The sequence below is a fragment of the Dipodomys spectabilis genome, unplaced genomic scaffold (assembly GCF_019054845.1).
Source record: "Dipodomys spectabilis isolate Male_0828 unplaced genomic scaffold, ASM1905484v1 ptg000096l, whole genome shotgun sequence".
NCBI classification, from domain to species: domain Eukaryota; kingdom Metazoa; phylum Chordata; class Mammalia; order Rodentia; family Heteromyidae; genus Dipodomys; species Dipodomys spectabilis.
The window spans coordinates 9,040,000-9,616,715 of NW_024870773.1; the positions used below are offsets into that span (position 1 = coordinate 9,040,000).

At 41.5% G+C, this 576,716-nt stretch overlaps 1 protein-coding gene across 1 annotated transcript; it reads right to left on the minus strand.

Moving 5' to 3' along the window:
* Positions 1-18,496: 18,496 nt before the first annotated feature.
* On the minus strand, positions 18,497-304,029 carry Kiaa1217 (KIAA1217 ortholog). The gene is made up of 22 exons (XM_042686130.1): positions 303,681-304,029; positions 292,642-292,925; positions 147,758-147,956; positions 109,836-110,034; positions 105,522-105,615; positions 71,392-72,200; positions 52,735-52,839; positions 52,110-52,159; positions 48,872-49,038; positions 40,310-40,485; positions 39,553-39,683; positions 38,526-38,673; positions 36,969-37,422; positions 35,158-35,341; positions 32,641-32,804; positions 31,819-31,986; positions 28,234-28,353; positions 23,623-23,664; positions 23,397-23,474; positions 21,715-23,280; positions 21,106-21,228; positions 18,497-20,414 (listed from the first exon to the last, which is right to left on the minus strand). The coding sequence occupies exons 1-22, from the start codon at positions 303,748-303,750 to the stop codon at positions 19,893-19,895; spliced, it is 5,853 nt and encodes a 1,950-aa protein (XP_042542064.1). The 5' UTR covers positions 303,751-304,029; the 3' UTR covers positions 18,497-19,892.
* Between the last annotated feature and the right edge of the window lie 272,687 nt (positions 304,030-576,716).

Below are 576,716 nucleotides of genomic sequence, written 5' to 3' on the forward strand. Positions count from 1 at the left end.
ACAACCTAAAAATTCATATGCAACCACAAATGACCCCGAATAACCAAAGCAAATCTGAGAAGAAAAAATGCCAGAAGTATCCACAATTCCAGACTTCAGACTTTATTATAGAGCTATAACAGAAACAGTTTGGTACTGGCATAAAAAGAAAGCTAAAGACTAATGGAATATAGACCGGGAGACTCAGAAATAAACCCATATATTTACAGGCACCTGATGTTTGACAAGGGAGCCAAATATGTATGTATGTTGGAAAAAAGAAGTCTTCAACAAATGGGGAAACTGGACATCTACATGTAGAAGACTAAATTTTGTTCCCTGTCACCTTGCACTAATATGAACTCGAAACAGACCAGAGACATCAACTTCAGAACTGAAGCCTTAAAAGTACTACAGGAAGTACAAGAGAGCTGGGTGCAGTGGCTCATGCCTGTCATCCTACCTACTCAGGAGGCTGAGATCTGAGGATTGTGGTTCAAAGCCAGCCCAGGCAGGAAAGTCCGTGAGACTCTTATCTCCAATAAACCACTAGAAAACTGGAAGTGACACTGTGGCTCAATCAGTAGAGCGCTGGCCTTGAGCTGAAGAGCACAGGGAAGAGCCTAAGCCCAGAGTTCAAGCCCCATGACCGATTGGGGGGCAGGGGGAAAGAAGAAGTACAAGAGAAACAGAACTTATTGGCAAAGGCTGAAACTTTCTGAGTTCTACGAGCTCAGCAAATGGAGAGAAACTTTACAAGTAGAATTGCATTAAACTAAAAAGTTTATGTAGGGGCTAGGAAGGTAGCCAGTGGTAGAGTGCTTGCCTTGCATGCCAGAGGCCCTAGGTTCGATTCCTCAGCACCACATAAGCAGAAAGAAAAAAGCCAGAAGTGGCGCTGTGGCTCAAGTGGTAGAGTGCTAACCTTGAGCTGAAGAGCTGAGGGACAGCGCCCAGGCCCCACGACCGGACCACCCCCCCCCCAAAATAAATAAATAAAAAAAAAGTTTTTACAACAAAGGACATTGTTAATGAACTAAGAAGACAGCCTACAGAATGAGATCAGGTGTTTGCCAACTATACAATGGATGAGGGCTTAATAGCCAGAATTTTTAAATAAAGCCTCCAAAAGCCAAACTCTCAAAGAATCAATAACCCAATTAATAAATGGGCAAAGGAGCTAAATGGAGACATATCAGAAGAAGCAGAAAAAATGGCCAACAGACATATGAAGAAATGTTCAACATCTCTGGCTATAAAGCACATTTAAATGAAAACAACACTGAGATTGCATCTCACCCCTGTAAGATTGGCCGTCACTGATAATACAAATAATAACCAATGCTGGTGGGGCTGTGGGATAAAGGAACCCTATTACATTGTGGTGGAAATGTAAACTAATTCAACCACTCTAGAAGGTGGTTTGGCGATTTTTCAAAAAAAACTGAACATAGACCTTCCCTACGATCCAGCTATATCGCTCCTGGGTATTTACCCAGATCATCACAAGTTGGGGTAAAGATACTTGCGCATCCATGTTCATTCATTGCTTCACTGTTCATGTTGGCCACGTTATGGAAACAGCCCAGATGCCCTACATTGGATGCGTGGACCAAGGATGTGGTACCTATAAACAGTAGAATTTCATTGATCTATTAAAGAGAATATATCATTTGCAAAGAAATGGATGGAGCTAGAAACAAATTATGCTAAAGGAAGCAAGGCAGACCCAGAAAGACAAACAGCCCAGAATTCTCTCTCATATGTGGAAGCCTGACCTAAAATACAAACACATAGGATAAGCTATTCAGGGTTTTATGCATATAGACACACAAATTGACTAAAGGACTAATTGACTTGGGGGGGGGGGTGTCCAAAAGTATAGTTCCTCTGCACAATTAATAAACTGTTTATCAAATACCAGGAAGTAGAAACATTTGGGGGGGGCACAGGAACAGAGGGAAGGGTAAACACATGCAGTCATTTTATTCAGTGTACATTATGTAAAAATAATAACTACCACCGAGTGTCGGTGGCTCACGCCTGTAATCCTAGCGACTCAGGAGGCTGAGATCTTAGGATCACAGTTCAAAGCCAGCCCAGGCAGGAAGGTCTGTGAGACTCTTATCTCCAATTAACCACTAGAAAACTGGAAGTGGCACCGTGGCTCAAGTGGTAGGGCACTCACTTTGAACTAAAGAGCTGAGGGACAGTGCCCAGGCCCAGAGTTCAAGTCCCACAATGACCAAAAAAAAGAAAAGAAAAAGAAAAAACTACCTAACTTGAGGAGGGTGGGAGCGTGAAAATGGGGGGGAATGAAGCAAGGGGTGACATTGGCCAAAAAGCATTGTACTCATAAGCTGACTTATGGAATTGTAACTTCTTTGTACAACTTAATTATATGTATATTATATGCATACATATATATACTGTAAAAACAGAACTGCTTGTGATCTTCTATACCACTCCTGGGCATATACATGAAGGAAAGTGAGTCTGACAGACTTACAGTATAGGAGCGTGTATGCCCATGGTTATAGCTGCAATGCTCACAGCAACTAAAGTGTGTAATTTGCCTAGGTGCACATTAATGGACAAGTAGATAAAATGTGGTATATATGCACAATGGAGTGCTACTCAGGCATAAAGAATCAAACTTTGTCACTTGCAGGAAAATCTATGGAACTGGAGATCCTCATGTTGAGTGAAGTAAGTCAGCTCAGAATGACAAAAAAGTGTTGCATGTTTCCCTCATATGTAGGATATAGATTTTCAAAAAGGCATCAACATAAAAGGGTGATTATTTGGGGAAAAGGAACCAGCAGGAGGTTGAATGAGGGGAAGACAGGGTTAAAGGAAGACTATAATCAAAGAACATTGCATTCATGTATGAAAAGGTCATAATGAGGTCATTTACTTTGCATTGCAAGAAAGGTGTTTTTTTTTTTTTTTTAAAGGAGCAAAGAAGAGGGGAGCTAAAGGGTAATAAAGGGTGGCTACTAGCAAAGGGTATCATATACATGTATAGAAAATCACAATGAAAATTTCCCACTTTGTACAATTAATACACACAAATACAATATTAAAGATTCTCCACCTTGGCACTCAGCCTTCGGAATACACCCTCAGCAGCCTTTATCAATCAAGCCTTATCCCAAGCCACAACACAAACACTCTGCTCCTGGTTCTCCCTGGATAACACATAGAAGGTATCATCTTAGATTCACAGAAGAAAAGTTAAGTTTACACATACCAGATATCTAAGGGTCATCACACAGACATACTGAAACACAAGCACTTCATAGCACACCCATCTTCAAAACAATAGAGTTGAAGAGGTGATCAAGTAATAGTTGAGGCTGAGACACTGTGGACTGACAAATTTCAAATCCTGCCTTTGTTACTTACCAATAATGAGATCCTGTATCTTAAGCTAAATGATTGCAGGCTTAGAAATTACCTGACACATAACCAATGCTACCAATGCTAGTTATCCAGGGAGAAACCTTTGGTCAGCTTATTCAGATTCCAAGGGCCTAAAATGGGGGCAGGAATATAGTATGTGTATAGAAACATGTGCTAAAAGAATGCGAATCCTAGTTTTACCTATCTTTTTTACTTGTTTACTTTATTTGGTGATACTGGAGTGTGAACTCAGGGTGTGGCACTTGCTAAGAGCCATGCTCCCAAGCTCTGACTTTCACGCTTTAATTCTTCTGAAAGATAGTGTCTCTTGAGCTGGGTTCTAGTGGTTTACATCTATAATCTTAGCTACTCAGAAGGATGACCTCTGAGGATTGAAGTTCAAATCCAGCCTGGACAGGTAAGTTTGCGAGACTCTCATTTCCAATTAACCACCAGAAAAGCCAAAAGTGGAGCTGTGGCTCAAGTGGTAGCGCACAGTCTTGTGCACAAATGCTCAGAGACAGTGCCCAGGCCCTGAGTTCAAGCCCCAGGATGGGCACCAAAGAAAAAAATAGGGTCTCACGTTCAGCCCAGGCATGTGCCTGAGCAACAATCTACCTCCCTTTAGGCTAGGATCACAGATGAGCACCACAGAACAGTTCCTTTCGTGGTGGGAATTATCTCAAGGATCTTTTCTGCTCTGGCTGGCCAAGAAACATAATCCTTCCAATCTTAGCCGCTCACACTGACACACACTTGTGAACCCCGCTATGATTGAAAGGAGTCTTGTGAACTTTTCCGCTTGTGCTGTTCTCGAATCTTGATCTTCCTGTTTACAGCCTCTCAAGTTGCTTGGATTACAAGTGTGAGCCCCTGGTGTCCAGCTAGTTCTGATTCTTTATTTGGATATTTCTACTAATGCGTATGGATAATAATCTCTTTTATCCTCAAGCTAAACCTAGCCAGAGCCATTTAGTATCTCACTCTTCTGTGGTTAACTTAGTCACCAAGAAACTGGTAACCTGGGTTTAAGTATTGTCACTTTTAGACTATATCATTGACCTGAAAAAAACAGTTTCTAATTCAATCTTCAAGTGGCCAGAGAGAACTTTAAATTGGTAACTTATTATTATTTTTAAATTTTTGCCTGTACTGGGCCTTAAAATCTGGGCCTATGTACTGTCCCTAAGCTCCCTTTGCTCAAGGCTAGCACTCTACCACTTGAGCTACTGCAACACTTCCAGCTTTTTCTGTGGTTAATTGGATAAGAATCTCAGAGACTTTCCTGCCTGGGCTGGCAGATCTCAGCCTCCTGAGTAGCTAGGCTATACAGGTGTGAACCAGCACCTGGCTTCATTATTCTATTTATTTTGCTTAACTTGAGAAACATTAATATTTCCCTTAGGCTATGTTGAAATTTTTGTAATATCCCTAATTTCTCCTTTTTTGGCTGGGGTGGGGGGGTGAGGGAGTGTTGAGTCATGGGGCTTGAACTCTGGGCCTGAACACTATCCCTCAACTCTTCAGCTCAAGGCTAGTGCTCTACTTGAACCACTTCCAGTTTTCTGAGTGGTTTATTGGAGATAAGAGTCACATGGATCTCCTGCCTGGGCTGGCTTTGAACTGTGATCTTCAGATCTCACCCTTCTGAGGAGCTAGGATTACAAGTGTGAGCCACCCGCAACCGGCTTTGATTTCTCCTTCTTGTGAGTTCTTATTGGAAGAAATATCCTTTTTTTTTTTTAAACCATTGTCCATAGTGACCTACACCGAAAAATCTAAGTTAGGCCCAAAGGATTCTGAAAGTGTGAACTAATGAGGTCCTGGTTCTCCCTAATGGCTATTACTGATTGGTAGATGTTCCCCATTCTCTTCCGGGAAAACATTCAAACAGAGAAGCGTTTATGTTCAAACAAAGCCGAGCTAAGCAAAATCATCTTACACTTGTAGCTTTCTCATGAGAAGGGGGCTCCAGGGGTCTAGGAAAACAAATACTCAAAAGCAGTTTCCTTTGTATGGGCCAAGCACAAAAGTTAGAAACACAACTTTAAAACAAAAAAAAAAAAAACCAAACAAACACCAAGTTCTGTATTTCTGGTATAGACACTGCGCATGCGCACTGCTACTGTGGCTTGAATTCGGGGCCCCAAACCCTTTCTCACAGCTGGTGTTCTACCGCTTGAACCGTACCACTAGCTCATAATTTTGCTGGTTAATTGAAGATGGAGTCATACAGACATTTCTGCCTGTCTGGCTATTTGTCACACTCCTCCAGACCTCACTCTCCTGCATAGCTAGGATTACAGGTATGGGCCACTAGCTCCTGGCTGGATACTTTTGAAATATGGAAAATGCTAATCTTTCCATTTCTCTAGTTGAGCTCTGCAATCATGAGGCTGTATCTTAAGCATTCCTTCCACGGCTTCCTTGTGCAGCTGACAAGGGGGCTGCGGACAGAGAGTTGACCCAGCCCCCCTTTCCCAGGCAACCTTGCCTTTGACATATTCCAGTCATTTCTCCATCTCAGCCCCTGGTTGCTTTTTTTCCCCCCAGCCCGCCTTTCTCTCATTATTTTTTCAAGTAGATTTTATTGTTACGGTAGCGGTGATACACAGAGTGGTTAGTGACATACGTCAGTAATGAGTACATTTCTTTTTGAACAATGTCGCTCTTCCCCTCACTCTTTCCCCGTTTTCCTCTCCTGTTCCCCATTTTCATGATAGCTCATTTTCAATATAGTGTCTGGTATTTGTTCTCCCTTTGTCCCTCCATTTCTGTGTCCCCCTGTCCTGGGCCTTCCAAAGACAAATAAGTGCACAAACAAGGCAAAAGGTAAAGACAACAAAAACAGCAGCAGCGACAACAATCTCAATTCCATCTCTTAGAGTTCATTTGGTATAATATTATTTCATAGCTTATGCACATTGCTATTGAGTCTTTGTGATCCTCTCTATCTTCTTTGGTCTCATGGTGTGACCGTCTAGAGACCAGTGTAATTTATCAGGTCCCAGTGTATTTCTTTTTGATCATCCAGTGTGTTTACGTGTAGATTTATAGGCACGGTCTAGTTACCATGAGGGAAAACAAACATAGGTTTCATGGTGTCCCTCATTATTTTATTTTCATGTGGTCTCAGTGAGCCTGCCCATGACCACAACAAAACAGTGTTCAACACCAACAAAAAGATGTCCCTCACCCAAAACATCCAAACCAGAAAGTCTGGCAGCTCTAGTCTCAAATTCCACAGGCCCCTAACAGGGAGCACCCCTCACTTACAGTGCTTTGTGTGTGTATGTGTGGGGGGGAGTTCTTTCCAGTTCCCTTAACACACTCTCCCCACCCCACCCCAGCCTGGGCTCAGGTATGTCAGCACTGGAGTCTCTGGGTTAAATCTCGTTACCCCAGAGTCCTGGTTTGACTGCAATGTAGTGAAACAGGGAGAGTGTGTGGGCTTTTGGCCTCTTCCAATCCCCAAGACGAATCAGGGATAAAAATAGGAAGAGATAACTACTCTGGAAAGCAGTAAGACTAAATGTAGAACTTCCCTAGGACCTAGCCTGGGCATTTCTCTAATAGATCACAAACAAGGCCACATTAAAGCTACCAGCCCAGCCATGTTCATTGCAGCCTTGTTCACCATAGCCAAGATATGGAATCCATTCAGTTGTCCCTCAGTGGATGAATGGATCAACACAAAAGAATTCTCCTCCTCCATCTGAAAGAATGATATTGTACCATTCAGAAGGAAATGGGAAAACTTGGAAAAAATTATATTAAGTGAACTAAGCCAGACCCAAAGAAACAGGTTGCATGGTTTCCCTCAGTTGTGGCAACTAGAAATCTGTAAGTAAACACACCGCATGGTAAGAGAAAAAAATACACTGGGACATGACGAATGAATTAATCTAGGCATCCACAGTGTGAGAACAAAGAAGGACATTCTTAGCAGAGGATTCCATAGGTGCTTCTGACCACTTAAAATAAGTTTCTTGAAATGAACTCCAGGAAGTAGAACTAAGAGGGCTCATGAAGTCAAGGCCTGGGCGCTGTCCCTGAGCTTCTTTGCTCAATGCTAGTGCTCTACCACTTGAGCCACAACTCCATTTCCAGTTTTCTGGTGGTTATTTGGAGAGAAGAACCTCTTTCCTGCCAGGACTGGCTTTGAACTGGGATCCTCAGATCTCAGCCTCCTAAATAGCTAGGATTACAGACATGAGCCATCAGTACCCAGTCCCAGGGGTCTCTTAAAACATGGCAGGATGTGTGGCTTCTATTAAAAAGTGATAACTAAAAAAAGTGATAACCATTTGATTATGCTGTCAGTCATGTTGCCATTGGCGCCACATGCCTATCATCTTAGTTACTTGTGAGGCTGAGTGGAGGTTTGCAGTCAGAGGCCAGCCCAAGGGAATATAGGGAGGATGAGAAGTGCACGAGACTCTCTTCAACCAAAAAAGCTGGGTGAGGTGCTGCACCTGCTAGCCTAGCTATGGCTTGGAGGGTGTAAATAGGAGGATCACAATCTAGGCCAGCCAGGGCAAAGCCCAAAACCTTGTAGAAAACAAATTAGAGCCCAAGGGCTGGGGACATGGATCAAGTGGCCCAGAACTACCAAACAACAACAAAAACAGGGAACCAACATGAGGTCTCTGCCAGCCAGAGGCCACATCAGTTACAAGCACCCACAGTTTCTTCTTGTGGGGCTCCCCAGCTCCAGCATATCTGCTGGACCCCTCTTCCTTTTCCCTAGCTCCTGGTCCTGAGCTCCCTGCCGGACCCCCCCTATCTGCACTGGGGCCTATCAAACCCCAGTTCTTTGAGGGACCTTTGTGGGGACCCAGGAAGATACCCCCCCACACACACCAGAAACCACTCACCCCTCTCCTCTGCTCCCCAGTCACTCCCAGGCAGGCAGAGATAGCTACAGACAGGTTCTGCAGCTAGATGGCGTCCCTACCCAAGTGTGCAGGCTTGGGGCCAGTGTAGGAGCACACGCCCCCTTCTCCTCCCTTCCCTCTCCTTTCCCCTCTTCCTTCCCTCCTCCTCTCTCCCCCGCTCTCTCCATCTCTACCACCTTCCCTCTTCTTTCTGTGAGGTTAAGAGTCTCACAGACGTTCCTACCTTGGCTATCGTGGAACCATGATCCTCAGATCTCAGCCTTTTGAGTAGCTAGGATGACAGGCGTGAGTCACTGGTGCCTGGCTCCTTGGGTTGTTTTAAGTCACCAAATTTGTGCTTCTTTATTTCATGTGAATACATGAATGCCACGAAGCAGCAAGCAAACCAAGGGTCTACATCGAGAGCCAAATGCCTACACGCGTAGCAATATAGAAATGGGGACAGGATTCAGGGCTATGACCTGTGACCCCTTCCTCCTTTCCCTACCCTAGTCTGTTCAACCGTGCAGAGCTTGGAGCCCCTCAGTCTTCAGGGTAGACAGCTGTCACCGGGCTCGTGATAAGTGGTTCCAAGATACCTTGTGAATCTGGGTGGAGGGCACCATACACACCTGACCTAGTTGTGTGTGTGTGTGTGCCAGTTCTGGGGCTTGAACTCAGGGCCTCAGCACTGTCCCTGAGCCTCTCTGTGCTCAAGGCTAACACTCTACCACTTGAGCCATATGCTAGGCAAGCACTCTACCACGAAGCCACACTCCCAGCCCCCCTGATTTAGTTCTATTTGCTGGCTTTCCAAATGTCCTCAGTGGTTTAGGTTTGGTTAGAAAGAGCATTATGGCCATGTCCTGGGACCCATCTTAGCACTTAAAGTACACAACTCTTGTTCTTATTTGCAATTGCCTTTTAGGTTATTTTGCCTTTTAGGTTATTTACCTTTTTGTTGTTGTTGTTGGTCGTGGGGTCTGAACTCTGGGCCTGGGCGCTGTCCCTCAGCTCTTCAGCTCAAGGTTAGCACTCTACCACTTAAACTACAGCGACACTTCTGGCTTTTTCTGCTTATGTGATGCTGAGGAATCAAACCCATGGCTTCATGTATGCAAGGCAAGTGCTCTACCACTGAGCCACCTTCCCAGCCCCTGTTTACCTGTTTTTTAAAGTGGTGATTGCTATAGACTAAGTGTGCATCCTACCAGCAGGACCTGGATTCATACATTGACCCCCCTACCCCCAGTGAGAGGACATTAGAGAGGCCTTGGTTGGTGGTTAGGGGCCTCATTAAGAGACCCCAGGGAGCTTATTGTGAAAGCCTGACAAGAAGGCAGCCAGTTACAAACCAGGAGTCCCAGACTGAAATGTACCAGTGTTTGGCCCTTGGGCTTCCACTTTCCATAACTGTGAAAAATATTTTGCTTCTAAGCCAGCCAGCCCGCCCATCTATGGCATTTTGTGATGACAGATAAAGCCAAAGAAGTGTCAACTGACTTGAAAACCATAACATTCTGTAGAGCGGGAAGGTCTGCTGTTATTTTTAACATTGTCTCTGTTTTAGTAACACCAATTAACACCAATCAAGTCAAGCCGAAAATTGCATTTTACAAAGTTAACCATGTCTGGAAACTCTCATCTCAATTTAAGAAACAAAATAACAGCCCCCCTCCCCCAATATTACCCACAAGGCAGCTATATAGTTTTCGGGGAGCCCTGAGTTGATAACCATGCTCTAATGAAGGATTTGGGCTTTGCTGTTTCACTCAGTGACAGTCGTGAGAGTCAGCCGAAGTGGAATTCCTATCAATAGTTTTTGTTGCTGCATGACATCTCAGGTTTGGGGCAAAACCATCACAATCCATTTGGTGGTTACTTGGAACATGGCTTGATACTATTCCTAAATTTGGATGAGATTGTATTTCTTTACATACATGTTAATACATGTATGGATGGATGCATTTTCATTGAGTCTAGGAGTTTCCCAACATCAATTTCCACTTCTGTGCAAGAGTTCCGGTTCCTTTTATGGAGCATGGTGGGTAAGTTAGCGGCTCTGCCACCATTCAGTTCCCATTGAAAGGAGGGGAAAATGGGGAATTTGGGGGGAGGGACGCGTGGCAGCACAGGGATAAAACCTGCACAGGCTGTAGGAAGAGGGCTGATTTGAGAGATCCTCAAGAGGCCCTGACCCCCAGCAGCGTCAAAGCCCTTTCCTAGGCCTACAGCTCCAAGTTCCCACCCACAGCCCTGGTACATCCAGACAGATGGACACAGCACCCCCTGGTGGACTTCAACTATCAAAGCAGCTCCAGGTCACCAAAGCCATCTTTCTAGGGCGGAGCTTTAGAAACTCCTGATGGTCCATAGGTACATAACTTTTGAGCTTTTCTGCTCATCTGATAAGATTGGCCTAGACATATACTAACTACTGCAAATAAGGGCTGATACTAAGCAAAATGAACCCCAAGATATGGACACAAGAGGTTTTTCTTTGTTGTTTTTAATGTACTGTGTGATTTTTGTTTCTTTTGTATGGTCTTCCTCCTGTGGTATATCCTGTTGTCACTGTATTTGATTTTGATACCTTGCATCTTGTATATATATATAGATATATATATCTAATTTGGGGAGGGGAAGGGCAATAACAAAATGCTGGAACAAGGACACAGGATGACCCATTGCAACCATGATACCCACAAGGCACTATGTTGGAAATGAAATGAACTTTACAACTTTGGGGGGGGGGTGGGAGTGAGGGAGGGGATAGTAGGAGAAAAACAAAGGAGGGGGTCACAATGCTGGACAAGAAATATACTCATTACCTTACTGATGTAACTCATGTAACTGTAACCTCTCTGTACAACATCTTTTTTTTTTTTTTGTCTGTGGTGGGGCTTGAACTCTGGGCCTGGGCGCTGTCCCTCAGCTCTTCAGCTCAAGGCGAGCGCTCTACCACTTGAGCTACAGCGCCACTTCCGGTTTTCTGGTGGTTTATTGGAGATAGGAGTCTCACGGTCTTTCCTGTCCAGGCTGGCTTTGAACCGCGATCCTCAGATCTCAGCCTCCTGAGTAGCTAGGATTACAGGCGTGAGCCACCAGCGCCCGGCTCTGTACAGCATCTTTACAAGAAAATAAATTAAAAAAAAAGAAGAAGAAAAAGAAACTCCTGATGCAGGAATGACCACCAGGTGGCAGCAAATGAACATGCTTTTCCTAAAATGTCTAAATCTCTCTTTAAAGTTTGGAGGGAGAGGCTTGCAAACGGGGATGCCTCCCTGCGCCCTCAGCACAGCAGAGGGCGCTCCTCCACGATGTTTTGACAGGTCCTCCCATGAGCTGCTTTGTATACAGTGTCTGTATTTAAATATTAACCCCACACTTCACTCTCCTTTAAGTGCTATGATTCAAGCTGCCCGCAGGTGGCAGCATTGAGCTAAGGCCAGAGTGATGAACAGGAGGTGGGTGAGGGCGGGGACCTTTCCTTGGTTCTCAAGTGTCCCTTTCTGGGAGGTGTGGGAGGGGTTATTTGGGTATTGGGGATTGAACTCAGGGATTCAGGCTTACTAGATATGTACTCTACTTGAGCCACTGCCCTAGTTCTTTGCTTTTAGTTTATTTTTCAGATTGGATCTTGCCCTTTTGCCCCAGTAGCCTCAGAGATTGAGATACTACCACCAACAGCTGAGACAGCAGGCATGCACAGCCATACCCAACTTGTGTTTGAGATGGGGGTCTCGCTAATTTCTTTTGCCAGGCTAGCCTTGAACTGTGACCCTCCATCTCTAACTCCAAGTAGCTGGGATTGCAGGCATAAGCTACTATGCCGGGCCTCTCACTTGAGGTCTTCTTCTACAGTAAGGAGGCCACATTCTTTACTCAGGATGAGAAGATAAGCCAGGCCTGGGAGGTGCCTGACTTCTATTCCTTTGTGATGAGAAAGGTTGATTGCAACCACTGTGCATAATGCATATCGGCCTTCTTGCCTCCTTTCTAGATGATGGGACTCTCGTGAGAAACACACCCATGTGGTTGATAGCAGATGCAAAAGTGCATAGGTAAGAAAAGTCAGCAGCACTCGTTGGAGTGTCTCCAGAGGAGACTGGAGTCATGAAGAAAAACGGGAGCAGGGACTCCCCAGTGGCACGGAGTGTACTGGAAGGTTCTGAATGGCAAGGACATACTTGTCATCCTCAAGGAACCAAGGAAACCTCACTCTCCAATGCACCTGTGATCTGTAGGATGCGTGTATAATCTCAGATCCAGTGTATGCAGGAACAGAAGCAAATGCTACTCCCCCGCACTTCCTCCGTGTACCTGGGTTTAAACTCTGGTCTCATGCTCTCCCTCAGCTTTCTTGCTCACAGCTGGTGCTCTACCACTTGAGCCATGCCTCCAGCCCAGCTTTTTGCTGCTTAATTGGAGAAGGGAGTGTCATAGACTTTCCTGCCTGGGCTAGCTTCAAACCCCAATCCTCTCACGTTCAGTCTCCTGTGTTGCTAGGATTATAGGCATGAGCTACCAATGCTGGCTTGAACAAAAAAACAATTCAAGGTGCTGCGGAGAAATACGCAATGGCTCCCACAGTCGGGCAGACAGGATCACTGTGTGGCAGCATTTTGAATCATGAGAGTTCCTTTTACCCGGTACTTTCCTTTGAATATAGAATAATTATAGGTAAAAATCTTTAACTAAAGCCAGAGATAAGAACCAGTTATAATAGTAGAGATTTGGGTGACGTTTCAGGGCATGGGGCGGGCAGAGGGCCCGTGGGGGAGGGGAGGGTACTGAATTAGAGCTGATGAGTCTGATCTGGTGCAGGATGGAGAAGGGGGGGGGGGCGCTGACCAAGTTGGAAGCTTCTGACCAGCCATGGAGGAAATCAGTGACTGTACGCACTGCAGCTGCCCGTGGCCCTTGGGCGAGGGGTGCAGAGCGCGCCTTTCCCCGCTGTGTGGCTTCCCGTGCACTTCCTGCCCATTACCTCCCCCCAGTCGTTCACACCAGCCCCGGCTCCAAAAGGGACGGTCATCGTGCACACAGACACTGTCACTCAAGGGACATCCCCCCTCCCCAGGGCCTGCTGTCCCACAGGCTCCTGAAACACCTCATCTAACCCGAAATTCAAAGCTGAGCGCTGAAGTGAGCATCCAGGGCTCTGTTTTATCTTCAAGGCAAATCTTTAAGTTATTCCGACTCTGGGAAACACAAGGTCCACTCTACACAACACCATGTGTTAATATCTAGGCCAAAGTGGAGGGAGAAAGGGTGAACGGATGCAGCGGCCGCGCTCACTGGACACTGGAAAATGAGCAATACCACCTGTGTTTCACATTGTCCAGAAAGAAATGTGCTCATCACCTGACTTATGTAACTGCAACCCCTCTGCACATCACCTTTGTAATAAAAATCTCTAATAAGGAAGTGATATGGAGCAGTGAATCTCTTTGGAATAAACCTTAAAAAAAATATGGCATCCAGGCCAATCAGTGCCTGTAAAGGCTGGCTGTGTGTGTGTGTGTGTGTGTGTGTTATGGGGACTTGAACTCAGGGCCTGGATGTTATTCCTTAGCTGTTTTTGTTCAAGGCTAGTGTTCTGCCACTTGAGCCTCAGCTCCACTTTTGGTTAATTGGAGATTAAGAGTCTCAGAGACTTTCCTGCCCAAGCTGGCTTTGAATAGCCATCCTCAATCTCAGCCTCCTGAGTAGCTAGGATTACAAGCACTGGGCAATGCTGACTTCTTAAAACACAAATGCAAGGCTTGGAAACAAACCCCAGAAATGGCGTCTGAGCCGTGCCCTTCATGTGTCCGGGCTGGTGGGTGGCAATGGTCACCTTTCGCTTTTAGTCGGCATTTTCTGGACTCAGCCCGTGGCTCCCAGCTCCTCACCACCTGGGCAGGTGGCAGCATGCCCCGCCCCCTAGCCCCAGGACTGAGTACCCATGGGCCTGGTGAGGCCACATTATCCCCAAAGCAGGTGGTGGCAGGCTGCAGGGCCCTAGAGAAGATGGCGCTGGACCTAGGCATCCTAATGGGAGGTTGTTCGTTTGAATGGGGGTGGGCAGGGAGAGGGGGCCTCCGGCATGTCCTACTATTCTCCACCTGTGCCTATCAGATGATCCAGGAGCCCGTGGTTCCAGGAGTCCTGGGTCTGACTGTCTGAGTCACTGGCCATGCCCAGAACTCCTGCTCACCTTTCCGCTTCTTCCCTCCCCCCCATCCCCCTCCTCAGTGCTTAGAAGCAGGACCTTGTTATCCCATCCCCCCTCCTCCAGCCAGCACAAGTGCCAAGGGCCTAATGGTGGCTTCCTGAAGAAGCCTCAGGAACCGTCTAAAGACATTAAGGCACACTTCAGCCCCACCATGTCCCTGGAGTCTGAGTCTAGTGGCTGTTCCGTAGGGCTGGGTCTGGATGCCCCTGGAGGGCCTCTGTCCTCCCAACAGTGAAGGCCAGGGGCGCTGCTCTAGGCCAGGGGCTCTCGGTCTCTGCAGCAAAGGATTCAGTGGGAGTCTGCCAGGGATGGTAGGTGCCTGCCTAGGAGAACCCTGCGGAACGGAAACCTTGCTTGCAACTCGCTTAGAGTTTATGGAATCAACTGCGTATACTTTCCAGAGCCCAGAGGCCAAGTCCACTTTAAGGCTTTTGTTACATAGTACTTTCTTGAAACATGCACCCAACATTCCAGGGATGTGTGAGCTTGGGGGAGAATTGAGCTTTTGATTTGTTGGAAGCTTTAAACAGAACCATCCACTAGCTAGGAAAAGGCACGTCGAAGTTGGCAGTGTTTTTGAGTCCTCAGGACTCCTCTGAATTCTTTTGGTGTGCATGGCATGAACGCCCTGCGATGTTACTGCTGGGGCTTCATAGTCTTATGTGGATAGGAGACAGCACCAAGAACTTTCTCTCACACGTACAAAACCGGAGACGAGCAAGGCTAATGTCTCCCAGCTCAAAGGCCTGAGTTTGCCTTCACAAGCCCCTGTCCAGGAAGCCAAGGTCTCACGAACCCCCTTTTAGGAGACACTTGGGAAGCAGCTTACCCATTGCACCCTAGCAGGTGCACGAAGGTACAACAGAATGATGGCTGCTGCGTGGCCAGGCTAAGGGGGAGGTACCTGTTTGTGCCAGTGAGCAAGGAATGGATGAATTCGGCCCACCTGCCTCTTAACAAGTAACAGGCGGCTGCAATTGCTGGTGTTATTTACATTCCCAGGAGTGAGGAATTCACACTAAGTGTGTTATACAAATCTGAAGTGTGCCTGGAAGCTCTCCTGGCTTTATGGGAAGTGTGTGGAGTGTAATTTAACCTACCTTCTCATCTGGGTCACACGGATGGGTGAGTTGTCTTTAAGGCTGGAGCAGCTAGGGGAGCACTGAGTCTTTTCCTTCCTTCCTTTCCTTTGCTTCTGCATGCAACCTCAGGCGCGCTGGGCGGGGACTGCACACAGCTGCTGTGTCCAGTGGGGCATTCTCCCTGCCGTGTCCACTGGTTATTTTGTGCAAGCCTACCTTCTGAACTGGGGGTGCTTCCTCCAAGCTCCCCGGTTGCTGAAATGCCTTTGCATTTACAAAGCACGGAGGGCTGGGGTTGGTTAGAATGACAGGGCGGGACTGGGTTAGCCCAGGAATCTGACAGAGGGCGAGGATGGTGGGTAGAGGCAGAGCCCTGTGTGTGAACCCCCCTGTCCTCTTGAGTCATGCCCCTCATGGAGATGGGCGAATCTCGGAGGGAAGGGGGCTGGCACCCCCTCTCCCAGCCCGAGAACGCAACTTCTCAGCAGGGTCTGTTTTTGTAGCCAAGATTCCCAGGGTGGTCTTGATTTTGCTGCAAGACTGTGTCCATGTTTCTTTTTCCATCGAAAAGAATTGGAGTCATGGGGGAAGCAGCTCCAATATTAAAGTTCTCTATTATACCCATCTGGGCCGAATGCCATCCTGAGACACTAGAGAAAAGATCCAGGCTCTAGGCGTCTACCTGTCTCCTATGTAGCTTGCTCTTCTCCTTCCTCAAGACCAGAAGCCTCTGAGAGTTACAAGCTTGTCATTGTCATCATTAGTCATTGTCATCATTACTGTGACAACAGTAAACTAATGTGTTAGGCCCTGCTGTAACGATTCTGTGTGCCTACTTAATCCAACAAGCCCACAAGACGGGCTCTCTTGTTGTTCTCCATTAACAAATGGGGAAACTGTTACATGCTCCAAGATGCCCAACACTGAGACAGGTAGTACTGACCTGTCACACGCCGCACCAGCAGCCTGCCCCACGCAGACACGCACTAAACCCCAGCCAGCAGTCACACTTGTGGAATGAATGTGAAAAGCTACACTGCCCCCCCCCCCCACCTAGATTTCCAAGAACCTTTTTGTTTTTCTTTTTCCAATACAGACTTACTACTTGAATGTGGAAATCTGTGAGCAGCTCAACAAAATCAGAGGACACTGTGACTCCTCCCACATCACTCACTTCCAAAGTTCAGGTCCCTGAGGTACCGTTGTGCTGTTTACTTTCATCGTTTGATCTCTACATTTCCCTACTGATAACAACCATACCCCAAAGGGCCACTCTCTAGGAGAGCCGGGACTAGAGAGGGAACAGGTAGGTCCCGGTGTGCCAGGTGCGTACAACATGGAGATGTAAACCCAAAAGTCATGAAACAAAATAAATTCACTACTTACAGAGTGCAGAGAAGCCGGGAGAGGGGAACTGCTGCTTGAGTCTGGAGGCAGCCAAGGGCTTCACTAGTGGGTGCAATGGGTGCCGAGCTGGCGAGGAGGAGGAGCGGGGCTGGGGTGGGGGAGGAGACAGGTCTTGCCTTTATTAAAGTCCAGGGGCAACTGCCCTGGGGGCGGGGCGGGGGGAAGGGGGTGTGGATTGGCTAAAGCAAAGGCCTGCAAAGGATTCGCTTCTTTACAGGTCTCAGGTGTTGACGGTTGGGCTTCATCATGAGCAGCAGCTGGGGCGTGTGCTGGTGGGAGGCGAGAGGTAAGAAGTGTGTGGGCTAGACTGCAGGGGAAGAAGGGAAGTTCCACCTTGGCCACAGGTGACTGGGCATGGCTGGGTTTCAAACACGTTATGCCACCCCCTAAGAGGTGGGTGTAGAGACAGGAAGAGGGCTCTTCTCACACAAGTTTCTCCTTCATTTTCCCAAGGAGGGAGCCTGGCAGCGACTGGCTGGATTTGGGGGGGCGGGGAGGCACTAGTGGATTGATCTGGGCTGACCTGTCCCTTGGTTGGTGAGCATGCTCTATCCCGAATTACACTGGCTGAAATGGACCATCGGCTGTGTGCCTGGCAGAGCACTGGGATGTCTGAAGTCACACTGCAAGCATGGGCCATGGTGGACTGTTCAGCAGCTTAGTGAGGAGTCTCACCTTGGTCCTCATTGTATCCAGGAGCTGATAAACGGGCAAGAGTTAGCTGACATTTACATGTATTCTATAGTAGCTTGCTGTTATGTATAGGATGGATACAGTAGCTAGCTCATCTCTATATTGCATATGTAAGCAATGCATCTGTGGAGATTAAGTAAGGGACATGTTGAAATATTTGAGTTTTTATTGCTGAACACTTCCCTGGGCTCTGTCTGATGAGGGGTCACCATGCAGGTTGGGAATCATCTATACCTCAGGCCATTTGGTACATGACAGGGCAGATGTGTACTTCCCATTGGCCATCTGCCTGCACTGAGATTCTTCACGGGCCATGAGTGATATTAAAGATCCAAGTGGCCCCTGGAAGAAGAAAAGGCTCCCTATCTTGCAAGGAGACATCAGAAAGCATTTAGGGCAAAGCCATCCCAATTTAGCCAGTCTGAAGCCTGGGAATAAGCAACCAGGTTCCAGAAGGGAAAGACTATTTGTGCTTTATGGAAACCAACAAGCTAAATATTTCTGGAGGTTCCTGAGATGATGCTTGGTATTTTCACTCACTTTTCTCCCATTATTTTTGAATGAAACCATATGCTGCAATGTTAGCTAGTATATTTCCCTGGAGATCAAATATACACATAATATATATATATATATATATATATATATATATACACACACACACCCCTGTATCTATTTTAAAGTGAGAACTCCAAAAAAAAAATCCAAGTGGTAAAGACATTTTATTTCTATTTTCACTGGAAATTTGAGAAGAGAGAGGAAAAAACTTGATATCCAGGCTTTTAAAAAAACTAACCAAACCTTGAGGAGCCACAGAGAAGAGAGCCAGCAAATGACATCCAAGGAACCACACTTGCAATTAATTTATTAGGAGCTCCTCATTAGCTACCCCAGAGCTTTTAGAAAAGTTGTCTTCTGAGCACTGTTACAATGTCATTCTAATGCTCTCAAAGCCAGAAACATTTGGAAATGATTACATGGTGTTCTTTGACTAGGAAGTATAGCAGCAAGGTACAAAAAAAAAAAAAAAAAAAAGAAAGAAAGAAAGAAAAGAAAAAAAAAGAAAAAAAAAGAAGCATGCAGCCCTTTATTTAGTCTTGCAAAGTCTCTGCTCATAGTTCGGTATTTTTACATGACTGCATTATACAAATACATTTATTTACAAAAACACTCTAGCTGTGCTCACTTGGTGCTTAAGAAAAAAGTATGGATAGTCTCATTTCTGCCCATCCCAATCTATATTCTTTTTAAAGCATGCATACCAATTAACTTTGGTGTGGGAAAAACTACTCTATGTGCTGTCACATACAGTATTTCTTTTAAATCTCTATTTATATATTTACAAAAGTTGAGCCATTTGCAGAACCGTACAGAGGTGTACATTTTTAAAATCGACATTTAGTGCAATAGTGTGGGATATTGGGTCTCAGAAAACAAAGGAAAGGGTTAGATTCCACAAGGAAAACAAGTAGAAAACCTCAAAATGTTAAAAGAAAAAAAAAAAGGAAAGAAAACTAGCTTGCTTGGGCTGGCAAATTAGTATACATACATTCATGACAGGGCAATAGTTGCTTCTGACATGTGCTTTTCTATTGGTTTGTGAAGATCATCATTGGCTTATAGTCTAGACCACTACTTTCAAATGTACAATGCTATATAGTATCAAAATGTTTTGGCAAAAAAGATCTTGAAAGGAACCATGAAGTTTTGACAAAAATAGAAATCTGTAATAAAGCTAAATAACATGAAAATAAAAGGAAATATTATAGTATCTGTTTTACAATTTATATAGTCGCGCTTACATATTTCTCTGTTCACTTCTAGACTCCGTAGTGAAAAATATTTTTATACAAAACATACTAAAATTCTGGAATCATACATGTTTTACATGCTTAATACAATTTTCTGGTCTCACACACCCACCCCTTGGCGCAAGCTCTCTCTCTCTCTTTCTCTCTCTCTTTCTCTTTTTGGAGCACATGCTTACTTCATTTGGTAGGTATTAAAATCAAGACAGCAAACACTACGTAGTTACAACAGCAACAAGGAAAAACAAAATCAAAATGAGCTTTACTGAACTCTATCAACCCAGTATTTAAGTACACACTTTGCATTAAGCCTTAAACAGTACAGCAATATGTTACATTCTCTTGTGAAAACAGTTGTTGTTGACTGCTAAAAAAGAAACAAATAATAGTGTTTTCTGAAAATGTAACTCCACCTTGGTACCTAACCAACTGGCTCTGGCCTTGAAGAGGTTTCCTTGGCTGAGGCTGGAGAGGCCTTGCTCGAGCTTCCATTCTGGGCCTTGTAGCTGGTGAGGCCCGGAGTGTGGATGGTTCTGATGCCTTTGGCACCCTGACTCAGGGAGGTGGGGGAGGCAGGGGAGGGAGGGGAGGAGGAGGTGGAGGAGGAAGTGGGGGCTGTGCGGCCATTTTGAGTCTGTGGTGAGAATGAAAGGTGGTGGCCTTTACCGGCATGAGAGGAGCTCTGAAACTTTAAGGAGCCATTAGAGACAGAAGGGATGAGGGAGGCGGAGTGAGCGGACCGTCCTGTTTGGGGGCTCAGAGGATTAGAAGTGATGGATGGTTTAGTAGCAGGTGGATTAGGGAAGTTAGAGCTGTCACCACTAGAAGAGGGCAGAGAACTGCTTTTCCCAGAGCTGGGAGAAAGAGCTGGAATCTTAGAAGCAGGTAAGGAGGGGGAAGTAGGCTTACAATCCCCACCAGCTTTCTTAGCACTTCCATTAGCCTGTGAATAAAGATGGCGGGAGACAGTTTGTCAGATGACTGGTCACATGGTCAAGCACAGGGCCTGGAAACATGGCCCCTTCTGAGTACCTTACATTCAATCAAAGGAAATCAACACCATTCGAGGCCTGAGCTATTAAAGTGGGGGATTCCCTGGATCTGGCAGAAACCCTCCCCAAGCGTAACGGCAAAGGAGACAGAGAAGAGACAGACAAGAAGGGCACACATCATTGCAACCATTTCCCCTGTGCCTAGAGGGCCATGCATCAGGATTACCACTGGGGTTGGGCGGGGGCCTAGTGATGGAGAGTTAATGGCTTCGAACACAAGGCAGAGCACACGGACGGACGTTAGTACTGGTGAGTTCAAAGACAGCTTGGCTGGCCTGCGTCCCAAGGTGTTCTGATGAAGTGTTATATTCACCCCCCATATTCCACTGGTCTCCTACCGAGTTAACAGTTCAAATGTGGCGTCACAAAGGAAAAGATGTCTTATTACAGGCATGCAAGAATGTGGTGAAAAGGTTGACAAAGGTATTATAACGTTAGACTTTCTTCATGCCCCCAGACCGAGAATGTCGATGTAAACCGAATCTTACAAAGAAAACACAGTAGTTGGTGTAAACTAAGTTAATGACTGGCTTAATTGCCATCGAGTCCATTCATCCAAAATTGGATTTAAGGTAAAACTACCTGACGATATTGTCGGGGATCCTGGAGTTTGGACTGCTTGCTGGGTTTATCCAGGCTTCCCGGTCTGCTCTTGGAGCTCATAGGGACTGGCATTCTGCTCGTCTGTGGGGTGGCACCGGAGCCCTGTGGGAAGGACCAGCGAGAGGGGGAGAGAGAGAGAACACGTGAGTGGATCATCATGGAGGATGGCCCCACGTGTGCAGAGAAGGTCAGGGCAAGAAGCCAGAGCCCTACATGCAGGACAGATCCGGGAGACACCGACTGGGGTTAATCAAGTCGAACCAACTGCTCACTACTGATCAAACGGATTTTAATGCGAAGTCTCAGAGCAATCATCTCAACAGCAAACGACATCCTCACGGGTACCCAACACCAGTCAGCAACAGAGGCAAAAACAGAGTCGATTAGCTGTTAGACACCTAGTTGTTGTTGGGAAGGTAGAGGAGAAGGGTGTGAGAGAAGGGTAATCATGGCGAACAGACAAAAAAAATAATAATACGAGCCACCTGAAAGGAAGCAATTACATCACAAGACACCTGTTGCTAGTGGTGATTATGGCAGATTTAAGAAAGCAGCTGGGCCTTTCCACTTTCTGGCAGACCAAGATACCTTACGTGAAGCTGAAGAGACTGGCGTGGGGGGGTCTAGGGCAGGGGGGACTTCGTCCACAACTAGCAAGGATCGGGGAGACGGCTCTGGGGCTAACTGAGATGCGCTTGTAACAGAATCTCTGGTGGAAGAGCAGGAGGAATCGACTAGGGTTTGGGGGCTCATTTCACTGATGGTATTTTCCAGCTGTTTGATGGTCTGCTCCAGGCTGTCTAATGTTCTATAGGTATTTTTTCTAATTTCATCAGTTCTTGAAATTGGAGAAGTGCCCTCTGGACCGGGCTGCTCATGTCTCCTAGCCATGTTTTTGGGGGTGTCTTCTGGTTGAGAGCTGGTGATTTCAAATCGCTTGGCTTCTTTATGCTGCTTCAATGTGCCATCCTCTTCCTCTTCTTCGTAGACCACCACCTGTAAAGTCTTCTTCCCTGTTTTGGTTCCTGTGCGAATTGCCTGAGTGAGAGCTGCCAGTTGTTTTTTAGGAAACTTGAATTTAAACTTCTTCTTGGGACTTTCAAACTGCTCATCGGCCACATCACACTTGGCATCTGGAGAATCAGCTGGGCTTAAGTGACTCAGCTCCATTTTGTCCATTTCCGGTCCTCCAGGTCTCTTGCTCTCTGTGGACCTGGAGTATGGCTGTGATTTCATCTCTGCTTGTGGCCCGGGTTTGTGAAGCCGCTGGGAAGTGCTAGTCTGCACTCCGGCCTCTCCTGTCTCCTCCTCTTCTTCCTCTTCTATCTTGTCCTCTGTCATCATTTTCTCTAGCTCCTCATCGCACTCCTCAAAGATGGTTGAAAGTCTCTTATAGGCAGAGCGGATGTCCATGGGCTCATCAAAAATGATAATAACTGGTTTCTTGTCTAGGCATACAACAGGCTCCTCATTCCCAGTCCCATCTTGTTGGCAGGTGGTCTCTTCTTTGGCATCAATAGTCACCGTCTGGATCTCTTGTCCCTTTTGGCTAACTATATCGTGGACCTCCCCACTGGACAGAACCTGGACAGCTGTTTTGGTAATCATGAAGGCAATGTTGTCAGTAGCCATATTTTCCTCACTGGGAGAACTTGGACTTGACTCCCCTTCGTCGTTCACAGGCACATGCCTAGATCCTTTGGGTCTTAGAACAACTTGGCCAAAGTCTGTCAGGAGAGTGTCTTGATCTTGGTTTCTCACGTCACCAGGCACCAATTCTGTGGAGCGCAGGGGAGAGGGAATGTGACCCTTGTCTGTGTTTTCTTGTCCTTGTACATATATTGTTTTTGGCTTTCCGTAATTCACCTTTGGGTTCTCAGGGTCAGGTCTGGGGAAGAGTGGTCCCGAGGCTCTTGCTCCTTTGTTGACTTCCTCTTCTAATGAATTCAGGCCAGGAAAACCGAAATTGACCGTTTGCACATTTTTCTGAGGATAGTTTCTACTGTCTCTGTACAAACTCTTATGGGAGATAGAATTTCCCTTTTTTAAGATGTCAGTTTTATAGTCTGATGTTTTTGATGAATCAGAAACACTCTGCTCCATTCTTCTTTCCCACTTAGGAGGGTCAGTAGGTCTTAGAGACCCCGGGGCAACCTGGGAGGGAGAGTGGAGGAGGGAAACCATACATGTTAACCAGGAACGGATTTATAAAAGCAGGTAACTAATCCTCATGGTGCCGGTGGGTGGGAACACAGATCTGGTGAACTCACCTTTTGAGGTTCCATTTGGGGGCCATTTGAATATTCAACACCAGATTTCCGTACATCTTCATGGAAAAATTCCAAATTCTGGTAGAATAGTGTAGGACAAATTACTCCACAGAGCCACATTCCCCGCAAGTGGACTATAACTAAATTGTGCCTTGAGTTACATTTACAAACACACGGGCCAAGCACAATTGTCACACGCCAATCCAAAGCCTATAGCTCAGTTTACCTGGGATTGCTTTGCTCTCCAACCTCCAAAAATGCCCTGTGTCTGCACAAGATGAAAATCTCAATTAGCAAACTATTCCCAGTATTTTAAATTTTGTAGGGGCACAGAGACAAGAATAAATGGGTCTGTGTCAACACATCCGATCCTCTCTCCTGACTGCTGTCTTAGAACTGCAGAAAGATTGGGCAAGCAGAATAACTCAGTTTGTAATATCTGTCTCTTAGCTGAGAGACATTGGGCAAATCTTTTACTTCCTTCCTTGCACCTCACCTGCCTTGACTGTAAACTGAGGAACAATACCAGGAGATTTTTAATGTCCTCTATTGCTAGTGGTCTCCATGGTTGCAGAAATTGTCCCATAAAGAGTTCTGCATTGGTTAGGGGTGGTACTTTGGGGTGAAAAAATTAAACGTATTTTTCCTCTGGTCACATGGTAGATTAAAAATGTCTTTGAAGGTGTCAAAGTGTTAAATTAATAATAGCCACGGTACTCAATCCGAAGGCATATGCTAAATGCTTCTGCAGCATAAAGCCACACATCACTTAACCATAGGGACATTGTCATTAGGTGATTTCACTAGAGTGTACCTCTGTGGACCTGGATGCCTAGGGCCACCACTTACTGTGGCCTCTTGTGTGTGTGTGCGTGTGTGTGTGCATGCACACATGTGTGTTGGTATTGGGGCTTGAACTTAGGGCCTTGTGCTGTTGCTTGGCTTTTTCACTCAAGGCTGGCATTCTACCACTTGAATCACACCTCCACTTCCAGGTTTAACAGGTTTACTGGAAATAAGAGTCTCATGACCTTTTCTGCTCAGGGTAGTTTTGAACCATGATCCCCAGAGCTCAGGTCCCGAATAGCTAGGATTGCAGGCATGCTCTATCTGTACTCAGCACTGTGGCCTCTTAATATAACCAGGAGACCTGGTAAACATGAGACACATGATGTTGCTGGTGGCCTAACACAGCCCAACTGTTGTGTTATTGAACTTGGTTCATTAATAAACATATGTAAGTTTTACATGAGTGGAGTACATACTAAGTAGATATATTTTATATAAATAGGATGATAATGAATAAATTCAGTAAAATAATGATCTAAAGTACAGTACAGAAACTATATCAACCAGAAACAAACATCGTTGGTTAGTACCATGGTGACACCACCAGCATCACCACAAACATGAGTACTGTGCAGTTCTATGACTGTATGATGGCTAAGATGTCAGTAGGGAACAGGGCTTTTCAGTGCCAGCAAAATCCCATGAAATCACCACCGTATGGTCCATGGGTGACCAAAATATTGTTATATGGTGCAACAATGTAGTCTAAAATCAAAAGTATTTGCGAGAGAGATGGTGGCTGTAGTGTCAAACCTCAGCTTTAATGGTCTGTATGATATGATGAAGGATGCATTCTCATCTGGAAGCCCAGTCCTTCTAGCCAGCCGCAGCCCCCCCCCCATCACCTTGACGCTAGATGCTAGGGAGGGACACAGGGACATTTGTCCCTCCCGTGGCACTGCTGCCCTTTCTTCTCATTGCGGAATCCCAAGAGGACGTGGTGATCCTCAAGCGTGGAACATAGTCCCACTGGAGGCAGTTTGGTTCAGGCGATGACAATGGAACGAAGCACAGTAACTCAAGTGGAGTCAAAGTCAACCCAGAGAAGGACTCACACAAACGACAAAGCCAGCATTAATCACATGGACACATTCACGAGGATGTTAGCCCACAGACGTCTGCTGCTCCCCATCAGTGCCCTAATAGGGGCAGGGACTCAGGTGCTACCACGGAACAATATAATTTCTTCCGTGGGATTTTTACAATTCAGATGATAAAACTATATATTAAGTTAAAGGTTTTAAGAAAAGTAAACATGGTTATGGTCTAGGTTCAACTCCAAAGACGGAGCTGGCAGGTTGGCATGTCATGCTAGGAATCAAAGAAGGGCCAAGTCACTTGGAACTCAGGAAGACACAGGACTAGCTGAGGCCCTACCAGTCCCATTAACCGGGAGCTGTGGCTCAGATATGTTCTGGTTGGTCAAAGGCCATTACATACTTATTGGTTTCTGTCTTATTTGGGGGGTAGTTTTGAGGTTTGAACTCAGGGCCTTGAGCCTGCTTGGCAGGCACTCTACCACTTGAATCACGCCTCCAGCTCAACCATACCGATTGTTACCTATTCCAATGTTCCTCTGCAACACACATACTCTAATATTGATTAAGTAGTAGGAATACTCCAAAGGAAAGTCATCACGCTAAAGATGTCATGTTTATCTGTGATGTGAACTTTCGTGTTTATCACAGGGCTAGGAAAAGGAATATGTTTGGAAAACAATTTCATGAACTTCAGAGCCACCTGGTCATAGTCATCATGTCTACTGACAACGACTGTTCAGTCTTAGCTTGTAAGACTGCGAAAGCTCATTAAGCCTCTTTAATATCTGTGTATGGACCCTAAGATTTGGATTGCTGAAGACAATTGGAGAAGCACACTTAATATGAATAAGGACAATAAACAAAATAGAGATAGAGACATAGCTTCAAAACCTCTAGAAAAGACAAGTACTAGGCTACAGTGTTACGATGATAGGAGAAAAAAATTAAAGAATACATTTGACTTATAGAAAGAAAGATAGACAAATAGCCCACCTAGAGGTTAATAATGACAAGTACTGAGTCCTTACAAAATAGATCCACCTACTGGTTTTGAATAATGATCCAGAATAAGCACCTGTAATTAAACCCAGTGCAGGGCACTCAATGAAGACCTGCTGGCTTTGAGATGGATCTTAAGTGATTAATCAGTTATGGATTTCTAATTGTTGGGAAAGTAATCTCCAGTAACATTCTAGCCCATTGAAAACTTTCATGATGAGATAATAATTGTTCCTGGAGGGTTTGTTGAGAAACCAAGTTCCTAGTGGATGTTTTAGTACCAGGAACCTAGGTCCAAGTACACCGCGCAGGCCACGTCAGGTCATGCCAGGGCCCACTCATGAATTACCTTTAATAAGGCCACATAAATACTGACATATATATATGTATATATTTGATATATCATGAGTTCAAATGGGAGCTTTTCTTCATGAGAAATGTTTATTCATAGTAATCTCATAAACTCCTGGTATACAGGATGAAATTCTCCTACCTTGACCGCTTCCATTGCTATGTGGCAGACATGGTGTGCACTAGGCTCTATGATGGCTGAGAAGCAGGGAGGCCTCTGACTTATGTTAACCTCTCACCCTGTGTTCTGATGCCTCATCATTGAGATGACCTCTCCATGCCCGAGGGGATGTGAAGCTATCCTGCACCAGTCTGCTGAACTTTACTAAAGGGAAGCTACAGTCTCTGGATTCTGAAGTATAAGTTCCTAGTGAGAAATATTAAGAACTGAGTTGTTAAGGGATTTAAAAAAAACCAGAGTCATAATTAAAATGAGATGGCTCTAAGTTTCCCAATGACACATGTGTTACATTGAACTTAAAATTGCAGCTCCAAGTTTGTTAGCTCTGGCTAAACTCCTTTCCCAGAAGTATATATGCAATGAGGGCAGCTTTATTTTATTGTCTGGACAGCTTTTTGAAGCTACAACTATATTTTAGCACAGAAACTATTCTAAAGCTATTGCCTTGGAAGATGCACTTCAAAAGTTGACACTACTTTGCGCAGTTAAGTTTGATTCCTTGGCTGGGCATGTGCATGGACTTGTATATTTCTCCAATTCCACGCTGTATTATGTCACAGCATGTGTTTTCTGCCTAATACTTCTATATACCTCAAGTACTCACCTTTTTCTTTTTTCCCTTCAGCTCTAGCGCTCTTATCACTTGAGCCATAGCCCCACTTCTGGCCTTTTGGTGGTTAATTGGAGATAAGAGTCTCAGGGACTTTCCTCCCCAGACTGGCTTTGAACCATGATCCTCAGATCTCAGTCTCCTGAGTAGGTAGGTTATAGGTGTGAGCCACTGATACCTGGCTTATTCATCTATTTTTAACAAAGACTTTTCTTTTGTCCAGAGAGTATGTTAAAAATTAGAAAAATTATACATACTTCTACATTTTGGTTGCTCTTACTTTCTTTTTTTCCTTCCTTCTTTCTTTTTCTGTCCCTTCTTCTTCTATTTTTTTCCTCTTTGGTAGTACTTGGGTTTGAATCCAGGGCCTCACACTTGCTAGGCTGGCTCTCTGCTGCTGAGCCATGCCTTAAACCCTTTTTCTTTCCTTTTAGAATTGTTCTAGAAAAATCCTGAAAGGTGTGTGTGTGTGTATGTGCGTGTGTGTGCGTGTGTGTGTGTACATATGTGTGTGTATATATATATGTATGTTTATATATATACGTATATCTATATGGTGTGGGGAGGCATCATCTCACTTTTGCATAGACAATGGGGTGCTGTGCACAGAGACACCATTTCTTTTGGAAACCTGAGCCGGGCATCTTTGACACAGCTAAGTGTGTCTCTATTAGTCTGGTGATGGGGAGAGGGAAGAGGAAAGGACACAGGGCACGAAGGTCAGTGCGAGAGAGCCAGATGTTAGTACGACAGAAAGGGAGGCAGGCTGCCTGGCCGTGTGGCAAATGTGTGGGTGCCACGTGTTACCTTCTTCTCCGTGGGTGGGACTGTGGCGCCTGGCCTAGAGTCTTTAACGTGACTGTCAGCCCGGGACTGCTCAGCATGACTGTTTGAATTTACATCCATAAAGGAACACTTCTGGAATGCCTGAGGGATTAAAATACTGAGGTTAAAAAGGATCCAAGTGTAATAAGCAGAAAAATGGGAGAGAGGTAGAAATGCAGGTGCGGGGCTTCAGGCCTGGAACTGTGTGTGGGCTCACACCAGGGAGGCAGCACACTGGAATCCAGTACCCCACTGGGCTTCAAGGTGTACATCTGGCATTGGAGCTAAGTCCGGGGCTAAAGATTCTCCGCCGCACTAATATGGACAGGAACACTCTTGGGCTGGCCAGTAGTTCAGTGGAAGGTCTAAGTTTAGTACAAGACCCTGGGTTCTATCTTGAGCACCAAAGAAAGAAAAGAAAAGCAACAACAAGAAGAAAGTGGGAATACCTGGCCCTCTTTGAGCCTGAATGGCACTTGTACTTAGGTGGACTTTTTGCTGTGCCTTTTCTTTTGTTGGTGGTGGTACTGAAATTTGAACTCAGGGCCTTGAACTTGCTAGGAAGATGCTCTGCCACTCACTAGCGCAATGCCACCAGCCCTTTTGCTTTGATTTTTTTGAGACAGAGTATTATTATTATTATTAATTATTTGCACATGCCAGTCTAGGCCATCATCTTATCTTCTTCCCCCTGTAGCTGGGATGACAGGCATCTGCCAGCATGCCCAATTTTCTCTGCTTGGATGAGACCTCAAGAACTCATTTTGCCCTAGCTGGCCTTCAACTGCGATCCACTGCACATGAGACTCCTAAGTAGCCTTGGATGACAGCCATGCATCACTGTGCCCCGTTTGCTTTGATCTTTAACATTATTGGTATGTACCAAAAGATATCAGTCACTTTATTTGCTTCATTTTTAAAACCAGAGTTATTGAAACCATGGGGTGGGGGGGGGGGGGGAAATGCTTCGCAAGACATTTTAAGCCTTTAAATAAAAATAATTTTTACCACTCCAGTCTCTGAAGTAATAACAGGTTTCACCCTGCTCTGTTGCTCATGCACAACAAAGCCCTGGGCTTCTGCATTCATGTGGCTCGGAGTGGTCCAAGAGACCCCCCTTCTCAAAACTACCCATTGTAACTAGAGAGACAAGAGCTGCCTATGTGAACACTGTGAGGGAGACAGGTTCTTAGAGGGAATGTGCTGGCTGGGTCTGCAGGGCTGAAAGGACAGTGGGACCTGGAAGTGTTTCTTGATACTGCTCACAAGAGCAAGAGAGCTGAGAAGCATTGGTGATTCTCAATCAAGCTACGTTATCACCCAGCTTAACACCACACCGACAAGCAACAGAAAAATCCTGTTACTCAAGCTGTACTCAGAGAATAAGTAAATTGGAATGCCTGGGTTATAGAGGTTATTTTGAATGTGAAGCTGGGACTAAATAAGTCTTATTTAAATAAATGACCTCAAATAATTGCCTCATATTTTCTTTATGTCAAATGCTATGATTCGGAAATAACTGGCTAGGCGGAGAGAAGAAGGTGTGGCTTCTGTAAGTAGGCACTGCAGCAGCAGTGCCTTAATGTGTCTTAATGTCTTAGAATCCTCCTCTGGCGCTTTCTTCTTCACTCTGCCCTCTCTCTCTCCCTCCTTCCCTCTTGCTCCTTAGAAAGCCAACCCTGCTTTGCCCTGGACATGCTTGGCTTAACTGCTTATTGAAGGAACCACTTTTGGAGGCCAATTACATATCCTTTGGGCTGTGAGGCCCTGGATTTCAAAGCTCGTATTTTCTTCTGATGCCTGATGCCATCAAGCTGTGCGTGCTGTTCCATGACTAATCTTAGAGGGCACTGTGGAGTCTCCTGGTCCTGACAGGTGTCTAATTGCAGAGCATGCACCAGTAAAGAAGCCAGCACCAGCTGGGTGCCGGTGGCTCAGGCTTGTCATCCTCGCTATTCAGGAGGCTGAGATCTGAGGATCACAGTTCAAAGCTAGCCGGGGCAGGAAAGTCCATGAGACTCTTATCTCCAATAAACCACTAGAAAACTGGAGTGGCGCTGTGATTCAAGAAGTAGAGTGCTAGCCTTGAGCTGAAGAGCTGAGGGACAGCGCCTAAGCCCAGAGTTCAAGCCCCTCGACCGACCAAAAAAAAAAAGCCAGCACCATACGCTAGCTTTCTGGTTCATCAGGTTGAGTTCTTTATCCCAACAGGAAGGCCAACAAGTTCCAGTTAGGAAAAGAGTCCTTCATCTGCTGTAATTAAATAGCCACAAATCCCACAGCAAGAAGCCAGGTATTCCACCCTTGGTAAAGGGTCATCAAAGAGGTTACAGAAGATTAAGACTTCATTGGTGGAAAACATTCTCTTCCTCCAGTAGAGGCTAGAAGTGATTGCAACACATCATCTATGGCTTCTCTCTGAGGACAGACTTCCAAGTTGTTAACTTGATAAAATTATGAATGAGTTTCTGACCATTCTGAAACCTGTAACCAATCTGCATCATGAAGAGGACTCCCAGGACATCTGTAATTTTTAGGAAGGTTTGAATGAGGTCACATACACCACAGAACAATTAGCAGCCTATTGTCCCAGCACAATTCAAGAAGTACCATTTTGGCCATTGTTACCATGTAAACCAGAGTAGAACAAGTGCCTTGAGGATGCCATGGGCTAGCACAAAACCATGGGACTGGTGGGGAAAGTAAACTTGGTTTAGAGGCCGCTGGAAGCTGACATCTAAAATATCCTATGATAAACAGGAGTCAAACAAAATACTAACGAAGTGTGTATACAATGTCCCTATTGTGACAAAGTTCAGAACATCCTTCTAGGGTAGATTTACATCCATGACCAGAAGAGTCACTTCTGGGAAGAATTCTCATAAAATTGTAACTCCTTAATATTCAATGTATTCAAAAAAGAGTGAACTACCTCCACAGGTTACAAAGTAAACACCTAAAAAACTAATGAAATGTAATTCTTCAAATGGGCTGAGGGAAATGGGAAATCCAATTATTCACCTCTGCAGAATATCTGAAAGATGACGCTGACATTAACTAGAGACCTGGTATAAATTGTAGGCAGCCAGCCATTGGTGTTGAGTCCTGGTTCAATGTCAGTCTATAGATAAGAACCAATGAAGAGAACCCCACCTAAAGTGGGCCACATTCAGTCCTTACCGAGACAAGTGCTACCGTTTCTAATCCCCAGCTTATTTTGGGGGTGGGGAGGGGTGGGAGGAAGGGACATAAACAGAGACTATTAAACCTGAAAGAAAAGGAAATGAATCCGATTTTCCGAGCTACAATCGATTTTACTTATGTATAAACTTCTACATATGTATAAACTTTCTGGAGTTGTTCTGTAAAAATAGTCATTGCTCTTACAATCTTACAGGTGCACCAAGAAACTGCTTCAGCACAATCTTGGCAAATAAAGGTTAAGGCCAAGGCCAGAAGACACACCCCCCTTAACCCACATCTAGGGTCCTTCTCCAGCTAACAAATCTGAGCCATAGCCAGAAAGCCCCAAAAGGGAACTTTATAGCAGGCACCTCATCCACATACCTGGAGTTCTGCCATGATCTTATCTCCTTCTTCCTCCTCCTCCTCCTCATCTTTTGAGGAGGCAGTAGGAACTGGTGGATGGGAATTGGCCCAGGCTGAGGCAGGCTCCTCTGTGGGACACTTAGAGGCTCTAGTGTGTGGGCTTGCTCCGGCATCATCACTGCTTGCCTATGAGAGATGCAAACCACAGCTATTGGCCTAAGACCTCCCAGAGGTGGCAAAAACAAAGACAAACAAACAAACAAAAAAGAGGATTACGTGGCTCCTCAGTACCTGGTTCACTGGCTTCTTGCCGCTTTACACCTAAATGAAAGGCTAATTCATTCCCTCACACTGTTGGACAGTTTGTTGTTGTCGTTTTTAGTGAATAAATACCCACATTCTAATAAAATTGTAACTCTATATTTAACACTTTCTCGAAAGACTCTCCACATATGATATTTCATTGGAAATTGTGTTTTCCATTTAATCCAAGAGGACATGTGTCACGTGGAAGCTAGACTCCTTCAAAGCGTGCTGAATAAACTCCCACAGCTCTGTCAGCTAATCACACCACAGGCCATCTTCCTTTCCCTTCTCCCTCAACCCGTCTCCCTCACCATGCCCTGTGTGAGAAGAATAATGTCACAACTGAAAGTCCAGGAAAGCTAAAGGTCATGGTGCTGCGTGCAGGCTGATAACCCTGGCGGACCTGTCACCCTTCTTGCCACATCCTGGCCAGGGAGATTTTACTTCTCTTCTCTGCTTTCTTGCTTGCTCTGTTCAAGCAGAACCTTGTCTAAGGGGCTGGGCTAGGCTGCACCTGGGCCTATGCCATCAGACCTTAGTGCTGGAGCCTTCCTTCCTGCTGGTGTAGATCACGTCGCCCGACCTTGTGGTGGTGATCCCTGATCCAGGAAGGTAGCTTCGCCGAGGAGGTGGGGGAGGAGGAGGGGGCGACTTTCCCCCTAGCTTGTCCATGTCCTGTTCTGAATTTGGAGAGTCTTCTGGAAAACAAACAAATGTAAATACACAAAGCAAAACAATGAGTCACTTCAAAGGTAATCTCTTTTTAAAATAGTGTTCAGAAAGCCATTATGTGGCTGTGTAAGCAATGCAATTTGACCTAGAAATTCTCCATTCTCTCCTCAGAGCAATGATTAAGGAGGAAGCAACTGTATTTAAATCTCAGAAAGACCCTGCACAAGTACCTTCACTTTCTCAGGCTCAGTTTTCTTACAGTGGGTGTTACAACGCTGCCTTTCTCACTGGGATGTCCCAAGCCTCACAAGCTCACTCACATATAGCTCTGGCATTCTGAAGACATGCTGCAAACTATTTCATCGTTTTATTAAATGAGTGTCTTGTTTATGCAAAAAGTCTGAAAAGCATTTTGATAGAGAAAAATGAGAACCTTAAGGCAATGTAAGAATCCATGTAGGGACTGCAAAGTCTTCTTCCTTTCAGCTTGGGGAAAAAGAAAAAGGTGCTTTTGTTTTCTGCTACTACTGGGCTTGAACTTAGGACCTCGTGCTCTCACTTGGCTGGAAGATTGGCTCAAATGGTAGAGGGCCAACCTTGAGTGGAAAAGCTTAGGAAGTATGTCAATCTCCAGTACTGGCAAAAAAAATGGGGTCGGGGAGTTTGGTAGTTGTGGAGGATAAAATAAAAAATGGGATGAGGTGAGTCATTTGCCTCCTCAGAAATTCTCCCTGAAGACTTTGGCAGAGAAGTTTGCTTTCTGAGAGAATCAGTCCTGATGGAGTATCCCCTCTCCAGGAAGCTGTTATCTGGCTGTTCACGGGCCTAGAAAGGCCTTACAGGAGGTGGATGGAGAAGAGGGTGGATGGGGCTCGTAGCACACACAGGCAGACTCAGTGAGTGGAGGATTAGGGAATGGAACAAAGGGCAGTCTGGGTGGGAAGGTTCCTGAGGTTCTCAGTTGAATCGACTCTAAAGTTCCTGGAAGTGCAAGGCAAGATGGCAAATCCTTTTCCAGCTCATCTCAGTGGCTGGGCATCATGGCAATAGCATGGCATTCAAAGACATCCGATTGCCAGGTGCCAAACGGCTCACGCCTGGAATCTTAGCAGCTCAGGTGGCTGAGATCTGAGGATTGTGGTTTTGAAGCCAGCCCACGCAGGAAAGCCTGTGACACTCTTATCTCCAATTAAGGGGGGGGGTAGTGGAGCTGTGGCTCAAGTGATAGAGCACTAGCCTTAAGCATTAAAGCTCAGGGACAGTGCCCAGGTCCAGAATTTAAGCCCCAAGGCCATCACAAACAAAACAAAACAAAACCTCAAAGACATCAGGCTGTAAGTAAAATATCAGTCAGAAACAGGCACATAGCTGTCACTGGGAGAAGATTAAGACAACTGAGTTTCTAGAAAGTTAATCATGAGTTAGGTAAGGACAGGAGCCATTTAGAGCAATGCCTCCTGAGGCCATTCAGAAGGTGTGTGAACAGGATAGGAGATACCCCAAACCAGATGGCGATGAGGTCACTAAGCCATGTCATTCCAGGGGCCCACCATCATGTATGTGGTCCGTTCCTAGAGGCGCACGTCTGTATATTATTGACACACTGAAGCTTCAACTTCAGAGTTGAGCCAGTTAAATACACAGTAATAATTTTGATCTGCAAAATGCAAATTGGCTTCTATTATTTTGGGTGCTTAAAAAAGCTAGGTTTTTTTCTTTTATATATGTATATGTGTGTGTGTGATATATATCACATTTTCTTTTTTTTATTGTGAAAATACTGTACAGAGGGGTTACAATTACATGGGCAAGATAATGAGTACATTTCTTTTCTTTTCTTTTTTGGGTCCGGTCGTGGGGCCTGAACTCTGGGCCTGGGCGCTGTCCCTCAGCTCTTCAGCTCAAGGCTAGCACTCTACCACTTGAGCCACAGCGCCACTTCTGGCTTTTTCTTTTTTGCTTATGTGGTGCTGAGGAATCGAACCCAGGGCCTCATGCATGCAAGGCAAGTGCTCTACCACTGAGCCACCTTCCCAGCCCCAATGAGTACATTTCTTATCAAGCATTGTAGCCTCCTTCTTTTTTTTCACTGCAAGCACATAAGCACAGAAACCCTCATTTTCGGATGGAGGCCTCATCTCTTCCAGCTGCTGCACACACATATAGAGGAAATGTGGAACTACACTTTAGATTTCTTTCTTTGGATATTGTTCCAATATCCTAACTCAGATTTTCTCTTCCAACTTTCCAATTTTATATGCTCCTTAAGAAGGGAGATGTGTCCCAGGGCCCAACACGAGCATATGTTTGTAACAGGACACTGACGAGGGCAGCCAGGCCTTGCAACTCCAAATTAGGTGCTATGGGGCCAGGCCTTACCCGAAAGCTCCCGCTTGTCCTCTGGGGCTCCTCCCTTTGGCAGTGGGCTTGAGGCTGGCGGCATCTCCAGGTTAGGAATTGACTTCATGATGTTGGCCTGAGCTTCTTCCAGGAGCTTCTCAAACTGTTTCCCATTGTAGTGGTCTAGATTCTGCCTCTTTTCTTCCCATTTCCGCTCTGCTTTCTGTGAGGCCAAATTTCAAAGCCAGAAGGAAAAGATAATTTAGTCACAATGCAGGGAGAAGCGGGTGGAGCACAACCGAAGTGTTGGTAAAATAATGTGCTGGTTTCCATGTGAGGCATGCTTGCACACCAAGACTTTCCTTAGCCCTGGACATTTAAACTATTACTGAGTATTTACAACCCATTTCTGCTGGGAAATAAATAAAAATGGACACGAGTGGCTGATATAGTAGCAAATACCTGTGATCCCAGCTCTACAGGAGATTAAGATGGAAAGATCATATTTCAAAGCCAGCCCAGGCAAAAAAGTTAGAGAACCTATCTTAAAATCTTGCTGGTTTTGTTGGTTCATCCCTGTAATCCCAGCTCCTCAGGAGGTAGAGGTAAGAGGCTCTCATCCAAAAACAGGCACACAAAAAATGCTCTCAAAAGTATGTTTGGCACACAGAACATGCTTTCAGAGGAGGTATGGTGACTCATACCAATAATACCTGAGAGGTGGCAGGAAGAGATCAGAAAGATCACAGTTCACTGTCAGCCTGGACAAAAAACCTCACTTCAATCAATCAGCCAGACATGGAAACCACGGCAGTTTTAAGTTGCCATCTCAACACTACCTCCCTTCCCCCATTTGTGGGTAAGAGAGACAGAAAAGCTTAGGACAAGGTTGGTAGAGATAAAGTGAGTTGGTGACAAGCTCTGGAGGAGGGAGGAAAGAGGTAGGGAAGCAAAATTGGTTATTTAAGCATCACTAAAAAGAATATTGGAAAGCTAAGGATATCTTTTTAGTATATATAATTAGATATATCTAATATTACAGATGAAACCCAAGTTTCACATGCTAGGCAACTGGTCTACCACCAAGTCATCCCTCCAGCCAGGTCCTCTGTTTCAGTTTTGCCTGCCTCTGTTTTTTATTCTATGATACCTGCAATCACTTCCCCTCAGCTACCTTAAAACCAGACCTACCACCTCAGGCAATTCTGTAGACTATGTCCACATTCCTAAAGATGCTGTTTAAAATCATGGGTTACATTTGTAGCACCCTTGGATACCTTCAAAAGACACTCCCCCTATCTCAGACTGATTCTCAAGTTCTCTGCAATGTGCTTCCGGCTGGTTTTCTGTCTTGATGTCCTCACTTGCCATTGAAGAGATTTATTTACAGCCCTAGCCTCTGCTCTAGCATCCCCATCCCACGATGTCTTGGTCCCTTCTCTGCTTCCCCAGACCCTGCAGCCTTCCAGTGTCCTTCTGTCCCTAAGTTGCCCTCAACAAAATGGAGGCTAGAATCAGCACTCAGTGGCTCAGGAAGCATTGGCATGATTTTCTGACATCTTCCATGGTGGGAGGATTTACACCAGAGGGCCTGGCAAATGCTGCAAGTTGGGGCTTTCTCCAAGCAAGCCAGTTACATATTCCCAGCACACAGTTCCTCTTCTTCCAGGTCTGGCATCATGCATTTCAAGCTTGATCACCTTTCCTTATCCTGGCTATTCAGCTATTATAACTTCACTAATCTGTTTTTGACTCAAGAAAATCTATTTCCAATCTATTTCTGCCTTCCTATGTTATTATTTCTACAATCAGACTGTGGCCTCCCAGGGGGAAAGGAGATGGGGCTCTACCTCAATGGATGCTGCCCTGTTCTTTGAACTTGCACTGTGGATTTCTTCAATGAATAAGCTCTGTATGGTGGAACCATTCACAGGTGTCTGTGGGGACTGGGGGACCGGAGCCGACTGCAGCACAGAGGTGACTTCCTGTGGGGCTGCTGTGGGGCTGGCTGTGTGGGAACTTGTGCCACCAGGCATGTTCTGGGCAGGGTTCAGCAGGGCTGTGGAGTGCTGGGAGGGCTGGATGACCACCGGAGAGCTCTGCGCATGGTGCACAGTCACACCAGCAGCCAAGGCCACTGCCTCTGACTTCACATCACCAGGGACTCCCGCGCCATGCTGCCCAGAGGCATGGGCTGCCTCCTCCTGGTTCCTCAAGACCTCTGCGGCTGTGGCCTTCTCCATGGCGACATACTGTGCGGCCTGGGCTGCATCCGTGCCTTTCAGGAGCCCATCGGTGACATGTCTAGGAGAAACCACATGGCAACATGAGCTATTGAAATGTGTCTCCTGAGTATTACCATGGGGGTATCCCTGAGCGAACTCATCCCAAGGTCAGGGGAGGTGAGGCTATTCTGAGCTCTAAGGAGTAGTACAGGGATGAAGGTTTCTATGGCAATTAGTTCAAAGCCATCGCAGACAACAATACAGAAGGCTGATTCCCAGTGTAGTCTCTGAAACATCAGTGCCACACTTACTTGTAGGTATTTGTTTGTCCTTTTGGTGGTGATGCTGGAGACCAAAAATGGTCCAGCTCACAAGGGGAAGTGCTCTATCACTGGGCTATACCCCCAGCCCTGTAAGCCCTTTTGCAGAGTATGAACTTCTAGAATTTTCTTTTCAGTGAAAGCAAGCATGGATTCTGGAGTCTGTTCCCCAGTTGACCCTCTTTGCTAGATGGGCTCACTCTGATGAGGGGATGGGCTCATGTCAGGGCGGGGTGAGTTCTCTTTGAGAGGTGGTCCCTGCATGGTCTCAGGTGCTGTCGCGGCAGATCGTTGAAGAAAGACTAATTTATTTCTATTTCCTTTCTTCTAACTGAACTCAGAAGTCGGCCCACAAGTGAAGGAGGCGAATAAGATTGCAAGTGAAACCCTTCTCAAACTTGACAATGTTATTTTTAACCCATCTTGATCCATGCCAGCCCACCTATAGTAATGCTCTGTGTGTGTGTTGGTACTGGGCCTTGAACTTGGGGCCTACCTTCCCTTCATTGGCTTTTTCACTCAAAACTACTGCTGTCTACCATTTGAGCCACACCTCCACTTCTGGCCTTTTGCTGATTAAACAGATGTAAGAGTCTTGTGGATTTTTCCTGCTGAGGCTGGCTTTGAACCTCAACTCTTAATCTCAGCCCAGGAGACTGAGTAGCTAGGAGTACTGGCATGAGCCCCTGGTGCCTGGCTTCATGAGTACTCATTCTAAATCCAAGGAGAAGCCATATGGCAATCAAATTCCAGGGGCCGCAGGGGTCTGATCCCCAGGCAAGGAAAATAAAACGTGGGAAGCCTCCAGGCTGGGGTCAGTCTCCTCCCTCCACCGCTTGAACCCGCCCTGCCGCCGGGTCACCTGCGCAGCAGCGTGAGGACATCGGTCATGCTGCGCACGCGCTTCAACAGCGAGTCCAGCTTGTGTGGCTCCTCCTTCAGAAAGCGCACGGCCTCCACCTCAATGCGCAGCACCGCGCGCATCTTGTTTTGTAGGGTCGGAAATTCTCCTGCAGGCCAAAGCAGCTGGTAAACTGTAGGAAAATGCCAGAACCCCTGCCCCTAGATCCCTCCTCCCCATCCCAAGCACTTGGAAAGTGCTCACCCCTCCTGCAGACCCAGATCCTGTACATTTGGGATACAGCCAATGGAATGTTAGGCTGCTTTTAATGAATGGGGCTCAGCTGTCCTGGTATTCTGTGGGGGCCCAGAGAAAGGACAGGGTTTATAGTATCCTTGAAAGTCTTACATCTTAACAGCGACCACTAAAATAGAAGGCTACTTCGTTCTGTGTCACGTCCTGAGTGCCCAGACAGTGCCTGCAAGCATGCATGAAGGAACACATCCCGCACTATTTGATAGATGGTTTATTTTCATTTTATTTTTTTTCAATAGGGTTTTGAATTTGTACCTGGAGCCATTCTCACACAACGATCTTTCTACCTACGCCTGCTGCATAGGTAGGATTGCAGGTCTATATACCATCATGACTAGGTTACTGGTTGAGATGAGGGTCTCTCTAAAAATTTTTGCCTGAGCGGGCCTTGAACAGAGATTTTCCTCATCTCTGTCCCCTGAGAAGCTAGGATTACAGGCATAATCTCCATGTTCAGCTTGCTTGCTTGCTTCCTTCCCTCCCTCCCTCCCTCCCTCCCTCCCTCCCTCCTTTCCTCCCTCCCTCCAATCTTTATTCTCCTCCCAGACTTTTATTTTAAATTTTGAGATTGGTATTTCCCTGTTCCCTAGACTGGTCTCAAAATCCTGGGAGTGATCTTAGTGCCTCAATTCTCATGATGGCACAAACCACCTTTCCCAACACAGACAGGTCGGAAAGGCTCTCAACCACCTTAGAATGCATACTTCTCACCTCTCTCCAGCACAGCACTCACCTTTCAAAGAGGCCACGGCTTCCCCCACCTGCCGCAGGAGGAATGCCCCGTCCTCCACATCTTTCAGAGTCACCACTCGGCTGGCCGATGAAGAGTCTTTCTTTAAGTCTTCAACAAAGTCCTCCAGCTCACTGCGGGTGGGGTGGGAGAAGAGAAGTAGAACAGTTAGAAGCAGCTCACACAGAGGAACCTAAGCACAGGTACAGGAGCAAACACTCACCCAGGCCTCCACAATCGACCACCCAGTCCCTCTCTTCATGTCCACTCCAATGGAGGGAGCTCTTAAAAATGCTAGCTGGGTTTGGTTTGGGATATTCTGCAGGGATATTCTTCTACCTTTTGTGGGCCAGTTGACAAGGATATCAGGTTGGCCAGAGGGGAAAGTATGCTTGACTAACAGGAAGACAGTTTTAGCGCTGTCATATTGTTCCTTAGTTTTTATTGAGATTAAATGCAGACTTTTCATTTATTATCGGGTTTTGCCATTCACTCCCTTTGATTTGATGTGTGCTAGGCCTCAGAACAGAATATGATGTTTTAACTTGTAAAGAAATTAGCTTTGGTCAGGTAGGGACTGTTGGCTCTTCCAGAACTTCGTGGAGAAGTATTGGTATTGGGAATAGTAAAACTCTGACTGCGCACTGTAGGGACTCAATAAAAGAAGGAGGGAGAAAACACCAACCCAGAAACTCTCCCCGGTGAGCAAAGCCAATTTTCAGAGGAAACAACTGTACGTGCCACAAGTGACTGACAGTACCTTAACTTTTTGACAATCCTTTCCTCCTCATGCAGATATTTTTGTCTTTCTTGCTCCACTAGGGTGCGCTGTCGTTGCACGGGATCCTCCAGTCTCTTCATGGTCTCCATCACTTTGCTACTGATTTCTAACTCTGCCTTCTTCATCATTGCCTTCAGCAGCTCCTGGTTCTTCAGCTGTTGGACAAGAGAAATCAGCCTCAATGGGTTCTGCTTGCTTGGCGTTGTAGTTGATTCAAACAAACAGCCTGCAGCCTAGTATTTCTCTTCTTTAACCAACAGCTGAATTTGAGGAGCCAAGTGATAACCAGACTTCTATATCTGTGTCTTCTAAACCTAGGATCCTTTCTCTATGTATGTGCTGGCCAGTGAATCATGGATATGTTTCATACAGAGCAGCCAAGAATACGGACTCTGGGGCCAAGCAGACTTTCTTTCAATCAACCTCTGAATCTTTTCCCGACCCCACTGTGCAACTCTGGCCTATTCCAGACTCTGTTGCTCTCCATTTTTATTTCCCTCTTTCTCTACAACTTGGCATGACTATTCTGACGATTATGTGAGCTCCACAGCTATGGAATGATTTCGAATGAGTGTGCGACTCCACCTGTTTGTAGCATGCCAGCTGGCAACACCATAGGCTCCGACCCTTAAACATAAGACTTCATGCTAGTGGTGGCAAAGTGAACCATTTCAGATGAGTCCAAGGCCTTCGGCAGTTGGCTAGTTTTCCTTGATTTGTTGAAGGATGCTTGTGCACCTAAGCCCAGAATGTTCATCGAGTTTATAGAACTCTCTCCTTCCACAGATCAGAGGATGACAACCCAACACTTGAGTCCTTGGGCAGGAGAATTTTCTGGCAGTTTATCCATCACATGAATTCCCCCACCAGCCTTAACAATAACAATGATATTATTACTTGACCCCAGAAGTCCCCCAGAAATATCAGTTAGTAAATTTCCATTGCTTTCTTAAGTTTTCTGGTTTCCTAGGCTATTCTGGGAAGGTTCGGGGGATTAAAAAAATAATACTAGAAATATGTGAGTTTAAAACTATCACCACAATCAAGTCAGTATATTAATTTTTTTCAATTAGTGGGTCTATCAATGGATTTTTCCCTTAACAATAAAAAGAGTAAATGGCTGAATCCCACAATATGGCTTAAAATCTTAAAAGCCATGCACTGGGGTGTGATTCCATGACAGTATCATAGTCAAAGTCCTGGTTCTATCCCAGCACTAAACAAACAAACAAACGAAGCCAGACAAAAGGGAGTGCACATTGAAGATTCCATTCAGATGACACTAGAGGACAGGAAGAGCTCATCCACAGTGACAGACAAGCAGAAATTCCTGATGCTGATTGCAAAGAATCCGGAGGAACTTTTGGGACAGATTTTTTTATGCTATGTTCTTTTTAGTGGTAGTTACACCAGTGTGTGCATTTGTCAAGACAGAAGTGGGTCTTTAAAATGAATACATTTTATTGTATTTAACGATACCTGCCTGGGCACTGTCCCTGAACTTCTTTTGCTCAGTTATAACACTCTACTACTTGAGCCACAGCAGCACTTCTGTCTTTTCTGTGTATGTGGTACTGAGGAATTGAACCTAGGGCTTCTAGCATGCTAGGCAAGCATTCTACCACACATCCAGGCTTTTAATACCTTTTGATTTCATGTTTGCACAGCCATATCCTTTGTGAGTAAGGACATTATAACTTCTGACTTCCTCTCTACATACGTCTGTTCCTCCTCCTAGTCTTCTTATTTTAGTCAGGATGTGCAGAATACTGTAAACAATGGAGACTTCCTTGGCTTCCTTGCTCCCGATGTTATGGAATGTGTGTGGCCTTTCACCATGATTTGCATTCTGTACATTAATGGACTTTCTTCCCCTTTATATACTACTAAATGATGCATAAACATGAGTGTGTGTGTTTGCCCGCATGTGTGTGCACATACACACATGCGCTGGTCCTGTGGCTTGAACTCAGAGCCAGGACACTGCTTTTGAGGATTTTTTTGCTTAATCCTGGTGACTTAGAGTCACAGCTCTACTTTGGACATTTTGGTGGTTACTTAGAGATAACAGTCTCAGGGACTTTCCTGCCCAGCTGGCTTCAAACCATGATCCTCAGATCTCAGCCTCCTGAGTAGCTAGGATTACATGTGTGAGCCACTGATGCCTGGCTTGCTTTTATTTTTTTAAGTTAGCAATGGAAAGTTCTGTCACATGTGTTTATTGAAATTCCATTTTCCTTCTTTATTATGTTAATGAGGTCATACCCCTTGGTTATGTTTTCTTTTATTTATATATTGGCTGGTTTCTATTGGTTGTTTTTCTAAAGGTTATAGGTCACCATGTTCAACATCCTTAACATGTCTAGTAATTTATTTTTTGTGTTGGTCCTGGGGCTTGAACTCAGGGCCTGGGTGCTGTCCCTTAGCGTTTTGGCTCAAGGTTAGCATTGTACTACTTGAGCTACAGCTTCACTTCTGGCTTTTGGGGGTGTTAATTGGAGGTAAGAGTCTCACAGACTTTCCTGCCCAGGTAGGACTAGAACCATGATTCTCAAATCTCAGCCTACTGAGTAGTTAGGATTATAGATGTGAGCCTTTGGCACCCAGCTAGATGCTTATTTGGACAAAAGGGCATAACCCTTCTGACATTTACAAACTGCTTAGGTACAGGTCACATTTTTTTCTCTTGTTTGTTGAAACAAACAGCTCCCAGGCCTGTGTGAGGTCTGGACAATATTTAGCTGACTCCGGCCTCTGCCTGGCTTAGGGGTCTGTTCATTCTACACGAGCTTGGCTTATTACTCAACAATGACCCATAGATTTCTTTCTCTGCAGAGTTTTCCTCTTCTTGGCACTCCATTCCACAAACTGGAGCTGCTTCAGCCCTCCACACTTTGATCTTATCTCTCCAGCCCAGCAAGATGATCCCAGGGCTGCTCAGATTATCCCTCCCTCCCTCCCGTCCTCTTTCCCTCCCTCCCTCCCTCCGGTCCTCTTTCCCTCCCTCCCTTCTTGTAGTTCTTCTGCCTCCAGCAGGAAGTTGGCTCAGCTGCAGGCTTTGTTTAGACATCCTGGGTTACCTGTTATGCCAGGTCTGAAAGTTGTTCATTTTTCACTTCTCTAGTTATCTAGTAGGGAGACAAGAAGAATTGCAACTACTCCCTCATAGCTGGGAATGTAATTGGTTGAACGCGCCTTTGACATTTTTATAAACCTACTTAAGGCAGACAGAATGTTCTTGGCCATTAAAATTTTAACGGGACTCAATGAGTTAGCTACATCAAGTCCATGAATGAAGGAGAAAACTGTTGAAATCGAATTCCATCCATCTCCAAGTAGACTTGTACTTCCTCTGCTCATTCTCTATTTTTCAGGTAAATCAGCCTGGAGGAGGGTGGACCTGATACGGCTGTCTGGGAGTGACACTGAACAGAGGCTATATCGCCAATCAGGCTGACAGCCAGACCCCAGAATGACTCCTGGCCATATGGATAAGTTTCCCTGTGGCTTTGAGAACAAACCAAAGGGCACCTGGTCACAGAGGCATGTTGTGTGCGCTGCTGTCTCTCTACTGTGGACAGATGCCTATACCCTAAACATCTGGCTATGGCTTGGGTAATTTTTTCAGCAGCCAATGTCCACAGTTTTAGTAGTTCCATGTATTATTTCCTCCTGTCGGGGAGAAGGCAAGTCTGTTTCACACGGGGCAACTTCTTTCTGGGGTTAGTCACACTCCCTCATGGGATTAAAACTCTGGGACATTTCTCATGCCCCGCAACATTTTACCAAAAGATACAGTATGGTAACTGTTGAATACTAGCTTTTCAAAGACAAGGGCTCTGTGTTCTGCTGGCTCTTTTGCTGTGTGGATCCTCCCTCTTCTAGGAAAAAAGAGCAAATTCTCAGTTATCTTAAAAATGTAACACTAAGTCCCAAATAATTGGAAGCTTAGCTAGTTGGAAGTTGAATAAGGAGTGCAAGCAAGAACTATGGATTTGAGAGAGGAGAAGGATGTATCTATTCTGCCAATCTCCTCTGGCCTCCACAGAACCTGTTATCTTCTAGAAACATCCTTCTGTCCTCGCCCAAAGAGGAGAACAGAAGTACAGTCACTTCTGGGGCTCTGGAGGATTGTCGTGGCAAAATTGCTAAGTGCTGGGGCATTTGGGGGTTGGAGGGAAGGTTGCATTCATCAGAAAGTTTTATTTTTGCTGGGAGCTAGTGGCTCATGCCTGAGATCCTAGCTACTCAGGAAGCTGAGATCTGAGTACCATGGTTCAAAGCCAGCCCACGCAGGAAAGTCTGAGAGACTCTTATGTCCAATTAACCACCAAAGAGCTGGAAATAGAGCTGTGGCTCAAGTGGTAGAGCGCTTGCCTTGAGTGTAACAGCTGAGGGACAGAGCCCAGGCCCTGAATTCTAGAACTGGGATCAGCATACATGTGTGTGTGTGCGTGTGCGTGTGTGCATACACATACACAATTTTATTTTTATCATTTTGAGTGTATCAGGAAGGGTAATAGACTCAGATGACCACCCTTTGGAGGCCCTCGTAACCTATAAGGCCCTTTCCACTACTGCTGACCAATTACAGATGGCATGTGGGCATGGGCTCTCAGCCCATGCAAGAGCTACACATACAGCACTGCCACCACATGTAACTCAGCAGAGGGCACACTGATTAGCCAGTGCACCGAAGCTTTCAGTCACTGTGTCTCCTAGACTTACAGGGTAGTTGGGACTGCATGCACCCCTGCTTTTCCCTTTGTGACAGCGGAATGGACCTCAATATTTTTACACGACACCTCATTGGGCTGAACATTCCTAATGAACTGAGAACAGTTCCTCCTGCCTCCTCCCTCCCCTCCTTTTCTTCCTTTCTTTGGCAGTGCCGGAACTGCTTCTCTTTTCTCAAGGCCTCATATTTGCTAGGCAGGCATTGTACCACTGGAGCCTTAAACCCCAGGCCTTTTGCTTTTAGCTTGCTCAAGATAGGGTCTTGAGTTGATTTTGCCTGGATTAGCCTCACACCATAATTACAAGAGATCTTATCATGAGACATTCTAGTACCAGCAGTGTAGGCTCTAATCCACACCATAAAGTCAGACTCTGTGTGTGTGTGTGTGTGTGTGTGTGTGTGTGTGTGTGTGTGTGTGTGTGTGTGTGTGTGTGTGTGTAGGTGACTCTTGGTTACTGATTTTGTAACTATGCTCCTTCTTCTCCTTGATGTCCCTTTTGCCCTGTGAAAATCTCCATACCCTCTGCATCTGCATTCTCATTTCCATTCCTGCATGGAACCCGCCAGTTCTGCAAATGGAGTGCTCAAATATGAGACGCTTGCAGTCTAGAGTTCCCAATGATTTAATTATCTAATTACTGGAGCTAGCTGCCAAGCACAAAAGATTTCATTCACTTTCATGATTTTATAACACAGCTCAAAGAACATTTGAATTTCTAATTCAATTTTTGTTCTTTGGAGACTGTTGTAGAGAGCTTCACATATCTCTGACGATAGCTCCATTATTGGAGTGATAATCACTTTAGAGACGCACTGATTTTTGGTGTGTAATAATAGTCCGCCAAAGGAGAATTGGTGCTGCCAGAGCTTAATTATTATTAGTTGTTTTTGCCTTACAGAGACTCCCCTGACTGAAGAAGCCAACAGCCGGAGGGGAGGGGAGCTTGGGAGATAGAAAATACAAAGCCAAGAGAGAGATAATAGCATCAAGGGGGGGGGGGGGGAGGGGGAAACACAGTATTTAATTTCCCTCTTTTGCATACTCTTTGGTTCCCAGAGCACCAGCCAATAATTGAGCACCCTGGAGTACTAAAGGAATCTGTGTGGTTCCCATAGCATGGCTGGAACCTGGTTGAAGAACTTGGTGACTAATGTGACTGTCCTGTACTGAGCCATAGCTCATAGGTAGATCAAGGTGGGGGCATGCTGTGAAGACCTCTCCCAGCCAGTCAGGTGCCAGTGCCAGCCAGCTACAGGGGGTAGCTGGTCATCCACATTGCAGCCATGGTAACAAATTCACCTCAGCCTCCTTAGAAAGATGCATGGCAAGTTTTGGTCTTAATGTCTTTATTTTTACTTTTTTTTGGTTGTTGTTGTTGGTGGTGGTGGTGGTGGGCTTGAACACGGGCTCGGGTGCTGAACCTGAGCTCTTTTGCTCAAGGCTAGTGCTCTACACTGAGCCACAGCTCTACTTTCAGTTTTCTGGCAGTTAACTGGAGATAAGAGTCTCTTGGATTTCCTTCCTTGGGCTGGCTTTGCACTGCGATCCTCAAATCCCAGCCTCCTGAATAGCTAGGATTACAGGTGCGAGCCACCGGCTTATTTTTAGTTTTGAACTCTGAGGCTCATGCTTGCTAGGCAAGTGCTCTACCTCTAAAACCATACTCCAGTGTTCTTTCTTCTCTCTCTCTCCCTCTCCCCCCACCCTCTCTTCTCTCTGTTCTAGTTCTTTTTCTGGAGACTGGTTTGGGGCTAGTCTTAGACTACAATGTTCCTCATGATGACTCTTGTGTAACTTAGAGTACTAGTAAATTTATTTATTTTTGTCGGTCATGGGACTTGAACTCTGGGCCTGGGTGCTGTCCCTCAGCTCTTCAACTCAAGGCTAGCACTTTACCACTTGAGCCACAGTGTCACTTCTGGTTTTCTGAGTGGTTAATTAGAGATAAGAGGCTCCTGTACTTTCTTGCCCAGGACGGCTTTGAACCGCAATCCTCAGATGGCAGCCTGTTGAATAGCTAGGATTACAGGTGTGAGCACCACACCCAGCTGTTAGTTTAGATCCGACACAGGGTGTCTTGCGAACTTTTTGCCTGGTCTGGCCTTGAACTACAATCCTTCCAATCTCCACCTTCTCAAATAGCTAGGATTACAGACGTGAGCCACCAAGTTGCAAATGTGACATTTCTATGTATTCAATTCCATCCTTGTCTACAAACTCAAACCTGCTTACTTTTGAGGGCAATTAAGGACTGCTATATAAATGATATATTCATTTCTTTTACTAGGGTCTAGCAGGGAGAGCACAACTTGTAAAGAACCAGCAGATGGCGCTAGAAGGCAGGAGCAGTGGGAAGAGGCCTTTCATTCCAGAGACCTAGACAAGAACCTGGCAGCTGAAGGAGGTTTTCTGGCCTGCAGGTAAGACCTTCGGACTTTCGAGTATTCAGACTATAAGTCTTAATGATCTCCTAACAATAAGCCTGTATTTCCGGATTATCTTGAAATACTAGTGTATTTCAGTGTTTGTAGCTTCCAGTTAGAAGAGAGAGGCCGAGGCTTCTATCTGAATTGAATTGCTTTCTTCAGGGGCCAGTTTGTCCTGGTCCCTGCTTGTGGCCTCACTTGACACAGAAGGCATTTGGCTCTTGGTTCCCACACATGGCCCTAGCTCAACCTACATGTTTCATTTCACAGCAAAGTCGCTTTTACCGAAAAGTTGCAATGCGCAGAGAAGCCCATGTAAGGGATGTAAGGGATAGTATGATTTGGTAGTGACTTAAAAATACATTTGCATCAACTGTCCTGGATGTCCAGGACATGACTCTAGAGACAGAGAGATTTGAGAACTGAGCAGTCACCCTCCTGATCCATTCCAGGGCCTCAGGGAACATCTCCCTTTCACCTAAATTTATGAAATGGGGTCTCCCCATGCAGCCCAGGCTGGGCTCAAACTCTTGATCATCCCATCTGAGGCTCCTGAGTTCTGGGACTATAAGCAGGTATCACCACTCTTGGCTCCTTTTTTTTTTTTGTGGTCTTTTGGTAGGCAGAGAGAACAAGCCAAAATCATTTAAGTTTAGTAGGGGGTGAAACAATACTAGATTTGTCACTAGTATGCCAAGGGGCATAAGAGCTTGCTTCAAATTTCTATCCTGAGAGTAAGTACCCTTTGGGCTCAAGAAATGACACCCCTGTAGGTACTGAGAACCTGGTCCTCAGTAGCTTGAAGGGAGCTTTATGGAGATGTCTGAGTACATTCTAAGCCATAACTATCCTCTGGGCCCAGCTGCTACCAAAAACAGCCAAAAATGGGCTTGAGGCTGGTCTAGGATGCAGACTCAAGATCTCCTGAAGAGATAATACGCCCTTCCTCAGGACCCATGGATATGGGATTTGTGAATCAGGATTTGTGGCATGAAGGGTGACCCCTCTCCCCGCCACCATTGCCCTATAGTTTATATAGTCATTCATCAACCATAGAGCAAGGTAGGAACACTTGGAACAGAACCATCCAAATTACATGCAGATGTTTTCCTCAACCAATCCCCCTAACAGACACGTCTTATGAAATCACCTTCTATTGTCAACTCATGATTGTAAGCATATCACAGTTCCTTGCAAATCACCATCACCATCACCACCCTCTAGGCTGACTGAAGCACCTTGGAATCTGCCCTCTGGGAGGAAGATGAAGATGGCAGCCAAGGAAAAGGAGGGGAGAAAGACCCGAGAGAGGTGCTGCAGGTTGGGGTTATGGCAGAAGGCAGAGGCAGGGCAAAGGCCGGGTGCACGGCGGTTACCTGGAGCTGCCTCATCTGCTGCAGCTGGAGCCGTAGTTCCGCCACACTGCGCCTCATGCCCAGCAGGCTCATGTGCATGGCTGAGGGGCTGGCAGGCAGGGGCTGGCTGGGAGGCCCCGTGGACTCCAGGGTGCCTAGACTCTTCCCTCCAGATGTCTGAGCAGCTCCTAAGAAAAGAGCAGCAGAGGCTCTCAGGACATAGGAGAGTCAGCTATGAGACCCACCCCAAGACAGGCCTCTGGGGCTTCTTCCAGTCTGAAAATCAGTAAGTCACACAATGAGAGGGTACAGGTAGCTAAACGTCCCAACCTAGGAACTTCCTGCCAGAGCACAGCAGCTAGACGTGGCATGCATGGCACCTGGTCAAAGAAGCTGTCTTCCCTCCTCTCCCTCCTCGTACTCTTCTTCTCTCCTTCTTCCTGGTCACCTCCCTCCTTCCCTTCTGTCTTCTCTCTCCCTCCCTTCCTCTCTTCGTTCCTTCCCTCTCTCTTCCTTTCCTGTCTCTCTCCTACGTTTCCTCTTCCCCCTTCTGCTTTCGCTCTCTCTCTTCTTCCCTCCTTCCCTCCCTTCCTTTCTCCCTCTATCCATCCTCCCTCTTGCTCTTCTTTCTTTTCTCCTTGTCCATCTTCCCTTCCTTCTCCTCCCATCTTCTCTTCTCTCTTTCACCTTTCCCCCCTTCTTTCTCTCTTCTCCCCTCTTTCCCTCGTCTCTCCTTCCCTCCCTGCCTGCCTTCTTTCCACCAGTTGTGGAATCCCTTTTCTAGAGATCACCTCCTCTGCTGCCGGCCAAGATATTTCACATCCTGCTTCCCTGCCATGATTTCAGTCCACATGGCCATGGCTTTAAAGCAGGTCCTGTGCATCACCTCTGCTCAGTGTCCCCAAACCTCTTTCTATGTCCATGAACCTATCTATTCACTCCCTGGCTCGCCTTCGAGCCTAGGAGGCATTCTCAGTATTTACTTTCCCAAGTGACCTAGGGCAAGCAATTGAATCTCTTTTTGCCCCACCCTTACCTGCGAAATGGGCGGCAGCCTTAGTGTGTGGGTGAATGCAGTCAGCATATGCAATATAGCCTGTGTCAGGCACCCAGGCATCCTCTGGAAGGCTCAAAGCCTTTCCCCAGTACCTAGTGCTTAAAGAGCTCCCCTCCTCCATGCAGTCTCAGGGGCTCCAGAGGGCGGGGGTTGTGGGGGGCAGCTAGGGGAGATCTGAAGCCTAGTTTCAGGATGGAGGTGGATATGTGGTAAGGGGTTCCAGTCGATCCTTGCTCAGATTAGATTCCCAAGACCTGGCATCTTGGAGGCTGAGAGAGGCAAGCCGCTACATCAAGGTCATATTCTGTTCCTTCCTGCTCAAGAGGGCATAAGGAGATTCAAGTTCACCTTCAGAACTTTCTTCCTATGTTTCACCTTTGCCAGAAAATTCATATTGTTCACTTCTGTCTTAGTTGGAATTTTAGCAACTGTGCTTTTTGATGCTTCATGTACCTTGTGACAGAAAACAATGATTTGGGATCTGACACAACTTGGTTGTCATGTTTTTCCTCCCCCCTTCCTTCCTTCCTTCCTTCCTTCCTTCCTTCCTTCTTCCCTCCCTCCCTCCCTCCCTTCTATCCTTCTTCCTTTTGTGCCAGTCCTGGGACTGAAACTCAGGGAATGGGGGCTGCCTCTAAGCTTTTCTGCTCAAGGGTTAGTGCTCTATCACTTGAGTCATAGCTCCATGTCTGGCTTTTTTGGTAGTTAGTTGTATAGGCTGGCTTTGAACCTTGATCCTCAAATCTCAGCCTCCTGAGTTGCCAGGATTAAAGGTGTGATCCACCAATACCAAGCTCTTCATATAATCAGGTTTCCCTCTTTGGGTACTTTTGGCCAGGTGATTTCCTTGACTGTGTATAAAATTCTGTGTATTTATCTCAAACACAGGGTAATATTCCTGTCCTGGAGCTTTTATCCTAAGATTTTAGAAGGATTATCTGTTTGAGTTCTGCTCAAGGCTGCTGGGGTGACAATGTCTAACCTGGATACACTGGGAGAAGAAAAAGCAAACCTGCCAGAGACATGGGGAGCAAAATGCACTACAGGAAGACAAAGCTCCCTGTGTTCCCAGGGCTACCGCCTGTCCCTCTGGACTTACAGACTCCACTTTGGGAAACATATTCAAGAAAGCGACACTTGCTTCTTCTACCTTGCTCAAGAAGAACATTTATAAAAATATTTCCACATGAAGAAATAAAACCACTTATCTTTCAAGGGGCTGGAGCATCTTAATACACAAGACTGATAACATGACAGGCAGGTTATGCTGACACCGATCACGGGTGGGGATGTGTGTTTTGTTCCCTTACCAGGACCATGGGAATAAAAATGATAGCTGGCCCTTGAAGAGCTCAGAGGGCAACACATGAAAATACCCAGCACCGTGCCCTGCACACAGCACACTCTCATTATATGCCACCCCTTCTTGTGAACAACCAAAGTGGAAATCAGCATGCACCGGCTGGTGAGAGCAATGGTACCAGATATGAATCATTTCAGGCCTGGATTCCGCAGGGATGGAAGCATTTAGCCTTTAGGAAGTTCCTTCCCTCCCCCTACATTCATCATCAATATCAAAATAAGGGACTGAATGACTCTCCCCAGAATGAACAGGCAGTTGTTCTAAAGACAAAGTTTAGCAATTGCCATGAAATAATTCTACAGTGCTAGCCAAGCTGTGTATTGATCTCTGAGCAAAAGCTGGAGAAGCGGCCCTGCTGGCTGTGGAGACGAACTACTCAGTGAGGGCTTGAGCAGGGCCGGGCCAGCAAAGTCCCAAATTCTGAGCACTCTGTGAGGCTGCACAAACCTAGCAGATGCAGCTTCCCCAAACCAGGGGGTTTGGAGCATGATACGCGCTTCTCGACACTCGCCACACATAAAATCACCTGACCCCCATTCTTCCCCATACATTCCAAGTTTCAGGCAGCCAGCCCTGTGCATCATGCTTACTGTATCCAGGGCCAGGCACATGCATGTCTTAGACGTATGACTACATGAATAAATAAGTAAACGAAAGAACGAATGAATGAAAACTGAAGGAAGAGTGCAATGCTTTTGCCCCATGAATGATGAAAAGTGGCATCTGAACATCAGCAGGAACCTGGAGACAGGGCAGAGCATTACCACTGGGGACTCAGGGAAAGGCCAGCCACTTCGGTACCCGCAGGCTTCCTCAAGCTCCCAAGCATACTCACTCACCAGGACTCTCTGTGTGGCTTCTGTTGCCCGTGGTCTTCAGCATTTTCTCACTGGATGAAAGAAAAAGGACAGAGTCAGCTCTATGTAGCCCCCACCCCCGAATGCCTTTTCTGCTTCTGCCCCCTCCCACTCACTGGTTTACACAAGTAGCAGCAGTGATGGGACGAAGTAAGCAATGAGGGTACTGGGCTTCAGCACCATGACTGGCCGAGATGGAAGGGCTTCCCAGATGTGAGCTGGCACTGTGATGGAGAGCGCAAGTGTGACTCGGATGGATGGTGGCGCTGTGCGCATGTGTGAGAGCAGGCGCCGTGCAGCTAGCTGGCGGTCCACAAAGCCACATGCACCGAGAAGCTCAGTTACCTTTCTTGGGCCCAAGTGTGACCTTGGTCCAAGAATTACCGGAAGGAAAAACCAACAAAAACAAACATACAACAAAGACAGCAACAAAAACCCATCTACCTCCCTGATTCGTAGAGACAAGAATATTTTCAGCCTTTGAAATGATTATGAGGAAATGAATTTGAATGAATGAACCATCTTAATGATTATAGAGAAACAGACTGAATCACTGTTTAAGTGGGATGGCTTGCTTTATTTGTTTGTTTATTTATTTATTTTTTACCTAGATGCATCTTTGCTACTACTTGTAATGGGCCCTTTAAAAAGCGCTGACTGGACAAGGCCAGTTAAACTAGCAATCTGCTTCTCCATGGCTTGCATCCTCTCTCTGGAAAACAAGAGAATTGTTTGTTAAACCTCTGTTGACTTTCAGACTGGTTTTTCCACGTGAGTGATCTACTTAAAGATGATAACAGGTACCACCTTAGCAGGCCACCAAAGTTCACCCCAACCTGGCTCAGAAACCTGAAGAGCCCACAAATCCTTGGCTTGAGATCAAGAGTCCAGAGCTGGGTATTAGGCCCTTGGCCTCACAAGAAAGACATTGCACAAGGCGGCAGAGGTCTCCTGAGGACTCGAAAACCACACCTTCCTCAGAAACCAATCTGTGCATAGGCCATGTGTTTCTGAGCTTTCCTGCATTGTGTTTGTTATTTTACTTTGCACAAATGGCTTGTCTTGAGGACCAGTGATGAACCACTCCTGCTCTTGTACAAACTCACATACTGAAAAGCTGTTCTCAGTCGGAGGCTTCAGGTTTTGGCATGAATGATGGAGATGCGGATTGTATGTATAGTTATATGTAGTGTTTCGTGACCCATGGGCAACACAAAACAACTGTCTTATGAAGACTAAGATAAAATGTGTGTTTGGGTATAGAGGATGCCACAGAAACTTTAGTCTGGAGGATTTTACAGGGTCAGGCAAGAAAATGAATATCCTTAACAACTGGACCATTCCAAGGCATTAACAGAAAAACAGAAACAAAAAATGCAGTACCTCTCTTTTCGGGCTTTCTGCTGATACATCAGGCTCACATTTCTGGCCTTCAGACAATGAATATTTCACAGTCCTATTACTGTTTCTCCAAACACATTATACAAATAATGTAAGGGACTAAGAAAAGTGGTATCTTGTATCATCTCTTATGAACTTATGTATACATACTTAGTAGTTAAAGACAGGAAAAAAAAGCAAAGGGAGACTATTTCAAATAGTATAGTATGAGCATATCACATATAGCCAATGTATTCCAGGAGCTGATGTTCAGTGGCCACCGATCTAGCCTGAGATAGGTCATCACTATCAAGTCTCAGCCTGAAAAGCCTCTAGTGTGAGTAATGTACAGTATACAAACAGTCTATTCATACACTGGGCCTCTCAGTTGTAACAGAAATGCTCTACCTGGTATTCAATGGAAAAGTAATAGAGCAACTTGTGATGTTGGGCTCACTGATAGATGGTGCATGGATATTTTGAACTTCACAGCAATAGAGAACATTCTCAAGCTACAGGGCCTTGAGTTTTGCGTCTGAAATATAACCTTCTACACCTTGTGAAGGTTATAATCGTGTAATTCCATGATTCACTGACATGCTCTGACTTCAGAATGCTGTCTACTTTGTATGGTTTAAAGTAGGCATGTTGTCACAGAACTGAATCTCTTGAGTATACGTAGTAGAATCTGCATAGTTAATCTACCAAAGGGGAAAACACACCGCCCAACAATTGAGTATTGATAGTCTGATCTCTCTCTTCTAATGGGGTGGAAGGGAGACATCTCACCATGCAGAGACTACAAATAGTTCAGACATCCCAGCATGGTAAACCTCTGAGCAGAGAGCATCTTCAGTCACACCTGTGCTCCTACATTTCTCTTGCTATAAATGGTCAACGGGTCAAAGAGAAAGGTTAATTAGAAATTCAAATTAGGAAAGCAAGTTAGTAAAATACCTTCAGAAACACAAGATTTATGGACCCCCAGTTTGCAATGGTATCTCAGAAGCCATGGGGGTGGGGGTGACCTCGCTGTCTGCTCTATGGGTGACGTGGATGCATACAAACTGGAAATGAATCACCTCCCTGGGAGTAATTGTTTCACAGGAGCTGGCTCTGTCTGCCACAGTGCTTGGAATGAAACTCATGACCCTAAGACAGAAGCTGCATTCAAGGCTACAAGCTGGCCATCTTACCACATTCTATAAAGTGCAAAGGGAGAGGACAAGCCTGTAGCTATAGAGAAACCAAGAATCTGCTATGAGGCCAAGGACAGAAGGCGATCCTGGGATTGCCACAGGGCACTGCTGATCAGGGTTAAGCTAGTGTTCTCTAATGCCGTGTGCTGGTCAACAGTTTTCATTACCTTGTTCAACAAAGGAAAGCAGTGGCATTGAAAGCCAAAGTAAAGCACAGAGTACCTCTGGATAAAGGACATTATCTTCACCTGGCTATCAGTGTAGCTAGAATTGCAGAATGTCACTGTCTGGGCTTTGTCACTTTCACCTGGGAGACTACAGGTTTTCTAATGTGCCTTTGGCACCTTTCTTGGCTCAGTGGGTAACTTGGCTTTTCCCCTGGGCTTGCCTGTGATAATGATTTGAAGACTTTGGGAAAGACATTTCCTAACTGCATTCCATTCCTATATTCTTCAGGGCTGGTCTAGACACAGATGTAGAACTGTCTGGGGTGACTGTGTACTGCAGTTTGGGTGCTTTGGAGGAAAGGCCTTGTGTCTAGTCCAATCCAGGCTCTTGATTCTCCTTTTAGCAACTGTGATTGGGACATAAACACTCTCAGGGTGGTCTTTCTCAGGCTGTGTCACTGACAGGACACCAGGAAGGAGACAAAATATACCAGATGGTTGGGTGTCAGTGGCTCACGCCTGGAATCCTAGCTACTCAGGAGGCTAAGATCTGAGGATCACAGCTGAAGCCAACCTGGGCAGAAAAGTCTATGAGACTCTTATCTCCAAGTATTCAGCAAAAAGCTGAAAGTATAAGTGTGGCTCAAGTACCAGCCTTAAGTGAAAAAGCTAAGGGACAGTGCTCAGGCCCTGAATTCAAGCCAGATAGCTCACTGTTATCTTCCTTGCAGTTCAAACACTTGAGCTTGTCTGTGGAAGGGGGTGATGCTCTTTCCTCCTCTCCCAGATTAGCTGGACAAGTGAGCATGGTGGGAGCTACAAGGTACCCCATATCAATCACACATGCGCACTCACCATCTCAGCCAAAGCCATTTACAAAAAGATATCTCTGTTGACACATGATAATGAGGAAACTTTTCTCTTCCTGTTTAATCATGAAAGTGTTTCTGGTTTCCGGATTCCTTTGAGGGAGATTATCTGATTTATAAGTTCATAAATAAGATTGTCTTTCCATTTCATGGTTGGTAATCTGGAAACAATTTTATGGTTTAACTATATTACAGCAACTGGAAACTTATGCAGCCTTCTCTTAGGATGAAATGTTATGAAGTATGTTTTAATGTTAAAGGGGAAAATATAAAAGAAATGCAGTGGAAGAAATTAAACGCAACCCTGTCATTTTATTGCAGTGGTAATTTTGTGTGATTCTCATCAGAATATTAAAGATGCTTAGGCTGATTCTTGCCAATGTCACTTGGTTGAAAGGCATTATAGGACTGCTATAATTACTGCTGAAAAGAGCTCTGAAATGATTTCATAAACCATCTTATATCATTCCATAACCACATTTATGTGATTAGTAGGTATGGTGAACTAGTCCTTTTTGTGCCACAAGTCAGCTTGATTGAATGACTCTTCTCCAGGCCCAAATGTACAACAAATAAAACATTCAACTTGATCCCAGAGGAAGGACTGATCCCAGACTGAACTAGCCACTGCTTTGACCTTGTATTTGTCTTTGAACACAAAGCAATGTGTCCACCCTGCTGGTAGACCACTCTGTTAAACATTTGAAAGTGATCCCATTTATATAATTTTTCCTTCCCTTCCACCTTCTCTCCTTCTCTGCCTATTCCCTCTCTTTCTTCTTCTATGATAATTGGGATTATACACAGGGCCTGGGACTTGCTAGAAAAGAGTCCTACTATCCCTCACCCTTTTGCGCCTTTCAGCTGGGTTTTCAGACAGGGTCTCATACTTTCGCACAGCTAGCCTTGGACAGTGATCCTAACTGCCTCCCCAGCAGCTCTCTTCCCTCAGAGAGTGAGAATTGGTTCACACATCAGTCAATGGAGATCCCTGAGCACTGGGTACCATGCTGGCTGCTGTGGGAGTGTCAGAGGGAAAGCACCCTTGTTCCCAAGCTAGTTTCCTCTCACAGTATCAGCGTTCCCTCTGGGAAAAATGGAACTGAACTAAAACGTTTTAGTCTTGGCAATGCCAAAGGCATTTTCGAACACTGACTTGGGAACAGGTTTGTAGCTGAGCTATGGCTCAGTTTGTTCATACCGTGGCTCTATGATATGGTTGTGGAGGGGGGGGGGGGTGGGAAGGGAAAGGAAAGCCCAAAGTAATTAAAGACATTGTTTTCAGATGTGTTCAACAAAACTTTGGGATCTAAGCACTCTAAATTTCTGGAAAAGTCTTACACATAGTTTTAAGATGAGGTTTCCATTTCTGTTTACATTTAACCTATTGGTTAAGGAGGAAAAGACCTCAGGTAGATACTTTAGACTTTGTTCCCCAAACTCCCAATTTGAACTTATCTCCTAGATCTCTTTAGGAGATACTCATGTGACTTCTCATGTGACTTCATGTTATAGAATATGCAGGATCACTGTGCATTTCTGTGCTCCCTATGGGGACTAAAGTCCATCTCAGTGTGTTTCCTGCTTCTGAATTTGGGATTCCAAGTACTCAAGGTGAAGTCCAGCAGCAAGGACATCCCTCACATCCTGGGATGGATCCATAAGGGCATATTCACAGTCCTTTTCAAGTCTGGCATGATACATTTGTAAACTCTTCTTCCAGTGATACGTTGCCCTGGAATTCTAACCCATATGGTTTTAGCCGTTAAGTCAAGCAATCATTCATCACCTGCAGTTCTCTCATCCATATACCCTAGCCTTTACTGCACATTGGCTTACTTTTTCACTCTTCATTGTCAGCTGTCAATGCTGTCTGGAATATTTTCTGTTCCTTACCCACTTTATACCACAGTCACAAACTACTTGAGTTAAACAACTTAAGAGAAGGAAAGTCACTCCGCCCTGTGATAGCATAGTAATTGTGTTAGGAATGCCATGTTTACCTCATGGTGGCCAGGAAGGCAAAATAAGGAGAGAGTGGAGCAGGAGGAAGAGGAGGAAGAAAAGAAAGAGAGGGACAAGGAGGAGGGAAGCAAGGAAGAAGAGATGGAAGAGGATGAAGAAGACAAGGAGAAGGTGTGGGAAGGAGTGGGGAGGAGGGCTGGGGTTCTGTCAGCCTCTCCGAGGGCAGGCCTCCAATGATGTAGCTTTCTCCTACTAGGCTCCACTCCTAAAAGTTCACCCACTTTTCTGGGAATGTGACTTAGTGGAAGAGTGCTTGCCTAGCATATATGAAGCCCTGGGTTCAATTCCTCAGTACCACATACACAGAAAAAGCCGGAAGTGGTGCTGTGGTTCAAGTGGTAGAGTACTAGCCTTGAGCTCAGGAACAGTGCCCAGGCCCTGAGTTCAAGCCCCAGGACTGGCAAAAAAAAAAAAAAAAAGTTCACCCACATCCAATAATATGTCAGGTTGGGGACCAAATCTTCCCAAATAGATACTTCACACCTAAACTGTAATGTCCATGGTGGGTCCCACATGCCTTTCTACCACCCTGACAGGACTCTCTTGCTTCTAGGTTTCCCCCCAATCTTCTGTCTGAGGAAAATACATGAGAATACATGACTCCTTTGTCATTTTCTATTTCTTCCCATGGTATTTCCAGTGGATACTGCTTCCTGTCGTGGTGGGGGAGAGGGTTTCTCTCTTTATTTAGACAGCCATGTTTTCCGAACGCATGTTTACGTGCAAGGCATGTGTACATACCTGTCGCCTGTTTAAAGAAGAACGGGCAAAAGTGGGACCCCATTTACACAGATCTAGAGAAAAAGCAACTTGACATGTTTCTTCATCAGTGCCTTGAGGCCTTGAGAGAATGAAAGTTGGTAAGAGGATGTGATGGTAAATGACGTGGGCCCACGCCATTGTCTGTGAAAGTTCTTCACTGACTTGTCGGTAGGGGGCGCTGGTTATTTTCTAAATAAACAACGGGAGAAGTCAGGTGACCCATACCTGGACAGTGCTCTGCAAGCGGAAGACTCAGATGTGGACGACACAGATGAAAATCTTCACCCCTCCAGAGCCGTTTCGTTCTCCTCACCATAAGCAAGACGAATAATAATAATAAAACTTGGGACACGAATGGATATGAAGGGGAAAAACAAAGCCGGCAACAGGCACTGAAGAGAACGAGGGTTTTACATCTTAGGATGGAAAGAGGGGGATTCGGGGAGAAAGTAACTTTGGAATAAAGACCTAAAGGAAGAGAATAAGAGAAGGGTAATAGGAGCTGATGCCAGAGAGTAGCAAGGGGCTGATCTTGTGAGGCTCATGGGGGGGGGGGGGGAGGGAGTCCCAGATCTTATCTCGCAAAGGACACTTTCCCAAGCTCCTGGTTACTGCCAAGGGCACCAGGGATGAATCAAGAGTGGACTCTGTCTAGCTGCAAAGTGCATTCTCCCTCACATGTGGACCATGTGAGGGGCTTTTGACTCTGAATGTGATGGAGGGATGTGAGCTATAAAAAAAAAAAGACGCACAGAGACTTGCATTTTCTTAGATGCCCTGTGGTTTCTCTGCTGGTTACAGAATGACGTGGGAAAAAGGACAGAGAAGGCAGATGGTCAGAAATGACCTCCCCGAGGCTCTGTTGTTGGGTAATGGTCTGAGGTTGGAGAGGAATCCATCAGGAAGATGTGGGGGGGGAAAGAAAGCTCAAGGAAGAAGAAACAAGTACAAAGTCTCAAAGGGAGGAAAATCTCCAAGTTCAAAGCAGGAGCTGCGGCGTGCAGAGTGGCGCTGTTAGCAGGGAATGGCTAGGGATTGTTAAAGCTCGGATCTTGAATGTTTCCCCAAGGTCCTATGTGTTAAAGAGTTGGTCCTCACCCTCTGTGGCATCCATGAGAAATGGTGGGGTCTTTAGGAGGTAGGGGAGTGGGGAGTCTCACAAAAGGAAATTGGATTATCGGGTACGTATACCTTGAGGGAAATACGGGGATGCCCGTTCCACGTGGCCTCTCTTTGCTTCTTGTCTGCGTGGTGTCTACCATGCACCTTAGCCTTAACAAATAGTCGCACACAAGCCCCAATCAAAAAGCAAGCTCTTCCCTAATTAAGTTGTTTACGTCAGGTATTTTGTTACAGTAATGAAAACTGAACACATACAGAGGACACAGGGTCTCCTAAGTCTTCTCCCTACTGCTGTTAAATGAGTATCCATGGTTCTATGTTCCCCACCCAAAAGAGATCACAACTGAAACCAACTCCACTGAAGACTTGTAGAAGTACAAGCGTGTCTACTAGGCTTCATTGTCCTTCCCATTCTCTCTGTGATCTTTTTTTTCCTTCCCCTTTTAGCCAGTGATGGGTCTTGTACTTGTAGGCTGGTACTCCACCACTTAAGTCATGCCTCCAGCCTAGCATTCTGTTATTTTGGAACTGAAGGCTAGCAAACTTTTGCTTCCTGCATTGGCTTCAAACAAGGATCCTCCAGATCTCAGCCTCCTGAGTAGCTATAATTATAGAAATAAGTCATCAGCACTTGGCTGATTCTTAAAACAACAACAACAACACAACCAGAAAGGTGTGGCAGGTAGGGCAAGTAGGTCAAAGCTCAGCCACCCCCAGGCCTAACTCCTAAAGTGCACAATCAATTTCTGCCGTGCCAACAGTGTTCTTCCTAGTAGAACAAGGCACTCGGGATCCTTCCAGTGGCCTTTCATTTATTTCACTGTTCACGTTTTGTGCAGGCTCCTCAGGCTGGGAGCAGGAAATGGTTCCGAGTCCTGAATGCCGAATACAACAGACTTTCAGACGTGAAGGACTGGCCCTACTAGCTGGCAACTGGTTTTACATCAAGAAGACTCATTGACAGAAGAGATCATTTCAGTTCACAAAGCATTCTGGTACCTACTTTCCTTTAAAGTGCCCAGGACACTTGAGACATAGAAGCGGCCATCCCCAGCCTAGGACACAAAGCCCCACCCAGCAAGTCAGGGACTCGGGGACACGTGCAGACTACCGGGCAGTGCTTGGCGCGGTGGCTCTGAGCAGCCTGCTTGGGTGACTCATGACTGGGGTGAGGCCCTTGACTTCCTGTTGACTCCCCACAGCCAGCCAACATGAAATCACCTGTTGGGCCTTTTCTTTCTCTTCCCTCAGGGAAGCTTTCACATTCAAGCTCTGAGAAGTGACTGCTCATTTTTGTACGGGTATGAGTTGGCAGGAATAGCTGTTCTGTCACTCCAGTGTGCCATTTACCCTCTAGTGAGAGATGGTGTCAGAAGCAATGAAGGTAGGGCCTCTTGAGCAGTTCTCAGCAGGCTGTGATAGAAGATCCCCACTCCCACTTTTTTGGTTGTTGTTGTTGCTTTTAACATAGGGTCTTGCTATGTATCCTAAGCTGACCTTCAACTCATCACCCTCCTGCCTCAATCTCTGGAGTAGACAGGAGTCCGGGCACCTGCCACTGCACCCAGCTTCTGCCTACTTTGTGACCTGGAAGATCTTAGGGTGGATCCCAAAGAAATAAGTTAATCATACATAATCAAGAAAGGAGGGTGTTTTCTACATGTGGCTTCTCGGATGTATATATATTTTTTAACCTTATCTTCCTAGTTACTTGGGCATGATGGAGGAAGTAGGGACACATGACCTTCATTACAAGGACAGAAAAATATTGAGGGCACTGGGGTTTCACACCTGCAATCTCAGCTACTCAGTAGGCTGAGATCTGAAGATTGTGGTTCAAAGCCAGCCTAAGCAGAAAAGCCTGTGAGCTTCTTACCTCTAATTAACCATTGAAAAGCCTGAAGGAAAACTGTCGCTCAAATGGTAAAGCACCAACTTAAGCAAAAAAAGCTACACAAGAGCTTGATGCCCTGAGTTCAAGCCTCGATAGCAGAACAAACAATAATAATAGTAGTAGTTGTAATAATAATAAATATGGAGTTAGCATGAAGATTAAAGGGGCATGTACATGAGGAGCCCCCGTCCTGGCACTGCTAAAATGTCTGGCTGCTGTGTTGTCTGTAAGGTGAAGTCTTAGGACAATGTTCTCCAAGGTTCTTATTTGTCCGAGAGGACACAAGGGGGAGGGACAGACTAGCTGGCCATCCATCTTAGATTTCATGTGCAGAGTGAGTAATATGGACTATTTAGAGACCTGCCATTTGGGAAATCAGAATTAATGCTGAGACCTGGCTATAGTTGTGAATCACAGTATTCATGAAAAGTCAAGTCCAGAGTTCAAGTAAGGATAAATGTTTAATTCCCTGATCTCCATCTGACAGATTAAGGAATCCAGAGAGAGGCTGACGTGGCCTGGGCATCAGCAAGCAGGGGCTGCCCACCTGAAGCACCTCAGGCTTCTTAGGCAAGTCCCATCTTCAGCCTGGGTGGATGCCATGCTGATGCCCCACTGAGCTGCCCCTGCCATCTTCAATGGAGGCTGGACCTTTGCCTAACTATGACTTCCCTTTGAAGACATTCCAGCCGGTGAGCAAGGGGAATTATCTGATTGTGTAGCAGTTAGGTGACTCTAGTTTCCTTTCTGGTTTCAGAATTAACAGCTACTCATAAATATTCCAGAGAGAGGCACAGTTAATCCAATTTGGGACCAAAGATTTTTTTTTTCCTTTTGAGGCAATGGTTTAAAGTAAATACAGAGGCTGGGTATAGTGGCTCCCACCTGTAATCTCAGCTATGCAGAAGGCTGAGATTGGTAAGAATGTGATTTGAAATTGGCCTTAGCAAAACTGTGCCAAGATGCCATCTTAAGCAGGTCTAACGGTGTATGCCTGTCATTCCAATTATGTGTGAAGCTTAAGGTAGGAAGATCACTGTCTAAAGACACTTTGGGCAAAACCATGACTTTATTTGGAGAATAACTAAAGTTAGCAGCATGGCTCAAATTGTTAGCAACTGCTTAGCAAGCATGAGGCCCTGAGTTCAAACCCTAGTCCTACCAAGTAAAAAATAAAAAGAAACAAACAATGACCTGTGGTAGTCCTTCTTTGGTATTCTGGACAGAAGGTCTTTATGCAAGAGTAGTGCTGTCTTCATAAATCTGTCAGTTGATCACATGTGTTCATCACACATCTGTTCCCTGGACTTGGAAGTCGGAGAAATGACTAGCAAATACTACTTTCCTACAAAGGCATATTCCTGTGAATGAAGCAGTAATTTATTGGCAGGTACTTGATTTCTCAGACTGGCAAAATACACCACGATGTCATTTGCACAGGTACCATCATGGTAGAAATCCAGCAAATTCTGGATAAAGACTAGTCTACCTTCTCAAGCAAGTTATATCCCCTTATTATGGGCATGCCTCTAATGTTTGACAATCTTGACTCACTGACAAAGCCTCTCTGCTCAGTATAACTTTGGGAAAGGGTCCTTTTTTTCTAAATTCTTATCAACTGTGGTCTGTATCACTACATTGGAATTAATTATGCATAAGCAGTGCCCCAGATGATGGCAGCCTTGTAATTGGGGGGTTTACTTGTCCTCCCATTGTTTAGGATTGGTGATAAGTGGTGGCTGGGTTTCCAGCTGGCACAGAAGCCCCTCTAACCTACAACGTATTATTAGTTCTATTATTCTCAAAGAAAATCGTGTTCTAACTTCCCAGCTGGACTTCCAAGCATTGGGAAGAGATTCCCCCCCTGGAATTTAAGCCTTTGGAAGTTGCCTCAAGTTTGGCAAGTCCTCCTCCCTTTTCCCTTCATTGCCAGGAGACACTGTTACTCTCCGGATGGCAAGAGCACCCCAATGGCTGTCTCCTGAGAAGCTGGGACTACAGGTGTGAGCCACCTTGCTCAGCTTGTGCTATCTAGAACAAACCACTTTCTCAGAAGAAGAGCAAAGAATGGCTATTAATTTGATCTGATAAAGTATGTCTGTGAATCTTTCTTTAGCATTACCAAAGTGAAGAGAAAGGCCCAGAATGAAATCCCACATTGCAGGTTCAGTAGGCCTGGAGCACTCAGAAGCTTCCTGTACTTTATTGTGGCAGACCTATAGATGGGTCTGAGTTTTTCATGTTTGTGGCTATAGCTATGCATGAGAACCACATCTAAGTTTCTTGATGCCCACACCAAAGCATTCGGTTCAGAGTCACGTACACAAGAGGGGCTCAATAAACATTTATTGATCCAGCATTAGAGCTCCATGAGAAAGCATTTCAAACAAGAGCTGAGCTGGTGCTACCAGGCATCTAGACAGATAATCTGGTTATTTCCACCCTCCTCTGTCTTTATCATCCACCCGGCAGTTCAGAAGCAATCTTAAATGTATGCCCTAAACCTCTCTTGTCTTTTTGCCTCTAGCCTGAAGAAGATGATCAATCACTGACTACTTTCTTGAAATGGACTGAGAACTAAGTCCACTTTAAGACTGGATATGGTAGCACATGCCTGTCATCCCAGGTATTTAGGAGACAGAGGTAGGAGACTCACGGTCCATGCAAACTCCAGGAAAAAAGCATGAGATTCTGTCTGATAAGTAGACCAAAGCAAAAAGGACCGAGAAGTGTGGCTCCAATGGTAAAGCACTTGCTTAACTTCTGAGTTCAAACCATAGTCCTTCCACAAAAAAAAAAAAAAGGCTTTGGTACTCTAACTATATTCTACTTTGACCTTTATATCCAGGTAAATCTGCTCTTCTCTGTTCACTTTTAGTTTTATTCTCTCAGCCCAGAAATGCCATCTTTTTGTGTTTTCTGGTATTATGTTAAAAATAGGTCTCCCTGTCTCTTCAGGCAGTCCTGGTCCTAGCCATCTCTGAGGATCTATCTTCTTTTTATGAATATTTAGTAGAATGCCTTGCATAAAGTAGGAAATTTCAGGTACTTACGTGTCCTGTTTGGCAGTACTGGGATTTGAACTCAGGTCCTTGGGCTTGCTAGGCAGATATTCTATCACCGGAGCCACTCCTCCAACCCTTATTTATCCTGCTCAGTAGTTAGTACAAGTGAGTAAAAGAAGGGCAAGATCCTATACTTTGTCAAAAAACCCCAACTGCTAACAAGTATTGGAACTGAGATTTAAACCTGGGCAGTGGGGCTTTCAAGTCTATGACTTATTGCCTCTCTGGACAGTGGACAGAGGGACTGAAGCAACTGGGCAGTAAGAGAGAAGTCTGGAAACGTCTTGATTGTTGGGAGTAGGGCAGGAGTAAGGAGTAGTTTGCCCCACACAAGGAGACCCCCTATGACAAATCATCAGACTGAAGCTCAAGCAGCTTAAAAAGTTCTGCTTCTGAGAGGTACCAAGTCCACCCACTCAGAGGTCTGCTGGTGTGGGTCAAAAGTAAGAAAGAAAACAATTCCTTCTTTTTTTTTTTTTGGGTCCGGTCGTGGGGCCTGAACTCTGGGTCTGGGCGCTGTCCCTCAGCTCTTCAGCTCAAGGCTAGCGCTCTACCACTTGAGCCACAGCGCCACTTCTGGCTTTTTCTTTTTGCTTATGTGGTGCTGAGGAATCGAACCCAGGGCCTCTGGCATGCAAGGCAAGCGCTCTACCACTGAGCCACCTTCCCAGCCCCCATCCATCTTTCTTTTTTGATTACTCAGATCACTGCTCTCTAGCAAGATAAACAGTTCAGAAAGTCTTCAAAGGTCTGCCAGTCTTAGTAGACAGTTTTAAATGACATAAACCTAAATTTAAAATTGCATCTGATCAAGCCAAAAATCCATCAGACTCCAAAGCTACCAACACAATCACATTTAATGGTGTAAGATGAGATCACATTGTAAATAATCTGAAACAGACACAGCTACTAGTTAGCTCGTAGGCTTCCTTTGTACATTCAGGTTTCTTCCCCCTTTTTTTTGTATTAGGCCAAAGGTAAGAAGGGGATCCTGGCTCTAATTCTACTGCTCCTCAGATACCACAGCAAGGCCTCACGTGGCTGCTTCTCCAGACACAGGGGTCCAGACAAGGGCCTTAGTTTGTTGAACTTAGCAGCTCTCTGTGCACATCAGTGGACACAGGGGACGTCAGCTCAAGTTCATGGCATATGGAAAACCATATTCCACACAAGGCGAATGGGCCACACATTTATAAGGAAGTTAAGTTGTTGCTTTACAGTGAGCACCCTTGAATTCTATTATTTCCATAAAGGCAATTTACATTATGTGATCTAAACTACAAGTAGAAAATAGCAAGATATAAATGTCTTAGAGTGTGTCTTTCCTTTCTCCTCAGCCTCCCTCCTTCTTTCTTTCTTTCTTTCTTTTTTGGCTTGAACTCTGGGTCTGGGCACTGTCCCTTAGCTTTTTTGTTCAAGGCTAGTGCTCTACCACTTGAGCCACAGCTCCACTTCCAGCTTTTCAATGGTTAATTTGGAGGTAAGAGTCTCACAGACTTTTCCTGCCCAGGCTGGCTGTGAACTGCAGTCTGTAGGTCTCAGCCTCCTGAGTAGCTAAGGTTACAGGTGTGAGGCACAAGCGCTCCCAGCAGATGTTACAGTCCTTAAGTGCTGTTTCAGGTCATGGCCAGCGATAATACTGCTGCTTAATGAAGTAATTTTATGGCTAACGGAAGATTAAACCACCTTGGACACACTGTCTCTCTGTCATTCTCTCCCAGTTACTGGGACCTACTTTCTTCTCAGAGGCTCAGGGGAAGGGAGATAATCTGGAGAAAGCCCCTAAACACTCCAAGACTATCTTTCTAGAAGGTCTGACATAAGAGGGCTGTTCTGAGAGTCAAAGTGCTTGTGATGTGTGCCTGTCCCAGGGTTTCTGGGAGGGACAGCCCCCTTTCACTCAGCTTGTATGACATACACCTAATTCCAGGTCTTCTTGGTACAAACTATCATTACGATTTACTGAAATACCGTTAGAAAGCAAAGAGATGCCAGCGTCTTGAAAACAGAGCGTGAGACCAACTACACAAATCAAAATTAAACAGGGCTAGATGTAGGCGCACATACCTGTAATTCCAGCTACTAGAGAAGATCAAGGGTCAAGGCTAGTAGTCTAGGCAAAAAGTTAGCCAGACATTCCTGCATTACTATCTCAACAAACGAGCCAGGGGTGGTGCACAGCTGTAATTTCAACTACTTGGGGGGGGGGGGGCAGAAATAGGAGAATTGAGGTATAAACTTGATATGACCCTATCTGATTTAAAAACAACCATAACAACTAAACTAAAAACAAAAAAAGTGCTGGAAGTGTAATTCAAGAGTTAAGAGTGCTTACCTAGCAAGTATAAGAGTTAAGAGTGCTTACCTAGCAAGTATAAGAGTCCTAGTGCCTCCCCTTCCCCCCCCAAAAAAGATTAAATTACTTAGGTCTTGATAGACGCAATTTCTATGTCAACAGAGTGGTTATAAAATCATGTTTCTTCAAACCAGTTTCTGCTGTGTCTCCCGAGTATAGATGCAGGGGAGCATTTTCCCTCTGATGCTTGGTGTTCTGCAGATCTTTGGGCAATGGCATTGGAGGGCCCTCTGGAACAGCAGAGGAATCCAGCAGTGCTCAGAGGGAGCCAAGGGGCAACTCCTCCCTGTGTTTTTGTTGCTTCACGTCTTAGATGTAAAATTTCTCCTGAGAGTTTCTTATAAACCACTCTCAGGTTTATTTGCTTTTTAATAACATGAAATTGCAACCAAAATTGGTTTGGCATTTTCTGTACCTATGAAGTTAGATTTTTTTAAAAGGTGAAACACTCGTTGAAAATACTTACCCAGATTAAATATTTCTCAAATAACGTCATAGGATAAACCAGACAATGGACTATAATTTTGTGCTTCGGTAATTGCTGCTGGTGTTCTTGTTAAAATTTTTTTTCTTTGACATAGGACTCATATTCTTTCTTTCTTTCTTTCTTTTTTTTTTTAACAAAATAAAACCTACCAAGAATGTTCTCTTCTTGCTTTCCCGATTTCTACATAATTGTGCTAATATACTAGCTAGGGCAGTTATATTTTAAATGGCATGCATATATTTAGCAGTATAATTATGCAAATTCTACCATGTTTGTGACTGTAAATATCCTTTAGGAGCAGTCACTTAGTATCTAGTTCTGAAACAGTTTTGGAAGGAATCTGGCTGAAATGTTCAGAATTCACTCCTGACTTTACTTACCTGTCCTGGGCAAATGTGGGGAGACTGGAGTGTCCCCCATCTCTTAGTTACTAGGCACAATACTGCCCTGTAGAAACACATATACCCTGGACATGAGGTAAAACTAATCTATCAATGGGCATTACACCCCAAGTCCTTGTGTGTGGGTTTTGTGTGTGTGTGTGTGTGTGTGTGTGTGTGTGTGTGTGTGTGTGTGTGTGTGTGTGTGTGTGTGTGTGTGTGTGTGAGTATTGGAGCTTGAACTCAGGGCCTAGGAACTGTCCCCATAGCTTTTTTTTTTTCCAAGGATTTTTTTTTTTGTGGTGATACTGGGATTTGAACTCATGTCCTCATACTTGCTAAACAGCAGCTCTGCCACTGAGTCACACATTCAACCACTGCTTTTTTTTTTTTTTTACTCAACATTGGTACTCTACCATGTAAACCACAGCTCTGTTTTCAGCTTTTTGGTTAATTGGAGATAATAATCTCACAGACTGTCCTGCCTGGGTTGGCTTTGAACTGTGTTCTTCAGCTCTCAGCCTCCTGGGTAGCTAGGATTACAGGTATCAACTACTGGTGCTCAGCAGCCCTGGGTTTTTTTTTGAGACGAGGTTTCACCATGCAGCTTAGGCTGGCCTCTGATCCTCCTTCTTTGGCCTTCACCAGTTCTCAGCTTACAAGCATGCACAACCCTGCCTGGCAAAAAGTAGACATTCTTCAATAGACTTTGATATAGTATGCTTCTTACCAGCTTTGTGATAGTGGAAAAGCTACTGAACCTCTCTGATCCTGTTTCCCACATCTCTAAAATGGGGATGCACAGCACATGGTTGTGATGATGACTTCAATATGAGACTTATGGAAACGCTTACCCTCATGTGTGTGCAGAAAAGGCCCCTGATATGTAGTAGCTGCCCCTCATACCACTGCTGGCCAGCCTAGTCCTTGCATTCAAAGTGCAGTGTCAGACACAGCTGTGGCTGGAAAGCAGGGAGGACACAGACCATGCTTTCTGTCCCTTGCTCTACCTGTTTAGGTAACAGTGTAGGTGGGTGGAAAGGCAGAGAGCAGAAGTTGTGGGTTCTGGTTCCCTTTATTGGAGAGCTACATGGCTCACTTCCCTCACCAGTTATGGGGAGAAGGAATGAAACAGTAGTAGAAGCATGGTCTTTCCTCACACCGGCACTACATGTGAGGTGTGTGTGTTTTTGTCTATGGTGTGTGTGTGTGCACGCAGTGTCACTGGATGGATCTTGGCAAGCCGCCCCCCCATCTGCCCTCACCATCAATTGCCCCCTGTGGAGCTAATTAGCAGGTGAGGAGTGGGAGCTGTTTGTACATTGCAGGGGTCCAGGAAGCCACGTGAACATGTACAATCTCGTTCAGAGTGACGGCCATCATCATGGGAGCTGGCCACCATGACTGCAGTTCAGGGTGCAATCATCTTAGTGCATTTTTCTAATATGCTCAATTGTAGGTAAACACACAGTCATTTGATTCCTGAGAAGGTTTTCTAACGCAAGACAGGAACATGTGGTTTTGAGGTAGGCACAGGGGTGTCTGAGGGCAGCAGGCCAGGGCAGAAGACTGGGTGTTCTAAAAGAGAACATAAGGTGGGCGGGGGGGGGGGGGCAGACATTTCACAGGTTCCACTGCTTCCATACTAGGTGCTCAGTGATGGTTGGCAGGTGATCAAGTGAAGCACCAGCTGCTGGAGACCGGGAGGACACCACAGCTGGCCATCACGGACCCAGAATGCAGGAGGTGGATGGAGCTGAACCTCCCGTCCTCTGCCACCCACCAGGCAGGGCAGTGTGGGATGTGGCAGGAGGTGGGACCAGCCTGGAGGCTGATTCTTTTTCTTGTCCCCTCACTGAATTCTATGGCTCTAAGTCCCCCCTTTAGCAGTTATGCACCATTCCCTGCCCTGCCCCCTGCTGCCCGCCATTGGGACCATCTATAGCCCTGTCCCATAGCTCTCAGCACACGCTCCTGAGCCTTTGTTGTGTCTTGCTAGCTTCCTCTGTAGTGGTGATGCTGGTCTGTGTTGATGAACCGCTGTGGGTGTCCCTTCCTAGGCATCTTAGAATTTCATTGCTAAGGGCTTTGGGAAGGAGGCAATGAATATTTTTCCAATCCTTAAGTTTTCTTAGTTCTACATAAGCAAGCCAGTCATTGTTGCGGGTTTTCTAACTGCGGGGGTTAGAATTTATTGTTGCATTAAAGACTTTCAAATGTTCATGTTTATTCTCGTTCTGTTCTCCTGGAAGCCCTCTGCATGAGATCCTTATGAGTAAATAGACACAGAGGGCCAGCTTTCCATGACAACATTCTGCTAGAATGGACAGAGCTTTCTGAGTTGTGTATAAAAACAGTTCACTAGACAGTTCCTAATTCATTCACAAGTTTGGACTTATTTTTTATAAAGTAATATAATAATGCCATTTTTTAGTGAGGGGCAGTGGTCTAAGAAGGTTCTAAGTAACTGAACACCAGATTTTAATTTTTTTAATTTTTTGTTTATTTTTGTCTTGGCAGACTGGGGTTTGAACTCATGGCCTTATGTTTGCTACACAAATGTGTTAATACTTGAGCCACACTTCCAGCCCTACATGCTTTAGTTCCTTTCAAACACAGGCTACTTCTGCCCAGAGCTGGCCTTGGAGGGTGATTCTCTTATTTTTACCATATAACTAGGATTGCAGACATGCAATTCTTCAAGATATGGTTTTGCTATATTTGTGTGTGTAGGCTGGTGTTTAACCACGATTCTCCCATCTCTGACTTCTATATCACTAGGATTACAGGCATGTGTCACCACTACCAGCCCCTGATTCTTATTTCTTACATTTCCTCCTTCTGAATTCATATATGACAGCTGTTACATATGCCAACCTCTGCAGTTTCCATTTCTTTGACCAGATTTTTTACCAAGTTCTCCAATCCATTCAGGCTTTAGCAATGTCCTGTATCAAAGTTAGCTTTTCTGTTGTTACTTTATAGATTTTTTTGGATGATAGAGGAGAAAGGCTCAGGACTGATGAAATAAAATACAATTATAATATTTAAGAAGCAATTTTCAACGCCTTAGTCACTAGAAAAACTTCGCTGATTTCAGCACCACTTCCAAATAACCATTAAATTTAAACCATGTCATGTTCACAGACACTCACATTTTTATCATCTCGGAAGACAGGGCAGTAACCCATTCCTGTCCCCAAGCCATATGGAGAAACAAAATGACATCCTAAAAGCAAAATATCAATCGCCACTGTGAACCGTTAAACTCCGCAGTCCTTAGTGACTCCCCATCACCTCTTGACCCACTTGTCTGAATGGCTTCGGTTAAGAATACTTTTCTTGTGAACGACTCAAGCCTTGTGAGTCCGAGTGCCACACTACAGGACTGAGCTCCCTTGTGGCTACACCTGTCCTTCCTAGTGCATACTCCTGCGGTACCACACCCAACCCCACCCGCTCAGCAACCGTGCAGGGAGCAGCCTTCTCTGCTGCCAGCTTTCTCCTCTCCTGCTTTGATCTCTAGAGAACACCGTCTGCCAGGGCCCCAGGCCTTACCTGGTCTCTCTGTCTTTGGGGATTGTAGCAGTGCTGTAGGCATACACTTGCTTCTCAACGAGAGGAGGCCCGAGGTCCACAATGCCGGATAATCCTGGCGTGTTCCGTGGCTTTTCAATATACACCAAGGTGCCTGGCTCCTTTTTAAAAGACTGGCGACTGGGCGAGGCCCGGTCGGGTGCATTGTTGTGAGGGTGCATGTCTATCATTCTCAGGTCACCGACTCGGTGAGGAGAGGCAGGGGGTGTTTTGGAGCCCAGGGTCGGCAAATGGCTGTCGGGATATTTCCTGGATTTCTGTCTGTACAGTGACTGCTCCATGTGCATCTCTGCTTGCAAGGCGGGGTTACAGTAAGCACTGGCCGACCGAATCGCCGTGCGGTGATAGGCAATGATATGGTCGGGGACATCCAGGGGGTGCCCGCCGTGCGACGAGGCAATGCTCATCCGTCCCTCGTGGTACAGGTAAGGATCCGCATAGAAGCTCTCGTTCCTGTACAGAGCCATGTTTTTGCCGCTCAGGTCCTCATCAGGCTTGACGTCTCTCCTTTCCAAAATGGCGCTGGGGCTTGGCGAGATGGATCTGGAGACCGGCAGGCTGGACAGTCTGTCTCTGGGGATGGTGGCATTTCCAGGAATAACCATGGGGCGTGTGCCCCCATAAGGAATTCTGGATGGGGAGGGGGGCATGGAATGGGGCGCAGGCGTGGATGGTGGCGAATTGGGAATTGCATGGGCTGGGTGAGCTGTGGATCCAGGCCGAGAGGCACCGGGGCCATCTCCTCTTGCATACACAAGTTCCCTCTGCATCTGGAAATAAAGCAAGGAATTAGAAAGCTGGCTTCGATGTTCACGTTTTTTAGAGAAATCACAGTGTAAATGTGGTTTTCTTGATGTGCGAGTCAAAAGAATGTCCCTCTCCTGCAAGATGCCTGTACCCTAATTCCTGAAACCTGTGAATGAGGTCCCTTAGAGATATGACCGAAGGCAAAGACCTCATCGATATGGAATATTGGCTGATTCAATCAATCACAAGCGTGATTGATTGGGAGGGGAAGGTAGGAGGGTCAAGGTCAAGAGTGATCTACAATGATAGTCCTTCTACCTAGAGAGAAGAGAGGGAGGAAGGGAGAAACAAAGGAAAAGAGTAAGGAAGGAAGGAGAGAAGGGAAGAATGAGAGGGAGGGAGAGAGTAGGAAGGAGGGGAGGGACAAGGAAGGAGAGAAAAGAAGGGAAAGAAAAGAGAGAAATTAGAAAAATGTCATGCTGTTGATTTTGAAGTTGAAAGTAGAAATCAGAAGACAAGAAAGAATATAGGCAGCTTCTAGAAGATGCGAAAGTTACATAAAGGGAGTTTTCCTTGACTCTCCAAAAAAAGTAAGGTCCAGCTGACAAGTTGATTGGCATTGGCCCATGGAATTAATTTTGTGATTCTGATCTCTATAAGATAATATATTTGTGGTGTTTTAGGCCACTCTTGTTCTTTTGCAGTGCTGGAGTTCAAATGCAGGGCTTCACACATATTAGCAAGTGCTCTGCCACTGAGCTTTATCCCCAGCCCTAAGTCATTAAGGAATTTGTTACAGCAACCACAGAAAATGAACACACCGGATGGACGTAGAGCTCAGCACTGTGGGACTGAGGATGAAATGGCACACTGGTTTACATTTGGAACTCACAGCTTCTTAAGACACTTAACACATGTGGGTCTAATGTATATCAACAGTACTAAAATGGTGCTTTCTGATTTTTGTCTATTGTTAACAATCACCTGCCCCATCTTCCCAAGCCAATCTAATGCAGGGACAGGACTGAAGAAGCAAGGGGTGGGCATGACTCGTATGGAGAGAGGTCCTCTTTCACCAACTCTTATCTGGGGCCAATGAGAAAATAGCATTGAGAAACTGGGAGGGGAGTAATGGTCTGGAAAAAAATTGTAGGAATCATAGTGAGGAAGGCAGTAGGGGAGAGGAAGGAGACCCCAAGCATGGTCCAAATGACACTCTGGGATGCCATGCGCTCACAGGGCTTACAGGAGCATATCACCATAGGCTGGAGCTTCATGGCCACAAGGCCTAGACTTCTGGATAGTTCAAAGGTGAGGATCTGCCAGGCCCCAGTGGCTCACACCTATAATCTTAGCTACTCAGGAGACTGAGATCTGAGGATCACCGTTTGAAGCCAGCCAGTGCAGGAAAGTCTGTGAGGCTCTTCTTCCAATTAACCAACAAAAAGCCAAATGTGGAGCTGTTGTTCAAATGGCAGAATGCCACCCTTGAGTGAAAGAGCTATGGGACAGTGCCCAGGTCCTGAGTTCAAACCCCAGCACTGGCACCAAAAAGAAAAAAAAAAAAAAAAGAAAGAAAAAAAAGAAAAAAAAAGTGAGGACTCGCAGTGAGTCTTTTCCTAATTCTCCGTTTGGAGAGTTAATAATGGGAGAATCAAGTTAAAAGGGAAAGAGGAGGAATGAGTTTGTAATTTGCCATTATAGCACCATGTTCAGAAAAGGGCAGACTAAAAGTTAGAAATGACTTCAGGAGGGGCTGAGAAGGTGGCTCAGTGGTAGAGCGCTTGCCTTGCATGCCTGAGGCCCTGGGTTCGATTCCTCAGCACCACATAAGCAAAAAGAAAAAAAGCCAGAAGTGGTGCTGTGGCTCAAGTGGTAGAGCGCTAGCCTTGAGCTGAAGAGCTGAGGGACAGCACCCAGGCCCAGAGTTCAGACCCCACAACAGGACCCCCACCCCCCCCCCAAAAAAAAGAAATGACTTCAGGAAATGATTATTGATACACCTTGGCTTCGGTTGAGACCTGAGATGGAAATGCCGGCTGAAGTTCTCCCCTTGTTTGTACGCAGAGGGAAGGGAAAGGAGAAAGCAGTTCTGGGGCTGTTTGTGCCCTGTGGGAGCATTTCCTGTCCTGATTCCTTCCAGGAGATGCAACCATCAGGATGGGCATGAGATAATAGCATGGAAGAAGGGCGGGGCTCATATGAACAAGAAGCAAGATGTGCAGCTAAAAGACTTGTGGTGTGACTGCTGAGGGAAGAGAGAAAAAGGACAGGCAACAAGAGCAGGTTGAAAAGGGAACCAAGCCCAGTGCGTTGGATATGAATGAATGGGGTCTTTCCCATAGGAATGTACTGGCTTAGTAAGCACTTAATAAGCGCCCGGCATTGCTCCATGACAGAATTTAGAATAAGCCCCTACTCCTTGGGGAGAGGGGAAAGGCTTTTATACGTGGTGGGATGTGGGACAAGAACCCATGGGTCTTCCTGGCTTCCTTATCTTGTCCCTGGAAGGATGTAGCAGAGTAGTGTCCTCGGCCACACAAAGGAGCTTTTCAGAGTCTGGTGGACTGTATAACAAAAGTAACCAATTATGTGTACAAACAAGGTACAAAGAGCAACAAAAGAAAGTCTTCTAGGTGTGGGTTTCCCAAACACCACTGAAGTAACCTTTTCACTCCCTAGGGAACCCAGAGGAAGCAGGGTCCTCAATGGTAATTAAAACTGTTCATCTCCACCTTCCTCATCTCCCTTCCAACACTCAAGAGGTTTCTGGACTACAGGCTAGTCTGTCCTCCCTCCTCTAAATCTCACGTGGGGGACCCCTTCACCCACGGAGCTCTCTCCCAAGTCCTCACGATGGAGGATTCACACCTGGGCCCTGGTTGCATATCTGGCTGCAGGTGCTTGGAGGCTCCAGCCCACGTGATCCTCTCTCTGCCCACTTGACATCCTCATGACTCTAGTGCTCAGTGACAGACCAGGGTGGCCAGTCCCAAGGCCACGGTGAGATAATACACCCGACTGAGTCTCATTGCAGAATGAAGCAACCATCTGGGAATTTTGCAGGAAGTCAGCATGGATCCTCTGTGAGTACTTCTACCTCTCTTGTCTATCATGAGTTAGGATTCATTGAAAAGGTTCAGCTCAGAGTAAGCAACCCACAGCTTTCCTAGGTCATAAATTCTGTGAGGGACTGGCTAAGTCAGCAGTGGGCTGATCACGAAATCCCCCAGGCACACCACACAGTGCCCCAGACCCTACAGTGCCATAATGAACCAAAAGGAACTTTAAGATGAACTTGTTACATCAGCTCCAACATGCCACTGTGTACAAAACATCATACAGAGCCCAAGATGAGTCACCCACAAATGGCAGGTATCATTGTCACTATTGTGCTTAATAGAGACAAAATTCCAAATGCCTAGAGCTGCTGGGATGCACAGTATTTCTAACCAGGCAGTCACTGTTCTCTGTTTTATTCTCTGTGACTGGCTTCGAATAACATTTTCTTTTCTTTTTTTATCCTTTCATTTTGCTAGTACGGGGGGGGGGGGTGGGGGAAGGGGTGCCTTGTACTCTGTTTGTTCATGGCTGGTGCTCTACCACTTGAGCCACACCTCCAGCCCAACTTTTTGATGGCTGACTAGAGATGAAGGCTTGCATACGCCTGAGTAGCTACAATTACAAGCTTGAGCCACTAGCACCCAGATAACATCTTTAGTTGGCCAATCTTGTGTCCAGTTAACACACAGCAAAAATATCTCTTTCTTGGCAAGAGCGGAAAAAGAGACCTCAAGACTCTAGGGAGCACAGAACTCTTTTGAAGGAAAATAATATGAATGAAAGGAGAATGTCAAACTCATTGTAATTAATTCAGGGAAACTGAGTATCTTTCTTTTAAAACAGCAGAGGAATATTTAAAAACAGATTTGGTTGTATGAAAGGAATAGTTTAAGAGTTAGGATTTATAACTAACTTTTAACAAAAAAATACAAAAATCTCATTTGAGGGATTAAAAAGCATGTGTAAAGGTGATCAGAAACATAACAATTCATCAAGAATGATGCTGCCACGCTGTATTGTGCCTTCCTAAGGGGAATGAGGATGCCTGGCAAAATATCTAGTCAATACCCAGCAATCAGTCAATACCAAACAATCAGAACGGAAGCTCAACTGGTATGGATAGAGCCTGGCCCTTGGCATCAGCATTCTGTAGTTGCTGGTGATACCTTAGCCTTCCTTGACTGCTTTAAAATAATCTTGCTATTATCTGGAATGAATCCTCATGTTATCCACAGTGGAACCCAATACAAACATTCAATCATGGCAGAGCAGGTAATCTGAGGTTTAAGTCTCCATCAAAAAGGGAGCCTTAGAAGTTGGGCGCTTTTGTAAATTCTTATGTGGGTTTGCCAAGCTGCATGACTTCTCAAGATTGAGTTTTAAAAAGCACCCTGATAATTTCATCCTCGGCTCTAAAGAGAGCCAAAGATGAGAATGACATGTGATCCCATTATAATTTTGAAAGCTACCGCTAGAATCAACTCTTCAAATGAGGTAACTTCAGTTCATGCACCAAATGACACGGAACAACTTAAGGCAACTCTTACATGTTGGAAAGACTGGGAGATGAGAAGAGAGAATCTCTTTTCTACATCTGCAGTGTGATATGTGGAGATCCCTTGCTATTCCAGTACAAAGTAGACTTTATTCCTCCACACAGCTTCTGTGACTGAACAGTTAAGACTTAGTAATTCATCATTTTTAAAACAACCTATCAGGCTAGCATTCCTCCCATGACAATATCTTCCTAGTCAGATACCTAAAGTGTTTTATTCCATTTTTTCTCTTTTACATTTCTGCCTAGCAAGTAAAGACATGGAATTAAATATATATTAACTGCACAAGACTCACACTCATACCTCATAGGAGAAAATTAGATTGGTCTTATAAAGTAAAATAAATCACACATACACACACACACACACATACACAAGTGTCATTCACTTAAAGACTCCACTTGAGTCTCTTATTCTCAAGCAAGCATCTCATTTAATCTTAGTAAGTTAAAAGTTTCTAGATATGTCTTTGAAGTATTTTCTTTTTCTCCAGGAAATTTCAACCTTTAGGTGAGCTTTATAGACAGATCATATAAACATAAAAATAAAAGAACTTCCTACTAAAGGTTATCCAGATTCAACACAAATACTTATCGGCCTTCACCTAGGCACAGGCACAGAAAACGTCCAATGATCTGGCTGTATATGAAGCACAGTGCTCTCTGGTGGGTATCGCCTTTCCCTCTTTCTATTTCCGCCCCAATTGCTACTGTGCCTTGTGGCTGAAGTCCTTCCGGGTCTTGTAAACAAGGAGGTGTATTCCAGAGCCTCATCACCATGGCCCCAGCAGATGGCTGCGATTGGGGCCTATGCCCCCAGCGCCCAGCTCAATCAACAGTGTGCTCATACTCCCAGCAGATGAGAAAATACCGAGGAGAATTTGGAATTAATCATCTGAAGACTGAGTTAGGGATCTTTATATACAACTATATTTTACGTCCACAAAGCTCTGTAAATCAAATCAAAAGTCACCGATTCAGAAGTTTCTTAGAAGTAAGAAGGATCATCTTAAAATTGTTTCTGGGGAAAAAAAATAGCACGAAGAAAAAAAAGACCACCTATTTATCACTGTTTGGGGGAAACTCTCACAGAGCCACAGCTCTTTGTGGAACATTTAAAACACATACATAGAGGCTTTGTGGAAAGAGAATATTAGGTATAGTTGATAGCATTTTCAACCCCACCCTTCCAAATCTAGAATTTGTAAACATACCACTCCATCAGACCATACAATGAATTAGCCAGAGAAAAGAGAAAAAGATTCTCACAAGGTGCTTTCATCCTGAAAGAATTAAAGCTACTTACGTTTTCTTAAGGAAACCACCTGTATAATTGGCAGTGTGCAAAAAGCACATTGGCTCAGCTCCTGGTTCCGCGATTCCTTTGTTTGCCTGTTTCATCAAAATCCTCAGTCCCACACTCAGATATTTTAGACAGCTTTGTCTTCAGAGTGGAAATCATCAGGAAGGACACAGACTGAGAATCATTCCTCAGCCCAAGAAAGACCATTTTGTTGTAGCCAGCCTTGGAGGGAAGCTGCCTACAGCATGAATAAAAAAAAAAAAAGTAGCCCTCCCCAGCGATAAGCCAATTTCTCCTCCCCTTGGAAATTAGTCACTGAATAACCTCAGCCCACATCCAACCACAAACTACCACACCGGTGACTCAGTCCCTTAACAATTGCTTACAGGGAAACACACACCAAGGAAGGAACTCGGAGAGAGGCCTAGGTACATGGGTTAACAAGGAAGGAATAGATTACCGAATAAGATTTTACTGAAGGTGAAGAGATCCTTAAAACAAGTAAACAGACACAAAGCCAGCAGAAAACTCAGGGTGGCTGATTCACCCCCCAGGACCAATCCTCAGATCAGTTTTCTATGGAGAAAACCTAGCCCAGCACTCAAAATTCATTCTGCTCCCAGACTTTTGAAGTTGGGACAGATTGGCATGCGAAGGAAACCTGAGCCTCTCCCTGGGTTGATAATAAAAAACAGCAAGTGATAACCAGAGCTGTCTACTTATTAACCAGTGTCATTTCATCAAGCCGAATATTGAGCAGCAGCCATTCCACAGTGTGTGTGTAGCAGGGCTGAGCAAGCTGCTGCCATCGGTTCTAGAAAATGAATCTGAAACAAGGAGGAAAAATAGAGAAGGCAGGCCACAGTTATTCAAAGAGAAGATTCAAGAAGAAACCAGAGCCCTTAAGGAGATGGATGGGGAGGCAACTGGGCATTCTCCAGAGATGTCTCCTGTACACTCTCTACCAGGACAGCCATGTTTTTCCAGGAAGAAAGGCACAAACAAGGAGATGTATGTCCCCAGCAAGAAATGGCTTGTGAGCACCCAGCCAGGAGTGGGTAGTACACCTGTAACAAAAGGTGAGCAGGCCAGCAAGCTCTCTTTGCTCTCAGGCAAGCTCTCCTTATTCATTCTCCTGCTTCCGGAACTCTGAAACCCAGGCCTTCCACTGGGAATCCTCAAAACACTAGGTTGGTCTCAAGCCACACCCTACTACTGCCTTCTGGGCTGTCTAGGCATTTTTTCAAACATTTTCAGGCTTTTAGAGGTTGTTCTTACCAACCAAAAGCATTCCGTGACGTCGCTTAAGCCCCAAATTCAGTTAGGATTGCAGGCTTTCTTTTAGAAAAAAAAAAAAATCTGTTTACTGGCTTTGTGGTTATTAAGGAAGGGGGAGAGAAGGAGCACACAACCCGGCTCCCTCCTGAGACGTCTCATTAGAGACAAAATGTGGCTCAAGTGGCTGTTACAGATGCCACCTTCAAGGTCAGAGAAGAGCAGAAGCAATGTGAAAACCGTTGTTTTGTTTTTGTTTTTCCTTAAATCTAACCAGCACTGGGTTGTTATTTCTCACCGGGCTAAGAGAAGTAAACTATCAGCACCCAGGCATCTGGTATCTATTTGGTTCGTTTTGTTTCTTCAGGCACTCGTGGGTTTTCCAGGAAGGCGGGCCGAGGGGCAGGTTTTACTTTTCAGAACCACCATCCCACTCCTCTCATGTCCCCCAAGTCCCTGTCTCTTGGGAGTTCTTATTCATTTTGCTGTCTTTAAGTGGATGTTCTGGAGCTGTGATGTCCTCCAACAGGAACCGGAGCAGCAAGTTCCAAGGCTGGTTGGCTGAGTGAATCACTCCATGTTCAACACATTAGTCTATGTCAGCTACCCCGGAGCAACAGTTTCTGTCGAGCCCCCTAGGAGGTGCTGCATGGTACCCAGAGGATTCTGGCTGCCCTCTTCCAGCTCTTCCTTCAGGCCATGGCCGTGGTCAGAACAATTCCCTTTCACTTTCAAAGCGCTCCAGGGCAAGTCTGCACAAAGCATGCATGGCTTCCGCAAGACCCACACAGTAACTCACTGTCAGGAGTTTGAAAGCCAGCCCAATCCTGTGGTGAATCAGGATGGGTTAAATGCTCTCTACCATGCAGGAAGTTTACCCTGCGGGAGGGGTAAACTACCCTGTGGGCAGAGGTGCATTCAATATCCTAAGGCCCTGGAATAGTAGCTAATGAACCAGACACACTAATTTCCTGAGCAATAGTCTGGTGCCATCTATAGGAGCCACTCTCCTCAGCCCAGCGGATTGCCCTCCCCGGAGTAGGGCTCAAGGTTTCACCACAAGTTGGTTCAGTCTGAGTGCAGCCAGCTACAGACACCCGCTGTGCTCTGGTTGATGACTTTGCCAGATTCCTATCAGACTTGTCCACCTGGGGATAAAACAGCCTTTATCAAATTGCCCTGCCCAGCAGTGCACAATGCATCCTGATAATTCACTTTCTCTTCCTTTCATTGACTAAGGCTGAAAGCAAAGGGAAGAGATTTGTTTCTTTTTGAGTTAGTGTTACAAACCAGTAAATACCCAGCATTACCTCAATAGGAAATAATGTTTATGCTCCACTAATGCTAATAGGATTGTGAAAATTATTACTGAGTCTCCTTTCTCATCCATTCTTTTGACTAAAAAAAAAAAAAAACAAACAAAAAACCAACCAAGCAAACCACACTTACATATGCTCACAGAATATCCAAAATGTGCTTATAAACATAAAGATGATATTATAAAGGAAAGTGTTTAATATATTGGCAATATTTCAAATTCATTCTGTTTATACTGTTAAAATTGCAAACATGGTCATTTGTAGGGCTTTATTAACCTATTAATATTTCATGTGATCATAAATGGAATGTCTCCCAGACATGAGAGAGACAGACTGTTGCCAAAATTATTGAATTCCCAGGAATGAGAAGGTCCAGTCAGTGGTTGGCTTATGGCTATATTTAAAATACATACAATTGCCACAAATATTTTGACATGAAGAACTCTGGCTGAGTTCCTCTGAAACCAGCCCCAGTAGACCAGTCCCATGCCCCACAGGGATTAAAGACCTCAATCTGGAAAAGAAGTCATGTGAAGAGAGCATTAACTTCTAAGCCACCATCAAATATTGTGCAGAGCAGAAGGAGAGATAAAAGGAGAGCCACCCTTCTCCAGTGGATACCGGATCTTCCTTCCTCCGGTCTACTCCTATCTTTCCCAGGCCAAGGACAACCTCCTTTTGCACCTCAAAGAGTTGCTTTGTGAAATAATACCGTATTTCTTCTACTTGCAACATTCCACTTGCAACATTCCTCATTTCTTACCTTCATCTGCCCAACCACCCATTTCCTGGATGAACATAGTTCTTTCTTAGTTCAGCTCCCATTTAGAATTCTCTAGTTTTACTGCTGGGATCTCATCTACACCACCTTGTTCTGACTTTCCAGTATCTTAGAATTCTTTTCACAGCAATTGATGAACTACTCATTTAACTCCTCAACATATACTCTGCAATATATATTGTTTTATTGACTTATAACAGTTTGCTCTACCAATGTTTTAAAATGTGCCCTCCTCCGGTGCAAAAACCACCAATAATTACCCAGGAATTTGCAATTTAAATTGCTTTCAATTATGATTCTACTTCATGGGACTCAGAACTCAGTGAAAATCTACAGGACAGGTGTGCTGGCCCTGTGATAATGGTTAGAAAATGAAGGGTAAGGAGTTAAGATCCCTACTGAAGTTCAGGCAGCTGGCAAGTACAGGAGTCCTGTCTCATCCCTCGGGGACATGTCTCAAACCCTCCCTCCATGGATGTCCCAAGTCACAGGTAGCACTGACCTGATATACTCTTTTCCTCTGCACATACACTTAGTACAAATTTGTTTATAAGTTAAACACAGGAGGAGATTGACAACAATCACAAAACAGGATAAGTATAACACTATGCTATGATAAAAGTTACTTAAAACTTACGGAGGCACTGGTTCAAAGGGGGTAGATTGCCAGCTGAGCAAGCAAAGTCCAGCTAAGGGTGAGGACCTGAGTTCAAACTTTATAATCAAGTGCCTCCGCCCCCCCAACTTCCACCCCCCTCAGATATGAATTGTTGATTTCTGGAGTTTTCTATTAAATATTTTCAGGTTATGATCATCGTTGGGAATGGAAACTTTAAAATCCCAGCACCAGGCTCCCCATGGGGTTGGGCTCTCCTGGATGCTTCCTCTGCAGGCAGCTCTCCTCCAGGGCACTGGGTGTTGAACTGCCTGCCTAATGCCTTGCCAGCAGGGCCCTCTGAGGGGTAACACATTTGACTTTTTGGTCTTTGGTATACATTTTGGGATTACCTCCCCTTCTTCCCTTACAGATTCTGATTTGCACAGCAGAAGCAAGAGAATTGCTGGGATATCTGAGTGGACATGAAGTCTAATAATACAGCTTTTTTTTTTTTTTTTGAAATATTGGTGTCTGAATGTAGAGCCTTTTGCCTATTACTTTTGTAGGGCCTTTTGCAGATACTCAACCACTTGAGTAAGTCATACTTTGTTCCCTTCCTTTTATTGCTTTACTTATTTTTTGGGATAAAGTCTCAAGTTTTTGCCCTGGGCTTGCCAGACTTTGAACATTCTACTTTGCTGCCCAAGTAGCTTGGGTTATAGGCATGTGTCTCTAAATAATCTGTTGACTTGCAATGTCTCTTGACTTACTATTAGGTTTTAGCTACTTTCCCCCAAATTAGTTATTTTAGCTATATAATTTTACATTTTAATTACATTTAAATAATGCATATACTATATATTATGATTATGTTATGCATACATATACTTATGTAATTATATATCACTTACTAAGCTATAAATTTATAACTACATTTTATATTACATACAACTACACAATTAGTTATATATTTGCATATATGTACCTACATAGCTTCAGGATGTGAGGCTTAGAAACAGCATATGTGTTGGTTAGATGACATGAGTCCTAAACTTAACATACACATCGATAATGATGTACATAAAATTTTATGCTATGTAACTATAGCTTAAGTGATGAACAGTCCTCACATACCCTTAGAGAAAATGATGGGAAGCACTTTGATGAATGACAGATGCCAACCTGGAAACCAAATGGTCGTTTACTATAACACTCTCCTCCCTTATCCTTGGCCGATATAATCCAAGGCCATCAGTCGATGCAGACAGTACTAAACCCCATATAAACTATTCTTTTTTCCTTACATAAATACGCACCACATCCTAAAGTTTCCACAAGCTCCCAATTATGACATCGGAGAATAGATCTATAGATGAATAGTTACCAAAAAAATCTAAGAGTTTCTAGACTTATAAATTCAATGAATTTATACATTTATACATCTTGGAAGCCCATCTGTTTTCTCTGTATTTGGTTGGGATTAGTGGAAGAGTATCCCCAGCACCTATTAGTTTTTAGATCAGAACAGTGGCCCTGGATGACCACCCTCATATTTGCCTCTCAAAAGCCAGTACAGAGTGGTGGAGAGAATAACACCACTAGAAAATTATGCAACGTACATCCTGGTCCAGGTGCTAATATCAGTTTCTCTATCTCTAAAGAAATGTAGTGAAGACTTTCTCTAAAACCCAGCTCTAAAATTCTATGGGCCCATGAAGTATTTATTGAATAGCTATTATCAGTGAGAAGTCCATGGCTAGGCTGATGTGGGAAAAGAGATGTGGGAGAAATAATTTCTGCCTCTGTGTGTATGTGTGTGTGTGTCTGTGTGTATGCTAGGGCTTGAACTCAGGAGCTCATGCACTGTATTTGCAGTTTCAGCTTCTTGCTAGAATCTCTCAGATTTGTCTGTCAGGGCTGGTTTTGAACAGAGATCCTCAGATCTCAGCCTCTGGAGTAGACAACGATTACAAGTGTGAGCCATCAGTGCCTGATAACTTCTGCCTTTGAAGAACTGATATTCTATTAGGAAAATAAGGCCATCCATCTATACTAAAAATAAGCCCAAGCAAGAATCACTTTAATGACTGCAACAGACCAATACTGGAGTCTATAGAAGGATGAGAGTTTTCTGGCAATGATGGTTGAGGAACACTTCTGAAGATGTTCCATGAATTAGAAGAGTTTCAGCAATGTAGAGAGCATTTCCTTTTTTAGGTATTCCAGGAAGGAAGAAAGGCATGGTCAGGATGAACCACGGGGAAGTTCAGGGCTGCAAACTAATAGACCACCAAAAGCTACTCCAGGGCAGTGTTTTGTGCAACTCCAATGGGCATCAGAATTATCGGGGTGGAGGTGGGGTTTGTTAAAACAGGTCTCATACCCAGAGTGTCTGATTTGGGAGGTGTGGATGAAGCCCATAATTTTTAAAATTTATTTCTTGTCAGTCATGGGACTTGAACTCTGGGCTTGGGCACTGTCCCTGCCCTTTTCAGCTCAAGGCCAGTGTTCTACCACTTGAGCCACAGAGCCACCTACAATTTTCTGAACTTCCATGCCTGGGATGGTTATGAACTACGATCCTCATATCTCAGCTTCTGAGTATCCTGGATTACAGGTGTGAGCCACTGGCACCTGGCAGAATTTTTATTTCTACCAAGTCCCCAAAGGATCTTCCATGTTGGTCCAAGGACCACTCAATGGGATTGATAGTGTGGAGCAGGCAGGGTAACTGTCAGCTGACATGGAGTTCCAAATTCCATGCTCTGAGTTTGGTAAAATCTAATTCAGGAAGATGACCTTATGAAACATTGGGTGGCAATAATAATTACATAGAATTTCTCCAGAAGTAAAATATTTTCAAGGACATGTGCCAGGGGAAGATGGAAATAGGACTTCCTATTTACCCAATGCTTTCCAGATAATCCCTATGAATTCTAGCTCGTTCTAACCAGAAAAATACTACCATCTGCATTTCATAGATAAACAAGTTGGGGTCCAGAGGCTTCAACTGTTTTATCTCAAGTCAGATGACAGGGCCTGGACTCATGCAGTTCCATAACAATCTTGCCTTCTAGTGTCAAGAGAGCAGCATGGAGGTCTGACCTCTGATGGCTCTTCAAGGGTGCACAAGGGTTGGAGGAAAATGGAGGCGAAATACTATATGTGTGCAAAATTCTGTCCAGAGCTATCTGAACATCTGTGCTGGATGTGGAAAAGTAATAAAAGAAGAGTACAAACAGTCCAGACCACATTAATGTTACCTAAAATGTAGGAGGAAAAGGTCTTCTAAACAGGGACTTCAAGATGTCCCTGAGCCCCTCAGATTGCTCTATTCAAAGGAATACCTTTGGTTTCCAATTCAAAGATCAAGTCAGCCAGCCAGTGAGCATGGCTTGGAAAGCTGAGATGGTCAGAAAACCATGTGTTCATCTAATGTGGATAAAGAATCACCTCCAAGACAATCAGGGTGGAGTCAACATCCACCCCGGAACTGAGGTGGCATCTTTCCCTTTGTCCTGCCCTCACCCCGCCCTAGAGTGATCAGCTAGTCTCTTCTTTGTCACGGAGCTGTCATCCAGCTAGAAGTCTTCTTCTCTGAAATCAGATCTTCCTTCTTGTCCCCAAGAACACAAAGCAAGACCTTTGAGCCTTCTTCCCCTCTGGCAAAGTTCTGCCTCCCACAAATCCAGCAGTTCACGAGAAACAAATCACATGGCTGCTGGCCCAACGACTCCATGAGTACGTCAGGTACCACATGACAAAATGGTCATATCAGGTGCACATAGAAACACTCACCAACACCACCCTCCTAAAAGGACTCCCTAAATCCCTCTATGAGGTAATGTGGAGGAAAGTCTGTCATCGATGGAGTGCTTTGCAAAGTTCATTTTAAACTCACTTCAAAGAGAAACAAACTATAGGCTAAACCCAAAGGAGCTCACTTGCCCTCACTTCCTAATCCAAACTTTATCTTCTCCCTTTTTCCTTTGTTTTATTTTTTTTCCTATTTACCTTGTCTTTTCTGAAGTGCAACATTTAGTAAAAATTTCTTCCAGAGAACTTAGAACTATGTCAATCAATACATTGGTAAAAGGTGGGTCTAAAAATTAGAGGGGCAAGACATTAGTTCTATTGCAATAAACTCTTTTCCAGACCACAGAAGTATACAAACTAATTGCTAAACTGGGTGTGGTGGCTTCACACCTGTCATCCTAGTTACTTAGAAAGATGAAAGCTGAGGATCCTGGTTCAAAGCCAGTTGAGGCAAAACGGTCCATGAGACTCTTATCTCCAATAAATCAGCAAAAAGCTGGAAGTGGAGATGTGGATCAAGTGGTAGAATACAAGGGCCCAAGTTTGAACCCCAGTACTAGCAAACACACACGTACATGCACACACACAGGTAGTAGAAATGTGATGGAAAAGCACTGGATTATGAATCAAAAACTTATTTTCTACAAACAGTCTTGGCACTAGTCTTATAACCTTCAGCACTGTTCTAACACTGAACTTCCCTGAGTCTCTGATTCTGTGGCTCTTATGTAATACCTGCAATATTTACCTTTCTGGGTCCATAAACATCCAATGGGCTAAATCACTGCTTTGTTACTTTGTGGGCAGAAATGCATGCCAGTGTGTCTTATCACTAATATCATGAACAAACATTCGATGACCTAGGAGGCAGAACAAAATGGATAAAGTATATAATAGGTACTTGAATACAGTTATAGGAGGGTGAAGACAATACACATTTTCTTCTTGAAATATAAGAAATTATGAGAGAATGAATATTCTGAATCCAGCTCATGCCATAAAAGATAGTCCATTGGTTTTATACTGGTACAACAAGTAAGTTCACATTTCAGTAGTATCCAATAAAATATGAGATGAGTCCATGCCTACATCTCTGCTTTGTATCTGTCTCATTACTTTTTGTCTCATCACCTGGGGGAGATCTCTTTGGTAATGAAAAGAGAATCCATTTTGTTATGGTTTTGGTTGTAAAATGTTCCCCCAGAAAGACTCACATGTTGAAAGTGTTGTCCCTACTTGGTTGATTCAGTCATTGAGAATAGACTGGACCATGACCATTCTTCCTGCCTTCATCAATGGATTAGCCCATTAATGGATTAATAATTTGATGGCATGATTGGGAGATGGTGGTAACTTTCAAAGTGGAGACCAGTTGGAGAAAGAAGGGTACTAGGGGAGTGTGTGTGAGGCTGGTTCTTGTCTGAGCTCCATTCACATTGTTCTCTGTTTTCTGTCTTCTGTGAGGTGAGTAGCTTTGTTCTATCCATTGCATCTTTCTCTCTACAATGATGCTTGGCCTTCCCATCAACCCAGAAACAGTGGAGCCAGCAAACTATGGACTACAAACTTTGAAATCACAGATCAAAATACATCCTTCTGATGGGAGGATTATTTTTCTAGTATCTGGGGCTAGAATGAAAGTTGTCATTGATGAGAGGCTGAAACAATTAGCTCAAGGTAAGTTTCTGGGGCATCTGAGAATTTCAGCTATTATCCATTCTAGGTCTGCTCCACATTTATATTATGATTTGTATTATGATTGCATTCTCTATGACAGTTTTTCAAAAGAAAAATATTTATCTTACAATATTGCTCTAAATTAACTTTTAGCCTGCTTCTTTGATATAGAAAAAAGTGGTGTTCTAGTGCAAATGCGGATGTCTTATTATTATTATTTTTTTTTTTTTTGGGTCCAGTCATGGGGCCTGAACTCTGGGCTGGGTGCTGTCCCTCAGCTCTTCAGCGCAAGGCTAGCGCTTTACCACTTGAGCCACAGCGCCACTTCTGGCTATTTTTTTTTTTTTTGCTTATGTGGTGCTGAGGAATCGAACCCAGGGCCTCAGGCATGCAAGGCAAGCGCTCTACCACTGAGCCACCTTCCCAGCCCCGCGGATGTCTTATTATTAAACATATACACTGAGATAACTTTGTACATATATTCTCTGGATCTATATTTAAAATATAAAAACAAGCCAAGAGCCACTGGCTCATTCATGTCATCCTAACTACTCAGAAAACTGAGATCTAAGGATTGTGGTTTGAAACCAGCTTGGTCTGAAAAGTCTGTGAGACTCTTATCTCCAATTAACCAGCAAAAAGCCAGAAGTGGAGCTGTGGCTCAGGTGGTAGAGCACTAGCCTTGAGCAGAAAAGGGGATGGCCCCCAAACCCCAGTATCAACACAAACATAAAATATAAAATGTATTTGGGTAACTGTAATAGCATTAGCATTGTGTGTATGTGTGTGTGTGTGTGTGTGTTGTGTATGTGTATGTATATATATATCTTGCAATAAAAGTTTGCAAGTCAAAATGTAAAATCAGAACTGCACATTTGACTCCTTTTTATGCCCTATTCACAAGGTGATACCAAACAGAAACTTGTTAGCTTTTTGCTAAATTCCTTCAGATCATAGTTAGGAATAATAAAAATAGAGAAACATTTAAAAACAACATATTTCAGTCTTAAAATGGTGGGATTAACATAATTATAGCCTTAGGTTGCCAACAGGGCCACATTGCTCATTTTCATGAGAATGAAGGGCTTTCTCGGATCACAAGCTTATAGGCTCCTTGGTCTAAATATATACAGTAAAAGTGCAGCATATTTCTGAAGCATTGAAGTCTGACCCCTGTGGATATCTGGTGAGTAAATTATGCTGCAATGGTGCAGATTATTTGTTGTCGTTGTTTTCCAGCTACACAGCTGCTAGGAAATGTATTTTTAGATTTGCTTTGGAAGGCAAGCAAAAATGGTATCAATTTTGTAGATATGCATCTAGAACGTTCCTTCAGCCACTGCTACAAGATGTCAATCCTCTACAGAAGGTTGACATCATTATCTTTCCTCCTTGTAAGTGAGGACAAGGAATAGCAATTGGGGCTTATGGTGCAGGAAGCTAGCACGTTCTGACTCCAGTTCCTGTACGTTAAGTTCAGGCATCTGGAGATGGTGGTAGGAAGACTGTGGTCCACAGCTGGCCAGAACAAAAGCTCATTTGAAAAACAAACCAAAAGTAAAACGGATGCGGGGTGTGGTTCAAGTGACAGAGCTCTTGCTTAGCAAGTATGAGGACCTGATTTCAATCCAGCCTACTGCCAAAAGAACCAAAAAGAAGAAGAAGAAGAAGAAGAAGAAGAAGAAGAACAACAACAACAACAACAACACATCCTGTGTGTTAGATGTGGCACATTTCATTTAAGTGTATTACAGGTCTGGCCATTGCTACTTCCGAATTGTCATAATTCTTCATCGTTTGGGGCTTTCTTTAGTAGCTCTTCTTGCTTCATCGGGGCAGATGAAAATCAACAGGCTCAAGGATGAAAGCAGACTAAGGATAAGCCCAACCTTTCATGTCACAGGAAAGGAAACAAGGAATGAAATCAAACACATGTGTTGATCAACCACAGCGTGTCTGTATTTGGGGATATGGAGGGAGTTAGCGCTGCCTGCTTCCAGTTTATATGACACGCTAAATCATCACGGACTCCGTTAAATAAACCTGCATAAAAATGATTTCATGAATGGTTCCACTTTGGTGCCACAGAGCAAGAAGCTGAGGTCTTGCAAACTCTTGAAGAACAGATTCGAATTTTTTTTTTTAATTATTTTTGGCTACTTTTGGTGCTTGAACTCAGGGCCTCATGGGCTTGAATCCAGGGCTTGTTCGCTCACAGGTGAGCCCCATCTCCATCTCAGCTTTTGCTGGTTAATGGGAGATAGCGTCTCATGGACTTTTCTGTCCTGGCTGACTTGGTATCATAGTCCTCAGATCTCAGCTTCCTGCATAACTGGGATTACAGGCATGAGCCACCAGTGCCAAGTTTTAAGCCACCTTTAATTGACCACACCCTTAGCTGTGACTAAAACAACAATATTTATTGAACCCCCAGGTTCTTTGTACTATAAGTCACTCTAAAAATCAGTAAAAACAGTATTATATACAATTATTAAAATTTAAAAACCTGCTTTTCTGCATGCTACCTAGATGAATTTCATTATGGTCAATTTGCGAACTGAGTGACTGTAGGAACGATATGCCATAACAAAGAGGCTGACTGTAGTACTACACAGTTTTGTTAAGCTTAATATTGTTTGATTCAGAATGTCTAACAATATGAACAGCTGTGTTTTTTTCAGCTGACTTGATGGCCTACTCTCCTTCCATAAAAATATTCAATTGTGTAAATTTGATTAGTTCCACTTGCACTGATTATTGATCCAGACCCATACATTTGAATTTTTTTTTTCTTTTTGGTCATAAGGCTTAAACTCAGGGCCTGGGTACTATCGCTGAGCTTCTTTTGCTCAGGACCAGCACACTGCCACTTTGAGCCATAACTCCACTTCTGGTTTTTTTTTTTTTCCTTTCTGGTAATTAATTGGAGATAAGAGTCTCATAGATTTTCTTGCCTGGACTGGCTTTGAACTGTGATCCTCAGATCTCAGTAGACAGGATTAGTGGCCTGAGTCACCAGCTCCTGACTACACTTAAAATTTTAGTGAACTCTAACTCTACTACAGAATTTCTGATTCTTTTCTTGAAAGACAGTGGAGAAGAGAGGGATTTGAATTGCTTTTTGAACTGCTATCCTCAGTGGCAGCAATGGGCATATAAGAGAAGTTATAAGCGGGGCTCTTCCACAGCCTACCATGGGCACATCTGGTGAGATCCAGAGAGCCGAGAACCAAGTGAGGTACAGTCCAGCATGGCTCTGGATATGAACTAGTCCAGGTGGTTTGGGCTCCAGTCCTATTTTTTGTTACTTCCTTAATTATTTATTGGTGGTACTGAGGTTTAATCTCAAGGCCTTGCCCTAGCTAGACAGATGCTCTACCACTTGAACCAAACCCTGCTCAATTTTGCTTTACTTACTTTTTAAGTAGAGTCTCATGTTTTTGCTCAGGTGAGCTTGGACTGTGATCCTCCTATTGCTGTCCTCCCAGGTTTTCTGGGCTCCTGGGTCTCAACTTACAGGTGAACGAGTTACACAAAGTAGCACCTAAAACCCTCTTTCCTCCTGTAAAGCTCAAATGACTCCAAATAAGTCAGCCCTGATCAGTGCAGGCCTGTCAATGAGCCATGTCAGCCACAGGTACAAATCTAAAGTAACAAAGTGAAGTAAGCCAAGCCCAAAGAAACATAGGTCCCATGGTTTCCCTTATTTGCAATATCTAGTATATGTATGAGTCAAGCAGAAAAGGTCAGATAATGTGATGTTAGGAAAATGAACCCTTAGATATGTATTTAAATGTTTTTTTCTTTCATGCATTTGTTTCTAACTCATTTATAAGATTATTTTTTGTTGCTTTGTATGTCCCTCCCCCACAGTATAACCCCTGCTTTCACTGTATTTGATGTCGGTATAATTTGTGGAGGGGAAGGGAAAAAACAAGTTGTTTAAGGATACAGGTGGACCCGTTGCAACAATGAGAAGTACAAGTTGTCATGTCAAAAACGAACTTTACAACTTTGGTGGGGGGGGCAGCGGGGGGGGGGAGGCTGGGAAGGGATGGGAAGGGTAAACAAAGGAGGAGGCTGCAATGCTTGATAAGAAATGTACTCATTATCTTGCCCATGTAACTGTAACCCCTCTGTACAGTATGTTCACAAAAAATAAAAATTAAAATTAAAAAAAATAATATAATTCTTGTTACAGTGAAACGCATATAAAAAAATAATACCCACTCACCTGAGACATTTGGGGAAAAGCACAAAGAATGATTACCAGGAAGTCGCTATAGTGTTGGAATCTTGGACCCAGGATGCCTAGGGAACAATCTAGAGTGGTCTGGTATGCCCAGATGGGTAGCTAGGAAGCAACCTCAGCCAAAGAATATTCTGCAGGTACAAGGATGACAACTTGAAAATAAAAGGACCTATACTGCCAGTCAGAGGCCATGTCCTCTATAGGAGAGGACAAATCGCTTGGATATCAAAAGACAAGGTGTCGCAGAAGTCTCTGGAGCACCTTTAAGGACAGCACTCTCTCCACCTGCAGAACCTGCTGCAGGAAGAGGAGGGCTATGTTCTCAGCGACTTTCATTAGTACTGGTTTCTTAAGCCAGCAGTGGCTTTTATGCTGAGCTGTAGTTGGAAGCAAGCTGCCTTGATGCGAAACCCAAATTCTGTATGGTGATGTGCAGCTCCCTCCCATGACGATGGTCTTGGCAGTAATTACTTTGCATCGCAAATCACAGGGATATTTTTGCTCCTGAGTTGATGTCTCAATCATCAGGAGGCTGTGGGAAGAGTGAAAGGTGAAGCTCTGGTCCTAAGGGGACTCAGCTAGCTTCCTGATGCCAGGACCTTCTCTCAGCATTCCAGATGCTGCCCCATCCTCCTCCTGAAGGGGAGAGGCAGGTGTCTGGAGCCAGTCTCTAGTCAAAGACACTTGCCACATCCTAATCAAGCTTATAAACTCCCTGTTCTAACCCACATGAACTTTCAAAAAATGATTGCTAGTTACCATTTTATGGTATTTTTGTTGTTGTTTATGTGGTACCGAGGAATTGAACCCAGAACCTCATGCATGTTAGGTAAGCACTCTAGCACTAAGCCACATTCCCACCTCACATATACTTTGTGTGTGTGTGTTGGTACTGTGACTTGAACTCTGGGCCTGGGTACTGTCCCTTAATATTTTCTGCTCAGGGCTGATACTTCACTACTTGATCCACAGCTCCACTTGCAGCTTTTTTTTTTTTTTTCTTGCTGGTCAGTTGGAGATACAAGTCTCATGGACTTTCCTGCCCAAGGTTGGTTTCAAAACTTGATCTATATCTCGGCCTCTTGGATAACTAGGATTATAGGTATAAGCCACTGGTCCCTAGATATTTTATATATATATACACTTAATCAACAACACAGCACAAGGAGTAAATTAAAAAAAAACTCTAGGAAAAAGAGTTGGTTATCCATAGTGCTTTTTGCTAGTTTCACCTGATATTTACTGTTTTTATTTTACCCTGATTAACTTGTAACTAAGTCCATGGATGCGCAATGAGCCTGATAGTATGTGAAGTTTCATATGCTACTCATAAAAAATAAATGCAAAGAAGTATTAAAAAACTTCATCTTGAAACCAAATACAAATTACTTATTATTAGTTTCAACATTATGTTTTCTGTGCTTACAGATGGGAAATTCTCAGCTTCCAGTGAGACCAAGTAGTGTAAGATGTGAAACCAAGAGTTATAAAGAGTGGGCCTGGGTTTCAATCCTAGCTCTGCTAGCTACAGTGTGACTATGTTATTTAATCTCACCAGGCCTCAGTTTTCCCATCTTAAAATGGGTGCTATACCACCTATCTTATAGGATTATTATGCTGACTGAATAATTGATAGATGTTTGTCATTATGATCACAGAAGGCAACAACAGCTCCTTTATGATTGACTCATTTGTAAACTGTGCTAATAGCATGTGCATGACTACGGATATACATGCCCCTTTAAACGAAAGCCATTGACCACATTAAATCCCTTGAAGAGAAATAAATGCCAAATGTTGTGATGGAAATACTGTAAGAGCAAGAGAAAACAGTTATCTTAAGTAAATAGGACTTTCGTCAAAGACCTTTCCTGGTAGTTAATAAATGTGAGGGCAACACAGACTTAAATCTGTTATTTAACAATCAGAGGAGTTTTCAATGTTATTTCCAACACAAGACAAGAGAGCGATTTTCATTTAAAAACAGAAACTGGTTTTCACCAAGAAAAACAACATCAAATAATTTTCCCCTGAAGGTTAATAAGACGCACACCAATTTTCCTCCCTGTTCACACCAGGCTTCAAATCTCCATTTGTCTCAGACACTGACATGTCAACATCTTCATGAAAACACAGAAAGCTGGCACGAATGATGTAAATGAAGGAGCCAGGTGCAAGCAAACAACGACGATATTTCCAATCCTTTCCTAAATTATAAAGTTGAATGGAAACAGGATCACAGATTTGGAGATAGGAGGCAGCCCGGCGGTAATTGAAGTGGATCTTTCCAAACAGACTAATGCCCCTGGCAAAGCTTTTCCCGTAAGCTGTATGTAAGAATTCCACATTAAGAACCTCTAACTGTAACTCTATATTGAATCGAATACAGAAGACCAAACTGTAAAGGTGGCAGAGCATGACAAAAGCATTTCTGAAGATAGCACCTTGTTAGAAAGACAGGGCTTACCTTTCATCTTCTGAGAGCCTTTCTTTTCTAGAGGAAACTTTCTAGATTTGTAGAGCTCTGGAAGCCACACATCTCCCGAATGCTTCCAACCCTGCTTGTCTTCACCGCGGCTACAGGCAAGGCTTCGTTTTTTTCTCCCACAAGGAAGCTTTTAGTCAAAATATGTGGTTTAAAGGAACAGAATTCACCCTTGTTAAAACTATTTCACGGACATTTAGGGGGTTTTGTTTCTACTGTATAAAGTTAAATCTGAATAGGAAGGCATTTTTCTCCCCCTGTCCAGGAAACCGGCATGACTAAAACCAATGCTGAGCTAACGAGAAATGTTTCTTCCATGTGTTCTGTCGGGCAGAAACTGCAAGCCCTGTCAAGGAAACACGTGATGTTTATAAATACAATATGGCTCATGTTGTCATAACCTCTCAATGACAAAAAAAAAAGTGCAAAGAAAAGCAAGCAGCCACACAGTAGGAAGAAAAAAAGGAGATTAGTATCACTTGGATATTGCATACCTGATGTGCATACATTACTTTCTTGTGCCTTAAAAAATAAGACTTTATAATGGGAGCAGTGGGGGAAAAGGGGAAGAATGCACCTAGTTAATCACACAGTAAGAGTAATTCCTGATCAGCTGCAACAGAATTGTGCTTTTGCCTGCCAGAAAGGCACAAGAGAACAGGACATCATTAAGCATATCACACTGAGATCTACAGTGTTAATCGAAGCAAATAATAGAAGGAAGGGCAGCACCCCACAGCCAGCCTGCAACTGATGTGGGAAATGACAGATGTCTGTATCATCGTTATTGATTATTGGCTTTTTTGACCTACCAGGCTGTTAGGTCTGGGAGTGGAGAGCACCAACTATCTTGTTAACTATAATGGCTTCTAAGTCTGGCACCAGGGAATAGACCAGAGGACAGACTCAGCTCACAATGGCTCGGGGTGGGATGGGAGGGGTGGGGGTGGGTGGGTGGTGGTGGAGGTGGTAGAGAGAATCAGCGGCATTTATACAAATAATGGAGGAGTAGATTTGTCTGTTGTAAAAATCATCATTTATATTTTTATAAATTTGGAGGTATCTGAAATATCAGTTACCAACTCTAGTCTAAAAGTAAGATTTGTCTGAGTGAGTTATACATCCTGATGTCTTATTTAATCTTACTGTCAAGTGCTGGTAGCTCATGCCTATAATCCTAGCTACTCAGGAGCCTGAATCTGAGGATCATTGTTCAGAGCTAGTCTGTGAAATTCTTATCCCCAATTAACCAACAAAAAGCCAGAAGTAGAGCTGTAGCTCAAGTGGTAAGGCACCAGAACTGTGCAAGAAAAAGCTAAGGGACGGCGCTCAAGGCCCACAGTTCAAGACCTTGTACCAGTACAACAAACAAACAAGTAAGCTTGTTACCTAGAGATTTCACTTACTATTTACTCAAGTGAATCAAACTCATGTGAAACCTATACTTCCCATAATGAGGGCAAAGAAGTGAGAATTTGTGGCAGTCATGGATTTTAACCTGACAAACAGGACTCTTTTTTATTATTGTTGTCATCTTAAACTTAGAGGATATTAACTGCTATCAAATTATACTGATGGAAGAGGAATATTGTTAGGATGGGCAGACTCATATCTTATCTGTCCTTTGAGTCAGCTATAAACCCCCAATGTTTGTGCTCACAAACCACTGCATTGACCTTTTTGATGAGGCATGAAAAGAGAGTCTGACAGAGAGGTGTGACGTAAGGACCACTTTCCATCCATCCAGATATTGAGCGTCATGGAGACCTGGCCTCTTGGGAGTTGAGAAAGAAACTCAAGATGTAGGCATGGGTAACTACAATATAGGCAGGAAAGAGAAGCATGCTAAGAGAGAAAGGAAGGGAGGGAAGGGCTGTGGAAGTTCTAAGCAGGGACTGAGGTGAGGTCTGGAGACAAGAGGAGGGATAGGAGGAAGGTTCAATGGAGATGGAGGAAAAAGGTGGCATATGGGCATGAGGAGATGACCCAGGGAAAGTGATGATGGAGACAGAAATGGGAAATGACAGGAGTGACCACAGGGATGACTGGGCAGTCATTTCTAGAGTTCTGGTGGCTTTGAATCAGGCCCACATCCCATTGACCATATGCAGGTGAATCAAGGATGATAACATGTCCTCTCCGATGATGTGCCTGTGAAAATCCATTGAGAGGAAATACAGTCAAAATGCTCAGTGACATGCCTGGATCAAAGTAAGCACGTAATGAGTTTAGTCATGAATCACAGAAGTGAAGGGAACACAATGGCCAATCAAAGACTGTGAGAATGTGGCCTGTGAAATGTTCATCTTTATGGGACTCTCTTGTCTTCCATTTCTTTTTTGGGGGGGGTCCGCTTGTGGGCCTGGGCACTGTCCCTCAGCTCTTTAGCTCAAGGATAGCGCTATACCACTTGAGCCACAGCGCCACTTCTGGCTTTTTCCCCCCTACTTATGTGGTGCTGAGGAATCAAACCCAGGACCTCATGCATGCAAAGCAAGCGCTCTAGCACTGAGCCACCTTCCCAGCCCCTTGTCTTCCATTTCTATGGAAGAACACTGCCCCATGAAAGAACTCAGTTCTGTACCCTCCCTTGACACATGTATTAAATGGACTTGTATATATCCTCCTTCCTTCCCTCCTTCCCTCCTTCCTTCCCTTCCTCCCTCCCTCCCTCCCATCCTTCCACCCTTCTTTCCTTCCTTTTTTTCTCCCCACCCCAGTATAGTCACTAAAGAACAGAATGGAACAAATAAAATATAACAAGATGCCATGAAATAGATATGCTAGTGTTGAGAAACAAAGCAAGTATTATTGAAAGGATACTTTGTGTCTTTAAATCTTACCAAGGAATTTCAATACTTGCAAAAGTGAAATGGAAATATTCAAGCGAAGTGAGTGTGTGCTGCACACAAAGAGCCAGGTTGAAGTGGGCCCAGATCGTACATCCAGGACAAAGAACTCAGCTCTTCTACCTGACACCTGTTAGCTTGGGAGAGCCCTCATCTATAGCCTCAGTTTTACCATGTGTGAAAATGGAGTCAGCACCCCTACTGTACAGTGTTGGCTAATTTAAATAATATGTAAAATACTTGAACATATTACCTTCACAGCAGACATGAAAAGGTTTATTATTTTATATTAAGAACAACAAGGGTATAGGTATAGAATGAATGCTACTTATAACCTGACAGATTCTGTAAAGACATTAATAGAGTTCCCATTGAAGTGTTACAATTCCCCCCCCCTCTCTCTCTCTCTCTATATATATATATAAAGTCAACTAGCTGGAATGTGCAAGAAGAGGAAGAAGGAAGTAGAGCACTAACAAAGAGAGGCCAGGAACAAAGCCAACGCACAAAATACACTTCACAAATGCCTGCACCCTTGCTGTGGGTGGCCCACAGATTTAATTCTAAGCTTTAGAGTAGTAACACAAAGAGGGAAAATGATCACTTATGACATTCAAAGTGTCCATAGGATTAAAAATAAACCGGGAGAAGCACAACTATTTCTGGGGATGAGAACAGAAGGATATTTTTATGGTGGTCTTCATAAGTGACAGAAAATGGGTATTAAACATTTGTAGTGCAGTCCAGATAGTACTGTGTAATGTGTCTGGCCAGTGTTTACATTCAGCATCAGTTATGATGCTCCATTTTTTCAGAGGGGAACAAAGATGGCCAGGGCCTCTAAGGAACTTACAGGACCATAGACAAGATACAGGCACAACTTAAAATATTACAGCTCAGGACTGGGAAGGTGGCTCAGTGGTAGAGTGCTTGCCTCACATGCATGAGGCCCTGGGTTCGATTCCTCATCACCACATAAGCAGAAAAAAAGCTGGAAGTGGTGCTGTAGCTCAAGTGGTAGGGGGCTAGCCTTGAGCTGAAGGGCTGAGGGACAGCGCCCAGGCCCAGAGTTCAGCCCCCATGACCAACAAAAAAAATATTTGAAAAAAAAATTACAGCTCAGGCTGGGAAGGTGGCTCAGTGGTAGAGCGCTTGCCTTGCATGCATGAGGCCCTGGGTTCCATTCCCCAGCACCACATAAGCAAAAAGAAAAAAAGAAGCCGGAAGTGGTGCTGTGGCTCAAGTGGTAGAGCACTAGCCTTGAGCTGAAGAGCTGAGGGACAGCGCCCAGGCCCAGAGTTCAGGCGCCACAACCGGACCAAAAAAAAAAAAAATGACAGCTCAGAGACAGTGTGCAACATGCTCCCAAGAGGGAAGATCCATTCTGACACAGCATCCAGGAACACTTTGGAAAGTAAGCAGTCTTTTATTTTAGTCTCTAAAAGCAAATTTCTTTTCTTTTCCTTTTTTTTTTGTGCTGGTTTAGGGCTTGAACTCAGGGCCTTGACTCTGTTCCTGAGCTTTAGTGCTCTATCACTTGATCCACATTTCTAGCCTTTTGGTGGTTAATTGGAATTAAAGAGTCTCATAGACTGTTCTGCCTGGACTGGCTTTGAACTGTAATCCTCAGATCACAGCCTCTTGAGTAGCTAAAATTACAGATGTGAGCCACTGGAACCCAGTTAAGTTTTAATTTTTTTAAACCTATGTTGTTTTCCTTTGGCAGGTATCAGGGTTTGAACTTTGGGCCTTGAGCTGGCTCACCTTGCTTGCCCACGGCTGACATAACTTCTACCTGAGCCACACCTCTCTCCTGGCCTTTTGCTCATTGTTTTGGAGATGGAGTCCCATAACTTTCGGCTTAGGCTTGTTGTAAACCAAGTCTGAATAGCTACTAGGATTATAGGTGTAAGACACTGATGTCTGGCAATTAAAACACACACACACACACACACACACACACACACACAGACAAACACACACAGGCAGATAGACAGACAGACAAACAGACAGACAGACACACACACACACACACACACCACACCCAAAAAAACCATCTTCCTTTGAAAACTTTCAAAATGTAGAGAAGATAATGTAATGAATTTCCATCAAATAGCTTTGACATTTTTCAGAATTTTACCAATTTTGTTTCATCTGCTTTTATTATTTCATCTGTCTCTCTTTCTTCTTTTCTTTCTTCTCTTGGAACATTTTAAAGCAAATCTCATTTGATATCTAATTTAACCTGTACATAACTTTCTTCTTTCTTTTTTGGCACAGATCCTGGGGCCTGATCCTAGGGCCTGGGCACTGTCCCTGAACATTTTTGTTCAAGGCTAGTGCTCAAGCACTCAAGCTACAGCTCTTCTTCTAACTTTTTGGTGGATAATTGGAGAGAACAGTTTCATGGGCTTTCCTGCCTGAGCTAGTTTCAAACCTCAATCTAAAGATCTCAGCCTCCTGAGTAGCTAGGATCACAGGCATAAGCCTAGCACCTAGCTGGTGTGTTTCATTAAAAAAAACAAAAACTTAACCATTTACCTATTATTATACTAAATGGAATTACCAGCTATCCTCCAGGGTCTTCTGATTTCTAACATAAGTTGACATTTCCTGAATACTTTTAGAGCTGTCTTTTGTAGTCGATTTGTTACTTAGGACCTGGCTGGCATTTGGTGCTTACAATAAAGCCTGAGACCTTTGCCCTCCTGGTCTTTTATTCTACTTCCAGTTCATTGAAGGAATCAGATGACTATTTGGTAGTATGTTAGATAAACACAATTTTGAAAGGTAGTGGATGAGTCAATTTCACGTTGCTGTAACAAAATGCTCGAATGTTTGGGGCTCACAATTCTTGTGGCCAGAAAGTCTAGACTACTTGGTACCAGTGTCTGGTGAGGGACAGGCTGTTACACCATGGTAGAGAAGCAAAAAACAAAACAAAACAAAAACAAAGCCAAGCATATGAAATGGACTTGCTTTCCAATGACCTACAATTGTTAAGAACCAACCCAATCCAGAAGAGCAGTATTAGTCCTTTCCAAGGGAAGTGGCCTCATGACCCAATCACCTTTCACCTCTTAAAGACCCATCACCTCTCACCACCATTATTACATTGGGAACCAAACTCCTAGCATATGAGTCTTCAGGGAACATGGGAACAGGAAAAAATTGAAGTGGCGAGGAAGGATAAGAGACAGCTTGAGAAAGAATTTGTGAATACGATAACTCATGTAGCAGAATACTAGCACAGAGCCTTGAATCTGGAGCCAAGTTACCTAGGTCCACATAGCAGTTCATGCTATCTCTCTCCCTCTTTTCTTCCCTCCCTTCCTTCCTTCCTCTCTCTCAATCTCTCTCTTTCTCTCTCTCTCATTGCTTAACATAAATATGAGTTTCATCAGTTCTAAATATGAGGACTTCTACAAATGTAAATCCCAAAATTTTGGCTTTGAATGTTAAATAAAATTATCTATGGAAGTGCTCAATGTCCAAATGTCTTAGCTACTGCAAGATTACTGGTGTTCAAGACAACAGAGCGGTCACCATAAGGGACCTGGCAGAGTGACATGAAGGAGCTCTGGTGACTGGTGGAATATTTTTAAGAACAAGAGTCAGCCATTGAGAAGAACTATCAATATCTTAACATTTTAAATCCCAGCTCCCTTACTCCCCCAAACACATATACATCTGAACACATTCACACATTTTCACCAACACCATCACTAGACACAGCCCCTTCATCTTTCAAAGGAATCAAGGAGGAGAAAGGCTTGTAGAAAATAAAACAAGTTACGTAGGAAATCCTGGAAGAATATTGTTGTGAAGATCAAGACTTGAAAAGTTCAACATTTGGATCTTGCATTCTATATATGGCAGAACTAGTTATGTCATTTCAAGAACCATTTACACCGACAGAGTAGTAAAATCAGTATTAAGATAAAAGTTACCAGGACCAAGACTCAGATAAAAAAGAACCACAAACAAACAACAATAAATAAAACCCCCAAATTCCCCACTAGTAAAAGTTGCCTGACCACAATACAATCACCTGGGTGTAAGGGGAAGAGGGACTAGCCATAAGCAAGGCTGGGGTATGCTCGCCTGTGGTAGTGGAATGGGAACCCAGGGTTTCTAGAGGCCATTGTTCAGCACCCAAAACAAAGCCCTATCAGAAGGCGACTGTCAAGCAGCTATTGGTTCCGGTATTAAGAAAATAATTTAAGATGCAGGGGCACCTTTGGAGAGTGTGCTCTAAACGCAAATCTAGTAGTTGTCTGTGTAAAACAAAAAAACAAACAAGCCATAGGAGTGATTTTTATACAAGTGAAAATCATGGGGAACAATAGAGAGAGACTCAGTAATGATGGCAAGAGAGAACCTTGGGACATAATCGTAATCTCTACGTACATAGAGGGCAAAGAAGTGTCCAAACTATGAAAAAGTGACCAGATTTGGAAAGTAGGAAATTACCAAGTCCCTTTGTGTGCCGTGAAATGGAATGGCTTACCTTGAGTTGTACATAATTTGTGAATTCATGTACATATATAATGCATGCAAAAAGTCCTGTCCCATATGGTGAGCTGGGTCCCCTGAGAAGGGAATTGTCAAGACTACTATCTGATGTAAGGATACAAAAAGCAAGTGATTAAATTTGACTAGGGTGAGTGGCATTCAAGTGTATGGAGTCAGGACTTGGGCATGCTCAGTTCCAGTGAAGCATCACAAGTTTCTTTAGCTATAGGAACCTCAAAAATGCTCAACTAGATGCTAAAGAATAACACATGTTTTCCCACCATGCATAAAATTCCATGCACACTCCGAGGCCCATAACCTCAGAGTGAATATTTTAGTGTATCACGCTTCCTGGGGGCACCATTCTATCCCAAAAACATGCCTGTAAATTTCAGATGCACATTCTTAACATTGCTTCTCATTCCAAGGGAAAATAGTAAGTTCACAGCTTAAAGAGAATCTCAGAGGCCACCACAAGAGTCCTTGTACTGCTGGTGTTATATACCTTTCTGTTCCAACTGATGTCATGCACACATTCACTGGTAATGAGTGGGCTGCGGGGATAGCCTCCCAGACTGTCTGGAAGCTGGTGAGTGAAGTCTGATGACATCAGGGGCAGGACCACAGAGATGGATGCATGGAGTGGTTACCATGTAATTCCTTCATGGCCAAGTTCCCATTACACTCACATGGGAGGAGGACCAAGCTGCCCCGAACTTCATCATATAGCTTGGTTTAGTCTACAACAATTGATCCTAGCTGTTCCCTTTTCAGCAAATCACCACTAGCAATGAGCTGCAGCCAGAGTGCAATACCAACCTCCCTTCTTTCATGGCAATGCGGACACATGCAGGGAAAGAAGAGAAAGAATTCCAATTTCTAGAGCCAAGAGGTAAGGCTGAAGGAATTCAATGGCTTTAAGTTTCAGGAATCTGAATGGGGGCCAAGTTCCAAACTGCAAGTATAATGATGGTAACTAGCTGGCTTGGAAATGCTTCTTATTTCCTCATTTCTAAGTAGCTTTCACTGAAACGTAAAAGCTCTTCTGTTGCTTAGATGTTGAACACTTATTGTCCCTTCATTGGGGGACAATAGTTATTTTTTCACACAAACTATTTCCTTTATGAATTAAATCGGAAGTGCTCTGCTGAACTCCATAGCAAAAGGAGCTACATTTTAATAGGCTCTGTGCATATGGTTAATATTTGATGCTCTGGATTCTCCTAGCAGATCTTTATTTAAGAACCACATGTGCCTAAGAGTTAAAACAGTTGTCCTTCCCCACCACAAGCGAGATTCTAAAAGAATAATAGAGGGAGGCTGGTCTGAGACTGGCTGTACATGATAGAAACAACTCAGGGTAAGACATTGTCCAGGTTAAAGGCTAGATATAAAAACAATTTTAAAAAAAAAGCAAAAACAAGACATATGAATATAACAAAGGAAGAACAAACCAGCCATGCTAGGCAAAGGGGCTCGTAACATTCACCCATGCTTTATGACTGGTATAATCCTCTGTCTTCATGTGGCTCTGGTTTACATTTAAAATGGAACTAGCTAAAAGCAAACCTCAAAATCCTAGGTTTTCTAAAGTAGTTACATGGCCTTTGGTTCTAATCATATACCACTTTAGACATAAAAAAGCAGATGAGGAGGGAAGAGACCTTTTCCTCCCTCACTATTGGCTCTGCTTCCTCTAGACCATGTCTTCCATTCGAATCCAGAATTACACAAAACTTCCCCTGGCACATTTGTCCCGTTATACCTCCTGGCCCCTTTCTTGGTTCCAAACTCACATACTCTATGTGGAAGGTAGTGCTGTGGTTTCCAAACACACATGCATCCTAATTCCATGAACCCACTAAGATGTTATGTGGGAGAGGGAGATTAGGCTTGCTAATCTTAAAACAGGAAAAGTATTTTTTTTCCTGGAGTATTGAAGAGGCCCACTGTAATCCTAAGTGACTTGAAAGTAGACAGCATTACTTGGGAGGTGGAGACTGCAGGGGAGTCAAGGTTCAAGGTCAGCCAGGGCAAAAAAGAAGTTCTTGAGATTCCATCTGATCCAGTGGCTGGGAGCAGTGTGTGCACCTATCATCGCTAGCAACACAGGGAAGCCTAAATAGGAGGCTTGTCTCCCAGGCTTGGCCCAGGCATAAAGGGTGATCTTGTCCCCAAAATAAACAATGCAAAGCAAGGACTGAAGGCATGGCTCAAGCAGTAGAGTATTTGCCTGGCAAGCATTAGGCCTAGAATTTACTCCCCGGCATGGAGAAACAAAACAGGACACCCAAAAGATATCAGAGGGTTAGAAACATAACAAAGAGGAGGGATGTTATTTTACTAGGTCTGAAGATGGAAGAAAGGGATTGCAAATCAAAATGGTAATTTCTGGGTGATCTAGAAATATTTAGGAGAAATAGATTCTTTCCAGAGCCTTCAGAAAAAGACACAGCTCTGCTGATCAGTGAAATCCTATCATTCCACACATTCTGAACTATAAGATTGTACATTTATGGTATTATGTGTGTATATGTGAATGCATGCTCATGCAAATATATGTGCAGGAACATGTAGAGGTCCTAGGGCTTGAACTCAGGGCCTGAGCCCTGTCGGTCCCTGAGCTTCTTTGCTGAAGGCTAGCACTCTACCAAAAAATTAAGCCATGGAGATGAGTCTCATGGGCTTTCCTGCCTGAGCTGGCTTTGGAACCTCAATCTTCAGATCTCAACCTCCTGAGTAGGAGGATTACAAGCAAGGGTCATGGGCACCTGGCAAATTTATGGTGTTTTAAGAAATAAATTTGTCATAATTTGTTATAGCAGCAAAACAAAAACAAAAACACCTAATGTACACTATCAGGAAAGAAAGGAACTTAGGAATGATATTACTACTCTAGGACAGTAGATGCCTACCTACCTAGGCATACTAGGAAAACCCATTCATTATTTTTGTTAAACTCTAGTATCCAACAGAGGGCTAATAAAGCAGCCTCTTTCCCCCTCCGCCCCCCACTCTGATCAGTATACACCCAAGAAATTAGTCTTTTATTTTCCCATCCCATTTTTACTTCAGAAAAGCATATCATTGTTGTTTGAAATGCAATTCCTTTCTAGTAGACTTGCATTAGTGAGATCTTAAAATCCACTAAAAGTTTCCCCGTGCTTTTCCTCCAAAACATCCGCTAGCACTGTGAATGTTTATCTCATCTCCTGATATGACCCAAACCTAGAGAATTTTACCACCCAGATTCTACAGGTATTCACCCTCTGCCCTCAGCATAGATCAGGGAAGATGTGATAACCTATAATATAGTATAGCCAAAATTAAGCCTCAATCAGAAGGTGACTGATTACATGAATACACTAGGCTATAGAAAAATGTAAGAGCATGCAACGATTTCCCATGAAATTTGTTTATTCTTGTTAATTCTGTTTCCATCAGGCAAAAAAAAAAATGCAAGAGAGCCTCTGAGTAAGTCAATGCGTGAGGCTCTGTCTGCCTAAGCCCCAGGCTTACAGTGTAAGGGTGAAACCCAGTTGTAGAGTGCTCACCTAGCACGTGGGGGAGGGGGACATATTCCCCTTAGCACTATCCAAGAAATGAATAATGAAAACTAAACTCCCTGCTTAGAGATGAATTAGGTTGTATTCATTTCCATTCCAATCCCTTTGTCCCAACGACCAGGAAGCTGTATTGTTCTACCAAATAATAAACCATGAGCCAAGACAAATGGTTAAGAACCCCTGGCAAATCTGGTAGAGGGGTATGATTATACATTTGAAGTGGGGCAAGAAGCCAGGAGAGCTTGACCAGACGAATGAAGTTAACAATTCAACAGCAATGCTTGACTTACCCTCATGTCTCCATTCACCGTTTGTGGCATGTGATTAAAGGCATGCGAAGGGTCCTTATTGTACACCTTGAGGAGTGATCTGTCTTGGATGTTCCTAAAATCAAAAACATCAATAACTATGGCAGATGAGAGGAGCCTCATTTGGCTCATTTCCTCAACTGATCTGAAAGGATCAGGTAGAAGCATGAACAGACAGTTTGCTGGTTGTCTACCACAAGCCAGACAAAAAGGTCTTTCACCATAAAACTGGCAGATATAAATGAAGGGGAAAAGGAGAAAAATGGCTTTAGCTTTGCTTTTCTTGTCTGGTTCCTGGGGAAGGCATAATTTTTTCAAGGTAGTTATGCACTCATAAAGGTCAGGTGAAAAGAAATGTCTTTCAAGCTGTTTATGGTGGAAAACTAACATTTTCAAAAGCAATAAAGCTCCAATAGGTTCATTCAAAGAGAATTGGTTAATATTTAAATATTTGACTTACTTTGCCCAAACCTGGTTTGCTCCTTATCTAATGAATACACACCCAAAATTCCTTTTTTTTTTTTAATCCTTTCAAACTTGTTTGGCAAAGGAAACAATACATATACAGTCTAGAAAAGGAAAAGTACAACAGAGATCAAAACTACTATCTTCACAGTGCCTTTATTTTCTTGCACAGTGGGTTTTTAAAGACACTTCACTATGTACAAACTGAATTACAGGACAAAAGGAAAAGCAGCAAATTCTTTTCTCCTTTAGATCCAAGCTCAGAGAGCAGAAGAGAAAGGACAGAAGTCCTGCATCTCGCTCAAAGCCTACCTTAAAATTATTTAAGAGTGCCAGAATGTCCACGAAGTCCTGGAACCTCCACGGGCCACTCTGAAGGGTCAACCAAGGCCCATCCAGCCTTGTCTACATTGATTCCTTCCAGTGCCAGCGGGGCAAGCTGGGAGGATTGTGGGTAGAAAGGCAAAACCCCTTTTTCCAGGTACAGCCACACACTGAGTGGGCTCCTCACAATCACTGAGCTCACCAGGGGCTGTTTTTGCTTAAAATGAAGTGGAAGATTCTTGAGCTAGTCTGGTGTGTCTCCTTTAAATATCTGCCAGTCGTTTCTTTGAAGCAATGACTAGTCCCAGCTTGCATGGGTGCTCTACGCTTGAAGTCGCTCATTAGAAGTCTGCTTGAGGGGAGCCCATAGTCTTTGCTATTAAAAGGGGCTGAGCCAAAAGGGGAGGGGGGAGTCCAGGACTGAAGACCTGGGGACTAAAGGAGTGATCCTTTTGGTAGCCTAAGTCATAGTGACAACTTAAAGACCCTAGAAACTTCCCTTAAGCCATGGAAAGGACTTACTGTGATCATAAAGGTATTTAAAGTGCATGAGTTTGGTTTATGATTAATTTAGAAACATGTTTGTCAGAAAGGGACCACATCTCACATTTAGCATAGCAACGTTTGCAACATAGTATTCTGCCCTGAATTCTTTGCATCATTTCCCGAAAGAAAAGATGCAGAGTCCAATGCAAAGATGGAATAGACCAATGGCTAGTAAACAGGCTCTCGTTTTAAGAACACTGAAGGATGTGAAAGGAAACTTGTCTCTGAAGTTAAAAGATTAAGGGCATTGTCTTCAGAAAAACCAACACAGTACTTTTTTTGTCTTATATAATGCTCTTAAAATTTCTTCCATCATTCAAATAAAATATAATTTAAGCATCTTATCCATTTGGAAAAAAAAGAGAGATTTTTAGACACAGATACATATGTGATTATTTAGCTTGTAAATGTTACACTTATCACCCAAGCAAAACTATTTTCTCAATTTTTAGGTGAATTTTTTCGTATGTTAAAAAATAGAAAAGTTACACTCAAATTTATACATCAATCATTTTTTTACATAATAATTTTACATGAGTTTTTTTTTTCTCAGTCATGGGGCTTGAACTCAGAATCTGGGCACTGTCCCTGATTTCTTCTGCGTAAGGTTAGCACTCTACTACTTTAAGCCACAGTTCCACTTCTGGTTTTTTGAGTGGCTAATTGGGGAAAAGAGTCTCACAGAAACTTTTCTGCTTGGGCTGGCTTCGAAACATGATCCTCAGATCTTAGCCTCCTGAGTAGCTAGGATTATAGGCTCTTCATGAGATATTTTTTAAAGAGTCAGGCCTGACACTAGAAAGGTCATGTCTATAATCCTAGTTATTCAGGAGGCTGAGATCTAAATATTGAGGTTAGAAGCCAGCCAGGACGGGCTGGCTTATCTCCACTTAACTACTAACAAGCTGGAAGTGGAGCTTGTAGAAGAGTGCTAATCTAGAGCAAAAAGGTTCAGGGATAGCACCCAGGCCTTGAGTTCAAGAACCAGGACCAGTGCATGCAGGTACCTGTGCATACACGCATGAGTGCACACTTACATACATACATACATATACACACATACACACACACAAAGTCAGAACTATCACAATATCACTAAGATTATTATTTTTGCAGCTATGCCATATAAACATAACTGAGAATCCTTTGTGTTTAAAGCAGTTTCCTTCTCTAAATAGACAGGATTGCTGCTTATATCAATTTATTTCTATCAATGGATTTCCATTGGCCTTTTTCCTCTTTGCTCTCCTCCTATCTCTCTGTGATTACTTCTGACTTTCCCAAGGGATACAATAAGGAAGTCAAATGATATCCCTTCCGAGGCTTGGGAAAGGCTCTGGTAACATAAAAATCTTTGCATGGGCTCCAGGATAGACATGGAGGTCAACTGTTCCCAAACTTCCTTCTCAGCCTTGCTCCCCACAATCAAGAGCCATTTCACTCAGTTCCATGCTTATTTATTATTCCTGTGTCTCTCCATTCCTCTAACTGTAAATGCAAAAATATAAAATGACTGAAAAATGGCATAACCGTATAAAAAGATTACATGGGATTATCGTATTGCAAACATACTCTTCAAATATAAAGTGGTTGTTTCAGTTCATGCTGAGGAAATTCAAAAAACTTGGTGACAGCATGGTTAATAATTCATTTCAAAAACAAGTATCCATTTTCTGGTGCTCATGAATATTTAAGCCTATGTTTAAAAGGCAAGAAGGTTGTACAACAGATGTAGCACCCATACCTAAGGGCGAGTGTCGAACGCTGGAAGCTCTAAATTGCTCAGACTCCTTGGCACATGTTGCCATGTGTCACCTGTCATCATTGTTGGATAGGTATCTGTTTCCATTCATTATGCTCTAGAGGCATATATATTTTTTAATGGAATTCATTGTTTCCATAATGTGAAGAAATAGGAGAATTTGCAACCTTCCACAGGTCAGGGATCCTGAAAACTCACATTCTACCCTACTGTGAGCCAGACTAAGAATGGAGACCACCAGGACTGAGGCTGGGCTTGGCTCTTAATTGGCCTTGTGCCCTTGACTCAGACTCTTGACTTTGATCCATCCAAGTTTCTGGTTCCATAAAACGAAAGGATTGGGTGAGTCACTAAATAATCTTTCTTGAGTGTTCAAAGATTTAGAGGCTAGACTAGTCATTGCTTGTTTGTATTATCTTGCTGGAATAATCAAATGGGTCCCTTCTGGATTATAGACAATGCCACTGCAGTCCCTGGTGGTCTTTGTTCCTCTATGTTTGTAATCACTTGAGTCCATTTAGCCCAGTTTGGTTTGGTTTTTTCCTTTAGTTTAGTGTTAGAGTGCATTCACATTGCAGTCCTGGAGGGAACACTTCCCTGGCAGGTGAGACCCTTGAGTATTGGACAAGTCCTTTATGAAACAAATAGGAAGGATGCTTCTGAACATTTTTTCCTTGTGGGCCATAATATATAAAGTCATTGTCTTTATTCCATTATGGTAGATGTAAATAAGGCCAAAGTAGGATAAATTATCTAAAACATCTATAGGCTCTGGCTTAGAGCAAAAGAGCACTTGAGAGAGGCTGTTTTCAACTCTCACCTAGTCTTTCCATCACCTCCCCAGGCTTTGGTTCCTTAACTTGTAGACAAAATGGTAGGCAGGATCCTTCTTAAAGTTCTTCACAGATATTTGTCCTCATCTCTGCAAAATGACACCTTATAACCAAGCTGCAGAAAGCCAGATAGTGAATCTGTACTTGGAAGACAGTTCTGCTAATGACTATGGCTGTGCTTTCTTCCCTGGAAAGAAGAGAAATCAGGGCTCTGAGGGACCAAACTCCAGCATTCCAATGTGTTGGCTCCAAACTCTCAAAATGGTAGAGAAATCTATGGTAGAAAAATCCTAAACAAGCAACAAACAACTCTTAAATGCAAGACGTAGACCCAAACCCAAGCCAAACAAAAAAGAAACTACTCACCTGACATCATTTAACTCATAATACACATTTCTGCTTTCATCTTTGATGTAAATGGCCACACTAGGCGACTCCAGCATTTTCATGGTGAGCTGCTGTGGGAAGGCACTTACAAAGAGAGCACGGATCGTGTCTGCGCTTGTGATTTCATTTGGCATCCTGAGCTGCTTTGTTTCATCTCCATACTGAAGATAGAGAACCCCTGCCGAGGAAAGAAAGGGATAGAGTTATCAGCTGTTGATCCAGCCTCACAGGATGTGCAGTAGAAGGAGGAGGACATTTCTAGCCTTCTGCACTGGTACACACTTGGGATTAGCTTGAAACACCTGCAACAAGGGACAGATGTTTGAATTTTCCAAAGAATGCATAGTCTGATGATCACCTAAGTAACCACTTTTGTTGTCTGGAGTCCAGGCAGGTGTTAAAGAGGCTAATTTTCTGCTGTGTTAAACTCCAAACAAGGAAGAGCAGCACAAGGCAAGAGGCAACATTTAATGGGCTTGGAAGGTATACTTTAGCATTCTGAACCCATGGAGTGTTTTTCCCCTGTCTTTCATTAACTGGGACCTAGCCATTACAGCAATAGGAACATGTGTAGAGCTTAAGTCTTTGTAGTCCATTTAGAAACATTTTAAGTGGAAATGCCACCTTAGCTCCATGGTTTTAATATGCAACTGTTGAATGGTTTATACCATATTAAACTCTCTGTAAGAAGAATCTGACATATTAACTTTTTACAAAGAACATGGAAAAACACAAGCATCAAAACACATAATGTGAGAGTTTTAAGGCCAGACCTGGGGCTTGAACTCAGGGCCTTCTTGCTGTCCCTCAGATTTTTTTGCTCAAGATTAGCACTCTACCACTTGAGCTACAGCTCCACTTCTGGCTTTTTTTGGGGGGAGGGGGGTAGTTAATTGGGGATAAGAGTCTCATGGATTTTACTGCTGGGGCTAGCTTCAAACCACAATCTTCAGATCTCAGCCTCCTGAGTTGCTAGGATTACAGGCATGAGCCACCATGCCCAGCTCATATTTCTTTGTGTTTCAGGCCCCTGTAAAGTGTAGTCCTTTCCCACACCAAGTCTGAGTTTGGCCAAGAAGCCCATTCTGGACATTGAGATGTTAGCAAATGTGATGAAGATGGCACTTGCAGGCATCCATGCTGGAACAAGACAAGACTTGGGATGTTCCCTCACAGAGCTCAAGTTTGGGGAGTCCAACCTAGGCATCTGGGGAGGCCACCTGGAGAACGACCTGAATATACTGAATATCCTCCATCCCATCCTAAGGCCAGGACTACTGGATGAATATCTTTGGAAGGGTCGTCTAAGGCCAGATGAGCTACTACAGCAGATACCACATAGACCTGAAAGTTAAGCTTCTCTGAGTACTGCTTCCTGCTAGCACATAGTATACAAATAAACAATTCGATGATTGTAAGTCACTGAGTTTCTGGTCACTTGTTCCTTGGAAAAGATAGATTTGGCTAACAAAGATCAGGAAAAACAGAGGTGTTTTCTGAAAAATACTGCACCACTTCTAGCCTTTTCTATTTATGTGGTGCTGAGGAATTGAACCCGGGGCCTCATGCATGCAAGGCAAGTGCTCTACCACGGAGCCACCTTCCCAGCCCCCGTAGGAATTTTTTAAAATGTGCTTTTGTTGTCCTTCACACATACAGGATATCTGTTAGGTAGTAAACCATGAATAAATATTTGTTCAGTGCATGAATAAATCATTTGTTCAGGTAACATACTGGTAGAGTGTGTGTGTGTGTGTGTGTGTGTGTGTGTGTGTGTGTGTGAAGAGGTGTCTATCTGAACTCTAAGCTCTAAGCATTTTCTAGAAGATATAAATGCACAAGTAGCCTGGCCTTTGATTAGCTTATTTGTTGTAGAATGGCTCCTTCCTTGACCAATACCCAAGTCTCAAATCAAGCCTCAGAAGTTCGATTTCCTATTTCAGTTATGATCTACAGCTTCCTTAGGCAGAGAAATTTCCAGAAGGTCCATGTGGTTACATGCTTCTCAGAGTCAGAGAAAAATCTTTCAGGCCTGTTGGATCAGAGATTGTGCAATGTTTTGCCTCAAATGAGAGGCGTGGTGACTGTCCTGGGGGATTGTAAATGTCATACCCAAAGGCCAAAACCATTCTGGGTCTGGGCTCCAACCGTGCTCGGGGTGTGACCGCTGCAGAAGAGCCACTTATGGCCTTGTTCCAGTTCAATATCATACCCTCGCTCCCTCAAGGGCCTGGTTTTCATCCCCACATCTGTGTTCTGTGCGTGCATGTGCTTGAAATAGAATTTGTAGGCTCTTGAGTGAAAAAAAGAATTGGGCCTAAACTCCAGTTCCCTCAGGTCTGGGTGGTGTGGCTGCCAGCTAGGGGCACAAGTCGGGTTGCAGATTGTGAGGCTCTGAGGGGACGGCAAAGAGGCCCTTTCAAACCGAGGAGAGCAGCCTTTGATCTTTGATTCTGGAAAGGTATTTAAAAATGCTTCAACTTGGAAGGCATTCTCTTACAGATGATGGCATTTTATTGGTGTGGAGGTAAACTGAATCCACATAGTTTTAGAGATTCTGCAAGTAAGGCATCCATTCCCACACCCCAAGTAAGTGTGGCTGGCTGCAGGTTTTCAGAAGATGTCTGAAGGGCTTCCATTTTATTTAAGAAAAGAACTGTGAAACCTGTTTTCAGGAAATCTGTGAAGTGTCAGATGCAGAGTGTGTATTTCATTCATATATAGCATGAAAATGTTTCTGTGGCTCCATTTCACAGGTCGGGACACAGGAGCTCAGAAGGACAAAGTAACTTGTCTGAAAGTTATAGCTAGTAACCAAGACATATATCTAATTATGTCCATCCACAAAAATGTATGAAGTCTCTCTTGATGTATTTGGCCTCTGCATTTAGTCTTGTCTACCTCTTCTACTCATCCTCCAGATGATCTTAAGAGGCCTCAGACTTGAACACATGTTTAGAGGTTGGGAAAGGATGAGAGAATGTCAGGAAAGCATTTCCTGTCTTTAGCTCAACTTCAGGGAACATGCTTAGAAATAACTTATATGCACCAGAATTTTGACATGAGCCCTGAAGCTCTTGGATTCCTTCCAAGAAGGCTGTAGAATACTTCTACCTCAGTGGGAGTCATGTTACAGCTGTGTCCTTGACAGGATATCTTCATCCTCTTCTGAATCTCGGGATCATTTGCAGAATATGGGGTATCTTCTAAGAGAGTCTTACTCTTAACAAGGATATTCAGAGTGTGACTTGTGACCTCAGTCTCTAGTTCTTGTCTTATTGTCACAGGCGGTTCCTCCACCCCAAGACCTGATCTTTTACCCTGGGCATGTTCACGGACACCCTGGTCCTCTCACCAGGCTTTTTGTTACTGTGGCAAACGCCTGAACAAAACAATGTAAGGGAGGAAAGGTTTCTGGCTTATGGTATTGGAGGGTTCAGTCCATCATGGTGAAGGGTGAAAGTGGAAGAAGAGCATATTATTGCATGGCAGCCAGAAAGAGGGAGGGGGAAGGGAGAGCTGGGGAGATGAGAATGTGCTGCTCATACTGGTTTGTTCCTTTTCCTCCATTTATTTCATTCTGGCTCCTAGCCCTAAGAATGGCCACCCACAGCCAAGTTGAATGTTCTCCTCTTAATTGTCTCTGGAATCATCTTCACAGACACACTCAGAGTTGTGTGTTACTCTGTTCGATGCTCCTCAATCCAATCAGATTGCTAATCAAAATGTACCAGTATATTCCCTCACCTGATTAATTGATTCCATTAGGAATTAATTTTCCTCATCAACTTGAATTATGTTTTGCTGAAATTGTGAGCGGTAGCTTCTGGTTTGGGGTAACAGCTTATTTCCAGGTCAGGTTCCCTCATCAGATGGCAATATAGTGCCGTGCTAAGTACCCAGTAGATGCTCCATTACGTGAAATCTATTCAATTCTCCTTGTAACACAGGTTAAGATAAATGTGATGCACAGTTGCCTTCTGGAAGAGCACCACACTCTCCCCAGATAACATCTTTTACAAGTAGATGTTGTGACAGTTCCAAACGGCCTACTTTCCTCAATCTCTCCAAGTCAAATTTAAGATTAGGCAAAACACTATTGGCACTGTCAATGACAACTGCAGTACTGGAGCTTGAACTCAAGGCCTGGGTGCTGTTCCAACTTTGAGCTGAAAAAGGCTCTACCACTTGAGCCACAGCTCAAGAATCTCATGGACTTTCCTGCCTAGGCAGGCTTAAATCAAGATCCTCAGCTCTCAGACTCCTATATAGCTAGGATCACAGGAAAGAGACACCGGTGCCCAACTTTTTGTTTTTCTTTTTTTTTGGTCAGTACTGGGGTTGAACTCAGGGTGTGCCACTGGCTTTGTTAGTGTTCTTGGCTGGTGCTATACTGTTTAAGTCACATGGCCAACCTGGCATATTGCTAGGCAATTAGAAATGAGTCTTGAGGATTTTTCTCCCTGGCTGGTTTCAAACCTCAACTTCTAAGTCTCAGCTTCCTATTTAGTTAGGATTACAGGCAGGAGCCACTGGTAGTCTAGATGTTATAGGTTTTTTTTGTTTTTTTTTTTGTCGGCCGTGGGGCTTGAACTCTGGGCCTGGGCGCTGTCCCTCAGCTCTTCAGCTCAAGGCGAGCGCTCTACCACTTGAGCTACAGCGCCACTTCCGGTTTTCTGGTGGTTTATTGGAGATAGGAGTCTCACGGTCTCTCCTGCCCGGGCTGGCTTTGAACCGCGATCCTCAGATCTCAGCCTCCTGAGTAGCTAAGATTACAGGCGTGAGCCACCAGCGCCCGGCTGTTGTAGTTATTTTTGATGGTAAAATATGGTTTCAACTTAAGAAACAGGAAATTCAAGTTAAGGAAATAGAAGATATAGTTTCAGCTTAAATAAAATAGGCTGCTGGTCTTTGAGGCAAGAGAACACCAGCAGTCCTACGGCTCTATAATAAAATCTCATAATTTGGCCCCTTCAGTGGTAGTTTGTGAAAAAAAAGAAAATTAGTAAAATTAAAATAGTAACAGGTTTTCATACATATGAATCTGGCAAAGAGTTTACAATAAAACAAGCAGTGTTGATAAGTCTTGGGTAAATGAGTGTTCTATGTATCTCTGTTGGGTAGATTCTTTGCTAATATATGTCCAAAGCTCCCAAAATATACATAATATCAGCCAGTAATTTCATTTCTGCACATTCAGGCACAAAGTTGTCCTTGCTAGCATGCTTGGGAAGGCATAACTTGTAAGAATAACATGAGGCGAGACAATGTTCAACAACAGGAGATTAATTTGATTAATTGACTCTTGCAATAACTCTTTTCCCTGGAACATTGTCATCAGAAGGAATTTGAAAAGCCTATGGCAACAGATAGTCACATTTTGTTAAGTGATAAGGTATATTATAAAATAGAAAGGAACTAAATTTGTAAAAAAAAAAAATGAATTAATCATGTTGATAGAGAGTTTTTGTGGGCCCTGAAACAAAATATCAAGCATCTTTGTTCTGAATAAGAACACAACATTAGAAACATAACACAAGGTATGAAAGCAAATGTTTGGTTTTGTAAGTTTTGTATATTACTTTTTACTTTTGTCACTCCACGTATCTGATGACTGAACAATGAAATGATAAAAAGTGGTTGTCTTTGGATAAATGGTTCTCCTAAATTTATGTATAACTTTCTAGATCTTGCTATAGTATGCTTTGATTTATCTTAAAAGAGAACTTCCACTCATCTTCAAGGTTGGAGATAGATCCTACTCTATGAATCCTGTAATGATTTTAAGCTAGAAGAAATGTCTCAGGAGAGAATGCTCAGATTAGAGCTTTCAGTGGAATTAGTGGGATGCAAATTGTCATGTAAATGAGGAAGAATACTGCTAGATGCTGATGACTCATGCCTGAAATCCTAGCTATTCAGTAGGATGAGATCTGAGAATCTTGGTTTGAAGCCAACAGGGGCAGGAAAGTACATAAGACTCTCATCTCCAATTACCAACTAAAAAATCTGGAAGTGGAGCTGTGGCTCAAGTGGTAGGGCACTAGCCTTGAGCAAAATAACTCAGGGGCAGTGCCCATGCCCTGAGTTCAAGCCCCACTACTGGCACAAAAAATAGGGAAGATACTGTAATTTAACAAAACAAGAATCCAGTTAACACAGTTATTTATCTTTAAGAGACTATATGCAAAAGTCATCTATTTAAAACATTTGTCTTTGGTAGAATGGTAGAAATAGCTTTATGTATTCATTAGATACCCTATCACCTGCCAGGATGTGGGGTATAATAGTAGCAAGTGTCATAATCATTTTTTTTTCTTGTTGTATTCTAAACCCTGAATCGGTCCATAAATGACACTAGTCTTTGAGAGTTTTCAGTTCATACCCAGTATAGTTGATATTCATTTCACATGTAGTGATAAACTGCACAGACTAGGTGTGGAGGACGCAGACTGCTAAGTCTCTTCTTTATAGTGAAGCTTTTCATGTAGGTGACAACGTGACATGGTAGGAAGAAGAAAAAGATGACAGGAATTTTATTGTCCCTGAAAGCTCTAAATGTTTGTTCTGATTTTTCTAATTATGTTCTTCTAAGGTTTTGCTGTCTTTGTCTCCTGTTGATAAACACCAAACCTATGCAATAGTATCTGAAAATCATTAAATGAATTGTTTCACTAGAAGACTCAATTTTTAATTGGTTATATGAAACTTTGGAGGCCCTCTGGAAAAAGCTCCCCATTTTAGGAAGGATGGAGGGATTCCAGGCAATATTGATTATAAAATATTCTTAAAAGAGCCACTACTGGGGTGCCTCCTATGTGAGTACCATGGAAGAACATGTGGAAAGAATTATATGTGTAGGAAGTTAAACTCAATAGAGTGTTGTGGCACCAACATCCTAGCGGATGCAGATGCTGGATGGACATGCTGCTTGGAGAGCTTTCTCACTGTCAATCACTGTCCAAGTCTTTGCAATGCCACATTAGTGCTTCACCCATTAATTTTGTTTGGTTCTAGACAAAGTGGTATCATTGGAAGTCTATGATGAGATGATAATGAGATGAAAATATCATTGAAATAAGCATCTCAAGGTAATTCTGAAGAATCAGTTGATAACTTCTAGAATCCCATTTGTGCTAAGGACAGAAGTGTCTAGGATGTATGAAGAAATAGGAAACAATATTCATTCCCAAAAGATCTTACTGCCTTTTCACATGCAGAGCTAGTAACTTGTCTAAGAAGATGATGCCATTTAAATTCACAATGTAACTTGGAACAACATGAACCCTGTTAATACACTAATCTTAAAAGCTACCCAACAATCAAGGCAGAATATATTGTAAGAAAATGATGTGAGAAACACTAGTAATTATGGGTCTGCTACAACTGTACCTGAAATCTCATCATTTGATAAACAGTAAGATATAAATTAAATACTGCTATTTTGATTCATCTTATTAGGCCACTATTTACCTGGATAACAGATAAACTATAGATAAAGGGCCTTAAAATTTACATGAAATCCCCTTTATAAAATACTAGCAAATAAACCAAGCAAAGCATGAGAAAGTTCTTCATGAGAAGAGTTTAATCTCAGAAATGTAAGGATAGTATAACATTGGAAGTACAGGCCCAGTATTTTCTGTAATATATATAAGTAGAGAAAGTTAATGTTAACAGTTAGTGTTAACAGAGTCAGATAAATGCTAAGGAAAATCAAATTTCCTCATAATTTTTAAAATAAACAATTTAAGAATTAAGGAGTATTTTTGAATTTCATAAAAGGCACACCCCAAAAAACCCTCTAACAAGCATAATGTTTAATAATAATGATAAAACACGTAGTGATTTCTACATTGGAAGAACCAACTAGCATAGTTAGTAAAAGAAACAGCTGAATGCCTGTAATTCCTCGCTAATCAAAAGGCCAATAGAGGATTTCCTTTCAAAGCCGGACAAGTGAAAACAATCTGCACAGTTGACAATATGGCTCAAATGGTAGAGTGCCTACTGAGCAAGAAAGCATAGTAATCTAGAGGCCCTAAGTTTAAACTACATAAACAGAAAAACAAAAATAAAACAAAAAAGGCCCATGGCTTAGGAAAGGTTACTAAAATGTTATTGAACTTAAGAAAATATCCAGAGAAGCCTCAGGAAAATAGCAACATTATTACTGGAATTCGCAGGATTCAATATGAGCAAAACAAGTTCAATACATAAAATCAGCAGCAACCCAGATTCTAGAACAGATAGCTAAATAAAATATAACTTATAACAACTATCTAGTAATTGTGAAAAACACTGGTAAGTGGAGTCGTTTCTCTACTAGATACCGACATTATTAAAACAATGTTTGGCATAGAACAAATAAGATTAGGGGATGAAACAGACTATAGAAAGAAGCAGGCTTTATGAGAGCTTGAAATATGATAGAAACCGTCCTCCAAATCCATGGAGAAATGATGATTCAATAAATAGTGTCAGGAAAATTGGTTTTCCTTATGGCAAAAGTAAAATATATATTCCTTTCTTGTAAGTAAAATAAATTTCTGGCAGAAAAAACATCTATATGTGAGAAAGTCAACTATGAAACTTTCACAAAACTGTTTTTCCATGTGGTAGTATATCCTAGAATATGGGCAGGCCTAGGGAAAGATTTGTAAGGGAAACAAAAATCATGAACCATTGAAAATTCCAATATCAAAATGAGTATTACAGACTACCAAAGACACTGTAAAAAACAGAAGCCATATTCTGAAAAAGAATAGTTTACAATACTCAGCTCTACACACAGATTAGTTCGCAGAATAATAAAACCTTATAAATCAATAAGGACAGAGCAGAAATGGGTAGTAATTGATATCCAAAGTGGATATAGGCAATTCAAAGAAGGAAAAATCCCAGTGGCCGAGAAATATTAAAGAGCAGTGTGGCATGAAATCATGGACATTCTTTTTTGTTTGTTTGTTTTTTTGGGTCCAGTAGTGGGGCCTGAACTCTGGGCCTGGGCTCTGTCCCTCAGCTCTTCAGCTCAAGGCTAGCGCTCTACCACTTGAGCCATAGCACCACTTCTGGCTTTTTTTTTTTCCTGCTTATGTGTGCTGAGGAATTGAACCCAGGGCCTCATGCATGCAAGGCAAGCACTCTACCACTGAGCCACCTTCCCAGCCCACGGACATTCTTTTATGTCCATTACGTAAGCAAAATCGAACAGCTTCAAGTATTGGTAAGGAAGTGAAAAGTGGAGTTGGTTATTCATTGCTGTGAGACAGTAAATGTGCCCAGTGTTCTGGGCACACCTGCAGTCAGGAGACTCTGGAAATTTTTTTTGGCATTTGATAAAACAGTAGATGTTGAAATTTGATCATAACAAACCTAAGCACAAAGGATCTGAAGGAAAGAATGAGATTTTCTTCAAGAACAAAAGGGTAAAAGTCCAATTATCATGGTTCCCAAAGGAAAACAAAAATGAAAATGAGCTTGCCCTTTAGAGATATGAAAAATGCAACTGAAGCTGGAGGTGTAGCTCAGTGGAAGGGTGTTTGGCCTAGTATGCAGAGGGCCTGGGTTTGATCCCCAGGACTATAGAAAAGCATAACTTATACAAACATATATAAAGCTTCCAATCTCTATATTCTCAGTATCAGAAAACCCTAGTATTAATTCCCAAAAGGTTATATATAGGGGCTGGGAAGGTGGCTCAGTGGTAGAGTGCTTGCCTTGCATGCCTGAGGCCCTGGGTTCGATTCCTCAGCACCGCATAAGCAAAAAAAAAAAAAAAAAAAAAAAAAAGACCATTAAAAAAAAAAAAAAAAAAAAAAAAAAAGGTTATATATAATTGCTCCCAGTAGGAGATTTATATATCCTGTATTTTCTTTAATCTCACCAATTAGCAAAATCAGGCAAAAAGATTAAGGACATTAGTTGGAAACTAAATTCATTTAAAGTTTTCCCTCTTTGCTAAAATAGTAGAAATATACATAGCCATAACCAATCATTATTGCAGATGAATAAGCATATCTTTGGAAAAGTTTTCTTTTCTATGAAATCCTAGGTTTTTATACATAGAAAATTTTCAAAAAACTCACCAAGGGATATATGGTGTTATGCACTGAATTAATCAGAACTTATTTTACTTTTCTACTGTTGGGGCTAAACACTACTCTGGAAAGGTACACCCTGTCTGGTGTTCTCGTCTGGAGAGGGTGAGATGAGGCAGTGATGGTGTAAGGAACTTTCCTCTCAATTAAACACCAACTTGTTGGACCTGAGAGAGTCTTGCCTTTCTCACCACATCTCACCACATCGCCTCTGTCAGTCTCATTCCTAGCCTTCAAATGTTGCTACTTCATCTGAACTGTGTCTCAGTTTTAGTGCCCAACTTTCTACACGGGTCATCTGTCCCAGCAAGTCTACTCTCCCCATCACTCTGTGGTTCTCAAGGAAATCCCCCATCTAGCAACCTCTGGAAGGTGTGTTGGGGGAAACCATTACTATCCATTTGTACATGGCTGGTATTTGCTACCGCTAAGCCAGGTGACCCAATCATGTCACAAGGGCCCTAATTAAAGATGCTACTGCCTATATGCAACCGTGGAGAAAGATTCAGAAACACTCCAGCGTCACTCTTCACTGTTTTGCTCCCCAGATGGACTAGACACCAATAAAACTGGAAATACAGGCATCCAGGAAGGGAGAGGCACCTGCTGAGCGGCTACTTTTGGGCAGCTTTTGCTCAGCTTCCCAGGAGGGGATGGAAGAGCAGGCTCAACATATTTCCAAAGGGTAGTGAGAAAGTGGGCATGTGTGGGCAGCGTGGGGAAATCTGTACCTTGCTGGCTTTTTTTTTTGCAGCTTTATAAAGAGTAAAAAACTCCTTGACTGGCTTGTTCTCCCATGTAACCCTAAAATACAATCCAACATGTCAGCTTTCCTAGGAATGGTCAGTTTCCTTGGATCTCTGTGATTTGAATTGTGGGGTGCAAGACTCATGTATGTAAGTCCTAGGAAGGCTTAAGAGGGTCAAATTGTGCAAGGGAAAAGGAGGGCATGGCTGTTTACAAGATGCTTGCAGGCTGGGCTCATCCCTTGGGACCATAACCCCGAGTCCTGTGGAAGGAGGCTGGAGGCACGGCTGGAAGGGAGGCAGGAAGGGCTGCTGCAGGCTAGGGTGGCAGAGATCTTTTTTCCTCTCAGGAACCAGGGGTGGGGTGGAGGGGTGGGGATAGGGAGGTGGTGGGGAGAAGCTCTGAGGGATCAGAGGATTCTAAACCCCAATCTGGCTTTATGGGCCAATGTGGATATTAGGAAGGTACATCTATCAAAGCATTGAAGAAAGAATATGCTGTGCTTAACAATATGTCAAACTGATTTAGACTTTTGAACATGTAGACAGGAGGTCTACCAGCTCTGCATTTCTTATCCCAGACAGATCTATATGGGATACAAAGTCTAAGAGTACTGCCTAATATCAGGATAAAAGCTAGGAATGGAACATTCTTCCCCCTCAGAGGTTAAGTTGCTGGGGCATCTACTCTACCAATGAGTCATTAGATTTTAATTAATTTATTTATTGCTTGTTTATTTGTTTTGCTTATTTTTGAAGCCAGGGCTCCCAGGAATTTGTAATTCTCCTACCTCCAGTTAGGATTGGGATTACAGGCATACAGCACCATACCTTGGAGAATCTTAAATATTTTATAGTCATAATGGAGGTGGGCACCAAAGTGTCCTTGGCTTACGCATGGATGTGGTTATTTTTTATTTTATTCTAGTAGCAACAGCAATTCCTGCTGACCTGCTTTTAGAAGATGTATTGCCTACTTGGTTACTTAAGATCTCAAAATTTACTTGTTACTATTATGTGCTAATTACTCACTCACTTGGTTGCTCTTTGATTCCTCTGAGCTGGCTGTAGGCTTTCACAGACTGTTATAAAAGCTTGCAGCTGCGCTGTGGATGCTCCAAGACAAATCTAGCCAGACTGTGGTCTAAAGTGGGCAGCGACAGGGCGCCGGCCTGGAGATGAGTCTGCTGAGCTCCTGGGCTTGGCTCTGGCTGCCCGCCACTCCCTGACCCAAGTCCTGCCTGTAGCTCCCCTGATCCTCCGGTGTCCTTAGACCCAGGCCACAGGGTGTGGTCCTGCTGGCAGCCTCACCACTGCCTTCTGTCTTTGTCTCTATACATACGGTGGCCCTACAGGAGAGCCAGAATGGCCAATCCAGCCTGCAGGGAATAAAGAAGGGAGCTATTATTCACAAGTACCCAGAGAGATGCCAAGGGGAGCAGTCCAATTCTTTAAGGTCCAGGAGGATGGGGTGACAGTTGTGCTATGGGGGTGCAAGTGTGTGAGAGCAAGGAGAGGAGAGGACAGGTGTAGAGAATGACGTGCTGTGGTCAGATCTAGGTCAGCTGGTGGCACTGGTCCATCTAGTTTGTGTAAGGGACACCACTTTATGCCGTTTCTTGCTTGAAGACCAGTGAGAAAATGAAGGAATTGCTACAGGTGTCCAGGTGATAAGAAGGTGGGGCTACATTCTCTCCCTGGTCCCTAGCATGGAGGGCCTTAAGGAGAGGCTAGCCTGTGGGGGATGGGGGACGTGGAAGGGGGTTCCTGATTTTATAACATAGACCTCCAGAGCCAAGACTGACAAGTCTAATCTCTAGTCTGCTCTCAGGAGACCACCCAAACCTCCTGGAAGGCCTTTATGTTTTATTGCCTTCAGGTACCTGTGAGCAGACATTTAAGCAACCTCACACGTGGCTGCCTCTTTCTCCCTGTGGCCTTCAGAGTTTCAGCGATGCCTGATACGAGCCGCAAGATCTCAATAGAGAAGACACACATCTAAAGCAGGCAGGTCCTGGCTGAGACAGCCCTGTGAATGCTGAAGGGAAGGCCTGATGACAAAGAACCCTTACCCGCTCCACGTGCTTCCTCCCACCAATGCCTGTAAAATACAGCCTCAGATTCGAGTCACCAAACTATATCGTTTCTTGCTTTCTCATGGTGTTCAGAGACAGAGGTACCATCTAAATGCCTCAAGAGCAATATGACATCGTGTGCAAAGAAGTAGTAAGCCCAGTGGGTGCCTCGAGCTGCTTTGATGGCGAAGGAGTTTATCAAGCCAAGTTGTATTGTGCTGGCTCTACTCCAACACACATTAAGCAAATAGGACTGAACGGTAGGGCAGCCCCCTTGGCTGTGGGGAAGCAGAAGGCACAAGAATCAACCCAAATTGCTATCATCTCCAGGCTTTGCATTCTCTCAGCCTGATCTAGATTAGCTAGTCTGCTCATACACAAACATCATGCTTCTATAACAAGCATAACACAGAGGGGACAAAAGTCTACATCCCTTTCCTCATAGGTCAAGATAACACAACTAGCACAGTATGCCTTATGCAAGTCAGAGATAAGAGCAAGGCTGGCTATACTATTATCATTATTATTATTATTATTATTATTTTGGTTGGTCGTGGGGCCTGAACTCTGAGCCTAGATGTTGTCCCTCAGCTCTTCAGCTCAAGGCTAGCATTCTACCACTTGAGGCACAGTGCCACTTCTGGCTTTTTCTGCTTATGTGGTACTGAGGAATCGAACCCAGGGCCTCATGCATGCAAGGCAAGCGCTCTACCACTGAGCCAACTTCCCAGTTCCCTTATTTTTATTTTTAAATGAAGTTTTTAGGAATAGAAAATAATGCATAAAACTTAAGGCTTTAGATTTACAGAGCAGCAATACATCATTCATTTCTCCCAAGTAGTCCAATTACAAACTGATTAAATTCATTCTAGAAATAGTGACTTAAGTGTCTGCACCTACTACAGTCTGCTAAAGGCTGGTGATACAAGACTCATAAACCAGTAAGTGAAGAATACTCCAAATGCCAGGGAAAATTGAAACAAGGGCTTGGAATGTACAGCAGGGGAAATGGGAGTAGGTGGGTTGCTATCTTCTTCATAGTTATTGGCTGTCTGCTGATTCAAAGATGTTTGAGAAAAGTATACAAGCAGGTATGGCAGACATCTGGGTGGAGACTGGTCCAGGCAAAAGGAACAACAAGTTTTGTTGAATGAGGGAACAGCAGAAAGCTATTGTGTATGGAGGAAAATGAGTGAGCGGTCAGGTAGGAGACCAGGTCAGAAAAGGAGCAGTGATCAGGTGGTGCATTTGCTCAGTACTGTCAAGCAGACAGAGGTATATGAGCAGAGAGGTGACAAAATGAGGCTTATTCCTACGACTTCTTCAATCAAAAATGACCAGAGGGAGCAAGGATTAAAATTAAGGCACTATAAACCTAAGAGAAGACAAAGATTGGAGTGGTTCAGACCGTGTGGAAGGTAGTAGTAACTGGTCAGATTTCTGGACACACAGGGGCCTTCTGTCCTTAGGGGTTGGTTCCAGGGCTCTCAGTAAGTTCTATAGTACTATTTATGTATAATATATACATAACCTTTGTGCTTTAAATAATCTTCAGATTATTTGTAGTAATTAATACAATGCAAAAAATAATGGCAATAGCTATTATGTTATATTCTTCAGAAAATAAGGACAAGAAGAAAAAAAATCTATATATGTTCTGTGCAGATGCAGTTGTTACTGCCAGAGTATTTTTTTATCCATGGTCTGTGGATATGGAAGCTGCACATAAAAGAAATGGTGTATCTTGAAGTTAGAGAGAATAGGATTTCCTGGCAGATTAGATATGAAATGAGAGTAGAAAAAGAATCAAAGCTGTGACAAGGTTTTGAGGTGAGCAACCAGCTGGGTGAGTGACGATCTCATAGTGTTGGGAAGGGTAGGTTTGGGTGAGTGGAATAAGAAGTTCATTTTTGGACTTGGTAGGGTTGAAGTGTCAGGTAAACGGCTTGAAATATTAATGTGCATTTCAGAGAGAAAGTCTAGGTCAGAAGGACCTTCATCACAGAGTTGACCATTGGAAACACAGGTTGAGACTAGATCTGATCAACTACGGTGTTAGTAAGTATGGAGATGCCATGAGGTCCTGGACAGAAGCTATCAAAAGTAAGAAAATGAGAAAGAACCAGCAAAGGAGACCAAAGAAGAGCAGCCACTCTGGCAGAAAGGAAGTGGAGAGAAAAGTGGCATACCCAGGAGAAGGGTTATCAGTTAGTCAAATGATGCTAATTACCATGTAGAAGTTGCCTATGACCTTGACTGAAGCTGCTTCAGTGGAATGCTGGGATTGAAGACCAGCCATGGACAGGCTCAAGAGAAAGGACAGAAGGACTGGAAACAGTACTCTGGACCACCCTTTCCAGTCACTTTGTCATCATGGCCCAGGAGCCAGGAGAGGGATTTAGTGACACATGTGAAACTATAAAGCTACAACACTGGGTAATCCAGTCTCAAAATAGTCCCAGATGATTCCCGAAGACTGACAAGCAAGTCAGAAGAAACAGTTCAAAGAGCTTCAGTCATAACTGACATATTTTTAGGATACTCGGATTTCTTTCTTGCCTTTTCTTTTCTTTTTTGCCTTTTCTTTTTAAACAAACATTTTTTGTGGGATTATTATCATTACAATGGAAAATTATAACCAATAGAACAATTACACAGGAACTTTATTTTAGGATTCTGTAGACACAAACATCTTTTGGTCACAGTGATCTGTCTGGCCATGTACTCGAGTTTCCTGCAGACATGACTAACTTACCCTTGGAATGCCTGTGCTTGTTTTATAAGGCATGTTTAGTGCACAGGCTGGATGTTACCTCTGATCTTTGTGGCATAATGGACCCCATGCCAAAGCATCCATCCCCATTAGCAACTTCCTACTGATCGTATCTAGACTCCAAATTCCAAAGAAAAAATTTAAAAATGCCACATTCAGAGAGGCCCAAGGACTCATGCTAATCTTCATTTAGATGTGAGGCATGCCAAGAATGAGAAAGAATCAGAGGACTTTGCATTTTCTGTTGTTTAATTTCTCTCTGCCAGAACAGGCTTGCCTCAGATGTCTGAAAATATGGTAGAAGTAAGTGTCCCAATATTAGAAAATACATAGACAGTACCATTGGAGCTAGCTTCTGAGAGCCTCTTCAAATACTAGTATGTATGGATGCTCACATCCCTAATGCAAAATGCTTCCAACCTCCACACATCCTCCATACACCTTAAATCATCTCATGATGACCTAGAATACACCATTTATCTATGGATGTGGACTGCACAGCTGTGGGGAATAACTCGTGTGTGTGTGTGTGTGTGTGTGTGTGTGTGTGTGAGAGAGAGAGAGAGAGAGAGAGAGAGAGAGAGAGAGAGAGAGTGCAGGCATAGTGGTAAACACCTACACATACATAGGCATATACATACAATTTTTCATAACAGATAAGCCAGGGAATAATACTATGAAAGAATCTATTATGCATGCTTTACAAAAGTACCAGTTAGTAGCAAAATGCACAAAATCACAACAGTAAATTAATTGCCCCAAATTATTGAGAATTATAGATGTAATAAAAGGGAGAAAACAATGCATTCCAAGAAAAGTGTGAAGAGCTATTTATTGTTCTTTAGAGTTAAAATAACCTCTAGTAGCTAAAAAACCGTGTACTCCTTACAGTTGCAGATTCTCTTCTGACTGTGTAAGTTATGTTGATTTATCTTTGTCGCAATATGTATTAAGTGGGGACTCAACACACAGCAGTTTTTAAATAGTGTCCTACAGAACACTAAAATACTCACCAACTAGAGAGCAAGTGCTTTGTAAAGAACAAGAACATTTAAATATTTGAGTTGGAATTTCAGTCTTAATGTGACATGCATAGTTTACTATATTTTTTTTCTGACTTCACCTATCTAATCACCTGTTTTGAGGAGGTGGTGTCTCTCATAGGGTCAACTTGGGGGGTGGGGAAGGAGAATTACAGTAAGTCCTGCATGTGGCAGAAAGCTTCTGGAAGGCTGTGTTCAGAGGAGGGAAAAAGAGGACATGTGTAAAACTCTAGGATAACAAGGTATTTTAGGTACTTAGGTACTTTGGGGGAAAGGGTATAATTTGCCAATAAGGATGGCGGTGGAGCTCAGGAGAAAGTACCTACCTAACACATGAGAGGTCCAGGCCTCAAACCCAGCAACACTCACACACATGCACACATACTCTTCCACCAAAATATGCATATACACACTGAGCAACTGTGGACTGAGGGCCTGGTCAACATGGTAGGGTACCTGTGTAGCAACTATACATGAGTATTAACCGAAATATGATATTTTCAGGAAGAATACAAATGGTGCGATTCCTTGGAAGAACAAAATCACAAAACGAATACCAGGAATCTGGTACTTAAATGGTAGGAGAGGTCAAGAGGTGGGAGGGTAGATGAATGAAGAGAAGTGGAGGTGAATGGAGTTATAATAGTCAATGCATATCCTATGAAACTAAGAAAATTGAGGGGGAGCCAGTTAAAGGGATGGGGAGAATGATGAAAGGGGTCACATCAATCACCATGCATTGTGTTCATAACTAATGTGTTTAATGGTAAATCCCTTGTACAATTATCTAAACTCAAGAACTCACTTCTTTTTTTATGGTGTGTGTGTGTGTGTGTGTAAGAGAGAGAGAGAGAGAGACAGAGAGAGAGAGAGAGAGAGATTTGGTATTTAATTCAGGACCATACTGTTGCTAGGCAGATGCTCTACTTGGTTGATTAGGCTCCCAGTTCAGAGCTGTTATCTCTGTGTGTGTGTGTGTGTGTGTGTGTGTGTGTGTGTGTGTGTGTGCTGGATTAGAAGTCAAGGTCATATGATTGCTAGTCAGATGCTCTACTCTGTTGGCCAGGCTTCTACCTCAAAGTTGCTCTTTCCTGATCCTGTTGGTGTAATCATCAATTCTTTCAATCTGCTCTTGGAAAACTCCTAGGAATCTGCAATGCCACAAATTCTATCCACCTAATTTTAAGTGCTTATTCAATTGAAGGGAAAAGAGCCTTACAACAAGTGGCAGGGACACCTCCACGCAGTAAAACCCAAGCTCTTTTTTCCATAGCGAGGAAGATACAAGAAATGCAATTTGAAATGAGATGTCCTTAATGCTGGAAACCTGAGCTCATTAGTCACCTGGCAGGCAAGGTGGAAATGGAGGTCACCAGGAATCCACAGATACAGGGCTCTGCTCAAGCAGTGGTAGGACTTGGGACAAATTACTCATTTCCTCCTGAAAACAGCATTATTGAACAAAAGAATACATAATAAACTGCATCTATTTAAAGACAACGATCTGACACATTTTCTTATATGCATATGTCCTTGAAACATCACTAAAATAATGAGTAACTTCATCTCTCTCCAAATGTGTCTTTGGGTCTCGGTCCTGTTCCCCTCACTCCCTGAGTATCTCCTGGTCTGCTTCCAGCCATTAGTCATTGGTTTGCATTCTCCAGAATTTAACAGAAGAGAATTCCTACAATACATACTCCACTTTCATGATTATCTTGAAGTTGACCATGTTGTTGCTTGTATCAACAGTGCATTAAATGAGGTAAGTTACTGAACCTCATTAATCAAATGAAACGATTGTGTTGATGTAAGTCCATCAGGAAGGGGAGGTGGAGGCAGGCTGCTGGAGTCTAGTGCTAGAGAACTATCTTTAGGATCTGCCCCAGCCTCTCTTTACAGATGTAGGGACAGGAAATAAATTTGTCTTCCTGGGATTAAATAAGTTTGTAAAGCACAGTATAAATGATTGCATGCACTCTGGTTCATTAATATGTATTTGTAAAACAGCCAACTAAACAAGACAGTTACACTTATAGACCTTAACCCTAGTCAGGGAGAGATAGGCCATGTGCCAGTAAACAAATAAGCAAGGTCATGTGGTAATTACTTTTTTTGTAGGGGAAGGAGGCAGGTTAGGATTCACTTAGCAGAAAGGCAACGGTAATTTACAAAGGAGGTTGAAGAGGCTTTCTTTGGACAGCAAGATATGCAGAGATTAGACTAAGAGTAGCCCTGTCTCACTCCTGTCTGGAAGAATATTTCAGGCAAAAGAAATGAAGTACTATAGGCTTCAAGGTGGCTAGCAATAAGCTAGACTGTTAAAGAAACTGCCCAGATGCCAGGAGCTGGAATAGAAGGACAAGGTTGGGCTGGCAGGCAGTAAGGTCAGGCAGTGGCTGGGCTATCCCTCTACCTTTCACTGGTGGAAATGAGATGAGGATGGACCACACAATGTACCGGAGGGACAGTGATGCTGGGAAACCACTTGGGCAACGCTCTAAAAACTGCTGTTAGCAAAATAGGAAGTGGCAGAGCCAGTTAGGAAGCCACTGCGAAGGCTCTCCTCCTGCAGAAACGGTGGAGGAGTAGAGGAAGTAAGAAGTGGTCAGGTTCGACACTGGAGTTAATTTTCCCCTGGTCCCGCTAAAATAATTAATAATAATACTTCTTCCATTTATGTTGTATTTACTATGGCCCAGGTGCTATCCCGAGCAATTAACACAAATTTACAAATTTAATCTTCACCACACTATTATGTTTCTACTCTCACGTTTCTACTCATGAGGAAACTGAGGCAAGAGTAGCAGAATAACATGAGTGACATCATACCATGGTGGATGACAGAGCTTGATGTGATGCCAGGCCGTCTGGCTCTAGAATCCATGCTATAAACTATAGGGCAGAGAGTATCTCCAAGTTAATGAACAAATAAACTGGGTGTGGTGGTGCCTGCCTGTAGTTCTAGCACTTGGAAGGCTGAAGCAGGAGGATCAAGAATTCAAGGCCAGCATGGACTACATAGTTGAGTTTAAGATCAGTTTGTGTATATTTTAAGGCAGAAGGAAGGAAGGAAGGAAGAAAGGGAGGCTGGGAGGGAGGGAGGGAGGGAGGGAAGGAGGGAGGAAGGAAGGAAGGAAGGAAGGAAAGCAGGCAGGCAGGCAGGCAGGCAGGCAAACTATATAGGATCTAAAGTAAAACTTTTACAAAACAAAACTTTCACAAATCTCATTATCTTTTTTTTTTTTAATCTGGCAGTACTGGGGTTTGAACTCAAGGCCTTGCACTTACTTACTAGACAGATGCTCTATCACAGATAGCATTCTTTTATTTAGTCATGGCAAAAGAAGAGCTAGCTTTCTAAACCAATAACTAAACATCTCCCAATTTTATCATTACTAAAGCTAAATACCATCGGCAGACAGCCATTGCTCATAAGAATTTCTACACTGCCCCTATTTCTCTATGTTTCCTGGGGAAAGGCTTGAGGCTTTTGCGATGGGGGAAACGAAAGACCTGCAAGGCCAGGAGATTTGTCCTGGCTCTTCTGCAGACCTCTGGGACAGGGCTGGGCTGCCAGAGCTGGATCCGAGTGTTCCTGGGATTTTTATAGACCGTGGTGAGCTCACTGGGTGACAGGTGCTTGGGGCTGAGCAGATGACACCATGGTGGAGGAGCCGGGCACTTGTAGGCAGTCTGCCCACAGTGGCTGGGCGGTGCTGTGTTGTTGTGAGAGTTTGAGACTACCTTTCCCTCAATACGCTATTTGGCTCTACTTCAATAATTCCTGCCGATGTTGAGCTCTGTACACATTCAGGAAAGTGTGATTGCTCAACAATACACCTGATTGTAATTCTAACTTCAAGAGGCGACAACATCCTAACTCTGTTTCCAGAACCTTCTCCCTAGTCCTCTTAAGTACAACACACAAGGCATAAAATCTTTTATGAGTCAGTAAATAGAAGCTTTTTGCTATACAATGTTTCAGGTAAGATCAAAGCACTCCTTCTCTCCAATCCTATAAATAGGAGCGCTTTACTGATTTAGTGAGGGCTAACAGAAAGAGAAAAGGCCTGCCCGACCAGTTCCAGGCTTCTTTTATCCAAACTCGCCAACAAACAGGAACAACTGAACTTAAACATAACTTTCCTAGCAGCCATCACCAATGTTATGGGTTGAGGGGGGGAAGGGCAAGGGGAAAGACAGAGAAAGAGGGGATAGAGGGAAAGAATGAGAGAGGGAAAGGGGATGGAAGTGGAAGAGGGAGAAAGAAGGAGGTGTGGCTCAAGTAGAGTACCAGTTTTGAGTGAAAAATGCTAAGGAGAGTTAAGGAGAGTTCAAGGCTCTAAGTTCAAGCCTCAGTACTGTCACCAACACCCCCCCCCCCAAAGAACAACAAAGGGGTGAATAGAATCAAGATGCATTATGTACACCTATGAGTATATATATCATATATGACATGTGATAATATGTGACATATTACATATATATATATATGGATGATATATGTATAAACAACTATCAGAACAGATCTCATTCCCAAGTACAATTTGATGCAGGCCACTAAACACAGACAACACTAAATCTGACAATATGTGGACGCTCTTTGTTCTCTGAAATAACGCAACTCATTAAGCTCTGGGCTCCTGGGATGCAGCTCCCCGATGCCTGGTACGAGCTGGGAACAGTACAGAGCTTGAGGTGAAAGCTATGCTTTGCTTGAGTTTGGAAATCAACTGAAAGGGAACACAGGACTCATTTTAGTTTTGCTAATTTACGGGTGAATTTACATCCCCTTCCTTCCTGAAGGTGACATTATTTCACCTGCCAAGCACTGCAAACATACCTTTAAAAAGTCCTTTATTTCTCTATTCAGCAGGGCAGTGTGGGGTTTAAAGATGGGAAACAGGAGACTAAGACAGCCCGGGGCTCAGGTTCTCAGCTCAGCATTTACTTCTGTAGACCTTCACATTAGTCACCCCTTTGGCCTCTTCTGCTCATCAGTAAAACGAAGTAAAGTCCATGTCTTCCCAGGACCATGGGATGGCCATACGTTTCCAGACTGGAGAAGTTGCTCAGTAAGTGCTACTCATGTTAAATAATACTGGTGACTTTAAATAGCATTCTACATTTTATCATGAGAGGACCTGTTCAAACGTACATGGGTCAGTCTCACCCGTGGAAATAAAGATGAGCATGTCAGAGTAATGACAGAATGGTGCTGACCTATTCTCTTATTCTGTCTTTATTTCTAACCTCCTGCCATGATTTTGGTATGACTTATGATCATGCCAAATTTCTCATGCCATCTTGACCATCATACGCCTTCTTTGTACATTAACCATCTTAGAGAGGGACATATGGCTTTTCCCCTCAGTGTTTTATTCTGAGACAGTTCTAAATATGCCCAGGGAGATTTCATGTGGTCTTTCTCCGCTCTCCCCATTAGATGACTGAATACAGGACAACAGCCAGGTAGGGCTAATTCAGATTGATACTTATGTGTGTGCTCTCTCTCTCTCTCTCTGTCTCTGTCTGTGTAGCTGTGTGTAGCTGCTACCACTTAACTGAACCACTAGAATGAGTGATGGCTCCCTTGAGCCATCTCTCTGGGTTCAAACTCTGCTCCCCATATCCATCCTTAACCTGTACTTAGCATTAATCCCTTCCTCATCTTTTCCATTATTTTTTAAAGTTTTATTTTATTGTAAAGATGCCATGCAGAGGGGTTACAGTTACATCAGTAAGTAATGAGTACACTTCTTGTCGAGCATTGTCACCCCTTTTTCTCCTACTATTCCTTCCCTCCCTCCTCCTTCCCTCTAAAGTTGTAAAGTTCATTTCCAGCATAGTGTCTTGTATCATTGTTGCAATGGGTCATCCTGTGTCCTTGTTTTGGAAGCCCCACGATGCCTACAAGAGGAATTCTGAAAAATTTATTGGCATAGATTTATTATACTACAAAGGGAATTTTATTCATGGCTCTAGTTTATTTGCCTTTCCCAAGACTATAACCAAATCAAATGACTACAACTTCAAATGGTATTGTGTCGTAATGAAGCTTTGCATTGATCACTTGACCCTCCCTTCCCCCTCTCTCCTCCCAGTACAAGATGCCTGCCTCTGCTAGCAGCTATGCTCTCTGAGGTCGGGACTCACCATATTCAAGCTCCACAATATCTACTCAGGAATTTTAGCCTTTATCAGGGAAATCAGCTGCCACCACCAGGATTACTCTGTATCTTGTCACAATGTCATCTTCCCTGGGTGTACCAAGAATCCTTGCCCTTCTGATCATGCACCATTGAGGGGGAGTGCCTGCCATGTGTCTTAAAGAAAGCCTAGATGTTTTATGGCAGACCTTCAGTGTTTGAGTGTCAATGACATAGTACAGAAAGAAACGTCCATTCCTTTATTTCCGGAGTGTTCTGCATACATGGAGGAAGGCAGAATGCCACCTTTTGAGATTGGCTTTCTCTCATGAAGCATAATTCCCTTGAGATACATCCAAGGTGTTGTACATATCAGCAACTTGTCCCTTCCTGTGGAAGACAGCAAGGGGACACAGGTGGCCTCGTTCTATGATTGACACACTGAAGGACACCAGGCTGGCTACAGAGAACAAAGTTGCTTTGAAAAATGCATGGAAAAGAGTCTTGATCTAGAGGAGTTTTCATTTTTCAGAGATAAAGGTGAAAGAATGTAATTGTGGGGTCAGAGGGCGAGTCCTTGCTGAGCTGCAAAGAAACTGTACACTTCTTTCCCAGGCTGGCTGTGTGACTTTAGCTGTCATCATCAATGTGGCTGAGTGGCTGAGTGGCCCATGTGTCCCTGAATCCTCACCTGCACTTGGGATTATAGCTATGTTTAATTTAATTATTGTATAGTGATAGCTCTTTGTGGTCATAATTTGCATTTTCCTCAAAGGTAATGATGCTAGGCATCTTTTCCTGTGCATATTTATCATGTGTCCACCTTCTTGAGTAAAACTTCTCTATATTGTATCTAATTTTGAATTGGATTTCTTGGTTTTTTATTTTACTGAGTTTTGAGAGTTTTTTTTTTTATACTAGATGTCAGGTATGTGGTTTACAAATATTTTCTCTTAGCTTGAGGGCTTTTTTTTGGAGAATATAGGCATAACACTCAATGCATATCTTATAAAAACTAAGAAAATTAAGGTGCTAGGAAAGGATAGGGAGAACTGTGAAGAGGCAATATTGATCAAAGTACAGTGAACTCATAAACTGAAAAAAATCCAATTTTCCATTTCCCTTTTATGGCTAATTCTTTTTTTTTGGGGGGGGGGGGGTCCGGTCATGGGGCCTGAACTCTGGGCCTGGGCACTGTCCCTCAGCTCTTCAGCTCAAGGCTAGCGCTCTACCATTTGAGCCACAGTACCACTTCCGGCTTTTTTGTTTTTGCTTATGTGGTGCTGAGGAATCGAACCCAGGGCCTCATGCATGCAAAGCAAGCGCTCTACCACTGAGCCACCTTCCCAGCCCTTTTATGGCTAATTCTTTCAGTTTCATGTCATATCATGTCTAAGACTCTAGTGTATATGTCAACTTTTCTTTTTTTCTTTTTTCTTTTTGGGGTCCGGTCATGGGGCCTGAACTCTAGGCCTGGGCGCTGTCCCTCAGCTCTTCAGCTCAAGGCTAGCACTCTACTACTTGAGCCACAGTGCCACTTCCGGCTTTTTTCTTTTTGCTTATGTGGTGCTGAGGAATTGAACTCAGGGCCTCATGCATGCAAGGCAAGCGCTCTACCACTGAGCCACCTTCCCAGCCCCTCAATTTTTCTTTAGTGTAACAAAACACCTGAAGTAATTGACTTAAAAGAGAAAGGTTTGTTGTTGGCTTGCAGTTTTTCAGTTAACTGTCAGTTGGTTTTTGTTGTTTGGTGGGAGAAGAGAATATATCATGTCGGGGAAGACCCAAATCATAGCCAGGAGCGAAAGAGAGATTGCAGAAGAGACTAGGGTCCCACAGTTCCCTTCAAGAGCATCCTGGTAATGACCTACAATTGCCCTCTAGTGCCAGGTGCTAGGAACATACCTTTAACACAGGGGACATTCCAGATCCAAACTTCAGTACTTACAGTAGTTATAAATAGTATCACATATTTTTTTTTTTTTACTTAAAGTTTTATAATTTCACCTTTTAGTCATGATTTATTTAGAACTAATTTTTGTATACTATATGAGCCATACCTTAATGTTCATTTTATTAAAAGCTATCTTTTCTCTATTAAATTACTTCAGCAATTCTGTAAAAGAAATAGGTTGGTGTGATGTATATGCCTGTAATCTCTACAGCTGGTAGGTGGAGGTGGAAAGATTGGAAGTTCAAGATCAGCCTGGAACATATAGCAAGAGTCTCCCTCAAAAAAACAAAAACAAAAACAGGGGCTGGGAAGGTAGCTCAGCGGTAGAGTGCATGCCTTGCAAGCATGAGGCCCTGGGTTCGATTCCTCAGCACCACATAAACAGAAAAAGCCGGAAGTGGCGCTGTGGCTCCAGTGGTAGAGCGCTAGCCTTGAGCTGAAGAACTGAGGAACAGCACCCAGACCCAGAGTTCAGGCCCCATGACGGGCAAACAAAACAAAACAAAACAAAAAAACAAACATACAAAAAAAATCAGGTGACCATGTTTGTGTGGCTCTATCTCTGCATTCTCTGTTTTGATTAATGAGTCCATTCCTTCTGCAAGTCTTAGTTATGGGAGCTCTATAGAAAGTCATGCACTCACTCGACAGATGATACCCACTTCACTCCTCTTTGTCAAAAAATAATTTTAGCTCCCTAACTCATTTGCTTTTTCTATATGTAGCAGGGGGAGTTTGTTTATATTTAAAACAACTTGCTGTGGTTTCAGTAGGAATTATTTCATGCATTTAAATTCATTTGTGGGAGCACTGTTTATTTAGCTTGATTGTCTTCCAATTTTTGAATAAAGTATGCTTCATCAATGATTAATCTTTGATTTCTTTCATAAGTATATTTTCAGTCTACAGACCCCACATACATATTTATACCTAAGAATTTCATTTTCTTTCCAGCCATCATAAATGATACTGTTCTTTTTATTCTAGCTTCTAGTTGTTGGTTGTTACAGTGTAGGCATACAGTTGATTCTATACATTGATCTGTTGCCTCCTGACCCTGTTGATCTTATTAGTTCTAGAAAGATTTTGCTTTGTTTTTGAACGTTATTTGGGATTTCTGTTGTAGATAATGCCATCTGAAAACAGTGATAGTTTGATTTCTTCCTGTGTGCTTTTCCTGCCTGTTACATTTTTGAACATGTCCAGAGTTACGGTGAATAACACTCCTGATGGCATCCATGCACAGTGAAAGCAGTTGATCTTCCATAATTAACATCAGGTGGGCTTCTTTTTTTTTTTTTTTTGGTGCTGGGGCATGAACTTAAGGCCTGAGTGCACCATCCCTGAGGTTTTGTGCTCAGGGTCAGGGTTCTACTACTCAAGCCACAGGTCCACTTTTGGCTTTGTTGGTAGTTAACTGGAGATAAGCATCTCATGGACTTCTCTGCCCAGGCTGGCTTTGAACTGTGATCCTCCGTTCTCAGCCACCTGAGTAGCTAGGATTATAGACAAAAGCCACCAGTGCCTGGCCAGCTAGACAGTTTTTATAGATGTTCTGAGGTTCTTCTCTACTACTCGTGTGTTGACTTTTAATTTTCTTAAGTACTGGAGATCAGGACCTTGTATATGGTATATAAATGAATTCCTATCTAGCCTTTCCTTCAGTTTTATCTAGCCTTTTCCAGGCTTCCTATTAAACATAGACGATCTTGGTCATTTTTGTCTTGTCTCTGAATTGCTCTTTCATATTTTCTTTCCATTTCTCCTTAGGGTGTGAGATTTCCTCTGATTTCTACTCTAGTTGGCTATTTTCCTCCTTAGCTGAACAGCTTCCTGTGGCCTTGATGGCTTGCATGTCAATTTATAAGCATGGTTGTCACTAGTACCGCTGACAAATACTCAGGTCCATTGTTGGGCCGCACTTTTTATCACCTTTGAAGTACGCATAGCCTTGTGTCATCTCTAGAGTTACTTCTTGCAGAAAGGGTAAGAGCCAACGAAGGTTTACTATGGTCCCTTCATCCTGCATTGCCAAGGTGTTGACATAAGTCTCCTCCATCACTATAGAGACCCCAAGTGGCTATGGCATGCCCAGCTCCATCTAATCCGCCCTGGACATGAAAACATTAACACGCCCTCGTGTGGTGCTATAGAGTAATAACATGTGGGTTCTTGGTAAAGACAGCCTCTGGTCTTAGGTCTGAACTGGGACCTCTGACCAGTAGCATCAGCCTAAGTGTCATCTGGGAACTTGTGGGTGTAAATTCTTACAGTGGAACCCAGATTGAAGGAGGCATAAACTCAAGAATGTGGTAGTACAGGCCTATAATTCCAGCACTTAGGAGTCTGAGGTAGGAGGATTGAAAGCTTAAGGCCAGCCTAGATGACACACAGTGAGACTGTTTCAGAAAGAACTGAAAAAAGGGATAATAGAGGGGAAAGGGAAGGGAGAGGTGAGAATGGGAAAGGAAGGAGGGAGAAGAGAAAGGCAGGGAAGAGAAGGAAAGAAAGTGAGAGGAAAGGGAAGGGAAAAGGCAACCAGATGTCTATGTGTGTTGTAAGTTCTCTGCTGGGGATGGAGACCCCATGTTCTAAGTCTGTGTGGTGGTGGCTGGGGCAGTGAGCGAAGCAGCAGGGTGGGTGCTGTTTTACTCAGTGCAAGGCTTTCTGATCACCAGAGGCCTAAAGGAAGCAAGGAGTCCTGAGGCTATGGGGGACCAGGGTTAATGGAGGGGAGGAACAGGGCAGGCAGAGCAGCAGGGTTGGAGATTGAGGGGGGATGGGGGGGGAGACAGGGGGTCCACATAGCTGCGTGCAATCATAATGTCAGCTGGGAAGACACTGACTTACATTTTCAACTTATCCTTACATGTGTGTTCACTTATACTAAAAAAAAAAAATTTCCTTAAATCCAAGAACCAGAGTTTCTATATTTTTTAAATAACTCACCATGGCACCTTTAACAGTGCCAGAAATGAAGCAGATTCTTAATAAATACATGAATTGAGGGGGAAAAAATTCGAGAGTGGGCAAAAACTTGGGTGGGGCACAGGAAGAAGGATTTATTTTTATCATTATATTACTGGGAGACATTTAGCCAAAGATGCCTTGAAGCCAATTAACACCTTAGAAAAGTCTGAAAAGTGAGAAGTTGGTGGGAACTTCATTTTTAATGACATTTCCAAACTCTGCAGAACTCAATCTCAGCACAGGGAAAAATCCGGGCTTTTCTTGACGGCATGCAGCTGAATCCAGTGCCACACAAGGCTTGCTCGTTAAATTCAAAGGAGAAATGGAGGGGAGTTTGCACCTAAGGTTTTCAAGTTTTGTCAAGCTGATGCTTTGTGCAAGAGCAGATGATGCTAAAATAAAAACTAAACAACAACAACAGAAACAATTGTGGGGTTTTTTTTTGGGGGGGGGGAGGAAGAGTGGTAGTATTTGGAATTCATTTCCATTTTTAAATTTTTAACAGGGTCTGGTCTGGCCCGGACTTCGATCCTCCTAATTATGCTTCACATATAACTAGGGGAACAGGCACATGTCACCATGTCCAGCCTTTATTGACTGAGATGGGGTGTTTCAGACTTTTGCCTTAGCAGGCCTAGAACTGCAATCCTCCTGATCCTCTGCTCCCCATGTGGCTACCAGTGTGAGCTACCATGCCCACAAATTCACTTGTAATGTCTTAAGGAAAGATATGCAATATATTTGTGACAACTGCCAGCAATTGAGAAGGGAAGCGAGGAAGGGAAGCGGGCCTGAATTCCTTCATAGCTTTATTTAGGCTCCTGTGAAAAGTACCCCAGGCTAGACGGCTTACACCACAGAAGGGTACAATTCAGGGTCAAGGTGTTGGCCGAGTAGTAGCCTTCTTTTGAGACCTTTTCCCCTCCCTCTCTTCTACTTTCGCCTGGTCTTTCTTGTGTGGACGCATCTCCAAGGACATCAGTCACACTAGACTAAGACCTGCTATTAGGATCTTACCTAAACCACGCTAAACTTATTATCTCCAAAGACAGCCACATTCTGAAGGACAAGGGGATCTGGGATGGGGGCGGAGGGAGCCAATTCAGGCTGTAACAACCCCAAAAGGAGTGGCTCGGATTTGTAAGAAGTGAGTGCTGGGCTGGGAAGGTGGCTCAGTGGTAGAGTGTTTGCCTTGCATGCATGAGGCCCTGGGTTCGATTCCTCAGTACCACATAAAAAAACAAAAACAAACAAACAAACAAAAAAGAAGTGAGTGCTGTCATGATGGTGTCCTGCTGCAGGCGGCTCTCCGATGGAAAGCCCATCCCAGCCCTGCCACTGCTCCAGAAAGCCCCTGGCTGCAGACCCAAGGTCTGCTCAGTCTCAGTCCCAAGTCCTGGTCCTAACTGGAGACAATCTGAGTGGGAAGCGGCCAGGCCTGATCACCTACTCCTGGGCCTGAGCAGACATACATCTACCCTTAGTGGTGTGGAAAGCGTGCCTTCCTGTGTTATTTAGCACTCCACCTGAAACATAAGAAACTGCCAGAAAATCCTTTCCTGATGTCACCGGCAGCCTCCTGCAGGCCAGCGCTTGCTGGAAGGGAGGAGGTGGAAGCTCTACTCTGTAGTATGATCGAAAGCAGGCCTGCGTCTGAATTTTATTTCTAGCACTGCACAGAATCTTCTTTAAAGCCGGATGCACAAAAAAAAATGTGTGGAAACTCTTACACACTTAAATCAACACAGACAATCACATTTGGAAGTCAGCTTTTATGAAAACAACTGGACGAGAAACTTTTAATTAAAAAAAAAAAAAGTGTGCGCCATGAATCCGCAATCGCTCAGAGGAGGAGGCATTTTAGGTGGAGTGGTTCATCTAAAGGAATGAAATCTCTTTCTAGTGAAGTTCAGGCAACATGTTTAATGTCTCATCCTTTTTCTTTTCTTTTTGAGGAGTTATTAACTCGAGTCCTCATACTTGCTATGCAGGAGCTCTACCACTTGAGCCATGCCTCCAGACCCTTTTATACATTGGTTATTTACTAAGGAGGGTTACCATTTATGCCTGCAATGATCATCTGACTTGTGCTTCCCACACCCCTGGGGATGACGCATGTGCATCACCACGCTCAGTCATTCTGCTTCCCCTCTTAGTTGGGATAACAGTGTGTGCTACGTGGCCCAGCTATTGAGTGAGATGGAGTCTCTCAAACTTTGATGCCTGAGCTAGTTTAAGCCTTGATCTCCCGCTCCCTCATCTCTGCCTCCCACTTGGCTGGGATTCAAGGCTTAAGTCACCACACTGGCTTCATGTCTCTTGTCTTGTTCCCACAAAGCCACTGTAGAGTGTCCAAGGAAACATCTGGATACCCAGCAGTCCCAGGCCATTCTGGAGAGTCTGGAGGAGTAGCTGGTTTTTTTTTTATCACATATTGGTTTTGGTTCCAGAGGAAGAATAGATTCCTTCTTCTACTTCCTTTTACGATCCAGGCCTTCAGCAGTAACCTAGCTCTCAAATATTCTTCCGCAGCTAGAGTTCCCACCCATATCTACAGCAAAGGGCAAGTCACTTAGGGGGTTTGCTTAATCTCCAAGACTATAGCAACCCCTTCCATACATCCCATATAAAAGTCTCCAGATTCCAAGACATGCCCTTCTGACAGTAGGGTACAATGTTACGAACTTTCAATTTTCATGGGAAATGGAATTATGTACTTATAGGAAAACAAATGTCACAAATAATTAGTTACTTGCCATGTTCTGGTAGCTCATGTCTATAATTCTACCTACTCAGGAGGCTGAGATCTGAGGAATGTGGTTTGCAGCCAGCCTAGTCAGGAAAGTCCATGAGACTCTTATCTCCAATAAACCACCAGAAAACTGGAAGTGGCACTGTGGCTCAAGTGGTAGAGCACTCATCTTGAAGAGCTGAGTGACAGCGCCCAGGCCCTGAGTTTAATCCCCAGGACCACCGTGCAAAAAAAACCCCAAAACCAAAACTACAATTGTCATTGTTATTATTTACTCTGTGGAGTAATACATCTTTCATTTACTTAAAGTGCTTTTTTTTTTTTAAAAAATATCCAGGGGATGCATTCATGCTCAAACAATCTAACGATGTTCTTAACTTGTCCCTAGACTCCTTGGCTTCCTCCTTCAGAAATGTCTTCTCGATCGTTTGCCCTATACTCCCCGGCATGTTCCAGATGGCAGCTGGCACTTTCTTTCACCTAAGTCTTCACAGAGAAGAATAGCCGTGGAAGTTATCATCTGGGAAGAACAGACCGAACAGCCACAAACGCCAACGTCCCACCCACTGGGAAGTCTGCAACACTCCCAGGCCACTGAAGATTGCTGTTGACCTATCATTCTGGTGCTGCCGGGGCAGCTCCTTACAGACTGGCCATGCCAGGCAGTGGCTGCCAGGCTGGCCAGCCAGGCATTTTTCTAGAGCTGTGCAAATCTACCAGGCGACAAGGAATCTGGCTACCTCTAGAAGGAAGTGGCTGCTGCTGTTCTTGTTTGCATGAGTTTTCATTTCGAATTCCTGAGGGCGCACTGACGGGTGGAAATATCTTGTGGCCACCCTTTCCCCGAAGGCCAAGTACAGGGCGGCCACACGCCAGCCCGGCCTATGGCCACAGCCATTTAGGAAGCAGCGCTGGGATCAAAAGGAAAGGAGCCATCTCCAAGACTGCAGGCCTACTGAACACCCCGGCAACTCTTCACCCAAGTTGGTTGGAAAACCAAACCACTAGGAGACTGTTCTTGCTTTATTTGTGGGAACTGCCTTTATCCTCATCTTCTCTGTTTTCCTCAAAAAGGGGGGTTAAGGGAGAAGTGGTATGAATTCCACAGGAAAGACTTGGGCTGGGGTTGGGATGGGAGGAGGGGGGAGGGAAGAGGAAAGCCATCAGTACAAGTCCAGATGGAAAGGCAGGAGGTCACTGAAACCAATCGGGGCCACTGAGCTGCTTTGTGTCTCCAGGAACAGCTAGCAGGCCTCCGCACTGGGGAGGGAAGTTCTGCAGGTATCTGGCGTGCCTCTCCCAGATGAGAAGCAGGTATGTGGCACCCCGGACAGCCATCCCTTAGCTACAGGACGGTTCTAGGGCCCCCCCCACAGGTACCCACACCTCCTAAGTGGGATGGCATTGGCTTTACACAGAACCTATGCTCATACTCCTGAAACCTCACAGCTAACACTGCCTCACACAACGCACTGCACCGCTCTGGGAATAATGATGGGGAAGAGAAAGCCGGTGCATGCGCGCTGTAGATGCCATGTGTGTGACACATGCGGTTGATTTTCATTCAAAAACTCTTCCATCTGTAGTTAGATGAATCTGAGGATTCAAAACTGGCAAATTGTTCAGAGGGCAACTTGTCCTTACGGGATATGTAAATATATGTACTTAATATATGCCTGCATGCTTAGACATAAACACAGATCCAGGGAAGGTGGTTGAAAACATTGTACACCGGGCTCCTTCCTGCACCAGGATGAAAGGCTTCATTTGCCAAGGGGCAGCCTAGGCCAGGAAGGGCTGAAGAAACAAATGGCCCTGTGTGGAGAAGTGCAGGTGAGGAAAGTGCTTCCAGGCTCTGTGGCGAGGAATGGGCACCAGGGCTATCTTACGGTCTTGGGGTGACATGGTAAGTGGTAATGTAACGTGATATTCTTAAAACTCCATGACGAAACCAAATCAGACAGCTTCCTCTGTAATCCAGGACCACAGATGCTTGGAATTTACTCGAAGAAGCTGAAAACTTATGTTCCCGTGGAAACCTACACAGTCATGTTTTAGCAGCTTTATTCATAACTGCTAAAAGCTGGACACAACATAAACTGATACATCTAGATGGTGGAATATTATTCAGTGCTATAAAAGCCATGCACTGCCAAGCCATGAAAACACATAGGAGGAAATCTGAACGCATATTAATGAAGTGACAAAATTCAATCTGAAAAGGCTACATGCATACTGTCTGACTCCAACTGGATGATATTCTAGACAAGGGAAAACACAGGTGCATAGAGCACCCAATGGTGCCAAGCATGGCGTTCATGTCTATAATCCCAGATTCTGGGAAGCAGACCTTGGAAATTCATGGTTCAAAGGCCAGCCTGGGGAAAAAAGTTAGTGAGACCACCTCTCAGTAATAAAGCAGGTATGATGGTTCATGTCTGTAGTTCCAGCTACACAAGAAACATAGGTAGGAGGATTACCAGTGGAAGCTGACCAAAAAAAGTAAGACTCTACCCTAAAACACAGAACTGCCAAAAAATAAGACAGGAAACCTCAGTGGCTGCCAGGGTTTGAGAGAGAGGAAGGATTAAAAGAAAGAACACAGAAGATGCTGGCAGTGAATAGATTCCATTTGAGACTATCATGATGGATATGGGTCTTATCATATGTCCAAACCCATAGAACACACAGCACCAAGCACCCACTGCAAGATCTAGGGTCAACTACGCACTTCCCACAGAACAGGGGTGGGGTGCTGACCGTGAGCACAGCTATGCATGAACGGGGATAGTGGCTGGAGAGAACTCTCAATTTTGCTATAAATCTAAAACTACTCTAAAGGAATGAATTTTTTTTTTAAAAAGAGCGAATCCTTCACTATGTAGCCTAGGTTGTTTTAGAAGTCATAATCCTCCTGCATCAGCCTCCTTAGTGCCAGGGAGATTATAGTCATGTGCCACTATGCCCAGCCCAGAGTCTTTAAAAACATATACAATCACATATATATGTGTGTGTGCATGTGTGTGTCTATATATGAATAAGTCATCAAAATTTAGAAACTTTAAATGCATAAGGACCAATGAGGCTTCACAGGAAATTGCAAAATTCTGCGAGATGATAAAATGACAACATTCAGGTTCTAAAAGGAGACACTGAGGGAAGGGCTTCCAGTGGTACCAGTGGGGCTTCTAGCGATGCCCCATAGGGTCACAGATGCACGCTGGGGCCACCAACATGTCACTGACCCCTGCTACTCCAGGTCAGGCTCTCTGGGGAGGGCTGCTCCTCCCAGAACCCTGTTGGCCCATGGGGGTCAATCAGATCAGGCATAGAGAGATTGTTTCCAAAGTCAAGACTCGGCTAGAACGCCAGGAGGGAGACTATGTTTATAGACTTGCCAAAAATCACACTTCCCCCAGTTTCTTTCCCATTCCCCCTGGCAAAAGCAACCTGCTAACACCACTGAGGCCAGGAGGACATTCCCGAACTCGCCACAAGGAGGCGATCGAGAGCAGTTCTAACTTGGCAGGCCTGCGCCAGCCTCATCTTCTGAAACCATAGCTTTCCAGGCACGGGCAAACTTCTTCTCTTTCCCCTCTCCTCTTCCTATGCCCTTTTGTCTCTATCCAGAAGTTGTGACAATCACAAGCCAGAAAGCTCATGACGGACATGGCAGAACAAACCTATCAGGTGGGTTTTTAACCTGCTGGGATAGCAGGTTAAAACACCTTCCTCATCTTTAGCCATTCCTGGGCCAAGGCAGGCAGGCATGCAGGCAGTCAGGCAGGCCGGCAGGCACGCACACATGCACACACATACACACACACACACACGCTCGCACACGCACGCACGCACACACACACACACACACGCTCACACACGCACGCACGCACACACACAAACACACACACACACACACATGCACATACACACACACACACACACACACACATGCACATACACACAGGCCAGGCTCAGGGTTCCCCGGGTCTCCAGCAAGGTGAAGGTGGTTCTTTATCTTCCCCTTCTTTTGCATACAAAGACCTGAACTGGCTCACTGCCGGTGACACAAAGGAGAAATTCCATTCACTACCTGGCTCCAGCCACAAGTGGAGAAGAAGCACAGGGATCCATCATGCAGACAAGCCACAGCCTGGGGAGCTGGGAAACCTGCTCAGTGGCCTGCTTCCATTGGTCTGCCCCCACAGTGCTTCTGTGGTGCCCCAATTCTGTATCTCTACTTATAAAACTGGACTCATAGCCTAGAGTTCCTGTTTCTCTCATTTAATTAACTGTTTCAGCATAAACATGCGCACGTGTGTGTGCAAACACACATATACATACACACACAGATCTCCAGTGGCCTTCTTTCATTTGTAAAATGAGGACCCTGGATTATTAGTGTTCAAGGAGGTACATAAACTACAATATCTATCTATCTATCTATCTATCTATCTATCTATCTATCTATCTATCTATCTATCTATCTATCTATCTATCTAACTCAGGCCCGGGGCACTGTCTCTTGTCTTTTTTTTTTTTTTTCCCTCAAGGCTGATGCTCTACAACTTGAGCTATAGCTCTACTTCTGGCTTTTTGGTAACTAATTGTAGATAAATGAGTCTCATGGGGTTTTCTGCCTTTGTTGACTTTGAACCATGATCCTCAAATTTCAGCCTCTTTAACTGTATTTTTTTTGTCTTTTCTTTTTTGGTACTGGGGATCGAACCCAGGATATTGCACTTGCTAGGTAAGCGCTTTGCCACTGAGCTACATCCCAGCCCTCAGCCTCCTGAGGAGCTAGGATTAGAGGGCTGTGCCCACGATGGGCTAAAATGTAATTTAAAAAATTTTTAAGGTCTTTTTTTTTCTTGAGGCAGCCCTTGCTATGCAGGCCAAGATGGCCTCAAACTCTCATTTCTTATGTCTTTACCTCCCACGTGCTGGAATGTCAGGTGTGCACCACCATGCCTGGCTTAAAATTTAATGTTCACTGTGAATGTCAAGTGCTTACTTCAGCAGCCAAACACTAAAACTGGGATAATACTAGTTAGCATAGCTCCTGCACTAGGATGGCATGCAGATGCATGGAGCATTCTGTATTTTTTGTTGTTGTTGTTGTTGTTGGATGAGGGGCTTGAACTCAGGGCCTAGATGCTGTCCCTGAGTTTTTTTTTTTTACTCAAGGCTAGTATCCTACCACTTCAAGCCTCAGAGCCACTTCTAGTTTTCCAGTGGTTAATTAGAGATAAGAATCTCAGGGGCTGGGAAGGTGGCTCAGTGGTAGAGTGCTTGCCTTGCATGCTTGAGGCCCTGGGTTCGATTCCTCAGCACCATATAAGCAGAAAAAAAAAAAAAGCCAGAAGTGGTACTGTGGCTCAAGTGGTAGAGTGCTAGCCTTGAGCTGAAGAGCTGAGGGACAGCGCCCAGGCCCAGAGTCCAGGCCCCACGACCGAACACCTCCCTCCCCCCAAGAAAAAAAAGAATCTCATGTACTTTCTTGCCTGGGTTGGCTTTGAACTGCAATCCTCTGAGCTCAGCTTCCTCATTAGCTAGGATTATAGGTATGAGCCACTAGTGCCCAACCATTCCATAGTTGTGTAGTAACCTATTATGCATATTAAGAATAAAAAGAAGAGAGGAGCTCAAAGAGGCCAAACTCTATGGAGTGATAGGTGATAGAAACATAATCCCCCTATTAGGTCAAGACATACCATACACATGGAATGAAGCATCCCACTGTATCCCAAGATATTCATGGACAATCTTAACATTTTTAAGACAATGGAAATAGTAGCCATGCTGAACTGATTACTATACATGTATTCATGTGTCAAATTACAAATATACCCCATCAATCTGTATAATTAAAATGATAATTAATGACAAATGACCAGGTAAGAGCTTAAAAAAATAATAATATTGACAACACAAATAGCAGGCATTTTTTAGGACAGTTAGTTAGGATAATGACCGAACCCACACAAATGATGATAGGGTTTCCTTCTTTAAAGAAAGTTAGGGCAGTGAATGAACCCCATCTGTTCTAGCTGACCTCAGGAGCTTAGAGAACATCTGTCTCCTCCCTCCTTCTTCCGGCCATACCCTTGCTGCTTGGACTAGACTGTACAGTTTTTGCATGCACAGTTTTCCTGTGCCCTTTTCCCCCAACCCTAGCTGTCTACAAACTGAAGTGCCAAATGGGAGCCTCAAAAATGGTAGCGGGCCTATGAGACACCAGCAGAGAGAAGTTCAAATCTATTACCTGTAGGTTTTGTTTCTGGGGAAAGAGGGAGGGAAGGAAGACAAAGGAGGCAGGGAGGGGGGAAGAAAAGGAAAATAAGCAAGAAAGGAGAAACTACTAATAGAAAAACAGTAATGGCACATGATCAAGGCAGGAAGAGAATCTTTCTACTCTGGAGCAAAGCTTGTTGAAAGGCAAAGCTGTGTAATACTCTCCATCCTTTCCTCTTTGTGGGAGAAAACAACGTTCCTGTGTTTATAGTCTTCACATGGTCCCTCTCCCTCCCGAAGCCTCTCCCCCCTCCCTCCCACCAAACTTGAGAAAGTAGAATGAGGCTGAAAAATCCATCTCTTAGGGCATGTATCTAACCATCCCAGCTTCTGGGGCTGGGAGGTGAGGCCAGGTTCATTCTGATGTCTGTCCTTCAAGCAAGTAGAACTCACGCAATTTCTACCACCTTCGAAGGGTTGGTGACCTCAGCTAGTAATTACTCAGCTTCTAGGTTATTAACCCCAGCCAGTTCTGATTCAGCCCAACCACAAGGATATCTTGGACTCTAGCTGATTCTTCAGTAAATTCTTTAAGGCTGATATCTGTCATGGTTCAGATCCTAAATGTCTTCCAAATTCCATATGCTAAAGGAATGGTGACCAGACTATGGCAGGACTGGGAGTGTGAAACGTTTAGGAGATGGAGGGCCTGGGAGGCCGTTAGGTCATTGGAGCAGTGTCCTGGAGGGGTCTGTGGGACCTGGCCAATCTGTTCCCTCTTTGCTTCAAGGATATTAAGGCTCTATACTCCACCATGATTGCTACCTGTCCACAGGTCCAAAAACAATAAAGCCAACCAAGCAGGGGATGAAATCTCTTAAATCATGAGCCACAAAAAAAGCCTTTCTTCTACACATGTTGATAATTGCCAGTATTTTATCATAGTGACAGAAAGCTGTCACTAACACAATAGTAAACCAATGAAGTTCCCTAAGATTAGAGATTAAATCAAATCAGTATCAATCATTAGGAGGATATGAGAAGCATAAAATACACACATGAAGTTAGAAAGCCATATCGGAAACTGATTCGTGAAGCTTACCCAGAGATCTTTCTTTTGTCTGGTTGGTTGACCTCACCACGGGAAGGCTTGCTCGAGTCCGACTGCCTCGGGAAAAAGGGCTTGGTGCATCTCCTTCAGACATGGCTTCTAGAGAGTCACCAGATGTTTCTGATAAATGCTCAACCGGGTCCCCGAAGGTGGTAGACTGAGGGCTGTGAGACAGCTTGGGGCTTCTCGTCTGCAGAAGAACGTGGGAAAACAGATGGCTATTAATCATGCTGAAGATATGCTCAGTGCCATCTCTGCCAATCTGAAAACCCTATGTCCAGGAGGGAAAAGTCCATTGGAAGATCTGGATAGGGAGAGCTGCAGACTCAGAGGGCATTTCAGGAGCTGTGGTGGAAGCAACGGAGGCCGATAACTGTCTGAGTATGTCATGAAGTTTTTTACTTTTTATTTTTATTTTCTTTTATCACTGGATCTTCAGAGAGCTGGGGACAAGTCCAGTTCCCTTTGTCAACATATTCTCCCAGTTGTTTCCACACAACGGATGGGCCTGTGTGCATCTCTGCCACACACACAACACGGACGTACGCTCACACCACAGCAAAGAGAATGCAACCAGCCAGTCTTACACTAAGACTGTTTCCATTTCAGGAAACTAACAAAGTGAAAGAGGTATTTTTTATCACTGTTGAGTATATATGACACATATATATTAGATCTATATATACATATATATGTGTATAAATTTTTCACAGTATTACTAAAGCCTGAATTTGGGGCTTAACACTCTTGTTTGGCTTTTCTCCTTAAGGCCAGGGCTCTACAACTTTAGCCATACTTCCAGTTCAAATTATTGCTGATTAATTATAGATAAGAGTCTCAAGGACTTTTCTGCCCGGGTTGAGTTTGAACTGCAATCTTCAGGCCTCAACCTCCTGAATAGTTAGGATTACTGGGGGATGAGCTCTCAGTGCCAGTTTTTTGTTTTTGAATATTTTTATTTTGAGGCAGAAATTCTGTAAGTAACATGATGTCTAACTTTGGTTTTTATTTACTAACAACAAAAATATATCTGAAATAGAGAACATAACTTCCACACATTCCCCAATCAAGTTTCTCTCCTCCTTCTTGATGGTATTTCACTAGAACCTCAGTATGCAAACTGCTCATAATCTATTAGCCAGGAATTTCCCTTGGACACGAATTGTGACATGAGCAGTTGGAGATTAAGTCCGACAACACACTGGCAATGTCAAATGCTTTGTAAAGTAATTGGCGGAATTTGTGAAGAACAACAAATAACTAAATTATAAAAACACGAGTTGTAAGATATATACATCTATTTTCAACAAACACTTACTGAGCAACGACCAGCTACATACTGGGGACAGAATGACACTCAAAGCAGACACAACTTCTGCCCTCATGGTGTTTATAACCGAGTTAGGAGATATATATTGAAGACAAGCCAAAGGTAAAGGGGTAGTGTGGACCTAAGATTGGTGGTGGTGGATAGTCAGAAAACAAAACAAAACAAAACAAAAACCCAACACCTTGGGGAGGGAGGTTGGGAATGACTTGGTAGGAATAAAGAGACAGAAAGATGGAGATGCATACGCAAAGTCCTGGGGGCAGAGTGAAGCTATGAGCACTGGATGTTCGGTGGGGAGAAGATCAATGCCACCTTCTAATCATGGTAAGAATTCCCTAATTTGACCTTCAGAAACTGAACACTTTTGCAACATTTACACAGGCTAACAGATAAGCATCCAGCAGGATCATTCTGGCTATTATGTAGAGACTAGAGATTGTAGTAGAAGAGCAAAGAAAAGGGAACTATAAACCTAGAAGATTATACTAAATGAATGCATGATCCCAACCTCGCCATCTCCTCTGGCCCACACTGACTTGTGTTTCATGAGTCTGGGAACCTCCGATGAGGCAAACGGATACAAATAAATCAAGCAGAGAAAAGGAATTTTTTCTTAGTAAGATGCCAGAGGTGCTGCTGGGGTGGTAGTGGGATATGGACAGTCTCTAGGAGTCAGGTGTGTTGTTGTTGCTGGTTGTGGGGCTTCAACTCTGGGCCTATGTGCTGTCCCTGAGCTTTTTCCCTAAAGGCTAGTGCTCTATCACTTTGAGCCACAGCTCCCCTCTGGTTTTCTAGTGGTTATTTGGAGACAAGATCACATAGACTTTCCTGCCTGGGCTGGCTTCAAACCTTGATTTTCAGATCTCAGCATCCTAAGTAGCTAGGATTTCGGTCCTGTCCAGGAGCCATGTTTGTTCTGCCTTTTATTCTTTATCCCTTTAATGCTTTCTAAGGCTACCAATGCATTCTGAAGCTAAGCACTCCACCTTTCTATGCCTTCTATGAATCATAGGCACAGTCCATGCTTAGCCTATAGTTGAGATGGGTTTTTTTAAACCAGTATATGTATTTATTTATGTATTCATTATCTTCAAGTGTATAAAGGGTTTCAATCCAACATTATCAGTTTCTGCATAAAAGGTATCTTGGTCAATGTCACCCCTTCACTCATTTTTTCCCCCAGGAGATGAAGTCTTGTTAACTTTTTGTCTGGACTAGCCTCCAACTGCGATCCTCCTGATACCGGCCTCCTCAGTTGCTGGGATTATAAATGTGAACAAGTGCACTCTGCATCATAAAGAATTTTCTGAACAAAGGGCTCTGAAAGCAGGTAACTAATGGAGATTAAGGCTTTGCTGCAGCTCTCTCTGAGGGATGCCCTAGGCGTCCCTGGTACTCTAGAGAACCCCCTTAGGGAATGGGAGAGCCAGGTTCTTCTCCTTTGTATTTACAGTACGTGGGGACACCTCCTGGCTCTACCATGGTTGCATTCTCTGACCCCCCTCCCCACGCCATGCTACACTGCTCAGGACCTGCCCATAAAGAAACATGGTAATAAAGTCAGCTCTTCTCCTGCATCTTTTAAGGGATGTGGCTTTGAGGAGATGCCTGAGTGTTTCTTAGAAAACTCAGCCAATTAAAAGCTAATCTGATTTTTAAGCCAAAAATTACAGCCAGAGAGGGCTGTTCATTAACAGGAGTTGTCCCTTTTGCTTAACACGTCTGTGCAAATTTCCCATGTGGTTCCTTTCCAGATTTATTTTTTTTCCCCATAAAGTCCTTTTCTAGTATGGAGATCTGTCTCTTTAAGAGTATGATTTAACTAGGGAAATTATCTGTGAATCACTGTTCAGCTTGCCAAGAGGTGGAGAAATTCATTTGGTCTTCAGTGAAGTAGCTTCCTAATTTGTACACTCAGCAGACTATCATGTTGAGAGGTCTTTATAAGAGAAAGAGAGGAGAGGAGAGAGAAGAGAGAAGTGAGAGGAGAAAGACACAGGGGAAAGACAAAGAATAAGACGTAGAGGAGGATGAGGAGGAAAGGAAAAGAGGAAGAAAGGAAGGGAGGGATGAATGGATGTACTTAGTCTAGGAAGATGGCCAAAAAATAATATCGCTTGAAGCAATCTAGCTGCCTTTGCTGTGCGGTTGGGTTGAATTTCCAGCCTATGGTAGGCACATTACATTTGATGAGCTGTCATTTTCTATTGCAAAAGGCAATAATCCTTGAAGAAAAGAAAAATCAAATCTCTGTATCTTGTGCAGGATCATCATGGTGGTAGGTAAGTATAAAAATAGAGATCTAAGGGCTAATGTGGTTCCCTTATTTCTTCGACATAAGATATTTTAGTTCCAAATGGACACTCTCCTTGTTTGCTGTGTCATTCACTTTCTCACAGAAAACCAGCTGTCTCGCACACACAGTACCCTCCCCTCAGAGGGCAGCTCACTACAGAGACTGCATTTAGGTGAAAGAAAAAAGGATGGAAATTGTAGACCCAAATATCAGATACTCTGTGATTTGACACATTGAAAAAAATAGACAAAAAACTCTTGGGACAAGAAGTCTTTAGTTGGCACAGGGCTAGACACAGACGGTTGGGGGAAGTGACAAGAATGACAGGTACTACCTATACCTCTTGCACTCATAAGGCATTTAAGGTATAGTATATCTTTAAGAACTGGAAGAGAAGAGCTGTATCCCTCTGACTGTAGAAGGGACTTAGAGGAGTGAGGGCATTAAAAGTTGGGGGCGGGAGACACTTTTCCTGAGATATGCTTGTGTTTGTCCTGAGCTGACCCATGAACTGTTTGCTCCACCCACTCCCAGCTCATCAGCCCCTGATTGGACCAAGCAGGTTCAAGCAGGTCCTGATTGGACCAAGCACCTGATCTTAGACGAATCAATCAAATTCTCTCCCTTGGAAAGACAGCCCCCGGCCAGAGAAATTGAAGTCGTTTTAAGCTGAGTCTAAAAGACAAAAGGAAAGGGAAACAGTACAGAGAAAACAGAACAGAGGAAACAGATGGAGCAAATCTGTAGAGGAGCTTGAAGATGAGAATGAGAGGCACAGAGCCCAATGGGACAGTCACAGGGACAGAGAGAACAAACAGTTCTTGGGTTTCCCATTGCCTCTTTCCAGTCCACTGTGAGGCCCTTTCTACTGGTTCTCCATTCAATTCCATTTTGTTCTTATATTAGTTTGAAATGACTCTGTCTTGCAAGCACATAATCAGTGACAAACACCAATTCTAACCAGTCCTCCTCCCCTGGCTACTGTGGTGCTCACAGATTTATAATAATGAACAATGACCATAGACAAAATTTAACTCTTTGGAGCATTTTTATCATTATTTTAAGGACTAAAATTTATTTGAAAACAAAATGAAAAACCAGTCCAGGTGTAGTGGCTCAGGTCTGTAATGCTACCTACATGGGAAGCTGAAAATAGATCAGAATTCAAAGCTAATCTGGAAAGAAAGTTTGCAAGACCTCCTTCTCAGGGGTCTGGTGGTGGGTACTTGTCATCCTGAGCCACAAGAGTAGCTGAGATCAGAAGGACTGCAGTTAAAGGCCATTCAAGAGACTTCATCTCAAAGGAAACAAACTAGATGAGGTAGTACATGCCTGCTATGATGGGAAGTCTAAAATAGGCAAAACAAAGCTAGGCTTACACCTAGGCAGGAAACTAGACCCTATCTCAAAAATAACTAGTACAAAAGCAGATTAGAGATGCCTGAGTAGTAAATGCCAAGCCCTGAGTTCAGTACCAGAGAGATAAATAGATAGATAGATAAGACAGACAGACAGGGCCTGGCACTGGTGGCTCATGACTGCAACACTAGCTACTCAAGAGGCTGAGATCTGAGGATTGTGGTTTGAAGCCAGTCTAGGGAAGAAGGTCTGTGAGGCTCTGAAATCCAATTTACCACCAAAAAGCTAGTAGTGGAGCTGTTATTCAAGTAGTACAATGCTAGCCTTGAACAGAAAACTTGGAGACAGAGCCCAGTCCCTGGGCTCAAGTCCAGGACCAGCACATAGATAGATAGATAGATAGATAGATAGATAGATAGATAGATAGATAGATAGATAGATAGATATTGAACTCTCTCTCTCTCTGTCTCTGTCTGTCTCTGTCTGTCTCTCTGTCTCTCTCTCTCTCTCTGTCTCTCCAGCTGGAGTGTAGTCCACCAGCAGAGCATGAACTTAGCACTTGGTGTGCATGATGCCCTAGGCCCAATCTCCAAGATCAAAACAAAACCTTGCTATCTATGCTATCCTTATTACCCCGAGGAATAAAAGATGTTTTAATACCCATAAAAAGCCAACAGGACATATCTATAACTTCAAATTTGGTTCCTTTTGCTTCAGATGAAAATCTTTCCTGGATTACAGCATGGTATTTGAAAGCCCAGCTCTCAGCTGCTATATAGCAATCTGGGAGGAAGCACAGGATGAAGGAAAGGCTCTCTGGGCCACTTGAACAAGACTCAAGGGTCCCTAAGACCAGATTTCCCATGCTCCCCATGGAGACCCACGACGACACCCACTTTCCAGTGTTTCCATCACAACTTTCTAGACATTTCTTTAGATCATAAACTAGCCCAGGCCTACAATTTTGAACAGCAATGAGGTAGTCTGTCCAACCAAGTTACCTAAGCCTCCTCATCCTTTCTAGTTTTATCTCCTTCAGAGATCATTCCCTGTCACCAAGAAATACTAATGTAACAGATGTCATGCTAATGATGTGTAACAACTTCCCTAAGCCATCTTTATCTACAAAGACTAGACTCTTAGAAGAACTGACATATTAGGTATCTAGTGCATGGTGCTAGTAGTAGATACATGACAATCTTACTTAACTCCAACTAACTTTTTAACAGTGGTTGTCATTGAAGAAATAGAGGTAAAATCACATGTATGGAGATTGTAACACATGAAGGATCAAGTGTGCAGAATTTCAGAGCTGACACTTGATGCCTGGATAACTGTCAGATAACTACTATTTGGGCCACACCGGCACTTTGGCTTTTTGCTGGTCAACTGGAGATACGAGTCTCACAGCCTTTTGATCCCTGATGAAAACCACAATCCTCAGATCTCAGCCTCTGGAGTAGCTAGGATTACAGATGTGAGCCACTGGTGCCCAATCCACACTGAAGCTTTAAGCAATATGCTAATTGAAGGTAACAGTAGCTGTCCCCTTAGCTAAAACTTTCACTTTGGAAATAAAAATCAACATTACCTTGATGAAGTTTCCTTCAACCTAACAGACACCCAATTTGTACCACAGAATTCTAAAATACAATGACATTCCCCAGGTGAAACTGTATTCAAATGACTCATTCTAGTCTTCCTTAATTAATATGATTAAATTACTACAAAGCTCAAAGACTTGTGAACTCCATTTCCTGCATTTGTCAAACTTTGAACTCTAGTCAAAATTCTGACTGCAGTTGAAAAAACTTTCTAGTTGTGACCTATAGAAGGTTAGGCAAATACATGAGTCATCTGTGGACTTCAGCTTTTCTTGTCTATTCCTGAATATTCCACAATATTCTCTCCTCCAGAAAAATTAACACAACTTCCGAAGATATGAGCTTCTAAACTGTCTTAGAGAGTTCTTTCCACAATGCATAGTGTAGCTACCTTCCTCCATCTAGATCTCATTTTTCAAAGTCCTTCTGAGTCTTGGATTTGGGGACTGGGGATGGGAAAAATGGTAAGGAGCTCAGGAAGGCAGCCCTGGCTTGCATTTGATTTCCTCTTCGTTACATATACCCACACTCTGGTGGCAGTATCAGCCCTGGTCTTCTCCCTCCAGGCCCAGTGCCTGGAGGTCCAGGCCTCTCTGTGGTTTCTTGCTACTTCCCATAGCTTTGGTGGCTAATGGCCAGAAAGACCAAGCCTGGGCCATTCAGATCCCCAGCACCATTGGTATAATGATAGCTGATGTGGAGAGAGACTGAGGGCATCTTCAGTTATCCTCAACATGTGACCTTGGGAGGTGTCCCACAAATAGAAGAAAGATCTGTAGAATTTTTTTTTTTAAATCTCGTAACTTTCAAATGAGCATGGCACTCAGAAGTGATGGTTGGAGAAGGATCTGTTTTTGTATTTATTGTAAAACTTGAGCAGTATTCAAGAGTACAGCTATTAATCGAATGTAAGGAAGAAGCTCACACAAAACTAAGAGTGGCATGTATTTCTGGGAGCTTCATGTTGGTTGTCTGTGGACAAATGCCAGGCTTACCAGTAAACAGGAAGTTCTTTTTTTTTTCCATGGGGCTTGAACTCTGGGTTTGGGTGCTATCCCTGAGCTTTACAGCTCAAGGCTAGTGCTACAGCACCACATAAAGGTATGTAAGTTTTTAGCTTATAATTGAACTTTGACAAAGTTATGTAATGTTTTTACTAATTGAAAATTCTGGTTTTTTTGATGGTTAATTGGTGATAAGAGTCTCATAGACTTTCCAGCCCGGACTGGCTTTGAACCATGATCCTCAGATCTCAAATTCCTGAGTAGCTAGGATTACAGGCGTGAGCCATAGGTGTTCTGCTACCAGGAAGTTCTGAGCCTAACACTGAGATGGATATGTAAGTTTCATATCTCTTTCTCTTTCTTTCTCCCTCCCTCTCCCCACCCCCCTGTACTGGTTCTGGGGTTTCAACTTGGGGGCTGTACATTGTCCTTGAGCTCTTTTGCTCAAGTCTAGAGGTCTACCACTTGAGCCACACTACACTTCCTGTTTTTTTTTTTTTTTTCTTAATGTGGTTAATTGGAGATAAAAGTCTCATGGACTTTCCTACCCAGTCTGGCTTCAAACTGTGATCCTCAGACCTCAGTCTCCTGAGTAGCTAGAATTTCAGGTGTGATCCATGTGCCTGGCTTCAACTCTCATTTTAATGCCAAATTCCAACTGCATACCTGAGTGTCTCCTATCTCAGGCTGATTTCTGAAAATGTCTTATTGCCCTTCCCCAACTTGGACAGAGGAAAAGCACATTCTGGAAAATTTATTTTCATGAATTATCCTTGATCAACTCTGTCTCTTCTCTGTTTCTTCAAGGCTAATATTTCACCACGTTCCTCGCCCTACTACCAGAAGAGCCCCCAGCCATTATTCATGGTTTTCACCTGTGAAAACAACCGGATGACTCAGCAGGCCAGTGAAGTACAACTGAGTCTTCTGTTTCCCATTTTCCTTCCCTGTGTATATTATTTTACCAGGAGATCCCAAAGATCCAAAAGCCATGGAGCCAGCTCCTTGGTCCAGCTGCCCACTGATGGCCTGTCTAGAACCAGTCACAGCCATCTGCAGTGACCCCCACCCCCACTCCCACCACCATCCTGCAGAGAGCCATCCAAGCACATCCACCCTACCCACCCTCACCATGCAACATCCTTTCCTAAATGACTGCATGCAAGTGATGGTCCCCATGTTTGAAGAAAATACCACACTACCCTCTCTCCAGAGAATATATTTGTGTGTCAGATTCCTCTTTCAAGGCACTATTGATTTATCTTGTCCTTGGAATGGTTAGAAATGAATGAAAAAATGATGGAACTCATAGGGTTACCCCTAGCCTCCCAGGGAAAACTACCAAGGCTTTGAGTCTGGAGGTCATCCCACAGAGAGTGTGCAAACTGTGTCTGTATGCTACTTTGCTGTTCTGAAGACACTCTCTGTTGGGTTTTCAAGGCAGAGGTGTCTGGAGAGTGCATCTGGAGAGCAGGGAGAGTATGAAGCTGGCAGGAAGAGAGGGGCTAAGAAGAGATGGAGGGTTTGCAATTGGTGGTAATGCTAATGGAATTCTTCAAATGGGTTCCATTCACAAAGAGTAACTCTAACTGGTAAGGTGGATGTTTGTGGTTGAGGTTCTCAAGCCCAGGAAACTACAGCAAAGATGCTCAGGCATCTGCTTACAAGAAGAGTACACAGGATGCCATTTGCCATGAGTCCCAGGAGTCATTGAGCCCTTCATCCCATTTTATTGGATGATGCAAGCTTCCCTGTGTGAAAATCCCCATGGACTTCCACAGAACATTTAGGATCCCAAAAGACTTCTATTGATGGTCACCTGAAAGCATTCCTGCCCATCCCCATCTCCTCTGTCTATTCTGTACAGCATATTCCACGTTATAGGGTTTCTTGTTAGATACCCTGAAATGAGGCTATAAGTGCCTAGAGAGAAGAGAACACAGGAAGAGAAACACATTCTCATTGTCACACTAGGCAAAATTTGGCAGGAACTCAGAACTGCAATGACTTCCAACTCCAAACAAGACACAACTAGGAAAGTAGATCCAAAGCCATGCCATCAAGTGTGGACGCGCACCTTACAATTCATCTTTTAAAGAGACTTTCAAAGAGACTTCCACATCTGTGTGTCCGATGTCCCGACCATAACTTACTTTTAAGCCTTTCTGTAAAGTGGACTTCAGGTAAATTTGGAATTTTACCAAATTTTTTATGATCTTTCAAACAGCTTCTACTAGTCAATCTCTTCCTTGTATGTAGCTGACATGATTCTCTTTGCTCTTCAAGAGGTTTGGTTTACTTAGTTGTATTTCAGTGGGTGATCCTGTAGATGAGGCATGAGCATCTTCTCAGGTCAGAATTCAAGGCAGCTCTTCCAACTTTCAAGTTCAGATGGCCACCTGCCACCTCTACCACCTGTGGCCTACCTGGATTATGACATAGTCTTCTGAAATTACTTTTAGAAAGGGCTGCTTTCTGACTCCAACCCCCCCCCCCATTCTGAGTTAAAAAGATTATTTAATGATTATTTAAAGAAAGCCTAGCTTGCTCATGTGCAAGCATGCACACGTTCTCTCTCTCTCATCATCTCTATTTAGCATCCTACCACCAAGTTAGAAAGTTTGATCATCAGCAAATTCCACATCTGGATCTTGCCCACTCAGACCCCCACCACTTGCAGCCCTTCCTTCATGCAACTCTTCTGCACTGCGCCATTCTTCCTCTTTCACTGCATGGCTACAAAACCAAAGGCTAGATGAAGAATGATGCCAGGTACTGCTGACCCTGTGTCTCCTCTGAGTCCCTTTAGACACGCATGAGCAAGCAACTGCTTCTGTCCCAATTTAAACCAAAGGAAATGAGTTTGCCTCCTAAAGGGTTAATGACAAATACTTTGCCATATCTTGAGCATCAGGGAAAATGTACAGCTATCAGGAAGCTTGAAGCTCAGGTTAATGTTCAAGTCCACTAGAGTACATAAGTTGGTAAATTTACTTTCTCCTCTGAGGTTTTCTTTTTTTGTAGATCCACCCCAGTCTCTTTATTGCATGTTGCCTTGAATCAAACAATCAATTAATTCCCTCCTTCCGGAAACAAGAAAGCTATACAGTCGAACAAGCAAAGGGTTTAATAGGCTTTGCTTCCCCCAGTGCTGCCAGGCTGAGCCAGGCAGCAGGTGCCTAAGGAATTCAGAGAGAGGAATGTGTTTTAAAAGGATTGAGGATAAAAGGTGTCTGTGTGGGGATGGCTGTTATTACAGTGATGAAAGGAAAAGGAGCTGCTTGCAGGCTTTGAAAGTTCAAGGAAAATACAATCAGCATAACCCATAGTGCTAAACATGTTCCTCTGAAGGCCTCCTAACAAACGCTGTTATTAAACCCATCCCTGTGGCCTTGGCCGCACTAATTCTCAGAGGATGTGGGCAATGGGCCAGGGGTGGAATCCCCAAAGCTGCATTGTTGAGAAGGCAACCAGGCTTTTCCCAGAAGCAAAGACCCAACCTCAACAAGGGCACAGCCAGGGTCCTGGGAGCTCTTCCAATGTCCCCACCACTCTGCAGTGGAGAGACACAGGAGGGCCACTGTTGAGTATCCTCAGATACTCAGTCAGCGCTTGTAGCCATACATCCTCAGAAGACTTTGCTGTTGCTTTCACACTACAAACACATGCACATGTTCTCATGCACACACAGCCGAACCACTACTACCACCACCTGTCCAACCTCCCGGCAATGATTTTCAGATGAAACAAACAACAACAACAACAACAAACATCCCGTCTTACTTATGGAAGTTCCAACTAGATGTCTGAGCTCCAAATTCTTTTTCAAATTCTGTTATTTTCAAGAATCACAGGAATTGGAGACAGAGATAGAAGACAAGTCTAAGAATGAGAAATTCACTGTTACTGTCAGATTGTGTTGTACACACAGTCCAATGATGCCACGTACTGGTGGTGCTACCATACATGAAATCTTTCTCAACCTCAATTCTTAGTTTAATGAAATAATCAGAAGGGCCAGGGGCATATTTTGATGTTAAGAGTACTTGTCTAGCCTGAACAGGGCCTTGGATTCCATCTCTAGCATCTTTGCAAATAAAGTGGAATAAAACAAAAGAAAAATCAGAATACTACTTAATACAGGCATGATACAGAAAAATTAAAATGATGCACAACCCATACAATATGAACATCTCAAAGCACTTAGCTACCCCTACCCAGAATTTCTTTCTCCCTCTTTGTTTCTCAGTCTCTGTCTCTCTCTCATGGCTAGTTTGAAATAGCCCTCTCCTTCCTTACTTCAGAGGTCCCAGGGGTCATAGGACTCACATATATAGAAAAGATGCAACCAATGCTCAAAGTGGCCACATTGCCTTTGCTTTGGTCTGCTGAAATGGGAAAAAGGTGACTTCAAATTTCAAAGACAGAGAATGTAACAAACTCAGAGTTATATGTCTATGCGCTCAAAGGGAATAAAAAGTACCTTCTAGTGCCAAAAGCTAGTGGCTCACACCTGTAATCTTAACTACTCAAGAGGCTGAGATCAAGGTTCAAAACTAGCCTAGGTAGCTAGCTCATGCAGGAAATTGTCTTATCTGCAATTAACTAGTAAAAAGCCAGAAGTGGAGCAGTGGCTCAACAGGCAGAGCACATGCTTTGAGCCAAAAAGCTAAGAGACAGTGCCCAGGCCCTGAGTTCAGGACCCTGTATCAGCACACATTCATGTCCCCTCCTACCACCCCCCCCCCCCACACACACAATTTTCCAGTTCTAGTCTGAACCTTCATCCTGCTCCAACGGGGATCTCCAAAAATCACCACTCTAGTATTAACTTGTCTATAAATGCCAACAGCAAGCAAGCAGACAACAAACTTGAAAGAATTCTTAGATATCTAATTACTTGCTGGTATGTTAGAAGCAAAGAAAGAACAGGAGAGGAGAGGGGAGAAGAAAAGGGGAGAGGAGAGGTCGGTACTAAGGATTTATTACTTTCAAGCATAAGAACAAAAAAATATGGAAGGGAGGAGGGGGTAAGTGGTATAGAGCATACCTAGTGTACACAAGGCCCTGATATCTTACCACTCCACTAAATGAACGAAGTATGGGAGGGAATCCATGCTCTGTATGCTTTATGGTGGAAAAAAAATCCACACTGTAATATCAAATCCCTGCTCTGCAAGTAGGAAAACAGTTAACACAATCGATAAAGCTGGAGGAGAGGGCTTGCCCATCCAGGACTTCTATTTCATGCATAAAACATGAACAAGGAAGTAGAAAAGCTGCCTGTGCTTTGCTTCAGTTGTAGAAATGTAAAAAAGAATGAGGAACTCCTGTATAAACACCTGTGTGAGAAAGGGGTGCTGGAGGGCACGATTCTCTCCAGTCTGAGTGGCTCACACTTCATTTTTAAGTCTATTTGTTTGGACAGGAGCTTCCTAATTTGAACCCATCATCCTAAAAAAAATAAAGATGTTAAGAGAATGACAATTTTATAAAAGATGGTGAGAAGTAGTAGATGTTGGTCCCTGCTGATGGGGGAGGGAAAGAGGGAAGAAGAGAAGAGGGAAGGAGGGAGGAAAGTAGAAAGGGAGAGAGAAAGGAGGGAGGGAAAGAGGGAAGGAAAGAGGGAAGGAAGGAGGGAGGGAGCTTTGTCCAAGGGCAGAGGGCTAGATACCTGAGCATACTGAACACAGTATTTGGGATCCCACAGTGAAGACTGGTGGAGGAGAAGAACATGGTCAGGAGACAATGGAGAAACAGCTTTGTGCGGAGTCCTAAAACAGTTACGAACAGCTCTGTGCTATCAAGCCCTTTGACACGGAGAGCTGGCACTAGGCTGGCTGAGGACTCTCCTCTTTTCTTCTAAGATGTTTGTTTGTTTGCTTAGTTTTTCTTTTAAGCAGAGTCTTACCATGTAACCCAAACTGGCCTGGAACTCATGATCCTTCTGTCTCTGCCTCTTGAGTGGTAGGATTAAGGCATGTCCCACCATGTTGAGTTGTTGCAGTTTTACCATTCTAAACTTACTGGGTTGCAAAGTTATTTCCAGGTTCTCCTTCAAGATGGGGATGGATGAAGGTCATGTTTATTCAAAGCTTTGTCCATAGATTGGTCACTTGCAGTAACAATGGCTGTGTATAGCACAACAGCTCACAGTTCGCTGATCCCTCCAAGCATGGACTCATACAGTGCACCAGCTTCATTCTGCCCACAGGTTCACATTTCATTCACCAGTTCAACCCTTGCCTCTGTCCCCCAGCAGCACCACCCTCTTGCATTCCGTCCTCCAGTGGCAGCTCACTGTCCACCAGTAGTATCACCCTATTGCTTTACCTGGTCCTTCAGTGGTGCCTGTTCATACCTGCTCTAGGTGGAAGTGGTCCAGGATGGCTACTGTGCCTGCACACACATTCTTAAGGCTTCATGCAAGGTTAGCTAATGTAGCGCATGCATATATGACTCAAGGTCCCATGGACACGGAGAGCCAGTTGAATCTCGGTCCTTGTGAAGTGTAGACCCAAGATAATGTTGAGAAAGGCCTAACTTATTCTATATACCCTACAACTTGCCTAATATAGAACCAGAGGGACTGACATTTATGGGCAAGTAAATAGTAAGTTAACAATCGACTGGCTGGGTGAGCTTGCTGAGAGTCAAATCCTAGCTCTGGCAGTCTTGGGTGGGTTATATAGCTTCTCCATATCGCCTTCTCCATTTGGGTACAATAGGGTTGTAGGACATCTACCTTCCCCTCCAGTCCCTATCCCAGGATGCTGGGAGAAGAATTACTTGTAAAGTACTTGAACAACACCTAGCACAGAGTATGTTCTAGAAAAATTTGTGTGTTCCTATCACCATTATAATCAAAATGTGTGCCATGCCAGGCATCACCGGCTCACATCTGTGATACTAGCCACTCAGGAGGCAGAGATCCAGAGGGTCCACAAATCCAGCCAAACCAGAGAAGTCTATAAGACTCCATCTCTAATTAACCAGCAAAATGTCAGGCTGGAGGTATAGCTCAAGAGGTAGAACACAAACTGAACAAATAAGCCAAGTGAGTGTGGGGTTCTGAGTTGAAACTTTGGTACTGGCAAAAAAAAAAGAAGGAAGGAAGGAAGGAAGGAAGGAAGGAAAGAAAGAAAGAAAGAAAGAAAGAAAGAAAGAAAGAAAGAAAGAAAGAAAGAAAGAAAGAAAGAAAGAAAAAGTGTGCTAGTAAAATGAGCAGATTTCTAGAACTGAAGAAAGCCAGTCATAGGGCTCTCGGATTCTTAGAAAGATGAGGGTCCTGTTTGATTTCCACAAGGGTTCTGTCTTCTAATTAGTCCTCTTGGTATAAAGACCATGTTTCAAAGCATTGATCAAAGACCTTGACTATTCCGTTACTGCTCATTCCACAAACCAATTCATGCAAAGTAAATTACCTATTCCAAAGCATGCAATTAGTGCTTATTCTAATATCAACTTTTGCCATTAAACAAACAAATCACACACACACACACACACACACACACACACACGTGCACACGCAGTTCAGAAGCTGCAAGCCCTTGGCTCTGACAGTTTTGAGTCAGAACCTGGGGTAAACAGGACAACACAGTCAGTCTGGCTTAGTCACTGATGCTGATTAGAAGGCCACATGGAGCTGAGTAAAAAGGCACAAGGTGAAGTGCAACTCAGTGCAGAAAAGGAAAAGGTAGATTACTAACTCGCTGCGAAGATTCGATTTTCATCAAGTACCTTTGAATGTCAAGTTCTGCCTGAAGAGAGATCAGCATGCACTGCAAAGCCTGTGGACCAGGAGAGAAAGAGAAAGGCAAAAAAAAAAGGAAAGAAGAGGGTGAAAACATGAAGAGAAAAATGGATCATCTATCTGTTTTATGATAAAAATGCAGCACAGTTCCCAAAGTAAAGAACTGTGAGAGCTGGATCCTGTGCTTTATGATGGAATGTTGAAAGCAAGCACTACCTAGAGATCAGATATCCTGCCACAGGCGAAGTTGAATTTGCTTCATATCATTTAAGAATGTGTCCCACTGGGCTGGGAAGGTGGCTCAGTGGTAGAGTGCTTGCCTTGCATGCATGAGGCCCTGGGTTCGTTTCCTCAGCACCACATAAGCAAAAAGAAAAAAGCCGGAAATGGCACTGTGGCTCAAGTGGTAGAGTGCTAGCCTTGAGCTGAAGAGCTGAGGGACAGCGTTCAGGCCCAGAGTTCAGGCCCCACGACCGGACCCAAAAAAAAAAAAAAAAAGAATGTGTCCCACTGACCTATTATCCCTGAGTTGGCCTGTCCCAAATGCAATACTTTGGAGGTGGCCCAAGGCTGCCATCTTGACTGCCACAGGCTACTGGGCCACCAGCCAGTGGAGAACTGTCCTGAAAAAGTAGTCCTATGAAACCAGGTGCCAGTGGTTCATGAATGTAATCACAACTAAATTCAGGAGGCTGAGATCTGAGGCTCATGATTCAAAGCCAGCCTGGGCAGGGAAGTCCATGAGACTCATCTCCAATTAACCACCAAAAAGCTGGAAGTGAAGAGAGGGCTCAAGTGGTAGAGCATTAGCTTTCAGTGAAAAAGCTAAGGGACAGGCCTAGGCCTTGTCTTCAAGCCTGGTACCTGCAACAAACAAACAAAAACTACTGTGAGTGCTGTGCCCGCTGCCTCACAAGAGGCTACTTGACAGAGGTGAACATGCGCAGGAACACAACTCAGAGCACAGTTGTTACTTCACCCCAATGAATCCTGGAGCCTGCCTTCAGTTTCCAAGGTCTACTGTGCAATTCTTAGATATTTTAGTTCTTATTGGTCCTACAGACTCATTTTTTTGAACATTAAAAAAACAAACATTCCACAGGAGGCTGAATTCTAGAGAATCATGGCTTGAGGCCAGCATAGCTCAAGTAATAAACTACCAGTTTAATGATCATGCCAAGCAAGCACAAAGCCCTGAGTTCAAATCCTAGTACTAGCAAATAAAAGCAATAACAAAACAAAACAAAAATCCTCCATGGAAGGAAATACTGTTTTGCTTATAAAGAAGGAAAATTTCTGCCAGGAACAGTGGATCACACCAGCAATTACAGCTACTCCAGAGGTACAGATTAGAAAGACTCCAAACTAGTCAAAAAGTTAACAAATAGATCCTATTCTCAACTAATAAAGCTAGGTATGGTGACGCCTGCCTGTTATCCTGGCTATTCAGGAATCATTAAGAAGGAGACCTGCAGTCCAGATCAACTGGGCAAAAACATAACACCTCTTTCTAAAAACAACAAAGAAAAATGGCTGGGGGGTTGGCAGACCTCTTACTTAGCCAGTGTATGGCTAGAAAGAGAAGAAGGAAAATGTCCTTATAAGCATAGAGTAGCTTGTCAAGATTACAAAAGGAAATGCACAGAAGCCTGTTTTCACCTTCCTGTAGGTCCCAACTGTGTGGAAAGATGTGGCCCACCAGAGTGAAAAGCAGAGAACACACTGGACTTAAAATTGAGGTTCATATCTGAGGATCATGGTTCAAAGCCAGCCTGGGCAGGAAAGTCTGTGAGACTCTTATCTCCAATTAGCCACAGAAAACTGGAAGTGGTGCTATGGCTCAAGTGGTAGAGCCGCTCGCCTTGAGCTGAAGAGCGCAGGGACAGTGCTCAAGCCCAGAGTTCAAGCCCCACAACCGACAAAAAAAGAATTGAGTTTCATATCATCAGTTATATATTATGTTATGATGATATCATCAATGATAATACTGATCAGACAAGTTCCTAAATATAATGGGGTTAAGGTGATATTAAGCAAACGTTAACCAGAAAAACACAAATGACCCAATTGCTATCTCAAAGAAATTGCTGAAGTGACAAAAATTATGATGTTATAAAAGATTTTTTTTAAAAGGATGTTTTATTCTTTCAAAGACGCCTAACAAATTCAATGGCTTCCATGGAGAAAAATGGCAAAGGAAAAACTAAATGTTCTTCTTTTCTTTTTTTAATGTTTTTTTTTATCATGAAAATACTGTACAGTTACATGAACAAGGTAATGAGTACATTTCTTATCAAGCATGTTGCCTCCTCCTTTGTTTTTCCCCTACGATCCCTGCCCTCCCCTCCTCCCCTTCTCCCCCTCCCCCCCACCTAAATTGTAAAGTTCAAGACTAAATGTTCTATCACATTGACTGACATCTGAGATCTCTTCACAGGGCTGAGTGTGGTAGGAAAGTTGCTAGGGATTGAACCTGTGGCCTTGTGCATAAGAGGCAGGCATTCTTGAGCTATACCCCTTGAGTTATACCCCCCATCAAGATTTCTTGCCTAAGACAGTGCTGGTGAAGTAGAGAGGGGCAGGTGTGGAGTGGGAAGTACTGGGTAGGTGCCTGCTATACTGATGTGGCCCTGATCCCAAAAGCACGCCTTCCGTACTTATCACAGCTGGCACAAGGAGCAACATTGCTTTCTCCTTTTTCCTGAGTTTTCAGCGATAAAGACACCTGCCTAATAGTACCAAAAGATTTAGAAAGGTGGCAAAGGTGACTGGTAGAGCTCAGTGAGCAGTGCTAAGAGGAAAGTAGCTAGGACAGTTTAAAAAGGTTTTACTGTCCAGTTGAAGTTTGGGTTTTGTTCAGAAATTAAAAGCTTTTCTGACATGACTCTACATCAAGTCCTCTTTTGACTAGGAGCCATTGAACCAGGAGATGAACTATGGTTTCATACAATGCATTACGGAAACACTGGATGTTCTTACAAGCTCATAACTGTATCCACCACACTGTCTTAAATTTTTTTTCTTTCTGTGTGTGTGTGTGTGTGTGTGTGTGTGTGTGTGTGTGTGTGTGTGTGTGTGCCCGCACACATGCATGCGCCTGTACTGGGCCTTGGCCTCAAAGCCTCCTCTCTCACTAGGCTTTTTTTGCTCATGGCTGATGTTCTACCACTTGAGTTGTACTTCCTGGCTCCTTTTAGTCAAGCTTCTAAGTGCTTATTAGCAAAGCTTATTTTCTTTTCCTCCTATCTTCCATTATGGTCCATATACCAGTTCTCCAATTTACCAGTGGGCAAACTCAACTTTACTCCTCTATAGTATAGAAATAGCAATACGGTAATAGGTTGTTAAAAGGATTAACTGTGATTAATACATCTCATTTAAAACATGATGCCAAATTCCTGGCTTAGCCTACAAACAAAAGTGAATGGATTTGAATGTCTTGTTCTGTGTGTGTGTATGCTGGTCCTGAGGCTTGATCTCATGACCTGGGCACTGTCTCTGAGCTTCTTTTGCTCAACGCTAGTGCTCTTCCTCTTGAGCCACAGCTCTACTTCTGGCTTTTTTTTGGTGATTAATTGGAGATGAGAGTGTAATGGACTTTCCTGCCCAGGCTGGCTTTGAATAGTGATCCTCAAATCTCAGCCTCCTGAGTAGCTAGAGTTACAGGTGTGAACCACCAGTGCCTGGATCCCTGTTTTTGTTTGTTTGTTTTGTTTTGTTTTTTTTAAGGAAAAAAGTCATACTACTAGAACATGCCTTTCTATAACAAGCGAAGGGACAATAAATGTCAAAGTCCTTAGAATATGGCATGTCCTTTTAAGTCAGCAATTCTAACTGTAGCTATCTCCAAGAAGCCCCACAGATTGTTGTTTGCATGCAGTGGTAAGTGCAAGCATTAAACCCAACAAAACAAGCAATCACTAAGAATAAGGAAGGAGCCAACTCTAACACAGAAAGAAGCTCACACAGAGCTGGGTGTGGTAGTCTGTTACAGGAAAGGAGACTGCATGGAGTGGACTAAGAAACCTAAGGCAGTACTTGGCTTAGTCAGTGGGGGGGGGGGGGTTTCACCTATCCCAGGTCCTAATCCCTCTATCCCTTTTTAGTCAAAAAGCTTGACTTATGCTTTAGGAAACAAATGGATCGGGTTACTGATGACTTCCAAAGCACTAGGTTTATCCAAGCTCCAGTGGCTCACACCTATAATCCTAGCTACTCAGGAGGCTGAGATCTGAGGATTGCTGTTCAAAACCAGCCCAGGCAGAATAGTCCACGAGACTCTTTAATAAACCTCCAAAAAACTGGAAGTGCAGCTGTGGCTCAAATAGTAGAGCACTAGCCTTGAGTTCAAGGATAGTGCCCAGACTTTGAGTTTGAGCCCCAGTATCAACTAAAAAAAGAAAAAGCAGTGAATTTGAAAAGCTCTACACTTCCTTCTACTGCCTCACCTTCACTGACAAAGAACATGCTGCAAAGCAAAGGCCATTGTACACAGGTTGGATTCAAGCCAGCTCCCAGCACAGCCACACCCCCCCCCCCCACAGCCATTATTCTGATTGGACAGTTCTTATCATAATGGCTATTAAACTATAATATTCATTTTCAATTTTCTGTTCGTCCCCTCAAACAGTAGAAGACTGACATAATGCAATGCATTTAAAATGAGGAAGAGATGGAGGGGAGGATGGACAAAGAATGCAGCCATAAAATTCAACACATATCTTACAAAATTAAGAAAATTGAGAGAAGGGGTGAGGTTGGGAGGGATGGGGAAGAATGATGAAGGGGTGGCATCCATTAAGATGCACTGTATTCACAAACTGTTTTGTCGAGTGGCAACCCCTTTGTATCTACTTAAAGATAACAAAAAAAAAAGATTTAAAAAAGAAATTTGAAACCGTCTATATATTCACACAAATCAAAGGTGATATTAGAATAAACACACATCGGCTGACTGTCATTAGTCAGTGATTGCTGTCTCAGGGCAGAGCTCAGAGACCCTGCCCACGCTTCCATATTCCATGTTAACAAAGACATGGGTACAAGTAGCCAAGCCTACTGGCTCATAAAGTGTAAGGGGAGGGTTAGCCCGGGCTATCTCTGCAAGGCAGATGCACTTGGAAATGACTCCAGCAGGTGCAGCCTATAGGTGCTGGGATGGCCAGGTCCTTGAGAACTGTGTTTACCCCAAAACCTGCCTCACATATACCATGATTCGAGTGTGGCTCAAGCATCATGTGATGGTCCATCGTGATTGAAAGCTTGGTTCCCAACATAGCCCTATGAAGAGAAGGTAGAACCTTGGGGAGGTGGGAGCTACAGGGAAGTCCTTATACAACTGGGGAGGGGGCGGAGCTTCAAAGGGAATCCTCTGACAGGTAGTTCTCAAAAGGCTCATTGGTGGTTCTCACAAGAAGGCTGTTGTAGAAGCTTTACTTCAACCCAGCCAATCCTCTCTACTTCCTGAGACATGACCAGTTACCCTGATATACATTTACACCATCTGCCATGGGGCCTTCACTACATTCAAGCTGATACAAGCAAACATCATACCCTTGAGCCTCCAAAACAGACCACATCAACCTCTTCTCTTCATAAAGTAGCTGGTCTCAGGTGTTTTTTTATAGCAATGCAAAACTGACTAATACATTCCACTTACTTCCTTGCTTCCTTCCTGTCTCCTTCTCTATCCACTCTCAAACCCTAGGATACAAACATCAGGAAAGTAAGTGTGTCTTTAGTGCTCAAGTTTTTACTCACAGAATGAACTGCAAGAGTATGGAAGATGGCACAGGATTTGAGAAGCTGATTGATCTGAGGGCTTCTCTTTTGAAAATAAGCTCTACCTTTTAGGTCTGAGAACTTCAGAAGTGTGTCCCAGGCTGCAGTGCCCTCAGCCTGAGCAGTTCTACAAATTCCAAGACCTAGATTTAACCCAACCCTAATATGGGTTCATTAACCAATGGCCGACCATCCCCACGGCCCTTCCAGCCACCAGTCCCACTCCATGCAAGAACATTCCCAACCATCACCAGATTCCCCAGGCTCTCTTGCTTCTTGGCTGTTCTCACATTTACAAAGGAGGAAACACCCATATGCTATGGGATTTCCATTTGCACCCATATACCCTCCTTCTACAAAGCATTAAACAAAAATACTCAGAACCCTTTACAAAAAAGTCCCTTTCAAAAGCCTTGTTTTTGTTTCCTTCTACTATTACAAAGGGTGTAGAATGCATTACATCCTTGATTCAATAGTTTCTGGTGGAGGAGCTGCTGGCTCTGAGGAATGGCACTTGGTGACAGAGATGATAGGCTGGTATGGCAGGCTCCATATCACATTTGCTGGGTCAATGTCCCAACGGGCTGTGCTTTTAGGAGCAGCCTCGCATAATACATGAGATCTAGCTAAGAGAATTTTAGCAAGGAGGAGAGATGGGATAAGACACAGGGTCATTTCTTTTTTTTTTTTTTTAATTTAATTTTATTTGTGAACATACTGTACAGAGGAGTTACAGTTACATGGGCAGGATAATGCGTACATTTCTTACCAAGCATTGCAGCCTCCTCCTTTGTTTATCCTTCACATCCCTTCCCAGCCTCCCCCCTACCCCGCTAATCCCAATCCTTCCCCCCCTCCCCCCCCCTCCCCCCCGCACCAACGTTGTAAAGCTCGTTTTGGACATGACAACTTGTACTTCTCATTGTTGCAACAGGTCCACCTGTATCCTTAAACAACTGGTTTTTCCCCATCTCCTCCACAAGTTATACTGACATCAAATATAGTGAAAGCAGGGGTTATACTGTGGAGGAGGGACATACAAAGCAACAAAGAGATAATCTTATAAATGTGTTAGAAACACATGCATGAAAGAAAAAAAACATTAAAATACACATCTAAGGTTTCATTTTCCTGACATCACATTATCTGACCTTTTCCGCTTGACTCATACATATACTAGATATTACAAATAAGGGAAACCATGGGACCTACGTTTCTTTGGGCCTGGCTTACTTCACTTAATATAATTTTTTCCAAGTTTTTCCATTTCCTAACAAATGGGGCAATGTCATTCTTTCTGATGGAGGCATAGAATTCCATTGTTTATATATACCACATTTTCTTGATCCATTCATCTACTGAGGGGCATCTGGGTTGGTTCCATATCTTAGCTATGGTAAATAATGCTGCAATAAACATAATTGTGCTGGTAGCTTTAGTGTGGTCTTGTTTGTAAACATTAGGGTAAATGCCCAAAAGTGGGATTGCTGGGTCATAGGGGAGCTCTATGTGAAGTCTTTTGAGGAACCTCCATACTGCTTTCCAAAGTGGTTGAACAAGTTTACATTCCCACCAACAATGAAGTAAGGTTCCTTTCTGTCCACATCCCCTCCAGCATCTGTTGTTAGAGTTCTTGATTTTTGCCGTTCTAACTGGGGTGAGGTGATATCTCAATGTTGTTTTGATTTGCATTTCTTTTATGGCTAGGGATGTTGAACATTTCTTCATGTGTCTATTGGCCATCCTTCTTTCTTCTTCAGAGAAGCTTCTCTTTAAGTCTTTCGCCCACTTACTTATTGGGCAGTTGTTTCTTTGAGGATTTGTTGTTGGGTGGTTTAATTTTTTGAGTTCCAAGTATATTTTAGATATGAGACCCTTGTCCGTTGTATGGCTAGTAAAGATCTTCTCCCAGTCCGTGGGCTTTCTATTGATCTTGCTAGCTATGTCATTTGCCCTGCAGAAGCTCTGCAACCTTATACAATCCCATTTGTCCAACCTTTCTTTGTTTTGTTGTGTTTCCGGGTCTCTATTCAGAAAATTTCGGCCTGAGCCAAGGAGACAGGGTCATTTCTTGAAGACCATCAGGAATGCAGCTTAAATTTCTCTTTTCCTCTCCCAGAAAATAAATCCAAAATCCAGACCCTCAAAGATGCTGGCCAACTTGAGTCAGAAGTGAGGTCAGTCGCAGCAGCCCAGGTGCACGCAGACAGCTGAGCCTTCATGCCACATTTATTCTGAAACTTCCACAATGGCTGGCAGTGGGATAAATGAGATGTGTGGAATGATTGCTGACATCACTCTGGGAGAGACAGATAGGGGTCCAGAAATGTTCTGGGCTGAGTGACAGAGACTTGATGTCTTATCTGAGCCCTACCTTAACTCAATGTAATTTAGCTGCCTGTCTGGCCCTAGGTTTCGTTATGCATTCAAATAAAGGAGTACACAAACCTTTTATGGCAAATTTCAGCTTTGCATTACTCTAGACACACAATGCCTTCCAAGTTGTCAGGACTTCCGGAGATCTCATTTCACAAAATCAGTACCACAGGTAGCATACAGAAAAGGGCCAAAGCTCTGGGTGCTGTCTGCCAGCCTCTGTGCTTGTGCCCATGGGGAAACTCCAGGAAGGACCTGAGGCAAGCAGTTGGTACACCACTCATGAGCTGTTCTACTTGGGACAGAATATGTAATTAGACTTTGTAAAGGGCTCCTTAAACCACAGAAATTTACTTTCCACATCTGCAAAATGGGAACAAAATCATTCTCCCTGTTTCACCACCACCAGCTCCCCAAGAATCATATATGGGATACAGTGGATGAAACCACTGTTTACTGTAAAGCTCTACAAAGAGTAAAGTGATGATATCTTTATGAAGGAGCTCAAGATACTCATGGAAGAGTTCCTGAGTTGTTTCAAATTGTGGACTTGCGATGCCCAGCCTAGCCCACTGTAGGGACAGCAGACAGAACACCTTCAACCCTGGGCCTCAATTCACAGATGTGGAATGAGGGTTATTGCCTCCCTAAATCCATGTGCTGAAGTGTTAATTCCTGGTGTCATGGTGTTGAGAGGTGGGGCCTTCTTTGATGAGGCTGGACCTTGTGAAGGGATTAGTGCCCCTACAAGGGAAACCCCAGAGAAACTATCTCTCTTTCTCTGCATGTTGAAACAGCAAAAAGGTAGCTATCTGCAAACCAGAAAGAGGACCCTCACCAGAACCTATCTATTGTTCAGACTCTGATGGTAGAGTTACTTCCAGGCTCCAGAACTATGAGAAACAACTGTGTTGTTTAAGCTGTTCAGTCTATAATATCAGTTTTGAGCAGAACAAACTTACAAAGATAATGACCCAGTGAAAACCATGGTGGCATATGTTTGTGTCAGAAACCCCAGCTGAGACCCTGGCTGTGAGACTTGCTGTCTTGAGGCACATCTGCCCATAAAACTGCAGCTTCCCTGACCCCAGCCCTCCCTCATGGACTGGGATCATTCAACTAGTTCATCTTTATCAGCCCCAACATGTGGAGAGCTCAGAAATGGATAGAGGTCCAGCCCTAATTTCTAGATGATTAGCTCCAGAGAGTATATGCCAAAAATTATTCTGTAAAAGCCAGCTGGAAGCTGGGAGCTCATGCCTGTAATACTATCTACTCAGGAGGCTGAGATTTGAGGATCATGATTTGAAGCCAGCCTTGGGCAGGAAGGTCCATGGGACTCTTATCTCCAGTTAACCACCAGAAAACTGGAAGTGGATCTGTAGTTCAAACAGTAGAGCACTAGCCTTGAGCAAAAGAGCTCAGGGACAGTGTCCAGGTCCCACGACCAAAACCCCCACACCCCCGAAAAAAAAGCCAGTTGGACATATTGGCACAGGCCTGTAATTCCAGCTATGTGGGATGTCATAATAGGAAGATCAGAGTTTGAGACCATCCTAAGAAAAATCATGAGATGTTATCTGAAAATGAAAGCAAAAAGAGGGCTGGGGTCATGGTTCAAGTGATACCACCTTTAGCAAGTACAAGGCCCTGACTTCAAATGTTAGTATTAAAAACAGTAATAATCTTAATAATAGGTCTTACTGAGAGAAGAATGTAGAAATATTCTTTTCTATCTAGGATGATGGGTTTAGTCAGGCCTTTGTGATTTCTGGGCTTTCTTGCTCAGAGATGGGACTCTACCACTTGAGCCATACTTTCAACCCAACTTTTTGCTGATTATTTTAGAAAAGGAGTCTCAGACTTTTCTACCTAGGCTGGTTTCAAATTGTGATCCTCTGGATCTCAGCTTACTGAGTGGCTATAATTACAGGTATGAGCCACTGGTGCAGTTAATAGCAACCAAATAAGAGAACTGTTGCATTTCTTAAATTCAAGGACGAATTGATATTACTTAAAGAGATTAAGAGTAAGGAACATGAATCATGACTATAATAAATAATACATAAATGAGGAACATAATTACAAATTATCACTGTGTGTATGTGCGCGCGCGTGTGGTGTGTGTGTGTGTGTGTGTGTGTGTGTGTGTGTGTGTGTGTGTGTGTGTGTGTGTATGTATGTATGCTGGTCCAGTGGTTTGAACTTGGGTCCTGGGTGCTGTCCCTGAGATTCTTTTCCTCAAAGCTAGCAAGTGCTCTACCACTTGAGCCATAGCAGCACTTCTGGCTTTTTCTGAGTAGTTGGTTTGTAGTAAGAGTCTCACGGACTTTCCTGCCTGGGCTGGCTTTGAACAGTGATCCTCAGATCTCAGCCTCCTGAATAGCTAGGATTATAGGCATGAGCCACTAATGTCCAGTTCAAATTACTATTTTTAACACTGCATTTGAAAAGAATAATCTGTGAATGGAATAAAAAAATACATCACAGAGATCTGTAACAGGACACTGAAGGCACAGGGGTAGAGTTGAGATATTCTGCGAGCTGGGTGAACACTACTTGTTGTGGGGTTGTTGTTGTTTGGCAGTACTGGGTTTGAATCACAGCCGCATATTTGCAAGGCAGGTGCTCTATGTTGTCATTTTTTAATGTTTAGTCACATCCTTGACTCATAAAACAAATAAAGATTTTTCAACCCTTTCCAATCAGAAGACTGGATTCTAGGAGCTCTTGGAGAAGTTGAATGCTTACCTTTCCAAGTACAATGAATTAAAGTGGAACGTCATGCTCATAACAATTCAACCCCAAACAGACTTTGCTAATTGCGCAGAGTGGAAACGCTGGGCTCTGAGCATGCACACAGCTTTGGCCCTACTGGGAGAAAACCTGGGCGAGCCAGGTCAAGGAGCAGGAAACACTCCTGAGCAACCTGTACCTACCTGGTCTCAGCTCTGTCTACTGCCTAATCAATCTGTACCTGGTCGCAGCTCTGTTTATGGCCTAAGCAACCTGTACCTGGTCGCAGCTCTGTTTATGGCCTAAGCAACCTGTACCTGGTGGCGGCCCTGTCTACCGCCATGGGTGTGGAGCTGCTCCAGCCGGTGCATCACTGCCACTCACACAGCACGAGCAAGGTCCTCCACAGCGCCACGGGAAAACTTCCAGGAAACTTTCAAGACCATCAAGTATTTTTCCAAAAGAAGTGAGTCTGATGCATCCTGAACTCACCTTCCAGGCCGCTGAAAATAGGAGAAAACTGAGGGAAAGGGGAACTGTTAGGTAGATAGGGATATTAAGCCTGGCAGAGAACATGTGGACTGTCATGGCGCCTCTTGTTTCCACAGTACACCTGCTCAACCAATGAAAACGGCCACGGTACGCATGCGCAGTCCGATAAGCAAGCAGCCCAAAGCCCAGGGGAGGAGATATAAAGGTGCCCTTAGAGGGGAGGACTCCTCTTTCAGCTCCTCTCTTTGAAGAATCTCCCCACTTTCCTTTTACTTTCAAATAAACCTTGTCTGCTTTAAACAATTTCCTGCCTTTTAATTCTCCAATGAGAAAACAAGCCCCACCGCTAGACAGTATCAAAACCTAATGGCAAATATGTCTGGGAGAGACAGGAAAACAGAATTGCTCCTGACCACCAACATACAGTGCTATGAAAGAGTTTGGTTTTGCCATAAATGAGGTCCAAATACATATGGGGTGATAATGCTGTTCCATACTCTCTGGGCTGCTCCTTCGCCTGTCCTTTGGAACAACAGGAAACACAACACTGAAAGATGAGCACCTTGGGGGTAAGGTGAGGAGTCACCTCTCTGTCCTCGCAAAGAAAAATGGTCCCTAGCTGCAGAGTACAGTGAGTTCAGGGACACACAGGGAACCCAACCATTGAGATGAGTATTGGCATTTGGTTGGAACTTAACTGTGCTCCTTGAAAGGAGCATTCCTATTAACTCCTCCTCCTCCAAGTCCCCAGAGGCTGCCCTGAGTCTGATTGGTAGGGATGGACACAGGGTCATTCTAAGGCTCTTGGGAGACCTCAACATTCTTTCCACCCTTTAGTAGTGCCTTAGAGAACCCCACAGCGGCCAGCTGCCACCCATCAACTCCCAGATCCCTGCAAAGCCACATTGCCTCTCTCACTTTGCACTCCCAGGCAAGACAAAGTTGAGAAGGTTACTCATAATTTTTAGAATTATTTGCTCTGTGGTAACAATTCGTAGGGACATCTGGCATGCAGTCCCTATCATAATTCACCAAGTATCTGGATGACCTCCTACCTTCTACAAAGCTAATAAATCCCACTTGCAAATGATCAACTAAGGCATAGCAGCTGTTCCCTGTCTCTGAGAACAGTAACTCACTCTAGGCTAGATAGGCTGAGCAAGAATAACCCTGTTGGCTATCCATTCCTAGCCCAACCTAGAACTTCAACATATGGAGCTGGATTTGAGATGCAAATGAACAGCTTCACAATTCAGAGCGGTAGACCAGGTTTAAGCACATAGAATATGTGATGAGTCAGTATCAAACTAGTTTATACTTTTTTCCCTCTCTTTGTGCCAATACTGGGGCTTGAATTCAGGGCCTGGAAGCTGTCCCTTAGTTTTTTTGGTTCAAGGCTGGTCTTCTATCATTTGAGCCAAGCTCCATTTCAGGATTTTGGGGGTTAATTGGAGATATGCATCTCATGGATTTGCCTGTGTAGGCTAACTTTGAATCTCCATCCTCAGATCTTAGCCTCCTGTGCACCACAGGTGTCCAGCTATCCTGCCTATACTTTTTAAGAAAATGCTGGTACTCTGGCCATCATATTCTACAAAAGGCAGATCAGCATACCCATTTATGAGTTTTGTCAAGCAGTGTTTCTAAGTTGATACCTAAAGAATACAATAAAGTGCATGTAAATGCAAAACAAATAAACAAATGAAAAAAACAACAGTATGTGACCCCTGAGACTTCCATACAGAACTATTGAAAGAAAGTCAACTTCTGTTGGACTTAATCTCTTCTTAAAGGGAATGAAGTGCCAGCCCTTCAACAATGTACTTCATGAGACAGCTGCAAGTTCCAACAGTGACAAACCTAATCCAGTGCTCTGGATTCATTTGTAACCCCTTCCCTATTCCAGTGGTGCCAATGGTACAGCAGATGGGCAAGGATGATTTCCACAAGGTACAAAGAGAGCCAGGCTCAGGCCAGCCCAGGCCAGTTGGGGACAGGGGGGCAGCCCAGATGGGCCACTGATCCTTTGTGAGGGCATCAGGAAGAGTGCGCAGCGCCTAGGCTTGGGTGTGGTACTGCTGGTGGGCTTGCTGGCATCAGCATGGATAGGCTCTTGTTCTGTCACACCTGTGAGCACACTTCTGTAGACATACTGTGGACCATGACTCTATCTGGGAGCCTCCATGTGTGCTGCAGAGATACCTTACCAACTTGCCTCCAAGGCCCTGCAAATCCACACACAACTTCTTGGTGAGCTAAGCAGGGCCTGGCGACCCCATTATTAAAAGTGGGTGACATATAATAGATTGACTAGATAGGGTTCACTATCAATAAGCCCAGCTGGACCTTTATGAGGAGGGACTTACTAAGATGCAAGAAAAGGGATCCAGAAAGAAAATGGAGCAAGAGGTAACTGTCCCTTAACTTTATTGTCTTTCTATTTCAACCCACTAAGATGTCTTCTCCTGAAAGAGTTGAACTTCCCCAACTAGACATTGAGCAAAAAGGGTCCTAGTGAACCACCTATTTACATGTGCGCGCGCATACACACACACACACACACACACACACACACACAACACACACACACACACACACACACACACACACACTGCTGAATGATCAGATAAAGCCAAGCCTGCCTGCTGCCCTGAGAGGGGCTGAGAAGAACATAGTCATCAAGAGCTATAGGAGCTCTGGAGAAGAATGAGAAGAAAAAGAATTGTGAGAAGAATATACACTTACAGAGAAAGAAAAGAACCCTGATAAGGACTGTTACAAAGTTAGACTCCAAAACTCTAGGCACACATTCACTCTTCCAAAAGATAACAGTGGAAACACAATGGCCCATTAGGTATGATCAACCAGGTAAATGACCCTTGCAAATAAGATGTCATCTGTAATTCCCCCCTCCACCATACCTATTACTCCCCTACTTGCCCCCTGCTGTGTGTTCACTCAGCCATCTCCAAGGACTGTAGGAAAGGAGTTTAGCGATAATGTGTCTAATGAAATGTCTTTCATTCTCTCACGTAACCTAAACTCCCTTCTATATACAGAGGATAGACACATTCTATTTCAAGATCAACCACTACTGGTAGAGTTTGCTGGTCCCTCTGGAGATGTAAAACATTAAATAAGAGAAGCACAATTTCCTTGCTTCTCTGTTGGGAGAGTTTTTCTTTAATTACTTATATCTTATGGCTCAGGTATTTCTAACTGGTCTTGGAAACAGGAAATAATCAACTCTAAGACTTTTAACACAGACAGACATGACAGGTTATCTACAAGATTGGCTTCAGCACTGGAACACAGTAAAAATTATCTTAGCACCCAATAAAAATTGTTCTAAACGACTTTTCTTTGTCATTTCATGATGGCAATTGGACCTCCTCCCTCCCTCCCTCCCCTCCTTTTCTTCCCTCCTCCCCTCCCTCCCTCCCTCTAGTTTGTCAAGGCTCCACTGTGTCTGCTGCCGGAATCTGGGAATTCTGTGCTGCAGAACATCAGCAATGCCACTGGTGCCACTTTTAGGACCAGGAAGCACCTGCTGCCTGGAAAAACATGACTGGACTTCGCATGTTTCTATGCCTAAAGCCAAAAAGGAATGAGTTACCTCATTTTTTTTTTTTTTTTGTCAGTTGTGGGGCTTGAACTCTGGGCCTGAGTGCTGTCCATCAGCTCTTCAGCTCAAGGCTAGTGCTCTACCACTTGAGCTACAGTGCCACTTCTAGTTTTCTGAGTGGTTTATTGGAGGTAAGAGTCTCACAGACTTTCTTGCCCAGGATGGCTTTGAACCATGATCCTCAGATCTCAGATCCTAAGTAGCTAGGATTAAAGGTGTGAGCCACCGGCGCTCAGTGAGTTAACTCAGTTCTTTTCTTTATTAAAAAAGATGATAATAAAGGGAGGGGTGCTATTGTCCAAGAAGCTTTGTCCTCATTATCTGACTTACAGAATTCTAATCCCTTTGTACAACGCCTTAATCTAATTTTTTAAAATATTTTTATTGTAAAGATACTGTACAGAGGGGTTATGGTTACATGAGTAAGATAATGAGTACATTTCCTATTGAGCATTGCTACCTCCTCAATACCAGTTTTTTTTTAAAACTAGGAATGAAAAGATCGAGGGAGGGAGGACAGGTAATAAAACAAAAGCAATCTTAACCAGAGTAAAGAATAGCCATGTATCATACCTTCTTTTAATCTCCTCATTTCCTTTCTATCTTTTACCCCAGAACTAGCTTCTTTTTTGTGCTCCAATTCTGCCACCTTGCAACAACATCCCTCTACAAGAACCTGTTCCGCTGCTTTCTGGGCGACAGGCATTGTGGATATGAACTCTTTGTGACTGGTTAACTATCTTTTCTGCTACCCATGAGTACACCTGATCCTGTAAATAACCTCTATTCAGGAAAGATTCTTTTTAAGAAGAAAAATCAGTTCTGTATTTTATTCCTCCAGATAGCACCATCATGTAAGTTCAGTACATCTGACAAGACTCCTTTTCCTTGATGGCACCAGAAGATTACATAGTAGGGTTGTTCCTAAAAAGTATATACAATCAAATAGTGTGTATGTGTGTGTACATGTGCAAGTACTTGTGGCTTAAACTTGGGGCCTTATGCTCTCACTTAGCTTTTTGGCTTCAGGCTGGCACTCTACCACCTGAGCCCCACGCTACTTGCTCCAACTGACTTCAAACTGTGATCCTCACATCTCAGCCTCCTGAGTAGCTAGGATTACGGGCATGAGCCTCCCATAGAAGCAAATCTTCATTGGATTAGATTTTTCACTTCTCAATTGGTTAAGTATTTGGCTTATTCCAATGCTTTTATTTTCCTTTAAAATTGACCTTAATTACATGTTCACCAGTGAGTGTGGAGTTGTAAAAGATATTGAGTTTATTATGTAGCTAGTAAAATGAACCAAAGTAATTATTTTGGAAGTAGATTTACTGGGAGTAACTATAAGGAATAATCACACCATGCTAGTGCTGGTGGTTCATACCTGTAACCCTAACTACTGGAGGCTGAGAACCGAGGATTGAGATTAGAAGCCAGCCTGAGCAGACAAATCCAGAAGGCTCTAAACCTTCTAGTAGCAAGCAAACAGTAGGATGTGGAGTTGTCTCTTAGTGCTATAGTCCCAGTCTTGAGTGAAAAAGATAAGGAAGGCATGGGACCAAGTTCAAGTTCCAGTACGGGCAAAAACAAAACAAAATAAAACACTGATATGGAATTGGTTGTATTTTTTACTGTGTGTGAACTCACTGTTTTAATTAGTATTCTGACTTGTATTCTAGTATTTTTTTTTCATTTTCCCTTCTTTCATGCCAGCAGAGTAATCCCCAGCTATGAAAACAAAATAATTTTAAAAATAAAACTTGTGATGTAAGCCTTATGGCTTTTTCCATGGCAAAATCCCAACTATGGAGCTCCTCTTTACCCAACGCCAAGAGTATTCAAAGCCAGCACGTGGATTAAAAAAAAACAAATGCAGCATGTTTCCAGTTCTTTCTCTGAGAAATGCAAGCCAAGTGTTAAGGAGAATCTATACTACAGGACAAGAGGATGTGAAAAATAGAAATGGTAACCTCCAGGCCTATTTTCCCAACTTCGAAGTAGTTTTCTAGCAGTGCCTTTTAAAAAGTCTGGTGGGAAAGACCACAAGCGGGCCTGTGATCCTCACCTCACATCGTGCTTTATGACAGGTTGGCAAACATCCTAGAGAAACCTCTCCCAGATGCAGGCAGTCTGTGAGATCCACTCAAGACATGAGCTATCACCACCTTAGCCCTTTGTCTTCTACACTTGTCTAAACCTGAAGTGAGAAAGAGCCCAGGTATCAATGTTGACAATCAACCACTGTCATTGTTTCTAAAGCAATCACTTAGTCTGTGCCTCTGTGCCTTCACTATCCTTGAGCCAACGTCCAAATGACTGACAAGAGTTAAATTCTAACCAGGAAGAATCTTCAGATTCTAAAACAGTTTTATTGAGACAAAGACAGCATGTGCATGTTTCGTTGATAAAAAGTGAACAGAACCCAACTGTCCATTGAAAGAGGAATATAAGAACTAAACGAAATATTGACACACAATGGACTATTACTCAGCCTGAAAAAGGAAGGAAATTCTGACATAGGCTACAATGATAAACCTTTAGGGTACCATGCTAAATGAAATGAATCACATATGCACATAAAAGCTAATCACTGTATGGTTTTACCTATGCGGATTGTCTATAGCAGTCAAACTAAGAGAAATGGAAACCTAGATGTTGGTTAAGAGAGGAAAATGCTGAGCTGTTGCAGTTTTGCATGATGAAAAAGTTCTAGAGTGTGAACACAGTTAACATCATGGAAGTAGGCATGTAAAAATGACTCATATGGGAAATCTTATGCTCTGTGCATTTTACCACAACTGAAAAGTTTACTATGGACAGTCCAAGTAAATAAATGAAATAACACCGGAGGAGACTTAATCCCAGCTACTCAGGAGGCAAAGAAAGGAGATCAAGTTCAAGGCCAGACTAGGCCAAAAGTTAGTGAGAGACCGTTTCAAAGACAAGCCAGACATAGTAGCTCATGCCTGTCATCCCAGCCACTAGAGAAGATAAAGTAGGATTGTAGCTCCTGGTTGCAAAGAGAGTGAGGGAGAGACTCCATCTAAAAAATAATGAATACAGAAAGTATTGGAAGTGTGGCTCAAGCGATAGATCATCTGCCTAACAAGTGCAAGGCCCTGAGTTCAAACCCCAGTACTGCCAAGAATGAACAAACACACACTTTTAGCTTGACTTTCTCTATAAAGTATCTAAGTCAATAGGAGGGGTCAAAGGTAAATGCAGTAGGCCCCTGGTGTCTGGGTAAACTGTGCCAAGAAGAACATGGTTATTGGGCATGCTCAGGATACATAGCACCCAGGACTGTACTTGGATGCTGGGCTGCTTTTTCCTGTAGCACCGACTTCTGCTAGAGACATGTCACCTTTCAAACTGCTCCAAGTGTCACTTTATCCCCTGAATTAAGCCGGATGCTGAGGAGAAGCCAAGAACTACACTGTCACTCCAGTGCCACCCACTAGGGCTTCACAGAGCCCTTGACTGGGGCTGGGGGAAGAGGAAGCTCATCACTTTGCTCCTTGTGGTGAAGAATTACTGGACTTCACTGCACTGTACTTCAGGCTGCAAGTGTTCTCAACTGATAAAAGTATTTACAAGCTGGGCACTGGTGGCTCACGCCTGTAATCCTAACTGTTCAGGAGGCTGAGATCTGAGGATCATGGTTCAAAGCCAGCCTTGGTAGGAAAGCTCATGAGATTCTTCAATTTAAAAAAAAATTGGAAATAGAGCTGAAGCTCAAGTGGTAGAGTGCTAGCCTTGAGTAAAACAGCTAAAGGTGCCAAGGCCCTGAGTTCAAACCCCAGTATTAGCATGCACATGTACATGCACGCGCGCGCGCACACACACACACACACACACACACACACACACACACATACACCATACACAAAGTATTTACAGAGCTTTGTGCTTTTGCCCTGCAAGCTTTTCAGCAGGCACTCTACCACTCGAGCCATGCCTCCAGCCTTGCTTTTAGCTGATTAAATGGAAATAGAGCCAGGTGAACTTTTCTGCCCTGGTTGGCTTCACATCTTAATCCTCTAGACCTCAGCCTTTTGAGTAGCAAGGATTTCAGGCATGAGTCACAGGCTGCTAGGCCTGAACAAAGGTTTTAGTGTTTTCTCATATTTATTTGAAGTCCAGACAACAGGCTGTACACTGCCTCTTCCCTTTCTCATGGTCCATATTGCTTCTCTGAACGGTTCCTAACGGCCTTGGCCCACTCATACCATAGTTTGTTCTAACTCAGGAGCCAAGATACAATCCCACCATTAAACATATGCAAGACAGATAGAAGGAACTCTCATTTATTTTCTCTCTCTAGAAATAGTGAGGTCTCTCTGTGGAACTATAACATGTACAAATAAGGAGATTTCCTGGCAGGGACTTCTCTCTGACCATGGTTAAGTATAGATCTGTGTAACATGAAAAGCTATTAAAAGGTCGTCCTCTGTTGGAAAAGATTTGGTCTGTGCAGAGGAAAATCCTTCACTATTCTTGTTAACTAAAGGAAGGCTTCGGGTTTCCACATTCCCCAACAATAAGGTCAGAACTGACTCCGAATCCACCCCCAACCTTGACATCTTGCTGTGGCAGATTTATCTCAGAGATCAAATTGGTCCTGAATGCTGGAGAGGCAGACTTTTATGGCAGTCAGTCTGCTGGGACATCATGTCACTCTACGTGATGGACACACATTAAAAACCACAACACAGGCAGTCTTCTGGCTGATTATGCACCACTGTACGCGTGAAGAGCTACAGTAATGTCTTGGTTATGGAATATTGTCACAGAAGGGAAGTTTCTTGAGATGACATCTAAATGTATCTTTTGAGATGTGATTTTTTTAATCATTTATTTTTAATGTTGAGATACTAGGGTGTTTTTTAAAATTTTATTATCTTTAAGTTGTAGAAAAGTTGCCATTTAAATAAAAGTTTATGAATACAATGTATTTTGATCAATGTTACCCCTTTCAACACTGGGGTGTTTTGTAATTTTTTGAGGGACTTGAGTTTGCTAGACAGGATATCAACCTCCACTCCTTTTTTGCTTCCACTATTTTTTAAAATAGTCACACATTTTTGACTGGAGCCAATCATAGATTGAGATCCTTTTCATTCTGCCTTTTGCATAGATGTGATTACAGGAATGAAATACCATTAGCCCAGCCTATTTGTTGAGGTGGAGTTTCACTAAGTTTTCTGCTTGGGCTGGCTTCCTCAACCATCATCTCCATCTTTATCTCCTAAGTAGCTGAGATTTATAGGTGACAGCTAATATGCCCTGCCTTCTTAAGCTTATGATTTTTTGAGTATAATTTTCATGTTATAATTCTCTTAATAATACCACTCTTTTTAGGTAAATGATTGTGTACGTAGTATAAGGCAAGGGGCTAAACTTTCTTCTTTCTTGTGCAGGTATTGTTTCCCAAGGCCAGTTGTTGACAAGACCGTCTTGAACTCACAAAATGGGGGTGTGGGGGGAGGTGAAACTCAATACTGAAAAAAAATCATTCACTCTAAACTTTTAAAAGCCTTTTCTAAGCAACTCTGTTATACTCATAAGTCTAGACCCTTTCTTTAAGCAGAATCTTTCCAGGCTGTTCTATCTAAATATAGCTAATTCCACCAACACCTGTGTCCCCCATCCTGCAAGCCAAGCCTTGGGCAAATTAGCACAGGGTGACCCAGATGGTGGCACAGCTCAGTTCCTGTTGTGAAGGACCAGACAGAGGCAGAAATGTTCACTTGAGCTCTTCTGTGCTGAGCACAGCCTAAGGAGCGGAAAGCAGCCACTTCTATGAGCCTTGCTTAGAGAAAACACTCAAGTACGGTTAGCTAGATGCACCAATGGAAAAAAGGGAAAAAACAAATTTTGTGTAGTCTGAACTCCATGTTCTTTGGACTCTTTTTTTCTTGCTGGTGCCAGGCACTCTCATTTATGGTATACAATTTGGCTGGGCATGTCTGCACATACCTGTAATCCTGAGAACTTCAGAGGTAAAAATCTAAAGAATCAAGATTCAATACTAGCCTCAAAGCCAAGGCCAGAGCAAAAAGCTAGTGAGATCCTATCTGAACAAACAGGCCTGTAGTAGTAGCTCAAACTGATCATCCCAATTACATGGGAGGCAGAGGTTTGAGGATCTTGGTTTTAGACAAGTCCTAGGCAAAAACATGAGACCGTTTAACTAAAGCAAAAAAAAAAAAAAAAGGCTGGGGGCATGGGTCAAGTTCTTGCCTATCAACCTAAATTCAAATTACAGAGAAAGAAAGAGAGAGGAAAAAAAGGAAGGAAGGAAGGGAGAGAGGGAGAGAGAGAGGGAGAGAAAGAGGGAGGCAGAGAGGGAAGGAGGAGAGGAAGAAAGAGAGTAGGGCAGAGGGACTCAGGCTGGTTTTGGCATATCCACAGGGTTTTCCTATCTTGTCAGTCTGTTGTAGAACACCTCATAATGCCACAGCGAAAATTCCACACCCACTAGCAGATCCTCCCGCCCCCTTTCATCCTAGCTTCTCCAGACCTCAGCAATTGCTCACTACAAGCATGGGCTTTTCCATTGGGGGTACTTCTTATGAATGTAATCACAATAGGCAGCCCTCTGAGACTGGCTGATTTCACATGGCATCCAGTTTTCAATATTAACCTAGTATCATCTTTGGACCTTGCTTGAATTGTTTATCAAAGTCACCGGCTGATGGACAGTTGCGTTCCCATTTTTCAGCCACTAGGCTGAAATGTGGCTATGATCCTCCAAATACCAAGTTGTGTGTGGATTCTACTGGCATTTTACAAGACAAGATGATTTTACTGGAATGACACATACTTCCAGCAGTAATCGAGTGCCAACAATATGACAACTATTGGGAAATATATGATAGGGATATTCCAGCCTCCACAAATCACCCGGATAACAACGGCCTTGGATGGCTGCAGCCTCCCATGCCATGCATCTTTCCATTCCAGGATCCATTCTGCAATATTATAACCAGATGCCAGATCCCAGGCTGGGGCAGGAGTGAAAATGGCCGGCAGGAGTGAAAATGGCCGGCAGAATGCACACAGTCTGTTGACAGAGCTGAGAGGCCCCAAGGAGATTGGTAATTACACAGCACACACAGAGAACGGTCTGTAAGGGAGTCACCCCATAATTACCAGACAGCTCGGCACACTGTTGTGGTAGGAAAAGGAAAATACCAATTAAAACGGTTTTAGGAAAGACTAAGTTCTTCAAAATGGATACAAATTTTGACATGGTTGAGAGGGATAAGACAGTTCAACTCCCTCATCTTCTGTTTTTTGTGTGTTTGGTGGTACTGTGGTACTGAAGTTTAAACTCTGGGCATTGTGCAGAGCTATGCCGAGCTATGCCTCTGGACCTTTCTTGCACTGTCTACTTTGGAGATGGGGTCTCACTTCCTTCCTGGTCATGCACTTAGACTGTGATCCACCTATTAAGTTATCTATCATAGCTAGCATACAGGCATATTCAACTACTACCAGTTTTAAGATGCTAAAAGAGCATCTTAAAAACTTATCTGCCTAAACTGGCCTGGAACTGAGATTTCCTCCCAATCTTAGCCTTCCAAGGAGCTACAATTACAGGCATGAACCACTAGTGCTCTGCTTTCAAACACGCTTTCAATGTGGTAGCCCCCTGAAGACTTGCATAGGGAAAAATAATCATTTCTTCATGGCCTGATAGGTGTGACTTATGGACAAGATTCATCAGCCTTGCTCTCAACAGACTAGATTGCATCTGTCACTCCCTCTAAATCGATGGGTTGCCAATCTGTCACACACAGAGGCATACACGATTTGCTCTCTTTCAGACCCCCATGCCAATGATTACCTCACCTTCTACCTTGCAAGGTTATTTCCAAATCAATTTTGCGATGATATTTTAGGATGAATGCTGTGTGACTTGATATCTATCACTCTTTCCTAACTAGCACCAAATTTTCTTCCAGGCCGTAAAATTTTCCAGATTTGTCATCCCAAGGCTATTCTTCACTCTGTTACATTAAAGTGACATGTTCCAACTTTTCTGAGTTCTCTGTACCACTGGTGCTAGGTTATGCGCTCATGCATAACACAGAACTTCAATCTCCTGAGATAACTTGCCTGTAAGTTTCAATCTAAACTGCTCAACTTTTAATTATTTTGCTTACTCCCAACTCCCATCAATACTGATTTTTTTTTTTTAATTTGTGCCAGTCCTGGGGCTTGAACTTAGGTTCTCGTGTTCTCACTTGGCTTTTTCATTCCAAGGCTGGTCATCTACCACTTGAGCCATACCATCACTTCCAGCTTTTTGGTAGTTAATTGAAGATAAGAGTCTCATAGACTTTAATGCCTAGGTTGGCTTTGAACCACAAGCCGCAGATTTCAGCTTCATGAGCAGCTAGGATTCTAGACATGAGTCACTGGTGTCTGGTTCGGATTCTTTTAAAACTAAGAATTGTTCCTTTGGGGAGAAAAAAAAAAAATAGCCAACAATGACTTATTGATGTAATTTTAAACTACCAACTTTCTTCTCTACTTAACAAAGGGATATATCCCTGTCCTGATTTTTCTGATGTACTTAAAGAATGTTTCCCTTGATGTGTTTTGCAAGTTGCTTCTCATTTCCTGTTGAGCATTCCTAACTTTTTCCTCCATGCTGCTATTGCTTTGTAGTCCTCCTTGGCTCTCTGCCATCCTTCTGCTTCATGTGGCCTTGTTTGTGTCTCAGCTATTGAAGCGGCTCTTTGTATATCCTGTCGGCTTTCCTCGTACCTTCCCTACCTTAGTTACAATCACCTCTCATTGTTTTCTGAAGTGGAATTTCATTAAGGCAGGATGGGCAGGATGACTAGATTCCCCTGTCTGTCTCCATCTAGGTAGGCTCTGCATGGATAGTTCCTCTTCAACAGCTGAGAATGACTTTCATCCATTCAACTTTTCATTTATACTGACTGATTTGTAGTCCTTAGGAATCCCACAAAATGTTTGCCTCCTTCACAATGAACTCCTCTATTTGTAATATTTAAATTTGGATAGGGCAGCCACCCCAGATGATTCTTCTATTTTCTCCTTTAAAATGTCCCTAGCTTCCAAAGTGGTTGTACTAGTTTACATTCCCACCAACAGTGTAATAGAGTTCCTTTCTCCCCCACGTCCCCACCAGTATTTGTTGTTGTAAACTAGTACAACCATGGTGGAAGGCAGTGTGGAGATTTCTCAAAAAACTAAATGTAGAACTAGCCTTGGGCATACCACTCCTGGGCATTTACCCAGAATATTACAAGTCTGGATACAGTAAAGACACTAGTACACCCACGTTCACTGTTCATCTATTCACAATAGCCAAGTCACAGAATCAGCTCAGATACCTTACAATGGATCAAGAAAATGTGGTAGATATGTGTGTATACATATATGTGTGTGTGTGTAAATATATAATGGATTGTTTTTACTGATGTATCAGAAATAAAATGTCATTTGCAGGAAAATGAATGGATCTAGAAATTTCATGTTAAGTGAAGTAACTCAGATCCAGAGAGACAAACAGCATGTTTTCTCTCACAGGTGGAAGTGAGATCTAAATTATAAGCATATATAAAAACATAGGGTTATATGCATATATGCACAAATAGATAGACTAGAAGAATGGTCTATGCTGGGGAGGATTCCAATGGCGTGACTCCTCTGAACAAATAATAAACAGCTAGCACAATGAATACCAGGAAGGCGAAGCATGTTTTGTCAAGAGAGAGGATTAGATTAGGTGAGGGGGGAGAAGAATGGAAAGAAGGGCAAGTGAATAGAGTCATTATATTCCATGTGAAAATGGAACCAGGTAACTTGAGGGGATGAGTGAGGATGAAAGAGATGGGAAGAATGATGGAAAGGGTGACATAGAAATGTGTTGTACTCATCATCTGACTTGTTGAACTGAAACCTTTATACAACTACTTAAAGGTAATAATACCCAAAGAAAAGTAATGAAATAAAATAGAATGTTCCTATCCAGGTTAGAGCTCAGTAGTGGAGCACTTGTTTAGTATATAGGAAACACCAAAACTCAAACCAAACCAAACTAATGTCCCTAATGCTTCTCCATGAATTTATTTGGCTCCTTAAGAGTAGACGAAGGGAATGAGATTCCTGCTTCCTTCAAAGTCTCTTTCTAGATCAGATGTTCAAGAAGACTGTGCCATGAGTCTCAGAAATGAAAGGCCTACATCAAAAGTCCTGAAAGGACTCCCTTTGCTTTGTGTGGAAATTTTACTTCCCAAACTTGCAAACCATCTGCCTGATGATTTCCTTTTATGTTTATTAAAGGTTAAAAGAAAAGGTGCCTTACTTTTAAGTCTCTGCTTATTCTTAACCAGGCCAGACTTTTGAATTCTTAGGTAAGTTATGCCTCAGATTAGTTTAGAGAAGACAATTCCTTGCCCCATTTCCACTCTTTTCCTATGTTTAAGGTAATACCAAAAAACAGTGTTTTTCCCTATTAGACTCTTTGGCTAAGGACAGATTTTCCAAACCTGTTCAGATTCCCTGAGCTGCTCTCTTCCCAATCACCAGTAACCAATTCTTGTTTGCTTGGTTCTTCTGTTTTCAGGCCAGAACTGACATTTGACCTCAGGGTCTCTTGCTCTCACTTGGCTTATTTATTCAAGGCTAACCCTCTACCATTTGAGCCACACTCCCATTTCTGGCTTTTTGTTGGTTCACTGGAGATAAAGAGTCTTGCTGACTTTTCTGCCCAGACTGGCTTTCAAATCTCAGTCCTCAAATTTCAGCTTCCCCAGTAGCTAGCATTATGGGCAAGAGCCTGGCTGACTAATAGCCATTTCTTACTAAACTCTGCACAGCCCTGGGCACATTATATCATTTTATTTAAATATCAGTATATCTGGTGAGAGAAGTATATCTATTCCTAATAGATAAAACTAAGAAGGCTCTGAGAAGCTGGACAACTTCCGTTTACTAAACACAGGAGGTTTACACTCTGGGGCCATAGTGTACAATGCCTCCCCTACAAAGACTGGTCGACCAATTGAATGGCCCTCTGCTTCTAGAGTAAGGGAGATATATATTACTTTTAACCTATAGAAAAGATGGGCATTACTTCAATGTAGGTTAATCATTCATATTTTCCTCTGAGCACCAAGTACAACAGGATATATGTGTTAGTTGCCTCAAATCCCTGGGGAAATTGGTTCCAGGTTCCTTCCACTCCGAAGACACCAGAATCAGAGGCTGCCCAAGTCTCTCATATGAAATGGTATATGGAGCATTTGCTTATATCCTAAACACTTCCTCCGATGTATTTTGTCTCTGACACAATAACTAGTGTTACGCTTTTGTTTAGGGAATGATGACAATCAAAATTGTCTGTATATGTTCAGCACAGGTGTACTCCTTTTTCCTGAATATTTTCCATCAAAGTTTGTTAGGCACATATATGGAACCCATAGATGTATAAGCGTGTGTGTGTATGTGTATGTGTGTGTGTATTTGTATTCTCTGAGAACAAAAATAGAATGGAATTTCTTTTATATGTAATATAAACACAGTAACAAAAGTAGTAGCAGACCCTAAAATCCATCAGTTTTAAAAACTGCCAGGACACACACAAAGGGACAGGAGTTTCATATCTTGTGTCCATTTCCTTGTTAGTAACCAGGAATAAGAGCAATACATCTTGAAGAGTATGTGAAAAACATTAATCTCATAAAAAAGGCAAGACTCAATGAACAACACATTTATAGTTACATTAGAAGGCAACTTTCAGTTTATTAGTGTCAAAAGTGCATTAACATCTAGTAAGTGGCTTGAGGATAGCCTAGTGGTAAAGTGCTTCCCTAATGTGTTTGAGACCCTTGGGTTTGCTTTTCAGGCCTGCCAAAAACATTTTTTAATAATGATGATGATGGGGCTGGGAAGGTGGCTCAGTGGTAGAGCACTTGACTTGCATGCATGAGGCCCTGGGTTTGATTCCTCAGCACCACATAAGCAAAAAGAAAAAAGCTGGAAGTGGCGCTGTGGCTCAAGTGGTAGAGTACTAGCCTTGAGCTGAAGAGCTGAGGGACAGCGCCCAGGCCCAGAGTTCAGGCCCCACAACCGGACCCCCCCAAAAAAAATGATGATGATGATGATGATGATGATGATGTTGTTGATAATGATAAAACTTTAAATCCAGGTGATGGTTGGTGGTTCTCACCTATAATCCTAGGTACTCAGGAGGCTGAGATCTAAAGGACCAGTTTGAAGCCAGCCTAGGAAGAAAAGTTCTTAAGATTCCATCCCAAATAACCAGCAAAAAACTGAGCTAGAGTTATACCTCAAGTAGCAAAGCACCAGCTGAGCAAGTAAGAGGCCCTGAGTTCAAACTCCAGTACCACACACAAAAAAAATTTAGTTCAAAAAAAATAAAATCCAACAATGAATTATGGGTTTTTTTTAACACCTCATTTACTTAAATAGGCCATCACTCGGTACTAGAGATGTTGGCCCATTAAATTTTACTTTTCTGAAACATCCACATTTGATGTCTTACTTTACTCTGTTAAGGCAGCACTTGTGAGAGGTTTTCTAAAATGCTGACAATACCCAAGTTAGTTCTTGCAAAAGAACAAGCAATAACAATTTAGACAACCACAATGAGACGGTACCCAGTCTCATATAAATCTGATGAGGTTGCATTTCATCTTTTATCTTGCAGAAAACAAATCAAAACCAAATATTTTATGCTGTCTTTTGAAAATACCAAGACGCAATAATTCAACAAAAACAAAGCCCAGATGGTTGGAATAGAACATTTTCAATGTAGGTAACAATTCACCATCTTTCTCTGCTGGAATTATTGAGCTTATTTAGAAACAATTAGAGGGTTCATGACCTTCTGTTCACTAGTCACCATGAAAATATCATTCAACTTCCAACTCCTCTTTTCTCATGAAGAGGGTTTTGAGGGTCAGTATTAACTCATATAATTTGTGAAAGTGTCCAAAAGAAAGCTAGCTTTCCATTTTCATTGTAAAAACAAACTACCATGAACAGTTAGTAGCTAGCCCTATTGAGAAAATGCAAACACCTAAGAGTAGGCAACCCAGTTTTGTTTGCCATAACCCAAGTCTGACCAGTCAAGAAGCATGACATCCCATCATCACACGAAACCTTGCATGTCTGCTTGGCTTTGCTCATAGCACCTTTCACACCTTTAGATTCACATATTGTTAGAGCACACTGGAGAAAATTAATTCTCTCCCAATGGTATTGTCTCACAATGCTCTTCTGTAATGATTCCCAAACTAAGTTACCACACAAATATTTGTACTCACCAGCTCAACGAAAGTGATCTGCCACTGATGTGGAAAAAAATAGTATTCTTTTTCATTCTTAGGAGGTGGGAAAAGGAAGGAAGCAGGTGGAATTTCTGAGGTTGAGTATTTTTCTTTCTTTGTTCGTTTCCTTGTGTGTGTGTGTGTGTGTGTGTGAGAGAGAGAGAGAGAGAGAGAGAGAGAGAGGGAAAGAGGGAGAGAGAGAGAGAGAGAAAGAGAGAGAGAGAGAGAGAGAGAGAGAGAGAGAGAGAGAATGTATGTACTGGGGCTTGAACTCAAGGCCTTGGCACTGGCCCTTACCTTTTTTTCAAGGCTGGCTCTCTCTACCAACTTTGGACACAACTTCACTTCTGGCTTTTTGGTAGTTATTTGGATGTGCAAGTGTCTCAGGCTTTCTGGCCCTGATTGGCTTTGTATTGTGATAATCAGAGATATCAGGATCCTATCAGCACCCAGACTAGTATTTTTTTTTTCTAGAAAATGCTGTGTTTTTAGTTAATAGAATGTATTAATAGTTGAAGGATTCTAAACCAGGTGCCCATGGTTCATCCCTGTTATTCTAGCTACTTAGGCTGAGATTTGGAGAACTGAGGTTTGAAGTGAGCCTGGGCAGAAAAGTTTGCTAGACTCTATCTCCAAAATATCCATCTAAAAGCTGGGTTGGGGGTTGTGGTTCAAATGGTAGAGTGCCAGCTGAGCAAGTACAAGGACCTGAGTTCATTTGGAGGATGATAGATTAAAAAAAAATCAGGCCTTCTTCAATTTAAAATGAGTTTATCATTTTTTTTAAAGCACAGAGGATCTTTAATGCTTTTTAAAAGCTTCTTTTGCTTTCTGATTTTATAAGTTATAATTGAATTGCAAACAAAGGTAAGGATTCACATTTAATCCTCTGGAGTTTTAAAAAGGAGAAGTCACATTTATTATGGAAAATTCAGCAAGTTCAAGAAAACAATTAAAAAAAGATCCTATCCTGCAGATAGAAATGGCTTTCCATTTGGGGGATTATTTCAAAATAGTTTAAATTACTTAATGCCTTTATTTTTAAAAAATGATTGCAAGATATTTATGTTAATTCTTAAAATTTATGAAATTCCTATTTTATTATTACATAAATTCTTTTCACCTTTATATCATGAATAATTATAAAATCAGCCACAATGAAAGACTACCTTATGTTGTTGGTGAATCAGTTCACATGTCCTGCTAAATCCCGGTTTGGAGAACTGTTTTTCTTCTGGCATATTCTAGGACTGCCTGGTACTGTTAGCAAGGCTTAGTGTGTTTGAGAAAATAAAAGGCTTACTTCACTTCCAGTTTTTATTTCTTTATCCACTTTTTCTTAATCAAGCTGTCATCCATCCCTGGACTTGCTGGGTCAATATGTTGAAATGTTTTCAGTTTTAAAAGTTCCTGCAGGGGCTGGGAAGATGGCTCAGTGGTAGAGTGCTTGCCTTGCATGCCTGAGGGCCTGGGTTCGATTCCTCAGCACCACATAAGCAAAAAGAAAAAAGCTGGAAGTGGCGCTGTGGCTCAAGTGGTAGAGCACTAGCCTTGAGCTGAAGAGCTGAGGGACAGCACCCAGGCCCAGAGTTCAGGCCCCACGACCGGACCCAAAAAAAAAAAAAAAAAAAGAATAAAAGTTCCTGCAAATTTTGCATTTTACTTACTGTTCTCTCCTAGAGCTGTCCTATTCCACACAGGTTATAATTTTCCCTTAATCTTCCAACATTCTCGCCACTCTTTGACCAATCTTCACACCCTTGTCTTTAAATCTAACAAATTTTTATGTCCATGTATGACTGTTTTCTTCCTCTTATGATGGAAAAATTGTCATTGCTTCCGAAGACAACCCTTCTACTGGATACTAAATCCCAATTGGCTTCCATCTAGTGTCCCTTCCTATACTTTAATCTCTAGGTCATATCATTACTAGGAGAGAAAAACTTGCTTATATACTGCCAATCTTAAAGGTCCAAATTGACGGTTTATATACAGATTTCTCTTTGTTTATATAATGCAACGGTATACAATAGATGAAGTGAATGCCAAGATTTTTTTTTTTTTTGGTCAGTCTTGAGGCTTTAACTCTGGGCCTGGGCACTGTCCCTCAGCTCTTCAGCTCAAGGCGAGCACTCTACCTCTTGAGCCACAGCACCACTTCTGGTTTTCTGGTGGTTAATTCAAGATAAGAGTCTCACAGACTTTCCTTCCTGGGCTAGCTTTGAACCATGATCCTCAGATCTCAGCCTGCTAAGTAGCTAGGATTACAGGCATGAGCCACCGATGCCGGGCAAGATAGTTACAAGGTCTCCTTGAGCTGAATTGCTTTAAGTACATATACACTAGGACATTTTTTATGAAATTATTTAGCTGGTTAATATGCTGTTTTATGAATAATGTCACACATAAAAACACAGTAAGACTGCATATAGCATAAACTAAATTTTAAAATGAGTGTAATTATTTGGCATTTCCCAAGGAAATTTTCCTTGCAGGCTCTTCATCTAGAGAGAAACATCCCTCCTGAATGCATGCGCACCAGACCTATACACATGAGAGGATGAAAGGAGGCATTGGTTGCTCGGACACCTGTGTGATGCTTGGAAATGACATCATCTGTTCCTTCTGGGTTGCTGGGTCCAGGAGAAAGAATAATCATGCTCTTGGGGACCCTTCTGGAGGAGGCCTGATAGGACAGATCTGAGATCTGTCCTCTAAGGATGTCTGGAAGAGAAATGATTTTGAAAGATATTAACAGACTATACTAGTCTATTTTCTACTACTATAAAATACTGAAGGCTGGGTATTTTTTTTTTAAAGAGGTTTATGTAACTCACAGTTTGGGAGCCTGGAAGTCCAATAGAGGGCATTGACTCTGGTGAGGGCTCCCTTATGAAAAATGGTATCACACTGGGCGCCTGTGTGGGCAGGAGTTCATGACGTGCAAGATAGGAAGCCATTGGACAGGAAGGGGCTACTCCTGAGACTTCCCGTAGGCCCTTTCTCTACAAAGTCCCATTACTTCTTAACCCCACTACACCAAGAAATAATATATGAACCACTGGACAGCATAGGTAAGCCATATTCAAACCACAGTAGAGACTACTACACATGAAAGACTAGAGGCCATGGATAGAGGGGGAGAGGGAGGGAAACAAAGAGGGAAGAAGGAAAGGAAGGAGGAGGAACAAGGCAAAGGAAGGAAATTCATGTGCTAGGGTTTGTTCTTATTCTGTGTCCTTTGAATTCCAACTTAAAGAATAATATTCATTGCCAAAAAAAGGTCAGAAGTCAGTCTGTTAAAGTATCATATACAAAATCATACAAGTAATATCCCTATTTACCCACTCATGTGTCTAGGGTCAAGTTTGTTGTTGTTGCTGTTGTTGTTTTCCTCAAGCAATGTGCCAGAGAGTAATCTGAAAGTGTATGCTGGGGATGGGGCAGGATATACCCCTTTCCTGAGAGCCACAGTTCTAAGAGCACAACACAACTACCTACGGTGAGTAAATGAACTTCACGTGTGTGTCCCTCGCTCGCTGTGAGCACAAATCATCTCTGAGCTCTGAGCTGGAGCAGCAAAAACCCCAAGGCTAGTCCTGTTGAATCCAGTCCAAAAACTAAAAATTGTGCAAGAAAATGGCTCAGGGTAGAAACGGAACTTAGGAAAGAAACAGGCAAAGGAGCAGATTTCTTCATTTTTCTCCCCCTTGTCTTCTCCCACAAAGTGCACGTATACACATGTCCAACATATTCACCACCTGGAAGCTTTCCAATTTATAGTCTTTCCATACTGCAGTGCTCACTTTGAGACCACACACACCACCTTCTCAGCTCCTCTCTCTTCTGCACATTGTCCCTAATAAACTTCATCTATCAGAAACTCCTGGCACCAATGCCAGCAGAGAGAGCCCAACTGCCCAAACCTGCCCAAGGTTGCCTCCTTGAAATCAAAGAGCTGAGCTCCAATCTGAAAGGGAAAATAAAAATCCCAGATCAACATAAACACAGCAAAGGACTTGCAAATCATCACCGCTCACATTAGTAATGAGGAAATATGGGGGGTGTGGGGGGGCGGGAATGAAGCAAGTCAGAAACCTGAGCTTCAGTTTCATTTTTCTGCTTATTTCCAGGCAGCTCTGATATTATTCAATGAGAAGCAAAAGTGAGAATTTCTAGATTGTCTCAAGTTGAAACGCTGGCAACTGACCAATCTTGATGGTCATTTGCTTATACTTCTTGTTTTGTTTGTGGTGGTATTGGGGTTTGTATTCAGAGCCTCATGTTTGCTAGGTTTCTCTACTACTTAAGCCATATTCCCAGCCCTAATATCTAAGAGGTCAAAAGCTCACCATGAACCTTGGAAAAGTATGGCTCTTCCAAACAGTTTCTAAATACAAGTAAGTATAAACATCCTTATGAAAATGGGAAAATCTTAGGCTTCTAGCCAAGAAATCAGCATAGCAGCAGTGCATCTCTGCAAGACTTGACAAGACTAGCACATGAACAAGTAGCAACATTACCTTTTCTGAAAAACAGGGCAGATGAGACAGTTCAGAGTTTACTGAAGTAGCAGGATTTCAAAATAACTAAGTAATGAGTCACAGTCTGGGAAGAAAAATCCAAGATCCTTAATAATGATCCCACCCTGAGCTCAACCCCCTACCCATAATTCCTTCTTCATATTCCTGGGCCTAACATCTAATGTTTATGTTCTATTGTTCAATTACTTTTCCTCCTTTGTATTTTCAATACTTCTATTAATAATTCCATCACTAAGTATGGAACATTGAATTTCAGGTACAAAGAAGAAATTGAAAAAAATAGAACTAAAACATGTATAAGTTAGTCACACACATATATACACACAACACACACACACACACACAAGATTCACTGCCATTTTCTTCAAAACCCATCTGAGTTTTGGGAAATCTTCGCGCCCTCCCCCCCCACCTTGGTAGCACTGGGGTTTGAACTCAGGACTTCATTCTTTCTAGTCATTCACTCTACCTCTTAGCTATGCCTCCAACTCCCCCATTTGTTTGTGTGGGTTATTTTTAAGCTAGTGTCTTACTTCCTGTCTGGGCATGTGCCTGAGCTGTGATCCTCCTATTTTAGGCTTCCCATCGATGCAGGGATGACAGCACATGCAACCAAGTCCAGTACGGTTTGAGAAGGGGGTCTTCTACCCAGGAACTCTTCTACCTAGTGTAGCCTTGAACTTTAATCCTCCCAAGTGGCTAGGATTACAGGTATGAATATCAGCACCCAATGTGTTTGGGGCTACCTTATTGCCACAAAAGCTTTTCTTAACAATGAAAAAGATTCAAGCACTGCTTTTTGTTCCTTCCTACCTTAGTTGGTTTTTTAAAATGACATTATAAAACAGAAGGAAAGGTAGTAACCCACCCAAAGCCAGAACAATGATTAGGCTATTTGAAATCTGTACTTCACAAATAAAGACCTATTACTGAAAAGTAAAGGTCACTTGAATGAATTGTATTCAATTAAAAGTGTGGCAGGAGTACTGGAGCTTCATTGATTCCCATAAATTCTCTCACAAGGCTGGTTGCTGGTGGCCCATGCCTATAATCCTAGCTACAGGAGGCTGGGAGCTGGGGATCACGGTTCAAAGCCAGCCCAGGCAGGAAAGTCTGTGATATTCTTATCTCCAATAAACTACACAGAAAAAGCAGGAAGTGAATCTGTGGCTCAAGTGGTAGAGCACTAGCTTTGAGCACAAAGAGGCTCAAGGACAGTGCCCAGGCCCTGAGTTCAAGCCCCAGGACTAGCAAAATAAAGTAAGTTCTCTCATAATGGATAAATAAAGCCTTACAAAGGGTGTCTCATAGCCTGAGAAGAGTTCCTCAAGAGGACTGAAGTTTGCTTTGTTTTTTGAGGTGTATGTGAAAAAAATCTCTGTGTAAATGAAACTGATCTCTAACTCACTCCACAATGTTAATCAGGGTGCTTCTGAAGGGGGAGAAGGTCAGAACCTTGATGAAATAGCAGATGAGCCCACACTTCACAAAGGAAAGACAGAGCAGTCACAACATCCACTCTCCGCAGGGTTCTAATAAGCAGCCTACTGGGCACACCTCAGAACAAGGTGGGTGCTTCTTAGAGATTCAACAGCAATCCACCCACCTTGGGTAGTTTCAAGGACAGTATCCCAAATATGACTTAAAGGCCCCTCTGGTCCATGTACACAACTCACTTCCAATGCCTGGCATCCCCATGACTGGAAGAATTCCTGAGCTAAGTTCACAGAAAGTCTTCCTTGCTGGCATCTGTCCTCCTGTTCCTCATCTTGACTGTTTACCCCAGCACTCCATTTTCCCAGTCTGCTACATACATTGCACCATTTGGGATTCGTTTCTCCAGAAATCACCCTACCCTAAAGAGCAGAATCATGGCAGCTGGCCCCCCTGCTGACCACCTGGAACTGAATTTCTGTGATGGGATGCATGTAAATTTTATTACATTTCTTTTTTTGTTTGTGTGACTGTCTTGGGGCTTGAACTTAGGGCCTGAGCACTGTTCCTGAGCTTTTTCATTCAAGACTAGTGTTTTGCTACGTGAGACACAGCTCCACTTTCTGCTCCACTTCAGGCTTTTTTGGTGTTTAATTTAAGATTAAAGTCTAACAGACTTTCCTACCTGGGCTGGCTTCAAAAGTTTATTGGAGATAAGACTCTCATGGACTTTCCTACCCTGGCTGGCTTTGAACCTTGATCCTCAGATCTCAGCTTCCTGAGTAGTTAGGACTATAGGCATGAGCCACTGGTGTCTGGCTTATATTTCTTATATATATATGTTTATCATCTTAACTTCGTGTGTGTATGTGTATGTGTGTGGAACTAGGGCTTCATGTGTGCTAAGCAAGTGCTCTACCACTATGCTGCATCCTTGGCCTTTAACCCTGTTTAAGTGTAGAGTACTGAGCCACTACAGTGGTTCAACCTTCAAGTCTACCTTCCTATCTTCCTACCATCTTATCTTCCTACCATCCTTCCTTCCTTCCCTCCTTTTTTCCTTCCTTCCCTGAAATTCTGAGAGCTAGACAGTAGTAGTTCACACCTGTAGTCCTACCTGCTCAAGATTTGAATAGCACAATTCAAAGCCAGTCCAGGCAGGAAAGTCTCAGGATTCTTATCTCCAATTAAGCAGCAAAAGCCAGAGGTGTAGCTGTGGCTCAAGTGATAGAGTAGCCTTCAGCAAAAATCTAAGAGACAAAGCCCAGGTCCCAAATTAGAGCCCCAGTACCAACACACACACACACACACACACACACACACACACACACACACACACACACACACACACACACACACACACACACACACACACACACACACACACACACACACACACACACACACACACACACACACACACACACACACACACACACACACACACACACACACAACCTCTGAAACACTGAATCCGTTAAATAATAACTCCAATAACTCCAATTCTGCCTTTCCAGCCCAGACAGCCAGCCCTCTCCTGCCTCCTGGAAATGGGGTCACAGACTTTGTCATTTTTGTGACTAGCTTATTTCACTTTCCAACATGCCCTCTTAGAGTATCTATGTGGCACCATGTGGAAGAACTTCCACATCCAATTTTTCTTGATGGATATATGAGGTTGCTTCCACCTTTTGGCTATTGTAAATGCCATTCCTGGGGTGGAGGTACAGCTATCTCTCCATATTTGTTTTCAATTCTATTGGGTTGGATGGAGAAGTGGATCTACAGGGTCATAGGGCCACTCTGTAGATTGAGGAGCCTCTTCCACATTGTCAGAGCAGCTGAGCCACTTCTCAGTACTTCTAGAAAAGGAAATAGAGAACCAGTAGTTGCCACTTTAACCATCTCCATGCTGTTAAATCGATCAATGGCCACCCCTAAAAGGTGTTTTGCTCTTACATGGTATAAGAAATTGTGCTCACTTAGCTACCATGCAAATCTGAGAAATGGGGCCAACAAAAATGCTTCAAGGGAAGTATTGCCATTTTCACGATGTTAATCTTTCCAATCCAGGAGCATGGGAGGCTTTGCCATTTTTTTAGTTCTGTGTTGATTTCCTTTTTCAAGATTTTAAAGTTTTCATCATAGAGGTCCTTCACTTCTTTAGTTAATTCCTAGGTATTTTATTTTTTGTGGGACTATTACAAATGGAGTTGCTTTCCTAATTTCAGCCACACTTTTCTCATTGTTGGCATACAGAAAAGCCATTGATTTTTGGGGGTTAATTTTATAACCTGCTACTTTGCCAAAGTTTTGAATCAGCTTGAGTAATTTGGGAGTGGAGTCTATGGGATTCTTTAAATACAAGATCATGTCATCTACAAAGAGGGAGAGTTTTATTTCTTCTTTCCCTATTTGGATCCCCTTTATGTCTGCATCTTGTCTTATTGCTGTAGCTAGGCATTCTAATACTACATTGAAGAGAAGTGGAGAGAGTGGGCATCCTTGTCTTGTTCCTGAGTTAAGAGGAAATGGCTTTAGTTTTTCACCATTGAGTATAATGCTGGCTGTAGGTTTGTCATATACAGCCTTTATTGTATTGAGGAATGTTCCATGGATTCCTAAGTGGGTGAAAGACTTAAAGAGAAACTTCTCTGAAGAAGAAAAAAGGATGGCCAATAGACACATGAAGAAATGTTCAACATCCCTAGCCATAAGAGAAATGCAAATCAAAACAACATTGAGATACCACCTCACCCCAGTTAGAATGGCAAAAATCAAGAACTCTAACAACAACAGATGCTGGAGGGGATGTGGACAGAAAGGAACCTTACTTCATTGTTGGTGGGAATGTAAACTTGTTCAACCACTTTGGAAAGCAGTATGGAGGTTCCTCAAAAGACTTCACATAGAACTCCCCTATGACCCAGCAATCCCACTTTTGGGCATTTATCCAAATGTTTACAAACAAGACCACACTAAAGCTACCAGCACAACTATGTTTATTGCAGCATTATTTACCATAGCTAAGATATGGAACCAACCCAGATGCCCCTCAGTAGATGAATGGATCAAGAAAATGTGGTATATATACACAATGGAATTCTATGCCTCCATCAGAAAGAATGACATTGCCCCATTTGTTAGGAAATGGAAAAACTTGGAAAAAATTATATTAAGTGAAGTAAGCCAGGCCCAAAGAAACATAGGTCCCATGGTTTCCCTTATTTGCAATATCTAGTATATGTATGAGTCAAGCAGAAAAGGTCAGATAATGTGATGTCAGGAAAATGAACCCTTAGATATGTATTTTAATGTTTTTTTCTTTCATGCATGTGTTTCTAACGCATTTATAAGATTATCTCTTTGTTGCTTTGTATGTCCCTCCTGTATAACCCCTGCTTTCACTATATTTGATGTCAATATAACTTGTGGAGGAGATGGGGAAAAACCAGTTGTTTAAGGATACATGTGGACCTGTTGCAACAATGAGAAGTACAAGGTGACATGTCCAAAATGAGCTTTACAACGTCGGTGCGGGGGGGGGGGGGGGGGGGGGAGGAGAAGGATTGGGATTGGGGGGGAGGGGGGAGGCTGGGAAGGGATGTGAAGGGTAAACCAAAGGAGGAGGCTGCAATGCTTGGTAAGAAATGTATGCATTATCCTGCCCATGTAATTGTAACCCCTCTGTACAGTATGTGCACAAATAAAATTAAATTAAATTAAATTAAAAAAAATCTTAAAAAAAAATACTTCAAGGTAGTATTTATGCTTGAATCCAGGCTTCCTGAACATAATACTTCAACCAAAAAGTAAAGTGTAAGCCAAGATTTGGAGAATTTTGAAACAACTATGCTTTTAACACTGCCAACTCACAATCCAAATTCTTAATTGTTCACAAAAGACAGGGAAGAAGTAATCAGTAGCAAGCATGCGATTTGTACCTGTGATTAGACATTTTTCTGTCTGATTTATAGCTTTTGGGTAGATAGGTACCAATTTCTTTTTCCTCTACTGATCTCCATGCTTCAAGTGTAATTACAAGTTTATTTGCTTTCTCTGTGGTACAGAATTAAAAATACAACATTCTTGGAAATAAGATGCTTTCTTTGTCCTATATTTCCTTCTTCACAATCAAAATTTAATAGATTCCAAGTATTAGTTTGTGTGATGCGAATAAGTTCAAAGTTTCTATCCACATGGGTCCTTCAAATCATTGCTTTATCTGATGAGAAAACAAGTTACAAATAAGATTATTGAAAAAAATATATATATATAGTTTCTGCTTAATTATGCTGTTTTTTTTTTTCAGACTATTCTACCATTCACTGAACTTTAGTTATCTCCTAGAATCATTTTTATTCAAATGTACTGTTAGCAAAATTAGATGTATGAATTTTCTTGCAGGCCAATTATTTCAATCAATGCCCATGGACTTAAGTGCTTTGGCAGATCCGCATGGTCTTAATACTGAGTGGCATATTAAGGCTACAGCTCTGATGGGGATGGCTCCCCCACCCCCTCCCCCATCTGCTATGGCTCCTCTTGGACCTAAGAGCTGTGTTGAGTCTGAGTATCGTTCTAGGTATAACTCATGTACAATTCTCATGCCCTCCACTAGGGCCGGCTTCTTTAGGGGCACCTGTAGCCTTAAGTTCTAGTTCTTTCTGACACTTCCTTATACAGCCTTCTGCATACCTGCTTCATAGCTTACCTCCCTAACTCTAATAAGAGCTCTGCAAAGAAAAGCTAATATGGAAACATTTCTTTTTGTTACACCTTTTTGTCACAACCTCCTTCTAACATTAATCCCTTTTGTGTATGCAGATCAACCTTAGAACAGAATAGAAGCATAGTGTGTGCAAAACTGAGGTTGGGGAGGGGAGAGGAGGGAAACAAAAAAAAAGGCTGGTGCTGGTATTTCATGCCTGTCATTCTATCTTCTTAGGACCCTGAGATCTGAAGATTGAGGTTCAAAGCCAGTTGGGGCAGGGAAATCCATCAGAGTTGCATGTCCAATTAATCAGCAAAAAGCCAGAAGTGGAGCTGTGGGTCCAAGTGGGAGGGCACCTGCCTTGAGCAAAGAAGCAGAGTAAGAGCATGAGACCCTGAGTTCAAGCCCCAATATTGGTGCATGTATGCACAGAGAGTAACAAGGAGAGCTAAAAAGCAATTTTTCATGGTTATATGTATGTTATCAGCAAGGACAAATATACCAATGGGAGGGAGGGAATTAGAGTGAAACCATTAGTATCATCCTACTAATCTAACTCCTTTACCCTTGAAAACTTCTGGGAGTATTTCTCTCATCTTCCTTCCTTTGCCACATTCATTCCCTAACTGTGATCATACTGGAAATATTTCCCTTCCTTCTTCCAGACATTGGGTCAGTTTTTCCACATGAATCTATCCTCCCTTTACAGTCTTAAAGGCTCATTTTCCACTGCACGTTCCTTTCCGGCCAGGTGTGCTGGGAAGCTCACCTCACGCAGGCTTTCCAAACTTCCTGGTCTTGCCTCATATAAACTCATTTATTTCCTGTGACAATGGCCCCCCCTACCCCTCACCCATCCAACTGTTCCCAAACTGTGTCCCCAGGTGCTCGGGATACCTCAGTGAGCTCACAGAGGCACAGCAAAATATTTAAAATTTTTTGAGAACAACACAGTTGGAGACGGTGCAAAGTACTAACTTGAGGGAGTTCACAGTGGCAACATCCGGGCATCTGCATTCCCTTTGGTTTGATCACCTCTGCAAAGCAAAGCAGTTTTCAGAGTTTGCCATGATGAAAAGCAAGTACCTACAAGAACAGGAGTGGAATGAATACTGGTGCCCAATCTGATTTCAAGGTTTGGAAAGTTGTACAGTGTTCAACAGTTTCACACATCCCTTTGGTAGGGCTATGAGTCATGGTTCTCTAGAAAAACAGAATTGATAAGGGTGGGCATATGTGTGTGGTGTGTAAGAGGGAAAGACAGAGATTATATGACATTGGCTCACATAATTGTGGGGGCTGGAAATTGATGGCAGGCTATAGACTGAAAAACAAGGTAATGTTGAAGTTTACATCCAAAGACCATCTGAAAGCAGAATTCTTTCTTCCAAGGGGAAATCTCAAGCTTTCTCTTAAGGCTTTCACCTGATTAGATGAGGTTCACTGGCATTTTGAAAGGTAAATATCTAACTATTAGGCCCATGGGGAGGGGGGATTCCTTCACTGTTGGGCACATACCTACAGTCCTTATTACTCAGGAGCCTGAGATCTGGAGGATCTTAGTTCCAAGCCAGCCTGGGTGGAAAAGTCTACGAGACTTCAAAATAACCAGCAAAAAAACTGGACTGGAAATATTGCTCAAGTAGGAGAGCACCAGCTGCACAAGCAAACTTGAACAAGAGTGAGGCCCTGAGTTCAAACCCTGGTACCATCAAGAAAAGAAAAGAAAAATTCCTTCATAGAAACATCCAGACTGGCATTTGACCAAGTGTATCCATATCAGGGCTTGATTAAGTTGACACATAATGCTATCACGACTACTAATGAAAACCATATATTTTCTCTTTGAATTTATGCGATTATATTTTCCACCAGCCATTAAATTGCTACATTCTACATATGGGGTTGTTTGGGCTTTTACTCCTTAATAAATGTGACTATTAGTTATTTCTTTTGGTTTGGGGGTATGGAGAAAGCCATAAACAGCTTGTGAATGTTTGACCTAAGCATAGATGGCTGAAAGCCTGGATAGACTCAACCTTATCATCCTCCTCCTCAATAACCACCCCCACTGGGATACAACAGGGTACTATTTTGACTTATTATCCATGTCACATTTATCATAAAAACACAAATAATAATTGAGATGAAGAGCTCTTGTCACAAATGATGGGTTTGTACGTTTTAGAGGAGTATTTGATTCTTGATTTCTGGTATATTTTCATATCTAAAACTAGCCAGAGGGTAGGCTATGCAGCAGACAAGAGAACATGTTTTAATAAGGAAATTTCTCCTGGATTTAGAAGAAATGACACTACAGAAGATCCCTTGTAATAAAATATTTTGTAGGCAGGCATAGCCAAGGCCTGGTGGCTTACATCTGTAACCCTAGCTGCTTGGGACCCTGAGATCTTAGAATTATGGTTTGAAGCCAGCCCAGGCAGGAAAGCAAAACTCTTATCTCCAATTAACTAGTTTAAAAAAAAAAAAAGCTAAAAGTGAAGCTGCCACTCAACTGATAGAGCACCAGCTTTGAGCAAAAAAACTAAAGGAAAGTGCCCTGCTCCCTGAATTCAAACCCCACAGCCAAGACAGAAAGCAAACAAACAAGGAGACTGGAGGTGGCTAGCTTCTCCAGGGTTCCAAACTCCAGCAAGCCTCTGTCCAAGGGATGAGTCTTTTCAACTCAAACAGCTAAGTCTGTGGGTGGCTTAACACACAAGCATTACATTTGACTTTATGAAGGAAAAAAAAATCCCAGTTTATCTATTTACCCCAGAGAACATCTGCACCTGGGGGTCGAAGATAGCCAGTAGATCGCAGTGTAAGAAACTGGAATTACAGACTCACTCATTTGTCAAAGCTATTATTTTGTTTTTCTTGGCAGTATCTGCTCTGTGAAATAAAGATGCTGCTCCATCATGCATAGAATTTAAGGAACTGCACTGCTGAGATACCAAAGCAATGGGATTTTTTTTTTTAGCTTCTCAAGGTGGTTGGTTTGCCATAAAAGTTCTTCTTATTGACGAGAGCCTCCAGCTGGAGCTCAGTGAACATAGGCAATCTACGCCTTCCAAATACCTAAGGACATGGGCAGCCTGTGGAAAACTGTTAAGTTTACTGAAAACCAAAATCAAGAGGCTAAAAATAAATGATAAAGAAAGATCCATCAAAATTTGGATAACACTAAAAACTAGAAAGTATTACAACTTAAATCTAACAGGAAAATAAGTCCATATAAAGATTTACAATGAAGGCACCAAAAGTAACAACAACCCCCCTCCCCCAAAAAAAAAAAAAAAACCCAAAGCAAAAAACCCACTTCAAAATAGAGGATTTGTCACTTTTGGGCATTTACCCAAATGATCACAAAAAAGACCATACTAAAGCTACCAGCACAAATATGTACACTGCAGCATTAATTACCATAGCTAAGAGCTGGAACCAACCCAGATGCTTCTCAGTAGATGAAGGGATCAAGAAAATGTGGTATATATACACAATGGAATTCTATGCCTCCATCAGAAAGAATGACATTGTTAGGAAATGGAAAGACTTGGAAAAAATTCTATTAAGTGAAGTAAGCCAGGCCCAAAGAAACATAGGTCCCATGGTTTCCCTTAGTTGCAATAACTAGTATATGTCTGAGATAAGCAGAAATGGTCAGACAAGTTGGTGTTAGGCGAAATGAAACCTAAGATAAGGACTCAAGTGGTTTTTCTTTCTTGCTATTGTTTCTAATATATTTATAAGATGATTTCTTTGTTGCTTTGTATGCTCCTCCCCCATAGTATAACCCATTTTCACTGTATTTGATGTTGGTATAATTTGTGGAGGGGAAGGGAAAAAACAAATTGTTTAAGTAGGGATACGGGTGGACCCATTACAACAATGAGATATACAAGACATTATGTTGAAAAACAACTTTACAACTTTGGCGGATCGGAGGTGGGGTGGGAGATGGGAGGCCAGGGATAGTAAGGGGAAACAAAGGAAGAGGCAACAATGCTTGATAAGAAAGGTATTCATTACCGTGCTCATGTAACCCCGCTGTACAGTATTTTTACAATAAAAAAACATATTAATAAAAAAGAACAAACAAAAAAAATAGAGGGCTTGGGGACAACAAGCCAGATATTTGATATTAAAATATGGTTGACAAAAGAATATCACCAATAATGCACATATTTATGAGCAATGAACTGAGTGAAAAATCTATAGGCTGATGAACAGACTACAGTATGTAATACAGTTCTGGTATGAGAATCTTCCCATCCAGAAGACATTTGTCATGATGTATAATTCCAGTATTTTCTAGACTACACAATCTTATCAGCTCCCTCAGACACTCAGAATAAACATAACCTGGTTTTCCAACACTTCTACTAAGAATTAAAGGACCACACAGTGAGCATCTCTCGGTTATCACAAAAACCGTTTACTCTGGCAGTTTGCTGTAAAATTCATCTTCATGAAAGCTTTGGGAAACTTAGCAAATGTCCACCAAAGACCATGGCACGTTACAAGAAGAGGGGATATGTAGATACCTAAACTTTGCCTGGGAAATAGACTATTATTGTTATGTTTAAAAAAATATTAGCTGTGAAGTTTTGGTCTGCTGATAGGGAAAAATAGTAAGCTCTTGGTACAGCGGGAGTGGAGGCTGAGGGACAATGATGAGGGTGGCAGGGGCCCTGTCATCTGAGTCCTCTCAGCAGATAAAGCATGTCATCAAATGTAAGTCACTGAGCTAGAACTCAAGAGTCCTGTGTACAAGCAGAATGCTCCATCCCAGCCAGAGCATGTCAAGAACTAACAGAAGAGTCTACTGAGCATAAACCATTGGGTAGCAGGTCGACTCTGATTTTTTTTTTTTTGGGGGGGGGGGTCCAGTCGTGTGGCCTGAACTCTGGCCTGGGCACTGTCCCTCAGTTCTTTAGCTCAAGGCTAGCACTCTACCACTTGAGCCACAGCGCCACTTCCGGCTTTTTTCTTTTTGCTTATGTAGTGCTAAGGAATCAAACCCAGGGCCTCATGCATGCAAGGCAAGCGCTCTACCACTGAGCCACCTTCCCAGCTAGACTCTGATTTAAAATAGTTCCAGGGACATTCAGAAGAACAGCCATTCGAGGTTTTAAAATGTAACTCTGAAGTGATGGCCATTCACTGCACCGTATGGGGTGACAAGTCACCCAGCGTTGCCAAGGGTTTTCCAGTTGTGAAAAACACCTTTGTGCCACACCTGCGAGAGGGCAGTTAGGTACCTGCAACCCTCACCACATGCTATAATAGTTTCTGCGAAGAACCGATCGGATGGTGAAATGACTCAACTACATGACTGAGTAGCAGATGAACAGTGCGGATTGGGGTGTACCTGTTGGAGAACTCACATCACCTGAAGCAGGTGAGGGAAGGCTTGTGTTACCTACACCATCAGGAAATAAATGACCACACAAACCTATTCTACTAATGAAGGCTCTGTGGGAAGATAGGCTGGGTTCCGCCACGTGTCCTTCACAGGGAACAGATGTCTCAACATGCTTAAAAAAAGTTTCAGTTTAGCAGGTGAGTAAGTATCCTTTATGTGAATTATACCAGACAAACATCTTTTCTGTATACACCTTTGAGTTAAAGATCATTAAAGATCATTAAAATAAAGCCAAGTGTAATCACTGGCTAAGCGATCAAGAGTCATAAGTCATCATATGTAACAAAATACGTTCGGTATAAACAGATATCCATGTCTCTGTTCATGACGTTAAAATATCTAACTCCCTTTCTGACAACAAACAAATTTCTATGCTGTGGATGGGTTTCCCAGTCTATGGGCACTGCATGTGGGAATAGCCTGAGGCTCAGAGCCCATGGTGGGAGCTGTGGCCTCCGGGGGACCAAGACAAGTGACTATATCCCTTCCTTGTGGAGTCCCCAGTGTTCAGGTGTGACCCTCCAGAAATCAAGAAAGCATGGTATCTGCCTTGTGTTTTTCTCTCCATTGACAAAAGATTTCCATTTCTGCAGCAAGGGATCTGGCAGGGAAACATTTTGTGCGTGTGTGTGCATGTGTGCGTGTGTGCGTGTGTGTGTGTGTGTGTGTGTGTGTGTGTGTGTGTGTGTGTGTGTGTGTGTGGTGTGGTGTGCACGCGCATGCATTGGTACAGAGGCTTGCACTCAGGGCCTGGGAGCTATCCCATAGCTTGTTATGCTGCAAGTCAGCAGACTGTAGTAGAGTGGTCCTGTACTACTTTGAGCCACCTTCTGAATGTTAAGCCTTCCACCATGTTTTCCATCCTCTTCCATCTTTGGTCTCAGCTTCCCCATGATGCCCCTGGGCATTGCTGGGACCCAGAGAAGTCTTCTCATTGCCAAGACAAGATGGAAAGCCACCAAAAGACATGGCTGAACTCCTAGATGAGCAATGGCTTTGTATTGTGGATAGAAGGGGTTATTAAGTATGTCATCCAGGATCATCAACTGAGGGAACTTACTGGAGCTGTGGAGGGTTTCCCATGGCACATGTCACTGAGGGGGTATACATGCATACATGTGCATGTGCGCGTGCACACACACATAGATGCACACACAAGTTTTCTCCTCATTTAGGAAGCTGTCAAGTGTTACCCAGGGCAGATTCCACAGTTCTGTGAGCTAAGTAGTTATTCCTTGGAGACAGGGTCCTAACCTGTTCTTATAAATCTTTACCAGGTCAAACTAGGCTTGTGTCAGTGGTTCACACATCCTAGCTACTCAGAAAGCTAAGATATGAGAATCCCAGCTCAAATCCAGCTCAGGCAAGAATGTCTGTGTGACACTTATCTCTAATTAACCAGCAGAAAGCCAGAAATAGAGCTGTGGTTCAAGTGGGAGAGCACCAGCTTGAGTGAAAAAAACCTAAGGGATCATGGTTAGGTCTTGAGTTCAAGCATAGTACTAGCAAAAAAAAAAATCTTCACCAGCTCAAAATGCCTTGGCTAGAGGCAGAAATTCTACCATGGACTAACAAAGATATGAAGTTGATTCCTTCTATTTATAAGATATAAACATAACTATAGTAAAAATTAGATTAACAAGGTAATAAGTACTTTACAAATGAAGATATAGAACAATGTCTATCTTTGAAGCTATCTCTTGCTACAGATAGTTATATTTTCTTCAAAAGTAAGGTAAGCTAGCTGCTAGTGGATCATTCTTGAACTCCTAGCTACTCAAAAAGCCAACCCAAGCAGAAAAGTCCACAAGACTCCATCTCCAATTAACCAGCAAAATGCCAAGCTGGAGACATGGCTCAAGTAATATTGTGCCAGCTGTGAGCAAATAAACCCAGTAAGAGAGGTCCTAAGTTCAAGTCCTAGTACTAGCATGCATGCACACATGCACATGCATACACACACACAAAGAAGAAGAAAAAGAAGGAGAAAGAGAAGGAAGAGGAAGAAGAGGAGGAGGAGGAGCAGGAGGGGGAGAGGAAGAGGAGGAGGAGGAGGAGCAGGAGGGGAAGGAGGAGGAGGAGGAGAAGGAGGAGAAGGAGGAGGAGGAGGAGGAGGAGGAAAAGGTTAACTCCATTATTCCCAAAGATATTTACCAAAACCATGGACAGCAGTTACTAACCAAACATCTGCTCTTATATCATGGCCTATAACCTTTAGCACATTGGCAATTTTTTTTTTTTGGTGAAAATACCGTACAGAGGAGTTACAATTACATGGGCAAGATAACAAGTAAATTTCTTATCAAGCATTGTTGCCTCCTCCTTTGTTTCCCCTACCTATCCCTTCCCATCCCCTCCCCCCCCCCCCCCCCCCCCCGCCAAAGTTGTAAAGTTAAATTTTCAACATAACAACTTGTACATCTCATTGTTGCAATGGGTCCACCTGTATCCCTATTTAAACGATTTGTTTTTTCCCTTCCCCTCCACAAATTATACCGACATCAAATACAGTGCAATTCTGAGGTTGGCTGGGTGGGTGACAGGATGAGAGAGCATGTACCCAGAGCATCTCCTCTTCACAGGAAGTTACCCTAGCTTTCCGCAATGCATAAGCAGTAAAAAAATAAGCATACTTCTGCAGGTGGTATCTCCATTATCAGAAAGCACCCCCTCTGTAGGAGGACAAGGCTCAGGAAAACACACCAGACTGCATGTCAACTGCAGACCCAAAGCCCCATTTGGCTCTAAACCCAGACAGCTTTAACAACACAGCCCACTGATATGTTCACAGCCATACTCCTTTTCCTTTTAATTGGGCTGTTGATGGGCCTTGTGCTCAGCATAATGGGCTCTTCTGAACACAGACGAGCTGCTCACTCAGAAATAAGCACATTTAATCACAGACTGCTCTCCTCATCCTCTCCTGCCAATAAGAGCATTTGTCACATGTTGTCAGTACTTGTGAACAAATGAAAACACACATGCACTGTTATCTCCGCTGACAACCACGGCTCTCGTCACTGAGTACAGAGAAACATTTCCAAGTCTGCCATTGCGGGCTGCCTAGGAATCAACAGCAAATCTATACATCCCATCCCACTCTCCTCAGTCATTTTCATCAAGTTAATTGGAGGAGACCTGGTTGGGGAGGTGGGGGTTAGGGATGGTGAATATTGGTGATGCTGGGTCTCCCTTCATATACTATGAAATCTAAATGTCACTCACTAATTTCCACACCTGATATATGTATGGGGGTCACTAAATACCCATTTCCAAAGAGAAAGAAACAAAAATCACGTGCCAGGTAGGATGGCGCACATGTATAGTCCCAGCTACTTGCTAGACAGACAGGAAGATTGCTTGAGCCCAGCCAGAGCAATATGATGAGAGCTTATATCAAAACCAAATAAACAGACAACAGAAAGGAAAATACAGGGTAAGTCAAAGCTTCATGTTAACTTTCTCATGGCAGGAAAGCACACTTCAGACTTCCAGACATCTCTATTTATATGCATTTTTCCTGGACTGGCCACCCAGTTGGATGCCACATTTGAGCAGCCGAGCTCAGAAGGAGAGATGGTGTTTAGGGGACAGCACTGTCCTCTCTGCAGGGAAGAGACCCTCACAAGAGGCTGTAGTGGGGGGCTCTGGAGCCCACACCATGGGGGACAGGTGCTTCTCCACAGGACAACTCCCTCTCCCCCCAAATAAAACTGGGTCCAGAGTAAAACTCACTGCAAAGAGAATCCATGCCCCAAGGCAGATAGCATCCCAGCAAACCCTGTTGTGTTCCTGTTCTCTTTCTCCTGTCCTCTCTCCAGGTAAACTGAACATCAGGGTCTAGTTCCTATTTTTTTTTTCTATTCCAATGAGAAGTCCTTTACTCAACTTCCCCTTACTCATCTTACCTTACCTGTATGTTGTTTCCGTGTGCCCAGCACTGCCCACCAGGATGCTGCTATCAGGTGACTTTGGGCACTAAGATGGAAAGAGCTGCACGGAGCTGAAACCATTACAGAAAACAACAACAACAAAACACCTAGCAGCATCCTTGGCTCGTTCAGAGAGCAGCTTGGCAATTGCCCTTTGCATCGTTCCCCCTCATCACTATATCCTGAACAAACTAATGACTCATATTTCTGTTTTTTTGCTGGTCCAGTGATTGAACTCAGAGCCTGAGAGGTATCACTGAGTGTTAGTGTTCAAAGCTAGTGCTCCACCACTTGAGCCACAACTCCACTTCTGGTTTTTTTAGTGGTTAATTGGAGATAAAGAGTCTCATGGACTTTCCAGCCCAGGCTGGCTTTCAAACCTGGACCCTCAGATCTCAGCCTCCTGAGCAGCTTAGAATTACAGGTGTGAGCCACCAGTACCTAATAACAACTATTTGTGATGACCATAAAAATTAGGGGAAGGGGCTGGGAAGGTGGTTCAGTGGTAGAGCACTTGCCTTGCATGCCTGAGTCCCTAGGTTCGATTCCTCAGCACCACATAAGCAAAAAGAAAAAAGCCGGAAGTGGCACTGTGGCTCAAGTGGTAGAGTGCTAGCCTTGAGCTGAAATGCTGAGGGACAGCGCCCAGGCCCAGAGGTCAGGCCCCACGACCGGACCCCCCCCCCAAAAAAAAATAATTAAAAAAAATTAGGGGCAATAGATTGTATCCTAAGAGAAGCCTCTCTGGGTGGTCAGCAGTGTGGTGTTGAAAATGTCAAGTATGAAGGTAGAAACTAACAGCCATGGTGATCCCCCTGTGCTGGGACTGGAAATAGTTTAACTATTGTCAGGTTTACGTCCCACAGTTTTGGAGCTGGATACTAGCTTGCAAATGAGGAAACAAGGAGGCACCAAAGGTTACTTGATTTGAGTCAGGATAACACACTACATAGTAAGATTAAGTCTCAGATGATGATGTTTTTACAGAATATTGGCCAAGAGTGTTCTGTATGGTCTGGCATGCAACACTGTGCAATGCACAGAGCTCCATGCTCAAATGCAATGGGAAATGCTGAGTGCAAGGAAAGTGAACAAGATTCTCATCATCACAGGTCTGTTCAGAGATGTTAGTCTGCATATGTACATGGTGGAGCCATAGAGAAATACAGTGGGCAGCATTTATGAAACCAGGAAAGCCCACACCTCTCTCACTCTCTCCCTCTTTTTGCCCCTGTCTCTCTGCCTCCCTGAATCTCTTTGTATATCTGCTTTTGTCTGTCTCTCTGCCTTTCTCTGTATCCCTCTGTCTCTGTTTGCCTCTCCATCATTCCCTGTCTGCTTCTTCTGCCTCTTTCTGAATCTATCTGCCTCTGTCTCGGTCCCTCAACTTTCTGTCTCACTGTCTCTCTGTCCACCTCTCTGTATGTCTCTCTCTCTCTCTGCCTTTCTGCTTCTCTCTGCCCCTGTCTTTCTCTCTGACTCTTTGCTTGTCTCTCTTTGCCTTTTTCTCTCTGCTTCTGTCTTTGTAACTCTTTACTTGGCTCCTTCTGTCTGTCTGTCTTTGTCTTTCTGTCTCCTTCTCTAACTTTGAGTAGTGTAATGTTCCATGGAATCACACGGGAAAAGCCTACATGGCACGGAGGAACTAGGCTCTATAGCTTTCCTCCAGAATCTATAGCTTTCCTCCACCCAGTGCCATTTGGCCTAGTTTGAAGACACCATTACCATTCATTCAAAACACATGTCATGGGGGGACCAAGATGGCGACGGGGCAGTAGGGAAACGCCACAGCTCTCTCCAACCAAAAAGAGAGTTTGAGTTCCAACGCTTAATCTCCCCAAGAGACCGACAACAACAAAAAGATGAACACTCAGAGAAAAACCAGAGGTGGAAAATAACAAAAAAAGAAAGAGAGGAAAAGAAGAAATTCAGAACAGAGAAGAGCGAAGACCCCTCCCCCAACCTTTACTGGCCGCGCGGCAGTGCGCCAAGCCGCCGGCCAGCCGGCCCGGCGAGGGCTGCCGGAGCCCCAGAGAAACAGGGGGCTGCTTGCAGATCACCAGGTACCGGATTGCAGAACAGCGGATCACCAGGAACAGAGAAACCTACCAGCCGGGAGTCTCCACGAGGATCCCACCCCCACCCCTCACTCTCCACCAGAGCGGAGAGGCTCCATCCCGCCAAAGCCGCCCGGCGGCACCAGCAGCCCGACAAAGGGACCTGTCGGCAGACCACCCGCCCGATCGCGATCCCAACGACCCGGCGGGGGCCGCCCAACCCAGCCCGCAACCACCCCAACTGAACTCGGACTGCAACAACAACTGACAACCTACAGGGTGAGTACCCCAAAGGGGACAGTGAATCCATCAAGGGAGACCAGAGCTGGAGGGAATCCCCAGACCCTGACTTAGACTCCCTACCCCAACACCCGGACCACAGGACCCACTAAAACTGGGAACTGTTCGAGAGCTCCACCAGCCCGTGGAGCACACTCTGCTGGCCAGGCCAGAGCAAGAGCGCCCCTGGAAGGGAGCTTAAATGCCCAAGCCAGGAACAGTGCCCCTGGGTCAAGACTACCAACAGTAGAAGAAATTTGAACTGTGTCCTCCAGGCTGCATAACCTAGGTGGTATACTCATTAGCACAGGCCTAATGAGCGCGCTCCAGGCTGGGGCCAGAACCAGGCCCGGGGACCCGCGCCTGAGCAACACAACCAACTCCTCCCAACTGAAGTAAAAAGCTGAGCATACACCTCAACAGAGGGGAGAGAAACAGGGAACAGCACTCCCCAGGAAGCACGCCTGTGACAACAAAAGACCTGGAGGCTCAGGACAAGAGAAGCCCAAACCCCACCAAAACTCCACCCATATACCCTAGGCTGGGAATTGGGCAACACAGGCTGCCAGCACCTGATAGTAAGCAGGAGCTCAGGCTGATAAGGCAGCTCAGCAATAGAGTGATAGTCTTGGAAGTATGAGGCCCTGGATCTGATTCCTCAGCATCACAAAAGCAAAAAGGGTCAGAAGTGGTGCTGTGGCTCAAATGGTAGGGTGCCAGCCTTGAGCTGAAGAGCTGAGGGACAGCACCCAAACCTAGAGTTCAAGCCCACAACCAGCCCAAAACAAACAAACAAAAACACATCAGGAGCCCACAGCAGACTCCAGTATTTGGGAGAGTGCATCCAGAGCATCTGATCTTCCCAAGAGCACCCGCAGGAGCAAACACAAGCAGTCTAGGCTGCTCAACCCTTCCAAAGGCGGGAATTGCCAGCAATCTACAGCAGAGAGCTGAGAATCCTAAGTAAGTCAGAATAGCAGCTGGAAATAGGCTCCCAACAGAATCCAGATCAGGCACAGACTCTCTCTACCAATACAGAATCAGCAACCAAGCAAAGACAGACACACCAAAACAAAATTGAAGAGCAGTCTCCTGAACCCCCATGCGAAAATCACAGAGAAAAATCACAAGGTTTACCACTACCCAGGACAGCAAGCTCACCTCAAAAGCCAGCAGCCACGCAGGGGAGAGCCCCAGTGGGAGCAAAGCAGGAATGGAAGACAAAAGCTACATCCAAGGGTTGCTGGAGGCAATGACTCAAGAAATAAAGCGAGAAATGGATCAGAAATTGAAAGAGCACAAGGATGAACTATCAAAAGATATACAGGATATCAAACAAAAGTTGGATGCAAAAATAGAAGCTGCACAAACCTCAGTAAGAAGTGAGATAAACGCCAAATTAGAGGTAATGCATACTGATCTCACCTCATTAAGAGGTGAGATCAGTACTCTGAGAACCAACATTGAATCCATAAAGGGATCCATTTCCTCCATGCAAACCACAATAGAAGCCACGGTCAACAGAGTGAATGAAATGGAAGGTAGAGTGTCAGATATAGAAGACAGAATACACCAACTGGACCAAAAAGTGACAGATATGGAAAAATCACTCAAATTAAACCAAAGGGAAATTCAAGAGCAAGCAGATAATGCTAAAAAATTTAACCTTCGCATAATCGGAGTGGACGAAGGTGAGGAATTCCAGAACAAGGGAATGCAACACCTATTTAACAAGATAGTCAATGAAAATTTTCCCCACCTCAAAAACGACCATCCTAACTACATCACAAAAGCTGATCGAACACCCAACAAACAAGATCCCAGGAGAAACACTTCTAGACACATTATAGTAAAAATGATGGATCTGAATAATGAGGAAACAATCCTGCATGCAGCAAAAATGAAGAAGGAGCTATACTACAAAGAGAAAAAAATTAGAATCACTGCAGATCTCTCCACACAAACAATGAATGCAAGAAAAGCCTGGGAAAGCACCATACGAGCCCTGAGAGCCAATAACTGCCAACCCAGACTGATATACCCGGCAAAGCTAGCATTCACATTCGATGGAGAACTGAAAACTTTTAATAGCAAAGAAAAACTAAATGAATACATAAACATTAAGCCAGCATTACAAAGAATTCTAAGAGGGGGGACACAACCTGAAGAAAGCAACCAGGAACTGGGACCTGCCCCAAACAGGCATTACTCAAAGTCTAACTGAGCAAGCACAGGAGGAAAGGAAAGAAGAAAAACTTAGGAAAACGGAATGGCAGGGACAACAATGCATCTCTCTATACTTTCTCTTAATATAAATGGGCTGAATTCGCCAATTAAAAGAAAACGAACTGAGGACTGGATCAGAAAACAAGACCCATCCATCTGTTGCCTTCAGGAGACCCACCTCTCAGCCAAACATACAAACAAATTCAGAGTGAAGGGGTGGAAAAGGATCTACCAATCAAATTCCCCCAATAAGAAAGCAGGTGTAGCTATCCTGATATCTGACAAAATAAACTTTTCATTAAAATCAGTACAGAAAGACAAGGACGGACACTACATATTAATACAGGGAACAATCCAAGAGGAGGATATAACCATCATCAACTTATATGCCCCAAATATCGGTGCACCCAGATATGTCAAACAAATGCTCTCAAACTTACAGAATAAAATAGATCCCAATACGATAATACTAGGAGACTTTAACACGCCACTCTCACCAAAGGACAGGTCTACCAACCAGAGGATTGGCAAAGAAGCTACTGAATTAAGTGAGGCCATACTTCAAGCGGAATTAACTGACATCTACCGAGTATTTCACCCTAAAACAACACAGTACACATTCTTCTCAGCAGCTCATGGAACTTTCTCCAAAATAGACCATATCATAGTTCATGCAAGGAACTTAAGCAAATACAAAGGTATCGACATAATCCCCTGTATCCTATCTGACCACAGTGGAATCAAGCTAGCTCTCAATAACAAAGCATACCGCAGAAATTTCTCTAATACATGGAAATTGAACAGCACACTCCTTAACAATACCTGGGTAACAGAAGAGATCAGAGAAGAAATAAAGCATTTCCTACAACTCAATGAAAATGAAAACACCTCACAAAGAAACTTGTGGGACACAGCAAAAGCAGTCCTGAGGGGCAAATTTATTGCCCTCAGTGCCCACATCAAGAGAATGGAGACAGACCAAGTAAATAATCTCATGTTGCAACTAAAACAGCTAGAAAAACAAGAAAAAATGGGACCTAAAGCTACTAGACGAAGCCAGATAACCAAATTAAGAGCAGAGATTAACCAATTAGAAAATCAGAAAACCATAACCAAAATAAGCCAAACAAAAAGCTGGTTCTTTGAAAAAATAAACAAAATTGATGGCCCGTTGGCAAGATTAATTAAAAAAAGAAGAGAGGAAACCCATATTAATAGGATTAGGGATGCCACGGGAAACATCACAACACGTACCCAAGATATCCAAACAATTCTAACAGACTACTTTCAAAAGCTATACTCTCTAAAGGAAGAAAATCTGGCAGAAATGGATGCATTTTTAGAGAAATACAAGTTACCCAAACTGAGCAAAGAAGAAGTTAACCAATTAAATAAGCCAATATCCTATAATGAGATACAGGAAGCTATCAAAAGTCTTCCAACAAAAAAAAGCCCAGGACCAGATGGATTCACAGCAGAATTCTATAAGACCTTTAAAGAAGAACTAATACCCATACTCCTCAAGCTCTTCAGAGAAACAGAGAAGGAGGGAGCTATCCCAAACTCATTCTACGAAGCCAATATCACACTCATCCCCAAACCAGGCAAAGACCCAACCAAAAAGGAGAATTACAGGCCAATTTCCTTGATGAACACAGATGCAAAGATCCTTAACAAGATTCTAGCTAACAGAATCCAGAAACACATTAAAAAAATAATACACTATGATCAGGTAGGCTTCATCCCAGAGACACAGGGATGGTTTAACATACGTAAGTCAATAAATGTAATCCAGCATATCAACAGAGCCAAGGTCAAGAATCACATGATTATCGCCACAGATGCAGAAAAGGCCTTTGATAAAATTCAACATTCATTCATGCTAAAAGCTCTGGAGAAAATAGGAATAGAAGGAACATTTCTAAAAACAATAAAAGCCATTTATGACAGACCAATAGCCAATATTATACTTAATGGGGAAAGGCTACAACCAATCCTCCTAAAAACAGGAACAAGGCAAGGATGCCCACTGTCTCCACTCCTCTTCAACATAGTCCTAGAACCCTTAGCCAGGGCAATAAGGCAAGAAAAAGACATTAAAGGGATCCGCATACGGAAAGAGGAAGTGAAACTATCCCTTTTTGCAGACGACATGATACTATACCTCCACGATCCCCAAAACTCCATCCCCAAACTTTTAGAAATCATAAGTCACTTCGGCAAAATAGCAGGATACAAAATAAACCCACAAAAATCAGTTGCCTTCCTATACACTGATAACGTACAGGAAGAGAGGGAAATAAAGGGAGCAACCCCATTCACAATAACCTCCCAAAAAATAAAATATTTAGGAATTAACCTAACCAAAGATGTAAAAGAACTATTTAATGAGAACTATAAAAAGTTAAAGAAAGAAATTGCAGAAGACACTAGGAAATGGAAAGACCTCCCATGCTCCTGGATAGGCCGACTTAATATAGTAAAGATGGTGATACTTCCAAAACTAATATACAAATTCAATGCAATTCCTATTAAAATCCCAATGACGTACATCACTGAAATACAGAAAACAGTCCAAAAATTTATATGGAACAACAAAAGACCTAGAATAGCCAAAACAATTCTAGGGGATAAAGACAATATGGGAGGGCTATCCATGCCGAACTTCAAACTCTACTACAGAGCTATAATCACAAAGACAGCATGGTACTGGCACAAAAACAGACCCGAAGACCAATGGAACAGAATAGAAGATCCAGATATAAATCCACAGGCCTACAGCCAGCTGATATTCGACAAAGGAGCCAAAGACATACAATGGAAGAAACACAGCCTCTTCAACCGCTGGTGCTGGGAAAACTGGGCAGCCACATGCAGAAAACTAAAAGTGGACCCCAGCCTATCACCATGCACCAACATCAACTCAAAATGGATTAAAGACCTTAACATTAAACCTGAATCTCTGAAACTACTGCAGGACAGAGTAGGAGAGACACCTGAACTAATAGGCACAGGAAGGAACTTCCTGAACAGAGTCCCAGGGTCACAACAAGTTGGAGAGAGACTCGACAAATGGGACTACCTTAAAAAGCTTCTGCACAGCTAAATCTATCGCAACTAAGCTAGAAAGACAACCAACTAATTGGGAAAACATATTTACCAGCAATATATCAGACAAGGGGTTAACATCCTGTATATACAGAGAACTCAAGAAACTAATCCCTCCCAAACCTAACAAACCAATTACTAAATGGGCAAGGGAACTAAAGAGGGACTTCTCAAATGAAGAAATAAAAATGGCAAAGAAACACATGAGGAAATGTTCATCATCCCTGGTGGTGAAGGAAATGCAAATAAAGACAACCCTGAGATACCACCTCACCCCAGTCAGAATGTCCCACATCCACAAATCAGCCAACGACAAATGCTGGAGGGGATGTGGAGAAAGAGGAACCCTATTACACTGCTGGTGGGAATGTACACTTATACAACCACTTTGGAAAGCAGTCTGGAGGGTCCTTAGAAAGCTAAAGATTGACCTCCCTTACGACCCAGTCATACCACTTCTAGGCATCTACCCTGAACAACAGGAACCAATATACAAGGACACGTGCACCTCCATGTTTATTGCAGCACTGTTCGCAATAGCTAGGATATGGAAACAACCTAGATGCCCCACCACAGATGAATGGATCCAAAAAATGTGGTATCTATACACAATGGAATATTATGCAGCCATTAGAAATGACAAAATAATGGCATTTGCAGGGAAATGGATGGAGCTAGAAGGAATCATATTGAGCGAGGTAAGCCAAGAACGAAGAGACAAACGGTACATGGTCTCCCTGATAAGTGGATGCTAAATCCAAAATGTTAGGTGATACGACAAAACAGGACTTAAGAAACAAAGAACTCCCGCTCATCTGGTTGAACCACTACTAAATATCCCCATGCTGCTGATCACAAATATGGTATATAACATGTGAACACTGTTATATATTACAGACTGTGGTAGACAATTTGCTCCAGGGAAGTTAGAATGAACTTGTGACTTTGAAATTATGTAATCACTTAATCACAATAAAAAAAAAAAAAAAAAAAGAACCTCGGGGAAGGGAGGGAGGGAGGGGATGGTAGGGGGAAAACAATGGAGGGGGTAACAATGTTCAAGAGGAAGTGTACTCATAACCTCACTCATGTAACTGTAACCCTCTGTATAGTAGCTTTACAATAAAAAAAAAAAAAAAAAAAAAAAAAAACATGTCATGCCAGACACTGTCAGGTACAGGGGACCAGGTAAAAGGAATCATGGACACTAGCTGTCCCTTATCAGACACAATCAAGAACTTATTTCAAAAAACTTTGTGAGTGAGGAAGACAAAGGGGAAGGGAGACTAGGGTGGGGGGTGCTATAGATGGTGGACAAACACAATATTTTCTGCCTAGATTTGGTGCCCTTGTTCCTGACAAAGCTCAGGGGCCAGGTTGAGATTAAAGCGCTAAGAAAGTGGATGTCACACCCATCTCTCCATTCAGTAAAAGTCACCTCATTCCAAAAGGGTCGGGGGGATTATTGGTGGCTTTGAACCTGGCCTTCATCCAATTGTCCAGTCTACCTATTACTGCTTCGCTGCTGTCAATTATATTAGCTGCACAGCTCCTTTGATTCCTTGCCAATCCAAATTTCCCCTTTCTGGGGTGACTTCTGCTGGTCTAGCCAGTGTATTATTTCATGGTATATGGAATTTAGAATGGCATTTCTAAATGCACATTCTTTTTTTTTTTGCTTTTCCATTCTGAGACACACATGCTATCAGTTAGGACTGGAGGCTGAGAAGGGACAGGGCTGGGGAAGGATGGAGAAGAACGAGGGAAAGGTCAAAAGGAAGGATCCTTACCCTGTTCCAAAACAGAGACAGTGATACCCAAACACTGTCTATCTTGTTTTATTTGTTTCTGTTTTTGTGATGATCTTGCTATGTAACCCAGACTGGCCTTGATATCACAATCTTCCTGTCTCAGTCTTCCAAGTGCTGGGATTATAGGCTTGTACCACCACATCTGACCCAAGTAAAAATGTTTATATATGAGAATAGATAATATCAATTGGTTTATTGTATACAGTTGTCTTGGGCTATATTGTATATTTTGTATTACAAATTTAAGCATAACCAGTCAGTAACTATGGCTGGGGAAATCTAGAGCTTGCTTTGGCACTGACCCCATGACTAGGGCGGTGTGACCCTTTGAGTAGGGCAGTGACTTAGCATTACTTCTTTTCTTCGCTAGCAAAGCACTCGACTGTAATCTGAGCAGCTACCAGGGAGCTCTCTCCACGGTGAGTGAGTGGGTCAGCAGCCTGTCCCAGCCTCCTGTGTAGAGATCGCACCATTCTGTCTCAACCAGAGAACAGGGTGCCGGAGCAAACAGCATTAATATGAAGGTGCCACCCACAGTCACCTCACACTGTGCCAGGCCTGCTTGACTCAGGAAGTAACACCACCAGCAACCGCATCTTTCAATGACTAATAACGCCCACCCTCCGTCCTCAGCTCACCAATGCAAGATCCTGTAGGAATCTTATAGCCCACAGCTATAGGAAAGAAGCAGTCTTATTCAGGATCAGCTAAGTCTCAAAGCCAAGGAATGTGAAGAAGTTGAGGAAACAGATCAATGACCAGGAAGTGAGAACCACATTGGGGCATAAAGCAGCTATTAGGCTTGGTACCTGAGGCCCACTCTATAATCCTAGATACTCAGGAGGCTGAGATCTAAGGATCTCGTTTTAAAGCCAGACAGGACAGGAAAGTGTGTGAAGGTTTTATCTCCAATTAACCAGAAAGAAGCCAGAAGTAGAGCTGTGGCTCAAGTAGTAGAATACCAGCCTTGAATAAAAAAGCTAAGGGACAGCAAGCAGGCCCTGAGTTCAAGCCCCAGGACTGGCATCATAAATAATAATAATAGTAGTAGTAGTAATAATAATAACAACACTGATATAATTGCTAACTAGTAATTCAACAGCTAAAGTCTAAAGATGAGGGGGATAATAGAAATCAGTTTAATCAGTTAACTATTGCTCAGCACTGCCATACTCAGTGTGAATAAGGAGTAGAGTTGAGGACTATGCTATGCAAGCCATCAGAACTCAAGGACAAGTATACAGCTATAAACAATTAAAACATTCACTCAGTGAGAACAGAAACATCACTCTAAACAAGATGTCCCTTGGCAAAGAACCCACAGAGAACAGGAAGTGAAAGGGGACACTTGGCTTCCAGGGCTCATGACTACAGCAGAGTTATTTTTACCACTTAGCTGCTGCTGATTCCAGTTCTGTGTCCCATGCAGGTACGGGATGCACCCCAGCCTTTCCTGACCCTCTCTCTGGCTTCAGAGAATAACAAATCTTGATAAGCGGTGGCATCTGCCTGCAGGCCACTGAGACACACAGTGACCAAAGAGGTGCTGTGCTCACACAGCCATGTGTACAGACAGACAATAATCATAGCCAGAGTCTTTCCTGTTCCTTTTACATTTTCCTCAATTCAAAACAAAAGTGAAATGGATAGGTAACATTTAACATCCTCTAGTTACAGTCTCCTTCATCCTTGCCTCGAATGATCCCACACCAGTAATACCAGGTGGTTTCATTGGGATAATTCCATACATACGTACAGGGTACCTTGAACATTTCTGTTCTCCTCTTCAGTCTCCTTTTTTGAACAGCATTTGTTTTCATTATACCATATTTGTGTGTGTGTGTGTGTGTGTGTGTGTGTGTGTGTGTGTGTGTGACAGTGTATGTGTGTATAATGTGCTCTGATCCTCTTCACCCTTCAACATCCTCTCCCCCTTTCCCCTTTCCCCAACAGTCCCTTTGATAATACAAAAATAATCAGTATTTTCCTGAATACTTAGCAGTGGCATAACCAAAAAATGTTAATAAAAGACAAAATCAGCCAGAATTTGAACAGAATTCTCCTTTTCTGCTTTTCTTTTTTGGCAGTCCTGGGGTTTGAACTCATGGCCTTGTGCTTGCCTCGCAGGCAACTCTGCTACTTACATCACACCCCTAGCCCTGTTTGCTCTATTTATCTTTCAAGTAGGTCTCACATTTTTTGCTTCTGCCAGTCTCCCTTTTTCTTTTCTTTTGTTTTACCATTCATGGTGAGACCACTGGTACTACAGAGACTCAGTGCTCTGGGCATGAGCTCTGCTTTGCCCATTTTCTTTCCTTGCTTTCTTTCCTTTCCTGGGGTGACCTCCTTCATTCCCATTTAAATGTTGGTGACGTCTCACAGTGTTCTTCCAAGCCAACCCTTCTGCTAACCCCAGGCCTGAATTTCCAGCTGCCTAATGGAGTTCAATGGGTTCTAACAAGTTGATGTGTGCATGGCTGTGGTTCAATCTCCTCACCCCACCTGATCCATGGCCTACATTCACCTCATCCTGCACCCAAGTAGATGACGCAAGCCTGTGTGGAATATGTCCCTCCACATTTACGCTTTCTTCCCCTCACCAAGGTCCCTGCTTTCATCCATGTAATATTATATTTCCAACAGTTATACATAGCTCTGAATGGCTGCCAGTTGGTGCTCTAAAAATGTTATTAAGACCTTGATCATCTTCTGCCTGAAACACCAAAAATGGAACCAACTTCCCACCAGCTCTTCAGATGGTATATAATGTAGCTTTCCCTCAAAATACAAATGTCAGTGGCTTAGACCTGTAATCCTACCTACTAAGAGGCTGAGGTCTGAGGATTGTAGCCTGAAGCCAGCCCAGGCAGGAAAGTCTATGAAACTCTTAGATCCAATTAATCAATAAAAAGCCAGAAATGAAGCTATGGCTCAGGTGGTAGAGCACTAGCTTTGAGTGAAAAAGCTAAGGGCAGTGCCCAGGTCCTAAGTTCAAGTCTCAGTACTGGCATGTATGTGCAAACACACACACACACACACACACACACACACACAGACACACACACAGACATACACACACATCATAGTTAGGCCTTGTCCACTCCTCATTTTCTGAACTCCCTGGCAGAGCCCATATGTTCCCACTCTTTCCAGACACTATAAACCCCATGTTGCAGCTATACCAACTATGCACCTGATGGTCTAGGAGTACCATAGCTTTACTTGTACCTGGGAAGTCTGTCTCTAGCTGGAACTCTCATAACAACACCTGGTTCAGCCAATTTAAGGAAGTTTCTTTAAAGAAGCCTTCATATGGGACTTGTGGTGTGGCTCAAACGATAGAGCAGTTGCCTAGCAAGTTGAAGGCCCTGAGTTCGAATCCCACCGCCACCAAAAAGGAAAAGAAAAGCCTTCTTAGCTTTCTTAGGTCCAGCATGGTGGGCATGCCTATAATCCCAGCTTCTACATGGAAGGCATAAGTAGGAGAATGGTAGTCCCAAGCAGGTCCTGGACAAAAGCATAAGACCCTAAAAAGAATCAGAAGATGCTATATTTTTTAAAAGTAACCTTTTTAAAAAGGGATGGAGGAGCAAAGGACCTGCCTAGCAAGTGCAAGACTGAGTTCAAACCGCAGTGCGCCTCCAAAAAAATTAACATACACAATTACTATTAGGTCCAAACTTATTTTTGTGCCAATAATAGGGCTGGAACTTAGGGTCTTATACTCTTCTTTGACATTTTGCTTAAGGCTAATTGGCTACCACTTGAGCCCCACCTTCACTTTCTGTTTTTTGGTTAGGTAATTGAAGATAAGTATTTTGGATTTGTCAGTCCAGCGTTAGCTTTAAACCAGAATCCTCAGATCTCAGCCTCCTCAGTAGCTAGGATAATAGGCATGAACCACCAGTGCCTGGCTTCAATTAAATCTTTTAGTTAACAGCAACAACAAAAAGAAAAGAAGTTAAAAATAGAGAAATATTCCTTCTTCAAACCTCTGAAGAGGGCTTAGAAAGCAAATATTATAACTCCCAGTTAATCTTTTAAAAAAAAAATCCCTCAGTGAAAAGAAGCAAAATAGTTGGCTCAACAAAATGAATGACAGTTGTAAGAATTCTTTTAACCATTATGCTCAGGGGGAAAAAAAGGAGCCTCGTATAAAACTGCAAATGATGAAGCAATGACAAACTTGAATACTTTTTTCATGCAAAAGGAAAACGTACAGGGATTACACAGCTGTACCCAAAGAAGCAGCTGTTGCGGCAAACAAACTGGGTACAACAGGCCTGGAAATCAAGATTGATGACTTATGCTAATTTACTTATATTTGGTCTGAGCATTCCCTATTTTTCACTCCTAAATCCTCTGTCAGCATCATTTCTGGTTTTACCCATTTCAGAATGTTCCACACAGCATTTCTTTCCAATCTTTTCTTTGCTTTTACAGATAATAATAATAATAAAAAAAAAAGAATAAGATGTAAGCAGAGTTGGGGATAATGGTATACATCTCTAATCTCAGCTACTCAAGGGACAAAGGTAGGAAGATCACAGTCATAGGTTAGGATGGGCAAAGTTAGCAAGACTCTATTTAAAAAACGAATTAACAAAGTAAAAGCGTTGGGGGCAGGTTTCAAGAGGTAGAGCACTTAGCACTAGTAAGGGATTTAGTACAATTTCTAGTATGACAAAGAAAATAAAATGAAGATACAAATGCAAGTGGAACTAGAAGCCATCTTGAAGATCCCACACATGAAGATCTGATTTCCAGAAAATCAAATGCAAGTGTTGGCCAGCCAAGACATGACCTTGAATTCAAGGAGACCCCATTTGGAAAGGGAAACGCAGAGTCCACAGCTTTAAATGTTCAACAGGCTCTTCAGATATAGTTTGTCCAAAAGCTAATTTCAGTTTGTCCTCACATTTGATCTTCCCTTCATCCTTCCCCCAACCTCAGCAATTAACGGCAGGAATCTTCCAACTGTGAAGGCCACACATGCTCACAAGCATTCTTAACTCTTCTCTTTCCCTCACAAGCCCATGCTAGTCAAGACTGAAACCTCCAAAACACATGTCTAGCCAAATAGTCTTCTTTTAGTATTATCTTTAAGTGGCTTTGAGTTTTCAATTCAACAAGTCAGTATGTGACAGCTAAAAATTCTGAAGTCACAGCCTGTCATGGGACAATTCTTTTCTGGGGTTTGAACTCAGGGACTCACACTTGCATGGTTTCTTGCTTAGGGTAGCACTCAATCACTAGAGCCACATTTCCAGCCTAGATTTTTGATGGTTATTTTTGGGATAGAATCTCACGGTCCTTTCTGCTCAGGCTTGCTTTGAATGGCAGTCCTCTAGATCTCAGCCTCCCAAGTAGCTAGATCACTAGTGTGAACCACCAGCATCTGGCTACATGGGACAATTCTTGATAGCCTATGAGTTGTAGGACTTCTAGTGTCCCTGGCCTGTACCTACCAAGTGTCACTACTATCCCAATTACCATAACAATTGGCTCCATGAATTCCCACCACACACTGCAGTGTTTGGCATTTTATTCCTCCTGTCCCCCACCACACACCAGTCCTGGGGCTTTGTCCCTGAGCCTCTCTGTGCTCAAAGTTATTGCTCTACCGCTTGAGCCACAATGCCATCTCTGGATTTTTCTGAGTACTTTATTGGAGAGAAGAGTCTCAAGGACTTGTCCTGCCTGGGCTGGCTTTGAGCTACGATCCTCAGGTCTCAGCCTTCTGAGTAGCTAGGATTACAGGCGTGAGCCCCTGGTGCCGTGGCTGGCATTATGCTTTTGCCTAGGCAGAGCTACAGGCAGATCTGCCTCCATATTCCCTATTCCCTCGTTTCATTCCGAGGCAGGTGCAGAGCTTCCCTATCAAATTCTTTAGCATTTTGAAAATCTCAGCCTATTACATTGTCATTTCCTTCTGTGTTATTAGCAAGTGCGTGTGAACTGGAATACTCAGCTTTTGATGGCATGACAGAGAATGTTCTCCTAACCTTTACATCTTCTTTGCCACATACTTGGTCCAAACACAGCTGAAAGATGATGAAACAAGTGTTCCCAGAGACTAGCAATTGTCTCTGGCACATAATCTATAATTAGACCCAATTAGCAAGGTTTCTCTTCAAACTTATCTGTGTAAGGTCATATGTGCTACATTGCATGGAGACAAAAAAAATTGAAAACAAAAGACAGTACCTAAGGTGACCTTCAAGTCACAAATCAAAGCTTTCTAAAGCAGGAAAAGTGTCACTATGTCTTTAAGACAGAAAATGGTGAAAGGAAAATGTTCTGTGTTGCGTTGCACTTCTGACATGTAAGCGATTTTGGTATGTCTTCCGAGTCGATGAGAACATCAGCTTTTAATCAAACTCATTCAACAGATATTTATGGAGGACTTGCCTCATACAAGAGCCTATGATGCCAGAACAGAACTGTTGATTTCTGGGGTTGTAATCTGTGAGATTTGGTTACTATTGAATTCTGGTCTGGCTGGTGTGGGATAGAGGATAAGAGTAGGCATTTCTAATGTAAAGGGCTTAGAAAAATGATACTCCCATGTCTGGCACTTTGGCATGCTGAGCACTTTGGCAAATAATGAAAACTGAAAGATCTTAGAAGCATTTTCAGAAGCAAAGACTTCCGATCTTGTGCTTTTCCCTGCAGGTAAGGTGAAAGGAATCATGTGTCTGTGAAATCTCTTAGCCTAAGGTTTTCTCTCAGGAACATAGATGAAGCAATGTTACCACCTTTTTAGACATATTGTCCCAAGATTTTATTGTCTGTTTTTCAGGTCCACTAGCTTCTGGAGTCACTAACAAGCTATGATCTGCACTTTGGACCTATTGACCTTTTTGGTATCTATGTGCCAGTACTAGAGCTTGAACTCAGGGCCCAGGTGCTGTCACTTAGCTGACACTCTGTCATTTGAGCCAACTCTACTTCCAGCTTTTTGCTGGACAATTGGAGACAAGAATCTCAAGGACTTTCCTGCCTGAGCTAGATTTAAATCTCTATTCTCAGACTTCAGCTTCCTGGGTAGCTAGGTTGACAGGTCAGAACCACTAGAATTCATCTTGGGTCCATCTAACTTGCCTAAAAGTTACCTACTACCCATTGACATTGCCTCCCTTTATTCATTTCTCTTCCTGACTATGTAGAGGGCATTTAACTCTCAAGACCTTCTTTGGAGTCTAGATTCTGTGTGGCTCCGGTGCCTGTATGCATAGGAATAAATTTGTCGTCTTCTCCTGTTGCTGTACCTGCTTGTTAGCTTACTTCAGTACGTTCATTTATGGAGCATTCAGAAGGAAAGGACTTTGGATGTGATACAAACTGGTATCATGGTGAGCAGACTGTGTTTTGAGAAACAAGACACTTCAAGGAGTGAGATAATTAAACACAAACCCTGACTTCATAGGACATATGGTTTGTGTAAGATGGTATCTTCTTTTCCAAAATACAGAGAAGAGTTATGTGCTATGAGAACAATGTAACAGGATAAAGAGCTACTCAAGCTCAAAGAAGTACTCGTGGCTCTGGAGGGTGGCATTTTAGGCTGGCTTTTTAGTCAGAGTGGGATTGGACATACAGAAGAGATGAGGAGGAGCGAGAATGGGCCAGACAGAGGCTTAGTGTCAATAGAGGGATGGCATTAAAACGATATGCAAAGGGAAAAGGGACAAGTCCTGTTTGAAGGGATGACTGTAGGAGGCAGAAAGAAAATGGTAGGAGACTGAGTTGAGAATTAGGCTGAGAGCAGCTGGGGAGCACCCGGCACACAAAGACAGCTGTGGAGCCTGGGTGTTCCATTTCATGAATGGAAGCTCAGGCTTGGGGAATCCATGTGATGCTAGCTCTAGCCTGTGGAGACCAGATGCTCATTCAGACTCCGCTGCCCACACAGCCTGCATAAAGAGCAGGACAGCAGGGACTTACCAGGTTAAAACACACAATAGACATTCTGGAACTCAAAGTGCAGTGGCCCAGACTTGACATGGAAATCAGCAATGGAAGCTTTTCACCTGGATTGCTCTTATCCTCCCAGCTGCCAGGCGCAACAAACATCCCTGGTCACAAACGAGATGAAAAGTCCCTAAGCTTGTCCACTGTTTCCCAGATATAGAATGAAAAGTGCCAACAGCGGCCAGGTGCTTTCCTCGTGGGTGAGGGGATGGGGAGGAGGGGCAATGAATTCAGGAGCAAAGCAAAACAAAGTTCACTGCTATTAGTGAAGACTTCCTTGAGCATGCGTTGGAAAGTAGTGCTGAAGAGCTGCTTGCGTTAAGTAGGAGTCAAGTTGCTGTTTCACAGGTTGCTGCAAATAAAAACCTAAGTATCTATGTATTTCTAGATATATCAATATTTAAACCATCCCTTCTTTCCTCCTGTCTTTTCTCCTTCCCCCAAGCCTTCTTCTCCCAAGCTCCTTTCTCTCCCCCTTCTTTTCATGTTCTATTTCTTCATTCCATCCATCTATCCATCATCTACCCATTCATTCATTAGGATTTACTGATATAATCTACCAGGACTGAGCTGGTTTTCCTTATCAAGAAACCAGCTGGGCGCTAGTGGTTCATGCCTGTAATCCTATCTACTCAGGAGTTGAGATCTGAGGATCACGGTTCAAAGCCAGTCCAGCCAGGAAAGTCCAAGAGACTTATCTCCAATTAACCACCAGAAAACTGGAAGTGGCGCTGTGACTCCCATAGCAGAGCATTAGCCTTGAGCTAAAGAGCTCAGGGACAGCACCCACGCCCCGAGTTCAAGCCCCACGACTGACAAAAAAAAAGAGAGAGAGAGAAGAAGGAGGAGGAAGAGAAGGAGGAGGAAGAGGAGGAGGAGGAGAAGGAGGAAGAACAAGAGGAAGAACAAGAGGAGGAGGCGGAGAAACCAGCAGTGCAATGGGTTTCCCCATCTCTGGAGTGAGCACATGATTAGCTCTAAATGTCATTCTGTAGTACATCTGAAGTATACCTTATACAAGTCTGGGAAAATTCTATCAGGCTTTTAAGAAAGTTCACAAGAAACATTTAAGTCTAAGTAGGGTGTGCAAAGGCCCACAGTCTCTCCATCCTTATTTGTAACCTGCCCAGAGTGTATTCTTATTGGTACTGCTGACGTGACACAAGTGACTTACAATAGATCCACAACCACAAGTGCTTCTGGAATGTTTGTGTGCCCAGCCCACACGACAATGATGTGGAAAGGGAGTGGGGGAGGAACAGTGTGTGACTACTGTAATAGGTGATACAGAGCCCCAAGGCACTGGCCCATGATAGTCTAATTCACTTCCCGTGCCCAACTTCAGGGCAATCAAATAAATACCTTCCACAGTAAACTGTGGGGATAATAGAATCCTAACTCCAAATCACATTAACTTCATTTTTTTCATGGCATCATAATAATCCAGAACAACTCTACATCTTGATCGTGACTAATTTTTCCTCAAACCATTATGGATTAGAAAACCTAGAGAACTCATCCACCCATCTCTACTAAAGACTTGAACGGAGTATTTCAAATATTATTGCATTTTTAAAATCACTAAACAAAAATCCTCCACTGTTACTGCATTTTATTTCTGAGCCTATTCTAGACTAAATGAGTAAGAGTAGATACCATATATTTATTATGCTTTATCTAAAGTCCCTAATGGATACAAGGGAGTTGAACAGACATCGGATGAAACTGTATATTAAAATAGTCTGAAATATACTAGTCTGAAATCTTAGATTTGGGGAATTTCTTGCATTTAAACATTAGCTCTTGATGTGAAACTCCTGTAAAGGAATATATATCCAGGAGGAATTTTTTTTTCCCCAATTGGATAAAGAAACCAAATGAAATGGGTCAATACTTTCAATTGTGTGGTAGTATATATAAATGGTACAGTCTTAACAAAGCATACTTCTGATTAAAATCTGTAAGGTAAAATATAGAAGAAGTCACTGTCCACAAAGTCTGCTTCAGAAGTGTCCCCACAATCCAACAAGGAGCTGGAGGGGCAGATTATAGATGGCTGGCCACTGTTGGCAGTGGGACTGTGTGTGTGGAGGTCAGGGAATGAAGTAAAGGTATCTTGTTTCTCTTGTTCTACAAGGCAAGCTAAGTGAGCGACACCACATTTCCTAAGAAGCATTGTGGTTAAGAGGGAAGAAGGCTTCCACAACTTGATATATCTATTAATCAAGTTTCTGTTATTGTAACTTAAAGGGTGAGGTGAATTTGGGCTCACAGTTTCAGAGGTCAATCCATGGTCACTAAGCCTGGTTGCCTTTGGGCCTATGATGGAACAAAGCATAGTAGCAGGACTGCATGGTGAAGCAAAGACAGGAAGAGGAGTGGTTGGGGTCTTAATACCCCTGACCAAGGCACACCTCCAATGACCTAACTTTCTTCTTTCTATGCTCCACCTCCTAAGCCTTCCACCACCTCCCACTAGTGCCAGGAACTGGAGACCAAGTCTCTAATGCATGGGCCTGTCCAGGACATTCAAGTCCCAAACTAAAACAGTATCATACAGAACAACTCACATATACATAATCTCTGAAAGAGACCAAATTGCTATTCCTATGAGGCTTATTTTAGTAGCTCCCAAATGCAAGGTTTTAAAAGAGCTATCAATTACTACATGCTTTTTTTTTAAACTTTCTTTTGTTACTATGTGTTCAGATGAAACTCAGCAAAGGAAAAGGAACTAAATCATTTTTTAATTTTTAAACTACAGATACATACATCATTTGCTAACATAATTTTCAGAGTGTATTCAAATGTCCAATAAATAGATTTCTCCTTTTGGATACCTTGACCTTTATCAAAATCCTAAAATCCTCTGAGAGAAACTGTGATTAAAATCAGCTTTTAAGAGTTACTTTTAATATTCTTAATGCACATAAGGAGCTTTCGTCTACTGAGGAACACATGACATTAATCCACACTCCAGTGTGGATTACGACCCCATGGCTCTCCGATGATGTCAGAGTTTTGCTTTCTTTCTCTTCTCTCCAGTTCCTACCCCTGCTGGGGAGTTCAGTGCTCTCTGCACCTTTGCCTCCAGGCTCTCTAGCCCTGCATCTCCAAGGACCCTCACCTACCCATACTCATCCCTGCAACCCACACGTATCCATGGGTGAACTTGGAGCTAATGATTGCCTACAACTGCTGTTTCTATGGTGTAAGCATCACTGTGTTATTCCATTTCTGATCACAGCCTTTCAGTTCTCATACTCCCTACTCTGATCTTAGCTTATCTTCGTTCAGTCCACTGTTGGGTCTACATCACTTCCTCATCAGACTGGAAATCATTATCTACTTACTACTTCTCATACCTTTTCTCAAAGCCTTCAATTCTTTTTAACACACTTACCCTCCTTCCACACCCACTCAATCAAATGTCAACCTCCAGTCAGTGCCAGTGTCTCTCTACCTCCCTGCACTGATGAGCACTGCTGAGAAAGTTCTCTACCTTTGCTGTATGGTATTACCACCTGCCTAGGGTCCCTTTCCTCAGCTAGGTGGATGTGGGGCTCTAGTGATGCTCCCTTCTCTTCTTCTACACTAACACATAAAACTTTTCTGTCAGCTTCTAGCCGCCTTCTTACTAACCTCATATGCCATTCCTAGTGGAAGATCTCATTAGAAAAATCCAAAGGCAGGAAACAAGCCGGATCTACCTTCCTTCACCTCCATGGACAACCTTATCTGTATTTATCTCCAAGCCCATTTATCTCCAAGCCCAGTGTCAGTGACAAAAACGTATTTCTATCCCATCTTCTCTTTTCCCCTCTTGAAGGCAAATCTACCTACTCACTCTCCATGAGTCAGCGTCTCTCCGCTCAAGCTTCCTTAGGGACCCCAGCTTCTTACAATCTTCTCTGCTTCCTTCCTTTCACAAAATTTCAGAAAGCGCACCTATAGCCCCTCCTCTCCTCTTGAGCTTCAGACCAATCTCTGCCCCACTCTCCCTGTCCCTGTCCCAGAATTCTCTTTCCAGTGTTGCATGAATCCAACAGGACAGCAATATGCTCACTTTAATGTCTTGGTATTCTTATCTTTTTAGTACTTGATATCGTGTTTGTAAGTTGGCATGGAATGAGGCCGGTAAGAGTGAGAGAGAATAGAAAAGGAGAAAGAGTAAGTATAGACACATGCTCAGGCACACCGTAGGGGCTAATACATGCCAGCTATATGAGAAATATCTAGGTATAGCATTTTTATAAATGGCAACTCAGATCTTCTGATTGAATTTGCTTAAAATATGAAGTTGATTGTGTTACTCCCTAAATGTAGTGTTCTGTTTCCCATTGCCCATGGGATTAACTCCTAAACTTCTCATGTTGTTTTTGCCAGTAACCATTATTAAATTGAAACTGATGAATTTTATTATTTTTAAAATGAGTTTATGCAGGTTTTAATTTGACATTTCCAAACATGCCTAGAACATACCTTGATCAGACATACCCCTTCATCCTTCCTCTTCCTCCTCCTTCAGACAATTCCAACAGGCCTAGAGTTATTCTATTTTCATATGTGTATATAAAGTTCTTTAACTGTAATCTTCACCCTCTCTGTTAGTCTTCCTGCTTCTCACTGGTACCCACCCCAGCCCAAAGTTCTAGAGAGACCTTGACTCTTACTTCCTGGCATGTTCCTTTACACATGCCACGTTGATTCAACTACTTAATTCCAATGGACTCTTTTGTGTTTGGCAAACTTTAACTTACTCTTTATGACTCAGTTTGAGGCTCGCTTTCTCTGAGTAGCCTTCTTTGATCCAAATCACCTCTTATCTCCTTGCTCCCCCGCAATGTCAGACTCCCCTTCTGTGGGGTCCCATCATATGCTCTGTTTGTTGGGTCAAAACTCAATCCTACCTAGCAATCCTGTACAGCTCTCCATTAGGCCCAAGCCTCCGCTCAGTGCAGTTGACTTGCCTGTGTGGCTGCAATTTCATAATCATTTGTTGAAGGAAGGGCCTAGAGAAGTAGGACTCAGAAAAAAGGCTCAGCACAGCTGCCTTGTATCAAGTGTACTGAGCTGTCACAAAAGAAATCTAAGGACGGAGAGGACTGGGAAGGTGGCGCAGTGGTAGAGCACTTGCCTTGTGTGCATGAGGCCCTGGGCTGGATTCCTCAGCACCATATAAGCAGAAAAAAGCCTCAAGTGGTGCTGTGGCCTTGAGCCAAAGAGCTGAGGGACAGTGCCCAGGCCCAGAGTTCAGGACCCACAACCAACAAAAAAAAAAGAAAGCTAAGGGGGATATATCACACCCACCAAAATCATTTACCTCAGTCCATAAACCTACACAGCACAAAAAATTTCTACACCAGTAGACTCTGATCTCTTCAAGTTAAAATGCTGCAAGAAGAAAAGCAAACATGATATTTTTAGTCCAACTTCCATCACAATATCTTCCTGATAAACAAGAGATCTTGGCAAATGAATACTTACAGGTACATTAGGTACCATGTCTAACTATGTTTTTCTTTTATTTTAAACAGTTCTACTTTTTGGATAAAAAAAGAAATTTCAAAATCAGGCTACATTTCAACTGCAGAATTATATTCTGCCCACCCTCATTCCTCTGTAAGCTTAGCACTGACCCAAGATGGCCTTCTAAACTCCTGTTTCTCTGGTGGCTACTAATAATGAAAAGACATTTTTTTTAAAGAATTCTCATGTTATTAGGTGAGATATACACTTGAATTCTAAACAGTCCAAGGAATTCAATTATAGTTTTATTTCACTAATCCTCACTGAGTAAAATTTAAGAAAATTCATTGGTCACAGGCAATGAGGTATGAGATTTAATAAATTCTCAGTGATCACATCTCCAGTTCAGACAAAACACAATCAAAGCCAATGTTCCTTAAAAATATTAACCATTTCTATCAACAGTCTAGAAAATTCTAGTAATTTCTTTGCCTTCAATATAATTCATTTCCATATTTACATGAGGAAGCTATAGAGTTGGTATATAAGTATGGAAGAAATGTTTGTATGAACCAAGTATCTATAAGAAGAATTTCTTATAATGAGTTTGAGGGTCAAAATATAAAATTTCTCAATAATAATAATGACAATATTACTTTAACTTGTACCTTTCCAAGTAGCTGGGTGATTATTTCTTGTAATTTAAAACATAATTTTTGGCCTTCACCATGCTCTTGTTGGTTTTCTACATGAAGGACATCTGTAAGTATCTTTGATAAAGGTGGCAAAAAAAAAAGAATGAAAGAAAGACAACCAGTTCAATAAATGGTGCTGGCAAATTGGTTAAACACCTGTAGAAAACTAAAGCTAGATCCTTATAAATCACCCTGCAACAGAATCAACGCCAAATGGATCAAAGACCTTTAAGTCAAAGCAGACACCCTGAAAACATTACAGAAAGGAATAGGAGTAACTCTAGAGCTCCTTGGCACAGGCCAAAATTTTCTTAATAAAGACTCAGAAACACAACAAATCAAAGAAAGGTTGGACAAATGGGGTTGCATGAAACTGCAGAGCTTCTGGATGGCAAAGGACAAAGCAAGAAAGGTCAATAGAAAACCCACGGATTGGGAGAAGATCTTTTTTTTTTTTTTTTTTTTAAACTAGGGCTGAGAGCCGAACCCACGGCCTTGGGCGCGCCAGACGGGCGCCCTTCCGCTGGGCTAAACCCCCATCCCCTGGGAGAAGATCTTTACTAGCCATACAACAGATCTATCTTCACTAGCCATACAACAGATCTAAAATCTACTTAGATTTAAAATATACTTAGAACTCAAAAAATTAAATCCTCCAAAAACAACTCCTCAAAGAAACAACTGCCGCATTAATAAGTAGGCTAAAGACTTAAAGAGAGACTTCTCTGAAGAGGAAATAAGAACGGCCAATATACACTTGAAGAAACGCTCAACTTCTCTGGCCATAAAAGAAATGCAAATTAAAACAACATTGAGATTCCACCTCACCCCAGTTAGATTGGCTATAATCAAGAAATCTAATAACAACTGATGCTGGAGGGGATGTGGCCAAAAGGGAACCCTACTGCATTGTTGGTGGGAATGTAAACTTATTCAACCAGTATGGAGGTCCCTCAAAAGACTACACATAGGGGCTGGGAAGGTGGCTCAGTGGTAGAGTGAGACCCTGGGTTTTATTCCTCAGCACCACATAAGCAGAAAAAGCTTGAAGTGGTGCTGTGGTTCAAATGGTAGAGTACTAGCCTTGAGCTGAAGAGCTGAGGGAAAGTGCCTAGCCTGAGTTCAGGCCCCACGACTAACAAAAAAAAAAAGACCCCACATAGAGCTCCCCTATGACCCAGCAATCCCACTTTTGGGCATTTACCCAAACAATCACAAACAAAGCCATATTAAAGCTACCAGCACAACTATGTTTATTGCAGCACTATTCACTATAGCTAAGATATGGAACCAACCCAGATGTACCTCAATAGATGAATGGATCAAGAAAATATAAATATATGAATTCTATGCTTCATCAGAAAGAATGACACCACCCCATTTGTTAGGCAATGGAACAACTTGGAAAAAATCCTATTAAGTGAAATAAGCCAGACCCAAAGAAATACAGGTTCCATGGTTTCCCTTATTTGCAATAATTAGTATATATGTCTAGGATAATCTTATCAGATGAGCAGAAAAGCTCAAAAGCTATGTACATATGATCATATAAGATGATGCTAAGTGAAATGAACCCCAAGATACAAACACAAGATGTTTTTCTTTGCTGTTGTTGTTTTTAAGGCATGTGATTTTTTTTTGTTTCTTTTGTATATTCTCCCTCCTATGGTATATCCCTGTGGTCACTGTATTTGATTTTGGTACCTTACATTTTTTATATACATTTATCTAATTTGGAGAGAGGGGAAGGGGATAACAAAATGCTAAAACAAGGACACAGGATGACCCATTGCAACAATGATACTCACTAGACAGAACCTTATAACTTTGTGGGGGAGGAAGAAGTAGGGGAGGAAGGGGAGGGAAGGAACAGTAGGAGAAAAACAAAGGAGGGGGGTAACAATGCTTGAAAAGAAATACACTCATTACCTTACTGATGTAACTGTAACCTCTCTGTTCAGCATCTTTACAAGAAAATAAAATTTTAAAAATATTAAAAAAATAAAAAATAGAAGAAAGAAACATAATTTTTGGCCTAAATCTTCTCAAATACCAACATGGCTGTTTTTTGACTTACAAAGCCCTTCCTAACCTAAACATCCTAATTTAAAAGAAAAGTTCCCTATACACAAAGAGCAAGGTGCTCTCAAATCTAAACCCACGGGCATGAACTAAGGGATTTTATGTTATCTGGCTGATCAAACATAATTATGATCCTACATCTTAATGGTTGAAAGTGAAATGAATGGATAAGTATCATTTCCAATTGTTGTCAGGTAGAAAAGAGAGCGTGGGTATTTTTGTTTGTCAAAAGATTTGCTTTTCTGGAGGGAACAGCATAATTTGATGAGAAACTGTAAAACAGAATCTAAGCAATGAAAGTCTGGAGCAATACAAAATTATCTAGAATTACAATTTTTAATGTTTCTTTCAGGAAATTAAAAAAAAAAAAAAAAACCAGCTGGGCACCAGTGGCTCACACCTGTCATCCTAGGTACTCAGGAGGCTGAGATCTAAGGATTGCTGTTCAAAGCCAGTCCAGGCAGGAAAGTCTGTGAGTCTCTGATCTCCAATTAGCCACCAGAAAACCAGAAGTGGCACTGTGGATCAAGTGATAGAGTACTTATCTTGAGCTGAAGAGCTCAGAGACAGCACTCAGGCCAAGTTCAAGCCCCACGACTGATCAAAAACCACCCAAAACATTTACAGTTTGGGGAAGACTTCTCTAAAAACCAGAATCAGCAAAAGACAGTTTCAAAAGGATGTCCTCAACACTTTTCTCCCTCATTTTCCATCAAATTAAATACCTCCTAAAGGAGGAGGTAACAAGGCTTGCTTTGAAATGTACTCATTACCCTACTAATGTAACTGTATCCCCTCTGTACAACATTTTTACAATAAAAAAGTTAATAAAAATTAAATACCTCCTATAATCATATAAAGATATAATAAAAATACAGATCTGAACAAACATCCCTCACAAAAGTGCATTGGTAAATGACAAGTGTATGAAAAGGTGTTCAACATTATTTGTCATTACTTGTCATTATGACATTTGCAACTTAAAACAACACTGAGATACACTACTTATTTGCTATAGTAGCTAAACTCTGAAAAATTGACACTACCAAGTGCTGACCTGGAAGTGGAACAATAAATAAGAACTCTTATTCAGTGCTGGTAGGAATGACAAATGGTACAACATCCTGGGGAAACAGTTTGTCCATTTCTAATGATGCAAGAAAAGCTATCAAAGATACAAGAATGAGAATCTCTGCTACAGAGAAACCCAACATTCCCTTAGCCAAGTGATCCAGGTTGATTATTTATACATTTGCCACAATATGATGATTAAGGGCTCTATTGTTCCTGTGATCTTCCTACCCAAACCCCATGAACCCTAGACTATTTACAATTAAAACAGCAGAAAAGGTTCCACTATGGGACTATCTTGCTGGTACTCCTTCAAATTGTCAATATTATTATTAACAAAGAAAATCTGAGAATCTGTCGCGACCAAGAAGAGTCTGAGATGAACAAATACAACTTGGGATCTTGGTAAATGGCCTGAGACAGATTCCACATTACAGGCAGATAACAACCATGGATTAAACAAATCTAAACTTTAGATTATAATGCGTCAGTCTTGGTTTACTGATTCTAACGGATGCACCAAACTTAAAGTAAGATGCCAAGGACAGGAAAATTGCATCTGGGTACAAGGGAATTCTATTATCTTCTAAACTCTATGCAAATCTAAAATTGTCCCAAACCAAATAGTTTATAAATATTGCCTAATGGTTTTAGAAAAATGTAACAAATAGTATTATCTAGTTTAAAATATAGATATAAAACAAATGTTTATTCAGTACATGAACATAATACTAGCTTTCACATAAATTGAAATTATGTTAATATAACTTCAAATTTCTCTAGAATATTTGACAAGTTTGTCTTTTGATTACCAATTAACTAATTAATTAATGCAAATACTGATATTTGAACTTCTCACTTGTGTTTTTCCAGTCAATATTATCCAATATTATCCAATAGCAATATTATTTTCTTAAAATCCATAATGACATATTTAGGATGCATTTTCCACCCTCTGTCACTGAAAACAAGAAATAAAAAGCTTTATCTAGACTTAATTGGTAATTTTTTTCCATTTTGCATTTATTACATTTTAGTAGCATAATTTATCTCATAAATTCCAGATTCTTAACGATAAACTCTAAGTTAATTACTTTCTAATTATAATAAAATAAACATTTTAATAAGTAGTTATATTTAATATGCAGAATTCATAAACGTTCGGTTTATAATATCTTTCTCATATGCTCTCTGTAAAAACCCTTTGCTCTCTTTTATGAAAACTTTATTTTCTATGAGACATTTTCAACATGCTCATTAATCAGTAATATCTCCTAGTTTTATGGCAATATCTTCACTTGAGTGATGGCGTAGATTTTATAGTGTTATATGAAAGGTAATTATGACTGGGTCCCTGCCTTCAATGCTAAAGGACTTTAAAGTCAAGAATGCTATTGAGCTTTACAAATGTTTCTTTCCTACACATCTTACAAATCTTTCTTTTCTATACATCTACAAAATACATATACAAGTCACCCAAAGGAAAAAGCATAAGAATAAATATCTCGTCTTTTTGTCAGTCATTGCTCATTTGAACCTACCCACTGCAGTCATCTGACTGTGTTCTATGCTAATGATGCCTTCACAGTAATCTTCAACCAGTTCCTGTTCAGAAGCAAGGAGACAGGTGGCCACTTGATGAAGGTCATTTTTTTTTTAAATCAAGGATCACAACCTGCTACTGATAGTGCTAATTCATTTTGTAAGGAGTATCCAGCTGTTGGAATTAATGAACTCAAAAACCCTGTGCTTTGGTTCAATTCACATTTTCTAAAACATACCTCCTGGGTTGAGCAAGCATGATTTATATTAGCTCACCACACCTACACGCAATGAGCCAGGAGTGATTCTGGCTCATATTATACCAGAGCCATATAGTTAAGGGAGTGAGATCCAAGGACTCATGTTCACCTGCAGTCATAAATTCTTGAAGGCAGGGACTATTACATAAGCACTCTACTGATTAAGGATCCTTTCTAAAGAGTGTTTAATTAGTGCAACATAGTCACCTGGGACTTTCTATAACCAAATGATGCAATGGACTTCCACTATTCATATTATTTCAAATGACATCTCTGGGGTAAGTGAGAGAGGAGACTTATTATGATGGTGCTCAGAGCTGTTACGAAAAGGTAATTCCACACTTACTGCTTGAAGATAGCACCCAAGGTTGAGCTTTTCTGAGCAAGAGCAAAGGATGGCTGAAAAGCGATATATCTTCAAATTTTTAGAAGATATGTGTGCACACTTAAAATTTTATATGACTTGACAACTTGAGAACATGCTCATGAAAGGTTGACAAATTTAAAAGATTTGAGTGTTCCCAAAAATCCAATTTCCATCTAGAAGTATCTCTGCACACATAAAATACTCAAAACTGTAAACAAAAATGTTAACAGGGATTACCTCTTGGAACTCAGACATACTTTTCCAACTTTTTAAAATGTGGAATAAATAACTTAAAAGTTAGCATCTAGGCCACTTAACAAAACCCAAAGGTTTCCATCTGAACAAAACTGAATCTTGGGATTCACAACCATTCTTTCTGAAATGTCACTACTGTTCAGGAGACGGCACATAGAGTGCTCCTGTCTATGCCCAAAATTATAGGACAGGCGTAGAATTTTTATAAGAAGCTGTCCCAAGTCACTATGATTGCATGGAAGGAAAGAAATGGGATTGCATGCTTAAGGGAAGAAATGAATTTGTATGGTCTTCTCAGTCACTAGAACCATAAACATAGACAAGGACTATAGAACTACCTCACTCTTCCCATCTCTAATTATATAACCAAAGTACTAGCTGTAAATTAGTACGATTTTTTTTTAATGATATGCTAGCCAGGCGCCGGTGCCTCACACCTGTAATCCTAGCTACTCAGGAGGTTGAGATCTGAGGATAGCGGTTCAAAGCCAGCCTGGGCAGGAAAGTCCGTGAGACTCTTATCTCCAATAAACCACTTGAAAACCGGAAATGGCACTGTGGCTCAAGTGGTAGAGCGCTTGCCTTGAGCTGAAGTGCACAGGGACAACGCCTAAGCCCAGATTCAAGTCCCATGACCAACAACAACAACAAAAAAAATGAGATGCTATGAACTTGGAATGTGAGGCACGGGGTGGGAGATTTTGGTTGAGGGTTCTAGGGTTCTTCTAGTCTGGTTGAGTGTCTGGGGCTCTTCTTAGCAAGGTTGCTAATATGTTAAAAGGGTATTTTGGACACAACCTTCCTTTTCTATTCTTAGTTTTTTGGAAGATATAGAGCATTGTCTTGGTACAGATTTCCTCTACACAGACTGCTTTAAAGAAAGTGTCTCAGACAGAAATGCAATTTAGGAATAAATAAGATTTTTTTTTTCAAACAGAACTTAGGATTCCTCCCGTGCATTTCAGATTGTGTTGGTGTCTGCCTCTCTTGACCATCTAAAAATGTCGTTAAGCTGAACTGGAGGACAGGAGAATGCTCCTTTGTGGTGCGCACAGAGAAGCTATCCTCACTGTCACTAAACAGGAAGTGCTAGCAAGACAGACAGATGGACAAAAGAGCCAAGCATCTCAAGTGCACACTGTAATTGCAATACACTTTCTGTAAACCTTAACAGAACAGGTTTCAATATGATATGTCATGTTATGCTAGGAAGAGTTATATCATTAAAAATAACAACATTCACTTGCAGAAAAGAACCCTTTTTATTCAATTTTATATGCAAAGTAAGTTGTAAGTAAGACAGGTCTAAAAAGGCTCAAGTCCTACCTGAGAGATGACATTCGTAATCCTCTAAAGAGCAAACTAATCATGAAATATCCTTCAGCAATTAGACCTCATGTGTGCTGCCCCTGGGCACTGAGCGAAAGAAATCATTTCTCCCATGAATGGCTTAAGTTTTTAAATACTTGTCATTTTTTATACTTACTAAAATGTGCATAGATACCTGTAATTCTAGATACCCTGGAGGCAGACACTGGGAGAATCGTGGTTTGAGGCCGGCCTGGGCAAAAACAAGGGGCCCTATCCCCAAAATAACAAAAGAAAAAGGAGTTGGAGGCTTGCCTCAAGAGGTTCTCAGGGGCTCTAGGATGACAAATGTGTGCCATGATACCCACTTGATGGATGAGATGGAGTCTTGCTAATACTTTGTTCGAGCAGGTTCTGAACCACAATCCTCCTGATTTCCCCCTCTTAAGTAGCTAGGATTACAGTGTGAGTTACCACACCTAGCTCTAACTCATTTTTCATGGCTCTGTGTAGATTTTTCTCTCACAAAAAAAAAAGAAAGAAAAAAAAAAACTTTTCTGACTATGATGTATGGCTTCTCAAGTTATCAGTAACTTCTTCCTTCATCATGAAACTTATCGGTCTTTACAAACTGTTTATTTGCAATCCTCACCAGCTTACCCTGTACCTCCCAGTGCCTAACACGCTGCCGAGACCTGAGTTCCACCCACAAATTCACTGAACAGGTAAAAGAGACTCAATTTAAAAGGTCTGCCTGGGTGCGAGTGGCTCATACCTGTAATCCTAGCTACTCAGGAAGCTGAGATCTGTTTATCACAGTTCCAAGTCAACCAGGGGCAGGAAAAACCACGAGACTAACCACCAAAAAGCCAGAAGTGGAGCTGTGGTTCAAGTGGAACAGTGCCAGTTTTGAGCAAAAAGCTAAGGGACAGCACACAGGCCCTGAGTTCAAGCCCTAGTACTGGTACAAAAAACCCCCAAAACCCAAAATCTAAGGGAGTCCCTTACCTAATCCCTACAGCCTGGCTGCACCCAGGAAGATGCTTTCTTAGATAGGATCATCCCTTGGCCACAGAACTCTGATACAGTCCTTTTCTTCTTACCCATTTTACGGCTTTGTCTGCATCACATGGCCTGTCTGAGACTCCAAAGGCTAGCCTGAGTGACTTCCTAATCCCTGCCTATAGCACTGAACTGTGTGCCTCTCCCTGTAGTTGGTGTACAACAACCAGAGGGTTGGGTGCTGGTGCTCATGCACCAGGCTCGTTCATCTTCCTCCTAATGGGCTTTCAAAATGTAAGGCTTTCCAGAAGCCTGGGATTGCCTTAACCTTTTATACACCCACCTCGACTCAGGTGCTTTCACAGCCTTTCCGAAATTGGCTCATCCAGGCCCAGCTTCTCCTTGCTATTCTCACCTAAGAGACCTGGTCGCTGCTGACCCAGCCATCTCAGTCCCAGCAGCCTGGAGCAGCAGAGGTCATGCAACATCAAGCTCCGAGAACAAAAGCCTTCATCTCTATGGGATTGTCAGTCAGAAGTATCATGAGAACTGCCAAGCATGGCATCATGGAACATAAGGAAAACCTCCCTGCACAATGACAGGAGCTGCAGCTGCCCTTTGGCTGTGTTATTTCCCTGGAGTACCTGAGATGAAGGAGTCAGCAATGAGACATGGGAAAGAGCAGATGGCCAGGTGGCCTCCTGTCTCCCCATACAAAGTCCACCAAGATAGCATCTCTCGACACCACTTATAAACTGTCAGTATAGGAGAGAGATGTATCACCAAAGCACCCGCTCCTGGCGCCACACCAAGTTGACTCAGCAATCCAGAAAAGGCCTTCCTCAGGGACACAAGTCCAGGCTGAGACCTGACATGCCTATGTTTGAAAAGTAGTACCTTCTGGTAAGACCTGGTTTGAGCAAAGGTAAGGACTTCCAACGTACAAAGCTAGGGGGTGAGAGCCAAGCATGGTGGTTCATGCCTGTAATCCCACCTGCAATCTCGGGAGCCTGAGATTAAGAGGATCAGGGTTTAAAACCGCCTTGGACCAAGACTTAGCAAGTCACCCATGAGTGATCCCAGCTAAGCAGAAGGTATAGAAAGAGACTAGGGTGAGCAAAAAGCAGAAGACTGTATTGAACACACACACACACACACACACACACACACACACACACACACACACACACACACACACACACACACACACACACACACACACACACACACACACACACACACACACACACACACACACACACACACACACACACACACACACACACACACACCAAAAACAAAGGCTCTTAAGCAAGACTAGTGGCAGAGAACTTGCCTGGAAAGCAAGGAGTACTGAGTTCAAGCTTCAAAAACAGTAACAGCAACAAAACTAGGCATCAGATGAAGAGGCTTAAACAACTAGATTTTTTCAGGATTCTCCCAGGCAAGTATCTCAGGAACAGCAAGGGAAGCTCTCAATCCAAACTAGCCAGACCAAATACAGGATAAGCCATTTTGTCTTTTGCATTCTAAAAATACCTTCATTCATCAAAGGACATTTCCACGGAAATGTCATGTACTTTTCTGCAATCCTGTGTTCAAAAGTATCAATTACATGAGTGATCAGCAAACAGCAGCAACTTCCGTTGGTGCTTCTCCATTATTACCGGACTAATAACATGCATGAAGTGGGCCAGCAGCACTGAGCTTGGAACCTAATTCCATCTGTGTTCCACTTCAACAGGACTCAAGCACTAGCACTGATGAATGAAATCCAAGCCTTTTCCCACATTGTGACTGACCAGGCCTGGACAAACAAGAGATGCTCAGGACTAGAGGTAGCAGCAGCTTGCTCCTGCTCTTCCCCACCAATAATCATCACAACATTGCCATGTGCACAGGAGGGCCATGTGGGGAAGGACAGTTTAGAAAGTAATACTAAAGAAACCACAAGAGAAGAAGTGTTAGCTCGATACTTGTGGCTTATGTCTGCAATCCTAGCTGCTCAAGAGGTTGAGATCTGAAGATCATAGTTCAAAGCCCACTAGGAAGGAAAGTCCGCAAAACTCCAAAAAACCCAGCTGTGGCTCAAGTAGCAGAGCACCAGCCTAGAGTGAAAAGAGCTAAGGGGTGGGGTTGTGGCTAGTAGAGCACTAGCCTTGAGCACAAAAGCTCAGGGACAGTACACAGGCCTGAGTTCAAGTCCTAGGACCAGCGCACACACAAACACACAAAAACACAAAACCAAATTAAAAAACTTAGGTGAAATGTTTTGAGCCAGGTGTCAGTGGCTCACGCCTGTAATCCTAGCCACTCAGAAAGCTGAGATCTGAGGATCATGGTTCAAAGTCAGACTGGGCAAGAAAGTCTGTGAGGTTCTAATATCCAATTAGCTACCAGAAAACCAGAAGTGGTGCCATGGCTCAAGTGGTTGAGTGCTCACCTTGAACTGAAGGGCTTAGGGACAGCGCCCAGGCCCAGAGTTCAAGCCCTATGACCAACCAAAAAAAAAAAAAAAAAAAACTAAAGGAAAGTACCCAGGCCCAAGAGCAAGAGAAGACAGTATGACAAGAAAAAGTAAGGAAGAAAAGTTAGGAAGGAAGAAGGGAAGGAAGGAAGGAAGGAAGGAAAGAAGGAAGGAAGGAAGGAAGGAAGGAAGGAAGGAAGGAAGGAAGGAAGGAAGGAAGGAAGGAAGGAGAAAAAAGGAGAAGGCAGAGGAGGAGGGAAGAAGAAAAAGAGGAGGAGGAGGAGGAGGGAGAGGAGGAGGAAGAAGAAGAAAGCAGCAGCAGCAGCAACTTCTGCTTCTGCTTCCGACACCTATTGCCCTCACTGTAGCCTGCCTATGGTGGAGATAGTATTCCAGAAAATTCTATCTTAATTGTAAAGAGGCTTTATGTCTACATAGGGAGTACCATTAATCTCATCTTCAAAGGTGTCATGGGAAGAAAAAGACCCTGGATATTATAATATAGTCCATCCTCACTATCTATAGAGTCTTTAGTTGCAAATTCACCTACTTGCTGAAATTTACATATAATCCCCAAACAACAGCCTGGAATTTTCTCATTTGTTCATGGAAGAGAACAGATCAGCACACAATTTGGGTTGCCCCCCAAGCATGGGTCCTAGGTGGAGATGCACAACTAAATCATACTCTGCCTCTTGTCTCAGCCTTCCTGCTGAAGTGTCCCTTTTACGGTCCATTTGGTGTTTCCATTTCATGTTTGTCTTTGTGCCTTTTGTGGAGGAGTGGGGGGAGGGTGATTCCACCCCCCACACACACACACACACCTCCCATAGAGCACAAAAGGTCTGTGTGGGGTTAAATCAGGAGTCTGTGATGTGCCTTGCGGATACAACAGCCAGTGAGCGTTAAATGAACTGCATTCAGGCCTGACTTGCAGTGCTGTTGTTTGTTGAGCTCAGTAGTGAGGAGTGGACAATATGGGTTATATAAGGTGTCTTTAACCAGAAATGTGCACGCACACACACACACACACACACACACACACACACTGATTTGGGTTGACAGGGTGGCAAAAACAAAACAAAACAAAACAAAATAAAACAAAAAGCCATGCTCAAGGGCTCTGAGGAGCTGAACTCGAGAAATTTACTAATCACTGGTTCAGCAATTGGGGCAACTTTACAGAAGGTAACTATTGCTGATGATAAGAAGTGCCAGCATTTTCAAAACTACACTAACAAAGGACTTCCAGGAAAATAGCAAAGATAGATGTTTTTCTTTTTTTTCTTCTTTTTTTGTTGGTCATGGGGCTTGAACTCTGGGCTTGGGCGCTGTCCCCGCACTCTTCAACTCAAGGTGAGTGCTCTACCACTTGAGCCACAGCACCACTTCCAGTTTTCTAGTGGTTTATTGGAGATAAGGGTCTCATGGACTTTTTTGCTTGGGCTGGCTTTGAATCCTGATCCTCAGATCTCAGCCTCCTGAGTAACTAGGATTACAGGCATGAACCACCTACCTGGTGTTTTTCTTTTTCCTTACTTTTTTGCAGATGTAAAAACGTGACTATTTCTCAAGTAGTAGCTGTGTGGTTTTCCTTAAATTTTGATGTTTTAGAACAAATTTATCATCATCGTGATTAATGCTGAAACATAGTGTATATTTTCACCTGAAGAAGAGAGAGGGCATGGTTGGACCGTAGCTCTATGGCAGAGTGCTTACCAAGCATGTGTGAGGCCCTAGATACACTCCCTAGTGTGTTGTGTGTGTACATGTCTGTGGATGTACATAAGTATATGTGCACGTGTTGGGTGTACAAACATGTGTGTTGCATGTGCACATATAAAGAGGATATATATCTTAGCCACATGCAAAGGAAATTCTTCAAAATGATCTCAGAGAGTACCTCCAATTCATCAGGAGCTATGTCCATAAAGACAGACTTGTCTATTCTGTAAACTATCACTGGTCAATATTCATTCACACTTTGAACTCATCCTTACCTAAACCATTCCACCAAATTAAGAGCCAGGCAGTCATCCCAGCGAAAGCACATTGTCAGTATTCTCCAGGTTTTACTTTCGAATGGAAAGCTAGATTTCAACACCTACCTTGTTAGAATAAAAACAGCCAAGCTTTGTTAGTATAGATATGTAAAAGTAACTTAACCTAGTGTTCATGGTTTTGTAATGATTTGCTGTCATCTGAGTTGGGCACCACTTTGTTAAATATATTTTCAAGCTTGTAAACAATAATTGTCCTTTTCTCACCACCAGGTCTCAGAAATCTTTCATTCCTCGACCCCTTCAACAGGACCTCAGGCTTCTAACCCATGGGCCAGTCACACACAAAGAGAAGCAAATGAACCTTATGAGCCTTGGGACAGCAAGGAGAATGGGACACATTTGATCATAATCTGCCTTGAATACTCTAAAAAGGAAAAGTTAAATATAATAATAAAATGAAAATAGCAGATATATGTTTATCACAAAGAAGACTATTAATGCTTAGCCAGCCTCATTCGAATTGATAGTTACTGTAGCTTAAATTCAGGGCTTCCTGCTTGCTATACAGGTGTTCTATCCACTTCAGCCATGCCTCTTGCCCATAGGGTCTTGATTTTGCCCAGTGCCAGCCTAGGGAAGAGACCCTCCTCTTTATGCCTCCCAAGAAGCTGGGACCACAAGGGCATGGCATCATACCCAGATTTCTTTTGTTGAGATGGGATCTCAACAATTTTTTGCCCAAGCTAGCTTTGAAAAGAGATTCTTCTCCATCTCCCAAGTAGCTGGGATGACAGGCGTGTGCCACCTCATGGCCCCTTACCATGACAGTAAAACTTAATGAGACACTATTGTCTACAAGTTCTTCTCTGTTCACACGTGGCCAATGTTAATGAAGAGACTTTGATCTTGATGGTAGCCATAGGGAACTTGATGAACTCCACACATAATCCTTGCCCTCTCTGTTCTGGTCTGGACACTGAATGGGTCAAGTAAGCAGGCATTTCATATGGAAAATGACAGCTTCTCTTGTATAAATTTAGTGTTGCTAAAAGAATCACTAGAAAATTAACTAGTTTTTGGTTTTGGTTTTTAGCATTCTTGCTTCTCACAGCCTGCTCTCCATAAGGGTGCAGACTTGAATCAGAGTCTTAAGACTTCATTCTCACAGTGCTGAGACCAGAGAAAGGGCTAGTCTCCTGTTTGCTCTTTTCATTAAGACTTTTCAAAGAAGACTTTATTCCAACATGCATTTAGGAGAAAAAAAGAAAGAAGAATTTCTCCTCTGGGCAAATAACTCATAAAGGGAGGGAGGGGACCCTCTTCTATGCGATTTATTTCACAGGGATCCCTAAAGGAGTGTGTGAAAGCGTATTTCTGCTGAGATTCTAGGATGTCTGCTAATGTCGCCTTGACAGAAATAGTAAAGGATTTCACAAACAACTGTTAAATAAACCCATTCCTTTTCTTAGCAGGTATCTCTGTTTGGCAGGAATGCAGCTGGAATTGGCAAGTATACATTCAGTTGGACTGGAATGTGACGAGGACAACCCTGTCAGCCTCAGTACTGAATCTTATCAGTGAGTGACAAAGTAGCTTGGTGAAGGTGGCCTCCTTGGAGCCTGGCTTTGAGAACCCATGCCTCTTCATTCAACAGGTTGCTTACAGAAGAAATTTTAAGGTTGAAAAAAAAAATTTAGAGTTCAAACAGGTATCTTTGCAATCTGAACATTTCCCCCAAAAAAAGAAGGGTCAGGACTACCCATGGAGTTGGAAGTAGGACTTGATCTGAGACTTCCTGGCTCCTAGTCTAGACACAGTAGGCCCTTGGTGGTACCCATAGGTGTGTGGATCCCAGGGGAATGATGCTGAGGATGCTCAAGATACACTAAGCTCACTGCTGTACTACAAATGCATTATTCACTTTTCCTACCATGCCACCCAACACATGCTGACTTTGAACAAATCTCTATTTTTCAGTTGACCATTTACAGTAAGCACATTAAATTTTAGTGTGATTTTGGCCTCATTTGATAAAGAAAGACTTACTTAAAAGCTTTTCTGTATCAGTGAGATGTGTAATGTGCATGGGAATTTAAATAATTTATTTTATTTTATTATTAGTATTTCTTCTTTTTGGTGCTAGTACTAGGGATCCCTGTGAAAGCCTCTAGCTCTCTTACTTGGCTTCTTAACTCAAAGCTAATACTCCACCATTTGAGTTACAGCTCCATTTCCAGCATTTTGCTTATTAATTTTTTTTTGTTTTGCTGATAAATGTTTCAAACCAATCCTTTTGAAAATGGACAAATAGGGGGCTGGGAAGGTGGCTCAGTGGTATAGCGCTTGACTTGCATGCATGAGGCCCTTGGTTCGATTCCTCACCACCACATAAATGGAAAAAGCCAGAAGTGGCACTGTGGCTCAAGTGGTAGAGTGCTAGCATTGAGCTGAAGAGCTGAGGGTCAGCGCCCAGGTCCAGAGTTCAGGCCCCACGACTGGCAAAAAGAAAAAAAAGAAAATGGACAAATCCTGGCTAGAGGTCAGCAAGTTAATGAAATGGGTGTTGATATATTATGCTATAATTTGCCCATTATATGGAAATCTAGTATAAGGTTTAGGATTTATTTTTTTATGATAAGAAATGGGACCTTGCTGGGGTGCTGGTGGCTCATGCCTGTGATCCTAGCTATTTAGGGGGGCTAAGATCTGAGGATCTCGGTTCAAAGCCAGCCTGGGCAGGAAAGTCCGTGAGACTCTTATCTCCAATTCACCACTAGAAAACCAGAAGTGGCGCTGTGGCTCAAGTGGTAGAGTGTTCTCCTTGAGCACAGGGACAGTACCTAAGCCAGAGTTCAAGCCCCACAACTGACAAAAAAAAAAAAAGAAAAGAAAAAAAGAAAAAGAAAGAAATGGGTGGGATTTTCCCACCTAACTACTAAGCATGAGGCCTTTGAGTTCAAATCCCAGAAAAAGAGGGAGAAGGGGAGGGGGTGGGGGAAGGGGAGGAGGAGAGGGGGAGAGCTGGAGAGAGAGAAAGGGGGAGAGAGAGGGGGAAAGAGGGAGGGAGAGAGAGAGGAAGCCACAATTTGCACAGACTCCTTTACTGTTCCCCTAGAGAATCCTTTACTGTTCCTCTCTTTCCCTCCCCTCCCTCCCTCCTCTCCTTTCCTCTCCTCTCCCTACCCCCACCACTCTGTTGTTTGATTTAATAGCACTTTCACAATCAGGGTAGTCTTAGAGTCCTTATCCAGCAAGCACAAAGCCCTGAGTTCCATTTCCAGCACTTCCAGAAGCATATAAACAAGTCAATAAGCAAGTAAACGCACAAGGAAATAAACAACAGCTTCCTGAGTCACTAGTAACCGTTAGCCTGAAGAGAAGATCTTGAAGGGCAAGAAGTCAGTTAAAGGGTTGGGCACCATTGCCGATTACCAAGTCATCAGAAATCACATCATTTTTTTTAAGTGTAAGACAACAAGAAATATGTTGTATGAAAAATCAACCCACCTCAAAAGAGCAAGACCCCATTTACTGCAGAGCGTCAGGCAAACTATGCATCAGTGTGAAAGTATCAAATTTGTTCCCAACCAACGCTATGCCCATTTCTCATCTTATAACATTATTACTCTTACTAAGCATTGATTTCAAAAACAATTTGACTCTTTAAAAAAAAAAAATCAGGGGGGGGCTGCGAAGGTGGCTCAGTGGTAGAGTGCTTGCCTTGCATGCCAGAGGCCCTGGGTTCGATTCCTCAGCACCACATAAGCAAAAAGAAAAAAGCCAGAAGTGGCGCTGTGGCTCAAGTGGTAGAGCGCTAGCCTTGAGCTGAAGAGCTGAGGGACAGCGCCCAGGCCCAGAGTTCAGGCCCCGCGACTGGACCAAAAAAAAAAAAAAATCAAGGGCTGGGAAGGTGGCTCAGTGATAGAGCGCTTGCCTTGTGTGCCTGAGGCCCTGGTTTCAATTCCTCAGCACCACATAAGCAAAAAGAAAAAAGCTGGAAGTGGCGCTGTGGCTCAAGTGGTAGAGCGCTAGCCTTGAGCTGAAGAGTTGAGGGACAGCGCCCAGACCCAGAGTTCAGGCCCCACGTCCGGACCAAAAAATAGATAAATAAAATAAATAAAAATAAAAAAAATCAGTGGCTCACACCTTAAAATTAGCTACTCAGGAGGCAGAGATCTGAGGATAGAAGATCAAAGCCAGCCCAGGAAGGAAAGTTTACAAAACTCTAATCTCCAATTAACCACTAAAAAGCCAGAAATGGAGATGAGTTCAAGCCCTATTATTGACAAAAAAAAAAAAAAAGTAGAAATGTGGTTAGCATAATCAGCCATCTAGCATTCTTTGGAGATCAGTTCAAATATCTTTCTCTCTGAAAGTCATGGCACCTTGGCAGAGCTTTTCCCTCCTCTGGGCTCCTGTAAGCCAGGCACAATATTCCATCTGTTTTACAGGTGCCTGTCTCTGGAGCTCTTTAAGCACCAAAATGGTCTGTTTCCCTCCTCCTGTTTCCAGCAGCTGCTTCAATTCCTAGCTCTTAGTGGATACTTAATAAGAATGTATTTAATTATACTTACAGAGAAAAGTTATAAATAACTCATCTTCGTTGTAATAACAACTGACAAATTTTGATTCCAAACCTTTCACCTCCAATTATTGCTAGTGACAGGATCACAATACCATCTTGCAGAAGCGTTTTGATTCCTGGGGGGGGGGGGAGGGGGGGGGGGGAGAGAAGGGTGTGTGTGTGCATGAATAGCCAGAATGGTCAAAAGAATTGGTACTGGAGATGGAGAAAAAAATTACATACTTGAACATGATAAGAAAAATAACCAGTCTTCACATATACACAGATGGAAGTGTAACAAGGGCTTTGATGTTTCATATAAAACATAGCATCTTTCTGCCCTTTCCTCTTTGCAAAAATCTTACTCCACTCTCCTTCAAATTATATAAAGATAAAACCTAGACAGACTTATTCCTGACCCCCAAACTCTCTCCTTTTACTTATTTTCCTGGGGCTTGAACTCAGGGTCTCACATTCTTGCTTGGCTTTTGTGCTCAAGGCTGGTGCTCTTCTACTTGAGCCATGCCTCCACTTTGGGCTTTTTGAGGGTTAATTGGAGATTAAGAGTCTCACAGACTTTTCTGGCCCTGCAGAAAATGGAAGGTGTTGTTCAAGTGGTAGAATACCACCAGCCTGGAGTGAAAAAAGCTAAGGGAGAGCTTGCCAGCATGCACACGCACGTGTGCACTCTCTCTCTCTCTCTCTCACACACACACACACACATACACACACACACACACACACACTCACAATTTCTTGGGAAGACCACAAGTACATGATGGCATTACTCAGATGATTGTAGTTACCTGAAGGAAACTTTGGTGAGTGTGAAACTATAGTCAGGTAAGACCAACATTATCATCAAGAGTATGAAGTTCTCAAGTGAAGAGAAATGATGGAAACAAAGGAGGAGGCAACAATGCTTGATAAGAAATGTACTCATTACCTTGCTCATGTGATTGTAACCCCTTTGTACAGTATTTTCACAACAAAAAACTTACTTAAAAAATTATGGCCTTGGCCAACAGTCTTGGAGTGGCAAGGCCAACACAATAGTAAGTACACAGTATGTTAACTTAAGCCAACTTTGGTGATTAGCAATGCTGGGTTACAGTCCCTTCCCCTGGCCTCTGCCAATCCCCCCATTGTTTTCACAGCACAGAGCCTTATCATAGCTGTCCCCTGAAACATTATCTTTGAAGGAAAAGAAAGAAACATGTTCTTACTCACAGTTCACTGCCTTTCTGGAATGTTCACGTAACTCCCTTTGTGTATCTGCTTTTCTTCCTCTTCCTTTTTTTTTTTTTTTTTAACTCAAAACCTGGTCAGGCTGGTTCCATGTATGATCATCTTACCTTTCATCTGTTTACACAACTGGGCCAGCCTGACAGACTCGACCTATCTGCTGTCTTCCACCTGCCAACCCCTTCCCGGACGTTTGCCATGTTGGCAAAGGCAGCTTTCTCCTTCTCATCCATCCATATATAACAGACATGGGGGATCTTTGGTCACCCTTGGCCTTTATTACGTTTTACCCAGAGCCAGCCTTCTCGCCTCAGAGGAGACAGAGAAAAATCACAGCGGGCCAGCTGCATGCATTGGGGCATGTCACTGATAACTATAGCCAGCCCTTCCTATTACAGGGCAGAAGTGTTGGGGACGGGGACCACTGCATCTGTATGAAACAGCTATAGCCTTTTATATTCCTAGCTTTATTCTTCAAACAGGGCAGCAACACGACAAAATAACAATTTTAATTGCCATTAATTAAAATCTAATTCAATTAGGAATGATGAGTCAGCTAGAGATGATGTATACAGTTGGAAATACTGTGTCACTTTATATAAGGAACTTGAGTATGCGTAGACTGAAGTATCTGGGGAGATCCTGATGCCAATTCCCCATGCACACCATGGGATGGCTACACATCTAGTACAAAATCCCTAACCACCTACCAAGGATAAAATATATCCCCGACCTGCTACTCAGTGGACAAGCTACACACACACACACACACACACACTTATATACAGCATATACTTATATATAGTATATATTATACATATATAATGCCATTATAATACATATTATTATATGGTGACATTTTTCAGGTGATGGTAGTTACTAGAAACTCTGATGAGTCTAAAACCACATGGGGGTAAGACCAACATACTCATCAAGAGTATGAAGTTCTAAGTTCTCAAGTGAAGAAAAATGATGATAGCTTTGGCCAACAGCCTTGGAGTTGCAAGAGTAACTTTGGCATTAATTAAAATAATACATATATATATGCTCTATGCATATATAATATACACATGGTAAAAATATGAAAAGTATCAGAGATTCAAAAATATTAGTGGCTTCTTACAATGGAAACCTAATTCTCCTCCTGAACAAAGTAAGACAGTCAGTGGTAATGTACAAAGTGCTTCTCAAACGTAAGGACTGCGAGGCTTTGAGGTCCGTTTCTCCACACCCAGGGAAGTTAAGCAGCTTATCTTATCTCTGGCTGGAAAGTAGGCACTGAAAGTTAAGATGCTTTCCTGAGAGTCAGGGAGAAGGGCAAAGGGACAGTGAGATTAGACATCGAAGAACCCAGAATCCTTTCCAGGAGATGTTAGAGACAGACACCATTAGGCTCCACCACAGTGAGGCTGAAACGCAGGCAGGTATCGGGGCAATAGTAACCTTTCCCAGGAGAGTTAAACCTAATGGACTGACCCATGACTTTGCCCGTGGGTCTCATCTCTCTGAAATGGAACTGGCACCTTGCACATGCTCAGTTCTAAGCTACTTGCACACAGTCACTTTCCTACAAGGAGCAGCAATATCATTATTGCAGAATCACAACTGGAAGGTTTATAAATAGATGATAATCTCTTGTGTGTATTTATACCACACAGAGAAAGGTTGAAGACCTGGCACGCACGCGCACACACACACACACACACATGCACTCTCTCTCATACCAGCCCACGTCTACCACAGGAGCAGCAAGACTAGATGGGTGACCTCAGAGGCAGCACCCAAAGACACCTGACATACAGAAAGGTGTCTATTAGTTGCATGTTCATAGGTAAAGACCTTAGACCCCTCCATCATAATAAAGTGACTTATGAGCTAGGCATGGTAGCCCATAGCTTTAATCCTAGCTGTGTGAGAAGTGAAAACCCAAATGATCAAAGTTCAAGGTGAGTTTGGACAAAAAAGCAAGATTCTGTCTCAACCACTAAGCCAAGCATAGTGATATGTGACTATAATCCAAGCTATGCAAGAGGCTAAGGCAGGAAGATTGCAGTTCTAGGCCAGCCCCAGACAAAACAGTGACACCCTATCTAAAAAAATAATAAAAAGCAAAAGGAGTTGGAGGTGTGGCTCAAGTGTTAGACCACTTGCCTACCAACTCAGTGTAAGACCCTGAGTTCAAATCTGTTAAATAAGAATAAGAATAAATCAAGTGATAGGCTTTCAAAGCATTATATCTACTCTTATCATCTAGCCCTATAAATTCTTACTCCCTCAGATTTACTTATCTAGCCATCTAACTGCCAAAGTATGCTAATGTTTGACACCCAGATGCCTAAAATTGATTCAGGGAAATTTCTGTTCCATCTCTCATCCTTTTCTCCTTGTGTCTCATTCAGGGACAGGCAGGCCTCAATGTCTCCCCAACTGCATGTTTCATGCATGTCACACAGCAAAGCGATTGTCATGTTGACCCTGATTCCTTTCATCTCCACATTCTTCTTCTCATTTTTATTCACCTTTCCTCCCTGAATTATCTGGGATCACTACGATGAGGCTGAACACTGAGTTTCAGACCTAATATCAAAATTCCTGCAGATCAGAATTTCCCTTCCTCCACACACAGGCATTGGGGAGAACCCTTCTGCAGTGAGCCTCGACCCTTGTATGTCAACAGCTGGACTTGGAGAGGCCAAAACATTCCAGCCACTATGTCTTGGCTCAGTGGCTGGGAAGAGATCTGGTATCTAAATTTAGATTTTTTTCCCCCCTGTCTTATCTCAGACAACGTCTTATCCATGCAGAATTACCCATCCTCCTCTCTGCTCCAGACTTTCTGGGGTCGGGGAAGAGAGGAGTACTCCACTGTCCAAAGCCATAAACACCTTCAGCAAAAGAATGAGAGTTTTAAATACAGAATTTAGAACTCAGGACCCATCTGCCATACATTAGAAAAAATAAATGCCAGCAGTTCTGTTCAGTGGCAGACTCACTTCAGGTCTACATGACAGTTTGGAAGGCTGACTCCAAATTCCACACCACCAGCTTAGAAAACAAACTCCATAGCACAAACCAGCATGGGGGGAGGGACACAGGACAGATGGACAAGGACAGAGAAGTAATACCACGTAAGACATCTGTGATCTGCCACCTAGCACTGACATCAAACCTTCATGTAGCTCTGTAATTAGGTTTCTTTTATAAAGAGACTCTTTGACCCTCCATCTCTAATACTAGATCCATTATTACTTTGCCTTTCCCATGAGAATTCAGTCAACTAAGCAAAGAGCACACACCTCTTTTTAAGACAGATGAAGCATGATAAATAACCCAACACCACCTATTTAACTATTTTTGTCAAATCTACAGAAAAGGTTTACAGTCTATCTCCCTCCCCTATAGTCAATCCAAGTTGTTAGTGGAATAGTTTATATTCAAAATTGTCTTAGAGAATATGCTTGTGCTTTTGCAGAGTATAATTACTATACAGTATAAATATTGATTAGAACATGATTGATTATAACTAGTTAATAGAAATTTTTCCTGGTATCTCTCTCAGGTCAGGGATTTCGTAATCACTTTCCACAGGGCGTGCGTGCACACCGGCTCTCTGAAGTCCAGTCTCATCTCTGTCCCCTGCCTAAGCCTTCAAAATGTTCTAGCTATTTCCTTTTTTTAATCTGGCAACATATATGTACAAACCCAAGCTTATGATTCTACAATGAGAAGACTTTACGTTACCTTTCTGTCCTCCTGGATCCTCACAACTAAAATCTAGAGCCTTGTGTTTTCTTTACAGGGCAAGAAAAAACAAACAGAAGGAAGGCCCTTCTGTTTTTTCTACATGGGGCAGATCTGCAGGAGGGGAATTTTAAGCCTTGGGAAAATCCCTCCCCTAGACACCTGAGGTCTTTGGAGCAAAACAGGTTTGATCTGTGTGTGTGTGTGTGTGTGTGTGTGTGTGTGTGTGTTGGGTCTAAGGGGCCAGGAAGGAAATGGAAGGTTGGTAGCTATCTTTGTGTGTGTTGGGGTCTAAGGGGCCAGGAAGGAAATGGAAGGTTGGGGTGTGTATGTGTTGGTGTGTGTGTGTGTTGGGGTCTAAGGGGCCAGGAAGGAAATGGAAGGTTGGGGTGTGTGTGTGTGTGTGTGTGTGTGTGTGTGTGTGTGTGTGTGTGTGTGTGTGTGTGTGTGTGTGTGTGTGTGTGTGTGTGTGTGTGTGTGTGTGTGTGTGTGTGTGTGTGTGTGTGTGTGTGTGTGTGTGTGTGTGTGTGTGTGTGTGTGTGTGTGTGTGTGTGTTGGGGTCTAAGGGGCCAGAAGGAAATGGAAGGTTGGTAGCTATCTTTCATACCCTTCCTTTCTTCATCTGAGGACAAAGGGTGAGGAGGTCGTGCTCTACACAGCACAGGCTCCTATGAGTTTATCACCTTCAAGGGTGAACTCAGCTCCAAAGCTCCACAACCTTCCAGAAAGGTCTGGACCCCCTAAGCAGGATCCATATTTAGCAGCAAGTATTCTGACAACATTCCTATTAGGGTAATTTCAAGTGATCTAGTGATCCAGCTGCCAGTTAAAAAAAAATTAGAACTCTGGGGCTGGGAAGTTGGCTCAGTGGTAGAGTGCTTGCCTTGCATGCCTGAGGCCCTGGGTTCGATTCCTCAGCACCACATAAGCAAAAAGAAAAAAGCTGGAAGTGGTGCTGTGGCTCAAGTGGTAGAGTGCTAGCCTTGAGCTGAAGAGCTGACAGTGCCCAGGCCCAGAGTTCAGGCCCCACAAGTGGACCAAAAAAAAAAAAAAAAATTAGAACTCTCCAAATCACATGTGAAGATCCACACAGTCTTCCAATGTAAAGACACACTCATCCATGCAGATACACAGCATGACACACCACTTGATTTTTTTTAATGACAGAGACCCAGACTTAGTAATTTCAAATAGAGTCTCATCACCACTCAAACAACTTAACTTCCCCTCCCACGTGGCAAGAGCCCTAGGCTGCTGGGAGAAGCTATCACTTTTCTGAGGACATACAGTCAATGGACATCTATAGGCTCTGACACTGGAGCCATGGACACCAGGAATGACTTCTGCTCACTATTGGTACCACAGGTTGGCACTGTAGTATAGCTCTCAGGTATTCAGGTAAGGTATGCTGTGTGTAGTCCAATGTGCAGGCCTGAAACTTTTACGAATTCTCCTTGCATGTCACACTGTTGTCAGCCCCAGATTCTAATAGCCAGTCAGGATTTCAAGTATCCTATCTCTTAGTCTGTGTGTACATCTGTGTGCGTGCATGTGCATATGTACACATCTCCATAGGTGGAGTTTGGAGAACACAAAAATCATCAAGTCAAATAGATTTCTCTTCCCATTCAGAATGTACTGGGTGCAAAAGATAGCACTCATCTCCAGGGCCCTAGTACAGGTAGACATGGGCACTTCAGTGAGAGGAATCTATAGGTGAGATCTGAGCCAGAGACCAGACACTGATTTATGAGGGACATGTTAGGGTATGAACCTGGATCCCATGGACTGCTATATTACCCCTTATCCACCTCCTCTCTCCTTTGCTAGAGAACATCATTAACTAGAAGCCAGAAGATGTTCCCAGGAAGGCTAGGTCCTGACTCCACATTGTGGACTCTTTGTGTGCCCCTGGGAAAGTCACTGTCTAGTCTCAGGAACATCTGCCATTTGGGGAAGGCTGGGCTCAGCTTTCAGATCCTAGGTTCTTTGGCTCTCTGAGGTAGACTGTGATCTGAGTGTATTCTGATTCTTAGACTAAAAGTGATTAAAAACAAAAGTGAACCAGGTGATAACTAAACTACCAAAAAGTCTTGGGAGAATCAGAAACTCAGTTTAACTCAAGGACAGAGAGGGCTAGAGGGAGAGACGGAAAAAGGGGAGAGAGGGAGAGAGAAAAAGGAGAGAGGGAGAAAGGGAGAAAGGGAGAGAGGAAAAAGTGTTCTATATCAGTCTAGGCCACCCTGAGATATCTAAAATCTACTGGACCATATGATCAGTAGAGAAGAAGTCAGGGTGTAGCTTCAAGGTACTCTCCATTCCTTGTGAAGCACTGTACTTCCTTGAAAAGCAACTGAGCACTTCCTGTCAGCCACTCCTTTAAAAAATGATACCTTTCATTTCCTCAATGTACCTGAATTGTAAAAAGCTAATAGAAAACTAAGTAATGGGGCCAGACATGATAATACATGTTTGTAATCCCAGCTACTCAGGATGTGGAGTTAGGAGGATCCTAGTGGGAGGTTAGCCAGGGCAAAGTAGACTCAAGACTAGATCTGAAAATCACTAAGTCCAAAAGAACTGGAGGTGTGTGGTTCAAGTGGTAGAGCATGTTTGTACCAAGTCCAAGTCCCTAAGTTTACCCCAGTGCTACAGGGGAGGGGAGGGGAAGAGAGGGAAGAAGGGAGGAGTAGAGTCCAGGGAGAAACTGGAAGCCTTCTCCAACAGAACCCTCTCAGTCCTTATTTGAGCAGGGCTGAACAAAGCGTCCATATGGAAGTCATTATCTAGCCCTTACCATACCTGAGACAGGGTCCTTGATTTTGCCTCATGGTTCTAGAAGCTAGACATACCCAGTGCATCACCATCGATGGCCTCTTACTGCTTCAATCATGGGAAAGTGAACATACGTAGAGGAGACAAAGCACAAGAACTGGACTCGCTTTAGAATGACCTGCTCTCACAGCAGCCAATCCAGTCCATCATGAATTAACCCAGTCCTATGCGAAGGGCACTAGCTTCTTAAGAAGGTGACTACCTCTTAAAGCCCCACCTCTCAACATTGTCACATGGCAATCTGATTTTGGCATGAGTGGGGGTGGGGGGAGATAAACACAGCCAAACCCTAGCGCCCATGATGCTCCAGTAATGTGTCTCCTCATCCCACTAATGCTACCTGGAAATAACTTTCCCATTATCCTAGTTCCATGTATTTAATGACATGTACCATCCAGTCCAACATATCTTTAGGCCCTGCTAAGCCCCTGAGCCTTTTGCCCTTCCCTGTACAAATGACTGGCATCCTTTTTTTCCCCCAATCTATGGCCTTCTTCATCACGTTAGGCAGTAACCATTCTCCGTCAATCCCACATCCCATGCCTGGGTCCACCCCTTCTTCCACTAAGTATCTCCTGCTCACAATAGTTTGGGCCCCAAAATGTTTGAATGAAGCACAATGGAATTTGGGAGGGATGGGTGAGAGGTTGAAAGGGATGACAGCTATGTATTCTTAAACAATTATTGAATAGTAACTCCCTTGAACAACTACTTAAATAAAAGTATTAAATAAAAAGTACATTGTATCACTGACAGTAAAAACAAAAACCACAGAGAGAGGGGGGGAGAAAGAAAGAGAGAGGGAGAGACGGAGGAAGGGTGGCAGGGAGGGAGGAAGGGAGGGAGAAAGGAAGAAAGAGAGACAGAGAGAGAGAGGGAGGAAGGGATGGAGAGAGGGAGAGAGAGAGAGGAAGGGAGGAAGAGAGGGAGAAAGGGAAAGGGAGAGAGGGAGAGGGAGAGGGAGAGAGGGAGAGAGAGGGGAAGAGAGAGAGAGAGAGAGAGAGAGAGAGAGAGAGAGAGAGAGAGATCCTCATTACCACCCAAAGTTTCTACTCAAGTTTTCAAGTCAGACAAGCTAAGACTGGCTGAGTCCTTCAGCAAAATTGTAAGTTTTTCCTCCATTCTGTTCCCATACCAAATAATCGTGTTCCAGCTCCTAAGTTTTCTTTCCTGAACATCTTAATTCAGGCAGTAAAAAGGGGTAAGCCCAGGAAATCATAGATTGGATACCAGGGACTCATCAAATAAATCTTGGTTTGGGGCTTTCCATTCAATTTCTCCCTCCCTCCTACTCTTTCTCTCTCTTCATGGAAATTCTCTCTTGTCTTCCTGCCTCCAATATCTCCAAACACTTTCCTTGTGTGAAGTAAATATAGATGTGGGCTCAAAAAAAAAAAAAAAAGGTCTCCAGCCTGGAGACTCTGACAGCACAATCTCCGATGGCCGCAACACCCCCAACATGTCAACAAGATTTGCAGCCAAGGTTTGTGAGGCAGGAACAAGACTTAACATGCCAAGCCTCAACTAATTGCACTTTGGAAAGGCAAGGTAGCCCAGTTCAGAAGCTGCTGGGCGAATTTTAAGAACCTCGTGGACTGGAGGTGTAGCTCAGTGGTGAGGTACCTCCCTGGCATACAGGAGACCCTGGCTCCCAGCCCCAGCCCCTAAAGAAACAATAGAAAACTACCACGAAAAGAGTTCAGGCAGTACGGGAGGGAAAGGCAGAAGAAGGAAATTGCATCTTTTTTTTGTCTTTGTTTTTGAGACTTTTCTTAAGCGGTAGCGCTCTGTTTTCCAACTCGTACATTTTCAAATCAGTATTCCACAGACCCAGTATTTCTGAATTCAGCAAAGTACTACCCAACACTGATTACATCTTGCCAAGTACTATTGTGTTACAATCAAAGAAAAATGCTTCTTGCCTAGGTGCAGGAAATTAAGAGGTTTTTTTTTCCCCTCAGTTAGATACAGGCAATGGAATTATGAAAGTTTAACCTCTGTGTGTGAAGCATCATTTAACTGTGAAGTCAGGTGAGTGAAGCATCATTTAACTGTGAAGTCAGGTGACCTGTGCCCCTCCTGGCTCAGGATCAAAAGAAGAAACAGCCAGCCTACTCCCAAGACAACCTCCCAGGTGATCAGCGGCATTGGATATAACAGAGACCTCCAAGGACAGAAGACAGATTCCAGAATCACACCACTGCCTTACCTGATTCCTGGCTGCCGCACAGCAGCACCCAGGGCAACAGAAACACCCAAGGTTTCTTTTCTTCTTTGGCCTGTCCCCGGAGTGGTGGATGGGTGACTTCATGTCTAAATCCAGCCCTGGCCATGAGTGAGGCCTTTAAGATTCTCAGAGAGGTCAAGGCTCCTGCCCATGAGTAACAGGACCTGCTCCCTGCAGCCTGCTCCCTGCAGGCTTCCTCTCCCAGCAAGCTGGCAGGACAGACAGACAGGCTCAAGACTGGGAGGGTGAGTCATAAGATAGAAAATACCAGTTTTTCACTGCTATGCAAATGTAATTTGGGTGGAGTTTCAGTAAATCCCCATGAGAACACCAAAAACAAACAAACAAACAAACTTGGCAAGGATGCATTTCTCTTCCTTTAATCTTACCTGGCCAAATAGGCTCCTCCCCCACACTAGTCATTAAGAACATTTTTAACAATCAGAACCGGAAAGGACCTTCTCAGCGCCCCTGTACCTGTCCATGTTCATCTGTAGTATGAGCTTACAGAGACATGTTTACATAATTCATATCAAAAGCCTAAATCACTAGCTGTCTCACCGCCAGTGTTTGGTCAAATTGCTTCACCCATTTAGGGGACATTGGAGAACAACCAAATAAAGAAGGAAGAGGGATATAACCTTGAAATGCATGGCAATCACTCAGAGGTCATCCCCACCGCATTTTGTGATGGGATGGACTCAGTCACTACCCCGCCTACTGCTCTCACTCTCAGGTTTCTAAAGAGCAGGTCCTGCTGAGCACTCTATCAGACCCTGGACTCTACACCCAGCTCTGGCCTCCACAAGCTACAAGACTGACCTACTCAAGGGTTAGTGGCTCACACCTGTAATCCTAGATATGCTAGAGGCTGAGGTCTGAGGACTACAGTTCTAAGCCAGTTTAGGCAGTTAAGTCCTCAAAACTTATCTCCACCCAAAAGGCTGGAAGGGGAGGTGTGGCTCAAGTGACAGAGCACTAGCCTGGAGTAAAAAAGCTAAAGGATGGTGTCCAGGCCCTGAGTTCAAGTCCCAGTACTGGCACCAAAATCAGACAGTCCCAAACATTTTTCTCAAGACCAGTATCCTCACTTTGAAAACCTAGAAAACTTGGGAGTGAACGTGAGCTAATGAACTTCATAATTATAAGTTCCATAATTTACAGAAACTGGTCCAAATTGAACAATGGCCAGTGGTAACAAGTGTCACAATATTGATTTATATTGTGGAGTCTGAGAATGGTGTGCAATGGTAGAGTGTGTTTATTAGCATGTCCTGGGTTCATTCTCAGTACCAAACAACAACAAAAAAAGGCAGTCCACACTGGTTTTTTTTTTATCAAAGTCCTGAACTCTCTTTTCAGTTAAAAACAGATGAAAAGACAAAAGCTAGATGCATCATCACATGACAGGACCAATCCTGACTCAGGGAAACATGATGTGGGCATATTGTCGGGGCATTACTGCATCACACAAACACCTTGTTTTGTGATCAGGAGGAAAAATTTTAGTAATCCCACTGGACACTTGAAATGTCCTTAGAACTAGAAGTCAAAAAAGAGGGGTAGGGGGAAGAAATAGCAACAGTTGGCCTTTGGGTTAATGATGGTGGGACAGGAACAGTGTGTCTTCGTACTGGGCACAGGACACTGGGGCCAAATCACAGGTCCTGAGGATTGTGTAAACCATCTGTGTTAGGAAGCTTCCACAGTGTATTTTCAGGTGCCCTGGAGTTCATTCCATAAGACTCCTTTGTAGACAGCCACAGAGATGGAGAGGGAGGCTAGGTTAGAAGTGACCCCCAACCTACCCAAAGGGGCTTTTGCATTTGAACAAAAGCTAAAGATATTTTCTCTTTCTCCAGCTTTTGGCTTTCTGCACTGAGCTTACACTCCGATGTCCTCACCATGGTTTACTAATCCCAGCAGCCTCTCCCAAATTCCCCAGAGCTGTTCAACAAACAAGTTTCTTCCTGTCTTGGGATCTCTGCACTTGCTGCTCATTCTTTTCCTGCCTAGATGTTTTCTGGATTGGCTTCTCCTCCCATTATCCTCTTTAGCTCCTTCCCGCCTTTTGCATAGATGAACATAAAAGCAAACCTACTTAGATTAACCAATGTGCTCAAGACCAATCAAAAGTAAGTGGTACAGACAGTTCTTCAAGACAGTGAAGTTCTTTTTTTTTTTTTGGTTGGTTGGGGGGTCTTGAACTCTGGGCCTGGGCGCTGTCCCTGCGCTCTTCAGCTCAAGGCGAGTGCTCTACCACTTGAGCCACAGCGCCACTTCCGGTTTTCTAGTGGTTTTATTGGAGATAAGAGTCTCTCCGATGTGTCTGCCCGGGCTGGCTTTGAACCTCCATCCTCAGATCTCAGCCTCCTGAATAGCTAGGATTACAGGTATGAGCCACCGGCGCCTGGCTCAAGACAGTGAAGTTCTAATGTTCAACAACAAAGGTGACTTTCCTCACACCTTAACACAGGACGGTTAAAACTGCAAAAGAGTTAAGTGAGGCATGGTGACACAAGCCTGTAATCTCAGCACAGGGGAGGCTGAGGCAGGAAGATCATGAGTTTGAGGTCAGCGTAAGCTACTTAGCAAGACGTGGTATCCAAAAAATTTAAATTAAAAGGTTGGGCCAGGAGCCAGTGGCTCATGCCTCTAATTCTAGCTACTCAAAAGGCTGAGATCTAAGGATCGTGGTTCAAAACCAACTCAGGCAGGAAAGTCCATGGGATTCTTACCTCCAAGTAACCACCAAAAAGCCAGAAGTGGAGCTGTGGTTCCAGTGGTAGAAAGCAAACCTTGAGCAAAAAAAGGGTCAGCACCCAGGCTCTGAGTTCAAGCCTGAGGACCAACATACACACACACACACACACACACACACACACACACACACACACACACACACACACACACACACACACGTCAGTGTTCATAGTAGGTGGGAAGGACAGCTGTGGGACAGCAATGAACCCCAAGATCTGTACCCCTACCTTACCTATTTGGTCCCAGCAGAGCTTTTGCAAAGGAATTTAAGTCTAGTGTTTCCTCATCACAATTTACTTTTCTTCAAGGTATAAAAGGTTTGATTTTTTTTTTTTTTAGTAAAAAAACAAAAAATCCCACCTGATTCTACAAAGTCTTAGTGGTTTAATTATATTTTATATATTTATTTTTCTGGGTTTTGTAGTGCTGGGGGTCAAACCCAGACCCTCATGTATTCAAAGCACATATTTTTTTTTCCATTGAGCTACATTCCTAGCCATGTTTTAATGTTTTACCAACATTTGCAAAAGTCCTTCACAGGCTTTTATAGATACCTTGACCCTAGGCCAGGTACCTCTCATCTGTTCTTATTTCTGACCTCACAAGGTTGCCCAATTTGTCTCTCCAATTCCAGTGAGCCCTTCTGGAGTCCCACACGAAAATGTTGGCAATGAGATTAGGGGTCAATGGAGATTAGGAGCATGTGATTGGAGGTCCTTGTATAAAGTGTGTGAACAGTATCATTTGCAGAACCATCCATCAAGCGTTCTTTCTCAGGGTTAACTCTTAAGTCTGTCCACAAAGGACAGGTATCTAAGAATAGGATTTGATCTGTGTATGTGGATTCTTTCCATAATGCTGGGAAGGAGGTTGCATAATAAATGCTTTACACATTCCTGACAGCCAAGTGATCTCCAGGCTTCACTTAAAGCAGAGCAAACTTCCCTCCCAGCCCTTTGGGAGAGCACAGCTAAAAGTAGCAAAAGACGGCTATTCCAAGTCCTCCAGGTTCTTCAACTTCATGCTTAGGTATATCACAGACGTAGCAGGGATAAAACCGGGGAGGCTAGGTTCTGGTGGCTTGCACATATAATCTTAGCAACTCAGGAGGCTGACATTTGAGAATCAAAGCCAGCACGGGAAGATAATCTGAGAAATTCTTATCTCCAATTAACCAGCCAAAAGCCAAAACTTCAAGCACGACTCCAATGGAAGAGCATTAGCTGTAAATCCTGAGTTCAAGTCTTAGTCCCAGCATGACAAAAAATAGAAGAAGAAGAAAAAAAAAAGAGAACTTCGGGCTATGGGGTCAAACACAAGTTATCCTTGGCCTGATTATAGCATTTGGATAACCTGACTAGAAAACAAGCTGCTGTTTGCCCAATGCATACCTCAGGAATTCCAGAAAAATGCTTGAGGGAAGAGTTGCTGGGTTCAGATCTTCACTCTTTTGCCTGAGGAATCAGTCTTTAGATTGTTCTCAGCTTTGGTTGCCTTGTTTATGTGTGTCTTCTCATACACATAAATGAGGTTTGGGAGGTTTTTTTGTTTTATATTTATATATTACATATATGTATATTGTTTTTGCATTTGTTTTATATTGAAGTTTCTGGTAGTAAAAATACATGTGGGAATTTTAATACTCATTTGACTATATAGAGGGAACTTTCTGTCTCTGTCTCTCTCTCTCTGGTGGTGATGGTGCTGCTGCTGAGGTTTGAACTCAGGGCCTTGCACTTGCTAGGCAAGTGCTCTACCACTTGAGATACATATCCAGACTTTTTGCTCTGGTTATTTGTGAGGTAGAGCGTTATGTTTATGCCCAGGTTGACCCAGACTATGATCCTCTCATTTACACTGCAGGTACTCACCACCGAGTTAGCTTTTTCTATTGAGATGAGGGTGGGACTATCTCACCAAAGTTTTGCCTGAGCTGGCTTGAAACCATAGTCTTCCAATCTCAGTCTCCCAAGTGAGCTATTTTAGAGGCATGAATCACCATGCCCAGCATACAGGGAAAGCTTTTTACTATATTATACTAGAATGCATAGACATTTGAGACCTAAATGTGTATGTCTTAAAACGCCAGAGGTATTTAATATCTAAAAAAAGAAAATATTCTGTTTACCCTACGATATAGGAAACTTGGCCCATTTTTTCCAATACAGAAAAAGTTCCATCTGGCTTAAAAGTGACCTACCTCCTCCCTGAGGCTATAGTAATTATATTCTCCTTAATGGAATTGCTTAAATTACAGCTTTCCCTTGATTTTTCCCCTTTTCTTCCTCTAAGCCAAGTTGGTTCTGATTATTTTTTAGATTAACCAGCTAATGTCAGGCATAGGTCCATCCATAAAGTAGTACATTAGGACACATTTATTTTACATTTGTTCCCTTTTGCAAATATTTGCAGTTAGCTGGAGATCTGAGATATTTTTATGGAGGAAAAATATTATGTAGAACTATAATAGAGATGGATGGCAGTGGTTCACACTTGTAATTCTAACTACTCAGGAGGCTGAGATGTAAGAACCAAGGTTCCAAACCAGCCTGGGCACGAAAGTCCATGAGACTTTTATTGCCAAATAAACAAGAAAAAGCTGTGTAGCTGTGGCTCAAATGATAGGGCACAAACCTTGAATAAAAAGCTAAGAGAACGGGCCCTGTGTCCTGAGTTCAAGCCCAAGTACTTGGACACACACAAATTATATATATATATATATATTTTTATATATATATTTATATACATATATAATATATAGAAAATTATATATATACTATATATATACATACATAGAGAAAAACATGAAGTTTCCAAAGCTTTTAAGAGAAGAAGAGACTAATTACACTAACAACTGAACTTGTAAAGCAATCCTCTGCACTTGTGGTTTGAGTGCATGCCACACATCTGAATTAAAAAGGAGCTAGAGTTTACCATCACATGCAAAGCTTCCTTCAGTGATGAGAAATAGTGCCTTCCATTCCTGACTTGTTTTGCTCTCAATAACAAAGCTCCTTGCAGTCTTTGTGACTCTAAATAGTCTGTGAATTAAATCAGGATTTGTTTTTTCACTCGGGAAACTGAGTCATCATATACTGTTACAGAGTTCCTGTGAAACACTTAAACACCGTCCTCCACAGCTGCTCCTCTGGCTGGTGAGATGCACTGGTGATAGATGACAGTTGGCTATAAAATGGCTTGAAAATATGTAAACCAAACACACCTGATGCTCAGAAACCCCAAACAGCATTTGTGTGGAAAGCAGGGAGCGTGACTCTGAGCAGAAGTGTCTACACGTGCAAAGCATGAATGTACTCCCACTCTGGAATGTGAAATGAAGTCACTTTTGTTGCCTAGGTGGAAATGCTCTCAGTCCTCCTAGAGTCCAGGACAAATTTTTTTTTTTCATTTTAAACTACTTTGTTGTTGTTTTTTGGGAGAAGGGGGCGGGGGTTATTGGTGTTGTTTGTTTTGTCCTTTTTTGACAGTGCTGAGGCTTGAACTCAGAGTCTACCAAATTTGTCTAGGAAGTACTCTATTATTTGAACGGTGCCCATTTTGCTTTTAGTTTATTTTTAATAGGGTCTCGTGCTTTTGCCTGGACCATCCTTGGACTAAAATCTTCCTATGTCCATCTCCCATGTGGATGGGATTACAGAATCAAACTACCATGCCCAACTTGTTGGTTGAGATGAATGTCTCACAAACTTTTTGCCTATGTTGGTTTTGAACCACTTTTCTCCTATCTTACTTCCTGAGTAGCTGAGATTTAAAGTTCATTTATAAATGCCAAAGTATTCTATGTACATAATATATACATATAATAAAAATATAAAGAGTAGAGAAGTACAGACATTTTTAAAACAAAATTTCAATTCTTGTTAGCATGCTAGTCTCTCTCACGGACTTACTAGCTATGATTCAAGAAATGTTGAATGTCAAAATACACAGAAAACACATGTGCTTTTCCAATACAAATAGAGCCCACCCATTCCTCAATCAATGAGATCCCACCATCTCTATTGCTCTCTAATAACTTACCTGATGAGTTGATTTTTCTTGGTTATATGTCCCTATCTGCATCTCACTTCTGTTTCCTACATTATCAGGATGGTAGCAACTGCACAGATATGCTGCTGTACCATCTTGTGTGATCGCAGATCCATAGAGTGAACTGGTGAATCTGTTTTACAGAAAGCTGGACAGTATCTTTCAATATTAGTAATCCAATTTGACATGAAGGAATTTGTCCTTCAGATGTGCTGATACAGGCACAGACACAAGGAGGATTACTGCAGCACTGTTCATACCAGCAGGAAAAAAAAGCCATCTACATAGTAATTAAAAAGGGGTCAAGTTAATATATTATGGGGCCACGAGTATAATTACTCTGAAGAAAGAATCGTTTTAAATCAGTTGTGCTGTTCTTGCTATCAGAGGCGCCTGTACACACACACACACACACACACACACACACACACACACAACCACAAAGAAGAAACTCAAAGTTGCTCTTTATAAGGCAGCTGGCTAAGCTACTTTTTTCTACTGTAGGCTTAAAACTTAGCGTGAGCTGGGGGCCAATGGCTCACGCCTGTAATTTTAGCTACTCAGAAGGCTGAGAGTTGAAGATTGTAGTTTGAAGCCAAGCCCAGGCAGGGAAGTTGGTAAGACTCTCATTTCCAATTAACCATAAAAAGCTCACAGTGGAACTGTGGCTCAAGTGGTAGAATGATAGTCTTGAGCACAAAAAAGCTTAGGGACAATGCCCAGGACCAGAGTTCAAGCCCCAGGACCAGAAAAACAAATAGGAGCCATGAGCTCATGACTCATGCATGTAATCATAGCTACTCAGGGAGGCTGAGATCTGAGGGTCGTAGATCAAAGCCAATCCAGGCAGGAAAGTCAGTCTTATCTCTGATAAACTACTCAGAAAAAGCTGGAAATGGCACTGTAGCTCAAGTGGTGAGGCTCAGAGACATTGTTCAGGCCTTGAGTTCAAGCCCCAGGACTGGCAAACACACAAACACACATACACACATACAAACCACTATGAGAAAAAAATCAAGTAATATGACAGTCAAAGAAAGAAATACACACAACCAAAGAGAAATTCAGACAATTAAAACAAGTTGATCTTCTGAAAGCACAGACCACATGACAGTCACAAGCTGGGGACCTTACTGGTCATTACTAGGAAAACAAAATGTGATGCCCTCCGGATGTTCTAGAAGTATTCACAAACACTGTCCTGAGTTTGAACTCAGGGCCTCAGGCTTGCTGGGTTTTTCTCCCTCATGGCTTGTATTTTATCACTTGCGCCATGTCTCTAGTCCAGCTTTCTACTGGTTCCCTGGAGGTAACCGTCTTGTTAACTTTTCTTTCAGGCTGGCTTCAAACCCAATCCTCTAAGTCTCAGCATCCTGAATAGCTAGGATTATAGGTGTGAGTCATCAGTGCCTGCCTACTATGTCAAAAGACAAAGACCACAAGGCCAACTTATCCTAGGCTCCCTCAGCCTCTCCACACTCACTGTGAGGCACCAGCCTGCTTCACTGAGTGGCCAGGAGAATGGCTAGATGAAGTCCTGCAGCCAGGTACAGGCATCTCTTTTATAGTCCCTGCTTCTCCATCGCAAAGCACAGAGCAGGGAAACAGCCCAGGGAAGCCTACAGCTCTAAGGAATTCACCCTCAGTTTTATAGGGGTCATGTGATTGTTTGTGTACTCTGAGAAACACCAAGATCACATCTGCTGCTACATCACAAACAAACAGAAAGGAATGGAAGGTCCAAGAATCAAGGTGAAGGGGTGAGAAGTGAGACCACCAAGTAGAACTGCAGCCAGAAGACTCCATAATTGCTGACTACCTAGCAGGCTGTGCACTGGTGGAACTCAGGCATCCCCTACTCAACTGCACATTTCTTTCTGGAACAAGTCAGAAAAGGCCTTTATTCATGCTGTTTTACATTTGCTCTTGGAATTCACGCAGCCAGGGACCAGAACATTCTTGCTGCTGCCTAATCTGTAGTATAGCAGCAAAGGCAGCATCGCTTCCTGTCATTAGGATAAAGCTGGTCTTCACCTCCACCTTTTGTCCCTCCCCAACTCATGCTGTCCTGATTCCATTCTTTCAGTGGTAACACACAGACACAAATGTCTGCCATACAGTCTGTCACCACGAACCAAGGCAAGCTTATCACTTGGGTTATAAAATTACAAGAGACACTCAGGACTGGTAGCTCACAGATGTAGTCCTAGTTACTTGGGAGACTGAGGTCTAGAGGATCCAGTTAGAAGCCAGTGCAGGCAAAAAAAAAAAAAAGTCTCCAATACTCCATCTCCCATCAACCAGCAAAAGCTGGAGTGGAAGCATGCCTCAAGTGGAAGAGCACCAGCCATGAGCAAGAAAGCCTAGTGAGAGGAGGAGGTCCTGAGTTCAAGGCTCAATATCAGTAATAGATAGAGATAGACAGATAGATAGCCAGACAGATATATAAACTATAAGGAAAAGCAAATTTAGTACCTCAGAATTCTGCCTACAGAGCTGTGGGAGCCAATCAGTGGTAGAGAGTTTGTCTAACATGTGAGAGGCCCTGGTTGCATTCCTAGCACCTAAATCTTTCCTACTCTGATCTTATACCTCCATTTGAAAAGGAAAACAAAAATCCTCCTCATCCATACTTCAAGTTAATGCAAAAGTTGGGGAATTTACAAGAAGGGATGACCTACAGGAAAATTCCACCCCCAAAATGAAATGGCCCAAACACTTAGGCAGAATCCTGTGTGCACCCTCCCCGCCCCACCCCCACCCCTACCTCCCCTTTCCCATGTACTGCTAGGGCAGAGTCCCTGTTTGGGCCCTCTGGAATGTCAGCTCTGGTAAACCATGTCCTCACCTGTAGAATAAGGGAGAAATAAAACCAAGAGGGAAGTTTGATTATCCATCTTGGGACTGACACACTCCTACCATTTCTACCCACTGATCCTCACCAGGGCCACACAGTTGAAGGGGGAAAGACTTTGCCTTTTTTTTTTCTCTCTCTTCAAAATGACTTCCTTTGAAATAAAGAGATTTTGAAACAGTCAAGCAGAGCTATGATCCCAGCACTTAGGAGGCTGAGTCAGGAAGATTGTGAATTCTAGGTGGTCCTGGCCTATACATGTATGGTAAAATCCTGTTGAGAAAGAGTTGAAGGGGGAGGGAGGGGGGAAGGGGAGGGATAAGAGAGAAGAGACAGGAGTAGAGAAGAAGGAAGAGGGAAAGAGAGGGAGAAGGGAAAGGGGGAGAGGAAAGACAGACAGAGAGAGAGAGGAGAGGGAGAGGGAGAGGGATTTGGAAACATTTTTCAACAGCTTCAAAATTTGGTGTTGGTCTGTGTGTGGCTCAGTGGTAGAGCACTTACTTGCCCAGCATGTGCAAAGCCCTGGGTTCCATCAAATAGAAAACAAACAAACAAAAACAACAATGAAAGTGGCATGTTTCTGATCAACTGAAATTGATAAATAGCCATAATGGGCTTTTAGGACTGGCTTGCCTCCACAGAGAATTCGCCTCCCTCCATAGCTGGCCAAGATGGATTTCTAGTTCCATGTGTTGCACAGGGAGACTGAAGAAATACCTTCCAGAAAAGGTTTTACAAGAAAATAACATACTTAAACATTACTAACTCCTTTTTAAGAGGCTTTTAAAATTCAGGTACTCTGTTATTTGGCATAGGAACAAACCAATATAAATTCTTCAGTGGAAACCCTGGGCTAGCAAGAATGATGGAGCAGGATTCAAATCCAGAGGGTTCTGCCATCAAACAAGCCTTCTTCAAGTTCTGATCCAATGCAAAACACTCCAAGAGCCACAGTCACTGCAGATCAAAGAGACCACCAACTGCCACAAGGAAATGCAAGAAAGAATTTTAATGGAGTTTTAAAGCAGGGCCTTAGTGCCAATGGCTCACACCAGTAATCCTAGCTACTTGGGAGGATGAAATGAGGAGGATCACAGTTCCAGGCCACCTCAGACAGAAAAATTTTCAACCAATACCTGGTGTGATGCCTGTGACTATAATCCTAACTATATGGGAGGCTGAGATCAAGAGGCTTGTGATTCCAGACCAGCCCAGGCTCAAGAGTCCATGAGATTCCCCATCTCAAAAGAAGCAGCTAGATGTGGTGTCACATGGCTATCATCTCAGCAACAGTGGGAAGGAAGGGTGGTAGTACAGGGATACCCAGGCAGAAAGAGAGACCAGAGGGCTGGAGAGTTGGCTCAATGGTACAGCACCTGACTAACAAGCTACAAGGCTTTGAGTTCAAACCCGAGTATCCTAGCTATTCAGGAAGCTGAGATCTGAGGATCTAGGTTTAAGGCCAGCCCAGACAGACTAATCTGAGAGACTCCTATCTCTAATTAACCAGCAAAAGCTGGGCGATAGAGACATGGCTTAAACAGTAGAGCACTAATCATGAGGGGGAAATCCAAGTAAGAGCATGAAGCTCTGAGTTCAAGCCCCAATACCGCCGACCCCCCCCATAACACACAATACCTCTAGACACTCCGTGAGCCCACCCCACTCTCCTGCTGAACAACTTCTGCCACCAGCAGTGTGGAACCTGAACAGTTCTAAATAATATGATACAGAAAACATGGAAAAATTAAACATTGATTGGAAAGCTCTGGAACTAACAGTGTTTTCTCTAGCTAGAGACACTACTGCTAAAAATAACACAATGAAAACCATATTTGTCTCTTCTACACAATGGCTACAGAATATAATTATGGGCTGCGGATCTGTCCATGTCCACAGTAGAGACAAGGGAGGAGGTGCCAATGTCTGGAATACAATGGGGGCGCAGGACAGGGAGTCCAGCTCCTATCTTGTGCCTCTGCCCTGTAGCACCCACAACCCCTAAATGGTTCAGGTTCCTATCCACAAACACCTGTACTATCAACTCCAGACTTTTCTTGCAGGGCTAAGAAAATAATACGGGGTAAGTAAGACTTAAACATGTAGCTCTGTGCAGCACAAAATAAATGAACAGTTCCAGCGTAGTCAAAAGAGATGACGGGAACATTAATTAATTTTGTAAAAACACCAATGTCCCCGCTCCTGTGACACACTTTGCCTGTTAATTAATTTGTAGAAATTATTGTCAGAGCTGAGAGTTACTTTAGTAACATTTGGTTTTATTCCCCCCCCCCATGCCCACTAAGATCAGACAAATGTAAGAATGTAAGCTAGTTTCTTGTAGCTTTCTGAGCCAGATTGTTCATTTATAAAGTGTGATAAAAAGACTGAGAACCTTATTTGAGCTGTAATAATAAGATGAAAAGACAGAAAATACAACTACGTCAAAAAGCAAACCACCAGACAAACAAAAACTTGGTAAAACAGTCCAATGTCTTACACATAACAAATAATAATCATTTCTAACATGAAACACAAGACTTACAATTAGGCTTCCATACTGCTATTATTAAACCCATTTTAGGAAGGTGAAAACTGAGGCTAAAGGTCATGAATTTACCTTCCTCAAGTTGCACATGGTAAAGCCAGGACTCAATCAATACTCACAATTGTGGCTGCTACTAGGGCTTGAACTCAGTGCCTGGGCTATGTCCTCTGGCTTTTTCTGCTCAAGGCTAGCACTCTAGCACTCCACTTTTGACTTCCTTGCTGGTTAAAGACAAGCATCCATGAACTTTTCTGCTCAGGCTGCCTTTGAACCACAGTCTCAGATCTTAACCTCCTGAGTAGCTAGAATTACAGGTGAGAGCCACAAGCACCCACCAGCAGATAGTTTTAAAAAGTAGTTTTTGTTTCAAAACTTTCAAGTTCCCATTTGCCAGGTATCTGGAAACCCTGCTTTAACCCCCTGGCATTGTCCATAGAGAGTTTTCTTTGTGCTCTTTCAAAGCATGGAGGAGATGAGGAGCGGAAGCCTAGGCTCCAGAGTTCTTTTCAGCGAGTGCACCCATTCCTGGCCATCTGGATGTTACCACATCCGAAGGGCTGCTCCTTCTGTTTACTTTCCCTCACCTGTGCTGGCCTCAAACACAGCCCACCTGCTTTAAGTAGCCAGGTTTTGTTTCTTAAAAGCATGCTCTAGCAAGCTACCTTCATCTCCCACGCTCCCTTTTCTCCCCTATTACCCTGGAGAAACCTGTTTCTGTCTTCTTGGAATCCCAAACTTTTGTTTTCCCAACTCTAGCACCGAATATCTCAAATAGAGTATCCCCCCTTCCCCACCCCCCCACACACAAAGCGCTTCCGTGAGAATAACATACAGGTATGTTCTTACTCCTGATTCCAAAACTATTTCTACGATTGTCCGTGGATCTCACTTTTGTTTTTTGTTTTTTTTGTATTTTACTAGGTGAAAATACAGAACTATACAAAGTCTGGACTTTAGAGTAAGAGGAAAACACATCTACATCTGGAAATAATCACCAAAGACCTGAAGGCTCTCACTTCCATCTCAGATGGTCCTTATCTACAGCATTCTTAGAGTGTTATTCACCCCGGCTACAATCAGCACAATGCAGAAGGCAATACTTATTTTGCAGTGCTTTTCAAAAATCTCAGTTCATTCAACAACAATAACAACAAAAAGCCCTTCAAACAGCTCCAAAGCCTGAACATTCCTTGTGAGGAGAGCTCAGTTTTTTTTTTTCTGCCAAGAGAACAATGCACTGAAACAAATCATACTCTTTCCAGATAAATTTGGGCAAATAATTTACAAAGAAAAAGAGATGAATATTTACCTGGACCCCGACTCCACAGTGAAGGCAGTAAAAGCTGAAAATTTAATTCATCTTCTGTAAGTTTCTAATGGACTCCGGAGCCATCCTTCGTTTCTGTCAGGTGAAAACCCTTCCATGTTCTCCCCGCTTTGCTTTTGCAGGGTTTCCCCCCAAGCAAAACTCGTAATTTGCATGAAACCTACTTGTAGCCTATAGGACTTCTTTGAGTAGCTACTTGTTCCACTGTCTGTCTTGACATGCTCTTTCAAGCATGACATCATAAATCTCCATGGAAACTCTAACCCCACCTGCCTACATGCCAACGTTACCTGTCAGGCAGACTTAAACAATCGTCTGAAATAGTTCATTAATGAAACCTTTTCAGGATCTCTTGGATCTCCGTGCACAGTGTAATTTGTGCTGCTGGCAGAAACTTAGCCAAGAACGATGGCTTCATTTTCAAAGCCTGAGCTGTTGTGCAGAAAACAATGATCAAAATTATAGGCATTCGTTAATCTGCCCCTCCCTGTCTAACAATGCACTTAATAGATGGAAGGAAAAAAATTTCTTTTTTTAAAAAAACAACTACTCTGTCACATGCGTGCCCCTCTCTGCAAGATGAAGTTACTAGGAAAACTCAGGTTTTGCAAAACCTTCAACTGATACTTCTAAGCATTCCTACTCAGCTCTGGCAACCCCCTACCTACTTTTCACTGGCAAAACTTGCAAAACAGGTTCCTTGTCTGTGTGTGTGTGTGTGTCTGTGTGTGTCTGTGTGTGTGTGTGTGTGTGTTTAGGGCTAGCACATTTTCCCTGGGTCTCTGTAGTTCATAGTGGTGGTAGGTGTGGGAAACTTTTTAACTCTTTCCTGACAAAACCCCATCTTTAGCATGCCTATCCCAGTAGTTATGCCAGTACTGGGGCTTGAACAGTGCCCCTTAGCTTTTTCTTGATTAAGACTGGCATTCTACTACTTGAGTACAGCTCTACTTCTAACTTTTTGCTGGTTAATTGGAACTAAGAGTCTCACAGACTTTCCAGTCCTGGCTGGCTTTGGACCAAGATCCTCAGATTTCAGCTTCCTGAGTAACCAGAGTTACCTGCACCCAGCCCATTGCTGTATTTTGAGCAATGGCCAACAGGCTCTAAATGACATCCAATCTTTCATTCATTCATTTTTTTCCCCACTGTCTCAAATTTTACAGAATTCTCATTGTTGGTAACAAAACAGTAGATAAGTTTCCACTGCACCCCTGCAGCGCTGGCAGCAGCAAGAACTTCAGGATCACCACAGACCCTTGCTGTTTGCTGCATCTGTCCTACAAGTTTACAGAGCAAACATTGACCTCTACACCTGGGAAAGCCCAGGCTGCTATCTGCAGAGAGAACTGTGCCTGCCCACTTCAAATGTGCAGAACTGCTCTTCCCATAGAGGGACTAAAATTGTATGATGCTTTATCAGACAAGTCATGATGCTGTTAAAAGCAGCGGCATCTTGATGCTGTCCTCATTTGGCCGCCATAGGAAAAATCTGTGCCAAGACTAGATTAGACCCGCCCTCTCCGTTGTCTTGCTGCTGGGATTGCTGTGGCCTGAAACTTCCCCAAGTTTCCCACATCATTGGAATGATGTCATCCTTGGTTACAGATTCTTTGGTCAGAATTTACCTCTGCTTGTCTGCCCTTGAATGGGCTGAGTCCCTTTCACCTCGGAATTATTTCTGTGATTATCTCCACGTGCTTTTCACATTCTGATTTGCTTTCATCTCTTTCCCAAGTTTGATTTCAGTAAGCAGAAGCTGACATGTTGCCATTTCCTAAATAATCCAAAGAGATCTGGCCCATTATAACCCCTCTAACTTGTGAATGCACACATTCTTTTCTCTAATGGAACTTTGAGGAATAACTCTAATTCAATAGTGTATCCACCACATCTGCAGGTTTCAGGAGGAAAATTGAGATCTGGTTCTATCTTGTTTACTTCACATTGTGTTGGTGACCCACTGGGTAAAACAAAGCTTTGGCTTCATATGGAGGTATTTGTAACCCAGGCAGTAATTAGCCAGGTGATAGTGGCTCATGCCTGTAATCCTAACTACTCAGGAGACTGAGATCTAAGGATCATAGTTTGAAGCCAGCAAGGGCAGACAAGCCCATAAGACTCCTATCTCCATTTAGCCAGCAAAAAGCCAAAAGTGAAGCTGTAGTTCAAGTAGCAGAGTGCCAGGCTTGGGCAAAAAAGCTAAGCAAAACTACAAGGTCCTGAGTTCAAGACCCTGTACTGGCACACATGTGTGCACGTGTGTGTATGCATACACACACACATCTTGAAAATATAATACAAATAACTTGTGAAGAAGTTCGATTTAACCACATTTGGCCTGGGTTTTTGTTTCTTTAGGACAGTGTTAGAAGCTGTCATGTAGAAAAGAAATGTTTCTTTGACTTGAAAAATCAGGTCTTTGATCATTAAAATAAACAGCCATATTTTATACAAATCACACCATCTAGTGATGTAGGAATGACACCATTCCCATTCTCCAATTACTTGAGACGGCTCAGATGGTTAATCCATGATGAAATATCACTGTGCATCAATCAAATAGACTCGAGATATAAACCTAATGTGGTGGAGAAAGCCAAACCCAACACATTTGTGCTTAACCAATAGGCTTAATTTTTTTTTAATTCTCACAATTGGGGTTATTAAAAATCCTAACTAAATTAAACCAGGTTCAAAGGATTTTTAACTTGAAAAAATACCAACTGGAAGTACATATGAGCTTACAAAGGATAAACACACATCTTCTGTAGATCTCCCACAGGTATTTGAGGTCAACAGATGTTCAGGGCTTCTGGAAACATCCAGATGGGTCTAGACTACCAGCCCTGTAGCATCTGGGTGGGAGCAGTGTTGATTTAGCTCCCTGCTGCATGCAGGCCAGTTGGGACTGTATGAGGCTGGGGTAAGGAATTACAACTCTGGGCTCAGCTTTCAAAGCTGGAGGGAGTAAATCACTAGGGCACAGATATGGTTAATGCAACACCAAGCTCTAGATGGATCTACAACCTGAAGTTCTGGTCTCAAGAAAACTGACAAATACTAAAAACAAAGGAGAAAAAAAACACTTTTCTTTCTTTCTTTTTTTTTGTTTGGTCTGTTGTAGGGCTTGAACTTAGCAGAACCTGGGTACTGTTCCTGAGCCTCTTTGTGATCAAGACTAGTACTCTACCACTTGAGCCACAGTGCCACTTCCAGTTTTTGAGTGGTTAATTGGAGAGAAGAGTCTCATGAGGACTCTTCTCCCTGAGTTGGCTTCATACTACAATCCTCAGATCTCAGCCTCCTGAAATGCTAGGACTATAGGCATGAACCACCACCGGCACCTGGCAAAAAACATATTTTATGAGGTGACAACATACTCTAGGTATCACCCAAGAATAAGGGCAGTTAGATTTTTGAGTATAACTGTGCCACTCATAGAAGCAATTCCTTGATATTAAGCTCTTCGTCTTTTAATTTTTTTATTTTAGTTTTTTATTTTAGCAATGATCCATTTGCATTTTGATAGTATTGAGATGGTGCTGGAGGTGATAGTAATTTCATGTGCTACTTGGCTAGGCTACAGTGTCTAGGTGTTGAGTCAAACAGGGATCTAGAAATTGCTGTGAAGGTATTTTTTAGAGGTGATTAACATTTAAGTTGGTAAGCTTTGAGGAAAGCAGATTAATGTCCATAATTCAATCAGTCTAAGGCTTTAGGAGCAGAGACCAAGCTTTGCTGAAGAATAGGGGATTGGACTATTGGTCTGCGTCTCTGCAGAACCCTGACTAATGCAACTGAAAACTCCAGTCTGTGTCTGTTCTGTAGTCTTTTGTTTCCTGGCATTGGTTTCCCTCCTCATCTACCATCAATTGTCTAGCAGTCAATTTCACTTACAGCACATATAGTTATATCAAATACAGCTTGTCAAGACCTAAACTCAACAACTGTTGAGTGTTTACCTAGCATGAACCATATCTAATGAGAGAAGAATAGACAAATTTGCTAGCAAATTAAGATAAACAATAATAATCAAGTCCATTGTTTGTTATGTTCCATGTTAACAGATTGAATCCTCCCATGAAACATAGACTGACCAATTGAGCTAAAAGAGCAAAGTGACATTATATACAATTTCCAAAAAATACTCATTAGTACAGAAAAGTTGAAAACAGATGGTAAGTGCAAGCAAATATATAGCAAAAGTGGCTTTATATATATATATATATATGTACACATACACATGTATAGATGTATATGTATGTTCATTTATTTACTTATTTTTTGTGCTGAATCTAAACCCATAGCCTTGTACATATACTAATCCCATGTTCTACTACTGAGCTACATCCACAATCCAAAGGTAAGAATATTAAGAAAATTTACCAAACGCTAATATTAGAAGACAATTCATGAAGAGGTACAATTGGGACACAATTGTAAGCAACAAACAACAAAGCAACTTTAAAAAAAAACCGTAAAGCAAACCTCTTAGGAATTACAGTGGAAAACTTCATTATACTTCATTTAGAAGTAAACAGCACTAGAAAAGAGGGTTCCATCTTTCTGAGTTCCCCTCTCATGTGGGAATACTATCTGTCTCCATGTTTCAATAAAACTATTTTGCCTACTGCTAAAATTAAAATTAGAAAAAGAAAAGAAAAGAGAAGTATGCAAGAAAGCATCCCATGAACAGCAGCACACTTGGCAGACTTTGAACAGTAGTGACTCACTCATTTTATATTCAGCACACTTGTATAGGAGAAGGTTGTTCCTATTGAAATGTTTAAAAACAAAAGGGAAAAAGGTAAGAACCAAGAAATAGAGGCAAAGGAAGAAGAAGATAGAACACCAAATATGGAATCAGCCTGCCATCAACACAGCTCATTCAAGCCATTCATTCGTCTACTTTGTGTTCAGCGCGGTGGTGCTGTGGAAATAGAGCTTTTGACTACCCTAGAAGTGATGTCAATAAATGCCCACAAAGCAGTCTTCGCACAATCTTCTACTGGAACAATACTGCTTTGGTGCAACCTCTCATTATTTCAGCAAAGCACAACTCCCTCTGCATACTGCAAATCAAGCCTTCCAAAAACACTGTTCATCACTGACTCTCGCCCTTTCGCAGGGTTTTCGGATACCTTCTGGAAATCACCAATAAGGGAACTAGCCGGAAGGAGAAAGAACAGAGTGGGTAAGACAAAGATGCTGAGATGAGGGTGTGAGGTGACTCCAGGGCTTCAGGGAAGTGTGAAAGAACCAAGAAAGATGCTATAGGGTTTTGTAAAATAACAAAACCAAAACCTACCTAGCTCAGCCCAGATCTTGTCCCTCAAACTCTACCTCCATCAACAGATCCCAAGGGTTGACCTTGCAGTGCCCTTTCTCTGATGACTGTTGCTAATGGCACTTCCCAGTTCTCTACTCACAGGTTTCTACACTTCCACAGGTAGAACTTCAAGACTTCCTGAAGAATCTAGCACAAGTAGAAGGCACACTGAGACCAGAACCCAGGCCTGGCTACCCCAGTGAGTTCTCTCTTTTCTTCTATGATGCTGGTAACAGACAGCCCTTTGCACACCTGTGTCTTTCTCCAATCTGTCACATCAGTCTTCCTTCAGTGTGTCAATGTGCCCTCTGGCTGAGCTCCGGTCCACAGCCACCATCAGGACCATATCACAGTGGTATGGACTGTGCCATTATGGCCAGGCCTTTCCCACTGTCCCTTCCACCTCGCATTAAAAGCCAGCTTTTACCATTGCTTCCACTCTACTTCTGTACTCAGACTGTGGTTCCCTCTGTTTGCTGGTCCTTGCTTTCTTTTAATGAGTGTGCAAGTCTCAACACAATCTGGCTTCTCTCTGCTGGTATCTACTAACTTCCCCCTCTCCAAAGGCCATGTCTGCCTCCCTTAGACCAGCCATGAAAGAGGCCCCTCCATTCTTTTCTCAACGTTGTCACTCCAGTCTCCATCCGCCTGTTCTTGCAGAACATGATCTATCAAATATCCTTTCCACAGGTTATTTATTTATTCTTTCATTCATGTATTTCTTTTTTATTGTTTTGTGTGCCAGTCCTTGGGCTTGAATTCTGGGCCTGGGTTCTGTCCTCAAGTTTGTTTTGCTCAAGGCCAATCTCTAACACTTAGAACTACAGCACCATTTCCATCTTTTGGGTACTTAGTTGGAGATAACAGTCTTCATGGATTTTCCTGTTCAGGCTGGCTTTGAACCTCAGTCCTCAGATGTCAGTCTTCTGAGTAACTAAGAGTACAGCTGTGAGCCACTTATGTCTGGCTGCCAAATGTCTTTTAAAAATGTACAATATGTGGGACATTAGGGAGATGGAGATAATTGGGAAACAGGAGCCTGCCATCAAGAAAGAGACTATTTAAACTCTGTTGTCCAATGTTAAATCTTTCTTTCCCACTGCGTTTCTACTGCCTGAGCCCCTAGCATGGTTGTTCAGTAACTGTTACCATTTCCTACTGCATGACCCCATAGAACACGAATACTTGCAACAGGTATTTTACTGGATGCTGGTGGCTCACAACTATAATCCTAGATACTTAGGAGGTTGAGCTCTAAGATCAGCCTGGGCAACAAAGTCCTTAAGACTCTTACCTCCAATAACCATCACAAAACCAGAAATGGAGCTGTGGCTCAAGTTACAGTAGCAGCTTTGGTCAGAAAAAGCTAAGCCCTGAGTTCAAGTACCAGTACAAGCACATAAAAACAAAACAAAAAGCCCACACAATAAAATGGGTAAAATGGATTTGAGAAACTCATTCTTTTCTATGTAGTACAAGGGTTCAAACCCATGGTATTACCCATGCTAGGCAAGCAGTGAACTATATAAATATCCCCAGCTCCAACATTGAATATTTCATTCCTCATCCACCTGCCCCCATCCTCCACCTGAGATTTATTCATGGTATTATTAGCACATTTGAAAACCCCATCAGTCCTGAAGCGTGGAAATTCATTTGACTGCCTAACCAAGAATTTTCCTCCTATTTGGAAGTCTCTTCCCATTCCTCAAGCTATTAACAGCCTGCAACCTAGGGTTCTGGAAACATACACTTACATATCTACAGCATTGTAAATTAGCATTTCTACCATTTCAGGAAACCCAGGTCTACTGGCCCTGGATTTCCATGCCTGTCCCTACATAAGAAGAGTTTACAGATAATCAGTATCTACAATGGGATCATGTCCAATTCGAGTTCTGCATCTATGCACTGGAGTGAAGTGCATGTGGCTTTCTTTCTTTTCTTTCTTTCTTTCCTTCCTTCTTTCTTTCCTTCCTTCCTTCCTTCCTTCCTTCCTTCCTTCTCCCTCAATAATAAAAATTTCCATCTCATTTGGTCTAGGTTTTATTGACTACTGCTTTCTAGGTGTCTCCTGACAGTGCCTTACTGCTATACTTTATTCTTGTTTCTCCCCTTTGCTTTCCTATGGAATCTGGACACCCTTTGGCAGCTTTTCCAATAGAGCTTTATGCTGCCATTTTAAAGAACTCTTAATACAACACTGTTCTCAAGATGTTCTCTCCTGTTGTACAACACTAATTAAAATGAAAGTTACCATGGAGGTTGGTGCCAACCAATTAAACATGGACCAAAAGAACAGTCCCACTGAGGATTCTTTTTTGATTTTCCTATATTCTGTGTGAATTCCAGCCAGGAGGCAGAATTCAAGTAAAACTGCAATTCTTGGATTTAGTTTTGTCAGTCACTGAAACCATGTTCAAGATGTCCTACTGTGCAATAATCCAGTAATCTGATAGAATCACCCCCACATCTTTTTATCATTATCATTATTAATTACTATTAAGTTTTCAGTGGTGCTGGGTGGGCACTGAACCTAGGGCCTCACACTTGTTAGGCGAGTGCTCTATCCACAACCTTTTAAGTCACAATTCAAAATGTCATTCTTAAATGGAGCACTGCTGGCTCATGCCTGTACGCCTAGCTACTCAGGAGGCTGAGATCTGAGCCAGCCTGGGCAGAAAAGTCTGAGCCACTCTTATCTCCAATTAACCAACTAAGAGTGAAGGGAAGGCTCTAGCCTTGAGTGAAAAAACCAAGCAGGAGTACAAAAGCTCTAAGTTCAAGCCACAGTACTAGTACAAAACAACAACAAAAATTCAGTCCTCTAGAAAACCCTTCTAGTCTACTTCCTTCATTCCTTGAGTATCATTGCCTTTCTTAAATATTAGACATTCTTCCTTTTTCATGTTTTTCCTATTGCTTTTCATCTTGTGTCAATTTACATGACTGCTGTATCTGATCTCTAACCACATACTCATTTCCTTTATACACAGTCAAGATTATCTGGAAGTTCTCTAAGGGCAGAAATGTTTTATACTGATTCTTCTAATCCTCTTATTCTGTGTTCACATGGCTTAGTATTTCATCAAACACATCTGTATACCATTTCTCTGGCTACAGAGTCTGCTTCTGCTAGGACTCTATTGTTCTTCCATTTGCTGGGACAGCTCTGGCCCCAGTAGCATTTCTCCAGTGTCACCCTTTGTGAGTTTCTTCCCATATTTTTGCCACTGTGTCCTTAGTGCCAAATTATTTTTCTTCTCCAAATTGTTATGAAAAGCTGATACTTTTTTCACTGTAGGACCACCACTAAATCTCACACGTACTGCCCTTGAGCAGAGTGTATCAAGATGGCTTCTGCACAAGATGAAAGGAGCTGGAATTATGACATCATTATAAGGATAGCTTCTCTGGAGACTTGCCCAGGCAAAAACAACAAACTTTGTATGTATGAAAAAATACAATGTTTTTTGTGTCATACAACAAAACATCACAAAGAAGCCATGGGCTTGTTAAGAAGCATAACCTAGCCCATCCTGACCAATACATCAGTTTGATGTTCTATCAATACATCAACATGCATCTCCTTTCACCTTCTTTTTTTTTTCTTTCATATAATTGGTATTTGAATGGGGCCAACTGGTATTGAAGAAAATAGTGTGCAGAAGAAAGAAATTGCCAGAGGCAGCTTGTACATTCTTTTCTGGCTTGTGACCTCAAATGGCCTCTATACAAACACATATTGTTTATCTTGTAAGTGTGTAGCACTCACTTTTCAGTTTGTGGCATTGTCTGGGGGGTCTCACCACAAAGCCCTTTATATCATAGGCTTCCTGAGATGGGAAGTTTGCGATCTGGCAATGATTTCCTCTCTTCCATTAATCGTGGTTTTCATCTGGAAAGCTTCCTGGGCCCGAAAGTGAGGTCACAGTGAGAGGAATATCAGGGAGTTGTTAGCTCATCTCACGCCGTTAGCTCACCTTCCGATCCACTTATCTTTATATATGCTTGGTCTCTATCGCCATACCATAGGTCATGACTATTCTCTATTTTATTCGAGATGGAAAGAATGTTTTCCCACTTCCATTTTTAATGCTGTTCATTGTTTTCTGTGAGATTAAAGATTGCCTTTACTTGACCAGCTTGAAGGAGACCTCAGGTAGACTTGCTGTTCTGATTCAAATTACAGTTAAAACATCTCTCTATCTCTCTCTTTCTCTTTTGGTCTTTAACTTTCCATGATTCTTAAGAAAATCAAACCAGGCATTAGTGATTCATGCCTGTAATCCTAGCTGAGACTAAAGGCTGAGATCTCAGGAGGCTGATATCTCAGGACAGAAGATTTGAAGCCAGCCCAACAGAGAATCATGAAGACTCATCTCCAATTAACCAGGGACATGCATTTCCCACAGGCAGCCAAGGGAAGGCTAGGGGTGAGGGATGCAAGGAAGGCCTCAACAATGGCTGATGGAGAAGACCAAAGACCTCAGACTTTCCTGACCCTATCTCAGCCTCTTAAGGCTCACTTTATCACCCTATTTCTGATATGTTAAATGTTAGTTACCTTTACATCTCTTTTGTTCCTCTGTATTGAACTGACGAATATATCAGACTTTGAAACAGAAATATCATACATAGAACTGTAATCACAAAGAAGGTACAATATATTCCTATATTAAAAGTATATTAAAATAAAGATTAAGGTTTTTTTTTCCAGAAAGGTTTCTGAATAAGAGTAGAAAACTATTCTGTAGATGAGAGGCCATGAGCCTGTTTTCATCTTCCTTCCTTCTTTCTTGTCTTCTTTTCCTCCCTCTTCCCCCTCCTTCTCCTCCTATTCTTCTCTCTTCTATTTTCTTATTTCCCATACTGAGCCTTCTTAGATTTGTCAAGCAGATGCTCTGCCACTTTGAGCCATGTCTCTAGACCATTTTGCTTTCATGCTTTTTTCAGATAGTGTAAGAACTTTTTGTACAACAGACCTGGACTGCAATCCTCCTGTTTATGCTTCCCAGATGTATGCTAGGATGACAGGTATATACCACCATGCCCAGATTTTGTCTTGCTAACGTCTTCTCCCCCTTCCTGGGAGGGTCTGAATTATTCACCTCCCGAGTTCAGCCTCTTTAGTTAATATTGTAGGTATGAACCACTTCATCTGGCAGAAATCCGGTTGTTTTCTTTTTTTCTTAGTGAAAATGTAACAGAAATGAATTTGTCAATTGTATAGTTGCTCAATGACCATGACTGTGAGTCACTGATGAACGGCAGACCTTACTGGACTTGGAGAGTTCTTTTTAAAAAGCATTATTCCAGCCGGGCGCTGGTGGCTCACGCCTGTAATCCTAGCTACTCAGGAGGCTGAGATCTGAGGATCACGGTTCAAAGCCAGCCCAGGCAGGAGAGACCATGAGACTCCTATCTCCAATAAACCACCAGAAAACCGGAAGTGGCGCTGTAGCTCAAGTGGTAGAGCTCTCGCCTTGAGCTGAAGAGCTGAGGGACAGCGCCCAGGCCCAGAGTTCAAGCCCCACGACCGACAAAAAAAAAAAAAAAAAAGCATTATTCACCAGACACAGTAGGCTCATGGCTGTAATCTTAAGTATTCAGGAGGCTGAAATCTGAAAATCACTGTTAAAAGCCAGCCTGGGTAGAAAAGTCTATGAGACTACAGTTGACCAACAAAAAGCTAGAAGTAGAGCTATGGCTCTGAGTTGAAGCAAGGCCAACACAAACACAAACAAGTAAAATGGAAAAACGAAAGAAACAGAGAGAGAAAGAAGGAAGGAAGGAAAGAAGGAAAGAAAGAAAGAAAGAAGAAAGAAAACAAGGCCCTTGTCTTCCAAAAACGTATTTGAGGTAGCAGAAACAAATATAAAGAAATATATCATGATTAGATACAGATGCAGTAATATAGGTTTTGACCAGCCTAGAAATAGCCTGGGAAGGTGGCTCAGTGGTAGAGCGCTTGCCTTGCATGCCTGAGGCCCTGGGTTCCATTCCTCAGCACCACATAAACAAAAAGAAAAAAGCCAGAAGTGGCGCTGTGGCTCAAGTGGTAGAGCGCTAGCCTTGAGCTGAAGAGTTCAGGGACAGCGCCCAGGCCCAGAGTTCAGGCCCCGAGTTCAGGCCCTATGACCGGAAACAAAAAAATAAAAAAGAAATAGCCTTTCTTTTCCTAGTTACTAAGGAATTAGCTTTCCGTAGCCCTGGGGTTCCATAGCCTTCTGCAGTGTGGTCAACAAGGAGATGTACAGGACGCTAGGTAGAAAAATGAACTTTTCAATTTAGGTAAGGGAAGGGGGGAGTGTAGTTGTGGAGGTGGGAGGGAAGGGATGGTAGGAGAAAAACAAAGGAGGAGGCAACAATGCTTGATAAGAAATATACTAAATAGGGGCTGGGAAGGTAGCTCAGTGGTAGAGCGTTTGCCTTGCATACATGAGGCCCTGGGTTCGATTCCTCAGCACCACATAAGCAAAAAGAAAAAAGCCAGAAGTGGCACTGTGGCTCAAGTGGTAGAGCGCTAGCCTTGAGCTGAAGAGCTGAGGGACAGCGCCCAAGCCCAGAGTTCAGGCCCCACAACCGGACCTCCCCCCCAAAAAATTAAAAAATTAAATTAAGAAATATACTCATTCCCTTGCTCATGTGATTATAACCCCCTCTGTACAGTATTTTCACAATAAAAAACTTATTAAAAGAAAAAGAAACCAAACCTAAAGCTTTTGATAGAGGCTCTGTAAAGTCTATCAGAAAGATAAAGATTTTTACCAGACTAAAAGCACTGAGCAAGTCTCTCTGGCTGGAGTATGGAAATCGAGTTGCTGGTCCCCTAGCTCTTCCTCACCCAGGTCCTATAAAGGCTAAGTGTCCCTTGCTTCTAAGCTACCTTCCTCAAATTCACAGGTCAATCTAAGTTCAAGCAAGGCCAACACAAAAACAGATAAGCAAAATGGAAAAATGAAAGAAAGAGAGAGAGAGAAAGAAGGAAAGAAAGAAGGAAGGAAGGAAGAAAACAAGGCCCTTGTCTTCCAAAAATGTATTTGAGGTAGCAGAAACAAATATAAAGAAATATATCATGATTAGATACAGATGCAGTAATGTAAGGTTTTGACCAGTTCAGAAACTGGGACAGGTAGGCTAGATCAGAGAGGACTAATCTGTTTGTTTGTCTTCCTATGTAGCTCAGTTGGTCTTAAATTCCTTCAGCTTCTACCTCTGTAATTCTGGGATTATAGGCATGTCCTAGACCACCATATCTAGAGTGAAGAAGGGCTAATCTCTGTAAAGGATGACCAAATTTTTGTGTTTTTTTTTAAATAAGTTTTTTATTGTAAAAATACTGTACAGAGGGGTTACAGTTAAATGAGCAAGGTAATGAGTATATTTCCTATCCAACATTGTTGCCTCCTTTGTTTTTCCCCTACCATCCCTTCCCTCCCACCTCCACTATACTCTGCCCCCACCCCCGCTGTGCCCCCCCCGCCCTCCCACCCCTCCCCCCTCCCCCCCAAGTTGTAAAGTTCATTTTCAATATAGTGTCTTGTACATCTCATTTGTTACAATGGGTCAACCTGTATCCCTATTTAAGCATTGTGTTTTTTCCCTTCCCCTCCCCAAATTAGACTGATATCAAATACAGTGAAAACAGGGGTTATACCGTGGGGGAGGAACATACAAAATTATTTTACTGACTGGAAGATAGGGCCATGTCTTTTTTTTTTTTTTTTTTTGTCAGTCGTGGGGCTTGAACTCTGGGCCTGGGCGCTGTCCCTCAGCTCTTCAGCTCAAAGCGAGCGCTCTACCACTTGAGCTACAGCGCCACTTCTGGTTTTGTGGTGGTTTATTGGAGATAGGAGTCTCACGGTCTCTCCTGCCCGGGCTGGCTTTGAACCGCGATCCTCAGATCTCAGCCTCCTGAGTAGCTAGGATTACAGGCGTGAGCCACCAGTGCCCAGCCAGGGCCATGTCTTATATTATTCATGGTGCCTTTCCATAAGAGTCAGCAAATAGATATATATTCAAGACAGAAAGGAATGGAATCTTAATGTAATGCTCAGCACAAGAAAAAATGAGTTTCAGAAATATATTTATTTTCTGAAAGTGGGGGAAAATAAACCTTATCAGGTACTTAGGAACTTTTCTTTTAATTAATTTATTTATTTTTGTTTAGGTGGTACCAAGGAATGGGACGCGGGGCCTCATGCCTGCTAGGCCAGCACTCTACCACTAAGCCACATTCCCAGCCCATGGGAACTTTTGTAAAAGAATTTTAAATATGGATTTTCAAATAAGAACCTCTTAAGAGTGTTCTAGAAACAGCACTAGCCAGGAACGTATAAGGCTAAGAACCAGCTTGGGAAAGGTTAAAAGGTTCCTTTCTCTATGCTTTATGATGTAGATTCTATTGTCCTTGAGTCAAGAGAAAACTGAGACACAGAAAGTTAAGTCCCAACTCATACAATTAGCATGTGGTGAGTGTAGGATTCCAGCCACCCCAGGACTCCACAGCCCTGCCCTAGCCACCAGGACCTGGGGCATCACCTCTGATTGCCTGAAAAATTAAGAAGGCTTAGGAATGTGAAAGGAGAGGATAATCAGTGCACTACTCATCTGCAGACAAGTATTTGTCACTAGCAATGTTTATTTGTATTTTTTAAGGACAGCAGATGGGTGTATAACTTAACTTTTCAATAGTTTAGACTAAAGAAAACTCCAAGATTCTTAGACTTTTTTTCCTGCTATCAAGATATCAAGTAAGGTGTGGGATACAGACACATCTTTTTCAATATAGTACCCTCTCTTCTCCTCCACAGCCAGCTAACAGGGAGACTGTTGGTATTTAGATCCTTAGAATCTAGAAGAAGGAAAGGACAGAAAAAGGGATAAAGGTACTGTGAATCAGAAAGTAGCAAAGCCAGAAAATGAAGTGGTGTTTGCAGAAATTCCCTACGCCAATGGCATAACTCATGTCTGCTGTTTACAATGCTGGCTGAGATTTTGTTTAATAAAGCATCACAGCAGACTGACACGTATTTGTACATCAAAATCTGTATGAACAAGGTGGCTCACACCAGTCATCCCAGCAAAACCCAGGAAGAACAAGATTTGAAGCTAGCCTGGGCAAAAAGGTACACATACCCTCATCTGAACCAATGATAGCTGGACTTGGTGATGTGCACCTATCATCCAGCTTCAAAGGAGGTATAAGGAAGAGGACTGTAGGTCCAAGATCCTATCTAACAAATAATGAAAGCAAAATGGGACTAAGAGTGTGGCTCAACTGTACAGCAACAGCCTAGCAAGAAGGATGCTTTGAGTTTAAACTCTAGTACCAAAAAGAATGCAAGCTGGGTACCTAATGGCTTATATGTTATATAATCCTGGAGTATTGAGATGAAAGGTTTTATTACTTTGCCCAGCTATAACATACATATATTTTTTTGGGGGGGGGGGGTCGGTCGTGGGGCTTGAACTCTGGGCCTGGGCGCTGTCCTTCTGCTCTTCAGTTCAAGGCGAGAGCTCTACCACTTGAGCTACAGTGCCACTTCCAGTTTTCTGGTGGTTTATTGGAGATGGGAGTCTCACAGTCTTTCCTGCCCGGGCTGGCTTTGAACCGTGCTCCTCAGATCTCAGCCTCCTGAGTAGCTAGGATTACAGGCGTGAGCCACCAGCGCCCGGCACTAATATATTTTTAACATGGAAAAAGATATCATATTTGATCAACTAATTTCTCAGCAACATGAATATAATTTCACTTTCTAAAAGAGTTATTCTCCCTTCTCATTGAACCCCATTGTTTTGGGCAGTGCTTTGTTTTAGGAATTGAACCTAAAGATTCCTGCACATTAGAGAAGTACTCTGCCACACAGCCATATCACCAGACCTCAAAATACAATTTTCTTAAATTTTTTTTCACTCTTAGTCCCTGTGGTCCTAACCTATGTATCCTACTATACTGCTAAAACTTAGAAGCCATGACCTTCAGCTTGTAGAATAGGAAAATAAGCAAGTTGTCTATGTTAGCCTTATCTGAGTTAAAATCCTTTCTTTTGTTGTTGTTGTTAAAAATGTATCTTATTTTATTTATTTATTTTAGTTGTGCTGGTATTGGGCTTGAACTCAGGGCCTGGACATTGTCCCTTAGCTTTTTTACTTAAGGCTGGTGCTCTACCACTTGAACCCTGGCTCTACCTTTAGCTTTTTGCTGGTTAGAGTGTCACAGACTTTCCTGCCCAACTGGCTTTGAACTATGTGATCCTCAGATCTCAGCTTCTTTAGTAGCTAGAATTATAGGCATGATCCACTGGCGCCCAGCAAATCCTAACATTTTCTTGGCAAATTGTGTACTGTGTGTGAATTTCCTCCATCTGAACAGATATAGATAAAATGTAGTACTCCCCAAGAAAGTGACAAAAAGAGGCACAGAACCCAAGACTAAAGTCCACCGCCGTGACCCACCTACTGTCAGCAGAAAAGATTGGCATTTTCTGTACTTTCTTCTGATAAAAAAAAAAAAAAATAGCCTTTTTTTCCCTAATTACTAAGGAATTAGCTTTCCATAGCCCTGGGGTTCCATAGCCTTCCGCAGTGTGGTCAACAAGGAGATGTACAGGACGCTAGGTAGAAAAACGAACTTTTACAATTTAGGCGGGGGGGGGGGGGGGGGGGGGGGTTGGGGAAGGGTAGTTCTGGAGATAGGAGGGAAGGGATGGTAGGGGAAAAATAAAGGAAGACTCAACAATGCTTGATAAGAAATATATTCATTACCTTGCTCATGTGATTGTAACCCCTCTGTACAGTATTTTCACAATAAAAAAACTTATTAAAAAAAGAAAAAGAAACCAAAACCTAAAGCTTTTGATAGAGGCTCTGTAAAGTCTATCAGAAAGATAAGAGATTTTTACTAGACTAAAAGCACTGAGCAAGTCTCTCTGGCTTGGAGTGTGGAAATCGAGTTGCTGGTCCCCTAGCTCTTCCTCACCCAGGTCCTATAAAGGCGAAGTGTCCCTTGCTTCTTGGCTACCTTCCTCAAATTCACAGGTCAATCTGATAACAGGGCAGTGAGGTCACACTCCTGTGACCCCCACTAACCTGCTCAGTCTGCTAGAAAGATAATAAAAACAACCTGAAGCCACAGGGGGGCAATATCTCTGTGGTTGTCAAGATAACCAGAAAAAACAGGTAGCTGGAGACAGCTGAAAGGAAAACAGGATTAAAAAGAAGAGGGGGGAAAAAAAGAGCAGAAACTAAAGCCCCGTGTCAGCTTGAGATTCTATTTTGCTTCAACAATAGGTTTTTGGATTTGGGCATTCATTTATTCATCTAGTTTTTTGCTGGTTAATTGGAGATGAGTAGCTTGAATGCTGGGTACTACTGCTCATACCTATTACAATCCTAGATACTCAGGAGACTGAGATCTGAGGATTGAGGCTCAAAGCCAGTCCAGGCAGAAAAGTCTCCAGTTAACCAGCAAAAAGCAGAAGTGGAGCTGTGTGGCTCAAGTGGTAGAACACAAGCCTTGAGTAAAAAAAGCTAAGTGAAAGCCTGAAGTTCCGAGTTCAAGCTCCAGTTCTAGTACAAAACGAAAACACAAACAAGTTACGTTGCCTTCCCTTTCATGGAAGAATGAACTATGTAAGCAGAAACGGCATCATATTCATACCTGGTCTCGCAGCCTCTCTTGGTGACCCATGATGGCAGTGGCGTGATGGGGGTATTTCTGCTTCAGATGCTCCAGAAAAGCTTCTCTCTTTCTATCCATCTCAGATGTTTGCATTCCCAGTATTTCTTTGGAACTTCGGGGTCCACCTAGAGTGTGTCTCCTTGGGATATTTCGAGCAGATTTAGAAGTTGAAGCTCTGTTGTTTCCATTAGAAAGGCGTTCCTTTGTCCTTCGGCATTCTGCATCTTCCACTGAGGTTACCTGCAGATTGCCCTTCTCTTGTTCTGCAAAATGAAACAAATGCAGTCCACAATGAATGATTTCACCTAGAAATCACAGTTATAGAACACCAACAGACTTTTCTCTCTCTCTTTCTTTCTTTTCTTGTTTCCTTCCTCCTTATTTCCTTTCTTTCCTTTTCTTTTTGGTAACAAGAAGAAAAAAAAATCCACAATTAGAAGAAATAGTAAAAGTTGTATTTTAAAAATAAAAGATGTTGTGGCAAATTCTTAGCTATTTCTGACCGTCTTTCCCTGCATTTATTCCAAACAAGAACACTAGGTCAGACAGGTTGTTTGTAGGCAATTAGGTAACCCTTTACCTTCCTCTGTAATTATAACAAAGTTAATGACAGTGATTCTTATTATTTCTGTATTTTTAATTACAGCTTCATCTTGGTAACATGCTTTTATATAATTTTATAATCTGAAGGTGGTTTCTGAACATGTGTGCATCATCAAGCAAACAATCACCATCCTGCACAGGAGTCAGATAATCATAGAGAGATGAGATGGGAATAACTCAGATTCCTTCTCCATTAGCATAAGCCAAGCAGGGAGAGGAAGAGTAGTGCAGGTAACTGTAAAGGCATAGGCACATTCCACTTCAGGTGGACTTTATGTAAAGCACACAAAGAAAGGGAAGAGCTATAATGTTTTGCCAGCCTTGAGCTAGCTAGCAGACTTCAAGTTGGTTTCTCCTTAGATCATGAAAGATGTAAAAGGTTGGTGCTTAGACAACAGGACTTGGATAGAGAATTCTCTGTCTGTCTGTCGTCTCCTCTTTCTCACTCACTCACTTACCCACTGAATCACTCACTCACTCACTCACTACTGTGATCAGTGTTAGCCTCAAACTCTCTGGGTCCTCCTGCCCCCATCTTCCTTTTGGGTAGCTGGGTTCAGAGCTATGCAATGAAGGGTTGTCCAATGAGAATATTTCAGTTGACTGAAAACAGGAAGTTAGTTACAGCTTTAAAATGCTAGGCTAGAGGGAAAAAATAAAGAACACTGAGCAACCACTCAGAAGTTGGACAGACTCTGGTCACGGGGGTTAGAATAACGTGTCCCTGTCCTGTGAAGTCCCTGAAAAGCTGGGTCTTGGATATCTTGGCATTCATCTTAGATTCAGAAGGTCACACAATTTGACCTCTCTCCACTTCATTTTTCTTCATTAATAAAATGGAGATGATTGAACTGGCATTAGAGATGCCAAGAGCTTTCCACCTCTAAACCCTTTGAATCATTCTAAATTTCTTTCTATTTTTTAAATAGTAAGCTTCCAATAGCAGCTTATTTGCCAAGAATGTATCTTTACATGTGACACATGTGAGAACTCTGTTCATCTGCATCTCAGATAAACAGAGACTCCAAACTTGCCAGCAGTGATATAAAATAACAAGTGTCCAGAGTTTGGGCATAAACCAGCCCCTAAAAGCCAAGTTACCAATGCACTTTGCTTCTTCTTTTCTAGAAATGACAGCATATAGGACTTTAGGTAGAGACTCTTTTTGGTTAGGCTCATTTCCTGTTCCAGTCTTCCAAAGCTTTCTGTGTGCTCTGGGAGACATTCTTATTTACCCTTCACTTCTCATTACTTTGCTAATTATAGCATCTCCATCAGACACTGATGAAGAAAGGAAGGAAAAACACAGCCAGGAAAGTTAATCCTCTTGGTGTTGAGCAGTTTTTGCAGCAAGTTTAAGTGGGGAGAAGAAAGCTGGGTGCAGGTGGCTCACTCCTGTAATCCTAGGCTACTCCAGAAGCTGAGATATAAGGATCATGATTCAAAACTAGACTGGGTAAGAAAAGTCCAGGAGACTTTTATCTTCATTTAACCACCAAAGAGCAGGAGGTAGAGTTGTATCACAAATAGAAAAATCTAAGGAACAGCATCCAAACCCTGAGTTCAGGTCCTATTCTAATAGACAGACAGACAAACAAGACAGATAGATAGATAGGGAGGAGAGAGAAGTCTTAGTTTAAAAGATACCATGGGGGCTGGGTCTGATGCCCTGGGTTCGATTCCTCAGCACCACATAAGCAAAAAGAAAAAAGCCGGAAGTGGCGCTGTGGCTCAAGTGGTAGAGCGCTAGCCTTGAGCTGAAGAGCTGAGGGACAGCGCCCAGGCCCAGAGTTCAGGCCCCACGACAGGGCCCAAAAATAAATAAATAAATAAAAATAAAAGATACCATGGTATTCACTGTAATTCCATCTACTTAGGTTGCCATTTTAATACTCAAACTCCCATCACACCTTTGGAATGATCTTTGTTTCCCAATGCATAGAAGTAACAGAACGTACTACATAAAGCAAGAGTCAGGGCTTGAGAATGTAGCTCTCAGTTCTCAGCCAAGCATCCAAAGCTCTGGGTTTGATCTCTGATACCACAAAAACTAAATAAACAAAGCTAAATGTAGAAAAAGCTGAATCTTGATTAATCTGAAGAGGTTTAGCTCTGTATTTGAGTTTGTGTCACATATGCATTTTTTTTTTTTTTTGTCAGTCACAGGGCTTAAACTCATGGTCTAGGTACTGTCCCTGAGCTCTTTTGCTCAAGGCTAGTGCTCTATCACTTTGAGCCACTGTACCACCTCCAGTTGTTGAGTGGTTAATTGGAAATAAGAGTCACAGGTACCTTTCTGCCCAGGCTGGCTTTGAACTGCAATCCTCAGATCTCAGCCTCCTGAGTAGCTAGGGATTACAGGTGTGAGCTATTGATGCCTGGCCATACATGCATTTTTATATTAGCTAAAATTGTTACATACTTCATTTAACATTGTTGACCTCCCCCCACCCCCACCCCCGTCCCGATATTGAAGTTTGAACATGGGGCTTCAGGCTTGCTTGTTCCATTGGTGCTCTCTATCATTTCAGTCACACCTCTAGCTCTGCATTTTTCTGGCTAATTAGAGATGGACTTGTGGACTTGTCTGTCCCAAGGCTGGCTTTGAACCATGATGCTCCAGGTTTCAGGCTCCTAAGTATCTAGGATTACTGGTATAAGCCACTGGTGCCAAGCTTAAGTGAATTTTTAAGATTACTTTTAACATAATTAAAATAATGTACTTTTTTTCAGCAAATTATCTAGGACAGCTAGGTTAATGAACAGAATAGAATCTCTGATAAGGCAATTTTTTTACATGGTCATAACACACACATCCCCATATGTCCCTATCGATAAATTCAAACTACCCAATCCCAACTGTTGGAAAGATGCATTCTGCCCAACTATAATGCCCCCCTGCCCTGAGCCTAGGAGCTACTCTGTTTTACCCAAGGATGAACAGCCAGAAAAATAGTCTCTTGGAGACCTTAAAAAGCTTCCCATTTTCTTCCTTACTGCAAATTGGGAAAATAACTTTTAAAGGGGGGGGGGGCGTGTCTTGGAGGTCATTGTCAATCTTGTATCAATATTAACCTTTGGATCGCCCCAACCTGCTGGACTGTAAACTCTTTCTAACATTTTACTCATCAATCTTCCATTGCTCTTCCACTTTTTCTCTTTGTTCTGGATTTTTTCTTTTTTTTTTTTTGGTCCGGTTGTGGGGCCTGAACTCTGGGCCTGAGCACTGTCCCTCAGCTCTTCAGCTCAAGGATAGTGCCCTGCCACCTGAGCCACAGCGCCACTTCCGGCTTTTTTTGCTTATGTGGTGCTGAGGAATCGAACCCAGGGCCTCAGGCATGCAAGGCAAGCGCTCTACCACTGAGCCAACTTCCCAGCCCATGTTCTGGATTTTTTCTAAAATGTCACTGGATAAAGCTTAATGTGATTTGAAGGAAAGCAAAAACAGCAGCAATAGTTAGCAGGACTGGAAGGTTCCAGGCAGGACCACCAGGCAAACATTTAATGCTGGCCAAGGCCACTCCCTCCCTTTGTGTCCCCCTCCTGCCTTGGACTCCCAGCCAATGCTCCCTCAGCCCTACCTGCCTCAAGTCCCACCACTAGGCACCTGCTCCACTTTGACTAACACCCAAACAAACCAACACTTTTTTTCTTTTTGCTTATGTGGTGCTGAGGAATTGAACCCAGGGCCTCATGCGTGCAAGGCAAGCGCTCTACCACTGAGCCACCTTCCCCAACCAACACTTCTGGTCCTTACAATACCACCCCTCACTTCCCAGTCAGCCTCTTGCTCTGCTCCTGGGAACTGCCAACCCCTACACCTGGGCAAGAAGTCACAAACCTACCAACCCAGCCACTGAGTGGGAGAATGTGGCCTTTTAGCGAAGAAGAAGAACCAAGCAGGATCACAAATAAACAAGAGAAGGAGCGGGCAAAGGACATGTTGTCATGATTCCACAGCCATGGAGTCAGAGATCCAAGTCCCGCCAATTCTCCATTGATTCACATGAATAGAAAAATGCCCAAGTGTGGAGAATCTAAGCTTCCAAACAGAAATACAATTCTATTTCTTGTTCGAAATGCACTTTGGGTGCTAGCATTTAAATATGGGTGTGTCTCGCTGTTTGCTATTCTGAGAATCCTGGTCTAACAAAATAAGCTGGAACATGAAGACATGGCTTGAGAGATGAGAAAGGCGCTCTCTGTTTCCTCTTCCTGCCCCTCCCAAGAGCCCTAAAGTCTTCCTAGGAGGTCACATGGAGTGGGGCAGAGAGCAAGCAGGAGATTAAAATGGAAAACAACCCCTTAAACATTCCCTAGAGCCCAAGAGGGGAGGAAAAAACAGAAAGGCTGGAGAGACACTCCTCAGCCTTCCAAGGGGCTTTCCCTTTGGATGTGAAGGGCTCTGGAAATTAAAAATGCAGGGAGGGGAGAGACACTAAACAAGCAGAGGATTATGGAAAACTGGACATCCAAAAGAAGACACCCATATAGCACAAGCTATGCAGACAGGCAAGTGTAGGAGCTGCCAAAGTTGGCTTCTTTGCTATACTCAGGTTACTCTGGCTGGGTCAGTTGACCCCAGGCAAGGGATTTGGGGCTTTGCCTGATTCAGGCATCCCGCACCTGCTGTAAGCCAGTGACAGTGCAGGCATCCCAGGGATCCTTTATTTTATTTTTATTTTAGTAGTGGTGGGAGTGAGCTCACAGCCTTGCATAAGTTAAGCACACCCTATCACTGGGTGCAGGATGTACTCAGATCTTATTCTGGATTATAATCTGGACCTAGGGATAAAAGAGCTCTTAGGAAGATGCTCTGGTGGCTGGGAGGAAGATGGAGCGGTCTGAAGCCTGTGGAGATGTTCTTGCTTAAGGAGAGCTACAGTTTTGTCTGGCTGTACAACCACTTTGGGTTAACCATGGCATCCATGGCATATGCATCCAAATCATCACATTCTCCTGTGACTCACACAGGAAGTTTGTACTCCCCTGTCCCTCCATCTCACTGGACCTTAGACTAACTCCAGTCCAAGTTACATGGGCAGAAGTAATACCGTAAGTTCCCTCCTGAAAAATCTTCCACACACTCTCTCTTTACTCTTTGGCCAACTGAATGTAAAGAATTCAGCAGATGGAAGCTTTCTGAGGGATGTGAGACATGATGAGACAGAAGGACCCTGGTTGGGTCGCCTGGGAAACGCACCAAGGCCGGAACCTAACACTCCACTGGGCTTGCACCAGACGTTAACCCTGACCATGCAAAGCGACCAAAATGACAGCGTCGTTACAACTCACTGTGGTGTAATAAACATACACTGCTAAATGCTCACAGGGTCTGTTTTTCAACTCCTTTGTCAAGATTGTAAAGATCACCGTCAGAGACAAACTGGAATGGAAAGTGTAACTGAAACCAAGCCATTACATCCCTCTCAGCTTAAAAACTGAAATTAATAAAGGAAACAATTCCTAGTATAGAACTTAAATAAAACAGAAGTCTCACCCCTACCTAGAAAACCATTCTTGTATGGCAAGTATTGATTAAAGTTGATTGACCCATTCATTCATTGACACAAATATTTATGGAGTGTCTGCTCCATCCACTGAAAGAGTTAGGAGACAGAGTGGTGGGATTATGATCAAGGTAGACTCAACTCTGATGGTGGTAGTATATGCCGGTAATCCCAGCACTCGAGAACTTTGGAGCTGCCAAGTGCTGGTGGCTACTTAGCTACTCAGGAGGCTGAGATCTCTAGATTTGGAGCCAGCTAGGGCAGACAAACTTTTGAGACTCTTATCTCCAATTAAGCATAAAAAAAACTGGAACTAGAGGTGTGGCTCAAGTGGTAGAGTGCCAGCCATGAGTGGAAAAAGTAGAGAGATGGAAGCCCTAAGTTCAAGCCTCAGTAGTGGGAAAACGAGAAGCAGAAGGGAAAGGGGGGAGGGGTAAGGGAAGGAGGAGAGGAGGGAAAGAAAGAGGAAAGGGAAGGGAAGGGAAGGAAAGGAAAAGTAAAGAAGAGGAAAGGGAAGGGAAAAGGGGAAGGGGAAGGAAAAGAAATGAACACAGACAGGAGGAAAGAGAGTCAAGGCTTGACTGTTTAAATAGGGAGTTCCAGGCTAGCTCGGGATGAATAGTGAGAACCTGTCTCCAACAAAACAAAACAAATTCCCTTTCATCATTGAGAAGTCTACTTGTTAATTAGAAGCAGACTACAAACAAATAATGCACAATCGAAATGTCAGGTGGTGACAAGTGCTTTGCTGAATAAGACAGAACAAGGGGATAGCAAAGGATGAGGCTATTTTAGAGCACAGACCTGCATGTCTGTCATTCTCTGGGCTGGGAGGACACTAGACAGGGCGTGGGGAAGCAGGCAGCTGGACAACCACCTGCACAGAGCTTTCAAGACCTTAGGGGCCAGGGCAAAAGTCCACACTTAAGAGGGCAGACCGAGGCATCCCAAGGAAGGCTCATTCCCCAGAACCACACTCAGGTGCCCAAGGCCTTGAAAGGGAACAGGAGTCAGATTCCAAATCCACAAATAATTGCCAAATGCACCAAGGTGGTACACTTCTGTGGTTATCCATGAACTAGCTATGGAACTCTTAGAGTTCTATTAGAACTCTTGTTGGGGAGTCATATATACCAGCTGGCCCAAACAGCTCTGGGTGACAACTGTTGCCCAGTGAAATTATTCATACTGTTCTCTTTCACTCTCCAGGGTTTCCCCCTCTCCATGAGTTACATGATCACCCCAGGGATCCTTATCTATAATAGATCAATTAACTCAAAGTATCAATAGCCTTTATTTAACAAATGTTTTTGTGGAATGCCTTTTATATGCCTGGTGCTCTGTAAGGTGCTGGGAACACAAGGGTGAATGAGTTGTGGTCCTTTCCTTGAAATGTCACACTGTGATTGGGTGAAAGGGATGCACAGGCTAAGGACAATGGTACATGAGGCATTATGGGTGATGCTGGCCTCATTGATGCTCCTTGATTACAGACCTCAGGCTGACCAGAGTGAAACCAAGTTCCTTGAAGCATCATATTCATCCAGAATTCCTGTTCTGAAACTCTAACTGGGACTTGTAATCTTTCCAGTTAGCCCATCCCAATCTCCTTAGTCTCTAAATGCTGAGGTGACTTAGGCTTGTACTTCTGTAGTCAGATCCAGTCCCAGGACATTTCTCACAACCCCTAGTCCTTTCTCAACTCCAGTCATCAATATCCAGATTAGAGTCAATATCTCTTGACACCTGATAAACTTCTCAAGCTTCATACATGCTGTGAAATGCTTTTCAATCTTCCAACCTCCTGGATCAAAATAAAACAAAAAACGTATTATCCTGACCCTTCTTTTTCTCATACTCAATTTCTTTTTTTAACTGGTAGTGGGGCCTGAACTCTGGGCTTGGGCCCTGTCCCTCAGCTCTTCAGCTCAAGGCTAGCGCTCACCACTTAACCCACAGTGCCACTTATGGATTTTTCTGTTTATATGGTGCTGAGGAATTGAACCCAGGGCCTCATGCATGCAAGGCAAGCACTCTACCACTGAGCCAACTTCCCAGACCTTAATCTTTTTAAAAAAAATTATTTATGTGGTAGCAGGGAATTGAACCAGGGCCTCATGCATGCTAGACAAGCACTCTACTACTAAGCCACTCTACTAATAAGCACTCTACTACTAAGCCCTCATATCTTAAAAAAAAAAAATTATTTTCTTTTTGTTTTCTTCTGCAAATTCTGAGGCTTGAACTCATGACCTGGATGCTGTCCCTAAGCTTTTGTGTTCAAGGCTAGTGCTCTATCACTTGAGCCACAACTTCACTTCCGGCCTTTTTGGTTAATAGAGATAAGTCTCACAGACTTTCCTGCCCTGGCTGGTTTTGAACTATGACCTTCAGATCTCAGACTACTGAGTAGCTAGGATTACAGGTGTGAGCCACAAAGACCTGGTGAGCCAATTCTTTTGACTTGAGCTTTCCATTTATATCTAGAAACTAACTTCTTGTCAAAACCTGCTATTCACCATCTGGCCCATACTAGCCCTGTCCCATGCCTGTTTTTCTTCTAAACCTTCCAAAGAGGCCTCCCTGCCCATCCCTCAGTCCCACTTGGGTTATGCTGCATCTGTTACCCAGAGTCATCTTTGAGAACAGGTTCAGGTGCTCAGTGGTAGGGCCCTTGACAAACATAACTGAGGCTCTAGGTCCTATTCCTAGTGCAAAATTAATTAATTACCTATAATTAAAGACAAGTCCCTGATAGCAGCTCCTTATCTCTATTGAAATAAAAGCAAAACCTGACACCTGCTCTGGGATTATACCCTGAACATCTTTTCCTCCCATCTTCTACCATATATATAGATAGATAGATACAGATATATTATATATATATATATGACATCAAGTAAAATGTGAATTTCAGGTACATAATGAATTGTTCTTTTGGAAAAGTATATCCTAAGTAATATTTGGCATATATTTATGTTAAATAATTTATTTGAAATTTAAATCAACCTGGGTATTTTGTATTTTTATTTGCTTAATCTGACATACCTGAACGTAATATGCTCTACATTTTGTTTATTTTATTTATATTTGTATTGGCACTGGGTTTTGTACTCAGGGCCTTTCACTCTCTCTTAGCTTTTTTGCTCAAGGCAAAACAAAAAACAACAAACAAACAAACTACCACTTCAGCCATAGTGCCACTTCCAGCTTTTTGCTGGTTAATTGGAGATAAGACTTGCATGGACTTTTCTGCCTGGGCTGGCTTTGAACCTTAGTTCTCAAATCTAAGCCTCCTGAGTAGCTATAATTATAGGTGTGAGACACCAACTCCTTGCTGAATTTTCTTTATTTGTATATTGTTGGCTTCTACCATCCCACCCCAATTTGGTCCTTCGAATATGAATATAGAATGAAAGCAAATATTTCTTAAGTCTGCCTTTGCAAATTGCTGGAGCCCTCAACAGCTCAGATAGCAACTGCTATGCAACAGAAGCTCAAAATTTTCTGGATGAATAAATAAGTGAAGGAAGATCAATGACTTGTTTGAAAGCCATTTCTTAAATTGCTCCTCTTCTAATTGCTCCCTCTAGAATCTGAGGTATTCCTTTCAGGGGAGGCTGCAGTAGTTAAATTCCTAAAGTATGACCTGGTCTCACTCATCAAAGTACAGGGACCCTACAGTGTGTGAAGAAGAGGTGCTTCTTGTCTCCTGGACCCCACAGATCCTGGGGGCCCTCTAACAGTGCTCTGCTTTCAAGAACAGATAGACAAGCAGACCCCATGGTGTCTTTTCTATGGTCAGGGAGCTTAAGCTTTCCTGAGTTTTGCTGGGAATTTCTCTCTCATCCTGGTACTTTCTGCTGTCTTAGTTTTGCATTTTCATGAGTCATGTGCTACTTCCCTTTTTGCATTCACACACACACACACACACACACACACACACACACACACACACACACCTTTTCCCTTGGGTATAATCCTCACTCCCACACACAGCCTTGCACTCCTGCACATCTTTGTGTTACTAGCTGGCCCCTGGCTGAACCTGGGAAAGGATGGGGAGATGGGGAGGCCTCCGTGTTGAAGGAGCAGTGGTGGGCGAATGCTCTGCCCATCCTGTATGGGCTTTGGCGTATAAGCTTTGGTATCCCAAATGTCAGACCCTACAGGGACAGGGAACCCCCCCCCAGCCCCCACCCCCTCCTTGCACAATTTCTTTGGAACAACCTAAGCTTCTGGAAATTCCCTACGGAAAAGACAAGTCTATTATAAACACACAATGAAAAGGAAACTGGCGGAGAAAACAGTATTGAAATTGCCTCCTTAATGCTGAAAGTTTTGAATGAAAACGCGAAGAAGGCTCCATCTCCCCCATAGAAAAGCAAGTAACCCAACCCGTTCTAATCTCAAGAATAAAACATCTGTAAACTCTGTGATTTAACTAAAAAGGAAAAAAAAAAACAAAACTGCAACTCACGTTCAACTCCCCCCAACCAATGAATGGAAAAGCGGACTCTCCAGAGACAATTTCACCCAAACCAGTCCTTCTGCGGCTCATACTGCATGGGGATGGGGGGGGGGGGGGAGGAGGGAGATTATTAAGAAGCTGCTTAGGGCTTTATTTGTCATAGACTAGAGATAGCGCACACACTGCAGGCTCATTGGGCTACCAATGTGCCAACACCCAACCATCTCTTTTGCTACTTAAGAAAATCTTTGCAGAGATAAAGTGAAGTCCAAGAAATCTCAGCTCTTCTCACTCCTTTTCTTCTCACTCCAAGAAAGAGACTTTTTTTTTTTTGCCTGTGCCAGGCGCCTGGTCGCTAGATTATAAAAAGCAGAGCCACGCAGGGAGGGACACGCGTCCCTCTAAGTCCAGCTCTGAGTGGCTCAGTTACTCACCCTGAATCGCTCTGCTGTCTGCCGGGGAAGGCAGGCTCGGCTCACATTTCTGGCTTTCATTTTCTTCCATTGTCCCTGCCGGCCGCCCAGGCTCTTCTGTCTGTCTTTGGAAACTTCAGAGCACAGTTCTGAAAGCTCCCAGAAAGCGCCTCGAAGGGGCCTGGGGGTAGAGGTGGGGGGGGGGGGGGAGGAGTGGAGAGGAGGGGACCCTGGAAACCCCACCCCAAACTAGTCAACCACTCCGGGGCAAAGTCTGCCTCGCTTGAGAAAACTGCATTCCAGCGCTGGGGCCTCGCTCGGCTCCGTCCTGCCGTCCTTCGGTCCCTTGGACTGTCCGTCCACCCACCGATCGGTCCCTGGGGACTTGAGAATTCCAGGGCCCCCAGAGGTGGCGGCTGTCCCTGCGCCCTGGCGGTCCCCAGCGCCCGGCACGCGTGCGCGCGCGCGCTCCCTGGGAGGCCCCAACAGGTGACCGACCAGTCCTAACCAGGACCCGGCCAGCCTGCTTCCCTCCCCGGGGGCTGCATTTTCCTTCCTCGCTGAGCTGAAAACCCAGCGAGGAAGGAAAGCACTTCACACATGATTAGGGACAGGAACCTTCGCAGCAAGCCAGGGCCCTGCCCTCTTTAATCTCAGGAGCCCAAAGGAGCCTTCCTAATCAGCGGATCTACCTATTCATAAAGAGCAAACAGCAGAACCTTCACGCGCTCACAGAAAGGCCTCTAAACATGTTTTTCGAAAGAACCACCACAAAAACTTCTGAAGGATGTCAAATAAACACTTCCCTGCCCCTGCACTAACTTTTTAGGCACCCGTTAACATCTATGAAGAGGTTTTGTGATTTCCACACAGGGGATTTCAGTCTCTTTGCTTGGATTTTTTTTTTTTTTTTAAGTTTTCACTAACTCCCCTTTACTTTCTGACTCCTCCCCTCCCCCACCACACCCTCACATCTTGATCACAAATTTGAAAAAAAAAACCAAATAAACAACCTAGTAACTTCAACCTTCTGAATTTCTCTAGTTAATTACTTCAAAACCTCTGAAAGACAATTAAAATGCTTCCCCACCACCCCCCAGGCAGACTTCAATTCAACATATTTATTCTCCTCTTAAACCACCTACAAATATTTATTTTGTTCTTTACCTAGTCCTTGAAAAACTGGCAAATTTCCCAGAAAGTGAAAAATAGGAGGCACAATGTCCACACAAAAGGATGGGAAAATAATCTAAGCAACTCTGGCCGAGTTGTTTCAGAGATCTCAATGGAACACAGGAACTGGGAGGAAGAGGCTGTTTTAATACAGGGGTCCACATCATCCCAGGGAAACATCAGCCTCTTGGCCATACCTTGACCCAATTTCAGGCCCATCCAGGCCAAGTTTTGCCTTGATTTAGATCAGGAATGTGTACAGAACAATAGCCGCCCTGTCTGCCAGAGTTTGACCTTGAGTCACCTGTATGTTTTGGCAATAACTAGGGGACATATTTTGGCCACTTTGGACAGCAACATGAGGAAATCTATGAAGGACAAAGGAGAGACTCAAAGAAGGAGAGGTGGCACAGGAGCCCCTCAGCTCCTCACTTGGTTTTTCTTAAACCCCAAGAAGGTGCAATGAATGTTCTAGAAAAGTAAAGCCATGGCTCAGCAACATAAATACACATGGTTGGGTTTACCAGGCAGAATACTCAAGGTCTCTGTGACTTTGAGACACAATAAGCTGGTAATTTTGCTTAAAGGAGGAACTGATCTTATACAGGTTCCATGCTGGTGCCCTGTGGTAAACACCCCATGACTCATATTATTTCCTTAGGTACAAAATGCTCCTGAAGAAAGACTTCTGTGTTCAGGATCTAGGATCCAGATAATCCTGATTTTCAGATAGCTGTTGTCCATTTGTCTTCAGATTATTAACACATATTGATGGGGCAGGAGACTGCGTGGCACCACAATATGGGTTAAAACCCATCTTGTTTTTGTGTGAGAAGAGGCCCCTCTTATCAGTCCCCCCACCTGACACTTGACACAGTACAGGAACAAAATCTGCAGATTCTGAAGATAGTCTATATAGTAGCCAGCAGCCTGTGTAAAGCAGTCTTCCTGGCTAGCTCAAACCCAGACAGCAAAGATCCATTTGTAGATGCCGACAGTGCTATCCTGGGTGGTTTGGAATCCAGTGTCAGGCTTTCAGGCCTCTGTTGATTCCCAGATTGGAGAAAATGAGAGGAGTTCCTGATCACTACATCGGAGCTCATGCCAATGGACCATGTGCTCATGCTTCTGCCAAGTGGATAGTCCACAAAGCAAAGCTCTTTGAGGATGATAGATAGATAGATAGATAGCTAACAGAACATCAAGAATCATAATATCAACATATGTATTTATATCAAAGAACATGACATCAACTCATATGTTTGTAGCAAATTATTTTTCTTTTCTTTTTGTTGGTTGTGGGGCTTGAACTCAGGGCCTGGGCACTGTTTCTGAGCCTCTTTGTGCTCCTGGATAGTGCTCTACCATTGGAGCCATAGCACCATTTCTGTTTTTTGAATGGCTAATTGGAGATAAGAGTCTCTTGGGGACTCGTCTGCCCAGGCTGGCTTCCAACTGCCAACTTCAGATCACAGCCTCTGGAGTAGCTAGGACTACAGGTGTGAGCCACCGTTGCCTGGCAACTTTTGTTGTTGCTTTGTTCTCCCCCCTCCTCCCCACCTTCTCTCCATTAATAGGGTTTGAACTCAAGGCCTCCCACTGACACTCTACCACTTGAGCCAAGTTCCCAGCCCTTTTCTGAGATGGTTATTTTGCTTTTTGCTCAGGCTCACTCCTACTCTGTAATCCACCTATTTTAAGCTTCCCACCCTAGCTGGGATGAAAGGGCTGTGATATCACAGGCAGCCCCCAAACATACTCTCTTGAGTGATCAAACTTTTTGACCATTCCATGGGGAAAATTTTATACTTGAAAATTTTAGGACTTGTGTTGTTCTTCCTTCAGAACAGGAATGGAAAACAATTAAAGAAGGGCCCATATACTGCTGAGAACTTCTCACAGATAGTTCTTTGGGAAACACCAGTTGTATTCTTAAATCTACCTACACTGGATACCTCAGAACCTCAAGAAGATGATGAATTGTCAGTACTGTTATTGAGAAGATACTCTTCTTTCCAGAAGAAACACTCTTTGGATGAGAGGCTCATTGTTTCATTTTATTTAATTTGATTTCTGACTTTAAGTAATGTTACCACAATCTAATCTGCCTAGTGCCATCCTCTGAGGTTTACTGGGACAGAAGAAAGAACTTGAACTGTACTTTTCTTCCAGTCATATAAAGACAGCTACAAGAATACCAAGGAGCTAAATTTTCAACTACAAAGAGCAAAAGTGAAAGGCTATCCCTTCATTAATGGCTCCACATAATGTATTTCATGACTCAGCGTGAACACATGCACACACACACACCCCTACACACATACAGACACATGTACACAGAATCATTGAAAAGACAATGAAGTAGTAAAAGAGTACTGTAAAGGTAATCTTTCAATTATAGCTGGTCTATTACAGAATTAAACTGATATTAGGCGTTCCTTTTTTTTTTTTTTTTTAACTAGTCCTGAGGTTTGAATTCAGAGCCTCAAGGCCTACTAAGCAGGTACTCTACTACTATGCCATACTTCCAGGCCATATTACTAATTTGGATAATGTAACTTTAAGTAGCATTCTCATGATTTCACTTCAGTCAACATCCTTTTTATGTTTTCAAAGGAGAACACATGGCTATAACCAAGACTGAGTGGAATTATCCAGATATGTATTGAATTTTGTTTCTTATATCCTGTGATGAGAAAGGTATCTTAAAATAACGACATCAGGACACCAATGAAATAATGAATGCTTGCTGAAGTCCGTAAATGTACTTTCTGAAAGGCAATGATAGCTGTGAGAACATTGGAAAATAAGTCAACAAAACTATCCAAAAAGAATCTGGTATGGGATGTATATTACACACCAGGGTTCCAAGAGACAGGCTGCTGTGACCCTGTGTAAGTCAGAAAGAAAGGCCATTTAACAACTGGGGAAACGTTTGTTTTATGGCCTCTCTGCTACATGGAGATGCAGGCTCTTTTACTATAGTTTTGAAAGCAAAATGTCAGGTGGCAAAGACGACCTTAGCTGTAAACATAAATCATTGGGAGAAGGAAATAGGATACTATTAATAATTAGAGCTGAACAATAGGTGATTACCTAAATATGATCCAAGATAAGACTTGTGTGATCACTTTCCAAAACTGAAGTAAAGATAGTAAGGCTGTTTGGAGTTTCTCAGTAATGATCCTGCAAGAGAATATATATTCATGTATGTGTATGATGCTAATGAGGCTTGATTTCAGGGCCTCACGCTCTGGTTTAGCTCTTTTTCACAAGAGGCTGGTACTCTAGTACTTAAGCCACAACTCTACTTTTAGCATTTTGCAGGTTAATTAGAGGGAAATGTGTCTCACCAACTTTTTGCTCAGACTGTTTTCAAACAACAATCCTCAGATCTCAGCCTCCTGAATAGTTAGGATTACAGGTCTGAGCCAATGGTGTCTGGCCCAAGAAGATAATTTAAAGTCCTGATTAAAGCAAAGGCCTGGTTGTTTTCAGAACCTCACCTACAATTTCACAGCAGAAAATAAAACTTCCACACTATGAAACATATATGGTTTATCCATCAACTCTCACCTGCTCTGGACTGGCAAATCTTGTGTTCCCTAATTAAAGTCTTCATTTTCACACATTCTGTGTGGAGGACGAGAACCAGGTAACCACTTCTTTTTCTGTTGTTGTTGGTTGTGGGGCTTGAACTCTGGGCCTGGGCGCTGTTCCTCAGCTCTTCAACTCAAGGCGAGTGCTCTACCACTTGAGCCACAGCGCCACTTCCAGTTTTCTGAGTAGTTTATTGGCGATAGGAGTCTCCCGGACTTTCTTGCCTGGGCTGGCTTTGAACCGCGATCCTTGCATCTCAGCCTCCTGAGTAGCTCGGATTACAGGCGTGAGCCACCAGTGCCTGGCCAGGTAATCACTTCTATTTTTGCTGTTCTCTGCAGACGGGAGAAGCCACTCTTGCATGAAGTTCTTAAAACCCCAGCCACTAAGGTCAGCCCCCAAACTCAGGTCTCTCTGGTTGCCCTGGCACTGTCCTGACCCTCCCCACAATTTCCTCCTACAATTATATAATATAAAACTGCACCCAGATACAATGTGGTAATACTTAAAGGGTATGTGCTTTCTGTTCAAGAATCCATTGATGTTCATTTTTATCAGGGTTCTTTTATCTATCCTTGGTTGGGAGACAGAGCTGTGTGGAGCTACCATCTGGGCTGCACATCTAAAAACTGGGCCTCAGTCTTGCTGTGTGGTCACTGCAGACCAATCTGGATTCCAGGTGGCAACTTTGTTCGTGTGTGTGTGTGTGTGTGTGTGTGTGTGTGTGTGTGTGTGTATGCTCTCGCGCGTGCGTGCATCCGTGCTAGCATTCAGAACCTTAGCTTTTTTTGCTCAAGTGGTGCTACCATTTGAGCCACAGCTCTACTTCTGGATTTTTGATGGTTAACTGGAAATAGTCTCATAGGCTAGTTTTGAGCCTCCATCCTTCAAATCTCAGCTTCCTGAGTAACTAGGGTCACTGGTGGCTCATGCCTGATTTAGGTGGCCATTTTTAAATGGAACTTGCAGTGTATAGAATGCTTACCCCTGGCATCCCCAAATGGGCTAAACCATGACATGTTCTGCACTCTCTGGATGTTTGAGGTGTCCTCTGTGAGAACTTTCCCAGGTACAAGTACCCCCTTAGCTTCATTGCCTTTCTCATGACACCCTTATCTTCCCTTTCAACAGAGAGGGTCAGGTGGTAAGGAACGTACGTAGGCCATGTTCTGCTTGCTACTAAAGTGGGAGTGAGCTGGGGAGAGGGCCAATAAGAACTACTAGAACCTGGGAGATACCTGGATAAGGTCAGCACCTCCAGGCCAAGAAGGCTGTTGGAGGAAGGGGTGAGGAACATGATTAGAATGGACTAACAGTGAGACCCTTAGAGGTCACTGTAACACAGCAGCAAGAGGCCTAGGAAGTGCCAGGCGGTCAGGGAGATATCCTTTCTGGCTCCCTCTGCCAGGCTTTTGCTTTCCTCTGTCCACCCCACTACTTCTGTAATTCCCACTTCCTCACTTTCCCTAGCTGGACAGTGGACATGTGTAACATTGGTGGAACTCTGTATAAGCTTCCCTATCAAGAAAGAGGCTGAAACAGATTAGATGTGTGCATAGTGGATATAGTTTAGGTTCACAACCCTTTTTGTTTCTGGGGTGCTGGAGAAGGAACCCAGTACCCTGCTTTTATTAGCACTGAGATGTATCCTCAGGCCAATATTCACCACCTTTGAGGGACAGACAGACAAAACAGTGGAAGGAAGTGACAAGCACTAACTAGTCTTCTTATTTCTCTCCCAAGAAGGGCACAGGTCAGAGTAGTCACACCCAAACCCATGGGATCATCCAGCATCCGGAGACACCTGGGCTAGGAGGGCTCTGGACAGTCGGAAAGCCAGGGTGCTCAGGTGGGTTGGTAAGGTAGGGTGCTTCTGGCATTTGAGAGTTTCTAGGTGAGTGGGACACTCTAGGTGAGTGTAGACACTGGGAAAGCTGGGGTGCTTGAGGATTTCAGGTGCCCACTAAGACTCTTGGAGCTCAGTGATCAGAGCGATCTGGACTACTGGGGTGCTCAGCCCAGCCAACATTCCAGCCAACGTTCATTTTTCTTTTCTCTTTTCTTCTTTTGGGGTGTGTGTACACACAGTACTAGGGCTTGAACTCAAGGCCTGAGTTCTTGCATAGCTTTTTCATTCAAACCTGGTGCTCTGCCACTTGAACCATAGCTCCCTTTCTCGTGTTTTGCTGGTTAACTGGAAATAGAAGTCTTACAGACTTTTCTGCTTGGGTTGTCTTTGAGCCACATTCCTTGTACCTCGTGACCAGCAGCTAGCCTTTCAGGCATAAGCCACCAGGCTATTCTGCCTTCAGTCTCACAGAAGCTCTCAAACCAACCACGTGCTTCAGGACGTCAGTACATTTGCAGTGATTTTAGTTTTCTCTCTACATCTCAGTTTGCAGAACTGAGGGTCACAAAAATGGAGGCCAATTGCTCCCTATTAAAGCCAGTTTTAATAATGGAATGACTTTGGGAGCCAAGTTTAGACTGCTGAAACTCAGGGATGGGAGTCATGGGAGAATTTATAAACTATGCAAGAATTTACAAACTTGAACTTACAAACCATCCCCCAGTTCCAGTTCCCTCACCTTAAGCCAAGGTGAATTTTGTATTGTTTTCTACATGCTGCTGGAGCTCAAAAATGTTCATTTCCAAGATTTTCATTTTCCTTTTGCAATGTCTGCTTTTGCAAACTTAGCAGACTCTCAATTGGACATGATTTAGTGGAATAAAATACTTAATTACAGATTGAGCAAGGGTTTTCATAATGAAAGGATAAATTAGTTAGGACCCAGGGCCCCAGGACAGCATTTTGGCCTAGCAAGTAGAAACTGGATGCAAAAGAGACATTTGTTTGAAAGTGTTTTTCTTCTGCCCATCCCTACCCCCTTATAGTTTCCATAACCTCCCATGACCTGGGGAGAGGAGTTGCAGAAGGGACCTGATTCAGAATTAACAACCAATCAGAATGTTAGTTGTCCCCTTCCCAAACACCTGGGTGAGGTGGGGGCAGCCAATTAGAGCAAAGCCAGGATATAAAACCCCCTAGATTCAGAATCACATAGATGGGCAAGAGAGAACAGACAGACAGACAGAGTAGTAACAGTAGGCTTTAAGCAAGATACTTCTGAATAACATTCTTCATGTCCACTCTCCATTGTCACCTTCCATGGACTAAGGGAGCTGCAACACTGGCCGGCAATGTCTTCCCTAGGCTGCAAAATTAAGCTGATGTTACCTATTACAAGACTGCAACCTGAGCATCTGTGTCCACTGTAGAGCCAGAAGGGCTGTGTAGCCTCTGCCCACCAAAAGCAACAGCAGGAAAAATTCTGTATCAATAACTCTGTATGAAAGCTTCATTTACATAACATGATTCAATTCTTAAAAGTGGAAAGGATGAAATGACCCAAAACCTAAACTCTTTGCCCACAGAACGCACGTCTCCACTTCCCTGCATGACTCCCACATGTGACAAAGTGGGAAAAAGGACCACAGCACAACTAACTGATGGGGATGGGCTTGCTCTGCTCCCACACCTCTTCAGAGGAAGGCTGCTTCCTCTCGTCACTCTGCAAGCCTTGCTTGGTCCAGTCAGCAAGGATCAGTATAGATAGCCCTGGAGGGAAAGACAGAAGGCTCCCGGGCTGGAGGGGAGACTGCAGACTCAGCCATATCTCTTCCTTCCTTCCTTCCTTCCTTCCTTCCTTCCTTCCTTCCTTCCTTCCTTCCTTCCTTCGTTCCTTCCTTTCTTTCTTTTTTTTTTGTCAGTCGTGGGGCTTGAACTCTGGGCCTGAACGCTGTCCCTCAGCTCTTCAGCTCAAGGCTAGTGCTCTACCACTTGAGCTACAGTGCCACTTCTGGTTTTCTGGTAGTTTATTGGAAATTAGAGTTTCACAGACTTTCCTGCCTGGGCTGGCTTTGAACCGCGGTCCTCAGATCTCAGCCTCCTGAGCAGCTAGGATTACAGACGTGAGCCACCAGCGCCCGGCTCTTCCTTTCTTTCTTATGGAATTGAAAGATGAAATATACGGACATGGAAGAGGTAAGGCAGCCGAATGTCCCCACTTTGCCTAGGACTTTGGATGGTCCCAGGATGTGGAAATTTTGGTGTAAAAACAGGAAAGTTCCAGTAAGATGATTGAGTTGGCCACCGCAAATGTAGGCAAGATGGAGGCTGGACGTGGGGAATGGGGATGAGTACCTAAGAAGGTATCCATCAATTCATGCAGCTTCCCTCCACCTGCACACCCAAATGCCTCCTAGCGGCCTCACCACATCACATCACCATCACAGGGGATCAAAGTCTCAACGTGCATTTGGATGGGGACAAACCACATTTCAACCACAGAGACTTCATTTATTCAAAACATGGAGCACTAACTTGCCAGTGGTGGTGCTGAGGATGCTAACATGGGTGAGGACACATAAATGTGTGACTAGCTATATCACATCACATCACATTACATGGTGTGACATGTGCTTCTGTGTGAGCCCTTATCAGTCTCCAAGGAATAAAATTAGCTTTGCTGTCTTTGAATCCTCAGCTCAAAGCACAGCCTTGGGTACTTAGCCATGCTGAGTGCATGAGTTTTGTCTGATGGAATCACTGAAATTAGGATGGAACTTTGAAGACTAAGAAAATAATACTTATATTCACTTCCTCAGAGAAGAGAAAGTTCTACTGGAGAGGTCAATATCATTAAAGAATATGGAGGAAAGAGCAACCACATAGACCAATCACAGGAAAGGCTTGGGAGAGAAGAGGACACATGATCTAAAAGAATAAATAGAAGTTCACAAGGAAAACAGTAAAAGTCCAGGCTCTACCCTACCCGCCACCCCAATGCAACAATCAGTGTGGTGAAAGAATCTTAGCATGCTGTGTTGTCGAGAGGAGAGGCAGGGATGAAAAGAGAGCCAAGCAATAGCAGAAAGTAAAGACAGTTTTGCAGATTGAATCATGTGGAGTGGGTAAGGATAGGCAGAAGACTGCAAAAATTAGGCATGGGCTAATTGGGGGTAGGGTCTTGAATTTATTTCAATTAATAATTTAAATAACTCAGTGAGGAATGAGTGAACCAATTTGTAACTTTGATTCTTATGTTTGTTTGGTTGTTCATTTTGGCAGTGCTGGGAACGAAACCCAGGACTCCAATAGTGAGCTGCTTTGCCAGGCCTGACGCTGTACTTTATAAGAACAAGTCTCTCTGTGCTGAGAGGTGAAGATGAGCAGCAGGGAAATGTATGAGGAGCCATGAAAAATGTCCAGTACTCATCTGTGTGTCTGGGAGTCATGGACGAAGTTCCTCAGTGTCCCCCTTCTCCTGGTTTTCACATGCTTTTGTTTTGTTTTGTTTTCCCCCCAGTACTAGGGCTTGAACTCAGGGTCTCGTGCTGTTCTTCAGGCTCAAGGTAGATACTCCACCACTTGAGCCACAGCCCCACTTCTGGCTTGGTGTTGGTTAGCTGGAGGTAAGAGTGTCAGGAAGGACAGGCTCTGTGAGCCAACAGTGCCTGTCATTATTTTCTGCATACTTCCATGAGCAAGTGTCTAGTCACCTGCCCAACATGGTTTCAACATTCTCTTAAGTCAGAGCCTATCCAGCAAATAAAAGTTTAAGTCATTGGGCTACTGAGATAATATTGACTCTCAACCTGGCAGTTATGCTGATCCACTACGAGTAAAAATATCAGGAACAACCATGTGGCATGGTGAACAGTAGTTAGCACTAGTTAGTAATATGCTGTTTCATTCAGGTTCTCAGCATACCCAGGAGCACCTCTGTGCTTGCTCTGAGCCCTGTAGCATGCAAGCCAAGTCACCTGACCTTTCTGAGTCTCTCTGATCTATAAACTGAAGGCTAAAATTTGACATCCCTTCAAATCACATTTGATTTGAATTATCCTCCTATAGCCCTTCCACAGAATTCAAGTTCCTATCAATAAGAACTCATGTCTGGGCCTCTTCCCTCCCTGTGCCAGCTGCCTAGAAGGGAAAAGAGGGTCATCTATATTTTATTCTCTCAATGCTTCCTCCACACAGAAGGCAATAGCAGGGTTCTTTGCATGGTTCTGCACAGCCTACCCTGCACACTAAGAAGAGTTGTTGGTTTTAGCTACCAGGAGCTATATCTGTTTTTACAAGAGTTGCCAGTGGCTCACGCCTGTAATCTTAGCTATTCAAGAGGCTGAGATCTGAGGATTGTGGTTCAAAACCAGCTCTAGCATACTCTCAGCTCTAATTAAGCAGTAAAAAGCCATAAGTGAAGCTCTGACTCAAGTGGTAGAGTGCTAGCCTTACATGAAAAAAGGTATGGAACAAGCCGGGCGCTGGTGGCTCATGCCTGTAATCCTAGCTACTCAGGAGGCTGAGATCTGAGGATCGCGGTTCAAAGCCAGCCCGGGCAGGAGAGACCGTGAGACTCTTATCTCCAATAAACCACCAGAAAACCGGAAGTGGTGCTGTAGCTCAAGTGGTAGAGCGCTCGCCTTGAGCTGAAGAGCTGAGGGACAGCGCTCAGGCCCAGGGTTCAAGCCCCATGACCGACCAAAAACAAAAAGGTATGGAACAGCAGCCAGGGCCTGAGTTCAATCCCCAGTACTGATACCAAAAGGAAAAAAAGGCACATGTTACGATCAGGCTCTGCCCAATCTTGGATGCATGCTTTGGTTTTCCTACCTATATAGTGGCAGTAGTAACTGTTAATCTCCCACAGGATGGTTGGAAGAACTGAAGGAGAATTGACAATGCCTGGCTCATTTTAAGTACCACATGAAATCATGAAGTGAATCATCAGAACACTGTGCTAACTATTCTCCCAGTCTTGGCCACAGCAGACAGAGGTGATCATCCAAATGTGGGTCAGGATTCCTAAGAGAGCCAAACACATGACCAGAGCTGCAGGGTCAAAGTGACAGTGACATTATTAGGCAGAACAGCCAGACCCCTTAGGATTGGGAGCTCACTCTCACACAGCGATGTGGACAGCCACTCCTGCTCTATTTCACAGGGAATTAGTTTTGGCACATTTCTTCCATGCCTGTGGTGTTCTGAATGAAAATAAAAATGCAGTGACCTCGGTAATTTGAACATAATAGAAATATCAAGAATAGATCTGGCAAGCCCTGCCCAGTTAAATTACATTTGCCAGCCTGGTTGTATGGATGAATTATAAGAAATATTATGGCAAGAAAAAAAAAACAGCTCCACTACAAAGACATTACTACATAGATCTTTTACAGATCCTCTTGTACCTAGCCATGTATTTAGTCTGCCTTGGGTGCAAATTCTAGGCCTCTCTACCCTCTGGTTTAGCTCTCAATCAGAGAGAAGTGTTCCCTACACATGCTGCCTGAATCTTGCATGTAACAGCTTTTTGTTTTGTTTTGTTGTTGTTGAAGCTTGAACTCAGGGCCTGGGCACTGTCCCTGAGCTTTTGAGCCACAACTCTACAGCCTTCCCTGCCTGGGCTTGCTTTGAAATGAGATCCTTAGATCTCAGTCTCCTGAGTAGATAGGATCATAGGTGTGAGCCACCAGTGCCTAGTGTACAGTATGTTCTCTAGAAATATTCATTGGATAAATGAACGAAAACAAAGGTGAAAACTATGTACAGACTGCATTCTCAGGCCTCAACCAGACTCTCCACTCTGAGCCGTAAACTAGCAGGAGGTTGTAGGGGACTTGCTCAGCATGATGGGCTCCGCTTGGTATCTTCACCAGAGTGTTAGGGCTCTGGATCTCTCTGGACCTGCTCCTCAGTTACTTCACAGCTACAGAGTTAGAGCTATGTCAAAGGGGAGGAACGTTTTCAATAGGGACTCAAGTCCCTGTGTAAGCATTTGGCCGCTAGAGGGCAAGAGAGTCAAAAGTCTACTCTGACAAACGGTGCTGCCCTCCTGGGTGTAACAGTCCTCCTAATTCAGGATGACACAGTATTCTTTTTGTAATTAATTGTCTTTAATTCTTACAACAGCAGCAATCAGGAATCATGCCTTATACCTAGACGATTGAAATGTCTAGCTTTGGCAGGGCTTCCCTTCCCTTCCTTCTCCTTCTCCCCTCCCCTCCCTTCTCTTCTCCTCCCCTTCCTTTCTTGTTTCAATTATAATTAAAAAAAACAAAACCAGATTTTAATCAGGAAAATTTCCCCAAACTGACCATTGCTCTGATCTGCCTTCTGTGTTGTCACTCAAATGCTATGTGTTTTTATAGGCAGGCGGTGTGGCCAGACGCACTGCAGGTCTCCTTGTTGCCAAGGAGAACATAGGATGTACGGTGAAATTTGAATTCAGAAAAATGCTGCCTAACTTTAAAAAAACATGTAAGTGTGCCCTAGCGTGTGGGCAAATTTGTTGTTTACTATTTAGTGTGGTTTGCTCTTCTCCAAACATGCCAGGCGTAACTCTTCTATCTTAGCTCATATCACCCTCCATGCCTGGAGTGTTTTTCCTCTACTCATTTTACCTACCTACTTTGTCAGTGTTCCAGGTCTGGCCCAAGTGATCCCTCCTTGTTTGTTCATTGGTATTCATGGAGGGCTATGGGCTGTAAGTATGTGTGATAGTCTGGTACTCCAGGGAAGTAGGTACTGGCATATGACATTGGTGATCCCCATGGGGACCATAAGGAAGGGGACAGAGGTGAAGTTCCTAGAATGAGAGATGATTTTAAATGTCTCTACATATTAGAGTATAAGCAAGACTAGAAGTTTCAGTTGTAGACTCTTAGCCCATGCAGGCCAAGGCCTAGATCTTGCTTGTCAATTCCCTTTTGTGCCTCTCTGTACCTAGTACAGTCACTAACTCCTTATAGAAATCTAATAGCTGTATATTATTTCAACAATCAACTCCTCAGGTCACAGCCAGGGGTGTAGCTCAGTGGTGGAGTGTGTGCTTAGCTTGTGGGACACCCTGTGTTTGATCCCCAGTACCCTCAAAATAAAGAAAAATGATATACATAAATATCATATGCATATATATATATATATATATATATATATATAAATCAGAAAGCCCCCATTCTTTGTAGAAACAAATGATAGATCTGGCTTTCAACTGTGGTCCTCAGACCTCAGTCTCCTGACTAGCTAGGATTACAGGTATGAGGCATCAGTGCCTGGACTGGAGATGATTTTTAATAGAAACTAATATCAAAATGTATTTGCACTCCATTCACTCCTTCAGAAACATTTATTGAGAATATCTTTATCATAGGTTAAGGCCACAGGGGCATGGGTTAAGCGTGAAGTATCTATGATTTAATAACTTCTCACTCGTTTGACAGGACGGTGGCTCTTACTTCTTGGCTTTCTATGGGGGGAGATGTTTTTCCTTAACTCTCTGGGCCTCTTTTCCTACCCTTTAATCAAATCTAATCTAGTTTAGCTTGCTTGTTAATACAATCTCCCTCTGTCCCTCTCCTTCTCCTTCCCTCTCTTTCTCCTCTCCCTTCCTTCTCTTTCTTCCCTCTGCTCTCTTCTTCCCACAATTAAGAGGCCAGCTATGTCTGATGGGAAAGTTAGCTTTATCTGGGGAAGAGCTCTATTATGGTTTGGATCTCAATTGAAAAAGTCCATGTGTTAAAGTCTGTGGCACTATTAGAAGTTTGGTGGAACCTTTAGGAGGTGTGGCCTAGAGGAGGGAAGTTAAGTCATTGGGGCATGGCCTTGAAGGGAATACTGGGACTCCAGCCCCATTCTATGTCATTCCTTCCTAACCTCCACAAAATGAGCAGTTCTGTTCTACCACACATACCCTGCCCCGTGATATTCTGTCTCACCACAATCTCCAAAGCAATGGAACTGAGAAGAGATTAAAACCCCAGAAACGGAGCCAAAATAAATGTCTTCTCCCTTGAAGCTGGTTTTCCTCAGGTATTTTGTCATAGTGATAGCTGACTTATACAAAGCCTTAAGCCTAAACTGTAATTTTAGCATCTTCCCAGTAACCATGCTAACAGTTCAGTCTCTTTCTAGCTTGCTTCTTTCTTTTCCTCTTCATTTGTGAAGAATTTGGGTAGGGAAAATGGAATTACATGGCCTTACATGGCTGGGTAGGAAAGGGAGGGGATGTTCTTAAACCACAAAATTCAAACTCAGTCTGGACATAGATGTAGAAATTACTTTGAAGAATCCCTCTGACTTCTTTGTGCTGTAGTTCTTTTTTCCCCTCAAAGTTATTTAAAATTATTATTTGTAGTGATGGGTACTGAACCCAGACTATGCCCATATGCTAGGCAAGGCCTATACCATCAAGCCACACCTTGATCCCAAGTTTTTGTATGCTTGTATGTGATGGTACTGGGGATTGAACTCAGGGCATGGGTGCTATCCCATAGTTTGTTTTATGCTCAAAGATGGTGCCATTTGAGCCACAGCTTCACTTTTGGCTTACTGGTGGTTAATTAGAGATAAAGTCTTGTGCCCTTTCCTGCTCAGCCTGGTTTCAAACTGTAATCCTCAGCTCTCAGCCTCTTGAGTAGCTAGGATTATAAGTATGAGCCATCAGCATCTGGTTCTAAGTTATCTTTTTAATCAACAAACATGGACATATCTATGCTTTAGAAATGCACAAAACAAAAACTCCACATAGAAAACAAAACTAAAGAAGGAAAACACTTAAACCTCCGATTCTTGGATCCTTGAGAGTGGATTCCTGCCCTGACACAAGTCAAATGTTAGCAGGTGAAGAGTTTTCTCATCTCAGGCTGACACAGATAGAGTTGTCTGGGTGAGTGCCCGGTGCTTGTCTAGCAACTCATTTCCTCAGGGAGAAGCAACTGAAGCTATCTGTCTTGCTCAGGTTAGATTGTAACAATTGAGAGCACTCTCCCTCATAGATAAAGGAAGACAAGTATTATCTGGTGTGACCATAGGGAGGAGGAAGAAAAAGTAGGGAATGTGGTATTTAGAACTCAACAGGACAGATGGCCAGAGATATTACAGTTCAGATCTATTGTCTGCACAGGGCTCAGCAATGGCGGAACACTTGCCAAGTGGTTATTTAAATTACGCCTGATCTAAAATCTTGGATCAGACACCTATTTCTTCATAGCATGTTGTATAAATCTGCAGGACTCTTACAAAGCCAGAGCTAGAGGATTTGCTGGAGGTGAGTGAAAAGTGACCTGAGGTAGTTTAGAAACCTGAGATTTTTAGCCATTATCCACTGTAGTTGCTCAAGGTCTTATGGGCACACTCCCTTCCCGCCTCCCCCTCCACTGTCCCCCTCCAACCTCAGCTCAGCAATTGGAAACGGCATGTCTGGTCATGGGTGCAAAATGAGCTCTGAGTCTTGTACTTTTCTCCAGTTGCCTTTAGCTCAGGTTAGAAGACCTTCCTGGTCTTATGCCATCTGTCACAATTATGCTTCTCTGACAAACTTGGGTCAGGAACAAGGGATATGAAGCTCTTAATCTTTGGGAGATGATGCTAGAAAAGCAAGTAATGATGACTGTTTTCATGGAAATCAAGACAAGTATCCCAAGCTGTGCCTGGGTAGGTAGCTCATACCTGTAATCCTAACTATTCAGGAGGCTGAGATCAGAGGATCATGGTTTAAGGCCAGCCCAGATATAAATCTCTGACTCTTATTTCTAATTACCCACCAAAAAAAATCCAGAAATAGAGTGTGTCTCAAGTGGTAGAGTGCTAAACCTTGAGCAAAAAAGTTAAGCAACAGTGTCCAGGCCCCAAGTTCTAGCTTTAGTACTGGAACAAAAACCACCTCCCCACCAAAGAAAGACCTAACTATGACATGTGGACATTTGATGACAAACCAGAAGTGGGAAGGTCACTCACCTTTCCCTTTTCCTTGTCACATGAAGCCAACTGCAAGAGCCTGATGTGAGAGGTGCTCTACCCATACCTGGATGAGAGGAATTCCTTGCCTCTCAGTCAGAGGGACCCAGGGAAGAATTTGCATGAACAGGCCTGCTATGTGATCCCAGGTCCCTTAGTCTGTCACCATTAAATATGTCCTTTCTGTCTTCCAATCAGACATTTGCCTAACTGTCCCCACTTTATTAAACCTAAGCTATACAAATATGCAAGTTCACCTGTTTCTTTAGGTGAATGCTCTCATCTCCGAAAGCTCTCATATCCTTTAAAATTTATGTTAAACACGAGAAGTCTTCTCGTGTGTGTGTGTGTGTGTGTGTGTGTGTGTGTGTGTGTGCGTGTGTTTGTGTGTGTATGTGTGTGTGTTCTGGTTCTGGCGCTTACACTCAAGGCCTTGCACTCCCACGTGGTTCTTTAGCTCAGGGCTAGTGCTCTAGCATGCGACCCAAGCCTCTACTTTTGGCTTTTTTACTGGGTAATTGGAGATAATAGTCTCTTAGACTTTCGTGCCTGGTCTGGCTTCGAACTATCATCCTCAGATCTCAGCCTCTTAAAAAACTAAAATTACTGGCCTGAACCACCTGTGCCTTCTTGACCCTCACATGAGGTGGAAGAAACCACTCCTTCATTACAGTTTCATTGGCTACATCTTTGATCTTCTCTGGATTTTTGGCCAGAATTTCCTTCCTTATTTCCTTCCTTCCTTCCTTCCCTTCCCTCCTTCCCTTTCTTCCTGTCTCCCTCCCTCCTTCCTTTTATTTCCTTCTTTCTTTCTTTTTTTTTGGGGGGGGTTCCGGTCGTGGGGCCTGAACTCTGGGCCTGGACACTGTCCTTCAGCTCTTCAGCTCAAGGCCAGCACTCTACCATTTGAGACACAGTGCCACTTCCGGCTTTTTTTCTGCTTATGTGGTGCTAAGGAATCGAACCCAGGGCCTCAAGCATGCAAGGCAAGTGCTCTACCACTGAGCCACCTTCCCAGTCCCCTTCTTTCTTTTTTCTCTTTTTGGTGCTGAGAATGGGACCCAGGGCCTCAAATATGCTAGCAAGTGCTCTAACACTGAGCGATATCCCAGCTCTGCAGTTATTTCAAAGCTCAGTTGAATGGAGAACTTTCTTATTCTCACTCCTGACCAAATTGATAGGGCAAAAATTTGGGTTCTTCCAATCACACCGACCAAGGACAAACTGTGCTATGAAAATGTTACCATGGTGTGTCATATCTGAGGCCTCAGGAGGACAATATGGCAGAATCAAGTCCCTGTCATCCTGTTCTTGAAATCATCTGTTCACCAGAGGACTTAACAGGTGCGGATTATGCATTGTCTTCTTATAGAGCCTCTCCATATGGGAGCTAATTGGAGAGTTTTGCTGGCATTTCCTGGAGTAGATGCCAAGAAATGGGAAGGTGTTAAGAAAATAACTGGTCAGCAGCCTGTCTACCCCTCGATGTGATATCCTCAACGGCTTCTTCTAATTCTAGAATTCCTGGACATCTCTGGGCTCTCCCACAACATATGGGGAAATCTATGGGTGGGAGAAACTTCTGGATTCCCTGTGTTCGTCACTCAGGGCACGCCTGTCCTGAGAAGTCCCCATAACTAACTTCTACAGCCTAAATGAATTCAGAGCTGCTTAACAATCTTCCAACCTAGGAAGGCCCATGGTCAGCTCTTGGTGCATACTAGGCTGTGCAGGGAAGTTGTTGCATTAAGTCAGGATGACAAATGGCCACAGCATGGAATCTGTAGGCAAAATATGTCTTAGTTTGCATTTTACTACTGGGTATTAGGGGGCTCAGAAGATGATACCCTAAAATATAGCATTCTAGAAGTTCTTCTCTGATATGCCCAAACTTCCTGTGTGAGGGTCTCAAAGGGGATATTCTAATCCATTTGCCCTGAAAACAGGTCAGAGACCCTTGTGTGACAATTGTCCTGTCTTACCCACAGAGGAAAGGAAGTGATACAGGGAGGCCAAGGGGGGACTCTGAACCAACAAGCCTTGCTGGGTCTTACAGTCTGTTACATTCAATCAGACCCTTTCTGTCCAATTGTACTTCTGCGTGAGGTTAATGCTTCAAAACTTAAGGAGAATACACAGTTTTCCTGGGCCTTTGGGTCTTCATTTCATGTAAAATTTTGGTTAATAAATTTGCAATGCTTTTGCTCTAGTTGGCTGTCTTTCGTTATGGAATGTCTTTGTTCATAGAATGCTAGCCATGACCACGGTATAGGTGAAGCAAAGCTATTTTCCCTCTACTACAGAGTAAGAGGGTACACACATGTTCTTTGTTGTTGTTGTTTGGGCGCCAGTATTGGAGCTTGAACTCAGAGCCTCGTTATCTTGGCTTTTGCACTCAAGGCTGGTGCTCTACCCTTTGAGCCATCCAGTCTTTTGTTGATTAACTGAAGATAAAATCTCTTGAATTTGCCCAGGGTAGCTTCAAGCCTCCATCCTCAGATCTCAGCTTCCTAAGTAGCTAGAATTACAGGCATGAGCCACTGGCATCTCACCTAAAATGAGCTAAAGCTATTCTGTAGGTCATATTTTCAAAACTAAGTTTTTTTTTGTTTGTTTTTTTTTTTGTTTTTGGTCCAGTTGTGGGGCCTGAACTCTGGGCCTGGCCACTGTCCCTCAGCTCTTCAGCTCAAGGCTAGCGCTCTACCACTTGAGCCACAGCGCCACTTCTGGCTTTTTTCTTTTTGCTTATGTGGTGCTGAGGAATCGAACCCAGGGCCTCATGCATGCAAGGCAAGCGCTCTACCACTGAGCCACCTTCCCAGCCCTAAGTGTTTGTTTTGAGATAGGATCTTGCTATGTAGCCTAGGCTGGCCTCAAACTCACAATCCTCTCATCTACTGAGTGCTGGTATTACAGGTGTGTGACTCCACAATGGCACAAAAATATTTTTTAATTTTTTTGACAGTCCTGAGGCTTGATCTTAGGGCCCGAGCTGTCCCTGAGCTTCTTATGCTCAAAGCTAGAACTCTACCACATGAGCCACAGTGCCACTTCTGGCTTTTTCTGTGTATCTGGCACTGAGGAACTGAACCCAGGGCTTTGTGCATGCCAGGTGAGCACTCTACCGCTAACCCACATTCCCAGCCCCCACAAAAATATTTTTTGAATAAAATGATTTGGGCTGACGACATGATCTCTAATTGTTCAACACTGCTATAATGCAATGAACGCATACTTTGTGTCATACTATGTATGAATACATATATTTTGATCATCTCCATTTGGTGTCAAAATGAAGTTTTGTCTGGTCAGACCACAAGTCCATGATGCAAGGCTCAAGGAATCTGTCCAATGTCTTTGTCATTAGAAGCATGACCAGAAAGCTCCAGAAAATGCCAATTTGGATAATCACCTCCTGAAATCAAGGTAAAAATGTTCCTTATATAATTAGCCTACTCTATCCATGGATTCCATGGAAGCTGCCTTTTCAGATTCATCTAAGTGTTGAACAAAAATATTCAGAGGTAAAAAAAAAAAAACCCAAACCCTGCATCTGTTGAACAAGGTCAGATTTTTTTGTAATTACTCCTTAAACCATGCACTATACCGACTGTTTGTACAGCTTTTACTTTGCATTAAGTATTCCAAGTCATCTAAGAGATGAGCGAGAGAAGGGCATGGGTTATATGAAAAGTCTATGCCATTTTATATGAGGAATGTGAGCATCTATGCATTGTTGTATCCACAGGGAGTCTTAGAACCAATCCTCTAGGGATGGATGACCATACTGGATTCTTTTCTTTCTCTCTCCCATTCTGTCCTCTCTTTTCCTTCCTTTACCCTCCCTTTTTTATTTTTATTTTTGGTGTGCGTGTGCTGGTACTGGGGCTTGAACTCAGGACTTTTTCTGCTCAAGGCTAGTATTCTACCACTTGATCCAAAACTCTACTTCCAACATTTTGCTGGTTAACTGGACTTTCCCACCTTCCAGCTTCCTTTCTGGTTGCCTTCAAATTGTGAGATGCAGATCTCACTCTGCCTCTTGAATAGCTAGGATCGTAGCAATGAGCCACTGGTGCCTGGCTTTATACTTAATTCTTTAGTTACAAATTCTTAATTCTTCAATTTTTCTTTCAGTACAGATACCAGTTCTATTTTAGTTAGAATGCACCAAGAATAAGTTAAAATAAACAACAAGCTATTGAATAAAATAAAGAAGAAAGCTCAGGACTTTAATTATAGTCAATTCCACAAACGATTACTAAATGCCAAGTGTATACCTGGTGTTGTGCCAGAGGTCAGAGATTGGAAGAGGCAAAGGAGGGGCCTTCTTTAATGCACAGTTTATTTATGGCTGTGACTCTTATATGTTAAGCCTCTCCAATAGCATGCTATGTAAAATATCATTATTATTACAGCTTGTCTCTTTGTGTAAAGATTTAAGATATGTGGGGAAATTTAGTCATTTAATAAATAGGTTATTTAGAGCAATTACCAACACATTAAAAAACCATAGACATTGTAAATTGAATTAAAACATTGTTCAGCTACCACCTATAATCCTAGCTGCTCAGGAGGCTGAGAACTTGAAGCTCACAGTTCAAAGCCAGCCCAGGCAACAAAGTTTGTGAAACTCTTATCTCCAAAATAGCAAGCAACAAGATGGGCTGAAGGTATACCTCAAGTAGAGCAGCAGATAAGCAAACAGAATGGGTTTGGGACTCTGAGTTCAAGTTCCTGTACTGGAAGGAAAATAAACCAACAAACAATAAACCAACAACACATTGCCTAAATGGAAATACAGCATTTGATTGCAAAGAAATTGTGTGTCTGAGGCTGCATCCTTGAGTTCCCAAGGATACTTGATCTCTTTTCTGTAGAGAGTTATGATGTTTCATAACTAGATAGAAATGACTTAAAAGTACAGAACATATTAATTAGTAAAGGGAAATGAAGAAGGATAGATCCATGACATTTTTGAGAAGCTGAACTCTGTGCTCTGAGAGAAGAAATAGATGGCACTTGAGTCAGGAAGAGAGAGAGATTATGAGAAGCTTAATTACTGTTAGCTCAGATGGCTGCAAAGGTTGTGTGGGCAAATACAGAAAGAAAAGGACAAAGCTTAGGGAGCCCACGACTTTGGGGCCAAGAAAGCAGACTCATGCCAGAGAAAATTCCACAGAAGCTTAGATCCATAGTCAGGCTCTCAGAGAAATTGTTCATGAACTAAGGATGATGGGCAGGCTGGCAGATCAAGGCATTGAGCAGTCTCAAGGCACAGAAATAAGGTCATTTTAGAAAGGAGACAGCACCAGGAGAGGAAAAGAAAAGATGATGTTGAATGGATAGCTGGAGTGCAGTTGAGGAATCAGTAGAATGATGAGGCAGAACAGGCAAAAAAATACGAATTACAGCCAAACAGATGACCCAGCTTCTAAATAATAGGTCTCTCTGAGAAAAATCAAGAAATAGGATAAGATTATATATCAAAAAATAATTTAAAGGAATTACTGAACTAAAAGACTTAATAACTATGTTTTTTAAAGAGAGTTCTAGAAGTATTAAATCATAGATGAAAAAGAAGCCAACTATAGAAGATAATGGATAATAGTTACAAGGTGTTCAGAGATGTAAAGTGCTACTCAAGCATAATAAACGTGTGCTGGGATTATAGCTCAGGAGTGATAGAATGCTTGCTTAGCATGTATGAGGCCCTGGGATCAATTCCAGAGCCACAAAAACTTAGATGTAACAGTCTTCCAAGTTTAAAGGCAAAAAATTTTCAATTTTAAGCATCAGGACAATAGTTTCTTTGAGCCCTTTGATATTAATACTAGAAGACAAAAACTTCAATCCTCTAAGGAAATATTAAATAAGGTTGGGCAGGGGGCTGAGGAGGCATGTCAGGGGTGGAGCATTTGCTTGGCATGTGCAAAGCACTGGTGTTGATTCTGAGAAAGGAAAAATAAAAAATAAAGGAAAGAAAAGTCTAGAACAAAGGCCTATGGGTTAAAGGCTTAGCCACTAGCCCCTAATGTTGTTAGGAGCTGGTGGCACCTTAGCCTAGTGCAAAGAAGTTAGGTCATCGGAGAGGATGCTGAGATCCTGGTCCCTCCTCTCTCTCTCTCTCTCTTTGGCTTCCTGACTGCTATGAAGTAGGAGTTCCCATCATGATGGCCTTGCCACAGTCCCCAAAACAAGAGTGCCAACCGGACACAAACCGAAACTTCTGCAATCAGGAGTCCAAATAAACTTTGCAGCTGAGTGTGGATGTACTCACGGATCCCAAGCCTCAATAGGCTGAAGCATCGCGATTCCAGGTTTAACCCTCCCCACCTCCACTCCCCCAAATCTTTTCCCCAGTTTTAACATGGACTGTCTCAGGTATTTGTTACAGTGATGAGAAGCTCCACAGATGACTTCCTTAAAAATAATAAAAACAATGAAATAACAGTTGCAGTGAAGGAAGAACTTGAGGACTTGCGAGGGGACTGTTGGAGACAATATTTTGGAGTGTGCAGTGATCAAGCACTGACCAACCAAACAGCAGAACTGAGGGGCATCTTTGTAACTTCCCCTCAGGTGGAATGCCGCACTCTGAAGGGTTAACCAACATCTGCGCAGTGTCCTGGGAATTACTCCAAGTCCAAGTGCACAGTGGAAGGGAAAGGCCTTCCATAACTATGTCTGCTGGGGAGATGGAGATTCCATGCGTTCAGCTGTTATCATCACAGATAAATGGACTCCAGAAACTAGGGTGTAGAACCTTATCCTGAGGGTGTCCTGTGTCATTTCAAGTCAAGACTATTGATCAATATTTGGGGGAAAAAAATCAGTGATTCTGATCTTCTTGGAGGATTGGGGGGAGGGTACAGAACTCAGGGAAAAGGGTAAAAAAGGGCAGCAGTGGAGCTCACTGGACACTGATGAAAGTGAACTATACAACTCATAGGTGGGAACAGGAGGGAGGGACTGGGAGAGAGTGAGGAGCAGAAGACACTGTACTAAAGGAAATGTACTCATTACCTGACTCGTGTTAATTGTAATCCCTCTGTACATCACCTCTATAATAACAAAGTAAATTAATTTAAAAAACTTAGCCTATGTATCTCTTTTTCCTTTTATATATAGGGATTCATACCTTAGAAATGTTACTCATATTGATGTTATATCCTACATGTAATGATGTGATTTTTGTCCCTGTGCAAGGGACAGGGTTCACTAGTATGGTCACAATGTCCTTTTATACTGCGTGCTGGTACTGAGGCTTGAACTCAGGGCCTGGGCACTGTCTCTTAGCTTTTCCACTAAAGCTGGTGCTCTACCACACAGCTCTACTTTCAGCTTTTTGCTGGTCAATTGGCGGTAAGGGTCTCACAGACTTTCCTGCCTAGACTGGCTTGAACCATAATCCTCAGACCTCAGCCTCCTGAATAGCTAAGATTACAGGTATGAGCTGCCTGACCTGACTTACATTTCTTTCTCTTTTCCTTTCAGTCTCTCTCCCTCCTTTCCTTCCTTCCCTCCTTCCCTCCCTCCCTCCGTTCTTTCCTTCCTTCCTTCTTTCCTTCCTTCCTCCCCCCTCTTTCTTTCTCAGCCATAGGGCTTGAACTCAGGGTCTGGGTGCTGTCCTTGAGCTCATTTGTTCAAGGCTAGCACCCTATAACTTTAAGCCACAACAGCATTTTTGGCTTTTTGGTGGTTAATTGGAGGTAAGTGTCTCACTTTCCTGTCCAGCTGGGCTTTGAACTGTTATCCTCAGATCTCAGCTTCCTGAGTAGCTAGGATTGCACATGTGAGCCACCAGCCCTGGCTTACATTTCTAATGAGGTAGTGAGACCCAGATTCTGCCGCTTTTCCATCTTCACAGAACCTTGTTTCCTTTGGGTCTCTCTCAATGGATTGTGACACTCTAAGCTGTACTACTGGGAGAGCTGCCTCTTAGTTATTCTTTATTTTTCATAACAAACACTTCAATAGTGACCAGAGAACATGGTAGACACAGGTTTGTGGGTTGTTTTGAAATCAAAAGCATTGTTGAGCACTCACTAGTTGTTCATACCTGTAATCCTATGTATTAAGAAGGCTAAAATTAGAGGATGGAGACTCAAGATCCAATTAACAAGCAAAACACCTGGAAGCATAGCTCAAATGATAGAGTTCCTGTCATGAGTGCCACAACCAAGTGAGAGCGTAAGGCCCTGAATTTAAGCCCTGGTACACACACACACACACACACACACACACACACACACACACACACACACACACACACACACATCAAGGTACAAGGGAATTTACACATGGCTTACACCAAAAGGATTTATTTACTTTTGGGAATGACAATATGCTGAACACCAGAGGAATAACTGAGTAATAAATAGGAGGGGTTTTCGATCGCATGGAAACCTAGATAAAATAAAACAGGAAGAAGGCGTTCTCTTTCGCTCTTTATGTGGCATTTGTACCTGAAGCTGCTTTTAGGAGCAGCTGTTGAAACAGATGTTCAGTTTAGGTGGTATTGCTTTTTTTTTTTTTTTTTAATCAGTATACCTAGCAAAATCCTTTCTATGAAAAGATGTTTTTTGAAAGCCTTGCACTTTTTCTAATGCAAATGGTACCATTTGTACAGCATTTTGAGGCTGTCACCCACATTGCTAAAATACCTTTCAAGGGCTCAGTCCTCAGTCATATGTGGAGGGGAGCTATACCCAGATCTCATCGCATGAAATTTTCAATGAACTGTCAGGCACCACCAGGGGCTTAGGCCTATAATCCTAGCTACTTAGGGGGCTGGTATCTGAGGATTATAGTTTGAAGCTAGTGTGGGCAAGAAAGTCCAATAGACTCTTCTCTCAATTAACCAGCCAAAAGCTGAGAAGTGGAGCTGTGGCTCAAGTGGTAGAGCCTCAGCCTTGAGCAACAAAGCTAAAAGACAGTGCCCAAGTCTTCAGTTGAAGCTCCAGTACCTCAGATACCCAAAACATACATACATACATGCATGCATGCATGCATACATACATACATAAATAAAAATAAGAAATATAGCTGAGATACTTGGAGATACTTAAGTGTGCAAAAGGAAGCTTGGAGAGACCCAGTGTTTGTCTTCAATTTATTTGAAATTCTGTCATAAAGAAAATGAAGTAGATTTATTCTGTGTTCTGTGGGGTGAGGACTAGTGTCAATGAACAGGCTGATTCTGATTCATTATAAGGAAGATATTTTCTCTAATTGGACTTGGTTTAAAAAATTGGCTTATTCCTAAAAATAGAGTGGGAGCTCCCTGCTGTTATGAATAACCAATTAGAGACTTAGCTGGGAATTGTGTAGAGGAGTACCTTGTACTGGAGTGCATGGAAATTAGCCAAGAACCTACGTTTATTTCTTATCATTCACGCCTTCTATGCAATTTTCAAAATGTAAAGAATAATGATTTGAGGAAATTATCTTTAAAAACACAGCAATTTAGACCCACTTAAAACAAAACAAAATAAAACATCCATTTCTTGTTCTCTTTCCTGAAGCAGATAATGACCAGAGAGAGGGGAAAGAAATTCAGCGGAGAATGAATTAGAAGAAAGATCCATGGCTTTCTAGCTCCTGTTTTCTTTGGGATGAGGCAATAATTGACTAGCTCTGTTAAATGTAAATGACTAGAATGTACTTGCATCAAAGCCTGATTTGCCTTTGAAAATACACTCCAAAAATTCCTTACTAGACATAATTTCACCAGCCACATGACAATTTTGGCACAAAATAAAGTGTTCTTGAATTTACCTTTTGTCTACATGGACAGTCTGTTATATCTCCCAGTGGCTCTGGGCTAATCATAATTTATTAATACATTATATTTAAAGAACACAACCTGTTTATACATTAAACTAAGCTAAGCCTGCCTCAAACAAAGGAATTAAACATGAAACATGAGTCCCTAAGTGAATTCCTAAACAAAACAATCTAAAAACAAGTCTACAAATGTAATAGAACCTCCTTGGAGAACACAACCACTTTTGAAGCTGGTGCTATGAAGTATACCTAGAATTCTAATACTCAAGAGACTGAGACAGGACAGACAAGAGCTTAGTTCAGGCAAAATCTTGAAGTTCCTCAAAAAACTAAACATAGATCTTCTCTACCATCCAGCCATACCACTCTGAGGCATCCACCTTGAACATTATGAGCCAGGATATGATAAAGACACCTGCACATTCATGTTCATTGCCACATTATTCACAATAGCCAAGAATATGAAACAGCCCAGATGCCACACAATAGATGAGTGAATCCAAGAAATGTGGTACCTATACACATGGAATTTTACACAGCTATTAGAAAGAATAAAATAATGTCATTTGCAGGGAAATGGATGGAAATAGAACAAATGATGTTAAGTGAGGTAAGCCAAGCTCAGAGAGACAAAACGGCACATGTTCTCTCTGAGAGGTGAAAGTCAGATCTATAATGCACCGGGACCTGACAAATTTTACAGGATTCTAGCTACTCACATACAGTGAGACCAAAAGACGATTCTCTCAGGGAGAGAAACACAAAGGCCTCTTCATATTTATACAAACTAATATGCATACTGAAAAGAACTCCAAGATATGGAAGCAAAAGACTTCCTTTTTCTTTCTTTTAGTTTTGGATGATTCTGTCCTGTTTATCTTATGTATGGTGTCTTCACATGTCTATCTTCAGAAGGCGGGGAGGACGCAGAACTTAGGGAAAAAGGGTGAAAAAGTGCAGTGGTGGAGCTCACCCGACACTGATGAAAGTGAACTATACAACTTGTGGGTGGAGACTAGAGACAGGAGGGAGGGGCCGGGAGAGAGCGAGGGAACGGAAGACACGGTACAAAAGGACTCTTGTCATTGTAATCCCTCTGTGCCTCACCTCTGTAATAACCATACAGTAAATTAATTTTTAAAAGTAGCTAGACCTTATCTTAAACAAATAAAACAAAAAAATCCTCACCAGCTCTACCAATAACAACAACAAAAACTAGAGATGTGGCTTAAGTGATGGAATAGGAACCCACAAGGCCACGGGGGCTCAATTCCTAGGACCGTAAAAACAACAAAACCTTCTAAATCAAACAAATATGGATACACGTATGAACTCAGAACATCATTAAACATTAAACAAGAAAAAAAACAAAATATCTAGAAACACTTTTGAAGGGTGAACATATTTGGAGTCTTTTAATTGGATCCCCACGGGTGTTAGTCTAAATCTAACCAATCTATCAAAGCCCACTTAAACTCTATGTCTTCCATGGATGTACGAAAAAATGCATGCCATGGTCTACCTGAAGGCTGCAGAGTTCTTTACATATGTATGCCTGGAACTGATGTTATAGCTCTCTTTACAACTTGGTCCTCTCTCAGTGTTTTGTGGCTCTAGGACCCATTACCAAAATAACAATCCAAGACATCCTTGACAGTTCCTTTATTTTCACCCCAAGATGCAACTCCTAGCCAAATCCTATCTTTTTCCTTCCTTTTTTTTTTTTGGTGCCTTTTTTGAAGGCTTGAACTCAGAGTTTGGGCACTGTCTCTGAGCTTTTTTGAGCCACAGCTCTACTTCAGGCTATTTGGGGATTAATTAGAGATAAGATTCTCATGGAACTTTTCTACCTGGGCTTGGCTTCAAGCCCCTAGCCTCAGATCTCAACCTTCTGAGTAGCTAGAATTACAGATATGAGTCACCAGCAACCAGTCCCATCAGTGGTTTTATAAGTCTTACAAATGTCTTGCCATGTTCTCCTCACCACGTGATCCCTTTGCCACAGCCAGGCCCTTGTCAGATGCTGAACAAATGCCATTGCTATGCATGTAGATATCTTAGCACCCAGAACCATGAGCCAAATTAGCTTCTATTCCTTACCAATTACCTTATCTTAGGTATTTTGTTTCAGTAACAGAAAGATGAACTAAGACACTGTTACTCCAAAGTAGAAGTCATGCTTTTTCCCACCTCAGAGCCTTTTAAGCCAGGCTACTCTTTTCTGCCTCCCTTTCTTCCCTAGCCAACCCCCTTCCTTTCTTATGAATGAACTCCACATCATCTTGCGTAGTGCCACCAGCCCCGGTACATGGCTTCCTCTCCAAGACATTCCCCCAGCTCTTCACATCTCTCCTTTGTAACTCAGAGTACTTGTAAATCCTTGTTCATTGCCTGTGTTGCAAACTGGATTAAAAGTCCCAACCTAGCAGGGACCATGTCTGCTGGACCATTATTTTACCCCAGCTACTGAGCAGCTAATTTGTGCTGATCATTGTTGCATGAATAGGTGAGAGACCTATGGTGCCTAAACCCACGATCCACAACTCTCACCGTGCAGAACAATCCCCTCGGAAGATAGGAGCCCCATCAATCCCAGGAATCTGCCTTTTTGACCACAGTGCTAGGGAGATTTTTCATTGGCTGAAGGTTTAGATAGCAATACTCCAGGGATACAGAGGGTAAAGGGGAGAAGCAAAACAGAGGTTAAAGAGATGAAAAGAAGCAAGCTGTGAGAAGTTCAGTAACAATAGAAGATTTATAGAGCTTCTAAAACCACCACTGAAAATCTGAAGGCCTCAACCATAGGGTGTCAAGTTAATTCATCAGGCAAGGGAGAAACTAAAATGCTTAGAAGACAGAGCTGCCTTAGAGACTGGAGGTCTAGGGAGAGGTCAAAATAGAAAAACAGCGGCTGGGAAGGTGGCTCAGTGGTAGAGCGCTTGCCTTGCATGCTCGAGACCCTCAGTTCGATTCCTCAGCACCACATAAAGCAGAAAAAGCCAGAAGTGATGCCGTGTCTCAAGTGGTAGAGCACTAGCCTTGAGCTGAAGAGCTGAGGGACAGCGCCCAGGCCCAGAGTTCAAGCCCCATGACTGACCAAAAAAAAAAAAAAAGGAAAACAAATTTGGGTTTGTATAAAAGTCTAGAAGAGGAGGTGAGACAGAACCAAAAAGAGACAAGCTGGGGCACAAGTGTACAGGGAGGGAAGGAAGAAAGACGAGGAGCAAAAAAGTCAACAGTAAAGGATGTGGCTAGAAAAATGAGGGAAAAGCCCTCCTGTGAGGTCCCATGTTAACCAAGGATGGGAATGCACCACATCCACCCTGCCACTTCATTGGAAGGGTTGTTTTGAACTGAGGTACACAGGAAAGAAAATTTCCAAGCTCTCATTTTCTATGTAAAGGCAAGGCATGATCATCCCTAATGTAAAGGGGTCATCTCCCTTCTCTCCTGTCAGAGGAGGTGACCCTTATGACCAGAAATGACACTGATTGAGTCTGAAAACAAAAATAAGTCTCATCTAAGTAACCCGCATCTTCCATTTATTTCCTCATCATACTAAACAGCCCTTAAAACTAGCCCCCTTTACTTTGTTCTGTCACTTTGTTAAAATGGTATGTAAGTTTCAAGATCTAACTTTTTTTTTTGTCAGTCTAAGGGCTTGAACTCAGAGCCTGGGCATTGTCCTTGAGCTCTTTTGCTCAAGGCTAGTACTCTAATACTTTGAGCCACAGCTCTTCTTCTGGTTTTCTGAGGATTATTTGGAGATAAAAGTCTCACAGACTTTCCTGACCAGGCTGGCTCTGCACCATAATCTTCAGATCTCAGTCTTCTGAATAGCAAGGATTATTACAGGTGAGACACCAGTGCCAGACAGGCTCTAACAACTTTTTTTGAAGCAAGATCTTTTACATACATGCAAAAGAATCCTTTTTTCTTATTAATTTCTTTAAAAAAAAAATTAGTTTAGGGCTGGGAAGGTGGTTCAGTGGTAGAGCGCTTGCCTTGCATGCCTGAGGCCCTGGGTTCGATTCCTCAGCACCACATAAGCAAAAAGAAAAAAGCCAGAAGTGGCACTGTGGCTCAAGTGGTAGAGTGCTAGCCTTGAGCTGAAGAGCTGAGGGACAGTGCCCAGGCCCAGAGTTCAGGCCCCATGACCAGACCCCCCCCCCAAAAAAAAAATCAGTTTAGCAGTCGGATAAGTTGATGTTAGGCGAAATGAACCCCAAGATAAGGACTCAAATGGGTTTTCTTGCTTGCTATTGTTTCTAACATATTTATAAGATGATTTCTTTGTTGCTTTGTATGTCGATCCCCCACGGTATAATCCCCGTTTTCACTGTCTTTGATGTTGGTATAATTTGTGGAGGGGAAGGGAAAAAACAAATTGTTTAAATAGGGATACAGGTGGACCCATCACAGCAATGAAATGTACAAGACGTTATGTTGAAAAACAAAACTTTTTTCCGCGAGGGGAGGGGGGGGCGGGGCATGGGAGGGCTGGTATGGTAAGGGAAAACAAAGGACGAGGCAACAATGCTTGATAAGAAATGTATTCATTGTCTTGCTCATGTTATTGTAACCCCTCTGTACGGTATTTTCACAATAAAAAACTTATTAATAATAATTAAAAATCAGTTTAATTCATACACACAGATCCTGGACTTCTGAGGTAGAAGGAACCATTTAACCATTTTGTCCCTCCCCTTCATTAAGCTGAGGAAGAAATACCCAAGTGTAACACCAAGTTTGTGATTTAAGTAAGGACCTAAACTTTGGAATACTTAAAAGGAAATATAGTGCTTTTCATAATATGTTCTATTTCTCTGAAACCTTAAAAGACTTCTCTAGAACACAGACTTCCTATATATTGTAAAAATATGGGATTAAAACACACACACACACACACACACACACACACACACACACACACACACACACACACACACACAGAATCACAGCCAGAAAAAAAAGGGTAAACTGAATGTCATTCAATAGAAGTACTGAGTTCAAACCATGGGTGCTAAGAAACTTTAATGGAAAAGCAACAACAAAAGTGTCAGTCTAACCTCGAACTGAATAACAGAAGAAGGGTCCCTCCCTCCTCACTTATATCTTGTCCACTTTGATGAGCAGTGGAAGATATTTATTTGCTTGTGGATTACAAAAATGGCCCAATCTAATGTATTTATGGTAGTGGACTGCTATCAAAAGTAAGATATAGAGAGTACAAAGGAAAATTCTAGACTTTCACCCCAACTAGGTCTCTACATAACCCTCATACTCATTCCTAAACCTCTAATAGAGTTTTCAGGTTGTCAGAGATGGAACTCAGAAGATCTTCTCCACAGGGAGCCCCATGCTTTGTGTATGCTGAGCACGGGGTCTATACGGGTCCCTGCCCCCAGCCCTCAGTTGTAATCTTCATCATCTCAAGTTTGTGAGAGTACAATGTTGTGCAATTTGTAAATTGTACATCTTGTTATAAATATATGACATTATTAAAATTTACCAATGGCTAAAGCAATGAATAGGTCTAAAAGAGCTATGTTTTTCTTTTTTCCCCCCTATAAATAACTATGCAAGTGACATTCAAATAAACATTGTAGTAAATGATGTCAGGTATAATGGCTAAACAAGCCTGAATTGTACAAACATGCTCATATGTATACTTATTTTTTGTTAGCTGGTCTTACTTCATTTACTTTCCTGAGAATAAACATCTTACATTCTAGCAGAACTGTGGAATTACTCTCTAAAGACTAAATACTTGGGAATTTATATCTGATAGTTAGGAGAAGGGCCAAATCTGGCAATATCTGTGCACACATTAGATAAAGGATACAGCAAACAGATGCTCCTTCATGTAATCAGCCAAGAACTCCTAATATTCTGACAACTTGTTAATCAACCAACATATGGTATCACTTCAGTAAACACAACTCTCCGATTTTGCTTTTTTTACAGAGCATTTTCTGAGAAATGTAATGGTCCTGACTCATCAACTCTATTCACTGGAAATCAAGGGAAGCCAGCTTCCCCCTCCTACCATAAGTTGTTTTAATTACTTGGGAGAAAAAATAAATACAGGCATTGATTTCAATTTGGGGCACTTTTTTTCCCCTAAGTTGAGATTTTTTTAAATGCTATGCTTGTAGATATTTGTGAGTTTTGGAATGCCTTTATTATATAGATTTATAAAAATCCCAAGTCAGAAACTGTTTAGAGGACTGGGGATGTGGCTTAGTAGCAACACTTGCCCACCACACACAAGGCACTTCATCCCCATGAGAGAGCGGCAAGAGAACATTTGGAAAGGAGGTAGGGAAAGAAAGAAGGAAGGAAGGAAGGAAAATGGAAGGAAGGAAGGAAGGAAGGAAGGAAGGAAAAGTAGGGAGGAAGGAAGGAAAAGTAGGGAGGAAGGAAGGAAGGAAGAAAGGAAGGAAGGAAGGAAGGAAGGAAAAGTAGGGAGGAAGGAAGGGAAGGAAGAAAGGGAAGGATGGAGGGGGAAGAAAGGAAGTCTATAGATCCTGTATTAGTTCCCAGAGCTGCCAAAGTGAAGTATCATAAACAGGGTAACTTCTAACCACAGAAATCTATTCTCTCATCATCTTACCATCCTGGAGAGAAACCCAGTACCAGGCAGAGCCAAGCTTCCTCTAACATCTTGGGGCAGGGAAGAGGGGGATATTTGCCCTGGCTTTTCTAGTTCATCGTTACCCTGGATCTCTCTTGGATATGCCCATGAAACTGAAATTGCTTATCTTACCACAGCTATTACCCTCATTAAAAATTTTTGTATCATTTTTTCCTATTATAGGTACAGTAGTGATGTTGGAATAGAGTCTACTCTACTCAAGTATGAACATTTTTTTTAACCTGATGACACCTACAAGAACCCTATTTCCAAATAGAGTCATAGATACAAACACCAGGGATTAGGACTTTAACATAACTTGTCATAATAGCTCCCAACAGTGCCTATCCACTCCCATTAGATTATCCTCTAAGCCATGTGGAGGATTACTATAGATTATTGTCCTCTTTGGGTCCCTGTAAATGGGGCCATTTGGTCAATGCAAACATGAGCTCATGCATGCACCCTTCACCTCTGAATCTTTTCTCATCATTTCCATTTTGTCCTTTCTTTTCTAATCTAGTTCTCTGTTAAGGCCCTTTGGATTTCACAATCTTTAGCTCCATACTCTCCCTCTAATTTGTCTTCACATTTGTCCTCTGGCACTTCATGACCAGACAGCAGCTGGGATGCAATCCTCAGATGGAGGAATCCCAGCTCCACCTCAATGCTCTAGTCCAGGGCAGCCCTTCTGAGGAGTAGGAAGTTTAATTCCTTCCTAAGTGAGGTGTGCTTCCAGACCCCTATCAGATAAGGAAGGAAATGAGGAGTGTGGACCCCAAGTATGGGTCACCTTCTGAAGCTTTACCCTAGTGATTGAGCATTTGGTGATGAGCAGTAATCGCAGCCTTGTTGGTTCTCCTCCAAGTCTATAATTTCAGTAATGATGCTCCCATCTAATATTTCAAAACAAGTTGAGGGTTTTATGTGCTTCAATGACAACCACAGTAAGTGTGAGTTCACAATTCTGACTTACTTGGAACTTAGAAGCCTAAGAAAGATACCCTAGATCGATACTTTTTCTTCATAGGTCTGAGGTCCTCTCCCTCCACTAAAACAGCTCTCAGAATTTGTCACCTTGTTAACTCCATCTTGGTCTTTCTCAGAAGTGGAGATGAGTTTACCTGTTTCTCCTAAGGAATTTCCTGGGTCTCTGGATACCATGCTCCCTGGTCTCTTCCTCACCAGTGGGCCTTGCTCAGTCTCTTGTGCCTATCCTCCATTTGGCCTTCAAGATCCAGGCTTCCATTTCTGCCTCTTGGGTATGTCCACTTGGGATCCATACACCCCGGTGTTATTCAGCCTTCTGTTACAGTAACAAGCACCTGAGATATTCAACTTAAAAGAGAAGGGTTTAGGGTTGGGAACATGTACTTAGTTTGCACCTAAAACCTGAATTCAATCTCTAGAATCACCCCTCCAGAGAGAGAAAAGTTTAGGCTCATGGGTTGCAAGTTTCAGTTCCTGTTGCCTTTTGCTTTTTGTATAGCAGAGACTATGTGATGGAGCAAAGCTGTGCCTTTCACGGTGAATGGAGAGGAGAGTTGAGAAGACCTAGGGCTCATAATCCCCTTCAAGAACAGACCTAAAACTTCCCACTAGGCTCCACCTCTTAGTAGACACAAGCTATTAACACAAGGGCCTTTGGGAAAACGGTTAAGATTCAAATGATAACAGCTCCTCAAAATTAATGTGCACAGAGAAAGCTTCTGATTTACCACTTCCCACATCCTCCTCTCCCCAAAACAGTTTTCCTCCTTGGGGCATGGTCCATGGCACCCCTGTTCGAAAGTCCATTCAGGTCAAAATACTTATTTTATTCTTACTCCCCATGTCAATTTAGATAGTAAGGTCTTTTTGATTTTACCTTAGAAATATAGTGTAGATCTTTCTCTTTTACCCCCTTTTCTCCTACTTCTACCACCTAAATGGGTAGATAGGTTGCTGAGCTGTCTTTTGCTCTCACCTAAACTGGTGGATAGGCTGCTAAGCTGTCTCTCTAGGAAGAAGTTTACGGTGGTCTTGAGATGTTTCTGTTTTTTAAAAAAATTTTCAGTAGTAAGGACTGAATCAAAGGGCTCACACATGCTTGGCCAGATTTCAACTACTAAGCCACACGTTGACCCATATAGTGGCTCTTTTCTAAATTTTTTTTAAAAATATATTTCTTGAATGATATATCAAATCATCAATCTTCCTTCTTAATTTATTCATTCCGTATGTGTGGCCTATGCAGCACCGGAGCCTAGGGGATGGATAGAAATTCGACTTATTTGTCTTTCCTATGGACAATCCCTGTGGCTGTTCCCTGAGCTTTAAAAACCAAATTAATTTAATCAATTACAGTTAGAAACAGTGTATAGCTCCTTGGAGTGGAGACTTGAATGTAACCTTCGGCAGAAAATAGGTCTTTTTAATCATAACAATGTAAGCAAGGGAGAGATAAAAATGTGCTAAAACAGTGCCCAAACTCAACCATTTCCCAGGGAGGCAGCCAGTGGGCTGATCACATGACTTGAGTATCGAAGCTGAGCTACCTGTGATTCCCAAATGCTTCTACATGATTTGGTGGGAGGCTGGGCACAAAGCAAGGCCATTTCTCTTATGAGGACGTGTCGTTTATTTAAGAAGGAAACTCACTCATTTTTCAATAGGGTTGAAGGTTTAGCTGTAGAACTCTGTGTGTGTGTGTGTGTGTGTGTGTGTGTGTGTGAGAGAGAGAGAGAGAGAGAGAGAGAGAGAGAGAAAGAGAGAGAGAGAAAGAAGTTAAGCATGTACATCATGCATACAGTAGGCATGGGGAATGCTCTCCTCTCCCCAAACTGGACACAGATGTACAGCAACCTGGGCACACCTGTAATGAAAAGCGAGCTGGCCAAGTCATGAGGCAGTAAGCCAAGAGTTAGACAGACATTGCACAGCTGGTGTGTATGGGCTCTGAGCCACATAAAGCAGGAACAAGCAACAGTGACTCTTAACATCCCACTGCCATATGATGGCCAGAAAAAACTGTCTTCACTCCTAGTGAGATCCTGCTCCTTGAGCCTCTTCTCTAGAGGTTGAATGGTAGTAGATTTGACAGTGACCTTCCAGAACCAACTGGGTCCTGTGAGGAGGCATTTTCATGGCAGACTACCAAAGCCAAGAGGACTTAGAATACCATACCACTAGCCGGGCACCAGTGGCTCATGCCTGTTATCCTAGATACTCAGAAGGCTGAGATCTGAGGATCGCGGTTCAAAGCCAGCCTGGGCAGGAAAGTCTGTGAGACTCTTATGTCCAATAAACTACTAGAAAACCAGAAGTGGTGCTGTGGCTCAAGTGGTAGAATGCTCGCCTTGAGCTGAAGAGCGCAGGGACAGTGCCCAAGCCCAGAGTTCAAGCCCCAAGACCGACCAAAAAAAAGAAAAAAGAATACCATACCACTGTCCGAAGGTACAAAAGAGGCCCTGGGGGGGGATATTCAGAAATATTTAGATGTTATTATCAGATAAATGGTGAAATGTCATGTAAGCTAGATAAAGCTCAGACTGTGTAGTCTGGAAATCAAGGCAACATAGGCTTGGGTACTGCTCAGTGAGCAAATACTTGCCTAGCACGTGTGAGATCCTAGGATCCAACCCCAGCACCATATAAAACAAACAGTCAGCAAAAAGAATCAGAACAAGGAAAGGAAAGGAAATAGACATGCACTTTTATAGTCACAGGCCTCCAGAGGTAATATTTGGGTCGTTCAAACTAACACTAATGCTAACACTTATAATGTGGCTCACAACTATTAAGGATTATGGACTAGGCAGTATTCTAAGCTTTTGTTGTTCTAGAATTATCTAGGGGATATCCCACTTTTTAAAATGAAGCTGCATGTTATATACTATGAAAGATTTCAATAACATGAAATTGAGCCATCTTTAGGTGGAGGATTGAAGCCTACAAATCTAATTCTTGGGTTTTATAACTACTGTATGCTCTCAGCAGTCTTGGAGGCCTTGGAGTATGATAATTCTGCCTTATCTTGTAACTTTTATTTGTTTTTTTGTGTTGTGCTGATACTGAGACTTGAACTCAGGATTGCATGCTTTCACTTTGCTTTTCTGATCAAGGCTAGCATTCTACCACTTGAGCCACAACTCCACTTCTGGCTTTTTGTGGATTAACTGGAAATGAGTCTTACAGATTTTTCTGCCCAAGTTGGCTTTGAACCTTGATCCTCAGATCTTGGCTTTCTGAGTAGCTAGAATTATAGGCACAGGCCACCCATGCCTGGCTTTGTTAATTTACTTACTATCTTGGGTATAGAACAAAGAAAAAGTCCATAATTCATTTTAGAATGAGCCAAGAAAATGAGGGTAGCATGCCATATCACATCAAATGGAGCAAACATGGACAAACAAGTTAACCCCATGGCAGTGAGTTTTCCACAAATAACCTGAGACAATCTATGTAAAGAGAGATGGATTTTATTTGGTTCACAGTTTTATAAGTTTCAGGCCATGACTGGCTGACCTGTTGCTTGGGGTCTTGTATCTTATGGTGGTGAGTTTGTGGTCTAGCAAAGGTCACTTACTTATGGCCAGTAAGTGAAAAGTGGAAAAAGATGAGATCAGGGTCCCAATCCTTCAAGAACATCCTTTAATGACTTGAGAATCTCCTTTTGGGCTTCACCTCATCATTCCTACCTCCTCCCAACAGCGCTACTGTGGAGATGGAGCCTTTGACAAACCTTTGGGCACACTGGATCAAATCACATCAGATTCCAAACTTTTAACTGGAACTTGTGAGCAGGCAGACAGTCATTAACAACACTGACCTCCTTGGTCAACTGTGTCCTTCAGCTCTCAAACCCATATGGGCATACAATATTTGCATAGCAATCACTATGAGCCAGGAAGATTTTTTAAAATTGTTTTTGTACCAGGAAGATTTTAACTCCTGGGAATTACTAACTCACTTAAATCTCACCATAGCTCACTGAAGTAGGAGCTGCTGTTATATCAATTTTACAGAATAGAAAATGGACTCCACAGAGGTGAACTAACTTTCCTATGTGTTAGTCATATAGTTCATATGTACAGAGGCCAGGGTCTGAATCCAGAGACTTCAGTGCCCAGGTTTGTGATCCTAGGCACTACATTGACTGAGATGTTTTCTCCTGCCAGTCTCCAGGAGTGGCTTATTTATCCTGTCCCTCTGAATTTGAATGTGAAAAAATAATCTTGACATAGTAGTAGTAGTAAGACATTTTCTCAATGATTTTATTTTTTCTTTCAATGTTTCTGATCTTCTACCACTTTAGAGAAAGATAGAACATATTTTTACTTCCATTCACATGCTTGCTGTTTTGATAGGAACCCAGAATTCCACCAGGTATGGTAATACACATTAGAGAGCCCAGGGGCAGGAAGAACACAAGTTCAAGGCCAACCTTAACTAACAAAAGAAAAAAATCTCAAATTCTAGGCCAGCATAACTAACAAAAAATAAATAAAGACATATGTAGTGTAATATGTGTAGTGGCTAACAGCTATAATCCAAACTACAGAGGGCAAAGATTAGGAGGATTATGATTTGAGGGCGGCTGGGGCAAAAAATTAGCAGAACTCCAACAATAAGGAAGATGGGCATAGTAGTGTGTGCTATAATCCTGGTTAGGAGGAAGACATGTAAATAGGAGGATCTTGGTGTGAAGCTAGCTCTGAACAACTATTTAAAACTCTACTTGAAAACTAATTAAGGCTAAAAAGGGATGGGAGTTTGGCTTACATAGATCTTAAATGATAGAATACTCCAGTCTAAAAAACAATCCCCCAAACAAAAAGAAAACCAGAATTTCAAATTTACTTATTTATTCAATTATTTTTTACACTTCTTTGTGTGAACACACACACAGTACAGGATGAAATAAATCCTTTTTCCATCACATGCCAGTTATGTGACATGTGTGTGTGTGTGTGTGTGTGTGTGTGTGTGTGTGTGTGTGTGTGTGTGTGTGTGTGTACGTACTGGTCCTGGGGCTTGAACTCAATGGGCACTGTCTCTGAGCTTTTTTTGCTAGCACTCTACTACTTGAGCTGTGGCTCCACTTCCAACTTTTTGGTTGTTAATTGAAAATAAGAATCTCATAGACTTTCTTGCCTGGGCTGGCTAAAAACTATGATCCTCAGATCTCAGCCTCCTGAATAACAAGGAATACAGGTATGAACCACTGGAGTCTGGCCAGTTGCATGACTTTTGTTCAGCCATTTTCAACCTTTTTAAGCCTCTCTTTCCTCCTGAGTAGTACAGGGAATAATGAAACACCAACCACACAAACACACCATATGTCTAGACTAGAAGAACCCCTTCCTGTCACATAAAGTCTCCTCAGGGAGGTCTTTGCCATGAGAACATTTCTTCTATCTTTTCTGGTGGAGATGTATATTTTGATGTTATAAATTCCTTATATAAACTGAGATGAAGAAGATGATGATGGTGGTGGTGGTGGTGATGATGATGATGATGCTTTGATACTACTCATTCTGATTAAGAATTCTGATTCTCATATCCCCAAGTGAATGAACGTCTTATGTTCCTGCCAATCTAAGTTTTCAGCTGTCCCAAATGGGTCAGTTAGGCTCACATTTGCTGATGTAAGTCAGAGGAGAGTGTTTATTGGAACTTTGTTTTCCCATCAGACACTATGGGGCAGACACTGCCCACGTGGGGCTCCTTCAGGGAGGTTTCATTTCCAGAGCACTTGGAAGACATGTCTGTTCACTCAAAAGGCAGTTCCTAGGGGAATAGCTTCCAGCTATAATGAGTACTGTTTTGTATGTTTCTAACTTTCTCTCCACAATGGCTTTTCTTCAAGTTTATTGGGCATCTGTTTAGATTTGTAACATTCATATCAACCTAGAATAGAAATAGATGGCATCGACTTAAGTCTTTTATTACATGGTTGACAGAGAGCGCAGCATATAAACATTTATAAGCCAGGTATATGGGGCACACCTGGAATTTCTGAAGGCTGAGGGAGAAGCATCTGCAGTAGAAGGCCAACATGGGTTACAGAATGAGACCTCATCTCAAGAAAAGAAAAAAAAACCAGAAGACTCAGTCTTAAGAGGGTCTTTGGATCATCCTATCTACCCACCACCACCTTTGTTCTCTCTCTATTACCAACTCTGACTGATTCACCAAGCACCTGTCCTTAGATTATTATAGGAGGGACGTTGCCAAAGAAGAGCCTCCCCTGGGAGGCTCTCCAGACCATGGATCCCTGAAAAACCTACTGACTGTATTTCACAGCCAGGAAAATAATACGATCCCCAAGCAAGGTGAATTTCACATGGTGAACTTGGGGACAGTTAAGAGAGTGTCTCTGTGGCTTTAGATAACCTGAGAAAGACTTCATTCATCAAACACAAAGGCCAGATTCCCCTGGGAGTCCCATCATCCTCTCCTTCTTTCAGGAGCAAGTCTATTTATTATTTATTTCCCTTTCTGCAGCCCTGGTGGCCATCAAGCCAAGTCCAGCAACAGCTGGGAAACATCGAGCATAAAATAGACTTCCCACACTGATGAATGAGGGTAGAAACAAGCTAGTGTTGGAAAATTTTTACTGTGAATTTTTTTTCCCCAGAAACTGCAGATACATGCAGATAATCACACCCACCAGTCTCTGTGGTGGTACAAAGTCTACACCTTCCCAGGCTCACAGAGAGGGGGACATATTGTGGTCCACTAGTGTTATAAAATGTAACCTGCTTTTGGGGAAAAAATACCCTTAAAGCCTGCTTACTATTCATAGTCTTCCAAAATAGTAATTTAGAAGTTTTGTGTTTTGTTTTTTAAATTTATTTTGTGAGAGCAGAAGTACTTTATTCCCCTTAAGTTGCTCAGGGTCAGATGTGGTATGTATGAGCTGCCATGGAAACAAGATGGAAGAGGATTCATGCTTTTTTCTCTAAGGAAAGTGACATTTCACTTGGAAGAGTCCTGACAACTTAGGGTCTTAAAGACTGTATAGACCCTAGTACAATGCACCCTGAGCAGATTAAATAGTAAAATATGATGGACTTGCTGGTTGGATACCCCCATCTTTCCCAGATCTTCATTCATTCATTCATTATTATTGCTATAATCTTGAATGTGGTCCTCCAAAATTGATGTATAGAAACACAGCAACTATAGTTGACAGTATGGTCTTTGGGAGATAATTAAGATTAGGTGAGGTCATGAGGATAGGCCAAATAATGGCATTAGTAACACAAGGAGGAGGAGGAGGAGAGGGGAGGGAAGGAGGAGGAGGAGAAGGAAGAGGAGGAGGAGGAGGAGGAGGAAGAGGAGGAGGAGGAGGAGGAGGAGGAGAAGGAAGAAGAGGAGAAGAAAGAGGAGGAGGAGGAGGAGCAGGAGCAGGAGCAGGAGGTTCTGTTTCGTCTTGTGATACCTCCACCATGGTAAGCTCTGAGCTCTGCACATCATGCTCTCAGGCAGCTCTTGAACTGTAAGCTAAATAAATTTCTTTTCCTTATAAATTATCCAGTAGCAGGCATTTTGTTAGAATAACAAAAGAGATTAAGTCAATGATGTTTTGCTTTATTGAAAATCTCCTAGGCATTCAGAACAAAACACATTCTTTATCCTCACAGAGGTAGCTTTCTGATGTCAAACAGTAAACAAAGAATTGCCAGTGCAGTGCTGAAAGTCAAAGCAGGATAAGGGCAAAAAAGACTGAGGATGTGACTCAAAGCCTGAGTTGCTTGCCACAAAATAAAAATGAAAAGAAAGAAAGCAGAAATTTATTTTCTTTTTCAAATACTGTAACACTCAAAAGATATATGCTTAACTTTTAACTTACTCAACTATCATTCCTTTCCAAGCATAACTTTCTTCTCTAGCCATCAACAGCTGAAATGCCTATCTTTGAATTGGGGCTACGCTTTTGTCTATAGTGCTGGAGTGGACCCAGGCAGCACACTACCACTGACCCAAACCCTGAGCCTCTGACTGAGGCTGTTCTTAACATGGATTACAGCGAGACTTCTGTGAAACATGCCAAAAGCCACAAGAGATGCCTTCCCAGCATGCCCTCCCATTCAGAGCCTGACAGAGGTTCTCCTGGTCAAGGAAAGAGGGACTGAGAATGGGCAGGCATTTTTCATTCAATACAGCTACTGAATTTTTAGTAAAAAGTACCTTCAAAAATGTTTAAATGATTTGCCTAAAGGTCTAAAAAATGCTTTGAGGCTGGAGAAAAGTGATCATCAAAAAGTAATTTTTAGAATCTGCCTTCCAGTCATAAAATCAAGGGGGAATGGTAGGAAAGGGTCCAATGCATAAAGACCGGAGAGCCAACCCTCTAATAGAGTGTGAGTGTGTTTGTGTGTGTGCACACGTGCATGTCTGTTTGTGTGTGATGAATTTGGATTTTTATAAAATGTTCTGTTACCTTACCATCTCATGATGCAACAACTCACCCAAAGAAAAATCGAATGCTTGAAATTCTCTTAGTTGTATAGGCTGCCTTTGACCTATGATAAGTAGATGATGGGATATAGCTCAAACTCATTGATGAACACAAGAAATGGCTTCACTGATTTTTTCCCCCAGGGCTGCCTTCAGCCATTCTTTGCCACCTACCATTTTTCTGTCTCTTAATGACATGTGCGTTACATTCTATAATTTCTGGTCACTTTAATTATAAAAACTCCAGCCCAGCTTAAAGCTCCACACTTGTAACCAACTTTATCTCATCTTCCTCTCTTACCTAGTATAGCTCAATGTTCACTCCGCTGTGATATATTCAGTCTGCTTCTCAACACCTACTTCCCTACTTTCATTCCAATTCAGACTTTTCCATAGTTGGAGGAGGAGGAATGAGGTAAATTGTCTCTGGGTGATTTCTTTGCTTATGTCAACACTGATAAGCTCTGAGCATCTACTCTGGGTCAGGCACACACATGTGGTTCTCAGAAGCCTGACTCAATATTCTGCTCCAGTTTGTAGGTTCCACACAGTTTCTAGAAACCATGATTCATTCATTAGAGACATGACATCCAAACTTATATATTCATGGCATTTGAAGGGATTTGGGGGAGGTAATTGGGGTTAGATAAAGTCACGAGGATGGAGTCCCCATGAGGACATCAGTGGCTTTATCAGAAGGGGAGTGACCTGAGCTGGGACATTCCCAAAGTTCTCTTGCCATGCAGTGCTTTCCACTGTGCTATGATGCACCAAGAAGGTCCTCTCCAGACACTCTTCCTTGGTCTTGGATTCCTAGGTTCCAGGGTCTCATATGTATTAGGCAAGCCACCCTAGCCCTTAATTCCTCATCCCAGTCCGACACATTCCACTTGTTCAAGACATTGCAAGAAAACAAATGGATGGTTTTCCTCTTGCTAGTTTAGAAGGTAATCCTTCTAAGATCTTTCCCCTATCCTCTGCTTATTCTAGGTGAATCCATTAGTGAAGGGTCCAGTGTTTAGTCCTAGTCTATCCTGTACATTGTTAGACCATTAGAGCTCATCTTTAGAGAAGGATCATTTCCAATTGTTGTAATCCATGTAAACGGAAGCTATTGGCAACAGGAGTAAACTAGGCCACCATGACAGATACTCTTCTAACAAGGTTCATGGATGAGTCACTTGCATATGTAAAATCTGTATTACACCTTCTGTTAGTTACTTTTCTATAGCAGTGTCTAAAATGTCTGAGTGAACTTAAAAGGAAGGAATTACTTGTCCATTATCCATTGTTAGAGGTCTGTGGTGAGGCAAAAATCCTGGTGGTGGGAATGTGTGGAGGAGGAGATAGACAGGAAGCAGAGAGAGAGAGAGAGAGAGAGACAGAGACAGAGACAGAGACAGAGAGAGAGAGAGAGAGAGAGAGAGAGAGAGAGAGAGGGTGAGGTCAGGACAAGATGTTCACAAAGACACACCCCAGTGGTCTACTTCCTCTGGCTAAGTCCTATCTCCTAAAGATTTCAGCACCTCCCAATACAGCGACCAAGTAGGAACTAACCCTTAACACATGAACCTTTTGGGGTGACACTACATAGCCTAACCATAACCTGAAGGCATTATAAAAATAAACCTGTGCTACTGTGAATCTTTCTTTTTGGAATACAGAATTAATAATGAGCAGAAAGGAAATAAGATCTAAGAAAACTTTAGAGTGCTATTTCTCTAGTGGGTTCATTACTTTGGGAAATAAAAATACCATTAGGAAGTTACTCATTTTGTTAAACAAAATTGCCTTTTAACATTCCTGTATGAAATGGTATATTTCTTCATGGCACAGAATTTCAGATCTGAGAGAGATCTTTGAGACGATTTATAACAAAATTTTCATTTTTATAGATGAAATAATGGGTATCCACAAAGGTAAATCAGAATGCCAAGATCACATAGCATATATAATGGCTAAATTGAACTTATATTCAAACCTCTAGCCAAGGCCACTGTTATGCCTTTAAGCTAATACTGTTACATCCAATATCAGAGCCAACTGTGATTTAAGCACTATTAGATTATTGGTGTTGTGGTAAGTGGCTGATGAAGCCCAAGATGCCACTTGGCATCTTGATGAAACCTAATGATCCTTGCCTCTTGCTGGTTAATCTTTTACATTGTGCTAAAATTGGTCTGTGTGACCAAAAGACTATGGCAAGAGGATTACTGTGCCACTTTTCACTGGAGCTTCTGGACTGACCTTGGTCCTTGGCTCACATTCTTTCAGGGAAAGCCAGCTGCCGTGTGGTAAAGATACTAAGACAGCCTATGGGAAGATTCACATGGCAAAAAACACAATATACTTAACCAACAGCCAGCAAGAAGCTGAGTCTTGGGAACACCCATCAGAAAACATAGAAGCAGACTATCTAGCCTCTTGTAATGACAGACCTCTCCAACAGAAAGCTCACCAGAAATCTGAGCCTGAACCACTCAGCTAAGATGCTCCAAAGATTCTGACCACAGAGAAACTGAAAAAAAAAACATAAGTATTTATTATCCAAGCTGGTATTTTGGGGGATAATTTTTTGTGCAGCAATAGATAATGAGTACAGGCATCAAGCTTTATTCCTAGATGATCTGGGTACCACGGGATGGGCTACATATCACAGACATAACTCTATATTCTTGCTTTTTCTCATGCAAGGTGGAGATAGATACATACTCTGCTAAAAGACCCAACTAAGCTCAGCCTTTGCCATGGGGATGGGGATGGGAAGAGATTAGTGGTCCTGCCAAATGCCAACAATACATTTTTAAATACAATTCATGGCAGGTGTAAATTGAGGATAGAAGCTCTCCCTAAATCAGGGCAGTGGCTTGATGTTTACAGAAAAAAGTGAGTCCAAAACACAATCCTAAAATGTACTTTAGGTGTACTTTTTTTTTTGTCGGTCGTGGGGCTTGAACTCTGGGCCTGGGTGTTGTCCCTGTGCTCTTCAGCTCAAGGTGAGCACTCTACCACTTGAGCCACAGCACCACTTCTGGTTTTCTAGTAGTTTATTGGAGATAAGAGTCTCACAGACTTTCCTGCCTCAGCTGGCTTTGAACCGTGATCCTCAGATCTCAGCCTCCTGAGTATCTAGGAATACAGGTGTGAGCCACCGGCACCCGACTGTACTTCTTTTTTTTGGTGGTACTGGGATTTGAATTCAGATTCTTATATACTTGCTAGTACTTATATACTTGCTAACACCTGGTGTTCTTAGCTACTTCTAAGCCACCTTTCCAGCCCTGCTTCTCATAGGTTACTTTTAGAACTGGGTCTTGATTCCCAGCTAAGCACATGCCTATGGCATAATCTACCTACTTTTAGACTTCTTGTTGTTGCTAGGATAATAGGCATGTACCACCATATTCAATTTCCCTCCATGGAGAGGTAATCTTTAGAACTTTTATGATTCTCCAAACTCAGCCTTACACATAGTTTCTGATCACTGATACATCTGATACATTCTTAGTTATGAGGTGAGAAGGGGCCTGTCCTTGAACCATAATCCTCCTATTCTCAGCCTACAAAGTAGGTAGGTGTGAGCTACCAGAGTCCAGCTTCTATAGAATTGCTTTAGATAGGTACAATCTCTTGTGGTTATTTTCATGCTTTGGGGAACTAGAGATTTTCAGAGGCCATTCTTTTGCTAGAATAAGATAGTTCTGGAATTGATAGAAAAGATGTTTTAGAGAGCTCAGTGAATCCAATTTGGGGCATGAGATGCACTTATGCTGGTGTGTGTTTGCCTTGTGTTTTAAAGTTATTACCTGACACCACGTTTCTCTGCTAGATCAGAATTCCCTTTTTTTGTGTTTAAGTTGTAGCTTCTAGATTTCCAAAGCTTATGTAAAGTGATTCTGTCTGGTTAGTGTCACTTCATTTTTATCCATCTCTTTCATATCATTATGGTCCATGCACAGAGAGAGCTAAGCTTGGGTTTCATTCTTGGCTCCCCAACTTCATTCTCTGAGATGAGAGATTTGAGGCATTGAGCAGTAGGGACTTAATAAATGCGATCAACTAACACCAATGTGTGAGAAGCTGGTGCAGTGAGGAAAGGGTGGGTCAAGGGAAACAATAGCAACTCAACCTGGATATGAACTTTCTTTGGAGTAATTTTGCAGATCGACTCTCCCTATGGGGAAACTTAAAAAACAACAACAACATTGATTCACTACTGCATAGCTGGTAATATTTAAGAGAGAAATGTCTGTATATTCATAATGTATTTGAGGAGTTTGAGTCCAGTCTTAGTGTAGTCCCAAATCCACTGTTAAAATCCATTGTTAAAATAAATGTCTTTGCATTACAGTTATGTCCTTCCTTCTTTCCTTTTTTCCTTCCTTCCTTCCTTCCTTTCCTCCCCTCCTTCTCTTTTTCTTTCCTTTTGCCTGTCCTGAGCTTGAACAGAGGGCCTGGGCCTGAGTGTGATCCCTGAGCTTTTCAGCTCAAGGCTAGCACTTGAGTCACAACTCTACTGTGTGTGTGTGTGTGTGTGTGTGTGTGTGTGTGTGTGTGTGTGTGTGTGTGTGTGTGTGATTAATTGGAGATAGGAGTCTCATGGTCTTTCTTGCCTAGGTGGACTTCAAATTTCGATCCTCAGATCTCGGTCTCCTAAGTAGCTAGGATTTATAGGTATGAACTACTACCAACACCCAGTTTAGAGTTATAGTTTTTTGAAATGCAATTAATCTCTGAGGTGTTAACTTGCACACTGGATTTTAATACTTTACGCTGAAGGAATTTACTAGACAACAATTTCTTGAGGCTCTGCAAGAATACAAGTTTTATAGTGCACAAGGGGCTAAAACAGCTAAATTTAAAGCGGGTAACTTCTCTGGAGGTCAGCTTTCTCTTATGGAGGCAAAACTGCTAACTCCTTTCTCATTACGACTCCCTGTCAAACATGAGATTGTTTGATTTTTGAAGAGTTTACAGACAGAAAGCTCAAAGTGAAGCCCTCCCAGCAAGTGTAGCTGAATTTTTTCAATAAAAATGCATAGATTTGTGGGGCCTGTAATTAAGGCTACTCAATTCAAGCACTTTTGGGAATACCATTTTAGTATTTCCATTTTAGCCACGGCAAAGGCAGGAAGGGCAAAAGTTGACGCTACTAGCCAGAATAATTCATCCCCATTTATGCATTCTTGACAGAATCCTTCTCACAAGCCCTAGGAATTTGTGTCTTTAATATGCTCAGTTTGCTGAGAAGCTTTCAACAAAAAAAAGGGGAAAGAAAAGAAAAAAGGACAGCACTGTAAGCTCCTTCTGAGCAAATATGGTTCCATTTTCAGCCTCATTACAGGACACTTGGCCTTTCACTTGAAAGGCTGAGAGGAAAATCCATTTGTAGAGCTTCTTCTTTGGATAGAAAGGGGCTAAAATAGAACAAGGAAATCATTGTTTCTCTGTTCTCTATGGAAACTAAGCACTCAAGTTCGATGCAACTAGGTTCCTTTTCCCCCCAATTGAAAATTAAAATTAGGAAAAGAGCACCATTTACATAGCATAAAAAAATCTGAAATATTTTAGGGTAAATTTCACAAAAGATGGCCAACACATGTACATTGCAAGTCACAAAAATTGCTCAGAAAAGTTATAGAGAACTGAATAAAAAATGCAGGCATGTATACTGTATATATTCTTAGGTTGGAAGGGTTGGTAATATGTTAAATGTTATTTTTTGCCACACTGAGGCATTCTTCCAACTTTCCAGAGCCTTCATTCTGGACTGAAAGACAAGATGATTTGTAGAGAATGTCACGATGAATCTAAATCATTTTGTGAAATGGGGAAGGCCTATAAGTGGCCAAAACAACCTTGAAGAATAACAAAGTTGGAGTATAGCCATTGTCTGATTTCATGAGTTACAATCAAGACTGTAGAATTTGCTATGCTACTGTTAGAATTTGCTCAGTGAATGCTTTAGATATGCCTGGATTTGCCTTTATCACGTAAGACAAGACAAGCTGGCACAGACATGAATGCATTGGAGGAGGAAGTTTTACCTATAGCTTCCCAGACATACCTATAGCTTCCCTTCTCTGCCATCTAGAGGGGCTGCATGGAAAAGCATCAGGGCTGGTCAAGAGGCAAAGGGATGGAGGGAAGGTGTGGGTGAAAGCCTTTATCATGGATGTTGCAGGAAGGAATGGATGAAGCCAGATAAACATGACCAGCAGGTTTAGGATGGGCTAGTTTGAATAGTTGAATATTGTCCCACGTATAGAACTGCACTTGGATGGCTGGGTATAGAGTAATGAAGGACTGTGGACTAGACCCAGATGAAAAGGGGTATGGACACTGGGCTGGTTAGGCTTGGAGCTGAGAGTTATGCTGTGGGAGAGTGTTTTGCTTCTTGTAGGAACTAGCTAACCTTGGGAGAGGAAATTTCCCCAAGAACAGAGGAACTCAGAGGTCAACACACTGGAAAATTTATCTCCATAAAAGAACTTCATGTGACTGTCCAGATCAACTTGCTTTGTAATCATCCCAAACTGGAAACAACCCAAATATATGTCAATAGGTAAACAACTGCAGGAATGTGGGCAGTCAGTACCTGTTGGAATTGGGTTCCAGTATCCCCAGTGTATACCCAAATCCACAGATGGTCCAGTTTCTTATTTAAAATGATACACTCTTTGCACACAGCTTTTACATGTCCTTTCACATACTTTAAATTCTCTCTATTTAATAACACCTGGTACAATGCAATTGCTTGTGAATAGTTGTTACACTGTATTGTTTAGAGAATAACCATAAGACAATGCCCAGTATCCACTCAATGTTTTTCAAAATTGTTTGATTTCTGATTGAATCTGTAGATGTGGAATCTGGATAATAGAAGATTGTGTGCAATCTATGATTATATGTAATGGACTACTTTTTACTCAGCAAAACAAGAATGAATCATTTGTATGCCCAACAACAAAGATACAGCTCAGTAATCACGGTGGTTGAAAGAAGATGATAAAGCCAGGTATTGGTGACTCACACCTGTAAGCTTAGCTACACAGGAGTCTGATATCTAAGGATCACGGTTTGAAGCCAGCTCAGGTAGACAAATCTGAAAGACTCTTCTCTAATTAACCAGTAAAAAAAGTTGGAAGTGAATGGTAGTGCTTCAGTTTTGAGAGGAAAAAGGTAAGCAAGAGCTTAAAGTTGAGTTTAAGCCCTGTACTGGCACACAGAAAAAGAAGGGTGCAAAGATGAAATATGCTTGCTTTCATTTATAACAGAAACTGTACTACGTATAGTAACAGAACATAGATCTTGCTTGGTGACTAAGTAGGATGGAGTGAAATATTAAAAGTATCAGAAGAAAACTTTTGGGGTGATGGCATGTCATTATGTTGATTGTGGTAATGTACGTCAGTGCCTCAAGTGGTAAAGTTTGAATGTGTGCAGTTACTAAAGGTTATTACACCTCAGGAAGGCTGGTGGAAACAATCAACTGTCCAGGGATTGTTTTATAGTCCAGTCTCTGCTGTTATCAGATCCAAGGGTAGAAAACCCTTTTCCCATTTGGAGGTCACAGAGTAGGCCATGGGATCCTCATGGATAGTGCATATCAAGCTTTCTGGGGAGACAAACTATAGCTGTGTTATTTTAATCAAAGCACAGAATTCCTTCTCACCTGTTTTCTTGTGTACATGTGGGATGTGGTGTTCTCTGAGGGCTTGACATTCCTGATTATTTGTGGTTTGGAACTTGTATACAGTGGAGCCAGTCCCACTTTTCAGGGTTATGTAAAGCTATCCGATCTGCCAGGCTCAGAGAGTTTCAGATAACCTCCCATCATGTCCCCACTGACTGTCAATCATGTTGTGTGTGTGTGTGTGTGTGTGTGTGTGTGTGTGTGTGTGTGTGTGTTACAAGAGTTAAGTTTTGCTTTTAACCCAGGGCCTTTTGCTTTTAACTCAAGCTTCTTTGCTTAAGGCTGGTTCTCTACCACTTGAGTCACATCTCTAGTTCAGCTTTTTGCTGGTTATACTGGAGCCTGTCTTACTAAGTTTTCTTTCCAGTGTGGCTTCAAACCACAGCCTTCCTGATCTCAGTCTACTGAATACTATGATTAAGAATGTATGGGTGTGGGCCACTGACACCCAGCACCCAGTTGGATTTTTTTTTTATGATAAAAGTTTCATTACATAGCTCAGGCTGCCCTCCACATGTGATCCTTCTGCCTCAGTCTCCAAAGGGATTACAAGCATGCATCGCTATGTCTGGCCTTGTTCATTTATTAAGGAAATAGAAGACAAGGAAAGGAGACAGGGTAACATAAGTTGTCTAGCAGCATACTGTGCGCTGTTATTTTTTAAAATTATGGTAAAAGAGATGTCCCATACACTTTTCATCCTAACCATTTTCATTGTGCATTTTGGTGGCATTAACTACTTTCATACTGCTGTGCGATCACCACTACCTTCAGAGCTTTACCACCTTGCAAAGCTAAACCTCTGCGTGCATTAAACATGAACTCTCATTCAGCATTCTCCAAACCCCTGACTACCAGCATTCTGTTTTCTGTCTCTGTGAGTTGGACTACTTTAAGTACTTCTAATAAGTAGCATCATACAACACAGTAAGTGCTTTTCCGTGATCTCATTAATCCTGCCAATAAGTCAGGAAGTACGAATACTCCTCAGAAAAGAAAAAGAAAAAAAAAGAACAACTAAGGCTTTAAGTCAGGAGTACAGTATCACACAACTAAACAAGTTATTAGTTCAGGATGGAAACAGGGTCAATATCTTTTAAAACCCAGATTTTTACATTCCTGGAACCAGAGAACAATGCATTTAATGAGAAAACAGTGGCCTAGTAGAGAGAACAGAAATAGAAGAATAAAGAGGTACGTGATAGGCTAGGCACTGGTAGCTTATGCCTAGCTACTCAAGAGGCTGAGATCTGAGGACTGAAATTTGAAGACAGACCAGGCAGACCTAGACAGAAAAGTCTAGGAGGGCTTTATCACCAATTAAGCAGTAAAAAGGTAGAAATGGAGCTGTGGTTAAGTGATAGGGCACTAGTCGAGTGAAAAAAGCCAAGTGAGAATGCAAAGCCCTGAATGCAAGCCCCAGTATCAGGAGAGAAAGACAGAGACAGACAGATACACAGAGGGAGACAGAGACAGTGACAGAGAGAGAGAGAGAAAGAGAGAGAGAGAGAGAGGGAGAAAGAAATTGATTCACTTCCATCTTGAGTAGATTGTGAAAGGTCACTTAAAATGTTAGTGGCTGAGTTTCTGCACTTCTAGAAATGGGGTGTGTGTGCGTGCGTGTGTGCATGTGCATGCGTGTGCGCATATGCACATGCACATATGTGCATACATGTGTTTTTATTACTTCATTCTGAAGGCCAACATGAAGTAAAATGAGATACATATCCCTTCTGCAAGAAGTTCAGTCCCATGTAAGCAAAGAATATGTTTTCATTATTTCCAGTGTTTAGGGTCAAACATCTCCAGAAAACACAGAGTGAGATTCCAGACAGACATGACCACAAGTGGTGTTCTTACCCTCAAAAAGCACAAACTACCCCATTCCCTGCTGCTGTTTCAGCTGTGGGTGGATCCTGGGGGGGGGGGGGGGTAGGAATTCAGGAATCTCAATGTTATATGAAGAGATAGTTGCTCTCGAGACCAGCTGTGGCTAATCAACCCCAGAGTGAACCAGACAGACCCACAGCCAGACTCCATGGCAGGGAGGATAAAAGGACCATGAGGGACAAACCCAAGGCTAACAATTCACAGACAGACAGTAGGTTTTGCAGCCTGACAGCAAGGGGCTTCTGCCCAGCAGGCTTCCTTCGGAATAATTTTGCCTTGCAGACATTCAGAGATTTTTTTGTGTGTCATATAAAACTATTCTTAGATGTATTCTTGACTCCAGAACCAGTGAATTGTGTTCCTTTTTTATATCAGTCATTCGACATTTATTTATTCATTTCTAGGATCAGTTTGTTTTTAATGAGAACAAAAATCCGACCGTCAAGTCTTCTTTCCTTGTTAAAAGATTTAACACCGCTTTGAAAATAAATCAGTACCATTTTTTCTGTATAAAGAGAACTTTAGCTTTTTCTGATGGAATAGAAAGTACAAGCTAGTAAAGTTTATTTAAGTGTGAGACAATAGATTTTTTAAAAAAGCATAATAGGTTCCGTGTTATTTAGTCCAAAGAAAGAACCATGTCCTGGATGGAGAAGGAGATTTAGAAATCTCTCAGAAGAAATATAATCTCTACCTTGTGAAGGTTTTTGCTATCCTTGAAGCCAGGGATCTGTTTCTGGTGTACTTCATGCACAAAGAGACATAAAATGCTATTTTTCAAGCTATATTTTTTTTGTAATTTTGTAATTCATTAACTTTCAGTGTGGACACACAGCAAATATTTTATATGTTGATTTGCTTGGAATGGTTTTTAAAAGACTAAGTACTTAAGCAGCAAATGAGAAGGAAAGGAAATGGTTAGAAATGGATGAACATTCTTGATGCGTGATATTTGCTATAATAAGAACCTTTTACTTTTGTAGTGCCTCATGACTGATTACTATATGAACATGGACAGCAAATGTGGATAGTCAAACCCAGGATTTAAATATGGAAAACCACATTATAATACAATCAGTCACATTACATTACATCAGAGAGAGAAAGAGGAGACAGAGCAAGAGAGAGACAGAGAGACAGTGAGGGTGAGATACACATACACACACATAGATAGACAGATAACTAGATATTATTGTCCATACCTAAGAACCAAAGTATTTTTCAAACAATGGAGGGCAAAGAGAGGGAGGGAAGAAAGCTATTGTAACCTAAAATATTACATCTGGCCTATGATCATAAAATGCAATTAATTGTTAGGAAATGGAAGACTTGGAAAAAATTTTATTAAGTGAAGTAAGTCAGGCCCAAAGAAACAGGTCCCATGGTTCCCTTATTTGCAATACTAGTGTATGTCTGAGACAAGCAGAAAAGGTCAGCTAAGATGATGTTAGGTGAAATGAACCCTAAGATAAGGACACAAGTGGTTTTTTCTTTCTTGCTATTGTTTCTAGTGTATTTATAAGGTGATTTTGTTTTGTTTTGTTTTGTATGTCCCTCCCCACAGTCTAATCCCTGTTTTCACTGTATTTGATGTTGGTATAATTTGGGGAGGGGAAGGGAAAAAATAATTGTTTAAATAGGGATACAGGCGGACCCATTGCAACAATGAGATGTACAAGACGCTATGTCGAAAAACGAACTTTACAATTTTGGCAGGGAGGGGAGGGGAGGATAGGAAATGTAGTCGTGTGTAGATGGGAGGGCAGGGATGGTAGGGGAAAAACAAAGGAGGAGGCAACAATGCTTGATAAGAAATGTACTCATTACCTTGCTCATGTAATTGTAACCCCTCTGTACAGTATTTTAACAATAAAAAACTTATTTTAAAAAATGCAATTAATGCCGGGCGCTGGTGACTCATACCTGTAATGCTAGCTACTCAGGAGGCTGAGATCTGAGGATCACAGTCTGAAGCCAGCCTGAGGTAGGAATGTCTATGAGACTCTTATCTCTTATTTCCAATAAACTACTCAGTAAAAGCTGGAAGTGGAACTGTGGCTCAAGTGGTAGATTCAGGGACTGTGCTTAAGCACAGAGTTCTAAGCCCTAGGACTAGCAAAAACAAACAAACATAACACACCTCAATTAATTTGGTGACATTAAGGAACTTCTGTTTAGATATCTGAACATGAAATTTAAGTGTTTGGGGCTAGTGTGAAAGTACACAAGACTTGGAATTTGGTTAGATTTCTGGTCCTTAGGTCCTAATGGGTACACTGGGTAAAATCCTTTCCCTGGGTCTGTGAAGAGTTGTGATTCTCTGAAGCAAGCAATATAAGACTCAGGAGTACTTAGCAAAAGTTTCAGAATTCTTTTTTTTTTTTTTTTTGGTTGTGGGTACTGAACCCTGGGCCTGGGTGCTGTCCCTCAGCTCTTCAGCTCAAGTCTAACATTCTACCACTTGAGCCACAGCGCCACTTCTGGTCTTTTCTGCTTATGTGGTGCTGAGGAATGGAACCCAGGGCCTCATGCAAGGCAAGCACTCTACCACTGAGCCACCTTCCCAGCCAGACATATTCTTTTGTGAAGTAAGATGGCAGGAGCTATCCAGATCTCTAAATTCTGAAGTCCTAAATTCTCATGAGTCAATCCAGAAGCCCACACCTCAATGACACGAGTCCCAGTAGAATTTTGATTATTCCTTCAGTGTATTAGCTGGGCATTCTTCTATAAAACCTTGATACTCAATGAATGAACTCTAGGTAAACCTCTCCTCTGGCCTGATTCTAAGCCTGGTAAATGACCTGTGGCCTATGTAAGTTTCATAGTCTTTTTTTTTTTTTTTCTGGTACCAGAGTTTGAACTCAGGGCCTCACATTTATTTCTTCAGCTTTAGTTGTTTGGGTGGTACTCTAACACTTGAACTATGCCTTTAGACCAGCCTTTTGCAGCTTACTTTAGTGATGGAATCTCTCAGACTCTTCTGCCCAAGCTGACTTCACACCGTGATCCTTTGGATCAGCATCTTGATTAGCTAGGATTACAGGGCTGAGTCACCTGTGCTTCATCTTTTTGGAGAGAAGGTCTTGGTTTATAGCCCAGGTTGGCCTCACACTTGTGCTCCACACGTCTCAGTATCCAGAGATGTGGGATCACAGATGAGTGCCACAATACCCGAGTTCTTTTAGTCTTCCCAGATACTTTAGCCTCAATGTAATTGCTCTCAAGTTTTTATAAAGTCTCCATGAGATAAAATACAAAATCCAATCTGAATGGTCTGGAATACTGGGGAATTCAGTTTAGTATGTGGTGTTTGTCTTGGTTAAGTTCTTCTGCTACCCTCTACAATAAAAAGCAAGAGACTGAGAAAAATGTGGCATTCTTGTCTAGTAGTTGTCCCCTGGTACTCCTCCCTCCTCTGGACAGCGCTAGCTTTCTCTATGTGCAGTCTGAGGACCTCTGCTCCATCTTACCTTCTCAGTCTCACTCTTAGGCTGGCTTTATTCCTGAAACTAGTGGAGAACATACCTTTTCCTTTGAAATATGAACTGGCTCCACATTAGGCCCAGTGTGGCCTCTGTGTCCCCTGGGGAGTGATAGCTTTCTTCAGGTCCAGTAATTGAGACCTTCATGGCAAAATGATATCCGATTATAAACTTTAGCTCTATCCATCCTTCAGTTTCTGAGAATGAAGATACTCTACAGGAAAGGAACCAGCCTAGAGAAGGAGAGAGATTCTTTTTTTTTTTTTTTGGTCGGCCGTGGGGCTTGAACTCTGGGCCTGGGCACTGTCCCTCAGCTCTTCAGCTCAAGGCAAGTGCTCTACCACTTGAGCTACAGCACCACTTCCGGTTTTCTGGTAGTTTATTGGAGATAGGAGTCTCACGGTCTCTCCTGCCCGGGCTGGCTTTGAACCGAGATCCACAGATCTCAGCCTCCTGAGTAGCTAGGATTACAGGCGTGAGCCACCAGCGCCCGGCTAGGAGAGAGATTCTTATTGCTACCTATGAGGACCCTGGATGCAGTCATGTCTGATGCTATACATTCCTCTGCATTATTTAGCTTTATTTTAGTTAGGTTTTGTTGTTTTCTGTTTTTTTCTTTTTGTTTTGTTTTGTTTTTTTGAACCAAGGTGTCTCTAGGTAGCCATGGCTGGCCTCAAACTCATGATTGTCCTGCTTCTACATCCATGGTACAGTGCCTGGATTACAAGTGTACACTGTCAAAGATACAACTCCTTGGCCATTTGATTGCTTAACCATTTAATTCTCTATAACTACTTTCCTTGAAATCCAACTTATTTTGATTTCTGGCCCTGGCAAGTAAAAGCCATGATAATTGAATGGCATCTCTGAAAGACCCAGAGGAGAGAGAGGGAATGATAGGCCCACAAACCAATGGAGCCTCAAGGATGACTTGAAGACAGGCCATGCTCTCCTAGCAGCTTTTCCCTGGCCTGCTTTCCCAGGGAAGATAGAGTTCAGGTAGTCCTGGGAGACAGGGAAGTTAGACTTGACTGCCCTGATTTTCAATCAGTTCTCACTGTTGGCTGCTCTCAATTAGGGACACATGGTTTGGTGGGAGGGAACCTTACTCCCATCTACAAAAATGCTTATGGATATCTTAGATAATTGTAAAGCATCTTTCAGACCTGCTCTTCATTTTTCTCCCATCTTCAGACTCTTCAAATTCATATACACAAAACTTACTGAATTTGAACTCAAGGTCTAGGCATTGTCCCTGAGCTTCTTTTGCTCGAGGCTAGCACTCCACCACTTGAACCACAGCTCTACTCTGTTTTTTTTTTTTTTTTTGTAGTTTATTACAGATAAGGGCCCCACAGAATTTCCTGAGTGGTATGGCTTCAAACTGTGATCCTCAAATCTCAGCTTCCTGAGTAGCTAGGATTACAGGCGTGAGTCACTGGTACCTGGTTAATTCTAATTTCTTACATGAAAATAACTGTCCTTAAGGAAAAAAAATATGTTGATATGCTCTCTTACAAACTAGAAACTTTATGAAAGTATCACATTATATTCTGTAAAATACAGGACATGTTAACTCTGATCCCATGGGAATGAGATGTCAGGAATAGGGATGGTAAGGATGGTGTATGCAGAACTCTAAGACTCACCACATGGGCTGGGAAGGTGGCTCAGTGGTAGAGCGTTTGCTTTGCGTGCATGAGGCCCTGGGTTTGATTCCTCAGCACCACATAAACAGAAAAAAAAAGCCAGAAGTGGTGCTATGGCTCAAGTGGTAGAGCGCTAGCCTTAAGCTGAAGAGCTGAGGGACAGCACCCAGGCCCAGAGTTCAGGCCCCATGACTGGACCCAAAAAAAAACAAAACAAACAATCAAACAAAAAAAAAAAACCAAGAAAAAAAAAAAACCACTTACTGAACTCTGTATATAGTATTTCAAGATATTAAAAACTGATTAAGATCTGATGGTCAGAAATGACCATTTTATAGAAACAAAAATATATACTTAGATAAAAATTGACATCTTTTCTTAGAACAGTTAAATACAAGTATGTGGGAAATAGTTAAACTTTTTCCCCCCTTTTTCCTTTCTAGTTGTAGGAAACTAAGCTTTTCTATTTGAATGTAAAACATCAGCATGGGGAGGCAGCAGCTCTACCTCACACTGAACAGTGTTCCAAAAAATTTTGCTCTTCAAATTGGTGCAAGTAAAATGGTAAATCTATTCATAGGAATGAATGCTGTCATTAAGAATGTAAAATAGTTTTAGAATTTTAAAACCAAGGAGAAAAAGAAGTCTCCTTGGGGAATAAATAGTCCATATATGGTTTTTATGCAAAGGCAACATATTTTAGGAAACAAGACAAAAAAAGGTCATTAGCTTTTTTTCCCCACTTATATGAGCAAGAGTGGCTGTCTCTATTTAAAATAACACTTAACCTTACGTATATGTTTGTATGTATACATCTGGGTATATTTTATTTTACATTTCGATTGAACTCAGGACCTGGTGCTGTGCAAATTTTCTGCCTCTTGACCTATACACCAATGCTTTTGGTTTTTTCTTTTTCTTTTTGAGCTAAGGTCTTGCCACTATCTTTGCCTAGATCAATCTTGAACTCTAGATATTCCTCTTCCAAGAGTCGGAACTACAGGTGTGCACTACTATGCTTGACTGTTTGTTTGTTTTTGATTTTTATAGGTTTTAAGGTTTTTGTGCAGACTGGGCAAGTATTCTGTCCCCGAGCTTCATCTCTGGCCCCCATGTATTAAACTTAATAAGCTTAAGTCTTTTGTCTTTTCTAAAATATACAATTGAGATTGTGACTCAAGGCACAGAGTAAAAAATTCATTTACAAATGACTAAATGATTTTAATCAACACTGCTCCTGGCATTATGCTATTTTACCACTGTTTAGTCACAGCCCATCTGGTGGGCTCTAAAATTCACATATACTATCTGTACCCCTCAAAGATTTCCCAAATGGTTCTTTCCAAGATCAGGGAGGTTCTCTAAGAACTGACAACGAAGAGTGCTCCAAAGGTTTATTTTCTAGGAACCAAAGTGTGCTTAGGGAAATGATACAATCACCCTTCATCCTTCTTCAGCCCCATTGAACTGCAAAAATAAAAGTTAAAAAGATTTCAACCTGCCAAAATGAAACCAAGAGTAACGGTTTGATCTCTGCACTTCACAGTTATCCACCAGCTGCTACCCTGGTCTTCTGGAATTAAGGAGATGATAGCTAATGCTCTATATTCACAGGCCTCATGTCATCATTTGAGTTTTGATTCTCAATTAGAATCTGAGAATTGAAAACAAAACAAAACATTAAGAGAGCGACAGCACTGAATTTGTAAGCCCAAGCACATGGCTCATGGTTAGGCGCCACCTATATATTCCTTTAGATACACCAAGTATCCTCCAAGCCACTTTCTGTATGACACATATTTGTTTTGTGACTTCTTTGTCCTTCCATTTTGAGGAGACAGAGTTGGGGGACATTTGGAAGTTTAAAACTAGACCATCCCACCCTCTCTCCTCCCACCACAGTTCAGCAGACAAAGATTAGACCGGTTGTGTATTTTTGTACTTGTAGTTGTTGTTCGGGGTTAATGAATGCTTGATAATGAATAGATTGCACCCAGTAAAGGACTTGGGTCCTACAGAGGGACCTGGATTTTCATCTTGATATCAATTTTAATACAGAATTCTATAAGGTCAGAATTTATTAATCAGCAGAGACTTGGTACCATGGGTACATGGTTCCAAGGGCACATGGCTGCAGAGAGACAGACGCTGAGAAAAACCCGTGCATGCTCAGGATGCGCCACGCAAAATGCTGTACTCATTTCCCCCAAACACTGCTCAAGTTCTGTGAAAGATGTTAACTCCTTTCAACAGCTCTAACATTGTCACTTATCACTTAAATTAGCACATTAACTTTTACCTTACTTTTGAGGCACCAATTGTTTTTGTTCTTTTTGGGAGGAGGATTTTCACAAAATGAAAGGCAGGGAAACACTCAGCAGATGACACATGACTTAAACTCACTTCATGATAATGTGGGATATAATGAGACTGTCTCCACATCCACTGCGCTGTGAGATAGGTGTATGTGTCATGGGGTAGGGGTGGTCAGGGGGATTGAACATTGTTGAGATTTTCTTTTGTGATTGATATGTTTTGGCCATCATTTGGTTAAAACAGAGTGAAACAGAAGGGTGGGCTTTGGAAAGATGGGAGAAAATGATGGAAGGAGTAACATTGATCAAAATACACTCTACTTACAAACCAACATGTTGAATTAAAGCCTCTTTGAACAAGTACTTAAGATGTGTATAAACATGCACACACACATACACACACACACACATACACACACGCACGCACGCACGCACATACACACTAACCCTGGGTGTAATAAAAGGCAAGCTTAATTGTATACTTCACATTACTTAGAAACAGGCAATGAGAACAAGCAACTTCTGAATGTCTTCCAAGCTACAATCTACTGGAAAGATGCTGTGAAGGAGTTCTTATCACAGAGGTCCATATTATAGCTTTGCCCTTCCTCTACATAAAGACCCTGCAAGAAAGAAGCTGACTACTGCTAAGTACCAGTGGCTCATACCTATAATCCTAGCTCCTCAGGAGGCCAAGATGTGACTATCATGGTTTGAAGCCAGCTCAGGCAGAAAAGTCAGTGAGACTCTTATCTCCAATTAACTACCCAAAAGGTAGAAATGGAACTATGGCTCAAGTGGTTAAGTGCCAGCCTTAAGTGAGAAACCTAAGGGAGAATGTAAGGTCTTGAGTTAAAGTGTCAATACTCACACACACACACACACACACACACACACACACACACACACACACACACACACGTTGACTAATCTACTTGCAATTTGAAAGAAGTACCTCATTGAGCCTTAGCATGTTATTGTCCTATTATTGCCCTTGGTCTCACTAGCATTCAGAACTTCAGAACAAGAGAACTAAATTCTGCTATTATTAAGCTAAGAAATAAAATAAAATATATCTTTGGGAGGACTATTGTGTGACCTTTGGTAGCTTCTGTCTTTCCTGAGCATGTTACAAATGGAATACATAACAGCTTTTCCTTATGATAAGTAGACGCTTTCCTACTTTTATCAAGTACATATGAAACGTGTTACACATCAAACATACAGCCAAGAAATTCACTTATTTTCTGGCATTTTTCTTGGAGACCTGTTTGATTGCCTCTTTCATAGTAATTAATTGCCAGACTCGATCTTGTAAGAGATATGTATGCAGAGATGTGTTTAATGCTTAATTATAATTTTCTAAGTTAAGCCTGGGACTGTAATCTCCATAATCAGCATCTGGATGTGTTTGTGAGCAAAGCATCAAAGTCACAGTGAAATGAGACAGGGAAGAACATGTCACTTATCCCTGACCAAAGTGCTTAGAATTGATCTCTTGACTCCCCTGAAGTTCTAAGATGCTGGTATAACTGCTAGAGATAGGTGGCAGCTAGAAGGGAAAACTAAGTTTCTGAGCTCTTGGAGCAAGAGTCAGCTAAAACTTTGTACTCTCTTCTCTGTGCAGCTTCAAAATAGAGCTTCTAAAATTTCAATCATAGACTACATCAAATTCCAAAGTGTACTTTGATCTATCATGAAAACCCAAATAAGATGATAATCATGAACTCAAGTAAGTTCCCTGTTTACAAAACCATTGTGACGATTTGGCTGCTGGACGAATTCTTTGTCTAGGGTTGGAAAGTTGGGCAGAGAAACCGGATATGTACATGCTAAGGAATGTGAGCAAGGAAGGACAGAGGTGGGGCCAGGGAGTGAAAGCAGATACAATGGTGAGCTGCGAGAACCCTACAGGGTAGGCCAGGAGGACCCAAGCAAGAAATGTGCATAAAACAGCTAAAAATAGCAGTACCATAGGAAACTGTCTTGAAGATACTCAATCTGCCATTGTATTCCAAATCCTGCCATTGCAAGTTTGGGTCTATAAAAAGGCATCTTCTAAAAATGCTTCACTTCTTTCCTATCTGTTCAGCAAAGGTACACATCCTGCTTCAAGCTGGTGGCCCTTTCTCATGTTAAAATATCATAGAAACAGTTACATGATTTCTGTTTTTGTCTAACCAATGATGTCCTGTAATTTTTTTTGGCTCAGTTTTTCTTTCCTTCTTTCTTTTTTTGGGGGGGAGGGGGTCCGGTCGTGGGGCCTGAACTCTGGGTCTGGGTGCTGTCCCTCAGCAATTCAGCTCAAGGCTAGTACTCTACCACTTGAGTCACAGCGCCACTTCCAGCTTTTTTCTTTTTGTTTATATGGTGCTGAGGAATCAAACCCAGGGCCTCATGCATGCAAGGCAAGAGCTCTACCACTGAGCCACCTTCCCAGCCCCTTGGCTCAGTTTTTCTAATATCAATCAGTTATAGGCTTCAGAATGAGTGATATGTTTTAGATGCTTAGTACAAGAAAAATCAAGTTCTAAAACCTTAGCACTATATGTATTTTTTGGAGGATGCCAGTACTGGGGCTTGAACTCAGGGCTTCATGTTCTGCCTGGCTTTTTTTGCTCAAGGCTGACACTCTACCATTTGAGCCATACTGCCACTTCCAGTTTTTACTGGTTAATCAATGGTAAGAATCTCATAGACTTTCTGCGTGGGCTGGCTTTAAACCACAATCGTAGGATCTCTGCTTCCTGAATAGCTAGGATTACAGGTGTGAGCTACCAGCACCGGGCTTACCCTCAGTTTGACTTTTGAAAAACCACTTTGACATCAGAATGGATGTAAGGATAAAAACAAAAATCCTTAATGTAATTAAACTTTTAAAACCAATTTAATTAAATTTATCTTCTTTATTGCTGGGACCTTTTCATTCTGATGTTTCTATCAGATTTATGTCAATTTTTAAGTCTAACATTGCAGATAATGAACATATACATTAATTTTTGTAGAGTAGGATTATAGACCTCACCATAAATTGCCTGATGAGTTAGCCATGCCAGAGCGCTCCTCTGATGAGAGGACCTCCTGGTGGGGCAGGGGTGGGGGGATCCACACCATCTTGCTCTCCTGTCCACAGCTGTTTGATCAGGTCCTGATTTGAGATATGTTGTTAGCATGCCAGGGCTCCAGGTAACACACAAGTGACTGCCTTATCTCATGGGCTGAGCCCATTTACTGCTGGTTCTTACTGAGAGTGAACTTCAGACACATTCGGAAGTTAGTTCATTAGTAAGCTATAGCAGCCAAATGAGCAGAAGCGGACACAGGTAGCCGAGTTCCCATTTTGGGAACTACTGTTTTAGTAGGGCCTAAGTTTGGGAGAAATGGGTACTTGCCACCGAGGGGCTGATGAGAGGCAAATCACTGTAGCTGGGAGCTTCTGCTCCACAGCTGCATCTTGAGAGGCTTTCCTGTCCCATGCGATCTCCCTGCAGCCAGGGAGACGTTTCTCTCCTGAGTCCTCTACATTGAGCATTCTTCCGGTAAGGTGGCAGATAGTCCTGCTGCTCCTAGAATCTCTACAGGTTCTGCCTGACACAACCACAATTTTCTTACTGCTCCTTGTCCTCTCCATCTTGTTACTTTTTTACAGTGGAAAACACCATCATTTCAGTGCAATATGGATTCATGTTTTGATCCTGCTACAGATATTGGGTCTTTGACACTAATAATAAATCCCCCCCTTTTTTTGTCTGCTCCATTTCATGACATTTTATCAAGAGCAGCCCTCAGATTTTTTTGGGTCATTTTTGGTATTAAACCCACAGGGACAACGGTGATGTTTCTCACAGCGTTTGTGGCTGACCTTCACTCTCTACCCTGCTGTCTGTCTTTACAAAAATAGCCCTGAGCATCTTCGTTGCCTGCTCCATTCTTTGTAGAGTACTTGTAAGTCCTCACTTGTTACTATCCTCATCTGTGTAGATCATCTTATCTAAGTAATACTTTGCTACTCAGGAGGCTTGCTCTCTTTTGGCTGGTACTCTACCATCTGAGTCATGCCTCCAACCCTGCTTCTTGCTAGTTATTTTGGAGATATTGTCTCATGGACTTTTCTGTCAAGACTAGCTTCAAACTTCTGATTTTAGCTTCCTAAGTAGCTAGGATTACAACTGTGACCCAGTGATGTCTGGCTGAGTCTTTCAAACCTATATGGAATTCATGCTTTAGAATAATATCATGTAGTCTACCAAAAGGTGACAGCCCATTAAAACCCTTCAATATATCAACATGTTTTATTTAAATAAAATGTTGTATGGCCAGGTGCCAGTAATCCTAGCTACTCAGGAGGCTGAGATCTGAGGATTGTGGTTCAAAGCCAGCGCAGGCAGGAAAGTCTGTGAGACTCTTATCTCCAATTAACCACCAGAAAGCCAGAAGTAGCACTGTGGCTCAAGTGGTAGAGCTCTCACCTTGAGCTGAAGAGCTGAGGTACAGAGCCCAGACCCTGAGTTCAATCCCCATACGGAAGGGAAAAAAAATTTGTATGAAAAGACAGTTTTGGACTGGTCAATAGAAATTGGCCTAAGAGACAAAATGAACATATGATCACTGAGATTTGGTTGGTTGTTGTAGAAGGCCCTCTAGCCAACTAATAAATGAAACTTTAAACAACTAAATAGTTAAGCCATAACAAACTGGCTTGATAACTGATAGGGCTGTAGCCAGTCTCATTCTTCTAATAATGCTCTCCAATCTGGTTGTCAGTTAAAGTTTTCAGAACCTACTCTAGTTCAACCAACTGCCCAATTAGCAAAGAAACTCTGCTAGATTTAACTGATCTAAGATATTTTCTTCTTCACAATGTTCAGGTATGATTAGAACAACCTGAGAAAGTGAATGCTAATGTTCTGATTTTAAATTTTATGAAATATAAATATATATGGCACTGTGTATTTTTGGTAAAAACAATGTCTGAATTGAATGATGCTCTGAGTATAAAATACATAATTTTGAAGAATTAGGGAAAAATAATAAAAATGTCTCAATATTTTTCTTCATATTGATTATGAAGATGCTGAACTAACATTCTGATACAATGGCATCTTAAATGTTTGAGTTGAAATAACAAAACGTCAAAGACTGGGAAGTATATAATTAACATGGTCTTCACATTTCTAGAGGTTGAGGAGAGCAAGAACAAGGGACAGGCATGCTTGGTGTTTGGTGGTGGCTTGTTTCCTGGTTTATAGACAAAACTTTCCATGGCTCTTCACATGGTGGGTGAGACAAGGAAGGTGTCTGGGACCTCCTTTATAAGGGTACTAATCTCATTCATGAGGACTCCACCCTCACAACCTAATCACCTCTCAGAAGACCCCCATCTCCAAACCATCATATTGATGATTAAATACTTAGATGAGATTTGGGGGACACCAATATAGAAGTTGGGTAAATAATGTGTGTGTGTATATATATATATATATATATATATATATGAAATTAGCTTCATTGATTTCTCTCCTTTTTAAATGTAAATTTAGTTGAAAAATTTAATTACATATTGGGCTTGCAACTTATTTCTGTTAGACAATACTGGTCTAGTGAGAGAGGTAGATCCAATGTACTCTAGGGTTGACCTGCTTGGTCCAAGTAACAATTTTCTGATTCCCAGCCATGAGAAATGGGAAAATATATTTATTATAACCACAACTTAATTTCAAGTCAGGTGCCAGGGGCTCATGCATAAGTGGTAGAACATTAGCTTTGGATAAAACTTAGGGTACATTTAGGGCACAACCCCAGTACTGGCATAAAAACAAATAAACAAAATCCCATTATTCAACAGAGTCTAAAACTCACCTGTTTCATTTCTAATCAAATCATTATCTTTAACTGACTGGTTTCTAAAACTATCCAAATTAACTTTTTTTTTGAGACAGTGTCTCACTATGAAGTCCAAACTGGCCTTGACCTCTTTAGTCTCCTGCTTCTGTCCCCAAGGGCAGGGATGATGCACGTACCATCATACCTAACTCTCAAACTTTGATTCTTAATATCTGGATCAAACTTTTATTCTTGGTCAATTTCTAGTTTAAATCCCAAGTCTCTTTTTGTTGTTGTTGTTATTTGTTTTGGTGGTACAGTGGGTTTCACACTCTCTACGTAGCTTTCATTCTCATTTTCCATTGGTTACTTTTACCATAGGTTCTCTCCTTATGCTGGAGTCAGCCTGGGCTGTGTTCTTCCTACTTGTGCTTTCCCACTTCACTGAAGATGACAGGCATGTGCTATAATGCCCAGCCATTTGTTGGTAGCAATCTTGTGAACTGGTTTTTGTTGTTGTTGTTGTTTTTATATTTTTTTGGTCAGTCGTGGGGCTTGAACTCTGGGCCTGGGTAGTGTCCCTTAGCTCTTCAGTCCAGGATTAGCGCTCTACACTTGAGCCACAGCATCACTTCCTGTTTTCTCGAGGTTAATTGTAGATAAGAGTTGCACAGACTTTCCTGCATCCGCTGGCTTTGAACCTCAATCCTCAGATCTCAGCCTCCTGAGTAGATAGCATTACAGGCATGAGCCACCAGCACCCGGCTGTAAACTTTACTTTTTAATGCTAGACAGGTCTCAAATTATGATTCCCCCAGTTTCTGCTTCCCAGGGAGCTAGGATAACAGGCCGAGCCACCACACCTAGCTTCCCAAATCTTGGAAAAAGATCCATACGCCTTCCTCAGGTGCAATCAAGTTTCCTTTGGCTCCCATCTCCCGTGCCTTTCCAAATCACCTGCTCCCAGTCTCACTTTGTCATTTCTCATCATGGCCTCTCCCCCATTAATGTACAGGCAAACACAATGGTTCGTACACTCCCTCCTTCTGAGATGTCCACACTATCCTGGAGAATATGAGGTACATCATGTATGGGAAGTGGAGCCTTGTTTCTGAACCATGCAAGCTCATGAGGTGCTACGTATGCCCTGTTACTACCACTACCACTGGAATCCAAGCAAGCACCAGGGAGCAGAAACAACTCTAGGGTATCCTGTTCCCAACCCTCCCACTTTGTCATCAAACCTTCTTGGCCATAGCCTTCAACATTTGTTTTAGCCCCTGAGGAAATAACACCTAGATTCAGGTTCTATTGCTAGGGTTGACTATGGAGGCAACTGAGGAGGGAGAATAGAGGGGATAGGATAGGAGACATGGTGCCTGATGAATTTCTGGTGAAGACCAGACCTCTGAAGTTCCTTTAGTCCCCTAGTGATCGTTCTCTATTTCAATACAAAATGAGCACTATTCTTAGTGAAGGAAGTTCAACAAGGTTCTGATTTTCACCAAATGCCTTAAATATATATATATATATATATATATATATATATATATACCAAATATAGACAGGTAGATCAAATATTTACATCAATTCTTTTCAAAAAGATGTATGAGTGCTTCTGTTTTGTTATTATCCTTAGGAATTGTACACTCTTCCCGATAGATAAACCAATGAGATGGGAAAGGGGCCTTTCTATAGGTGTCTTGTTGGAAAAATGTATGCCTGCCCTTTTGTGTGTGAAATTAAAAATCATTTTCATGGAGGAATAAGACTGTGTGTGATGTCCACAGACCAGTTATCCTGTGAATTAAATACAGGCTTAAAGTCTGCCTAAGAGTGTGATCATTATTTATATTAACACAAATATATGGGTTATTTTGTACCAAGTTGTATGTAGTAAGTCAATTAAAATTGCATTTTATAAATGTGCAAAATAGATCTGTAAGCTTGTATTATATGTCTGTGTATCATATCTGGCTCCTTCCAAAATGGTAAAGATAGGATTCAATTTGTTTTTTTTTTTCTAATCATCTATGTCTTTTTACTATCACAAGTTTGTCAAGTCTTAGATACATGTTGGCTGAGTAAGGAATAGTATCTGAATGTAATTTCAGATCATAGCTCTTATATCAGTGAGTGGACTCAGAAGTCAGTGGAGATACTCAGGAATCATGGATTCAACCCAGCCCAATGGCAGTCATCAGAGGGTTAAGAACAATGCTAACACATTCTTTCTCAGGCTTATTCAGATATGTAGGAATGGGAAACTGTCCACTAGCAAGGCACACAAAATATTTGGGTCAAAGAACATCTCATTCAAAGTCCAGTAATTTCCATTGTGTTGAAGAATAATCTTGCCTGTATGGAACAAAATGGCCCAGAGGGAAAATTGTGGGAGGGAGGAAAAAGATCAGCTTGAGACTGAGTGAATTATTCACATTCTTAAACTGAATTGACATGGTTTTCTGCCAGCTTAGGTAGTAGGAGAGGGTGTTCTGAAGCTCCATGAAGGGATTTCCAGGTTATAGGACTTAGTTGGGGGATGGGGCAGGAGAGGTCTAGCCTTCTCTAAGGTGCTTTGGCCTTTATATCCTAAAGACTTTTCTAACTCCAGAAATGAGCCAAATAGTTTCTTTGAGGTGAAGGTGAGACTTGGGGAATAGACTTTGGGTAAAAATTTAAATCCACAAATATGTCAGTGGAATACATTTCATATGTATGGTGCCTAAGGAATTAAAGTGACTAGTTTTCCACAGCAAATAGGTTTTTTTAAAGGTGGGATTGGGAGAGAATTATGAAAGGATGACATTGATCAAGATGCATTGTACTCAGAAAATGATACGTTGACTTGAAATGCCTTCGTGCAGCTACTTCAGGATGATAAAAAAGAAATGTTATAATTTTAATCAGACTTCCTGAATATTGCAGTATTTACATATTATAAATAGTTTTAATTATGTTATTGTATGAGTGAATAAAAAAAGGAGCTAGTAGCTGAGGAAGTTAGTATGTAGTTTATCTTTTTATAGCTATTGAAAATACTATTAAAATACCTCTTTACTATCATTAATTACTAGTGTACAACTGATTTTGAAGTACTGGCTTTGCATTCTGCAGTTTGTTGAACTCAGTTCTACAATTTATGTTGCTCAATTATTTGGGATTTTCTGTTTAAACAGTCAAGTCTTCCACATATAGGGAAAAATTTCTTTCTTTTTGAATGTGTTTTCTTTCTTTTCTTCTTGCTGTTTTCTACTGTGCAAACCTCCTGGTATTACACAGAAGAAACAGGACAGCTAGTGTGTTTGCCTGCTCCTAGTATTAGGGGAAAGATTTCAATTTTGCTCTGATGAAGACCTAGCTGTAGTATGCTTATGGGTGCTCTCTACCAGTCTGAAAACATTTCCTTCAGTCTTAGACTGTGTATATAAGGAATGGATATTGACTTTTTTTTTTTGAGTACTAGGGCTTTACTAGGGTCTTATGTGTGTATGGATATTAAATTTCATTAAATGTCTCTTTTTTATTATTTATATGGCCATGTGGCTTTTTGTTTCTAGATTGTCAATACTGCACAATAATCTGAGCAACACTGCATTCCCACATTATATTTTTGAGTATTCTTTTTTCTGATATATAATTGCATTTGACTTGCTGGTATTTTATTAAGAATTCTCCTAAGTGACCAGCTCCTCTGGGACATAGCAAAGGCAGTACTCAGAGGCAAGTTTATATCTCAGTTCCTACATCAACAAATTGGAGAGATCTGAAACCAAAAATTTAATGGACATCTGAACCTCCTTGAAAAAGAGCAGCAAGATAAAACCCAATCCAGCAGACGGAAAGAAATCATTAACATTAAATCAGAATTAAATGAATTAGAATCCAAAAAAACTATAGAAGGAATCAACAAAACAAAGAGTTGGTTCTTCGAAAAGATTAACAAAATTGACAGACCCTTAGCAAATCTTATCAGAAAAAGAAGAGAACACACCCAAATAAATAAATTTAGAGATGAGAATGGAAACATCACCTCAGAAACAACGAAGATTCAGAACTTTATAAGGGAATACTTCTCAAACCTTTTTGCTAATAAGTTTGAAAACTTGGCAGAAATGGACCTTTTCCTAGCAAATATTGACATGCCAAAACTAAACTAAGATGAGTTAAATCAGCTTAACAGGCCCATATCAAGCATTGAAATAGAAACAGCAATAAGAGACCTCCTATCTAAGAAAAGCCCAGGACCAGATGGACTTACAGCAGAATTCTACAAGGCCTTCAAAGCAGAGCTCACACCAATACTCCTTCAACTCTTCAATGAAATTGAAAGAGAAAGTTCACTACCAAACTCATTCTATGAAGCCATCATAACCCTCAGCCCCAAACTAGGCAGGGACTCATCAAAGAAAGAGAACTATAGACCCATTTCTTTGATGAACATTGATGCAAAACTTCTCAACAAAATTTTGGCCAATCAACTTCAATAATTCATCCAAAAATCATACACCACGATCAAACAAGATTCATTTCAGGGATGCAAAGCTGGTTCAATATTTGCAAATCAATTAATATAATTCATCACATCGACAAGAGCAAGGATAAGAACCATATGGTTATCTCAATAGATGCAGAAAGAACATTTGACAAAATCCGATACCCTTTATGATGAAGGTTCTGGAAAAATTAGGAATCCAGGGAACATTCCTCAATACAATAAAGGCTGCACATGACAAACCTACAGCCAGCATTATACTTAAAGGTGAAAAACTAAAGCCATTTCCTCTTAACTCAGGAATGAGACAAGGATGTCCACTCTCTCCACTTCTCTTCAATTTAGTATTAGAATGCCTAGATACATCAATAAGACAAAATGCAAACATAAAAGGGATCCAAATAGGGAAAGATGAAGTAAAACTCTCCCTCTTTGCAGATGACATGATCTTGTATTTAAAGAATCCCATGGACTCCACTCCCAAATTACTCAAAGTGATTCAAAACTTTGGCAAAGTAGCAGGTTATAAAATTAACCCTCAAAAATCAATGGCTTTTCTGTATGCCAACAATGAGAAAAGTGTGGCTGATATCAGGAAAATAACTCCATTTGTAATAGTCCCACAAAAAATAAAATACCCAGTAATTAACTTGATCAAAGAAGTGAAGCCCCTCTATGATGAAAACTTTAAAAACCTGAAAAAGGAAATCAAAACAGAACTTAGAAAGTGGCAATACCTCCCATGATCCTGGATTGGAAGGATCAACATCGTAAAAATGGCAACACTTCCCAAGGCTATCTACAAATTCAATGCAATACCTATCAATATTCCAACCTCATTCTTCAAGGGAATAGAAGAGGCAATCCAAAAATTCATATGGAACAATAAAAGACCTTGAATAACAAAAACGATCCTTAACAGAAAGAACAGTGCTGGAGGAATATCAATACCAAATTTCAAATTCTGCTGCAAAGCCATAGTAATCAAAACAGCTTGGTACTGGCACAAGAACAGACCTCAGGACAAATGGAATAGAATTGAAAACCCAGAAATGAACCCACAGACCTATAGCCATCTAATCTCCAATAAGGGAGCTAAAAAAATAGAATAGAAGAAAGACAGCATCTTCAGTAAATGGTGCTGGCAAAATTGGTTAATCACTTATAGAAAACTAAAGCTAGATCCTTATATATCACCCTGCACCAGAATCAACTCCAAATGGATCAAAGACCTAGGAGTCAAAGCAGATAACCTGAAAACATTACAGGATGGAATAGGAGAAATCCTAGGTCTCCTTGGCACAGGCCGAAATTTTCTTAATAGAGACCCAGAAACACAACAAATCAAAGAAATTTTGGACAAATGGGATTGCATGAAATTACAGAGCTTCTGCATGGCAAAGGACATACCTAGCAAGATCAATAGAAAGCCCATGGATTGGGAGAAGATCTTCACTAGCCATACGATGGACAAGGGTCTCATATCTAAAATATACCTGGAACTCAAAAAATTAAATCCCCCAACAACAAATCTTCAAAGAAACAACTGCCCAATAAATAAGTGGGCTAAAGACTTAAAGAGAAACTTCTCTGAGGAGGAAAGAAGGATGGCAAATTGACACATGAAGAAATACTCAACTTCTCTAGCAATAAAAGAAATGCAAATCAAAACAACATTGAGATATCACTCACCCCAGTTAGAATAGCTATAATCAAGAACTCTAATAACAACAGATGCTGGAGGGGATGTGGACAGAAGGGAACCTTACTTCATTGTTGGTGGGAGTTTAAATTTGTTCAACCATTTTGGAAAATAGTATGGAGGTTCCTCAAGAGTCCACATAGAGCTCCCCTATGATCCAGCAATCCCACTTTTGGGTATTTACCCAAATGTTTACAAACAAGACCATACTAAAGCTACCAGCACACCTATGGTTATTGCAGTAATATTTGCCATAGCTAAGATATGGAACCAATCCACATGCCCCTCAGTAGATGAATGGATCAAGAAAATGTGGTATATATACACAATGGAATTCTATGCCTCCATCAGAAAGAATGACATTGCCCCATTTGTTAGGAAATGGAAAGACTTGGAAAAAATTCTATTAAGTGAAGTAAGGCCCAAACAAACATAGGTCCCATGGTTTCCCTTATTTGCAATAACCAGTATATGTCTGAGACAAGCAGAAATGGTCAGATGTTAGGATAAATGAACCCCAAGATAAGGACTCAAAGGGTTTTACTTTCTTGCTATTGTTTCTACATATTTATAAGTTGATTTCTTTGTTGCTTTGTATGTCCCTCCCCCATGGTATAACCCCTGTTTTCACTGTATTTGATGTTGGTGTAATTTGTGGAGGGGAAGGGAAAAAAGAAATTGTTTAAATAGGGATACAGGTGGACCCATTGCAACAATGAGATGTAGAAGATGTTATGTTGAAAAATGAACTTTACAACTTTGCCTGGGGGAAGGTGGGGGGAGGAGTTGGGAAGGAATGGAAAGGGGAAACAAAAGAGGAGGCAACAATGCTTGATAAGAAATGTACTCATGGGGCTGGGAAGGTGGCTCAGTGGTAGAGTGCTTGCCTTACATGCATGCATGAGGCCCTGGGTTCGATTCCTCAGCACCACATAAACAGAAAAATCTGGGAGTGGTGCTGTGGCTCAAGTGTAGAACACTATCCTTGAGCTGAAAAGCTGAGAGATAGTGCCCAGGCCCAGAGTTCAGGCCCCATGACTCCCCCCCACCCCCCACAAAAAAAAGGAAATGTATTCATTATCTTGCTCATGTAATTGTATAATTGTAATCCCTTTTGTACGGTATTTTCACAATAAAAAAAAAAAGAATTCTCCTAAGTGTGTAACTTTCTTCCATTTTAATGTTTTCAGTTTTCTCCCCGTGTGTGTGTGTGTGTGTGTGTGTGTGTGTGTGTGTGTGTGTGTGTGTGTGTGTGTGTGTGTGTGTGTGTGTGTGTGTGTGTGTGTGTGTTGGTCCTAGAGCTTGAACTCAGTGTCTGGGTACTGTTGCTGAGCTTTTTCACTCAAAGCTAGCACTCTGCCACTTAAGCCACATCTCTACTTCTGCCTTTTTTGGTGGTTAATAGGAGATAAGAGTTTCACATACTTTTTTGCCCAGGCAGCCTTTGAGCCTTGATCCTCAGATCTCAGCCTTGTACATAGCTAGGATTACAGGTGCAAGCCACCAGTGCGCTGCATTTTTTTAATATTAGAGTAATGCTAGTCTCATTAAGGAGCAGGAAAGGTACTCCTCTTTTTTCTGGAGGGGATTATGAAGAAAAAACATTATTTCTTCTTCTTATATTTGGTATTGAAATCGTCTGATATAGAGTGTCCTTATTTGGAACATGTTTTTGAATAACAGGTTATTATTATTTTTTTATCATTGTGGAAGAATGGTATTGGTCCATTTCATGGAAGTAATCCAATGTGTATGCAGAGTTCATTCACTCTGTAATGCATGTGGATCCTGGAATAATGTCCTTTTTCAAATTTGTAATTTTTGTACTTAGGGTCTTCTCTCTGTTTTAACTTGTCAGACTTGCTGGAATTTTATCAGCTTTACTGGCTTTCTTTCTTTCTTTTTTTTTTTTTTGGTCATGGGGTTTGAACTCTGGGCTTGGGCACTGTCCCTGTGCTCTTTAGCTCAAGGCGAGTGCTCTACCGCTTGAGCTACAGTGCCACTTCTGGTTTACTAGTGGTTTATTGGAGATAAGAATCTCATGGACTTTCCTGCCTGGGCTGGCTTTGAACCATGATCCTTAGATCTCAGCTTCCTGAGTTGCTAGGATTTCAGGCATTTGCCACTGGTGCCCAGCTTTACTGGCATTTTTTAAGACCGAAGGATCCAGCCTTTTACTTCATTTATTTATTTATTCCCATCCTATTTTTAATTTCAATTGATGTGTCTTTATCTTTTTGAGATTTCTTTATTTCTGCATTCATTGGGTTTTGTTTGGAGATATTCACAGGTTTCCATTTGGAAAGCTGAATTCTTCTTTTGTGACGAAATTCACAGATTTGTGGCTGTAGGGCAGAACTGACCAGTTGACCTGATGTACCTATTCCTGACATTCAAAGTATTCACACTTTGAATTTTGTGCTTTATTGTCAGGAGATTTGGGCAACTTCACTCAATTCACTTCTATTTACCAAGCTTTTTTTGGATATAAAAATCTTATTCCAATTTTATGAAAAGATGTAAAAACAAAAGATGTAAAACAAGGTATTAACCCAATCAAGAATGGCTGTGGAGACATAGGAAACCACTGTGCCCCAAACTTGGCCAGGCCACAGAAAAACAATTGCCATCCTGCCACTAAATTAGAGACTGGGTTTGATCAAGCCTTCATGAGGCAAGATGCACTGTCGTGAAGCAGCTCCTGCCATAGGTGGCACTCTCAAATCTGCCCCATAATAGGATTACAAGGAACTTGAATAAATGTTGCCCAAACATAAAAAAAAAAAAAAAAGAATAGCTTACATTATTCTCTTTTTTCTTTGAACTTCTTAATATTTTATCAGAGGTCCTGGTTCAGGTTTCCTGCCACATGGCTGTATTTTTTATGGGCTTTACACTCAATCTCTCAATATTCTCGGTATATTAAAAAATCGATAAGTGGGCTTGGTGATGTATGTCTGTTATCTTCGCTTCAGAGACTGGCTCTGTGACATGGGAAAAAACAAGTAGGAAGATCACAGCCTAGGCCAGCCTGGGGAAAAAGTGAGATCCTACCTTGAGTATAATGAGTGAGAAAAGCATCTACTGACCTGCCTCAAATGGTAGAATGCCTGCCTACCATGTGTGCACTTGAGTTCAATCCTCAGGACTGAATTTAAAAAGAAAATAACCAAGTAAGATAAAAGTCTAAAAGAAAACTTTATCTGGCTAACAACAGATTTGCTATCATCTCTTAAGCAAAAACCTAGTGCTAATAGTGGGTATGCTTACTTTTTCTTTTAACCCCTTTCTATTTTAAAATCTAGCTTAACAATACATCAGTTTTATATTTTAAAGTGTTTTTTACAAAGCATTGTATATTTAAATATTACATAAATATTTCAAACATAATATGTTCAAAGCATAAACTGCTTTATGCTTTAAATATTTATGTAATATTTCAATGTGCTATTTAATGCGCAATAATTTAACGCAAAACAATATACTCTGTATTTAAAAAAATCCCCCAGAGTTATTTGTGCATTTGAAAGAACTACTGAATATGAAATGATACTATATATCAATTTAAATTCTTAGTTTTTAAGACTACATATAGAAAAAGGTGTGTTCTTAATAAAATGTCATGACATCAGTTTAAAGAGAGATTAGATAGATAAGTAAATTTTATTACTTAGTCTTTAGAATAGATAGGGCATTTTGATGCCCAAGCCTTCCAGATACAACTGCCTTTTTTTTTTTTTTTTTTTTTTAACTGTTGTCAGTCATGGGCTTGAACTCTGGGCCTGGGCACTGTCCCTCAGCTCTTTAGCTCAAGGCAAGCACTCTACCACTTGAGCCACAGCGCCACTTCCAGCTTTTTCTGTTTATGTGGTGCTGAGGAATGGAACCCAGGGCCTCATGCATGCAAGGTAAGCACTCTATCACTGAATCACTGTAGGAAGAATCAGACCTCTTGATTTGTATAATTTTTCCCTCCATTATCTGTTTTATTTCTCTCTTAGCACTTTTAGATAGGATTCTCGGCATGGAAACTGTCCCACTCAGTCCCCAAGTCAATATAGATAATTCCACTTCCACATAGAGCGAATGCTTTCTGCCCCAAGATCAGTCTCTGGAGGATCTAAAACCTACTAAAGTCTTTCCCCAGCTCCTTCTGATGACGTTGCCCTAGAAACAGCATCTGCTAGGCTCCCTCAACCTGCCTCTCCACGCCTCTTTGAGAACTGCAAGCTCCTTAGAATCTCCATCCTTCCCTGTTTGGCCACCAAAAGGAAGACTTCCTGGATGACTTGTATGACTGTATTACTTTTTTGTTGTGCGTATTTGCCAGTACTAGGGTTTGAACTCAGGACTTGTACTCTCACTTTTTTTTTTTTTCTCAATGCTAATGCTGTACCATTTGAGCTATTTCTAGTTTTTTCTTGTTAATTGGAGATAAGAGACTCTTACATTTTTCTGGCCAGGACTTCAAGCCTCAATCCTCAGATCTTACCTTCTGAGTAGCAAGAATTACAGGTGTGGGCCTAGCTTACATTAGTCTTTTTTTTTTTTTTTGCCTATTATAGGCCAGAGCACTGATCTGTCCCTAATCTTCTTTTGCTCAAAGTTAGCGCTCTACCACATGAGCCACAGTGCCGCTTCTGGATTTTTCTGAGTATTTATTGGAAATAATATCCTCATGGACTTTCCTGCTCTGGCTGGCTTTTAAATTGTGATAATCAGATCTCAGCCTCCTGAGTAGTTTAAGATTACGAGCCACCGGTGCCTGGCTTATATTACTCTTTCTTGTTGCTATCATTTCATAGATGAGGAAATTGAGGTTTTGAGAAACTACATTGCTTATTAGAGACCACAGTACATTATTGCTGAGTGTCTGAAAATCAGTTTTTCCTATCTAGACACTCAAAGCTGGGAACACAACCTGGGAACTTACTGCAATTAATCTCCCATTGCCTACAATTCCTTTTCACTCACTATTTGTCCCATTAGCCCCCCTCTTGAGCATCAACCTGGTGTAGATAAAAATTAATGTCCTGTACATCATTGCTCACTGTAAGGAAGGCATCTGGCTACCTACCATGAAGGTCAGCTCAACTCCAAGGCTTTTCATGTTGTCTGATTTCCTGCCTTGTCCCTCACACTTTGCCTTTCCTGCAGACACCCTGCTTGGAAGCCAAGCTGGAAGCAGACACCTTCTACCTTCTGTCCATTATTGCTCATGCTTGGCTTCAGCCAAATGGAACTAATTGCTATTTTTTATGCAGCTGTTATGTTTTTCTATTTCCTTGATGCTTGCTCTGCTCGAAATGCCTTCAACAGTGCTCCATCAGCCACCTGTCCTTCCTCAGCCCATCCCAAATCTCTGTGCATCCAAATCACTTTATTGTTCAGGTCTAGTACATATATCTTGCCTACGAAGCCTTTTTTCCCACCCATTTCCACTCCCAGAGCTTAAGCAAATTCTATTTGTACTTCTCCTTAGTACGTCATGAATTTCATATGTAAATGATACATTTAAAAAGTTGGCTATAGTCATAAAAGGCCATCTTCCTTTCTTTTTCCTTTTTAAATACTCCGCTGTTTTATTTAACTAGCCTATCTTTATATTTCCCATTATTTGTTTTTGTATATCGTGATGTCTTTCCTTTCCTTTCCCCCCCTCTTTTTTCTTTTCTATTACTATTACTGTTTCTCTAAGCCTGATAAGAGATTAGCTCTTCTTTTGCCCTGAGAAAAACTGAGGCAAACTCATACCTTTCCAATTGTTCTTTAGAAAAAGGTCTACATCCATGAGAGGTACCAAACAGCCTCAATGCAGAAATTAGAAGAGCTAGCCCAATGTTCATCAGCACTGGAACTGTCACTCAAAGGGGATGTTTCTGCCCCCTTTCTGGCTGGGGCTGCTTACATGCAAAGGCATATTTGGCTGCTTTCATCCTTCTTCATCTTTCTTCACTCACTGAATTCTGTGTCGGACCAACTTATGAGGATGAGAAATCAGAGAGGCAAGAAGGGCTTTTTTTTTTGTGCCAGTTGTGGGGCTTGAACTCAGGGCCTAGAAGCTGTCCCTGAGTTTCTTTTGTTCAAGCCTAGAGCTCTGGTACTTGAGCCATATCTCTGCTTCTGGAATTTTTGGTAGTTTTTAATGGAGATAGGAGTCTCACAGACTTTCCTAGTCAGGTTGGCTTTGAAGTGTGATTCCTAGAGCTGAGCCTCCTGAGCTAGGATTATAAAAGTGAGACACCAGCACCTCATGAAGGGCTTTATTATTATTTTTATGAGACTCATAAAAGAGGTTGGCCCATGTGGTCCTTTCTGTCTATGAATTCTTCTCATCTTCGATATCTCTGATGCAGCTAGAATCTAACTAGTAGTGCTCCATTCTCACCTCACCAGGGTCCAGAGGTCCACCCTCAGCTTCTCTCTGATGAGGCTCCACTTTCTGCCTAGGTAGCCATATTGGATACATACTCATACTTTTGGGAAACAAATACTGAAGGACAGGTTGATTTTGAGCCAGCAACATCTTTCCATTAGTCCTTCCATCTGGACAACTGGTCAGTTATGGATCATTTATCTACAGATTTTTTTAGGTTTGAATCATTGACCTCTATCTCCCATCTCTCAGTCCCAGTGTCAAGTTCTCTAAAAGGTAGCGTTGAAGTCAATCATAATAGACTTTAGATGAAAGGACAGAGAGCCCCAGCTTCCTCCCCTACCCTCATAAGCATGACAGTAAGACCCAGAATTAAAAAAAAAATACAAATCCTTTTCATAAAATCTTTCAACTTTCACTATTGGAAACCTGTAATATCTTCTCTACAGCTGAGGCTTTACTTTAGGGAACCCATTCTTGATTTTCCTTTGAAGACTGGCACCTTGATCTGGTATCTCCCTTTAGAATTTCACAGCTATTAAAGTTAGAAGACACAGTAGAATTTTTTAATTTCATAATGCAGCTAACAAATACCCATGCAAATGGAAGAATGTTTGCTGCCTGAGGTCAGAGACTATGTCTGACCCAGATTTTATCCCTCAAAGCACATTCCCTAACTGGCAACACATAAAGCTCCCTGGAATGGATTTTCTTATAGCTACTAGGATTCAGAACCAACCATGGGGCTATTTGTATAAACTCTGTTCATTACCCCCAATTCAAAACTCTTAACACTGTTGCCAGAGACAGCTCTGTGTGCATCATATCCTGTTTCTTTTTTCGCATTTCCTCAACATCCATGTTAATTTCCCAGCCTCCCTTGCAGGTAGCTGGAGCTGAGTAACTATCCAGCCCATGAAATGAGGGAAGGAGTGACACACACCACTTGCAAGTCTGGCCCTAGAGGACTCCCTGAGCCTTTTCTCCCATTGTAGGGCTACAGGCAGGGAAAGAAGAGGGTCCTAGAAACAGCAAAGCCATGAATTGTAAAGGGTATGGGTTCCTAAATGAGTTATTAGTGCAGAGCCTTGCTCTATCCTCATCCTCACAGCACTGGACACTGTTGTGAACAGTAACCACACCTTGATAGAGAAAAACCATGGAAATGTGGAGATTAGCTGCTCTTAGAGTTATACCTGATGTCACAGTCACTAGTCAGTTTCCTGTCATTGGGACAAAATACCTGAGAAAACCCACTTAAAGGAGGAAAGGTTTATTTGGGCTCATGGTTTCAGCCATAGGCCTGATAGTAGCCATAAAGCAAAAAGAGAGAACAAAGAAGGGCTGGGGACAAGATATACCCTTATGGGGAAGTCCTCTAGTGACCAGTATGCTCCAATGAAGCCACACCTTGTAAAGTTCCTACCTGCTCCCAATAATGGATCTGTCAATTGGCCATCCTTTTTTCCTCTTCAGAGAAGTGTTTCTGTAAGTCTTTAGCTCACTTATTTATTGGGAAGTTGTTTCTTTGAGGATTTGTTGTTGGGGGATTTAATTTTTTGAGTTCCAGGTATAATTTAGATATGAGACCCTTGTCCATCGTATGGCTAGTGAAGATCTTCTCCCAATCCGTGGGCTTTCTATTGATCTTGCTAGCTATGTCCTTTGCCATGCAGAAGTTCTACAGCTTCATGCAATCCCATTTGTTCAACCTTTCTTTGATTTGTTGTGTTTCTGGGTCTCTATTAAGAAAGTTTCGGCCTGTGCCAAGGAGACCTAGGATTTCTCCTATTCCATCCTGTAATGTTTTCAGGGTATCTGCTTTGACTCCTAGGTCTTTGATCCATTTGGAGTTGATTCTGGTGCAGGGTGATATATAAGTATCTAGCTTTAGTTTTCTACAAGTGATTAACCAATTGTGCCAGCACCATTTACTGAAGAGGCTGTCTTTCTTCCATTCTATTTTTTTAGCTCCCTTATCAAGAAGAAATGCTCAGCCTCCCTAGCCATAAAAGAAATGTATATCAAAACAACACTGAGATACCAACTCACCCCAGTTAGAATGGCTATAATCAAGAACTCTAATAACAACAGATGCTGGAGGGGATGTGGACAGAAGGGAATCCTACTACATTGTTGGTGGGGGTGTAAACTTGTTCAACCACTTTAGAAAACAGTATGGAGGTTCCTCAAAAGACTCCACATAGAGCTCCCCTGTGACCCAGCAATCTCACTTTTGGGCATTTACTGGAATGATCACAAACAAGACCATACTAAAGCTACCAGCACAACTATGTTTATTGCAGCATTATTTGCCATACCTAAGATATGGAACCAACCCAGATATCCCTCAGTAGATGAATGGATCAAGAAAATATGATATATATACACAATGGAATTCTATGCCTCCATCAGAAAGAATGACATTGCCCCATTTGTTAGGAAATAGAAAGACTTGGAAAAAATTTTATTAAGTGAAGTAAGCCAGGCCCAAAGAAACGTAGGTCCCATGGTTTCCCTTATTTGCAATAACTAGTATATGTCTGAGACAAGCAGAAACTGTCAGATAAGTTGATGTTAGGCTAAATGAACCCCAAGAGAAGGACTCAAAGGGTTTTACTTTCTTGCTATTGTTTCTAACATATTTATAAGATGATTTCTTTGTTGCTTTGTATGTCCCTCCCCCATGGTATAACCCCTGTTTTCACTGTATTTGATGTTGGTGTAATTTGTGGAGGGGAAGGGAAAAAAGAAATTGTTTAAATAGGGATACAGGTGGACTCATTGCAACAATGCAATATAGAAGACGTTATGTCGAAAAACAAACTTTACAACTTTGGTGGGGTGGGTGAGGGAGGATAGGAGGGCAAGGATGGTAAGGGGAAACAAAGGAAGAGACAACAATGCTTGAAATGTACTCATTATCTTGCTCATGTAATTGTAAGCCTTCTGTATGGTATTTTCATAATAAAATAACTTATTTTTAATAATAATATTAATAAATAATGGATCTGTCAATGAATGGATTCATTATGAAATCATCACCTTCATAATACAACCTTTCCAAAAGCCCACCTCTAAACGTGTTGCTCTGGAAATCAACACATGGGTTTTTGGAGGACATTTCAAATCCAGACTGCAATACCTGGTAACACAGAGGGCTAATTTTAATAAACAGAATCTAAGTACATCCTCTTAGAACCTTTTTTTCTTAATCCTTCATGGAAAATGTTAAAAAAATATTTCCTTCAGGTTTAGGTAACATAATGTATTCTTTTATCGTAGTACTAGGTATTGCTCAAGGCCCTGTGCTTGCTAGGCAAATACTCTACCATTTCAACTCTTTTTTAATTTTGCTATTAAGCTAGGGTCTTGCTAAGTCTGCCTGGTTGGCTTTGAACTCAACAATCCTTCTGCCTCAACTTCCTTAGTAGCTGGGATTGCAGGCATGAACCACTATTGCCCACTTGCTCTATTTTTTTTTTTAATGGGACAGCTCACACTTCCATCTAAAATATGTCTCATAGCTCTTTTTTAGGTTAAATGATTTCATTTTTAGCTCAAAGATATATAGAGCAATTCTTTCCTTCATCTATCACTTTCTCAGGTTTGCAGGCTTAAGATTTATTTTTAATTAAAAATGATGATTGGTATGATGGTGGAGACTGGGTATGACCATGGTATGCTAACTTGGGGATGTGGCTGATTTTCTGCAGGGCAGCAGTTCAGGATGTGGTAGGCTGTGTTTTTTGGTAGGAGAAAGACAAGTTTGTTCATCCACATAAATGGAATGACAGCACTTGGAACCATTATTTCTGTGAAGATATGTTCTCTGTACTGTATGTGTTCTGACATTCTTTTCAGGCTTTCCCCATAACAGTTCCATTTGGCCTTTAAATAACACAGGCTTGATAAATGTCTCTGGCGAGAGAGATGATGTATGAAACTACAGGGTTGCTTTTGAACATCTTTGCTTCAGTGTTCCCAAGTTAAAAATACCTCAAAATCAACACTAAGTAATCAAAGAACAGAGAAGTTATTATTGGCAAATGTGAAATTTCAGGTCTGTAGAGCTTAAAATTCTCCAAAGCCATCTTGAATCTTAATATGGTAATCCTATTTTTGATAAAATTAAAGAAAATGTTTATATTATTCAGCAATTATTTCACAATACTCAGTAACACAGAACTATAATATTCTTTTTTTTGGGGGGGGGTTGTTCGGTCGTGGGGCCTGAACTCTGGGCCTGGGCGCTGTCCCTCAGCTCTTCAGCTCAAGGCTAGTGCTCTACCACTTGAGCCACAGTGCCACTTCTGGCTTTTTGCTTATGTGGTACTGAGGAATCAAACCCAGGGCCTCATGCATGCAAGGTAAGTGCTCTACCACGGAGCCACCTTCCCAGCCCCAGAACTATAATATTCTTAACTTTTTTTTTGGTACTGGGAATTGAACCCAAGGCCTTATTAATGCTCTAAGCAAGCACACTATCACTTGAGTTACATCCCTAGCCTTTTTGTCTTTATATTTTGTTTTTAAGATAGTGTTTTACTAACTTTAGTTGGGCTGACCTCAGACTTACGATCCTCCTGCCTGTATAGTTGGAATTATAGGTATATACTACTTTGATGGCTTGAACTATAATATTCTTTAATTCACTCATTATATAATAACTTAAGCCACATATGTCATTTCTCCATGAGAAGAATTGTTATTATTTTCTCAATTTTTTTTTGTCAGTCCTGGAGTTTGAACTCAGCTTGCTTGCTTCTTATGTTCTACCACTACTCCAGTCACAACTCTAGCCATGACTTCAGCCTGGCTTTTTGCCAGTTATTTCCAAGGAAAAGTCTTGTGGACCTTCTGCCCAGGGTGTCCCCAAACTGCAATCCTCCAGATCCCACATTTGCTATGTAACTAGGATTATAACCATGAATCACTGGTGGCAATCTTTAATGCTGTTTTTCTTTAAGAGAAGTGAAGAGAGAGATTTATACTCCATGTTCTAGGCATGCATTTACTAAGAAGTCATTTTACATATGAAATAGGGTAGCATCACCCTCAGTAATTGCAATGGTATAGATTATGCAAATGAAAGATTAATAGATTCACACAAGATGCTAAAGAACAGAAAATTGGATTATTACCTTAAAATAATCTCTAATCTGGGTCCAGAGACTAATGAAACATTGCTGTCCCAATATATGCAATCATACATGTAGAAAAGAAGGTCTTCTCAAGTTATGTATATCTTCGAAGCAAGAAAGACTTCAAAAAGTCCCTAATGTGAAAAGTTATAATTTATATACAGAGGGAAGAAAGGATTTGAATAGAAGCACTTTTATTTTATTTTTTACTGTGAGAGATGGCAGAAAAGAATGAGTGATATGATTCCCAAACAGTCTGCAGATACTAACATACAGGTCTCATTAAAGGGGAGAAAGAGGCACTGAGAATCAAAGGTATCATGGGATGGACATCTGGGAAGAGATACATGAGGCCTATGATTATGAATCTAGATCTTGCTTCTGAGAGACACATGATAATTATACACACACATACACACACACACACACACACACACACACACAATCTTCTGTTTTGGTGGTAGTGAACTATGAACTTAGGGCCTCATACTTCCTAATCTGATACTCTACCATTTAAATTCTATTGTTCAAATAGCATTTATGCTAGGGTAGGCCTGGATCATAGACCTGGGTCCTCCTATTTGTGTTTCCCCTGTAGCTAAGATGACAGATGCTAGTGACCACATCTAGCTTTTGTATTGGTTAAGACAGGGTCTGGTGAACTTTTCACCTGGATAAGCCTCAAACCACAATCCTCCTGATCTATACCTCCTGAGTAGCTAAGATTCTTGCCATGCATCATCATGACAGGCTAAGATCATGAACATTCATCACAGCAATAATGAGTCAATGAAATGTCACCAAAAGAGCAAGAAGAATCTCTAAGAGAAATTGGGATGTGGATGGGCAGTACAGACAGGATGAAAGGTAGCTCTAATCAAGCTTTCAGAGCTGAGTAGATGGAAATGTGAAGTAAGGGAGATAGCTCTGTAGAGATGATGGGATTCACATAGGACAAGAGCCTGTGGAGACACAAGGTAGGGTGAGTATCGTTTCAAATAAGTATCAACAATGCAAATGAGGAAGAGTCTTGCAAGTTATGGAATACCATGGTTTTAAAAGCTATTGATTATATACTTGGAAACATTGAGATTATTTTTGTTGAAAACATATTCACACTCACACCTCCAAGAGGGATAAAGTCTACAATATACCAATGATCCAATGAGCCTTACAAGTGTCCTTGCATATATTAATGTCTAGTTCTTGGGAAGGTCCTTAACTGAGCTCTTTGTGCTATATTTTCTTTATTACCACCCCTCTCATGCTCTTATTGTCCATAGCAAGGCCCAGAAACAAAGAGTATAAACTCAACCCCCAAATGACAAAAATCTTAGGGCAGAACATGTGGCTCAGTGTTCTCCATACACAGTAGGAGGTTGGCTTCTTTGTCACCAGCTCTGTATGGTCATTCCAACCCTTCTTCACCCCACTTAATTGCAGGCAGAATAGGATTGCTATGCCACACAAAGGGAGGACCATTTCTTCGCCTGTGGAAATACACTCTGTTTACAGTTCAGCTCAAGTAGGATTGAGATTCTCTTGAAAAGAGGTATGTGGTCTTCTCATGGCCAATGCAGGTTAATAACACTTAAAATGAGGGTTAATTTAGCTAGGAATTATTAATGCCAGTTTATGAAGGTTTACGGAGCTATTACTTACTGTTCATCTTAGGGTTTTGACCATGCCATCTCCATGGTTCAAGACAGACCCCGAGCTTGGAACTCACTTAGGGGCTTCATGCTCATTAGTCACAGTGGCCAATTAGAAGCTTTGTTAGAGAACTAAAGGAATGTGCCACAGCACATGGAGAGGTCCTTTCCCAGACAGCATGGGTGAATGAGCCTCCATGACAAGCCAAGGCACACACCAGTTGGCCGTGCACACCCACAGACAGGATCAACAAAAGCAGTACAAAAATTTTTGAAGTCAGCATTCTCTGGAGTCAGTCCTTTTCATTCCAATGGATAAGGATTTAAACATTTTCATTAGCCTTGCTGATCCCAGTTATTTAAAATGACAAACCCATTATAATTATTTTTAAAGGAAGTTACATAATCCAGGGTGCAGCCCAGGCTTGACAATTTTCTAGAAATGGTCACTGACCTTTGCAGACCCCTCCTTGTAACCATGAGGGGTGAATTGGAGGTTAACATTCTGGCAAACGCTCAGGATCTAGAGTAACAGCTCTGTGGGGAAGGATTGTGGCCCCAGTAAACCACAGACAAGGGCTGGAAATGCTAATTTCATAATTAAAAAAATAAAAAGACTTAGAGACTCCCCTCTGGCTCAAGCAGACTCCACCTTGCTTCTAGCACATACCCAAACTTAGCATACAGATGGATTTATTTTTGTAATGATTTGCTGTAGATATTTAATCTCAAATAACACACTGAAGCTTCAGAAAGAACTCTGGGTACCAAGGGTGGAAAGAAATATTTGCTATTTTTATATGAATCTTCTTGTTTTTATTCCAAGTGTATCCTATGACTGGGTTAGTACTAACTTGTTGCTCCCCAAAAAGATGGTGGGGCAAGAGTCTCAGAATTATAGCAAGCGTAGTGGAATTAAGAGAAGCATGTTTATTGGGAAATGTGTCATGTTTAGGCAGCATTCAATAATTGGTGTTTTTCTTTAAACCTAACAATTATTTTGTTTGGTAATGATAAATAATACTTTACTGGTTAATAACAAAATAACTGGTGGGTTAATAATTTTAATGTATTATAACGATCATAGGTGGACCATTACAGAGATTTAGTAATAGCAGAAGAATAAGAATATGACTTTATGGACTTGTTTGGAGAGCTTTGGTTTGTTGTGTTTTGAATAGAATGTGTTTTGAGAAGACTGGACAAGGTTGATACCTAAAATTTGGTTTTCAAGTTACAAGCAGTCTGTAAAAAGATTTGTCAAGAAAATGTGTCAAGTTAGTAGAAAAATAATAAAATTTTAAAGGTAGAAAGGGCTTTGGGGTTTCTATTACATCCCTTTAAAAGTACGCACTACTTTCTCAATAAAGAAAAAACAACAATCTGTTTTTCACTGTTTTGGAAAATATTATCTGTTTCTCTACAGTCCACTCCCTAATTTTTTTCTCAGAATAGAACATACTCTCCTGAAGTCCAATCTAGCATTTTCAACACAGCTGGCAGGAGCTGCATTTATTGTAGAAGTTCAAAGAAATGTGCTTCCCCAGAGATTGTTCGGTAATACTCCAGGGTTATATTAGGTTCCTCATCTTCAATCTGACTTTTGGAGAGCTTATGTTTCTACAGAAGGCAGCAAGAAAACTTTTCATGGAGAATATGATTTGCAAATTTCTTAGATCTTTTTCTTTGTGTCAAAAAGTCAAAGTAGCTGGGTCCCAATGGCTCACGCCTGTAATCCTAGCTACTCAGGAGGCTGAGATCTAAGGATTGTAGGTCAAAGCCAGTCCAGGCAAGAAAGTCCATGAGACTCTTATCTCCAATAAACTACTCAGAAAAGCCAGAAGTGGCGCTGTGACTCAAGTGATAGATCACTAGCCTCAAGCATAGCGACGCTCAGTGACAGAGCCCAAGCCTTGAGTTCAAGCCCCAGGACTGGCAAAAGAAAAAAAAAATGTTGAAGTAGAACTTCTTGTTCTGCATTTTTCCCCTCATAAAAACTTGAAAACATTTCTACTACAAATACGAAATAACAGGTAAAAGACATTGTTCTTTCAAATGTATTACTGAGCTTGCAAAAAGAATGAGCAAGGGAGAGGCCTGAATTCTAAAGAGCTATGTAGAAAGAAGTAGAATAGTTTGTGATAAGAGAGAGTATAGAGCTCTATTATCTAGAAGCTTAGATTTAAATTTCTATGTAGGAATAGGGAATAAGGGCCAGGCAAAAGTGTCAGAGCAAATGGGCACACCAATGATGCCCATTTGGCTCTATCTAGATGCCAAGTGATGAGAAAGACCGTGCTCATTTCGAATTTGTAACTAAGAAAATAGCCTAGAATAGCAGTCAAAAACAAATACAATGTTTTTGCTGAAGGGCTGGATATACTCACTCTGGCTGCATGTGTTTATGTAGCACCTCCTACTGAAGATGAATTTATCGTTCTACAGTATCAATCATCATACAAACAATCAAGTCATCAGACACCATAAGTAGAATTTGCAAACTAAAGACTTTGGATAAATTAATACAATAATTGATCATTTAACTTAGGTTTTTGAATGACTAAGATGGAAAGAGATCATAAGCTGAATGAAAATACAGTATTAAAATAATAGATACAAGGAATAGAAATTAAAACTATCACAGCTGAATGAAAAACTCAATGAATAGGAGAAATAGCTTTGTGGACACAGGTGAAGACATAATGGTCTAGAAGACAGATTAAAGGAATGAGCTCAGAGTGTAGCACAGCGAAGGGCCAAATGTCAGTGAAAACACAGGAAGCATAGAATGAAGACAAAATTTAACATATTTATGGATTTCTGAAAGAACATAGAATTAGGAAGAGGAAATATGCAAAGATATATGTTTGTGCATTTCCTAAAGCTGATCAAATATATATTTCCTCTGAGTTAAGAAGAAATCAAGATAACTAAAAGACAAATCCGCAGTGACCTACCTCATAGTGCAAGTACTAAAGAAATGAGAAAAAATATCTGCCAGGGTGGAATGATGAGACAACAGGAGATTTCTTAGCTGTAAAAGTGATGAACAGAAAGCCCAAGAGAATCTTCAATGGGTGAGAGACAGGAACTGAGAGTGTAGAATAATATTCTCAACTAAATTTTTGATTCACTGTGGAAGGTAGTTGCTATTCATTAACAGAGTTGGAAACTAATAAATAAATAAATAATTCCTAGAAAAAATCCAATTATTTCTTGCACGAGAGTGATTTAAAATGTTAGAGAAATATGGGGCTGGGAAGGTGGCTCAGTGGTAGAGCGCTTGCCTTGCATGCATGAGGCCCTGGGTTCAATTCCTCAGCACCATATAAGCAAAACTAAAAAAGCAGGAAGTGGCACTGTGGCTCAAGTGGTAGAGTGCTAGCCTTGAGCTGAAGAGCTGAGGGACAGCACCCAGGCCCAGGGTTCAGGCCCCATGACTGGACCCCCCCCTGCAAAAAATGTTAGAGAAATAAAGCTGAAATGACTATTTCAGTACGATTTTTAAAAAAGTGATAACTAGGCTGGGCATTGGTGGTTCACGCCTGTAATCCTAGCTACTCAGGAGGCTGAGGTCTGAAGATCATGGTTCAAAGCCAGTCCGGGGAAGAAAGTCCACGAGACTCTTATCTCCAATAAACCACTAGAAAACTGGAAGTGGTGTTATGGCTCAAGCAGTAGCGTGCTCCCCTTGAGCTGAAGAGCTCAGAATTCAAGCACCCAAGCTCAGAGTTCAAGCCACATGACCGACAAAAAAAAAAAAAAAAAAAAAAAAGAGTGATAACTATAGATAAAGTAGAGATTTTTAAGAAGAAAATATCTGCCAAAACTTGATGTGAATGCATTTGAAAACCTAGCAAAATGGTCAGTTCATCCAAATATCAGTTTACAACTGGGCTGGGACATAGCTGAAATGGTATAGCACTTGCCTAGCAACTGTGAAGTTCTGAGTTCAAACCCAGTACTGTAAAAAAGAAAGAAAGGAAGAAGAGACTTTTCTCAGCATTTAATTCTGCTATTGACTCTGGCTTTCTTTCTTCTTTCTTTCTTTTTTTTTTTTTTTTTTTTGGTTAGTTGTGGGGCTTGAACTCTGGGCTTGGGCGCTGTCCTTTAGCTCTTCAGCTCAAGGCCAGTACTCTGCCACTTGAACCACAGTGGCACTTCTGGTTTCCTAGTTTCTGGTTTATTGGAGATAAGAGTCTCATGGACTTTCCCACCTGGGCTGGCTTTGAACTGTGATTCTCAGATCTCAGCCTCCTGAGTAGCTCGGCTTACAGGCGTGAGCCACCAGCACCGGGCAACTCTTGTCTTTCCTGGGCCACTTCAGTTTGGGATGCTACCCATGTGACCTTTACTGTTTATATGTGACTTATAGGATAGAAAATGTTTAAAAAATACCAAATACACATGAGAATGGCATGCAATTATTTTACAATTATATTGGAAAGAGTAATGCTTTAGCTGAATTTGTAATTAGCTTCATCTTATTTTTCAAGTTATTTGAATTCACGATGGCATTATAAAATATTTCGTCCTAGTGATGGTCTTGCAGATAAGTACTATGAGTTTTATGTGTTTGAGGTTGTTTTAGAATACAATATTATAAAGGCAATATGATTGGTATGATTGTGGGGGTATTTCTTCATTATTTATAATCATTATAAAAGCAATAGTATTTAAAAAATATAAGAACTAAAAATAAAAATAAAAAGCTGATGAACTTGGAAGCCAGAGGCTAGAATTCTTGTCTTAGTTCTGCAGTCAATTAGTGATACTGAATAAGTCATTTTACCACAGTGCCTTCACTTTCCTTATATACCAAGTGAAGAGGATTAGATATGATCCTAAACCTTCTTTATGTTTATGAATCTAAACTTGGTAGAGGATAGAAACTCCCCACCCCACCCTTTTATTTTGTCAGGCATGGGGCTTGAACTCTGGGCCTAAGCTCTGTCCCTCAGCTCTTCAGTCAAGGCTAGTGCTCTACCACTTGAGCCACAGCACCACTTCTGGTTTTCTGGTGGTGTATTGGAGATAAGCGTCTCATGGAGTTTCTTGCCCGGGGTGGCTTTGAATCACGACCCTCAGATCTCAGCCTTGAGTAGCCAAGATTACAGGCGTGAGCCACAGGCACTCCTGTCTCCCCCCCCACTTTTTGGTGCTAGAACTAGAGCTTGAACTCAGGGCCTTGTACTCTCTTGTATTTGTCAATTATCTTTTTCACTCATGGCTAGCACTCTACCACTTGAGTTACAGCTCCATGTCTGGCTTTTTGGTGGTTAATTGAGATAAGAGTCTATTGGATTTGTCTGACCAGGGTGGCTTCAAGCCTTGATCCTCAGAACCCAATCTCCTGAGTAGCTAGGATTACAGCCATGGATCACTGGCACCTGGCAGAGGATGGAATTTTGGAATGTAGTTTTTTACTTTTCTTGAATATCATCTTCCAAGTACATTCTAGCTCAACTTGTGATAGTACATTTATCAGATGCAATAATGGACTGTCTCAAAATTCACACCCTGAAGACATTCAATAAATCATCTTTGAATCAACACTGTACTCAAAGTGGCAAATTAGCTTAAAATATTTCAGATTAGGAATAATATGAACACAAAGAAAATTATTACTAAAAGCTTAATAGCTTCTATTCCCAAATTCTTATATTTAGTTTTTAGTTACTTGTTCATTCATTGTATCATGTCTTTTGTATTGAATGCTTATTTACAAACCAGCTTATGTTTTACTATTTGCCACATATTAACTAATTTTTTGTAACAGTAAATGCTAAGGTATATTTTACTTAAAATACATTTTACGATAGCAAAATAATCCAATTTTTCCCTCACCAGTAATTTGAAAGACTTCATTCCATCTAAATATGGTATTTGCTCACAATGAGAACCTGGCTCAAATCAAACAACTAGAGCTCATTTGCTATACTAATGTGCTGTTTTCTAAGAATTATGTTTTTTTGCCAACATCATTAATTATTCCCACAATCTTGCAGAAACCAAAGCTCAGAACCACAATGCCATGGGGTGAATTCCCACTTTATATAGATATTAATGGAGAGTGGAGAGAACTGAAATCTATTTCCAAGATAGGCAACAAAAATTCAATGCTGAAGTCTCCTTTCCTCCTACTCCACCCATTCCAGTCAGCTACCTACTCTTGGCTGCCATTTTTTTGCCAGAAATATTATCCATGAATTAAAACAATACAGAAAGAAGCCAGGACAATCCACAACCTTAATAGTTAGACAGCTGAATGAAAGAAAAAACAGTGATAACATACACATGTACACATACATACACACGCACATATACACACACACACACACACACACACATTAGTGTGGTTAGATAGTGGTTGATGGGAACTTTCTAGGATTTTCTGGTTCAACATATTAAGGAGGTTGACTACCTTTCTTGCATTTCAGAAAAGGTATAAAAGATGAAATATGATATGTCAGAGAATATTGTATATCATACCTAGTAATTGATGGCAGGAAATCCTTGTTAATATCATTATTACTATCATCATCATCACCACCACTACCATCACCATCATCATTATTATCATCACCATAATCATCATCATCATCATCATCATCATCATCATCATCATCATCATCATCTCTCATTATACAGGACATGGCACTTCATGTTTCTCCAGAGCTAGCTACTAAGAGCAAACTATTTTCCTTACAAAAGAAAGCTGGCAAGAAGTCTTTTGAAATTCAGCCATATAATTTTTGTTGAGGGGAAAAAAATCATTAGTGTTATCCTCATTTTGTATGTGTAACAGGATACTTAAAGAAGGTAAAATCTACCAAGAATTCTCTTAACTGGAAAAAGATAATCATGACAAGCAGGAAAACCTACATTAAAAGAATGTATGTGGTATTAGAGATTAAATCCTGGGCCTTTCACATACTAGGTGAGGCAAATAGTCTACCACTCAGCTATAAGGGCTTTGAGACCAGCATGGTAGATGAGTAGCCAGCACCCACAGGGTTGTTGCTAGGCAACACTGCCCCATGGAAAGAAGCATGAATCCTTAATTACAAGTACCTCAGAAAACAGGTAATAGTTGTAAAAGCATTGGCCATTCTGGTTGGCAAAGACCATGTTCCCATCTTGTTTCATTATTTCCAATTCCCAGATAACTATGTCCCCCTCCTCTAAGGGCGTGTGTGTGTGTATGTGTGTGTGTGTGTGTGTGTGTGTGTGTGTGTGTGTGTGTGCATCTATGATTATACCATTGGCACTAATGCTCACAAAAGTGGAACACAGGTACCTGTGGTTCACAGCAGGACTTTGCACTTGGATTACTTCTAGCCACTACCTACCACGTAGGGGAAAATTTAAAGGACACCTATAGACTTGAAATAATACACTGTGCAAAGTGAAAATAACAGATGGCCTGGCAGATAATGATCATGGACTGAAGGATAACAAGGCTGGCCCTGAGAACACTTGGCTTTGAAAACAGAGTTTGAATAAGAATTATGATTCTTAGAGGGTGAGGCAGATAACATTTCAAGGGTAGGGAAGCTGGAGAGAAGAATGCCAAACTCTCCTGCAGATATAGATTTACTCATTATCTTTCTTTTGAATACGTCCTTTCATCCCAGCTGGTCTGTAGGCCATGGTACAGGTAAGGCAATGATGGTGAAATGAGGAACCCGAGATAAGGAGGAAACATTACACATACAGACATTCTGACATCATTCTTGCCCTGGTATCTACCAGACATCTCATCCAAGCATTTGTCTCTACTCTTGAAGAACCACTGAGGTCTCTCCAACAGCACTCTTGTGAGTGACAGCTACCACACAAGGAGAGAGATAGGTAGGAGAAAGAAGGTAGGAACCTTAAGGGAGATTTCTCCCAGGTAGGAGTCAAGATGCTCTCTTGATTGTCTCCGTACAATTTAAGTATTATCAAGCTGAATCAAGTTGTCAGCGTTCTAGATTTCTAGCATCACAAAAGGCTCCAGCTGCAGCTCAAGCTCACAGTTCAACCTCTGAAGGGTGAAAACAGTGACAAGAGTGGACTTAATAATGTCTCAGAGCTCTTTTGCTATATAGTGCATTTCTCCCCCAATGCCTGCAGTAGGATGCCATGGCATTTTCATAGGGGAGGGGTTGCAAAAGTCATACCTTTAGCTCATTTTACTCCAGATTTACAGGTTCTTCAGAAAATCTGCCTATTCCATAAAAATCAACAGCGCTTGATTTGCTTGCTAGGGTAACAATGCTATTTTCCACAGATATTTCTTTTTTTAACTTGCTTACTTTTTCATTTATTGTATAGCTAATATGCTTAGAGGAAATGAAGCAAAAGATAGTCACTTGAAATGCTAATGAAATTAAATAATTCTCAACACTTAAAACATAAACATCAGTATAAATATTACCTGCTACCCTCTAAACAGTGTTAAGAGTGGAAAACTCAGTATCTCATCTTGTAATTAATTTATGGGTTGACAAATCATTTTACTTATATTAAGAGTCCGACTGAGAACTTCATTGAGATTACATTATGCAAAAAAATGCTTATTAGTGAATTAAAAGGAAGAAAAGAGAAAAACAAAGTACTTACTTGCAGTGATATTTTAAAAGTGATCCTGAATTTCAAATTAGGTCTTTGTTTGTTTGTTTGTTTAAAAAGACCAATCTAGCTATAATCCTTTCAACCTTTTAACAGAATATTCTGTTAATCCAAAGAAGAGATCTTTTCAAAATCTTCCTTTTATATTTATTTCTCCAAATATCCAAGTTGTATTAGGAAATCATCAAAAAAAAAAAGACTGCTCTTAAAAGAACATAAAAAGAAAGAAAGCAAAATCGGAATATAAGCAAGGAAGAAAAATAAACTCTAGCTAAAACTAGAATGAAATTTGAAAGTTTAAGTGTCCAGCTGGCTGTCTCTATTTGAAGGCGTCCTCGGCCATTCCATGTGACATCTCTCATACCCAGTGCAGAGCTGTTTTTCACCAACACGAGGATGTTTGAAGAGTAATGAACTCATTCTCTGAAGTTCCTCCTAGTTAAGGAAAACAGATGGAGGATTTCCTGCTGAGGACTCCCTACTGAGGCACAAATTTGAGGGGGTGTGCAGCTGACTTGTTAAGGCTCTCAGATTTCTGGGCTCAGCAATATTAGCTATGAAAAGAGCCCATGCAGGCTGCTTCATGCTGAAGACACCTCTGCCTGTCTACCAGACAATTCTAGCAGCATTGACTTCGAAGGAAGCTGGTCAGCAGGATCTTAGTACTGAACCCTCTTTGTCATTTCCCCTGTTTCAATTTCATATTACTCCAGGACAGGTAACTAAGGACATTTTTGCTGGAATATTCTTTTCCCATTCCTGTCTTCCTTTCACTTTCATGCTCATCTCTGTTATTAGCAACCTCTGGCTCTGTGCATGTTGTAACCATATTCTAAAAAATGATTTTTAAATATTATCAGTGTTTCGTGATTTTTTTCCATATTACGCCCCTATGAAAGTGCATTCTAAACTCAGCGTGTTCTAAAATATGTTATAAAGGTATTAGGTGTCACAGGATTATGATTAAATAAGGAAATTGAGACTTTACATATGCCTCTCACAGTTACAGAGTCCTTCTCTAAGGTTAACACTATATAGTTGGAAAAACAAAAACAGTTTGAACTCAGAGCCAGGGTACTGTCCATTAGCTCTTTCACCCCAAGTTGGTACTCTACCACTTGAACCACACCTTTCAGCTTTTTGGTGGCTAAGTGGAGATACGAGGCTCAAGGATTTGCTTGCCCAGTCTAGCTTAGAATTTTTGCAGATCTCAGCTTCTTGAGTAGACAGGATAACCAGTAAGAACCATCAGCACTTGGTCTAAATGTACCTTTAAGAGCACTATTTGCAGTGATTTCCCTCTTGTCACCAAGAGTGAGGACAATATTACCTATCAGAGGGCCTTTCTCCCATGAATCTAACAATTCCTTTAACACAACACCAACCATGAATTAATCTCAATGATTCTAACATGACACCCAACTCTATATCCATCTGTTTATTATCAACTCTTGTCAAACATCCCTCTAGAAATATGAACCACAAAATCATTCTTTCCATGTCAATGTCTTGTTGCAAATTCATTTTTTTTGTGGCTATAAGCCAAGTTGAAAGATAGAGTAAATGATTAAAAGGGAAAAAAGAGAAGTGTGATGAAGATTTGTATGTTGAATACAGAGCTATGAACTATCAAAAGAGAACTTCTGTAGGTTTAATAAAATCATCTCCAGCAAGGTGTCCATGACTTATGTCTACAATCCTAAGTATTTGGGAGGCTCAGATTCAAAGGATCTCAGTTTGAGGCTAGCCTGTGCAGAAAAGTCTGTGAGACTTTATCTTCCCAAAGGAAAGCTGGATAAGGTGGCACATGCTTGTTATCCCAGCAATGACTATGACTGGAAGTATAAAGTAGAGTGAGCATGAATAGCCTTGTGCGTAGGCAGGAAGCATGACCATATCTCAAAAATAATCAACAAGATACGGGGTTAGAAGAGGAGTTCAGGTGGTAGAGCTCCAGTAAGTATGAGATCTTGAGTTCAAATCCTAGAGCCATTTTGGAATTACCTTGCAGAACGTTCTGTATCAAGAGTTCACAAACTACTGTTTGGCCTACAGACAAAATTTGGCCCACTACCTATGTTTATAAATAAAATTTTATTCGCATACAATCATACCTATTTGTTGTTGCTTTGCCTACACCTTCCTTTTTATGCCACAGTAACAGTGTTGACGAGTGACAGCAGATGCTATGTGGTCCACCATTTTTTTTCCATGTGGCTCTTTAAAATAACAAGCTTGAAGATTTCTCTCTAAATGTTAGAGGATTACCAGAAGAACCACTGGATCCTTTGGCTGTTTTCTGAGCTGTGTATTCAGAAATATATTATGTATACCTGCATAAAGAACAATGTTAGAGGCTCAATTGTCTTCTCAGCCAAAAAAATTCCCAGGTAGACGTGGCAGGAAAAATCTCTTAGAGCCTGGAGTGGGAATCACCAAATCCCAGAGGACAAGACCAATAGGCTGTGTAGTGGTGCTATGGAATTCTTCAAAGGAGCAATCAGGATAAGTCAGAGTGGCAAGGCTAGAGGTCAGAGAAGCACAATGAAGTCATCAAAGGATGAATGAAGATCAAGGACTGTGTATAATCAGGATCTGAGTGCAAATGGGCTAGACCAATAGGTGGGACAAAGACTTGGAGCAAACATTAGTATAGCCCTGTGGAAGGTTGTCAACCTGATTTGTCACTGGATTGTCCCAAATTTAGAATCAAGCCCTGTGTTGGAGCATATCCTCAGTTTCAAGGAATCTGGATGGGTTTGCCACTTTACATGGTAACAGAAGTCAGGATGAAAAGACTAACCCTAAGGACCGCGGTTTGGTCAGTGCTTAGCACTTTCCATTTCTAGAAAGCTCAGAGAAGAAACAGGGAATCAGGCTGGCACTAGGGGGGTGGGGAGGATTAGAGCTGCTGGAGAAAGAAGGTTCTTGCTGTCAGTGAACAAGTGATCAAATTTCAGGGTTACCCGGTGTGTATAAAAGAACACTGGGTAAACAAGTGCGAAACACCTGGGGGCTAAGGAGCAGTGCTACAGATGATCAGACTGGCCTTATCACCCCAAAGCTAGCTTATAATTCCACTTTCCCTAGAAGAGCTGATCTGTGTGATTTGATGATGGCCCATTGCCTTGAATTCTCTGCTTTATACTTTTCAAACTCCAGAGCCATCCCAAATAATGCTGTCTTTGTTTAGTTGCTCTATCATCACTGCTGACTGCTGCACTGACTTCATAGGCCCTATGAACATAGCTATATATCTATCCACCAATCTGTCAGCCAGCTAGCTCATCAGTGAATATCTCTTGGGGCACCAGTGCTTAGCCTGGTGTCTAATATCGAGTCAGGGAGGCAAGCCCTCTGGCCTTGTGGATAGGAAAGAGAAGCACATAAGAACACAAACATACAAACACATACCCACACCCAGGATAGGTTCAGAATGGGAGAAGTCCTTGGAGAGAAACCAGCAAAATGATTTAGTGCAGAGGAACTAGTATCATATATTAGGCAAAGCAATAGGGGTGATCAGAGAGAACTCTCCAGAGAAGGTGGGCATTTTAACTTATTGCTGGCAGTTGAGGAGGAGCAAGCTATATAATGAGCTAGGAGAGCTCAAGTTCAGAGGTAGAGGTAGAGGTAGGAAAGAACTTGGCATGTGGCCCAAACTAGAAAAAAATACACCTTGGTGTGGCTCAGTGGGCCATGTGAGAGAGGGTGAGCAATAGTCAGAGACCAGATGGTGTGTGCTCTTGACAGGAATGATGAAGAGGATCAGATTTTTTCCAAGAGCAAGCAAAGCAAAATTATGGCAGGGATCTGAGCAGAGACATGTGTGGGATTTGATGTCTGCTTTCAGAAGGATTTATCTAGCTCTGTTGTTGAGAGTGGAGTAGAGACAGGTGAGAGGATAGTAAGATCAGATTATTATTTTCTTTCATGCTTCTAGAGATGGAACTTATTAATTTGAACAAGATGGTAAAGTACTCTACCACTGAGCTCCAGCCCCTATGAGAAGATCAGCTCAGGATTAGGTGTTATTGAACTAAAATGATGCATGAGGGGACGGAATGGTTTTCCGATATAGTTTATGGAGAGGATAACTCTGCCCGAGGCAATCACAATCTGAAATGATCTCATTTAGTTGTTCACTTGTCAACTTGTCAACTTCACTCATGTGAAGGAAACCAAAAGGGCAGGAATGCCATCTTCAGTCATTTCCACAGCCTAGCACCTAGCATTTGGTCAGTGCACAGCAGGAATGCTGTGATTCTGTGGATATATTTGGGAATAAACATCTGTGGCTATCGCAGGGCAGTGTGGTATGAGACAACATGGCCCACTGCAAAAAAACTTATTTTTGATTTTGGAGTTGGAATAGTCAGGTACAGCCAGTTAATCAGCTACAAACATATGTCAGGACTCCTTTGCAGCTAGGGTCTTGCCAGTCTTACACATTCTTACAGGCTTAAATTTGGTGCTGGCTTAATTCAGAACTAGCGACGGGTACAAGATGCATCTGTTTTGCAAGTATGGATCAGCAGGTCACCATGGCTTTGAAGCCAACAATTGAAGCTGCCTTCATGGGCTGTGACAGAACAGATAGAACTCCTTGCTTAGAAGGACACCCTTGATTTTAGGCCCTGTTGAAAATGTCTTGACTCTTAATAATGCTGAACAGTGGCTCTCTATTTTCATTTTGCACTGGGCCACACAAATCATTTAGAGGTCCTGTCAATAGTTCTGGTATCAGCTTCCTCCACCCTGGAGGCCACATGTTTTCAATAGCTAGCAGGCAAGGCAGCTGTTTCTATTCCCTGGTACTGACTCATAAAGCAAGACACAGGCATCAATCGCTGGGACAAGGAATTCCTGACCTTAGTCTTCATGATTATGACTGATTGAGAGTGTAGTTTCCCTGTGACCAGCTCTACTGAGAGATATTGTTTTAGGGGCCAGGAATCCCAGCACAGATCCTGAACTTCAAGCCTTGCTATTAAGTTTGTGAGCAACATTCCTTTCCTACTGAAAATAGACTGGATTGGCTGGGTGAGATGGCACATGCCTTAATAAATTTAGTAAGACTTTGTCTCAAAAAATCAAACCAAAACCCACTCAAAGCAAACCAGATTTGGTGTTGTTATCTTCATCCTGAATCAAGGTTATTCTTCTAGGGCAAGAGGTTTTCCCTAAATAATTTTTCTACTGCTTTGTCATCAGATTTATATTGTCAGTGTCACTTTTGAGGTTCTATACTCTGGTCCTGATCCTCATTGGGTAGAGAGCCTGGGCTGTTGCTTATTTTTTAGAGATGATCTAGCTATGTAAAGGAGAACCTGTCTTGTGTTTTTCTCCTCATGTTGGTGACTGTCAACAAGCCCTAAAATTCCTCACTCTAAACTCTCCTAGACTCTCTTATTTGTTTGCTTGTTTACTGATTTTGTATTGGGATTGAAATAAGGGCTTTGCTTTTACCAGGGAAGTGTTCTACCACTTGAGCAATGCCTCTAGCCCTTTCAGTTAGGTTTTTTGTTTGTTTGTTTTCTGGATAGGGTCATTTAATGCTAACTTTGCCTGGATTGGCTTCAGACATTTATCCACCCACCTCCAACTCATGAGTAATTAAGATAACAGCATGCTACCACATCCAGCTTGTTTTTGAGAGTCTTGCCAACTTTTATCCAGGCTGGTCTTAGACCAGAATCTTCCTACCTCAACTCTTCTCTTCTTATAAAAACAAAGTCATCATATCTGGGGTCAACCCTACTTGAGCACTACACCTGCAAAACAACACCCACAATCACCAAATAAGGCCCCACTCTATTGTTTTGGGTGGACATAAGTTTTGAAGGACATTACTGAACCCGCTACACCAAGGCACAGATTTGTATCTCGGAAATACAACTAAGCCATGCATTTTGGAGAGAAGTCAAACATCTTGCCATACTGACAGTATCTCATCTGCCAATCCAATCAGCTGTGGCTTAGACGGACTTAATAGTAAGCTACTTTTCATAGAAGGAAGTTGATCTAGTTGTAGTTTACCTTCAAAACTACCCCTACCATTCATGATAACATATTGTATATGGTATACTGAGTTTTCTTCAAGGCCTTTGTTCTTAGAAAACAGTTACAGGAAATTAACTCAAAGTAACATTTAACAATGCAAATCTCCTCCTAGAAATTTATTTCCCACAATGCACATCTTTGACTTGTTAGGCTAATGGAATTCCCACAGAACCATCAGTGCAAGCCAAGTGTTTATTTGGAGGAGAAAAAGGGCAGGCAAAGTCACAAAAACTAATGTGACTTCAGTCATCCACTGAGAGAACTTTTTATGTTTCACAAATCAAAGAATAATTGAAGCCATTTCAGATACTTTTTTTCTAGTTCAATGAGATCTAATTCCTTAAAGCTGAAGAAGCAAGCATTTTCCTTCTAAAAATGAGTACCTAAAATGACACTACAAAATACAGCCTTAGGATGGAAATATCTTTTTTTTTATAACTACAGAAAAGGTTACATTATTCAAGTAGACAAAAAGCCATTCCCTTTTAATTCTTTCATCATATTTTACTGTACATATCTTATTATGAGAGAATTACATTTATTAGGCAGCATTAATGGTGTTTATTTACTTTTATTCCAATAATTAAACTACACAATCACTTGAGTCATCCAAAGCCAATCTTTGGAAGATTAATACAGGGGGCTATTCTTTTCCTCATCTTTGGTTTCTGCATGGTAATGAGATGGCAATAAAGTTTATGTTCCCATCACATGTAAGAATTGTATTTTGTATCAAATAGCTAACATCAAAGATAACTACTGGTGTAAACAAACCACGCAGCACAGTCATTCCTAGAATACATTAATATGTCACCAAAAATATTAATCCAATGCCTATTGTAGATGAAAGCTGAACATTTAACTGATAAAATGCACAAAGAAAATATTATTAAGATATGCCATCTTTGAGAAAATAAGGTCAAAATGATTTTGGTGGCCAGCTATCAAATCACCTTACCATTTATATGCATATTGAATGAAAATGTGAATTGCTCCAACCTAAGCATTTGTTTCTTTGTAACTTAAAAACCCAAATTTACAACAACATTGGCATAATGGGCCCTTAAAGCTATGTCATCTTGCCATTTGGCATCATTGCATGTTTATGTCAAATATTTGTGAATAATTATTATTCACATTTCACATCTATGTAAAATATTTATAATTATTTACTAATATTATGAATAATTATGAATTCTTTCACACTTTTTAATAAGGGCTCATAATTCTTTTGCTTTAGGTGGAGAAATTAGGACAAAAATATCTTGAAATTTTATTGCAGGCCCTCAGAAAGAATCAGAGTAACAGGATTTTACAGGAAAAGATTATTGGTCTGAATTTTGCATAAGTATAACTCAATCTACATAAATTTTCTTCACTAGCTACATAACTACAAAATTATAATTGCAAAATTATGTGGCTTGCAAAGAAAAATTACACCATAAAAAGAGTGGCAGATATCTTAGATGTGTATGTTTCAATTGTTTAATCATAGTAATTAATAGAGCACACAAACTCCTTTGAAAAAATGGATCTTTATATTCTTACTCTTTCGATGAGTTCCCAAAGGCCTTGAATTAGATCACAGAATAGACTCTTGTAATAATTTTCATAATAATTGTCTGATATGGATATAGAAAAAGTCTCTGAATATTTGCCTTGAGGTTCTGCCTTCATTTGAAAATACAGATTAGTTGATGTACAACATTGGAAAGGTGATTTACAAACTCAAGGAATACTGTTCTGAGACCCAGTTCTCACCCACAGCATTTTGCACTTAATGGGTATGTAAAAAACTATGAATGAAAACATTCCAAATACCCCATGACTTCTCAGTGATATTCAAACGGAATTTTCATTTCATATTTTAACAATTCCAATAATTCTCAAACCAAATACTTGGTTAGTCTGCTGGATCACTTTCATAGCTATCTGGCTCTTCTTGTATCTTTTCAATCACATATATATATGTATATATCTATGTATGTATATATATATATATATATATATAAGGGATAGACATGTGTGTATATAATGCACATGCATGCTATATATAATATGTCATGCAGAAGGCTAGTGCTTCGCCACTTGAGCTACAGGCCCACTTTAAGCTTTGCAGTGGTTAATTGGAGGTAAGAGTCTCATAGACTTTCTTGCCCAGGCTGGCTTTGGAATTCTCAGATCTCAGCTTCCTGGTGTCCAGCCCAGTCCCCTTTTCTGCTTCAGTTATTTGTCATGTTGAGCTTCAGAGTGTGTGTGTGTGTGTGTGTGTGTGTGTGTGTGTGTGTGTGTGTGTGTGTGTATTTTGCTGCTGTTATTGTTTTGGGGCTGGCCTTGTACTAGAATCCATCAAATTATAGTCAATTATGTGAGTATCAAGTATCTTTATCTGTTTTGAGGCATCCTTCCATTTCTGTTTCTGTCTCCATTGAAGTAATTTTTTTCTGAAGATATGTGATTTCCTTCTAGTACAAACAATACCTATGGTTGCACAGTGGCTCACAACTCATAGATAAACAAAATAGCCTGCCTGAAGATGAGAAGTCAAACTGGACATAAGTAATCTTTCGGAACCTTCCTGTTTATTCTCTTTCCCTCCTTGATGTATGAGGCAACTGGGTGCCTACGAATCCTCTTTATGATGACCCCCCTGGCCTGCCTTGGCTTTGGCACACCAATCACAGAGAAATGGGTTCAAGCCACTAATTTTTTCATTGTTTTACTGTCATTCATTTTGCAGTTCCACAATGACCTGACAGTGACCTTGTAATTGACAGTATAGCAACTTTGCTAACATTGTCAGGGCTCCAGATACTAGTTGTTCAAATAGGTGTCTAGTTCTGGCTCATTGTTATTTTTTTTAAAAATTTTATTATGAAAATACCGTACAGAGGAGTAACAATTACATGGGCAAGATAATGAGTACATCCATATCAAGCATTGTTGCTTCCTCCTTTGTTTCCCCTTCCTATCCCTTCGCATATCCCGCCACCCACCCCTCCATCCTCCCCTTTCCTCCCCCTCCCCCCCCCCAAAGTTGTAAAGTTCATTTTTCAACATAACGACTTGTACATCTCATTGTTGCAATGGGTCCACCTGTATCCCTATTTAAACGGTTTGTTTGTTCCCTTCCCCTCCACAAATTATACCAACATCAAATACAGTGAAAGCATGGGTTATACCGTGTATACCGTGGGGGAGGGACATACAAAGCAAAAAAGAAATCATCTTATAAATATGTTAGAAACAATTGCATGAAAGTAAAAAAACATTTGAATACTTACCTTGGGGTTCATTTCACCTAACATCAACATATCTGACCTTTTCTGCTTGTCTCAGACATATACCAGTTATTACAGTTAAGGAAACCATGGGGCTTATGTTTCTTTGGGCCTGGCTTACTTCACTTAGTATAACTTTTTCCAAGTCTTTCCATTTCCTAACAAATGGGGCAATGTCATTCTTTCTGATGGAGGCATAGACTATATATACCACATTTTCTTGATCCATCCAGCTACTAAGGGGCATCTGGGTTGGTTCCATATCTTAGCTATGGTAAATAATGCTGCAATAAACATAGTTATGCTGGTAGCTTTAGTATGGCCTTGTTTGTGATCTTTTGGGTAAATGCCCAACAGTGGGATTGCTGGTTCATAGAGAAGCTCTATGTAGAGTCTTTTGAGGAACCTCTGTACTACTTTCCAAAGTGGCTGAACAAGTTTACACTCCCACCAACAATGCAGTAAGGTTCCTTTCTGTCCACATCCCCTCCAGCATCTGTTGTTATTAGAGTTCTTGATTCTAACTGGGGTGAGGTGGTATCTCAATGTTGTTTTGATTTGCATTTCTGTTATGGCTAGAGAGGTTGAGCATTTCTTCATGTGCCTATTGGCCATCCTTCTTTCCTCTTCAGAGAAGTGTCTCTGTAAGTCTTTAGCCCACTTATTTATTGGGCAGTTGTTTCTTTGAGGATTTGTTGTTGGGGGATTTAATTTTTTTGGTTCCAGGTATGTTTTAGATATGAGACCCTTGTCCACTGTATGGCTAGTGAAGATCTTCTCCCAATCCATGGCTTTTTATCGATCTTGCTGGCTATGTCTCTTGCCATGCAGAAGCTCTGCAATTTCATGCAATCTCATTTGTTCAAAATTTCTTTGATTTGTTGTGTTTTTGGGTCTCTATTAAGAAAATTTCAGCCTGTGCCAAGGAGACTTAGGGTTTCACCTATTCCATCCTGAATTGTTTTCAGAGTGTCTGCTTTGACTCCTAGGTCTTTGATCCATTTGGAGTTAATTCTGGTGCAGGGTGATATATAAGGATCTAGCTTTAGTTTTCTACAAGTAGTTAATCAATTTTGCCAGCACCATTTACTGAAGAGGCTGTCTTTCTTCCATTCTATTTTTTTAGCTCCCTTATTGAAGATTAGATGGCTATAGGTCTGTGGGTTCATTTCTGGGTTTTCAATTCTATTCCATTGGTCCTGAGGTCTGTTCTTGTGCCAGTACCAAGCTGTTTTGATTACTATGGCTTTGTAGTAGAGTTTGAAATTTGGTATTGATATTCCTCCAGCACTGTTCTCTCTGTTGAGGATCATTTTTGCTATTTGGGGTCTTTTATTGTTCGATATGAATTTTTTTGATTGCCTCTTCTATTTCCTTGAAGAATGAGGTTGGAATATTGATAGGTATCACATTGAATTTGTAGATAGCCTTGGGAAGTATTGCCATTTTTATGATTTGATCCTTCCAATCCAGGAGCATGGGAGGTTTTGCCACTTTCTAAGTTCTGTTTTGATTTCCTTTTTCAGGTTTTTAAAGTTTTCATCATAGAGGGCCTTCACTTCTTTGGTTAATTCCTAGGTATTTTATTTTTTGTGAGGCTATTACGAATGGAGTTGCTTTCCTAATTTCAGCCACACTTTTCTCATTGTTGGCATACAGAAAAGCCATTGATTTTTGAGGGTTAATTTTATATCCTGCTACTTTGCCAAAGTTTTGAATCAGCTTGAGTAATTTGGGAGTGGAGTCCATGAGATTCTTTAAATACAAGATCATGTCATCTGCAAAGAGGGAGAGTTTTACTTCATCTTTCCCTATTTGGATCCCTTTTATGTTTGCATCTTGTCTTATTGCTGTATCTAGGCATTCTAATCCTAGATTGAAGAGAAGTGGAGAGAGTGGACATCCTTGTCTCATTCCTGAGTTAAGAGGAAATGGCTTTAGTTTTTCACCATTAAGTATAATTCTGGCTGTAGGTTTGTCATATACAGCCTTTATGGCTCATTGTTATTTTAATTTGTATTTCCTTGATCACATATGTGTGGAGAAAGCATTTTTACACCTGAGCTTTTTAACTTTAGAAACTCTTTTGTCAGTTTTTTCTACTTTCTGCCCTGTCATCTTCAAAGAAAGACAATTGGACTTCTTCCATCTTGGGCTGTAAACCTATGGATACTTTTTTGATTGGAGTAAAATTCACATGCCCTAAAGCTGTTCATTTTAAAATGTAAAATTCAATGGTTTTAGTACAGTCAGAAAACTGTATAAACACCAATATTTAATTCCAATCCATTTTCAGTGTTCTTTAAAGACAATCCTGTTTCCATTAATCATCACATTGGAGTCTCTATTTCCTGGATGTGTTAGTTGTCATTCCTCCAAAAACCCAACACCTGCCAAAATTAAACTTTTACTTTTTACAAAAATTTAAAGTACAAAAGGAAAAAGCAAAAGAAAAAATCAATTGAAAATACAGTAGGACTGATTTTCTACTAAAAACAGGCCAGAGTTTCTGCCATTGTAATTTTTATAGGCAATATCATTTATGGATGGTTTCATCTGATATTAGCATTAGTGTATTTGAATCCTGTGTTTCTTCAAACACTTTGAAGACCATAGCTTTCAATTTAACTTACAGTCTGTTCTTGACATGCTAACAAAACATGAATAAACAAATCTTGGAAACATTGAAGGAGTCTCATTCAAATCTTTAGTGTTAACAGAAGTCATTAATACTGGGTGCCTGGGTGGTATATAAACACACATAGGGAAAGAGGCTCCAACTATTTTAATGTAAGAAAAACTTATTTTACAGTATTCAAGCTTGCCAGGTAATCTCATAAATAATTGACAGACATACCATACAACTATGCTCATAAACATTAGAGAAAAACCATGGGAGAATGTCATTGTTAACTCACTTCTCATGAGTACTTGGACGCCTTATAGTTGGGTTTCTGTAGTAATAGGTTGTTCATATGGTGGCACTCTTGATACCAAATATCTAACCAAGCTGAGACTACATTTTAATTTTCACTGTTATTATAATTTGATTAGTTGTAATAAATTGTAGTTCATTGTTATATAAAAAAGAAGGAAAGGAAAGAAAAATACAATAAAAATCTTAAATAATTTGTTAACAGGGCTATAAAACTGTTGATACTAAACAGTCACCCCAAGTCCTTTGGACATAATTTTGCCTGTAATTTTTGTACCACTAATAGCAAAGCTTTTTTTTTGTGCTGGCATGGGGCTTGAACTCTGAGCCTGGGAGGTGTTTCTTAGTTTTATTTGTTAGCACTCTACCACTTGAGCCACAGCTCCACTTTCAGTTTTTAGCTGGATAATTAGAGATAAGATTCTCACAGACTTTCCTGCCTGGGCTGGCTTGAACTGAGATCCTTAGATCCCAATCTCTTGAGTAGCTGGGATTATAGACATGAGCCACTAGCAACTGGCTATATAGCTGATTTTTTTCCACTTATACAACTATATGTGGAAACTATTAAAATAAAACAAAAAACAATTTCCCAAAGAATGACCTGGAAAGGAAAACAAATAGGCAAGATATCTGGGATACTTTAAACCTAAACACCAAGAGTTACACTCGTAATAAAAAAAAATAACCCTTAGTATGAGGATTGATAGCCTTGCAAATAGTTTGAAAAAGGAAGAGTTAATGGTATTTTTTGTCTCTAAGGCAAGTCTCTAAACTGGGCCAGCACACAAACAAAATAACAGCGTTGCTATAGCAAAGCAATATTCACTTTATATATTAAGTTCTGCCTTACAGAAGATGCAGAGTAAAATCCATTCTGTTTATGGAGAAAGTTGAGGATCAGGAGACAACTCAAGAGAATAATGTGGTTTGGGTAAGGTTTAGTTGTTTGGATATTATTGTCATTCTTTTGTGAGAATTTCCATACCCAAGCTATATTACTGTCTCCCAGCCTTTGCACCAGGAGTAACAAAGCATCCTCTCTGGAAGCTACGGGACTTCCATGTAAGGGTGGCCATTTTCAGGGGACTCTTTTATTCTTAGTGAACAGATGTGCCACCTGCTTTCATGTACATAATTGTCCAGAAGAGTAACACCCTCGGGCTGGTACCAACATAATATGATATAGTTATTATCCTCATAGTCTGTTTCCTGGGGACTCAATAGGGGCATAAAACCACCAGAAGTTTTGAAGAGCTCTGAAATAAGAAACAAAGACTTGCTGGTTGATTGCAGGAGTGGGGATAGGTAAGGGAAAGGACAAATCAAAGTGTGGTGCTAATACTGCCCACATTACTAGCACTTGTACCCTTTATCAGGATATAACCAAAGGTACATAAAACACAAGGCCATCAACTCTAGTCTTGATTTGCGGTAGGTGAAGGAAGCAGTGATAGAAATGTGAGTAAAAGTTTCCATAGCAGAACTAGAAAACAATCCACTTCCCAGGATTTCAGGATCTCCCCTTCATTTTCTCTGGAGCCTGCAAGTCAGTTTGCCTAAATAAGAGGAAGAGTCAAGGTGGAGGATGAGAGGGAAACCTAGGAGCTTTCCTTGCTGTTATTTTTCCCACAGTGTTGAAAATGAGCACAATGTAGTACTGGTCCTAAATTGATCTCTGGCAGCAACGTCCTGTCCTTTGATGGATGCTTTATCTTGGCTGTCTGTCTTTCTCCAACCAGAGTTACAAGGTGCTCTCTATCAGATAGTCAAATAGTCTATAGTCTCAGCAAAGGCTATGGAGACATTTTAAATACACTTCTCCCCTGCCCCCATTGCTCATTTTGCACTGGGTGCTTGTGGCCTTTGTTTTTGGCTTCTAGTCTCTGTAGAGAAAGCCCAGTTGAACTTTCCCCACTCATTGGGCAGTACTGAGGTTCAAACCTAGTGCTTTATGCATGCCAATCAAGCACCCTGAGCTATAACTCCAGTGTTTAGGTGGGGTTTCAAAAACTCCAGTTCCATATTTCAAACTTTTCATTCTCTCATGAGTCTAAAATCACTGTTCTTCCTTTAAAGCAGACAAATTGGATGCATCCCTTCCCTGCAGAGGTGAGATACTTAGTCACTAACAGGTCTTTCAAACCTCCACTCCAGTTTCACACCTTGAATGTCCACTCAGACAATCCCTTGTGCCTTAAGACATCTACCCCTCCCCTTGTGTCAGAAAACCAAAGTGTACTGGGTCTACAACCCATATACTCTGAGGACCCTGCATTCATTATTAACAGTACCCTGGCCCTTCTAGATCACTTTGCAAAGATTGGCAGCAGCTGAAGGGGGAATGCAAGCAGCGAGGAAGATACAATGCTTCTATAATGCGGAGATCTGAAGTTCCCAGTTCTAGGCAGTTTTCCTGGAAGCATGCAGGTACCTCCTCAATAGTGCTATATGGTTATTACTGAACACAAATGTGCTCTGGGCTCAGCACAATTCAGCCTGAAGGAAAGGGACCACCTGCAGAGAAAATTATCTCTATAAATAACAATTTCGCTGGAGCTTTCCTTGCAGATGGTCCCGATTTGGAAAAGGTATGCAGACAGCCTTTGAAACATGACTTCTGCCTTGTAGGCCACTTGGAATTCATTATAAGCCTCACCATCCCTGAGACAACTTATTAATCTGAAATAATTAGCTTCCTATGAAACCCAGTCCTGATTTCATCATCCCTTGTTATTAAAAAATATGACTGCACTCTAATTTCAGAATCTACCTTTCCCTTCTGCTTTTCCAAATGAAACTTGTCATCTAATCCTGTAATTTTCACCTTCCCATTTTTCTGGTCACCATTTTAATCTAAGCCTTATTGCTCACTGTTCCATCTCTGGTCTATTACAGTCTAATCCCTGTACTTTTGGCTTGCTCAGACTCTCCTGTACATGATTGCCAGATTAATGCCATTTCACACATTTCCCTCTTTTTCTACCATGCACAGATGCCTTTAATGGCTCACCATGACCTATATATAATAATTGTACTGTGCATTACTCAACTTATTACCTTGATTTTTATTTCTTTCCAGGAGATATGTATTCGGTGTCTGCAGTGTGTTGCACATGAACATTGGCCCAAGAGAGACAGCACTGAACAAGCCAGACCCATTTCCCCCTTGCCTTTTAGAGATAAATGCTCAGAAGGAAGAGCTATAAAAGCATGTAATAAGGGATGCAAATCTCCAGTGTGGGGTCATGAGAGGCTTCTGTAGGAGTAATATCTCAGCAGAGAGCTGAATGCTGGCTCATGAAAGAGAGAAGTGGGAGTGAAGGGAACTGCAGATGCAAAGGGTCTGACCTGGGAAAGACCCTGATTCATGTGGAGGGAAAAGGAGGCTGGGGGAGAGCTGGAGACCACTGGGGAGGGGGAATTCAGGCATGAGGTCACCAGGGGCCAGATCATGCAGCAGTTGCTGGGACATGATGAGAAATGTTGGCTTTATTATCAAAGCAATGGGAAGCCACAGCAGGCTTGAAACAGAGGAATGTAATAATTTACCCCGCTTTTTAAACAGATCAGCTCAGCAAAAAATGGAGGAGGATGGAAGAGGCTGCTGGGTGACCACAAAGAGTTGCATTGATAAAAGATGATAGTGACGTGGGCAGGGTGATGTCACTGAAGTGAGCAGATGGCAATGGATTGAACAGAAAATGAAAGACAGGCTCAGTAATACACGTCTGTAATCCTAGCTCCTGACAGGCTTGAGACAGGAGGATCCTGAGTTTAAGGCCAGCCTACAGAGTGAGACCTTTCTTTAGCACCTCCCTCCCCCAGTTCCACTGTAAATAAATAACATGAAACAAAGAGTGAGACTTGGTGACTAGCACTGAGGAAGAGAAGCCGACAGAAGAGGCACAGGGGAACATTAAGATAATGTCCAAGTTTTCATATGAACCACTGAGGAGGGTGGTTGAATTGACTGAGTTTGGACCCAGGAGAGGAAGCTGGCATAGGTTTGAGGAAGATCTAGATGTTGGGTTTAGTTTTGGACATTGTAGTCCAAAGTAGCTTTGCAACCATTACCAGGAGTTGGGTGATCAGCACGAGGTCTTGGGGCAGCCCCTTCTCTCTCCTGTGCATTGTGGAGTGAGGAGAGATAGGGACAAGGCCAGGGCTCTTTGTTGTTGGGATGTGCAGAACTGAAAGGCATCCTATGAACAGAGGACTCAGATCAGATGTGCATCATCTGGACCACCCACTAAGCAAATCCCCCCATGGGTCTGAAGCCACCCACCACCCACCATGAGAATGTCCTCACAGTCAGGGAACCCCCCCCCCATCTGCCTATACAAACCACTCTAAATCAGTTTCCCAGCAAGATGGGCTTGGCATTGAACTTCCTTCCTTTACCATCTTGTCTGTAGACTTAATTGTACTGTCATGCAGTGAGCAGCTGGATTTGGTCTGGTAACTATAGCACATGTAAACCTAGAACTGTGAATAGAAGTACCAGTGGAAGGCATAAACTTGAGATTCACTGGCACATTTGGTAACTGAGGTATGAGTGTGGAGGGAGCCACCAAGGGAAAACTTGCAATGTGAGAAGACAGTAGCCTAGGCCTGAGCCTCAAAAAACAGCAATGTGGAAATGCTGAGTAGAATAGAAAGAGCATGAGAAAGAAAAGCCAAATTGGGAGGAGGGCGGGAAAGCACAGATCCTGGAAGGCGAGGGGAGAGTGTGGGTCAGGCAGGCTGCGGATGGAGGTGTCACAGTGCTGAAGGAAAAGCTATGGATTATTCAGTTTCCATGGAGGAATGGAGGTCATTTGTGTAAAAAAATTGTTAGCTGTGGGCTAGGAACTGTAGTGCATACCTATAATCCCAGTACTGAAGAAGCAGAGATAGAGGAAAATAAATTCAAGGCTATTCTGGAATATACAGAAACACCTTGTCTCAAGAAAAAAAGTGGCCAGGCACTAGTGCCTCACACCTGTAATCTTAGTTACCTGGGAGTCTGAAATCTAAAGTCTCTGGTTTAAAGCCATCCCAGGCAGATAAGTACAAGATAGTCTTATCGCCAATTAATCAGTAAAAAGCTGGAAGTAGAGGTATAGCTCATGTCGAAGAATGCCAGCCTTGAGCATAAAAGCTAAATAAGACTGCAATGCCCTAAGTTCAAGCTCCAGGATCAGCACAAACAAAAAAAAGTTAGTATATATTAATTTTGAGGTAACTACTTAGATCCTTAAACAGTTTTCAAGCCACAAGAGCTATGAACAGACCAGTGACATAGACATGAAATAGTTGCTAACTGGCTTGATAACATAACCATGTTTCTATCCTAGAAATCCCGACTTTGACCCCTGATAATTAGAAGTAGTCATAATTTCCCTCTAACTCATTAATGAGTAAAACAGGCTCTGTTTTTTTCCTCATATATTTCAATCTAATACTTACAACAATGACACAACAAGGAAAACAATATTTGTGTTGAAGATGAGGATGTGGATGCAAGGCTTTGGGCATCTTGTTTAAGGAAATTAGTTTCAAGACCTTCTAGGAAATATCTGAAACAACTTCAGCCAATTGTTCTGAGCCTATAAAACCTCATTCTGAGATGTAGCTGAGTTTGTGAGCCAAGACTGATCATAAAGCCATTGCTGGATATCAGATTTAATACCTCAAAAATCAGAAGAAACCAATCCATGGTTTTTGTTGAATAGTTCTGTACAATGGAACTGACTCTTGCTTTAATGTAGCTGAAAAATATTAAGGGTTTTAAGTCAGGAAAAATAATTTCTTATTTTTGGAAAAAGCTTCGATAAGGTCGTAAGTATAATACAATCAGGAAGAATTCTGTGGAGGGAGACTCGGGAGCTGTGAATCATACAATACGATATACAGGTGACTAGTGTCTTAATGACTTTCTTAGCCATATAATGCTATATATTTCAGGGCTGCCAGAATATTCATCAAATCACTGCACTTTTGAGAAGTCCTTCTAGAAATGAGCACATTCATGTCAGTGCTGAGAACACACTGGCTTGAATTTTGACTCAAAGTCCTCTCCAGGGCAAGCCCTCTACGCATGGGACTGGGGCTCCACTACGGATTAGAGGTAGTTCCTCCCTCAAAATGCCTACAATCTCTCCTCACAAGTGCTCTTTGGGAGACATTCAAAAGCAGAGACTGTATAATTTACTATGATTTGTGTCATTGGGAGCTCAGGAAAGGACAGATAAGCTTTGTTTGAAAACTTGAAGAAGCTAATGTTCGAAAGAGCAATCTGCATTTACTGAATCTTGGCAAATGAGAAATACCTCCCCAATTTGGGAAGCAGAGGACAGCAAGGTAAAGGCAGAATTAGTCATTATAGGGGCTTAGAGTGCATGGATTTAAAATGTTATTTGGAGCCTGATTGGATAGCTATGTGCTTACAAAAGACATCTTGACTTCTAAAGTCTTCACTCTGTGTTTATGCTCACTCTTGATAAATTAGAGATTTTGGCTGACACTGTGAGAGGTTTCAGCCCATGGTCAGTTGGCTCTGTTGCTTTTAGGCCTGTGGTGGGGCAGCATATCATGATGGGAACACGTGAAATAACAAGCTGCTCACTTCATGGCCCAGAAGCAAAAGTAAAGGAGGAAGAAGCTAGTATCTGCCAACCCCTCTTAGAGACATTCCCAATGGTCTAAAATCTCCCATTAGGTTCTACTCCTTAAAGTTTCCATTACCTCCCAATAGAACCAAACAGGATCAATGAAGTTACAGACCAAACTATTTCTCTTAAGGAGAAATTGTTCTTGACCTAATCCTTAGAGTTTGTCCTACTCAGCATCACTCATTGCAGTGAAGGAGAATGAAAGGACCAGTAAGCCCGAGACAGTGTTGTTCTGGTGACTTGTCAATAGCCAGTGGTTTACTTCCTTGCTTTGTGAAACTGATGGATGCCCTGCTCCATTTGCATCTCATCCTGGTAACTACAGAAGCCTGACATAGCTTGATATGAAGAGAAAACTGCAGCCATTCCCCTGTATGCAGGTTAGCTTTCCAGGCTTTCAGTTACCCAAGATACCTATGGTTTCAGTCCAGAAGTATTAAATGGAAACTTTCAGAAATGGAAATGAAAATCACAGTTCATATGATTTAACCTATTCTCTGTTCTGAATAGAATGAGGAAATCACATGTTGACTTGTTTTGTCTTTCTGGGAGATGAATTTTCTCTTTCGACAGTGAATCCATGCTGTATACACTTGTTAGCCATTTGGTAACCATCCAGATTACCAACTGGTTACATCCAGTTGCAGTGACTAGGGCTTGTGCCCCGGCCACTCTTAGTTAACTTAATGAAGTTTTCAAAGTACAAGAGTAGTGACACTGGCAATGCAGATAGGTCAAATAAAGCTGTAGTACAATATTTTTCTAAAGTGAAAAAAGTGAAAGTACTTGAATCAGTAAGGAAAGAAAACTTCTCATATGATGAAGTTGCTACGATCTATAGTGAGAATCACTTTTCTGTCTTTTAAGTTGTAAAGCAGAAAAAAGAAATTAATGCTGGCTGTGTTATTATAACTTGAACTGAAAAATTATGCCCAGGGTGAATGGTACTTAGTTGAGAGGGAGAAAACATTAAATGATAAGATTTAGTACCATCTGTGGTTTCAGGCTTCCACTGGGGAGGGGGCCTTGATCATTCTCTCTGTGGGTAGGGGCACAACTGTGTTCATAACATACTCTTTCTAATTCCTTTGCAGCTAAGAAGCATGCACAATCACTAACTCCTTGCAATAATTATATAGATGTGAAAAGTGTGTTAAGATCTCTCATCATGAGAAAGAAGACTGCTGTGAGAACAAACCTATGTCACATAGCAGTACACTTTCTTATAACCTCAATTGCAGAGATGGTCTTTGCAAATGGCATTAAATGGAGGTCCAGGATCAGCAATTCTGCCTCTGCACATAGAATAATGTGAGGCTAACTAAGGCAAACAAGGGCTAGTCTACAGCTTTTGGCTATTAAGTCACTAATTCATTTGCTCAAACATGTATTATATTTGCTACACAGAGAAGAATCCCTTAAGTGAAGAATTTTAGAAACATAAAATCTAACCCTGAAATACTCTTAGTGAACCAGTGAGGAACACAGATGTAGTTGTAGAAGAATGCTTAAATTATGCAAGACCAAATGTGCTACTGTGACAAAATACCTGAGGAAAAAATTAACTTAAATAGGTTTACTTTGGCTTATAGTTTCAGAGGTTTCAATCCATGGCCACCTGGCTCCATTGCTTCTGGAGCTCTGGTGAGGCAATAGCATGTGGATAGCAAGCTGCTATCCTCATCGTAGACAGGATGGGGGGAGAGATAGGAAAGAGCCGGGGGACATGATAGTAAGAGCATGCCCTCAAGGACCCATTTTCTTCATCGAGGTTCCAAGTTTTCACTACCTTCCATCAAATTATGAACTCATAAGTGGGTCAGCCCATTAGTGAGGATGTTCTGCTTCGGAATATTGCAACATTGAGGACCAAGACTGCAATACAAGATCTTCAGATCCAGCTCATTATGAGTAGTTTTCAACAACTCTTACTTCAGAGGCACTGAAAGACAGCTCAATCCAAAACAGATCATTCTCAAAGATGTGTTAAAGTCATTTCTGAGAAACTGCCACTAGGCTAGGATTTAGCATAATATTAGCTACTGCAAGTTTTTCAAAGCATTAAAACTACATTTCTTAAACTTTTTCTGATTTCATGCTTCCAACTAAATCAGACTTTTTCTTCCACCCTCATTGGTATTAAGCTATTGCCTGCAGAGCTGCTTTTCATTGAAGGATTAGTACATTTGCTGAATTTGGATAACAGAAATATCAGCCAGGAGTCTTCAAATTAGATGATGGCCTCTACCCAGATTCTTACTGGACAACTTGGGAAGAAAGGTAACTATGGCCATGTCTTCCCTGGGCCTGCATCAGCTGGGAATCTTAGCATCACCCAGGCACATGAATAGTGGCCCCGACTGAGCACACGGAGGAAACAGACTCAGGGAAGCAGAGCTGCTGGGTCAAGGTTACTACGCAAATCTATTATGAGATACTGGGACCATGGACCACAGCAGGCTTGTTTTAACAACTCTATCTCCTTCCCTTTCCTGTGATAAAGAAACTTCTATTTTTATTGTCATTTGTTTACTTTGAGCTTAAGATGACATTTTTCAGTCTCTCTTTCCCTTCCTAAATGTTTGGCATATCCATTTAAAACACACACACACACACACACACACACACACTCCCCCTATTAAAAAGGCAAGCTATAACATTAGCCAGAAAATGTGAAATACATATTTTATTCCAAGTTCACTTAGACTGCAGTCTTGATAAACTACAGGATTCTTACAAGTATGACAATAAAAATCAATCTGGAAATATTTCTTATTTAAAATTTTATAAACATGGCAACTTCCAAAGGGGATATGAAAAGTAATTAGGCCAACAATCATTCACATGTCTTTGTTGACATTAAAATATTCTGGCTAATGTCAGTCTGATAATGAATGAGTGTCTGGACTCTCCAAACACCAGGGAGACTACCAAAGCTTGAACTACTGTCAGAAGCAATAGGAACTGCTTAATTTACTCAATTGCCAAAGGCAGAACTAGTCTTGGAAACGACTTTCTTTGTTAGGCTCCTTTTTGTTTTAAAGAGTCATTCCACTCTGGTTTTAGTAATCTCTCATTAAAGCCTTAGTTATCAATGAAAATTAAGCCCATAACATGTTGAATCTGAGCTGTTCAGTGATGGCTCTGGGATTTCTAAATAGGAGGCTGAGGAACCACAGTCAGGGATTTGTCTCAGGTGACATAGCAATACTTTGTTGTTGGTTTTGTTTTTTGACACCATGTCTTGCTATGTCTTGAACTCATAATCTTACTGCCGTGGTCTACTGAGTGCTGGGATTTTTAGGTATGTACCATGTTGCAAACGTCTTTTTTATTTTTTTGTCAGTCATGGGGCTTGAACTCCGGGCATGGGTGCTTTCCCTGCGCTCTTCAGCTCAAGGTGAGTGCTCTACCACTTGAGCCACAGCGCCACTTCTGGTTTTCTAATGGTTTATTGGAGGTAAGAGTCTCATGGACTTTCCTGCCTGGTCTGGCTTTGAACCACAATCCTCAGATCTCAGCCTTCTGAGTAGCTAGGATTACAGGCATGAGCCACTGGCACCCAGCCAAACATCTTTTTTGACTGAGGTCATATAACGGTATGCTCATCTGTGGCATGAGTTGGGGAAGCTGACAGATGCTAGAGAATTTTCAGGCTGGGTGCTTGTGGTGTAGTGTAGTAATCCTAGCTGCTCAGGAGGCTGAGATCTGAGGATCATGGTTCAAAGCCAGCCCGGGCAGGAAAAGCCGAGAAACTCTTATCTCCAATTAACCGCCAGAAAACAAGAAGTGGCACTGTGAGCACTCGCCTTGAGCTGAAGAGCTGAGGGACAGTGCTCAGGCCCAGAGTTCAAGCCCCACGACCAACAAAAAAAGAAAAAAAAAGAAAAAAAAATTTCAGGAGAGGTCTTGGAAACCACTGCTGATTTTTCTCTGCTTCAGCTCAGATCATCAAAGCTATGAGTGACTGTGAGCAAAACACCACAGTGTGCCCAAGTCACTCACAGAGGGCAAACTTGGTGACAAAGGGCTAGAAGTCAACCATTCCTAAAGGGCTTCTAACTTATGCTAAGACACAACTGATCTTCCCAACTCTTCCATGATTTTCAAAGTACTGATTTCTTCCAGTCATACTGGATTGAGTAGAATGAGTGAGAAGTTTGGCACAGAGGTCTGATATTTCATTTGCCCATTTTTCCTCTTCATATATTATTGGTTCATAACATTCCAGATCAGCAATCACTGAGCAAACCACCCTCAGCTGAAGTTTGCTGAGATTGTATACTCTGGTATTCTAAGAAGCAACCCAAGAGATGCTTTTCTCACCCTCTCATTTAGCAGTTAGTTATTGAGCAATCCTATGTCCTGGGCATCATTCTGGCTGATTGGGAAGGAAGAAGAATAGACAATAGCGCTGTCCATTGGACCTTACATGGGGCATTAATAACAAAATACAGACGTAAAAGTAAGTAAAGTATGCAGTAACAGCTGTGTACAATGGGGAAGAAAAAGACAGTCCAGAGAAGGTAGACAAGAAATGCCTCTGTGGAAGGCATTACCATTTCCGATTGGATATCAAAGAAGTCTTGCTGCAAATATGACATTTTAAGCAACGACCTGAAGGAAATGGGGAGAATAGAGATGTATGTCTAAGATTTCATTTTCAATTTCTCATGAAGGTTGAGGTAGTTATTTTCCAGGGTCTCTAACAACTCACAGACCACCCTACAGCTTACATCATGACACTAGCTACCACTTATTGGGCATTTCTTCTTATTCTATTTAATTGTAATTTTTACAAAGCCACAGCCTCTAGAAAGGTAAGTAATCTGCCAGAGCACTGTCCCCTGAGCCATGGCACCCACACTGCACAGCAGGCCATGGCAAGAACAAGGTTCCAGGATGGTTAGTCTTTGGCATCAAAGGCAACACTAGCACAGAAGCTGGACAAAAGCTGGGTCCCTTCAGTCCTGCTGTTCCCCTGTCCTTCTTTAGGAAATCCTGATGGTGATCTCTCATCCATGCTTTAATTTTATATATGATGAAAAAATTGTAAAAAGGCAGCAAAGATGCCAAACAAACAGCAGATAGTCTCAACATTGTTGAAGCCCAAAGAGAATCAGTACAAAGGCCCCGCTGGTGGCCTGAGCATGCACAATGACTTCCTCAGGGCTGAAGCTACCCACAGCTCAATCTTCCCTAACCAGAGGGTGGATGGCTTCCTATAACAGAAAGCTTTTTTTCCCATTGTCCATTGTGAACTCTAGCAATCTGAGTACCACATTTAGTCCCATCTGAATTGGTTAAGACTTTTGTTATGGCTGTGCCTTTTGTAGACTTGTCCTCATGAAGTGGGAGATGCACTTTGGACCCAGCGAGGTAAAACTGCAACTTCCATAGAGAGGGACACCAGAATGTAGAGTTTTATCTCCCTCTATTAACATGCCTTTGTTTTCCAGCTCTGTCTTACTAGACCATTTTAGTGGCTTGGGTCCAAAACAAGGCAGAAAGCTTGGAGTTGGTGGCTCACACATGCAATCTTTTCTAATCAGAGGTTGAGATCTGAAGATCAAGGTTCAAAAGCAGGCCAGACAAAATAGCCCACAAGACTCATTTTCAGTGGAGGTGTGGTCCAAGTAGTAACAGCATCAGCCTTGTGCAAAAAAAAGACTAAGGAATAGCACCCAGGCTCTGAGTTCAAGGACCAGCACCAGTACTGTCACTAAAACAAAGAAACAACACCAAACAAGACAGGAAACTGATGCGAATACACAGGAGGGCAGAGGGACTAAACTGGAAGAGAATGGTCCATGCGAGTTATGCTCTCGGGATGCTCAGCAGGTACCAACCCCTATGTTGGACCCAGCTTTTATTTCTTTTTGGTTAAGGAAAACAACCCCAACTTCTGCCCTGTGTGCTGATCACACATTTCTTCAGACTTGAAATTAAGAAGTTGTTTCATATTTCTCTACTTACAACATCAACCTGGGATGCCCACTTCATCTTCTTTAGTCTTTAAAAACAGCAAATAAATAATCAGGAGAAATGACCACCCAATATCCCATGCCAGGCCTGTATTTGCTTTTGCACCAGTCTCTTTGTAAATTGAAACTACGGAGTAAATATCATTGCATTATCAAACATGCAGGAAAAATGATTTATGTTTGGAACACAATCATCTCAGTGTATTCTTAAAATAAATCCACTGGGAGGGGGGTGGTTGGGGAGGTGGGGAAGGAAGGGATGGTAGGGGGAAAACAAAAGAGGAGGCAACAATGTTTGATAAAAAATGTACTCATTACTTACTCATGTAACTGTAATCCCTCTGTACAGTATAAAATGTATAAAAAATAAAGAACACATTAAATAAAAATAAATGAATAAATAAATAAATAAATCCACTCTGGTTTTCCTTTTTTTTTTTCTTTTCTTCTTTTGCTTTTGCTTTTGTTTTTAGGCTGGTACTGGGGCTTGAACTCAGTCCCTCACACTCTTCCTTCCTTTTTTCCACTAGCATTCTACCACTTGAGCCACAGCTCCTCCTCTGGCTTTTTGCTGGTGAATTGGAGATAAGAATCTCATTAACTTTACTGCTTAGGTTGGCTTCTAACTGCCTCCTCAGATCTCAGCTTCCTGAGCTGCTAGGATTATAGATGTAAACCACTGGCACCCAGCTTTCAATCAGCTCTGTTTTCAGCTGAAATGTTAAATCCTATTAAAGATGAAGAAAGCTGTAGGACCTGTTGGCACAACATTTGAACTCTCACCATTCACTCCTCTAAACAATATCATATTGATGAAAAAATACAATGATTTCTGTAACTCAGGACCTACTTAAAAATAATTATGAAAAGTGCTCTGACAAGTATTAAGATTAAGATAATCACTATGTTTACAATGAGAGAAAAAGAACTTGCTAAATCAGTAAAAAGTCTAAGAATGTTTCAGTTGCTTGCTGAAAAGACCACACCATTCCTTGAAGATTATTTGCACACCAAAAAACACACACATGAGGTTGATGTGCTGTTTCGGAAATAATTTTTATTTACATATTAAGTCAAATATACTTGGAGAACCTAATTGAAGTCACTAGGCAAAGTTGGAGGAGAGCAGAATACTCCTTTGAGAATCTTACATTTGAGATAGTCTTTCCCCCTAATGATAGGTAATTAGTGAAGTTTATTGTAATAATAAATCACAAGGGAAACTTCTAGTTTCATGGGTGGTTGACGCTGGTTCTAATCAGGATTGCTAACCTAATGCTAGAGATAGGATCAGCTGCTTCTGGAAGGATCCATTAATGACTTGGGAAAACAGATGTGCCCAGAACAATAATGGTCATGCCAAGGACAGCGAGTCCCTTCCTCCTCCTCTATTCTCTTGAATAAAACCAAGGACAAACACTCCCCAGGAGCCCAGTATAAACACAAAAGCTGTGGGAGGACATTACAGCCAGAAGTTCTTCCAATAGAAGGGGCTCGCTTTCCTTTCTCACTCTGTTTAGAGTTCACCAGATCTGACATATGTCTAAGAAACTTTTCTCACACACACACACACACACACACACACACACACACACACACACACACACACACACACACACACACACACCTGAGAAAGAAAAAGAACCCCTTGGAAATTGGGGTTGTTTTAATTAGGGATTCTTGGGTTAGAAGTAATAGAAACTCACTAGTACTAGCTCGAACTACAAGGAGGATTTAAAAAAGATGGGGATGTTGGGAATAATTTAAGGGCAGGAACTGCAGTTGGACCGTAGTAGAGTCTAGACTAAGTCACCTCATATCTTTGTCTCTGTCTCTGTCTGTTTCTCTCTGACTCTCTTTCTTTCTTTTTCTCTGTTTCTCTGTCTGTCTTTGTCTTTCTCTATATTTCCCCCCCCCGCCTTTTTCCCTATTTATAAACCATCTTTCCCTGATTATGTACTGAGATAACACTTGAATGTGCCAGGATTTTCTGGTTGAAGTACCCACAGTAATTCCCTGATGACTCTCTCAGATACAATCCATGTTTTTCTACGTTCTGCTACATCAGGATTTCAATTCAGTTGTGCCTGGCATTGAGATACATTTATTTCTATACAGCCATAGGGGTGCATGAGAAAGGTGGAGTCTTGGATGATGCTATTATCTCCAGAGTCAGCTATAACTATCATCAGGGTGTCCTTCCCTTTTGAAAATGACCAATTTCTAGATATATAAAAAGATGTTGCTTCATGAAACAGGTAATTTCTTACTTAGGATTAACCAAAGCGCTTTTATAGGGGGCAGGCTTCAATATTTCAAAGGAATGAGGATGATCAGATATCTTATTTATATTTAAGTTGGCTTATCTTATTTCCTTTTTCTAACAGCATAATACCATTAAGAAATATGTGGCATTATTACATTTATTTCCTAAGGAAAATGGAGATTGTTGTTCTGCTCATACAGCGAGAATGATAAAAGGCAGAGGGGTGGCTACTTGGTAAACTGCTCACCAGGAGAGCTAATGGCATGCATAGACTATGCCCAAAGCTAACCAGGCTTCCCAGATGAGGCTTATGGCCCTATAATAGCTTTAGTACAGCTCTGTTTGTGGGTACAGGTGAGGAGAGCAGTCCCAGTGCCCAACCCTTGCCTCTGCTCTACATGATAGCACACCTCACAGATGCCTCCTCTTCTAGGTCAGCATTTGGTTTGGTTTTATTTTGTGCTGGTACCAAGATTTGAAATCAGGGTTTCACACTCTTACTTGGCTTTTTTGCTCAAGATTGGTGCTCTACCACTTGACTCACACCTCTGCTTCTTGGCTTTTTTCCTCAAGATTGGTGCTCTACCACTTGACTCACACCTCTGCTTCTGGGCTGGCTTAAAACTGTGATTCTCAGATCTCAGTTTCCTGAATAGCTAGGATTACAGGCATGAGCCACGGGCACCCAGTTCTACTTCAGTGTGGTTTATTAATGAATCTGTCACAGTTGTCTCTTCCTGCACTTTTGTTAGGGGGACACTTGCTTAGTCATTCCCGGAGTCAATCCAGCAAGGAGGGTGAAGTGGGCCAATGCAAATGGCTAGTGTGTTCTCAGGCCACAGAATGTACCACTATTTCATGGGAATCATGAAATTGATTTCACTATTTCAAAATCAATTAGCTACTGTGTGTCCTCCCTTCATTTTTATAAGGGAAAACATGTACACATCTAACAGCAGAAGATTAGTGCCTAGGATCAGAGCCCAGTGCTTGCTCCCAACCAGCACTGCTGGGTAATACACAACCTGGTAGCAATGCTCACTGCAGAGTGAATAGGGCTGTGTAAAGCTAATGGATTTGGACTCTAAGTGCCAGGAAGTTGCCAGTATAAGTTAAAGCAATGTTTCTCTCCATCACTCATCCATCTCCACGTGTACTACTCAAGGTCCCCAGGGCACGGCACCTTCTGGCCTTGGCTCTTCACTGCAGTGGTTAGTCTCCCCCACCTCGCCCTGCTGAAGCCCAAGACCTACTTAAACCCTTCCCAGAATATTTCTCTTCTTAACTCCTATATAATACATCACATCTGTATTTCCTTTAAATGATATTTTAATTATTAGTTTTTAACTAGTAGTTTTAGCTGATTTGGGCCAGGAGTATTCACAACAGTTTTTCCCCAAAGATTTCTGATCTCATAAGAACTTAAATCTCTTTACTTTTTCCTCTAGTATGTTCTTATCATAAAAAGGGAGAAATGGGGCTGGGAAGGTGGCTCAGTGGTGAAGCACTTGCGTTGCCTGCCTGAGGCCCTGGGTTCGATTCCTTAGTACCACATAAGCAAAAAGAAAAAAGCCGGAAGTGGCGCTGTGGCTCAAGTGGCAGAGTGCTAGCTTTGAGCTGAAGAGCTGAGGGACAGCACCCAGGCCCAGAGTTCAGGCCCCACTACCGGACCCCCCCCCTGAAAAAAAAAAGGAGAGAGCAGAGCCTTTTATGAGTTGTATATTTTTGTCAGGACAGGGAGAACCTGGATTCTGGAGAGAAGAAGATGAGTTTGGATTGCAGCTCTGCTGTTTTGAGACGCTAAGAAAAGGCCATTCCCTTCTCTGAGTTTTAGTTCTCTCATTGTGAATGTGGTTGTTGTATAGAGGGAAAGAGAATCTATGTGCTTGGAGGAAAATGCAATTCTGGAAGTCAGCAGGAGGCAGGTACAGGGAGTCTCTGCTTCTTAGCAAAGTGAAATGAAGGATCCACTTGCTATCTGATATCTTTTATTTGAGGTTTGAACTCAGGGCCTCACACTCACTAGACAAGGACTCTACCACTTCAACCATGTCATTGGCTTTTTAGTCTTTAGTTACTTTTTAGATAGAGTCTCAAGCTTCCACCTAGAATTGCCTCAAATCATAATTCTTCTATCTCTACCTCCCAAGTAGTTGGAGTCACAGGCCTGTACCATTATGCTCAGCTTGGTTTTTCAGATAGGGTCTCACTAACCTTTAGCTTGGGGTGGCCTCAACCTCATCCTCCTGTCTCTACCTCCTGAGTAGTTGAGATTACAGGTATGACCCATCTTGACTGATCAATCCCAAGCTCTTCAAATTCAAGATCCAGGTACACAAAGAAGAGCTCACTGGACCCCTCAGACCATCTTGCAAAATTCCTGTTCTTGTCTAAGACAACCACATTGCCAGGTGATGTAGCGGCCACCATTGTTCCTTCCTCTCTGTTTAATGGCAGTGCATTCTCCAAGCACCACACGTTGACTTCCTGATATTAAACCTGACATAGCTGCTGAGAATCAATCTTCGGTCAGCTGGAAAACAGCCCCATGAACTGGTATGTTAAATCCCTCAAGACAGTAGGAGCCAGACACTAATCTCAACCAACCTCCCTATGGGTCACCGACTTTCAGTCCTGCCTATTGGAATAACAAAACAATTCCAAAGCTTCTCCTAGAGGCTAGACTATCTTACACTCTACCATTTGAGCCATGCTTCCAACCTGGGTTTTTGCTTGGTAATTGGAGATGGAGACTTGTGGACTTTTCTGTTCAGGTTGGTTTTGAAATGAGCTCTTCCCATCTAGCCTGGCATGAAACACTGTGCCAGCTAACATAATAATAATCATTATTATTATTTTTAAATTAGGATTACTTACAAAGTATCAGAATAAGAATGTCTGAAAAGCTTTTAAATTTGGGGAGAAAAGCAAACATTTTCAGATCACTAGGGAAGCCATAGAAGAGAGAATATAAACAGAAAAAAATCAGGTCCGGAAACTTCCATTGTTCAAATGACATAAATAACATACCACTGAGTGAAATGAATCACCACATGACAATTAAGATAGAAACAAAAACTAGACAGAGCAAACTCAATATGTGTGGTAAAAGCATTGGCAACATGTCTTTTTACCAGACACAAAAGTCCCATGAGTCATCTAGAGGTGGCATTTGAAGGCCAAATGGGAACAAGTAGAGAGCCCTGGTCTCTACTCCCCGCTTCCCGCCCTACCCCCACCACGATACAACATCCTTGTTTTATCTCCCTGTAAAAGCTCTCAAAGAGTTGTAACATTCCCTCCTCTTTGTACAACTACTTAAAAAATAAGAGTTGTAAAGTTCCTGCACACTGAGTTCAGCAAGACCTTGGTACTTTGGAATGAGGTCTATGTGTTCTAGAATAGATTGTGTTCTTGCAGGGAGGTCTGCCTCAGTTCAGGGAAGGAAACTGAGGCCTTGAGGAGGGTGTGTGTGGGGGGGGTGGGGGTTGGGGTGTGTGTGTGTGTGTGTGTGTGTGTGTGTGTGTCTGAGCCCTCAGGAGGGACAGACAGCTATACAAGAGCTGCTGAGAGGAAGATATAGAATGCAATAGTGACAAGGCACAAAGGAGATAAAATAAGAATTCCAAATAATAGGAAGAGAAAGAGAAATGGAGACACTGTCTTCAAAGAACTGCTGTATGACTGGCCTTGCCTTGTTCTTCCCTATTCTGTTTGCTTCCTTTGACATTCTTTTATGTGACAATAACTATGTCATTGACATGTTCTTACGAAGGACTCCATGATGGGAAAGGAGAACAAGAGGAGTAGGGAAAATAGAAATCAGTATAAACCCACAACAAAAATATTTATGATACCAAGAACATATTTGAAAGTCAGTTTCTGAAAACCCTCATCTATAAGAGCAGTTTGGTTACTTTCTTTCACATAGGATTTTTTTTTTCTGCATCTTGCTTTACTACAGCACATGGTTGATGCTGAATCTCAGTACAGAAGGAGGAAAACTCACTTTAGTCTGCCACCACCTTAGCAAGACCCCTGCTTCCCCTCTGCCTCCATGTAGGCTGTCAGAGCATCTCTGCTCCTTGGGCTGTCTGTAGTGGGGCTCTTGTTATTTTCTACTTTCTATTATATTCAATAGTGTAATATAAAGGACAAATTCAAAGCCTCTTCTACCACCATTTAACTTCTCCTTCTGGCTCCTGTCTCTACTCTGGAAGTCTCCAGGAGCCTTTGCTTATTCACAGGCCTCTTCTGTTGGATCAATGCCTATTTTTTCAACCCCAGTTCTCAGGTCCTAATGTTCTTCTAGTTGGTCATTATCTTTTCAGAAGTGTAGCAACTAGATGAAGGCCATCTCAAAGTTCCAGGCATTCGTCTTTTGCTCTGTGTTTATCAGCTTTCTATCACTATAAGGAAATACCTGAGGTGATCAGCATATAAAGAGTAAAGGGTTATTCTGGTTCCCAGTGTGGCAGGTTCCAGTCTGTATCAATGGGCCCCAATGTCCTAGGCTTGTGGCAAGGTAGCACATCATGGTGGAAGAGCAAGGTGCAGCAAAATCATTCATCTCATCAGAAGCCAGGGAGCAAAAGAAAGAAGAAGGGACTGGAGTTCCTCATATCTGATTGCTCTTTGAGTGAATGCCCAGTGATCTAAAGAGTTCCTACCATTCCACGAGCTTTTAAGGTTCTTCTACCTTCTAATAGCACTGCCCTGGGGACTGTTTAACCCACACAGACTTTGGGAGATATTCAAGATCCAAATCATAAGAGTCTTTGAGACTCTTTTGTGGGCAACTTTACCTATAGACAAAGCCAGGATAAGCTGATAGTTCTCCTTGTATTTCAGACTTGTGCTTGGATATTCAACAGACATTTCAATCTCATTATGTACCTGAAGTTTTTCTGTTTTTTTTTTTTGGTCGGTCGTGGGTCCTGAACTCTGGGCCTGGGTGCTGTCCCTCAGCTCTCAGAACACTCTACCACTTTACCACTTGAGACACAGCGCCATTTCTGGCTTTTTCTGCTTATGTGGTACTGAGGAATCAAACCTATGAAAGGCAAGCACTCTACCACCGAGCAACCTTCTTAGCCCCCACCTGAAGTTTTCTAGCACCTTCCTCCACAAAGCTGCTACCAACTTGTGTTTCCTAGATCCTTACCACGGGGTCACCCCAGATCATGTATGAAACACTTTCACTCTTATTTCTTTCAACCTATTGTTGTCTAATTATGTTAACTATGCCTCCTCCATATTTTTCTTTTCCAGCTCTACTTTATTCAGAATTGCTTAATTTAGGACTTTGCTGAAAGTTTATGAAGTGGCATATTTGAACTTTGATGAGGTGTTTGAGGACCTATGCATGATTTCCAGCAGGCTTACACCCCTCTGTTTTAAGGGCATCTCCTCTCTGCCTGGACTTTTGCTCTTCACTCTCTCATTGACTTGATCATATGTCAACTTGACTTGATCATATTCAACTGATCCTGCCATTCTGCTCTGTGCTCTTCAAAGGTCTGCTAGATTACCAATGTTCTAAGCATGATTTCTGTACACAAGTGATACTTGTCACTTGACCTTTCAAGGACCCAATGACCTTGAAGCTCTGTGACCACATTTTTAAGGCAATACACATTTCCCTTCTAAGGAGCACATGAAGATAACACCTTACTGAGAACTTGAGTCAGATCATCTAAATAGTAACCTGAAATGATCATGTTTATTATTATTTACATCATACTTTGGGGAAGAGGAATAAAGTATCTGTTTCTTCTTCTCTATTCAGTTGGCCTATGTTAAATTTAAGGTGACTGCACTAAATTAGACTCAAGACATCTTTCCTCTGGGAACTGGAGTTTTATTTTTGAAACAGCACCATTTCTCTTTACACTTTTCAGTAACATTCATAAAAGCAATACTGAGGAATTACTTCCTACTCAAAAGTGGTGTGACAAGTTAAAAGAAGGTAAATAAGAAAACATATTAATTTTGGTCATTTCCCAAATAAACTGTCTTCTCTCTCCCCAGTTGGTTCGCAGCACTGCGGCTTTCTTGTACTTTCCTGACAACCATGGGCACTAATGCCTTTTCAGATCATCGCCGCAGTGACATGGAATCACTGCTGTCATGTGGTAACTAATGACATTTAGTTAAGCATTGAACATGATGTAAAATACACTCTTTATCTTGAGGAAGTCCACACTGGGCTGGACTTGATATTCTACCCACTATTTAGTATTGCAAGAAACACTATAGCAGAAACCTGACTTTCCACCATGTAAACATGGAAAGCAGACATTACTCCACATAATGACTATTTAAGTAACTATTCAGTTATAAAGGAAGATTAAGAAATACTAACCCTTTCAAGGTTATGGATGGAATTGGGAAAGATGGGGGAGAATGACAGGGAGGGTGATGCTGATCAAGGTGCACTGCACTGCTGGGCACTGGTGATTCACATCTGTTATCCTAACTATTCAGAAGGCTGAGATCTGAGGATAGCAAACTGGGCAGAAAAGTTTCTAAGTCTCCTATTTCCGATTAAACATTAAAAAAGCTGAAAGTGGAGCTGTAACTTAAGTGGTAGAGTGGTTAGCCTTTAGCACAAAAGCTCAGGGATGGTTCATGGATCCTGATTTCAAGCCTCAGGAGTGGTACAAAAGATTTTTTTTAAAGATGCATAATCTGACTTGTTGAATTTAAATATCTTTGTATATTTACTTAAAAAATACTAGCCCTCTTTTTTTCTGACTTTATTGAGCAATCAAGCCTTAGATCTGAAGAAATGACAAGATTCTTTGAGTATCAGTTGGAAGAAGAAAGTTAACAGGATATTCAATATCAAGTACTTATACATCAACTTCAGTTAAACAAAAATGTAAATGTGCTAGACACTGGTGGTCAGACCTATCATTCTAGCTACATAGGATACTGAGAGCTGGAGGATCCATGGTTCAAAGGCAGCTTGAGCAGAAAAGTTCTCAAAATATCCTTAAAATGCAGGACTGGAGATGTGTGGCTCAAGTGATAGATCTGAGCAAGCCTTAGGTCCCGAGTTCAAATTCCCTTATGAAAACAAAACTATAAGTAAACCAGTAAGTGCAAAGGTACTTCTCAAGTAAAAGCAAAGAAAACTTGGAATATTTTGTCCACTTCTGATATATGCATAAAGAAGAAGGTTATGTAATTATCTGTACACTTTTTTGAACTTCTGTTTCGATAGAAAACTCAAAAAGAGGCAAGTTAATATTATCTTTAGAATTTGGAATTATCTATTAAGGAAGATTCTAGTAGCCTTAATGATGCCACAATGTTCCCTTTAATTGGTATCATTAGACATGTTAAAGATGTAGTGATTTATTTAGTTTATATACTATTTCATGAATATTCAAGAACTGATGATTATAAAAATACCCTTAAAGTATTTCAAAAGCTATAATACCATCTAAGCAACCTGAATACTCCTTGAATCCTATAGAGAAGAAATATCAGTGGCACAGATACACACGCTGAATTATTCTCTATATAGTCCCCTTTTTTCAACTTTTGAACTGATAATATGCAAATGAGTGAGGTGACGACACTTTTACCAAAAACAGACTAAATCTCTCTTCTTCCCACAGATGGAAAAATAGGTGAAAGCTATTAAACTTGAAAGTTTTATTTATTGTGCTTTGGGTTGCTTGGGAAACAAAGTATTGCTAATAATCACACTTTTCTCAGATATATTTGACTCAACCACAACAGAATCAATAACTGATTTATGTAAAAATGTATTACACAAAGACATGTATTTAGATAATAGACACGTTATAACAAAAAATCTGTCAACTATCAAATATTGTTTGATAGACTTGGACTTAGGGCCTTAAGCTCTGGTTTAGCTTTTTTCCTGAGTGGTGCTTTAACACCACTTGAAACATGATTCCAGTTCCAACATTTTGCTAGTTAATTGATAATTCTGCCAGGGCTGACTTCAAACCTTACTCCATCAATCCCAACCTCCTGAATAGCTAAGATTATAGATTAGTGGGGAAAGTGTAGCTCTTGCCTATATTAACTACTCAGGACACTGAGAGGTGAGGATCATGGTTCAAAGCCAGCCTGGGCAGAAAAGTCTATGAGATTCTTTTCTCCAACTAACCACCAAAAAGTTGGAAGTGAAGCTGTGGCTCAAGTGGCAGAGTGCCAGAGGTGAGCCAAAAGACTCAGGACAGCGCCCAGGCTATGAGTTCAACTCCAAGGACTAGTACCAAAAAAGAAAAGAAAAAAGAAAGAAAACAACAACAACAACAAAGAAAAAAAAGATTATATTTGTGAGCCACTGGAGGCTGACTCTGTTGTTTATATCTTTTATTCCACTATTCACGTTTCCTGTTACTTTTTCTCCCAATGCCTCATTAGCAGAAAACTTAAAAATACTTTGGAGTGACATAAGCAAATGGTAGAAGAAGAAACTCAGGACTTGCCCCTGTGTATACAGTGACTCAACAGAAATAAATTGTTCTACACACACACACACACACACACACACACACACACACACACACACACACACACACACACACACACACACACACACACACACACACACACACACACACACACACACACACACACACACACCCCAGAATGTAGCTTAGAGGCTCCTCTACTTCAACTGAGTATGAAACTAGACAAATTGAAACTGGTAGGAAATCTGACACCATAACCCTTACACACAGCACAGGGCGCTGTACTTATTGGGAGGAGATAACCAGGTCCTTGCTTCTTTCTAAGGAGGTAAATATCTGAACAGCACTTTCAGTGTCTCCAGGTCTGACCTGAGAGTGTCTTTCCCTGCTTCAGAGTGCTGCCAGCGTGCCTATCACATGCTGGTGAATCTATATTGCATGAGTGGCTAGAGTTGTTACAGATATTTCCTGGACAATCTTAAAACCATAACTTCCTAAATAAATTAGGAAGGCAATTCACCAAGAAGAGATAATTATGTTATGAGAAAATTCATCAAGAACATAGAACAATTATCAATAAAATAGGCCTTAAAGAAGAGCGCCTACATAGAGCAAACAGTTAAAAATGGAGTTGTAAGAGTAATAATAATAATAATAATATTACTGCCTACTTTCAATCATGGATAGAATAACCAGTCAAAAACTTAACAAAGATAGTTGAGCAAAATTACAGAACAAATAAACACACAAGCACACAGTACATCAGCAACAAAACAGACATTCTTCTCCAGGGTACACTGAACATTCACCAAGAGAGGTCAATGTTAGGTCACAAACCAAGTCTTAAATTCAAGAAGACTGAAAACAGGCCAAAGATCTTTTTCAAACACAATAAAATAAAACAGAAAATCAATAGTGTAAGGAAAACAAAATTCAAAAATATGTGGAAATTTAAACCACATACTTTTGAACAAGTAGTGGATCAAAGAAGGTATCAGAAGTTAGATTAGAAAATATTAGGAGACAAGCACAACTGAAAAACACAATGTGTTAAACTTATGGCATTCAGCAAGGCATTACTAGGAGGAAAGTCCATTCTGATAACTATAACTAAAAGAAAAGAAAGACATATAACCTAAATTTATACTTTAAGGAACTCACAAAAGAAGGCAAATCTGTGTCCAAAGTTACCAGAAGGAAAATAAAGATTAGAGCAGCAGTGAATAAAATAGAAAATTGTAAAAACAGAAAAAAGCAATGAAAATAAGAGTTGATTTGTAATAATTTTATTAGCATACTTTAGTTATATAAAGGAATGTAATTGTGACACTTCCACACATAAATACAATGTATCCCAATCAGCCTTTTATCATTCTCATTCATTCCCATCCTACTGTCCCTTCTCAAAACAATTTCAATTTCACTGTTCTGTTTTCATACATACAAATAAGCTACATTGGCCATACTCACCCTGTTTGCTTGCCCTTCCAGGGTTGATTTTTTTTTAACATAGAAGTGAGTGTCAAAACCTTACTTAGGCTAAAAGAAGATTCAGATAAATAAAATAACAAAGGAGTAAACATTACAATCAATGCCATAAAAATAAACTGTAAACGACTACCACTTACAGGTTTCATGCCAATAAACTGGATAACCTAGAAGTAATGGATAAATTCTTAGCAACATGTGATCTACCAAGACTGAGTCATGTAGAAACAGGAAGTCTAAGGTTGGATAAGGTCTCTCCCATCTATGTGGGAGACATAGGAAGAAGGAATGAAGTCTAAAACTGGACCAAAAACAAAAAGTATGATCTTTGGTTGATTGCATATCTTGGCAATGGTAAATAATGCTGCAATGAACAAGGTTGTGCAGGTAGCTTTAGTGTGGCCTTGCTTGTGGTCTATTGGATAAATGTCCAGGAGTATATTTGCTGGGTCATAGGGAAGCTTTATGTTTACCACAGCCAAGATATAGAATCAACCCAGATGTCTTTCAGTGGGCGAATGGATCAAGAAAAGAATGAATGATATCACACCATTTGTAAGGAAATGAAAAACTTGGAAAAAATTATAGTAAGTGAAGTAAGCCAGACTCAAAAAAATATAGGTTGCTTAGTTTCCCTCATTGGTGGTAACTAGAATATGCCTATAAATCTACAAATAAACACACTGGATAGTAAAAGACAAAGAATTATACTTGGACATGAAAAACTAAACAGGACTATAAACAGTCACCAATGAAACCAAAGGAGGGTATTCTTAGGAGAAGATCACAAAGGCTCAGTAGCTATGTGCATACAATCATATAAAATGATATTTATTGAAATGAACTCCAAGAAATGGAAGCAAGAGGATTTTTTGTTACATTGCTTTTGGAGATTTTGTTTTTGTTTTTCTCCTTTGTCACTTTTAAAATTTCTGTACCTTTTGTCTTGTAAGAATATCTGTTTTGGAGAGGGTAAGGGAGTGCACAGCCATGTTGGGACAAAGGGTGAACAAATGCATTAGTGATATTCACTAGACACTATGTTGAAAATGAACCATACAACTTGTGGGATAAGGAGGTTGGTAGGGAAAAAACTGGAAGAAAATGAGGAAAGATGTGACAGTGTTTGAACAAAATGTACTTATTACCTAACCTATGTAATTGTAACCCCTCTGTACATCACCTTTACAATAAGAATAAAAAACAGATTAAAGAAAAGTATAATTCTATCTGAAAAATAACTAGTAGAGCATTTTCCTTGGAAGTGAGAGATCCTGAATTCAAACTCAGTATCACCACCAAACAAAGCAAAATAAATACTTTTTTTAAAAAACAAACAAAAAAACAAAAAGAAGTCAGCCTATATTTACAATTATTAAAGACATTATAATAGAGAACTTCTCCAAATAAAGAAATACCCAAGACCAAGTAGCTTCATGAGTGAATCTTACCAAATGTTTAAAGAAAGAATTAATGCTAACCTTCTCAGTCTCTTAAAAAAGGTAGAGAAAGGACATTACCTTCCTGATGTAACTGTAACCCCTCTGTATAGTACCTTTACAATAAAATATTTTTAAAAATGTAGAGAAAGGAATACTTTTTAACTCAATAAGGCCACCATAACCTCTATGCCAATTTGGGATAAGAATACTGAAAACAAAACAAAACGATGCCAATATCCCTGATAAGCACAGATGTCAAAATCTTTAAGAAACAAAAAGTATCAGCAAACCAAATTTAATCATGCACTGAAACAATTAAATGACACAATTTAGTGAGATTTATCCCTGGGATGTAAGTATGTTTGAACATAGGAGACTTAATTAATGTGATAAACATAATGATAGATAAAATGCACAGATAATCATCAAAGGATGATCATCTCAATAGATGAAGAAAGGCTATTTGATAAAATTAGAAAGTTGCACAGAAAAAGCCTCAGCAAACTATGGATAAACAGATATTAACTCAATATAATAAATATAGGCCTTCTATGATCAACTTACACCTAATGTCGGATTCGATGGTGAGAAGTGAAAACTGTTACTCTGAGATCAGGAACAAGACAGGATGCCAGCACTTCTATTCAATCAGTACTGAAAGTCCTACCCAGAGCAAGTGGGCAAGAAAAATTAAAAATGGCATTCAGGTTTTTATTGCAAGTTCATGCGTTTGAACTTTCTTTTTTTTTAATTTTATAGTTTCAGCTTTATTTATTTCTTAATTGTGCTTTCTTGATTCCTTACAAAGGACTCCTCTCATAATTTTTGGTATGTTTTTATTGTAAAAATACTATACAGAGAGGTTACAGTTACATGAGCAAGGTAATGAGTACGTTTCCTATAGAGCATTGTTGCCTCCTCCTTTGTTTTTTACCTATCATCCTATCCCTTCCTTTCTCCTGCCGGCCCCATGCCCCACCCGCTGCTCCCACCGCCAAAGTTGTAAAATTCGTTTTCAACATAGTGTCTTGTACACCTCATTGTTACCATAGGGATACAGACTTGTATCCCTATTTAAGCATTTTGTTTTTTTTTCCCTTCCCCTCCCCAAATTAGGGAAGTGTATATACAAGATGCAGGGCACTGACATCAAACAGGGCTTGTACCATGGGGGAGGAACATACAAAGAAACAAAAATTTCATATGGTGCATTATAAATACATTAGAAACAACAGCAAGCAAGAAAAATACCTGTGTCTCTTATCTTGGGGTTCACTTCACTTAACATCATTTTATATGGTCATATGTACAAAGCTTTTGAACTTTTCTGCTTGTCCTAGAACATGTACTACTTGTTGCAAATAAAGGAAACAATGGGACCTATATTTCTTTATGCCTGGCTTACTTCACTTAATATAATTTTTTCCAAGTCTTTCCATTTCCTAACAAGTGGGGCGATGCCATTCTTTCTGATGGAGACATAGAATTCCATTGTGTATATATACCACATTTTCTTGATACATTCATCTACTGAGGAGCATGTGGGTTGGTTCCATATCTTAGCTATGGTAAATAATGCTTCAATAAACATAGTTGTGCTGGTAGCCTTAATATTATGGTCTTGTGTGATCATTTGGATAAATGCCCCAAAGTGGGATTGCTAGGCCTTAGGGAAGCTCTATATGGAGTCTTTTGAGGAACCTCCATACTACTTTCCAAAGTGGTTGAACATGTTTACATTCCCACCAACAATGCAGTAGGGTTCCCTTCTAGCCACACCCCCTCCAGCATTTGTTGAACTTTCATCTGTGGGAATTTTTAGATGCCTCAACTATATTCTTTCTAAGAGGATTTCATTTGCCCACCTGCTTACAGCTGGGGACATTGCCAATGTAGACTATTAAGTAATGTTTTGGCCTCTTGGTGTTTAGTAGTTTTCTCCCTGTCCTATAGCTTTGATCTCCATGATCATGTACGTGAAGAAATGAGGTCAGATATTTTCTGTGTGTTTCTTTCATTTTCTAACTCAGAAATGAGGCTACTACATCAAGAATATTCCCCAAAGTCTCCCTCTTTGGGGCAGGTATGATTTTTTAATTCATTCTCTCTCCCTTAATGATGTCAACACTCTGAGACTTGTGTACTCAGTTCTCACTGAATGTGTCTATCACAATTACCTAAGTTCACAGGGGCTTGACAGAGACCCCTACTATACAGCAAATGATAGCTCTGTTTTTCACATATCCCTCTGCATTGAAGCATGCTTGTTGATTTTGTCCCAGAGGAATTTCTGCACTTTCCTGCCAGCACAAGGTATTGCAAAAGGTATTTGTGGTACTTTTTTTTTTTTTTTTTTAACAAAAATTCATGTTTTTCAGTTTTGGTCCTCTGGGAAGGCTTTCTCTATTATGCACTATTTCTACTACTATTTGTTGATGATGCCTCTAGTTAGAGCTATTCAAAAATCTTTGTGAAATAACTTTAATAAGTAGGGCACAAACATAATAGAGATTTTTTTTCCCTAGTGTATTATCTTTAAATATTCAAGATGCCTTTTTACAAGTCTTGAAGAGCATAAATAAAAGTTACACCATAAAAAATGACATTGCATTGGGCTAGAAATTGAAGTAGCAAATCAGTCCTTACTTTCTTAGAGAGAAGTTCAAAATCAAAAGCAGAAAACTATTCTTAGGGATAGATGAAGGCCATCCAAACAAATACCAGCAAATGATAAGAAATAATTATGTGACAAAAATGACAAGAAAGAGAAGCAAGAAGAATATCTCTTAATTGGTCCTCATTGCTGAGTCTCTTCTTCACCTGGAGAGAGGAACCTTAAGCCACAGACAATTGGATACTTGAACCTATACCATGAACATGGTAGGGGACATTTTAATTCTGACAGCAACTCAGTTAAAAAGGATCCAAAATTACGCTAGACACAATGTTATAGGTTTGACTATCAGTCTTGTATCATCTTATTTTACTTATTGTTTTAGCAGAACTGGGGATTGAATTCAAGTCTTCACACTGGCTAGGTAAGTGCTCTAACACTCCTCCATCCGGGAAAAATTCCTATTTGGAGTATTTGCAAACATAGAAGGAACAAGAATGCATTTGTGTGTGCTGAGATGGGATTAAAAAAATTATAGTGACCAAGGGTTTTAAAAACAGAGCACAAATTCTTAGATCTAACCTTTGATAATATTTTGACCTATAAACATTGGAATGCTCTGGGATCCCATGTTACTTTCTCTCCTCAGACAGAGGCCCTCCCCTCTCCTTAAGTGTTCCTTCAATTTTACGGCTTTCAATAGCACTTCTATAGTGGTGATCTATTTATTTATAACTGTAACCTCACCCTGCCCTGACCTCTAAAATCCAGGTATTCAACTTTCTATTGGACACCTCCTCTTGAATCCTTTATGCCGACCACACCAACATTACAAATCGAACCTTTAACTTTCTCAGTGTTCACAACTTGGAAACTTCCCTGATTCCTATCACTGTCTACTAAATCATAGAACAAATCCCTCGGCCTTAGGGACCCAGACCCTGGGACCAAGGGATATGGTTGGAGCCTAGAACAATATCTGACTCACTATGTCACTGATGATATAGAAAAGTGGAATCTTGTATCTTCTGAAATCATTTCAAACAGCTTCTCTCTCCATGTTTTCCCTCCCCATTTCTCTCTTTCTCCAGCCACCTGGTTGATTTTGCCATTTCCTAAGTATGGCAAGATGGGTTATGATGCCTTCTTCCTTTTCCCTGGGAAGTTCTTACTACCTGGGGAGGAAGAACCTGCTCTACTTCTGTGCACTCATAATTCTGCACAGAAACTTATTCTGAAATCTTCTATATTTTGGCCTCCTAAATATCTCAGCTATTATATAACACTCCTCGAGGGCAAAACCATTTTTTAGTTCTCTTTGTGTTTTTATAAATTTTATAGTATTTAGCACAAAATATTAGTTACAGACTACATGGTTAATGGAGCTTTTATTGTTTATTTCTGAGTGAAAAAAGGAATTGCAGGGATTATGTTTTTATGGAAAAACTAACCAGAAGTATCAACTGTTAAAACATTGGTCCAAGAAACGTGGATCTACTATATATTTAACATATATTAAAAATGGAACATCTTAAGTTTATGAGTATAAAAATAAGGAAGATGTGAAATTCCACATACCAGAATATTGTGTACATTCATATGACACATGACAACTCAGTTATTAGCATAATATTCCAAAGCCTGAACAAATAATTGCATTTCAACAATGAACCTCTTTAAAGTCTAATTTGTATATTGAATTTATGACTATGATTTGCCAAAAAGTAGAAAGTATAACAAAAATGTCTACATTCCTGACATAATTTAGTGGATATTTCTTTTATATATAAAAAAGAGATTCTTACTTATTTGTGGTTTTCTCTAGTTTATTTGGCTATGTAATAGTATATTTTGGAAACGCCAAAAGTAAAATGAACTTGAATCCATTTGAGTTCCTTTTCTTCTGTTTTTTTTTTTTTTTAAGTGCAAGAAAACCAGACAGGTAGACTCTTGGCCAAACATAATACTGTAGAGATCATTAACTCAAAGAACCATAATAGTTAACTTGGTAGGGCAGCATCATTAAGAAAAAGGTCCTCATTGTGTCTAATTTTGTACATTCTTAGACGTTTATCTTATCTCTATGGGGTCACAAGTTAAGAATATAGGCATTATATGATTATAGAGCTGATAACGAACTTGATAAGCAGATAAGAATCCTAAGTAGCCAACACAAATGAAACTATACTTCAGAGTATAGACAGCATATAATGATATAAGGATATGATTCATGTGCTTGGGAGAATTTTTATAGGTATAACAAATAATAGTAATCACATACTCATTGTATACTAATTCTGATTATTTTTCAAATAGCCATATATGGATTGTTTACATGAATCTAACAGAGTAAGAGTATTTTGTGGCTCATTAGTATTGAAAATATAAGGCTAGATGCACTACATACAAAGACAAAAGTCAGTAGAGGGAGTTAAGATGAAAAGAGTTCAGGTAACAAAATATTCTGCTGGAACTGGGAAAACTTTTGGTTTTTATCAATCACTTAAGGTCTTTATGAAGGAAGAATTTCACTGAGACACTTAAAATTTTGGTTGGTACTAAATCATACAGGCTTTAGAAGTTTTCCTATTTCTTTGAAAAAAGGCAGTACATTTTTAAACTTTAGTTTTCAACCCTGGTTAAAGTAGAAACAGAAAATTATCTTATGGCTTTTTAAACTTTATCAAACAAAGAAATATATTAAGTTCATTAGAAATTGCCATATTAATTGTCACAACTTTTCAGCATTAGGTACACCAAAATTATAACTTATTTGTATAAAAATCCAATAAAATGAGCATACCCATCCCGATCAATGCCTATTCATCTTGAACTTGGAGCAAAGAACAACAGCAGAGAGCTAGGGGTATAAGCAACAAAGTACAGGAGATCTTGTATATCTGAGGTCAACAGAAATCCTAGGAAGGAAGAGGAAATGGAGGTATTCAAATGGATGTGTTTTGTTTTATTTATCCTTTGTCTTAGCATATATGGATAGAAAAATGTACTGAGTTAGACAATATTGGGTGATATCTATGTACTTCTAGTCTTGATCACTTGAAGTGCCCTTCTTTTACATGTACTAAAAAGGAGAGGTAAACTAAACGATCGTTAAATGTTTAATCCAACTCCCAAATCCTGAGATCATTAATTCTCTTCTTCACAGTGACCCGTGCTTTTGTAACCCACACGTGTTTACTTTCTGATAACCCAAGTGGGCTATGGCACATTACACAAAATGATTGATGACCCCAACAAAAATCCAGATTAATTTGAAGACATGATCTCATAGTCCTTTTTTTTTCCCCATAGTCCTTTCTGAAATGTTCAGTTTCAACAGACTCAGGGAAGCAAATGAAATATGGAAAAAAGAATTACATATGTTTCTTATTTTAAACTATTACTAGGGAGAAATATAGATAAAGTTGGTTGAGGAAAATAAGAACACAGTCATGGGTTGTTCACTAGGTAGAGAAAAACTAGCATGAGAAAGTAAGTCTAGTTTTCATTGATAAAATGAATGTCCATGTCAATCCATACAAATAAGATGGGAAAACACTTATTAGTTTAACTAAATATGTAATACATGGCTCTTGACTGACTAGTATCATTAATGAGCAAAATCTATGATGTTAGCCTGGTGCCAGTGGCTCACTCCTATAATCTAGCTACTCAGAGTCTGAGATCTGAGGATCATGGTTCAAAGCCAGCCTGGAGAGTCTTGAGACTCTCATCTCCAATAAACTACTCAGAAAAACCCAGGCTGGCTGGCTTCAAACCTCAATAGTCAGATTTCAGCCTCCTGAATAGCTAGGATTATAGGTGTGAACCACTAGTGCCCAGCACTTCTTAAATGTTGATTCCAAAGACAGTGAGATAAAGAAACATACCAAATGGGTCTCAAAAATATTAGTGCATGCCTTCCCAGTGGGTGGTAACTGCATGTAGGTTTTATCTGATGTTACAGGTAAGAACATTACATTGAGAATATTTCAGTGATACTCTCTATCCACCTCTCTGCTCACCTTCCAGGACACGTCACTGTGCAAGGATCTAATGGCCTTAGAGTCATTAGTGGAATCCAAGTGAATTCATACCCCACTAGAGAGAAGCCATGCATTGTGTGCTCTAGGAATGAACACTTATAGAGGAGGACAACATTAGGCTCTTGATAGCTGAAGGCAATCTCAGTCAGTAGGTACTATGGTAAATAGGATGCGTGCGAGCTGTTCCTCTTGGACATAAGAGATAGTGTAGGGAAGGCAACTAGGAATTTATAATAGAATTTTCCTGCCATGCATACATGCACAATATTTCTAATAGAGTAAGATTTTTACTTTCCTCAGCAACTGGAGGTAAACAGAGGGTCCATTGTGCTTGACTTAAGAGTATTCATGGACTCTTCAAAGCACTAGGCACACATTAACTAAGTCATTAATCCTCACCAAGACCTCTCCCCATAAACCACATATTATTATTCTTTAATGGTTGACAAAACCCAGTCAGGAAGGATAATCGCTCAAGGCCACAAAGGGAGCCTTGTGACAGAACAGAATTAGACTTGAGTGATTTTTGGCCTACAGGCTTAAACTTGGCCACCAGATCATGTGGACTGACAAGAACTTTCTTTAAAAAAAAAGTAAACATAGTATATGTAATGTGTGTATGTGTGCACTCACATGTGTCTCTGTGTGTGTGTACACTCACATATGCAGCAATATAGAGATTTATGTTAGCAAGGTCCCGTACCCAATGCATTCTCTGGGTATTTTTTCAGTATTATGAAAATACACAACGATGTTTTTATTAGCTCTGAGATTTGTTCTTTTTCTTTTCCATTTCTTTGTTCTGTACAAGAAAACTACACTGAGCAAATGAGAAGGTATGAAAAGAGAGGAGCTTATTCTGAATTATAGAATGTCATAAGTGGTCTTTTTCAGAGGCTAGACTGGCCAACCACAAAGTGTGATTCATCTTATCAATTTCATTGATGAGTAAATTGTTTTTCTGAATAAAAATGCTCTTTAGTATAGTACTGAAGTATGCAAGTTCAGGAATTTTAAAACTGCTGGAGTTACCTCTCTTTATACCAGTGATTTCGGGGAAAATGTCTCAAACTTTCTGTCTCATTTCCCTCATCTGCAAATGAAGGACAGTAATAAACTAAGATCCAGGTTTATTGTGAGGACTTAATTAGACAATATATTTACAAGTACTCAGAATGTACTGGCCATACAGGAAAAGACTGGTAGAGGTTTAATGTCCTTATCTTGACCATCACCATCATCATCACCATCACAAAAACACAAGAGAAACTATTTGTGCAAACCAATCTTGTCAGTATTCATGCCTACTTCTAAGAATACCTGTCTTTACTTGAAATAGCTAAGGGATAAAGAAATTTAAATCAAGCTGTTATGTTTCTAATATTAGGTAGAGTGATTATCTAGCAAAAACTAGGCTGTAGGTTTAGTCCAGAGCACCACTAAATAAATAAGTATTTAAATACCAATTAACTAATTAAATCAGATGACACCATGGAAAGATACATGTAATTAGAGATCTGGGGCATTCAGAAAGTAAAAAGTCCACATTCTCTGACATTCACTCATATCATGATCTTGAAAACAATTTTGGTTCCTATGTGTTATATACTTCAACATTCATCTTCTTTTTGGTGGGTTTTCATCCTGAAGAAAGCTGGATAATAATTAATTGTAAATCTTGCTGTCCTAAGGATTGCTGATGGCTAAGCTCCTCTGTCCTATGGGGTCAGTCTGGAACATTGGTTCAGAATGAACCACCACCACAATGATATTGATGCCAAAGTTAGACAAAAAGTTTAAAAATAAAAACAAGAAAATCTGTGTGTGTGTGTGTGTGTGTGTGTGTGTGTGTTGGTACAGGGGCTTGAACTTAATTAAGACTTTGCACTCTCACATGGCTTTTTTACTCAAAGCTAGCACTGTGCCACTTGAGCCACATCTCCACTTGCAGCTTTTTGCTGGTTAATTGGAGAAGAGTCCCTCCAATTTGTTTGCCCAAGCTGGCTTCAAACCAGAATCTGAGCCTCATGAGCAGCTGGAATTATAGGCAGCCACTGGCACCTGGCAAGAAAATCTTCTTGAGCTTGTAAAAAGATAAGAATTTAAAAGTGAAAGGAAATGATAAATATCAGAGAATAGATGTAGTAGACTCAATAACTAACCCTAGAGGCCCATATAGAGAATACCCTAAACTGCAGACTTAAGAAAGTGACAGTCAGAATGAATGAAAGAGTCTCATATGTATAGATACTTCCACGAAATTTCAAAACATTGGGAGTAGGAGAGCCTGAAAGCTGAGAGCGGTAGAGGAAGGGAGAAGATTGAATACACAGGACTCTGTGAATGTGTGAGTAATGCAAGGTCTTGCATCAACCTGCACAGACCCCAGAGAGGATGGAGAGACTTGTGCTATTATGAGGGGAAAATAATGTTCACTCTGAAAATCCAGACCTGTTTAGATGATCACTGAAATGTAAAATGAGAATAGAGGTACTTTTTGGACAAGCAAAAAACTGGGAAAGTTAACTTTTCTTAGGACCTTTTTTGGCACTATGCTTTAGCAATATGAAGAATGAGACATCTGTCCACATGTTCTAGGAATCAAGCAGAAAAGAGCAAGATTGCTGATAGGGGACAGTGTTTGGAACAAGAAGGAGCTCTAGGAATAAGATCTCATCGTCCTTAGGAGAATCTGAAATGCTTAGAAGAGGAAAAGACAAAGCTTTTAAAACTTAGGGGAAAATAAGTATAGTAGCTTTCTTGAGTTAGCAAAGAAGATATTCATCATGAAATCATATTAGTTATACATTTCATGATTTCCAATGAGCTTGCTGATAATGAAATATGGAAGTAGACATGTGATAGCTCACACAAAAAGATGAAGCCACACCTGTGGCCCAAATGAAACAAACATGCTAATGAACTAACAGAATTAGTAACCCAGGCAAGACCACGGCAATTCAAACAAACACCTAACATAGCCTGGCATCACTTGGATAATTTTTCCCTCCTTCCCTTCCTTCCTTCCTCCCTCCTCCTTTCTTTTTCTACTTCCCTGCCTCTTTTTCTTTCCTTTCTCCTCTCCCCTCTCCTCCCATCCCCTTCTACCCTTCCCTCCCCGCCTCTGCCATCCCCTTCCCTCCTCTCCCCCACCCCCCGCAGCTCTTCAGTATTCTGAGTATTAAACCTAGGGTCTCACATATGCCAGAGGTCTCACATATGCCAGGAAACTTTCCACTGATGTTTGTTGTGGGACTAAAACTCTGGGCCTGGGTGCTGTCACTCAGCAATTCAGCTCAAGGCTAGCACTCTAGCACTTGAGCCACAACACCACTTCTGGTTTTCTTGTGGTTAGTTGGTGATAAGTGTCTCAGGACTTTCCTGTCTGGGATGGCTTTGAAACGTGATCTTCAGATCTCAGCCTTTTTAGTAGCTAGGATTACAGGTGTGAGCCACTGGCGCCCTGTTTGAGCAATACTTCTCGCACTTGGATTTCTTGATCTTCTAACAATCACTTTAATTAAAATTCCAAAACAACAGTTACACCTGTCCTTCAATAATTAATTACTATGAAAAAGAATTCTAAATAAAAACATACATTCTAATGATATCTTTCAAAATAATCTAGTCCTGCTATTGATTTCAAAATTCTTGTGGCAGAACTCTTTTCCTCTCAGTGATACAAAAGCAACACAACTTTAAAAATGTATAATCCCCTTGTTTTTTTTTTTTTATTTTCAAAAACTTGTCTTATTTACATTGGCCTTAGAATTTGATAAAAAAAAATTTCTGGTTTCAGACTCCTTTAATAAATCTCCAAACTGAATCTATCTACCTATCCTCAACCACCAAGTCTGTTCAGATATAGATATCTAGCTGACCAAAAGAAGGTCAGCATTTTTAATAATCATTGGAATAAACATCAAGCTTTGTGCTATATGTAGCAAAATCTATGCCTTTGCGCATACATAGATCAGTGTACTATATAAATGTTGGGACATTTTTTTAGGTTGAGATAGTTACTATTCCTTTTGTAAGAATATTTCTGATTTTTGCTCATATTTTCCTATCAAAGAAAGTTTCCTTTCAAGCACCAAAATACTGTCTATTCATCAACTTCTATCTATACTTCCAAAATCCTTCAGGGTTTGTCATGGGTGCCTTTTATAAAGTATTTTGGTCTCAGTTTTTGTACAAGTAGTTCATTAATCAAGTGGGCAGAACAATGGTAGTGGAGCTGAGGGAAAAATATTTTTTCCAGACAGCTGTTCGTATTTTTGAGACAGTATATGGCATAAAAATGTAGCTATATATTCTTATTCATATACTAATACTCATGTACAAATGAAAGTTCACTTTTAACAGTTTTTAATAGAGAAGAGGATAAAGATAATAAAATGGGCTTTTTCTATAAATTACCAACTTCCAGTTATACCCATGGAAATATTAAAACGATTTTTTATTTTACTATAAAATCACAGGACCCAATATTATACATTTTAGTAGAGAGCTCAAAATGTATTAAAATAAGGATTATAAAATATTTCTTAGAGATTTAATGTGTAGTTCTTGGTAAGATGGAGGAAATTAAGTATTATAATTTTAGCTATGATTTAAATACCCTCAGAGACTGTTATACACTAAAATAAAAGCCTCCTTTATGAGGGTCAAATATTGAGCAGTATCTTTTCAGAGTGAAGTGTTTTAACACTCACCTGGAAACACTGATTTAAGTGACCCCGATAATAAGGCTAGCAGGGATTTTGGTCATGCTTGACAAAGAACCTTATCCTTCAATTAGTATTTCACATACAGATTATTTTTAACAGAGCTTGCAAACAATTAAGGATGCAAAAAAATGCATCTTCTAGTTAAATGATGTGGTTTTGTAAGTTTTTTTTATTTCCCCTCTTATAAGATAAGCAGCATCAAACTTGGTATCAGTATGATTACATAAAGACTTTCAAACAGAATTGGCAATCAAACTGACTATTCTAAAAAGAAGTAAAAGCCATCAGTTTTTTTCCCCTCAAACCATCTCTTAATCAATGACAGGTAGCTATATTGCTTCCATTCACTAATTGTTGGTGATTTCATTAGGGCATTCCAGGAGTTTAGAAAATGAAATACAAGCACAGACAAGTGCACGGGCACACACACACACACACACACACACACACACACACACAGGAATTCTGAACCCACAAAAGCCTCTTTCATGCAAGTTACCTGGCAGTATTATTAAGCAGAAGTTTGTAGGCAGACGCAGACAAGGGCAGCTGGTTTGCAATGTTACCTTTGTGAGTGGAAGCTTTCCCAGGGGTGGGAGCTGTGGCCGATTGTACCTGCTGCTGCGGCACCAAATTCGCCTCACCTCTAGTTCGCCCAGGCTTCTCACCTAAACTGCCTTTTTTCTGCTTGCTGCTTAAGTCATCCTTCCTGAAGGACTGCAGCTTAGAAGCTGCGTTGGAGAAGAAAGGTCTAGCCGAGCGAGGTTTGGACATTTTGAACAGTAGAAGAAAAAAAAAAAGAAAAAGAAAAGAACCAACCTCAGAATGTTACCTGCTAGAGCAACCGATTCTAAAAAAGAAAGAGAGAAAAATCCTTTGAGCCTCACTTCTCAACAGTCACAGTGACGGTACGAAGTGTAGCTGGATAGAAAGTGCAGGACTGCCTGCCACTTGGATGTCTTTTTAAACAAAAAGCATCTCTGAGCCACATCGCTCATTTGCAGGACCTGTGGAATGTAAATGTGTGTTTCAAAGATGCCAGTGACAGTTTTGTGATGGTAAAAGCTCCAGCTCCAGTGAATAGCAAATTCTGGAGTAGGGAATAAGAAACACACACACACACACACACACACACACACACACACACACACACACACACACACACACACACACACACACACACACACACACACACACACACACACACACACACACACACACACTCTGGACAGCCAGAAATGGAAAATGAATGTAAATACAACTCTACCCAACTAGGTGCAGTAAGGGAAAATGAGCCAGGCGCATACATGGTTTAGATCACTATAAAGCTCATGCCGTGATCTGATTTCAGCCACTAGTTCAAGCAAATATTTCTCCGTCTTAGCACATTCTTGTATTATATTGCAAGAGTGGACCATGTAATGAATGTTCACCTATATAAATACTTCTCCTGCTGTTATGGAATACACATAGCATCGGGAAAAAGAAAGAAAACAAAATATAGTTCCCATACTTCTTTGAGCTGCCATTGAGTAGGTATCTACTAATTGATAAGGAGAAGCACAATTTTGTGGATCTGTTGGATGAAGTGAGTGTGTATTATATGAATGAGTATGTGTGTGCGTGAGAAAGTCTGTAAATGCAAATTATTTTACATTTTAAGCAGCTTTGGGTTTATTCTAATGAGCACATGAACACATTATTACCATGATGTGGGAGGAGTAGCATGTGTAGGTGTGTGTAAAAATCATCCCTTTCACCAATAACAGAAGCACCTAACCCCTTCTCATTTAAGGGTAACCATTTTTTCCCTCTCAGTTTCCCATGACAGTGATTTTTATGTCTTGGGGGGTAAGCTGTTTTCAACCTCAATTATTCTGGGTTCCCTTAAGCAGAGCCTACATAAATGCTCTGAAACCGACAAAAAGTTCTGGGAATTTGTGAGCACACAGCTCCACTCTAGCTACTTAGCACTTTATCAGATGCAGAATTCTGTGCTAGGAAGCATATACATTTTAGAATCCATTGGAACAGACTTAAGCCTAACGTGACAGGCAGGCCCAACCCTGGACGTTACCTTTCCCAACTTTTCTTTAATAAAATTAGTACAGTAATCTAGTTACTCATGTTATAATACAGATCAACTGAGATGACAGATCTGTCACCTTGTCCAGTATGGTACTACATTCGATAAATGCACATTTCTTAACCCATTCTTCCAAATATTCAAGGTTTCAGTGGTCCTTTGCAAGTGTAGCACAGTCATAAAAAATACCAGAGTTGAAAGCTTAAATTCCTGTTGAGATGACAGAGTCTTCCACAGACTCACATTCAGGATCTCAGTCCTAGGAAGGTAGGAGAAGTAATGTGGAAATGAATCCTAATATTAGGGGACAAGTATCCTGTGAATGGAATGAGCTAACATGTCCACAAATATTGCTGCATCATAAAATCCACCCCGTTAACTACCAAAGCATAAAATTTAAGTGACCTCTTTACTCCTGATAATTCTGTCCCCATAAAGTAGTCCAGACTTTAATGTATTCATTATTATCTTTTATGTTTATTTTAGAAGGGTGTTTCCCTGGGGTTTTTCTAGTTTCTTCCTTTCTACCATTTTTCTAGCAGTTGGCTTTCCTTTTAGGGACCGACTCTGCAAAGCATCTAACTTTGACACCTTCACACACTGCCAAATGCCAGAGCATCGGAGTTGAGTAGGCATGTCGGTTCCAACAGTGTCTACTCCCTAGCCAGGTGACCATGATGAAGGCCAGGCACACTATGCCTCCAAATAAGGACTGCCAGGGGCCCAGCGTGGACCTCAGGTGTACAAATCACATGGCTGCTGATACCTGAGGCACTGGCCATGGACCTTAGCGGGGAAGGTACTAGAGCCAGAAAAGTGTGATGCCATCCTGATACTATTTAAAGTAGGTGCTTTCCCCATTCAGTGTGGAGCAAAGAGTTTCAGAAGGGTAGAATTACATCTTCTTACATCAACCGAGGCAGATTACAGCCATTTTATGAAGAAGAGAGAAAAAAAACAGAGATTAAGGAATTGGCCCCAAAGAATTCAAAGCTCTGTACTAAGGTTCTTTAGAGAGACAACCACCAGAAAAAGTGTGTGTGTGTGTGTGTGTATTACAATCAGATCTCTAGCAGACCACACGCATATATACATGTATACAGTGTATATACACACATATCTATCTAAATGCATACATGTATGTACACCTGTATGTAACACACATAATATATACATATATACAGTATGTAGATATACATACATATACTATGTGCAGGTATATACGCATTATACTATGTATACCTATATATGGTATATATACCCATAGTATATTCTATGTGTATACTATGTATGTACTATGGATACATATATGTGCATGTGCTATATGCTATGGATATATGTATGTATACTATATACACATATACTATCTCACAATACATGTAGATACACATGAATACATGAATGACTAAGGTAAGTATGTTTGCATGACATAGGTGCCTGGTTATCTGGAGTTGATGAAGCCGGGGCAGCTGTCTCTCGTCCATGAGCCTGTTGGGCCAGAGAATCACTTAGGAATCTCTAGAATAGAATAGTTGTGGAGTCCATCTTAGGCTCAACGAACTAAAGTTTCTAAGAAGAGCCCAAGACAGGCTCGTAGAACATTACAAAAGTAGTTCTCCGGTGGCTCTTGCTTAGTGAACCTTGGGAGTCACAAAGGGTTGAGTTGCTCTAGGCCATCCTGTTTCCTTGTGCATGGCTCTAAGGAACCCAACTGGATATTTCTTGGCTGCTCTATTGATGGTATCACATCTCAGGGGTTGAGTACCCACGGGGCCACTTGCTTGTTTTGGTTCCTGCATTTTGTAGACATACTCTACTGTGGCCAGGTTGTGTGATGCATCTATGTGAAGGTCCTAGAGCAGCTGTCTGGGAGCACCAAGCTCACAGCACTTGTCACTTAGCAGCTTCGGTGAGTGTACTTGGTCTGAGCAATACTTAGGGTAAATATACCCCTGATGATAGGTGGACTTTGTCTCTCTGCACCGAAATTCATGCATCTGTTTGAATGAAGCCCACTCATGCTCAGGCTGAAGGCTTGATTGCTACACATTTCATTGTTTTTCCTCTTCACTCACTGGAAGTTTCTTAAGAACTTTTGTCACTCAGTATATAACCCTCAGGCCAATGTGACATCACAAACCCTCTGCTCAACAGAGCCTGGGCATTTTTATTCTAGATGAAAAAAAAACCCAATAGTTGACACAGATATGTTTAGGGAATATACAAATAGATGAAGAGATTTTTATTACTTTCTAAAAAAATCCTTACCGTATTCCTCAAAAATATCTGAGTTTGGCTTGCCATATTTATCTTACAGCACACTAAAAAAATTTGGTGTGTAGTTAAAATAAGAAAGCAATGATACTAAAGGAAAAGAAGGTTTTTGAATATCCTAATACCAAAGCAAAAAAGGGAAAGTGGAGACTTTGCAGCCTATAATATTTTATCATTAATTTGATTCTAAAGATTAAAAAAAAAACTAGCTACTGAATCACAAAGATCTTGTTTGAATTGTGAGTTACCCCAGGACAAAGACCAGCTCTGACAGAAACAACCCTGATAAAGAGAGGGAGGTTGGAGGTGGAAGAGAGGGAGAGGGAAAGGGAAAGAAGGGAGAGAGGAGAAAGAATGGGAGAGGGAAGAAAGGGAAGAATGGGAGAGAAAGGGAAGAAAGGAGGGAAGAAAGGAAGGAGAATGGGAAGGGGAGAAAGAGAGGAGAAAGGAGAAATGAAAGGGGGAAAGAGAAAGGTCTGGATAGCTATGTTCCCAAAGGTTCTTGACCTTTTGTTTTCTTTTTCTCCTCTGACCCTTTCAAGAAAAACCATTGGCCATATTTGTCTGACTTCTGACCTTAACCTGCTTTGATCCTACAGTGGTCACTTCAGTCCTCAGGGCCAAATCACCTTGAAGAAGGTGTTGCAGTGTTCACTCTGTTTAAGTCTCAGATGCTTCAGCATCCCAGGGAGGCAATGAATATAAAATATGTAGATGATCTGGCTGGGTGCTGGTGCCTCACACTTATAACTTAGCTACTCAGTTGTCTGAGATCTGAGAATCACGGTTCAAAGCCAGCCCAGGCAGGGAAGTCTGTGAGACTTTTATCTCCAACTAACCATCTGAAAACTGGATGTAGAGCTAAAGCTCAAAGTGGTAGAACACTAGCCTTGAGCAAAAAAGCTCAGGGACAGTGTTGAGGCCCTGAATTTAAGCCCTGACCAAAAAAAAATGCAGATCATTGTAAGATAACAAGCAAATTACAAGTGATAATTCAAATGATTATAAAACACCAGTTTCCCATTTGGTCCTGGCTTAATGCAAGTTTTTTTTTTTGTTTTCTTCTGCCTAAATGCAGGCCTTCTATACTAGCAGAATGTTTGTTCCACTGTGAGGATAGCAAATCTTTTTCTGTCAAGAGCCAGACAGAAAATACTTTCAGCTTTATGAACTGTACAGTCTCATATATATATATATATATTAATATATATGTATATATTTATTGTAAAGATATTGTACAGAGGGGTTGCAGTTACATGAGCAAGTTAATGAGTCCATCATTACACCCTCTTTTATATTTCCCCTACCATCCCTTTCCTCCCCACCTCCCCACCTCCCCAACTCCTCTCCCCCTCTTCCCCCCCAAAGTTGTAAAGTTCATTTTCAGCATACCGTATTGTAAATCTCATTGTTGCAATGGATCATTCTTATTTCAGCATTTTGTTATTTACTTTCCCCTCCCCAAATTATAAAAATGTATATACAAGATGTAGGGCACCAGAATCAAATATAGTGACAACAGGGGTTCTACTATGGGGGAAGAACATAAAAAGAAACAAAAAAAAATGCATAGTACATTATAAGTACATTAAGAAGAACAGTGACAAAGATAAAACCTATCTTTGTCCCTATCTTGGGGTTCATTTTGCTTAGCATCAGATTATATGGTCATATGTATATAGCTTTTGACCTCTTCTGCTTGTCCTAGACATATACTAGTTACTGCAAATAAAGGAAATCATGGGATCTATGTTTCTTTGAGTCTGGCTTACTTCACTTAATATGATTTTTCCAAGTCTTTCCATTTCCTAACAAATGGGGTGGTGTCATTCTTTCTGATGGAGGCATAGAATTCCATTGTGTATATATACCACCTTTTCCTGATCCATTCATGTACTGAGGGGCATGTGGGTTGGTTCCATATTTTAGCTATTATCAACAATTCTACTTTGTCAGGGGAACACAAAAACAGCCCAAGACATATGGAAATGAATGGACAAGGCTGTGTTCTAATAAAACTTTATAAAAAAGGTAGATGTACAGATTCATCTGTCCTTGGCTGAGTTCCATTCTGAGGCAGCCACTTGACACCATCTATGAATGATGATGTCACTCTTCCTGTCCCCCAGAATAGTACCTGAGGTAAGGACTTCAGGCTCCAAATCTAGGTGTAAACAATTGCTCTCATTTACCTTTTTCTAATATTTGGACATTTCTCAGGGTCAGAGAGTGAAGGGAAATCTCATGATAGTCTTCAAAACAGCTAATATTATTCCAACTTAAATATAAAATATAAGATGGGTGCTGGTGGCTCATGTCTGTGATCCTAGCTATCAGGAAGATCTAAAGATCAAGGCTCAAAGCCAGCAAAAGCTGGCTTGGAGACTCTTATCTCCAATTAATTATCAAAAATATGGAAGTGTATTTATGGCTTAAATGGGAGAGTTCCAGCCTTGAGTGAAGAAGCTAAAGGACAGTGTCCGGACCCTGAGTTCTAACCTCAGTACAAACACAAAAAATAATTACAAAATACAGTGAACAGGACTGATGTCTACCCCTTTGTCTAGCAGGATTATAGCATTTTATGCTAATAGTTAATCTACATAGGTTACAGAATATAGATATGCTTTGAGTGTGTAAATATTGAATATGTGTTCTGAGCTGATTACGAAAAATATTTGCTGTTGCCTAGCTTCAAGACACAAGCTTATGAGTTGAAATTCCTCAATGTCCTAGTTAAATGCTACAGAATTCTTGATTTAACCACTCTAATTTCTAAGAATTCTTTAAAAAGCATTTTTAATGATTTCAGTAGAAGTTCCTTTACACCATGATGTCACCCATCTGTGCTTCAAAATTGTAAAAGAATCTCAAAACGATTTAGAATAGGCTTCATTCTGCTACAAAATTGTCAATGCCAAAAGGAATTTTGGTGTTGTTGTTGTTTTTTTTTTGAAACCCTCTCATCCATAGGATTCTGAACAACTTATCTGAACCAACAAGTAGAGCTGGAAGCAGCTTGAAGGACTGTTCAAAAATGTGTTAGACAGCCAGTTTGGGATGGAGGATGCAATCCTCTAGTCACAGACAGTTTCTCATGTACCATTTTAAGAATTATCTTGGCTTTAAATGCTGCATTTCAGAGTAGAATTCCTGAAGTAAAGATGAAGCTATTATATTTTAACATTATTATTATTCTAAATTAGTTGTACAAAGGGGTTTCAATTGGGCCTGTCAGTTTGTGTCCACAATGCATCTTGATCAATTAGGCTGGTCATTGGTGGTGTTATTGAGGTGTAATTTAAAATAGAGCAATCTGAACATATTGAATCATGTAAAAGTTATTTCTTCTTAATGAAAATACTGTATTCAGAACTTTTAAATACTTAGGATTCTAACTAATGGGCATGATCTTTGCTCTAAAATGCAAATGAGTCAAGGGTGACTGGAAAACCCTGCCCTATCTCCCCTAGTAATTAGTGCTAAATAGTTCCAAGAAAGAAAAAAAGAGAGGAACAAATATTATTGAAGACTTAGAGAAGGTATACAACATGAAATGATAACTTGGCATGTGAATGGACTGATTAATTCTTTCACTGCAACCTAAGAAGCTGATGGCCTTCATTTGTGTAATTTCAAATTATCTTGGCCTTTTGGTTATTACAGAGCTTCCAATACATTGAATTTTCCAGGTTAGTGTTTGTAATTGTGGGAGTATTTGAGGGGATTGGAGGGAGGAGCAAGAGTGGATGCTTAGAAAGCAAATGACATTGAAAGACACTCATCTGTGAATTCTGTGAATAAAGGTAATGGCACAAAACTCACTGAGAACTGTTGAAAAATGAGGGGAGTGGGGGAAGGGAAAACTGAGAGTCAGGGGATCAATCTGATTAAAATACTACGCATGCATGTTTGAAATGCCTTGATGAAACCCCTTTGCACAATTACCATGCACTAAAAACGTCAGGAATGTAACAGGTCTTGTTGATGGTGTGCTTACTTGCCAGTGTTGGGAGGGCAGATGGAGTGTGGAGAAGGCTGATTATGGTCAGAATCTTTATGTACACATATGAAAATGGAACCGTGATACTTGGTGAGCTAGTCTGAGCTAGCATGGAAAGAGGGAAGTGGGAAAGTGATGGAGGGAGTTGTGTGATCAAGGTATAGGCTATGCATATGTGCACATGCCAAGTGAAACCTCTTTGTGCAACTCATTGATGCTGGTAAAAAAAAAAAATATGAGAAAAAAGGAGAATTTTCCATGCTAGTATGATCTAAATCTTTTTTTTTTTTTTTTTTGCCAGTCCTGGGGCTTGAACTCAGGGCCTGGGCACTGTCCTTGAGATTTTAAGCTGAAGGCTAGTTCTCTACTGCTTGAGCCCCAGCTCCACTTCTGGCTGTTTGGGTGCTTAATTGGAGATAAGAATCTCACAGACTTTCCTGCCCAGGCTGGTTTTGAACCACAATCCTCAGATCTCAGCGTCCTGAGTAGCTAGGATTACCGGCATGAGCCACAGGCACCCAGCCTGAGCCAAATCTTTTAATAAAAGAAAAGAATAGCAAGATTTCATTTTGTAGCCATATTTCATTGTGGAATTTCAAGATGACATTTACTTTAATATGTTGAACTCAAGAGCAATATAGTCTGGTGCCTTTTTGAGGTATCTAGCCTTTCTGGGTTCCACAGGTATCCAAATACTCTAATTTAGTAGCAGGGATTAATCATGATGTGAAGGAATGTTTTTGAAAATGTTTAAAGATTTCATTTCCTCTCTCTTCTTATTCAAACCACATACATTTGTATATATAAGTGAAATCAAACACATGTATAGAGAGTAAAATTCAGAAATTACTGAAGAGTCATTATTGGGATTCAGAGTAAATGTCTGTAATCTTAGCACTGTAAAGACAGGAAGATGAGAATTCATGGTTAGGCTGGAGTACAAAGTGAGAACAAGGAAGGAGAAAAGGGAGGAAGGGAGGAAGGAAAAAGAGGAGAGGAGAGAAAGAGGAGAGAAAGGGAAGAAGAAAAATAATTTGTGAGTGTGTGTGTGTGTGTGCACATGTGCACACGCACATGCATGTGCATGCCAGTATTGGGGCTTAAACTGAGGACAGTGTTCAAGGCAGATGCTCTACCACTTGAGCCAGAGCTCTACTTCCAGCTTTTTGCTGGGAGATAAGAATCTGAGGGACTTTTCTGCCTTGACTGGCTCTGGACCATGATCTTCACTCAGATTTTGGCCTCCTGAGTCGCGAGAGTTACAGGCACTGCCTAAGAAATGGTTCACTTCTGGGAACATGAAATTATACAACTTAAAATTTCACTCAGAGCCTATGAGCATGTGAAAAAGTGCTTATCATTACTAATTATTAAGGAAATACAACTCAAAATCATAATGAGATACTACTTCACACTCACTAGGATAAATATGAAAACAAACAGAACCACAGGAAATAATAAGTGCTGGCTAGAAAAAAATTAAAACCTGCACTGCACAGGAATAGGAGATGGATGCAAATCACTGTAGTCACTGTGAGAAACAGTAAGGCAGTTTTTCAAAGAATTGTACATTGAAGTATCACCAGTCAGTATCTCATTCCTGAGTACGTCCTCAAAAGCAGTGCAAGCAGAGACTAGAACAGATACTTTTATCTGCATTGTATGTTTTCTCCTTTATCTATCCAGGTCCCCCAGACTATGAGGTGGTATTTCCCACATGCAGGGCCAGTGGTTCCCCACCCCTTAGTGAAGTGTCTCTGAGAATGTCCTCACATGTCTCTCTGCTTCTTCAGTCCATTCAGATTGATAGTCCATCACTGAGTCCATCCCCATCACTGAGCCATACCTCTAATGCTGAAAACATGTTGGCTGACCTTGTCTCCCAGTTCCTTGATTCTCAGGCCTTGGATCTATTTCTTTCCTGGAGGTGTAAAAAATCCTATTCAGAATACTGGCTAGCAAATCCGTTAGCCCCAACCTTCCAAACTCTACCTTGAATTGTATTCTAGAAACTCTTGAATTACACTGCTTTGTTTTTTCCTGACTGAGCTACTAAAAGCCACCGTGCACCCTGCACTTGTGTTTGTGAAAGAAAAGGAGGTCGTGCAGGTCCCTGGATACTCTTTAGAGAAAATGGAAGGAAGAACTCATGCCATGATGTGTGAGAGGTCTATAGTCCTTCTATCTCCACAGGCTCACCTTCTCAAACAAAGGAGTGTGGCTATTTCCCCCAAAAAATAATGATATGCATCTTACAGTGGTATTCCACTTTCTGACATTTTTAATTTATAACCTGCACGAGAGCCTAGAGATCTCTTTTTAATATGTCTTGTGTCTCCAATTGCAGGTAATATGATTCAGGTGATTAAATTTTTTTCTTAAAAAATTCATATACAAAAATTGTATCCACCATGGGTAACTTCCAAACTTTAAATCGATTTTCCATTATATTTTAATGTCATTTTCTTGCTCTCTGCTTTCTGTATTTCTGCCTGAAAATCTCTTTTTCTGTCCTTCAGAGATCCCTAGTCCCCTAAGCCCTACCCACTGGGGTGTGCTTTCTGGAAGGATCCCTATGGTTGTATGGTGTGTGTGTGTGTGTGTGTGTGTGTGTGTGTGTGTGTGTGTGTGTGTGTGTGTGTGTGTGTAAAAACAAGATTATTTTACAGTGTTAAAACTTAAAATATCAAACATAGCACTTACACAAATAATAAATCTTCATATTTTTGTGGTTCTCTTAGACACTTTTCAAAAATTTAGCAATACAGAGAATCTAAAAGGGGTGGATACTAAAATGTAAATATAAAAACAATATAAAGGACACACTGGAACACAAACCTAGTTATGGAAACAACAGACAACTGTTAAGAGGCTTTGAAATCCCTTCAGTGTATTCCATAGGTCAAAGTTCTTGAACCTTGATGATGTGTCTATGTCCTTGGGCTGTTATCTCCAATTAACCAACAAAAAGCCAGAAGTAGAGCTGTGGTTGCTGCCAGGGCTGGCTTTAAACCTTGATTCTCAGATTTCAGCCTCCTGAGTAGCTAGGATTATAGATGAGATTCATCAGGGCCCAGCTGTAGACTGATTTGTAGGTATAATTTTCCTGGTTTAAGTAAACCTAATATTTTAAAGTAATTTTAACAGTTTACTTCTATAAGCTTAGTTGTTATAAGTTAGTTGTTAATAGTTGAATGGTTGATTTTTTTAATTGTAAGCTTTTATTGTTTTTTTTGTTTAAGAATTTGGGGATAATCATATAGTTTTTCTTGTCCATACTGTTAACGATCTAGATTAAGAGTACATTGATTTTGTTTACAGTTATTTTTCCTCTATTCTCATTTTTTGTCCTTTTTATTTAGCTTGCCTATCATCTCATTTCTTACATTTTCCCCTTCTATAAGTTAGAAAGATATACTTCATATTTTTATGTTCACCTTATAGGATTAAATATAAATATTTACCTTAAAAGTTTAAAGATAACTAATATTTTCCTTTTCCTGTTCTTCAGAATAATAGCAAGGATTCCAGAAAACATTATTTCAATCACCTATCCTATGTTCTAGTAGGGTGTAAGATTTAATTTTCCCATTTTTTTTTGTTAAATCTTACAAGTTAGACATCACTGTCATTTCAATTGTTAGTCATATGCACTTAAGACTTAAAGTTGTTTAATCATGTTTTGTAATATTTTACAGATTATGCAGCTTTTGTTACATATTTTCCTACATGTCCTATACTGATTGCCCTTCAAGTTGTTATTGTAGTTTTATTTGTTGCTAAAACATGAGTGACTTTTAAAAGTTACCAAGAAATTCTTACATAGTAAAATAAGAAAATACTGTCTCCAGTCTTCCTTGCAGGACGTATGAAGTGAGTTTCTGTTGCTATGCTATGTTGTCAGGTTTTCCTAGTGTTGGAGCAGAGCCTTCCTTTCATTCTCATTCTTGTCCAGCATCATAGAAATGTCTCCTTAGATCATGAAAGATATTATTCCACTGTATCTAGCTCTCACTGTTATTAAGATAACAGATTTAATCAATTGCTGTTTTGTAAGGAAGATCTCTGAGAAAATGTTTGTAACAGATTTTCTTTTTTAGGGCATTTTAAGGTTTAAAGGAAATTGCACAGGAAGTAGAGATACTTTCATAAACCATCTCTTCTGCAAATACTCTTCTCTATTATTAATATCTTGCATTAGTGTGTGCAACAAAACAATAATGAGACAGTATATCAACTGAAGTCTACATTGTATTCACTGAAGTTTACATGACATTCAGTCTCTGTGTTGAGGACATCTATTTATTTATTTATATTTTTATTTTTGTGTCAGTACTAGGGCTTGAACTCCAAGCAGGGGCACTGTTTCTTAGCTTTTTTTTTTTTTTGTTCAAGGCTGGCACCATACCACTTGGGCCACAGCTCTACTTGGGACTTTTGGCTTGTTAATTGGTGGTGATAAGAGTCTTATGATCTAAATCCTCATCTCTTGTCTTGAGTTAGCCAGGGTTACAAGAGTGAGTCACTGGCACCCAGCTATGTCTTTGGGTTTTGACAGAAACATTATCTCATATATGTACTACTGCTGTATAATTCAGAATTATTTCATTGCCCTACTCTTGCCCTGCCCCGACCACTTGAGCCACAGCACCACTTCCTGTTTTCTGAGTGACTTATTGGAGATAAGAGTCTCATGGACTTTTCTGCCTGGGCTGTGATCTGGGATCCTCAGATCTCAGCCTCCTGAGTAGCTAGGATTACAGGTGTGAGCCACCAACGCCTGGCTGTGTATTTGCTTTTATACCATGCCCACTTCTCATTTTTAGTCTATGTTTCTATATAATTCCTTCCACTGTGCTCTGCTCCTACAGTCTGCTATTTAATCCTGTGTATGAGAACACTGGAATCTGGGTTCTGAGCTCCTCTGCGTGTGTGCTTTCATGAGATTCTGGCCTTTTAGGAGTACTGCTACTTTCACTAGACTTTAAGTCTCCATTATAAAATTATATTTTTATTTTATTTAGCTTTCATGCAGTCTCAAACAGGAGGCATCTCACTTGAAGTTCAGTCCATGCATTACTTAAAAGGAAAAGAATAATGTGAATGTAAGCCAATAGATCACCTTTGCATATTTATTTCCATTTTCACACACTGGATCTTAAGTAGTTGGAACCTGTGTGGAACTGAAGAAAATCCACTGTGAAAAAATTCTTTAGGGTCTCATTTATATTAAAGTGGAGCATTTTTCTACATTCTGGACCAAAAATATTCAGTGTTCCTTTTAGTAAACATTGGTAGTGATCCATTTGCTAATTGCAATAGAGGATCAAGAAAATAAATAGGAAATTCTTGATTGTACTAATAATTACACTCAACATCTTTTGAGGGCTCACTATGTATATCTGAAAGGCTAACTTAACTAGGGGCTTTATATATCTCATCAGTGTAATCCTGACAATGAATGTATGACATAGGTTGCTTAGGCATGTTTAGTGTGTGTGTGGGGAGGGGGGTAAATTGTTGTTATAAAGGTTATGTACAGAAAGGTTACAATTACATAAATCAGGTAAAGCACATTTCTTGCTGGACAATGTCACTCCTTTCCTCACTCCCAATTTTTCCTTCTGATCTTTACCCATAGTTGTGTAGTTCACTTTCAGTATAGTGCCTAGTGCTTCATTGGTTCACTCTTTGTTTCTTCATGTGTGTTTTTAAGTGAAGAAATGAGGGTAGAATAGAGGTTGAAGAGGTAAAGTATTGGGCAATAGTCAATAAAGAATCTAAGATTTGAACCCTTGCAGAGTGACCACTGAGCTCAAGTCCTAAACTACCACATGATCTGACACTTTAGTGTACTATTATGTAAGACGCCTAGAGTCCAATATGAATACACATAAAGCCATAGAAAGCAAACAAATGTTTTCCGAATGTCATTACCATTGTACAGACAGAAGGCATGTGAGGGAACGTGAGATAGCCAGGAAAGCCTTGCAAAAGGATAGAAGGGCTGGGGGTATGACTCGAGTGCCTGCCTTTCAAACACAAAGCCTTGAGTTCAAATCCCAGTGCTGCCAAGAAACCAAAGAAAAGCCTGGTAGAAGGCTTGAAACTTCAGCACCCATTAAAGACCTGACTCAAACTAAGCATGCTGAGATCCACTAAATTATGGTGTCAAATGTTGCCCCTTTTTTGTTTACAGCAATTTTAAGCCCATTTAATGGCGTGTTTAGAAATAAATGGATCATTATGGAAAGTTCAAACCTTTACCTATGGGAAGCAAGAAAGATGATCCTATTTCTTACCACCAGGCAAAGAGGAAGCCAGCATTGCTGGCATAGCTTGAAGCTACATTCTGGCTTGAGAATCCCTTGTGGTCTAAAGAATGTGAAAGAAGTTGAAATGTTACCTCTAAGGCCTGGCCACAACCCTCCACAACTAAACTATGAACTTTTTCCAAGACTGTGGAGGCCACAGCATGGAAGAAACTATTGAAAGAAGAGCCCCTAGAAGAGCCACTAGATTGTTATATAACTTCTACATCAGCTATAAATAAATCATTACTTGTTTAAGCCATTCATATTCTAAGGTAGCTGATGACAGCAATTAGTTTTAATTACCAACAAAACAGAAATGAATGTAGATCAAACAGAACTGTGGTATAGTCCTTCAGAAATATCATAGAGGAAGCCATGCACCAGTGGCTCATGACTGAAGAATGCATTTTGAAGCCATCCTACTCTGAAAAGTCTTTGAGACTTTATCTCCATTTAACCAGCAAAAAGCCAGACTGTAGACATGGTTCAAGTGTAGAGTATCTGCTGTAAGAAAGCTTGAATGAAAGTGTGAGGCCCTGAGATCATGTTTCAATATGGGAACAAAGAAAAAGAAGACAGGAGGGACAGGGAGAGGGAGGGGGAGATAGATGGGGAATGGGAGAGAGAGGAATCTCTTGGAGGATTCAGGAAAATATACTTTTAACTGCATTGTCTCATTGTTTTTTTGTTTATTACTTTATGGTTCTGATAGGTTTTAAGAGTGGCATGCTTATATAAATGATTTTTTAAAAAGATACTTGGTATAGAACAATTTTGAGTATTTTAAGATCAACATCCACTGTAGTATATCTTATACTTATTGAAGAAATTATATTAATTTTCACTGTATGTACTTTATTTTGTTCAGTTCTAAAAAAATCCCACAAGAAATGATTTGAGTATCATTCTTTAATGGCAATTTAATGTGGCTTTAAACATGGATCTCAGAAACTTTTACTTCACAAAATAATCTTAAACTCCTTAGAAAATAAATGTAGTACATTTTTCATGTGTGAAGATGTAATCTGGCCATATTTCATGAATTTATTTTTTTCTAAAGTTTTGAGGATCTTTCCTGAGATACTACAAAAATACTTTTCCATCAGATTTGAAATTTCTAACTGAAGCTCAGGAGTTAGATGCTGTATTGATCTAATATACTATTTAAGTGGCAAAATGGTACAATTTATCATGTCCATAGGCATGATGGGAAATTCTCCCTGCTGCTTTGGGCCTCTGTACTCACTTTCTCATTTTCTCACATAACAGGCTAATGATAAAGGCACTTTTATTTCAGCCTATTGTTTCCTACCAGCAAAGGCATGTAAACAAGCAATTATTTATGAAGTAGTATACTTCTCCTACACTACTTAAAGCAATGATTATTTCAAACTGCAAATGCTATTTTGTGCCTATGAAACAAATTACTTTATGCATGAATATGAAAACAGATAGTTTCTCTACAATGACTAGCAAAACTCTGTGGCCATGGTAGTATATTAAGTTATTAAATTCTGTTAACTTAAAGTGCATTTAAATGCCCTTGGATGAAGAGAAACATTTATATAGATACATTTATTAAAAATCAAGGTGTCTTCCAGTAGCCATGAAACAAAGCCATGACATTTCATGAGCAGGAAAAAGAAAGAAGCAAGCAAACAAGCAAACAAACGAATAAGCAAACAGGGCTGGTTTATACAGTGCATTGTTATTAGGAGCTGTGAAATGTGTTGATATCTTATCTACCATGCAAGAGAGTGTAACAAGTGACATTCTGCACATTTTAATTTTCAGAAGTGATGTTGCAGACTTCTGGACAGAGCCATATCCCACAATCAGCAGCATTGTCTTGAGTGGTGACTCTACTTCTGGCTCCCTCTCCCCAGCTTTGTTCCCACGTCTCCACCTCCTTTCCATCTCACAGTCTCCTCACAGCCAACTTTCCCTTCTTCTACATTACAGTACCAGAGTTCTTTTCTGTCTCAGGTGTAAGGTTTGTATGATTCTCATCTTAGTCTGCCTAGCGTCTTAAGTTATCTGAAACCTGGTTCTGAACATAATGGGTTGATTTTAGTCATGTTTGAAAAAAATAAGTGGAGACTGTCAACATGTAACAGAGCCACTCAAATAATACATGGCACAGAGCTTTCGGTGAGATACAGAATAGGCTCAGTAGCCACAGCACATCAATATCAACTGTATTCGTGAGCACTGACCCATGTGCCTAGAGGGAATGTAGGGTTTAGTTCTTACAAGCTCCTGGTGAAGGTCTTGTCTACTAATCAACACATACCCTTGTTTTATGTGTACTTCTGTTTAAAGACACCTTATTCAACATATATTGTTGATTAACATTGCCCTCATAGCCCAAAGCACTCTGATGCCTGGACAAAGATATACCTACATATCTATATCTATATATCCCTCTCCCATGTATATGCATATATATATGTATACACACATATATATGTATATATATATTTTTATTTCCCCCTCTCCTAGTCCTCTTTCATGTAGGTATACCACACAGTACTTCCATACTGATGTTATGTACCACTTTTTTTTTTTTGTCAGTCGTGGGGCTTGAACTCTGGGCCTGGGCGCTGTCCCTCAGCTCTTCAGCTCAAGGTGAGCGCTCTACCACTTGAGCTACAGCGCCACTTCCTTATGTACCATTTTAAACTATGAGTTCATCAACAAATAAAAGGAAAATGAAAAAAAAAAAAACCTTTAAAACCACAGCACTAAACAGACCATGAGAAAAACACTTGTTTACAGTTCACTTTAGGTAACTTAAAATTATGTGTTTGCCTGCAATTGACTACAAGAGCACTATTAGAACCGGTTTGGAGCTTGCAGGTAAATTTTACTGGGTATGTGAATTTGCAATTAGTGAATCTTCAGATAATGAGTACCAACTGTATTTAAGATGTAAAAACGTTATATGTTAAGATGCAATCAAGGACCAAAAAAAAAAAAGATTTTATGTTTCAAAAGGCAGCTAGTAGCTTAACAAAGATGAGGTTCAAATGTTTGTTAAAGTTGTGTTAAAAATTTTTGTCTTCTCTTGTCTATCTATACATTGGGCTTTTAAATTATAGATCTTAAGAAGCTTATACCTGACTTCCCTGGAAAAGGGATATTTCTTTAATCCCCCGTCTTCTGGGGTATAAGGAAACAAAGTTTGGTACTGTGTTTAAGGGAGAATTTTACCTACTAATTTTAATGGGAAAAGCTTCTATCCTACCATCAAATACTCTGGTTTTCTCTGACCTGCTGCTTTCTCTTTAGTCTGCCCAATAGATTTATGCAACATGATACTCACTGAGCCTAAGTTTTACTGGGATCCAGAGTGCCAAAAGGTCGGATGGGTTATGACTAATGTCAGGAAACTTTCAGGGGAATAACTTGGGCTTTCAAATTTTTGATTCTGACCTGGAGCCAAGATTTTAGGTATACCTGGACTGGTTTTCTCTTTAGGATTTACATAGTGACCCATTTCTATGGAAGCTTCAAAAAACCACTACTTCACAGTAGTCAGTGATGATAAATCCTGAAATATTCTGAGCAAGTCCACATAATCCATTTCACAGGGGCTCGGCTGCGTTACGACAGGCACCAACTGTCTGCAGATCTACCCTGGGTCTGCTTCAGATCGTGGAATGGAAATTGGCTTTCAAAGTGTCTTCTGAGTTGCCTTTGGGTTCTGTTAAATGGAGAAATATGTCTTCCGTTCCTTTTCTTCTTGGCCACATGAAATGCCACCGTCAAATCCTTCTGAATGGGGAATTGTGCCATAGAACACATAAGGACTGAAACCCAGATGTGATGGGACAGATCCTGGTCTAGAAAAGCTTTTGTTCTGTTTTGGCTATCCTATCACAACCATTTTTACTTACACAATGTAATGACTCAAAACAGCCTCCTAGAACAACCAAATATCAACTGTAAGGAGCACAACAGCCTGAGTGAGAAGTGAAGAAGGGCAAAGCATCACAAAATGGGTTTACGGCACCAACCCGAGTTTCATTTTGTTTGCAATTGATTCCTCTGGCTTCCAGAGAAAACCACAACTTATTTGAATCTGTTTTGCATGATGTTGATATGGAGACAATCATATTCACTAGCAATATGTCCTTTTAGGACAAGAGAGGATTTTTTCCTAAGCTTTTTAAAAAGACAGTTTTCTAGATTTCCCACATTCCCCACATCACATATACGATGCTATGCCTGTAAATGTAACACTACAATTGCAGGCTTGGGCATCCATATCTACCTGGTATAGTAGCTCTTCACTTTTGACCACATGGGAGGCCAAGTCTCTTCAACTACCAATGAGTAAATAACCAATTATATTATAAGGTACAGGGCCTTAAGAAGCAAATAGATATACTTTTGGTGGTTTGCTTAAAAAAAAAAAAAAAAAAAAAGACCGCTAAGCTAGGCGCCAGTGGATTACGCCTGTAATCCTAGCTACTCAGGAGGCTAAGATCTGAGGATTGTGGTTCAAAGCCAGCCTCGGCAGGAAAGTCTGTGAGACTCTTATCTCCAATTAACCACCAGAAAACTGGAAGTGGCACTGTGACTCAAGTGATAGACTGCTAGCCTGAAGAGCTGAGGGACAGTGCCCAGGCCAGAGTTCAAGTCCCATGACCTACAAAAAACAAACAAACAAACAAAAACTGTTGTAGATTTATTGTTTCTTCTTTCTAATTCCACCTTTTGGTCATTCTGTATTTTCCACATCTCCCTTCTGTGACCAGCTGCAGCCCCTATCCCAGGGAGGAGGTAGGCAGAGTGACAGATGCCGGTAAACATTAGAAACTGTCCAGGGCCAGGAAAAAAACCAAAAAACCCTCAGGCACCAGAGAGGAAAAGAAGTTTGCAAAATGCAAAGTGTCTTTATTATAACTCAACTGGTTTTTTGAAGTTCCCATTGCTTTTCAGCAAATGTGTTTTCTTCCTCTTGTGGAACTGAGAACATATGTGCTGCCTGGCAGATGCTTTCTGCAGCTCTGAAAGTCAGAACTGGAGGAGGCTGACTGGCAGCTTCTGCCCCTGCACGTGTGAAATATTGCAAGAAAACTTGGAGGAGGGAAGAGCCACAGGATTTCGGAAGATGCTCTCAGTTGCTATTAACTCAAGTTAAAAAGAGAATTGATCGATTCTCTGCTTCTATTTGTGACCTTTTAAAACTTCTTTAGAAAGGAAAAAGTAATGTGAAGAGATGGATTGAGCAAAAGGTAAAATCACTGCAAAGAAAGGAAAGAAGGTAACTTTTGTAAAGAACTGCAGTTTTCCAATCATCTTAATCATTTGATCTTATGGTTCCCCATGCTTCAGGTTTTATGTGACCAGGACAAAAGCACTCAGAGATTACGTAGCCATTGAGACTTTACTGACTCTACTCACTGAGTTCTTTCTACTGGACTGTATGCTATTTTACAAAGCATTCACACAGTTCAACTTTTATTAAAGCTAAAGTATTATAAAAGTAGTATAAAGAATGAGAAACAAGAACCAGATTCTTGGATTCAGGCTCAAGGAATACATTTGAGGAAATGGCTCTTTGGCTTCATTGTCAAGCCTATAACAGGTGTTGTTCTATAAGACATTGGTCTCCAACAATCATGCAGAAAACAGCAGATCAAGGACCTTCTGTGTGCAACATGTTGTAATAGGATGTTAGTGATTATGTCTGCCTCAGAGCAACCACAAGAAAAGGCCACCCATGTAGACATTCACATTCAAGGTCTTGAGGTTTCTCTCAATGGAAGTATTTTACACATGACAGGATGTGTGATTCAACAGGATGTAGAGCAGGGTCTTTTATTGCCCCTGAGAAGGGGCAAGAAGCTTGATAAAAATCCTTCCCTTAACATGGTTTCTTCTAGGAAAATTTGCTGAGTGAAAAACTTGCCTGAGGTCTGTAGCAGTTCCATGGGTTTGAGTGGAGCATGTGTGCAAGAACAATGGGAAGGCCGAGATCAAGGATTTGGAGATCAATCTTTTGGTCTGAACAACTGCAATTACAGATTCAAGTCCCTCTTTGACAGCTAAGCTCTCCAGCTCAGAAAGAAAAAGAGTCCTCAGATACTTCCTACTCTCAGAGACCAGAAAAGGGAAGAGGAGGAAGAAGAGGAGGAGGAGGAGCAGCAGCAGCAGCAGCAGCAGCAGCAACAGTAGCCATAGACATTAACTTGGGGTCAGTGGTCGTCATCCTGGTAGTCTAGTTCAGACTGGAACTTCTCACTAGTGACTGTATGACCTTGAGCAAAGCACTTCAGTTCTGTGGACTCTCATTGGCCTGTGTGTAGAATGGTGATAACATAGTCTCCGTGTGCCCGATTGGGAGGATTAAAGGTATCACATACACTGCACGGCATGTGGCACACAGCAGAGACCGAATAAATAGTAGTTATTATTTTGCAGCACTGTGATTATCTACAATCCCGGGATTGTAACATCACCGATGCTATAATTTGAAACACATTTAGTCTTTATAGTCTAGCAAAGTAGTTCAAAGCCTGTTTTTCAAATACATTATCTAGTTTAGGCTTTCAAAAAAAATCTCTGTGTATGTTCTGCTCTGCTTATCAAAGGCTCTCTATAATGCTTACCCGAGGGTAAGTAAATTACCCACGATACTGTTCCCTTCCTATTATTCTGCTTGAACCACATTCCTTGTGGTAAGGGGTCAATTTCTCTACTTCCTCTTTCCCCCTACCACATTCCTGAGTCTAAAAAGATGCCAATTAGGTTTTAACTCTCGTTTGAAAGTGAATGTCCACTTTTTAATTTTTCTTTTTTACTAAAAAATAAAGTCGTTGCAAGTTCCCTGAGTGCCCTCCCACCCCTCATGCAACAACACAGTCACTGAGAGATTGCTGGTGCTTTTGCCAGCATTCTCCCACTGAGTGTGGTGGCTTTGTAATGAACTATGCATCCATAAACGCTTGACTCTTTGATCTCTCACTGCTTGTCTAAGTCTAAAGAGAAAGGCATTCCAGTCCCAACCACACAAAGAGGGACAGACCCAGGTTATTTATGGTGGCCCCTTGACTCTAAGTTTAGCCTAGCTCTTTAAAAGATTCAAATACACACATCATTTTGACCACAGACACTTCCCGCCTCCCCTTACAGCATGGAAATCTAACTGGGGAAGCTGAGTAGGAATGTCTGATCTCTGGCTTTTCCCTGGGGTGAGAAAGGTAGCAGGGTTTGGCAGAGACAGTGACAACAGTATTTATGGAGACAGTAGGAAATAGACTCCATATGTCTACAAAGGGGAATCAGAGTAAATCACCAGGAGCCAAGGAGACACTTGAACTCCCTTTCTGAGGCCTATTGGCTTCTAGTGGAGTGTAAGCAGGACCTACCACTTAGCTCCTTAGCTGCACAAAAGCTACCATCCATGCCAGTATCTGGTGAGGTTCTACCTCACTGTTGTTTTACAGAAAGAATGGTAGCACCTTCTTTGGTCCCTTGGGTTCAGATGCTATTTTACAAGTCTGGCTGTGTCAGAACTGGTACCAACTTAGAGGCAAAAACCAAATTAAAGAAGATACAAGCTTGGCACAGGTGGTTCATGACTATAATCATAGCTACCCAGGAGTCTGAGATCTAAGGACCAAAGTTCAAAGCCAGCCCTGGAAGGTACTGAGAGACACTTCAATTAATCAGCAAAAAAAAAAAAAAAAAGCCAGAAGTGGTAGTTTGGCTCAAGTGGTAGAGACCAGCATTTAGTGTAACAGCCAAGCAAGAACATAATGCCCTGAGTTCAAGCTCCAGGTACACACACACACACACACACACACACACACACACACACACACACACACAGAGGTATGGTAGCAAGCTCTGTCTAGTTTGTTATCTTCTTCTGGGTCAGATTTCAAAATGGAACAACTTAAGAGTCAGAATGGTGAGGGATATCTAGGGATGGTCTGTCGGTAATAAGTGAAAACTCAAAATGAACATAAATATAGCTTTTATTCATGTGAAATACTGGACAGGTGGATTTTATGATCAACATTTAGCTTCAATGAACCCTACTAAAGTCAGGGCTGTGTTGGGTCATCTCATTGTCCCAGACATTCAAGATCACCAGTGTAGGCAGATTCAAGTAAAGCAAAAAGACCTTGATGAAACTGGCAAATTAAGTTTGCTACTATTATGGGATTCTGGCTTTGACCAAAGTCATAGAATTGGGTATGCTTAAAGGGATTTTTATATTTGGTCTATTCCATTTACTTCATAGGCACAAGTTATCAGATCCCCACACAGATCCCCATGTTGTCTGCCAAAAGTTTATCATCTCTGAGCATTTCTTTCTGATGGCTTTCAGCCAGCGTCTGAACACAAAGACAGGCACTTAAGTGAGTTTTATTCATGCCTAAAAAGTAACACATATATCAATGACATTGCCTGCAAGATTGGAGAAAGAATGGCTTAAAGGAATAAAACGGCTGCACCTCAGGAAGAATACCTGTGGGAAGACCGCATGATCCAATACAGACATTTTGTTCCACTGAGCTCAAGGGAGGGACTCACAGAAGCTGAGTTGACAGACACTTACCTCTGAATCTACTCACTGTCAAGATGATGGACACTCATTTTATAATTTAATAAAAAGACAGGACTCACCTAAAAAGAAAATGAGAAGGAGGATGCATCCACAGGGTAGCACACTCTTTAGGGAGCCACAGCCAGGGGCTCTGTATTGTAGCTCTTAACTTTGTTTCCAGGGCACAGTGTAATCTGCTACAAATTTAGGACCCCAGCATCTCCATCTGTAAAATACAAATAAGAAAGTAATTGTTTCCACCATGTAATTGCTAAATGAATAATTAGAACCTCATGATGATTTAGGAATGCAGGAAGAACAAAGAATAAAATGTCTTTATGATAAGTGGAACAGGAAACATTGGAATCACACACTTGTTTTTATATAGCTACTCCAAGTTAAGAGGTTTTAACTCCCAGTTTCCCCCCAAAACATCAGTTGGATACAGTGAAGGAAAGTAAACACATTAAACTAGATCAACCATGAAAATTAGAATGGGATTCTGTAATCGAGGGCGGAAGGAAATCAGGAGAGGCCAATTGAGAATCAGAGAGGCCAAATGGAAAGCTTCACCCTATCTGACTGGCCTCTCGGTTGCTTTTGCTGGGGGCGAGGGGAAGTTGCTGTGGTATTGTCACTCAAAGAGCCTGCTGTCCAGACATGCCTGCATCCTACCAGCCAGGCCAACTAAAAACTGGACCCACTAGCCACCAATAGCCTGGCACAAAGAATGAACTCTAAATAGAATCCACAAGGCTTAGAGAATTTCAAATTATAGAGGATGAGAGGCACCTCTACTGTGGAGGGAGGTCCCAGGTTTACTGACAATCCCAGGAAAACTGAATTTGACATTAAAGTCATCTTGAAAGTCACTGGATTTCAGAGCTACCAGAAACTGGGGAGATTCAGTTGATATCAAGCTAGCAAATTACATAAAGACAAGCAAAGTTGTTTAGAACACTTGTCTCTACAAATCCCCCAAAGAATCTGGAGAAAAAGGTTATTAATGAATACTAAAATATGTTGCAAAATCGTTATTGAGTTTTGACTTCCAAAAATACTTAATAAACTTCTAAAATATTGAAGATATTCATGCAATTTAGATTTCTTGTTCTGAGTTTGATTTAAAATTAGTTTAAAATTCTCCTTTGGCCTTCAAAGTAGGCCAAGATAGATGGGTGGTCCATATATCATGAAACCTGAAATGGATGTCTCTGGGAGAGCCATTCAATGTCAGGGCTCAGTTTCTTTACCTTTGAGCTACACAACCTTAGAAAGTCAAGAACAGGTTCTGGTGTTGATTCTGTTGTCATTTTATTACATGACTTTATGTTCATTCTTACCCACTCTAGGTTTTTTCTTTATGTAATAATTGTTATGCCATCTCCTTTTGTCTCCATGTGAAGTTCCTCTAGACAATAAATAAATCAATATTGTGAAATATTAGCTGGGTATGGTGGCACACACCTTTAATCCCAGCATTTAGTAGTCTGAAGTAGGAAGATCTTAAATTAGAGACTAAGTGGGCTACTTAGTGAGTTTTAGGACAAATATGGCTATACAATGAGACCTTGTAAAAAAACAAACAAACAAACAAAACCCAGTTAAGCACTGGTGGTTCATGCTTGTAATCTTAGCTACTCAGGAGGCTGAGATCTGAGGATTGCAATTTGAAGCTAGCTGGGCAGAAAAGTACCTGAGACTCTTATCTCCAATTAATCACAAAAAAAGCCTGAAGTGGTACTCTAGCTCAGGAGGTAGAGTGCTAGCTTTGAGCAAAAGGAGCTTAGGGACAGAATCCAGGCTTAGAGTTCAAGACTCAGGACCAGCAAAAAGAAAAAAAGACAAATGCTAGAAAATGAAAATCAACCCAACTGGCTAGAACATTAACAAGATACCATAGTAAACCCATTGCTATTGCTTTTAATCCTAGCCACTCTCTAGAAAGGTAGATTTGATCCCATATTATCAACAAGGAAAGAATGTGTAGGTCAGCTTTCTGTTACTATGAGAAAATACCTGAAATGATCAACTTATCAAGACTAAAGGTTTTGGCTGATGGCTTCAGAGGTTCCAGTCCCTGGTTGCTTGGCCCTGTTGCTTTGGGCCTGAGGCAGCCCAAAGGAGGAATAATAACATGCATGGCATAGGAGGTCTGTTTGCTAGGAAACAAGGAAAGAGTCAGGAAGGAGCTGGCATCTCAGTTTCCCCTTCAAGGGGGTGCCATCAGTGACCTAACTTGGTCTCACTGGGCTCCAACTGTTAATTAAAGATTCAGCCACCTCTTGGTAGCATCCTTTAACACATGGGCCTTTGAGGGACATTCAACATCTAATCCATATCTGGATTATTTAAAGGATACTTTTGGTAAATAATGGGTCCAGAATTTGAATTCAGGTTGATATAACTTTGAAGAATTAGGTCTTCCACTTACTTAGCCACTGACTATTTCAAGGAGGGGTTATTTTACTTAATAAAGTATCTTAACTATAGCTACCAAGTTGCTTCTAAGTATTACTGGAATAATAATAACATATTGCTTGGATTTTGGGGGGAGCTTGGATATCTTTGTATAGCAAGTTCTTAAGAGTGAAATCTGGGGCAATGTAACTAACTAAGGGTAAGTGAAAAATATATCAGTAATGGGACAATAAGTATATAGAGTACCAGTGATTGCTTCCAACATACTCTCTGCTACCCCCACTAGAACTCTAACTGCTGGACACTGTTGGAGACATTTTGAGGTTGAACAAATTGTCCAAAATTGCATCATAAGTGGTAGAATCTGATCTCAGATCCAGGTCCACCAAGAGAATTGCCTCACAGCAGCTGCTATGTTTCCATGTTGGCAAAAATTTGTAATGTGGGGTGAACAAATAGTCCCAAGCTGTTCCCACCATCCCCTCTTTTTCACGAATCTCATCATCCACCCTCTCCAATCTTGCATCTCCTGATACTACACATGGCTCACAACCCTTCCCTCCCACTAGATTTTCCAAATTCCATTCTTGTTCCAAACATTCATATTCATCTTTCCTGTTCACCATCTCCAAATCTTTGGCCCAGTGGCTGAGGTTATGTCTTTCTATCTCCTCCTGCTCATTCCCCTGCATGTGTGAGAGAAAACAACGACTCCAAAAAAGTTATATGTATGAGAGAGCAGATGAATTATGTATACACACTGCAGGTAGTACAATCATATGACAGGCAAATGTGTCCTTGAAGTATTTGTTGGTCACTGGGTCTTGTTGGGAAGTAATTAATAATAATAATCCATTGCTTAATTATCTTTGCAGTAAATAAATTCTCTAGGGTCAAGTCTGGAGAATTCAGACTAATTGCAGGAGATAACTGAAAAGTACATTCTAGTATATTTCTAAATATAGTTTTATTTCTTTTATGTCAACAAAGTAACTTTAATTGCACTACTCAAAATGGCCATTGAGAAGTCTGTGATGGATTTTTTAAAAATAATTAGTAAGATTATTTGCTATTTATTTTCTAAAAAATATAAGCACATCAAGAGCACTTGGTTTAACCAAAAAAACCTTGTCTTTACACCCTGAAAACATTACAGGAAGGAATAGGAGAAACTCTAGGGTTCCGTGGCACAGGTCGAAATTTTCTTAATAGAGACCCAGAAACACAATAAATCAAAGAAAGGTTGGACATCTGGGATTGCATGAAGCTGCAGAGTTTCTGCATGGCAAGGGACATAACAAACAAGATCAATAGAAAGCCACGGGTTGGGAGAAGATCTTCACTAGCCATACAACAGACAAAGGTCTAAGTATATCTAAAATATACTTAGAACTGAAAAAATTAACTCTCCCAGCAATAAATCCTCAAAGAAACAACTGCCTGCCCAAGTAATAAGTGAGCTAAAGACTTAAAGAGAGACTTCTCTGAAGAGGAAATAAGAATGGCCAATAGACACATCAGAAATGCTCAACCTCTCTAGCCATAAAAGAAATGCAAATCAAAACAACATTAAGATTCCACCTCACCCCAGTTGGAATGGCTATAATCAAGAACTCTAATAACAACAGATGAGATGCTGGAGGAGATGTGGGAACCCTACTGCATTGTTGGTGGGAGTGTAAACATGTTCAACCACCTTGGAAAGCAGTATGGAGGTTCCTCAAAAGCCACATAGAGCTCCCCATGACCCAGCAATCCCACTGTTGGGCATTTACCCAAAAGATCACAAATAAGACCATACTAAAGCTACCAGCACAACTATGTTTATTGCAGCATTATTTACAATAGCTAAGATATGGAACCAACCCACATGTTCCTCAGTAGATGAATGGATCAAGAAAATGTGACACGTGTGTGTGTGTGTGTGTGTGTGTGTGTGTGTGTGTATGTGTGAATTCTATGCCTCCATCAGAAAGAATGAAACCACCCCATTTGTTAGGAAATGGAAAGACTTGGAAAAAATTATATTAAGTGAAGTAAGCCAGACCCAAAGAAACATAGGTCCCCTGGTTTCCCTTATCTGCAATAACTAGCATATGTCCAGGACAAGCAGAAGAGATCAAAAGCTATGTACATATGACCATATAACCTGATGCTAAGCAAAATGAACCCCAAGATAGGGACACAAGAGATTTTATCTTTGTTGCTGTTCTTTTTAATGTACTTTTAATGTACTATGTGATATTTTTTGTTTATTTTGTTTCTATGATACAACCCCTGTTGTACCATATTTGATTCTGGTGCCCTGCATCTTGTATGTACATTTTTCCAATTTGGGGAGGGGAAGGGAAATAACAAAATACTCAAATCAGGATGCAAGATGACCCATTGTAACAATGAGATGTACAAGACAGTATGTTGAAAATGAATTTTACAACTTTGCAGGTGAGGAGGAGGAGTGAGGAGGAGGAGAGGGGAGGGAGGAGCTGGGGATGTGGGGAGGAAAGGGATGGTAGGGGATAAAGGAGGGGGTAACAATGCTCCATAGGAAATGGACTCATTACTTTGCTCATGTAACTGTAACCCCTCTATACATTATTTTTACAATAAAAAATATATATTTAAAGAAACCTTGTCTTTAAATAAAAGACCTCATGAAATAGTTTGAATAGTTTTACCATGTTTATACAATTTAGGAAGCCAGTGTTTACTTGGTAAATATTAACTTCAAATTAGCTAAATTCCAAATTATTTTTAAACCCCAATACTTTAAAATACAAGGACAATGAAAACCAGTCTAAATAAAGGGAATTTTGGTGTTGATTAGTGCAAATGACTGTAATCATAGAATTACAGAGCTGTCTCACAACTCAGATTAACAGGCTAATCCTCAGTGTTATCCCATGCCAGCACAATATTTAGGAGAAAAGCAATCATATAACTCATTCCTTTATGTGACAGAATGTCTCCCTCCAGGCTACTGGCTACTAGTCAGATTTTCTCCTTTGAGAAACCTCACCTAATGGAATAGATAGAAAGGAAAGCATGTAAAATGGGATGACTCCCAATTGAGAAACAATGGGTGAGAAGAAGTACTACAGACAGCATCTTAACCTTTGTTAGCCCTTGCTCTTTCACGTGAAGGATGATGAGAGCCAGAGCAGCAAGAAAACTCCCTGAAAGGAAGGAGAGAGTGGGCAGAGGCAGTACAATCTAAAGACAGCTGACTCATACATGAGTTCCAGGAAGAAGATGAAGAATGAAATGGAAGGAGCTATGTCTGAATAAATGGGGTTCCAAATTGATGTCATCAGCAGTAAGGTGCACTGGGTGAGGGCTATGATCCTGTCTACCCTTTACAGACTCCTTCTTTAGTTTTCCATTATCCAGAGATGAATATTCAACCCCGAGAGAAGATCATAGAGATCAATGTCTTACCTCTTGTTTCTTCTTCCAGCCTCATCTCCAACCTCATCCCTCACAAAGATCCAATGCCCATATCATGACTTAACTCCCTATGGTGGCTCATTGGACTCCATTCTCTCAGGAATGTAGGATACCCTCTGTGACTCTAGTCTGTCTGGAATGTGCGTTATCTGCCTGAAAACCTCCCACCACACCCTTCTTATTAAAGAACAATGCAGAGTACAGACAATCTGTCTGTAGAAGTTGGAAGTTAGTCATTCTCCTATCTTAGGTCAAGTTCTTTCAGTCAGGAACATTCTCCAGGCAACTCCTTGTCCTTTTGAATCATTCTATTCAAATCATTCTATTCAACTTTCTACGTCAAAGGCAGGCCTGCGAAAGTCAGTCAGTCTTTCAAAGACTCAATTTCTTCCTTTGTAAAATGGAAATCATAACAATAACAACCAAATACAAATATGGCATTTAGTTGTCTTAATCACCAAATACATGTGAACCACATAGGCAACTACTTTTTATGGTAGAGAATCAAGAAATCTCATATACTCTCATAGCATATCATAGCTCTCTTAAGTAAATAAACATACATACATAGATACATACATACATATGTTTTTGTTTTTGTTTTGGGTCAGTCATGGGGCTTGAACTCAGGACCTGGGAATTGTCCCCAAGCTCTTTTACTCAAGGTTAGTGCTATGCCAATGTGAGCCACAGTACCAATTCCAGTTTTTGAGTGGTTTATTGGAGGTAAAAATCTCAAGATGACTTTTCAGCCCAGGCTGGATTAGAACTATGATCCTCAGATCTCAGCCTCCTGAGTGGCTAGGATTATAACAATATGAGCCACCAGCGCCTGGCTTCTTTCATATTTATTGTCTATCTTCTCCACTACAACATGAGCTGTATTAATTAATTATTTACTTGTGTGTCTTATGACAGAAATAATACTTGGTACACATTTCAGGCATTCATTCAGTAACAATGAACTGAGTTTCTGATGGACACTAATATGCTCAGCTCAGTGACAAACACATGGATGTGTTCGTGAAAATGGTATATAAGTAGCTCTACTTATTATGTAAAGGTCATGACTGTATTGTATTATCTGACCTCCATTATTAAAATAGGCTAGTTTTTCATTTAAAATATGCTTGCGTGTGTATGTGTGTGTGCTGGTCCTGGGACTTGAACTTAGCACCTAGATTCTGTGCCTACGCTTTTTGGTTCAAGGCTAGTACTCTACCATTTGAACTACAGCTCCACTTGGGCTTTCTGGTGGTTAATTAAAGATAAGAGTCTCACAGATTTTCCTTCCTGGGCTGGCTTTAAACTGTGATCCTAAGATGTCAGCCTCCTGAGTAGCTAAAATTACAGGGTGAGTCACTGATACCCAACTCTAAAATATGCTTTTCTTGAGAGTAAAAGGGTAAGACCCTTCTCAGATCTTTTACTCTCCATTTCCCACTACTTCCACTACTTTCACATGGGCTCCACTGAGCCCCCAATGAAAGCGACTCAAAGACAATGAGGACAGAAGTAGTGAGAGCAGAAGTGTGGGAATATTTTGGAGCAAGAGACAGAAGGGGCTACTTTGTATTTGTCTTCCGTTATCAAGTAGAGTCTACTCTGGTTCTGTTGGTAGCCAAGGCTGACCTCTTAGTCTTAGAGCCCACAGGTTCCTAGTCAAGACAAGCTTCTGTTTCTTGTAATTAGGAACCTGCCCTGGGGTGAACACATAGACTTAGTTCTGTTGTGTTTTTCTAGTCAAAGCACCCACTACACAAAGCAAACACCATGAAATTTACAAGACAACACAACCCACTCTTTCTGAATTCTATTTTAAGATGCATCCCGGTTTCTTTAACAACCATTTACTGTTAGTGGGCAGAAGGAAAGTGGAAAAGACAGGAAATATTATGCATGGCTATTTTTAAGCAATAAAGCAATTCTTGGAAATATGAACATAACTCTAATCCAATTTGACTCCAGTTTTGAATATTTAAATATGTATTGAAATATAATATCCTCATATAATTTTATCAACACCTTCCTTTTAGCAATATTTCCAGAGTCTAAAGGAATTAGAGACAAATATTAAATCTGGAAACTACACTCAGTTTCCTTTTTTAAAAAAATCAATAACCTTTCTCGATTAGAATCATGCTGGTATTTTTTCAGAGTAAAAGATCTCTGTTTAGGAGAGTTCATCATTGATCTATATAATCATGAGACATATTGTGGACATCCAACTCCCCTGCTAATTCTCCCCTGCCATTCAGCGTCAGTTTAGAACAGTGTCACAGAAAGCCAATAGGCCTTTTATCGGTGTCAAATACGGCCAAGATTGAAGAGTAAGAACAAACAGTCAGACTTATCCAGACATAGTTCCCTCTGGATGGTGTGTCAACAAGTTAGGGAATCACTCAAGCTCAGCATTCCAGTCCCTCCATCAGCCTTCCAGTACTCTCTGGGGGCAAAAAGAGAAGAAGGGAAGAACGAGAGCACTGGGATTCAATTCTCGGGGGGGAAACACATGTCCATTGATGCCTGAAGTTTCAAACACTAGATCATTTCTTTGGGTTCTTTTCTGCATTGATGTTTGATTTCACTCAGTTAAAATGTTAGAAATAAAGATATATCTTAGACAGGCCCAGACTATAATGTACATAAAAGTCAGGAAGTAGATTACAAAGAAAGGAAGGCCCCAGGGGAAGAACATTTGTTGGAAGACAGGGAAGTCTTTATTAATTTTTTGTTCCTTCTTTTTCCCTTTCCCTTTTCAAAATACAAATGAATTTTACTCATGTCTGACAGCAAAAGAAAAAGAGCAAAATGAAGATAAAATTGAAAAAAATTGAGAGGGGGATTAGCATGGGTGGATCCCAGAGTATAACCAGAGAGATCGGTTATAGAACAGAAATGAATCCTCCCCTTTTCCTTCTGGCTTCAGGAAACAACAAACACCACCAGCAATGCCCTCAGAGAGAAACCACCTTAAGGTTAGGCATGGCTTTGCCCTTTTTCCTCCTTCACCATTCTCTGTACCCCCCACGTAACTGAATTGGTACTGGGAGAAAGAGAGAAAAAGACAGGGTTCTAACATTGGTCCCATGGTTTCCCTTATTTGCAATAACTGGTATATGTCTAGGATAATCTTACCAGACAGGCAGAAAAGGTCAAAAGCTATGTACATATGACCATATAAGATGATTCTAAGCAAAATGAACCCCAAGATAGGGACACAAGAGTTTTTATCTTTATCACCGTTGTTTTTAATGTACTATATGATTTTTTTTTGTTTCTTTTGTATGTTCTTCCCCCATGATATAACCTCTATTTTCTATTTTCACATTTGATTCTGGTGCCCTGCATCTTATATATACATTTTTCTACTTTGGGGAGGGGAAGGGAAATAACTAAATGCTGAAATAGGGATACAGGTTGACCCATTGTAACAATGAGATGTACAAGACACTAAGTTGAAAACAAACCTTACAACTTCGAGGGTGGAGAGAGGTGAGGAGGAGTTGGGAGGTGGGGTGGGAAGGGATGGTAGGGGGTAACAATGCTTGATAGGAAATGTACTCATTACCTTGCTCATGTAACTGTAACCCTTCTGCACAGTATCTTTACAATAAAAAAATATATTGATGAAAAAGACAGGGTTCTAGAAATAGGATCTCTGAGACTAGGCATGGGGATCCCACCTGAAACCTCAGCTACTTTGGAGTCAGAAACTTGGAGAATCACAGCTTGAGGCTAGCCTTGGTAAAACAAAGTTAGAGAGACCCCATTCAAAGAACAATCAAGGCATGTATGCCTGTAATCTCAACTATGAGAAAGGCAAATAAGTGGCCTGAAGTGAGCCCTGAGCAAAAAGTGTGAGGCCATATCTGAAAAAATAATTGAAACCAAAAGGACTAGGGGTAGGGCTTAAGTGGTAGAGTAATTGTCTAGCAAGTTTGAGGTCCTGAGTTCAAACCCAATCACCACCAAAAATAAAAATTAAAAAAATAGGGTAGAACATATACATGGCTGTTGCTAGCCAAAGCAATTAATTTCCTCCGTGGATAGCATGTCACCAGAATGCTTTGAGATAGCGGAGGCCCAGACCCATTCAGTGTGTGTACCTTACTTGGATGCACAGTGTATGCTAGAATGAGCTGTCATGGCAGAGTAGGTTTTACTCGGCAAACATTACCCTGCAGCATTCCAGTTTCAGCTTCTCTCTTAAGACTACCTGCTACAAATTAGTTTTGTAGCAAAATGAGCCTGAACAAATTAATTACATGGGAGAGCAACTTATAACTTCTCTACCATTTTCACAATATAGTTTTTTTTTTCCATCAAATATGAGTTAGCAGAAGTAATTGGAAAAAAATGATTAGCAAAGCTCTTTATTGAAAGCTTGGGTCTAAGCAATTAGAAAACAAAATAAAAAAGTATGTCTTTTACAAAATGGCTTTCAACCAATATTTTCTTTTGCGTGGTTATCAGTTTATCCTTTTATTTGATGGTGAATTTTTAAGGACATGCAGTAATCTAGGAGAATAGAACTCCCTTTTTGTGAAAAAAAAAAAAAAAAGCCATTTCTTTTCATTTTTGCTTTTATAGTAGAACTTTCTGTAAGTTGGGCAGGATTTTGAAATGTGGCTGGGTCTTCCTCAAACAGCTCTGAAAGAACAAACTACTGAAATCCTAGAACAAATCATTTGTAGGAGAGACTTGGGAGCTACCTCTCAGCAAGGTTCGATCAAGTGGCTCTGCTGGTTATCAATTCTCAGGTAACCTGGCTTCTAAGAGATTCTAGGAGCTTTTGAAGGCATTTGCATCCATTCACTTTTTGTCTTTACATTTAGAAATATCATGGTTGCTTAAGACCAAATAAGAATAAAATCTGGCTCATAGAAATTACCTTATCCCATGTGAGCAACTGAGATGTAGTTAGAAATTCTATACCAAACAGTTAAAGTGGTGTAGATGGGCTTTATTTTGCATTATAGAAGTGAAGGGTGACACTAACAAAGATGCATTGATCATTAATTGACATGCTGAATTGAAACTCTTTATACAACTACTTAAAGATAATAATACATGATTAAAAATAAAAACCAAAGAAGGTTAAAATTGGAATTCATTCATGGTATAAAAGTCCACTCTTGAATGTATTGTCATTTAAAACATAAATTGATATTTAAATTAGCATTAGTTTATAGTATTTGGTGGTTAGTTTATGATATGGACCTACACATCAAGGACAGTTCTAAAAGTATTTTGGGGTTGTCAGCACCGTCAACCCAACCAGCTGATTTTCCCTATCATTCTCAAACCAATATTGACTGTGTAGCTGGCCACTTGGTGTCAAGCACTTGACAGCCATTGGGTACAGGGTAAAAAAGAAATGAGCAGCCTGTTTCTTGCTTCCATATTTTCTGTCTCATGTAGAGAATTTTGCCATGAATATTGGGGCAATGTTCTCTTTTCACAAGAAGGAAGTGTCTCCTTCCTATGTAATAAATACATCTTGTCCCCATGTTTTCCAAACCCTACCTATTCCTTTCCTAGCAGGCCAAGACAAGAAAGGCTACAAACCAATGGCAATAATCTGACTTTAACTATCTCTGCTTTGGAAGAAATGTAAAGTTACCCTCTCAAAATCTGAAATGACTCTTCTTTGTTTAAAGGCAAGGAGGGCTAAATGATGCTCTTGGAGTTTTTGGACATACCCAGAGGATAGAAATAGGGAAAAGAGGGAAGCAGAGAACTCCTTGTCTAGAAAACAGGATATATGTCTCTTGGCTAAGTGGGGGTTAGCAAGAACATTTCAATACCAATGCATATGCAAAATTCTTTCCCTCATTTATAGGGTGACATCAATCACAGCATCCCATTGAGGTACACCATCTTATAAATTTCATTCTCCTCAACAAAAATAAGAAACAAGATGTTAAATGAAGTTCCCAAAGTTAATATGAACCCAGAGACCAGGATTAAGAAGCTGCAAATCCCTACCATGTGCTAAACACATTCAATCATATACTTAACCTTGCCAAGAACACCAGGGTGCCATTTAGCTGTTTAATTAAGATTGCACCACATTAGAGAAGAAGGCTGATCCTAGCTCATAAGACAGTAACATTATTTTATTGTTATGTCAACCTAAAAACTCAATGTTCTTCCCAATTTCTCATCATTTCAAAGAGGATAGTCCCTGGATTACCATTTCAACCCACATAAATCCCCAGGTACTACATATTTGCAAAATTGCCCCAAAACCATTGCTTAGAAAATGACAAAAACTCCAGTAAAAGAAAGAAGTACTGTTGTAATAAAGAGGAATCATTTACACTAAGTGTGTTGTATAAAGACGTATATATAAGGCATGCTATATGCAATTGCAATGGACTTGATAGAGCAAAAAACCTTCACTTGAAGTGCTTTACCCCAAACCCCGAGAAAGAGAACATGTCAGGTTCTTGAGTTGTAGTTCTTGAAAAGATCCTATTTTTCTCACTCCTTTTCTGAACTAAAATGCGTTCCTGAATGCAATGCCAAACAATGCATATGTAGAGCTCCACAAACTGGCCCTTCTATGATTTTTTAGACTCTCCCAGGAGACTAGAAACTCCTGAGGGCAGGCGCCATCTTTATACCTCTGGTTCCAAGGGCATTGCTTGATACATGGTAGGAACTAAACAAAAATTAATCTGGGTGTGAATCTGTCTTCGCTCTACTGTGCTCTCAGGCTCCAACATGGGTTGGAGGTAAAGCTTTAAAAGGCACAGGTCTCTGTTGAATGGTAACTCCTTTGTACAAATATCTAAGGACTATTTTTTTTTTTTTAAAAGGTACAGGAAAACAAGTTTTCCTTTTTGTAGCTTCAGATGGGGATATTACATACAAGTAAATGTGGCATTTTTACTTCTGATCTTGCAATCTCTGAAAAAATAGCCATTTTGGACAAGAAAATCAATGAGAAGTTCCCAGTAGAATTGAATTTGGTACTGGTTATGAAGAGAAAAAGCCAACTCACATCTAACAATGCCTCCAGATCGATGTAATGGCCACACAGCTTTCAAGTTTAAATTCTGCCTTTGATCTGACATGCCAAGGACAGAAAAGGGGTGGTTTCAGTTTGGGTTTGGTCAGGGCAGAAGTGTTAAGTAGTGGACACAGCTTCATACTGCCCCCTGGTGGTGTCATGCTCAACTATGCTCAGAAACTTCTTCCATCAACATCCTAGAGTCAAGCCCAGGTATAGACTTGGCTTCCACCCCAGCACCTTCAAGAATGGCTTTCAATCCGAAGTTATCAAAATATACCTTCCCCAGCTTTCAGATGTTACATATGTTCCATTTCTGCAAGGTTTGGCCTGGGAAGCAGAGAGAAAGGTAGACTGCTTTCAAGGAGGAATTAGTATTCTAACTGCCACCTCAATAGGTCCATGTACCAGATGATATCGGGCTAACATCAGAACAAAAAAGTTTCCTGTATATCACACATCTTGAGTCCCAAGCTACCCAAACTGCATCTCAAGCCCCCAGTTAACCTAGGCATTGTATGACAACTGAAAAATCACTGTAGTCACATTTAGCTTCAATAACCATAAACTTGTGGTATAGAAGTCAGAACATCTTTTTTTGTTTATTGTGAGACAACTGCACAATAAATAAGTGGGCTAAAGAATTACAGAGAGTGACTGGAAAGGTGGCTCAGTGGTAGAGTGCTTGCTTTGCATGCATGAGGCCCTGGGTTCAATTCCTCAGCACCATATAAGCAGGGGGAAAAAAAAAGCCAGAAGTGGTGCTGTGTCTCAAGTGGTAGAGTGCTAGCCTTAAGCTGAAGAGCTGAGGAACAGTGCCCAGGCCCAGAGTTCAGGCCCCACGACCAACCAAAAAAAAAAAAAAAAAAAAAGACTTACAGAGAAACTTCTCTGAAGAGGAAAGAAGGATGGCTAATAGACACATGAAGAAATGCTCAACCTCTCTGGCCATAAAAGAAATGCAAATCAAAACAACATTGAGATTAACACCTCACCCCAGTTAGAATGGTTATAATCAAGAACTCTAATAACAACAGATGCTGGAGAGGCTGTGGACACAAGGGAATCCTACTGCATTGTTGGTAGGAGTGTAAACTTGTTCAACCACTTTGGAAAGCAGTATGGATATTCCTCAAAAGACTCCTCATAGAGCTCCCCTATGACCTGGCAATCCCACTTTTGGGCATTTACTGGAATGATCACAAACAAGACCATACTAAAGCTACCAGCACAACTATGTTTATTGCAGCATTGTTCACCATAGCTAAGATATGGAACCAACCCAGATGCCCCTCAGTAGATAAATGGATCAAGAAAATGTGGTATATATACACAATGGAATTGTATGCCTCCATCCGAAAGAATGACATTGTCCCATTTGTTAGGAAATAGAAAGACTTGGAAAAATTCTATTAAGTGAAGTAAGCCAGGCCCAAAGAAACATAGATCTCATGCTTCCCTTATTTATAATAACTAGTATATGTCTGAGACAAGGAAATCTTTTTAACGTGAGGGTTTCCTGGCTGCATAAGATCAGGAAGGCAGGAGGGTCATTTCCAGGTTAGACCAATGGTGTTCACATTCTTCCTTTTCCCTCTGCTCATGAGTTGGAGCACTTAGGATTTGGTCTAATGGACAGAAGCAGAAACATTTTACACCTTAGGATTATTTCTTTATTCTCTGTAGCTCAGGAACTGAACTTGACATGTACCCTCAGAAGAACTCTTTCTTTGGAAGAGATTGGCTACTGATGACCACACACCTGAACTCTAGGAAATTTGAAACAGCTGGGAAGCTACTGGATCCAAGAGCTTTCCATGGTATTTCCATTCTTTCTAGTTAGGATTCAGGGGCTGGGAAAATTGCTTAGCCAAAGAATGGAAGCAAACACAGCTGAGGATAGAAAGATAGCTACAACAGTGTCCATGTAAGGGGAAAGACAAGGCTAGCAGCCATGAAATAACATATAAGCAGAGAAAGGTGAAGGAAAGCTGGTGGTGAAGTCACTGATTCCAGCATAGATTGTCAGTCTGGCGACTGGGTTTGGCCTCCCCTTTTCCTCCAGCACTACCGGTGCCCTTCTCAACTTGTGAGCTCAATGAGGAGGATAAACTTCTTGATCCCACTGCAACTCAAACAAATTCTCCTGGGCCATTTGTAGGAGCCAACAGGGATGCCTCACTTCACCATGGTGACACGACTATACAGGTCTACATTAGGCTTTGTCTCCCATAGACTAGAACAAAGGTTCCTTCTACGCCCCCCCCTCTGGAACATGTTTTTTCTTATCCCATCATGAGATCATCCAAGAAAAATAATGGAATTGATTGCTTTGTCCTTATTTTATGCCAAAGAATATCCTGTGATAAGTCATTACCTTCCAATCAGGAGGTAAGCCTATTTGAAATAAGGGCCATTCTATTTCATACCTGAAAATGTAGAGCCCTTAATTTTGCATATATTGATGCTATATCTCATCAGTATATTTCTATATGAATATATGCGAACATAGACATACATGAACATACACACAGGAATTTCATATATCCCATGTATTCATATTTCTAGTACTTACCCACATTTCATATATGATTTATAGACAATATGAATATGCATGTAGGTCTTATGAATATATGAACAGATATATATTAATATGTAGGTATATGATATTTCAATTAATATTATCATATATGCTTGTAGACATATATTTATGCATATATTCTACATATTCATATCTCTAAGACCCATCCACATTTCATGATCCAGTCCAAATCCAGAGCAGTTTGGATTTGTTAACCACAGTACTGGCGATACTACATTTGCAGGTATTTGATCTACTATCCACAGGCACGTGACCTTCATACATCTACTTTTGTCCTAAGTAGATGATAAATTCCTTAAGGATGTGGTCAGGTACCTTTATATTCCCACCAAGCACTTAGCAAAGAACAGTGCAAATATAAAGTACTTCATCAATAGCTGATTAATTACCAGACAGAAGAGCAGAGAAGCCAATATAAACACAATTGCAAGACAGTTAGTTTTTCATTTTGGAACTGAGCAACAATGTGTGTGGTATGAAAATTTGTTTCAGATAGCCTCAGGAGAACAAATTCTGACCTTTCTTTGCCTGTAGACATAGAGATGGGTTTGAAAAGCACAGCTGTTAGTAGACCTTAGGAAAATATCCACTTAGTTTGGTGACCCAATCAACATGGACTGCGGACTTGACAATTCTGATTTGCAACCTAATTTAAGCACAGAAAGACTTCATTTCACACTTGATTTTTTTTTATGTGTCATCACAGGCAACTCTTGATTTTCCAGGGACAAGTTCTCAGGTTTTTATTGTTGCTCTTACTTGATCTGACTTTCCTGCAATTCCTTCACTTATAAAATGAGGAATTTGGGATATTATTGCTTGTAGTTTGAATTCTGAATGTTCCTTAAAACTCATGTCTTCACGGTTTGATCCCGAGACTGTTGACACCATTGGTAAGTGTTGTACGCCTTAGGAGGTGGGGTCTACTGTATGCCCTTGAAGGGGCTATTGAGAATCTGTCCTTTCCTGTCTTTTTCTTTGCTGCTGCCTTGAAGTAGTCAGGCTTTTTCTGCTATGTGCTCTCTGAAGGACACAGCACCAGGAATGATGGACCTAAACCTCTGAAACTGTGAGCTAAAATAAACCTCTTCTCTTATTAAGTTTTCTCAGGTATGTTGTCACAGTATAGAAAGCTGACCAACACAATTAGATTCTCTCCAGATTTCTTTTACTTCTAGTCTCCAATGCCACTGAAATCTATTCCTTCCTCCATACTCTTTCCCCACTCTCTGGCTTTTACCCTGAACATCAATTTATGAGCCAGTAACACCTGCTCCTACCAGGTAAAAAAGGCAGTCAATTTATTTGTTAATTAACCCTTATAAAATGATAGAGCTGGGCACTGGTGGTTCATGCTCGTTATCCTAGCTACTTAGGAGGCTGAGAATTGAGGATCATGTTTTGAAGTGAGCCTAGGTGGAGCTGTGGCTCTAGTGGGAGATTGTAAATTTTGGGTGACAAAGGGACAACACCCATGCCCTGAGTTCAAGCCCCAATACTGCCAAACATACCCAAAAACATTATAGAGATGCAGCTTAAAATTGATTAAAACACAATTTCTTAAACTCTGACTTTCTTTCTACAATATTTTGTTCTTATAAAGCTAGTGGTACTTTAAGCAGGTAATTCTCCTTTGGGGGGGAATAAAAAAGAGAAAAAGTACGTGCATTCCTAAAATAGATTTTAGGTACCTCTTTTCTTTTTCCAACATTAAGTAGATTAAAGTTAGAAGGGGGGAGGGGCCCTCATAGAAGCTGACTTAGGAGAAGAATGTGGATTCTTCTGAATCAGTATGAATTAAAAAGTCCATCTCACTTAAAAAGGCTATTAATATTAATAATTTATTGGAGAAGAATGTTCTGTTGTTTGCTGGAAATGATGTTATGAAAGAAAGAAAGTTCATGAAAGAAAGTTCAAGTGGGAAAGATTTAAGCGCAGTAGACAACAATATGTAAATCTAATTCCTTTGTCATGATGTTCCTATAAAAAAGCTTAGGTGGAAAATACACTCCATGATTTACCTTTGAGGGCAGGAGGCAAAACACTTAGTCAGGTGGTTCTTTCTTCCCTTTTCAATTGCTTACAACAAATGAATTAATCCCAGAGATGATTCTGCAACATGTCTAACTCCTTAACATTATTCTAAACTTCTTTATGCCTGACTCAATAGAGTGATAGAGGACCCACTTAATCTCACAGTTTGTCCCCTGTTGTCCAAGGTAGACATGTGAAGTAATTACTATTTTTACGTATTGATTTTGTATTCCTACTGATCAAGGCACTTGGCATTCATTATTCCCTGCTACAGTCTTTCCTTCCTTGCTTGCTGAGGAAGAAATAAAGCTTGAAGGCCAGGCATCTTTCAGTTATATGTCCTTGTATTTGTACTCTGTTTCTTCAACTCCACATGACAAGGAGGGAGCAATTAACTTACAGTTCTTTGGAGATAACTCTGATACCAGATTTTTCCCCAAACATCATATAGTTTGTTTGAATAAAAATCTCTAACTGAAGCTGGGCATGGTGGCTCATGCCTATAATCCTAGCTACTCAGTCTGGGCAAAGAATTTGAGAGACTCAATCCGAATCAATAAGAAAAGCTGGGTGTTGTGACAGTTGCTTATTATCACAGCTAGGCTGGAAGTGTAAATAGGAGAATCATGTTTCATGCTAGCCAGAGCATAATAAAAAAAAAACTCTATCAAAAAATAATGAAAGCAGCCAGGTGCCAGAGGCTCATATAATCCTAGCTACTCAAGAGGCTACCCACTGATTTGGAGTTTATTCATTGTTGCTATCCTATGAAAAATGGAATAGGGGCAAAAATGACAGTGACTCCCTTTTGATTTAAGGCTTTATAAGGTGGCACCTCTTTTGTGACCCCCTAAGATAATTATGTTCTGGGTGATGACCAGTTCAAAGAAAATGAGGAAACATGCATAATAGACTTGAATACAACCTAAATCCTGAATCCATACCAACAGCTCCAAAGACCCAAGAAAGACATATACTTATTATTTTAGCCATTGAGATGTTTTACTTAAATTGCTGTGTATCTAACATTGACTAACAAAGAAATCGGTACCTGGAAAGAGAAAGTAGCTGTAATAGACCTCCAATATGCAGCATTAACTTTGAGATCAGCTTACATGCCTTAGGGAAATCACTGAAGAAGAATGGACAAGTAGATATGTAGTTGACAAACCATTTGTTAATACCATTTTCTGTGGTAACTCAAAATAAAGAAAATGTAGACAATAACTTGTGTTGGAGGGGAATCCTTAGAGACAGAAGGTTGATGGAATGAGTTGCCTTCTTTGGATAAGCGATTATAAGAACGCTAAGAACTCTGGAAAAGTCAGATTGCAAACAGAAGAGAGCCCTGTAATTGTGGGATTTGTTGAGTAGACAAAAAAAGTTCCTTTTCTTTCTTCTTCTTTCCCCCCCTCATTTGGCAGCAATGGAGTTTGAATAGGGGACCTCTTGATTTCTAGGCAAGTACTAAGAAATTGCTTTTTTTGTTAGTCATGGGGCTTGAACTCTGGGACTGGGCACTGTCCCTCAGCTCTTCAGCTCAAGGCAAGCACTTTACCACTTGAGCCACAGTGCCACTTCTGGTTTTCTGGTGGTTTTATTGGAGATAAGAGTCTCATGGACTTTCCTTCCTGGGCAGGCTTTGAACCATGATCCTCAGATCTCATCCTCTTGAATAGTTAGGATTACAGGTGTGAGCCACCAGTGCCCGGCAGAAATTGCTTCTTATCAAACAAAAGATGTTTCCAGTCTAAGAAAGAAAGAAAAAACCTATATCCAATGGCTGTCATTAAAACAGAACCTCAAGTCAATGTCAAGTCATGACTACAGTATTCATACCTATGGCAGAATCAAAGTGGCCCGGTTGAAGGTTTTAGTTCTTCACAGGTTGAAGATGGAATCCTTAAGAAGACCACTCAACTCTAAGGACTTCCTTAAATCTACAGAGGACCTACCTTGTCCTAAAAGAATTGTAGGTGTACTCAGATACATGGACTTGACTGGAATCAAATACATGGAAAATATTAAAAATTTCTGAGATAATCATATTGACCAAAGTACTTCCTGGTTCAATTAAAAGAGATTATGTCTGGCTAAAGCTCCCCCCCCCCCCCCCCCCCGCAGTCTCTAGATAGGAATAAGCAAAGATCACTACACAGGCTGTGATGGGAGGTTGGATTTACCAGAGGCCTCTTAGAGATGACGATGGAAGATGATGGAAAAAATTTCCTGGTGTGTGTGTAGCCAAGAACAATGGAGAACCATGTGCTGGATGGGGTTCAATCAAAGAACATCCCCTTACCTGTGATGGGGCAGCATTTTCCCCAGTAAGATTTTGGACCTGTAGTGGATTAGTGATTATTATATCCATCCCATTCCTTATCTTTCCAAATGACACTGTTTTCTGCATCTGATCTCTGCCACTTCCACCTCTGGGAGGTATATGATGATGTATGTATGGGCACTGGGCTAGAGGATGGATCAAGGGACTTGTCTTTTTAGTTATAAGCCTTCACATCAAGAGCTTCTGCATCTATACCTTGTAGAGAATGAGATTCAAAACCTGCAGTTTGACATTAAGATTAGGTCAAGCTTTTGGAAGTCTTAGCATAGGAATGAATATATTTTGCACAGATCAGTACTGTGGGCAAGAGGGGAAGGATGTTAGGGACTGGACTTCTTGTCTCAATTCTTTACTTCCTTTGCTTTGGGACTGTGGAGAACAGTAGAACAACCAAAAGGCAGATCCTGTTGTGCTGATTTTGGGCTTAGCTGTATGATATGCTTTGGCCAATAGGATGAGGTTGGAGGTGATGGCTGTATAAAGGACATGGATTGTCTCTTCTTGATGATCTTCAATGAGTCCATCATGGCCTATGTCACTGATGGACTATGGGGAATAAGAACACATGAAGAAGACCTGAACTCAGCATACACCTAAAGTCAAGGCTAGATAATCTCAGCTAAGTCTGTGTGGTCAGGGCTACCCATAGGCTCATAGAAGATGAGATCTTCGAGTTTGTTTGATAGAGAAAACACTGGACCAATACAGGGGGAAATACAAATTCTCCACAAGCCTTTAAGTCTTGAGAGGTCTCTTGAGACTACACTTTCTGAACTCATAGACGGCTGTCCACAGAGTTATGTGGAAAACACTGTCCAGCAAAGATTTCCAGACAAAAACCAGTAAACTGTTCATGCTGATCCTGCTACTTATTCATTACCAGCTCTGTAATCCTGGGAATTCCACACTGTTTTCTGGTATCCAATTTCCTTCTTTATAAATTGTACCTTGTCTCCCACTTCACAGAATCCACAGGGCTATTCAGAGGAAAGGAAAGAAGATAACAGAAATGAAAAGTTAAATATGATGTGAGGATATGGCCAAAAGGGAGCTACATTACACTGTTGGTTGGAATATGAGCTTGCTCAATCACTCTGGAAAGCAGTGTGGCAGTTTATCAAAAACCTAAACTACTCTATGACCCAGAAATTCTACTCATACTTCTACATCTATTCAAAAGATCACAAATCAGTTATAAAAGCCACCAGTAAAACCATGTTCATTGCATTACTATTCACCATAGCCAGGATATGGAATCAGCCTAGTTATACTTGATAGATAATGGATCAAGAAAATGGGGTATATTCACATAATGGAATTTTACTCATCTATTAGGAGGAATGATATTATACCATTTGTAAAGAAATACAAAGACTTGGAAAAATTATATTAATTGAAGTCAGACCCAGAGAAACAATGGCTACATGGTTTTCTTCAAATGTACAGGCTAGAATTAGCCTGCAAATCTGTAAGCAAACAAATTGAGTGGTATACAAGTGGTTGCAAGTGTGTCAAATATTGTAGATTCAAAGGAAAATTCAAATAGTGTAATTCCTTAGAAAGGCCAAGTAAAAGCCCAACACAATAAGCCCAGGAAATGAGTACCTGTAATATGTGGGATGGACCTAAGGGTAGACAGGTAGACAAATGAAGAAGAGGAGGAGGTAAAATACAGTCAAGAATCAATGTATTTCCTACAAAATTAAGAAAAGAGAAGGGGTGGATTGGGAGGGGGTGGGTGATAACCTTGAAAGGGGTGACACCCATCAGGATGTATTGTATTCATAAACTTGTTTCTTAAATAGCAACTCTTTTATACAACTACTTAAATGTAATTTTTCAAAAAAAATGCTGGGCTATATAACTGGGGTGCTATTGTTATTAGGGGATCTCTGGCCTGATTTTAGGCTTACCCATGTGAATTATTCCAGAGAACAGGTTCACACTGCTCCAGGTAGCTGCTTCCATCCTCAGTATTAAGAGTTTCCTACCTTCTCTCATCCCCTTATAGCTCAGTAGTGAACTGGGCCTCCCACTCCTCTATTTAAATTTTCCCACAACAGAAGTGGCTGCAAGTATTACTAGTTTTAGCTCTACTGACACTTTTTAATGGGATATTCGTTATTGAACCTAAAAAATAACTAATGGTGAAAAGCTGAGGTCTAAGTATAGTTCTCTACTGGGCCAGGAGACCTTCAAAGTCATCCTCAGAGTAGAATCTCTCCATGAATAGGGCTGGTCCTAATGTGTATAAAGAAACTTACACATTTCCAGTGAGAAACTAAACAAGTTCAGGCTGTATAACTAGTCCCTTTGTTCTGATTATAAAAAAATGAATGTCTAAGTCCTTACAGAGTGAAAAAAAGAGCTTATTATGTTATTATCTGTCCTGAAAATTACCCTCACCTGCAGATAGATATGATAAAGGCTTGCAGGATAAAATTAACCTTTGAATTAAAGATCATCAATACCTTTTTATGTACCAGAACAGGGATATCTACAATTTGCCTACATTGAGCAAAGCCATGAGATGAACTTTTACCAGAGAAAGTCTAGAAGATGCTTCCTATAACTGAAGACAATGGTTACCACTCAGATGAACTTTCAAGCTTCTCAAAAGTTATTTCAGGAAAATGTTCTCTTAAAAGAAGGGCAATCTAATATGCTATAATTTGAGATGAATGCCAGGATCAACAAATCTCATAGAGATATGATTAATAAATGTCTTTGATAGTTTAAAATCATTGTTGCCTGACCATGCAAAGATGCCTTTTTAAGTACTCCATGGACATGTTAACTAAAATTTCTCTCTACTTTTGTCTAAATGTGTGTTTACTTTTAAATTACAAGCAACTTTGAATAATTGGCCCTATGAACTCAAGACTTATTGTATTCACTTGACTTTCTTTGCTCATGGCTGGTGTTCTACCATTTGACTCATGCCTCCAACACATAGAATTCCAGGCTTTTTCAGGATTAGGGATGTTCAACTTGTCTATATTTGTGGAGTGGCACTTGAATATATATATATATATATACATGTATATACAAATATACATATATACACAATATATTTACAGTGTATAAGTGGGTCTACTGGTTCTACAATATTCCATTATTTCTCCATAATGTAACTCAAAAGCAAACTGAGAAACTGACAGGAGAAGTCCAGCCACACACAGAAAGGCCTGACATAAACTCAACATTAAATATTCCCCATATTTTAGAAATTCCACTCCAACTTGGGTTATCAGGATATCTTTAAACCAATGTGAGAAAGGACATTCATCCAGTCCCTCTGAATCCTGTTCACAGAGATAATTATATGTTCAATCAGAATAGCTTAGAAAAAAGCAGCCAGAAACCCAGGAACCTTCAGGTGGCCCCCTGGTATGAAAGAGGTGAGGGTCCAAGCTAGGGCACCCCAAATTCTTCCAGAATAAACACAGAACTTAATGGGCATGGTTGGGAAAGATGAAGGAGAATGATAGAAGGGATGACACTGATCAAGATGCATTGTACTCATAAATTGATATGTTGAGTTGAAACCCCTTTGATAATTCATAGTACTTGTAGGGGTCTCTGATACACTGCTTTGTATCTTTCTGTTCCTCACCAAATTTCCATGATGATGATCCTTGCCATTATACAAGCAGTGTGTATCACCTGACTTTCTGGTGGGTGATGAGGCAAACAGCCATGCTTAAGGATAATGTTTGAGAAAGTGAGAAACTCAGTGGAAAGATAGTGCTAATGCAATGCTACTCTACAATGATAAGGGGCTGTGGGTTTTTCTGAAGGATACAAAATAAGAGACATGACTCTTAAGTCGTAGCTGTAGACATCTAATGACCCCAGTCAAGATCCCAATGGTAGTACCAACCCTTGAAATGCTCTCTTCCAATTAGAGGGCTGCTGAGTGAGCAATCTGCACTATTCCTATAGGTCTATTTGGCTTCTCTCAAAGTGCCTGGCTTGCACATTAATACAACAAGAAAATATCATTGGGAAGAGCTATTAATATAGAAAATAACATTAACTTCAAATTGTAGCCCCAGAGATCTGGGCAATGAAATCTTTTACAGGTGTTCATTCATTTTACATTGTATATAACACTACTGAGGGCTTCAAAATACAGAAAAGCAGTGAAGGTTTGCTTTCCTGACTTCATAGAAAACTGGGTTACTCTGCTGAATATCTATCAGTTGCTACCTTTTTCTGTTTTCCTTCCCTTTTCTTCCTTCTAACCAGAGGCCATTAGATTTTGACAGAAGAAAAAAAACCATCTGATGAACTCTGTGAAGACTTCATCTCTTGTCTTCTCTGCCTCCTATTAGCTGCCTAACCTTGGGCAAGTTACCTAACCTCTCTGAAGTTCTTCATCTATAACATGAAGGTAATGACGTTCATCCTGCCTTCTGCTCTGAGCAGAAATATGAAAGTACTTTATGAACTTCAGAGTTAAATACATTTATAACATTCCAAAAAAAGCTAAGGACAGAAGATCACTTTAATCAGAAGTTTGAAAAAGTTTGAAATTATTCCAAACAGACTTTTCCTCTCATGACTAAGTCAATATGCTTTCCAAATCTCGGGTCACAAATTATTCTTATGGGACTGAGAAAGACCTACTTGTAAGAGACAATATTTTATTCCACGGATACTCATTGTTCCATTTAGATATAAAACACACACGAGAAAGATCTCTGTCAGCAGAAAGGCTTGCAGACAAAGTCATAGTTTTTTGCTATTCTGCTGAGAGTCAATGGGTCATTGTGTGGGATTATATTAGCTCTGTGACTGCAAATGACTTTGTCCCTGTATTCCTGAAATGCAAGTTAAAAAATGCATATACCAAGTTCTTGTTTAAGCAAAGGGGTGTGTATTTCATCTAGAAGAGTCCAGAGTTTTCTCTTGATCTAGTCAGTTGACCTATTTGTCTTTAGTAGGTCCTCACAGAATATCTACTCCTTTCCCCTCTTCCCATCAATAGCCATTGATACCTTTCAAGATGCAGGAAGCAGAACCTTTGAACGCTTTTCCTTCCAAGTTTCCTCTATACCTTCATTCTTTAGCAATTCTTTCCCTTCTCACATATACCACCGCTTCAAGAGTACTGAGCACACAGAAGGCACTTTGTGAGTCTACACTGATTAAGTATGGAGGGATATTAGCTTGTATACAAAATATTCTGTGAGCCTGGATCAAGAAGGAGAATTTTGGTATAGGTATATGTCCTCTGTCTATAAACAGAAGTTGTATCTGTTGGTAAAATTATAGTATTTTAATGTGTCTGGATTGCTATGACAAAGTTAATTGCTGCAGCTTGAGAATAGACCATTTATAATCTTATAGCAGAAGAGTTTGTCCAGATAAGCTCGGTAAAGTGCCAAAGTTAGGTGACAGAAAGAGGGGCAGTCTAGAATGAGGATCCCAATTTCGCTACAAGCTGTTTGGGTGTCTGTGGTAAAATCACTTTACCTCCCTCAGATCCTGTTTAATTCCTCATCTAAAACAGTGATTGGAACAGGCTGGTCTACAGGGTACTGCTGAGTGAGCTAGGAGTCTCAGAATTCATTCTGGATTTGAGGATGATGGTAGAGGGACAGATGCAGAGTATCCTCAGGGACTGGTAAACTCTAGCCTTGGCTAGACTGGTAAGTTGTCTGGAACATGGAGTAATGGGTGAAGGAACTGGACATGGGATTGTCACAATCACTATGGAGCTGTCTCTACAACTAAATAACTAATTCACACCACAGGGGTCCATTGTGCCATTTTGAAGTAGAAGAAAAGCAAGAACAAGTCCTTCCACTAATAACCCAAATAACAGTTACCACTGAACACATAGGGTCCTTACATGTGTGAGGCTTTGAGTCTACATGATAGAAATGATAACCCTTATGATTAGTTACATCTTTTTCACCAGAAAATGTCTGAGATAGAAAAATCACTGCAATCCTAGCCTGGCCTGGGACTTCCTCTCATCGAGTTCCTTTAAACTCATACCAGGAAGTCTGTGTCTTCTACTGAGAATCCAGGAAGTGCTTATTTTTTTTTTTTTTTTTTTACCTCTTCTTTGCAAAGGAACTTCTGGTGTTTCTAATTTAGTTTCAGGGTAGAAAGCAAAATCTGTGGAAGATACCACTGCTGGGACAGCAGGTCCACATCTCAATTTCAGATCCTTGCTTTTTATAAAACATGTCCTGCCTGCCAGCCAGCCAAGCATTTCCCTGTAACTTGATCTCACTTCCAGTCAGGGAGGAGTGTGGGGAGCCAGACTACAGGAGCCAGGATGCCATAAAATCAGCTGGCAAAGAAAGTTGGAGGGGCCAGTTTCTTCCGATAAAAATATCTCCGCCTCTGGGGCCAGTGGCTTCCATGGTGTTTCTAAATTGAAAATGTACATTTTCCATGTAAGGAGTCAGGGAAATGGCAGGCCATCTCCCAGCATCCCAACTCCTGTCTGTATTTACTCTGGGAACTGCTGACCCAGTGAAAGCCTTCTGTCTACAGGAGGCTTTGACAAATGAAAAAACTCCCCCAAGCTAACCACCAAGGAGAAAGAAATAACACAGTTACATCCAGAACTCATGAAAAGTTTTCTAACGATTACATCATATTCGGAGAGTTACTGCTTGTCTATAGGGCAAGAGGCTAATCATAAAACTCATGATTATCCTTGTTAATTGTAAATTGAGAACGGAAAGACTAATACACTCTGAGATCCTGCTTCATAGTGGACATTAGACCATCACCACCTCAAGTAGCAATAATAATAGTGGTAATAAGCAAGAAGTGATGCATCATTTAGCAAACAAGCTCAACTTTATGTGCTCTGTTTGCTTACTTATGTCTCATAAATCCTTTGTACAAGCAAAAACTGAGCTTCAGAGAGGCCAGTTATATGCCCAACATTAGCCAGTTCTTAAGAGAAGGAAGTGGGATTTGGACCCTGGCTTGAATAAGTAGAAAAGCTTTAAACAATACTTAGCAGATTGTCTTTCTCTCTCTCTCTCTCTCTCTCTCTCTCTCTCTCTCTCTCTCTCTCTCTTTCTAGCTACCAATTGAGAGAGTTGTTATTACATCCTCATTTTATAGATAAGAAGGCTGGCATTGGGAGAGTTTGGACATTTCTCCAATGTGTGTACCATAGGAGTTTAGGGCATATTCATCACACTTGTACCAACAAGGAAACCTTTCTCATAAACATGTTTTATGAATGCTTTGACTTGAAGGGCTAGGCCTTTCTGTGGTTTTCAATCTGGAATATATTCACAATCTATGCAAATGCTTTTACTTGTGAGTGAATTAACCAAAATGGTGTTCTGTAACAATCCTATTTCTTTTGTTTTTAATTACTTACTCATTTAGAGGCATCTGATTCTAGGATTGTTCCAGAGTTGGGCAGCTAATACAGAGGGACATGTTGTATTTCCTTCCAGTGGTAAGATGAGAGAGATTTCTTTTTATTTCCAAGTTGTATTTTCATCCTTGATCAGAAATGGTTCTATAAGGGGATAAAGGGCAGGGGAAGGAGAGCTGCCCAAGGTTAGAGTGAAGTCTATGACTTGAGAGAAGCAAATAGGCTCCCAGATGGTTTCCCATGGATATCTGATTACCTGTGAACAAGGCCAGCACCACCTCTTCAAGGCAGGAACAAAGTGCTTGTTTCAAGTATATTCAGTAAGTTAGGAGTTTGCTAACTGGTCTCCTTTGTTGTGAGCAAAATATTTGTCATTTATCTGTGTAAATCTATGTCTTTTTATTCTACTGCTGCATTGTTTTTTAGGATTTCATCATGAGCAGGAGTGGGAGGTCAGTGGTCTCTGGCTTGGATTCCCAAAGCTACCATTATTACCACCTTGAGGAAGTGCTTAATTTTCTCTGGCACAGATTTTGAATCTGTAAAGCAGGTGTTTGTTTTTAAGGATGGAATCATAACATCTAGGGCACAGCAAGTGCATGACAGGTAGTAGCTAGGATTACAATGGTCAGTGTCGGATTCTTTGGTAGTTCCCTTTCACTCTCAAGATCCACTCTCCCTCCACATATGCACATCTGAACAATGAGGATGCAAAAAGAAAGCTTAGGATTCATAAGAATCGGCTGCCAAAGTGACATCACCATCTTATAGTGATGGGAAACCACCATCCCAAAAGAGGCTTTTCAACTCAAACAGAATCTTCTTCCAGACTTATTTGACAAAATCTGTATGACTGGGAAGGAGTGGTACCCTATGGCAAAAACAACCAGTGTAAAATAAAAAGGGCTGGAGGTGTGGCCCAATGGCAGACCACTTGTCTACTAAACACATGAGCCTGAGTTCAAACCCCAGTACTGCAAAAAAGCAGTCAAGTAGTGTCAGTTTCACTACTGTTTATCCTAAAACTTGAATGAAGATCGTGACCAAGGACTTCACATTTTTTCTCCATTTTCTTTTGAAATGTTTATATTTTCATAATATATTTTTTTGCATTAAAAAATCAGAAAAGGAATGGTAATAGAAACCAAACCAAACAAACCTCCGTGCAAATGAAACAAAATCTAAGGCAGGACACCCACCTCTTCCTCTGCTCTGCCAGTCGACAGGCAGCTCTGAGGAGGGGACTGAGTTGAGTTCATCTTAGCAATCACAAAACAACCTCAAGTAGTAAACCTCTTTTATATGGCAGTATAAAAAATAGTAAATGTAGTGTATGCTTGGCACAGAGAGGTTGGTTGTATAGGAAGCTGACTGAGTTGAATTTCTAGTCTAACTGATCCAGTGATGTGTGCAAAATAATTTTCAAGGTATAAATAAAATCAGAATTGTGTGTGTGTGTGTGTGTGTGTGTGTGTGTTGATTCTGGTGCTTGAAATGGGGGCCTGGCACTGTCCCTGAGCTTTCCTTGAGTCTTTAGCTCAAAGTTTAAGCTCTACCACTCAAGCCACAGCTCCACTTTGGTAGCCTCACAGACTTTCCTGTGTAGGCCAGCTTCAAACTATGATCCTCAGGTCTCAGCCTCCTGAGTAACTAGGATTACAGGTGTGAGCCATTGGCACCTGGCTCACATTTTTTTTAATGTTTATCCTGGAGTATGATAGGAATCATTTTATCACCCACTAGTTTCTTAAATACAGTCATTACATGCATGTAATGCCTCTCATTCAAAGTTTCCAAGTGCACTGAAGCTCTAAGTGCAGCTGACCATTCATATTGATGGATGATATATCTTTGGGTTTAACCAATCAAGGATTAAAAGTATTTTTTTTTTTAATCATCCACCTTTGTGAATCTGCACAGACTTTTTGCTTACCTCCTGCACAATATGGCATAGTAACTATTGGTACTATTGGCATTTGCGTTGTATTATACACTGTAAGTCAGCTAGAAATAATTTAGGATATACAGGAAGATGTGTATAGGTTAAACATGTTCTGTGCTGTTCTACACAAGGAGCTTGAACATCAGTAATTATTATTATCCCACAGGGCCCTTGGACTAACCTTCCATGGACAGTGAGGGAATGACCACACAGAATAGACTGAGAGGGTTTGTTTTTGTTGTTGCTGTTACCACATATATAAGAGATATTTTAATGGAAAAGTTATAATGGAGAGCAATAGTCTCAATAAGCAGACAGGAAAAAAGAGGAAGTTTCATACTTAAGTAGGTATCTATTTAGTTACTACACATTTTCACTGGAGTATGTCATGTGAGTCTCAAATGTTTTTCACCTCCCTGTATTACAGATATGGAAACTGAGATTTTGTGAGGCTCCACAATGGCCATGTGTTATAGGCTTGGCCCTTGAGTGAGATTATTAGGAGGAGGAACCTTGAAGAGGTGGAATGTAATTGGAGGTACATAGGCCACTGGGGGGTGCTGTTGAAGGGGACTGCATATACCAGGCTCCTTCCTCTTTTTCTGCTCCCTGGCCTGTAAGAGTGCTTTGCTGTGTTATACACTTCCTGCCATGAAGTGTTGCCTTGCCACGTGTCCAAAAGCAAGGGACTGGAACCTCCAAAACTATGACCCGCCAAAGGTTTACAAAAATATACCAATATTTGTCAGGAATTTATCAACAACAACAAAAAAAGCAAAACAAAACTGAGTAACACAATGACTTCAGTGACTGTCTACAAGCCAGCAACAGAAGCCTGAGTAGATCTTTCACTCCCAGCTCTCAGAAAGAACCTATCTTCCTGACAATGGAATTCGCTCTCCCAACCTTTTGAACTGGAGACAACACATTCCTGTTTAAGTTGTTCAGCTGGAGCACTTTATTATGGCAGCCTTAACAACCTCATATACTGTCTTATCTTTTCTGCTATCAGAATAATCGTTTTCCTAGGCTTCATCAGGTCTATTTAATTTGCTTTAGCTTATTAAATTATAAAAGCTTGGCAGGTTATTTTAAGAGCTAGTTAGCCGTGCCTTTGCCAGACAAACCACAGTGCCCATGGAGAGAACTGGGGACAATCATGAATGCAATGATTGCTGAATAATTTTCCTCCAATTGCAAAAGCTGTTGTGAAATTCATGGTTCTAAATCATTTTTATAAAGAAAAATTTGAAAGTCTCTTGTTTTGATCTGCTCCCAATGTGTGGCAGTGTTGGCTGATGTCTTCACACAAAAAAATGTTTCTTAGCACGCTATTTCAAATATTAGTTTTGGATAACAAGGCTCTCAGAAGGGCATACAAAATATAAAACGAAGGTACAGATTTACATTTGGACAACCCTAAAAAGTAACATAAAAAGGAAAGGGTGGGATGATGGCAAGGGTACAGCTAGAGGAAAATCACAAAGATAACAAACTGGAAATGTATTAGCACAATATTTTATGGAAATTTTGCTTTTATGAGGCTCTAGAGAAGTCTTTCGTGACCTGTGAAAATTCCTCTCCTTAAAGTGTTTTATGGAATTCCACAGAATGGCTTCCAAAACAAATTCTAACATTCTCTGGAGGCTTTATAAAGTTTTTCTAATTTATAATCCATAAAAAACAATTTGAACATTCTCAGTGTAGCTTAATTTCATATGTTACTGACTTTGATTTGCAGGGCTATCAAGATATCTCTTCTTAAGTATAATATGTTTTAAATTATCTGCCTTTAGATATGGTTGCTCAAATTCACAGCTGTCAGCTTGTATTTTTACTATTATAAAATAAATATGTAAGAGTTATTACATGAACTAGAAGGTGAACTATTAAGAAATTAACCATATTCATCTGCTACAAGTTTTAAAAAATGAATTATTTTGAATTGATATTGAGAATAAAGGCTCAGTGAATCAGGGTGTGTCAAACTGGGTTAGATTTCTGGAAATATCCATGGGTATTTGTTTTTCTTTGTTTAAATTTCTTAAAGGAAATACTGGTTCCATTTATTTATTTTCCCCTAGCTATCTAGGACATTATTCAATTATGAAGCAAAGTAAAATCAGCAGAAGCAGAAATACTATGTTCAGCTAGTTCCTTTTATACACAAATAATCTTCTATTTGTGGAAGAGTGATCTCCAACTTCACCAAAGGCAAAACACAATCTCCAAAAAGAGAATAGGGAGGAAGGGGAAAAAGGGAAAGAGGAAGGAAAAGGAGGGAGGGAGAAACTTTCTATTTTCTCCAGATCCCAAAGTACAGGATTTTGAAAAGGATTCTGAGTTATGACATGATAAGTACCGGAAAGACACATGGGAGCAGGTGTTCAGAACAGGATACCTGCAAAAAATGGCGCCTTGGCATTGGAGAAAATAGCAGAAGCAGGAAGGTCACTTTGATCTTTCCTCTCCTTTTTTTTTTTTTTTTTGGGTCCGGTCATGGGGCCTGAACTCTGGGCGCTGTCCCTCAGCTCTTCAGCTCAAGGCTAGCGTTCTACCACTTGAGCCACAGCACCACTTCCAGCTTTTTTCTTTTTGCTTATGTGGTGGTGAGGAATCGAACCCAGGGCCTCAGGCCTGCAAGGCAAGCACTCTACCACTGAGCCAACTTCTCAGCCCCCTTTCCTCTCCTCTTAAAGCAGCCATGAAAGAATTCTTCCCCTTTTCCTCTCTGTGGGCCATAATATATCCAATCTAGACCACACATCAGAGGAAAGGAATAACACTCCTTATCCCTAGAGCCACAAAGATGCTAGGAAGAATCAGAACAGGCAGGCCTTGTTAAGTTGCCCTCCCCATTTATTACCATTAGGCTATCACACCCCTGTTTGCCTCATCATACTTCTGAGGATGGCTCCCTGTTCCCCAAATTTAGCATTAAAAACATGTTTGCCTTCTCTTTCTGTCTGTATTTCTGAATGCTCCAGTGTCACATGAAACTTGTTTTCTTCTTGGTAGTCTGTCTCTTGCTAAAAGGTTCTCAGTAATAAACCTAGAAATGGGTGAAAAAAGAATATATCCTTTCCCCACATTGTGCTGATCTGTGCCCCACAACTGTGGCAGCCAGCATGTCTGATGCAGGTCATGGTACAACACACACACATGGGTATATGTAAGTAAGAATCCATTTTTGACTTAGACCATTTTCTTCTTTCTGCAATGGAATCCTTTTTATTCAGAGGTCCAGATATGCTGACACCATCAGTCCTATGCTGCTGGTTGAATGGCTGGCACAGAATCTATGTCTTGGGCCCTAAGAGGATGAGGATCCCTAACAGATCACTAAGAGTCCTTTTTTAGGAATTGTCCTTGGTGTGTGTGTGTGTGTGTGTGTGTGTGTGTGTGTGTGTGTGTGTGTGTGTGTGTGTGTGTGTGTGTGTGTGTGTGTGTGTGTGTGTTGCTACAGGGGCTTGAACTCAGGGCCTTGCACTTTCACTCAGCTTGTTTGCTCCCAGATGGTACTCCACCATTTGGGACATGCTGCCAGCCTGGAATTTTGCTGGTTAATCAGAGATGGAGTCTCTCAGATTTTTCTGCCTGGGCCGGCTTCAAACCACTGTCCACAGTCCAGTCTCTTGAGTAGCTAGGAATATAGGCATGAGCTATCAGAACCTGGCTTCATCTGGGCTTTTTCTAATAGTTATCCAAAATGTTTGGGACCAGAAATGTTAAAAAAAATTATGATATTTGCGTACACATAATGAGATATCGTGGAGATGGGACCCAAGCATAGATGTGAACTTAGTGTTTCATACATGCCTTGTTCACATAGCCTTGGGTAATTTTATACATAATATCAGTGTACCTGTGTTTTACATGTCACCTGTCACATGAGGTCAGATGTGGAGCCACGTTGGTGCTCAAAAATTTGACACTCTTGGAACATTTCAGACTTTGGATTTTCTGATTAGAGATGTTCAACCTGAAGCACTTCAAGAATTTTGCAAGGAAGAGCTCAGAAAGTATCTGTTTGTTCCCCAAAGCAAAGCAGGGAGGAAAGATGGTCAGAAATACAAACAGCCTTGAAAAGCATATCATCCTTCCTCTGTACCATGGCCAATAATTTCTCCCATGTTGCTAGGCTGGTTTGGTTAAATTTGAACGCTTTCTATCACAACTGGAACAATCAAGGAATTTCCCCCCCCCCCCCCCCCGAAAAAATGTTAGAAAAGGTAGTTTCAAATAAATGGATTATTCACAGGGGGTAAAAGTCACAGCTATTTTTCACAGACTCCTATTTGCATTTGACCCTTCTGACACCTTGACTTTGGCCTTCTAGTCATGGTTGAAGGAGTTTTAACAAGCTACGACCGCATCTTTTCCTCTTCCTGTTCCCACGGTCCATCTACATGAACAAAGTCATTTGTTTCAACCAATTGGCTAAGGTGAAAAATGAATGTAGGGGTGAGGCAAAGTATTAAGATCTAGGATAGAATGGCTGAAAGCAGTAGTTTTTAAAAAATTAATTTACTTTGTTATTATAGAGGTGATATGCAGAAGGTGATATACAGGCAATTACATGAGTTAGATTATAAGTACATTTCCTTTTGTGCCCTCATTTTCTCCTGATCCCTCCCTCCTGTCTCCACCCAGATATGGACACAAGAGGTTTTTCTTTGTGGTTGTTGTTTTTAATGTACTATGTGATTTTTTTTTTGTTTCTTTTGTATGTTCTTCCTCCTATGGTATATCCCCTGTTGTCACTGTATGTGATTTTGGTGCCCTGCATCTTGTATATACATTCATCTAATTTGGGGAGGGGAAGGGAAATAACAAAATGCTGAAACAAGGACACAGGATGACCCATTGTACCAATGATACTCACAAGACACTATGTTGGAAATGAACTTTAGAACTTTGGAGGGATGTGAGGGGGGAAAGGGATACAATATAAAATAAAATAAAAAGCTCAAAAAAAGAGAATTGAGAATCCATGGATTTTAGTATCCATGGATATTCTGGAGCAACTTCTCATAGATAACAAGAGACAATTGTCTTTAGTCCATTTTGTTATGGACCCAAGGCTAGGTCCCATCATACCCCAAGGCTGGGTATTTCATAAAGAGGTGAAGTTTTGGGTGCTGAACATCCAAGATGAGGTAACTCCATCTGTTTTTCCCTGGTCAGAACTAGTGTGAAAACCCCAGCAGGTGGTAGCACTTTGCCACAAGGTACATCTGCATGTAGTAAAGTTCACAAGGAGAGAGAGGACACATGAGACCACAAGGGGCCAGATTTTCTCTGTCTTAAAGAAACCAACTCACTCCGAGAGACTGGCATTAATCCCATTGCAAGTGCAATCGTGTTTCATGTCTTACCCACCTCTCACTAATCCCTTTCTTAAAAGTCTAGCCTAGGCCCACCAAACCACAGTGGAATCACACTTTCAACACATGAATCTCCATGGGGTCATGCCCCAGCCACATCCATACCACAGGGATGACTATAATAAGTTATTTCATTTATTCATTCAAAAAACACTTAGCACCTCTTATGCATGAAGAGCTGGGTTAGACCTTGATTATGCAGCAACTAATCACCTCTTCATGCTTTAGACTTAGGTGAGGAAAGTAGCATCCAAAAGAAGTATAGTCTAGATAATGAGGAAAGGAGGGAAGAACAGGTGGGGAAAGCTTTTCTGCTTTGGAGAAAATAATATTTAAACCAAGGACTTGAAGAATGAATGGGTGTCAGACAGTGTGGAGCACCGTACAGATGAAGATAATAGAGTACGAAGGCTAAGGACAGGAGGGGCAGGTGGGTGATCTCAGGTGACTGGGCAGTGTACATCTGGGAAGAGCATGCAGGGATGGGTTGGGGCAAAGGGCTAAAGCCCAGGGCTCTCTAAAATAGGAGCTGAATCCGTTATTGTAACTAGCATGACTGAGAATCAGGGAGGAGTTCTCAATGGGACTGTCTGTCTGGGGAGTGTGAATTATATTTAAGGAACAGACTGTGCAGTAAAGAAGATGGAGAAGACTGAGAAGACTCAGGAGTGGAGCAGAATGGAGACCCTTGGCTGCAGGTGGGAAGTGGGGAAGTGAGGGTCTTTGTTCTAGTATCAATAGGATTTGGTAACTGTTATAGTGGGGTTAGAAAGCTGCTACAGACATCTTTTCTAATGCATGGAGATCATTAACATACTGGAATATACTAGGTTTTCAATTATGTGTGTGGACTCTCTAGTGTAATATTCCTCTTTGTGGCTTAAGACGTAAGTATTCATATGACCTACAATAAAGCTAAAGTGAGTGTATGTGTACGTGTGTGTGTGTGTGTGTGTGTGTGTGCAGGGAGAGTGTTTTATACATATTTTATCTGTTACATTTAAGGGTAAAACCTGACAAGGACTTAAGAAATCAAAGCTGTCATGAAAAGCCATTTTCTCACCTATAATTCTGACTTTTCCAGTGTTTTCTTCAAGCTTAGGAAGGAAGATGAACTGGGAGCCATTAGAGGCAGTTGCTAAGTTGTTTCTTCCTGTGGATTCGCTCACTAAAAGCTCTCTGAGTTATCTGTCTTTTTCCTGGAGGTTTGAAATATTCCCATGGTCACTCATGGTGACTTTTCACTGGGGTCCCTGGGGCTCAACATCCTTAGGTCAAGGGAGTGAGTGATTTCCTCACTCAGTTTCCTTGAGACTCACCAGATTCTGTATCTAGTGTAAAAACTTTGGGCCTCTTGAATGTTCTTGCTACAACTCTCTCTGCCACTTAATTGCTCCTGTGAAAATGGAACTTCCCTTCATCTTTGAGATTCCTGTGATAAAAGGAAATAAGATAAATGAATAATTCTCATCAGGCACGTGGTATAGCATTAAGAGGATTATAGTTAAGCTCTCCATTAGCAATGAACCAAATCTATGAAAAAAATCTCAGAGCAACCTTATGCTCACACTAACTCATCATTTAATGGATGGCCATCTTTGGACCCCTTCATCACCCAGTATCTTTTCACCCTGGGACTCTGATAGGCAGATAACCTACCCACTAAAGAAGAGTGCAGGTCAGGAGGAGGTACCAACCATTTTTTTATTTCATTCAGATTAGAGAAATTGCAATTGTCTGCTCCACAAAAGAACAGAACCCAGGATGTTAGCAAAGATGGGAGAGGAAGGTTTTAATGAATAAAGGAGTAAAGGATCATTCATGCTGGGCCATTGCTCAGCATCCACAGGTTAGATCATTCTTAAGGAGGAAGATACTCTTTGGAATTGCCATCTCAGTTTTGTTTGGGAGTGGGGTTTGAACTCAGGGTCTCATGCCTGAGCCACTTCTCCTATACTATATGTACTCTCTTTTGTTCCGCAAAGAACTTGGACTCTGGAGCCTGCAGCCTGGTTTGAAATTATACTGTTCTGATTACTCCAGCTGAGTGACTTCTGTTTTCTGCAAAGCAGGGACAATGGTATTCCCTCCCAGTCAAAAGCACCTGACTTTTGGCCTGTGCTGATAACTCACATCTAGCTACTCAGGAAGCTGAGGATCACAGTTCGAAGCCAGCCCAGGCAGGAAAGTCTAAGACTCTTATCTCCAATTAACAACTGAAACACCCAAAGAGGAGCTGTGGCCCAAGTGGCAAAGTACTAGCTTTGAGCAAAAAACTAAGGACAGTGCCCAGAGCTAGAATTCAAGCCCAAGTACCAGTACATACACAAAAAGCACAAGCTCCTATCGGAAAAATAACTAACAAGCAAAATGGGCCGAAGGCATGGCTCAAGTAGTACATAACTTGCTTGGCAATTATAAGCCTCATTACAATAGTTGTAATAATAATATAATTATAAGAGAAACGTCACAAGAAGCTGTAAGCCCTATTTAAAAAAAAATCTCTTGCCAGTGGTGCTGTGGCTCAAGCAGTAGAGTGCTCACCTTGAGCTGAAGAGCTCAAGCCCAAGCCCAGAGATCAAGCCCCATGACCGACAAAAAAAGAAAAAAAAAATTTTTAAAAGCTGGGCACTGGTGGCTCATGCCTATAATCCTAGCTACTCAGGAGGCTGAGATCTGAGGATCATGGTTCAAAGCCAGCCCGGGCAAGAAAGTCTGTGAGACTCTTATCTCCAATAAACCACTAGAAAACCGGAAGTGGCACTGTGGCTCAAGTGGTATAGCACTCACCTTGAGCTGAAGAACACAGGGAAAGCGCCCAAGCCCAGAGTTCAAGCCCCATGACTGACAAAAAAAAAAAATCTCTTGCCAGTAATCCCTGTTTAAGTTGCTATTGTCCCTACTACTATTATTTTCCTTTTTACAGATAGACCAAGTTGATTCAGTAACCCCATCTAGATATCATATTAGCAAAGCCAGGATTCAAACGCAGATTTCTCTTGCACCCTTTCTCAGACCCTAAGTAAGAGCATAGTTCAACCCAAATGCTGACTTTTACTACCTTCGAAACCTTGGCCAGTTACTTGACCTGTCTGAGATTTTTACCATCGTCTACTGCAGAATAGGATGAATCTCCCAGATTTGTTCTCAGGACTAAATGAAGTGACAGTCAAGCTTTGGGCACAGAGTAGGTGATCAGTATCAACTGGTGTCCTCTCACTTCACTGAGGGCCTTCAATCAGAGGGAAAGACACAAAAGAATTGTCCTTCCTATGGTAGCAGGTGCTGTAGCCTCTGGTACATGACTTATTATAGGAAGGAATCTCCAAATTTTGTAAATACAAACACAACAAGTGCCTGAAAGAAAAAGCCACCTATGATCTTGTTCAATGGATGCATAAAATGACAATTCTTCAAGAGGTGGTTCTGTTCATTAGTCCCAACTACTCAGGAGGCACAGGTAGGAGGATCACAGTCTGAAGCCAGCCTGGCTAAAATTAGCATCTCAGGGCCTAGACACTGTCCCTGAGCTTATTTTGCTCAAGGCTAGCATTCTATCACCTGAGTCACTTCCAGCTCTACTTCCAGCTTTATCATGGTTAACCAGAGTTAAAAGTCTCCTGCATTTTCCTGCCTGATTGGCTTTGGACTGTGTTCTTCAGATCTTAGTCTCCTGAGTAGCTAAGATTACAGTCACAAACCACCAGTGCGTGACTATTAGATTTTATCTTAAAAATAAACTAAACAAACAACAATAAAAACAAAAAGATTGGGGCATGGATCAAGTGATAGAACACTTACATAGCAAGTATAAGGCTAAATTCAATCCCCTTTAAAACAAACATCCCCCATCCTCAGCTTCAATAGTTGTTGAATAAAACCTCAAAGCCTGCTGGAAATGAAACTGTGGGATCTCCAAGTAATTAAGAGTTCAGCTACCAGGTGCCTTCATCAATTTCTAGTAAAATGGACAATTAAATAAATAAGAAAATAACACTAAGCATTTATCATGCACTGGCATCACAGGTCTTACCATTTGATCTACACAATAGCTACATGAGGTAGGAATGATTCCTGTTTTATACAGGAAGAAATGCAACTTGTCTAAATATACTTGGTTTAGTGATAGGTTAAACTGATTCCTCTCCTTCCTGGTAATGTGAGAAAACTATACCTTAAGACTCTAAAATTTAGGTAAAGCTAATGAGACATGCATGGGAAATAAGAGGTGAAACACTCAGACTGAGACAGTTAAGAGTTCATGTGTTGATTTTGCACAACCTTTTCCCATGCTAGGATCAGTGGAAGCCATGTCACAATGCCTCAGGCTGGATGGAGGCTGGATTTTTGGAGACATTGGAAGGAAGAGAACTTGTATCAGATTTTACATAAAAGAGAAACACACAGTTATGTTAGACTACTGGTCTTTCAAGATAAATTGGTACCTGTAGCATCAACTACATATAAATGTTAGAATGTCAGGCTGACTCCAGAGGTCAAATTCTTGATCATTATGTTGTACCTTCTGGACCATTTACCTCGTATTTCATATTCTGGTCCTAAAAACACTTAAGGTATCACTGTGTAAGATTAGAGGGTGGCTCAACTGTTGTCTCAGGAAGTAGGTAGACATGACATTGGTAGAATGAGTCATGAGAATGTCTATATTCAGTGTGGTTGCCTTTCTTCATTTTTATTAAGGAAGTCATTCCAAGTGGTATGGAGGTGGTACTGGCACTCAGCAACATGTTTCTACGTCATCCGAGCCAAGTCCTCTTGCTTGAAATGATGGCTTGTCATAGCTGAGATGAAAGTGCCCATGTTTAGCTCAATCTATGTGCAACAGTTTACAAATGATTCTTGCATGTTATTGCACTTGCTTCTTATGAGAACACTGTGGAATACACAGGCCCATGGCTGTTATTCCCATTTCACATATTAGGAAATTGAGGCTAAAGGTGGCTACGGAAGTTCTAGTGTAAAGCCAAAGTTTAAACCTCAGATTTGCCTAGTCTTGATGTCTTGTTCCCAGATGCAAAAACAAACAAAACAAAACAACAACATCAAAAATGGCCCTCTATCATCGGAACCATACCCAATACCCAGATAGAATACTAGAAAAGCTGCATTTGGATGCAGAGGGAACTGAGGGAGATTCCAGATATGGTCAGACTGTGGGTCAGTTATTTGACTTCTTAGCCTCAGTTTTCTCAAACTCAAAACATGGACATGGCAAAGTCTCTTTAGAGTTTCCTTAATGAGTTTGTGCTATGCCTCTTATTATCCATATCTTTTCTTATTGCTTCCCTTTGATGGGAATGTCCTCCCTAGTTGTCTGGTGACCCCTATATAGCCTTGGTCTCAGCTTGGATATGCCTAGATAGTCCAGAAAAGCTACTCTCCCAACCCCCCTCTCCTTTGCCCTCCCCCCCCCCCCGCCCCCGCTGAACTGGGTGTTTCTTGAATTCCTGTCTTCATAGTAGCAGTGGCTTTCACAACAAACAGAAACCTCCCGTTCATTTATTCATCATCTGTTATCCTTGATAGACTGAAAGTTTGTTAAGAGCAAGGGTGATGTCTGTCACTATGGGCCCAGCAGTGAGAAAGACACTAAGGCTCCACCAGTGCCCATCTACGAGAAGACTTACTCCTCCACTCACTTATTCATGTAGCAAATATTAATATTAATATGCTAGGCCTTGGTCTAAGACTTGGAACTCCAAGAGTAAGAAAAACAAAATAACCTGAGCCTTCATGGAGCTCAGTGAAACAGACAGCAAACAAATAGATCAAATGTATAGTTAGTCAGATAGAGATAAAATATCTACAGTGTCATCTACCTCATCTCCATCTAAATTCTCATCCTTGGACCAAAGCTTAGCTCTGACCCAGTTTCTAATCCCCTTTTCCCATACATCTCCAACGTGATATTCCTCTATATTACCATTCCCAATGAATAAACAAGTAATTTTGTGTTTTATCTAAGTGACTCCCAGTGAAGTCCTAGTATGGGATAACTTAGGTGTTTAACAAATGTTTCTCCCTCCTCACCACTTCCTATGACTGAATTTGATCACTTATCTTTATTTTATTGAGTCTGATCATTTCTGTCTTTATAACTTGAGTAGATCAGAAATGTAATGTAAACTTAACACTCAGAAAAATACAAAGAAATACAAAGATATCCTAATAGTTTTATGGGAAGACATGTCCCAAATCTTGCAGGCAAAGTCAAGATAATTGCCTCTGTCAGAACCACAAGGAAACCACAATTAACAAGGTGGTTCACCACAACAAAATAAGTTCTTCTGGGTTATGCAGTTACGGGGATTTTGGGTCCATATTTTGCTCTACCACTTTTTGGTTCTGAAAGATGGTAATCTTCAGATGTCTGTCATTCAATTTATCAGTCTGTGATTGAATTAAAAAATCACCTACTCAGTGTTCTTGTAAAGATCCAATGACATATAAAGGACTAAGTAGAATGTCTAAGTAGATACAGAAAGTACCCATTAATGGCTGACTGCTATTATTCCAATATGTGACTATAATATCATACCACCTTATTCATTTCATAGTTCAATAGAAGATGGTCTAGCAAACAAACTAGAGAATTTAATTATATCAAATTCTTATCTCCATGTTTCTGGGTTACTTTAGATGTACAAAATGTAATGCTTTTCAAATTTTTAAAATAAAAATTTCATTCTGGGGAACTGCATTATCATGATCATAAATGACTCCTCATACAGTCGCTTTAAAATCTGTACACAGTCTTTTTCTCAATATCATAAAGATGAAAATCTAAAAGAAGTTAAGAAAATAAAGGAATGGTACATTTTTTGGAAAATGCAATTTATGGCTGCAATTTCTCTTGGGTATGCGGATTTAATGCATTTGTAATGTCATTCCGCACAAAGATAAGTCGTCATTGCCAGAAAAACAAATTCTCACTAGGCACATGTCACACAGTCTTGTGTATATCTACAAATTAAATAACATAAATAACTCTTGAGCAAAGTTACAGAACAACTGGAAGTGTAAATAGCTGTGAAGCCACTAAAAAAAAATCAAATGTTACAAAAGTCTCCTCAGGCTTCCCGGAAACAGCTGCCCTCCTTCCCCCATTACCCCTAAGACACCTGCTTTTAGCAGAACTCTGTGGGTGCTCTCAGACAGGTTTTCACAGCTTGGGAACTGGACGATTATCTCAATTTTCCAAAGACTTATGTAAGAAGAATAATAGGAGTCAACTCAAGTACTACCAAAGGTAAGAGGTACCTTCCAGTTCTCTCTCTCTCATTTTTCTTTGCAGAGTACTTACATCTTCCTGACTTCCATTACTTATTTATGCAACTTTCACGTCTGCATTGCCAGTCTGTGAACTTTTAAAGGGCTCACAGAACACCTTATACATATTAACATTCGGTGCACATTTGAATACATTTTATAAATTCATGAGGCAGAGAAGCATTAGAGTCCTATAGAGGGTTAGCTACTAAGACAGAATTAACCTAGTCCCAACTTCTTTTTAGGCTGCATTTTATTTACTCCTTCATTCACTTATTGATTTCCTTTTTTATTCATTTATTTATCCAATGCACTGTATGCCTACTCTATGCCAAATACTATTCTAGACACAAAGACCAAGTCAGTTACAGTGGCTCAAGCTTGAAATGCTAGCTACATGGGAAGTGGAGATCCTGGTTTGCAGCTAATGTGGACAAAAAGAAGTTTGTGAGACTCCATCTCAACAAATGGCTGGGCACAGTGGTTCTCAACTATTATTCTAGCTACTGGGAAGGCCCATGGCTGGATGCAGTGATGTGTGCCTGTTATCGCGGGAACACAGGGAAGCGTAAGTAAGAGCACTATAATCCAGGCTGACCTAGGCATGACCCTACCTTGATTCTACCAGATGCAAAAATAGGCTGGAGGTATAGATCAAATGGTAATCTTCCTGGCAAGTACAAGGCCCTCAGTTCAATCAATCCTCAGTACGGAAAACAACAACAAAAACTACAAAGCCGGGCATGCTGGTATACACCCGTAATCGTAAGCAAGGGAATAATGAATTCAAGGCTAACTGGGCTACAAAGCCAGGCCCTGTCTCAAAAACAACAAAAAGAAAACAACAAAAATTCCTTTTCCTCATAAAGTTTACTTGTCAAAGAAAAGTGACAATAAAAAATACATAATAGACGAACCCTTTCTGATATACAGAACTGAATTTTCAAAGTAAGTACTAACTAGACAGAATGTTTCATCATCTTTTCAAACCTCAGAGAAAACTACACAAAATCCACAATCACCCCAAGCCATTTATAGGAGTAGTCCTCATCTTCACTGTTCGTGTGAGCAGTGCTAGGTATAACCTTCAATCCAACTTCGCTTTGAACTTGTTATACAAGTGCTCAAAACATTTTTTTGTATTATTTTACTTAACATTTTCCAAAAAGTGGCTCTCATGGTAGATCAATCACATATCTGCCTAGTAAACACAAGGTCCTGAATTCAAATACAACCTTGACCCCCAATTCTCTGTGCAGACTTTAACACAACAATCGTAGGAAATGGATACTCTTCCTACTCTTGAGCTGGAAAGAGTGAAGCACAGGGAGGTTAAGGATCTTGCTCAGGGACACAGAGCTGATAAGAGTGGAATCTGAAACAAATTAATGCCTTTACCTACTAAACATTTCATGTTTCTACTGGGTGTCCACTGCCGCCAGCAACAAGCAGCCAGTCCAGTGAGCCAGCCTCAGGATAGTAAATGAATTGAAAATATGTACTATAATTGTACATACAAGAAATCCATATGAATGCAGATACCCTAACTCACAGAGAAGTCTCTCTGCACCCACATGGCAGTGAGTGAAAGGTCATTGAGCAAATGACCAACACTGTTGGAATTGAGTCCATGAGTTAAGGGAGAGACTTTGCTTAGCCAGAGAGCTGGGAGATGATGGGGGCTCAGTAAGTACTATTATTCCCCTTACCTTGATGCGTTTCCCAGTCTTTCCCTTTTTACTTATCACTGTTTATGATGTCATACCAATGCCATCACATGCACACTAATAATGATGTCATGTGTACACTAATTCTGTTCATTGTCTGGGTCCTTGCTCAAAATCTTGGTCCATCTCATTTTCCACTGAATCTCAATGCTGGGAATAGGGCCTGTCATCCAGTAAGGCACTCTGAAACCATAGAACCAGTGAGATGAATTAGTGGGAAACATCATTTTTAATCTTTTCATGGAATGAAATTTATAGAATTGGCTACAAGAAGAGCTTAGAGTGTTTATCTGTGGCTGGCACATAATGTAATTATTCCAATTACAAGTCATAGAAATGGAGAATTAGCTAATGAGATCAATGTTCATTGATGAGAAGTCATAATCTTGACTCTTATGAAGCCATTTAACTACATAACTATCTCTTTTTAGAGTTCTACATATGTTTTATTAGAGAAGAATATATCCATTTTCACATTATACTCATTTGGTCCTTATATTTAAATTCTACTAAGAATGGAGTGGAACACCCAATGTTCCTCCTTCTCTCTTCTTCTCAAGCCAGAAAATTGTAAAAATGTGTCATCAGAAAGATGAGTTCTTATGCGCTCGTAAAAAGCGGGGTGAGCTGGGCACTATTGGCTCATGCCTGTAATTCTCACTACTTCAGGAGCCTGAGATCGGATGATCAACATTAAAGCCATCCCAGGAAGGAAAATCTGTGAGACTCTTATGTCCAAGTTACCACCCCAAAGCCAGAAGTGGAACTGTGGCTCAAGTGGTAGGGTACCAGCCTTGAGTGAAAAAGCTAAGGGAGGGACAGCTCTCAGGCACTGAATTCAAGCTTTAGTACTAGCATACATGCATGAACGTACATGCACGCACACACACACACACACACACACACACACACACACACACACACACACACACACAGTAGATATGAGCTGCTAGGTGATAGTAAAATTGCCCTGCAGGTAAGTATTAGAAGGCTTAAATGAAAAAGATAAAAACAGTGAAGTCTAAGTTTCTATATTGTAATATGTCTGTTTACAGACATATTACATATCAGTTTTGTTTTCTTAAAAATTTCTTGTTATGAGATCTTTACTAGCCATACAACGGACAAGGGTCTCATATCTAAAATATACTTGGAACTCAAAAAATTAAACCCCCCAACAACAAATCCTCAAAGAAACAACTGCCCAATAAGTAAGTGGGCGAAAGACTTAAAGAGAAGCTTCTCTGAAGAAGAAAGAAGGATGGCCAATAGACACATGAAGAAATGTTCAACATCCCTAGCCATAAAAGAAATGCAAATCAAAACAACATTGAGATATCACCTCACTCCAGTTAGAACAGCAAAAATCAAGAACTCTAACAACAACAGATGCTGGAGGGGATGTGGACAGAAAGGAACCTTACTTCATTGTTGGTGGGAATGTAAACTTGTTCAACCACTTTGGAAAGCAGTATGGAGGTTCCTCAAAAGACTCCACATAGAGCTCCCCAATGACCCAGCAATCCCACTTTTGGGCATTTACCCTAATGTTTACAAAAAAGACCACACTAAAGCTACCAGCACAACTATGTTTATTGCAGTATTATTTACCATAGCTAAGATATGGAACCAACCCAGATGCCCCTCAGTAGATGAATGGATCAAGAAAATGTGGTATATATACACAATGGAATTCTATGCCTCCATCAGAAAGAATGACATTTCCCCATTTGTTAGGAAATGGAAAGGCTTGGAAAAAATTATATTAAGTGAAGTAAGCCAGGCCCAAAGAAACATAGGTCCCATGGTTTCCCTTATTTGCAATATCTAGTATAGGTATGAGTCAAGTGGAAAAAGTCAGATAATGTGATGTTAGGAAAACGAACCCTCAAATATGTATTTTAATGTTTTTGTTTCTTTCATGCATGTGTTTCTAACGCATTTATAAGATTATTTCTTTGTTGCTTTGTATGTCCCTCCCCCACAGTGTAACCCCCGCTTTCACTATATTTGATGTCAGTATAACATGTGGAGGAGACGGGGACAAACAAGTCGTTTAAGGATTCAGGTGGACCTGTTGCAACAATGAGAAGTACAAAATGTCATGTCAAAACCAGCTTTACAATGCCGGAGTGGGGGGGGGGAGGGGGGGTATGATTGGGTGGGGGGGAGGGGGGAGGCTGGGAAGGGAGGTGACGGGTAAACAAAGGAGGAGGCTGCAATGCTTGGTAAGAAATGTATGCATTATCCTGCCCATGTAATTGTAACCCCTCTGTACAGTATGTTCTCAAATAAAATAAAATTAAATTAAAAAAAAAAGATACTAAAAAAAAAATTTCTTGTTATGGGCAATTAAACTTCAACTCAATATAGGTTCTGACTATGTGCAAAATATGAGTTTTAAGTAAGAACATATATAATTAAAGAAACACATATACTGAGCCCCTGATATAAATCAGAGAGCCCAAATGAGATTTTAGTCAGGTTGATTTACCCTAGAATTATTTTTTCTAACATGCTAAACAGTTTATTAATTTATGCAAAACAGATTAGAGGTTCACAGCTTATGTACATTTTCTTTTTTAAAAAATTTATTTTATTTTTTAATTTCAAGGTGATGTACAGAGGGGATACAGTTATATATGTAAGAATAGATACATTTCTTGTCAGACATTGTTACCTCTTTCCTCATTTTTCTCCCAACTCCCCAACTCCCCTCCTCCCCCCACAAGTTGTAAAGTTCATTTCCAACATATTGTCTTGTGAGTATTGTTATTGTATTGGTTCACCCTTTGTCCTTTTTATTATTCTCCTTCTCTTCCCCAAATCAGATAAATGTATATACAAGACACAGGGTACCAAAATCAAATATGTTGACAAGAGAAGATAAATAAAAGGGGGGAAAAAAAAACAAAAAAAAAAAGGAATAACGTCATACAGTACATTAAAAACAACAACAATGGGTCTGGGAAGTTGGCTCAGTGGTAAGTGCTTGCCTGGCATGCATGAGGCCCTGGGTTTGATTCCTCAGCACCACATAAGCAGAAAAAAAAAAGCCAGAAGTGGCACTGTGGCTCAAGTGGTAGGGTGCTAGGCTTGAGCTGAAGAGCTGAGGGACAGCACCCAGGCCCAGAGTTCAGCCTCCACAACTGACAAAAAACAAACAAGCAAACAAACAGACAAACAAAAACAACAAAGAAAAACCTCTTGTTTCCATATCCTTGAGTTCATTTTTATTAGTATCATTTTCTATGGTCATATGTACATAGCAATTAAGCTATTGTGATCCTAGGACTATCCTAGGCATATACTAATAATTACAAATGAGGAAAATATGAAGCCTATGTTTCTTTGGGTCTGGCTTACTTCATTTAATGTGTTTTTTTTCCAAGTCTTTCCTCAAAAAACATAGAGCTCCCTTATGACCCAGCAATCCCACTCTTGGGCACTTACCCAAATGACCACAAATAAGGTCATACTATAGCTACCTGCACAACCATGTTCACCGAAGAATTATTTACTATAGCTAAGTTATGAAACCAACCCAGATGACCCTCAGTAGATGAATGGATCAAGAAAATATAATATATATAATGAATTCTATGCTTCCACTAGAAAGGATGACAACATCCCATTCATAAAGAAATGGAAAGACTGTGCATTTTCTTTTGGCAGAAGAAAAAGAAGAAAAGCTTCCCAAATGGTCAACTAGATATATCCAAGAAGAATTCTGTTCATGGGGTTGGGAGAGATGGAGAAGAAATTATGAAAGCAGCAAAATTGATTAAGATGCTTTATATTCATCGGATATTCAAAGACACATTGAATTGAAATCCCCTTATACAACTACTGAAGAAAAAAAAAAGAATTCTGTTCAGTTTATTCCTATTACCTACACAGAGCTTTGGACTGGACTAAGAGCAACAGTCAAATATCCTCAGGGTATGAAATCCAGTCTTTAAAGTCAGCTATTCCAGGAAATAGTTACAAGGATTTGCAAAGCCCTATGCAGCTGTAAATAGCCTTCATGTGTCAGAACCGATTTTCTGCTTCTTTCTTCTGAATAAGCTTGTTGTACTGGATGTCTACTGGCCCCTTCCAAAGCAGTAACTATTAATACTACAACGAGCTCAATACAGGACAGAGGTTTCCAAATTCTACAAATGTACCACTTATTTTATCTCCTGAAAGATTTTTAAAGTCTCTCTCTCCTGCATAATAAAAGTATTTCCATAACTTCTTGAAAGTTTCTTGAGGACTTTTTTTTTGTGGGGGGAAGTAAAGGGGGTAAAATTTACATTCTACAGACTCTAAATGTAAATTGCATTGGGATCTGATGAGCATATACACAGCTGTGACCACCTCTCCATGGAAATATAGAACACAGTCACCATACACCCAAGTCCCTTCTGTCCCCCACAGCCAGATCCTCCCTCCCTCCAGCCTTCCATGGGCTGTCACTGCTCTGGTCTCCATCACTAAAACTGACTTTGTCTTTTTAAATTTAATTTTAATGAAATAACATCATCTCTGGCATGTTTGGTTTCTTTGCTTACTGACTTCAGGTATCAATAAATCATTCCTTTTATTTCTGAGTCATGCTCCATTGCATGAATGTGTTACAATTTGCCCATCCATCCTCCTGTTAATGAAGATTGTTTTATATCCATTTGGGGATTTTTATGAATAAATCTAGAATGTTCTTTCTTGTAGTAGGAAGAGGGATTTCTATGGAGATGGATGTATATATCCACATGTGTGCATGTGCATAGAAAAACCTGGCTACATGCGTAGGAGATTTCTTACATCAGAGTAGATGCATGTTTAACTTTATAACCAACTATTGAATGGTTTTCTAATGGGTATTTCAATCGGCAGTAATATCTCCACATACTCACTGATAGTTGGTGTCATTAATCTTTGTTGGTCTATTTATTAATCTTTGTTGGTCTACTTATTCTAGCTGACATATCATGACAATTCATCATGAGATTATGTAGCATTATCCTGATGATGACAACATTCATACACTGTATGGCTCATTTGAATACGTTGGTGAATTGTATGCTAAAGTCTTCTCCCAACATTTATTTATTTACTTACTTAATTAGTTACTGGCAGTAGTGGCATTAAAACTCAGGACCTCATGCTTTGCTAAGCCGGTGTTCTACAACTTGAGCCACACTCCCAGCCCTGACTTTTAAATTGGATGTTTTGTAACCCTTCCATTATTGCCTTGTAGAGTTTTGTACTATATGTCCTGATCTAGTAATTCATTGCTATCTTTTGGCAAAGAAATTTGATTCTGATAAAGTCCAATTTATAAGTTTTTCTTTGATTCCGATAAAGTCCAATTTAACAGATTTTTTCTTTACATTTAGACCGTTTGATATCCTTTCTAAAGAAATCTTTGCCTAATCAAAATAGCGAGGAGATTGACCTACATTTGCTTCTAGACACTTCAAACTTTGAACTTTTAATTTAGGCCCCTGCAATATTAATTTCTCTATGTGGGATGAAGTAGATGCCAATGTTTATTTTTTTCTTATGTATCTGTTTCTCCCACATGGGATGTGGGCAAGATTTTATTGAATGCTTTGGTACAACATTGATCTCTCTCACTCTTTCTCTCTCTCTCTCACACACACACACATACATACACACACAGACTTCTAGATTGTTCTAATTCCATTCTCTACATGTTTACCCTTACCACTCTACTACTGGCTTGACTAGATGTCTTGATGTCTGGTAGTAGTAGTGTGATCTCCCAACTTTGTTCTTCGTGATTTTTTTTTTTATTTTTTATTGGTCCTGGGGCTTGAACTCAGGGCCTGGGTGCTGTCCTCAAGCTCTTTGACTCAAAGCTAGTACTCTACCACTTTGAGCCACAGAATCACTTCTGGTTTTCTGGTGGTTAATTGGAGAAAAGAGTCTCATGAGGACTTTTCTGCCCAGGCTGGCTTTGAACTGTGATCCTCAGATCTCAGCCTCCTAAGTAGCTAGGATTATAGGCATGAGCTACCAGTGCCTAACTTCTTTGTGATATGTTAAAGTAGTAGCCTTTGGTCTTCGATATAGAATCAGAATAGCATCAATTTGTCATTTTCTGCCAAACTGTAATTTTGATCAGAATTGCATTGAATTTGTAGATATTTTTTCAGGAGAAATAGTATCTCTCAATGTTAACTTTCTATTCCCTGACTTGACTCATCTTGCCACTTATTTATATCTTCAAGTTCTCTCAGCAATCTTTTCTAATTTTCAATGTATAGGTATCACTTTTGCCAAATTTATTCTTCCCTATTTTTTAGTCTTTACTTAATAATGTGTTACAATTGTGTGCCAATTTACTTATATATACATGAGTGTATTATATATTACATATACTTTATACATATATGGTACATATTATAATATATTATATATACATATACACACACACACAAACACACACATATATATATATATATATATATAATTTTGAGGGTTTCCTTCTCCAAGCTTAAGTGGTTATCACATGAATGCTGGTGATACTGGGGATGTTACTTGGGAAAGACCCTGTCCAGACACACAGTGCTACCTTCTACCTCCCCTGTGGCTCTCTTTTCAGATTCAATGACTGTTCTGTGGGTGAATACTGGATGCTTTGCCTGAATTCCTAGCTCCATCCTCTCAGCTCTGTGATCCTCCCTCTGAGCTTTGTCTCACTTCCTCTCTGTCTGCCAGAGTCTGGAAATTCACTCCAGGAAATACACTGGAACTGTTGCAGGGTTTATCTCATCTGTTTGCCCTGTCTCCAGAGTCACTGTCTTATACTGGCTGCTGCTCGGTGTCTAGCGAACCAGATGTTGTTCCTATGTTCCCTAGTCTCATGTGAGAAGAAAACCCTGGGTTCTGTTATTAAAGCAAAAGTTCTTTTTTTAGCATAAGTGCAAAATTAAGTGAGATATTTTCGGAAAGTGAAGACGTGGATGACTTGTTTGTTATATGGCTCTTCCTGGGATTGCAGGTGTGTGTCACCATACCCAGCCGCTTTCTTCTGTGATTTTAAAAGCAGCATAAGACACTTTGGATGGTGGATCTGAGGGAAATAGAGACTGTTGTCAAGGGAAGCAGTACTGCTTGGTGTATATGGTGACACAGAGTCAAGTCTACGAGGGTGACCCCCATACGTAGTTAGCTGCAGGCACTAGGAATGAGTTCCAGGTGACCTGGGGGAGTCTGTAGTCCCTGTGCCACAGAGAAGCCAGGCAAGGGAGCTGTTCAAACACTATTTGTTAGTCCCTCACTTCTACATACCTCCATCCCCATCATTATGTCAGATTGAATCTAATTTTGTAGTGTTGATTGCTCAACCCAAAGACTGAGACAACCAGATGAAGGAGAATTGAGCTGTATCTGTGTTATAATGGTACTGAACATGATGACTACTCTATCTGTGAGGGAGTTTTTAGGTAGTTTCAGGGCTGTCATGTGCTTGAAACAGCAAAAGTACATTCTAACATAGTTTGGAGGGCTAGAAATCTAAAGTCCAAGGATCATCTGGTCCACATTCCTTCTTAACACCATAGGTATAAATTCTTCCTTGCTTTTCCAAGATTCTCATGGTTGCTGGTGATCCTTGCTATACCTTGGCTGATGGCAGTAACACTTCATCTCTGCCCACATGACCACATATTCTCATTATTCTTTGTGTGTATGCTCTGGATTTCTGTTCAAATTTCCCTCTACTTCTCCTTATGAAGACACCAGTCATTGAATGGGAGCTCACCGATCCAGCATGACTTCATTTGAACACATTTATTTTTGTAAAGTCTGAACTTCACATTCATAGGTACCAGGGTTAGGAGATGGGCAGGCATCATTCAACCTATTACAATGGGTGTTCCTGATAGCCTCCTTTGTCCCTCCATAACATGCCCTTCCCTTCCCTACCATTCTCATAGCCATGGCTTCCAGCTTCCAGTGTTCAGGGGATATGTAGATTCAGGAGGAGGCTGGAGGGACAAAGAAGAGTGAGGTCTAAAAATTTAGTTAGATAACCCCGACATTGCTGTATACCTTGTCAGGTCATCATCAGGCTACCCACTCTATTTTACTGTCTCATCCCTGATTCCAATAAACTCTTCCTCATGTCCTTTGTGCCACAGGCTAGCAACAGCATGGTATCTGTTAGCCCTGTAATCTATCTTCCAGTCTCCTTTGTAGTCAGTTCTTTATTAATGATTACATTATAGAAGTACCCTATTTTATGCATGCCATCTGTTTTCTGTTGAGACCCTGACATTTATCCACCATCAGATGGGCTTCAATTCTTCTAAAGAGGCAATAAAAAATAAGGTTGTAGCTCATCTCTTAATGCCCCATCGTAAGAGACCCCCTAGAGACCCTTTAAAGGGAATATTATGTACTATTTCTTTAACACACACTGGTGCAAATAATATATAGTTAATGATATAGAAATTTTACTATAAATATTAATTCATACAATTTTTCTCAACCTTTTATTTATCTATTACTCAAGTCCAGGATCTGAAACTTATTATTTCTGCTTGACTCCTGGCTCATTGGTAACAAGCTTTACCTTGAGAGTTCAATCATTTAGATTATAGGATTTCAAGTTACACTGCATATTAAATTGAGAATTTTGTTAGTAATAACTAACAAAAAACTCATGGTCATTCTATGTTTCCTAAGCCATGTTTTTTTCTCCTCAGACTAGGAATTGCCTGAAAGTTGCCATCTTTTAAGTTTTTTCCTGTCTTCCATTCATTTTGTTTAAAACAAGACCTCACATAGCTAGAAACTCTCCTAACTGGTGGAGGAAGATACAAATAGGACATGGATTACTTCAGTTCTGCCCTGTGGTCAATATTCCCAGCAGACCTTAAAAGATTAGGTAAGTTTATGTGTATGTGTTTTGAGTATTTTTCCCAAAGTATATTTTAAAATATAAGGCCACTTAAATATTTAGTTTGCAGAGAAGCATGGAATTATACAGCTGGAAAGAAGCTTGGTGAACACGAAAAGAAAGAACAATGATTTTACAGGGAAGAAATACAAAGGTTAGAAGGACTGCTGTAGGTAAAGGGTTGGTCAGCTAGCAGGACACATATGCTGAGGCTCCAGAACCCATCCTGGGTCCCTAAATCCTAAAGAAGGATTCTTATCTCAGAAAGTAACACCTCCCCACCAAGATGGCACTGTCTTTAAGATTTTCAGAGCATATCCATTATTCTGAAATTCTACTCTCATCTTCTATCATGCTGTAAAGATAGGATGCATGTAAACAGACAGAAGTCCACAATGCTCATCAGAAAATAGTGATATGGTTATACAAGAAGTGAGAGAAGCACAATAAAGGCAGTCATAGGCACTGTTGCAATATCTCCATGGCTCTTATATTACAAATACCCAGTTCTAGCTAACCAACAAACTAATTGTTCATAACAGGCTTGTAGTGTGTTTAATTTGCTGCCAAAATAACAACCTACACACCGAGACCGTAAATGGCTCCAATTTTACCTTTGCATTGATTAATTCTCCTGAGCAAATTGATTCATTTATTTCTTTTTGCTTCCCCATTATTCCAAGTATTAATTTAGGCCAAGACACTCTAGGGGAAAATGATACAGTTATGCAAATGATTCCTTTATGTTTGTCTTACTTTATCTATAGGGGATATGTTCCAAGACTCCCAGAGGATAATTGAAAACTAAAGACAGTACTGACACTATGTGTGCTATGGTAAAGTTTAACGTATCAATTAAATGTGGGGATTAAGAACATCAATAAAATAGAAAAATTATAAAATATACTGCTACCAAAGTTATTTTCTCTGTCTCATTTCTTCTATTTCTGTTGAAAGATAGTCAGTGCAAATATTAATAATTTTGGGCCATGGATAACTAACTTTTAAGGCACAAACAAAGAGGCAACTGCTAATTTCGTTGCTTTAAAGAGAGAGAAATCCCATGTTAGACTTTCATTGCTGTGACAAAAATACCCCAAATAGTTTGATTTAAAGGTAGGATGATTTATACTGGTTCACAGTTTCAGAGGTTTATTGCTTTGGGGCCAAAGTGAGGCAGAACAGTGGGGAGGTGAGGTAGCCAGGAAAAAGGAAGAGAAGGGGAGGAGTAGAGGAGGAGAAGGGGAGGAAGAATACAGAAGGGGGAGGGAAGAAATGGGGGAGAGGGACAGAGACTCAAGGACCAGATCTAACTTTCTGTCCTTCAAAAAGGCACAATCCTAGTAACCTACTTCTTTCAAATAGATGCCACCCCGTAAAAGCCCATTCAGCATAAACTCATCAATAGATTAACCTACTCATGAAGTTAGCACCTCATGATCCAATCACCTCTCAGTGATTTGGGAATAAGCCCTCAACATATGAGCCTTTTGGAGCACATTTCACATCCATACTGCAGCAACACCAAAGGATTTCAGAACTCAAGTTATTTTTTTAGGAGGAAAAAACCCTGAAATTATGATGTCAATTTTTATGATATAAAAATATTACTATCTAAAAATCATGATGAAACTGAGGTTCAATGCTCTTTGAAAAAGTTCTGAGTGGGTCAAATTTTTACTAGTTCTTCAAAAGTCCCCATAAGTATATTTCTTTAAAGATGTTTGCAAGCCCTCAGATTTGATCATGTATGTATCATATTGCCCAAGTATCTATCAAAAAGAGGAGTGTTTCCAAGATTCTCTAAAGTTGTACTTTCTTAGCAACTAGAAGAATCTGCCCAAATTCACAGACTCTGTCTGGCACATAGGAGACCTTCCATGGAGAGCTGAATGAAGGGAAATTGTACTGAGTCAGTGAAAGCAATTCTATTTTCATTCATTTCATTTTTGAACTATACAGGCGACAGTCACGGCTTTCCTTGCAAACTGTGATGAATTATCATGTGCTTCCTCCACCAGATGCCTTCTTTGTCCTTCTCCACTCTATGTGTGCCCACAAGAGGATTTGGGGGCTGCATCTAGGCTTCCTTGCCCCTCAGCTTCTGGTTACCTTTGGCCAGTAGCAGGTTCTGGCAGAGATGGAGAAAGGAACAAGGTAGCTTTGGTGTTTCTTCTGCTCCCTATCTGGAGGGAGGCTATAGTTTAGTTGTGGTTCTTGAACCAATGGCCACAGCTTTTGCCAGCTTCTCTTCTCCATTTGGCCACTCTCCAGAGTTCAGCAGCTGATCTCCTCCTCCTCTTTCCCTTCAGGTCAAGGGGTGGTGACAATGCCTGCATATATGGGACAGTACTATCCCTTACTGGCTGCATTTTTACTCAAACAGCTCCTTTGGTAGATGCTTCTCAACTCCGTGGCTTAAGTGAACCATCTGTTTCCTGCCAGGAAGTACCTGTGTATCTGAACGATACACAGAAATTGTAAGAAGTTGCATGTCTTCCATATATTATAATAAAATATGTTAGTCAGCTTTCCATTACTATGATACATACCTGTAACAACTTATAAAAAGAAAAGGCATATTTTGGCTCATGGTTTAAAATTTTCCAGTCCGTGATAGGTTGCTTCTTTGCTTTAGGCCTGTGATGAGATGGCACAGTAGAACAAGGAGCACACAGTAGAGCAAAACCACTCACCTCATAGCCAGGAGGAAGGAAAGAGAAGAGAAAAGGTCCCACAGCCCACAAAGGCACATCCAATGACCTAAATATCTCCCACTAAGCCTCACTTTTGAAAGTCTCTACCAGCTCTCAATAGTGCCAAGCTAAGGTCCAAACCAATGAGAAGGGAACCTGATGTTTATTGCAGATGACCTGAGAGTTTATGGTTAATATGTTAGGGTTTCCTATCCTTAAATAGGGAGAATCTATTCCCCAGTAAAAGCTCATATAGAGATTTCATATCAGGCACTGGAGAAAACAGGAAAATTGTAAATTATAATTTCTACCTCAAGGAGCTCCCAGTCTTATTGGTGGTTAAAGCTCATATTCTGATCAGTGCAAGGCAGGATACAGCTACATGTTGTATTTTGTGGCCTGAAACATTGTATTTTCTTCATGCAGATTCACTTAACTACAGGAGTTAAGGGCAGGGACATAAACGAGTGAAGGACAATGCTCTGACGGCCTAGATTTGAGTCCTGACCTTTTCATTTCCTGGTGATGTGACGCAAGACAAGCTACTCGTGGGCTCAGTTTGTTCATCTATGACATGGACACTTCACTGCCAATACCTGTGACACTGTTGTGCTCTGGAAATTACACAAGACATGCAGGTAAAGAAGCCACCATGTGCCAGGTGCTGGTGGTTCACGCCTGTAATCCTAGCTACTCAGAAGGATCGTAGTTCAAAGCCAGCCCAGGCAGGAAAGTCCCCGTGAGACTCTTGCCTCCAATTAACCACCAGAAAACCAGAAATGGCACTGTGGCTCAAAGTGGAAGAGTATCAGCCTTAAGTGGAAAAAAAAAAAAAAAAAGCTCAGAGACAGTGCCCAGGTCCTGAATTCAAGCCCCAAGACTGACCAAAACAAAACAAAAAAATCACCAAGCTTCTTGGCCTTCAAAAGCACTGTATAAATACTAGTCATTATTGTAAATGACATGTGATAAATGGATGCATGTAAGTTGGATCTCAGCTGGGAAAGAGAGACTATAGAAAACTATAGAAAATTATTTGATATTTAAAATACATGTGACCTTGAAACTTCCACCAGACGGAAGTCATGCCATATGTCCATTAATTGTGAAGTTCCATAAAGTTGGCTGGCAGCTCCATTGGGAGGCACCATGTGACAGGCTCAATTCTGAGAGATCATAGAGGACTGGGAAACATAGTGGAGGAGGGAGCATCCAGAAGTTACCTTCAGCAAATCTGACAGAACTTTAGCACAATGGAGATAAAGGCAGCACACCCTTAAATGTCTCATACCTTCCTAAGGAATCATGGGTACACTAGGAAAATCTATTTTTCTATCTCAGGATTCTTCTGAGATTGTAACTAGCTTATTTTCATATCTCCCTTTCCCAGAAAGATGTCAAAATTGCAATTTCTCAAAGTCTTTGTATATTTTGGTAGTATATACATGTGCATCTTACTATAAGATGCTAAACAATTTCAGAAACATTGAATAGTGAGAAAACACGTTGTAGAATTGAGAGCACAGAGGAAGACCCAGAATGAACATGGACATTGCTTTTGTTCAAATACTACTATAAATAAGCGAACAAATCACATGCATGGTAATAATGAGAAAGAATTACTATGAATGATCCTAATACTAAACTTCTTTTGTTTCTGGGAAGCTACTTTCCCAGATAAGTGTTTTTAAAAGCAGTTTTCCCAGTATTTTCACAATAAAAAAATAAAAATGAAAGCAGTTTTCCCCACTAGATTGCGTTGTTTCCTTCCGAAATGAACAGCCAGGAACGACATTGCCTCCACTAGTGGTCTGTGCTGGAACCTGGTCTTGTCAAGACTAAACAACCCCCAGGGGTCCCAACTCAGAAGGAGCTACCAGATGTGGTTTGCTACTCCAATAACAAAAGCACAGCATCTCCAGGAGGAACTGAATTGCTTGATGACTGTATAAAAGCTAGCCAACCGAAAGAAGGTAGTCCAATTAACCATTTTTCCTCTTTTAAACAGAGGATAAGATCCTGTGCCAAGAGCTCATGGTAGCTTCTCTGCTGTGTGGACAATTTGCTTTGGACCTAAGGTTTGGCAGGACCATCTATGGGTAATGGGCTTATGTAAGTTGGTGGTTGATCTGTTTGTTTGCCAATTTAATGAACGGCTTTATGTGTGGGTTCCCTCCCAAATCTTACGTTCAATGTGACATTTGGTTTATTGCGCACTAGTCTCAGAGCAAAGTCAGAAAAAGAATCTCACTGTCTCTGGAGGCCTGGCTATCACATCTGTTGATACTGAAATCTGCTACAGGATGTCTGGTACCCAAACCAGGGGGTGGGGATTCCAGGAGCTCAAAGCAAGAAAATATTTAGAAGCATTAATTTGCAGGGAAGGACAAAGGGTTTATAAATCTCATCCTGAAAATCTTTGACCAAAAGCTTAGTGTGTGCAATCATTCTGTTTTCCTCAAGATTTTGCTTGCATGGGCTCACTAACATAAGCATTTTACATCACATATGAGTATCTGATGGCATGATACCAGTTCTCTTTTTTAGGGCAATAAAATTTTATTTTGAGTTTTCAAAATCCAGTCTCTAATTTACTCAGAGTTGTGTGTAAAATTAATTCTTTAGTTTTTTCCATATTATATTTTAAATAAGTATCAGTAGTATTGATTAGCCTTCAGAAAACCAGGTCATATTTGGAAACTCATACACTCACACATACTTGTGTACACACACATTTCTGATGACTTGCTAGGGAGTCTAGGTGATAAACCATGCTACTATTTCTAGAACTTAAGTAGGATTGTAGTAAAAGCTTTCGGGCAATCAACATAAACAGTATAGACTGCCATCCTATATTACTTCCTCTAAATATACAGGGCAAGAGATTAGGAAAAAAGGAGAAGGGAAGGAGGTATATAATAATTTCTCAGGGAGTTGGATACAGGATATTCTCTATAAGCCTCATTATGTTCTTTTTGGTTAAATTTATTTATTTTTATTATAATAGTGATGTACAGAGGGGATACAGTCAGGTAATGAGTACATTTCTTTTTGAACAGCGTTACTCTTCCCTCATTTTCTTCTAGTTTTTCCCCCTCCTAACCTCCCACCCTATAAGTTGTATAGTTCTTTTTCAACATAATACCTTGGGAATATCACTCCTGTTTTTGTTCACCCTTTGTCCCAGCATTTCTGTGCTCTCACTTATCCTCTACCAAACAGATAAACTTACATAAAAAACAAAAGGTACAGAAATCAAAAGCAGTGACAAGAAGAAAAACAAAAACAAAAATAACAAAAAAAATCTCACTTCACTTTTTTAGAGTTCATTTTGATAAACATCATTTTATATGATCATATGCACATAGATATTGAGCCTTTGTGATCTTCTCCTAAGAATATCTTCCTTTGGTCTCACTGTGAATGTTTAGAGTCCTGTTTAATTTATCATGTCCAAGTGTAATTATTTGTCTTTTACCACTCATTGCATTTACTTGTAGATTTATAGGCACATTCTAATTACTATACTAAAATTAGTAAAACCATGTAACATATGTTTCTTAGGGTATGGCTTATTTAACTTAATATAATTTTTTCCAAGTCTCTCCATTTCTTTATGAATGGTGAAATACCATTCTTTTGGATGGAAGCATAGAATTCCATTGTGTATATATACCACATTTTCCTGATCCATTTGTCCACCGAGGGGTATCTGGATTGATTCCCATATCTTGGCTATGGTAAACAATGTTTCAGTGAACATGGTTGTGCTGGTAGCTTTAGTGTGGCCTTACTTCTGGTCTATTGGATAACTGCTCAGGAGTGTAATTGCTGGGTCATAGGGTTGCTCTATGTTTAGTTTCTTGAGGAACCTCCATACTGCTTTCCAGAGTGGCTGAACAAGTTTAAATTCCCACCAACAATGTAGTAGTATTCACTTTTGTCTGCATCCCTGCTAGCATCTGTTATTATCAGTTTTCTTGATAACGGCCATTCTAACTGGGATAAGGTAGAATCTCAATGTTAATTTGATTTCCACCTCTTTTACTTCAGCATGTTCTTATGAGATGAGTATTAACCCCATTTCAAAGATGAGAAACTCAAGTAGTAGACATGTCTCTTGTCCTCTGATCCTTCCTTCCTACCTTGTATGGGGAGTGCCAATGCTTATTCTGTGATACAGTTGGCTCTAACATGTCTTCCAAATGCCCATGTGTTAAAGGTTTAGTCACCAGCCTTGGGTGCTCTTGGGAGTTGGGGGGGTGCCCTTTGGGAGGTAAGGCCTAGTAGAAAGAATTTCATTGTTGGGGGAATGTCTCTGAAGGAAATGTCAGTCTCTTCGTCTCTCTTTGCTTACTGGCTGCCATGAAGCTTTATAGATGGGCTTTTCTCCCAAGTCTTATGTTCCTAGGTCTCCTTTGCCTTGTGTTCCTGCCATGATGTCACAGCCCCAAAACAACAGGATCAAGACACCAACAACAGAAACTCTGGAATTCATGAGTCAAAATAAACCTTTACTCCTTATAAGTTGTCTTCGGTTATTTTGTCACAGGAAAGGAAAGCTAATACATACCCCTTGTTTTTTTTGTTTGTTTGTTTGTTTTTTTGCCTCTCCACGTGCACCCTGCCCCTGGGGAGAAGGGATTAGTCTAAATGGCAGAAAAGAGATCATGAGTCTCCTTTGTCTTAACCAATATGCCTAAGCTGATTTTGACCTGTTTCTCCAGAAACAAGTTCTGCTCATTATGGGAGTTCTAGCTCAGTCTAGAACCATAGTGGGATGTGGATAAATATGCACATTCTGTTGCTTTTTACTTTGCCTCAATTCTCAATTGATTAAAACCTATAGGAAGGAGGTATTATTTTATTGGGACCCCTCAAGTCTCAAGCCTAAGGCTAGAGAATTCACTTACTTTTCTAAGGTCACAGAGCTGAAAGAGACAAGGATCAGATTAGATCCACTGCAATATTATCTGGAGTTAACAAAGAACCCACAGGTTAAGATCTAAATTTCACAAGACTCATTGGAGTCTTAAATACAGGATCATTAGGTTACCCACACTTTGTCTTATTCACTTACAAATTTGCATTTCCTACAATTTCTTCCCCAGGTTGGGTAATTTTTGTAACAACTCACAGACCTCAGAGAAGGCTATGTTGGCATACACTGGTTTATTAGAGAATATACAAAGAATACATGGCCAGATAAATAGAGATGTATAGGGTGAAATATGGTGTGCAGCTCTCTTGCTCTTTCTGGGTTTACCTCTTTCACCCCACTTCAGTATATCTACCACCTTAGAAGCTCTTAGAATCCAAGTGGTTAAAAGTATTGTATGGCAGTCATACTATGTGCTATAATTGATTACAACACAGGCCATTGGTGATTGAAATTCAATCGCTAGCTTGTTCCATCCTCTTTAGAGGTTGGGGTGGGATACTGAAAGTTTCAATAGTTTACTCACATAGCTGGTCCCTCACCCTCACCCATCTATTTAAGAAATGGAAGGTCCAGTTATCAGCGCTGGTGACTCACACCTATAATCCTAGTTACTCAGGAAGCTGAGACCTGGAGGATCATGACTCAAAGACAGACTGGGCAGAAAAGTCTTTGAGACTCCAACTCCAAAATATTCAACTAAAATCTGGGCTAGAGGCATGGCTCAAGTGGAAGAGTACCAACAGAGTAAGCAAGTAGCAAGTAAGTCAAGTAAATCTGAGGCTTTGAGTTCAAATCCTGAAAAGACAAAACTGAAAAGACAAAAGATAGGGCTGGGAAGGTGGCTCAGTTGGGCTGGGAAGGTGTCTCAGTAGTAGAGTGCTTGCCTTGCACACATGAGGCCCTGGGTTCGATTCCTCAGCACTACATAAACAAAAAGAAAAAAGCCGGAAGTGGCACTGTGGCTCAAGTGGTAGAGTGCTACCCTTGAGCTGAAGAGCTAAGGGACAGCGCCCAGGCCCAGAGTTCAGGCCCCACAACCGGACGCCCCCCCCCAAAAAAAGACAAAAGAAAAGCTTATCAATCCAATGTCAGAAATTCCAAAGGTCTTAAGAAGGCTTTATATCAGGATCCAGGTTCTAAGACCAAATATGATTCTTAATCTGTCAAGATTTACAAAGTCACAAAGAGCTATGTGTGACACAAGGGAAAGTAGCATTGTTTTGCTAATAATGAGTTAGGATCAGTGCGAAGGCCACAATCACTGCATTCCTGTCTGCAGGAGCAGCGGATGTTTAACTGCCCTCAGACATCATCTGGAGAAAATCTACTCCTCCCTGAACACCCTCCCAGAAGCAAACCATTGGCCCTCCCAGGAAACAAAGTGTTGAGCCACATTCAGGAATTGTATTTTCCATTTTCAACAGGGGCTATTTGAGTCTTCTGAAGATTTCATGCTGATTTCCCTGGCAAAGTTTAACAAGCCCTTGCACCCTGTATGAAATATCTATGTAAGAGCTGATAAATGAGCAGCACAGCTGCAGCCACGAGAGGATGAAGTGACTACAATGTACTTGAATCTTAAACTCCATCAATCGAGTTGATGACACCATCAGGGCTCTCACTGATGGAATCTGCTCACCGGGGAGAAAACAGAGCCACAGGAGCCCACAATTGTCCTTTCCAGGCTCTAGTAGCAATTGAGGAGTGTTTACCCCTTTGACCCAATCCCTCATTTCCTATTGGATATCACAATCCCAGTTCACACACTTGACAAAAGACAGAGCTGCTGGTTGTTAAAATTGTCCTGCAGAAAGAACATGATGCCTTGACTTTAAGCAAGCTTACTATAGCCGGAAGCCTGGTTCACAGAGCAGAGCACTCTGTCATTATGGCTATCAGTGAGTTGGGCCCTCACTATAGCTTAAGTTTGTGCCTCAAATACTTGTATTGGAAACATAATTTCCAAAGTACACATTCATGATATTTGGAGATCAGTCCTTTTGGGGGGGGGGGGGGAGAGGGAGGGGAGTGATTAGGTTCAAATGAGGACCTGGGGGTGGGGCCCACATGATGGCATTAGTGGCTTTAAAAGAGGAGACAGAGCCGGGCGCTGGTGGGCGCTGGTGGCTCACACCTGTAATCCTAGCTACTCAGGAGGCTGAGATCTGAGGATTGCAGTTCAAAGCCAGCCCGGGCAGGAGAGACCGTGAGACTCCTATCTCCAAAAAACTACCAGAAAACCGGAAGTGGCGTTGTAGCTCGAGTGGTAGAGCGCTCACCTTGAGCTGAAGAGCTGAGGGACAGCGCCCAGGCCCAGAGTTCAAGCCCCACGACCGACCAAAAAAAAAAAAAAAAAAGAGGAGACAGAATGTGCCTGCCCTGCCTTACTATGAAGTGACCCAGATTACACTAGTTGCAACAGAGTTCCTACCAATATGATGCCCACCAGATATAGCCCCTTGAGCTTAGACTCCTAGGACATAATCTGAGTAAGTCATTGTTATTTGCAAATTACTCATTAGAAAATGGGTTAAGGCATCCATATAGAGATGGAGAGGTACTAATCTCTACTCAAAAGGGGCCCAGACAGCCTTTAAAAAAATTTTATTGTAAAGATGCTGTACAGAGGGGTTACAGTAACATGAGTAAGGCAATGAGTACATTACTTGTCAATCATTGTTACCCCTTCCCTTGTTGTCCCACTATCCCTTCCCTCCCCCATGTCTCACACTCCTCCCCATCTCCCTACGCCACCCACAGTTGTGAAGTTCGTTTCCAATATACTGTCCTGTGCATCTCATTGTTGCAATGGATCATCCTATGTCCTTGTTTCACCATTTCGTTATTACCCTTTCCCTCTCCAGATTAGACAAATGTATATCTAAGATGTAGGGTACCAAAATAAAGTACAGTGATAACAAGGGATATACCATAGGGGAAGAACATACAAAGGAAACAAAAAAATTACCTAGCACAGTTAAAACAATGACAAAGATACTTTTGTCCATATCCTGGGGTTGATTTCACTTAGCATCAACTTATATGATCATATGTACATACAGTTTGAACTTTTCAGCTCATCTGATAAGAATATCCTATACATATACTAATTATTGCAAATAAGGGAAATCATGGGACTGGCTTACTTCACTTAATATGATTTTTCCCCAAGTTTTTCCATTTCCTAACAAATGGGACAATTTCATTCCTTCTGATGGAGGCATAGAATTCTATTGTATGTATGTATACATATATATATATATATATATATATATCACATTTTCTTGATCCATTCATCTACTGAGTGGCATCTGTGTTGGTTCCATATCTTAGCTATGGTAAATAATGCTGCAATAAACATAGTTTTGCTGGTAGCTTTAGTATGGTCATGTTTATCTTCATTTGGGTATATGCACAAAAGTGGGATTGATGGATCATAGAGGAGCTCTATGTTTAGTCTTTTGAGGAACCTCCATACTGCTTTCCAAAGTGGTTAAACAAGTTTACATTCCCACCAACAATGCAGTAGGGTTCCCTTTTGGCCACATCTCTTCCAGCATCTGTTGTTATTAGATTTCTTGATTATAGCCATTCTAACTGGGGTGAGGAGGAATCTCAATATTGTTTTGATTTACATTTCTTTTATTGCCAGAGAAGTTGAGCATTTCTTCATGTGTCTATTGGCTATTCTTATTTCTCTTTCAGAGAAGTCTCTCTTTAAGTCTTTGGCCCACTTGTTGATGGGGTGGTTGTTTCTTTGAGGATTTGTTGTTGGGGGTTTTAATTTTTTGAGTTCTAAGTATATTTTAGATATGAGGCCCTTGTCTGTTGTATAGCTAGTGAAGATCTTCTCCCAGTCTGTGGGCTTTCTATTGATCTTATTAGCTATGTCCTTTGCCATGCAGGAGCTCTGCAGTTTCATGAAATCCATTTGTCCAATCTTTCTTTGATTTATTAAGAAAATTTCAGCCTGTGCCAAGGAGTTCTAGAGTTTTACCTATTCCTTCCTGTAATGTTTTCAGGGTGTCTGCTTTGACTCTGAGATCTTTGATCCATTTAGAGTTGATTCTGGTGCAGGGTAATATATAAGGATTTAGTTTAGTTTTCTACAGGTGTTTACCCAGTTTTGCCAGAACCATTTACTGAAGAGGCCAGACAGCCTTTTTTGGTGGCAAAAGGGATGTAAGTGATCAATAAGGAAAGGGGATCATCCTTCATGTCCTCAAAAGGTCCTCGAAAACTTGCTATTTAGTCATTCAAAGGCCATGACTGTAGTGGTTTGCCATTTCATCCAACAGAATCAGCCTGGAAGATCTCAGAGAGAGCTGAAAATTCTGCTACCATCCAACAATGAATCCAAGGTTGGCTTCAAAAGGAAAATGTGATCAGTCCATAATACAACCCTTGCTTATCAATCTAGCCACTCAGAGTCTCTCGGAAAGGAGAGGACAAGAGATTGAAAAATGTGTCTGTTATCCTCTGAGTCTACCACTGTGAGGCTTCTTCCACTGTGAAGTTCTGAAGAAGGGAACTTAGGCCCTCTCCCTTCACCCTTCCTAAGGTGTGCTGAAGCCAAAAAATTAAAAAGTGTGTTGGCAGAGACCCTGGCAAGATCAAGGATCAAAGCTAAGAGCTTCCTGTCCAAGAGTGGCTGAGTATGGAGCTTAGGGTTAAGAACTTCTGCATCCAGGTGACAAGGTCTCTTGAAGGTCACTTGTTTTATAATCTTCCTCTGGAGAGCTGATTTTTGGATTGGTCTTTCTTGGGAATTTTTTCCTTCTGGATCATGACCCCCACAATCCTTTGCTTCTGAGATGGTGTTCTTTCCTGGAGAATTCACCTGGGAACTAAGTGACCCATAGGAAAGCATGGACATAACTTGTATGTCTTCTAGTCCAATTGAGAGGCTCCTCTAGATTCTGATCAACTCTTTTTGGGCAGGCGCCAGAAAAATAGGGTTTGGGAGAAAGTCCTGGGTTAGTAAACATGATTGTCTTCACGCAGGGCCAAGGACCATGCCTAGGTACACGATGACAAGTATGAATAAAAACTTCTGAAGGAATGGATGAATGAATCACTTTCTGTATAGCCTATAGTCTCTTAGCATATTAGTGGATCTTAGCTATTAAATATTATGTGGCTATATCCAAGAGTAATATATAACTTATTCAAAGACTATGACCTTGGATTCCAACATACATGGTTATCATTTGACATTTGTTACTTTCCTTCTTATAGACTACGATTGATGGCTACTCAATGTCAGAAGTTCTCTCACAAACCCAAACAATGACTATATAGACTGAATACTGAGAGATTGGCAGAGGGAGTTCTTTCTGGTTCTCTCAACACCACAGACAGCCATTGACAGGTACATCTATGACTTATGCCTGTCACCTGCACCCTGCTGTAGCATCTGTTTCCTTCCCTTATGCTCAGAGATCTGGCTGCACTCCCAATTGCATGTTTAAGCCCTGTGCTTGTTTCCTTGAAAGCCAGATTTTGCTTTGGAGCAGCCCAACTGGCATCAAGACAACTGTCCTAACATCTGCATTTCCCAAATTTGCTTTGGAGGCAAAGGACTGTGCTGTCATTTTCGTCAGTGTTTAAAGAATGTAATATGGTTGCCACCCAAGCAATGTGAAATTTCTCACCCAGCCCCCATCACGCCTATAGGATTTATTGATTTTGTCCTGCACACCACATGGGGGGAAGCCTGATATTGGTGGCAGGTCAAAGGCTCACAGTAGCCTTCCTGCTAACGCCACTGTGGGAACACTGACATTTCCTAGAGATGTCAGACATGAGTTGGCACTGTAGCAAGTCTCATGCTAAGGTTATTAAAGCTAAAAACAGCTTCTCCAATGGGCCAGTCAAGGGTCAGTTATGTCATATTAACTGGACACGATCCATTTGTGACTAGCAGATTTTACAATTATTTTTTCACATGGTTCAGATAAATCAATTTCTCATGAGCCTCTTTTTTTCCCCTAAGGACACTGTTGTTTCTCTCAAATGAAAATATAAATCTTATTTAAATGCATTTAAGTTTCAAGTGATCTAGCTCATTATTTGTATACATCACTGCAGATATGCACAATACATGTTTCAAGGCCAAAAACAAAGTACTCAAATGACCAAGCCACCCCCAAAGGAAGAAAATCACAGCCCTTCACAGCTACAACCCATGGTATCATTGCTCAGGTTTCTAGAATAATCACATTCAGGGTTTAGGATTCACTGTGGAGGGAGATGCAAGCATCATTTGTGAAGAGCTCTGTGCAGTCTCCTCAATTTACTGAAGGCTTTTTTTGCAATACTGTCTGCAACAGAAAAGCTCCAGGAAATGCTACCTCCAGACTTAAACTCCAGTCCCTTGATACCCCCACCACACTCTCTGCCCCACCTTCCACCCTCCTGTCTCTGTCTCTGTGCACTGTGAGAAATATGGAGCTGAGTAGCCATTTGCCTCAGATATTGTTGGTTTGAATAACAGCAGCTCCCCAACATTTAATGTGTCTAGATCTAGATGATCCTAATAAACACTGATTAAAGATGGAAACTGTGGGCAAAGAGCTTGCAAGCAGAAGGACTGGTCAAAGATTAAAGGTACAGGAATTAGCTACCTGTTCTCGCCAGCCACCTACCCCCTCTCCCTCAGGTCTCCCCATGGACTGTCTGCTTCACAAAGTACAAAGGTAGATTTAGACAAAGAAGAGAAGACAGAATTTTATTCATCTTATTTAAAGGGTCTAGCTGGTATTATCTCTCTTCACAGTGCTTGCCAAGCCAGAGTGCCAGCATTATTTTTGGAGCAGGAATTTCCCTGGCAGCTTGTCTTATGATTTACCAACCTGGAGTTTTCTAGCAGCTGTGGGGGTACTTCCTTCATGCATCATTCCATTCCAACTCTTGCCTTCTAATTTAATAAGTCTCATCACTTCATTTCTGCTCATCCCTAAGAACCCACAGACCCCCTTTGAAGTTCATGCAGCAAGTTATTGGGTGGGGTTCACTATTACTAGAGAAAACATTTGTCTCCTGTTTATTTTTGTGCTGGTACTGGGACTTGAACTCAAAGTTTGGGCACAGCTCGAGACTTATATTCTCTACTAGGTGAACCATAGCATCATATTTTGGATGATTAAGGAGATAAGAGTTTCACAGACTTTCAAACTGGCTTCAAACTATAATCCTCAGATCTCAGTCTCCTGAGTAGCCTGAATTATAGGTGTGAACCACTAGTGCCTGGCATTTGTTTTTGCCAGTACCAGGGTTTGAATTCATGCTAGTTGGCTAACTTGCTCAGCTGCCACTCTACCCCTTGAATCATGCCTCCAGTTGTGTGTTTTGCTAGTTATTTTGAGATGGAGGCTTGCAGGTTGCTGTCTGGGCTGGCTTTGAACTGTGATTCTCTGGACCTTAGTCTCCTCAGCAGGTAGGACGACAGGCATGAGCTAGTAATGCCCAGCTCTGCTTTCTTTTCTTTTCTTCTTTTTTCTTTTTTGAACAGAAAACTACTTGGTTAAAAAAAGAAAATCTCACAAACAGTACAACAAACCATGGCAGTCCTTTTTGCCAATATAAATTCATATGCTTCACAGGATGTGTGTTCTCGAAGATTGATTCAGTATGACAACTTCTTTATCGCCAAAGAATCCCTGAGCACCACCAGGGCCCTGCAATAAGGAGGTTAATGCAGCACCCTGGGGGAATTCTCTGTCAAAGAGAGGTGTGCATTAAGTCTTGGCTGGCTGTCACAAGTCACTGTGAACTCAGTCTGTCAGTAAAGGACAGTTAGTGGGGGATGGGGGGGAAGAATGGGGGGGGGGGAGGTGTTGACCCTTGTTCCCAAGGCCAAATGAATGAAAATAACTTTCCTTTTAATTTTCTGCTGCTGCCAGTACTAGACTGAATGTAACTTAAACAACTCTAGAGAAGGAACTGACATCCCAAAGAAAATATCAGTGACAGCTGGGCCTGAGCAGGCTGAGATGGTGCCACTGAATTTACACAGGACAGTGGAGTAGAACGGATTGGTTGGTACCCTATTCTCCCCTGGTTGCCAGCACCCAGAGGTTTGCTCTCTACTCCTGCCACTCAAGTTCTTCCTGCTGGAATGTGCCCTCCAGTCTTCTAATTATATCAACATGCAACTAACTTCTTTATGATACAACGTTCTAAAATATGAGGGTCAGAGTGTAGCACAGTGGTAGAGTGTATGTCCAGTAGCATAACAAAAAAGTACAGTGTTGATATTAGTTAAGGTGCTGGTTAACTGTAAATTGGGCTGGGGACCAGGAATGGTCATCCACATCATCACAGATCTGGGTTCTATTCAATGCTGGTCCCAATCCTGAACAGGGATGAGAGCAGTAGACCCCTAGAGAAACCTTGGAGCCCACAGTTTCCAAATGTTGCAGGTAGACCCACTAGGCCTGAGCATGTTCTGCTAAGGACTGGATCAGGCATATGCTTTTAACTCCTTTATGCTGCTCAGGGATTGCCATCACCAAGGCCTGAGGGTACCTACTGCAAGGAGGTGGATGGAGCAGCTCCCTTAAAAAATTAAAAAATAAATAAAAAGAAAGCAAAAAGCACTTTGGGCTGCTTCCTCTGCCTCGTTGCTGTCACACCTCAGATTCTCTCACCCAGGATTTAATTTTCTGTCTCAGAGTGTTCCATTCCTTTTCATTGGACTAGAGCCCTGTTCTTATCTTGAAGAGTGTCACCTGATCAGTGTCGCTAGAGGTATATATGGATTCTGATCCCAGTCTGGTCAGGATGTACAGAGCATTTCCCAGAAGTCATCTTCCTCTTCTCTTCTTGTCTACAATTTTCCATCTTTCCCTGTTACTTCACAAAGCCATTTCTCCCAAGATTCTGAAATACTGTGCTAACCTTTTTTCTTTGCTTTCCTTTTCCTACATAGCTTTCGATTGTTTTAATCATTGGAATCTCCTCTTTCACAAATCATGTTTTGCCTTAATTTCTTCCTTTAAGTTTTATGAGATCTATTTTCTAAAGGACAGTCTTCCTGTCTAGTTAACTCTCCTGAGCTCTGCGATCACCACCAGTCACTTCCTGGGTCTTATTCTATGAACCTAGGAGGGCTTGGTCACCTTTCAGGGATCCTATCACTACCACTGAGAGTCAGCAAGCTGGGATTACAGTGTAAGCCACCATGTTCAGTTCCGCAATATGATATGTAATTGGAAGAAGTATGTCTGAAAAGAAGAAATCCAAATTATGAGAAATTGTTGAAACAAGTTAATACTTAAAAAACTTAATTCATATATGTATTGTATGTGTGTGTGTGTGTGTGTGTGTGTGTGTGTGTGTGTGTGTGTGTGTGTGTGTGCATGTATGTATATATCTGTAGTAAGAATTGAACTTAGGACCTCTCATTTGCTTAGGCAAGCACTTCACCATGTGAGCTACATCCCCAGTCCTTAGTTTAATTGTCACCTAGGGTTTTGAGCTTTTGCCGGGGCCAGTCTCTGCCTCCTGAGTAGCTAGAACTATAGTTGTGCACCACACACCCAGCTGTCAGTAGATCGCTCAAACTGCTTAGCAGAGATAACTACATAGCCTACCATCTCTTTTGTTCTCCTTATGTTACCACCTTCTGCCCTTCCTCTAGCCACACAGTTCTCTCTTTAAAAAGTGGAAGGAAGAAAAGAATGAAGGAGGGAAAAGTTAAGGAGAAAAGCAATGAGGAAGAGAAGAACATAGATACAGCCTTTTCACTGGACAATTCAAGCAGAGCAGAAGCCTGATAAAGGTCATTAGGCCTTTTCTTTAAATGCACATGGGAGAATGGTGTGCAGTTCTCAATTATTTAGATATAAAAATCCATCCATGGAGGACTTTACTTGTCTCAGACAGTTTCATGCATACTGGGCCTTCCACATCTTAATACATAAATCCTTCAATCACTGAAAATGGAATTTTATCATAAATGTTCTGACTTCAGCCCAGGAAATTGCAAACATTCTCAAAAAGACATTTCTTTTTTGGTACATTTTTTATTGTAAAAATGCTGTACAGAGGGATTACAGTTACATGAGCAAGGTAATGAGTACATTTCCGATTGAGCATTGTTGCCTCCTCCTTCGTTTTCCCCCTACCATCCCTTCCCTCCCACCTCCACAACTACCCCCCACCCTGCCCACAAAGTTGTAAAGTGTTTTGTACATCTCATTGTTACAATTGGTCAACCTGTATCCATATTTAAGCATTTTGTTTTTTTTCCTTCCCCTCCCCAAATTAGAGAAGAGTATATACAAGATGCAGGGTACTGACATAAATACAGTGAAAATAGGTGTTATACCATGGGGAAGGAACATACAAAGAAACAAAAAAGTCACATGGTACATTATAAATATGTTAGAAACAATAGCAAGAAAAAAGATATTTGTGTCCCTATATTGGGGTTCATTTTGCTTAACATCATCTTATATGGTCATATGTACATAGCATTTGGCCTTTTCTGCTTGTCCTACACATGTACTAGTTATTGCAAATAAGGGAAACCTTGGGACCGATGTTTCTTTGGGCCTGGTTTACTTCACAATATAATTTTCAAAAAAACATTTCTAAAACTTAAGGGAATTCTGCACTGGTGGCAGTGGTCAGTAGGATGTCTAATTGCAAAGAAATTTATCCAGGATGGATGCCTAATGGCAAGACTTTTCTGTTCTGTTCTCTACATCACCAAGCTGTAAGAACCCATTAGTCACAGAGGCAGTATTGCTTTTCTTGATTTACAAACTGTTCTCCTCATTCAGACTCAATGAACCTTTAGTCTTGTAAACTCATTTTTTTTCTTTTTGGTGCAATTGGGGTTTGAACTCAGGGCCTACCACTTGCTAGGCAAGCACTCTAATCTTTGAGCCATTCCTACAGTGCTTTTTACTTTAGTTTGTTTTTCAGATTTAGGATCTTATGCTTTTCCCCAGATGGCCTCAAACCATGATGCTCCTAATCAAAGATATCATGATACTTCTAAGTAGCTGGGATTATAGATGCTTACTACCATGTTCTGCTTTATTTTTTTCTGGTACTGGTGCTTAGACAGGGTATTGCACTCCCCCTTGGCTTTGTTACTCATGGCTAGCACTCTACCACTTGAGCCATACCTCCACTTCTAGTTTTTTGTGGATTAATTGGAGATAAGGGTCTCAAAGATTTGTCTGCCAGGTCTGGCCTAAAACCCCAATTCTCACATCTCAGCCTCCTGAGTACCTAGAATTATATTCATGAGCCACTGGTGCCAGGCTGAATTTTTTGTTTGTAGCAGCCTATATTTTTGCCTGGGCTGGCTTAGATCCAGTTCCTTCTGGATATACCACTTTTATAGCTTGCATGACAGTGTAAACCACCATGCTCACCATGCCCCATTGAGATAGGGCTTTTTGCCCAGGCTGGCCTCAAACCACAATCCTCACAATTCCATAATACCTGGTATTACAGGCTTGACCCATGATGCCCAGCCTAGATTCTTAATTATCTTAAATAGTGCACCAAGCACTATTTTCCTAAACACAATTTGATTTTAAAAAATGCAAGTTGGAAAGCTGGTGAAATATTTTTGGTAACAAAGACTACTTTGCATAACTCAAAGAATTCACTCTGGTTAATATTTTCCTCAAAATAACATACTAAAATCAAATAGAACAATCAAAACCTTAAGCATCTATAAAAATAATGTTTTGTTCACTTCTCATTTGCTAAGTACATCCTATTTCACATCTGGTTATTCTAAGAAAGTGATGAATAAGGGAGATTTAGGGACATATTAATATGAGAAATGACTTATATGTTTAAGGTGTGTGTGTGTGTATGTGTGTGGGGGTGAGATCAGACAGGTGTGTGTGTGTGTGTGTGTGTGTGTGTGTGTAAGAGAAAGAGAAGTCTTGATACTTCAGTGAGTTGTAGAGGACTGGTGAAATACTGCTATAACACCTACAATACAAATGCATGTTGTATATGAAAACTCTACACAATACGCACTGGAAAAGGAAGTTCTCAGGATTGTTTTTCCTGAATAAAATCTACATGAATATCCAATGTATCACATGTATCAATACTGAATGTTCTGTGATATGGGAAATAGTTCTTGATTGTCTGAGACTTTCTCACATTTTATGTCTCTGACTCATCTCTAGCCAGTAAGTGCCAAGAATACTTACAAATATCCAAAATATTGCCTGGATACATTATTTTTCTTGATCACCTAATGTGTATTGTGAAATCAATTTAGTCATTAGTAAGGAAGGAGGAAGAAAAATGGGAGAGAAGCAAAAAGGAAGGAAGGAGGGAAGGAATAAGGAAAGAGGGGAGGAAGGGATAGAAAAAGAAAGGGAGAGAGGGAGAAATAGAAAAAAAGGAAGAAAAGGAAAAAAGTAGGAAAGAAGGAAAAAGAAAAAACAAAGGAAATAAATGAAAAGCACAAAAAGAGAAGACTAGAATAAAAATTAAAATGACCAAACTAGTAAACCTAAGAAGAGTTTCATGAAAGTTTTGTTTCATTATGTTGTAACTGTTTTACACACACACACACACACACACAAACACACACACACACATATCTTACACATCTTTTAGTAAACAAAGACAGCTCTGCTGCTCTGAACTCTTGTGGTTCTGCTATGAGACCACATGGCACACATTTCATTGGCAGTTCTATGCAAAGGATAAGAAGTCATTAGAGAGGGGATTTAAGGGCAGTGCTCATTTTGTATATTTGTTTCAATGGAGCAAGAACTACCAGACTTAGAGTCAATTAGAGTCATAGCTCCCAAATTAAGGGTTAGATATAGAGCAATTTCTTTCTCTCTCCCCTGACTAGTCATTTGGCTTTTCTAACTCAAAAATAGATTTGAAGGTTCAATTCAGACACCAAAAAAAGATGTTCCAAATTCATTTTCTCTTAGAGAAATGAAAGTTAAGGCCACAATGAGATACTATTTTGCATCTACCAGATTAGAAGACATTACAAATTCTAATGATACCCATTGCTAGCCATGATATGAGACAAAGCTGTCATGCAGGAATGTAAATTGGTATAAACACTTTAGACATCAATTTGGCATCTACAAAGTCACATTTATCCCCTGACATTTGGCATTTCCCTAGGCTTCTACTTCAGAACCACACACACATGCAAATGCACTTGTACATGTATATACTCACACACACAAATACAATGTCATGATCAGGACTGTTCCAGGAGGTAGTAACAAACTAATCAACCAATTCTAGTCTAGAAAAATACTGAATTGGTAATTTACAGGATGGGTATAATGGGGGAATTTAATCTATAACACCTGTATACACCAGCATAGCACATACTGTGAGCATAATGTTAACCAGATCAAAAGAGAGTTGTCCTCAGCCTTAAAAAATAAGGCCAAATGCTGGTGGCTCACACCTATATTTCTAGCTATTCAGAAGGCTGAGATCTGAAAATTGAGGTTCAAAGTCAATCTGAGTAGGAAACGTTTGTACAACTCTTATCTCTGGTCAACCAACAAAAGCCAGAAGTAGAGATGTGGCTTGGTGGGGGAGTAGCCTTGAGTGAAAAAGCTAAGAGAAAGTAACCAGGTCCTGAGTTCAAGCCGAAGTACAAGGACAAAACAAAAGCAAGAAGGAAGAAAATTCGGACATATACTGCAGTAAGGATGAATTGTGAGAACGTTATTCTAAGTAAAATAGGCTAATGACAAAAAGACCAATATTGTGTGGTTCCATTTACACAAAGTACCAGCAATAGTGCAATTCAGGAAGTACAATGATATGATGGTTTCCATGGCAAAGAGGAGCATGAAGCGCTGGTCTACATGGATAAAGCTTTGTAAGGTGGAAGGTTCTAGAGAATGTGCATTTATCCAATGATACTGAGCGGCCCACTTAAAAATAATTCAATGGTAAGTTTGATGTTATTATTATTTTTATGTGTGCAGGTAGTAGGGCTTAAACTCACAGTGTGGGCACTGTTCTTTAGTTTTATCATCCTACCACTTGAGCTATACCCCCATCTCCAGCTTTTTGATGGTTAAGTGGAGATTACAACTTTCCTACCTAGGCTGGCTTCAAACTATGATCTTCAGATCTCATCTTCCTGAATAGCTAGGATTACAAGTATGAGCCACGGGTACCACACAGTTTTACATTATTTTATGGCAAATAAAATAATTAAGTCAACTTAATTGTTAAATTTTATGCATTTTGCTGAAATTAAAAGTTTTAAGCTAAAAATTATAGAAGAATATACAGAACAATATACAGGAAGAATCTTCCAGACAAAATTTTTAGAGATATAAACATGATAAAGTTATATGAAAGTTCAAGGCAATGTTGTGAAACAGGAGAGAGACAATGATTACATTCTAGTCTTCAAAATGTTGGATATAATTTGATGTTTGTACATAGACAGGTAGATCTTACAAAGGTATAGTTTTTTCATGCCTCCAAACTGATCTGAATGGCAGAACTGAAATCAGTGCGGTGGATGATATGGAACTGATTTCTAGTTAGAAACTGGTTGTATCTTACAATAAAGTCCCCAGTCTGGTTAGGGTCAGAATTTACTGCAGACTTTTCAATAAAATATGAGTAGTTGCTCAGCTTTTGTAGATTTCTTAGCAACAACTGAAGAAAAACAGGTAGATAACAGAGTCTCTGGCAGTTTCTCTCTGAGCACTCAGGATTGGCCCAACCCAAACTAACATTCTGCTTATAGATAAGGGAAAATGGAGGATCCAAGAGAGAGCTTGTTTTGGAAACAATTTAAACATTTTTACTCCTACATAAAACATAATGTCACATCAGGTTGAATGGAGAGGGGAATGCTGGGTGGATACAATCATAATACTCAATGTCTATCTGTGAAACTAGAGCTAGGAAACTTGAGGGGATGAATGGGGAATGGAACAAGAGGGAGATGGGAGAGAGTGTGATGAAAAGGGTGACACTGATCAAGATACATTTTTACTTATAAACTAATTTCCTGAATTAGAACCCCTTTGTTCAACAACTTAATGGTGTGTTGTACACATAAATAGACAGGTTAGTTTGAAACTTATATGTATGTATGAATGTTTGAAGGTTTTAGATAGGTAGATAGGTAGGTAGGTAGGTAGGTAGGTAGGTAGGTAGATAGATAGATAGATAGATAGATAGATAGATAGATAGATAGATAGATAGATAGATAATAAACTTTTTGGTCCTCCATGGAAAAGTGATTTGAACTCAGGTCAAATAAAACCTTAAACAGTGTTGCCCAATTATCATTGCAAGTTCAATGATGGTAGAAGAGCATGTAAGGCTCCTACTGCCAGGTAGCAATTATTTCTCTCCATTTTACACTGTTCCCAGCAGCCTGAATAGAAACACCTTTAACCTAGAAAAGTCTGGGATCCACCAACTGGCCAAATCCAAGGACGTTTAGTTTCCAACCTCAGCTCTATTTACTGAACCTTAAATGATTTGTCTCTTCTTGTCTCAGTGAGTGTCAATAAAGCCTGGAGCAGAAAACAAAATAGAGGCTTACAGAGGGAAAGAGCAAAGTAGGTAGGGGTAATGGAACCATTATAGTGATGGCAGAGACAATGGGAAGATCCACCTCAGATGAAGGATAAAAAAGATTCCAGTTTTAGTTATAAGTAAAATGAGGTTAAGAGAGTTGTGGAAGGTCCCACCATCACATGCCTGATTTAGTGAGCTGATGAAGTCACTTCCAACTTGAGTTACTGGGAAATAGATTTCATTACACCATAACTGTATTTCTGTCAATGAGCTCTTCAGAAACACATTTGGATAAAAAGGTTAACTACATGAACAGTTTTGAATATTTTTCCTTCCAAAAATTCACCATTTACTTCCAAAAAATGTTATTAAGCAAATATAGAAATGTTGCTTTCTATACTAGACTTGCCACAACTGTCTCCAAATGGAAAGAGGCTAGCCAACAACTGAAAGCTGAGAGACTCCCAAGAGTTCACTAAGAGTGTGTAACCTCTAGAACTTAGAACTCTCCAGAGACCCTTAATCATATCTTCAACAATGAAAAGAAAGTATATTTTCACTTGACTCAACTTTGTGAAAATGCACCAATGAGTAAAAACTAGGCCTTAGAAAAATCTCAAGAATTTAAAGATAACTGATAATGGAACACATCTCAAGTTGAAAGATGTTTTGACTTAGAAGGTATATCCCTTCTGTGTGAAGTATTTTCTTTGCAAAGAAACAAACAAAATAAAACAGGTCTTGCTACCTAAGATATTTTCTACAGTGGCCTCCAAGCTTAGAAATGAAGGGATGGTAGAGGAAAAACAAAGGAGGAGGCAATAATGCTTGATAAGAAATGTACTCATTACCTTGCTCATGTAATTATAACCCCTCTGTACGGTATTTTCACAATAAAAAATGTCTTTTCCTCATATAATCTAACAAAGCAGCAAAACATGGATTTAAGATAATTAATTTTTTTGTTGGTCATGGGGCCTGAACTCTGGGTCTGGGCACTGGCTAGTGCTCTACCACTTGAGCCATAGCACCACTCCCGGCTTTTTCTGCTTATGCAGTGCTGAGGAATCAAACCCAGGGCCTCATACATGCATGAGCCACCTTCCCAGCCATTAAGATTCTTTTTGAAATGTTCTTCCTCACATATAGGCCAAGCAAATGATAGGCCACAAGCCCAAAGGGAATTTAGCTGTGACGTACTGAAGAATGAATTAGCCCTGGGGTCATCAGTGGTTAGTAGCAAGATATCTAGCCAAGACCTGAAGCTAAGATCGGATGATGGTGTCATGGGTCACTTGAGACTGGAAGGCAAAAGCTAAATAGTGGATATTAGGTTATTTAGGTAGTGATTACAGACAAAAAATTATAAAATGGACAGAAATTAGCTTTTGACTGTACTATGAAAATACAAAGCCATCTACCTTGGATTAGTCTATGTTTCAAATAGAATTTAATGCTCTTATATTTCTGTGCCATCAATCAACCAGGAAGGAAGCGTACAGCATTTTCTTTACCTTCACATCATAATTTGGTAAGCATATTCTTACATATTTTAACTTTTGCTTGGTTTTTAAGTGCTATCAAAATTCTTAACCAAGACATATTTTCTTTGTTTATAATATAAAACAAATGACCCTTGCAAATTTGTGAATCTTAGACAAAATTGAAAAAATCCTCATAATTATGAGGCACTTAACACAATAAATGAGGTATACTCAGCAAATTGCCCATGAGATCTCTCCTCCAGGGAGGAAATGATGCTTAATGAATGTCATTAATAACTCTTAATTCAAAGGCTGATTTCTGTCACTTGGGATGCCAAGGCCAGGCAGTAGACTTCTAGTCCCAAGGCAAACAGACACTGGACCACATTTAGATAGATAACTCACTTGGCTATACCAGATGGACCACAAAACTCAACACAAATTCCTCACACAGGACCAGAAACAACTTCCTAGCTTACTGTAGTCATTGCATTCCCATTAGTTAGGAAAAAAAGCAGACTAAAGGAAAAATCTCATAAAAAGACTTTCTTGTTTAAACATTACTCATGTTCTCATAAAAGGAACTTCACATATTACCTGTCAACCAAGATTTAAAAGCTACCAAATGAATCAGCTATTAGAGCCTTTAATTATGACTTTTCTCTTCTTAAGATTTTGATTAATGGTTTGCTGAAGGAAATAAGATATACCTTCATGGTTTCCCTTACTTACAATAATTAGTATACATCTAGGATGATCTTAGCAGATGAGCAGAATAGCTCAATAGCTGTGTACTTATGACCATATAAGATGATGCTAAGGGAAATGAATCCCAAGATATGGACACAAGAGGTTTTTCTTTATTGTTGTCTTAATGTACTATGTGATTTTTTTGTTTCTTTTGTATGTTCTTCCTCCTATGTTATATCCCTTTTGTCATTGTATTTGATTTTAGTACCTTGAATCTTGTATATACAGTTATCTAATTTGAGTAGAGGAAGAGGAATAACAAAATACTAAAACAAGGACAACACAGGATGATCCACTGCAACAATGATACTCACAAGACACTATGATGGAAATGAACCTTATAACTGGGGGGCAGGAGGAGTGGGAGAGGTAGAGGAGGGAAGGGACAGTGGGAAAAAACAAAGGAGGGGGGTAACAATACCCAACAAGAAATGTACTCATTACCTTATAAATGTAACTGTAACCTCTCTGTACAGCATCTTTACAAGAAAAATAAAAAATAAATAAAAAAGATGATGTTAAGCAAAAATGAACTCCAAGACATGGACACAAGAGGTTTTACTTTGTTGTTGTTGTTTTTTAATGTACTATGTGATTTTTTTTGTTTCTATTGTATGTTCTTCCCCCTATGATATATCCCGTTGTCACAGTATTTGATTTTGGTACCCTGATATTGTGTATATATTTATTTGAATCTGGGAAGGGAAGGGGAACAACAGAATCATGAGACAAAGGACAAGGGGAAACCAATGCAACAGTGACATACACAAGACAATACGTTGGAGATGATCTGTGCAACTTGGGTGTGGTTGGTAGGAGGGAAAGTAGGAGAAAAATGAGGGAAGGGGTAACAAGTCTGGCAAGAAATGAACTTATTACCTTACTTATGCAACTGTAACTCCTCAGTGCATCAACTTGACAATAGAAAAAAAGATATACCTTCAAGGCATTCAACAACAAAGAAATAAAAAGTACCTGTTATAATATAAAATACATATTTCTTGTTTTTGTTACCAGAGTAACAAACATGGTATGTATCTATGTGAATATGCAAGTTTTAAATTCATACATACACATGTATCTGAATATTAGATATAAATTTGGGAGAAAAACCGACATGTACATTGGCAAACAGTACCAATAACCTTCAGAGATTTGTAAGATGAAGTAGCTGATGCTATTTGCTTTTCTTTCTTTTTTAGTGAAACAGGATCTTGCCATCCAGCCTAGGCTGGTGTCAAATTCAGTCTTGCCTTCACCCTTCCAAGGATTGAGAAGACAAGTGTATGCAAAAATGCCCAGACTAATTTATCTTAGATAAACACCATAAATGATTAGTCTTTGCAAGACACAAAGGCCCTTATTTTACATTACCTCTTTCTGTGGTTTTTCAGTTTTAAAATCAAAGATAATTCAGAAGAAAATGATTTTTTTTAGTTAAGAAGAATAAAAATCAATAGCTCTTAGCGTAGAAAAGTAATGAATAAGAGAAAATTAACACAAGTATTAGGAAAATGAGAGATAAGAGAATTTAATAGAAGAATTTAGAGCCAGGTGCTGATGGTTCATGACTGTAAGCACGCCTGAGGATAGGGTTTGAAGTAGCCTGGGCAGAAAAATCTTGAGACTCATCTCCAATTAACCACAAAACAACCCCACTAAGTACAGATGTGGCTCAAATGGTAGCCTTGAGTGAAAAAGCTCAGGGACAGCAACTAGGTTCTAAGTTCAAATTCTAGGATTGGCATTCATGGGTGTGTGTGCTCTCCTGCACCTCCCTGCCCACACACACAATTTAGGTACCTCAACTGGACTAGGCTTCTTCCATAAACAACCAGCCAAAATAAACGGAACATTAATTTCTAAGCAATACTCAGCAGGAAGTACAATAATGTACCCCCTGACAGAAGAGAAATTTAAGAGGTGAGGCCCAGTGTTACCTTGGAATTCTGCCGAGTGATGTTTTCCTGACTGGCACAGAGGTTGAAGTCCAAGCAAAGCAAAGCACTTCTGCTGAGCTGAGCAGGCAAAGCTCAGAGTGTGAGGTAGTTGAAGATGCTGAAACCTGGATAGCTGGGCCCTGGAGGGCAGGGTCTTGGAACTGCCCAGAGAATGGGGACAGAGACTTGGGGTCTAAATATATACTGCATACAAGAGTCTGCATAGGCTGGCCATATGCAGAGCAATATACAAAGCTAGCCAGAAAGTTGCTGCTACTGGGATGAGAGCCAACAGAGATACTGAAATCAAGAAGTTGTGGGAGTCTTGAGTTCTTGCTCAATCAGGTGAGAATGGCCTTGATTATGTTCAAGTATACAACTGTGACACTGCAGAGACGTCAGAAAGGCTATGGAGTGAAGAACATAGCTTAAAGCAAGGTTTCCCTTAGTATTGCCTTTTACAAATCCTAAAATCAAACTCAAGATCAATAGGAGAAAGAGACTGAGAAATGTGGAATTTTAGAAAACTCTTGAGTTTAACAAGTAATTTAAAAAGCTTAATACATCAGGAGTCAGAGACAGAAGAATAACTACTGGAGCTCAGCTAAGTGTGAAACCCAATCTGAGAAACTAAAACCAAAAAGGCTAGAGGGTGGCCCAAGCACTTGCCTAGCAAGTCTGGAGGAGGAGGAGATGACAACCACCGCCACCACCATCACAAAATTGAGGATGAATCTCGGTGGTAAAACACCTGCCAGGCATATCCAACGCTCTGTGTTTAAGCTATAGAATTAAGAAGAGAAAGAAAGAAAGATAAAGTAAGAAAAAGAAAGAATGAGAGAAAGAGGGAGGGAGGGAGGGAGGGAGGAAGGAAGGAAGGAAGGAAGGAAAAGAAAAATAAAAAGAAAGAACAGTTTAGTACAAGTTCAGTCTAGTTAGAGTTTGAACTTCCGATAAGACCAAAAATTAATATACTTTGAAAAAACTCTAGTTTCTACAGTATATAATTCTCAATTTCTAATATGCATCACAATTTTCTGTTCCTATGATGAAATAGTAAACTGTTTTCTATACCTAAGATAAAAGTTAATATAGACATGTTGGAATTAGCAAAGACTTTATAGCAATTTTAATAAACACATTCAAAAACATCAGGAAATGATACTCCTTAACAGTCAACCAAGGAGTACTATCAGAAATCAAAATTATATATGAAATGGAATTTTGTGTGTGTGTGTAGAATTCTTGAGTTGAGCAATGTAATGAGCAAAACTGAAAAAAACTCACCAGAGGAAAAATTCATGGTGTAGTGGAAAAGGAACTTAAAGAGAGATAAGTAGAAATTGTTCAACTAAAAGAGGAAATCTTCTATAACTTGATTTAGTTATTACCTATACAATGGACATATTTTACATGACTCAGTTCTAAATTTTAAGTAGGTGTATTTACTGTGTAGGTTAAACATTAATAACATTTACCAAAATATTCCAACCATAGACTTATGTACACTTAGTAGAGCTACTTTTGCAAAGTCCAAAAACAAGTGTGACACAAGGATTACTTAAAACTATTTAGTACACTTAAAGAAATACTAGAGTAAGTCCTCTCAGTCACATCTGTCTCTGCATATTACCTGGACATTCTGTACTCAAGTCCTAAGAAAAAATTCAGCAAGATGTTAAATATGAAGTGATATATTCAATATTCCCTAAATTTCAAACCCAGGTGGGCTTCAGATGCACAATTGCGGGTATACTTATGTATCCAAGAGCAGTATATCCCTCCAAATAGCATAATGTTGATAAAATGGAGAAGGAGAAAAGCTGTCCAAGTAGCTGTCCAATCTAATGTAATCTTGGAATTTTTTCTGATGGCTATTCAGAATAAGGTTAGATATCTATGTTAGACCTTTAATCCTGAGGTGTTAATGACATACAAGTCAGAGTTTGGTAAAGATGAGCCTCAATTAAGTAAGGGAGTTTGCAGCTGAATTGGACATCCAATTTAAGAAATGTAATCTGAAATCTCCCCTAAACCGCTTCAAACTTGAAGGTATTCAGCTTTACACATGCAGAATTCTGCTCAAAAATATTACAAAAATGCTCATTGTTCTTTACTTACAAAAAACAATTTTGCCTACGGATTAATTTCTATGTTGCTTTGTATGTCCCTCCCCCACGGTATAACCCCTACTCTCACTGTATTTGATGTTGGTATAATTTGTGGAGGGAAAGGGCAAAAATAAATCGTTTAACTAGGATACAGGTGGACCATTGCAACAATGAGATGTACAAGTTGTTAAGTCGAAAAACGAACTTTACAACTTTGGTGTGTGGGGGGGAGGATTGGGTGGGGGGGTAGGGGGGGAAGTACGGGAAGGGATGGGAAGGAGAAACAAAGAGGAGGCAACAATGCTTGATAAGAAATGAACTTGTTATCTTGCCCATGTAATTGTAACTCCTCTGTACGGTATTTTCACAATTGAAAAAAAATCCTAAGAAATGTGCCAAAGATCCATGAAAATGACACAAAACTCAGAGAACTATTTTGTAAGATGTATCCGTGTATGTGTATGTGAATATATATAATATACATCAGATTATATTTATACTACATAAAATACACTATAATTATGTATAATTACATTATAATATATTCTATATAGTACCATATATGCCAACAACTAGGTGATATTTATTTTTTCCAAAAATCCAAGTCATGGATGAAATTTCTTGTTTCTCAACTTTTGTTTCTTTCATAGGGCAAGCGAATCTAAAGCTCCCAAGTCAAAATTTTTTTAGATTTTAGAAAAAAATCAAGAAAACGTGGAGTGATAGGGATAAGTAATGCTGAGCATTATTACAGTGTGATCACAGCCAGTGTAAGAGAATGTCAGGGCTGGTTGATATTCACACACAGGGTTCTGTTTTCCTGGTAGCTATGGACACCGAGGCCCTCCGGACAGAGCTGTGACATTTTCATTCTTTAGACATATCTTCTAACTTATCCTAATGATCGCCTACAGCTGTGCTTTCTTGCTTTCTTCCTTTTTTTCTTCTTTTTTTTTAAGCAACTTTATAACAAAGAGTTGTTATAGGCCATCAGTAATGGCAAACATTTCAAAGGAATATGATTTAGGGACTAAAAAACATCACCCATCTCCCTCCAGCATTTATGCAATCATTTCTGCATTTCTATCTTGTCTTAAACATAAAACACTTATATAACATTTTAAATTTTTTAGAAATACTCTGACATAGTTTATGGCATAGAATCACCAAAGCTGTTAGATGCTATAATCTTTTTTACTTTTTACAACTGGCAAAACTGAAGTTCAGGGGAGCTAAATGACATCCCCAGGGTGAGAAAGCTAGATACAAGTTACAGTAAGCCTAATGTCTACAGTTCCTGGCTAAATCTATTTCCCAATCAAATATACCTGGACTATCAGAGCTCTGAGTTCTGCATCTATAGGTACAACCAACTGTGTATTAAAACCTACAGGGCACCAGTGATGGTTCATACCTGTAACTCTAGCTACCCAAGAAGCTGATATCTGGAGAATCATGTTTTGAACCCAGACAAAACAGAAAAGTTCACAAGACTCCAACTCCAAAATAACCATCACAATGCAGTCTAGATGCATGGCTTAAATGGGAGAGTGCCAGCTACAGGAAACAAGCCAAGTAGGAGCAAGAGACCCTGAGTTCAAGCCCTACACATATGCACATGCACATATATAATATATACATGACAATATTTTGGTCATTTTTCCTGATGACTCAAACTATTATTATTATTATTATTATTATTCCATCACTGATAGGTTTACAGGATATAGTGTGGGGAAAGCATTCTGTCCTGCTAAGGCAACTGGAGTGTTTGATTCCATATTTCACAGTAAGTAACATTTTAGAGGTACATGTTTAGAAAGTTAAAAGAATTAAAGTTTAAAAATTCAATCAAATGAGTTTATAGCTCCTGGACCCTTAGTAATTTCAAATTGTCATCAAGTCACATTTCTTTTTTTAAACATATATATTTCTATTGTAAAGATATTGTACAGAGGGGTTACAGTTGCATGAGCAAGGTAATGAGTCCACTTCCTATTGTTTTTCCCCTACCATCCCTTTCCTCCCCCCACCTCTCCGACTCCTCCCTCCCTGCTCCCCCCCAAATTGTAAAGGTCGTTTTCAACATAGTGTCTTGTAAATCTCTTTGTTACAATGGGTCACCTGTATCCTTATTTCAGCATTTTGTTATTTCCCTTCCCCTCCCCAAATTAGAAAAATATATATAGAAGATGCAGGACAATGGAATCAAATACAGTGACAACAGTGGTTATACCACGGGGGAAGAACATACAAAGAAACAGAAAAGTCACACAGTACTTTATAAGTACATTAACAAGAACAGCAAGAAAGATAAAATCTTTTGTGTCCCTATCTTGGGGTTCATTTTGCTTAGCATCAGCTTATATGGTCATATGTACATAGCTTTTGACCTCTTCTGCTTGTCCTAGACATACTAGTTATTGCAGATAAGGGAAACCATGGGACCTATGTTTCTTTGGGTCTGGCTTACTTAACTTAATATGATTTTTCCAAGTTTTTCCATTTCCTAACAAATAGGGCGGGTTCATTCTTTCTGATGGAGGCATAGAACTCCATTGTGTGTGTGCGTGTGTATATCACATTTTCTTGATCCATTCATCCACTAAGGGGCATCTGGGTTGGTTCCATATCTTAGCTATGGTGAATAATGCTGCAATAAACATAGTTGTGCTGGAAGCTTTAGTATGGCCTTGTTTGTGATCGTTTGGCAAATGTCTAAAAGTGGGGCTTCTGGGTGATAGCAGAGCTCTAAGTGGAGACTTGAGGAACCTCCATACTGCTTTCCAAAGTGGTTGAACAAGTTTATATTCCCACCAACAATGCAGTAAGGTTGGCCACATCCCCTCCAGCATCTCATGTTATTAGAGTTCTTTTATTGTTAGAGAAGTTGAGCTATCTTCATGTGTCTATTGGCCATTCTTATTTCCTATTCAGAGAAGTCTCTCTTTAAATCTTTTTTTTTCAGATTTTTTTTAAAATTTAATTTAATTTCTTTTGTGAACATATTGAACAGAGGGGTTACAATTACATGGGCAGGATAATGCGTACATTTCTTACCAAGCATTGCAGCCTCCTCCTTTGTTTACCCTTCACCTTCCCTACCTCCCCCCTACCCCCCCCACCCAATCCTCACCCATTCCCCCCTCCCCCCCCCCCCCCCGCACCAACGTTGTAAAGCTCATTTTCGACATGACCTTGTACTTCTCATTGTTGCAACAGGTCCACCTGTATCCTTAAACGACTTGTTTTTCCCCATCTCCTCCACAAGTTATACTGACATCAAATATAGTGAAAGCGGGGGTTATACTGTGGGGGAGGGACATACAAAGCAACATAGAGATAATCTTATAAATGCGTTAGAAACAAATGCATGAAATAAAAAAGCATTAAAATACATATCTAAGGGTTCATTTTCCTAACATCACATTATCTGACCTTTTCCGCTTGACTCATACATATACTAGATATTGCAAATAAGGGAAACCATGGTACCTATGTTTCTTTGGGCCTGGCTTACTTCACTTAATATAATTTTTTCCAAGTTTTTCCATTTCCTAACAAATGGGGCAATGTCATTCTTTCTGATGGAGGCATAGAATTCCATTGTGTATATATACCACATTTTCTTGATCCATTCATCTACTGAGGGGCATCTGGGTTGGTTCCATATCTTAGCTATGGTAAATAATGCTGCAATAAACATAGTTGTGCTGGTAGCTTTAGTGTGGTCTTGTTTGTAAACATTTGGGTAAATGCCCAAAAGTGGGATTGCTGGGTCATAGAGGAGCTTTATGTGAAGTCTTTTCAGGAACCTCCATACTGCTTTCCAAAGTGGTTGAACAAGTTTACATTCCCACCAACAATGAAGTAAGGTTCCCTTCTGTCCACATCCCCTCCAGCATCTGTTGTTGTTAGAGTTCTTGATTTTTGCCATTCTAACTGGGGTGAGGTGGTATCTCAATGTTGTTTTGACTTGCATTTCTTTTATGGCTAGGGAGGTTGAACATTTCTTCATGTGTCTATTGGCCATCCTTCTTTCTTCTTCAGAGAAGTTTCTCTTCAAGTCTTTAGCCCACTTATTTATTGGGCAGTTGTTTCTTTGAGGATTTGTTGTTGGGGGATTTAATTTTTTGAGTTCCAAGTATATTTTAGATATGAGACCCTTGTCCGTTGTATGGCTAGTGAAGATCTTCTCCCAATCTGTGGGCTTTCTATTGATCTTGCTAGCTATGTCCTTTGCCATGCAGAAGCTCTGCAACTTCATGCAATCCCATTTGTCCAACCTTTCTTTGATTTGTTGTGTTTCCGGGTCTCTATTCAGAAAATTTCGGCCGGAGCCAAGGAGACCTAGGGTTTCTCCTATTCCATTCTGTAATGTTTTCAGAGTGTCTGCTTTGACTTCGAGGTCTTTGATCCATTTAGAGTTGATTCTGGTGCAGGGTGATATATAAGGATCTAGCTTTAGTTTTCTACAAGTAGTTAACCAATTTTGCCAGCACCATTTACTGAAGAGGCTGTCTTTCTTCCATTCTATTGTTTTAGCTCCCTTATCGAAGATTAGATGGCTATAGGTCTGTGGGTTCATTTCTGGATTTTCAATTCTATTCCATTGGTCGGTCCTGAGGTCTGTTCTTATGGCAATACCAAGCTGTTTTGATTACTATGGCTTTATAGTAGAGTTTGAAATTTGGTATTGATATTCCTCTAGCAGTGTTCTTTCCCTTGAGGAGCGTTTTTGCTATTCGGGGTCTTTTATTGTTCCATATGAATTTTTGGATTGCCTCTACTATTTCCTTGAAGAATGAGGTTGGAATTTTGATAGGTATTGCGTTGAATTTGTAGATAGCCTTGGGAAGTATTGCCATTTTCACGATGTTAATCTTTCCATTCCAGGAGCATGGGAGGTTTTGCCATTTTCTAAGTTCTGTTTTGATTTCCTCTCTTTAAATCTTTAGCCCACTTATTTATCAGGCAGTTGTTTCTTTAAGGATTTGTTGTTGGGGGATTTAATTTTTTGAGTTCTAAGTATATTTTAGATATGAGACCCTTGTCTGTTGTATAGCTAGTGAAAATCTTCTCCCAGTCTGTGGGCTTTCTATTGATCTTGCTTGCTATGTCACAATTTTATGAATAAAAAATAAAACCTAATGAAGACTGACACCAAGTCTAAGAGAGGACAAGTAATTAACAGAAACCATGTCTTTTCAGAGAATGAACAGGTGCAAAATGAACCTGAACCTGGCCTTCATGTGTATCTGTTCAGCTCACCTTGATTTAGGGATAGTTCTGTGGTTCCAGGGCGAAGAACATGAAGTTCCCAGGATACATACAACTCCTCTCTCTGCTGCACTCTAGTGATCATGTGCAAAATGAAATACTTTCCCCACAGTCCAGCAAGTCTCTTAGTCAATCCCCTCATCTGAAAGGATTCCTCATGGCCCATATGGCTGAGGCTATGTCTGCAATAATTTTCTCACCACTAAGCATGCTTAGCACAGGGCTTTTCGGTTTTCAATGTAAAACAACTTTCCAATAGGGTCAAGTATATGTCGACATGGGTCACCTTTGAAGAAATGCATTTTTAGGAAAAAAAGAACAGGTATTTCCTGGTCTAAATGTGAAGATATCCTTTTTATCTACTAGCAACTGCTGGAATTCAAGGAGAGATTTTAGTAGTAGTAGTTGTAGTAGTAGTAGTAGTAGTAGTAGTAGAAGTAGTAGTAGTAGTAGAAGTAGTAGTAGTAGTAGTAAAAGTAAGGAACAGAAGGTAGACACTGGAGTTGACATCAGAAGAATGATGTATCTACAGTCACCCTCAACACTACAGCCTTCACCTACACCCACAGTCAGGGCTAAATCAGAAGCACAGGTGAGCACATTTTTATAACATGATCTGGGTATCTTTGTTTTCACAACTAATCTACTAAACATAGGCACACCAGCTGTCTCCCCATGCCAGTGGTTTATAAGACAATTCAATTTAGAACTGATAGGGTTAAGGCGTTATATAAGCACACAGTTTCAAACAGGAATGCTGCAGAGAGATATTTGAGAAAAAATTAATGGTGAAATCTATTTTCCCTATCCTTTCTCCATCACTCCATCATTAATTATGCTCAGTCACCAACCGATGGCTACATTTCTCTGGTTCAACTGTGTGTGGCTCTGTCCTACTCAGCTGTACAAATATTTGTCAAGTACCTCCCAAGTGCTACATGAAGATACAAGGATGAATGAGCCTCTTTGCCTGGGCTTACAAAGGTCAAGTCTGCAAATGAGCTGGTGAGAACATTTGTCTTTCCAATGTATTCCTTATGGTACTTTGTTCTGAGATCCTTCCTGGGTGAGGTCCTTCTCTCCAAATCTGCCCTCAGCACTGTTCCCTTCTTGAGATTTCAGAAGTGCTTTAATGGAGAGATATTGATCAAAGGGTGTAATATTTCATTTCTAGTGACCCAATGAAGAGCTCGATACCTGTAGTAAGTAGTTCTGTATTATATATATGAAAATTGCTTTTCCACATAACGACTTGCAGATATCATTGTTGCAATGGATCCACCTATTTAAATGATTTGTTTTTTCTCTTCCCCTCCACAAATTATACCAACCTCAAATACAGTGAAAGCAGGGGTTATACCATGGGGGAGGGACATAAAAAGCAACAAAGAAATAATCTTATAAATGTGTTAGAAACAATCACCTGAAAGAAAAAACCATTTGAATATATTTCTTAGGATTGGGTCGGGGCGCGGGGGAAGGATGGGAAAGGATGGGAAGGGGAAACAAAGGAGGAGGCTACAACGCTTGATAAGAAATGTACTCATTATCTGCCCATGTAATTGTAACCCCTCTGTACAGTATTTTCACAATAAAAATTTAAAAAATTGAAAAAAAAGAAAATTGCTAAAAGAGATCATGTTTCCAACACACACTAATTAGCTTCACCATGGCAATAATTTTACATTATATATAAATATATATATACACACACATATATATCAAAGCATCATGTTGTATATCTTAAATGCATACTTATTATAAGAAACAGAAATGAAAATGTATACGGTGAACTATAAAACTCAGAACACATTTGACTTCCTTGGCTGGAGGAAGTGGAAATGCTTCCCACTAAAAACTGAAATTTAAGCCACTAGGAGAGAATAATGTGAGATCAGACAGACGGAAGAGAAGGAGAGGAGGCAGGGACAGTTCTGTTTTAAGTTAAACTTCCAGGCAATGAGTCAGGAATTGCAAGCACAGCAGTTAAAGGTAACTGCAGAACATGGTGATTGTTAGAGATGTGGGGACCAGCAGGTGGTACTGTTCCCCAGAATAGGAAGCTCACACTCCAGTTGCTGAGGACAAACCTTTAGCCAGTAATGAAGGATGAGCCAGCAGGTTTAACCCCTGTAATTCTACGTCTGTCCCCCGATAGGATAATTGGAGAGGCAGGTGGAAAAGCAAAAGAGATTGTGTATTATGGTGGCCGATTTTCATTGTTCCCTGGATAATAGTCTGGTTACCGATGAGAGACCAGCTGCCTCACCTTCTAAAACAATTTCACTCTTGAGACTACTAAGCTGACAGTACAGTAAAGGCTAGCTTGGTTCAAAAGATAAAAAGGACATGAACTAAGGCTATGACTTTCCCATTTGCTTCTCTGACAAGGGACAAGCTGCAGTCACAGGTTGAGTAAACTTCCCGCGCCTATTGTGGGCATGTTTTTATGATTGCATATCTAGGAACATCCACAAAGAAATCTAGAATGTGTAATTAAGCATACTGACCATATCCAAGTTGAAGTAAAGCACCACAATACATATACCTATTAGAATAGCCAAAATGCAGAACATTGCTAGTACCAAATGCTATTGAAGGTGTATAGAAATGGGAACTTCCATTTGTTTCTGGTGGGAATTTTAAAAAATGGCACAACCACAGTGGGAAACAGTTTGTTAATTTCTTACAGAACTAAAAGTCACACTCCTTAGCATATATTCACATGAACTGAATATTTATGGCCATACAAAAGCTTACACATGGATGTTTATGGAAGTTCTATTTATAATAGCCAAACTGGAAGATGCCTTTCAGTAGGTGAATGGATAATCCAGGACATATGCACACAATGGAAACTTGTTCCGCACTAAAAAGAAATGAACTCATGAAATTGACTCATGAAAAACCAAGAAACTTAAGTGCCTATCACTAAGAAGCCAGTAATAAAAGCCTGTGTGCTGTGTGATTCCAACCTCATGACATTCTAGATAAGGCAACACTATGGAGAAGAGTAAATGGTTCAATGATTGCATGGCCAGTTGGAGAGAGAAGATGAATAGGTGAAGTTAAGGGAAGTGAAGCTACTCCATAGGAAACTGTAATGACGGATGCCTGTGGTTTTACCTTTGTGGAAACTCTCAGAATACGCAATACCAAGAGCAAATCCCAAGGTAAACTATGGACCCTGGAAGGTAAAGATGGATAAATGCAGGCTCACTGATTGTCACAAGGGTACCACTTTGGTTGAGGATGTGGAAAATGAGGGAGGCAATGCATGTGTGGAATACAAAGGAGATCTATACAAATCCTCTCTACTTACTGCTCAGTTCAGTCATGAGCTTAAAACTGCTCTAAAAATGAAATTAATGAAAAAGTCCTCGGATGGTTTTCTTTCGAATTTAGGAATTAACACTCAGTTGCAATTATTTTCATTAATTTTTAAAGTAATAGACACTTGCATCTTATCCATCTTAGTTTTAAATTTGGGGGAGGAATGGTGATGCTAGAGTTTGAACGCAGGGTCTTGTACTTGCTAGGCAAGTTCTGTAACTATTAAGTCATGCTCCTAACCATTTTTGGCTTTTACTTTATCTTTGCAGACAGGATCTCATGCTTTTTGCCTGGGGCAGCCCCAACTGCAATCTTCTCACTTCCTTCTCTTCCACAGCTGCAATTACAGGCATTGGTCATCATATTTGGCCCCCTTAAAATTTAAATTTTGAAAGCTAAAAATTTGAATGAGTTTCTAGTATCATGTCTTTCCTTTAGGCTATATATCTAAAAAAAGAGTGAGTGTATCTAGAACTCAATTCCTCTCCTTCAGCCCAGTGTATTACCACAATTTTATTTCAAGGAAATGAAATTTCAGCAAAGGATAAAACAGCCATGGATGGCTTAACAGCCAAGATACATTCTGAGAGCTGCATCACTAGGTGATTTGTCATTGGACATAGATCTTAATGTGTATTTATACCAGGCCAATCACTTAATGTAGCCTCTGACATAATGAGAGAGTCAACTCTATATGAGGTTGGAGTAAATGACTTTAAACTTTTTATAAGTAGGTATACCCTCTAACTGTAATGAAAAGTACAGTACTGTGTATTACACATACTTGTATGTGTTATACATTTAGGTGATGGAAGCACAGGTTTGTCTACACCAATACAAACACAGACATGAGTGACACATCATTCTGTGAGTTACATTAAGGAACTTCAACATTATGGGATATAATGAGGTTTCTTTCATCTTTTTTGGGGGGGGGGTCTGGTTGTGGGGCTTGAACTCTGAGCCTGGGTGCTGTCCCTCAGCTCTTCAGCTCAAGGCTAGCGCTCTACCACTTGAGCCACAGTGCCACTTCCAGCTTTTGTTTTTGCTTATGTGGTGCTGAGGTATCGAACCCAGGGCCTCATGCATACAAGGCAAGCGCTCTACCACTGAGCCACCTTCCCAGCCCCAAGAATTTTTTTGGGGGGGTCCGGTCATGGGGCCTGAACTCTGGGTCTGGGCACTGTCCCTCAGCTCTTCAGCTTAAGGCTAGCGCTCTACCACTTGACCCACAGCACCACTTCCAGCTTTCTTCTTTTTGCTTATGTGGTGCTGAGGAATCAAACCCAGGGCCTCAGGCATGCAAGGCAAGCGCTCTACCACTGAGCCACCTTCCCAGCCCAGTTTCTTTCATCTTAAGAGCAGTTGTTACATACAAGGCCCATCACTGACTGAATTATTGTTATATGGTGCATGGTTGTATTATTTGGCTGGCTCGTGAAATGATCCATAACTCAAAGCATATATTTACATCTGCCTTTCATTTTTTAAAAATGGAACATGAGCTCAAGCAGTCATTGCTGTAATGCAAGCAATTAAAGCGGGAGAAGAAAATAGCTTCTCTTTAGTCTAGTGGAATGTAAGAATATAAAGATTACCTCATAATGAGAAGTCTCCTCATCTCTGACCAAGAGTAGATGGGTTATTTCCCAATCAATTTATTATAGCATTTTTCAGTCTTCAACCCATTTCACAAGGAATAACACAACCATTTTGCAATCCCTATGATACTTCATGAAAAACAGCAGTTCTTAACTCAAAGTAAAATGGCAGACATTCCAGTACTCATCACTTAGCACAAGCAATGTTGCAGGAAGTCACTCAAAGGGCATAGGCCATTTTCTGCCTTGAGTGGTGAATATAAGTCCAAGTTGTGTTACTTTTATGACAATTGGTCTCTGGATTGCAAGTCAATCCATCAGTCGATTTTCATACATAAGCATATATACATCAAATGGCCTGAATTGTCACCAGATGCTACTCCAAATGTAAGAAAATACCATTGGATAGAGCCATGCTTTCAAATCACCATTCAATGAACTTACCTGTAAGGTAGTTGTTTTTTTTCTTTTTCTTTTTTCTTTTTGGTTGTTGTTTTTGCTGGTCCTGGGGTTTAAACTCAGGGCCTGGGCACTGTTCCTGAGCTTCTGTAGGCTCAAGGCTAGCCTGCTACCCCTTGAGCCACAGTGGCACTTCTAGCTTTTTATGAGTAGTTATTGGAGACAAGAGTCTTAGGGACTTTCCTGCTCAGGCTGGCTTCAAACCGTGATCCTCAGATCTCAGCCTCTTCAGTAGCTAGGATTACAGGTGTGAGCTACTGGCACCTTGCTTTAAGGTACATTTTGAAAGTCAGGCACTATTCCACTATTCTTTACCATCCATATTGTCCCAGTTCCCTTTGACTTTCCTCTTCCCTTATTTTTAGGATCTGCTTTAGAAATAAAATAGGCACTTGGTGTGAAATGACTTCTTTTCATGGAAGCATTTATTATCTAAAATTGGTCATCTGACATTGACCAGCATACTTAGCTATTCAATCCCTAATGGCTTAGGCTTGGGACACTGCGGTCTGCCATACTGTGAGGTAGCTGTGGGTGTGTGAATATAGTATTGCATTCCATAGTGTTACTTTTTTTTTTGTCAGTCAAAGGAACTGAACTTTGGGCCTGGGCGCTGTCCCTCAGCTCTTCAGCTCAAGGCTAGCACTCTACCACTTGAGCCACAGTGCCACTTCTGGCTTTTTTTCTGCTTATGTTGCTGAGGAATTGAACCCATGGCCTCATGCATGTGAGGCAAGCACACTACCACTGAGCCAACTTCCCAGTCCCATGAGTGTTAATTTTTGCATGTGTGTGCTGGTAGTGAGGCTTGAATTCAGAATCTAGACATTTTCATTTGGCTTTATTGTTCAAGGCTGGGACTCTACAATCTAAACCACAGCTCTACTTTCAACTATTTGGTGGATAACTAGAGATGAGTCTCACGGATATTCCTGCCTGAACAAATATTCCTTGAACCAAAATGATCAGATCTCAGCCTCCTGTGTAGCTAGGATTACAGACAGGAGCCACTGGTTTCCATATGTATTATTTTATAGAAATAAAACAGAAAGATGCAATCTCCCCAATACCTGACAAGAGGCAAACAGTATTTATTCAAATAGGAAATCTCTAGGCTCAACTGAGGACACATTAGAACTGTATCTAATTATGAAGAATGAACAGCACAGAGATTAAAGTTGTATCACTGAAGATTATAGGTGAAGGATTTATATATTTTTCTCTACAAAAATAGGAATCCTGTTGGCTGTCGGTGACTCACACCTGTAATCTTAATTTCTCAGGAGGCTGAGATCTGAGGATTGTGGTTCAAAGCCAGGCCAGGCAGGAAAGTCCACGACACTCTTTATCTCCAATTGACCACAATAAAGCTGAAAGTGGAACTATGGCTCAGACTATAGAGTACCATAGCCTTGAGCAAAAATATCTGTAGGCAGCAGCTAGGCTCTGAGTTCAAGCTGCAGTACCAGCACATACACACAAACACACATACATACACGAATTAGGAATTCCTTGTAACATACCTGCTTTTCAGTTTTCCCACATTTGATTTCTATTTTCAGGGAAATATGATGTGAAAAACCAGAGGATGGATAGTAGCTTTGCTTTAGTCTAATTCAAACAGAAAAGCAGTGTACTATATACCATTTACACACATTATCCTAGTTGTGTAAAAGGCCTGTATACATAAGTACAGTATTGAGGTAGAAATTCCAATGGTAAGATCAGGACTAGCTAAATAATGGAACCCAACAGCTCAAACAAAATAGGCTCACTTAGGCTCCAGACTAGATCTCATTTGAAGGCAAGAAAACTGGGGTTCACAGGGCTTAGGATGAGGACCTTAACAAAAATTGATGCTTTTAACTTAATCTCCAACACATGCTATACACACAAACAAGCAGATCAAGGTTCCAACCTCCCTAAACAAATCAACAGATGCAAACATGGAGTCTATTCATTGTTAGCAGGAACTCAGAAAACTTTCAAATCACAGAGCCTTTTAAATATGTTTTTTTCCTTTATAACATTTTCTTGTTTTAAAAAAAAAAGTATTTTTATTATCTTGAGTAGTTGTACAAAGGGGTTGCCAGTCACCAAAGTAATATATGAATACAGTGCATCTTGATCAATGTCACCCCTTTCAACATTCTCACCCACCCCACCCACCTCACCCCTTAATTTTAGTTTATGTATTGAATTTCTTTTGCAATTTAACAAAGCAATTTGTGTAGAGCGCATCTTGATCTGTGCTGCTGCTTCAACATCTTTACCCCCTTTGACCCATCCTTCCCCTTGTATTTCTCAATTCTGTGGTATATACAATGAATTCTTGCCTGCATTCTCCGCTTTCCCTTTCATTTTTAAATGAATGTTTTTAAATTTATACAAAGCTTTAACTTTGATGAGACCACTAAAAGGAAAATTCCTTCGACCAATTAAACTAAGTAGCGCTTATGTGAGCAAAGAACAAAACAAAACAGAGTTTATGGACTGGGGAGCTTCCAGAAACAAAACAAGGTCTAGAAACTTCAGTCAATGGCACTATCCAACAGAACTCATAGAAAAATAAAAGTGAGGCAATGGGAATAATTTAAAATTCGACTACAGTTTATCAACCAGTTGATTGGTTATAGTGTTTTTTAAAATTGGCTAAAAGGCCTTCTGCAATCAGCCAAACTCAGTTACTGGGATTAAACTCTTATACTGGTTTGGCTGTTAGACCCCATGTAAATGTCCAGTCTACATTCATGGCTGACCACAAAGTTTGTTTAATAATAAGATATTCAAGAGTATAATATATTCAAGAAAGATTAGGCGGTGACTAGCACAGGTGTGAGCAGCTAACTCTACATTCATGGGTAGCAACTTTCAAGTATAACAGACAAAATGTTATCAAAGTCAAACATTTTTATAGCTCTAGCATTAGTCTTACATAATGCAATTTTATCAATTCAATTTTCCCAAAGTTTCTTAACCACATCAAATCCCTTTTCAGCAATTTAGAAAAATTAAAGTGATTTACAAAATAGGCAGAGACATACATTAGGTTGTTTGTCATCATTTCTTCAAACCACTGGGGTTGCAAAAAGAAGCATAAGTATTTAAGAAAGTGCTCAGGATGGTTGAATTCTGCCTTTAGCAATTTATTACTTTACAAGAGACAGATTACGGAGATGTAGTCTAGCAATCACTAATTGTTTTTAGATTATACACTAATATATTCATTTCATAATTGCAAGTGAAATAATGCATACTAATGTTCAAAGCTATGGTCCTTTTTTGCATAACTTAACTAATTTTAATGGGTGAAACTTTATTAAGTACATTCAAAGTGAAATCAATTTCAGAAATGAATATGCTTACCTTTCATCAAAACAGACAAGCGGCTCAGTCCACAATGAAGATCTAGAATGGGATCTTCGGCAAGTTTTGACCCTTGAGCACATCCAAGTGGCCACTCCCACCATGGTCTCTCCGAGCCCACCTCTCTCTCATGCCCTCTCCCTTCCCACACCTACCACGTGTGGCTGGCCTCATTATCCTAATCACACTGCTCTGTACAGTTTCAGCCTTGTGGCTCATCCCTCCTCCATTCCATTCACCAGGCAGAAAAGCCACCCTCCTTATATCTACCTGTCCAGCTCCTCTATACCAGGCAAGTGAATGAATGTGGCCCAACACACACACACACACACACACACACACACACACACACACACACAGCTGATCGTGTGATACGAAAGCCGTGACCTCAAGATACTCACTAACACTGCATTTCCTAGTCTGTTTACTCACTCATTTTTTTCTGATGTGTATGCATGAGTCAGCTTCATATTATCACTGCAAAATACCAGAGGGGTTAACTTATAAAAGGTTCATTTAGGTGGGTGCCAGTGGCTCACACCTATAATCCTAGCTACTTACGAAGCTGAGAACTGGAGGATTATGGTTCAAAGTCAGCCTAGGCAAAAAAGTCCTTGAGACTCCAGATCCAAAATAACCATCAAAGTGTCAAGCTGGAAGTGTAGCTCATAGACTACAGCTGTGAGCAAGAAAGCTGAGCAAGAACTCAAGACCCTGAAATCAAGCCCCAGTACTGGCACAACACACACACACACACACACACACACACACACACACACACACACACACACGCACGCACACAAACGTACGCATGTACACACACACACACACACACACACACACACACACACACACACAGCCATAAGTGAAAACAAATGTCATAGGTGAGACATTCCCATTAAGGAAGGTGAAAATGGGTATCCATGCAGAACCACTGCCTTCCCAGGACTCATTCAGCACTAGCTATGAATGTCATACAAGGACTGACTCCTTCAAATGTCACCATCCCAGAACTTGATCCTAAACTCAGACTTGAGTATCTAGCTATATATGTGATTTGTACATTGGATGTCCAATAAAAATTCCCAACATCACAGTTCTGAAACGGAATTCCTAATTCTGCCCTCTCTAAGCTCACTTTCTCAGTCTTCACTGTGCCCCTAAACAGGAACTCCCTCTTTGGCTTTAAGCCAAACTTTGGAGTCATCCTGATCACTTTTAATTCATACTCCACTTCTCATCTGGAAGAAAATCCTGCCATTTCTACCTCCAAAATAGTTTGAGAGTCTAGCATTGCTGAACACCTCACTTTTCCCTCAGACAGACACACTGATTTTCAGTTTTATCAATCCATTGCCTATTTTTCCACCCAGTGAGGCTTTCTCTCACTGCTCTATTTAAAATAGCACCCATCACTTCACATTAGAACCTCATTCCCTGCTTTATTTTATTACATCGCCTTTATTACCATCTGGCACACCACAATTTTCAGGGATTTGTTTTTTTGTTTGTTTTTATTTTTCATCATAGTGCTGTGGAAAGAACCAGGGCTCTGGGCATGCTAGGCAAGTGCTCTATCACTGGGCCATGTCCCAACCTCACTTCTTTGTTTATTGATTCTGCCATAGCACACAGCCTCGAGAGTGCCTGGCTCACCTCTAAAATAGAACCTGCAACACAGCAGATGCTCACTAAATATTTACTGAGTGAATGATTGACTCATATATCTGAGGCAATAAATCCCTCTGGAAATAAAATTATGGAAATGAAAAGAGAAATGGAGTCATCATTTTACACAAGAAAGAAGAGCTGGCCAAAGCTGTAGTTGGAATACCAGGATTTCATCCCATCTACTGATTACAAAACCCTATTAAAATAGAATTTTGGGCAGGTGCCAGTGGCTCACATCTGTGATCCTAGCTATTCAGGAAGCTGAGATCTGAGGATTGCAGTTGGATGGCCAGCCTAGGTAGAAAAGTATATAAGATTTTTAGCTCCCTTTACCACTAACAAGCTAGAAGTAGAGGTACTGCACAAGGGCTAAAGTCCCTGCCTTGAGTGAAAAAGCTAAGGGACACAGTTTAAGCCCCAGTATCAACACACACACACACACACACACACACACACACACACACACACACACATACACACAATGGGTATATAAATATGTTCCCCCCCACCCCCCGCAAAAAAAAAAATCCCTTGCAAAACTGTAAAAAAAATGCAAAGTCAGCTTACTAGATATTTTCTCTTGCACTGACCTGACTCAACGTCTTGTGCTAATTGGTCTTTTTGTTTCAGAGCCTTCCTGCTGAGGACTAAAGTAGGGGGCATTTGTAACTTCTACTGTGACATTCTGCATCTGCATTAGCTGTTGGTGCAGCTGAACCTATGCCCTGAACAGTCTGCCCCTGTGGTACCTCTACAGGAGTGTGGCAAAAATCAACGCCTTGATGTGACTGCAAATAAGATTTTCCCTGAATCCATAAACCTCTCCTTCCTGTGCATCAGTGTTGCTCACAAGATAAATCTTTTATATATATGCACATATACATACCTGTGCTTATTCAGTATCTACTAAAACAGTTGGAGACAATAGATTTCAAAAGCTTGTTTTCTATTCAAGTGTCAATTTATATCTAATGTTAGAGCCTGTGAGAGTAAGCATTTATTCAAAAGTTATCAGACAGAATTAACTTCTTGATTTTTAAAGACACAATTTTGTGCATATCTTACACTGTCAAAGACACATGGCTCATAGGGGAGCTCTATGTGGAGTCTTTTGAGGACCCTCCATACTGCTTTCCAAAGTGGTTAAACAAGTTTACACTCCCACCAACAATGTAGTAAAGTTCCATTCTGTCCACATCCCCTCCAGCATCTGTTGTTATTAGAGTTCTTAATTACAGCCATTCTAACTAGGGTGAGGTGGTATCTCAATGTTGTTTTGATTTGCCTTTCTTTTATGGCTAGAGAGGTTGAGCATGTCTTCATGTATCTATTGGCCATCCTTCTATCCTCTTCAGAGAAGTTTCTCTTTAAGTCTTTATCCCACTTATTTATTGGGCAGTTGTTTCTTTGAGGATTTGTTGTTAGGGGATTTAATTTTTTGAGTTCCAGGTATATTTTAGATATATGACCCTTGTCTGTTGTATGGCTAGTGAAGATCTTCTCCCAATCCATAGGCTTTTCATTGATCTTACTAGCTATGTCCTTTGCCATGCAGAAGCTCTGCAATTTCATGCAATCTCATTTGTCCAAACTTTCTTTGATTTGTTATGACCCAGCAATCCCACTTTTGGGCATTTACCCAAATGATCACAAACAATACCATACTAAAGCTACCAGCATAACTATGTTTATTGCAACATTATTTACCATAGCTAAGATATGGAACCAACCCAGATGCCCCTCAGTAGATGAATGCATCACGAAAATGTGGTATATATACACAATGGAATTCTATGCCTCCATCAGAAAGAATGACATTGCCCCAATTGTTAGGAAATGGAAAGACTTGGAAAAAATTCTATTAAGTGAAGTAAGCCAGGCCCAAAGAAACATAGGTCCCATGGTTTCCCTTATTTGCAATAACTAGTATATGTCTGAGACAAGCAGAAAAGGTCAGATAAGTAAGTTATTGTTAGGTGGATGAACCCCAAGATAAGTATTCAAATGTTTTTTTTCTTTCATGTGATTGTTTCTAACATATTTATAAGATGATTTCTATGTTGCTTTGTATGTCCCTCTCCCACAGTATAACCCTGCTTTCACTGTATTTGATGGTGGTATAATTTGTGGACGGGAAGGGCAAAAACAAATTGTTTAACTAGGGATACAGGTGGACCCATTGCAACAATGAGATGTACAAGTCGTTATGTCGAAAAACGAACTTCACAACTTTGGTGGGGGGGGGGGGAGGATTGGGTAGGAGGAGGTGGGGGGAGTATGGGAAGGGATGGGAAGGGGAAACAATGAGGAGGCTACAATGCTTGGTAAGAAATGTACTCGTTATCTTGCTCATGTAATTGTAACTCCTCTGTATAGTATTTTCACAATAAAAAAAAGACACATGGCTCCTGGAAATCTAATCTATAAATATTCACATAAGGAAACTGTAATTTCTTTTTTTTTTTTGTCGGTCGTGGGGCTTGAACTCTGGGCCTGGGCGCTGTCCCTCAGCTCTTCAGCTCAAGGCTAGCGCTCTACCACTTGAGCCACAGCGCCACTTCCGGTTTTCTGGTGGTTTATTGGAGATAGGAGTCTCACGGTCTCTCCTGCCCGGGCTGGCTTTGAACCGTGATCCTCAGATCTCAGCCTCCTGAGTAGCTAGGATTACAGGCGTGAGCCACCAGCGCCCAGCTTGGAAACTGTAATTTCTTAACACAAAGATATATTAATTTCTCAAGATACCTAGGCAGGCACACCGTTCATTCAGACTTGCAATAACAGATTGTCTTACTCACCCCATATTCAATATTTCTTGCCATGGAAAGACTGGCACTCATGGATGGAAGATGTTAAACTGTGGCTCCAAGGCAGACCTAGGAAAGTTAAAAAGTGATAAATAGATGTTCATACATCAGATTACATAAAGAATATAGAAACAGAAAATCCTATTGAAACATAGAGTCAACCATCCCACAGCTGCTGTCATATGGCTGGGCTTCTTTGCTCTAATCCCTACCTTCCAGGTAAGACCTTGTAACTGTCTTAGAAAATTCAGTGTCATTCTGAGAGGTGAATGGGACAGGCAGTCCTTTGTTAGGCAACAAAAAAGGCAGCTGGTGGCACATGAGCTTAAAACTACAGACACACACTGCTAAAGGGGACATAAGATAGTCTCGTCACATTCTCTGGTTCCAGTTTTTAACTTGGTGGACTTTTAAAGGTTAGGGAGTTGATGGGATCAAATCACTTAGCAACAGAGCAAGGCTTCCATAAGCCAGTGTCCTTTCCACTCCATCTGCGGCCTCTCACCCCAAACCTAACCCGTCATAACTCATCTTTTCCTAATGCCATCACATAGAGCAAGGGAACTTCATGACCATTTCTGCCCTAAGCACATATTTCTTTAAATCTAACTTTTTCTTTTCAACTTAAAACAAGATAAAACTGACATACCAAAGGTGGGGGGAAAGTATGATTCCAATTTATCTGTAGGAAGATGCTTTCTAAGGAGCAAAGGAGTATGAGAATGATGATCTGCATTGTGGCATGCCAAGATAGAATTAGGGATACCTACATGGTCATATTTGGGAAACAGCACCATATGGTAATATTGAACCCAAAGCATAATCGTAAGCATAATGTATATCTAATACTGAACCTTATGAAATTAGCAGTATAGCTGACCATGGTAGTCCACATCTGTAATCCCAGCACTTGGGAGATTTAGGCAGGAAGATCTCAAGTTTGAGGCCATCCTGGGTAACATAACGAGACCCATCTAAATATTAAACAAAACAGAAAAAATAATACTAAGTGTGTTTTTATGGGGAAAACTTACAGTAAGTTGAAACAGTAATTTGACTGGAGACTAATCACTCCTTTCCTTGAGGAATATAAAGCTGAATCAGCCAAACTTGGAAAGGGTTGTCTTTTGCACCTAAAAAACTACAGTTCCTTTGTAACATTCTCTCAAAGCAATGCTAAGTCCTCTGCTGCTGACTGCCCTCTTCTTCTCAGCTCCTTACTCTTTCTCCCTTTCTCTCATAAAGTGATCTTAGAACAGCTCTCTCTTTCCTTCTGTCCGATTATTTTTAATAGTGACCAAAGGAAACAGTGAAGATAAATCACAATGCTTCAATGAAGACAGACTAGCAGTTCTTGATTCTAATTATACATTAGAATGAATGAGAGAGTTTAAAAGGTAACATGGGACTCCACCTCCGGATGTAACTGATCTAGAATTAGTGTTTCATGTGTGATTTTAAAAAAACACAGCATGATTATATAGATAATTATAGCACTGTTTTAGAGTAGGGACCCATAAAGATTTTGAATCATTAAAGAATGAATTGGAACTAAAAAATAATAGCATTTTGGAGCTAGATGATTCATTAGATAGCTTAGGACTCCCCTGTTCCTGAGTTGCAAGGAGACCAAGGTCCAGAGAGGTCAAATGAACTAGTTAAGGTCTTAAAGACAGGTGGCTAAGACAGAATTCTGGTCTAGATCACAGAGAGTTATCCCTTGCAAACAGAGCGGGGGGTGGGGGAGGAGATATATAAAATAAGTGGCAGCTTTCCTGGAAGAGTACCCAGTGTATGAGGGACCATTGAAAGGTGAACACTATACTATTCAAGGGTGAATTACTAGATGACTAGGAACATCATGACTCAAAATGGAATAGTAGAAGCCAAGGGCCGAGATGAGACCTACAAGTGGGTAAATGTCAGGGAGTAAAAGCATGAGTGGTTACTATCAAACAGAATCCAGGTTGAGTGAACTACCAAAATTATTTCATAAAGCACTTCAGATGTTACTATGTGAGTAAAGTACTCATTAGATGTTTCACTTTGTAAGGTGCAGTGCTTGACACAGGCCAGAGGCTCAGTTAGCAGTGGGTGCTTCTTCACTCCACCACTGTCATTAATAAAAATCTGTCTGGGATGCTGCTGGTCATAGACCCAGTGTCTCACTGCCAAAGCTGGAAAACTAGACTTTTGTGATCTGCATTTACCTAAAAAGAACACTTTTTTTTAGTTCAATTCTGAGCAATAAGAAAGGGAAAGAGAGCTGGGAAGGTGGCTCAGTGGTAGAGTGCTTGCCTTGCATGCATGAGGCCCTGGGTTCGATTCCTCAGCACCACATAGGCAGAAAAAAAAGCTGGAAGTGGCGCTTTGGCTCAAGTGGTAGAGCGCTAGCCTTGAGCTGAAGAGCTGAGGGACAGTGCCCAGGCCCAGAGTTCAGGCCCCATGACTGGACCAAAAAAAAAAGAAAAAAAGAAAAGGAAAGAAAGAAGAAGAGAGAGGAGAGAGAGGGAAGAAGAAGAGAAATGGATGGATGAGTACATGGATGGATGGATGGATGGATGGATGGGTGGGTGGATAGATGAATGAGGGGTGAGTGGACATAACAGCAATAGATTCTTCCTATTTTTCTTCAACAAAGTTGTAGCGGATGAGATCAACAATAGAAAAGGTAATAGAGTCTCATACTAGCCAAAGAAAAACTCAAATATTGTACACATCTACTTGCCCCACTATGATTTGTTTTCCCATTTAAAATGGGAAGTGCAATATCTAACCCCAAGTAATGTAGGGCCCATCATGTCCTAGGATATATGCTTCATCTGGCATTTTTGCGTTACACATAAACTGATTTTAGATGAATTGTGTTCCTTTAAGAGTCACTTCAGAAAAATATCATTTTAATTTGACTATTAATAAAGATTATTTTTCATGCTAGGCATGATGGTGCAAACTTGTAATCTTCCTGCCTCACTCTCCTTAATGTTGGGGATTATAGGCATGGGCCATCATGCCTAGCTTATTAATGTTCTATCTTCCCAAACCTCACACTTCAAAGCCTGGAAGCATGTTCAGTGAGCTTGGGAAAGTGCTTGGGCTAAGACAAAACTGATTTGAAAATAGAAAAGCAAGGAAAAACAATTAATTAACGTGTTAATTGTTTCCCTTAATGTGTGCGCCAGCCAGTAGAGATACTTTGCATTGGTAAATGAAGCTCTTTGCAGTCTTGGCAAGGCTAGTGAAAGACAATCTTGGGTGGGGAGGAGATTATTCCAGAGATACAAACAGCAGAGTCAGCCACTGCAGCTTCCTTTGCCTTCCAGAATTTAAAAGCAAACTGGTTCTCCCAAGAGTTGAGAGTGAGACTTAGCAATAACATGCAAACTTTTTTCATCCATATCTCTCCAGTATTTGGAAATCTGCTTGTCCTGCCAAAACTCAGCCTGTGAACATTCTCTTTCATCTACTCCCATGAACATTCTCTTGGAAGGTGACAATGTTGACTTTACTTCTGTTCATCTAGTATTTCCTAAGGTTCCCCACTGCTCCAGTAAGTTCTAGGCACCAAGTACTTGGAATATCTCTTCTGTATTGTGTTTTGGGAGTTGTCCCCTCCTTCTTAGTAGAAGCAAACACATCATATAAACATCTGGAAACAAGCCAGGCACAGTGGCTCATGCCTACAATCCTAGCTACTCAGGAGGATGAGCTCATGTGGATCACAGTTCAAGGTCAGCCTGGGAATAAGAAGGTCTTGAGATCTCTACCTCAACAGAAAAAACTAAGTGTGGTGTCCCCATCTTGTATCCCAGGTACAATGTGAAGTATAAATAATTTGGTCTAGGTTGGCCTGGGTAAAAGTGAGAGCTTACCTTAAAAATACACACAGAAAAAAAATATATAGGCTTGGAAGCATGGCTCAAGCCATAGAGAGCCTACCTAGAGATCACAGTACCTTGAGTTCAAACCCAAGTACCATCAAAAGGGAAAAAAACCTGGAAACATATATGTCACTTGACTATCGAAGAAAACTAACTAAAATTGGAATAGAATGCATACCTCAGGAGAAGGACCACCAGTGTTGTGGACATGATCCTGGGACCCGCCATAGAGCCTGGCACATTGGTGAGCCTCAACATGCTATTTTGCATGAGAAATGGAAAACAACTCGTTGGTGATGTCCTTACCTTTCCTTCTTTTAAAAAAATCCTTTTTTTTTTTTTTTTTTTGGTGACGATCCTGGGGCTTGAATTCAGGGTCAAAGCACTGTCCCTGAGTGCTTTGGCTCAAAGCTAGTGCTACATTAGTAGAGTCACAGCTCTACTTCGATTTGGTCATCAATTGGAGATGAGTCCTGCTGGCTTTGAACCACGATCCTCAGATCTCAACTCCTAAGTAGCTAGGAATATAGTCTGAGCCACCAGCTCCACTTGTTACCCTTTTTCTTGATGCTATCTATTAGCAGGGGGGTTACTGATCACTTCTGGGTGCTCACAGTAGGTATGGAATCTTTATATCAACTCTGGGGTTGGAAGTTAGGGGCCTGAAAAGATGCCCCCACTGAAGAAGTGGCAATTGACCTTGTCACCTAAATCCGGACACTTAGAAAGTTCTGCTGACAGTAACTGATTCATGTCAGGAGTGGGGGAGGAAGGAGATGTTTATGTTTTCGTGTCAACCAGTGACTAGAGGTGAGGTTGTGTGTGTTGTGCTGATGGCTGTTCATGGACCAAAGAACAAGATCACCATTCCATCAGAAGCTTGAGTAAATACTGATATGGCAGAATTTAACCTTGTGCCTGGTCACAAGCACAAGTTGGGAAGGGCACAGCAGCTCAGGGAGCTGCCTTGAGTTATAGCTGGAGCGAAACTACATTCCACTTCCCGGTGGGCAGGAAGAAGGCAGCTATCAAGCTTGATTTTGATTGGCTCTGGATGAAAAGGGGGAGGAGTCTGAGAGCATACCTATTGGTTAGCCAGTGAGAAGGTCTGGGAAAGCTGGAGAGATACAGCCTCTTCTATTTAGACTGAATATTCCAAATAGAGAGCCAGTGAGCTTACTGTAGCTATTCAAAAACCTCAAGTTTGATGAAATTATGACAATAATAATCAAGCAAGGAGGAAAGGACTTCCTACCATGGATGAAAACTCTCAACATGACAAATAATCTTTTCCAGAAAATTTCCCAAGACAATTTTATGTTCATTTGTATCCAGTTCTTTGAGTATACAGAAAATGATGTATCATAGTGGAAAGTAGGTGGTTTCCATTTTCTTTTCCCTCCCTTCCCCTCCTTCCCCTCCTCTCCAGCCCTCTCTTCTTTCCACTCTCCTCCTTTCCTTCTTTCTTTTTATTTTTTTATATAGTACCACCCAAACTCATCATTCTCCTCTCAGTCTCCCCAGTGCTGTGCTGTGATTACAGGTGTGCTGGGATTATGGGCATGCGCCATCACAATCAGCACTGGTGTTTCTTTAAGCATGGGTGTTTGGTGATAGGAGCAGAAGGTTTGAATTCATTACAGCTTGACTCAATATTTGTATCGTTGTTAAGAAGTAGTGAGTCAAAGAAGATTTAGAATATAACAACATGGAGCTTAAAACTCAAAATTCTCAAACCCCAGGAAACCAAAGTCCATGGCTAAGGAATGAGCATCAAAACCAGACTCAGAGCCAGGCACAAGTGGCTCATGACTATAATTCTAGCTACTCAGGAGGCTGAAATCTGAGGATCAGGATTGGAAGCCAGCCCGAAGAGGAAAATCCATGAAACTCTTATATCCAATTAAGCAGCAAAAAAGCCTGAAGTGGAGCTGTGGCTCAAGTGGTAGAACATTAGCTTTTAGCAAAAATCTCAGAGATGTGCCCAGGCCCTGAGTTTAAGCCCCAGGATTACACACAAACAAAATAAAGACAAAAGGCAACAAAAAAATAAAACAAGCTCAGAAGGACAAGATAGACATTCTAGAGGGATCTCTACTTCCACACACACCTCTCCCTTGAATATATCATTATGTAATCTTCAGCCATCTCATTGGGGACATGGAAGAAGCCTCTCTGTCACTGAGGACAGGTAACTGACCAGAAGGAAAGCTA

Bases quoted from the DNA above. Each gene is read 5' to 3' on its own strand.
- Kiaa1217 (XM_042686130.1), bottom strand. From the start codon at position 303,750: ATGGAAGAAAATGAAAGCCAGAAATGTGAGCCGAGCCTGCCTTCCCCG. The intron at 147,957-292,641 runs GTATGAATATGA...GTTCTTCTGCAG, and splicing joins AAGAGAGGCTGCGAGACCAG to ACGAGAAGCCCCAAGCTGTC. The intron at 40,486-48,871 runs GTAACCGCCGTG...CTTGTCCAACAG, and splicing joins AGCAGATGAGGCAGCTCCAG to CTGAAGAACCAGGAGCTGCT.